Source organism: Pseudonaja textilis, chromosome 3 (assembly GCF_049901715.1).
Source record: "Pseudonaja textilis isolate UNSWEBS1 chromosome 3, rPseTex1.2, whole genome shotgun sequence".
Classification (NCBI taxonomy): Eukaryota; Metazoa; Chordata; class Lepidosauria; order Squamata; family Elapidae; genus Pseudonaja; species Pseudonaja textilis.
In genome coordinates this window covers 128,734,896-129,285,544 of record NC_141992.1, presented here as the reverse complement: position 1 = coordinate 129,285,544, position 550,649 = coordinate 128,734,896, and the positions used below count along the sequence as shown (strand labels likewise).

Below are 550,649 nucleotides of genomic sequence, written 5' to 3'. Positions count from 1 at the left end.
ATCAGGAAAGGGTTTGTGTTTATAGCAGGGAAGGAAAATCTGAAACTAGTGACTCCCATAAGAAGCTTTGGTTATTATATTGAGGGAAAAGCATGAAACCTGTATTGGTGGCAGTTTAGCTGCTGAATCATGCCATCTGGAACCAATGACTGCAGTTTATCATGTGCTCAAAGAACCTCTACTAACTTGACCATTTTTTCAGGAAACGTTCATTATCTCAAGATGTTCAAAAAAAGGCATGTTACTTTTATAGTGTAATAATTCCAACTGAGGCACAACAGAGACAAGTTGGAAAGCTGCCAGAGAAAAAGGCTACTTAACTAAGGGACTGAGGGCTTGGAGCTCCAAAAGAGACAAGAGGTGAGACATCACAAAATAAAAAATGGAGGTGCTTTTATTCCTCGCCTTAACCTCCATTTTTGTCTATCATGTAGTAAGCTTTTAACACATTTCGCATTTTCTTCAGGTTAGTGTAAGGACTGGACATAGCCAGGGGTGTGATTCAACCGCTGTAACAACTGGTTTGGTGAGCATGTGCTTTGTGCGCGCACAGAGGGTTTGCTACTGACCACCTGGAATCCTGCAATCCCCCTGTGTGTTAAACAGCTGATGCGTGGCAATCCGTTGTGCCCGTTAATCAGCTGAGTTTGAAAATCAGGAAATAAAGGTCAGAATAGACCTGGGGCAGGTGGGCGGGTCCAACACCTAATCATGTGGTTGCTCACAGATGATCCTTGGAGCTACCGGTTTGGCCTAATCAGGCCGGACCGGTAGAATCCCACCCCTGGACATAGCGATTTCTTCACTGATGATAGAAAGCATTAGGAAGAACTCTGTTTTTCACAATTTTCATTTCTCCATGATACATTCTTCACCTGATGGGCCCTCGTATCCCTCTCTACTTTTAATGGTGCCATGTCTTTGTATCATACCAAACTGTTGTCCAGTTTGGTATTTAAGTCGTTTACTTAGATAAATTTTTTGCCATAAATTAGAGATCGCTTGTTTCTTTCCCCTTTAACTTATGGCTAAACTAGAGGATCTGTAGGATTGTGGAATGCAACTCCTGTTAGGCTCTGTTGCTTCTTGCAAGTGAGTGGTAATATATCTGAAGGAGCAAGTGCTACCATAGCTTCAACAATGCCTGTGGTTAAACAAACACAAATTACATTCAAACAATTCAATGTATTCATTCATTATCCCAAGTCAAACATTATTCTGAATTCCAGAAGAAACAAAATCTCCCTGTTCCCTAAAAGTAATCATTATGGTAGGAAGATATTAAAGCATACTATTGACTTCTCAGCTTGATTCCTAAAACCTAATTATTAACATAGTATTGCATAGGGGGAGAGGGGAAACTCCTTTTGAAATATTTGCATTAAGTCAGTGGTCAGTTCCATATCATTTGATGATAACAAGACAAATTACTGGGTACGTGATAGGAAAAAACCCGAAGTTCTATCCTAGCTGAATGATTTTCACTACTATGAGTTATGAGTATGAGTTTATGTTCTGTAATAACTATTTTCTTTAGTAGAAATTTGAGAGGTGGACATAAAATAACAAGATCTAAGCAAGGTTATGTTTGGGATTTTGAAAGCATATGATGGAGATTTTCACAAGTAACTAATTATATTATAAAATATGATTATAAAACCCATTTACCATACAGAAAATGAGTAAATTTGCTTCTAGACTCTAAGAGTCCAGCTGACACCTCTAGGTTTTCCTAAGATGTTAGATGTTAGATCTGGAGGAACTTATTACTTGCTAGGAACTATGTTCTACCCTCTAGTTGAAGGAGACTTTGGCTAAGGTCTAAGAATTAAGGTTATAATACATTATAAAGAATGCCAAGAGTTACATAATTTTGGTGGGTTAAAACATCATAAATTGTGGAATACCATGTTCTACACTCCACAGGGGTCTCCTGTGAAAATTAATATGGAGGATGATTGAAGTTGCTCCCACATCTAGGAGAACAAGCTACAATTCCTATTATTCTGAGACTCACAGGCTAATTTGCTGAAAGTTTGCTCCCCAACAGGTGTGGCTGTCAGAAGGAGGCTGAGATGTTAAATTCCTATGTTGTGCTCAGGTAGATCTTGATGGCTCGCCTGATGTCTGATTTGTGCCAGTCCCCCTCTCTAATTGGACTTGGAACTAGATAAAAGGAAGGTAAGTAAGTTCACTTGCTGGCTGTAGTGAAAGGCTGAATTCATCTTATGACATTGGGTCAAGGCACAGAATGCCCCCAATTATAATATCCATCTAGCAATAGAAGTTGTAAAAAACGGAGTAGGTCATAGCTATTAGCAGTGCCTCTTTCTATGTCAGTTGCTGTAGGCTTGATTCATACAAGGATTACTTGGGATCTGCTCAGTAGGTGATAGATGGCCGTCAGAACCAGGTGATTTTTGTTGCCTTGATGGAATGAAGTAATCCTGGGTTGAGGGCTGAGGAAATCTGTGATAGAGCTGTATGATAGAAGTTTTATGTATTCATAAGAGAACAAATTTCATTTAGTCTCCCATTTACTTTAAAGTTGAGATGGGTCGCTGTTGTTGTATTTCTCTTTTTGTTGGTAAGAGAAGGCACATATTCTAGACTGAGTTTGAGTCTGGAGTGATTTGTTCAGACGGTTTTTGACTCCTCAGAATGATCTGTGTCCTGTCTGGTCTAAGGATATAAGACAAGTGTGGTAAAGATGAAAAGAATGGGAGATACAGCATGACATCTGCTGTCTTAATCTCTTATTTTTATTGATTGGGACAAGGCTTTCTTTTTGTCCTTGATTGTTAGTAGGACTTCATCTTGAGCCTCTCTGAACTTCTTGCCTTTGAATGAGCCTAATATTAGGCTCTGTTTGAATTTACGTTACAGATTTTGCAGCCATTGTTGCCTCTTCATGGTGACATTCATCACTGCATCCTTGGCTAAGAACCAGGTCTCCTGCTCAGTGCTGCAAGGTCTCTTATTTTCCTGTCATTTAGGTACTTTGGAGTGTCTTACCTGACTATTTATTATAGCCGTCTACAGCAGCAATCTAGGACTACTTAAGATAAAATATAGAGTTTTATTTTAGGGAAGAAGACAGAGAATACCTTTGCTATCCATAGATCTGTTAAAGAATATGTGGAAATGGAATATACTGTAGTTTGATTACTAAGGTTTTGATAAATTTTCATGAGAAGATGAAAGTCTGATTTTTGGAGGAATGGGACAACTCCTTGAGGTGGACTATTTGATTGGTCTTGAAATAGCACTATCCAAGTTATATATCTATAGATGTGGGGACTGCTAAAGATTGAATTTGTGAAAGATCTCTTTCTATGAAAGCACTTGTTGGACTGAAAGGAAGCAAAGTAGGAAGAGTATGGCTACTTTTGAAATTTAGTGTATCTGGGAAAGCCGAGGAAACCAACAAACCAAAATGCACCATTGAACAACAGTTCTTGTTTGAAGCACACATTATCCTCACTATCCTCATTCAGGCACCTTATGCAAAGACCCAACTTTCTGGAAAAGATTATAATGCTGGAAAAGTTGGAAAGAAAGAGAAGGAGAGGACAACCAACAGTCATGTGGATGGACTCAAAAGTGCCCATGGGTGTACCATTGGAAGACCTGAAGGACCAAGTAAGGGATAAATTGACATGGAGAAAATCTGTTCGATTACTAAGAGTCAGCAACAACTTGATGGCACATAGTCAGTCAGTCAGTCAATTGGAAGTTATCCTACTTCCCAAGAAAGGAACAAGGGAAGATCAAGGAAAAGAGAGTTTGAGTTAGAGCCGCATAATAGAATAAATTTGGCAATAATTCCCATAGTTATGATTATATTATTCCACTGTACTACACATTATTCTACAATGTACTGCCTTCACAATGTTCCTCTGCACATCTTTCTCATCCAGAGCATTCCACTGATGTAGACAGACATGAAAAGGGGACATACATACATACATACATACATACATACATACATACATACATATACACACACACACACACACACACACACACTGCTATATATATAGCAGTGCTATATATATACTGCTATACTGCTATATATATACACTGCTCAAAAAAATAAAGGGAACACTTAAACAACACAATGTAACTCCAAGTCAATGACACTTCTGTGAAATCAAACTGTCCACTTAGGTAGCAACACTGATTGACAATTTCACAAGCTGTTGTGCAAATGGAATAGACAAAAGGTGGAAAGCATAGGCAGGTAGCAAGACATCCCCAACAAAGGAGTGGTTCTGCAGGTGGTGACCACAGACCACTTCTCAGTTCCTATGCTTTCTGGCTGATGGTTTGGTCACTTTTGAATGCTGCCAGTGCTTTCACTCTAGTGGTATCATGAGACGGAGTGTACAACCCACACAACTGGCTCCGGTAGTGCAACTCATTCAGGATGGCACATCAATGAGAGCTGTGGCAAGAAGGTTTGCTGTGTGTGTCAGCATAGTGTCCAGAGCATGGAGGCACTACCAGGAGACAGGCCAGTACATCAGGAGACGTGGAGGAGGTCGTAGGAGGGAAACAACCCAGCACCAGGACCGCTACCTCCGCCTTTGTGCAAGGAGGGACAGGAGAAGCACTGCCAGAGCCCTGCAAAATGACTTCCAGCGGGCTGCAAATGTGCATGTGGCTGCTCAAACGGTCAGAAACAGACTCCATGAGGGTGGTATGAGGGCCTGACATCCACAGGTGGGGGTTGTGCTTACAGCTCAACACTGTGTAAGATGTTTGGCATTTGCCAGAGAAACACTAAGTTTGGCAATTTTGCCATTGGCTCCCTGTGCTCTTCACAGATGAAAGCAGGTTCACACTGAGCAGACGTGACAGGGTCTGGAGACACCATGGAGAACGTTCTGCTGCCTGCAACATCCTTCAGCATGACCAGTTTGGCAGTGGGTCAGTAATGGTGTGGGGTGGCATTTCTTTAGGGGGTCGCACAGCCCTTCATGTGCTCACCAGAGATAGCCTGACTGCCATTAGGTACCGAGATGAGATCCACAGACCCCTTGTGAGACCATATGCTGGTGTGGTTGGCCCTGGGTTCCTCCTAATGCACAACAATGCTAGACCTCATGTGGCTGGAGTGTGTCAGCAGTTCCTGAAAGACGAAGGTGCTATGGATTCTATGGACTGGCCCACCCGTTCCCCTGACCTGAATCCAATTGAGCACATCTGGGACATCAAGTCTCGTTCCATCCACCAACACCATGTTGCACCACAGACTGTCCAGGAGTTGGGGGATGCTTTAGTCCAGGTGTGGGAAGAGATCCCTCAGGAGACCATCTGCCACCTCATCAGGAGCATGCCCAGGCATTGTAGGGAGGTCATACAGGCACGTGGAGGCCCCACACACTACTGAGCCTCATTTTGACTTGTTTTAAGGACATTACATCAAAGTTGGATCAGCCTGTAGTGTTTTTTTCCACTTTGATTTTGAGTGTAACTCCAAATCCAGACCTCCATGGGTTGCTAAATTTGATTTCCATTGATAATTTTTGTGTGATTTTGTTTTCAGCACATTCAACTATGTAATGAACAAAGTATTTAATAAGAATATTTCATTCGTTCAGATCTAGGAGGTCTTATTTTTGTGTTCCCTTTATTTTTTTTGAGCAGTGTATATTGGTCACTGAGCAGATCCGATTGGAAGAGCCCAAGAAGACAAAGAGTTCAGAAGCATGGTCTTGTGCATTACAGCCTGCACAAAAGACCGTTTTTCCTAACTGGTTCCCTTTATATGTGTTAGGATGGAAATTTGGGGAGTTGTTATCTGGAGACAATTAACCTTAAAAAAAGATCTAAAATGTACAGTATTGGCTTTGGTAGGGTTTTCAGGAGGCAGAATCTAATGCAATTAATAGATATCAGAAATTGAAAAGTTAATGAACTATGTCCCTATGGAGATGCATGTAAACTCATATTCCTAATTCATAAAGTGCCATTATGCATCGTGTGGTTCATTTTGAACTGCTAATAACAGGTTGAAAGATAAATAATAAGATAATCTTAATGCTTCTGCTTGTCTACTTATTAGACTCAGGGCTGGGCTGGATAGGAAACAATTATAATTATTTACTATATTTATTATAATTACTATTTACCCTTCATTTTTAAGAATTTAACCAAAGAACACAACATATAATAAATCCTGTTAAGATATATGTAGTACATCTTTAACAATCAAAGTGTGTTGATTGCAGCTCAACTGCTGAAAATTAAAATAAGTGAAGAGAATAAAATTAAGGGAAATTTAACTTCTATCCATAACTTAGATTGAAAGACAGAATGAGTAGTGAGCATTCTATTTATTTTTAACTGGATTTTGGCAACCATGCTTGTTTTATATCTCATGTATGAAATTATCCACATATACTAAGCGCTTGTGGATATCAAATAATACATTCTACCTTGACAGCTTTGGCCTTCCTCTAAAGTTTGGATGGAAAAGGAATATGTCTCGCTTGTAACTATGGTGCAGGTTCCCTGAAAGCACAACAGCCTTTGCGTTTAGGACTTGAGTGTTTGGCCAAGTTTGGCTTTGGTGTGAATCTGAAGAAAAAGGTTCTGAGACTGTTGTGAAAGAACCCAATATGAATCAGCTTCAGAGGTGAAACTAGGTACAGATAACACTCAACTTACAACTGTTCATTTAGTGACTGTTCAAAGTTCAAATGGCAATGAAAAAAGTGACTTATGACCGTTTTTTTCACAGTTATGATCTTTGAAGCACCCCCCCCCATGATCATGTGATGAAAATTCACATAACAACCAGATTACTAAGCTATCAACTGCAGTGATTCACTTAAATTGTGGCAAGAAATGTCGTAAAATGGGGCAAAACTCAATAAGCGTCTCACTTAACAACAGAAATGTTGGGCTCAATTGTGGTCATAAGTGAAGGACTACTTGTATAGTTGCCCAAAGAGGCTATTGTTAACAAATGGATTTGGAAAGAAGAGATGTAGATGTAGGGTTATAAAGTAAGAGTTGTGAGAACTGGCTTTGTGCTGGAATTCAAAGCAATATAATTAAATGTAACCTACTTAGGATATAATCCTAAGGATATAATTGTCCTCACCTTATGTATGAAATGCAGCTGGATTTACGGCCAGTCACTGTCTCTGCTCAATTCACCTTACAGGTTGTTATTATGGAGAAAATTGGAGGAAGAAGTAATATTAGATATGTTTGCCTCCTTGAGTGGTTTATAAAAATAAGACGAGATTTAAAAATACCTAAAAGGAAATTCAAATCAAAATGATACCTTCCCTGAATTTTTAACCTTCCATTAATCCTGAGAGATTGTTTACCTCAGTGGTTCTCTAACATTGTATTTTAATTTCCACCAATCACTCAGTTAAGACACATTTGTCTGTGTGTATGAGAGAGAAAGAGAGATGGTGGCATTAATAGAGAAGTTGGCTCTCACTTTGCTTGTTGTTGTGGCACTCAGCCATTTTTCCATATTTGTCACCACCCTGGCCTACTCAGGTTGGCATGAAAAATGGCATTTAATAAGTTGCCAGAATCCTGCAAATTGTAATCTACACTTTGGGGAGAAAACCTGATTTATTCTTTTCCATGCAGTGCTCATTTTTCTGCTTCTGAGGAACTGGAGATCTAGCATCCCAAGGCTAGACATGTGGTATGCTTTTCCTGATAGAAGCGACAAACTTGTTGGATTTGTTTTTTGCTCATGTATCTGATGTTTGGGTGTGCTAATTGCTCACAAAGTCAGCACTACTTCAGCCATGGAATGGCTCAATTCTGCTTGCAACATCCAACTCCAGCTTTGATGCAAAATACAGCTGACTTCCTTATTTTCTTTCAGCAATACATACCAATAATAGAGTTAGAACTCTGCCAGTTTTAATCCTAGAAATGTAACGAATTGCTGGGCTGTTTCCATGTTAAGATCTGATAGCTCAACATAACACTGAGATTTATTAGTAGAATCGAGAGTCCATTGTGGTTTTTATCACATGAAAAAGAGGCATCCTCCTCCTCAAATAAAGCCTGCTTGGCTTGTCCTGTAGTAAGATAGCTTGTCATAGGGACAAGATGAAATAAATATTTGCTTGAGAAATGCATAGAAACTCTTGGTTACTCCACGCTTTTGTGAAGAGGCAATCGTACAATGACTTCAAAGAGCTGTTCCTTAGATAACATTTATCTACCTAAGAATCCGGGGCAGAACTACAGAAGATTTTTTAATAGATTAGTGACCTTTTCTTGATAGCCTCTCCCTCCCTCCCCTTTCTTGCTCATCTCTCAGCTTCCCTGTATCAACGCTCTGTGGCACAACAATAAATATTTGCAAGCCAGTATTGACTGTCAAGCACATTGTTTCATCCTTATTCAAAGCTGTTGGATAAATTGCCTGATGGTTCAGGTCCATATCTTCCTCAAATTAAGGGGTTTAGATCTTGCTAGGATCACAGAAAGGTAACAACTATTTGGAAGATATGATTTCAAGACACACTTGAAAATATTCAAACAAAGCATTGCTTTTTAAAAAAAATGTTCTTAAACATTCTCTTGAACAGGAACGCTTCCAAGTATTATATCTGGAAGAAAAATGATCCCAGCAACACATAAACTTCTACCCCTATTTTCCACACCATCACTACCAATTAATATTCCGAGGTCAGTACAGTATAGCATAGAGTTGCCATTAATAAAGAAAATATTTCAGCTTTAAAAAGACAAAACATTTTAGGTGATGTTTATTAGCCAATTATTTGAAGGTTAGAGGGGAATATTGGAATGAAGGTTTTATTCCTTTCCCCTTAAAAACGTACATTTATTATGAAGTCCACACTTTTACACATAAATGAAATCACTTCATATACAGTACCTGAATTCGTATTTGACTATTTCCCCTTTCTGATAAAGCTTACATTTGAGTCTGGACTGATAACAAGAGACTCTGAACTCTGCTGAAATGTACTTTGCTTCAGTCTTCTGTCTGACAGATTTATCATGATTTTATGGAGCTGATGTCAGTGAAGGTAAGATAGTACTAGCAATGCAGTTTTGATAATGTGCAAGAGAGTTGTAGCTAATGCCAGACATGCAATTGAATCACAAAGCCGCCAATCCATGTTTTATTGGGTTTTATTTGTTGCAATGCTGCTTGGATTCGTTGTTATTATTATTATTATTATTTAAAAAAAAATACCAATTGTGCATTTCCTTTCTATTGTGACATAAAAATAAGCAACCTAATGGTTGCCTGGAAAAGTTTATATGCTTAATGTTAGGCATTCAGAAACTTGTGGCAAGTATTGTGGGATTTTGTAACAGAATGGTAGATTTTTGTAAGTATGGCTTATAGAGATAAATTGCTTGCCAAGTTACTTTGTTATTGGAACAACCATGCATCCATTAAGGCATTTAAGCAAATGAACCAATGTATTTGTCATGTCCTTAATCGATTAAATAAAGTGGTAAGAGATTTATTTTTCAAAATGCACCCACTTAAAAATGACAATTTTAGGAAAGGCTGTTGAAGAAAACAAAGACACGTTTTTAGACATTCAGACTTGCAATCCAACTAAAAATAATGATCTTTAATGATAAGAATAAGTCAAAGTATGTATGATATGCACATAATAATAGGTTTGGGAATTACTTAAGTTATGTCTGATTTTTTTCTGTGAGAAGTAAAGTGGGGAAGATCCTTGACTGGGACTCCTGCCTAAGACAACATGGATTTAAGGCAACTGAAATTTACTTGGAATTAATGTTAACAAAATACAGCTGAGGGATGGGAGTTACGAAGGCATGGAGGTGGTTTTGAATGAATTCTTTAGTTGATTGGCCAGAGACCAGGTTTTTACACTACTGGTTGCTGTCTTTTACCTGATGTCAAACCGTCCCATTTGGCACATTATTATTACCTTTACTGTCAGAGTACAACATGTGTACAATGAGATTGGCTGAGCCTCCCTTTGTGCACCCCCCCAACACAACCCACACTGAGACAGAAGTCACTAACCCAGTCCCAATCTTACTGCAACATATGACCTTGTTGCACAACGCGCCGGCCCCACAAATCTGTCATACTATGTTGACATGAAGTTATTTTCTGTTCAGAAGTCTGACAGCCCACGAGTAGAAACTGTTCTTCAGCCTGTTGGTGTGGCTGGCTATGCTTCTATATCTTCTACCCGATGATAGGAGAATGAAGAAGGGTTGACCGGGATGTGAGTCATTCCTGAGAATTTTCCTCACTCTTCTAAGGCAGGGAGCCTCAATAAAAGAAACTCTATTTAGGATGACCAAGATGTAGCCCAGCAGAAGCAAAGCCAGTTCTGGGGTTTTCCTGCAAAACCCCACATAGGCAAAATCCCTTTTTTACTTCTAGCCACCCACAGTTCACAGTTCACCAATAGAGTTCAATTATTTTGTTTTGGGAAAAACTGCGCTGCTCAAACCTTCTTCATAATTTGTCCTTGAGGGATAATGTCTCGCTGGCAACAGAAGGCTCTTGTGTATTCCATAGCCTCTTTCCCCTTAAAAATTCACCCCCCTCCTCACATCACTGTTTTGCAAAATGCGAGTGAAAGCAACAGCATGGAGTCGAGCTAAGTTTGACACCCGATTCGGGGAATTTAGGCATAAGTTCTATCTCTGCAGTGGCCTCTCAAGGGTTTTTTTTTTGCTTCTGAAATATCTGGGAACAAAACCCAATCATTCCCTTTTAAATCCAGGTAGTCCTCAACTTGCAACAATTCATTTAGTGACCATCCGAAGTTACAATGGCACTGAAAACGGTGACCTATGACCATGTTTCACACTTACAACCATTCCATTGTCCCGTTGGTCACATGATCAAAATTCAGACGTTTGGTGACTGACCCGTATTTATGATGGCTGCAATGTCCTTGGCTCATGGTCCCCTTTTGCGACCGTCTGACAAGCCAAGTCAATGGGGAAGCCAGATTCACTTAACAACCAGGTGACTAATTTAACTGCAATGATTCACTTCACAACCGTGGCAAGAAAAATTATGAAATGGGGCAAAACTCACTTAACAAATGTCTCACTTAGCAACAGAAATTTTGGGCTCCATTGTGGTCATAAGTCGAGGACTACCTGGAAAAGGAATATCTATCCGTGGATATGTTTTTCCTTTTAGGTAATTTATAGCTGCAATCCCTTACAATTTTTGTTGTGCCAGTGCAGAACCACCAGAATTCTACTGCCAACATTGGTGCAGTGTGATTTTTTTGGGGTGGTGGTAGCATCTAGTTTTCAATTAATGTTTTAAAAGAAGTATGTTAAGTATAAAGTATGTTCTATGAGTCTGAATGCATGCATGCAGTCTCCCAGACAGGATAGCCTCCCCGCTCCCAAAGGTTTTGGCCCATCTTACTTTGGTGATATCATAGCTATACCTACGTGGTCCTTGAAGGTGAATGACACAAAAATAACAACAAATGGGTGATTCCAGCCCAAAAAGCATCATTTGTCCAACTTAGTGATAGATCTATCTCTATCTCTCTACCTCTACCTCTATCTCTCTATTTCTATCTCTCTATTTCTATTTCTATCTCTGTATCTTTATCTCTCTATCTCTCTACCTCTACCTCTCCATCTCTCTCTTTCTATTTCTATCTCTCTCTCTCTCTCTACCTCTACCTCTCTATTTCTATTTCTATCTCTCTCTCTCTCTCTCTCTCTATTTATCTCTCTCTCTCACCCCTTATCCCTATCCTATCCTATCTCTCTCCCTATCAGAATAGTCATTTACTTTAAGTCCTACAGAGAAAGTAGTTTTGGAATCTTGCTTAATGTAAAAGCTCACAGAGACTTCAAGTCACAAAGATTCAAAGGTCCATTTCACAACAAACCCTATGTCCTTGCAAGTAAATTTCCTAAAGTCTGTGACTCTTTGCCAAGTTTTAACATCTAGCCTCTGGTCAACAGAAGTACCCAAGATGTAACAGCAAACACATTGATGATGTCATTGAGACGAAGTGTTGATGCTTTACCCACTTGGCTAGCAAGGTCTTGCACATGACAAATTGAGTAATCACAAATCCATTGGAAGCACAAGAAGGGAACATGATTAGATTAAATAAATATTAGTTTTCCAAATGTCTACTTATTTTATGTCCCCCTTCCTTGTTTATTCTCTTTCCAGGACCCAATCAAGGGAACATGAAGGCAGGAAGCAAACATAAAACTATTCTTAATTTAGTCATGATAATGATATACATATAAAAACATATACATACTCACCTTCAATGGTAAGCAATGCTACACAGATTTCAGAAACAGAAGCAAAAAATAATAAGAACAAGAATTTAAAGGTTTGCAATAAAAAATTAAAAAGGAAGCATAGCAAAAAATAGAGAACATCAACAGTACTTCTTGTAACTTTCTACACTTGCAAATCATGCTTGTTTTCTTTATGTCAATAAATAATAACAGTTTTAGTATTGCAATGATAACAATCTTGCTCGTCTTTTTGCTCTGTATTGTTTTAATGTCAGACATTTAAATCATGTTGGTCCTCCCTTTTAAAAATCCCCTTTACCGCTGGTATCAAATCTTTCTCAATAGGAGCTCCACTGACTACGGAGCTAATATTTCTATAAGTTGTGGGTTTGTGTAGGTAAACGTATGTCCCATTTTGTGGTTCAATTAAGAGAATAGCATATGAAAAGTCTTCCTCTGGCTCAGAGCCAGAAAAAGTGTGTTTCCCAGTATCTTTGGAAGGGAAAGATTCATGTTTGAAACTCTCTGGGCAGTCAGTGTGATGTACTGTAGTGGTTAAGGAACTGAACTAGAATCAGACTAGAACTAGACTCTAGTTCAGCTTCACATGAGCTATAGAAGCCCATACAGGACTCTAGTCCAAGCTTCCTTATAATATAAGGTGGTGTAAAGGGATGTAGGTCCTAAACATAAGATGGAATATAAATGTTAGGGCACTGAAAGTCCTGAAAAGAGGTGCTCTATAAAGCACGCTAGCATGATCAAAGCAGCCCTCTTCACACCATTAAAGCAGCTAGGTCTGTTAGAATTGCTGGGGTGGCTGCACAACACTTCCTGTACAGTCTTTGGAGCAATTATGAGAGCTTTCAAAACAATTCAGCTACTTTGAGAGATCTGTTTGCTCACACAAATAGGCTTTGCAAACCATCTGCTTTTGAATCACACACAGATACACAGACACAGACACACACATAAACACACACACAGGAATCAAAAGTCAGCACCCTTCCTTGACAATAGATTATATAAATTACTAATGGCAAATTGGTTGCCATTTTCCTGTAAATAGTTCCTTATTTGTTGAGACTCATGACCTTTAGACATTCCGAAGGACAGTAACATTTTCGCTGGAAAAAAAAATCATATTGTGATTGGCCTATAGCAGTGGTAGGGAAACTTGGCTCTTCTATCACTTATGGACTTCAACTCCCAGAATTCCTGAGTGAGCCATAAAAAAAAAGCCATAAAATCTCTGGCCTACTGGTTTTTCAGTTGTGGTGGAAATCAATTTTTGACTTGAATGGGATTGTTTAATATACAAATGTAGGACATATTCTTTATATATATATTTATATGTCCTACATTTGTATATTAAATAGTCCCATTCAAGTCAAAAATTGATTTCCACCACAACTGAAAAACCAGTAGGCCAGGGATGGGGAGCCTTGTATGGCTCACTCAGGTATTCTGGGAGTTGAAGTCCATAAGTGATAGAAGAGCCAAGTTTCCCTACCCCTGGTCTATGGAGCCTGACTTTTGGCACATTCTGTACACACACACACACACACACACACACACACACACACACACACGTTTTGAATATCAACTCCAGCCAGTATAGTCCAGACTGCCCATAACAAGGAATTGTAATCTAAAACATAGTTACTAGGTGAGCCAGTTTGGTCTGGTGGTTAAGGCACCATGTTAGAAACCAGGAGAATGTGAGTCCTACTCTTTATTTAGGCATGAAAAACCAGCTGAGTGACTTTGAACGGTGTCTCTGTCTTTCTCAGCCCACAATGTCATGTTTGGGCAAGCCAGTTGGTCAATTCCTGCCACAGCCAAATGGAACAACACTTGGTTGATAAAAATAAAATAAATTCTGCACTTGAGGGAAAATGCTAACTTGTGCACTTACACAAAAATGCTAAGAAGAAAGAAAAGAAAAATTTGGTGCAGCAACTAATATGCTGGAAGGGGAGATTACCTGTTGAGTATAAAAACAATTCCGGTGTTACTCAAGCAAGAAAGAAAATTTTGTTGTACTGTGGAAATTTTACCAATGCTTCCCATCAGATGCACAACACAATTTCTATTATGTCAGTGCTCTGCACAGAAGCCGGATCTGTGCAATTTCCCCCGATTGAGGTAAATATGGAATTTTTGGGTTTTTTGAAATGTCTGTGTTTGCATGTTGTAATAACATTGCACAACAGTGTTTCAGACATAGAAACCAGGTCCTGCTCGTCCACCAAACAGGCATTTTGTGACTTCTTTTTCTCATCAAGGTAAATAGTTTTCAACGGATGTGTTTGGGTTGTCACTATCCATCAGGCCATTTTCAGAAACTTCTCAGTTCTTGCGAGGACCTCTTAGAAATACATTTCTGAAGTTCCTTTGACGTTTGTTGTAACAACATTTCAAAACTGTTGGTTCAAGGAAATGCTGGTTAAGCTTCCTTAAGCTGGACTACCCTTCCATCAAGGTCTGACTGGTATTGAGTGACACCTAGAAAGCCAAAGGTTTCATCCTGATCCTTCAATACAAATTGCAGGCCTTTTTGTTAGGGTTTTTGACAAAGATTCTTTCATGTATTCAGCGTCTGGAGCTTTGGCTGAAAAGCAGAAAGAAGGATGAGCAGTTGTGAGTCTTCCTTTTCTCTTCAGGTGACTATCTCAAATTGAGATTTTGGATTAACAGTAGTTAGTTTTAATTTAGGCTTAAATTGAGTGGCACGTTGTTACAGTAATATTTATCAAATATTTGTTACATTTAGTAAGGTAAATTCCACAATAATTGATTACCTGTCCGAGCAGCAGGCAGAGAGGTGGTGGTGGTGGGGAAGGCATGTATCCAAACGTGTTGTGCAGGATGCGGGAAAGCTGAGGTTGGTGGTGCAGAGCGGCCGGCCATGGGAGGCTCATTTTCACGCAGCAGCACTAGCAGCAGATGGAAGAAGAGACATGGGGGAAAGCAGGTGATCCTAACATGATGAGTGGGCCATGGGAAAGCTGAGGAAATACAAAGATGAGCCTCCTGTAGCCACCCACCCTGTCCATCCCACAGTCTCTCAGCTTGCTTGCTCTGTTGCATCTACGAGCAAACATAAGAAGTGGGCCGGCGGCCATGCGGGATCCTGCTGGATGGGCTTGTTAGACCCACCACTGTGAGGCAAGGCAGGTGTTGGGGTGTGGATGTCCTGGCTGTGGGCCTTGAGGTAAGCCAGGATGGGATGTGTGGGGCAGCTCCAGCTCCCCCACCTCACGGTGCCAACACTAGCATGTCGCAAGGCCTCCTACCCCATTGCGGCCATGAGCAAGAAAGAAGATGTGGGCCTCCCGAACATGGGGAAAAAAAGAAATCCCCAAATATAATCCCATGTGTTTATTTTGAAGCCCCAAAATATATAAGACCTCGTCCTATTTTTGGGGAAACATGATAGATCTCTGAAATCCATTGGGACTATTTTGTATTGGGTGAAAACTAGTGATCCATCAAGATTTCAAGGATTGAGTGCTTTGGAATGCTGCAGGGGAAGGAAGGGTAAATTTGTACCATACATATTATCTGTAGTTTAATTAAGGTATGCCAATCACTTGTTGCCAAGCAAAGGTTGTACTGGGCTTTAGTGTGATCCAAAGCTCAGAGGAAGATTGACAACTTATCCTGCCTGAGGGAAAGCAGATTATCTATTCACATGTCAAAGAAATATTTGTTGAATAAATGGGAAAGCTTACAATTACACAAAGTTCTATAAATGGACCCTGGTCAAAACAAATGCTTCAGTTTAGATTATGGTAACATTACCTTACCTTCATTGCTTTAAATCAGTAGGACTTTAAAGTGTTTAGCATTCGTTGAAATAGGTCCGCCTGCATCTTGAGATCAATGGCTTTCTTTTAGTAAGTCCCATTAGATTCTGTAGAACTTAATAGAGAACGTTGTTTCAGATTGCAACCTCGGTTTTCCAAGAAGTTCCACCAAACTCTTCTTTTCTCTATTAAACTGGGGATTCTGAAACTTTGCGATACTGCAAGCATCAAAAATGAACTGAACTTCTGTGATCCACCCACGAGTAAAACAAATGCTTTCATTGTGGTTAGGGTCTTGCAAAGAATAAACATATCAGAATAAACATAACAGAGGAAAAGACAAAGCTTCTCCTCTGGAAATATTGAATTACTAACAAGGGCATTCAAAACCTTTGCTAGACCAATACTTAAATACAGCTCATCTGCCTGGAATCCGCACTGTATATCAGACATTAATACAATTGTCCGAGTCCAGAAGTATTTCACGAGAAGAGTATTACACTCTGCTCGCAACAGAATACCCTATATCATCAGGCTCGAGATTTTGGGTTTGGACAATCTTGAACTATGCTGCCTACGGTTGGACTTAAGTGTAGTACACAAAATTATCTGCTACAATGTCCTACCAGTCAATGATTACTTCAGCTTCAACCGCAACAATACAAGAGCATACAACAGATACAAACTCAATGTTAATCGCTCCAAACTTGATTGCAGAAAGTACGACTTCAGCGACAGAGTAGTCAATGCCTGGAATCCACTACCTGACTCTGTTGTTACATTCTCAAACCCCCACTTCTTCAACCTCAAACTATCCACTACTGACCTCACCCCATTCCTAAGAGGTCTGTAAGAGGCATGCATAAGTGCACCATCGTGCCTACCATCCCTGTCTTATTGTCCCCATTTATTTATTTATTTATTTTGATTTGTCAATTGCTTACAAGGTAATAGGTATAAGTATATACATAGTTATGAATACATGAAATGGGTACATATAAGAAAAATAAAAGAAACAATAGGACAGGGATGGTAGGCACGTTAGTGCGTTTATGCACGCCCCCTACAGACATTTTAGGAAAGGGGTGAGGTCAATAGTAAGGTTAAAGTTTTTTGGGAAACTCTGGGGAAGAAACCACAGAGCCAGGTAGAGTATTCCAGACATTGACCACTCTGTTGCTGAAGTTGTATTTCCTGCAATCAAGTTTGGTGCAGCTAACCTTGAGTTTGTATCTATTGTGTGCTCTTGTGTTGTTATGGTTGAAGCTGAAGTATTCATTGACAGGTAAGTCATTGCAATGTATGATTTTATATACCATACTTAGATCAGATCGAAGACAGCATAATTCAAGGTTTTCTAGGTCTAGAATTTCAAGTCTGGTGTCATAAGGTATTCTACAATGAGTAGAGGAGTGGAGAACTCTTCTTGTGAAATATTTCTGGACTTTCTCAACTGTGTTAATATCAGATAGAACTGTGTTAATATCAGATAGAAGTTCATGATTTGCTGTTGGGTTGGCACGCTTTTTTATGGTATAAAGGAACTAAAACACAGGGTTACTTTAGAAGACATTATATACGGGAGTCTTTGTGGTTAAATTGGGAGAAGATAAAAAGACAATGTTATTTGAAAATTCAAGTTTGGTTACTGACTATTGAAGCATTTTCCTATCCTATAATTTATAAGAAGGAACAAACAGTTAGATATGGGGAACTATTGGATGAAAAGGGTGAACTTAAATTGATACAAAATCTAGAGGAACAAGGTATAAAGATGAATTGGTTTTCATATGCGCAAATGCACTCAAGATATGATGAAGATTCTAAAACAGGGATTTTATGATAAACAGACTGATCTAGATAAGATTTTGACAGGTACTGATGAAAAGGTGATTGAAAAATTATATGGTTATTTATTGGGAATTAAGCTAGAGGAAGAACAAGTTAAAGAAACTATGATTGTTTGGGGGAAGAATTTTGGATATGGGATTGATTTAGAGAAATGGCAAAAACTATGGTCGCAAAATTATAAAATGACAATGTCAACAGCTTATAAAGAAAATCTGTATAAGATGTTTTACAGGTGGCCACTTTCCCCCAACAAGCATAGCAAGAATGTTCAAGAATAAATCCAAAAAATGCTGGAAATGTCATCAGATACCTGGCTCATATTACCATATGTGATGGACTTGTGAGGATGCTAGAAAATATTGGACTAAAATCCACATGTGGCTGGAAAAAATGACAAAGAAACACATAGATTTGAAACCTGAGTTTTTTTTTATTGGGAATCTTACCAGATACATACAGTAAAGACTTGAAATATCTGATTGCGGCTAGGATTGTATTTGCTAAAAATTGGAAAAATGAGAAAATACCATTACAGGAAGAAATTATTAAGAAAATATTGGAATGTGCTGAGATGAGTAGATTGATATTTGAAAGAGAGCAAGAGGATAAACAATTCTATAAAATTTGGGACCTTTTCTATGAATGGTTGGATGATAAAATATAATAATAGAATATTTAGAATGTTAGATAATAAGGAATATTTTTTCTTTTTCTTTTTCTTTTGTTATTTGACATCATATCTATAAAGTATTTTTAGGATAGATTTGGTATGATTATATGATTTGTTATAGAATAAACTACCTGAATTATAGTTATCTCATAATGTATGAATGAATAAAATTATAGTCAAATGATTTTTTAATAGCGATACTAGGATATATAAGTTTGGATTGATAATATGAGTTATTATGTAATGTAACTGTAATTGAGACTACGAAATGAATGCACAAAACCGATGAACCAACCGACACACTGTTTGTAGATATGTATGGAAGAGAGCTGATGTTTTTATGTTTTGTTTGTTTTGTTTATTTTTAAAAAATCAATAAAATTGTTTTCAAAAAAAATTATCAGATACGTAATGTGGGTTCCAGACTGATGAGCTGTTTTCAAGAATTGGTCTAGCAAATGTTTTGTATGCTCTAGTTAGTAGTGTGATGTTACCAGAGAAAAAGCTACGTAGGATTAGGTTAACAACTCTTAATGCCTTTTTGGCTATGCAGTTACAGTGGACTCTAGCACTTAGATCATTAGAGATGAGTATTCCAAGGTCCTTTACAGAGCTTGGATCATCAACAAGATCTTGACCATTCAGCTTGTATTTTATTTTCTGATTTTTTTTGCCAATATGTAAGACAGGGCATTTATTTGTTGAGATTTGAAGTTGCCATTTTTTTGACCATTCTGATACATAGTCAAGATCTTTTTGAAGGGTAGCAGTATTGTCTGTGGTATTGAACAGCTTTACATCATCAACAAAAAGAACGCAGTTGCTGTTAATATGATCACAGAGGTCATTTATGTAGAGTATGAAGAAAGTTGGTCCTAGAACACTGCCTTGGGACACATCACTGTTGACAGGTACAAATTTGATAGGACACTCCCAATTTTGACCATTTGTTGTCTGTTTGACAGGAATGCTTCTATCCAGTTATGCAGTTGTCCAGAGATACCATAAGATTTTAGTTTTAGGAGTAGTTTGTCGTGTACCACTGAATCAAAGGCTTTACAGAAGTCTATGTAGATTGCGTCTATTGTTTTGCCCTGATCGAGTTGTGTAGTCCATATATTTTTGCAGTGTAAGAGTTGCAGATTACAGGATAGTTTTTTTCTGAAACCAAATTGTTTATTGGAGAGTAGGTTGTTTGTGTCTAAGTGGAGGATAATGGATTGGTTAATAATTGATTCCATGACTTTACAGGTGATGCAGCATAAGGAGATTGGTCTGTGATTTTCAACTAGGCTGGGGTCTCCCTTTTTGAAGATGGGGATGACTGTGGCTTGTGACCATAGGTTAGGCAAGGAGCTGGTCCTGAAAGATTTTTCAAAGATTATGCTTAGAGGTTTGGCTATGGCAGTGGATAGCTTTTCAAAGAAGTAGCCACATATTCTGTCCGGTCCAATAGATAGAGATGGTTTTAGATTGCGTAGTGCTTTTTCAATATTGTCTTCTGTAAAATCGATATGTATTAGATCATTGTAGTTGTCTGTAGTTTGGCTAGGAAATACTGGACATGATCCATTGCTGTTTACAAATACTGAGCCAAAGAATGTGTTAAAGAGGTTTGCTTTAATGGTGTTGTCATTGCAGTCTTTACCATTAGGTCCTATCAGGGGTGGGATGGACCTTGAGTCTTTTAGTTTGTTGTTTAGAAATTGTAAAAAGCACAGGTGGAATTGGTGTGTAGAAGGTTTTCCTCTTGTTTAATGTGATAATTGGTGCATTCAGTCTTTATCTGGTGGCATAAATTTTTGTATTGGCTTTTGAAATTGGCAACGTGACCAGATTTGTTTTTCCGCCAGAGTGATCTCTTTTTGGATTGAAGTTTCCTTATTGTTATGGGTAATCTGTTTTTTTGTTTGTTTTGGAAATTGTTGTTGGTACATATAGTTTGATGACTCTTTTGACTTCAAGTAAAAATATGTTGTAATGGTCTTCAACAGTATTGCATTCAGTGAATAGAGACTGCCAATCAAGGGATGAGAGATCATTGTCTATAAGATCATAGTTGCCTTTTTTGAATTATAATTGGGGATTACATCATTGTGATGATTTTTGTGTGGGCGTATGTTGAGACAAAAGTCAATCATATTGTGGTCACTGCTGGAAAAGGGTTCTTTAGTTTGTATTCCGTAAATTAAATTCAAACTATTGCAGAAGATGAAATCGAGGCAGTTGTTTAGTCTAGTGTTGTTGGTTACTAGTTGTTCCAGTCCCAGATTTGTAACAGCATTGTAGAAGGTTGCGTGTGTGGGTTCAGTTGTACATTCATTTAGGGTCCAGTCAATATGAGGTAGATTGAAATCACCAAGAAAGATAAAAGTATGTGGGCAGGATGTTGCCCATGTTAGTAGTGTATTTAGCTTGTTTACATGTTCAATGTCATAATCAGGTGCTCTGTAACATAGAGAATCTCTGTAACATAAGAATCGAAATGTGATATTTAAGGATAGTTCACAGATGATGGTCTCAGGAAGAGCAAGCTCCTGGGTAACTTGGATGTTTTTTAGATGTAAGGACTTTTTATAGAAGATAGCAAGACCACCTCCTCTATGGATTTCATGATCTGATCGGTAAACATGATAGTCTTTTACTGTGGTAATGGGGTCGGGGAGAGATGTGTTGAGCCATGTTTCACAGACAAATATGATGTCGAATTTAGCCATATTTAGTAAGAGGAGAAATTCAGGTATTTTATTCACAAAGCTTCTTGCATTGAGTAGCTTGCATTTAAGGCCAGCAGTAGTTGGAATTGAGGTAGTTAGGGGCGTGCGTGCCTAGTCTTGGGTGATGGTGGATTGGTTGAGGTAGGGTTGTAGTTGAAGGTTAAAGCTGAGTTGCAGGTTGTGTGGCTTACTTTTGATACAGTCAGCATTGTAGTCAATGTACAGGTCCTTCTCTCCATTGTCTAGACGTTTTTTGAGTTCAGCACGAAGTACACAGGAGCGGGCACGTTGCTGTATGGTTAGGTCAGGGTGAGAACGGAGGTTCTTATGGTTGGTGTTGCTTTTGGCAAGTGAATTTATAGTATAAATGAATTTACATTTGCTTGATTCATTTTTGCAAATGACCCTGCAGAAGCTTGGGGCCACAGAGCCGTCTCTGTTTTTGAGCTCTTGGCCAATGCAGGAGATGGTTGATGCTTGATAATCACTGATGATGTTTCGGACAGTTGTGATGTCATCATTGTCATTGATGTCCTCTAGACCAAATAAGATGGCATTTGGATGTTTCCATTCACGCTCAACAGCTTCCCTGATGAGGATTGGGATATCATTATTTGTCTGGCTTATGTTTTTTTGTGGATTGGGTTGTGGATTGTGTTGTGGTTGTTGGGTAGAGAGGTGGTTTGTAGCTATTGGATGTACAGGTTTTTGCGTCGTGTCTTCTTTTTCAAGGTTGGATAATCTTTCTTTTAAGGTATCCAGGGATGCTACTATGATGTCAAGGGATGTTATTCGTGTTTCTATGGTATCAACTGTTTCAAACAGATCCAGTTTGAGTCTGCATGATTTGCAGAGATATGGGAACTCATTGGATGATTCTAGGTATTGAATCATTTACTCAGGTAATCCCAAGCAGTCATGATGAGCGTATTTGTTACATAGAGAACATTTGATGGAGTTTTCATTATCCTTTAGAGTTTTGTAGCATTTAAGGCATGTGCAGGAGTCTTGTGGTTCATTGGTGGGGATTACTTTCTCTTTAGCTTGTGGTTTGGCATTGGATTTTTTTCTTGGCATGGTAGGTTTGTTAAGATGGTACGTTGATTAAATTAATTAATGGAACAATTTTGGGTAATCAATATAGCCAATATCACACCAATCAATCAATTACAATAATCTCTCTAGTCAAATAATTTTCCTAAGCAACGATCAGCCTATCAATTAATTACACTAATCATTAATCACACTGTTCAATTAAATTCACTAAATCACTGATTTTACTAATCAATTAAATTACATTATTTGTACCTATTTCCTGTATTCTTACTCATGTTTGTACTTATACCTATTATCTTGTAAGCAATTGACAAATCAAATCAAATAAATAAATAAAAATATCACTTATAACAATTATATTAAATTAGATACTGTATATCTCTTCTCAAAATTTGTAGCTCCCACAATTGCCTTGTATGGGAAAAACAAGGTGCAAAATTCAGGGCAAACATTAATAATGTGTCTACCTTGGGCAATTATGATTAAGTTTAAAACAGGGTCAAATCCCTTCTAAATTGCTTACGACTTCATTCGGTTCCTGACAATATTTCGAGAAGCCTTATATTCAAATTTGGGTATTTACCTCTCAACAAAACACATTACCTAAGCTTCATTCAAGCACGGTTAGCTAGCAAATGATAAGAGGTGAAAACTGATAGCTTGGAGACGCACAAAGAGAAAGTATGTGTGCAAGGATGATGCCTCTTTTTTATACTAAAATTGTATAAAGGATTTTTCTTGTCCTCATTCTTCCTCCTTCCTTGCTTCTCTTTCCCTTATAGTGAATATATTCAGTATAAAATGATTAGGTTCATATCGCTTGCTGGGCTCTTGACCATAGTTCCTGGTATATTTCATTTGCAATGATATACACTATTTACCTTAATATAAATGTATTTGTTTGAGGGATTGCTCTCTAGATGTATGAGTTCTTGGATTGGATTGTCAAAAAAACCTGCCAAACGGTGACACTAAAGGAATAGGAGTTAGGGTTGGGAATACACCATAAGGCTGTTTATCACTTTGAAAGTCTTAAAAGGTGTTCTTGCTTGTTTATAGATGGTGTCACAAACTCCCTGCTTTACCCCAATTGCCATATATTTTAAAATATGATATTTTTGTATGCCAAACTCTTTAGGCCTTGTCCTTTGTTATATGAGGAAATGTCAGGGTTTTTTGAGAATGTTTAAAAAAAACACCACCATTTGTTATGATTAAAATTCTTTGAAATGATTTCATACATACTTGTGTGATTGTCTTGCCCAGCCTATATAAAAATCTTTCCCAGGACTCATGGGTTCCAGAATCATTAAGAAAAGTTGAAAACTTTTCATATAGTAGAAGGATTCGAAACATCATTGCCCAAGTATCTGAAAGTGACTTTCAAACACAAGCATGAAGGAGATTATCGGGTACTGCAGGCATTTATTTATTTTTCATGATTATTTGGAATTTGTGCTTAATGATGCCAAGCTAGTATGGATGCAGACAGAATGATCAATGATGGGGTAAGGCATGACCTCAGAGCATTCTGTTATTGTTAAAACTTCACCTGTTTCAAATCTGTATCCTGGTCAGATCTTAAACACTAGGTTGTGAAACCAGACCTCCCATTGCAGCATCAAAATATAAGAAAAACCAGATGAAGAGCTAATCTAAACCACAGCTATTTGGGGGGGCACTCGGGATTATGAAGAGCCCTGGTGATGCAGTGGTTAATGTGCAACATTGCAGGCTAACTCTGCCCACACCCAAAAGTTTGATCCTGATGGGGCTCAAGGTTGACTCAGTCTTTCATCCTTCCAAGGTTGGTAACATATGAATTATGATACACCCAGGGGATAAAGCAGTGGTGGGATTCAAATTTTTTTACTACTGGTTCTGTGGCTTGGTGGGCGTGGCAGGGGAAGGATACTGTAAAGTCTCCAGTCAGATGTGGCATTTGCCAGTTCTCTGAACTACTCAAAATTTCCACTACAGGTTCTCCAGAACTAGTCAGAACCTGCTGAATACCACCTTTGGGGTGGGGGAAAACCAAGGTCAAGGGTGACAATGACTTAGGTGTCTCAGAGTCGGCTAGCTGTCAGGATTCTGGCAGTTACCCCAATTAAATCATGAGTCTCGAGCCAAACTTCCAAAACTTCAAAAGGATTTATTGGGAGTTAACATGTCTGGCACTGCCTGGGTGTAGCCGACTTTGGGACACATAATTCATTGTCGCCCTTGACTCTGTTTTCCCCCCAGCTCCTGGGTGTATCATAATTCATATTCTCCAATGAGACACATCCATAGCCAAGAGTCATCAATCATGTTCTCCAGTTAGATATTTGTGCAGCAAAAACTTCAGTCACCTAGTTGCTATCTTTGAAAAACCATTTATGGAATCAACTTTTGATTTCCAAAAATTGCTGCACTGCTCTTTCAAACCCCTTTTCCTCCTTCCTTTCTACTGGCAACTCTAAAAAGACCATAGAAATATATTATGAGTTGACACAAGGACCCAGATTGGTGGGGGCATTTGCAAATAATGCTTTGGCATTGTAAACCACCCAGAGGGTGCTATAAAGCACTGAGGGGAGATATATAAGCCTAAATGTCATTGTTATTATGCTCCCCAGAGAAGGAGTAGATTGATACAACGATGTCTTTGGGTGGGGTAAAATATATATGATTAGCCTCTTCACATATGGGAATTAGATTTCACATGATCAGAAGCAGTCAGCCTGATACCAGATTGGGTTATTACCAAAATAAGGAACATATGGAAACTGTCTTTCCCCTTCATGTCCCTCCTCCCCAACAGATTTAGCTTTTAGACCAATGTTCCTCAACCTCAGGAAATCAAAGATGCGTGGACTTCAAATCCTGGAGTTCTCCAGTTAACCCTCTGGTTGGGGAATTTGGGGAAATGAAGTTGACGTATCTTTGAGTTTCTGAGGTGGAGAAACATTGGACTAAACCAGGGGTGTCAAACACAAGGCCCATGGGCTGCAGGTGGCTGCATCCGGCGCTTAGATCTGTCCCATGGGGCTGTCCTGTAATCATTGAAGGAGCAGCCCACAGTGCCTCGGGCAGCAAAAACGGAGCCTGGGAGGGCCGTGCATGCCCCCCCCCCGGCTCCATTTTTGCTGGCAGAGGACTGCAGGAGGCCATCGAAATAAAAAATGGAATGAGTGACATCGATTTATCCACTCCCACTTGGACACCCCCTCCCCCCCTCTCCCCCAGGTGATGTGGCCTCAATGAAATTGAATTTGACACCCCTGGTCTAGACCCTTACGTAGGGCAGTCTGGGGGGGAAAGGTGCAAGAATAATGACTAAAATGTAGCAGAATTCATATTTGATGCATACCAGTTGTCAGAATTCTTTTGTCCCGGCTTTTTAGCTTTCCTGCAATAAATCATGCATTTCTTGTATCCTTCTGTGTCTTTTTTCCTGTTCTAGTTCAGCTTGCCGGGAAGAAACCTGACAGCAGAGGCTTAATGCCTCTGAGGAGAAGAAGGGGAGGAGAAAGAACTCAATCATACTTCTACGGTTCAGTGACCTTTACAAGTGAATGTTGGGAAGGGGTGGAGTCCCTTTTCATTTGTTATCTATTTTTAACATTTCATGATTTTCTTTAGTCCCCTTTTGAAGTGGCCTTTAAAAGTTGGCCTGTTATCACATCTGGTAACATGCAAGAGAGACAGCATGGAGCAGGCATGACAATGATGCTCAGTAGGTGGACTCTTTTTTTTCCTCTTGAATAATATTTAATTTATTTTTATGTATTTTAGACAATTTATATGGCCGCCTACTCGCCCATGGAGACTCAAGGCGGTTTACCCAAATATAAAAACATCATGCAAAAATAAAAATGAGGAAAAATAATAATAAAAATAATAAATTAATAAAATTGTAGCCACCCTCCTGCCCACCTCATACTGGTGACAAAACATATTCATACAAGCCATTTAATGGGCTCCATCCTTCTCTGGGTTCCCCAGGTCCACTGCTAGAGCCAGGTCTTCAACGCCTTCTGGAAGAGTGTTAGAGTGGGGGCCAATCTAATCTCTGGGGGAATGATGTTCTGGAGAGAGGGAGCCATCATGGAGAAGGCCCTTCTTCCGGACCCTGTCCAGAAGATATTCCTCTCCCTTCCCCTTCGAGGTTTAGAAAGATACTTCAGATATGAGTTAAACCTACTGAAGGTTAGGAAATATGTGTTTGCCAGCTGGCCATAACTGTTCTGACCCAGGCTGAACAGAATTACGAAACAGATTCCTTGTCCCGAAAAACACCTTTTTATTTGGTTAATGTGAATTCCTGGCACTCACACCCAAAAAAGTCCCAGCAATAATCTTTCCCAGGTTTAAGTGCAAGAGCAGACCTTATCAGTCCTTGGGTAGTTGCCAGGCTGAGAGCTTCCAGTCGCAACACTATAAAAGGAAATACTTGGCAAGGAGTTTCTGTGAAGTACGAACTCAGGTAGTAAATCTTCACAATAATAAGCAAACTAATTGTCTCCTGCAAACACCCTTCCCTTTTGCTCCTATTTATTCCCTATGGGAGGGGCCATTCAGCATCCACTTGTGCCTTTTCTTCCGAGTCGACCCCTGTTCCTTAGTTTTTCCCTTCTCCTGACAGCTCTGTGCATATGCACATCTGGAACAGGCTCCAGATGTTCTTCTTCCCCACTTACCTCTGACTCCGAAAGTATCTGATAAGTGTTGAGCGGCCCTGGCCCCATCTCTGCCTCCAATGCAGAGCATCCATCAGAGTCTTCCCCAGACTCCAGGACTGGCCCAAGTTCCTTCCCTCATTGTCCGAGTCAACCGCCAGCTCTACTGGCAGCTGGCACGCCACAACAATAACTTTGAAATGTCATCATTGTCTTTTTACAACCACTCTTCAAACTTCATTGATATAGTTAGAGAGAGACAGGTCTGGGAGGCCCACTCCTCCCCCAAGTGTGTTTGCCAACTGCCAGTGGTCTCAAAATGTCAGTGGCTATCTTGGCATAAGGCCTGTTAATATGTTAGATAGTATCGTGCAATTAAACAATCTTGTCAAGATTATTTGAAAGGCAAAATTTCCTTGGTTTACAAACAAAAACAAAACTGATCAGTTTCAGACTCTAGATACATTGGAACATTTTCTCAGACTGCTTAATTTGAAGCAAATGGAAGGCTCTGGTCAGTTCTGGATGTAACAAATAGATTTAGCCTTCTTTATGTGTCACTGTGGACACAGCCTTGATGTGTTTTTTGGTTTTGTTTTACTCTACCAACGACATTTCTCTCAGCAAGTATAAAAGGAAAGAATGAAGCAAGATCTTTACATTTCCAAAAGAATAACGTTCCTCTATAAACCCTTTATTTATTGACAAACCAAGCAACAATATCTGGTTCCTTGTGTTTGGTTTCAAGGACATGTACTCTATTTAGTGATCAGATGCCAATGTTTCCTTGTTATTATCTCTAACATAAAAACATTACATTTTGGGATCCTGTTAAAGGAGGAATAGATTTTTGTCGTGTTAGGACATGTTTAGGAGACACAGTTATCATCAGGAAAAGAGCAGGTCCAGCATTTCTTGATTTACATCAGATTTGAATCCTACTCTAACAGGGGAGGCTATCCCTGCTGCTATCTTCCTGCTTAGATCTTCGCTTCGGCAATTTGAGCTCTGCAAGAAACCTACTTAACGTCTCAGAAACAACACACAAATGTCACCCTACCTGTTCTGCAAATATAATCAGACATCTTGCTGCTCTTGGATCTTCAATTATTCTACATCTCCCCATCCCTATACTCAAAAATCTCAGATCAATGGCAAATGTTATCCCTGCATTGATTATGTTCCATCAAATCAATTTTTGACTCCTGCAAACCAAATAAAATTTTTCCATGATGACCAATCCTAACCTTTCAAGTCTCCCAAAGATATGCCACTGTAACTGAGCTCATGTTGCCTCATCTCCTTCTCTTTACTTCTACCTTCTCAGGCGTTAGAGACTTTACAGAGAGCTGTAAAGGGTAATTTGAGCCATGTCATTTATGCCTTGAGTGAGAATTCTGGGTTGATTTGATGTGATTTCTTTAACATACAACTGTATTATCAATATAAATATTCTGAATTGACTGACAATGTCTTCAATTTAGTATCACTGCAACTGAAGTCCTTAACAGAAAGTTATGCTTGTATTTATTGCTAATAAAACATCAAAGTATAAACTTAAAAAAATAAAAATTAAGATCTAACCAATTCTCTTATAAAGAAAGATCAGAAACACTGAAGATGCTGAATTACATGGGTAATTACATTTTTGATTAAGTATCCCTTTAATTAAGAAACCCCTTACTTTTCATGTGAGTCTGACACTTTCCTTCATTTCAAACAAACATTCCCAATTCTTGCTAATACCTAACCTAATATTTGCCAATGACACTAAGCTTATTACGGAAGCAGAGAACCCCTGCTTTTTTTGATTGTTGATGGCAAGTGACTTTTTTATGGGAAAAAGTGGAGTGATGGTGGACATCATAGCCCACTATACAACATTCATTTTACTGTTGCAAGCCGCCCAGAATCACTTTGTGGTGAAATGGGTGGCAAACAAATCTAATAAATAAATAAAAATGGTGTAGAATGAGTCTGTTTTCAAACTTTGATAAACATTCTATGGAAAATAGCAACTGAATCTGGGGAATATCCTCTAGGACTAGAACAATGGCTGCACTTGATAAGAAGTTATGTGGAAACATTGGATAATTTTTCAAATTATCAGTCAGCAATGATAATTTGAGGCATGTCTGTTACATAGCTGCATGTTTTCCCACTAGCCCCATATATTATGCTTCTGAGTTCACTTTTTAGAAAGCCTTGGAAATGCACAAGGGTTTTTTGTGTTATATACAACTTATTCACAGATAAATTGTTCCTTAGTAAAGTCACCTATCAGACAATGAAAAAAGTATCTTGCAGGCATTCCTTATGAGTTTTTGTTACCTTTTATTATGAAAGTTTCGACACAAAGATAGTTTTTTCCTCCATGCCATCATTCTGCTAAACACCTAATTCCCACAGCGCTGTCTTAACGCCTAAAGATATTTTGTAGTGTTGCTATTCTTCTTCTCACCTTCTCATCTTTTCTACAACCTTCTCCTGTTGGTATCTTATGACTTACCACTTTGTTGTTTGTAGGTACAGTGAGAGCTTATGCACCGGAGACAAATTCCCTGTGTGTCCAATTACACTTGGCCAATAAAGAATAAAGGATGTACCTCCATGCGAAAGCGGGTTATGTTGAATTTAATCTTTCTACTGTAGTCATCATCCAATATAAAAGTGCTTCTTTCACAGCTTGTTTTTTCTCTTCTTGATCAGGTTCATAGAATCAGAGGGCATTGGAGGTTTTCTAATCCAACCCCCTTCCCGTGGCAGGAGAACTTATATCATATACTGGACAAATGGATGTCCATCTAGTGATGGTGCACCCATTGCTTTGGGAAACAAGCTGTTTCGCTGGTTAATTGTTCTCACTGTTAGGAAGATTCTTTTTAGTTCCAGGTTGGATCTTTCTTTATTGAGCTTCCATTGCCTCTTATCCTGCTCTCAGATGTTTTGAGAATAAATTGACCCCCACCTCTCATGTACCAGAGAACAGCTATCATTCTTCTCTTCATTAGGCGAGGCATACTTAACCATTCGTTGTACAATTTATCCTGCAGACCTCTTATTATCTTACTTGTTCTTCTCTGTATTCTTTCTAGGGCCTCAACATCTTTTATTTCTTCTATTGTCACCAGAATTGGATGTTGACTCATATTTAAATGGCCGTCCACTGGCATACCTAGTTCCCTCTCACAGTTACTTCTGTAGAGCCGGGCACTGTCTATTTTATACCTGTGCATTTGATTTTTCCTGCCTAGGGGTAGAAGCTTAGTTTTCTCACCTCTGAATTGAATCTTGTCAGCTCAGCACATCAACATGTCTCTATCAACGTACAGACATTAATCCAACACCACCCTCAAAAACTGATGTGTGGTTTATCCTTTTGGGTGGCTACCATTTACACATTCTCTTTTAGTCTGAACAGGCAGGGTGTTTTCTCTGGTAACGTAAGTACTGAGATTTGTTTATTTAAAACATTTTAGTTTGTACAACATGTGCTTCTGAATCTTGAGTCTATCCTCCAAAGCAATTGCCCCCAACTTGGTGTTATCTGCAAATTTGATGAGCTTTTATCCCTTTATCTAGATCAGTAGTCCGCAACCATTTGCTGCTTGGTGGCCCAGTGAAGGGCGAAGAGAGGAACTGGGCTGCGTGAGCGGCGGGCTAGCATGCAGGCACATGCATGCAGAGCTCAACTTGCACATGTTGATCTGTCTGTGTGTGTGCATGCACATTGGCCCTGCAGCTTGATCAAGTCAAGCTGTGCATGCACACGTGTGCTGGCCTGACATTCATGGAACCCTGTTCTGAAGAGGCCACTGCCTGGTAGTGGATCATGGCCCAAAGGTTGGGGACCCCTGATCTAGATCATTTACGGAGATCTTAAAGAGCGTTGCCTCCAAAATGGAACCTTGAGGTATGCCACGCATGCCTCCCTCTGCCAGGATGTAGTTCCATTGAGGACTATACATTGAGTGTGGTTGGTCAGCCAACTGCAAATCCTTCTGGTGAATTCTGATCTGATGGAATAAGTATACTACACTAAAAGGTTTCATATTTAATCTTTCTGTAAAGCCAATTTTCTTTTATCCCATTCCTGGTTTTCTTGATATGCTGTGCCTGCTGGTTGAATGTGTACTTATGTTTAAAATATGTTTTTAAATTATTCCAGGCAAGCATAGATTCCATTTTTCAATTTTCTTTTATGCACTTACTGGAATTAGTTTTGGTTTTTCTAAGCTTTCCAAGCTGTTTTTAAATTAGCTGTTAAGCTAGATGTTTCAGGACTGTATGCAGAGCTTTCATTGTAGGTCAACCAAATACTCTTTTGACCTTTCCTCATGTAAAATGTTCTTTTTGCTGCCAGAACGAGACAAGGCATCCGGTGATTCAACTCAGCAGCTCTGAAACAACTTGGGCAAGCAAAGAGAAGTGTTTACATGTGATGATTAGCCTTTTTATCCCACAATAAACTACTCTGGTTTGATGTATCCCATGCTTGATGACTTATGTGCTAATACTTACATTAGATTATATCAGATTAATAGCAGGAGCTGTGAAGTTGTATTGATTTGAGATAGCTGAGCTCCTGGAATGCTACATAAGATATTTAATCAATCTAGTTCAATAATGTTTATTAGCATTCAACCTGAAACATATAATAAAAAAATGGGGTATAAAATGGAAAGAAAAAACAACAACACAGGAATGAATTTGGGTACAGTTTTATCCTGTTCAAAACTGAAGCAAATTTGTCTTAGAAACCTGTTGGAAATAGAAAGATGTCAAGGAAAGAGGAAGAAATGTATAGTTTTTATTGATTTGTGCAATTGGTTGGAACACTGGAACACAAATTGCTCTCAAGATAATTCTCTGTTCAGGCTAATTAATTGATGGCAGGTGAAGGTAGAACATTAATTGCAACAATATATCATTGATTTGTGGTCATTTTTAGTGCAGCTGCTGAAGCAAGTGGCGCTTTTCTAAGTTCACAAATCACATAACAGCCTTTGCTGATTCCTGTCCTTTTTGGAAAGGTTGGTTGCATGTAGCCACCTGCCTGTTACATCATTAAAATTGCCTGATAATGTGTTTCTGACTTTTGTAGAAATTGTCTGCATTCTGCAAGGGTTCCCTGAATCACCTGGATAAAAAGAACTTGGAGTCAGTTGCTTTCCTATTAATCTTGTTTTCCCCAAAATTTTAACTTTTGATGTTGACTGTAATGATACATCCTTTTGAAATAAACACCTCCCCCCAACTTTGGATCAATCTTTAGAGAAAGAGTATGCATAAATGACAGGAAAGCAGCAAGATTTTTTAATTTCCAAAGAACAATGTTCCTCTATAAATCTTTTATTGACAAAGCAAATAATATTTGGTTGCTTATGTTTGGTTGAAGGACATGTGCTGTAGTTAGCAATCAAATGCCAACGCTTCTTTGTTGTCTCTGTCAACATACAGACATTAATCCAACACCACCCTCAAAAACTGATGTGTGGTTTATCCTTTTGGGTGACTACCATTTACACATTCTCTTTTAGTCGGAACAGGCAGGGTGTTTTCTCTGGTAACGTAAGTACTGCGATTTGTTTATTTAAAACATTTTATTTTGTACAAGCTTCGGCTACTGACATAACACAGAACCCACAGCCAGAGGGAGGGAGGAGGTATGTCAAAAAAAGTCACAAAAACTTGTCCCTTTGTATTTTTACATGACACTGATACAAATAAACCATGGCAGGATTTTAATCACATGGAATTGACCACCTGTTTAGGCTCTCCTTTCCCTTCATTGGGCATGTTGAATAGGAACTATAGAGTTCAATGGAGTAAGAAAGTGACATCATAATTACACCATCAAGATTATACAGCCAGACTTGACAGAAAATCACATTATGGAGACAGACTTTCTAATTTATGATTTTAAACAAACAATCAAAACATTATCCAAAGAGAGACAAATACACCAAAATGAAGTAAACCAATCCATGATACAAGGATGACTAGCTTGTTACCCAGTTTGATCAGTGACAGGAACTGGGCATGGCTAGTCTAGAGAAGAGAAGGACCAGGGGAGACATGATATCAGTGTTCCAATATTTGAGGGGCTGCCACAGAGAGCAAGGGGTCAGCTATTTTCTAAAGCACCTGTAGGGCAGACAAGGAATAATGGATGGAAACTGAACAAGGAAAGATTTAACCTGGAAATAAGGTGAAACTTTCTGACGGTGAGAACAATCAACCAATGGAACAGCTTGCCCTCAGAAGTTGTGGGAGTGCTATCACTTGAGACTTTCAAGAAAAGATTGGACTTCTGTCTGCCAGAAATGGTGTAGGGTCTCCTGCTTGGACAGGGGTTGGACTAAATGACCTACAAGGTCCCTTCCAACTCTGTTTATCTGTTTTCTGTTAAGGTTGAGAGTTATTAACTAACTCAGGGTCACCATGCTGGTTTCCAGGCCAAAGAGCCGTGGTGGCACAACAGTTAGAATGCAGTATTGCAGACTAATTCTGCCGACTGCCAGAAGTTCAATACTGACCGGTTCAAGGTTGACTTGGCCTTCCATTCTTCCGAGGTCAGTAAAATAAGGACCCAGATTGTTGGGGGGCAGTATGCTGGCTGACTCTGTAAACTGCTTAGAGAGGGCTGTAAAGCACTATGAAGCAGTATATCAATCTAAGTGCTATTGCTATTGCTAAAGGGAACACTGGAACCTCAGTGTCCCTGCTACTAGTCCAGCACGGGGTGAAATTCAACATTTTCCCCATCCGATTCGGTGGGAATGGCTGTGGGTGTGGCTTGGTATAATAGTAATAGCAACCAGGAGCAACCAGGGGCAATTTTTTACTTAATCAAATCGTCCCTACCACCACTCCTGAGGTGGGACGAGGTGGTTGAATTTCACCCCTGGTCCAACACCTTAAAGACATCATTCTTCAGGTGGACAATATCCAGCATGGTGGAAAACAAGAGGACCCTGAAACTAAAAAGGATAAACACTAGAAGTGACAACAGCAACAATAAAGCAAACACCCTAAAATCTCAGCCACGGTCACTCATCATGATGTCCTTGTGTAGGGTGAATTGATTTGGATAGCCTGCCCACTATAGCAGGGGTCTCCCACCTTGGCAACTTTCAGACTTGTGGACTTCCATTCCCAGAGTGCCAGCAAAGCTTATTTCTTTTATTATGAAATGCTGCAGGCTTAAAATAAAATTAAAATCTTTCCAATGAAGGTAGCAAATCTTAAAGATCTTTGGAACCAAAAGTGATTGCACATTTAAGGTAAGGAATCCAACCTTAGAACACCTGAGGATAGCAGGATGAATTTTGAATGAGTTTCCCCCCCAAAAAAACCCATTTCAAAACAGGACCATGCATTATTTAATTCCATAAAGGGATTATGAGAAAGAGGGAGGAAATGCTATATGTTTTAAAGAACAAAAAAAAATTCTAAAAAAAAATACTGTGTTCTAAAAGGCTGAACTATGCATCACCCCTCCCTCCACCTACAATGAGATTTTAATGCTTTGATGAATCAGTGCAAAAACAAACCCTGTAAAAGTCTCAGGCTAGATACTGTTCTGCTTTTTTTCTTTGCTAATGTGTTTATTAGCCCTAATGGACTTATCTTCCTCTTTACATAGAGCTCATAGTGGCAGATGTGAGTTAATCCTCTGTGGTTAAGCGTTACAGCTCAGGTTTTAAAATTTGCCATTTGTTAAGCAAACCTCGACTTCAGCTCTTCCATATTTACTAAGATCCTCCTTTTAGATCCATTATGATGCTCACCAAATATTTGCTTCGGTCTTTCTTCTCCAGGAAGTTTCCAGGGTGGGAATATGTGGAATATGCTTTGTGAGAGAGTGCAGAGAAGTGACTCAATAAAAATGAATTTAACAGCTGTGTTTGTTAAGGAGTACCATCGATTTACTCTAAAACTTTGGCATTGGTCTAAAGAAAAACCCAACTTTCCTTCACACAGACCTGGCTCAGGACATTTGGCTGCTAATTGCAGAACATCCTTTCCTTTCCCAAGTTAAGGTGAAGAGAGGTAGTCCTGGACTTCATTTAGTGACCATTCAAAGTTACAACGGAAGTGAAAGAAGTGACGGATGGCCGTTTTTCACCCTATTGACTGTCCCCCATGGTCTTGTGGTCAAACTGTGGATGATTGGCAACTGACTCATATTTATGATGGTTGTAATGTCCTGGGGAGTCATGTGATCCCCTTTTGCAACTTTCTGATAAGCAAAATCCATGGGAAAGCCAGATTCACTTAACAACCATGTTACTTACTTTAACAACTGCAGTGATTTTCTTAACCACTGTGGCAAGAAAGGTCATAAAATGGGGCAAAATTCACTTAACAAATGTCTCCTGTAGCAACAAAATTTTAGGCTCCATTGTGATCGTAAGTCGAGGACTACCTGTACTCAGACTCAGTGTGATGACCCGGAGCGTGGCACAAAAATAACGAAGTCACAAAAGTAGATAAATTCCCTTTAATACCTCCAACTTGGCCCCCAATGTCCAGTTATCCTCGGCTGGAGATCAAACTCTTCCAAAAACAGTCTACAAAGGGAAGAATTGCAGTCCAAACCCAAAGTATAGATGAATTAGACATAAAAAAAAACTAACATAAACCACACTGAAGTAATTACCATGACAGGCCAGGATAATAACTTCCAAAAGATAATGAAGCAACTAATGAAAGGGATCAGGGCCCTTTTCTCTCCCATAAGCCATGTTGCTCCCTTCTCCGTTCCTCCCTGCATGCCCTAGGATGAAGAGGGAGTGGCCCTGGGTCTTCCTCTGAATGCCCAGATGGACTGTGTTTCCCCCATTTCTTCCACAGCCATTGGAGCCACACTCCCACTCCCTGTCAGCTGCTCAATCTTCCCCTCAGAATCTGACTCCAAAAGGGCATGACACTCAACCAAAACTCTGCTTTTGTTAGAAAAACACCAGAGCAGAAACTAAATAAGTGCCAGTTTAAATATTATTTCAGCTGAGAGTCGTCCTTATTCTCTAACCTTCCCTACCTGGAATTATTTCCATTACTTGTTTCACAAAACTATTGAAAAGATGACCTTGATTTTAAATTCTGCCCTTTGATCATGTATGGAGATAAGTCACAACAAGTTCTAATAATACTTGAGAAATGAAACTCTCAAAATATATTAAAGTTCTCAAAGCTACTTTGATCCCCTTAAAAAAAAAGCTGCAAAGGGACAACACCTGAATCAAAATGTCACAAACTCATGAGTAAGTGTTTGACTTTTCTATTCATTCATCCTGCTAAGCGCTATGCAAAACATTAGAGAACAGGTGAAAATGGATGAGAGAATTAGATGGGAAGATACAGCTAAAAGTCTGGAAATATTTAATACCCATAACACTGAACATGCGTTGTATCTGCAGACAGTGATATGATATAAAAATACTTTACATACGATTTAAAGGCAAAGCAACAGTAACATTATATAAACCAATGAGCATAATAATACATACTCTAAGGTGAGTGAAAAAATTTTCAATACAGGTAATCCTCAACTTATGACCATTCACTTAAAAAATAATTTGAAATTATGACAGCTTTGGGCAAATAACTTGCAACTAGTCCTCAAAGTTAAAACTATTGCATGGTCCCCATAGTTTGCGATTTGGGCACTTGACAACCAGACCACATTTACAATAGTTGCAATGTCTTGCAGTCACATGATCATAATTTGCAACCTTCGTAGCTGACTTCAGACAAGCAAAGTCAATTGCAGAGGTCAGATTCAGATAACTATGGTAAAATGGTCATAAAATTGGATCTAGTCCTATGATGACTTCACTTCATAACTGCATCACTTGGTGAATGAAATTCTCATCCCAATTGTGGTTGTATATAGGTTGGAAGCAATTTATGGCATGTGAATTTTGTATAATTCTCTGGCATTCTATTTCTTACCCACAAGGTTTCCTTTTCAATAATGAAGTGAAATAGGATTGTGCAATGTTCCTATTCCCATCCTATCCCATTTCCATCTCACTCAGAAAATGTTGAATTTGTACCACCAAAGCTTGGCAGAAAAATGTTTGAACTTTGGTAATATAGATTTTGATCAAATGTAATTAGGAGTGAAAATTCAAGATTTAATCTCATCAAAGGTTAAATGTTTCTATTAATACCATCATTCCCCTTTATCCCCAGAACACGGGCTGAATCCGCACTTAATTTTGGCAGCAGTTTGGAAAAATGCATAAGCATAGGAAAGGAGATGAAAGTTCTATTTTTAATCTAGGAAGCCATCAAATCTATAAGGCAAAACACTGGGTTCCACCTTTTGCAGTGATCTACTCGATTGGAAGTCTTCTTGTAGCCTATAAACTGGTTAGGAAATGTGACATAAGCTCTAGATTCCATTTATTTTCCCACCACTTACTTTTTTTTTCCACCTGTAGGACAGTAAAAAAAGGAATGATGGAAAAGTTCTGCCAAACCTTTGACTGGTAGTGCCAGAGGCCATCCAGCTGGATACATTGGTGCTTCCCTTTGGAGTAGCAGTTTTAGAACAGCTGGCAGTTGGAGCCCAGGGTGTTTCTGGCAGGCATGCATGCATGCAGGAAGACAGTTCCCTTTAGCTCTGTGCCTGTGGGCAGACAGTTTGTCCAGCTCCTTCTCTTCTTCTCATGAAGGTTTTTTTTTTTTTTTGCTGTGCATGTGTGGAGGCAGGGAATTGCCAAGCGGTCCCCTATTTAATAGAAGAAGACAATGTTCATTTCTTCATCTTTGGAATCCCAGTGAATAGAATGCATCTGGCTTCATAAACTATTTAGGAAACATTTGCAAACTTTTCTGAAGTCGTTTTCCATGTTTCAAGCCTTTCAGAAAATGCTTCCCATTTGCTTTTGCCAGTGGTTCAAATGGGCAAGGTAATACTCACCTTCTTACCCAGTCAACAACATCTGGCTTATAACTTTGTGATTCTACTATCTCTTAGTGGATAATAGCAGATAGTCACTTGCTGCACCGTTTAAACTCTGCCCGAGCCTCAATTTCTCATTTCCGCTGAAGATATTCCTAACGTGTTGGTGTGCTTTTATTTTTTTTTAGTCTTCCTAGATCTGTAATTGATGGAAATCATTAAGGGAAAAGCAGAAAGCATTAGCAAAGTACACACACACACACACACACACACACACACACACACACACACTCTTATTTTAAACTGTCTGTTGGTGTGTGCATGCAAGAATTATTATGAGAAGACCCTCATTAATTTCTCTCCTTTGTTTACTATAGAGATCTGTTGCATTTGATGTGTTTGTGTGTACAGTGTTCCTCTGAAACTCCCAAGGCCCCTTGATAAAGGGTGGAGAGCAATTCTCCAAGGCAAAACTTTTCTCAGGTCCCCTAGGTAGCAGATGAGATGGGAGCATATCCTAGGTTGTATTGCTGAGCAGCCTGAAACTCTCCCAGCTACAAAATTCATGAAAACAAAGATTGTGCCGTAGTAGGAAATCGGTTATGGATAGCACGAAATGACTTAATGTTAGGAAATCAAACTATGTAGTCTCTGCCAGCAAGGTGATTAGCAGGCTGGCAGGAAGCTTAGTAGAGATTTCCCACTGCTAATGGTAGCAAGAGATTAACAATCTGCAATGTGTTGTTAAGGGCAACAAGGAAGCGCCGTTTCTGTTCTGTGGCTCTGCTCATGTTTACTGAAAGGAAGGGGCAAGATAGAGGGAATGAGTAGGAATGAGTGAGCAGAAACACACACGTGCGCAGCCCAGCCCTCAGTCCTTACAATGTATAGGGCCTTTATTTAATAATCCAAGTACAAGTAGGCCTCAATTTCTGACCACAATTGAGCCCAAAGTTTCTGTTGTTAAGTGGGATGTTTTGTTCAGTGAGTTTTGCCCCATTTTATGACTTGCTTGTCTCAGTTGTTAAGTGAATCACTGCAGGTCTTAACTTAGTTAATTTAGTTAAAGGGTAGTTAAATTAATCTGGCTTCTATATTGATTCTGCTTGTCAGAAGGTGGCAAAGAGGGATCACATAATGACTGCAAGTGTCATAAATATGAGTCAGTTGCCAAGCATCCGAATTTTGATCATGTCACCTGACGGGGATGCTCCAAAGGTCGTAGGTGTGAAAAACAGTCACTTTTTTTCAGTGCCGTTGTAACTTCAAGTCACTAAATGAACTGTTGTACTGCCTGTAGGTCTAAGTACCTCACAGTTTTCACTTGAGAACAGTTGTAAGGGAAGAAGACAAATTACAGCTCTTCCTTGTGTGAGGAGAGGTCAGGATGCGGACCAAGCATGAACCTAAGGACAAGACAAAGCATTGTCTGTGATTCATCTCACCTTCTGCTATGTGGTTCCGAAAGAGATTTTGGCTCACGTGAAGGTTTTTGGCTTAGCTTGAGCTGCCGCAGTTCTGTTCTCAGCTGAGGGAGTTGCTTTTCGAGAGCCTCTGTTTCTTTCCCAAACAAAATTTGCCGGGTGAAATAATTGTGGGAAGTAAAGTAAACACTGCTGAAGTGAAGGCTTGGTGAAAAGCGTGTTATGTGTAAGGGTTAATTTTTCTTCTTCTTTCAGTCCGATTTGTCCGGCTTTAAGTATGTGCAGCTCCCGTCTGTCTGTGGCTGGCTCTCTCTCTGGTGATTAATGGCAGCTCTTCTTCTGCCGCAGTGCTGCTGGCTCTATTCTCTTGAGCCTGTCCCAGAGTCTGCTGCCGGAGTAATTTTCCTCTTCTCCCCTGACAGTCACTTCTCTTCTGGTGGCCTGATGGCTGTTCTAATATATGTATATCCTTGAGACAAATCAAGTGCCACTTCCCACCCACCCGTGCAAAGATTTTCTTATAGAGAGGGATGTCTTTGGCCAGGAGAGTGGGAAAGATACCATATCTCTTTCTAAAGAGAGGAGGATAAATTGGCACCAGACCAGGTCAAAGGCCTTGCTGGCGACTCTGATGACTTGGGTTATTTTACTTGTAACTCTGTGCTCATGTGTGATCTCCAAATCCTTCCTAAAATGCAGAAAAATGTGGGTGAGGATAGAGAAAAATGTCTGGGAGCAAATGAACACACCAGATTAGGAATTTGCATGAGATAGCTAGCTATTTACGATCTCCTTTGTTCTTAATTATAATGTTAGTTAATTCCTTTTCTTTAAAGATTTAGGGGCAGATCAATGGCTTGGTCTGGCCGTCATATTTTATTGAAACCCAGTTGGGGAAGAGTAATAATCAATGAGGTACCGAGGAGCAGTGAGTGGGCAGTTAGCCTCAGAAACAGGCCAAAGATAATGGGAGTGGGATGGAATGTGAAGCTTGCAATGGGAGTGAGTCAGATCACAGCTGTTTTGGTAGCAGGTGACACCATAGGAGCAAGGAATATAAATCTGTGCTGTCTAGTCAGCTTTGACTCCTGGAAACTTCCCACTGCAGTTTTCTCGATGATATTGTTCTAAGTGGTTTGCTCTTGTCTTGTTTCTAAAACTGAGAGAACAGACTGCTCAAGGTTGGACTAGAACTCATGTTCTGACATTCTAATCACTATGCCAAATGGGTCTCAGCAATGAAAGAGGGATGCCAGGTATGGCAGGGAAGCCATTGGTGGCAAGATGGCCATCTCAAGATGTCCTTCTTAGCTCCAGGCCGATTTCTGTGATAGGGCTCAGGTGATGATGCTCAGTCTAAAAGATACCTTATCTGTAGCCAAGAGCTCTGCTTCTGAGATGTGAGTGCTTGTGTGATGAACAGGGCTAACTGGACAAGCTTTGGATTGGGCTGGTATATTGGATGCCTACCAGTAATCTCAGAGCTGGTGTTGGAATTTCCTTGCCTTTTGTTGTTCGGCTTCCATGCTGAAGAATTGAGACTAGGAAAGCTGGGGAACTCATGCCCCAAAGGTGCTCTTTTAAAAGGCATCTGGACTTTCCTTTTTCCTTGAAGACATTTCGTTTCTCATCAAGAAGCTGAAGAAGCTTCTTGGGTTAGAAGCAAAACAGCTTCAAGGAAAAAACAAAGTCCGGTTGCCTTTTGAAAAAGCACCTTTGAGACAACCATGACCTGGATAACTGAGAATCTCTGTAGACGCTTGGGAATTCATGGCTACCCTGTTGACCATGTGTTTGCTTTAGATAATTTTTGTTTGACACACCCAAAGGTATGGTAGACTTGCCTTTTGCCTGAGAAGAGTTATTTAGTGACCTGAATATAGAGGGAATTACACTCAGTTCTTTGCCATGGTCAATTAATTTCAAGGCTCATATAAGAGTGGCTGCCACCAGTTGGAAGACATGGTCAAAAGTCCAATTGCCCAGCTTTGGTTGGTATGCCAGTTGCAGCTCTCTCTGGGCTGGGAGGATCTTGCCATGGTTTCATCATCCAGTTGGATTAGTGCAGTGCCCTCTACATGAGACTGCCTTCACAACGTCTTGGGAAGTGTAACTTTTACAAAAAAACAAAACAACTAGTGGTATACATGCTAATCAGTACTGGGTTATGTATACATAACCTACATATACACATATAGCAATAGCACTTAAACTTATACACCATTTCACACTACTTTACTCTGTAAGCGGTTTACAGTATCAACATATTGCCCCCAACAATCTATGTCCTCATTTTACTGATCTCGGAAGGACGGAAGGTTGAGTCAACACTGAGGCAGTGAGAATCAAACTGCTGGCAGTTGGCAGAATTAACAGTACTGCATTCTAACGACTGCATCACCATGGCTCTTTAATTATATCAATGAAGTTCTAATCCTCCTTTAAGCACTGAAACTGGCCACCTAGCCTTAGGCTTGAAACTTGAAACTTGAAAAAAAGATCAACCTGGACCCTCGTTTTCAAAGAAGATCTTCATCCTGTAATGCAGTGGTCCCCAACCTTTTTTGTACCACGGACCGGTACAAATGATCCACGGACCGGTACCGGCATCAGCACACACGACCAAGGCAAGGCGAGCCGAGCAACCAGCCAGCCAGCCATGCCCCATTTCTCCCTGCCACCTTCAACTCCTCCTTTGTACCTTCTCGCGGTCGGTGGGCTTTTCGGGCTCTTTCTTAATCTCCTCCTGAGTAACGCGAGACTCCACCGCCATCGGGACGGCTCTTCGTTCAAAGCCGCCCCACCTCTTCGACGAAACTAAGGCGCGAGGATTCCTTCAACACCCAAACGCCGCTTTCCAACCGACGACCAACAAGCTCACCCGGAAGCACTTTCTCAAGCGCCGTTGAAACAAGATGGCGGGGCCCAAGCAACCACTAGCCACCATTCTTTGCGGCCCGGTACAAAATGATCCACACACTGGTACCGGTCCAGGGCCCAGAGGTTGGGGACCCCTGCTGTAATGGACTGAAGTGGCTAACAACAATAACATCAAAAAACAAGTGAGCAAACCTGTATAGGGTTGTAGAGTTTTTTTCCCTCTCCACATGGATTTTTTTTTTTGGGGGGGAGGTCTGTTTTGGAGAAATTTGATACAGTAGGTTAATTATCAACCCCTCCCTCCTCAAACGAGGGGAAAGGGTTCTTATCTTTCTTTATACCTTTTTCTTCTGTTCAGTATAACCTTCTGAATTTGCAAAGTGTCATTAGAGAAGTAAACATTGAATATTTTTCCTCTGGGTGATTCCACAGGTAGCATCCACAGAACAGAAGTGAGAAATGGATATTAAGCTGAAGTTGAATGACAAATGAAGGTGAAAAATGCAGTGGAATATAAATAAGAGCTGTGAAACCTTGCCTGGAGAAGCCACCCCTGCTTGTGTAGAAACCTTGGCATGCAGTTAACTGCTTCATCATTGTCAAACGGGAATTTCACTAGAGCTTTGGATCTTCAAGGCTGCTTCTCATATTAGCCTTTTCAATGTGAGCTCCCACTGCATATATTGCTTTGGGGAAGTTCAGCAAGTCAACCACTGCATTGTTATGCAGGACGCTACTTCCAAGTGCTGAAAAGTTTCAGGGATTGAAGTTTCAGATTTTTTTGAAAGGAAGTCAGTGGAGCTTGGAACCTTTGTTTTTATGATAGATCTATTTACAGGCAAGAGTAGGATTGAAAGTAAGGGGCAGTGGTGGGATTCTACCAGTTTCCCTGCTGGTTCGGGGATCGAACACTTCACGGATGCATGCATGCACGCACCTAATGCATGTGCACAGGTTTCTAAACACCAGCTGAGGCTCTGCCATGCCAATCAGCTAAGAGCAGGGGTGGGTTTCTACCGGTTCTGTCCACCTCTGTAGAACCGGTAGCTCTGAAGAGCAGCAAACATAGAACTGGTTCTATGTTTTTGCCCACCTGCCCACCTGGTCTCTTACCTGACCTTCATTTCCTAATTTTTTTCAACTTCAGCTGCCCTGCGAGGTACAGCTGCAGTTAAAAGAGCAGGAAAAAAGAGCTTTTTGAAAGGCTGCTTCTCTGCATGCATTTTGAAAGGCTGCTTCTCTGCATGACGATTTACAGGTGCGCACCAGCAGCGTGCAGGGAAGCACATCATAAATCACCGAACCTCGTAAATGACTGAACTGGTAGTTAACCCTGTCGGATCCCACCCCTGCCTGAAAGGATAAAGAACAGAAAGGCGCAAGGGTGGATAGGAGGGCTGATCCTGTGCTTTTTTCTTCTTTCTCCTCTCAGCTGATCGTCAGAGCATTTTTTTATTACCAGTTCACAAGAACCGGGTCGAACCGGTAGCATTTCATCACTGGTAAGGGGTCACAATATTCTTCCTCTAGCAGAATCTGAAGAGAGCTAAATTGTTGAGACTGGTGGTTCCCATGACACCATAGGATATGTCACTAGGCTCTTGCTGCAGAGGAAACATTGCAAAACCAGCTTTGCAGCAATTCCTCTGGTTTCTCATTTCAGTAGAAGAGAATACAGGTAGTCCTTGACTTACAACAGTTCGCTTAGTGACCAAAATTATCAAGGCACTGAAAAAAGTGACTTATGACCATTTTTTGCACTTTGACCATTGAAGCAACCCCATGGCCACATGATTTACATTTGGATGCTTGACAACTGACCCACGTTTATGACAATTGCATTTTCCTGGGGTCATGGGAACACCTTTTGCCACCTTCTCACAAGCAAAGTGAATAGGGAAACCAGATTCACTTAATGTGTTACTAACTTAACAACTGCAATGATTCGCTTAACAAAGGTGGCAGGAAAAGTCGTAAAATGGGGCAAAACTCACTTAACAAATTTCTAGCTGAACAACATAAATTTTGGGCTCTGTTGTGATCGTAAGTTAAGGAGTTACCTGTACCCGTAGCTCAGGATTGAATTGTGGAGTCCTTGGTATTCTCTGAGGTTGTTTGCAGATGTTCTATTATCCAACTAGATAATCTTTTTAAAAAAAAATATATTAGCAAAATACTTTATTAATCATATTTACATAAATACAATAAAACAAAACATTTCGCTTTTTGCACCATGAACAAGACAGTGTTCACTCAATTTGACATCTCTCTAGTTAGGTAAAATGTATAAACGTTCACACACCCAACTAGATAATTTTAATGATTAGCAGATGTCCACTCATCCTGTCTCCTTGAATTTATTCCTCTAATGTGGAAACAAGCACAGTTGTGTCTTATCAAGATTTCCTCATCGTCATACAGCTCTTATTGCATGTGGCTGATACTTTTAAAAAATTTCTTTTTGTCTTTGTTGTGGCTCGCCAGCAGCTAGTGGAGCTGGCAGCAGAGTCGGACAGTGAGGAGGTTGGGGAGGAACATGGGCCAGTCCTGGAGGCTGATGAAGGCTCAAGGGCTCTGCGTCAGAAGCAGAGATGGGACCAGGGCAGTCTGGCAGTTATCAGCTGCCTTTGGAGTCAGACAGCAGTGAGGCGGGGGAGCAGCTGGAACCAATTCCCAGCCTGCGCAAGCACAGAGCTGCCAAAAGAAAAGAACAATTACAAACTAAGGGTCAACATGGGAGTAAAGCCACAAGTAGACGGTGAATGCCCCCTCCTATAGGGATTAAAAGAGGAGCAAAAGGCGAGGGGGCTTTTGCAGGAAACAATTCGTTCATTGTAGCAGCGTGAAGATCTGTCTATGCATCTCAGAGACTCTGTGCTGAGTCCTTCCTTGTCAGCACTGCATTTGAAAATATTTACTTGGTAGCTCTCCAAGCTAGATAAGGTCTGTGCTGCTAATTACACCCTTGAAAGACTGTTTGCCAGGCCTTTGGCTGAATGTGACTGCAAGAAATTCACCTTCGTTTAATAAAAGGGATTTTGCTGGGCAAAGAGTCTGCTTAGTGCTTTTTGGGGAAGCCTAGGTCAGAACATTGTCATGAAAATAGCTCCAAGGAAAGAAAGATATTTGGGGGGATTCCAGCTATCCGCAGGGGGTGCTAAAGAGTGAGAGCAGAGGAGAAAAATTTGTAGTTATGATTCATTTTATATTGCAAAGCTGCTTGAAATGGGAAGAACTGGGGGGTATCTGACTGCTTTTGGTCCAGTGCAGACTGGCTGATCCAGAAAAATGCTGTAGAGTTGCTGACCATCAGATACCTTCTTATGCTATTGAAATAAAGGTTGTTCATGGGTATATGACGGCTGAGGGAAAGTGATGGTACGTGCATCATGACATTGGGCAAATGATGTGAATGACACCAGTTGTGTCATGCAACTGATTCATGTTACATCATCTGTGTCATTTACATAATGAAGTAATGATACACTTTAAGATCATTGTGGCTTCTGCCTAATACTTACGACACTCTAACGTGTAATGTCCCTTTTTAGATTTAACAGTCATCACCCAGAGCGTCATTATTGTTAATTCAACTTATTGATATTTTAAAGGAAAATTTTAAATTGTGATACACAGATAATTCAAAGACATCTTAATCAGCATGTAGTTCGGCAAGTTTAATTATTATGGTTTTGTTATGTTCCAAAGAAAGGGGAAGTTTTCACTCTGGTCTGCCAATTAGGCGGAAAAATACTTCAAGCTGATTGGTTGTCCCATCTGACAGCTCCTATAAAAGGAGAACTGTCAGACGGGGTTTTTTCAATGAGTTGCTGTTACTTGAATAAATAAGTTGTAATTGTTACCTCAATTCAGTGTATTCCTTCACCCACAATCTAACAGGTTTCCCTTGTGGACTTCTGGGAGCTGTAGCTTGATAGCTAGCCTTCTTCCTTTAGACTCAAAGTAGCTTGGATTAAGGCACACTCTTTATTTATTTACTTAAATATCAAAGCAGCATTGGTGTAATAGCAATAGCACTTAGACTTATATACCACCTTACAATGCTTTACAGCCCTCTCCAAGCGGTTTACAGAGTCAACATAATGCCCCCAACAATCTGGGTCCTCATTTTACCAACCTCAGAAGGATGGAAGGCTGAGTCAACCTTGAGCCTGGTGAGATTTGAACTGCCAAATTGCAGTCAGTCGGCAGTCAGCAGAAGTAGCCTGCAGTACTACACTCTAATTCAGCCTTTGACATCTTTCTTGCGATTTATGAAAAGTGATTGGATATTTCATAATCTATTGGTTCCTAATATTTGCTTCTATCTCATTGTCTAAAAAAAAATTGAGCTGACTGCATGGTATCCCTTTGTAGCATGGCATACATGAAATCACCAAGAATACAGTATATTGATTATTTTAGTGTATTACTAATCGCTAGTTGTAATTATGAATGTTACAAACTACTAATGCTACAAGCTACTATTACTAATGCTGCAAATAATACTATACATCAGCTAATTATTAATTCAAATTGACTAGTAGATAATATATATTAATAATTAATAATGTTAAAATTCAACTGGCCAAGAGAACAAAGTGGTTTTAGATGCATATTTAGCTCAATAGAGCATAAATAAGTCATTCAGCAAATATCACAACTTTGCATTGAATAGCACATACCCCTTTGCCTATCCTTCATTGATTTGAAAATGTTTTGAGTCTTAATTAGATTCGATAGAAAAAAACACTACTTCAGCCTCTTAAGATCAGACTGAAATACCACAATTGCCACGCATGCAAATGAAAAGACTGCCTCCATTAATATGCAAAAAGGAAATAATCAAAGGGAGCAGTTTCACCAAAATGAAACAATTGCTTTGACAGCTTTCAAGGTTCTGTTACAGTACCCTATTAGCGATAAATCTAGAAATCCAAGTGTCTTCTGGAGTTTACCACCTTCTCAGGCCTTGACATGAATCTTGAAAGCCTGTCAAAACAATTCTCCAGATCAATTTATATCTAGTGCAATTAAGAGTGATTTCTCATGTTTCCCCCTTCCATTGGATAAGAATGTTTTCTATAATGGCGTCGCCTTACTTCCTTCCCTTTGTTTTCATGATCTGTTAGACATTTCATCACATATTAACATACTTGAATCTATTCAGAGGCCTTGTTTTTTTGAAGAGGATAATCTTCAGCTTCTTTGTCAGCTATTCCTCATTCATATATGAGGGGAGGAAGCAAAAAGTTTGCATTCGGGGTTTGTAACACACCACAGTTTATTATCCCCCACCCATGTGAATATTAGAGCTTTGCAGATCTTCAAAAAACGATTGACTTTAGTAAGACCCTTCTGGACGCTGAAGTGAAGGTCACTTTGCTTCACTGGAAGAAATGGGTTGAACCACTCATGTTTTAAATTACATCATACATCTACCGCCAGTTAAAGGAAGCAACTTACTGAAGAGTGATGTACCACATCTCCTGTGCTGCTTTTGCACAGCAAAACACATTTGTGAGACAAATCACACCCTTTTCATGCTTCTACCATTCCATTAGATCTTTTGGGGTTAACATTTGGATCTAGCATTTGTATTTTCACTCAAAGAAATCCATTCAGTTTACAACACTTTTTAGGAGAGATATGTGAATCCATTTTGTGAAACCTCAACTGATTTGTGTCAGGGCTCCAATAAATCCACCCTCATTCAAATCAAAAGTCTCTAGCCACATCTCAGAAAAAAGTAAATTGATTTATTAGGAGCAGCCATGTTGACGTAAGCTGGGTGCAGCCAATATTAAATTACATCATACATTTCCCCCTTGACCTTAGTCTTCCCCCCCACCCCCTGGATGTGACTTCTCCAATGGGACACATCCATCTCCAAGAGTCATCCATCATGCTTTCCAATAACCTTCCAATAACCTCCGACAACTTTGGGCTATCAGGGGTGATTATCTAGGCATTTAAGGAATGCCTTGTTTCCCCCCACTCCCATTTTCTGGCAGCTAAAAAGACCAAAGGAGCATCTTTTTAGTTGACAGTTTGTTTGGTTATCATGCTGAATGCATCACCACCAGCCCATTATCTTGTAGATTCCGTGGCTGCTTTTAAAGAGTGGTATAAATTTAATATTGGATAGAGTACCTTCATATTAGGAAGAGCTTCACATTAAAACACTACCTTTATAAATTAATGGATAACAAGTCCCTTATTGGAGACACTCACACCTGACCAAGTACAAGACTCTCACCTGATGTGACTTCCCCATCACAAGACTTAGTGGCCACACTTTATAAGCAGAATAACACAGACACTCTCTAAACTCTGTGTCAACTCTGAAGCAAACCTGGCTGAAGCCATCTTGTGCTGCCTCATAGTTGCCACAAAGCCTGAGAGTGGGAAGTGTGTGTGTGGGGGGGAGTAGATAGCTCAGCTAACCGTCAAAACAATAAGTTTTCCTGTGGGAACCAAGGTCATCGTAACGGGTGGCTGGTGAAGGAGGAGAGGTGTGACCAAGTAGCCTGCCATCTATATTCATTGGACTATGTGACCGGTGACTTCGGGAAGTGGGGATTTTGAGAACCGTGGGAACTTTTTGAGTTGGTGTTCACTGGCTGTGCCAACATGATGTATCCAATAATAGCAATAGCACTTAGACTTATATATTGCTTCACAGTGCTTTCCAGCCCGCTCTAAGCAGTTTATAGAGTCAGCATGTTGCCCCCAACAAACTGGGTCCTCCTTTTACCCACCTCGGAAGGATGGAAGGCTGAGTCAACTTTGATCCTGTTGGAGATTCAAACCACCAAATTGCAACTGGCAGTCAGCAGAAGTAGCCTGCAGTACTGCACTCTAACCACTGCGTCACTACTGCTCCCTGAACATAAATATGTTCTTTGAGGAATCTACATGCCTCAGAGTTCTGCTTTCAATGGGTGTGTTATTTAGAACGCTGACAGTAGACGTTCCCTGTCCTGGTAAAGAAATGCTTGGAAACCAACCCACAAGCTTGCAGAACAAACCTTCACCCTCATTAATGGATCAATATGAGAGATATATGAGAGATGAACATTTAATCCTAACATGTGTTCTGTAAGTCTGATTGTACAAATGTAAGAGAGATTTACAATGAAACAATGAAGCATTTTGATAACTATAGCTTTTACCTTGACTTTATTTTTATAGCAAGATCATGAAAAAAGGTTCTTTGTATGAATATAACATGAATATCAAGAGAAATAAATCTTGTCAACAGGTAATATTTCACCTTGAATAGTACATATTTCAGCATTTTACCCTCACAGCAATTATTGTATATACCAAGGCAGAAATTCAAAACAAGATCCATTTGAACAAATTGAGCTAATAGATCATTTAATATAAAACCTTCTCCCCCCTCACCCTCTTTAAATGTTTATTATAGTTTACCTGACTAGAGATTAACTGGAAGTTGGTTTAGAAGTTGTATACTTCTGGATGGCCAATCATTTATGAGGTAGAATGAGGATTTTCTATAAAAGTTGCATCAGTTCATATTACTTGCAGTTTTGTGATTCTTTAATATATTAAAGAATGAATATGGATTGAGGCATATAATTGGCTTCTTGTGAATTAGATATTATTAACTAATTATATTAAGACAATTGTATACCTTTAATATACAGACAAAATGGGTGAAATTAAATAAGAAGAGAGGAAGATTGGAAAAAAGGAAACTGCCCCCCGTGCATCAGTGTAATATAATATAAACGTATAATTGTGCATCAACACTGGCTACTAAAGGTCATCTTAAAAAATATGAATGAAAACCATCACATCACTTCTGATAAATGCTGAGATATTGAATCTGGCAAATCTTCAAGAGAAGTGTACTCTTAAACTAGGCAGTGTTTCCCAGAAATTTATCACCTTGCATGACTTGTCATACGGTGGAAATAGTATAGCTTAGAAAAAGTATAAATCTTGATTATGTGACTGGATTGAAGATGAATGAAAATATGTGGGGCATTGTGAACCGATCCAGTAACTGTTTATTCCAAAGGAAGTCCCATTTATTTCACTGAGGCTTTCCCTCAGTCTAAGTAATTGAATTTGGTTAGGGATTTTCAAATTAATAATATGACTAACACAATATTTCAATTTTCAGCTTGAAAATGGTCTTTTGGAAGACAATATTTTTTCTTAATCTGCCTTCACTATGATTTCTTGGATAATCCTCTGCTGTATCTGCACCATACTTTTCCTATTCTGAACTTCTTTCAGTCAGTAGGTAATCTTAATGGAGGTGGTGTTTTCACAATGCTAAAATAGTGAATTAGAACATAGAATAACACAATTGGAAGGGACCTTTGAGGTCTTCTAGTCCAACCCCCTGCTGGAGCAGAAGACCATATACCATTTCAGATAGATGGCTTTTCAGTCTCTTCTTGAAACTCTCCAGTGATGGAGTACCCACAACTTCTGAAGACAAGCTGTTCCACTGGTTAATAGTTGTTTTCACATTTAGGAATTTGTTCTTAATTCTAGGTTGATTCTCCCCTTGGTTAGTTTCCATCTAATGTTTCTTGTCTTGCCTATTATCTGATGGTAGTATCACTTGAGGACACTTAGTTAATTCAGAATGACTTTTCCTAAACAGAACACATGGTTCAGGGGTGTCAAACTCAATTTCATTGAGGGCCACGTCAGGTTCATGTTTGACCTGGGGGGGGGGCTGTAGCTGGGTTAGGCATGTCCAGGGTGGGCGTGAGCAGAGTGGGCATGGCCAACTCGACATCACTCATGTCAGGGGTACCTGTGGTGGCCAAGTGATAAGGCAGGACTTTCCTCAGACCCTCACTCATTCTCATTATAATCTCCTTCCTTCCTTCCTTCCTTCCTTCCTTCCTTCCTTCCTTCCTTCCTTCCTTCCTTCCTTCCTTCCTTCCTTCCTTCCTTCCTTCCTTCCTTCTTTCCTTTTCTTCTTTTTACTTCTCTCTTCATTCTCCTTTCTCCTTCCTTACTCTCTTTCCTTATTTTTCCTTCCATGCTCTCTTTCCATCTTTCCTTCTTTTTCTTTCCTCTTTCCCTTTCTTCTTTCCTGTTCTTTCTTGCATGCTCAAATGAGAAAGGGGAAACATTTCTCCCTTTGTTTTGCTAGCCTCTGCCAGAGAAAACAGAGCTCAGGGGGGCTGTGAGCACCCCCAGCTCTGTTTTCACCTGCACAGAGATGAAGGAGGCCATCAGGGCTGAAAACGGAGTCCCAGAGGGACGCGCATGGCCACCCTGAGCTCTGTTTTTGCTGCCGGTCCTTTGGTCTTTCTAGTGCCACCCTGAGGGACAGATCTAAGCACACTATGGGTTGGATCTGGCACGGGCCTTGATTTTGACACCCCTGACATAGATGATCCAATCCAGACTGTCAACAAAGCCTATGATAGGCTTCTAATCCCTTTTTATGTAGAGCTTTCTTCAAACCACTATGAATATCTGCATTACCATTTTATGTCACGTGCAACTTTTTGACTCCTCATCAAGTATAGTTTTTGAGGACCTAATTAAATTCACTGAATTACCTTTATTTTTATGACTTTGGATATAAAATCATTCACTATTCCTTCCAGCAACATTCCACGTCTGAAGCAGACTTCAATCGTGGTTTATCTTATGCTGTGTATAACTTCAGTTGCAAACATGCCAGACAAGTGAAGTCTTTTTCTTGAAGGTGTGAATGGCACCTCAGGCATTGAAGATAATGCTATCTTCCCTGTCACGTTGACAGAAGGATGTTACATTTAAGAATGCTTAATGAATTCTAGTCCTTTCCTCTTATTATGACAGACGTACCTTACTGTCACTGACAATTTCTGAAAATCTCAAATCCTTGGGCTCTCCCTTTGAAATGTTGCTGTCTTTTGATTAATAAACATAACATGGCAGTTTCTGTTATGAAATACATTTTACAAAACACATATTAATTGGATAAGAATGCACCCTCCATACTTACTATAAATTGGCACTGTTTGTTATTAAAGTTTTTAGAATATCAATAGCTGTCATTTCTGAATTAAATGTTTGGATGCTCTGATCTTATAGGGAATATATAAATATAGTTGCCAACTTTTGAAGACAATAATACCCAGCTGTTGGGTGGGATAACAGAATGTAGCTGAAACAGAAATACAACCCTTCTCTAATATGTATCAGCTAGCAATATAGGGTTTATAATTACAAAACTTGTCAAACACAAATTGACTAAAGGTAGTAGGAGCTGAAGTCCAGCCCTTCTTAAACACACAAAGTTGGGGATAACTATTGTACCAGGAAAGAGACAGAGCTAAATCAAAATTTATTCTAACAAGGATAAGACTTTCTGAAGCCAAATCTGGTTTTTTTTTGGCACTGCTGATGCCAGGAATTATTGCAGGGAACAAATATTCTGGCTGGTTACTCTAATAAGGGTGAGTATTGTTTGAAAGAGATATAACAATCTCTTTGTAGGTCAAAAAAGGTTCCCAATGATATAATGTTTAGATATAAAATAAAAGAATTCCTGTGTACAAGTATGTAAGTGTCCTAATACAAGTCCCTTTGCTGGATTATGTCCTGTATGTGTGAAAACTGTTGAGTGAAATAAATGTGGACACATCTACATCACACTCAACACTGTACCTCATGATCCAATTCACTTTGAATCCTTTCCTTGTGTGCAATGTTTCTCAGCCTGCCAGTATGATTCATTCCGATAGTGCCGGTAATGTGTTTAATCATGTATCTTGAGATTCTCTAACTGTAGGTTGTGATTCTCTGAGGCCCTTGAGCAACTTTAGTGAAGGGAGCACAAAACTGGTTTTAAAACTGATCAACATTCCAGTGGCATAGCAGAAGTGTGTCAAAGCAATATTACAGGGTTAGCCAAGCAAAGTAGGGAGCAAAGCCCAGAATAAGTATTGTGAGACAGATAAACCTACTGTATGTATCTAACCATTCACCGGTCACACCGGCTCATGACTTCCAGTGTGGTTAATCCATATCTTTGTCTGTTGAAGAGTATATATCAGTAAAGTTCAATATTTTTATCTCCTATTTTAACTTTCAGCATTCTCTCTGTTATTTGTTGAAATCCTAACCTTTCAACATGGGAATGGTTTATTTGGGTGATAAAAGAAAAGTTAAAGGCGAGAAAATCTTCTACCGTAGTAATGTTGATGGCAATAAGTCAAAATATACTGAAATTTGCCTTGCTTTTAGTAAATGGTGCATTTATTTTTGGATCAGCCCAAATCCATGAAATAGTTACTTTTATTCCTAAGAGTAAGGGGTGAAGGGAGTTTCACAAATTTATTAAATATTGTAGAAAGTTCTGCTACCACAGAAATGGAATACTCCTTCTAGGTGACCATTTTTGGCTGGTTGTTAGATGGACAAAGCTGCCTGGCATGTGTGAAAATATTTTCTTTTAATTTATAGAGCTTGATGCTGTAAGTGTTAGGAGGCATGGCTGTGGAGAATTAATAAACTGCAGCCAAAACACACCAGGTCTAAAAGCTTTTCCTGTAACACAATGTCATTAAGCAAAGAGGTGGCTTCATAAAAAGAACTTCTTTAAGTGCAGAAAAGATTAAACAAGATATTTGTGATTATTGGTTAAAATCAAATGCATCCTTTATTTGAGGATGTGGTCTTTAGAACGGAGGGATGTAATGGGGCTTGTACCATTCCTTTTATGTAACAGGCTGGTATTGCAGTATTTCCAGGAATGGTGAAAGCTACAGCAGGTAATAGCCAAGGTGTTCCCATCATCCCATATTGTCTGATACATTTAGAGGATATTAGTTCAAGGAGGGGGATAAAGTGACTCTATTTTGATCTAATTCAGGAGAGCTGTTACAATTCTTTCATGTATTCCTATTAACTTTCTTCTTCACACTACTGTTGGTTTCTGATAGATGAGTGGCTTTTTAGCTTCTTAGAATTACCTTTGAATCTAAACATCAACTAAATATACGTCTGCCTTTCAAAGAAAATCACCAATTGCTTTTTCAAGAGAAGTTCATAGCATGAGTTCTTGAACCATAATTACTGGTTCAAAGTGTGATACGCTGGCATCAGAGTCACCTCTGAAGATAATTTTAAGAAGGCAGCAGTAGTAAATACATAATTAGTACAGTTAAGAGAGCAAGCAAGACATTCAGGGGTAGGATTCAAATTTTTAACAACCGGTTCTGTGGGCGTGGCTTGGTGGTCATGTCACTGGGTGGACATGGCTTGGTGGTCATGTTATTGGCTGGGCATGGCCAACTCAATATCACTCACATCGAGGCACGCGTCTCCTTGCCTGGCCTCTCATGACTGTGGGGATGCTGCAACAGTCGTAAGTGTGAAAAATGGTCATAAGTCACTTTTTTCAGTGCCATTGTAACTTTGAATGGTCACTCCACACAAGCAAAGTACCAGCAAAGGAGGGGAAAAAAAACTCCAGAGAAGTTCCTGAGACAGGAAGTTAATCCTGCCAAGAACGTAATAAGGGTTAACAGAGAGGCATTTTCTGTAAGCAACACCAGAATGTTTCTTTCCTGCCTTCCTTACAGGATTAAGCCAGTAATTTCTTCTAACAACTGGTTCTCCAAACTGCTTAGAATGTTAACAACTGGTTCTAGCGAATAGAAGCAAACTGGTAGAATCCCACCCCTGAAGACATTGTTTCAGAAATACAGAGTCTGTGCTATTTTCTAATATATATCTCACAAAATATGAAGCAGATAAAAAGATTCAACTCTGATGCCAAATCATAGTAACATGAGTACCAGCTTTATAGTCAGAGCAGGTACTAGCATTTAATTAGCCTTAGAGCAGGGCTGTTAAACTCCTATCGTCATGGTGGCATCACGTGATGTATTGGGAGTTTTTTCTCCTTTGCTAAACCAGGCATGGGTGTGGCTAGTGCCTGACGCATCCAGCCCACAGACTGGGCGTTTGACAGCCCTGCCTTACCAAAAAGCTAAGAAGGCTTGAATATAGTTAGAACCTTGAACTGGAGACCATTATAATATCCCAGTTCTGAAGGCTCAGACTGGAAAGTCAAAAGCACATCTCAGAAAGGGTCAATGTCTTTTTATATTCCTGCCAAGGTCATGTCTATGTAATCAGCATTAAGTTGTGTTTATTTATTTTTTCCAAATTTGTCTTGGCAAACTTCCTTGGAAATAAGAATTAGTCTCACTGTTGTCAAGACTTAGCTTTGTGTTCTGCATTATTTTAGTTCATGATATGATTTTCATGTTTTGCAATTTCCCTTAGGAAATATAGCTGGCCAAAAGATGGAGATTGAAATCTGTTACTTTAAAAAAATGTGGTTTGGTCTCTCTCTCTCTCTCTCTCTCTCTCTCTCTCTCTCTCTCTCTCTCTCTCTCTCTCTCTCTCTCTCTCTCTCTCTCCTCTCTCTCCCTCTCTCTCCTCTCCCTCTCCTCTCCCTCTCCCTCTCCCTCCCTCCCTCCCCCCTCTCTCCCGAACATTTATTTAAGATGCCTTTCCAGGAAAGCAGAAAAAAGAGCAGCATGAAGGGGAAAGCAATACTTCATACATAAAAATAAGACTATATATAGCTTGTTTGCTTAAATGTTTCCCAAGCAAAGTAAAATACAATATAAAGCTTATTAATCCACCTCAGTTCTGCTGACATATAATGAAATTTTCCAATTGTCGCTCACTTTTGTTTCTGACAGTTGTAATGAAAAGCTGCTAGTATCAGAAATGCTCCTTATAGACCTTAAAAATAACAGCAGATTTCTAGCTTTTAAAAAAAGATAAATTGTAGGCAGTCGGCCAATTTTCTTCCCATCTACAAACGGGGAAAAAAAACCCTGTAGTAATCAGTGGACCAAAGATAGGCACAAGATGTTTTGCTCTTTGAGGAAAAAGACAAGATGGTTTCTCTGATCCTGGAAACCCATTGATTGAACAGCATTGCCTAAATCATATGAGGCCAGTTTAGATGATATGAGACAAGTCATGTAACCTGGGTTCTCTAAGATTGGGTTCATCCATAGCACTACCATGTCTAGAGAGATGATCCAGATGATAGCAAGGAGTTAATTTTCTGTGTCTTCTCTTTGTTAAGGTAGACCAGACTAGGAAATCAGAGTTATGAATGTCCCAAAGATGCTTTTTCAAGAGGCAACTGGACTTACTGGTTTTTCTTTGAAGATGTTTTGCTTCTCATCCAAGAAGCTTCTTCAGTTCTGACTGGAAGGTGGGGAATGGAAGGATTTATACTCCTTAGAGATAGCTGATCATTTGCATTCTTTTAGTGAGTTGTTGAGGCCAACTGGAGGTTTATCTTTGTTGTCAGGGTCACCTGAGTAGTGCAAATGGGTGTGGAGCCTTCTTGGAACTGTTGAAAGGACTGTGTTGCAGACTGGAGATAGATGATGTCATACCCCAACCCTTCTGTTGAGAGAGGGCTCTTCAGTTTTGACATAGATGGCCTCTTTGACCCCTCTTTCAAACCAGTGGTCCTCTCTGTCCAAAACGTGGACTTTATTGTCTTCAGAAGAGTGGCCTGTGTCTTTTAAATGCAGATGGACTGCTGAATCTAGTCCTGATGGTTTTGTTCTCATATGCAAATAAGGTTATTCCTATTGTCCATATTATTCCTATCATCCATTATTTTGCCATCTAGAGACCACCTGAATTTTTGCAGGTCAGCTATACACTTAACTTAGACAAAGTATGTATCAATCTTGACAGTATGGTTTGATAGTTTAGGAATAGCAAAATATATGAAATCATGCTATTGCAATGTGTGGGGTCACATCACACACAAGCTAAGCCACTATGATGTAACATAAGGTGTGAACTCAGTCTTAAGAGAGGAGAATGGACTCAACATCCTTGTCTCCTTGAAACACTTTCCTGTCTAATGGTAAGATTGATCCTAGTTGAACCTAATGGTAATTTCTTCATAATGAGTTTCTATGTTCATGCCTTCCAAAGTTCTGAATGGAGACATCAAGTTTTACTTATTGGAATTGTAACATTTGGGGAGAGATACAAAAAAATGAAGGCAGTTTGTGGTCAGATGTGACCCACCAAAATATCTTTTGCAATTTCTAAACTCCCACAAGGAAAGGTTGAAAATACTAGCCTTGTTTTTGTATTTTGGATCGTTTGGAGGGTCTGGAGGAGTTTTAAAGAGCAATGGGATGCATCAAATCTATTAAATATTTGTTTTTGTTTTTTAAAAAAATCATCTCTCCTTTTATCAGAAAACAGTGGTTTTTTTCCGGCTCTTTTGGGGTGCAGTTCTCAATGTACCATGCAAAATCAAATGTGGCAACTTAATTTTCCTACTTTTAATTTGGAGCACAGGTCTAATTAAGGAGGAAAATATTCCTTTTTTTGAGATGATGAAAATCTCCGAGTAAGTACCATTAATTAAACATTGTCCTATAGTAATAATAACATTGCGGTGCCAAGGAAGTATTGTCTGGGGAAAATAATTCTACAGCAATATGGTATCTGCTTAAATATTTTAAACAATATGGTGTGTTTTAAAAAAGATTGTTGTAGAATCTGTTGTATTATTTCAATGCTGATCTCTGATGTAACAAAACTAAATATTTGTTTTTTAGCGTATCTGAAGGTACTTTCTCCTAGTACTGAATTCTAAATCCTAACTTTCTGCCTTAGTATCAGCCATGGAATACATAAAATTCCTCTTAAGCAGAGGGAAAATAGTTTTCTGCACTGCTAACTGCAGCCAAATTGATCATAACTGCAGTATGAAAAGCTTAGAAATATAAAATCCAAGGGACATATGATTCATTCCAAATGGATGAAATAATAGAAGTAAAATAGGTTTCTAGAAAGTTGACAATAAAAGTAAAATAGATTTCTAGGAAGATCTTAGGAATACAATGGAATCACTCCAGTTTTCTGCTAAATATGAATGGCATTTCTCTGTCTTGCCATATCTATCTATCTATCTATCTATCTATCTATCTATCTATCTATCTATCTATCTATCTATCTATCTATCTATCTATCTATCTATCTATCTATCTATCTATCTATCTACTATCTCTCTCTCTCTCTCTCTCTCTCTCTCTCTCTCTCTCTCTCTCTCTCTCATCATCTATCCATCCACCCACCCACCCACCCATCTATCCATCCATCTATCTATCTATCATTGTCAGGCATCTATATGGCCTAAGAAGGAAGTATAGATTTCTTCCAAGTTACAGTTTCAGACCCACATTGTGGCTTAACACATTGACAAGATCTTCACCATGATTGCTGGGGAAAACAATTACTCCAATCTGAATGCAGCACAATGATGTGAACACACTGAACGGTGTGTTCATCTGTACACACCTTTAAAAGCTTTCACATTCTTCCTTTACACATCTTTGAAATCTGTGTCAATTCGGTATACAGAACATGCAGTATATATGAATATTGTTTAAAAGAAGGAAGCATATGTATTTACAGTAGTATATGTTGTTACAAAAAATGCAATTATTCACACGTTATTTCCTGCAGAAATCATACTGCCCTGAGGCACCTGATTATCCATTGATAGTTGAGGTATAGAGGCTTCAGCCTTTAAGAAAAGGATCTATTATTTATCCTACTCCATGTTCACTGCTTGAAAGAATGAATACTGAAGTTATAATAATGACAAGAAGCTTATAAAATGGTACAATATTCCTACAAGCTGGGCATAGCCTTTCTGTTCCAACTAAAATATTGAGTTGGTTCAGTTGCTCTCCTATAAAATGAACAACTTATTAAAATCAACATCTAATGAAATGCATACATAATTTAGTTGGATAGGTTATACTCTTCCTGCTTTGTAGCAGTTATAAAATACTTCTTTAAATATACAGTGTCTTCCTGGCTTTAGATTTTGGAGGCAGAACACATCCTCATCAAGCAGCCATTTTGTACTGTACTGTACAGTATTAAGGCAAATGAAATATTGGGCAGATCAGTAGAGTTGCATAGCTTTCAGCATTCTAACTCACTGGCAAAAAACCTTCAAGATAATGCACTTAAGCATGACTTCAGATTTTTCTAATGGCCTTTCTAATGGCATGGATTGAAAGTATGTGCTGTTTTTCTGACACTGTTGCTACTTGTATTTGATGATAATAAAGATGCATAAGTGCCAGGGAAGTGATTTTGTAAAGCAAGGAAATCAGTCATATTCCTCATCAGCTGCCTTTTAAAATCATTCTTGAAGTCGCGTGGCAAGATACATTATCAAATTTAAGAATTATGGATTTAACAGGCTTGTTTTTCTTTATAAAGCCATCTGCAGAAGTATTATTCAGAGGTAGAATCAGTGATGAGATTCAAATTTTTTTACTACCGGTTCTGTGGACGTGGCTTGGTGGGCGTGGCAGGGGAAAGTTACTGCAAAATCCCATTCCCTCCCCACCCCACTAACCTACTTTCCAGCTTTGTTCTCCTGTGCAGGGCAACAAAAGAAGGCCCAACCAATCAGCTGGGACTTGGGAGGCAGAGAATAGATGGGGGCAGAACCAGTCAGAAGTGATATTTGCCAGTTCTCCAAACTACTCAAAATTTCCGCTACTGGTTCTCCAAACTACTCAAAATTTCCACTACTAGTTCTCCAAACTACTCAAAATTTCCACTACCAGTTCTCCCGAACTGGTCAGAACCTGCTGAATATCACCTCTGGGTGGAATACTTCAAATGGGACAGGGTGTGTATGTTTGTGTGTGTGAGAGAGAGAGAGAGAAAGAGAGAAACAAGCTGGTTCTTATCTTCATTGCCTCCTTTGTGGGATTCCTAGCGATCTCTTGTGGTGAATGGGATTCTGAAATAAGCAAACTTTTCAATCTTATCAACTGTGCTTATATTGGATTCTTAAGACGTCTTTTTTACATCAACAAGTTTCAGTTGGTTCCCGTGTCTTCTTTCCATACAGACTTGCCAGTGTCTAAAATTTATTTATTAAATTTCAAGACCGCCTGACGGTTTAGCGATTTTGGATGACGTGCAAGTAAAAAGAATAATCTGGTTTGATAAATAAACATGCCCAACTTGTAAATGGCAAGTATCTTGCAAATCAAGCACTGAGTTTCCAGCACAATCAAACAGTGGGGTGAGCCCAATTACTTTGTGTAGACAAATTATTTTTTTAAAAAAACCCTCACTTTGAACGTTCATAAGAGGATTTTGAACGGATTACACTTTCACACTGCAGGGAATGTGGTAGGTATAATTTTCCCCTGCTCCTGTTCAGTGTAAACTTTGAAACAATTTGTACTAATTAAAGCTAAAATAAAAACTGTGTCCATCAGGAAAAAAATGATTTTGGATTATATTTTTTCAATACCAATTCCAATTTTGCTAATAGAAAGGATAGCCTTTTTTTTTTCCTTTCAGTGTTTGATATCTGATTCTATCGTAGGAGTATCAGAACCTGGGGGTGGGGTTAAAAGAGAGATTAGCCTAGAATCCCTATATCATCACAAGCAGACTAAATCCAACCCCCTTGAATTCTATTGACCCTTATCTAACTTCAAGCAGGTGCTGACTGTTAGTTGTACATTGGTTTCTAGCAATACATCAGTTTAATTGGATCTTCACATATGAACCTGGTCTTTCGCACCTGACAGTTTCATATAAAAACAAGTTTCAGATATAACTGAATGGATCCAAGTGACAATTGTGGCCTTCCAGATGTCACACTTTCATCATCCTAACTAGTATGTCTGGAACAACAGCTGGAAACCTTCATTTCTGGATTTCATCTTATATTTTCCCAAATTTATCTCCATAGCTTGGTTGCCTCTTGAAACCTATTAGAGCTAAATCCATTAAAATTGCACATGGAACATTAAAGTTGCATTTATTTGTCCCCTTTTCCAGACTGCTGCTTTGTTTAATATTCTTTTTTTGAAGTGTTGTTGTAAATAGCACTGCCTAGCCAATTTTAGCTGTCTAATCTGGCAAGAAAAGCAGAAGGAAACCCCACAATTCTGGAATAAACTGGGAAATTGAAACATTATCCTGGAAGAAGGCATTGCAAACCATTTCTGTGTACTTGCCAAGAAAACTACTTCAATATGTCCACATATCCAGAACTGACCTTGAATCAAGGGACTCTTTATATATACAAGACAGCATGGAATAATCTTCAGATAATAACCACCTTAAAATGACAATTTAGCAGTTAGAATTTAGAAATTTATTTTACCATGATATGTGTTGCAAATATTTAATATTCAAATATATGCATGAACGAGGAAAGAATTTTGTTCCATATGCATCTTGATAAGAAGCTTTCAAACATACATTTCTTAAATCAGCATGCAAGCTGGAATATTATACTACTTTTCTGAATTTACAGTACTTAGTTTTGCAGTGTAATTCTCTGGGCCAGAAATACATACTGAAAATGTGTATTAAAATTTAATATATTAAGGAAAATGCAAAAAAAAAGAAAAAATACAGTTATTCCTATGGCAGGCATTTAAAAAAGAAGCAGTGCTTGAATTGGATGTACATAATGGGTGAAATGCATATCTGGGGAGATATGTATCGTGTACATGTACATTTGTCCGCCTGTGTCTTTAAAATGCAGCCAATTTGATGTAGAATTAGAAACAGAATCTAAACATGACAGATTTATCTCTCCCTAATTAAGCAGCAATAAAGATACATGCAAAAATGTGTATTTACACATACATCAGGCAGTTCCTTTTTTTTTTTAGTTTATAAGCAAAATTAAATGCCTGTTCCAATGTTGAGATACATTTTTCAGACTGTTTTATAACTGGTTGTAAATGATGAAGAGGCTGTTGTTTGTTAAAGCTTGTGCTGTGATAGTCCCAAAAGTCCTACCAATCTTTTGACCGTGAATGAGTGTCCTGTTTTTTTTTCTTTTTACAACTTTGTAAAAGTTATTTCATGGTAGAGTCAGGGCAATGAAACTGAGCATTTACTGGCTGGATGCCCTTCCTGACGCCCACCTGGAGTTCGCAGTAGTTATTTTTTCATGTCCTGAAAAACATCTGCCGCTATCTAGGATAGAACTCTCAACCTTCTGAGTGAGCGGCAAGTCTCTTCATCACAAGGCCACCATGCCAACCTAATAAGTGTCCTGTTCTTAATTTACCATAATTAAATTGGTTCAGATAGTTCAGCATTGCAAAACTGCTGAGAACTGTTTTCCAGAGTTCCCAATTATGCCTGAAGAACAAGAGAGTTCCCAATTATGCCTGAAGAAGTCAGTTGAACTTACCATGCAACAAAAGTACCATTGCTTTCAATAAATTGCAAATTTGAGGCCAGAAAACAGTGGAAAATAACAGTTCTGATGCCCTGCAACATCTATTTTGTTCTTCTCTGGAAAAATGCAGATCATCTGCAGGAGACATTATTTTAGCAGATGCTAGGTTGCATACCTCTGTATAACAAAGTGATGACATTTCCTTTTTGTTGTATTTATTACAAAAATGATAAAAATGAGAAGAAATTAGAAGCATTGGTAACCTGGGATTATTAATATTAATAGAAATAGAGTGCCACTCTGAATTGGTTTAGCTTTACCTGGGAGCAATATTTATTTTCAGTGTTAGCCAAGTTGGCCATGATTGATAGGTCTTGAGTCCAACAACATGTGGAGAACCACAATGTCTTCTTATTTAAGGTCATCACTTTCTCTACCACTCTGCAAATTAAAAACTAGAAATGTATCTACACGTAGGTCCTTTCAATTTATTTTTTGATATGAAACATAGTTTATTCAAAAGAGATCCTAGCTGCTCTCATATGGAAACAAATTCTATTGAACTCAGTGAGGCTCCCTTCTGAAGATGGCTACATGAAAATCTACCGCAAGGCAATTCTATCACTGCCTTCTCTTGTTGCTTGGCTTAGCAATCTCCTCTTTTATTTTAGTTTAATTTTGACTAGTTGTTTTAAATGGATGCCAGGAGGAGGAAGAGGAAGAGGAAGAAAAAAGGGGGAGGAGGAGAAAAAGAGAAGGAGGAAGAAGAGATGAAGGAAGAAGAAGAATAACTCAACAGCTTAGTTATATGGCTCAGTCCCTTCTCCCAGCCAATTTCAGATGGACTCTAGGACATACATACCTTCACCGCTGTTCCTGTCCTGTCATTCAGGCAGAGGTGTGGGTGTATGTAAATTGTGCATAGCGTTTTGCTTAGTTTTATTAAATCCTAGCTGCAGTCTCCCTTGCTCTGGCCCAAGGCAAGCATATATTGGCTGGCTACAACCTCATGTTCTGTTCCTGCTTCTCCATTATCCATCATGCCTAACTTCTTCCTTTTGGATGGCTGTCCAATTGGATCCTATACATATTACTAGTACTTGATCCATTCTCCTCTGTTAAAACCAGGAAGGTCTAAGTACAAAAGTTTGTACTTTGTAGACCATCAAAATATATAAGCGCACTTTCCCCACCAGATGAACGAGTGCTGAGAATATATTTTCAGCAGTATAGTCTCATTGTAAGCAGATCTACAGATTTTTCCATTATAAAAGCAACTGAAGGGTGCCAACATTCTTTTTTTTTAAAGGCTTTAGGACTGCTGATAGTTTCACATAATTTCTAATTGTGTCCCAGGAGAAAATTTGGGGATTTTATTGCATATAGATTAATTTCTGCTGTTGAGCGTTAGTGTTTAACATACTTTGGTATTCTCTGGTAAACCTCCCATTTGTGCAGATGTTCTATTTTACAACCATCACAAGTATATACAAAACAGTACTGGATTTCACATTGGGAGGATATTACAGTATTTTTCTAATTATATTGTTCTAACGATTGTTTTCCTGAAGCATTTCCAGAAAGATTTCAGTAACATATTATCACCAGATCTAAATTTAGAATTCTGCTAAGATAACAAAATGTTTTTTTCATTAAGTACTTTAATTAGACTTATGTTTCCATGTCCTTGGTCTCTGATCCCATGCTCTGAAATTTCTCTTTTCTCTGAGGAATTAAATAATATTATGACCTTTTCATAAACTTGTCATTTTCTTTCCTTCCTTCTTCCTTTCCCTTTCCTCTCCCTTCCCCTTCCCTCTCCCTCTTCCCTCTCCCTTTCCTTTTCCAAAATTGAAAATGTCTGAGTATAAAAACTGAATAAAAACTGCAGGGATATAGTTCCATTGCTGAATAATACAAATCACAAAAAAGAATGATGATACCATTATTGTGGTTGCTGAGTAAAAAAAACATAAATCATATTTTCCCTGAAAGCTACAAAATCAACTACATAATCTCCGTCATTCTGGTAAAATCCCTATAAAATACTCCATATTTCTTTTTGAGCAAAGTTCTCCAGATCAGATCTATAACACAGGATTCAATGTTCTCTCTCACTCTTACCTCTTGAAATGAGTAGAAACTATTTCATTCCAGACTAGAGAGAGGATACATGGGAGTTAAAGAGCCCACAGCAATTTATAGTAGTCTATTTAAAAACAATGTGTTAGTTTTATTCTCTCTTTCCTCTACGAGCTGTAAAGCATACTGTCATGCCCCTGGTGGAGACTGACTCTGAGGAAGAGGAGGAAGAGCCAACAAGGAGTGGGAGTGTGGCTCCAGAGGCGGTGGAGGAGGCTGAGCAGTCAGAGGAGGATCCAGGCCCATTCCCTATCCATCATGCAGGGAGGAGAGGATCAGGGAAAAGCGAGGTCTACTCAAGCGGAGATTACCATGCTCCTCCTCGTGGCTTGCAGCTGGGAGCTATGTATATAAGTTTGCAACTGCGCAATTAGAATTTGCAGGAGTCAATTTAGTGTTCACCTTGAAAGAGGTTTATCTTTGCTGGTGTTCTTCCCATGGACTTTTCTCAGTTATTTTCCTGGAGTTTATGATTAGTTATCTTGGTTTGCTTCGGAACTCTCATCAATGCAGTTTGTTTTGGTTTTCTGTTTGCCTCATTATTTACTTTTGTGACTTTAAACTGTGCCTAATAAAACAGTGAAGTTAAGCTGAAGGCTTTACTGGACTTTAATATATGTTTTGGGTTTGGGGTTATTTTGAGAGACTACGGGTCATCACATTTTGACTCCTGCCACTTCTTCAACTTATTTTTGCTTTTTGTGAGGTGACCATGGATCAGCTCAGAGCAGAGATTGCCCAGTTAAGCCAGCAAGTGGCTCTTTTGACTGCACAAGTGGCACAAATGCAAGCTGCCCAGCCATGCCAAAAATGCCCAGTGGCAGTGCCAGATAAATTTGATGGTTCGCTGGTCCAATTTTCAGCATTTTGGGGGCAGTGCCAGCTTTACATGAGCCTTCAGCCTGAGGACTTTCCGACTGACCGGGATAAGGTGGGGTTTTTGATTAGTTTGTTGTCAGGCTCTGCAGCACGTTGGGCGATGCCTCTGCTGACCCAGCCCAACCAGGTGTTGGACAATTAGTCTGATTTTTGCCATCAGTTTCAGGCCATGTTTGAGGACCCTGTTCGAAGCCAAACAGCAAACAGACATTTGAGAGAGTTGAAGCAGGGGCATGGCTCACTCATGGATTGTATTGCTAGTTTGGGGGTGATTGCTCAGGATGTACAATGGAATGAGGCAGCACTATTAGACTAGTTCCATGAGGGTTTGTTGTCGGAGCTCCTGGATGAGTTGGTGTGTACTGAATGCCCTCACACCCTTCAGGAGCTCATACATTTGTGTCTTCATATCGATGCTAGACTTCAGCAGTGACGGGTGCAACGACAGACAGAGACCGTATCTGTTTTCGTCAAGATGGTGCCCTTGGTGGAAGTGCATTTGGAGGAACCCATGCAGTTGGGGGCTGGCCACCCTCGCCTGACTCAAGTAGAAATGAATAGACATCGTCGTGATGGTTTATGCTTCTATTGTGGCAATCGAGGCCATTTTGCACCAAGTGTCCTGTTAAGACATCCACAGCAGTGACACCTGCGATGGCGGGAAATGAGCATTGTCTGCAGGTCAGGGTGTAAAGTCCATAGGCCCGCCATCTTCACCAACCTTGCCACCCTCACCATCTTTGACATCTTTGACATCTCCACCACAATTGCTATTGGTGAAGCATCTTGTGCTTCCAGCAAGTGTGTTCATGCCTGGTGTGGGAGATCCCAGCTTTGGTTGACTCAGGGGCCACAGCCAATTTCATGGATGCTCATTTTGTCAAGCAGTGGTTCATTCCTCAGCAACAGATATCCCCATCAGTAATGGTGGAAATGACTGATGGTTGGCCCCTTCATTTGGGACCTGTGGTTGCTGCAACCAAACCCCTTTGCATGCATATTGGGCAGCATCTGGAGGAAACCATGTTTTATGTTGCTGCAGTGCCTCATTTTCCGGTGGTGCTGGGTTTGGAGTGGTTACAGGCCCATGATCCACAGATTGTCTGGTCATCTGGAGCTGTGCAGTTCCTTGATAGAAAGTGTGCCAACCATTGCTTGCGCTCCTGTGCAGGGAGTGTGGCTATGCCCATGGACCTGGATCTACCTGTGGAATTGGTGGACTTTGCTGATGTGTTTAGGGAGGAGTCAGATCAGTTGCCTCCGCATCGGGCGTATGACTGTCCAATCGACTTGTTGACTGATGAAAAATTGCCGGTGGGTCAGATATATTCCCTGTTGGAACCGGAGTTGGCCATGTTGTGGGATTTTATTGACAAGAACCTCCAGAAAGTGGTTATCTGGCCTTCTACCTCCCCATTGGCTGCACCGGTGCTTTTTGTGAAAAAGAAATCGGGGGAGCTACGTTTCTGTTGTGATTACCGCAAATTGAATGCAATCACAGTGAGGAATCAGAGAATGAAAACAATTATATAAAACATAATAATAAGAAAACAAATATATATATATATATATATATATATATATATATATATATATATATATATATATATATATATATATATAATTTTCTGAGGTTTTTGGGTATTTGTATATGGATCTTTGGTTATTCAGATTTTCTCTGGCGTAAAATTGGAAGTATCTAGGCAATGTTTCGATGAAGTCTCATTCATCATCTTCAGGCTTGTGTCTTCGGCTTTGTGCTTCTCGGAGTAATGTGAGCTTGCAGCTGCTTCTTCCTTTTAACTGCTAGTGGGGGTGTGACTTGATTGGTTGGGAGGTTGGCTGTGTTCTGATTGGGTGGGGGGTTGGCTGTGTTCTGATTGGCTGGGGGTGTGTTCCATTCAGGTGGGGGCTTGGTTGTGCTCAGGTTAGTCTTAGTTGCTGGAGGATTTGAGCTGGTGAGCTGTGATCCTGCTGTTTGGCTTCCCATTCGTGGTCATGCCACATCTTCATGGTGGGTGTCAGTTCACTTCATGTATGGGTCGGAGGGGTTTGAATGGAGGGTAGTGATGCAGCTGCGGTACGGCTTCTGGTCCGTGGTCGTGTCTCATCTTCTGTGTGGGTGTGAGTTTGCTTTCTACGTGGAAGTGTGGTGTGGTAGCTCCACAAGAGGGATCTTTCTGAGCCTTCGATGTTGGGAGAGGCAGCAAGGGCTGGAAAAAGGGAGAGCTTTACACAGCCCCATCTCCCTGTCCTGCCTGCAGGTGGACAGTGGGGAGGAAAGAGAGAGAGCCGGGAGCAATTCAAAGCTAGAGAACTAATGGGGAAGAGCTGACAGCGGGCACTAGGGGAAGGGACTGCTGTTGCTGCTGGCACTGGGTGTAGCTTGTTAGTGCGTGCATCTCAGGGGCCTGACTCCAGAGTCCCTCGGAGAGCCGGGAGGTGCAAGAATTGCGTGGCCCAGATTAATTGCTTTTGGGGGCCATTTCTTCTGCGGCCCACCAAAATTTTTCCATGGCCCACTGGTTGGTGACCGCTGCTCTAGACCATGCTGGCTGGGGAATTCTGGGAGTTGAAGTCCACAAATCTTAAAGTTCCTGAATTTGGAGATCCCTCTTCTAAAGCAACCTCACAAATTGTTGATTGCCTGCCATTATTTATAATGGAATATCTTGCAGCATGGAATTCTGAAGAGGGCTCAGAGCTTTTTAGAAAGCCATTAAGACCACAAACCAGTACATATTTATTTAGGAGTAAATCACCCTGAACGCATTTGATTTTGCAGTTGATGTTGTGCTAAATATAACCAGAAATAGCATCTATGGGAGTAATCAGTGATAGCTCAAATTCTGTGGATGATGAATTGGATCTAAATCAGTCACAGTTAAGATAGTGATTTCAGTTTGACCAAAGGACAGTTAATTCAATTTGGTTCTAATTCAATATCTGGATCTGGATTAACTCTCTGGCTCTTCTATGTTTATACAACATGCTAATTTATAATAATTTTGTGTCTTCAAGTTGGTTTTGACCCTGGCAACCGTCTGGATAAGAGCCTATGGTTTTCTTGGCAAGATTTTTGGAAGTGGCTTGTAAGAAACAATAAGAATATCACAAAGAATTTTTCTTTGTTATAGTCTTACTTTTCTCTCTTTTCTCTTTTTTATTTTATATATTATTGTTTTTTTTCTTTTCTTCTTGGCCTTCTCTTTCTCTTCCATTATTATTTGTAGTTTGCATCAGCTTTAATCTGTATATTTGCAATATATAATTTTTTTTAAAGGAACTGCCTTGCCATTTCCTTCTCCTCGGCGATAGAAGGGCGTGGCTGGACCCAGCAGGCTTTGTGTTTAGAAAGACTGGAACTTAGTCTCCTGGTTTCTTCCCTGATGCTTTGAACTAATATATGAGTGTGGCTCTCATTCTGTGCTGTATGGGCCGTTTTACTGCTGGCTCAAAGCTTCCTGAGAAGATCTCCATAGAATAGGAAGCTCTATGGCAAGCCACTGTAATCACACAAATGCGAATCAATCAGTCATGGTAAAAGAGAAATCAGGTGACCACTCACCCCCACATCTGGTATGGTTTAGGAGATAACAGAATAACAGAGTTGGAAGGGATCTTGGGGTCTTCTATTTCAACCCCCTGCTTAGGCAGGAAACCCTATACCATTTCAGATAAATGGTTGTTCAATTTCTTCTTAAAAACCTCCAGTATTGGAGCATTTACAACTTCTAGAGGCAAGCCGTTCCACTGATTAATTGCTCTAACTTAGATAGTCTAATTCAATGTGGGCTACCGCTCAAAAAGGGTTGGGGTTGGGGTAAAGGATTCTGTGGATAAGGACTCCCCACAGGATGCCTACTGCACATAAAAAGAGAGCACATATATATGGTATTTCCCCCAAATTACTGGAAACCGAATTCTTGCATTCTTCTTGTGTTCAATTCTTCTTGAACCGAATTCTGAATAAATAAAGATAATCTAACAACTTATTATATGGTACCAGATTCAATAGGATCTTGAATTTTGGAACATATTGTACAACTTACAATTAATTGCAGAAAGGATGATTTGTTGTTTAGGGTGTTATTCGGCAGGTCTTCTGGTTTTCTTTTCTTTTTAAGCAAAACATTCAAGGTTTTTTTTGTTTTTAATGCAGCTAATTTAGATGCAGCTATTCTGACAGATATATGCCAACACTGACAATGGAATAATGCTCTCTAGATTATCTAAGGCAGGAAATTAGTTGTACAGTACCTCTAGCTCCGATCTGCAAGAATGAGGAGGAACATCTGTGAAGCTGATGTTGTTGTCCCATTGGATCTAATATGTGAGACAGCATAATAAGAAAATTACTCTAAATATACCCCATTCTTGCAAAGTGTTCCAGTCTGAGGTAAGGTTCTGTTGGGTGACTTATCTCTTGGCTGTCTTTATTTCACTCAATACATTCTTTAATGAGAAAAAATAAAGGCAGAGAAATCAGAAAAACATTAAGTTGCCACATAGAACCTTAACTCTATTGTTACACAGGGAGCATAATGAATGGACTTAAGTATAGGATGAAAACTTAGCTAATGTATAGCATCAATTCATATAATAATAAATGTGTGGCTCAATACATCATTTGTAATAGATTTTATTTGTTTGTTTGTTTGAACAGCAGTAGAAATAAGCAAAGGAAAACAGAGAAGAATTTTGGATGTTCCTTTCCCCTTTGTCCTGGTTCTGTCATGTGCAACAAAACAAACTCATTTGTTACCCTCACAGGAAGGCTGTATTTTTTCAGTTTGACAGAGAGGACAAAGTGCTGTGGCTGCATTCAAGTCTTATATTTTGGTTTTTTTCTATCTCTCCAGAAAGCAACACAGAACGCAATGCAGCCTCAGTTGAATTCATCATAATAAAAGTATAACAGCTAAGCCCAGATTGTTACAGTTCTGCTTACACTTCTGAAACATGGGAAACTAAACAAAATCCCGTTTGCTGACGTTAGCTTCAACTGCTTGAAGCTAATGTTACATGTACATTTTGGCACCTTCTTTGCTTGGAGACGATCATGTATCTTTTCTGTAAAGATGGCGACGCAGTCAAGAAGCAGGAACTGAGGTGTACATACAATTCTTGACTGCTTTTTGCTTTGAAATTAACAGAAGAACAGAGTTGGAAGAGACCTTGGAGGTCTTCTAGTCCAACCCCCTGCTCAAGCAGGATAGGACATCCTATACCATTTCAGACAAATGGCTGTCCAATCTCTTCTTTAAAATATCCAGTGATGGAGCACCTATGACTTCTGAAGGCAAACTGTTCCACTGGTTGGACTAGGAAATTTATCCTGTTCCATTGCTTCAGGTGCTTTGGAGAATAGATTGACCCCCTCTTTGTTGTGACAGCCCATTAAATATTGGAGCATTGCTATCCTGTCACCCCCTACTTCTACTTTTCACTGGGCTAGACATACCCAGTTCCTATAATGATTCATCATATGTGTTAGTCTCCAACCCCCTAATCATCCTAGTTGCTCTTCTCTGCACTCTTTATAAAAGAGTTTCAACATCTTTTTTGTATCTTGGTGAACAAAACTGGATGTAGCATTCCAAGTGTGGTCTTATCAAAGCAGTATAAAGTGGTACTAACACTTCATGTGACCTTGGTACTATCCTTCTGTTGATGCAACCTAGGTGCTCTCTGACCTTGGTGGGAACATCCTTGGTGTTTTCTGACCTTGGTTGTTTGCTTGCAGACTTTTTGTTACCTAACTAGGTGATACTTTCAGTTCTAGAAGGAAGTAGGAAGTAGGGTTTGATGTGTTGATATATGGTAGAGTAATTTGTCCTTGTCAGTGTTTTTGTTGGGTATTTTTCTACTTCATAGTTCCTTGATTAGGCTGTTATTTACTGCTTGATTATTTGTCTGGTATTAATCCTGATATTAATTCCTTCTTACCAGAGCAAGGAGCTGTTCTGGAAATAAAAAGATGCCTGAAATACTGGGTGGCATGGAAGGAAGCTATGCCATCCTACCATGCTCCCACAGTGCTCTTTTACAGAAATCATAATCCATATTGTTAGGATGTCTTCTCAGAGAGTGACTATGCCAATTACGGAAATTATATAATAAAAACTAGCAGAAATTTGGCTTTCTTTTTTTTATTATTGGTGTACTTTTTGACATGTTTTAATTTGGATGTCACTGGGAGGTTCCAGAAATTTTGATTTGCATTTGATCTTCCTTGAAGGGCTGACAGTTCTGCTTGACAATGTGTTGTTTTTTGGTCACACTTATAAGCCTTCAACGAAAGCTCAAAGCAGTCTGTTTAGCAACTGAAACAATTTTGCATTTAGAGAATATTTTTGTTGTGAGTGTTCCTTAGCAACAAGAGACTCAGACATTCCCAATATATTATATGTATTCCCTAACCTACCTTTACACTAGGTGCAACTGCACGGCCTGAATCACATAGAGTTTGAGTTACCCAAACTAGAGAGGAAAAAAAAGTATTTGAAAAAAAAAAGTAAGCCTGAGAAATAAGGAGTAAGAATAAGGAGGTTGGAAAGAGGACAGAAGTATTTTTGGCCTCTATTAAAAAGTGGGGGGAAAGGTACAAAAACTTGTGAAAGCAAGCAAGAGGACTTTTGCTCCAGGCTTCAATTTATCTGAAAGAATATGTAACAAAGGTGGCTATAAATACTGAAATACAATTACTTTTATTTTAATGGGACCATTGAAATTGAATAATAAATTCAAATAAGAGAAATAAAATAATATGTTTTTTTAGTCTAATTTATTGTCTCCATTATAATCTCTATACGAACTCATTCTTGTACATTTTACGGAAGTTAATATGTCTTTACTTCAGAGCTGCTTCTGTATTAGTAACACATCTAATATCTTGTAAACTGCTCAAAGCCTTATATTTCACCATTAGATGTTATTTTCAGGTACTGCCAGTGTTTTAATTAGCTCTGTATTTTTATTTCCTTTGTCATCAAATATTTTATATGCGAGTACTCAAAGTTAAAGGGGATTTTATGCACTCTCTTTTCCCTTTTTAAAAAATAAAGTTTGATTCTATTTATTTCTTGTGAGATTGGCCAATTTTTTCATTCAGAAGGAAAAGAAGGAGGCTGATTTGTCCAGACAAGACACCTCAATGCTAGGCAATGGCACAATATAATTTATTTCCCTTTATCATCTTTTTTTGTTTTTGTTTTTCACCACAGCTTTCACACCAGGTTAGGTATAGGATGTTATTTTCAGGTACTGCCAGTGTTTTAATTAGCTCTGTATTTTATTTCCTTTGTCATCAAATATTTTATATGCGAGTACACAAAGTTAAAGGGGATTTTATACACTCTCTTTTCCTTTTTTAAAAAATAAAATTTAATTCTATTTATTTCTTGTGAGATTGGCCAATTTTTTTCATTCAGAAGGAAAAGAAGGAGGCTGATTTGTCCAGACAGACACCTCAATGCTAGGAAATGGCACAATATAATTTATTTCCCTTTATCATCTTTTTTTGTTTTTCACCATAGCTTTCACACCAGGTTAGGTATAGGATGCCAGGAAAAAGCAAACCTCTACAAGATAGTTGGAGGCAAAAATAGGTACCAAGCTCCCCAACAAGGGGTAAAGAATCATCTCCTTTTCAATGGAAAACTGAACAAAGGGAAAATAAACTTCACCCTTCTTTTTCCTTGAGGGACAATGAAATCTTGTTTCTAAAATGGCTGCCAGGATTTTGTGTTTCCTGGGCGTTGCTAGTTTCTGTCTACTATCTAGATTGACAGGTTTGTTTTGCCTGAGGACCTCTTATCTGGGTTTTTCAAGATATACCCCCCTCCTTCACTACAGGGGTTTTAAAAGAGGGAGGATAACTAAAGTTGGTGGCACTTTTCCACTATAATAATGTTATGTCCTTGGAACTCTAGGAGTTCTCACTCAGGTCCATTCACTTTGCGGGGGCATTTTTCCCCCTCACTCATTGGTTGGTTCTCCCCAGCAGCCAGCTATAAAAGCAGGCTGCGGGGTCCAACCAGTTGCTGATCGCTGCGAGCCAGTTCCAGGCTTGGCAAGCACGGTCAGTTCTTTATTGCTATAATAAAGTATTGTTGCACTCATGCTCTGGTTCAGCCTCTCATTTCCCAAACTTAACACTGGCGATGAGGGTGGGATGGCTACCAGAAGCACCATGCAACCGCTGAGTCACTAGCCGCCGATCCGCAGCCAGAGAGAGCGATCGGCCGGCGATAAGAGCAACGCTGATCCGCAGCCAGAGAGAGCGGTCAGCAAGCAACGAGAGCGAACGCTGATCCGCCGACAGAGAAAGCGGTCAGCAAGCAACGAGAAGCGAACGCTGATCCGCAGCCAGAGAAAGCGGTCAGCAGAACGATAGTGAGAAGCGTCTGTAGCCGCTTGTTAGCCCAGCTACAGGAAAAGTGAAGCGCTGCGAGCCGCAGCGCCGCCGTTGTTTAAGGCGCGAAATTCAAACGGCTGTCATTTGAATTTCAAACCTAAAAGGTACAGCGGGTGCTGTAAGTCAAGTCACTGACGCCCACGAAGCGCGAATTTCAAAACGCTGCCAACGGCTGACAGCCTAACCGCGTGCTTGCCCAGAGAGAGAGAGAGGATTTGTGACAAAGCCTCCTCAGAGCTGAAATCACTTGCCTGCCACAGGCACTAGAAACTGCTGCTGCCCCAGAGAGATTTTTTTCCACAGATTGTACAACCGATCTCATCACTATGAATTCCAATCCAGTCTTCCCAGCGTTCAAACCGGATGAGGAGAAGTGGGAATCATACAAGAACCGCTTTAACCATTACATCGACGCAATTGGACTGGCTGATGCTGGGGAGCACCGGAAAAAATCATATTTCCTGATCTACTGTGGAGCCATCGTCTTTGACACTGCCACAGCTCTCGTGGCTCCACGTGAGTTAAAAAACGTTCCATGGTCTGAACTGTTAGAAATCCTTACTAACCACTATTCTCCCAGACCTTCACAGATTGCCAGGTGATTCACCTTCCGTATGAGGAAGCAATCAAAGAGACCATCAACCAGTACATGGCAGCCCTCAGGACAGCAGCACTCCATTGTGGGTTTGGAACCTACCTGGAGGACATGCTACTCGATCAACTAGTCTGCAGGGTCAAGGATCTCCACCTCCAAAGGCGCCTAGTCGCTAAGAAGGACCTCAACCTCAACCTCAACCTCAACCTCGCACAAGCCGTCGAGGAGGCCCTGGCACTCAGCCACCGAAATCCATGGCCCTACTTCCAAGCTAACGACAGTTCCAGTCCACTCCGAGGAGGTAGTAGCAGAGGAAGCCCTTAGTGATGAAAACGACATCCACCGCCTCACCAACGCCAGGCATCCGCAGGTAGGAGCCAAGCAAGAAAACACCGGTCCACCCAAGCACATCACCCTGTGCCTAGCCTGTGGTGGATCTCATCCGAGGGCCACCTGCAAATTCAAAGGAGCCACCTGCAACACCTGCCACAAAAGGGGGCACATCGCGAGAGTCTGCCAAGCCTCTCAAAACTCAGCACAAAGGCACCCCCTTCTCACACTCTGGACCTCAGAGGCAAGTATTGAACTGTCGCACTCACCACCATGCCAAGCACACTTGCCATACCATTAGTAAAATCTCTCTCTCCGTTTTGTTAGAAGGTAAACCGTGCCGCATGGAGGTTGACACAGGGTCAGCGCTCTCAATTATCTCATGGAGCACCCTCAAGAGGCTACAGCCCAGCCTATCAACAAGCCGGCTCCAGAAGTGCCAATTTAGCCTGAAGGACTACCAGGGGAAGGTCATTCCTGTAATCGGCAGAGGCAAGTTCCTTGTCAATTTTAAAGCTTTCAAAGGTCACCTACCTCTAGTGGTAGTTAACGGCAATCTCCCCACATTATTGGGGCTCGATTGGTTTCCCCATCTCGGCCTAGGGCTAACAGGAGTCCATGCTGTCTCAACCTCTGACACTGACTCCTTATTCGCTGATTACTCAGATGTATTCAGCGATGAGCTGGGGTGTTATAACGGTACCCCTATCTCATTCTCAGTCGACCCCAGGCAGTCCCAATCAGGCTAAAACCGCGTAGAGTCCCATTCGCTATTCGGCCAAAACTAGATGCAGAATTGGATAAACTATTAAAACAAGGGGTCATTGAGCCAACAGATTTCGCCAAATGGGAGACGCCCATTGTCACACCCTCAAAAAGACGGTAGCCTGAGAATTTGCTCGGACTACAAGACCACAATTAATAAGTTTTTACAAGTTAGCGCTTACCCAGTGCCCGTCATTCAGCATTTATTGCACACTTTTGAACCTGGCAGCATTTTTGCCAAATTGGACATGTCTCAAGCGTATCAACAGTTCCCGGTTGACAGCCAAACAGCGGAACTCCAGACCATTGTCACCCACAGGGGTGCTTTCCGGCAAGCGTCTCCAATTTGGCGTAAGTGTTGCCCCAGGCATTTTTCAATCCCTCATGGAGCGGATTTTGCAGGGCCTCCCTGGTGTAGTACCCTACTTCGACGACATCTTAGTCTCGGCCAGGGACAGACCCCAACTCTTCCAGAGAGTTCGAGCAGTATTAGAGAGGTTCAGACAGCATGGCCTCAAATTAAAAAAAGAAAAATGTGCCATTGCCACTAGACAGGTGGACTTTCTGGGTTATAAAATTGACGCCTCAGGCATTCACCCCTGGAGTCCAAGGTTAAGGCAATTCACGAGGCACCCACTCCAACCTCCAAAACTGAGCTGCAGGCCTTCTTGGGGCTATTGAACTTTTACGCGTCCTTCCTGCCCCATAAAGCATCAGTGGCAGAACCCCTACACAGACTGTTGGATAAAAAATCACCTTGGCACTGGGGTCACAAAGAAGACTCTGCTTTTCGCGCCGTCAAATCACTACTCACGTCAGAGGCGGTACTTATTCAGTTCGACCCCAACCTTCCATTAGTGCTAGCAGCAGATGCATCCCCTTTTGGAATCGGGGCAGTATTAAGTCACAGGCTCCCCAATGGCTCCGAGACTCCCATTGCTTTTTTCTCCAGGACGCTCTCTGCAACAGAGCGAAATTATAGCCAGATCAATAAGGAAGCTCTAGCAGCTGTTGCAGCAGTGAAGAAATTTCACGAATTTCTCTTTGGCCACTTTTTCGAGCTGGTCACGGATCACAAGCCTCTCCTGGGTCTACTAGCTGGGGACAAACAGACCCCTCAAGTCCTTTCTCCTAGAATGACGAGATGGACCCTTTTCCTAGCGGCCTACTTGTATAGACTCATACACCGCCCAGGTAAAACATTGTCCCACGCTGACGCTCTCAGCCGCTGCCCCTTGCCGGCTCCAGCTGAAGACCCTGCTCCAGTCCACGCTATTTTTGAGGTCACCCAATTGGACCTCCCCATCACTGCCCTTGACATTGCTGCTAAAACCAAGGCAGACAAAACACTCGCCCAGGTACTGGACTGGGTGAGGAGGGGGTGGCCGGGTGGTGATGTTGAAAACAAATTTACACCTTTCAAGACCCGCCTGCAGGAATTATCCAGTCTGCAGGGCTGTCTGCTGTGGGGCACTCGAGTGGTCATCCCGACCTCACTGCGTACCCGAGTTCTGGAGGCGTTGCATGAGGGGCACCCTGGCATCGTCAGAATGAAGGCATTAGCACGCAGCTACGTATGGTGGCCGGGCCTCGACGAGGACATCATCAGATGGGTAAGCTCCTGCAACCCCTGCCAGGAATCCCGTCCAGCTCCTCCTATTGCCACCCCTACTAAGTGGGAAAGCGCCAGCGCTCCGTGGTCCAGAATTCACATCGACCTAGCCGCCCATTGCATGGGAAAATGTTCCTAGTGGTCGTGGACTCCTACTCTAAATGGATTGACGTGGCACAGCTATCCACGACCACCACACTAGCAATTACCAAGGTATTAACTTGCCTGTTTGTAACACACGGGCTGCCTGACTCCATTGTTTCCGACAATGGCCCACAGTTCGCATCAGCCGAGTTCAGCCATTTCGCTGCCAACCTGGGCATCCGCCACATTTTCACGGCCCCATTTCATCCTGCCAGTAACGGATTGGCTGAAAGAGCCATCAGGACCACTAAAGAAGCCCTGGCTAGGTTCAGCAAGGATGACTGGCACCACAAACTCTCGCGTTTCCTGATGAGCCAGCACTCAACTCCGTGTTCAGTCACCAATAAGTCCCCAGCTGAACTCCTGATGGGCAGGCGCCTGAGGACTGTATTGGACAGACTTCACCCACATTACTGCCCTGACTCTCCCCTCGCTTCCACATCGGGGGTTAGACATTTTATCTTACAGGAACCCGTATTCGCGAGGAACTTCGCTGGAGACCCTCTGTGGATCCCGGGCGAGATCGTGGCCATCACCGGACCCAGGTCATATCGAGTCAGACTGGAGGACGGCTGAGTATGGAGAAGGCACCTGGACCAGCTGCGTAGGCGTCACAGCACCCTCGCCAGCAGTGACCCAGAATTGCAGACCGGAGCGAGGCCTCAGCATCAACCCCACATCAGCATCAGTCCCGGTGACCAGCTTACGCCAGCAGCCATTCCGGGGAATCCGAACACGGACAGCGGCGTCCAGATGGCTGACCAGTCCGAACCAGTCAACGGGAGCACGTCCCCAGTGACCAGCCCTACGAGTCCCGAACCAACCCGATCCGAGGGGCGTGTTGGTGACTCCCTACCGATCCTGCCTTCCCCTACAGACTCTGAACTGACAGACAACCCACCAGAGCTGCGCCGTTCTGGGCGCCAGCATAAACCTCCTGCCTACCTCAAAGACTATGCGTGTTCGCATCTGGGGGGAAGGGGTGTTATGTCCTTGGAACTCTAGGAGTTCTCACTCAGGTCCATTCACTTTGCGGGGGCATTTTTCCCCCTCACTCATTGGTTGGTTCTCCCCAGCAGCCAGCTATAAAAGCAGGCTGCGGGGTCCAACCAGTTGCTGATCGCTGCGAGCCAGTTCCAGGCTTGGCAAGCACGGTCAGTTCTTTATTGCTATAATAAAGTATTGTTGCACTCATGCTCTGGTTCAGCCTCTCATTTCCCAAACTTAACAAATAATAGATTAGGACAGTGGTTCTCAACCTTTTCATCACTATGGACCCCCTTTAAATACTTTTTGTGGCTACAGACTCCCAAGACTTAAGCCAAGATTGAAATAATAACATTTCTTAAAGTCTTTGCAGGCCCCCTGTGATGACACTGTGGTTCCTCAGGACTCCTCAGACCACAGGTTGAGAGCCACTGGATTAGAGACTATTCCACGATGTATTTGTAGACATCTCCAAACTGGGTTTGTAATACTGTTTCTTAGAAAAGTAGGTTGATGCATCCTCCACATATTAAGAACTTGCTTTTGTAGATCCTACGATTTAATTCTTTGCAACCCCCATATGCAAATAGGACATTAATGATTCTGCTTTCCTTCTATTGCACCCCTGTGCTGCATTTCCTTAGAAACACAAGTAACTGTTGGTAATAAGTAACTAAGTGATCATTTATCCCTTGGAGCAATGGCTTTTACAGCAATATAATGTCTATTAGTAAAAGCAAAACATGCAACAAAGAGCTGGTAAATGAGCCTTCCCCCCCTTTTGTTTTATTTTTACAAGATATACTTGACTGAGCTACATGTTACTTTGATTACTGGAAAGATCAAAAAGGTATGAAGTAAGTTTCTGTATAAGGGCTCCTGGATTTGGATTCCAACAATTCAATTGACTTCTGGAAGGCCACAGCAAGTTAAATTTTTCTATTATTCTTTGCCATTTAGTGGTTGTCCAGATTTTTGCAGCCCTGATCTGAAAAATTAAATTATAAGATTCATACTTTACTTTAAAGCAAGGATTCAGGGTCCACATTCTGTATACTCTCCCAAACCTCAGATTGAAAGCAAACCAGGAATTGGCTAGGAAAAAATAAACAAACCATGCAAGCCTTGTTTTCATGCGTAAATCCGTCACACTCTCACTTGATGAGACATTCATAAGACAGTTTACTTTTAGGAGACATGGACTTTAGTTTGGTTGTATGTGTATACAACTTGATCAGCAATGTTGGGCTTTAACTATGCTATGATACTATCAGAGAAAATGCATCTCATACAGTATATGGATAGATGGCCCTGGTTACTTTGATGATAAATGACCAGTATACTAACTCTGTTTTTCTTAACAAAAAGACACACAAATACCACCATTTCCCTGAGAGCTAAGCCATCTCGAAGATCTATACCACTCTGGGGAAAACTTTGTGTTTCTTAGAATTAACAAGTTATTAAATGTTACGAGAGAAAGCATGGGAAAAATACCCAAACTGCTTAAATCCACGATGTTTAAGAATGTTACTAAAATTCTGATGCTTAATTTAGGAAGTCTTTCCCGTTGTTATAAAATATCCTATTGTTTGAGGCTTTTCTCGAAATATGCAGAAGGCTAAGCTAAAATTAATGCTGTGCAAATCTGTTTTATTTTAAAAGGACAGAGTTCACACACATTTACTTCCGCCATCATTTTTTAAAACAGATATAAATGTTTAATTTTTCAGGCACAAATCCATCACACTCTCATTTGGTGAAATGATACTTTAAAGGGGCATGGACTTCAACTCCCAGAATTCCCCAGTGGGCTGGGAAATTCTGGGAGTTGAAGTCCACATCTCTTAAATCGAAACACTGATCTAGACAATCACTAGATAACAGCAAAAATATATGAAAAAGAAACTAGTGTTTCCTGGATTTCTGCAGCTGAAATAGGATAACCCATTGTTTGTTTGATTTATAAAATGACTTTTTATGGGAGCTTATTTATGGAATAGTTCCTTTCAGAGTCTGCTACAACAGTGGTCCCCAACCTTTTTTGTACCAGGGACCAGTTTCACTCAGAAACACTTTTTCAAGGACCGGTGGGGGGGGGGGAGACGACACTTTTTCAAGGAGGGGGAGGAATCCGAGTTTGGTGGTTTGCTTGCAGACGCTTCATTACCTGACTAGATAACATCTGATGTTGTTACCTAGTCGGGTAATAAAACGTCTGCCAGCAAACCACCAAGTTCAGGGAGGCTCAGGACAAGTCCCTGCAGGATGGCTGAGAAGCCCTGCCTCTCAGCCCTGCCTCCCTCAGCCTCATCCCTCAGGTATCTCCCTCCCTCCCTCAGCCTCATCCCTCAGGTGTCTGCCTTGTTCCTCTCTCAGTCTCTCTCTCGCTCCTCCACCAGCCCAGGAAGAAACTGCTTCAAAGAAGCCGGCAGGGTGGCTTTTCCTGTCGGCGCAGCTCCTCCGAAGTGCCCGTTCACCCCCACCCCACCCCCCGTGGTTCAGTCCAGTGCTCCGTTCTGCCTGCCTGCCTGCCTTCATTTCTGGTTGTTTCGGAGCAGCTTCGGCTGAGTAAAAGAGGCGAATAGTTATTATTCTCAGCCAAAGCTACTCCGAAACAACCAGAAACGAAGGCAGGCAGGCAGGCAGGCAGAACGGAGCACTGGATTGAACCGTGGGCGGCGGGGTGGGGGTGAACGGGCACTTCGGAGGAGCTGCGCCGACAGGAAAAGCCACCCTGCTGGCTTCTTTGAAGCAGTTTCTTCCTGGGCTGGTGGAGAAGCGAGAGAGCAACTGAGAGAGGAACGAGGCGGGAGGAAACCGAAGCCGCTGAGCCGGAGAGCAGGACAGGCTTTGGTTGCTTCCTCCCTCCCCTTCTTTCATTTGTGTCCTTGATCCCTGATCCCAGCAGCATTCACCAAAGGCGAAGAAAGCCGCCATTTTTATTTTATTTTTATTTTCTTTGCGGCCCGGTACCAAATGATCCACGGACCGGTACCGGTCCGCGGCCCGGTGGTTGGGGACCCCTGTGCTACAACATTCAGAATAATAAAGACGCAACAATATATTTGTCTCTTGGATGTGGAATTCATCTGCCAGAGTGAAGGGAGGTGTTATGTCCCTGGAACTTAAAGAAGTTCCCACCCAGGTCCGTCCGCGCTGCGGGGGCGGTTGCCCTCCCTCTCATTGGCTGGTTCACCCCAGCAGCCAGCTATAAAAGCAGGCTGCGGGGTCCGACCAGTCGCTGATCGCTGCGAGCCAGTTCCAGGCTTGGCAAGCACGTTCAGTCCTTTATTATCCTAATAAAGTATTGTTGCATCCATGCCCTGGTTCAGCCTCTCATTATCCGAACTTAACACTGGCGACGAGGGTGGGATGGCTACCAGAGGCAAAATGCAACCGCTGAATCACTAGCCGCTGATCCACAGCCAGAGAGAATGATCAGCAAGCAACGAGAGCGAACGCTGATCCGCAGCCAGAGAGAGCGGTCAGCAGGCAACGAGAGCGAACGCTGACCCGCAGCCAGAGAGAGCGGTCAGCAGGCAACGAGAGCGAACGCTGACCCGCAGCCAGAGAGAGCGGTCAGCAGGCAATGAGTGTGAACGCTGATCCGCAGCCAGAGAGAGCGGTCAGCAGACAGTGAGAGTGAGAAGCATCTGTAGCCGCTAGTTAGCCAGCCGGCTACAGAGAAAGTGTAGCGCTGCGAGCCGCAGCCGCTTGTGCCCTTAGGCGCGAAATTCAAACGGCTGTCATTTGAATTTCCGCCCAAGAGTACAGCGCGGTGCTGTATTGCGAAGTCACTGACGCCCACCCAGGCACGATTTTCAAAACGCTGCCAACGGCCATTGCAGCCTAACCTCGTGTTAATCCAGAGAGAGGGAGAGAGTTGTGAAAAACCTCCCCAGAGCTGAAATCACTTGCCTGCCATAGGCACAAAAAACCTTCCTGCTGCTGCCCCAGAGAGATTTTCTCAACAGATTATCCAACAAGATTCTCATCATGAACTCCAACCCAGCCTTCCCATCGTTCAAACCGGATGAGGAGAAGTGGGAGTCATACAAGAATCGCTTTAACCATTACATCGACGCCATTGGGCTGGCTGATGCAGGAGAGCACAGAAAAAAATCATATTTCCTGATCTACTGCGGAGCCATCGTCTTTGATACTGCCACAGCACTCGTGGCTCCACGTGAGTTAAAAAATGTCCCCTGGACAGAACTGTTAGAAATCCTTACTAACCACTATTCTCCTAGACCTTCACAGATTGCCAGGCGGTTCACCTTCCGTATGAGGAAACAATCAGACAAAGAAACTATCAACCAGTACATGGCTGCCCTCAGAACTGCAGCACTCCATTGTGGGTTTGGGACCTACCTGGATGACATGCTCCTCGATCAGCTAGTCTGTGGGGTCAAGGATCTTCACCTTCAAAGACGCCTACTCGCCAGGAAGGACCTCAACCTCGCTCAAGCCATCGAGGAAGCCCTGGCAGCGGAGCTGGCAGCACACTCAGCCACCGAGATCCAAGGTCCTGTCCCCAAACAAATTGCAGTTTCCGTCCACTCTGAAGAGGTGGTCATCGAGGAGGACCCCAGTGATGCGGCCGACATCCACCACCTGGCCCACACCAGACAACTGCAGGTAGGAGCCAAGCGAGAAAGCATCAGTCCATCCAAGCACATCACCCTGTGCCTATCCTGTGGTGGATCTCACCTGAGGACCACCTGCAAATTCAAGGGAGCCACCTGCAACAATTGTCACAAAAAGGGGCACATCGCCAGAGTCTGTCAAGCCACTCACAACTCGGCACAAAGGGTCCCTTCCTTTTCACATTCCGGACCCCAAAGGCAAGTATTGAACTGTCGCACCCGCCACCATGATAAGCATGCTTGCCATACCATTAGTAAAATCTCTCTCTCCGTTTATTTAGAAGGTAAACCTTGCAGCATGGAGGTTGACACGGGGTCAGCGCTCTCAATTATCTCTTGGAGCACCCTCAAGAAACTACAGCCCAGTATATCCAGAAACCGGCTCCAGAAGTGCCAGCTTAGCCTGAAGGACTACCAGGGGAAGACCATTCCTGTAATTGGCAGAGGCAAGTTTCTTGTTAATTTTAAAACTTTCAAAGGCCACCTACCTCTAGTGGTAGTTAGCGGCAACCTTCCTACACTTTTGGGACTTGATTGGTTCCCCCACCTCGGCCTAGGGCTAACAGGAGTCCATGCGGTCTCAACCTCTGACACTGACTCCCTATTCGCTGACTACTCAGACGTATTCAGCAATGAGCTGGGGTGTTATAACGGTACCCCTATCTCATTCTCAGTCGACCCCCAAGCAGTCCCAATTCGGTTGAAACCTCGTAGAGTTCCATTCGCTATTCGGCCTAAATTAGATGCGGAACTGGATAAATTATTAAAACAAGGGGTCATTGAGCCAACAGATTTCGCCAAATGGGAGATGCCCATTGTCACACCCCTCAAAAAAGACGGTAGCCTGAGAATTTGCTCGGACTACAAAACCACAATTAATAAATTTTTACAAGTTAGCGCTTACCCAGTGCCCGTCATTCAGCACTTATTACACACTTTCGAACCTGGCAGGATTTTTGCCAAATTGGACATGTCTCAAGCGTATCAACAGTTCCCTGTTGACAACCAAACAGCGGAACTCCAGACCATCGTCACCCACAGGGGTGCTTTCCGGTGCAAGCGCCTCAATTTGGCGTAAGTGTTGCCCCAGGCATTTTTCAATCCTCATGGAGCGGATTTTGCAGGGCCTCCTTGGTGTAGTACCCTACTTCGACGACATCTTAGTCTCGGCCAGGGACAGACCCCAACTCTTCCAGAGAGTTCGAGCAGTGTTAGAGAGGTTCAGACAGCATGGCCTCAAATTAAAAAAAAGAAAAATGTGCCATTGCCACTAGACAGGTGGACTTTCTGGGTTATAAAATTGACGCCTCAGGCATTCACCCCCTGGAGTCCAAGGTTAAGGCAATTCACGAGGCACCCACTCCAACCTCCAAAGCGGAACTACAGGCCTTCTTGGGGCTATTGAATTTTTACGCCTCTTTCCTGCCCCATAAAGCATCTGTGGCGGAACCCCTGCACAGACTTTTGGATAAAAAATCATCTTGGCATTGGGGACACAAGGAAGACTCCGCTTTTCGCGCAGTCAAATCACTACTCACGTCAGAGGCGGTCCTTATTCAGTTTGACCCCAACCTTCATTAGTACTAGCAGCGGACGCATCCCCTTTTGGAATCGGGGCAGTGTTAAGCCACAGGCTCCCCAATGGCCCCGAGGCTCCCATCGCGTTTTTTTCCAGGACACTCTCTGCTACAGAGCGAAATTATAGCCAAATCGATAAGGAAGCTTTAGCAGCTGTCGCAGCAGTGAAGAAATTTCATGAATTTCTCTTTGGCCACTTTTTCGAGCTGGTCACGGATCATAAGCCTCTCCTAGGTCTACTAGCAGGTGACAAACAGACCCCTCAAGTCCTATCTCCTAGAATGACGAGGTGGACTCTTTTCCTAGCAACATACTCGTATAGACTCATACACCGTCCAGGTAAAACATTGTCCCATGCAGACGCCCTCAGCCGCTGCCCCCTGCCTGCTCCAGCTGAGGATCCTGCCCCGGTCCATGCTATCTTTGAGGTCACCCAACTGGACCTCCCCATCACTGCCCTTGACATTGCCGCCAAATCCAAGGCAGACAAAACGATCGCCCAGGTACTGGACTGGGTGAGGAGGGGGGGGGCGGGCAGTGATGTTGAAACCAAATTCACGCCTTTTAAGACCCGCCTACAGGAGTTATCCAGTTTGCAGGGCTGTTTGCTGTGGGGCACACGAGTGGTCATCCCGACCTCACTGCGTACCCGAGTTTTGGAGGCGTTGCATGAGGGCCACCCTGGCATCGTCAGGATGAAGGCATTAGCGCGCAGCTACGTATGGTGGCCTGGCCTCGACGATGACATCATCAGATGGGTAAGCTCCTGCCATCCCTGCCAGGAATCCCGTCCATCTCCTCCAATTGCCACCCCCACTAAGTGGGAAAGCGCCAGCGCACCTTGGTCCAGGATTCACATCGACCTAGCGGGCCCGGTGCACGGCAAAATGTTCCTGGTGGTCGTGGACTCTTACTCTAAGTGGATTGACGTGGCACAACTATCCACAACCACCACGCAAGCGGTTACCAAGGTATTGACTCGCCTGTTCGTAACACACGGGCTACCAGACTCTTTTGTTTCTGACAATGGCCCCCAGTTCGCATCAGCCGAGTTCAGTCGCTTCGCTGCCAATCTGGGCATCCGCCACATCTTCACAGCTCCCTTTCATCCTGCCAGTAACGGATTGGCAGAAAGAGCCGTTAGGACCACTAAAGAAGCTCTAGCTAGGTTCAGCAAGGAAGACTGGCACCACAGACTCTCCCGTTTCTTGCTGAGCCAGCACTCAACCCCGTGCACAGTCACTAATAAGTCCCCAGCTGAACTCCTGATGGGCAGGCGCCTGAGGACTGTATTGGACAGACTTCACCCACATTACTGCCCTGACTCTCCCCTCGCTTCCACATCGGGGGTTAGGCATTTTGTCTTACAGGAAACCGTATTCGCGAGGAACTTCGCTGGAGACCCTCTGTGGATCCCGGGCGAGATCGTGGCCATCACCGGACCCAGGTCGTATCGAGTCAGACTGGAGGATGGTCGAATCTGGAAAAGGCACCTGGACCAGCTGCGGAAGCGCCTAGGCACTATCGTTAGCAGTGACTCAGGGTTGCAGACCAGTGCGAGGCTACAGCATCAACCCCACATCAGCACCAGTTCCGGTGACCTGTTTACACCTGCAGCCGAGCCGGGGAGCCCGAACACGAACCGGGACCATCAGACGGCTGACCAGTCCGAACCAGTCAATGGGAGCACATCCCCAGTAACCAGCCCTACGAGTCCCAAACCAGCATTGACCAAGGAACGCGTTCGTGACACCCCACCGGTTCGACCTTCCTCTGCAGACTCTGAACTACCAGACAACTCACCAGAGTTGCGCCGTTCTGGGCGCCAGCATAAGCCTCCCGCGTACCTTAAGGACTATGCGTGTTCGCATCTGGGGGGAAGGGGTGTTATGTCCCTGGAACTTAAAGAAGTTCCCACCCAGGTCCGTCCGCGCTGCAGGGGCGGTTGCCCTCCCTCTCATTGGCTGGTTCACCCCAGCAGCCAGCTATAAAAGCAGGCTGCGGGGTCCGACCAGTCGCTGATCGCTGCGAGCCAGTTCCAGGCTTGGCAAGCACGTTCAGTCCTTTATTATCCTAATAAAGTATTGTTGCATCCATGCCCTGGTTCAGCCTCTCATTATCCGAACTTAACAGGAGGATTTAAATATTTTACTATTTATGAAATTTGTATACTTGTATATTCCCAATGACTTCATATCATGCTGTTTCTAATAATAGCCAAGTAGAAGAAATAACTGCTTCATAATATTCCATTCAGACAACCCATCTCCCCATCAGGGTGTTGGAAGAAATATCCGTCTGGTTTCAGTTCCAAGTGGGAAAAAAGACACTGTAAACATGGAGGCTGTTTGGAAAGATGGTTTAATGGTGGACAGGACCACATGGCTTGGAGCTCCAAAGTGAAAAGGACGATCACATGCTTCAAGATGTTGGGTGAAGGAAAAGAAGAAGGGCCAAGATGCTGGGAGACCCTTAGTTATATACCCTGTGTTGGGATTTGAATTTGAGCTTGTATTCAGATTGGTTGTCGGATTCACAAGGGGCCATGCAGGGGCAACTCTGTAGGCTGTTCTGAGTCCCAGGATTGATTGAGCCTTGCTGGATGATGATGTAATGAAAGGGCTTTGGGCAATTCCTATTATGGCTCTACCTGGAGTAGATCTTTGTTATGTGAAACAGACTGTCCCAGGCCAGTAATGGCCCATTAGCAAAAATGGGGGTTGAGTTTCTGCCTCTGAGTTTTTACTTTTCTTTTTAGGGAAAATATTCTGCCTTTTTAGTAAAATATTTCATTTTTCTAGGAGAGGGGTCGGTTTTAACTTCCAACAAGGGGAAAAGGAAAGCCTGTTAGCAAATCTACAAGGAAAGTTTTCATGCTTTTTATTTAATTTTTTTAAAAGTTTATCATGTCAAACATTTTTCTTTTGGTTTATCAAAACTCCATAATTTTTCTATGCTTTCTTTTACAATTGCACAATTACTATGTAAATTACAGAGTATACTTGAATGTTTGATCTCAGGAATTACACAAAAAAATCTGATATGTTGGCTCAGTTTCTATGGTAATCTGAATAATTCTGAATTAATTGTAGGCTGTTGCCTTGGTTCCTGATGATAATTCCATGTTGACAAGATTTATTATCCATGGGGAAATGCTTTATTCATGTCTTTAGTACCTGTCTACATATTCATTTCAGACACTTCAGAAATCTATTAGAACCTTAATTGGGATGTTAAAACAAAAGATATTTAAATTGCTGCCTTCCCACCAAAACTCCGTTTAAGCAGGCCAGAAAAAAGTGAAGTCAGCAGTAATATTCTGGTAATATAAGAATTTGGTTCATATATAAAAATTGATTGTAAAGAAGTCTTAACAGTGTCAAACAACTCTAATTCTAAAAATATCAGATACATTCCCATGTATCATGTTTACCTAAGCTAAACAAACTAAGTATCCTGTCTGACAGAGTTGAAAGCATAGAATCATTCATTCACTCAATAGAAGAATGCTTACTAACACGTTTTGAAACAACTATACAAGCCTAATCTCTCTTGGAAAAAAAATACAGCACAGATAAGCGAATACCTATCAGCTCAAACTCAAATCCCAACTCAACAACCACGACCACAACTACTACCTCAACTACAATTAAAACTACAACCAAAATTAACCACCAAACCACAGCCACAAATAATCACTACCCCATCAAATAATTCCACAAATGATATCCCCTTACTCATCAGAGACATCATGGAATGTGATCAGAAATGTCCAAATGCCATCTTATTTGGTCTTAAAGACACCAATGAATCAGATGATATCACCAAAGTTCGCAATATCATAAGCAACTCAAATACAACAAACATCTCTCCTGAAGATATCATTGAAATAACCAGAGATGGCCCTGAGTTCAGATACAATGATGGCTCAGTGGCCCCAAGATTTTGTAGAGTTGTTTGCAAAAATGAGTCCAGCTAATGTATATTTATTCATACAATAAACGCCATTGCAAAAACCAATCCCAACTGTAACAAACTTCACTTAAGAACAGACTTATCCATACTGCAAAGAATCCGCTCCCATGAACTCTGCACAGAACTCAAAAAACGTCTAGACAATGAAGAGAAGGACCTGTACATTGACTATCATGCTGATTGTATCAAAAGTAAGTCACACAACCCACAACTCCACATCCAACCCTACCTCATCCAACCCACCATCACTTAAAACTAGGCACGCATGCCCATAACTACCTCAATTCCAACTACAAATGGCCTTAAATGCAAGCTACTCAATTCAAGAAGCCTTGTAAATGAAATACCTGAATTTCTCCTCTTACTAAATACAGCTAAATTTGACATCATATTTGTCTGTGAAACATGGCTCAATACATCTCTCCCTGACTCCATTACCACAGTAAGAGACTATCATGTTTACTGATCAGATCGTGAAATCTGTAGAGGAGGTGGTGTTGCTATCTTCTATAAAAAGTCCCTACATCTAAAAAACATCCAAGTTACCCAGGAGCTTCCTGAGACCATCATCTGTGAACTGTCCTTAAATATCACATTTTGATTCTTATTATGTTACAGAACACCTGATTATGACATCAAACATGTAAACAAGTTAAATTCACTACTAACATAGGCAACATCCTGCCCACATGCTTTTATCTTTCTTGGTGACTTCAATCTACCTCATATTAACTGGGCCCCTAAACGAATGTAAAACTGAACCCATACATGCAACCTTCTACAATGCTGTAACAAATCTGGGACTGGAACAACTAGTAACCAACAATACTAGACTTAACAACAGCCTCGATCTCATCTTCTGCAATAGTTTGAATTCAATTTACGGAATACAAATTAAAGAACCCTTTTCCAACAGTGACCACAACATGATTGACTTTTGTCTCAACATATGTCCACACAAAAATCAACATAATGATGGGATCCCCAATTATAACTTCAAAAAAGGCAACTATGATCATATAAACAATGATCTCTTCATCTCTTGATTGGCAATTTTTATTCACTGGATGCAATACTGTTGAAGACCATTACAACGTATTTTTACTTGAAGTCAAAAGAGTCATCAAACTATATGTACTAATAACAACTCCCAAAACCAGAAAAAAACAAATTACTCATAACAATAAGAAAGCTTCAATCCAAAAAGGGATCACTTTGGCGGAAAAACAAATCTGGTCACGTTGCCAACTTCAAAAGCCAATACAAAAATTTATGCCACCAGATAAAGACTGAACGCACCAATTATCACATTAAATAAGAGGAAAAACTGCTACGCACCAATTACACCTGCGCTTTCTACAATTTTGTAAACAACAAACTAAAAGACTCAAGGTCCATCCCATCCCTGATAGGACCTAATGGTAAAGACTGCAATGATGACACCATTAAAGCCAACCTCTTTAATGCATTCTTTGGCTCAGTATTTGTAAACAGCAATGGATCATGCCCAGTATTTCCTAGTCAAACCACAAACAACTACAATGATCTAATACATATTGATTTTACAGAAGACAATGTTTGAAAAGCACTATGCAGTCTAAAACAATCTCTATCTAATGGACCGGACAGAATATGTGCCTACTTCTTAAAAAAGCTATGCACTGCCATAGCCGAACCTCTAATCATAATCTTTGAAAAATCTTTCAGGACCAGCTCCTTGCCAAACCTATGGTCACTAGCCACAGTCATCTCCATCTTCAAAAAGGGAGACCCCAGACTAGTTGAAAATTACAAACCAATCTCTTCATGCTACATCACCTGTAAAGTCATGGAATCAATTATTAACCAATCCATTATCCTCCACTACTCTCTAATAATTTGGTTTCAGAAAAAAACTATCCTGTAATATGCAACTTTTACACTGCAAAAACATATGGATGACACAACTCGATCAGGGCAAAGCAATAGACACAATTTACATAGACTTCTGTAAAGCTTTTGATTCAGTGGTACATGACAAACTACTCCTAAAACTAAAATCTTATGGTATTTCTGGACACCTGCATAGCTGGATAGATTGTCAAACAGACAACAAATGGTCATAATTGGGAGCGTCCTATCAAATTCTGTACCTGTCAACAGTGGTGTCCCCCAAGGCAGTGTTCTAGGACCAACTCTCTTCATACTCTACATAAATGACCTCTGTGATCATATTAAGAGCAACTGCGTTCTCTTCACTGATGATGTAAAACTATTCAATATCACTGACAATACTGCTACCCTTCAAAAAGACCTCGACTATGTATCAGAAACAAATGGCAACTTCAAATCTCAGCAAATAAATGCTCTGACTTACATATTGGCAAAAAAAAATCAGAAAATAAAATACAAGCTGAATAGTCAAGACCTTGTTGAGGATCCAAACTCTGTCAAGGACCTTGGAGTACTCATCTCTAATTATCTAAGTGCGAGAGCCCACTGTAACTACATAGGCAAAAAGGCATTAAGAGTTGTTAACCTAATCTTATGTAGCTTTTTCTCTGGTAATATCACACTACTAACTAGGGCATACAAAACATTTGCTAGACCAATACTTGAATACAGCTCATCAGTCTGGAACCTGCATTACGTATCTGATATTAATACAGTTGAGAAAGTCCAGAAATATTTCACAAGAAGAGTTCTCCACTCCTCTACTCATTGCAAAATACCTTATGCCACCAGACTTGAAATTCTAGACCTAGAAAATCTAGAACTACACTGTCTTTGGTCCGATCTAAGTATAGTACATAAAATTATATATTGCAATGTCCTACCTGTCAATGAATACTTCAGCTTCAACCATAACAATACAAGAGCACACAATAGATACAAACTCAAGGTAAACCGCACCAAACTTGACTGCAGGAAATACGACTTCAGCAACAGAGTGATCAATCTCTGGAATACTCTACCTGAGTCTGGTTTCTTCCCCAAACCCCCAAAACTTTAACCTTAGACTGTCTACTATTGATTTCACCCCTTTCCTAAGAGGTCTGTAGGGGGCGTGCATAAGCGCACCAACTTGCCTATCTTCCCTGTCCTATTGTTTCTTTTTATTTTTCTTATATGTATCCATTTCATGTATTCATAACTATGTTTATACTTATACCTGTTATCTAATAATAGCTTGACAAAATAAATAAATAAATAAAAATAAAATAATTCATTAGCAATTGCTAATGAATGGAACCTTCTCCTGCAGTCACAAAGAAAAGAGCTTTATCTTACTCAATTTGAAGAAGAGAATTTACTTTTGGAATTTCTTTCAAATGAAGAGAATTTCTGTGCAATGTAGTGTACTTACACTTGTTTTGACATGAGGAAACTGAGGAGTCTCACTAATCTCAGGATTATTACAGATTATTATGGGGGATTATGATTATTATCTTGGATTTGGCATTTTTATCCACCCATTGAGTCCTTCCTAAGGATCTAGGATAGACAGGTGTGGATGTTTGATAGTGTTAAAGGTATAATCTCAGGATGTAAGTTGTTCTGTGTAAAGCTGCAGTTTGCAATTGATTGATGGTGATTTTGTCAATGCTTATTGTGCTCCAGTTGTTTTGCAATTGCACCCAGTGCACCTATTACTATTGGTAATGCTGTTGCTTTTTTATTGTAGTTGTTCTATTTGCAGGTCTTTGTATTTTGTTATTTTCTGTAGTTCTTTCTCTTCTATTCTGCTGTATCCCGGTACTATCACATTAACTAGACATTTTTGCCTTTCTTATCAGCAATTACCAAATCTGGGTGTTATGCGGCAGGTCCTTGTTGGTTTGAATTCTAAAGTCCTAGAGCATGTTAATTTCTTCATATTCTATTACTTTCTCTATTTTATGTTCTCACCAGTTCATGTTTGCAAGCAAATGACATTTCTTGCAGATATTGCAATCTACAATTGTTGGTACTTTGCCGTGCTGTTGTTTGTTGTCAGTCTGTACAATCTTTTTGCAGCAGCTTACCAAGTGGTCCACTGTTTCTTCAGCTCCTTTGCAGAGGCAGCACTTGCTGTCTGTTGCTATCTTCTCAATTTTGGTTTTGTATGCATTTGTTCTTAAGGGTTGACCCATAATTAGCCTCTCTGTCTCTTTCTTCAACTTTCCTGCTCTTAGCCATTGACAGGTCTTGTTATAGCGATAGCATTTAGACGTATATACCGCTTCACAGTGCTTTACAGCCCTCTTTAAGTGGTTTACTGACTCAGCATATTGTTCCCAACAATCTGGGTCCTCATTTTACCAACTTCAGAAGGATGAAAGGCTGAGTCAGCCTTGAGCTTAGTGAGATTCAAACTGCCAAATTGCAGGCAGCAGAAATAGCCTGCAGTACTGCATTCTAATCACTGTGCCATCATGGCTCAGTGATCTGTTTTCCCTGGTTTTATTTTTTTTAATGTACTGGCAATGTAATGCTTTGTCTTCCATGCCTTTTTTTTTTCTTCATTTGGTCTTTCCTGGGGGCTTGTTTAGTTTCTCCAGTAAGCCTTCTTGGCATACTAGCTGCAGTGCATCAGTGCACTACGTTTCAAATACTCATCCAATGTCCTTTTTTTCTTCTTCAGCCATCTGATGTCCTTTCATTTCACACCCACCCATTTTCCTTGGTAGAAAGAGGTCAAAATCCTCTTATTGTTGGACTTGGTCTCTAATAACAGACCATGATTTCTTTGTTTCAATCTCTGTATATTTGTGATGGGTAAACACCTTTCTTTCCAGTAGTCCTGCAGCTGCTGGCCCTCCTTGCTCAGCCAACATTCCTGAGACCCGTATCCCATTCTTCACCATATGTCCAGGAATTCCAACACCTAGCATGGGCCTTGTTGACCGAGATGACAACCGACCTAGTATGAATTTCTGTAAATTATGTCTCACCTTATTTTCTATGGGAGAGACAGCCTTCATCTGGCTCTTCTAGTGAAACCTGTCCAGCATGGTTGAATCTCTGGTATTGTGGTCATCTTCCTCAGAACTGAAGAAGCTTCTTTGATGAGAAGTGAAATGTCTTCAAGGAAAATAAAGTCCCAGTTGCCTTTTGAAAAAACACCTTACAGACTTCCAGTTTGAGCTCCTTCAGTGACAGACCGAAATCCACAATCGTGCTTGGTTTCGATTCGTGCTCGCAGCCAGAGGAACCGAGCCAGCTGGTTTGGGGGCTAAGCCACCCCGTAGAGGTGGTGAAGAGGGGGGAGACTGCCAACAGGGTCAAGGAGAGCCACATCTCTCCTCCCCAGCTGGCCATTACTCTCTTTCCCAAAGGCGATTGCAGCGGTGGTCAGAAATGGCCACCTCAAAGAAGAACTCGACTGGAAAACAATGTGCAGGAGGAAGATAAGAAGAGAAAGTTTTGGTTGACCGGGTTAAAATGAAAAAGCAACAACATAAGGTACCCTGGAATTTAAACTATAAAAAATAACATTGTTCCCAAAGAAGACTTTGAAGTGGCGAAGGAGAGACGGAAGGGAAAGGATTTGGCTTTTTTTTTCTTCCCTTCCTCATACTGACAGCTAAGACACTTAAGTAAGAAATTGACAAAAATCCACTTTGACATTAATAGGCATTTAAGCTGAAAATAAAATATCAAAGGGATAATAAAGATTTTTAGATATTTAAAAACTTTTAAAAGCAGGAAAGGAGAAAAAAAGAAAAAAAAAGGGCAGGATCTGGAAAAATGGAGGAGACTGCCTGGAACTAAAAGGAATCTTCAGTGAAACCTTCTTAAAAGATACATCCTAACTGAAACTTTGTAACAAAATAATAGAACCCGAGGAAGAGAAAGTGGAAAAAAGAAGCAAGAAGAAACAGCTTTGGATTATTTGGATTACTTGGTGATTTTTGGATTTTTGGCTATTAGATTTAAATGACTAAAATCAATCAGGTGGTTGTTTAAAAGTGTTTAAAATGGCATCACTTTTAGAAAAACTGAAAATGGAACTTAAAAAACAGAAAGAAGATGCACAAGAAGGAAGAGGTTCTTTTGGCTTTGTATTTCAGTTCTTAGAAATGGAAATCTGGAACTATGAGAAACAACAAGAAATGCTTGTAGAACAAGAAGATCTGGACAAAGAAGAAGCCATCTTTGATGATCAAGTAATTTTATGTGGGGGAAAAAAGGAAAGGGGGGGGGAAGTGAAAAGTTTAAGATTTGAAAAAACAACTAAAACAGAATAGTTTGAAACATAATTACAATATTAGAAAACAACAGAAGAGGGGATTACAGAAGAGAATTAGAAGTAGAGAGACAAGGAGGTAAAAAGGGGATGGAGAAGAAGAGGGGGAAGAAGGAAAGGAAAAGAAATTATAAAAGACAGAAACAAGATATAGAGAAACAGGGAATAGGTATAAGGATTGAAAGTATAAGCCTGTTTAGAGATAATGGGTGAAAATTTAATTGAAAAAGGGATTCTGCAAAGGTACATAAGACAGTATTGTTATATTATAAATAGAAATAATTTCAGAAAATATGATGACTAAAATGATGGATCAAATATTTATTGTAATACAGTGGAATGTTTGTTGATAAATAAATGAAATAAAGTGAATGAGAGAATGAAATTAGGAAAAGATGAGAACATTTTAATTATTATTAATGATTTATAAAAATATAAGTGAACAGAAATATGGAGAAAAAAAAGAATTAATTATGGAAAGTTTATAAGTGTTCACAAGGAAGTATGATATTCAATTAAAAAGAAATGTTAAAGATGTTAAGATTTTAATGAATATTAACAATAGAATTGAACTGGAATGGAATGAGTGTTTTATTTACATATATATATAATTTTTTAAGAATATAGTGTGTATTTTAAGAATGTACCAAGCAGAATTCGATTGGAAGTTATGTATTATATTGAATGTTATAATCTTAAAGGTATAAATTGAAGCTTAAATAAGAGTTGAATGGACAAAATTAAAAGATATAAAGGTGTCATACTCCAATTAGTAACTACAGGGGAAAATTTGTTTAATGAGAAAAGATAATATGAAATTGAAACAGGACAGACAAAAGTACAAATATAATGATTTGAATTGAGATATGAGATAATTAAAAATAAAGTTGAGAAAATCAAAGGAGGGGAAAAACTATGTAGAAAATGTTAAACAGTAATAAGACATGGAATAGAACACAAAGATGTACATGGAATTGAGTTTGTATCTGTATGAAGACGTGATAACCCAGGATCATGCTATTCTCAAAAAAAGATGTTTTATTTATCTTACCTTTTTTGTGAAAACCCAAATAAAATTTATAAAAAAAGAAAAAAAGAAAAAACACCATTCAGACAACCATGACCTGGATAACTGAGAATTTCCATAGACATCTTCCTCAGAGTGCAGAAACCCCACAACCACGTCAAGGTAGTGCCTCACAGAAGGTTGTTGTTGTTGTTACTATTATTATCATTATTTACACAAGATTACATAGTAAGAAATAATGTGGTTATTTATTTATTGAATTTACAGTATCTATCTGAGAACTCACCATGGTTTACATGGGAGTCGCTCCTATTTTTTCCCAACAACAATCATAAAAGGCACTTAGGGTGTAGCTGTTCCAAACTAGTCAAACTGGCTTTCACTAAAATGGAAACTCTCATCCAGACATCCACTTTTAGGATGCATCTCTCCTGTCACACAAAAATATACTGGCCACATGTCGCCTTGTTTAAACACCTCAGCTTGGTTCTGCCTTAGTAACCAGGCTGGCAAGTGGTACGATCCTTGCAGCTTTAAGAGGAAACAAGTTAAGGGCAGGGATTGGTGGATTTTTTACCCACGAGAAAAACTTCTACTTAATGCTGGTTAGGGAAGTAAAAAAGATGAGTTTGAATAGATGACTAGACCCAGGGATGTAGTTATGTATTATACCTGAACTGTTGGATAGAGCTAGGGTTTTTCCTCTTTTCATCCACACAGGATAGACTTTATAGTACTTGAAATATGGTTTTCATAGCACAGTTGCACTGATTAATTAACATGGGTTTTCTTGCATTTTAAATTTGCTTTTTTCAATTGTGTTGTTAATAATTTTCCATAAGCTTTAGCCTTCAAGAAAAGTCTCTCTTTCAGAAACCGAGACTGACAGGAGAACATTTGATACATAATAGATAACGGTTTTGTTTTTAGCTTTTCTCAAGCCTCGATGAACAAAGAAAATAGTCTAACTCAATCTTGGGACACACTGAGAATGTATCTTATCCCCATACCTATTTTGATATTTTTCTTTTGCAAATGTTTCTTTTACGTTCATTCAGAATACAATGCTCTTTTCTCTGGTTATCCTCACCTACTATGGGATGCTTTAATTCCTGTGATGTAAGTGGACAGATGACTATTTCTAAAGCAATCAACTTTTCCTTTGAAGTTTTTTGTTGGGCTAACTATAAAAGTAAAAGTAATCCATTTCTTCCGAGTATTCTAATAAATTGCTTTTAGTTGATCTTCAGATTCAGTTGTAAACTGAAGGTAAACCAAAGCAGAACCTGCAGCCAGATTTGGCCAACAGTGCTTTTGTGTCCTTTTTTACCCACTTGCCTTTCAATTGCTTTTGTTCTCTATTTCTCTCTTTCTCCCTCTCTTTCTCCTTGTCCGCCTACTCCTTCTTTGTTTGGTCTTTGTTTTCTTTTCTGCCTCTAATGCACTTCTTGTTTCCTTGCATATTCTTCCCCACCTTGCTCTGTAATTCTTGCATTCTGTCTTATTGTCTCTTTCCCACACTCCCTTTCTTTCTCTCATTCTGTTCTTTGGCTCTCTGACAGGCTCTGCTGTTGTACATTCTCTGCTCTCTTTTGTTTAAAAAGAGCTGACAGGAGGTTGTTGACAGGAACTGGTAGGTGGATTTCTCTGCTTGCATCCCACCTCCAGGTCTGGCAGCGTAGTTCATCTTGCCTGCCACTTCTCTGCCACAAAACAGCAAGGAAAAGCTGCAGCTCTAATCGCTTTGCAAAAAAAGGAACAAACATGGGAGGTTTGCCGTATCCCAGGGTCACTGCCAATGATTTGTTGGATCCATTTAACAACTGGAAAGAGAAGGTGTAATTTGGGGTAGGAAGTCCTCTCTTGTCTTCACAAGGTTATTTCCCATAAGCAGTTGTCAGGGCTGAAAAGTTAACTTGTGTATGTGCGTCCCTGTGCACATTAACCATCACACTTGATGAATTGTACAATAACAATAATTGCAAAAGGCAGCTTTGCTTGGAACTGCTTACATTCGGCGACAATACCTTTAGCACTACTAAACATCAACATCTGCCTATCCTAGGCTCTTGGGAAAGACTTGATAAGTGGATAAAAATGCCAAATCCAAGCTAAATATTTGGCTGTCAATGGGACCAAGAATATTAAATTAAATTTACATTGTGTGCCTGATTCCCAGAAGCCTTGAGTAGTTTTATATATAAGTAGTTAGATTTTTTTTTTTAAAAAAATAAAGTCTTCTCCTAAATCAGAATTCTATCTGTCTCAGTCTGGTCTTCCCCTCCAACACTTTGGAGATTTTGTTAATTAATTGTGAAGCTGTTGGAAAGATGAAGCAAATTCTGTTTCTCTTCTCCATCTATGTTCCTGAGTTTTATCCTTGTTTTTTTTAAAAAGCCAACAACAGTGCACAGATAGTATGCACTGACGTATGACTACAATTGAGCCCAAAATTTATGTTGTTAGGTGAGACATTTGTTAAATGGGTTTTTGCCCCACTTTATGAGTTTTCTTGCCATCATTTTTTTTAATAATATAGTTTTTATTAATTTATAATATGACATACAATTAGAATACAAAAGTAAATATTAGAGAAATTAGGAAAAGAAAAAGGGAAGTGGATAGTGGGGGAAAATAAGGGAAAAAGAAAAAAAAGGCATTGACTTCCGACATTAACACTTACCCTCAACTTTTTACTTTTTCATAATAATATAAACTAGTCATTTCTATCACAACAAATCTATCTAATCGGTAAAACCCAAAATCAAAGTTTTAGTTTTTTTCCCACCTCAAGCACAAAGTCCAGAAGTGGTTTCCAAGTAGAAATAAAGATACTGGTTTTTTTTTTTCCTTTAATCAAAAAAGTTGATTGAGCCACCTCTGCTACCTCCATCAGTTTTTAAGTTGTTAAGTGAATCAATGCAGTTGATAAGTTAGTCACGTGGTTGTTAAGTGAATCTGGTTTCCCCATTGACTTTGCTTGTCAGAAGGTCCCAAACGGGGATCACACCATCTTGGGACACAGTAACCATTGTATGAGTGAACATGTTGCCAAGCATTTTGATCACATGATCAGCGGGATGGTCCAAAGGTCGTAAGTGTGACAAATGATTCTAAATCACTTTTTCCCAGTGCCATTGTAACTTTGAACGGTCACTTAATGAAGTAAGTTGAGGATTACCTGTCCTTGCAAGCTCAAACTTTCTTCTTGTATATCTCAAGCATTTTCTTTCCTTCTGCTTGACTATTGCACCATCTAAGTTTCTTTTCTCTTTTGTTTAATAGGGCACAGCTGGGCACTTCTGCCCTACTTGCTAAGTATAGGATGGTATTTTAGCTGCTGTAGCATAAAAATACTGTTAGTTTATGTCCTTCTGCACAGCAGTCCAAAATGATAAATAGTACTGATCATCATTACTGAATCTTAAAAAACATAATAATGAAAAGGAGTTTGTTTTGTCATGTCAAAAGGTGCATCCATCTTTTAGGTGTCATGGTGCGATGAAAATGGGGGTTAGAAAATTCACCCAACTGGAATTAATAGTGAAATTAAGAGGAGACAAAAGTAAAGGATTTTCAAGTTCAGGCCCTGGAATTCTTTTCTTTCTTCTTCTGAGCTATTCTGCTCAATCCTCCTCATTTTTGTACGAAAATAGGGATATTTTGATAAAATTCCCATTATATCCCATCTTGCAGTGAATCAGCAGTTTGGTTTATCATGCTGTGCAAAGCCTTTGGATGATGTTTATCCAATCATCTGTGGTTATGAAAACAAAACTTAGTGTAAGGTGAGAGAATCTTTACAATGTATATATTTTTTACACTTTCCTCGGTTGGTGGATCTTGGATTCAAGCAAAGTGAAATTGATCCCTATAATCTCCTTTTATCCAGCTTAATCCACTGTATTCCCTTCCATTAGCTTTTAGAAAGTGGACTCTATTTAGAGATATATAGGATTCCACTGGATGCATTCACTAAGGGCATGAGTGCTCTCCTTCTCCTTCCCTCCCTCCCTCCCTCCCTCTCTCTCTCTTACACACAAAACACACAGGTATTCAGCTTTGTTCGGGTATTTTTCCATGTCATTATAGTTGTGCTTTTAAAGTTGTAGCGACGTTTCAGCAGAATCTCATCTGCCATCATCAGGCTTCTGTATATACAGACGAACCCAATACACAAGCCTGATGATCGCAGATGAGATTCTGCTGAAACATCGCTACAACTTTAAAAGCACAACTATAATGACGTGGGAAAATGCCCGAACAAAGCTGAATATCATATCTATCTATCTATCTATCTATCTATCTATCTATCTATCTATCTATCTATCTATCTATCAAATTCCAGTTCCCCCGGGTTCTAGCAAGTAGGCCATTAGCTAGGAATTTTGGCAGCTGAAAAACATGGAAGCCTGTTTCTCCATAAGTCGTTCAGTGTCTAGAATAGACTGAGAGTTATTTGGGGCTATTTAATCAACACATTTTATAAACTGAGTGCTAATTTGTGTAGAGGCTTACTTTGCTTATGATTCCCTGCATAATTAGATTTTTGAAGTTCATGGGAATAAGATCTAACCTATTTGACCGAACTCTGTATCCATGACTGATACAGAGGTGATACTTATGAAACTTATTTGTCAAGTTCTGAGGCAATGGAAGGAAATCCTTTATTATGACTTTTTTTGAAGAATTATTGTGGCATCATGTACATCAATTATAGCGCATGCACCATGAATCTTCTTCAGTAATATTTGCAACAATTGTGTAAGGTGAGGCGATATTATTACTTTGGTGTTATGGAGCAGTTTATTACTTGATTTATCTTGGGAGCAGGTGCAACTTCCAATAATAAATAATGTTGAGTCTTATAATCAGCTGGAGTGAAAAATGCTGTTGTTTGTGGTTGTAGCCAATCAACTATATTTTCTAGAATATTTCAGGTTATGTGGCCATGAAGCATCCCAAATACTTCGCCTAAATTGGCTTTGTAGTTTCTCAAACAAATTCTCACGTGGGCAAGGATTTTGCTTTTCTTCCTTATTCTCAAAGTAGGGGCTTCATAATTTATCTTCATTTTCTTTTGATGAAATTATTGTGATTGGTTGCACAGTCAGCTAGATGTTCAGATTGGATTTGGCATTTTAGGTCCACCTATCAAATCCAAGTCCTAAGACCTGAGATAGGGAGATATTATTAATAATACTATTTTTCTTGCGACTTGTACAAATCAATGAAATTTTCTAGGCAATGTTTTCACAACTAGGTTAAGGCAGGAGTGAAACTCACATTTCCTGTTTCTAATCCTTTGTTACATGACCAAACCATCCCTCTTTACAGAGCTTAATTATTATTCTTTAAAGAGACACAGAGTGCCACTGCGGGCATTGTTTCCTGTTACACACCTTTCCAATACTCTAACTCCCATATTTCCAAGTCTGAAAAAGTCTCTTAATTGGAAACTAACCGATGTGCTCAAACATAGAGGCTGCAGGCTGTTGAAGAGATGATTGACCAATGAAAGTCAGTATCAGTGCCACTTGTCATTAAATGAGTATGAGGGTGCATTTTCCACTGATCAGACTCTAACTCAATTATTTTCTCTGAAATAAATTTTAAAAGCAAATTCCTTTCTTCAAACTGAACGAGAGGTTTCTTCCTCTCGCGTATCACAATGTCAAAATACAGTATACCATACTTCTATTTTCCTACTTTTTTTTCCTTCAATGCTCAACGATCTTTAGATAACCTAAACCACTGAAGACACCCACCCATGTTAAATTAGAGAAAAATCACTACAAAAATTCAACAAACAGTACTATGAATGTAGATATAATAGCAAAAGCCGTAGCACTTAGACTTATATACCACATCATAGTGCTTTACAACACTCTATGAGCAGTTTACAAATGTCAGCCTATCGCCCCCAACAATCTGGGTCCTCATTTTACCAACTTCGGAAGGACAGAAGGCTAAGTCAATCTTGAGCCCCATCACAATCAAACTCTGGGTTATGGGCAGAGTTTGCTTGCAATACTGCATTCTAACTACTGTGCCACCATGGCATCTAAAGATTTTTACATGAAAGGAAATATGAAATATGAAAATGCAGAAATGTTCATGTAGCTATTGATTTTCAAGAGGCAGAAGAGGCAAAATAAATGCAAGAGGAATGGATGAAAACAACACTGGCAGATATACCTATCTCTGGTGATAGGATACTTTTTTATTGCATAACTATTTATTTATTCTTTTTTCCTAAGTTACTTATGGTGTATCTTTATCCTATTAGCCCTGCATCCCACTGAATTGAAAGCCAAACCAAATATATTCTATCCGTATTCAGCAGATTCTGACCAGTTCTGGAGAACCGGAAGCGGAAATTTCAAGTAGTTCAGAGAACTGGCAAATCCCACCTCTGACTGGCCCTGCCCCCATCTCTTCTCTGCCTCCCAAGTCCTAGCTGATCGATTCGGTCTTCTTTGGTTGCCAGAGAAGACCGAATTTTTACTATTTTCTACTACCTTGGTTCCATGCTCAGCTTGTCTAGAGCTGTGATGGCAAATTTATGGCATGTGTGCTGGAAGTGGCACTCAGAGCCATCTCTCCGGATATGCCAGCTGTCACCTGTTGCTCTTCCTGTTTCTGGTACACACATGCATGCTGGCCAGCTGAGCTTCCCGTTTCCAGCACAGTATGCGCGCTGGCCAGCTGGTCTTCACGCGCACATGTACGCCAGAAACTGGAAAACCAGGAGGCCATTGTGCATGCACGCCCCAGTAACAAGAAGCTCAGGGAAGCTGCTCTTCCGGTTTCTGGCACTCCCCCAAGAGCACGTGCATCAGAGGTGGTATTCAGCAGGTTTTGACCAGTTCTGGAGAACCGGTAGTGGAAATTTTGAGTAGTTCCGAGAACCAGCAAATACAACCTCTGATTGGAGATTTTACAGTATCCTTCCCCTGCCATGCCCACCAAGCCACGCCCACAGAACCAGTAGTAAAAATTTTTGAATCCCATCACTGGCGTGCATGCACCTGTTTCGGCACTCGGTGCTATAAAGTTTCGCCAATACTGATCTAGAGTTTGTGGTTTTTGTTTTGAAACCTTACTCTAGTGAGAATCAAATGTCATGTTTGTGTTCTTTGAAATCTATGTATAAAGTACTCATAAGAAGCATGTTTCAGCACGCCTTAATATATTTTATCTTGACTAATTGAATTCAGCAATGTTTTAATTAGTTTAGTCATGCTCTTGTTTGTATTATCAGTTCTTTATTTTATTTAATTAAGCTTATCATCTCATTTTCCTCTACTGCAGAAACTGAGATGCCACATGATCATATGTAATCAATCTATATAAAAGTTCAAACAAAGCCATCGGTCAGGTTGCAGTCTTAACTTCCTGGGTGATGTTGGATAAGAGGAAGGGAGAGGTTTTGTCTGCTTGAACTCTCAAGGAAAAAGGGGGAGACAAGCAAACAATAATTGGTAGATCATTACAATAATTTAAAATAATTTCCTGGTTTTGTGGATCTTGCATCAGTATGTGGTATTTTAAATTTTTGTTTTAAATTAGTCATGCTTCCTGATTGTTAAACAAGGAAATATCAATAATTTGAAGAAATAAATAGGACCAAGTAACCTGTAGCAAATAATGAAATTATCATCCTTACCTTCAACAGAATATGGGATACTATCTCGGGCAGGGGTGGTGAACTTTGAAAGTTTCATTTTCCTTTTAAAGACTTAATGAAATCAATTGAATTTGGATTATGGTGTTAAGTACAGATTCTTTTTTATTTATGTGTTCATTTGGGTAATGGTTTTTCCTCTTTGTCAGCGATGAATATTTATTTTTATTTTGTGTATGCTAGTCTGAAAATGAATAAAAACGATTCCATTTTTTTTAAAAAAGAAAAATGAATCAAGGCTTCAGATTCTCAATAAAGAAGAACTGGACTTGTGGTTTCTAGAAATAAATGTATGGCAATTGGAAGATAACATTTCTGAAATCGTATATTGTTGAACAATGACTTATGGATCATACATGTTTCAGACTCAGAAAAAAAAGGGTCTTTATAGACTTTGAACTTAATAAATTGGAACAACTATAAAAAAATGGGGGGGGGGGGGATGAAATTGAAAAAATGTACAACCAAAACAGTATAGACAAACAAAGCAACATAACTATCCATTTGGAGACAGCCAATGAACCTTCTGAACAGACAAATCAAAATAGTGAAACAAAACTATAATTGTCTGAATTCCAACAGCATTATAAAAATGAAATGTATGAAAAAAATTGTAAGAGAAAAATCCTTTGAAGTCCACTCAAAATAAATATTTAAATGATTTTTCTCATGATGCATATGGGGCTACTCAATTAATTATGACAAAAATGATCAAAGAGATGAACAGCTCATGTGTAGCCTCATTAAAATAAGAACAACAGAACTGGATTATAAATTGAAAGCAAGCTGTGAAATGAAAAATTAAATGGCAAAGTCAAAAGTTAAACTGGAAAATAAAATAAACCACTTTTGAAAATATATTAGCAACTTACAGCATCTGAATAAACAGAAATTGAAAAATGTGAAATTAAAACTAGTTTGAAAAAGGAATAGAATTTGAAGAGCAAAATGATTGCAGAAGTCATGGAAGTATTAAACAATGAGAAATGTCACCTTGTAAGAAAATTAATTTATATGAAAATAGAATCAAGCAATAGAATAGGCAGTTTCAGACAAACTAACATCATTATTTCAAAGCCTAACTGAAAGCACAAAACCTATTGAACCCTCTAAGAAACAAGAAAAAGAGCACTCATATATGTTAAAGAAAAAATTATAAATAAAAACCTAAAAAAAGAAACAAGGAAAAGATATTTTAATTTTGTGAAAATATTTGGGATAACCACATTAAAAACAATGAAATATCTAATAGATATATATGTTCAGCAAGACCTGAACAAATGGAAAAATATTTTAGTAACAATAGGAAATGCAGAAGAATAAGATAAGATGGTGAAGAAATGGAATATAAGAACCAAATGTGGCCTTCGTGGATTTTGACTCAAATATCCTTCTTTATTCCATTCTTGTCTTTCAAATCATTTCAATCAAATGTTGCAGCAAGGATTAATAGATAACCTGCTCAATACAAGCTAAATATTTTGATAATGAAAAACTAAGCAAAATGAAACAGACAAACGAGAAATTTTCTTCCAATTGCTTGTCTTCCCTAAAACATTCCAGCTCTTAAGAATCATTGCTGGTGGTAAAATCTACAAGCCCTTGTTAGCAAAGTTGTTGTACCTTATAGAGCAAAAAGGGATTTAAAAATTTCTACATGTGCAAAAGATTCAATGATAAAATGATATGGTTTAAGAAATGTAATAGAACTATTTTGATCTGGTGGTCGTTAAGACACTGGGCTAAAAACCAGGAGATTGTGTGTTCTAGTTTCACTTTAAATATAAAAGCCAGCCCATCTTGTCGCAGAATGTTATTGTTATTGGGAAAATAGGAAAAGGAAGACATATATTAGATATATTCGCTACCTTGAGTTATTTATAAAAGTAATAAAGATGAGATGATTTTTTAAAAAAAGATATATGATTTGGACTGACTGTAAATAAGTCATTTGTTTCATTAATCAACAATTGGATTTAAAATGTTGGAAATCTTTTTGAATTTTTAAGTTTAATCAAATTAAAGCAAGAATGGTTCCCATATATACAATATATTATGCAGCAAGTCAATTATAAACATTTACTGTATGGTTTCTAGGCGCCTTCAATGTTTATATACATTACAAATTGGTCAAAAGAAGAGGGAAGTTAGAAACTGAATATCCATATTTTTCTCATTTTGTTTTTTTCTTCTTATTTTAGTTATTGTTGTCAAATTTGCTTTGTGTTTTATTTCAACATGCACAAGTAATAAGTGGAGACTTCAACACTAAGTAATCGGCTTAAGCCAGAAACCCTTATTGAACAACAAATATTTTGATGTAATTTGCAGCATTTTAAAATCTTATATTTGTTTCTGTATGCCAAGTTAAATAATCTCATGCCTATTAACATTGACATTTTAATTCATACAGTATTTATTCTTTGTTCTATTTTTAATGGTCTAAGTAATCTAAACATTAGAGTGTTAATAAACTTTAATACTGTACAAATACTACTGTATCAAAATAATATATGTACTGTACATATTTTATAACTATGATAAAGCAAAAAGTAATATTAAAATTAACATTTTAGAAAACATAGTAAATACTTACCTAAACTTTCTAAATTTATCTTTAAAGGTTATATAAATTATCTACAGTTAATACTGTATAAATACCACTGTATCCAAATAATATAATGTAGTACTTATGTTTTTTATTAATATAATCAAATAATATATTAAAAAATAAAGAACTAAATGGGCCAGTGATGTGACTAAATGTTTAGGTGCATATATGAGCAAAACAGAACTCCTGAGAAATGAGGCTGATAAACCCTTGCATTTGCACACCTATAAATTATTTTTTGAACATCCTTTTACCAGAAACCAGTTTTCCTATAGGTATCACACTGAGGAAATCTGCATTATAAATTGACATTAAGAACATCTCCCATTGCAGTTAATCCTCAATTTACAACCATTCATCTAGTGAGGGTTCAAGGTTATGATGCTGCTGAAAAAAAATTACTTATAACTGCTCCTCACATTTACAACCATTGCAGCGCCTAGTCACATAATCACAATTTGGGCACTTATTAATGGGCATGTATTTATTTAAGTTACAACATTCCTGAGCCGTGTGATCACCATTTCTGACCTTTCCAACTGGCTTCTGACAAGAAAAGTCAATGGGGAAGACAAATTCAGACCATGGTGATTCGCTTAAAGGGGTACGAATCACTTAATGACCACCTCACTTAGCAACGACTGTAAACAAGGATTTTCTATATGTTCAGAGTGTGGCAAGCTACTTGGAGGACCACACATTATCACCCCAGAAACCAGTTCAGAAGCAAAATGTGTCCATGTTCTGCTTGTTCTGCTCTCTCCTTTGAAGGAGCAGATTTATTTTGCCTCACGTTAGGGCAAAATGTATGTACAGCTTGACAAGATGCTCGTGAGCACAATAGAATAACAGAGTTGGAAGGGACCTTGGAAATTTTTTAGTCCAACCTCCTTCTCAGGCAGGAAACCCTATGCCACTTCAGACAAAGAAGAGGTTGTCCCAATCTCTTCTTAAAAACCTTCTATGTTGGATCATCCATAATGGCTGGAGGCAAGCCATTCCATTGTTTAATTGTTCTGTCAGGAAATTTCTCTTTAGATCTCGGTTGCTTCTCTCCTTGATTAGTTTCCATCCATTGATTCTTGTTCTGCCTTCAGGTGCTTTGGAGAATAGCTTGACTCCCTCTTCTTTGTGGCAGCCCCTTAGATATTGGAACATTGCTATCACGTCACTCCTAGTCCTTCTTTTCACTAAACGCATGAAAACAAGGTGAACTATAATCCTATAATGAACTATAATAAATTAATGACTTTTTAATAAATACCCTTTTCGATTTATTCCCTTCAGCCTTGAGCATTTCCTCTTGCATTCTAAATATGCAAAGTTCTGATTGTAAAGCAGACAGAAAGAGGCTTGAAGGACCTAATTAATGCAAGATATAAGGGCTTTGTTGTATTTTACTGCATCGTTAGCTTAAAAGTATCCCCCTATTTTCTGGATTTTCTTCTGATAATTCTGTACAAGAAACAAACATTTTGCTCTTTTTTTTTCCATTAGAATGTTGCAGGGATTTGGAAAATCAGCAAATATACTAGGAATGCTGCTGATTTCAGTCCAACAGTACCTAGCTGCGATGAAGGAACATATGTTCCCAGTTTCTTTGCAATGTTAAAGAGGCAAAATATTTATTTCTTAATTAATCAACAGCTGCTGCCACCCGCATTCATTTACCTTAATTGAATATATGAAAATTCATACCTGAGACGTTTCCTCCCCTTTTTTTGTGGAAAACAGGAAAAGCTTCTAATAAGCAAACAAACTGCTGGAGAGGACAAAATAGCACATGAATTAAGACCCAAGGAAAAAAAATTATTCAGTACATGTGAGAAAGGGTACAAGAGAATTGCATAAAAAGAAAATCGTAGCTGAGTTAATATAAATGAATATTTTAGTTATTTTCAGCACAATTTTTAAAGTGATGTGAAAACCATCAATTAGAAGTGCAAGCAGGATTAGGTAAAATCTTGAGAGAGATTTTGTGTCTTGAGAGAGATAAGAAAATACAACATTTATCCTATATTTATACCGAGTTCCAGGATGGTTAATGTGAGATGACAGATAAATAAGAATCTAATCAAGGTAAAAAAAAAAACCCATTCTAAAGTATGGATGAATAAAATTATAGTCAAATGATTCTCTAATAGTGATACTAGGATATATAAGTTTTGATTGATAATATGAGTTATTATGTAATGTAACTGTAATTGAGACTACGAAATGAATGCACAAAACTGATAGACCAACCGACACACTGCTTGTATATATGTATGGAAGAGAGCTGATGTTTTTATGTTCTGTTTGTTTTGTTTGTTTTTAAAAAAACCAATAAAATCGTTTTCAAAAAAAAAAACATTATATGAAGATACCAAAATGGGTCTCTGTAAGCTGTACTACACCTGATATGAGGGATACAAAAAAATGGTCGGATGTGAAAAATTATTAGATAATCTGGGGAATTTAAAAATGATTGATAAATTAAAAGAACAAGATATAACTATAGATTGGTGGTCAGACTTACAAATTCAGACAAAATTTAGAAAAGATTTAGAAGAACAAGGGATAGAAAAGGATTTGCAACAACTGAATCAAATTTTGACAGGCAAGGAGAAAAAAATTCATAACAAGAATGTACAATTATTTGTTGGAAGTGGAATTAGAAGAGGAAATAGTAAAGGGATCAATGATTGCTTGGACAAAAAAATGTAGGTATAATGTAAGTTTAGAAACTTTAGAGGATTGGGAAAAAATGTGGACTGATAACTGTAAATTGACATTGTAAACAGCATTTAAAGAAAATCAATACAAACTGTTTTGTAGATGGCACTTAGCCCCAGCAAGACTGGCCAAAATGTATCCAAACATAAAAGCAGAATGTTGGAAGTGTAAATATAAAGAAGGAACATTCTTCCATTTGTGGTGGCAGTGCCCAGAGGTTAAAAAGATGAGGGTACAAAGATGGTTATCAGAAATTACAAAACACAAATTAGAACTTGAACTGGAAATATTTTTATTAGGAATAATTAAGGGAAAATTGAGCAAGGTACATCATTATACATATCATAATGGCGGTGAGAATAGCATTCGCACAGGGATGGAAAAAAGAAAAGATACCATCTGGAGAAGATACAAAAAATAATGGATTGTGCGGAACTGGATAAATTCACAATGGAATTAAGAGGCAAAGATGATTCAGATTATTTATGTGGTTTGGGATAGGTGGTACAAATAGGTGGAGGATAGAAATAAGAGTTGATGTTATGTATAAAAGGAGATGTATGTATTAATAATGACACAAATTCTATTAATGTGAATAGAGATTTGTATTTTTGTTTTTTAAAAATAAAATATTTAATAAAAAAAAGAATCTAATCATGGAACAGAATCATGGAGTACTGGGTGCAATGTATACAGGCATGCCTCAACTTACAGCAATTCCTTTAGTGACCATTCAAAGTTATAAGGGCACTGATTCTATTGGTTTGGACTGGTACAGGCAAACCGGTAGTTCCGGTGACAATTTGGTCTCGCCCACCCGCCCCTTTTCCTGTGCTTTATTTCCTCATTTTTGAGCACAGCTGATTCACACGGCAGAACGGCTCACTGCGCATCAGCTATTTTACTCACTGGGGCTGCAGCAGAAGATAAGTAATATAGCTAAAAATTGTCTTTTTAAATGCTGCATGCGTGCATGCAAAGTCCACATGTGTGCACGAAGCGCATGTTCACCAAAAGGTTGTACACCGGTTGAATTGCACGACTGCTTATAACCATTTTTCATAATTACGACCTTTGTAGCATCTCCATGGTCATATGATCAGACGCTTGGCAACTGACTCATGTTTATGACAGTTGCAGTGTCCCGGGGTCATGTGATCCCCTTTTGCGACCTTCTGACAAGTGTGTGTGTGTGTGTGAGTGTGTGTGTGTGTAATAATGAAACTCCAGTTAGGAGAGTGTTAACTGGAGAATTCTAGTCCTTTCTTAGGTATGACAGTTGGTTGGGACACTTTGGTCAACTCACTTTCTCTCAGTCCAATTCATTACACAGAATTGTTACCGTAGAGAAAATAGGAGGAGGAAAGAGGATTAGATATATTTACTACTTCGAGCTATTTATAAAAATATTAATAAAGATGGGATAAAAAATGTAAAGAAAAAACTCTGAGGAAATTTATGTATTCTAATAAGACTCCATTACAGTGCAGATTCCCCTCCTCCCTATTACAGGGTAAAGAATACTTAAATTAGAGCAGTATTTCTCCACGTCATCATCTTTAAGATGTGTGGACCTCAACTCCCAGAATTCCACAAACAAGATGATTGGCAGCTAGGCTATCGTGATGGTGGAGAGGGCTGAGAAGTGGGGTAAGAAGGACTGCAAAGGCTTTTAATCTGTCATTCCACAGTAACTTTTCAGGATCCGGGTGGCACATTTATGGGAAAAAAAAATTAGAACCACAGGACACTGTGAGCGGGATGGTGATATGATGTTATGAAAGTGTACAGAATGTAAGATCCAGGGGTCATTCCCGCCCCCCACATCTGGTGTGAAGCTTGCAGAGATTTCATTTTGTTTTCTTAATGTGTGAAGCATGGTTTCTTAATGCTTTAAGATCAAAATGCGATGGTGTGATTTCTTGAGTGCTTGTGGTGCCACAGCAGCTGTTGATCTTGGCTGATCCCTGAAAAGTTAAGGATTGCATTTGCTAATGTTTATTTATCTCTAGTATTTGTTCACTGTTTCCCATTAAAACTCCCCTTAAAATAAGTTTGCTTTAAAAGTCATTTAAAATAGTAAGTTAAAATGACTGATGCAAACATATCTTAAAACGTATAAAATGCACAAACAGTAATACAGTAATTCAGAAAGTAAAACCGATAGTAAAAAGGGGAGCTATCACAGGAGCATTAACACATTGTTAGAAGACCTAGGAGAATAAACATATGGGGGAAAAAGGAAATATGGTTCCAGAAATATCACAATTAGTAGTTGTGGGGGAAATGTCAACCTGATTTCATATTACTACCAAATAAACGACGTGGAACTTTCCACTGATCACTGATTATCAAAATCAGTTTGATTTCTTTTAATATATTTTAAATGCCCAGAGCATAACATAGTCCAGTAGCCTAGGAATTACAAAGAAACAACCCAGTCCTGCATTCCAAATTGATCAATATGAAATAATATGGAATCTTCAAAGCAGCATCTTCTGCAGATTTTAGCAGCTGGATTGCTCTGTAACAGAAAAGAAGAGGTGATCCCTGAAATAGGAACCCTCTCTTGCTGACCATTCATTTGGTGCTGAAAGTTTTGATGGTGCTGAAAAAATAACTTTAAAACTAACTATTTATGACAATTTATGATCTTTGAAGTGTTCCTCATTCAAAGGATTGTCTACAGTCAGTACCAGTGGTGGGATTCAAATTTTTTTACTAACAGTTCTGTGGGTGTAGTTTGGTGGGCGTGGTGTGGTTTGGTGGGCGTGGCGTGGTTTGGTGGGCGTGGCTTGGTGGAGGTGGCAGGGGAAGGATACTGTAAAATCTCCATTCCCTCCCCACTCCTGGGGGAAGGTTACTGCAAAATCTCATTCCCTCCCCACCCCACTAACCTGCTTTCCAGCTCCATTCTCCTGTGCAGGGCAACAAAAGAAGACCCAGCCAATCAGCTGGAACTCAGAAGGCAGACAATAGATGGGGGTGGGGCCAGTCAGAGGTGGTATTTGCTGGTTCTCTGAACTACTCAAAATTTCCACTACCGATTCTCCAGAACTGGTCAGAACCTGCTGAATACCACCTCTGAGTCAGTATGCATTGTCCTGTGACTGATCTCCCACCTCTAACAGAAGAGAGAGACTGCAAAAAAGGAGCTTGTACAGAAAGGAGTACAATGTACAGTATTGTCTTGATATGTCTTTCTCTCCAGTCTCTGTTCTGTGAGAGGGTGGGGAAAAAGCAAGTGATTTCTGTAGGCAATCTGTCCTTTGCCTGACCCTTTTTAGCTGCCAGTATGATGACTGTATTACGATTATGATCATGATTCATCACTTGTTGCTTGTATGTACATGGAGGGTTTATGCACTGGAGTCAAATTCATTGTGAGTCCAATCATACTTGGCCAATAAAGAATTCTATTCTATGATCACATTACTCTCCATGTGCAGAACAGCAAACACTTATTCTCTTGAAATCTCTTTCTTTTCAATCTCTTTGCTTTGCAAAGGGGAGGGTGGGACATGAGAGAGAGAAAAAAGCAAGCTCTTGTATTATATTTGAGTGCCCTTTCTTTAGGTACCTATGTAATCATTTATATGAAATAATCCATTGTAATTCCTGGCACTTATTCATCAAAGCGACTTTAAACCTCTTCTTCAAGTTCAAATGCTTTTTTAATCCATCTGCCCACAGCTCAAAAGCAGTTAGCATCTGGAGCATGATTCCTCTGAAGATCTGACACATCATTATCATCAGCAATTTTCAAAGGAGAGGAAAGAAAAATGGCAAACCACCAAAAATAAATAAATAAATAAAAATTCTTGATAGCTACTGCTACTGTTTTCTGTTATAGTTGGTCACGCTAGCCAATTCCTTTTACTCAATTTTATGTCATACATAATTAGTCCTGAAAAGTTGAATCAGGGGATCTATCCAATACACTACAAATGATCGTTTGTAGTAGCCCCCTCTGGACGTTTTACTGCCGTGTAGAATCAAAATGCAAGGTGTGGCGATAGTAAACATCTTACAGTGAGGGCCTTTGAACTTTGTTATTTCTACATGTTGAGGGAAGGTGGACAACTTACCCTGTTAATAGAAAATCAGGGTTCATCATTCAGATGAGATAATAACACTCTTACCCTCTCGTACCAGAAGTGATCACTTCAACTCCTGGAAGTGAAACAATTAAACCTGAACAATTTGCTCTTCTTCAAAATGAAATTTCCTAAGAGGAATTCGTTGAATGAAATAATTTTTTAAAAAGTATTTTTTTAGAAGTAATATCTCAACATTAGAGCAAAGAGTAGCAAATTAAACAATACGACACGTTTAAATGGTATTAGAATTAGAACATAAAAGTATGTATTTCTTCACTCTTTTACTGCTTTGAATCAGTAAGTGAAATGCCTAGGTAAGTCTCCTGTTGAAGAATCATCATGTTTTCGGTTGTTTATAAATTAGAATAATAAAAAAGGTTTTGCCACAGGCAAGATAAAAGACATAACCTTCTACAGAATTCCACAAAGAGGACCTTCTTCCTGTCCCAATGTGGAGGTGGTTGACTTAGTCATTATCCTGGGTCATAATAATAAATGACTCCAGATTTATTTGTGGATCAAGATGGTATGCAAACCATATTCAGTGGTGGGATTCAAATTTTTTTACTACCAGTTCTGTGGGCATGGCTTGGTGGGCATGGCAGGGGAAGGATACTGTAAAATCCCCATTCCCTCCCCACTCCTGGGGGAAGGTTACTGCAAAATCCCATTCCCTCCCCATCCCACTAACCTGCTTTCCAGCTCCATTCTCCTGTGCAGGGCAACAAAAGAAGACCCAGCCAATCAGCTGGGACTTGGGAGGCAAAGAATAGAAGGGGGTGGGGCCAGTCAGAGATGGTATTTTCCGGTTCTCTGAACTACTCAAAATTTCTGCTACAGGTTCTCCAGAACTGGTCAGAACCTGCTGAATACCACCTCTGGTATAGTTCAGTAAAATCATGATGCAATTAACACATCACAGAAACACAGCTTGCTTATAAACACAAGTGCTTCTGAATAGTCAAGTGATACAATTGTTATGTGTGCGGAGGGCAGAACTTTGATATCAAAGTGACCAACTTGCGTCCATCATTGCACATGGCCTTAAGTCATTTTTTTCTTTTCCTCAATATATTTTTTGAGTCTGAAGCCTGAAAACAGCTAGTACAGTTTCATACTTAGCATATTTCTATGTCTTTTTCTTTGTTAAAAAGACCTCAAAGCAGGTTAAAATCATTAACAATTTGCACAACATGTAACAAAACCTGTCGTCTAAAATATACATATAAAATAAAAGAATAAGAAAACAAAACAATAATGAAAAGCAGCAGCTGAAGGTTCAAATGATGACGACGATGGTGGGGAGAATAGCAGTGTCTTTTCTTGAGGAGTAAGTAAAATAGTATCAGATGTTCAAAGCTGGAGGGCAACCAATTCCTCCTCCTTGATAGTCATAAACTGTGCTTCAACATGAAAGGCCCCTGGAGTAGGCCTCGTGAAAAGCCTGAGCATTTAAGACAGGGGTCTTCAAACTTGACAGTTTTAAGGCTTGTGGACTTCAACTCCCAGAATTCCTCCTCCAGTCATGTGAGCTCAGGAATTCTGGGAGTTTTAGTCCACAATCTTAAACACATCAAGTTTGAAGACCCTTGATTTAAGAGGAGCATAAAGGAAATGTGATCCTTCCAACATTTTGGTTCCAAACTGTGAATTTGGTATTGGTAACACACCCACACCCACACCCCCCACCCCCCACACACACTTGCAATAAGCCTTCAAATAGGAAAAGTCACAGTTCAAAAAAAGAAAGAAACTCTGAACCTCTAATCCCATGCACATAAACTATGGTCTTTGGTAAGGTAAAATATTGTTGCTTGTTCTTTCAGTGCCAGAAGGGCTGAGTCCCATTGAATTGAAAAGAGACGGCTTGGTATTTGCTTGTTGATTTGCTGTGTGGCATCTGGAAACCTCCCTCCTGCCCACAGCAACAGCACTTAGACTTATATACTGCTTTACAATGCTCTACAGCCCTCTCTAAGCGGTTCACAGTCAGCATATTGCCCCCCCCCCCAAAAAAATCTGGATCCTCATTTTACCCATCTCAGAAAGATGGAAGGCTAGGTCAACCTTGAGCCAGTGAGAATCGAACTGCCAAATTGCAGGCACAATTTTTTTTTCTTGGTAATGCTCATGTTCTAGAACAGGAGTGTTAAACTCGATTTCATTGAGGACCACTTCAGGATTGTGTTTGACCTTGGTGGGCCAAGGTGGGCAGCATAATGTCACTCATGTTGGGTGGTGGCCCAAGCACTCTGCCAGCGAAAACGGGCTGGGACGGGACGGCCTCCTGCAACCCTCTGCCATGAAAACAGAGCTCGAGTGGGCCGTCTTCCTGAGCTCCATTTTCAATGGCAGAAGTACTGTGGGCCAGTCCTTCGCTATTTCCAGGGCAGCACCAGGGGGGCAGATCTGAACACCCCCCTGGGCCAGATCCGGTCCCTGGACTTTGAGTTTGAAAAGCTAAGAAAACAGTCTTAATTCAAATTGATTGTGATTGCCTCTCTTGAGTATGTTCATATGCAAGCAAAATACAACAACAGCAGTAGCAGTAGCAACAACAACAACAACACAAATTAGACACCTGGATGGAAAGAGATTCCAGATTTTCAAGTTGACTTTAAAAAAAGACCAAGAAACAACATTTGGGGAATGCAAGTTGGATAACTCAGGCAGCCAAATAATTTAGAAAGAAGTCCAGAGGTGATATTCAACAGGTTCTGACCAGTTCTGGAGAACTGGTAGCAGAAATTTTGAGTAGTTCAGAGAACCGGGAAATACCACCTGTGACTGGAGATTTTACAGTATCCTTCCCCTGGCACGCCTACCAAGCCACGCCCACAGAACCGGTAGTAAAAAAAATTGAATCCCACCACTGAAGAAGCCAATATGTTGATTATAGAAAGGCCTTTGACTGGATCAACCATGTCAAACTCTGCCATGTCCTTATTAAGATGAAACATCTCATTATACTCATGCCAATCTATAAAGAGGCTAGAAAGTCACAGTCCTGGAGAAACAGATTGGCTGTAGGTCACTAGAGCAACAAAACGAGGATGTATACTCTCCCCTTAATTATTCCACCTATATACTGAATATATAGTATATTGTGGCTGACTAAAAGATGAACATAGTTTCAAAAATGGAAGAAGAAAACCTACATAGTAACCTGCACTCTACTGGTGACAATATTCTGACAGCTAAAAAAAATGCAAATGATCTGCAAACTCTACAAGTGAAAGCCAAGGAGCACAGTAAAAAAAAAAGACTAAGATTAAATATAAAGACCAAACTAATGACAAGTACACCCACAGCCTTACAGCTGTTGATATTGACAGTGAAGCTTTGGATGTGATGGATTTGCCTTTTGGATTGACAGTTAACACTAAAGGAGTTGACAATTGAGAAATGTTAGGCAAACATCATAGTGAAGGCTATGGGATAATTTTCATCTTTTCTTCTGATTCCTACACTAGGTAGGAATCAGAAGGAAAAATGAAAATTATCCCGTAGCCTGAAAAGGAAACCTTTTCAGAGGTATATTTTCTACTGTTCATTTCAGGGGTGGGGGGGGGGGAAGCTCAACTCACAGATTTTAATGATTTCAACATCTCATCCTTCTTTCCATTTGCTTGCTCTAATAATATTGTTACCTGCGTAACTGATTTTTGAATCGCATGGAGTTCTGTCTCCCTGGCAGTTTTAAACAGAATGTAATGAGAATTAAACATAATGAGCAACTATTTATGTCAATCACGGGTTTCAAAGTTAGCCCCTCAAAACAATTTTACAGTATTCACTTCACTTCCAATTACTTCTACCCCCAAGATATAATGATAACTGAGAAGCTTCTTGTGATGGGATAATGATGTGCTGATGCCAAAATAACATTCAAGGAAATTGGTTCTGTTGTGCCAAATGATTAACGAGGCAGACATAGTCATTTTCTTTGCTGAATGTTAATGTGCTCCTGAGAATTCTTCTCACCATACCCCATTACTGGAAGGTTGGATTACAGTGTGGTTTTGCATACGGGCCATTTGATGTAACAACCAATAGGATGACCCATCTCTTCCTTTAAGACCTTTAAAGGTAAAGGTTCCCCTTGCACATATGTGCTAGTTGTTTCCGACTCTAGGGGGTGGTGCTCATCTCCGTTACAAAGCCGAAGAGCCAGCACTGTCCGAAGACGTCTCCGTGGTCATGTGACCAACATGACTAAACACCGAAGGTGCATGGAACACTGTTACCTTCCCACCAAAGTGGTCCCTATTTTTCTGCTTGCTTTTTTACATGCTTTTGAACTGCTAGGTTGGCAGAAGCTGGGACAAGTAATGGGAGCTCACTTCATTACTAGGGGTTCGAACCGCCGAAGTGCCGATCTTTCTGATCAACAAGTTCAGTGTCTTAGCCACTGAGCCACCACATCCCTCTCTAAGACTTTTAGAGACCCTCTTTCTTGGTTTTGTCTGCTGGCATGGACACAATAGCATGCATTACTATTAATTTGTAAAATATTACGTTGTTAATAAATCATTCAGTGTGATCTGACTTCTTGATGTTGGTATTGATTGGGTTTTCTTGATGTGCTGATTAAGGATAGCTAAATCTATAGATTCTTCTTTGAAACAATATGCATAATTGTCATCCCCTTAGGAGTTGTAGGTAATCTATCACCTGGTCTGAGGTTTGCTTGTTGGTTTCCACTCTTTTCCTGTTTGTTATAGTAGCTAAAATACACATAATCCTTGACTTTTGACCACAATTTAGCCCAAAATTTGTTAAGCGAAACATCTGTTAAGTGACTTTTGGCCCCTTACTGCAGTTGATAAGTTAGTAACCCGGTTGTTAAGTGAATCTGGCTTCCCCATTGACTTTGCTTGTCATAAAAGGTGATATCCCATGACTCCAGGACACAGCAACGGTCGTAAATATGCGTCAGTGGCCAAGTCTCTGGATTTTGATCATCTGATCATGGGGATGTTGCAAAGGTCGTAACTGTGAAATAGGACCATGTCATTTTTTTTTAGTGCTGTTGTAACTTTTAACAGTCACTAAAAAAAATGTAAATCGAAGACTACCTGTACATTATCTGTATGGATTTTTTTTTAAAGGAACATCTCATAGCTTCCTTCCTTTCTGTGAGGATCAGGGTGGTCTCTAAAATCATAGCATCCAAAATTGATAGCAAGTTCTGAAGTTATGGTGGTGTGTTTCTCTTGCCTTTTAAGCAGATCAGTAATAAAGAAAGTTCATTGAGCCCATGATAAGTGTAAATCAGGGGTATCAAACTCACAGCCCGTGGGCCGGATGTGTGACATGCTGGCCCTGCCCCTCCCAGTTTAGTGAAGGGGGAAAAAGTCCCCAAACATCACATGACACTGCCATGATGACGCGAGTTTGACACTCCTGGTATAAAGACGTCTATTTGCATTTAATTCCATATTTGTTTTAGAAGTTTGAAAATTTCATACCATTTCCTTGGTTGCATTATTATTTCATGAATATCCCTCCTGGCAGTTTCAAAAGTGAAAAAAAGTATATTACTGGCTGCCAAAAATTTCCCTATCTTGGAAGAGAAAGATACTTCCATCCATCCATCCATCCATCCATCCATCCATCCATCCATCCGTCTTCACTCCCTATTTTCCTTTCCTTTCTTCCTTCCATCCTTCCTTTCTTTTTTCTCTATTGTTCCCTCCCCCTTCCTTTTTTCCTTCCCTTCTTCCCTCCTTTATTCCACCCACCCACCCATCCATCCATCTATCTATCCATCTATCTATCCTTCCTATTTTTCCTTTCTTTTCCCCTTCCTTCCTTCCCATTGATTTTTAAATACTTGCTAGGTCCAAATAATTCTAGTAATTAATTATAAGTAATTAATTCTAATAATTAAGACTCTTCAAGTTGTACATTTACTGTTAATAAAGTGGATCCTCCAGTCTCTTAAAAAAGAAAGAAAGAAAGATACTGGGCAAAAGTTGTCTAAAAGGGGGAACATTCCTTAGTGTGTGGTTGAGGCGCCATGCTAGAAATTGGGGGACCATGAGTCCTAGTCCTCTCTTAGGCACAAAGCCAACGATGTGACCTTGGACTAGGCTCTATCTTCACTCTAGGAAGGAGGCAACGGCAAACCGTTTCTGAAAATTTTGTTAGCAACTGTAGGTGCTAGTCCAAGCAGTTGTCAGGAGTCAACACAAGCTCAGAAGGACAAACCAAAATGAAACAAACATTTTGCAGAACACGGAGAGAGAAATGTAAGAGGTCACCCAATGAGACCAAGCAAACCCCATCTGTATTTCAATGTTTCTTCAGTCATATCGCTAGTCTGCAGGCTTAACATTTTTTAACATTCCCAAAAAGTTTATTACTGCTTTTTCATTAGCTTTTCTTGTACGTTAACATTAATAGCATTTGGCATATCATTATCATTCCCATGCAAATGTTTAAAATACTTCTTTCAGCACTTCACTTTTATCCCATATAATTTCATAACTTAACTCTGTGGGAGTTTCCTTAATTAGCACTTTTTACCCGTTTCAGAAGATGTTTTTTATTTCCCAAGACAATAAAAGAAGTTTCTTGCTACCCATTCCATTGTTTGGTATCATCTTTGTCTCTCTTGATACATAGGACCGTAACTTTCTTCCTCATCTTTTGCAGCAGTCATTCTCTTACATGGATTTTTCTCATTCATCCTGCCATATACGTTTCATTGCTATGCAGGTAATCCTTGTTGTGGTTAGCCGGCAGCAGGTGCAGATGGCTGAGGAGAGTGAAGACTCTGATGAGGGGCCAGGACCATCAGGGAGTGGACTGCTACCTTCAGAGATTGTGGGGGCTGGCAGCAGTGATGAGGAGGCTCCCGAGGAGTCTGTGCCAAGTGCACGTGCATGAAGGATTGCTCAGAGGAAAGAACAATTACAGCAGCACAGGCGACTCGGGAGTAAGGCTGCAAGTAATGTCCCTTCCCTCAAGAGGATAAAAGCCAGGTTTGGAAAAGCGTTCTTTGCAGAAAGCAAAGAAGCTCTGAAGCTCAACTTGTGGACCTCTTAGTTTGTGTTTGGAGAATCTTGTAAATTAGTACTTATCTCTGGGTTTTTGGCAGCACTGACAAACAACTTGGCAAGGCTCTTTCTTGTTGGAGCTAATTAGTAGAAAGCAGCCTTTTATCTGTAAAGAATTCGTGATTAAACCTTAAAAGGTGGGGGCTGCTGCCTTGGTCTATGTTTGCTTTTGGGGAACCTGGTTGGGTCAGAGCAATCCTCTTATGACCACAATTGAGTCCAACATTTCTTTTGCTAAATGAGACATTTGTTAAGTGAGTTTTGCCCCATTTACAATCTGTTTTGCTACTACACTTGTTAAATTAGTAACACAGTTGTTAAGTGAATCTGGCATCTCTTCCTTATCAGAAGGTCATAAAAGGGATCACATGACCCAGCACACTGCAACTGTCATAAATATGAATTCTGAATTTTGATCTCATGACCATGGGGATACTGTAACTTTTTTCAATGCTGTGTAACCCTAATCCTAACCCTAAATGAACTGTTGTAAGTTGAGGACCACCTATATTTGTATTTTTTTTTTCTTTTTATGACCCTGTTATCCTTTGCTTCAGAGTGGAGTTAGGGCAACTGAATGGAGCTGAGCCTTTACTGGCTGAATGCCCTTCCTGATGCCTATATGGAGTTCACAGCAGATATTTGCTCTTTGTGTCCTGATAGATCAGCGGTGGGATTCAAAAATTTTTACTACCGGATCTGTGGGCATGGCTTGGTGGGTGTGGAAGGGGAAGGATACTGTAAAATCTCCATTCCCATCCCACTCCTGGGGGAAGGTTACTGCAAAATCCCACCCCATTAACCTGCTTTCCAGTTCCGTTTTCCTGTGCAGGGCAACAAAAGAAGACCCAGCCAATCATCTGGGACTCAGGAGGCAGAGAATAGATGGGGGCAAGGCCAGTCAGAGGTGGTATTTGCCAGTTTTCCAAACTACTCAAAATTTCTGCTACCAGTTCTCCAGAACTGGTGAGAACCTGCTGAATTTATTTATTTTATTTATTTATTTGGTTTGTCAATTGCTTACAAGATAATAGGTATAAGTAAAAACATAGTTATGAATACATGGATATATATAAGAAAAATAAAAAAAAGAAAAGAAACAATAGGACAGGGACGGTATTGGTGCGCTTATGCACGCCCCCTACAGACCTCTTAGGAAAGGGGTGAGATCAATAGTAGACAGTCTAAGGTTAAGGTTTTGGGGGTTTCGGGAAGAAATACCACCCCTGTGATAGATTAACATCTATTACCTAGAATTGAACTCTCAATCTGTCTTCCGATTGCCTATTCATTACTTTGAGTGATTCACCTCTCTTCAAATACTTTTTCGTACAGTATTTGTATTTTCTATTAGAGCAGATATTCTTCTTTCATTCTCATTTCTTCTTTCCTTTCTCCCAGATCCATGATAGACATCCCATTCTTTAAAACTTTTTCATACAGTGTATTTTACTACAGATAACCCTTGTTTAGCAATTTACTCATTTATTGACTATTCACAGTTACCAACTATAGTTCTCTGTATCTTCTGGTCTAAATGCCATCTCCACTCACCTCTCTACCTCTTAGTAGCTTTATTTTGGGGGCAATAAAATGCTGAAAATTACCATCCAGGCTGCAAGTCCTTAATTCCTCTACAACCCTACTTATATTCTAGAGCTAAGTGCTGCTTTTTCAAGCAGATGTTATAACAACATGAGCTCTGGCATAAGTTAATCGCTGCACACAGTATGATAAATCACTTTGTCCATACCTAAATGGATTTTTTTTTAAAAAAATAAAAATTCATGTTGAGTTTTTCCCTTGCCACGCAGGTGTCAAGGACGTAGGAGCTCACACCCCACCCACTTCCAAATACACTCACCATTTTAGCCTGGCTGATGGCTTAAGAATATCCACTATTACAGTTGCATTGCATTAATAGTGTGAACTCTACGACAGAAACTATTTCAAGGTCTTAGGGGGAAAAACCACTTCATGTATCACACTGCACTAAAATGGAAACGATTTCAAATGACGTGGCTTTTTCAGGTAGTGGGCAATCTTGTTCCAGCCAGCCTGATGTTCTGATCAGTTTTTGAAAAAAAAACTGCAAGATACAGTATTCATTTCTCTTCTTCCATTATTGCTGTAAAGTCAATAGTCCAATAGTATCACCCAGGTGAATGAGAGGAGAAAAACAAGAAAAGAAGGACAAAATAAAATACTAGCTATTATCTAGAGTATGCCAGTGTGCCACTTTGCAATATTTCATGATGGGGCCCATATCTCTTATAACTCTTAGTGCTTTTTGTTAATAAAAATAAAGTTTTTTTTTAAAAAAACCCTTTCTTATTTTAGGTTCAACTCCTGGTGATTTCACAGACATATCTATGTTAATTGTCCTGCCATTGCTACTGATTTTGTGACTTATTAGAGTCTCAAATACAACGTTGAAATATTCTGTCGTGTTACACCTAACTAGGAACCGGGTCTGATCCTTCTTTGTATCTTTGACATCAGTGAGGAATTCATGCAAATATTGCTTTCATTATGAAATTATTTTTCCTTTTGCATTTTTTTCTTTATGAAATATAGATATTTTGGAAGCATTTAGATGCTTAGAGTTCTTTAACATATGTGATGTAAACATTCCTATTTAACATCCACATGAAACTGTTCGGTGAGGTTTTTATGACAACATAGGGTGTCATCAATATGTTGATTGTTCATTCCTAGCTTAACTTTTTTGCTGGGGTTAAATGATGATTTGGATGATTTGGTGTCTCAGTGGGGAAGAAAAGGCTGTGGGTTTAGATTCTTTTGGATCCAGGCTTTTCCTGCCTCTGATTCTGCATAGGGCTACACTACTTGGGGTTCTCCTGGACTCCTGGCTCCTGTTGAAAGAGCAAGTGGCAACTGTAGGGAGAAGGATTCTGCCCAACTTCATTTATGCATTATTTATGTCTCTTCTTGTCACTGTTGCTCACCCTTTGGTCATCTCCTTAGTGCTGTGCATGGTGCTACTCTGGAAGACTGTTCAGATTGCTGCAGCTGCTTCAGTGAGCTTCCCCTTAGAATTCAAGGTGAAGGATTTTATAGATTGTCACCTATAAAGCCCTTCATGCTATAGGGCTGGGCTATTTGCAGGATTCTTCCATTAAAGAATGTCATCTTATGGAACCACAGAAATATGCCTTCAGCCATTATACCCACTGAGATTAGATTGGCCTCAACCCTGCTGGAGTTTCAGAAAGATCTAGATGGGTTCCAGGACCTGGAAGTCAAGATGTTAGGTGTCCTAGTGAGAAGATTTTGTAGTTTCATTACTTAAGTTAACCCGTGTTGACCACTATAGTTTTTCTTAACCCTTTGTTAAAAATGATTTTTAATTTTTTAAAATGTGTTGTTAACTCCTGATAGAATTGGATTGGTAAAATGGATGACCATTTAAATTGGCTGGATTCATTAAGAAGATTGCTTTTAAATAAGATATTAAATAAGACTTCTGCATCTTGATATGGTTCAAGAACTTGTTTCTTAATAGGCTAACCTTGGTTGTGTGCATTTACTTAACACGTCCTTTGGGATAGCAAAGTAGTACAAGGACTGGCTTGATGAACCAAACCAAGATTCTATCTATTTCAGCATGCTACAAAATACTAATACTGGAACAGCTTGCCTCTTAAGGTTATGGGTGCTCCATTGCTGGAGGTTTTCAAGAATTGCACAACCCTTTGTTTGGGAGAAGATCCCTGCCTTGGGAAGGGGGTTGGATTGGAAGACCTCCAAGGTCCCTTCTAGCCCTATGGCTCTATGATTCTAGATTCTGCTACCCCAGGGGTATGAAACTCACATCGTCATGGCGGCGTTACGTGATGTATTGGGACTTCTCTAAACCAGGCATGGGTATGGCCAGCATGTGATGCATCTGGCCCATGGACTGGGATTTTGACAGCCCTGTGCTACTCAGTAAAGCTGAGGCCAGCTTTCTAAATGATTGCTGTTGAACCTAGTTCAGTTATTAACTACTTATATATAATTTCCTATTTAAATTAGTTTCCACCCTTTCATGAACTAGGGAGGCAAACTATACTGTTGATCTTCTGTTAATTACAAATCCCAGGTTGGTTTTTTTTTGCAATGCCCCAGCAAGCTGAAAAACAGCAGGTGAAGTCACATTTGTTGTGAGAACATGATTCCATTAGTGGTTTGGGGCAAATGATTAGATATAGTAATTAAACTTGCCGCTGTGCCAGCAGCATAGATATGTATCTTAACATACTAAGGGAGAAAAATGGGAAGGTGAAAAGACCGAAAAGAACACTTTATTTATTTTGCATGTTTTATATTTACAGAGGCAGAGTTGGCACTGCAGTGTACTTTATCCTTTCCTTGTCAACATAATGTACCTGTTATATCTAAGGTAACACTAAAAGCACTGTCAGATTAGATGGCTTTTGGTTGTTTAAGTTTGATTCCAATTTGAAACAAAGCAGACAGTCCTAAGTGATTCGGTCTGACTTTTAAAGTTGCTAGGATATAAATAATGTTAATCTGTGGCACTTGTAGAGAATCAGCAGATAATCAGTATATGCCCTTCTCTGCTGGCAGGTGAACCGTACAATGTTTGGTTATTGGCTGGTGATTGAGATCTGAATAAAACATAGCCACAGGCTGGGGCAAATGAGAGTTTGTGGCCGTCAATCAATCAATCAATCAATCAATCAATTAGTATGACTTGAGCAGTTGAAAAAAATGTCCCAGTATGACCACATACATTCGGTAATGGTATTGACTATTATGTGAATCAATTCCCTTTGCAAGTGGCTTTGAGATGTCTGAAAATACTCCAAGACAGACTATTGTTGACCCACATGTGTGTTCACCACGGGTATCAAACTTGCAACATCATATTGCTGTCATGTGATGGTTTGCGATGCTTCCCCCTTTATGGAGCTGGGGTGGGCCTGGCCTGCGTGTGACACATCTGGCCTGAGGGCCACCAGTTTGACAACCCCAATGCAAGTTTCAGAAAAGTGTCATTTTCAACCCTACTTCAAGATGCAAAACCTGAACATGGATCCATAACTTAAAGTCCCAGGCATATGCAGTGGTAGGAAGAAAAATCAGGTCTGGTTCCAAGCCGGGAGAAAGGCGCTGGAAATAAAATGGAGGCTGATTGGAAAAAAGGACTCTGTTTATTAATAAGCAGAACCAACAACATCATAGTTCTGGTACAGCTGATAAAATGGTGGAATCAGTGGACAGATCTTTATAGGTTTCTGTTCTTGGGATTGTACAATAAAGGTGCTTTTGTGTCTTTTGCTATTTTAATGGGTGGTGGTTAATACTATTATGTCCTAAAAGCAGAGGTGGTATTCAGCAGGTTCTGACCAGTTCTGGAGAGCCGGTAACAGAAATTTTGAGTAGTTTGGAAAATTGGCAAATACCACCTCTGACTGGAGAGTTGACAGTATCCTTCCCCTGCCATGCCCACAAGCCAAGCCCACAGAACAAGTAGTAAAAAAAGTTGAATCCCACCACAACCTAAAAGGTCATGTCCTGTCCTTAGAAATTGGATGGCGGGAATGCAAATTCTTAATCACACAAACTGGAGCTGAAGATGTTTTGTTTGTGAATAGATTGGCCCAGTCTTTCTTAATGGGCACAAAATATCCATCTCTAAAGTCTTCAGGCATCTGCTGGAGGATTTTGGAGCTGCTTTCTGCCTTTGTTAAGGTTTTTTTTCTCAATTTCTCCTTTGGGGAAATATAATATTCTGCCTCTTTTAATATCCCACCAAATATTTCAGGGGGAACGTCCTCCACAGCCTTTTCATATAATCCAAGTGTGGCTGTCAAAGTCATAGTTGAAGTTATTTAATATTAAGTGATTCATTAAAAAGATGCTCTTGATTCCTACGGACTACATGCTAATACAGACACAATTTTGTTGGCAAAAGGAGTAGTTTATCATGTTTTTTTCCAGAATATTTGATAACTGTCCAGTTGTGTCCATAGGCACTGGAGTGTTCTCCATCCAATACTAACCAGAGTCAACCCGGATAAGCTTCTGAGCTCAGCCAATGTCAGGCAGATGCTGCCACCTTCTGGAGCTTGTAATTTTCATTTACTTGTAATTTCATTTGAATGGAATTACTGTGAATATCTTTTTCTGCTTCTGCTCTGCTCCCTTTTTCGACTACAGGCCTTATACACTACAAACAGTTGCAATTCATTACGAAAATCTGTTTCACAGCCTCAATTTTCCTCCATGTAGTCACAAATCTAGATTATATTCTGGAGTGGAATCCTAATGAATCCATATTTTATGGTAGCTAGGTTAGTAATCACAATCTTAAGGTTATTTGATTTCAATCAATACTTTTATCCATCTCAGTGTGTAGGAAAGTATATGCCACCTATAATGGTCTTATTTGTTTGATCTAATTTGATTGATGAGCTTACCTATCTTTCATCCCCCAAAGTCTATTCTTAATCACCAAAAGGTATCTTTTCCAAGTGATGCAAGCTGCTTTGCAAAACTTGGAAAAGATATCTTTTGGTGATTAAGAATAGACTTTGGGGAATGATCCAGCGTGCATCTCAAAAAGGTTATAATATAGATGTAGGGGAGAAAACATGTGGAATTTATATTCAGGAAATAATGTTTGGGAAAATGTACACATTAGGCAAATACAACCATTGTATTAGAGAAAAGCAAAATAAAAAAATGTGGCAATGCAAAGAAGTTGGCATTTTTGTTTCATTAGCAAAATGGATGCAGAATTGCTACAGAATGAATTTAAGGCTACCGGAATGAAGAATTAATGAATGTCTCCATTGAAATAATGTTCTGTTTCCACTGGTATCTTCAAGTTAAGTACTATCCTATAAAAACACTATAAACATAGAAATATAGGATTACTCTGCATATCATTCAGTACAAATGTTTATAACAGTTATAGGAAAGCAATGTTTTATACCATTCCTGTTTCATTAAACTGTGTCTTGATAAAGCATGTCAGGGATGGGTTCCCCTTTCCAATCTTTCCTGGATACTATGGCATAAACCTCTTAAGGTACACAATTATAAAAAAATATGCATTCTTGGGAAAATATAAAATTTTACCACTGGGTGGCAATGTACATCAGCAAAAATAAAAATCCAGGCATTTATAAAAAGTCCCAAAGTCAACCTTTTGCATAAGAGTCTGTGATTCCAAAGTAACAGGTCCAGCCATTTTATCCATTGATTTATTTAAGATGTTTATAACCTCTCCATACTCTTTATGAATCTCACGGTAGGTTTCAATACATAAAATAAGCCAAGGTCAACAGGAAACCAAGGACAATAATAATAATTTAAACAAGGAGCAGTTAAAAGACAAAAGAACTGAGTTAGGCTGTAGGTCAGAGGTGGTATTCAGCAAGTCCTGACCAGTTCTGGAGAACCGGTAGCAGAAATTTTGAGTAGTTTGGAGAACCGGCAAATACCACCTCTGGTTGGCCCTGCCCCATCTATTCTCTGCCTCCGGAGTCCCAGCTGATAGGCGGGGTCTTTTTTGGTTGCCCTGCACAAGAGATCAGAGCTGGAAAGCAGATTAGTGGGGTGGGGAAGGAAACTAACTTTTTGACCAGTCCTTGAATTTATGACCATCTGTAAAAGGAAAGCCAAGTAAGATCATATTAGTTTCACGAAGCAACTTTTTCACTTAGATAAGTAGGGCAGTAGCTGTTTGATTAGAGAAGGGAGCAATAGTTATTTGATAGCCACATTTTGGCTAAGAATGACTCAAATCAGCTTAAATCCAGAACTTTGTTGGGCCCAAAATGAAACTTGAGTTGTTTGTAAGTCTGTTAACTAGGATCATAATTTTGATTTAAGAATCTAATTTTGAACGTAAAAGGGATCAGTTTAAATTCAGGGGCATGTATAAGTGCACAATCGTGCCTACCATCCCTGTCCTTTTATCCCCATTTATTCGTACCTATTTCCTGTACTCTTACTCAAGTTTATACTTATACCTATTATCTCGTAATCCATTGACAAATCAAATCAAATAAATAAATATACTAGGATCTAATCATAATTCTCCCTCAGTAATTTCTCATTTTGACATACTTCATGAAGTAGTTGTATATATTATATGCTGTTGGGTTAAAAAAATTAGAAAAAAATGAGATTATGACTGCGCTCTGAACAATTCTCCAACAATTGAGACAATACAGAAAGATTTGCTTCTTAAGAACCGTCCTATGTTTGATGTGGAAGAAAACTTTAAAAAAAGTTATTCAACCTTATGAATACAGCAAAAATAGCTACCAAAGCAAGAGCCTTATAGAAAACACCAGTCACTGCCATGCAATTTTGAATATTGATTGTATTCAGTTGTGTGGGGTGAAACTTTTCTCTCCGTCACCAGGTTCTGGGAACAGAACTAATTGCAGTGAACTATAGATAACCTCCCTAAAGAAGTCTACTCAGAACAACATGAAATTGTAGGAGACTGATGAAGATACCTGATTATCTGTGGTCAAAAAGAATATTTTTCTGCTGCTGTTTTTTTTTTTTACTGCTTTTCTGTGGCTTTACCTTGTATTTTAAAGGTTAGCTGAATATGTAGCAAACAATCTATGAAAGTAGAAAAGTACAGGGAGTCCTAGACTTACAACAGTTCTTTTACGGACCATTCAAAGTTACAATAGCACTGAAAAAAATGAGTTAGGACAGTTTTTCACAGTTATGACCAATGCAGCATTCCCATGGAATTGTGATCAAAATTCAGACGCTTGACAACTGGCTCATATTTATGAGTTGCAGTGTCCCAGAGGGTCATGTGATCATCTTTTGCGACCTCTGGCAAGCAAAGTCAATGGGGAAGCCCCTGATCTAGTTGAAATGGATTGCCCTAGAGCAGGGGTCCTCACCTCCCAGGCTGTGGCCCATTACTGGGCTGTGATCCGTTCAGATATGAGCTACAGAAGCAGTCAGCGAGTGTGCATGTGCATGTAGCTCCAGTTATGCATGGTGCAGATGAGTAAGCGCATGCGTGTGGAGCTCCATTTGTGTGAACGGCAGGCACCTATTCCTGCTGCTTGTGCAAATGGAGTTGCATGAGTGTGCGTGCACACTCTCCCACTGCTTGCACAGATCCATCCCTCCACTAGTCTGCACAGCTAGAAAGATTGGAGACTGCTGCCTTAGAGTATTGAATGTCTTCCTTACATGACATTAATTCAGAGCAGCATGGAATTGATAAGGTGCTATCAAGTCATTGTCAACTCTTTGAGAACCACAGATTTTCTGCATGCAGATCTGTCCCAAACCTGGTCTTTCAGGACTTCCAATGTACTCGTCATCACTATCACTAAATTGATCCACTGTCAACTCATAAAGCATGCCTGTTTCCAAGTTGCCATGTGTGTGTGTGGGGGGGAAACCAGAAGTACATTCCATGCTCATCTTACAAAGATTGTAGCTAGGATACCGGATATTCTGCTCCCGAAAATCCTCTTCATTGGAGTGTGTGATTGATGACACCCAGCCCATGAACATGCTTTATTGGAGAATCTGATGTATGACACACCCGGGGGGAGGGGGGAAACAGGGTCACAAGTGACCGTGAATTACGTGTGTCAGAGTTGATTTCAACTGGGATAATGCCGACATGTTGCTCCAAATAAATATTTTGGATTCTTTTGAAACTTGGCTCGAGGCTCATGATTTAATTAGGGCAATCACCAGAACCTTGACATCCACCTTATTGCTGGTCCTCCTCTTCTATTCTTCCTTCAGATTTCCTGCATTAGAGTCTTCTCTACTGAGCTATGTCTTCACACAATTCACCCCAAAATAGGATGTAATAGAAGAGGCATGGAAGGTCTACATCAAATATAGATTGCTGTTGATAAAAGGCCATGGAATCTCAATGAGGTGCATGTACATTTTTAAAATATTTTTTTTTGAGCGATGCATTTATTTGTCTCACCAGATACTGGTTTAGAAATTGTGGGAAGCAGAATATTAAGACTATGTGTAGTGTTGATACTGCAGTTTCCAGTATGCCAAAGTAATGGTAGGGATAGGAATTCTGGAAGTAATTTTTCCTATATGTCTGGGAAAAGCCAAGCTGGAAACAAACATGGAACAGGGATTGAAATGGCTCTGGTCAAGGGGCTCTTTAGCTATAACACACAAAATAACATTTGCAGATTCTTTTTCCTTCAATTTAAATTTTATTAAAAGAGTTCTAAGGTACTGCATCCAGTACATGATATTTATTACCAAAATTATTAACAAATATACAAAACTTATATATGGAATATTTATTACATCCTTTTATTCCTCTATAATACTGTATTTGTTCAAGTAGGTCACCTACAGTGTAAACTTCCCTCAGTTTGATCTTGACTAGCTTGGGAAAGGCCCTCTAACATCATGTAGATATGAAATTAAAACTTTATTTGGCTTTTACTGGTAACATCTGATTCTTGTATTTGGCACGTGGAAGAAGTATCTACAGTGCAGAAAGGAGGCATTCTTTTTATGATTTTGAATCGTAGTTTTTAAAAGCTGAGGAGACTCTGCATATATTAATTTGATATTAGTAATAATGGGTCAGTCATTCTCCCTTCCGCTTCAGTCAAGTCTTTTCCTTTTCAGCCTCTTCATTAGGATTTGCTGGTAAAAAAATATTCTGTTTTACTGATGTCTTCTATGTTCTCTGACAATGTTTTCTTTATAAACAAAGAGGAGGAAATCATCTACTAGAGACGGCTTTCTACCCACAATTCCATGTGAATTGAAACGTATAGATTTCTACACACAGATGTAAAAAAGTTAATCAGTGGTCCATGGATATGAGTGCGTGCTTGTGTTTTAAATCAGCCAGATAATAATGTCATTCTCATCCAGAACCGAATGTTCAGGTGTAGTCTTTGAAAGAAAAATTAAAAAAAAAAAATCCCATGAAATTCTTCCCACCTGTCTTTCTCTCCTGTTTATCATCGTTTACAAATGTAGCTTAAAGTAATTTCATAAAGCTGATCCAGAGAGTGCTAAGATTTATTCAAACTCTTCTGCATTCTCCCTCAAGCATCATATTGCTAATTGTAGGAGGCCATCATCCCACCAAAGTCACATATCAGACAAGTCCAAGTTTAGATGGCAGCATTTGAGTATCAAGTACTTGGCCCTTTTTGTTACCAAAGAGTCCCACTCCCCTCTGTGGCACCATACATTTCCGCCAGCTTCCTAAAGCGTGGTCCCCAGTCTGTCAGATAGTCATAACTCTGTTCTGAGTCCGTAGTTACAGACTGTAAGGAACTGAGCGATTCAGCCACTGAGCCATTGCCCTCAAACATATAGGTCTGGAGGGAATCAAAGGGAGGTGCCCAGAGGTCCATGTCTGCTTCATAGAGTTTGGCCAACACATAGCTGTGAACACTGCTGTCCACCGTGCAGGCCTGAGGAACGTATCTCGAGAGGCTTTCAATTTCTGGCATCATGTCTTGTCGGTTCTTCATGAACGCTTGGGCCTCTCTGGGGTTCCACAGGGCAGAAATGTCAAAAGCTTCCGTATCTTCTTCCCCACCACCTTCGTCGTCATATCGGACAATGTTCTCATGGATATTCTCTTCCTCATCAAGCATGTAAGGTTGCTTCCGGTGTCTTTTCATGGATAAGATCAGTAGCACCAGAACTAAAGGTAATGAACGAAATAGAAATACTTAGCAATTTTCCTTCACTCAAGACAAATCAACAAGAAATATTTTATATGTAATGGTAATCAAAAAGGTCTATTTTTGCCCCCTCAAAATTGCTACTGCTATAGTGGTAATTCTCGACTTACAACAGTTCATTTAGTGACCGTTCAAAGTTACAACACTCCTGAAAGACGTGACTTAGGACCATTTTTCACACTTATGACCACTGCAGCATCCCCATAATCACATGATCAAAATTCAGGTACTTGGCAACTGACTCATATTTATGACGGTTGCAGTGTCCCAGGGTCATGCAATCACGTTTTGCGATCTTCTGACAAGCAAAGTCAACAAGGAAAGCCAGATTCACTTAACAACTGTCTTACTAAGTTAACAACTGCAGTGATTCACTTAACAACTGTGGCAAGAATAGTCATAAAATGGGGCAAAACTCACTTAACAAAGGCTTCACTTAGCAACAGTGGGCTGGATTGTGGTCATAAATGATTCGTATTACAGCCCAACAAATCTTGCCACTTCCCTTATTTCGCCTGAAGAATATTAGATCTGTTCGTGAGATGGCATGTATACTTACCGAGCAAAACAAAAATGCAAGCTAGAATGGCAATCAGAGCACCTCTGCTCAGGCTGACAGGGAGTATGTAGGCCTCTGCATTACAGGACATCACAAGGCCCTTTTCATCACAACTACAAACATGAATGGTTACTGTTCCAGTACTGCTTAACACAGGACGTCCATTATCTGCTATTAAGATGGGAAGGTAAAAGGTATTCTGCTCATGTTGCCGAAAGCCTGATCTCTTGGTTAAAATCCAAGCTGTGTTGTCTAAAGAGAAAGAAAAGAAAGAAAGAAAGAAAGAAAGAAAGAAAGAAAGAAAGAAAGAAAGAAAGAAAGAAAGAAAGAAAGAAAGAAAGAAAAACCAAATACTTATTCACAATGCAAAACTATCAAATATACATATTACAAAACTGATGTTTGGATTAGTTGTATAAACATACAGTATTATGATTACTTTTATCTACAGGTGCAACATAACTACTTTTGGAATATGTAATTGTTTGTGAGTCACTCTAGACTTTCAGTGACACGTGTTTCTCTGTCTTTGGAAGCTGGCTTGTTCATATCCATGCTATGGATGCTATTATTATTGTTTATGACCAGAGGTAGTATTCAGCAGGTTCTGACCAGTTCTGGAGAACCGGTAGTGGACATTTTGAGTAGTTTGGAGAACTGGCAAATAACGCCTCTGACTGGCCCCGCCCCCATCTGTTCTCTGCCTCCTGAGTCCCAGCTGATCAGCTGGGTCTTCTTCTGTTGTCCTGCGCAGGAGACCAGAGCTGGAAAGCAGGTTAATGGAGTGGGGAGGGAATGTGGATTTTGTCGTATCCTTCCCCTGCCATGCCCACTAAGCCACGCCCACAGAACTGGTAGTAAAAATTTTTAATTTCACAGAATACTTTATGATTAAACGCACGTTCTTCATAGTTTCATAACTTATTCAGTTGTCAAATGTTGCTTTTTCTTTAACCATTCATACCAACAATTCCAAACTTTGTAGTATTCACTATCTTTGTTGTTTTTTTAGTAATTTGGTTAGGCTGTCCATCTTTGCACACTCGTGAATTTTTTTAATGACCATCTCCTCTGAAGGGACAATAGACAGTTTCCAATTTTGAGCATAACTTATTCTGGCTGCCGTTATAATGTGCAAGATTAAATATTGATATTTTTTTCTATTTTTGAGTCTATCATACCCAGCAAAAAGGTTTCAGGTTCAAGTTTTACTTCTTGTTTAGTTATATTTAGAATCCAATTTTTGAAATTTTTCCAAAACTTCTGAGCATATGGACAGGTCTACCACATACGAAAGTATGTTCCCTGGACACAGTTACACTTCCAACAGTTTGGGAGGACATTCGGGAACATCTTAGCCAGTCTCGTGGGTGGCAAGTGCCAACGATACACCATTTTATAGAGATTCTCTTTGTATGAGGCTGACATAGTTAGTTTGTAATTTATTTCCCAAATATGTTCCCACTTGTCTAATTCAATACTGTGGCCCACATTTTTTGCCCAAATTATCATAGACTCCTTGACTGTTTCTTCTTTTAATTTATAACCCAATAGATATTTATATATTTTACTAATCAATTTCCTTTTCAATTTCCAGCCAGGTGATTTTGTTCACTTTTGTATTTCAAACAATGAACTTAGTTACACATAAGAAAATTGAACAAAAAGAACCAATTAAAAGATGGCAGGCCTTGAAAAGGAAGGAGGTAGGAGAAGAAAGGAGAGAAAGAATAAGTAAAATAGAGATAACTAAGACACCACAGTGCATTAAATTTCAGAATTTCAGTTTAAATATCTTGTGCTCTTTTCTTATAAAGTGAAACCATTTTCGGGAGCTTTAGGTTCATCAACCAACATGGTAGATTGAACTTTAGCTGTGATAACTATGTTGTAATACATTTTAATGTTTTATTTTATTCTAATCAGAATAATTCAGAATCTATTCAGACTCTATTCAGGAGAAATTTCCTGATGGTTAGAACAATTAATCAGTGGAACAACTTGCCTCTAGAAGTTGTGAATACTCCAACACTGGAAGTTTTAAAAAAGATGTTGGATAACCATTTGTCTGAAGTGGTGTAGGGTTTCCTGCCTAAGCAGGGGGTTGGACTAGATGACCTTCCAACTCTGTTATTCTATTCTATTCTATTCTATTCTATTCTATTCTATTCTATTCTATTCTATTCTATCTATCTATCTATCTATCTATCTATCTATCTATCTATCTATCTATCTATCTAATCTATATATAATCTATAATATATTCTAATATTCTTAATATGCATATCCATCATTCTGAGATTCCTGTTAAAAATAATGAAAGAATAATAGAAAGCAATGGCACCAACTACCAGATACAGAAGCTTTTATTCTTCTGCCTGATAAAAAAATTGATGTGCCTGAAAACTGCTTTTTGACAATAAACCTCTCTTGTCTTTCTTAATTAAGATATTCAAATAAAGAGGCAAAAGGGAGCGAATTCCCCCCTCAAGTACTAAATGAACCTAAATCTCAAATCTTTTAATTATGACTTCTTTCAAGCTCATCAGTAGTGTAAGTTTTAAGGAAAGAAAATAAGAGTCACAAATATGTCCCAGCAAAGAAATATCTTGCAATCTTGACAGCAATTTCCAAATAATAAATCTGGGCACTTCATTGCTGTCTTGATGACATGAGAAGGCACTCCGTTTCTTGAAAAGTTATACATTTCTAAAAATTCCAGTTTTGCCATTTAGAGGTAACTAAACTAGTTAAATATGTCACCTTTATCTGACATTGATTTGCACCATTTTGAGTAAGGTTGTTATGGAACAATAATTAAGTGTGTATAAAAAAAAGAGCTAGAGAAAAAAAATAGTTTTTTAAAAATTCCTCTTGGAGAACATCTATGAAATGTTCTTGGCATCATATTGAAATGTTTTCCAATAACCCTTGCTTGGCTTTTTGAGATAAGTCCAAGTTAGCTAAATATGAACTTCTAATTGTGGGTGCACATGGGAATATGTTGTGGTGGAATGTGGTCTGGATTCCCAGGAGGTAGGCAGTGCATTCCAAAAGACAACTCAGTTCAGATAATTTGTGTGAGAGAAAACAGGAGAAGGTGACTCCTTCCTAATAGTCCCCAGAGTATATGATTTGTGCAGGATGGTAGCATGCTTTAGTTTGGCCAGATTTTGTCTTTAGGTGAGGAATAATAAGGAAATCTGTTCGGAAGAACCACAAGGTATCTCTGTTTTTGGAACCTTAAAATGTCCTTTACCAAACCCTTTCAAAGCTGAACTGAGCAGGCTGAAAAGAATCTGTAATTTTTGTGCATGTGGCTTCCTGAACACACACAGAATAATCACTGCCTGACCACATGGTGAGGCCTGTGGTGGAGAAGTTAGAAATTCAGCAAACCAGTCAGTCCATTTTATAAAGCAAAGGGATTTTTTTAAAATTAAATTGAAATAATATGCTAACTCAAATTTCAGACTATGGGGCTATGTGAAAAACTGAGTAACATGTTCCAAAGCAACCAGTACTACATTTTCAAGGAACTCCTTTTTGTAAAATTAACTTTTTTCTTGCTTCTCCAGCTGTTGAAATAATGTTCACCATTAGGTGATGCTATAATGCTGCTTATTTTTATTGCATTTTCTACATTAATAGCTCATTCATTTCCCCAACTGTTTTACTGAGTTAAAAGAATATCATCCACTCAACAGAGGGAGGTGTCACTAGACTGAGGAAAAAAACTTTTGGTGGCATAATATATTTTTGGAAATTAAAAAAAGTAAAAACTGCAACTAGGCAAAAGGAACTTGAGCATGCTCAGGAGTAAAAAAAAATGCTATTTCAAGTGGGGGAAAACTGGAATTACAAAAGAAAGGGAAGGCAATAGAAGTGAACTGAAAAGGTACTTTTGAAAGGGACATGAGTATATTTTTTACACCTGGTTGACTTCTCTAAAAGAAGATGAAACTTTTTCTTGGTTCATGCAGCATTTGTGTACTATTTCCAGGAAAATAGAAGTTGAGTTAAGGAAATATTAAGGAGATGTTGACAAGCTGTAATGGCCTTGTTGCACCTTATCTGTCTCTGTTAAATTTAAGTGCATGTTTTCCTGGAACTACATTACTACCTTGGTATTCCACTGCTTTGAAACTCAACGCATTTTGATATGAACATTTTGTCCCAGTATTGTTTGTTCAGTACTCAATGTACAAGCTAGAACTTGTCAGTATCAGCTGTCTTGCGACACTCCACATTTTTCTTTATGGCAAAAATTTGTTTGGTACTCATTGTGCCTCTCAGAACCAATTAATGATGAGTACTAAGGTACCACTGTACAGAGTTGCCAAAAGCCAAAAAAGAAAAAAAGGCTTCATTAACGAGGAGGTGCACCAGATGTAGGAAATTTTCCCACATTTTCTTTGAAGCCCCTTTTCTGTTTTGGATACCACCCAAAGGAAGGAAAACTGAAATAATAAGCAATGGCCTTTTTCTGTGTTCGGGGAAAGTCCAGAGAAAGCTTAGGATTGAGAAAAAGTAATGAAGCAATATTCATTTGGACCTCTCTACCCCTCTGCCTCACCAGCGATTTATTACTGAAAATACCTACAACATGATAAAAAGCTTTGGATTTGCCGAACCTTGTTATTGTTCCTCATAAGAAAAGGCTGTATCGCTGCACTGAGAAATACAAGACAAATTCTTTGTAACTTTCTTAAAAACAAAATGAAACATTTATTTCATGGCTGCTTTTGTTATTATTTGCAATGGCTGGTTCATGAAGGAGTTTTAAACAGAGCTTCTGCAATTCAACTCACTTCAGAAGACATTAATTAGCCAAACAAATTGCTGTCTAGTTCAATTACCTTGATTGTCCCTAAGAGTAAAATTGGGGTTATTTGCTGTCTCAGGAGCCAAGCTGTAATAGAAGTGCTGTCCCTCTTGTGGGTCATCTTGGTCCACTGCACTTACTGTCTGGATCAGCTGTAGGACAGAAGAACAAAACAATTGATTAATGACAATTCCAGTGGAGATAAACACTTTTAAGAATTAATCTGAAAGCAAAAGAAATGTAGGTTTTAAATACCACGGAAGTAGTATTGGAACAGGAAGCAGAGAGTTATGAGGGCAATCAAAATATCACAGGGATCAATGGTTAGGAAAAAAGCAATCTCCTCAGGAGTTGTTTTGCTTCATGGGAGAAGGACAAATTTGTATGGTCCATATCTCAGTGAAAGAGGACATGGTTTGTATACAGATAATCCGTGCAAAAAAATCAGCTAGTAAGGCTAGGAAAGAGTATTATATATTATACTTTTCTACACCATGTTACACTACACTACACTACTCGACATTGTCACCCTGTCCTTGCTGGCATTTGATGGACCCAAATGCAGTTTTGAAGACAACTGGGTTCTTTTCTTGAAGCTCTGGCATGTGGTTCAGTGGACGCTCTGGTTGTAGCTTTGAACAAGCACTTGGCAAGGCTCCTGGATTGGAATGTGCCTGCATGGATGTTCTCTGGTTGCAGACCTCACAAAGCATTTTGGTTTACTGAGGAGTTCCAAAACATGAAGCAATATATTGTGAGTGACCAAAACAGGCGGGAAAAATTTGAACTGTTGAACCTGAGGAAATGGACCAGGTCCTTGCTGCTCTGAGCTCTGCCACCTGTGCTTTGGACTCCTGCCCCTTGTGGGTTGGTCAAGGCTTCCAGGAACAGGGCATATGATTAGGTCCAAGTGGTGATTCACTCTTTGGGTTTTGTGAGCCACTTGAACTTGTAACAAATAAGATGGCTGGTCATACAAGTTTTTTAAATATGTCCCCGTCTCTCTGTCTCTATACCTTGGGAAAAAGCTTCCGGTTAAGTGAAGATAAGGTTGGGCCCAATGAAAATCGATTCTTGACTAATAAGCCAATCTGATAGGTTGAATGCAGTTTTATTATACTTAGAGAAGACATTAAAAAAATGGGACATCAATTATTTGGGATACATTGATTTCAATACGTTTATTCTAAATCTCAAGTAATTTTAAATAAAATTCAATATCCTTTCAAGTAAATTTTGATCACACGCACAGAATACACTTTTCTTCTGAAATCTATTTGGGAAGACACACAAATGTATTACAGCAACAGTATACTTTTTTTAACTACTATTTTAAAAATCTCAATCCTAACTGTTCAAAGTAACTTATAATTGTTTTTCACACTTACGACCTTTGCAGCATCCCCATGATTAAGCGATCAAAATTCAGAAGCTTGGCAATTGACTCATACTTATGACTGTTGCTGTGTCCCAAGGTCATGTGATCACCTTTGTAACCTTTTGACAAGCAAAATCAATGGGAAACCCAGATTCACTTAATAACCGTGTTGCTAACTTAAAAACAGTGGCAAGAAAGATCATAAAATGGGGCAAAACTCATTTAACAAACATCTCACTTAACAACATAGATTTCAGGCTCAATAGTTGAGGATTACTTGTAAATGTCAATATTATCTTTTCTCTAATCAATTAGCTTGCCATATGCCATACCCAGTGGTGGGATTCAATGTTCTTTTACTACCGGTTCTGTGGGCGTGGCTTGGTGGGCGTGGCAGAGGAAGGATACTGTAAAATCTCCAGTCAGAGGTGGAATTTGCTGGTTCTCTGAACTACTCAAAATTTCCACTACCGGTTCTCCAGAACTGGTCAGAACCTGCTGAATACCACCTCTGGTCATGCCCCCGTTGGGCCTGAATCTACGGGGGAAGATGAGCTGAAACCTGAGCCTCCCCCATCTCCTGAAATAGGACAAAAACCCAGGACAACTAGGACTACAAAACCAACATTAGGTTAGAGGGCAGGTGGTTAGCAAGGATCCAAACTCCTAAACATCTGGCCATATTTAGTCTGCAGCTTGAAGATAATGTGCTATTGGAAAGAAATAGCTGCCCTACATTTAAAATCCTTTATCAAAATGTATCTACTCAACCTTTAGAAATGTCTCTTAATTGACATTGTGGAAAGACTGATCAATATGATTTCTTTTGAACAAAATGTAAATCTATTTAAAAGCAGAGTTACTTTTACATACCTATTGTGTGTGTTTTATTCAGATTCTTCCTCCCTTTTTTTTATATTCCAGCTATAAAATATATATTTTAACATTTCTGCTTCCTTCGCCACAGTTTGGAGGATATAAGAAATTAATTTTACTGTTGCTTTGCTGCTCTTTTAAATATTGCAGTGGATTTAATTTAATATTTAAATTAGATATTAAATACTAAATTACATAGTGTTATATTCTACTGAAATTGTAATGGGAAGGGACAAACATGTGCTCGTACATGTAGACTTAGCTATGTTCTCATTCCTTGCAGTTATAAGCTACTGTACCCTTTGGAATCTACTTTCGAAGTTTCAGAGAATGCAGCTCATATCTAGACAATATTAGGTTGGAGATAAAGATCATAGATAATGGTACCAGTTTTAAATATAAAACACTGTTTTAGCTCCTCACCTGTCCAACCTTTGCATTTTCACAGACAAACGCTTCATAGAACCTGGGAAATTCTGGTATGTTGTCGTTTACATCCAGGACTCTTATTGTTACTGAAACATTGCCAACCTGTGAAGGATTGTCTGAAAGGAGATAAGAGTTAATTAATATCAGAGGTGTTCTGCCTAAGCAAAAATTAATCCTGAATAGCATGACAGATCTCTGGAGAATACACTGCCCAGATACAGTAGATAGTATTTTATTGTATTAAGACTTTTGACTGGTGGAGTCTAATTTAGCTTTCTCTGTCGTTGCCCCTGATCTATGCAACATGTTGCTCCTAGAAGAGAAGATGGCTTCCGCTCTTCTGGATTCCAGAAGAATTTGAATATCTGGTTCTGCCAACTGGCATGAAGAATAGCATGCAACTTTGTCTTGAGGGTGCTCCCTCTGATTTTATCTTGCTCTGAACCTGTTCTTAATTCTGTTTTTAACCCTGTTTTTAATCCTGTTTCTTTAGGCTTATAGCCATGATGGCGAACCTATGGCATGTGGGCATGCGAGCTGTCACCCCAGTTTGGTTCCACTGTGCATGCCGCACGCTTCCCATCAGCCAGCTGATCTTTGGGTCTCTGCCATGCATGCACGGGGGGTGGGGCGCATGCGGGGGGGTGGGAGTGGGGTGCATGTGCGGGGGATGAACGAGTATGCGCAGGGTGGGGCAGATATGCGGGGAACGCATGTGCTCACATGCGGTGGGCACATGCAGGGGGTGGGGCGCATGCGCAGGGGACAGGTGCACATTGCACTTTGGGGATGCATGCACGCGCTTTGGGCACTCGATGCTGAAAAGGTTACCCATCATTGGCTTATAGCTTTTACTTGTAAAATGCCCAGAATCATCTAATCAGCGAGATATCTAAATTTAATAAATAATTAAACAAATAGACACATATTTTTCAACTTATAACTTTATCTATACCTACTTACTAGATATATAGATATGGTTGTCAGTTTTCATGTAAATCATGCATTATATTTACTTCTTGGATTGTAAAATAGCTAAACATACCTGTCTGTCTGATTTATGTTAAGCCCCATAACTTAATTTTGTTAACTATTAAGCAGTGATTAGACTACAGATAGGCTATTTCAAATATTTTTAGATAAAAAAATAAAAAATAATAATTCTAAAACTAATGTAACTTTATACATGTTGGGCAGTTTGTCATTTGCCCTTGTGATAATAGGACTGTGCAGGGTAATAGTAGTCATACACATAATAGGAGCAAGTGGTAGGATTTATCAACAAAGATTTTACATAACACAGATTAGTAGGAATGAACCGTTCCTAATACTCAGCAGTTTCAACTCAGAAATATGCAGAAAGAAACATGCATGTATCCAAGAAAGCACACAGTATTTGGAAAAACTACATGAACAGAATAATAACTGGAGTTGGGTGACCAATACATTAATAATATTAATAACAGGTCCTTGGGAAGGAGTCAATAGGTGGATAAAAATTTAGCTGACTGTGGAAACAATCATAACAATTATAAATTAGAAGAATTGCAACTTTTCAAACCTATTACTTCTATGTGGGGTACGGACTTGATGCCATAATATTATAAACATTTCTCTTGAATTGTACAAATGAAAGTAGTTTACTAGATATTTTCTACATGAAAGTGTTGATATCTAAATGGGATATTTCAACGTTATCCTTGCTGGCCAGAAGCTTATCACCAGTCTTGTAAGCCAAAAAGATAATACTATACAGTTTTAACAGTATAAGTATCTTAACAGTAGGATTTTTTTTCTACACCATACTCACCATGTGATGTAACAAGACCATATAATAATTTTCCTTCTCAAAATGTGATAGGATTAACTCATGGAATGTTTAAGTAGACAATACATCAGCAGGAATTAAGGAATCCATATTTTAATGACATTTTCTGTGACCACTGGGGATGGTATCAGCTGATAAATCACTATACTCTGCTGAGGAGCAATTGTGCAACTCACACCATAGTGATATCATTTTTTGACAGTGAATGCCACCGTATAGCAAAATGAGAATTAAGCTTGGAGTAAGTTGTGTTAATGTGGTGATTTGATATCCAATTCCACTCATGAGGGAAATGTTTTCAGAAATATTGCTCTAATTCTAAAGCAGAAATGAACCAAAAACTAAGTTATGGAAAGTATCTGAGATCCTAGCAAGTAGCTTTTTCTGTCCCAGATTAGGTATATTCATTTATTTATTATTTTAAAAAAAATTCATAGGACAATTCAAATTAACAATTGTTTGCTCAAAGAGTTTTTCAATCAGAGGTTGAAGTTATTAGCAATTCTGCGAGTCAGCTAATCTTCTTTAATATTGTTTTTTTTCCTACTCTGATGAACTCTGTTAGCCCTTTTCTGCAACTAATAATTCTTGGACAGGGTATGTATAGATAGGTGTTATCTGAACTGTATTTCAGAAAAACCATCAAAACCTCCCTTACACCATAATTCCCTTGAATGTTAACTATTTGAGTAACCAAACTTTGTAGGGCTCCCAGGGGTATATAGATTAAATTCTAATTTCATTATTTGCATACGCACACAGGGGTTTTATAAATATATGCTGGCTTCTTAATTGAAGTTTGAATGATCAAAAGCTGGATTTGAGAGGCTGGTTTTAAATCCTGATCAAATGGAATTACAGGTTAACTGTAGTTAAGGTTAACTCAAATTCATCTTTTCACTGTGCTTTAGGGAGGCAAGGACACTTGAGAAGAAAGAGAAAAGGAACTGGCAGATACAGTCTGAAGCTTGGCTTTCATCACTGCTGAATGGAAGTACTGTGCATTCCTGCTTGGTATAATATGCGATGTCTCCTTTGTTGATTCCTCTTCTGCCTGCATTGCTCCTTTCTCAGTTGTATCATTGCTAGTGACTTTTCTCTGGGATAATGTGTGACAAAGCCTAACAGATTTTCTATATCTTGACATTGCCCTTGGACAATGTTTGGAATTAGGGAAGAAAACAAAATTGAAGTGCTGCTACTTTAATACTGGAACAGATAAGGATGACTGCGTTAACTGAATAGCTGTGAAGAAGATCAAAGCTGTATCCCACAGACATGGCTCAAATATGGTGCTGTTCAGACTTGTTGGTGTTATGTTTCAGCGAACATATGTACACTGAAGCATTCATTAGAAATATAAAAGGGAAAAAATAGATATATTTGATAATACGTATAAGAAAATGTGATTATTGTTATATTGGTAAGCAAAACATGAATTGTAATTGTAAGCACAAGAAATATGTACCTAGTCGACACACAGTTGAAATGGAATGGAATTATTGTATATATAAAATAAAAAAAATTGGGGAAAAAAAAAGAAATATAAAAGGGAATTGATTCTATTTTTCCTTCTTTCTTTTCTTTCTTCTACTATGAGCATAAACATACTTGTTTTCTTTCCAGAAAGGTAAAAAATTGTATAACCTTAGAAATAGAACAAAGAGTTGGAAGGGACTTTGGAAGTCATCTAGTCCAACACCCTGGTTGAGCAGGAGAGTCTATACCAGGGGTGTCGAATTCAAGGCATGTGGGCCAGATCCAGACCATGGGATGCTTAGATCTGGCCCGTAGGGCCACCCTGGAAACAACGAAGGACCGGTCTGCGGTGTCTCTGCCAGTGAAAATGGAGCCCAGGAGGGTCCTCCCAGGCTCCATTTTCACTGGCAGAAGGCTACAGGATGTCAAGGTGGCCACGCCCACCCCAGCCATGCCCCACCCTGGCCACACCCACTCAGCTCCCTGAGGTCAAACACAACCCTAATGCGGCCTTTAATGAAATTGAGTTTGACACCCTGATCTGTACCATTTCTTTTCTTGAAAGAAAACACACACACACACACACACACACACACACACACACACACACACACACAAACACAGTCCTTTGGAGTTGGGTGGGCAATACATTTAAATAAATAATAATCTGATTGCCTTACTCAATTCCACACCTAGCACACTGATATTGTGCCATGAAATGTCTTCCCGATCCAGAGGTCTTGCAGTCATCAGAGCACCTGTTATAATGTCCACATAAAAGAAGCGTCCAGGATCACTGCTTCGATCAATGGAGTATCTGTAGAAGTTCACATTAAAAAAAAATGTTGTAGTTAGAACCTGCCATTGCAAATTAAGGTGTAATTTAGTTTCATCACTATTTTTTTTTAAGCTCTGTGGACTTGACAGTAAGTCAGTTCAGATGCTAATTTATATGTGTTGTTTACTGGCTCAATCAACTAATCCTTGAAAAATCTTTTATCATTGACTTGTGCAGTAGGAATAGAAGAAATAATTCAAGTTCACTTTAGATTCCACTTTTTCATCTCCTTTAGCAAAGAAAGACATATTTGTGCTTTGCTGGTTGCACTAATACAAGGAAGAGTGTTTAATTCTAGTTATTAAATTTTAAAAAGGATAAAAAATTAACATCCATATTAAATTAAGAAATATAAACTTATTGAATGTTTCTTAGACTCTCTTTGAGAAAGAATAAGAGAATATTCTTTCTTTGAGAAAGAATAAGGGGCATCACTCATTTTTTTTAGAGTTTAGGACAATGGAAAACAATTAAGATGAGCAGCATTAGCAGTTGGTAACATTAAGGAAGAATTAGATATCTTTCTTTGTTTGGTAATTGACCTTTGGAGACACGAAAAGCAGTTAATATTCATAATGTATATAGGGTGGAAAAATAGCATTCTTTAGTACAGTATGCAAACATGCTAATGAAATAACCACACCAATCACAGTGGGACTTGCTCCTAAATATTCATGAATTTACTCAGTGCAGTAAATGTGAAATCTTATTCATGCAATAAAATTCCACAATGTTTCTACAAATTAAGCACCAATATTTTCAGTATGACATAGTGTCAGTTAAGAGTCTGCATAGTTTCAAAATTATACAGTTGTGCATGAATAGCCATTAGTGCATCTGCTGATACCAAAACCAAATTCTATAGTGTGCTCGAAAAGTCATCATTTAAGTTTTCATTAAAAATGTAAAACATGAAAATCCAGTCCCTAACAAACTCCTCTGAGCATAGTTCAGAATCAAGATGCATAAAATAGCTGTTGCATAATCCTGGAAAGACTGAATGCACAGTAATTACAGAATCAAGGAATCGGAAATTATTCTAATTCCCAGATATAACAAATTTTCCATTATGCCGGGGACTTCCGGTTTGTGGCGCTTCGGTGCAGGCAGGAATCCGCGACTGAGCGCAGTCCCTGCCTGTGTTCACTGCCTGAGTGCCCCGAGCCATTTGGCTTCGGGGCTAAGCCACCTTTGCAGAAGGTGGTGAAGACTGGGGGGCTCTGGCAGGGACGAAAGACATCGCATCTCTCTTCCCTAGCCGGCTAAATCTCCCTCTCCAAAGGCAGCTGAGCGGCGGTCTGTAATGGCCGCCACATAGAAGAGCTCAGCCAGAAAAAGAAAGTGCTGGAGGAGTTGTGAAGAAGTGAAAGCGATCTTTGCTGACCGGGACAAAGCAACAGTGAAAGTATCCTGATATTTAATACTTATTAAAGATACATTGTTCCCAGATTGAGTAAGCGGTGAATGGACATTAAAGGGAAAACTTTTTTTCTTTTCACTCTCCTTCCAAATGGAACAGCTTTGAGAGAAATCAGAAAACCCGCATTGGAGGTATGCTAAATGCTAAAGATTATGCTAATGCCAAAGGGATATAGATTTCTAATATTTAAAGAAAAAATCTTTTTTTGCTGTGAGTGGGAAGGGAGAGGAAAAAAAATTGAAGTAGAATTTGAAAATATGGAGCAGACTGCCTAGAATTTTAAAGAGCCACTTGAACATTAATAAGACTTCAAAAAGACATATTTCAATTGGAACTTTGTGACTTAATAGTAACCCCAGAAAAAGAAATGGAAGAAAGGAAAAAGTGCCAAAAGAAATAGTTTATTTGGATTGTTTGGTGACTTTGGATCTTTTGGAAAATCTTTTTTTTTCTTTGCCTAAAAACACTCGGGTAGTTGTTTTGGGAAAAACTTTTCCTCTTTATAATGGCATTATTCTTGGATAAATCCAAAACTGAATATCAAAAATATAAAAAGGAAGAACAAGACTGGAAAGATACTTTGGGCATTCTTTTTCAATCTTTAGAAATGGCGGTACGTTCTTATGGAGAATTGATTGCGCAGCAGGATAATTGGGACAAAGAAGAAACCATCTTTGATGAACATGTGATCCTATCTGGGAAGGAGAAGAAAGAGGAAAAGAAAAAAGGGATTTTAAGACCTAAAAAAACAACCAAAAAAGATAAAAATGAGTTGAAAGGTGGATATAAGGTTAGAAAACAACAGAAAGGGGGAAAGCAGAAGAAGAAAAGGGAGGTGGAGAGACAAAGGGGTAAAAAGGGTAAGGAAAAGAATAAGCAAGGGAGTAAGGAAGGGATGAGAAGTCTTAATGATGGGGAAGCAAGATTTAAAGAAACAAAATTCATTTAGAGACAATGGGTAAATTTAATTGAAAAAGGGATTCTGTAAGGTACATAAGATTGTGTTATTATAGGCGCTTTTAGAATAAAATGTTTGAGATATAAATGAGTATTAATATGTATGAATAAAATGGTATTGACAGTGGTACTAGCCACATTATATATCTATAAATCTGTTCTTTTGTTGTTGCTGTTCCTTCTTTTTTTCCCCCTTTTTCTTTCTATATAATACATTGTGTAATTTCAGGATGTGCTAAACAGAATCCCAATACAAGTTATGTGTGATATTAAGTATTATTAGGTTAGGGGCAAGAGTTAAAGGTGTACAGGAGAAGTTTTGTTGAAAGAGAAAAGATGAATGGATAGTTGAGAACAGACAAAGAATGACAAGTATTATGATTTGAATTGAGATGAGATAAGTAGAATAAAACTAAGAGAGTTAAAAGAAGGAAGAAGCTATATAGAAAATGGAAAATGATAATAAGATATGGAATGGTATATAAAAGGAACATGATCTTTGAAGTTGTGTCTGTACGATGAGTTTTAACCCGGGATCAAGCAACTTTCAGAAAAGATGTTTTATGTTTCTATGTTTCATGTTTTTGTTTGTTTGTGTATTAGAAGAGAACAATGAAATTGTATAAGACAGATGGATATAAAAAATGTATACAATCTAAAGTTAAAGAGATATAATTTGAATAAATAGAAGGAAAGGGAGTAATAAAGAGAAGTTGGGATAAGATATGAAGTTGAATAGATAAGGTAAATATGTATACCAAATTGTATTTATATGGAAATGTGATAATTTGGAATAATTCTGTCTTTAAATAAGATGTTGTATTGGTTTTTTTCAGAAAAAGATTTCTTATGTCATTATATTTTATGTTTTGTTTGTTTGTATATTGTTTTGTAAAATTAATAAAATTTGCTTTAAAAAAAAAAGAAATTTCCCATTATGCTATGTCAATCCCAAGGGAAACGATCTGCCATCAGCTTCTAAATCCATTTTAATGTACTGATTAAGGCACCATGCTAGAAACCAGGAGATTGAATCAGAGGTTGTATTCATCTGGTTCGAACTGGTTCTGGCGTACCGGTAGTGGAAATTTTGAGTAGTTTGGAGAACCAGCAAACACCACCTCTGGCTGCCCCCGCACCCCTGCCCCTGTCCTTTCCTGTCCTATATTCCCTCGGTTTTTAGCTCAACTGATTTGCATGTCAAAGCGGATTGCTACACCTCAGCTGAACTAAAAAACAGCTCACCACACTAATGCTGACACAGAGAGTGGTTTTTGAGTGCTGAATGCTCACGCAAAGTGAGGTCTCATAGAACCGGTAGGAAAAAATGTGGAATCCTACCACTGCTCTGAATGCTAGTTCTTCCTTAAGGTATGAAATCCAGCTGGGTGACTTTGAGCCAGTCATGCCTAACCTATAGGATTGTTGTTGTAGGAAAAATAGGATGACGAAGGAGGCGTTATCAGGTATTAGTCATCTTGAATTATTTATCAAAATAATAAAGATATATAGATATAAATAAAATAAATTAACATAAATTTAAAAAGCTATATTAGAGGATAAATCCCACTCAATAAAATTGAATTTACTTTTGAATAAACATTCCTAAAGTTGAATATTCAAAATAAATGATCATGGCCTCTTTAGAATGAGGCAAGGCAATTAGACAAAACTCTCTAAATGTATCATGTCCCTTTTTAACAGAAAAACTATTGCCTTTACCATTTCAATAGTAAAAGATTTTTTATAACAACTGAAAACAGAATGCAGTAGCATTCGTATTTTATTTTCAGTAAAAAGCAGTTCTTTTAAAAAACAATCCATTTACATTTATGGAATCTTTGATTTTAAGTGTTATTTCTTGGAATTTCATGGATTGCAGAGTTGTAGGATGTAATATGAAACAAGCACAACTTTTTGACTAGAATGTTAGTTTACTGTTTGAGATGTAAGAGCACAATCAAGCCAAAGTTTAAAGTGAGAACACATTTCTTACATTTATTCCATGGGGTGCCAATGAAGCTAAACAAGTTTTAACTTTGGCTGGACTGTATCCAAGATCTTTACAATTCCAAATTAACTCTCTGCTTAGCTGACTGTCATCAAGAAAAGCTTGTCACTGTTGGGGACAAAGTAATTTCAGGAGACTATTCATCCAAGAAACTTCTTTCTCACTTTGTCTTCTAAACTAATTTACCAATTTTTGGAATTAGTAACATTTTGTGTATGGTATCATTTCTTCCCCGGATTCTTTAAGGAAGGTTAGCTCAGTGAAAAATAGTTCTGAATGAGCCATCTTGGCCTCATTGCTTTTTTACGGAATATATGTTGAATTTACTTCCTGACTTTATATGGTATTACTTTGTAAAGTACATAATTTACTCTGAATGTAGAAAGCGATATATAAAATATCACGGTGTTGCCTCTAAGGCTGCTGCTATTTATTTCAGTTTGTCCGGAGTTTAATATTTCTACCTATCAGCATTTAAAGTAGGTTCAAACTGCTAAATAGATAAGAAGATAGGATACCTACAAGCAGACTTTGTATAATGGTATGTGAGAATGACCTTGGGAGACAAAAGGAAGAACAGCAGATTAAGCAATGGTGAGACAAGTGGCAGATGAGTCCACAGAAGGAATGGGACAACAGGGAACATCTCAAAAAGGACCCTCCCTAGTTACCTGGCAAGGCAAAGGGGAGAGATGTACTTTCAGCTTTGCAAGGTATACCATATATGAAATTATAGCTCTAACCTTATTGTAAAGTTATGTTAACAGAATCTTTCTCCTATACTCCATCTCTGGCTCAGTACTTTCCAATAAATCATAAGAAGGGAACACTGTTCATCTTACAAGACTGATAATGGAGGGCTTAGGTATTTAGCCCAAAGTCTATCTTGCGCTAAATCTGTACAGTGTGCACCTATCTTTTTGAATAATTTTTAGAGAAAGCTAGGTTGTGAGTAATGTGAGTTCAAAGAGTGCAAAATTCATTTTAGTGTGATTTATAAGTTGAAAACAGGTTATATTTAATAAGACCCAAAATTTAGTTAGTGTAAGGCTAGCATGCAGAGGCACAGTTGTGGCTAGCACATGCACAGTTGCAATTTGGGTTTGAGATGCAAATCATTCTTTGTTTGTGCAAAATGGAGGAAAGCAAGCTTGAAAAAAGAGGAGGCTAATTTTGAAGAACTGTAGCAGAATGTAGGAATAAGCTGGTACTCACTGGATATATATATATCTCCTTTTTTTACTGGTATATATTATTTTATTAATAAATATATAAAATGTATGTTTAAAAATTGTAATTGTCTATTTCCTCTGAGCTGGAACCAATTACCCCATTTTCCACAGAAATATCGCTTTGATTAGTCAGGATTCAAATAATGTGACGATTTTGTGGAATTCATTAACTACGTTAATTGAGACCAAATTGTACAAACACACATAGAGAACTTAGTTAGTAAAATGTAGAATCCCATCTCCTGGGATCATATAACATCTATTTTCTACTTTCATTGCCAGTTTGTCTTTAATATGTAGTTCATTGTTTTTGCTGTCTTAAATGGGTTGGGACTGAGTTAACAAATCATCTTTTTTCATGTAAATCTACTATAACTTTCAAGATTAGTATTTAATCTTCTCTAGCAAATGCTGTCCCTAAAATTCCTACAATCATAACACCTCCCTCTTTTTCATTCTAAAAGTTGATATTTTAATTAAAGGATACCAAAAAAGAAAGAGGAGTGAAGCATCTGAATCTTGTGGAGTTTTTATAGTAATATATTCTAGATCTGGAATTTATTACCTTAACACACATATATAAACAGGCCTTACAAGGTATATAATCACTCTGGAAAAGCCTCTTCGCCTATTGACATGTAGACAACTGCATGTGCAACCTTAGTTGATATCCACATAACAAAGATCCTATTATGGAAGGATACCGGATTGCACGGTAGTGCCAATGCATCAAATTGTATGTAGACGGGTTCTCTATTAAATTTATATACAACCCCTAGTTTGTTAATAAATTCCATATAACACTTTAACATAATCAGCTACAAAATATTACTGTAAAATGACATGATATATCTGCCAAAGAAGAAAATATTGCTTTGCTGTTTGATTTGTAAAAATGTTGCCTTTTCAGAAAAAAATTGTTATCCATTTCCAAAAGCCATTTGTTAACACTGAAATAATATATTTTTTCTAATTTCTCACTCTTCCCTTTCCTAGGGATTTGTACATTTTTAGTAGTGTATCCTCAGACAACATGGTGAGCCACATAAAATGTTTGCTTTGCAAAGACATGACAAGAGATGGATTTCACAAATTATGCTATCAGCTAGAATATTGATTGCACAAACTAAGTTTCCATCGGATAAAATCTCTTTGAAATTCCCTAGTTGCCATGATATTATATATTTCCCTAGTTTCATGATATTTATACTACAATGGTAGTAGATTAGATTTCCTGTATTGGAAAGACACAGGTCTGAATAAATGTTGATTCAGAATTAAACGAATAATATGATGATTTTTCTGAATAAACTGGCCCCAAGCAATATACAATTCAATATCGTATTCCATTTGTCCTTGTGAATGCATATTAGCCAAGCAAACTACAAATCCAAGGAGTTCATATAATGGACAATTAGAATGATTAAGGAAAAAAATAAATAAAACCTGATTGAATTGTTGATCGCATCAGGGTCCTTGGCGTTTATCATTTGTATGGTGGTCCCAATGTCCACATCTTCAGGCACTTCCACAAAATAAAAACTAGGTTCAAAAACTGGTGGTTCATCAACATCTTCCACACTTATATGCACAGTTGTTGTGTCACGGAATGGACCTAGATTCAAGAAACGCATTTCAAGGTGTGGATTGGCACCTTCTACTTTTAAAGTGTAACTTTTCTTGGTCTCAAAGCTCAGTGGCTGGAAAAAGAGAGGAAGAAATAGAAGACAAATTATAAAGCAATCTCTGCAACTGAAACGAACCTTTTCCTCCTACTTATCAATATCGTTTTTTTAAAAAAGCATTCCAATTGAATTTCTATTTCAGTCTAAACTGTGGAACTATCTAAGCTTATCAATACATAATGTTGGAGAGATCTACTTCACTCTGTTATTTAAATATATTGCAATCTCTAGTTCTTTCCATTCTGTTAATGAAAAAATAACGGCATGGATTTGGATAAATTCCTGCTGAAAAGCAAGCCAGGTATACAGTTCTGATGAACCACACTGGCTAAACGCAATAAAATAACTATTCTACCAGGACTAGCATTTAGAAAATAATGTTTATCATCTTTGGTGGACATGTAGGAAAGCTAAGAAATTTTAGAATCAAATATTTATGTGGATTCAGAAAATTTTGAAACTAGATGTAAAATTGAAACTTGAAGATTCTCTTTTAGGGATGGCAGATAAGCAGTGGGAAAGAAAACATGGCACTTTGTTTTTATATATGACATTGGCAGCAAGGTTGCTATATGCCAAAGATGGGAAGATATACCCACAATGGAGGAATAGATTTTGAAATTAATGGAGATAGCCAAGATGGCAAAATTTACTGTTTTGCTTAGAGACAATGATTTGACTAAGTTTTTTATGACTTGGAGACTTGGATTTCTTACAAGTCAAGGAGAAAAATCAATTTTTGACTTTAGGATTTCAGGATTAGATTAGATTTGACCAGATTAGGGAAATATTGTAGCTTTTTAAAATATAGATTTATTCACATTTGACAATTTATTGTCCAATGATGTATTTGAGAATAATAATATATTCATTTTTAAATTTTACAATTCAATTTATATTAAATTTTACATAGTAAAATTAAGAGAAAAATAATTTTCTGACTGCTGGTATTTTAGAAAGTTGATTACTGGTATTCTAAGAGATTGGTATTATTAGGTTAAAGTTTTAGACAGAGGTTGTTGAACTGTTATTATCTCCAGACTTAAAGAAAGTTGGAGGTTATCTTTGTTGCAAATATGTTAGCAGTAGATTTTTTGTCACTTTTAATTTGTTTTGCTATTCCTTTTCCCATTTATGTTAGTTTGTATTTTAATGTTTGACTTTGAAATTTAATAAATATATTATTTTAAAAAAGGATTAGTAGAAGCAATCACATTAAGAATATACCAGAAGTGCATAGTGTATAGGCTGCACATTTTTACATTTTAATGGCTATAATCATCTGTGCTTATATACTATTAATCCCATTGATGTTAATGGAGTTACGCACACGCTTAAGCATTCCAGTGAAACTAATGAGTTTCAAATATATTATGTTTGGTTAGTTTATAAGCCTTCTATTATTATTGCTGAAACTCTTAAAGAGAGGTCTTTATTACAGAGAAATGGAATAAAATGAAAAGCAACATGCTAGGCTTTCCCTTCTTCAGATCAATTTCTGTTCCACGCTGAGCTTTCTTGCTTTTTTGTTGGGCATATTCTACCACAGAAGAAAATAACACCGATAATTGTATTGCACTGATACATAATGTTGTGCTTTTTATGTGTAACAGTAAAAGGATAATTAAAACAAATCCTCGTGACAACAGCAAAGCAAGTTCTAGGAATGACCAAAGAATCTTTGTAAAAGTGGATGTGGAAATGGAGGTTGCAAAGATCTTATACAACATTATGAGGCTTCCAGCTGGTAACTTAATTTCCAAGAATGCAGTGGTTATGTGCTCTTTACTTTTACATAATGGATACATTGCTGAATATTAGCAAAATGGAATCCTCTGAACTGGCACAGACCTTGATCAAAACAAAATGCCCGTTAGTTCCAGAAGCTGCTGGTTTAGAAACAACCTCTTATTTGGAAGAAGTTTATTTTTGTTCTCTGTCCATGTTATGTCCTGAGGACTCAAGGAGTTCTCACTCAGGTCCACTCACTTTGTGTGGGCGATATTCCCCCATTCCCATTGGTTGGTTCTCCCAGCAGCCAGCTATAAAAGCAGGCTGCGGGGTCCAACTGGTTGCTGATTGCTGCGAGCCAGTTCCAGGCTTGGCAAGCACGGTCAGCCCTTTATTTGTAAAATAAAGTACTGTTGCACTCATGCTCTGGTTCAGCCTCTCATTGCTCAAACTTAACACTGGCGACGAGGATGGGATGGCTACCAGATGCACCTTGCAACCGCTGAGTCACTAGCCACCGATCCGCAGCCCAGAGAGAGCGATCGGCTGGCGATAGGAAACGCTGATCCGCAGCCAGAGAGAGCGGTCAGCTAACAAAACGAAGCGATCAAAAAGAGCAAACGCAGATCCGCAGCCAGAGAAAGCGGTCTGAGTCAAAGTTAGAAGCGTCTGTAGCCGCTTGTTAGCCCCGCTACGGGAAAGTGAAGCGCTGCGAGCCGCAGCCGCTCTGCATTTGGCGCAAATTCAAACGGGTGTCATTTGAATTTCGAGCCAGTAGGAATCACAGCACAGCGCTGTAGAGAGTCACTAACGCCCACTTTTTGGCGCGAATCTAGACACCACCAACGGCTAGCAGCCAACGTGGTAACCCAGAGAGAGAAGAGAGGTTAGCAAAACCTCTCCAGAGCTGATTTCACTAGTAACTCACGCGGCTCGTAGTCCCAGAGAGATTTTTCCGCGGGTAGCCCAGCCGTTCCAGCACCATGAGTTCCAACCCAGTATTCCCGCGTTTAAACCAGAGCGAAGAGAAGTGGGAATCGTATAAGAACCGTTTCAATCATTACATCGATGCGGTCGGCCTGGCGGATGCGGGAGAGCATCGGAAAAATCCTATTTCCTAATCTACTGCGGAGCCACCGTTTTATACCGCCGCAGCACTCGTAGCGCCGAGAGAATTAAAAACGTTCCGTGGTCCGAGTTGCTTGAGATCCTCACTAACCACTACGCTCCCAGACCTTCACAAATCGCCAGGAGGTTCACGCCCGTATGAGGAAGCAATCAAGTAAGGAGACCATCAATCAATATATGGCCGCCCTCAGAACAGCAGCCCTGCACTGCGGGTTTGGAACATACCTGGAGGACATGCTCCTCGATCAATTAGTTTGTGGGGTCAAGGATCTCAACCTACAGAGGCGACTGCTAGCTAAAAAGACCTCAACCTTGCGCAAGCGGTAGAGGAGGCCCTAGCAGCCGAGCTAGCAACGAACTCAGCCACCGAAATTCAGGGCCCAAGTGCCAAGCTAGCATCGTTCCCAGTCCATTCCGAAGAGGTGGAAGCGGAGGAAGCCCACAACGATGAGAACGATGTCCATCGCCTCACCAATGACAGACGGTCGCAGGTAGGGGCCAAACAAGAATACACCGGTCCACCCAAGCACATCACCCTGTGCCTAGCCTGTGGGGATCACATCAAAGGGCCACCTGCAAGTTTAAAGGAGCCGTTTGCAACAACTGCCATAAGAGGGGGCACATTGCGAGAGTCTGCCAAGCCCCCAAAGCGCTGCACACAGACCCCGTCCTCGCACTCGGGACCACAGAGGCAAGTATTAAACTGTCGCACGCACCGCCTTGCCAGGCGTACTGGCCACACTGTTAGTAAAATTTCTCTCTCCGTTTCCCTAGAAGGTAAACCGTGCCACATGGAGGTTGACACAGGGTCAGCGCTCTCAATAATCTCGTGGAACACCCTCAAGAGACTCCACCCCAGCCTATCTACTACCCGGCTTCAGAGATGCCAGTTCGGTCTGAAGGACTACCAGGGAAGGCCATTCCCGTGATCGGCAGAGGCAAGTTCTTTGTCAGTTTTAGAGCTTTTAAAGGCCACCTACCTCTAGTGGTAGTTAACGGCAATCTACCCACCTTATTGGGGCTCGATTGGTTTCCCCACCTCGGCCTAGGGTTAACAGGAGTCCATGCTGTCTCAACCTCAGACACTGACTCCTTATTCGCTGACTACGCAGATGTGTTCAGCGAGGAGCTGGGGTGTTATAATGGAACCCCATCTCGTTCACCGTTGACCCCCAGGCAGTCCCAATCAGATTAAAACCACGTAGAGTTCCATTTGCTATTCGACCAAAACTAGACGCTGAATTGGATAAACTACTAAAACAAGGGGTCATTGAGCCAACAGATTTCGCCAAGTGGGAGACGCCCATTGTCACACCCTCAAAAAGATGGTAGCCTGAGAATTTGCTCGGACTACAAGACAACAATCAATAAATATTTACAAGTTAGCGCCTACCCTGTGCCCGTCATTCAGCACTTATTGCACACATTCGAACCGGGCAGTATTTTTGCTAAATTGGACATGTCTCAAGCATATCAACAGTTCCCTGTTGATAACCAAACAGCGGAACTTCAGACCATCGCCACTCACAGGGTGCCTTCCGATGCAAGCGCCTCCAATTTGGCGTAAGTGTTGCCCCGGTATTTTTCAGTCCCTCATGGAGCGGATTTTACAGGGCCTCCTGGTGTAGTACCCTACTTGACGACATCTTGGTCTCGGCCAGGGACAGACCCCAACTCTTCCAGAGAGTGCGAGCAGTGTTAGAGAGGTTCAGACAGCATGGCCTCAAGTTAAAAAAAGAAAAATGCGCCATTGCCACTAGACAGGTGGACTTTCTGGGTTATAAAATTGACGCCTCTGGCATTCACCCCTGAGTCCAAGGTTAGGGCGATCCACGAAGCTCCCACACCGACCTCCAAAACGGAGCTACAAGCTTTCTTGGGGATCCTAAACTTTTATGCATCCTTCTTGCCCCATAAAGCCTCAGTAGCCGAACCCCTACACAGATTACTAGACAAAAAGTCACCGTGGCACTGGGGGCACAAAGAAGACCAGGCGTTTAAGCCGTCAAATCACTACTTACGCCAGAGGCAGTGCTCATCCAATTCGACCCCAACCTTCCTTTAGTACTGGCAGCAGACGCATCCCCTTTGGAATTGGGCGGTCCTTAGTCACCGACTCGCCAATGGCGCCGAGGCCCCATCGCCTTTTTCTCCAGGATGCTCTCGGCCACGGAGCGAAATTACAGCCAAATTGACAAGGAAGCCCTAGCAGCTGTTGCAGCCGTGAAAAAGTTTCACAAATTCCTTTTTGGCCACTTCTTGAACTGGTCACCAACCATAAGCCCCTTCTGGGCCTACTGGCCGGCGACAAACAGACACCTCAAGTCCTCTCCCTCGGATGACACGGTGGACACTTTTCCTAGCGGCCTACTCCATACAAACTTATCCACCGCCCGGGCAAAACTCTGTCCCACGCTGACGCGCTCAGTCGCTGCCCTTATCTGCTCCGGCTGAAGACCCAGCTCCTGTCAATGCCATTTTTGAAATCACACAGTTGGACCTGCCCATCACCGCCCTTGACATCGCCGCCAAAACCAAGGCAGACCAAACGCTCGCCCAGGTGCTCGACTGGGTGAGGAGGTGGCCGGAAGCAACGTTGATAACAAATTCGCACCCTTTAAGACTCGCATGCAGGAGCTGTCCAGTTTGCAGGGTTGTCTTCTGTGGGGCACTCGAGTGGTCATTCCGACCTCGCTGCGTACCTGAGTCCTGGAGGCGTTGCACGAGGACACCCGGCATTGTGAGAATGAGGCGTTGGCACGCAGCTACGTGTGGTGGCCGGGTCTGACGAGGACATTGTCAATTGGGTAAGTTCCTGCAGCATTTGCCAGGAATCCCGTCCTGCTCCCCCATCGCCACCCCTACCAGATGGGAGAGCGCCAGCGCCTTGGTCTAGAATCCATATCGATCTGGCTGGCCCCGTGCATGGAAAGATGTTCCTAGTGGTCGTGGGACGCTTATTCCAAGTGGATAGACGTGGCACAGCTATCCACGACCACCACACTAGCAATCACCAACGTGTTAACGCGCCTGTTCGATTACACATGGACTACCCGACTCCTTGGTCTCCGATAATGGCCCACAGTTCGCATCAGTAGAATTCAGCCGTTTTGCAGCCAACCTTGGCATTCGCCACATTTTCACAGCCCCATTTCACCCTGCGAGTAATGGGTTGGCTGAAAGGGCCGTCAGGACCACCAAAGAGGCCCTCGCTAGGTTTGGCAGAGATGACTGGCACCACAAACTCTCACGGTTCCTGATGAGCCAGCACTCAACCCCTGTGCAGTCACCAATAAGTCCCCAGCGGAACTTCTGATGGGCCGGCGCCTGAGGACTGTATTAGATAGACTGCACCCACAATACTGCCCTGACTCTCCCTCGCTTCCACTTGGGGGTTAGACATTTTATGTTACAGGAGCCGGTATTCGCAAGGAATTTCGCTGGGGACCGCTTTGATTCGGGCGAGGTCATCGCCGCCACCGGGCCGAGATCGTATAGAGTCAGGCTGGAGGATGGTCGCGTCTGGAGGAGGCACATAGACCAACTCAGAAGGCGCCTCAGCAACCTCGCAAACAAGAATCCAGAGCCTCCAGTCGAAGGGAACCGTCTCATCCGCCACCCAGCCACACCGCACCCAGCGACCAGTCTGCGCCAGCGGTCGTTCCCGGTCAGCCCAAACTCGGACAACAGCGCCCAGAGAGTTGACCAACCTGATCCAACCCAGAGCTCGACCCCAGAAACCAACCCGGTGGTTCCCGAGGATGCCCAGTCCAGAGAGAGTGTTGGCGACATATGCCAGCTCAACCGTCACAGACTGATACCGAACAGACAGACAATGTTCCCGAGTTGCGCCGCTCCGGCGCCAACACAACCCCGTCTACCTCAAGGACTATGCGTGTTCGCATCTGGGGGAAGGGGTGTTATGTCCTGAGGACTCAAGGAGTTCTCACTCAGGTCCACTCACTTTGTGTGGGCGATATTCCCCCATTCCCATTGGTTGGTTCTCCCCAGCAGCCAGCTATAAAAGCAGGCTGCGGGGTCCAACTGGTTGCTGATTGCTGCGAGCCAGTTCCAGGCTTGGCAAGCACGGTCAGCCCTTTATTTGTAAAATAAAGTACTGTTGCACTCATGCTCTGGTTCAGCCTCTCATTGCTCAAACTTAACAGTCCATATTTTCACATTCATGTGCTAAGCAATGTCACATCCAAGTTTAATAGAAAATTGTAAGCATGCATTGATATCTCTGTGACAGCTACAATAGGTAAATTGTATACACATATATGCAAATTCCTTAGTACAGTGAATGTAACCAAGAATTTGAGAAGTAAAAACTATATCAGATCCCCCCAGTCTGGATCATTTCTTTCTCAATTTCCCACTGCTAGCTGTCAACCCTGCCAAAACTTTGCAAACCGTAGTCACAGTCATATCAGAAGGGAAGACCTGATGATGCTAATCATGTCCTTTCTGGACAAGAGCTAGTGAAGTTTGGCCTGGAATGCTTTCTAGTGACCATGGATAGGCCACTACCTTTCAAACTAATCCTTCACTTAGACTGTGGATAAAATAAAATGGTAATGGACAGATCCTTCCTTAAGCTTACTGAAGAAGGAGAAGGAGAAGGAGAAGGAGAAGAAGAAGAAGAAGAAGAAGAAGAAGAAGAAGAAGAAGAAGAAGAAGAAGAAGAAGAAGAAGAAGAAGAAGAAGAAGAAGAAGAAGAAGAAGAAGAGAGAGAGAGAGAGAAAGAAAGAAAGAAAGAAAGAAAGAAAGAAAGAAAGAAAGAAAGAAAGAAAGAAAGAAAGAAAAGAAAAGCAATTTGTTTGTCCCTTGGCAAATTAATATCCTGCATGCAGAATGCCTCACTTTATCAGCACTTAATCCAAAAGATGGAAAAAGAGTTATTTCTTGAAATGGTGTGTTTGTGTTTCAGTCCTTCAGTAAATCAAATAGCTGGCCAGAACAGATTTGCCAGGTATATTCAGACAGTGCTGCATTCAGAAGTGTTTGCACACTTTTGAGAAATTGATTACCTTTCTCACAGAGATGATACCAGCTTGGTAATTAAGATCGGTGGTAATATCAAAAACGTCCAGTCCATCCCCATCCACAAAGCTGTATTTCATCTCAGCGTTAATACCTTCGTCCAAGTCTTTAGCAAGAACATGGCCCACAGTGGAACTGACGGGAGCAGATTCCAGTACGCTCATCTGATAATGTTCTGGAGAAAGAAATAAGAAAAAGACAATGATTGCCACAAAACTTAGATAAAGTTATTATCATAAACCGTGGGGCTACAACAGCAGGGAGAAACAGTGGTAAATAAATGAGATTAAAAAAAATTTTTTTTGTTTGCAATTGTGTAATCATTCACATACAAAGGTCTGTCTCCTGCTTGACTGCTTGACAGAAACATCTGTATGGCTTTTTTTTTGACAACAGTATGGAAGTAATTGGTTGCTATTTTCTTTCAAGAAAATATTTTAGCTTACAGTCCTATCATTTTGCCTTTTCTTAGGACAACCTTGAAAATTGGGTAAGACTAGGTCCTGGGAAACCTGTGCTGTGCTAGGCTTTGACGCTGTTTCTTGCCACAATGGTAGGATTAGCCTAGCCTGGGCTGGTGGAAAACATCTAAGAATGCCTGTGACAGCAATCAAGCCATATTTAGAGTCTAGGCCCAAAGACAAAGCTGCCCAAACAGAAATGTTTTCACTGTCCGTCTTTCAGATGCACATATATAAGATTCACTAGGCCCAGCGTCAGGTATTCGGCATAGCTCTGAGACTGTCCTGGGACTGCTTGGGCAGACTTGTCACCATGGGAGTGGCTGCTTTGCTGGTGGAGTTGATTTTTCTTCTGGCACAGATGATATTAAGAGGAGGATAAAAATATTTTTTAAAAAAGCCAATCTCATTGTTGTACTTTGACAATAAAGGTAACAGTAATAATGAGCTGACCTATCCTAACTGATCCAGGCCAAATAGTAAACAGACACCAAAGAAGTGATCATCTGAACAACAATAACAACCATAAGAACAATTTCTTCAGAATATTTTCAGCACTTTTGTTTTGTTTAACTCTCAGTCATTTATAGTACTATCTTCTTAAAACCCTGATCCTTTCTTCAATTAATACAGTTGAAATTACACTATGGATTTCTAATTTCTCAATTTTCAGGGTCACAACCTTTTCGTGGTGCCTTCAGTCCCATGATTCCTTTAACCTCTGGTTTGACATAAAAAGCTGTGGAGGCACAGTGGTTAGAATGCAGTATCACAGGCTAATTCTGCTGACTGTCGGCTGCCAGAAGTTCAGCAGTTCGATTCTGATCAGCTCAAGGTTGACACTGCCTTCCATCCTTCCGAGGTTGATAAAATGAGGACCCAGATTGTTGGGGACAATATGCTGACTCTGTAAACTGCTTAGAGAGAGTTGTAAAGCACTGTAAAGTGGTCTAAGTGCTATTGCTATGGCAAGTTGCACTCCTCCAAAACTAACTTTCTTCATTGCTTTCTTTTTCTTCTCTCCCTAACTCCTCGTTGTCATATCTATCATCATTTTTTTTTGTATCACCCAGGGTGTATATACAATTCCTTCTATTTTCCCCACATTTCTTCTCTATCACGCCACCTCCCTTTCCTAGAAAAATATGCACAATTTCACATAATGCCAGGTCAAATTATTTCACATAGATATTTGGAAAGTAAATATCCTAAAAAGAGCAAGAGGCTTCCATGTTGTTTCAAGCTATGGCTAAGCTCTTTTTCAGCACTTCAGATGCTGAACTCTTTTCAGTGGCTGTGATAATTTTACAAGAATAAATATGTTTTATGACATATTTTCCTTTTCAGGATCATTATCTTTGTATATATCTATCTTTCCCACCTTTGGCTTCTTTGTCTTATACTTTACATTGTAAGCTTTCAGTGCAGGGATTTATCTTGCTGTTACTTTTGACATGCCTCACATACTGATACATACAAAATAAATACAAACCAGACTTTATTATGCAAAATAAATAAAATCACTATTCATATTATAGCCAATGCTTACTGAATAGCAAGCAAATAATAACGTATCAGCTAAAGCATGCCTTCAAACTGAGAGATCCCTTGAGAAGCTGGAGGACAACAAAATACAAACCATGGACGCTACTTACTCTGTGGAAATCTGGGTGGATTATCATTAACATCAGAGAGAGAAATATTGACTGTGGTTGTCCCGGCTAATCCTCCCAGCTGTCCACCCATGTCTTTGGCTTGGATGATAACTTCATAATATTCTTTTGCTTCTCTGTCCATATTCATTAGTGCTGTCCTAATTAATCCTAGGGAAACCACAGAGAATAATACAGAAAAATACCAATTTATTAAACAATAATATGTCAAATTAACTGGAATTAGCCTTGATTTGAAAATATAGGCAGTTCTTGACTTATGACCACAATTAAGCCCCAAATTTCTGTTGTTAAGTGAGGTATTTGTTAAGTGAGTTTTGCCTCATTTTAAGACCTTTCTTGCCACAATTGTTAGGTGAATCACTGTAGTTGATAAGTCAGTAACCCGGTTGTTAAGGGAATCTGGCATCCCCATTGACTTTTCTTGAGTAAAGATCGCAAAAGATGATCACCTGACCTTGGGACACAGCAATGTTCATAAATATAAACCAGTTGACATAAATATGAACCAGTTGACAAGCATCTGAATATTGATCACAGGATCGTGGGGATGCTGTTGTAATTTTGAAAGACAGTCACAAGTCACATTTTCCAGTGTCACTGTAACTTTGAATGGTCACTAAACAAACTGTTATAATTTGAAGACTACCTGCATTGCCTTTTCAAATAATTATTTCAAAGATTTCCAAGAAAGAATGATCTTTTATCAACTGGGAACTGACTTTGTTGATATCATTTTTGATTACCCAAAGCAATTGTTACGAAGGGTTATCTCAGAAGACAGTGAATTTCTCAGATTATAGCAGGAAATCCTGTTTATTTTTGAAGTAGAATTTGATTTTCAACAGGAAATGTAAAAGAAACATTACAAACAAGTTTTCCAGTTAGCATTAAGTGGTAATTACTATTTGAAATATTTCATACTTTTTTTTAATCTTCTCAGAGATGTAACACATTTGCCTTAAACCATAATGGTTTAAGTCAAATACTTATTTAGTTAATTGTAATGCCATTTCTTTTTAAATAAGCATTGTATTTCTGATCTGAACCACATGCATATTTGATGCCATTAGAAAGTCAATACATTGTTGCTGGATTCATTTAGGATGCTCAGGTTGTTATATCAACAATGCTTCAAAATTTTAATATGATGCTCTCACACTGCTTAAAACTGGTGAACTGGAAACTGGTGAACAATTAAGCCAATTGCAATTAACAAGCATCTCAAGTGAAACAGAATATGGACCAGCACAATAAGAACAGGTAAATCTGCTGTAGAGAATACAAGAAGATGGTAATAGTCATTGAAATTTTTTCCATCTCTAATAAACATCTGGGTTTGTGGAAACCAGGTTTCTTTTCTGAGAACTTCACTGAAAGTAAACACGAGCAAGGTTGCCCTGAGAAATCCTGCCAAGACCAATTGTTCCTTTTACTGAATCATGTTGCTCTTGGGTATAGAACAGGAGTCAGAAATCCTTAAGGTCTGCTGGCTATTTCACAATTGAACAGGATTTAAATGTAGGTTTACAAATTCACCAATACTTTAATTTTTATTTTATTTAAGAATTTAGGTAGCTGCCCATTTTACCTCAGTGAGTTTAGATAACTAAATTCAGCAGCAACAACAAATAGTAACAGAAACAACAATAATTAATATTATGTAGGCCCAGGCCTAAGAATATTAATCCATATGGATCAAGCAATGAATCTACTTATAGACTGGCTTAATCTTTCAGCCCCAGGCATGAGGAAACATTCAGGTCTTTAATGCCCTAGAAAGGGCCAGAAAGATCAAGATCAGACAGATCTCTTGAGGGATGAAAAGACAATGCTGTTCCCTTCTTGATGGAAGGGACTTGAACTAGGCCAATCCTGCAGTTTTGGTGAGGTGATCACCAATATCAGATCATGATATTTCCAAGAGTGTCCTGCCCTAATGTCATGTAGGTGACAAACAATTGAATGTCGTCAGGAACCTAGTGCAGCTTGTGGAACAGAGGCATTATATGGACTCATCATGAAATTAACCCTTGTGCTACTGCATTCTGAACCAGCTGCAGCTTCTGAAAGCTATTGAAAGCTATGCAGCCTGAAGGTGAGTAAGATACAATTTCTTTCTTTTTTCTTTTTTAAAAAAACTGCTTTTAAATATTAGTGTACTGGTAACAGTATTACACTGCTGTTCCATCTGTATTGGGTGGGGCTCAGGAATTCTGGGAGTTGAAGTCCACAAGACATAAAAGGGCCACAGTTCTTCACCTTTGATCTGTATGATCAAATCTTTGCTTGCCACCTGTCTCTCTCCACCCACCTTGAAAGACATAATAAGCTACCATTTGTAGCGGGAAAACTGTATTTTTATACCAAAATATATATTTTGTGTGTGTTTCTTTTAACCTTGATTTCCTCATGTACTTTACAGTAATTCTATTAGAATTTGATACAGCACTTAGTCAAGTTAATAATTCTGTACTCATCTGCCCGTGCTCCCTAATTAGTCATGTTTTTTTTGTATCTCAATACTTTAGAGCTTGGTGCTTTAGTGAAGTACGATGGGACGCATAGTTATTGACTACTTGGCTTTGATGATGAAGCCCAAACTGAACACGCCACGACAGCTAAACATAGATGTCACATGTGGGAATGATTTTGGATGAAATTACCTGTTTTGGAATCCACAGAGAAATATGGCTGTCCTTGGAGAACGCTGTAGACTACTCTGGCACTGTTCCCATAAGTAGGATCATCAGCATCTGTTGCTGTCACTTGGATAACAGAGGTGCCTGATGAAAACAGTGCAGAACCTTGTTAAGATTTTGGAAGAGAAGACATGGACAGACAGGAAGATCTAACAAGGACCAATGAATTGCAGGCTTTCTCATGCAAAGATGTTCTTTCTGTGTCTTAAGAATGTTGCACGCATGAGTCATTAGCAGTAATGGGAGTGACAGGCATAAATTTATTACACATCAAAAAGTGATCTGTAGTGAAACTATATATAAGTTATGAATGCTCTGTTAAATGTGGATCTTTATTTCTTTTGCTTTAAAATGTTTATGTAAAATATACCCATTGTGTTATCATTAAAAAAGAAAAACTGGCAGGAACCTTCAGAAATATTTTTACAGATATCTGTATATCTGCACAACCATCTGTATATGGTACTTTCTAATCCTACAGCCAAAACAGTGTCACTGAAAATGAATATACCACTGACTATATTCATATCACCATATAACTTTCATAATGAGAATACAGAACTCTTATTTCTAGAGATGATTTGAACTTAATGCTATACAATACAATATTTTTCTCGAAGTAGCCGGTCATCCTGGTATGAAAATTTCAGCAGGTAATTCACAAAAACTAGATTTCTTCCACAAAGACCACCCTTTATACCATCATTCTTCTTCCTGGCTTGTGCTCTGACTTGCCTGAAATTACAGTCTGGATTGTACATCTAATTTTTATTTTTTCTTCTGTGTTGTGTCTAAGGAGTCAGATTAGATGTGGAGAGACTTGCAAAAGCTCATTGGATCCCAACCTCAAAGAGTTATTTTTAATAAGAGCAGGAAATATTATAGGTGATGACTCAAGATCTTAAATGAAAGCTGGTATATAAGACAAACAAACAAACCCAATTGTTTTTGTCAAAGAGATGGAATCGAGGAAAATATTTATGAAGTGTATTTACGTCCAAGTTTAACACATATTACATTCTTTATGTTTTCCTTACCCACTGGTGACATTTCAGGAACTGAAGCAACATATGGCCCATCTAGGAATTTGGGTTCATTATCATTGATATCTTGGATTTTGATGATAAATTCAGATTCTGGTTCCATTGGTCTTCCGGTTCGTCTGTCCAAGGCTTGGGCCCTTAAAGTATACTGAGACCTTTCTTCTCGATCTAGTCTCTGAATGGCATGGATATCTCCAGTGGTGTCATCAATAGTAAAAACAATTCCTGCTCCTTCTCCCGAAAGAATATATTTAATTGATCCATCTCCTCTGTCCATATCAGAATGGAGCTACAAAAAGTAATGAAACAGAATTGGTAAACAGAACTTGCAAGGTGTTCACTTAATGAATTTGCTGCAGGAGGTTTGTGATCATATGATACAAAAGGACTAGCAAGTTCAATTATTGTAATAATAATAAAAGATTAAGTATTCAGATTTATGATTATTCTCAGTGTTCGAATATAGAACTGAGAATAAAGGAAAGAATCATTTTCATAGACTATGGGACTGACTGACAAAATACAAATAATTTAAAAATTCAAAAATCTAAAACACCAAAACCAGCTGCTGTTCATGAGCAATTGAGGCAGAAAAAAAGTACTAACTCTTATTGGCTGTGAAAATAATAATAATAATAATAATAATAATAATAATAATAATAATAATAATAATAATAATAATCTGTGATTGTCCTATAAACAACATAAAAAATATACATTACAGATTTTACTTATTGCATTCCTCTCATGCCACATCTTCTCCAGATGGTGAAGTTTTTGTGTAAACTTGACACTGCAAATTTTTTGATCTAGTACCATAGGTGCTTTCTTATAATGCTGCAAATGTTATGTCCCTTAATGGTAGCCAAAGCCTTATGCCATCTGGCAACCTTCCATCATCCTCTGCAAATATAGTTGCAATGAATGATCGCAATTGCTCTCCAAAAGCACACTGAAGCTGTCAGGTTGGGCAAGTTTGCGGTAGCATAACTATGAAATATAACTGAAGGGTTGAACTATAAATAAAATCTGGCACGATTCTACGGAATAAGATGTGATGGGGGACACTCAGAACAGGGAACACATTAAATGAATGGCTGTTACTAATTCCTACAGAGGGCAGCAATGTATGGTATTTAGAAAAAATATTGTAAAAGAGGCGAAATCTGCCTACTACTGTCTTGAATAGATGACTTAACCATCACTAATAGAGATCCCATAGAGAGGAGCAAAATACTTTCAACGCCCCCTGGAAGTCTAGGGTTATAAAACATATATATACATACATACATACATACATACATACACACACATACATGTACGTAAGTACGTACACACACACACACACACACACACACACACACAAAATATTTGGTTTTAAAAGAGTGATCCTGGATAAATTACATCCAAAACATCCAAATAATGCTTCTTTGCATTATTTTTTTCTAGAACCTAAAGACCATTCATTATGGGGCAAAGTAAAATTTATGAATGTATATCCATTCCTATTATATCTCCATCTTTCTTTCTTTATGATCTCTATATTTTTTTTATCTAATTTCTTTACACTGTGTTCTAATATATAAAAGCAAATTCAAGTTATTTGCACATCATTTGCACTGCAAATAAAGAATGGGCTAATTATGATATCTACTAATTTGGAAGAGCTGACATATACTGGATTCACCTTATAACACACTGTATATATAAATATTTACAGGGAGTATGAGAACACAGCACAAAAATTACTTTGAAAGAATAGTAAAATATACAGATTTTTTAAAATGACCCTGTAATTCCTTGCATCAGGATGGAGTTTGGGTGACTGAATGGAGCTGAGCATTTACAGGCCGGATGCCTTTCCTGACACCTATGTGGAGCTCACAGCAGATATTTTCTTTTTGGGCCCAGAGTGAAAAATATCTGCCACTATATAGGATCAAACTCAGAGCCTCCTGTTTGTGAGGCGAGTACTCTACCTCTAGGCCACTATATACAAGAATAGAGTTTTAAAAGCACACACAACTAATGCACATATTCCCATGCCCCTGACACACACCTTAATTAAAGTAAAACTATACATGTTTAAAATATAGGAAGGTAAAAAATCTTAAATTGTCTTTGCTAAGGGAATAGCACAATGGGAAGGTAGGGAAGTTTCCTAAGGGAAATATTTCAACAATATGACATGACTCAGAAAGACTTTTATCTAATTACAAGTTATAACATCTCTGAAGGCATCTAAATACCATAGAAGAAGCTTTGAAGTCTGTCTCAAGGAAAGGCAGGTAAAGGGTGATGTGGGAGCACATCATAGTTTGTATTTGGAAAAGTATACAGTTCTTGATCGACAATGGCATTGATGGTGCAAGAAAAACAAAGCACTGGAGCTAGAAAAAAGCACTAAAATTTTCCACATTACTGTCCTTTTCCTTTCCTCATCACTCTAAACCACAATTAACAAGTGGATCATAAAAATGTACACATGAAATAAGTCATTAAAAAACCAAGGCTGCTATGTGGTCTACATATTTGGTCCCAAAGCTATTGCTTCTTTGCATTGTAATATCCCACTCCTAATCAGTATTTCTTAGTTATCCAAGATTAAATCGAAAGTACAAAAATAACAATGCAGTGTATTTGTTTCACAGAATATAATGTAGTTAAGTAAAGGAGAAATAATAAAGTTATAATGTGGACATTATTAAAAAAAACAAAATAAGACAATTGTTTGGGACATCTTTATGCACTCGCACACTGCTACAGATAAATACATGATAAAATGTTAAAGGCAGTTAATGAATCAACACATTGCACAATAATTAATTAGTTCTGAGCACACTTTAGTAATCTCATACACCAGCAAAATAAAGTACTGTTATCTTTTACGAAAACAAGAACAATTCAATTAATAACATGCCTGCCGTTTCCTTGGAAAAATAGTCAAATAAATATTAAACATACATAATCTGTGACTTGATTAAAAAGCTTGTGGAACCCTAATTCACAACAGAAGACTGAATAGGCATTGTGTTTGCCTTTCACATGTATTGATAGAAAAAAAAGTTGAAAAACAAGAAGTAAACACTGCTCCTTTTATTGAATTTAGAAGATGTCTAGTAATGTGATTGAATCTCAAGATCCACAAAGGAAGACTCATTTGCATATTAATCTTGGCCACAATAACCTTATCCTACAGCATTAGTTGGATTTTACAATTTCTTGTTTTCACTTGTATATAATTCTAGGTTTTTTAAAAAAATATTTGATAATTATAAAAAAAATACAAATGCAGCTCCTAAGTAACTCATGAATGCAGCTAAAAATCTTAGAGCAGGAATGTTAAAAGAGAGCACATTGTTAACATGTCATTATAATTTTGTATACCAATTATGCACTAAAGCACTATAGTGTTGCACTAAGCTCAATAAAGTCCCCCCCACCATTTCATCCTTCCTGCTTTTTATTAGAGGGAATCTTTTTGGAACAGTTGGGTTGTTCAGCAAATATTTTATGTATTTAAAATATTTACATAGTCACCCATCTTATATCAAGCTCTGGGTGGCTCCCAATACAAATTTAAAACATGCATCTTGCCTCTTCTACTTAATTCATCTGCAAAACTCTATCCTGAAAAAAAAATCTGTGAACTCCATAAAATACTTTAAAACCCAAACTCATTTAAAAAAAGGAAAACAAAGATATTTTGATTACTGTATAAATATTTCTGTGGAATGAGGTGAGTGAACAAACAGCTTAAGTCTTTTTTCTCCTAGAACGATAAGCTTCACAATGAGATCATTTCTTTCATGTTAATATTCATCTCTGAACATCTCCCTACACACAGTCTTCCCAGTGTTTCCAGAACAGAATCTGCTCATCTGGCGCAGACTTCTGTTGAAGGTCCTTGGTCTTTTCTATATATATAAAAATTTGCAGCATAACTCTGGAACGCCTCGAGCAATTTCAACCAAACTTGGTACACAGATGACTTATCCTCTGGAAACAAACACTGTGAGGGTAAGACCCCTAACAGCCCCTGGTGTGTGTGTGTGCCTTAAAATGGATTCTACTGTACAGCACAGTGGACTTGCCATGGTAACGGCTTCACAGTAGTCCACAAGGGGATTCCCTCTCAGCCCTCCAAGGAAGCGTCAGGTGATTGGCCAAGTGCAATCAAATGCTACAAAATTGAAACACCAGCATAGACAAGCAACTCCCAAGGAGAGGAATAGAAGACTTGCGATGCTGCGCAAGAGATAGTACAACAGCATGAGTCCCAACTACAGGATTTTCCTGTCTAAGATAGGATTGGGATAAATAAATACCTGGGCAATGCTGGGTTATTGGCTAGTTGTAAAATAAATGGGAGATGGACCAATTAATATACCTTCTCAAAAATGATCTTCTAGCTATCAGAGTGATTTGGTGAATCATCAAAGGTAGCAGTAGTTGCTGTTGCTATATTATTTGTGTTGATATTATACATTAAATTGTTGTTCACTGCCCAGAATTTTTAGATTATTAAATAATCACTGCTTGTGAGCAAGACGCCCCCTTTTGCTTAGTCTGTAGGCAAAAGCAGGTGAAAAATCTACAAAGAAATACTGTTTGGCTATCTCCTGGGCCTTTACTGTCGAGACCCTTGACTAGATAGATAAAATCAAACTTTATTTAAAAAGGACAGAGAAAGAAAGAATATAAATATCCCCTTTTAAGTAGCATGTAGAAAAATTCAGCAACAAAGGATATGAAAAATATGGAGCTGTTCAACCGACAGACCACATCAAGAGAACCTCCGGTAGAAAAATGGGCAGAATCTAATGCTTGGAGCTGTTCACAGGATAATAGATCTGCTACTAATATAGAAGGAACTCTGGTGTAAAAACTTGCTAATTTACTTAAAACACACTAGGAGTGAGTGTGTGTAGATATCACAATAATCAGAAACAACAGATTATTTAGCTTTGCATCTCCCATGCTGGAGACGTTCAGAAGAATCTTAGGGCTGCTGAGGTCAAAGAAGGCCAAGAGGGATACTCTAGCTTCATTTTGACTCCCCCAGAGAACATTTACAATGTTCTTACAAGGTCTAAACAGGGATGGTGTTCAAATTTCTTAACAACCGGTTCTGTGGGCTATTTTGTGGGTGTGTCTTGGTGGTCATGTGACTAGGTGGGTGTGGCTTGCTGACTGGGCATGGCTTGTATATAAATATTTATGAAAATATTGATATTTTTTTTTTTTATAAAAAAGAGCAACTTTTACCCAAAATCAGGCAAAGCAGGCAGGCAAATTGAGTTGCTCACAGAATCACAGAGTCACGCATAGATCTACCTTTCTGGAATCGGCTTATAAAATTTGGTAGCAAGCAAACTCTCAAAATTAACTCACAACACACCATGTATGTAAATATTGAATTTTTTTATAAAAAAAGAGCAACTTTTACCCAAAATCAAGCAAAGCAGGCAGGCATATTGAGTTGCTTGCAGAATCACAGAGTCACTCACAGATCTACATTTCTGCAATCTGTTGCCGAGTCTGCACTGAAAAATAGAAGCTTCAGTCCTAAGGAAGGTTCAACTCTGCTCTCAGGCCACTTCTCCACCCCCCTGCTCAAATCCCTGAGTACCACCCCTGACTGGGCCTCAGGGAAGCCTCCTGGGTGAAGGTGAAGCAGTACAACAGTGATTTAGATTAGCTAGAAAGCAAGAAATATGACAATTTCCTACTTTCTAGCTAATCTAAATCGTGTGGCACAGCTGATAGTCAGAACAGCTGATCATTGGGGAAAAAAAGGAAAAATAGCAACTTACCCAAAATTAGACAAAGGCACAACACAGGCAAGTTGAATGGTCCGTATGCAAGATAAGGAGTGACTGAGTGGGGAGGGGTGGGTGGGGAAGGGCGGGACCAGCCAGTGACACGATTTGCCGGTTCTCCAAACTGCGCAGAATTGTAACAACTGGTTCTATAGAACTGGTCTGAACCGGTGCAATCCCACTCCTGAATCTAAACCATCCTAGTGCTGTATCCCAGATAACAGATAATCAGAGTTGGAAGGGACCTTGTAGGTAATCTAGTCCAACCCCCTGCCCAAGCTGGAGATCCTACAACATTTCTGATAAATGGCAGTCCAATCTCTTCTTGAAAGTCTCAACTGATGACACAACTTCTGACGGCAAGCTGTTCCATTGGTTGATTGTTCTCACTGTCAGAAAGTTTCTCCTTATTTCCAGGTTAAATCTCTCCTTGTTCAATTTCCATCCATTATTCCTTGTCTGGCCTACAGGTGCTTTAGAAAATAGTTTGACCCCTTCCTCTCTGTGGCAGCCCCTCAACTATTGGAAGACAGCTATCATGTCTCCCCTGGTCCTTCTCTTCACTAGACTAGCCATGCCCCGTTCCTGTTACCATTCTTCATGTGTTTTAGTCTCTGGTCCCCTAATCATCCTGGTTGCTCCTCTCTGTACTTTTTTTAGAGTCTCAACATCTTTTTTATAATGTGGTGACCAAAACTGGATGGAGTACTCTAGGTGTGGTCTTACTAAGGCTTTATAGAGTGGTATTAGTACCTCACTTGATCTTGATTGTATCCCTCTGTTAATGCAACTTAGGATTTCATTAGCTTTTTTGGCTGCTGCTGCACACTGCTGGCTCATATTTAGCTGGTTGTCCACCAAGACTCCAAGATCCCTCTCACAGTTACTGCTATTGAGCCTGGTTTCACCAGTCTATATGTGTACTTTTGTTTTTTCTTGCCTAAGTGTAGGACATTACTTTTCTCTACATTGAATTTCATTTTGTTAGATATGGCCCAGTATTCTAGTCTGTCAAGATCCATCTGGATCTTGAGCCTATCTTCTTGGGTGTTAGCTATTCCTGCCAGCTTAGTATCATCTGCAAATTTATTAAGTATCTTCTATTCCCTCATCAAAGCCATTAATGAAGATATTGAAGAGTACTGGGCCTAAGACAGGACCTTGTGGCACCACATTGCTTACTTCCCTCCATGTAGACTTAGACCCATTAAGACTACTCATTGAGTACAGTTTGTCAGCCAGTTGTGAGTCCATCTAGCGGTGGTGCTATCTATTCCACTTTTTTCTAGCTTACCAAGAAGTAGGTTGTGGTCTACTTTGTTGAATGCCTTGCTGAAATCTAAATACTGTATATTATGTACACGGCATTTTGCTGGTCTACTAATTTAGTCACTATGTTGAAGAATGAAATAAGATTGGCTTGGCATGATCTGTTTTTAACAAACCCATGCTGACTGCTAGTTATTATTTTACTTGTTTTTAGATGTTGGCAGATCTGCTTTTTTATTATCTTTTCCAGTATCTTCCCGGATATTGATGTTAGGCTGATTGGTCTATAGTTTCCTGGGTCTGTTTTTCCCCATTTTTGAAAATGGGAACTACATCAGTTCTTTTTCAGTCCTCTGGTAGTTCCCCGGTGCTCCAGGCTTTTTGAAAGATACGGTGCAGTAGTTCTGATATGACTTCTGCCAGTTCCTTTAAAACTATGGGATGTAATCCACCAGGCTCTGGTGATTTGTGTTCATCAAGATCAGACAGGTGTTCTTTTACTATTTTTTTTGCTTATTTTAACTTTTATTTCTGGTCTGTCTTTTACAGTTATGTTTTGGTAGGCTGAGCTATAGTTTCTTTTTGCATGAAGACCGATCCCAGTCTGAAATCCAATTGAAAAGAGTCAAGATACCTGCAATATTTTTACTAGTATCCTCTGAAAGAGTCCCTACCATTTTCTCAATAATCTTTCATAAATATGGAAGGTTTTGGTCTCTGTAGAGATTAAGAAAGATTATGTCAACAAAGATATGCAGGAACTGTTACCGAGATAAAAAGAATTAGGGTTAATAGTAGGGTTAGGGTTAGGTTAAACATTTTTAGAGTGAAATACCTTTCAGAAACAACTCAGGCAGATAGCTACCTAATTCACTGAATGATAAGGAGAAAGTGTAGACTTGCAAGATCTGTAATCATAGTCAATCTCAATAGAAGTAGTTTTAACCTTCCTGTAACAACGATTTCCTGGTCTGGTCTCTCTAGTGGGACTGATAGAGACTGACCAAAAATTGTCTAGCACTGTGGGATCCAGCAGCAGTTTCGTAAGGATGAGATGGAACATTGCTTCTTTATGCCCTAGCACACGCTACCCACTCTCTCAAGGAGGGATTTACCACTGCCTGGATCTAACCATGTGGTGTTACTTTGGGTTACTTTGAGCAACTTGGGGGGACATGGCTATAATTGTACCCACAGATCCAAAGAGTCTGTTCACTTCCTTGGTACTCACAGGTTTGAGCTATTCTCAACTAATCAAGCCAGACCTTGCTTCAGCTAACTCCAAAGAAGCTGCAAAGTCTAGCTCTAAATGGTTACAAAGAACTTTATGCAAAGTTACAAAGAACTTTATGTCTTTGCACAGCACTGGTAGACATTTCCTTGGCACCTTCCTTCACCGGAGGGATTGAATCATCTTAAATAGAGCTACCAGCTGATTATCTACAGATGAGATAAGAGCAGAAAAGGAACCATGTTTTCTTTCAATTATTACCTCACAGTAAACCTAAATAAGATTTTATCTGTATCTAATCATATTTGGTTCATCCTCTTCCTCCAATGCTCTAAGGTTCTCTTTTGTCATTTTATCTCTCCTTGTTCTTTTGAGAACCAAGGAGAGATGAGAGAATCCATTCAGGCACAATCCGATCTCTAACCATCATTGTGCCCTCATTCCAGGCAATGGCAATGGCCTCAAAAGATCCTTGCATCACAGCCTTAAAAATATCCTAATTTTCCCTCGGAAACATTTTTGCAGTGAAGAAAGATGACAGAGGACTTCAAAGTTGACAGATAGTAATCTGACCATGACAAAGGTTTAATAGTTAATATTGCCTAACTCCAGATATCACGGTCACCACCCTGGTACAAAAGCAGGTGTGATGTGTGACTATTTCTGTGAGTTAGGCTTTTAATAATCCAGGTCAGTCTATAGTTGCCATGATGCCATGGACTCCTGGGTTGCCTCTGACTGCATACCCAAATTAAAGGAAAATAAAAATATACAGTATGAACTTCTGGGCAATTCTGTTGCTAACCAGCCACAGTGGAGAACAGCTTTCTTTCAAGAAAAGAGACAAATAGAGTCTCTTTCCTTTTCTACCCTCAGACTGAGGTACTGGGAATTTATATCAGTGCATTTATCACACATTGAAGGGTCAATTGTTGGTTTAGCCTAGAGCCCACTTCTTCCTGTTGCTCTGTGCTGGTTTAGGGAAATGCCTAAATTATCTGAACTGACCATGGAATCAGCTTGACGTTGAAGTCTCTCGCCCTAAATACCTCCAGCACTTAATCTCCTAGATTATACCAAACTTTTTCAGGAACATTGTAAGTCTAGTTCAGCCAATCCTGTGATTGAGAAAAAATATTTTAAAACTCCGTATGTTTTTGTATAGCTCAGGATAATTTAAACAAGTGTTTTTCAACTTGGCAACTTTAAAACATATGGACTTCAACTTCCAGAATTCCACAATCAGTAAGCATTTCTGGGAGTTGAAATCTGCACATCTGAAAGTTACCAAGTTTGGAAAACATAGATTTAAGCACTGCTCCCTATCCCAAGAGGGCTGATTCTGGTTTCTGTTCCACCTGTGATGAACTTAATAGTGGGTCTTAGACTCAAATCTTAACTTGATTCAAATCGCTGTGCTTTCCATTAATTATGATTAAAAAGACAATAAATGGCAATTGCTTTGGTTTTCTCCTGTGTGATACTGCATATATTTAATCAATTTTCAACCCACATTCTATTAAAAGTAATCTGAAATTGAACTAAATTTGCACAATTATAGCCTCTCATGAGATTGCAACACATGCCAAACTGAAGACAAAACATGGATTTTTTTTTTTTGTCATCAGAGAGATCTGCCAATAACATTTTATTTCTTGGCATAAGTGAAAATAATATTCAAGCATAGTTGACTCTTCTGAGGGGATAAATCTGTCAGGTTTCAGATGATTAGGTTCAAGGGTTTTATGTTTCTATCCTGGTTAATGAAAAATGTACGACAAATGTCCAAAAAGAAATGGAAAAAAGAAAGTAAGAAAGAAAGCTGATTCACAGAAGAGTTTTTAAAATAAATACATCAAATGGCCTGCTGTGATACTCTTCATTTTCAATTCACTGGTGACTCTTTGATCAATGTATGAAAAGTCTTCAGCACTATGGCCTTCAGGCTAATGAATTAATCCTCAGACAGCTCCTGTGATGATTTGCAACCTTTGAACTAAAGGATGGAACCTAGAATTGTGTCTCTTATTTTTCTACAAATGGTCACATTTGTCAGATGCAAGTGAGGACAATTCTAAACTCTCTGTGGTGGTTCTAATCCAGATGCAGCCACCTATGTCTGTATCTTGCTATATAAAAATGGTCTCATTTCGTTCATTAGGACCTCTTTCATACAATTCACTTGTAGATGAAAATTATAGATATAGAAAATTACTCTTTATAACAATTTAGATATTACAAAAATACCATTTTAAATTTATGCATGAATACATATATTTGCCATATTCATGTCTTGTTGGAGCACCTTAAGACAATGAAAAAAGCTCATGTTCATCTGCTGATTTAGAAGAACAATCAGTTTAATGTCTTAAAACATTGTTGCTTCTTAGAAAAGGTTTGGGTGAAGATAAATTAAAGGTTTTGCAAGATGTGTAGTTTTTAGGAAACTGACCTTTGGAATGCATTATAATGAACATTTCTATGAATGCTTGCTGCAGCCTGTTAAAATTGTTAAGGAATGATTTTAAAAAGTTTATTTCTCAATAGCATTCTTATCTCACTGCCTGCACACCACAGAAATACACAAGATTGGGATATACTTCTTATAGCTGACCTTTTTGAATTTGGAAAACTTAGTAGGCCAGGACACGTCCTCCATCTTTCTAGCACCACTTTCTCAATTACATTTGAATTAACTCAATCCATGTAATCCAGTACCCTCTACTTTGAGTGACTACAGCTCTCTTAGGCTTTCTTTTCCAATCTCTTTTAACTGGAAATACTAGTCAAGGAATCTTGGACCTGAAACAATACACTGAGAAAATCATTGAAATATTTACATTCAACTTCACTAAAATATTGATTTTAAGTGTGGGAAATCCACCATTAAGAATTAACTTATAGTTAACTCTAAAGGATTTTTAAAGCTCTAAGGAATCAGTCAAGGTTGCAAGCTGGCTTGTGACCGTGAGGTGGCTTGTGATAATGATCTCCAGTTTATGATACAGTTAATTTGATCCTGTTTAGACTAGAGAATAAGGTAGCAAGCTAGAAAGTGGGAGACTTGAGAGTTCTGGTTCCACTTTAACCATGAAAGCCAACTGGGTCATCTTGGACCAGTTACTCTCCCTTAACCCAACTCACCTCACAGAGTTGTTGTGGGGAAAATAGGAGAAAAAAAGTGTGTTAGATATGTCAGCTGCCTTGAGTTATTTCTAAAAAACAATAAAGGCAGGATACAAATAAAATAAATTTCATTTCAGAATGGAGATACCAATTTATTGGGGTTACAATATGAACAAAAATCTCACGGGTTATTCTTAAACTCACAAACGTATGTTGTTTATAACCCGTTCTTTTTGTATTGACATTATGTAAATAATGCAATGATTTTTAGTGAAGAGATTCACTCCATTGTGTGTTAAAAAAACACAAATATGAAAACGATTGCTTTGGGAAAGTACTAGAGTCATATTGTAAAATGACCAAAACACATTGTTTAATAGTGCTCTTTGGGCATATCTATGATTTGGCCAGATTATTGGAATTACAAAAAGTGATTAAGTAGATGAATGTTTTTTACCAGACAACTTTGCAAACAAGGAACTTATTCTTCAGTGTCTCAGAATAAGAGGCTAAAAGTGAAACTGATTGGCAGTGATACGAACTATTTGGGAAGAGTCACACTCCCAGTAACAACATACTTATAGCAATGGTCACTAATCACATTTCCTACTGTTGACAGATCTGCAAGATGCCGCTACTGCAAAGAAGATAGCTCAGTTCTGCACCAATTAGTAATGATTCCATGTTTTATTGGACTGCAAAATAGTTGGCTGCAAAGGCTCTTTGAAACCACCCTCCCCGCATTTTGTACATCTAAAGCGAGATTGCTAAAATAATTCTTTGCAAACCTCGCTATCAACTAATTTGCTTCATAACTCCCAGAGTTGGTTGCAACTAAACTCTTAATTATTGAGTAGCTTATACATGAATAATAACACATTTCTGGGCAGTTTCAAAATACATTTTTAAAAAATTGACAGAAACAAGTATTTTAATAAAATTTCAAATGTAGATTTCACTACAATGTAAATGTTATGGTAGATAAAATAATTGCAAGTTGATGAAAAACCAGGATCACATATTACCCAGATTAGAAATCCTAGCCATTCCCTACTGGTACTTGCTACATATGATGAAGATCTACCTTCATATTTTGTACATAGCATGGATAATAGGAGTTGTAGTCCAGCACATCTGGAAAGAGGTTGTAATTCAGCACATCAGCAGGTTCTGACCAGTTCTGGAGAACCGGTAATGGAAATTTTGAGTAGTTCAGAGAACCAGCAAATACCACCTCTGACTGGAGATTTTACAGTATCCTTCCCCTACCACTCCCACCAAGCCACACCCATAGAACCAATAGTAAAAAATATTTGAATCCCACCACTGATCTGGAAGACACCTGGTTTGAAAAAGCTGACCCACCCACATAGAGCAGCAGTTCCTAGAGATTTTCAGTCAATGGATATTATTCTCAAAATGCCCAATTCAGGGCTGGCTTAAGTTCTTTGCAGGCTGTAATCCTTCCTTCCTTCCTTCCTTCCTTCCTTCCGTGTTTTAACTAACATAATACGGTATATTCCAATCATATTGGATTTTGTTTCTAAAAAGATACATAAAGAACAGTATCAGATATACTTTGAGTGCTATTGATAACATAAATGAGGAAAACAAGAAAATGGTTATGATTTTTCTTATTGTGGAAAATGTCTTTGATAATTTTGAATGGCCTTTTATATCCATAATATTGAATAGACTAATGAACTGTAGGGATTTTCTTGCATGGGGCATGGCATTTAGAAAGAACAAGAAGCAAAATGGACTCCCTTTCTCATTCCTTTTTCTTTCAGCTTTTTTGAGGAAGATATGACAAAAAAAAATCAGGAAACAAACTGGAAAATTAAGAACTGTATGCAGGTGAAGTTGCACTTACAATTATTCATCTAAGGGATTCTTTAGAATTAATAAGCAATATGGTTTGGTATAATGATATTGAATTAATTAATAAGAACAACACTGAAATGGAGATTCCCCAAAGAAGAAAGCAACATTTGCCGCAAATGGAATTCAGTATTACTGTTAAAGCAATTAAATACTTGGGAACTTATTTAATAAAAACAATGAACATTTGTAAAAGAATAATGACTTCCAGACTTAGAAAAATATAATTATATTAAACTTATTTAACATATATTAAAATTGTCCTGGAAAGAACAGCAGCAATAAAAATGGATATTTACCAAGTTTTAATTTTCTATTTGTGGTACAAAATCTTGTATAAAACGACTAAGCCAGCTTCTAACTTACACCACAGACTGGATTTTATAATCATATGTCTGGGTTACTTTTGTTGAGAGAGCAGGGCTTCCAGACAGCTTGCATAAATAGCTTTAGTTTATAGAAATAGAAATGCAAAAACTATAGTACACTATTCAGTCAAATGAAGAAGATTAAAAATATGGAATAAACACAGAAAAAGAATGAGCCCAGATTCATTGCCCCTGCCCCAGTGTTAAATATTTATTTAATGAAGGTGAATATACAAAAATATAATCAGTGGAGAGATAATAATTCATGCAGAATTATGAATACCTAATTCTTAATAAAACGAAGATGAAATCCTTTAGTCCTCAGGGGGGGGGGGGGGGGGGGGGGGGGCGGGGGGGGCGGGGGGGGGGGGCGGGGGGGGGGGGGGGGGGGGGGGGGGGGGGGGGGCGGGGGCCGGGGGGGGGCGCCGCCCGGCGGGCTTTGTTTGGGGCCCCCCGGGGGGGGGGGGGGGGGTAATCTCTCTTCATAATGGCCAGAGTCATCTTCAAATAAGCACTATAATTTAAAAGGAATTGCAAAACAGGGCACAACACTTGGACTGAATGACTTGTAACACAGAACCCCGAAAACTTTGCAGAGCTTGTTTACAAGCTGATACTGAAATATTACACAGAAATTAAATAAGTTAACTAGTGCGTGATTAAATAGATGCAGAACTTAAACAGTATAATTGGTATAGAACAATGGGAATATCATAAATTTAACCTAACCCTGATACTTAAAGAAAATTGGATATAAAATATTTTACTATTAGTACATTATGCCAGTGCCGATTCTCAAAATAGATAACTCATTTTCTAAAAATTAAGAATCTGGTTGGATCACCCATTCCTATTCAGCAACAATATTGTAAATAAAAACCAACTTAAAATCCTGGGTGCATTACATTATTTGGAAAACATGCCTGATGCAAAAGGCTTAAATTATAGGATGAATTTCCTGTTCTTTTACTCTTTGGGATCAGCTATTTGCGTTATAATATGATCAAGAACTTTCATAGATGACCCCAAATTTGTTGTAATTCGTCGTTTGTCATTGTTTAGGAACAGGAATGCACAATGTTGTGAAATCAACAAATAGCTAAGAGGGAAAATTAATTCCTGCTTTCAATAGCAATTAATATTTAGTACAATATGATTTTGATTTCACTTCAGCTTTGGCTACAGATACTTGGCTGAAGGGTTGGGAAATAAATGCTGAATACAGAAACACTTCTTGCTCAAAGACTTTCAGAAAGAAGCCAAAATAAGCCAGTGCAATCTCTCTTTGTCCCCAATCTCTCTTTATCAATCTGTACCAGTCTGTGCACTGACACTGAAGCAGTTCAAACAAATGCTGGCAGAGATTTTGTTAGGAAGATGTCAATTACAGCTGGTAATTGTCAGTGCCGACCTTTAGGAAAAAGGCAAAATCACTGACAGTCTTTCAACACAGCCATTACTCTTAGTTCAGGGTGACATAACAGGAAGCTCTCAGATATAAATCAGATGTTCACAAATATATATATATTGCTGGAGAACAGAACAAAAATCCTATATTCTAATATCTCTCTCAAGTAAACCTGTTGAGGTAATTCCCCGTTAGGAGAATGAGCGTACACAGGGAGAAGTAGTAAGAGTAGTGAAGAATAACACACACAAAGCACACAGCTACACTGTATAGTAAAATGTAGGTTTTTACTTCCAACAAACGTTTAAGCAAAGTCCAAACAAGCAGTCCAAGTCATTCACAGTTAAAGCAGTCAATTTTCAGTCCAGGAATAATCCAATAACAAAGTCCAATGTGGCAATCGGAAAAGACTGAGCTGAAGTCTTCACTCCAGTCTGTGTTTCCAGCGGGAACAAGGACCGTTCCTATTGGCTGATGCTGTTTGACAACCGGCTATAAAAGGGAGCTGTCAAATGGTATCAGCTGTTGCCCGCCAGCTGGCTGCCTTGTTAGCGCGGCAGCCGCGGCAACCCTTTATTGTTACAATAAAGTAAAAGCTCAAGTTCGCTCTGTGTTTGCCTCAGGTTATTCCGCCGCTCCACAACACTGGCAACGAGGGCGGGATTCCTATAAGAGGAAACTGGGCAAAGAATCGCTGAGCGAAGTCACTACAAAAAGAGCCGAAGTCACTACCGAGCTGAATGTCACTTTAAGAGCTACTGTCACTATTTGCGAGCGCGAATTTCAACTTTCCTTGAAAGATCCATCACCGCTGAGTCAAGATGACTTCGAACCCTGCATTCCCGCTTTTCAGACCGACAGCGGAAACATGGGAGTCCTACAGAAACCGATTTGACTGTTTCCTAGATGCCATAGACCTTGCTGACATTTCCGACCATAGGAAAAAGTCCTACTTTTTAAGTTTTTGCGGAGCCACAGTGTTTGACACTGCTACGGCATTATTGGCTCCACGTTCAATTAAGACTGTTCTATGGGAAGAATTGCAGGAAATTCTTTCCAACCACTATTCCCCTAAGCCATCCCAAACGCCTGAAGTCGAGAGGCCAGCTTCATCGGGACCAGAAGTTGCCCAGCAAGCAGAAAAGTTCCTTCCAGCAGCAGCTTCGTCAGGACTTAGAAGATCTGGCTGCCAGCAAGCGTCCAAATTATCTGAAGGACTACGCATGCTCCGTTCTGGGGGAAAGGAGTGTGGCGTTCGGAAAAGACTGAGCTGAAGTCTTCACTCTGGTCCATGTTTCCAGCAGGAACACGGACGATTCCTATTGGCTGATGCCGTTTGACAGCTGGCTATAAAAGAGAGCTGTCAAACGGCATCAGCTGTTGTCTGCCAGCTGGCTGCCTTGTTAGAGCGGCAGCCGCAGCAACCCTTTATTGTTACAATAAAGTAAAAGCTGAAGTTCGTTCTGTGTTTGCCTCAGATTATTCCACCGCTCCACAACATCCAGTATCAAAAACAGTTCAGTAACAGACTTACATCAAATCCAACTATAACAGTCAATAGGGAAAAATGGAGGAATGGCAACACTCTCCAGAACAACAGAACAGGAACTAAACAACCCAGGTTTCTGGCTCCAACCCCCCCCCCCCCCTTTTGTGAAATTCACAACAAACATTCTAATATTCTTTAAACTATTAACCATCTCATGACCATAGTAGATCTCTGATTCCCCATCCCATATACAGCTCCTTACCTTCCCAACGTACAAAGGATCTGTTCCCGTGTATTCTTCCAGAACAAAGAACTGGTTCCACACCCAACTCCTCTTCATTCGCTGATGAAGAAGCAAGTTGTCTGAGAGATTTTGTCCTTGGCCTTTGCTTGGAGATCTGCTAGTTCCAGATAATACAGTTGTAATGAGGTTCATCATAAAGCAAAAACTGAGTCCAAGCCACTTCTTTGCATTGTCCATTCTGCTTGATGTCCGCATTTTCATATGAGGATTGTCCTCTAAAGAATCCAACAGATAGGTCCGTGAAACTTCCAAATAAAGCCTTTCAGTGATACTGGGCAAGCACCTTAAAGGAGAATAATATCCTGTAAAGTTAAAGAAGATTTACTATCAGCTTTTTTGGGGTGGAAAAAAAACCCTCTTAAAAAATAAAAAAATAAAGCTGAGCCATGGAGTATTTGATCTCCCTCATAAAAATGTAGGCCTGTTGCATATAAAGGAAGCTTCTTGTTTGAAATGAAGGTAATAATTGACTAGCTAGAGAGGAAGGCCTTGCTAGAAGAACTGCTGGATTTCACTATATTATTAATTGACTTGGGTCAACAGATACTTTCTTTGGAAATATTTATGACCAAATGTCTTTGATAGTAGTTACAAGGAGAAATTCTGTTGGTATAAATTATAATTCATAACTAATAACTATGCAATGATTTCTCTTTCTCTCCCTCTCCTCATTTGATTTCTGCAACATTTTCATTGTTACCTACATCTTTTTGATCAATGATATTATAACACTTTGATTTAAATTTAGCAGCTTCCATCTATTTTTCACTTTCATTATTTTTTTAGTAGTCAACCTTCCACCACTTTAAGTCAGCTTCATATTTTTGCTTGCTCTTTGAAAAACCAGTGACATCAGCTAATGCGACATTTCTGGTTAATCATTATATTATCCCCCCAAAATGTCCTAATACTGAAAGAAGTATCTTCCAACACTTCCAATGCATATAGTTGTGGGCATAGATTTTAGTGAGTCAACATATATTCTTCCTCCTTGAATCTGAAAGACTAATTTGGATCAAGGCATACTGATCTCCATAAGAGGATGTTTCATCAAAAAAATTTTTTGATGTTAAATTAGATGGTACCTTTATTCAGGTTTTGCTTTGTGATAGTCTTTTCTTTCATTGTTTTGATGGACTTAATGAGGTGGCCTTGCAATCTTTACTTGGTCAGTGTACTTCAAGAACATTCTTTTAGGGCAAAAGTGTTAAAGTTTGTATTTTTTTGTGTGGGGGGGGATTAAACCCATTCTCAAGAAAGATTATTTTTTTAAAGTCCACTAGGATCTAACTCTATTCTCTATTATGAAATTAGGTTACTGATTTGACTATCAGTTGAATTATTTTAACTACACGGATGAAAAGAGAATAGGCCAATCCTATTCTGCTTTTAAGTAATTTACCCACCCCCTCAAAACAAATGTTATTGTGAAATTGTTATACTACTCTGGAAAGGATGCATATATGTAAGTAGAACTGGTAGCCTAATCATATTTTACAGGCATGAGAAGTCAATAGATGAATGGGCACTGCAAGTCATAATATTGCCTTTTAAAAAAAGTATCAAGTCTAATTAGTAGGGAAAAATCAATTGTAATCATTGTTGATTAAATATTGTTGAATATATTTTATAAACAGAAGAACAATAAGAAGAGGAAATGTTTTCAACACATGTTCTGAAAATGTATTAATATTTCTGGATGCAACCTGGAATCTTTCTCCATTCTTTTAACCTAAGGCTACTGAAGCTATGATGAAAACAACTCCTATGGTCGAACATTTCATCATCTAAACCTGTGATTTAGGTTGTTTTATGCTGCTGTATGCTAGCCACTGCCATGAGGCAGAATTAATGGTCTGAGTTTTGAAGGTGAAAAGTAAATTTCCATATCTGTTAACACAGGAAAGTTGCATTGAGCCACACATGTTTAAAACTTCAGATTTGCAGCTATATTAGAAATGCCCAAGTATTTTGATTCTTTTATCAACAATGCAAGTCAGTAAGTCTTACCAATTTGTTTTCTGACAGAACTGTCAAAATATGATATGATTCACAGTAATATAGATCTCTCTCTTTTCTTCTTTTATCTCCTCCCCTTCCAAACTGTTAGGACTATACAAAACTCCAAAGGAATGCTTTAATTCAAAGAAGATCGGATCAGATTACCTCAGTTGAAGCAGATTTACGAATTGAAACGGACACTCAGTCAACACAGCAAATCAAAGCAGATGGTTTCAAAGATTTGATGGCTTTTCCACTGCTTCTGTGGTCCTTACAAACAATGTACAATGATGCTACAATTTCACTTCCACATAGGGAGAATGCTAAAGTTTGGCCATAGATGTGATATGAAGTGATGTGCTCCCTGACACTGACCTGTATATCAGAGATCTTTGCTATGACAAGCCTTGTACATTTTCTTGGTTCTTGAGGTGCTGAATGTGGACAGTCACCTGCCTTTGATTTGCTTTCCCTTGGGGTAACAGAATGGTGAAGATTTGTACATCTCCCGGCTAGCAGATTTAGGAGCCCAACTCTATTCTCAGCACCCTGAATATGGACTTAAAGTTGATGAGCCTGGTATGCACTTTTGTCTTTGTCTTCAAATCTAAAGAGTTGCAATAGGCTTACATCTTTTGATAATAAGTCAATGGGCATCAGAATATCATTTAAGGAATTGGCATAATTGGTTACTACTTTTAAGAATACGACAGTGGTAAGGTTATGAATAGGCTGACATCTTTCTTTGAGGCCTATCTCTGGCATACTATATTTCTCAGTGTATCAGCCTGCCTCTGATTGTTAGTTGACATGGAGCACTGTCCACAATCCTGATAGAATGTTATACTGTGTACAAATCTCTCTGCAGCATTTGAAAAATAATATAAACCCTAGATAACAGGATAATCAAACAATCAAAGGTTTTCTTCTCTACAAGAAAAGCTTAAAACATTGAGGACTCTTTAGTTTGGAAAATAGGTGACAAGCCATCTTATATGAAATCAGGCACAGCATAAAATTGTCCAGTGAAACTAATTGGGAAGAATTTTGCAACAGATATGAGAATATATTCCTGTTTCCTGCTTGAAAACTTCCAAAGGCATTTGGTTAGTTATTTTTGGAGACAACTTTATAAGATAATTAAGATAAAGTTATCTTTAGAAAAATTGAAACATTGCTAATTATGTATTCCAAGTAATAGAGATCTCTGATTTCTGTTAAATATAAACTTAACAATGTTCATGCTTTGGAAACTAATTTTTTATTTAATTGCACCAGGCAACAAAACCTGGAAAGAAGAGAAAAATATAGTAAGCTATTTGCTTTTAAATTCCAATAAGTGTTTTTGAATTTGCACAGCATAATGTAATGGCTTTTGCTAAGCAAGATTTTAATCTTATTACATTTTTATAGTAGAACCATTGACTTGATAATAATAGATGTTAAAATATTATGCTAGTAGCTTCCTGCAGTCACATGTTTCTGGCAATGGCCAATAGTCTAGCCTAGTATGGCACTGATGATGTTAAACTTATAATTGATATAATAGTTTTAATTCAAAATCCATAATCACCATTGCTTCTTTCAGTTGAAATCTATGAAAGTTTCAAAAATCTCCACTTCCAATGTAGATTTGAGTTTGTGTTTGTTTTTAAATCACAGTTATAAATTTTAGATATGCATGGTTTATTCAATCCATGTAGCACATGCGTTTTCTTTTCTCTTTAATCTAGTTCAGAACCACTGGATTAGGCAATTAGAAATTCTGTAAATGTTAGAATATTGTAAATGTGAGGCTGAGAGTAAAATAATAATTAAAGATGATGCATCATAGTTCATAGATCACTTGTTTAATATCTAACTTCTATTCCTTATCATATTTTGTTAAAATGAGAGTTTATTATTTTATTTATTTATTCATTTCATCAATTGTAATACATGTTATTTTATCTATATTCCATAAATTCAGATAACCAGATTTTATGTCATTTACATTTAGCGCTTATATGACTAAAACAATTTCTAGAAAGCTTTCTCAACGAATAAATTAGAATAACTATTTAGGTTCAGATGGTATTTGGTATTATCTGATAATATAAACATGAACTGAAAAGAGCCAATGACTGAAAAACATGGAGAACAAATAACAAATAACAGAGGGGTATAATGTAGATTCCCATCTCACACACTGATAGCAATCAAAATCCTAAATTATTATTCATTAATGATGTAATAGTGCTAGTGTAAATTAGGTTATTTACATCATTGTATCTAAACTATTAATCATGTATCATATAAACAAAAGAAAAATAAATACATTTAGTACAGGGAGTCCTCAACTTACAAATTTGTTTAATGATCATTCAAAGTTACAACGTCACTGAAAAAAGTGACTTATGACCATTTTTCACACTTATGATCTTTACAGCATCCCCATGATTATGCGTTCAGAATCTGAATGCTTTGCAATTGGTTCATATTTATGATGACTGAACTGTCCAGAGGTTACATGATCACCTTTTGCGACCTTCTGAGAAGCAAAGTCAATGGGGAAGCCGGATTTACTTAACAATCATGCTAACTTAACAATTCCCCTGATTCAATTAACAACTGCAGTAAGAAAAGTCATAAAATAGGGCAAAATTCACTTAACAACATAAATTTTGGGGCTCAATTGTGGTTGTACATTGAGGATGACCTGTGTGACATGGAAATAAAAATCTAATGATAAGAATAAATTATTGATACAATCATAACAATAATGAATAATTTGTTTCCAAATAAAACCTGGAAAATGTAATGTTGGAAGATGTAGAAAATTGGAAGGACTTATCAGAAGAATGAGGACTAGCCAGAATGAATAAGATATCAGGAAGCCTGAAAAATACCCCTCTCTACCAAATTTTTCCAAATTTGTTCAATTGAGAATAATAAACAAAACAGAACAAGAAAGAGTAAAACTTGATGTAAGATCCAATTTTCATCTACTGTGCTTGTATACCTCTTGTTTAACTGTTCCATGTAATTAGGAGATTAATCTATCAATCATTCATTGATGAACACTGCAAATAAACTGCTGGCGTTTGACTCAAAAAAGAAGCAAAACCATTCAATTGCACTCCCACACTTCTTTTTCAGAACTTAGTATGTTTTCCATATATAGAAAAGCAAAAGCAAATAGGTTACTAGTACAATATTTTTTGCAGTCCTGCTGTCTTATCTTTTTGCAGTTTTCTGAAGCATTAAATTATTCAGGAGGACTTGAAATAGTTTAAACAATCTTCTGCTTACCTTGGAGAGCCATAAAAACTTTCCTGATCAGCAAAATTCAGTTTGGGATTTGAGATTCATCCAAATCCTATCCACGATCATAATCCCATGGCACAAGTATCTTAAGATCATAAGCCACCAAGAGGAGATGCTTGTCATCTTTTTGGAAGCAGTCTTGTTTACTGAACATCTGTGCATGTCAGTAAAATGTAAGGTAATAAAGAAAATAAATGATCCAGAATTAAACTAATTCTCATTGGAAAAGGAAGGCTTTAGTTTGTTTGCTTCTGCAGGGAAAAATTAATGGCCATATTTCTGAGTGCCTGGTCAGATTCTTCCACCGAATTAGAGAGGAACACAGAGAAATGCCTTGGGTGGGATTTTCAACAAAAGTCCTCTTTCTTATTGAAGAAATTTCATTCAGATTAAGTATAAACAATGCAAGTAAAGACTTGCTCAAATTGATCTCGATGGCTGGTAACTTCATAGACATATCCATCTTGATAGTAACAGAGAAATGCTTTCTCATAGCCTTCATCTCGAATGTTTGTTCAACTTCCCACCTTAGAGTAGTATGCTAGGATTTTCTGGCAATCCTGACTTTATTTCTATATCATATGATGTAGTGATTAGGATATTGACCTAGGAATAGGAAGATCCAGGTTCTAGTGCAGTGGTCGCCAACCAGTGGGCTGGGGACCACTGGTGGTCTGTGAAGAAATTTTGGTGGTCCACAGAGAAATGTCACCCCAAAGCACCCCCGAAAGCAATTAATCCAGGCTCCGTGGGAACACAAGGCTTGCGTTGCTTGCATTGTGAACAACACAAGGTAGTGAGGGGAGTGGGGAAAGGGCGGAGGGGGGAATTTGCCCCATTCGCCCCATGCGCCTGGCCTGGCCACCGGATTGCTTCTTTCCGCTTCTTTCTTCTTCTGCTTTTGGCTGCACACAAGGAAAGCAGCCAAATACTTTCTTTCTCTCTCTCAAACTCTGGCAGAAATGAGTCTTTGGGACCCTGCAAGGCATCCTGCTCCAAGAGGCTGCTCTGGTGCAACAAGTCTCACAAAGACTCATTTCTGGTGGAGTTTAGGGGAGAGAAAGAAAGATTTTGCTGCTTCTGCTACTTGCATGAAGTCTCTCTCTCTCTCCCCCTCCCCGAGAATGGAACTGGAGACAGTATCCTGCAATCCCAAATAAAGAATGATCGATCAGTAGGAAAACTGGATGGGGAATTTTCCTGCAGACTTTTTTTGGGATTTTCTCAGAGTCTCTGGACTGCGGGATTTAAAATTATGAGTTTGGTAGTCCCTGAGGCCCAAAAGGTTGGTGACCTCTGTTCTAGTGTATACAGTGTGTGTATGTACACACGCACACACACACATATATACATATGTGTTTTCTTAAGTTTTCGCGGGTACTTACATGTATGGCATTCAGCTTTGTTCGGGTATTTTCCCACGTCATTGTAGTTGTGCTTTTAAAGTTGTAGCAACGTTTCGGCAGAATCTCATCTGCCATCATCAGGCTTCTGTATACATACATACATACATACATACATACATACATAGTGTTTATTTATGTATATACATATGTATATATATGTGTGTGTGTGTGTGTATAGTGTATGTATATACATATACATGCACACACACACGTGTGTGTGTAGGTCTATGTGTGTATATATGCATATACAGGCATACTCACATATGTATGTATACATGTATGTCAGGGCTGTAAAAATCCAAACCTGTCATGCCCCTGGTGGAGACTGACTCTGAGGAAGAGGAGGAACAGCCAACAGGGAGTGGGAGTGTGGCTCCAGAGGTGGTGGAGGAAGATGGGGAAAGGCAGAGGCCGGCTGAGCAATCAGAGGAGGATCTGGGCCCATCCCCTATCCATCCTAGGTCATGCAGGGAGGAGAAGATCAGAGAAAAGCGAGGTCTACTCAAGAGGAGATTACCATGATCCTCCTCGTGGCTTGCAGCTGGGAGCTATGTATATAAATTTATAACTGCGCAGTCAGAATTGCTGGAGTCAATTTAGTTTTTACTTGGAAAGAGGTTTATCTTTGCTGGCATTCTTTCCATGGACTTTTCTCGGTTATTTTCCTGGAGTTTATGATTAGTTATCTTGGCTTGCTTCAGAACTCTCGTCAATGCGGTTTGTTTTTGTTTTCTTTTTGTCTCATTATTTACTTTTGTGACTTTAAACTGTGCCTAATAAAACAGTGAAGTGAAGGCCTTACCGGACTTTAATGTATGTTTTGGGTTTGGGGTTATTTTGAGAGACTATGGGTCATCACAACCCATGGGCTGGATGTGTCATGTGTTAGCTATGCCCATGCCTGTTTCAGCGAAGGGGAAAAAAGTCCTGATACGTTATGTGATGCCACAATGACACCATAACTTTGACACCCCTGGTGAATGTATATGTGTATACATATATTTGTGTGCAATATTCTGAATATTGTGCTATGACTCAAAACTTGCACAAATATGTACATTAGGAAATTATGTAAAAATATATTAGAAAGAAGCACTTGTTAATGTATGCATATTTGGAAAGTTTATAGAATTTTTTTTCTGGCTAAATTTTCTTAATATAGAAATAGAATGGAAAAAAAACCATGCAATATCAGAATGATAGACTTGATTATCTCTCCTAGTACAGCTGAGTGAGAAACTGAACAAAAAAGCAAATATAAGGAAATAAAGCTAAGCAATTTTTAAGGATTTGATTTATCAGCTAACCCTCCTGTATCAATCTGACCTTGTTAATAACTTTTTCAGATGTCTTTGTTGTAGGTCCTCTTACTGTCCTAGTAAGTAGTACGTGTCAAATGTTGATGGCAACTATGACAAATGTATGCTGCCAGCTGGAATGGCACAGAAGCGGCCATATGTTGGACTCTCTCTCTGTAACTCCATTAAGAAAATGACAATTTGTGAAATCTCATTGCTGATAAAAGCTATATGCTGAGCAGTTCAAGGGAAATAACAAACACTGTCAACAATAATCAAATGCAGGCACCAATCTTTTCAGTAAAGAGGGGAAGATTCTACAAATTCTAGAGGATCTTAATTATTGCATGCAATCTTCTATATTCTATTAGGTATACCTCCATCGAAGAGGGTAGAATTTACTGCCAGAAAAATATTTCATGATGAAATACATGTGATTCAATTATATTAACACCTCTGTTTGTGTGAGCTGCCTTGGCTTCCAGATTCTTTCTGAGTGCAATTCAAAGCGCTGGTCATCAATTTTAAAGACTTATATGCAGGGGTGGGATTCAAATTTTTTAATAACTGGTTCTGTAGGCGTGGTTCAAATTGTGGGCATGGCTTGGTGGTCACATGACCGGCAAATCAAATACAAGTGGTCCTCGCTTAGTGGCCAGTTGCTTAGCACATGTTCTAATTTATGACTGACCTCTCCAGAGCTACTTGACCTGTTTAGGGAGTTTTGACAGTTATGCGCGAGTGCACACACACACACACACACACACACACACACACACCCTTCTAACCCTGCTGGAGCAGGGGGTTGCACCAGAAGATGACCTCTGAGATCCCTTGCAGGCCAGCCCTAGATTGCTGTGCTGTTTCAAAGAGTCTTCTGAAGCCAGGGTTTCTGTCCTTCTGTCCTTTTTTTTCCTCTCTCCCTCCCTCCTTCCATGTATCTATCTATCCATTTATATATCTAATTCACTTCTTTCTTTCTTTCTTTCTTTCTTTCTTTCTTTCTTTCTTTCTTTCTTTCTTTCTTTCTTTCTTTCTTTCTTTCTTTCTCCCCCCCCCCCCCTCTCTCTCCCTTCCCTAACCCATAGCAAAATTGTCTCTCTCTAAGTATCAACAGTGAGATGTCACATAAAATGATTCATTCTGTATTGTTGAATTTCTACTGCTTATTGTCTCAGGTACTAAATACTGTCACCTTGATTGTTTTGCATTTCATGATTATCAGAAGCCACTCTCCAACAAGTATAATAAAACATAACTGTTTTGTTATTATATTACATTTTCTCTTTTTCTCAATAACCTCTCTACCCTAACTATTATATTTATCAGCCTGCAATGGGCTGGTAATATAAAATACAAGAAGCCTTGCCAAAAGTGGAGAAAAGCGGAAAAAAGCAGCCAGAGTCACTTTCATCTCTTGGGAGCCCAGCCAAAGTTTCCTGCGCTGCTTGCGCTTCAGCGCTTTGACTCTCAGGGACAGGAGTTCAGCCAAGCGGCGGTGGCACATTGGAGAAACAGAGCAAGGAAAGCCGGAGGTCGGTAATTTTCACTGCAAGAAGCCTCCAGACACTGTGTCTTTTTGTCATTTCTTTGCTGGCCGGAACCGAGCCGGGAGCGGCGGCTGAAGGATTCTCCTGCCAGCAAAGAGGTGGCAGTTGGAGGCTTCTTGGCGGAGGGACGGGGACATGGCGAGACTTGGAAGGCAGCTCCTGTGCCCTGCCTATCCCTTTTTAGTCCCTCCCTCTACATCAAAGTACCTTAAAGGGACAGGCTGGGACAGCTGCCTTCTGAGCAACAGAGGAGCGAAGTGAAGGGAGGCAGAAAAGTTCGCACAAGTCCTCTCTTCCTTCTTGGGCATACGGAGAGCAATGCATCTCACGGTGCCACAGGGACTCGCCCACGTGCCATCTCCTCACAGAAAGTCCTGGCATCATGTGTGCACATGTGAGGTCCCGGGCCCAGGACCTCACATGTGCACATGTAAGACTGGGACCTTCTGCGAGGAGACAGTGCGTGGGCTACCGGCTCGGTTCCAGATGGCAAAGAAGCAACAGCTGGGACTCGCCGCCCTGTTTAATTTTATAGTTTTCTTATGGTTTTTATGTTTCTCTCATTACTTTTTGATTTGGAGCTGCCCAGAGTTGAGTATAAGATGGGCAAGCATGTAAAAGTTTTAAATAAGCTAAACTAAATAAATCAGCAAAAGATTAGTTTTGATTAAATGGATTATACCAGCCTTTAAAAAAAATCAGCTTCTCCTATTGTGTGCACTGTTTTCTCATTCCTGCCAAATACCAAACACAGGGTAGTTTGCATGCTAATGTAAATGAGTGCAGTAACTTTCCAATCCCTTGCTGTGCCTGATGCCCAATGTTTGTTAGTATCATAGGAGCCAATGCTTTCAACATTATCATTATTATCTTTTACTTGGTTTGATTAATTAGCAGAGCAAAGGTAAGGTACACTCCATATGCATGCATGATTAATGGAGCTATTTACTTAGGTAGTAAAAAGCAATTACTGGCTAATCTATTCCTCTTTGTATTTTTTTTCTAAAAGTTTCACAGCTCAGTTCAGATATATAAAAAGCACAGCCTGTAGGGATGTAGGAATAAAATGTTTATTCTCATGGTTACAGTGATTCATGTGATTGTGAATTCTATGCAGCCAAAGTTTCCAATCATATAAAGCGATAACCATGTTCAATCTCATAAAAATTAATTTTATGTTAGAACTTTTCCAGCAATATGGTGATCAGGGACAGAACTGGAGAATCTATCCCTTTTTTCCATCTATATTGAGGATTTTAAAAAAATTAATTAGAGCTTCTGTTACATTGCACATACTTTTCAATCTATGGAACTGGTGGATAATGCTCCTGGAATAATGGCTGCTCTAGATGTAACCAACTGCAAATAGCTGTTTCATAGAATTGCATATTGAGGAATCTGATCCAAATCATAAATCTGACCCTAGGGAATGATTCCTTCTCAATTCTAGATCAATTATTGAAACCTTTGTTATGCTTACTCTGTACTACTATCAAATATTCATCTTCGTCTCTCTTTGAATCTCAAATCCATTCAATTTGGAGCACGTATACAAAGAAGTCCACTGACCTTAAATATATACAGGCCTTAAGACACCCTCCCCCAAATCTATTCAACCTCTCTATATTCTCCGCGTTCTGACTGGTATCAACTGCCTTTCAATATGAATTAGAGCCTTGCTGAAGGACAGAAGAAAATACTTGAATGAAATGAGAAAAAAGTGCATTTAATTTATTTTTCAAGAATTTTCAATGACTTTCTTTTTTGGCTAAAATCTTTCAGATCCTGATCCACTTGCTTGAAATATTCAGTGAAAAATGTCAGACGATTCAGTCACAATGAAGCAGCTACAGCTTCAACTAATTATTTTAAAAGTTTCTTTCACTCCGTCTTCCATTCCAAAATGACTGGCTTGGCCATGATTTCTCCACATATTGTTTATTTGTTTGTTTATTTATTTATGAGGTGTTAGATGAAATGAGAAAGATGAGAAAATGAAGTTGGAAAGGAAAATGAAATGTTTGACCTAATCCCACAGACATAAGTTTTTTTAAAGGGCCCAACAAGTTTGAAAATGTCAATAAAATCTACTGTACTAGGTAAAGACTCTGCAGTACTCTTTAATCATACCCTTTTTGCCACAAGTCGAACAGAAGCAAGTTAATGCTGAATCATTGATTCAGACTGACAAATGTTCAGGTAATTGTTATGCAGATAGTTGGGGCCAATATTCTCCATTATGAGTGAAAATATCTACTACTAGATCAAAGGAAGGCTCTAAGAAAGAAAACCAGAAAGTTTCTGCCCTAGTGTACCTGAAGCTATAATGGTTCTAAAAAAAAAAAAAAAGAAGCAGTGTTGTGGGAATTCTTCCATGTACTTCCATCTCATTTGTCTCAATCTTGCTAAAGAACTTGTCAGAATAGGGCTTGGGAAAAAAAAATCACTTACAGTTTTAGACAGCTGCCAAGAACCTGACAATGCTGCTGTACTGATAAACAATGATCAAAAAGCTGTAGCTGGTAAAAAAAAAAAAAAAGACGGGTGAGGGTGAATGTAGGGAAGGATAAGGGATACCAGGCAGGAAAGAACATAAAACAATGCTTCATTACAAAGGAGCAGATCAATTGTAGTGTTCAGGAGAAACATTGCCAATTGGATGCCTTTCTGGCATCCCTGAGTAAATGTATAGGAGTTCAATAGACAATCTTCAAGAAGGAATGCAAAGGGATTACATAAATATTAGTTTAGCTCTGAAAGAGACGAGGGGTGAGAAAGAAACCCAAGATTGTCCCATATTGATTCTCATTGGTATGTGAGGGGTGAGAGAAAAAAAACAACTCTGCCAGGTATTCAAGAATCTGATGTTAAATCCTACAACAATAAGAATTACAGTTGTCCTTGTGAGGTAATTTTCCTGACCTGGTTTACTTTAATGTACTGACAATGCTGCCAAGTTTGTAAGATTCCAACAACCTTGGAGCTTCTACGTCTTCTGCCTAAAGATATGCCTTTTTCTTCCCTTTGAATTGTTGTCATATTGTGGCAAAGATGAATAGAGCATCACTGTTGGAGTCTTCAATTTTCCATGGTTTTATCCCTTCTTTCTAGGTTTCCTTAACAAGTGGAAATTTCTATTCTTTACTAAATCCAAGGTTAATGTACATCATCCTTTTGTGTCTCTGTGGTACAAAGGATCTCAGATCCTAGACAAATAATCCCTGATTCTTCTCCACTCCTATGTATATAGCTGATATAGAATTACAGAATACAGAATTATTTACAGAATACAGAATTATTTACAGAATTCTGTAAATAAATTATAGAAATTTCTATGGAATAAAATGCTTCAAAAACAAACAGAACTTGTTCTCCATAGAAAGAGGCAGTGTGTCAAAAAGATTTGTAGGTTAATACTTTATTAATATTCGAAGAACTGTATGACAGATGGTGAAGATAGCGGCTATCATTAGTACTGAAAAGAATTTGTTGAAATCTCTTGCTCTGAAGAAGATTATAGACAGATTTGCTTTCTTGTGACAAAATCAAATTCAAGTTCATTGATCAACTCACAATCTTTCCCCACAGCAGGCAATCACTAGTTACCCCCAGATGTCTTCATTTCAGCAGTGTAATTTAGAGGAAGGAAGTTACTCCTTTGCTGCTATTGTAAGGCAACTGATAGTCAAAAATACTTGCTGATCTATATCTATAAATCCTAATCTACCAATCCACCATTCCTACTATAAAAGTTATCTCTAAATCGTGACCATTCATTTAATCTATAATTCTCCCTAGCCATCTCAAGTAATTAAGTCACAATCTAAGGGTAAGAGCTAAGGTCTTATAGCAGTGGACCATAGCTGGGGAGATCCAGATTTAAATCCATTCTTATCCGCAGAAGTTCTTTAGGTCTTTGGGCAAGAAACTATCTCTCAGCCCAATTTATAACATAGGGTTGTTGTTATGAAGAAAAATGGAAGAAGTGCTATGTATGTTGCTCTTAGTACCTTGAGGAAAGGTATAATATAATTCAAACAAACCAATAAAAATTAAATATCTTGCTGATATGATCAGAAAATAATTTTTACAATCAATAGCATAATAAAACTCTTTATAAAACTTTACAACTTTCATAGTATTTCTTTTCTTTGTATAGTCTATTATCAAGCCTCTAACATATGCCTTCATTGTATCCCATACATTCCAAATAGATGTATCTTCTTTTTTGTTTTCTCTAAAGAAAAAAGCCAATTCTTTCTCCATCCACTGTGTGAAGTCTTTTTCCTTTAAAATAGTATTATTTAACGTCCATCTAGATCTTCTTTTTTGTCCTTTCCATTTAATTGTCATTGGATTGTGATGTGCCCAAGTACTTGTTTCAATATTTATTTCTTGAATATTAGTTATTAATTCTGTTGACATCCATATCATATCTATTCTGGACCATGATAAGTGTCTATTTGAATAGAAGGTGTATTGTTTAGTTTTAGCATTTCTTTCTCTCCATGTATCTTTTAAGTTTATTTCATCTACCATTTTAAAAAAAGATTTAGGGAGAGTCTTTCTGTTTTGCTTAATTTTTTTCTGTGCTATATAGTCCAATTTATTGTTTACAATTCCATAGAGGCCTTAGAGGATGAGTATAAAAGACTTGAAAAAGAGCTACAGAAAATGCCATAGAAAAAAGGACATCAAGCTAAAAATGGATATAGTTAAACATAAAATGGGTCAAATAGAAAAAGAATTAGCACAGAAAATTAGAGGTGCTAAACAGAACTACTTTGAAGACGCAAACAAACCAGGTAGATGGTTAGCATACAAACTGAGAAAGGAGAAAGAATCAAGGAAAATATTGCAATTAACAGATGACCAAGGCCAAGTTTGCTATGGTAGTAAAGAGAAGAAGGAAATCATTCGAGACTTCTATGGGAAACTATATATGCAAGAGAATATTGATGAGGAAAGAGTTAAACAGTACTTACAGAATGCTAATTTACCTCATATACCTAAAGAGATTGAAACAATGTTACAAAGCAAAATAATGATGATGGAGTTAACTGAAGCACTCAAGAAGCAAAATAATGGAAAGGCACCAGGCCCAGATGGACTTCCGGCAGAATTTTACAAAACATTACAAGAATTGTTGAATCTTCCATTGCTAGAAGTTATGAATGAAGTTATGTTAAAGAAGAAGATATCCAAATCATGGTCAGAAGCCTATATTACACTTATTCCAAAAGAGGAGGCCGATCCATTACAAATTAAGAACTATAGACCTATTTCTCTACTAAATGCAGATTATAAAATCTTTGCTTCAATATTGGCAGAAAGACTTAAAAATATCTAAATAATGTTATTCATCCTGATCAAAATGGATTTCTGCCAAAGAGACAAATTAAAGATAATATGAGAGTAATCTTGGACACCTTGGAATACTATGAGGCACATCCTGAAAAACAAATGGCTCTGATATTTCTAGATGCACAGAAGGCATTTGATAATGTGAATTGGCGATTCATGTTATCACTGTTGGAATAGTTGGGCTTTGCTAGAAAATTTATTCAAGCAATAGAAGCTATATACTATAAGCAAACGGCAAAGGTAATGATAGAGGGAGAACTGACAGACTATCAATATAAGAAAAGGAACAAGACAAGGGTGCCCACTATCACCTTTGTTGTTTGTGTTAACTTTGGAAGTGCTAAACAGAAATATTAGAGATAAAAGAATATAAAAGGAATGAAAATCAAAAAGGAAGAATTTAAGCTGCAAGCATTTGCAGATGATCTGGTTTTCATCTTAGAAGACCCTTTAGAAACAGCATCAAAATTGATAGAAAAGATAGAGACATATGGAAAGGTGGCTGGTTTGAAAATAAATAAAGATAAGACAAAGATCTTGACAAAGAATATGCTATTAAGACAAAAGGAAGAACTGGCAGACCTGTTGAAAATTCAGGTCACGAATAAGATCAAGTACTTGGGGATATATTTGACAGCAAGATGTAGTACATTAAAAGAGAATAATTATATCAAACTTAAACAGCAGATAGCACTAGATCTGGTGAAATGGGAAAATTTACAACTGTCACTAATAGGGAGAATTTTAACAATCAAGATGAATATATTACCCAGAATTTTATATTTTTTCAAACAATTCCAATTAGGCTTGGAAAAGACTACTTTGAAGATCTAAATAAAATTGTGTTGAAATATATATGGCAAGGTAAGAAAGCGAGAATAAAGTTGAAACTTTTGCAAGATGCTAGAATTAGAGGAGGATTTGGTTTGCCTAATTGGGAGTTGTACTATCAAGCTACAAATCTGATGTGGGTAAAGGAATGGATAACACTAAGAAATACTAGATTGTTGACATTAGAAGGACATGATTTGTTGTTGGGGTGGCATGCTTTTTTATGGTATAAAAGAACTAAAACACAGGGGTATTTTAGAAGACACTATATACGGGAGTCTCTGTGGTTAAACTGGGAGAAGATTAAAAGAACGTTATTTGAAAATTCCAGTCTGGTTATCGACTGTTGAAGCATTTTCTTATCCTATAATATGCAAAAAGGAACAAACAGTTAGATATGGTGAAATATTGAATGAAAAGGGTGAACTCAAATCTATACAAAAACTAGAGGAACAAGGTATAAAGATGAATTGGTTTTCATATGCGCAAATAAATTCAAGGTATGATAAAGATTCTAAAATGGAAGGTTTCTATGATAAATTGACTGATTTAGATAAGATTTTGACAGGTACTGATGAAAAGGTGATTAAAAAATTGTATGGATATTTATTAGAAATTAAATTAGAAGAAGAACAAATTAAAGAAACTGTGATTGCTTGAGGGAAGAATTTTGGATATGGGATCGATTTAGAGAAATGGCAACAATTATGGTCTCAAAATTATAAAATGACAACGTCAACAGCATATAAAGAAAATTTGTATAAGATGTTTTACAGGTGGCATTTTCCCCCGACAAGAACAGCAAGAATGTTCAAGAATAAATCTGAAAAATGTTGGAAATGTCATCAGACACCTGGCTCATATTACCATATGTGGTAGACTTGTGCAGATGCTAAAAAATACTGGACTAAAATCCACATGTGGTTGGAAAAAATGACAAACAAAAACAAACATATAGACTTGAAACCAGAGATATTTTTATTGGGAATTTTACCTGAAATATATAGTAAAGACTTGAAATATATTTGCCAAAAACTGGAAAAATGAGAAAACACCATCACAGGAGGAAATCATTAAGAAAATATTGGAATGTGCTGAAATGAGTAGATTGACATTTAAAATTAGAGAACAAGAGGATAAACAATTTTATAAAATTTGGGATCTATTCTATCAATGGTTAGACAATAAAATACAGTAATGAAATACGTAGACTTTTAGAAAATAATAAATATATAAAGATGTACTTCTTTCTTATTATACCTACAAACTGATTTCAGGATAGATTTGGGATGATAATATGAACTGTTATAAAACAAACTAAGTAAATTATGATTATCTTGTAAAACATGAATGAATAAAAGTATAGTCAAATGATTGATTAATAATGATACTAAGGTATTTAATTTTTGACTGAAAATACGAGATTATATGCAATGTTATTGTAACTGAAGACTACGAAATGGAAGCACAAAACAATTTGTAAACCAACCGGCACACTGTATGTATACATACGGAAGATGGCTTGATGTTTTTATGTTTTATTTGTTTATATTTGTTTTTAAAAACCAATAAAAACTTTAGAAAAAAACCTTTACAACTGTCAGAGTTACATTCGCTAAAGATTATTGGTGATTCTTTTATTAGCCTACTAAAAATAATTCTATGCTACTGCCTCTTTACTATTGCCTCTTAATGTATTTCTTTTGACTAGTCTCTGATAAACTCAGTTCAGCTCTTTACATTAAAATGTCTGTGTGTGCTTTCAGTCACTTTTCACTTTTGTCTCTCCTTCCTGACTTAACAAGAATATCAGGTATTCTGTTTGGTCTTTGTATATCAAAGTGCCCTTGTAAAAAGTTTAAAGTAGTACAGTACCAAATACTTGATACTGGAAATGAAATATAGAATGGTTCCATTTATTTAGGTGCCAAAGAATCTTTAACTGTAGGAGCCATCAACCTGATTTTAAAGTGCAGTTTGAGCATTGAGACTTCATACCTACTGTTGTTGTTTCCCCCACTAAAAGCAGATTCTTGCTCTTGTCTATTCCCCACATCTCCATTCCCCTCCCCACCATCAGATCTGGGACTTCGGGGGATAACTTTCCCTTCCCAACACAATCCTGACAAAATAATTGCACAGAAACTGCTAGATACATCAGGACGAAGTTTTCATAGGCCCAATACTTGATGTCATCATTTTTATGGACTCTTGCTTCACTGCATAGTCCATATGTACTGTATGTTCCAAAGAGAAAAGCTCTATAATATCAGGTATACAGAACTGAGTCAGCAAATAGTGAGAAAAAGAAAGAGGAATACAATCAGATGCACAAAATTGCATATGCACCTATCTATTCTTAGACATGCTTTTGTACACATCTATATAGTAAGCAGTTTTTAGAAGCACATGCAGTGTTGAAGGAATATATTAGAGAAGATTGACTTCTGTGGATAATCATTTCTTTTGAAAAGAGTTTTCATATCCTTCCTTCTCCTATTATAAGGAAAGCAAATAGCTTGATGTACACAGAAGGAGGAAATTGAAGCCAATTGTGGAGTTTGCTTTAAGGGAACTGTTTATTTTGCCTTTTAATTTGTTGCAATATTTAACATTAAGAGCAGGGGGGTAAGTACTTTTCTTCATTAAGAACTTAATTTTAGCACTTTCCTTACTGTTGTTGTTCTTTCATTTACCTTTTAATGTTTATATCATCGACCTGTAATTCTTACCAAGGAACTCCATGTGGATTGCAAACAAAATGAATAAACGGCAATATGCTTTGCTTTTGAACATGAGCAAGCCAATTATTATAGTAGCTAGTGTATAGTAATGTTTTCTGCAATAATGTAATGTCTTCCACAGGTCCTCCACAGGATACATTCACTAACCATTGTTCTTAGTCTATTTCTGAAGGTTGTCCTTTCCCAAACTAATTTTATAGTAACTTATTTTTGATGTTTCTATTTTTTACTGAGTTATATGTTTCTGGCTACATTTTACTTCTAGTGACATGGCTTTTAAAACATGCAGAAAGTACACTTCTGCATGGTGAGATTCAAATTTTTTTTACTACCGGTTCTATGGGCGCGGCTTGGTGGGAATGGCTAGGTGGGCGTGGTAGGGGAAAGATACTGTAAAATCTCCAGTCAGAGGTGGTATTTGCTGGTTCTCCGAACTACTCAAAATTTCTGCTACCGGTTCTCCAGAACTGGTCAGAACCTGCTGAATACCACTTCTGATTTCGTCCTTTGATCTTATTCAGGAGAGGGAATAACGGATGATTCCTTTTTCACACATATACAATTGCACAGCTGTGAACAGCTGCACAGGGCTTTAAACGTGTATGGCTATGGAACTATGTATTGTAGCTGCTTGTTTTTAGGATGGATGGTGGTGCATTTTTTTTAACCCTGATACAGCAACATGATTCCTTAGAGAAGACTAAGCTAAAATTGGTCTTATTGAATTCTGCTGGAAGAAAAATTAAAATCCATTAGCTAGAAAAATTGAACCCATGGGGCTCTACTGGAGGCTCTTTGTACAGAGTGATCTGTATTCAAAGGGGTGAGTGAGTATGAAACGCTCAAGAAGGCTCTTTTTAAATTGGCTGATTATCATAAGCTTTGTAAAACCGAGTAAGAATTTTCAGAGTAACATTAAATTAGTACTGCCTCTAAAGATAATCTTGCATCAATTTAGCACATTATTGGTAAGATTTTAATAACACCTTTAACTGTTAGTATTTAAAAACAGTAAATTAGAATAAACAATAGGAATGTCTATCTAATCCAAGAAAGTCTCTCCCTACTGTCATAAATCAGGCAAGATTTAATCTTTCTAAAAATTTAAATTAAGAGGAAAGCCAAACCTGGATTTTATATAAGTCCACAGGCACAGCTGTAGTTCATAAATGGATTTTAGGATAAGTAAGGATCAGACTTGTTTTTTTTAATGTTATTTTGTGTATTGATATATACTCTCATACTTTAGTCTGCTGTTCTTCTAAATAAGGATATCTATCTATCTATCTATCTATCTATCTATCTATCTATCTATCTATCTATCTATCATCTATCTATCTATCTATCTATCTATCTATCTATCTATCTATCTATCTATCTGAAGCATAAAGTATGTTAGCATGCTTTAAGCTGATTAAAATTAAGGAAGAAAAAGAACTTGGGGACACAGTACATAGCTCCATAAAGATGTCAGCTCAGCATGGGAGAGCTGTGAAAAAGGCAAATTCGTTGTTAGAGATCATGGAATTAGGACTAAACAGAGAATAGGGACTGAAAGTAAAACTGCCAACACTGTAATGACCTTAACCAATCAAGATTATATCCACAACTGTAGTACTTGTGCAGTTCTGATCACCCCATTTATAAATGGGTGTAATAAAGCTGGGAAAAGGGCATAACAACCCAAATGTCCAAGAGGCTATGTGGAAAGATTGTAAAGCGTGGGACTTTTAAGGAAAAAGGGGTAATGCAGAGGTGACATGCTTGAGATATATAAAATAATGCAGACATTTTGGACAAGGAGGAAGTATTTCTCCTTCTTTCAAAGCAACAGGACCAGATGAAGCTGACTGGGAGTTTTAAAAGAAAGAAAAGAAAGCCCTTGTTCATAATGACCCTGATTGTGAGGTTTCTTTTACAAGATATGAGTGATAACCGCTGATTTGTATGATTTTAAAAGGGAGCTTAATAAATTTATGGAGAGATAAAACTAGCAGGAGCTATTAGTCTTGAGAATTTAATGCTACTTATGGGAACGGGACAGCATGTTCCTCTAGTTGTAGGAGCACAAGGGAGGAAGAGTCTATGCCCCATTCTCCTGCTTGCAAGAACCAAAAGATTATCTGATTGATCGCTATGAAAATCAAAATGCTGGTGTATGGTGAGGCTTGCATGCTCCAGAAGAGCTATTCTTATATTCCTATTCACAGTGGTATAAAATACTGCTGGTTGGGAAACTGTTGTTTCAAATGAAAATGTACAGGCCCATGACATAAACAGAACCTCTGCAGATTGATTAGGGGAAAAATGTCATTAGCCATTGTGATGATGGCTAAAATCCAGGGCCTATCATGGTTATATTTACACTGAAGATACAGCACAAAAAATAATTGTGGATTTTTGAATGACATATGTAATTTAGCTCTATGTTCTAGATGGTTTTGAAAGTACCTCATCCACTCCTGGGTGTTCACACTGTCCAATTATGAGGGATCCTTTTGTTATGGGAATAATCCACCTCCCTTTTCAGGCACCTGCAGTAGTGACCTTGATGATTTCCAGGCTCTCACAATTCACGCACAAAGTCTCAGCATTCCATTCCATCTTTCCCGCCTCCCAGTTCATTAGCAAGTTGAATAGCAATAAGATTTGAAAGAAGCAAAGCAGTTCAATCTTGACATGCAGACTCCATTTTAAGCAGAACACTGGACTCTTCCTCACTAACAGGAAAGAAACCCTGTCTGCTTCTTTCCATGACCAAGTGGTCAATTTACTTATCTGTGCAGAGATAGTGAATCTTTAGGCCAGGGCTGTCAAACTCCCAGCCCTGCGTCATGTGTCAGCCACAACCCATGCCTGGTTTAGTGAAGGGGAAAAAGTCCCTGTACATCACATGGTGCCATGAGTTTGACACCCCTGTTTTAGATACTATCGACTATAGCTCGAAGATGTCTCAGAAACCAGACACACTTGTGATGGGTGATGAGAGCATATTTTGAAATATCTGGATTTAGAGATATATGTGTTGAAAGTACCATATATGTATCTTCAGTGGTAAACAAAAAAATATAAAAGAACACAGGGAGACATAGTGTCATTCCATTTCCTCTCTAAAACAATAGATAAATCACTATACGATTCTGAAACTTGGGATAACCAAGGTCATAAAATTAAAACAACAGATCAATCAACAATTCTTTGATCTGTTGAATGAAACCTTCAAAATGTTTAATTCACTAAAAAAAGGTATATTTCTTACAGAAATATTCTAACCATAAATAATTGCATTCTTTCCCCACAAATCTTATCTATGCACAGCCAAGCTAATGATATTTTTTTTTAGCAGCTGTGACTCTTCCCACTTGTATTTCCTAAAATCGAGCAGTTCATCTGGATTATGGAGAACATTTGGGATAACAGAGAAACTGTTCAGTGCTGGATCTGCTACTACTACTATTGCACATTCAAGCAATGAGCTTGATCAACTTAGGAAATACTTTTAGCAAAGGGAGAGTGCAGCAAACACGCGAAACTTTTTCTCTGTCAAATAACTTTCTCATTGTGCAATTTCTCTTAAATGTTAGGCAAAAATTGTTTCCTTCCAAGTTTCATCCATTTACTCTAGTCTGGAGTAACAAATAACAATTTTGCCATCTTTTTCATGATATAATTCCAGCCTTTTGATAACTGATATGATATTTTCCCTTTAATCTAATTTTTTTCCTAGTATAAACAAACATTATCTTTTGGTAGACATTTAGAAAAATGGCACATTCACCAGCAGTTCAAATTACTGATGATTTAAATTTAGAAAGATAAACATGTAAAATCCAGATGAATAATAACCTCACTTTAGAAATGTTCAAGACCATCATTCATTCTGAACTTCTCTTAAGGCAAAGCAATATGATTAACTTTGATTATCCTTCATATTGGAAGTTGAAGTTGACAGGGATACACTTAAGGCCACCTGGTGAGTTCATGACAGAGATGAGATTTGCTGCTCCATCTCTAAATCACTGTGCCACAACAGCCCTGTTGTGGCCCATAAGGATAGATTACATAGATTAGAAGCAGGAAAGAATCAAAGTAGTCAAAAAAAGAAAAGAGGATCTGGTTTTACCTAGAAGCGAGATAAAGTATAAAAATTTGATGACAAATTCTAGCAGCAATTCTTTCTTTGTTCTGTGGGCCACATGAAAAGCAGAGCCTTTGGAAGGATGTCATTTTTGACTTTTAGCTTTAGGGATGAGATATTTCAGAGAGGAGCTATGCACAATGTTCTGTCACTTTAGCTACAATATTGCCAGGTTTGTAAGCAGTATTTGCCTTGTCATTTATGATAAATAAAACAGATTCCAGGCAAGTGGAATTATCAACCGAAAGATAGTTGCCTCATTCTTCATTCAGTTTGTTAATAAGAGGAGGCAAACAAAGCCTTTAAACAGAAACCTAACTGTTCTACATGATGTAGTTCAGGCATAATGTTATCTCCCTAAAACCATGGGTTGTACATTATATCAATGACCATAATTTGATATAGGTACATTCCTTCATCTCCTCTCAGGTCTCTGTTAAATTAAAGGGAATAGCTTTGTGAGTTTATCTTTACACTCAGTAGGTTTGTAACAATCAATCCAAAAGTTCTTGCTCTTAAACTAAACAGAATTATCTTATAACAGATTACACCGGAGGTCTACTTCATTATCTCTAACCACTATGATCAAATCTGAGATAAACACATAATGCCCCATAAACCTTGTATAGTAAGAAAAGAAGATAAAGCTACCACTTTTTTTTTTCATTTTCAAGTATTTTTCCATTTCCCCACCCATGAGAACAAATAGATGGGGAGCCAGTACACAGCAATTTTTCTTTCATAATTATAGGAAAATATTTCTAGCTGGAAATATGGCAATTCTAGAATCTACTTTTTGAAAAGAGAACGGAGTTGGCTGAGAAGGAAGAGATTTTATCTCTGTTTCCAGAACTGTTACTCCATGTGCTTATCAGAATCCCAAAATTAGCACAAACTTGTGGTTTGTATGTAGTGATTTTTATTTTATTTTATGCACTTACATTTATATGTAGGGCAGGTGTATGAATCTCAGCCTGAGGTTTGCTACTAGCTCATCCTGGAAGTCCTGGAATATGTGGTAATCCAAAGGCTAATTTATCTTCTTCTGGAACTGACATTTACAAGTGCTGGCCTGGAGCGACATCTATGCTACACAGTCTTGACCTTACTGATTGCCTTAACTCCAGGAAGGAATACCATTACTGAAAAAGATAAAGAACATTTTCAGCTGTCTGTGAAATCAACCCTTGCAAAGGAATAAGAGTCTGTATGTATAACTATCTAAGTTGCAACAGATAAGTCTTACATTCATGCTTCAAAAGATTCCTGGGAATGTAAAGTATGAGTCCTGACAGCAATCCTTTAGACTAAAAGAATAAACCGAAAGAATATAAAGTATCTTGACCTCATTCATCACAAAAGTGGTCTAATGTAAAAAAAAAAGAGAGAGAGAGATGCTCCTGGAGCTTTAAATGCTGCTTCAAAGTCTCAAAGTGTAGAAACCTCTGAATATTGCTCCTTCTATTCAGCAGTAGCTCTGCTGTAGACCAAAGCGATTTAAGGCATTATACAACTGACTGAGTCAGGATGATCATTTATATACACAAGTCATGCACTTCAAAGTGAATGCACTATAATCCTATAAGTGAATATGCTATAATCCCTTATTTTCTTTCAGAAAAGACTGATACTGCACAGCCTTTCTTGTCTCTTCCCAAAGCTCACTCAAAATGCTTATGTATAGTGTCTTCAGAGTTATTTTCCACCCTTTTCTGTGGCTGCCCCATCTTATGAAACATCCTCCTCTGATGATATTGTCGGCTTCCACCTCTTTAGCCTCCTAGATGGCCATCAAAATCTGGCTCCTTACACAGGGATGTGGACAGAGTGGTGGGAGCTGGTGGATGGTTACTGGGGGATCTAGGGAAGTGATTTAGGCAGTAGGTTTTTAGTTTCAGTTTTATGGATTCATGTGTTTTGTAGCTATATAGTTTTTGTAAGCCACCCAAAATTGTGTTCTAAGGTGGGCAGTCATATACTTCTTAAGGAGCCGTGATGGCACAGTCGTTAGAATCAGTGGTGGGATTCAAATATTTTTGCCAGTGGTTCAGTGGGCATGGCTTGGTGGGCGCACTTTGCGCGCGTGCACACACTTTGCGTGCACATACTTTGAGCAGAATGGAAAGATTCTAAAGAAATTAATGATTAAATTTGAAGGAAAACTTGGTTTGCTCTAAATCCCTTATGAGTTTGTGGCTGAGTGAGGTTTTTTTTTTTTTTTACTGATTTCCAAGTTCAACAAAGTTGACCATTCTGTTCTGCGCATTGCTTCTGAGTGGCTCTGAAGGTAGCAGTTGGAACCAACTCTCATGACAGCCAAGCGGGGCAATTCTAAGGTAATCCTGAAGAATTCCAGCATTTCCAAAGGCTTGCCAGAAATAAATCTGGTGATGTGAGAGAAGACTACCATGTGTTGCCCTTTCTGATATTTTTAGCTTAAAAAAGAGGCTTTCCATTGCTTGTTCCGAGCCCTCACCTAAATCTTCTACCACATCAGAAATGGGTGAGGAATCCAGATGCCTATTCCCCTTCAGCACCTGGATTTCAAATGTCAGAGCCAGTCCATTGCAGATGTGGAAATTTCATCTATCCCAAGTGCCAAGAAGTAGTTTGTGAGTCACTGAACTACAGTATTGTATTAGGGCCGTGATGGCGAACCTATGGCATGTGTGCTTGAAGTGGCATGCAGAGCCACTTTTGCCAGCACACGAGAGGTCGCCTGGAAGAGCCCCACTGTGCATGCGTGCGCGCCGCCCACCCAACAGCTGATTGTCAGGTATCTGGTGTGCATGTGCAGGGGGCGGTGTGTGTAAAATGTGTGCGGGGGTCATGTGTGCATGCACAGGGAGCATGGGTGGCACACACATTGCCTTCTGGGTACTGGCACGCGCACACATGCAATTTTCGGCACGGGAGACTAAAAAGGTTAGCCACCACTGTATTAGGGTATCTGGATATATACGTGCTAACTATCTGTATGGCAACTGCATATCAGGAGCTTGTCCACTTACATATGTTTACATGCATGATATAATGCCATCTCTTTTGACTTCCCTGTAGTTGTCCCATAATCTGTAGTTTCTTCTTTGCTGCTTAATAAAATCCCATACCACTAGACTAACAAATAGCTTCTTTCCTTGGGCCATCTGAACCGCAAATAAACACAAAGTCACTACCTTATTAAGATGTGAAAAGATGTGAAATCTCAATACCTCATTCAGATGTATAATAACATATTACAGTACAATCCATCTCTTGTGTATTATACTAGGCAAAGCGTCACAGTCAGTGTTGGGTGTATATTTTGTGTATATTCGTAGATATTGTACTCTCTAATTGCAAATGGAGACGTGGGTACTCTATTTTTCTTATCTTCATTTTTAAGTGCTTTGGTTTTACTGTATTGCAAACAATTGCTGGGGTGCATCCACAGTTTTGTTGTACTTGTACAATGACAATAAAGTTCTTCTAATTCTAATGTTATCAATTTCTATCAGGTAGCAACACTGTTAGAAATGCCCCATGTAACCAAATATATTATCAACAAACACTTGAATTAGATTTTTGATCCTAGCTAGATACTAGTCTAAGAATTCCATGCCCCCTGCCAAGTAGAAATGTGTGTGTGTGTGTGCGCGTGCCTGCAAACTCTCCTTGAATAGTTTCCATCCATGGCTTCTTGTCCTGCCTACAGGTGCTTTGGAGAATAGATTTTATTCCTTTTATTCCTTCCTTTTATTCCTTGTGCCAGCCACTCAAATATTGGAGCATTAATCTCATATCATCCCTAGTTCTTCTATTCATTAAAGTAGACATACACAATTCCTGCAACTGTTCTTTCTGGCTTTTTGCCTCCAGTCCCTAACCATTTTTGTTGCTCTTCTCTGTTCTAGAGTCTCAACATTTTTTATGAGCAAAGACTAACACCAACGTTAACATTAGATCAACAAGCAAAAATTAAAAAGAATGTCCCAATCGAGATACTATCAACTCTGACAAACCAGCTAACAATAAACAACAGCCCAATCAAGGAACTACCTTGACCATTCCCATCAACACTGACAGGACAAACCACTAGTACAGTATATAAAATGAGAGGAAACCCCAGTCCATTCTAACACAGATGAAACATTTGCAAGAAATCTGCATTTAAAAGACAAAGACCACTTTTTAAAAGATAGCAAAGTCTACATTTTGCACAGAGAGGACCGCTGGTTTGAAAGAGCAGTCAAAGAGGCCATCTATGTCAAAATTGAAGAGCCCTCTCTCAACAGAGGGGGAGGGTTGTGACAGCACCTGTCTCCAGTCTACAACACAGTCCTTTCAGCAGTTCCAAGAAGGCTCCACGCCCATTTGCACTACTCAGGTAACCCTGGCGATACAGATCAACTTCCAGGTAGCCTCAACAACTCTCTAAAAGAATGCAAATGGATAGCAATCTGCAAGGAGTATAAATTCTTCCATTCCCCACCATTCACCAGAGCTGAAGAAGCTTCTTGGATGAGAAGCGAAATGTCTTCAAAAAACCCCCCAGAAAGTCCAGTTGCCTCTTGAAAAAGCACCTTTGGGACAATCATGACCTGAATGACTGAGAATCTCCAAAGACATTTGCAAGAAAGCAACCAAGCTCTGTAAGAAAACATGTATTCCATATTTGCAACAGAAAAGTTCTGGAATCCACCTGGAAAAAAGACAAGCAAAGAACCAAAGCTTTAACAATAATTTAATTGAGTCCTTCAACATGTGCAGAAATCAAAGCAATTTAGCTGATTTGTGTTAGATGGTGAAATATATCATATATACTCCTGATAAACTGAAAAATTAAAATGCCAAAATGCACTCCAAAAATTGAGCTTGGCTTTCCCACAGGTGGGCGTATCAGTGTGTATATGTGATTGTTTCTTGTAAACTGCCCAGAGTCAGTTAGGTGAGATGAGTGGTGTGGACATTTGGGAAGCAAATCATTTGATAAAATAAATCTGGTGCTGAACAAGCTGTATTGGGATTGCAATACAACTTGTATTGCAGTTATCCAAAAAAGGCAGCCCAAATTTTTGGGAGTCTCAAAGAACATGGAAGATATACAGCTATTTTGTAGTGACTTTAGAAGAGGGAAAGACTTTTATCTTTAAAAAACCCTGTTACTTTTATGACTAATTCTTTTATTTTATCTTTCATTGGTGTTCTGATAGTTAAGAAGATAATATTTGCTAATGAGTGGCTATATACAGTATAGTCAGCAAAGCAATCTAAATATTGCCAGGGGTGGGATTCTACCAGTTCGCATCTATTCACTAGAACTGGTTGTTAACATTCTGAGCAGTTTGGAGAACTGGTTGTTAGAAGAAATTACTGGCCTAATCCTGTAAGGAAGGCAGGAAAGAAACATTCTGGTGTTGCTTACAGAAAGTGCCTCTTCATTAACCCTTTTTACATTCTTGGCAGGACTAGACATCCTGTCTAAGGAATGTCTCTGGAGTTTTTTTCCCCTTCTTTGCTGGTACTTTGCTTGTGTGGAGTGACCATTCAAAGTTACAATGGCACTGAAAAAAGTGACTTATGACCATTTTTCACACTTACAACTGTTGCAGCATCCCCACAGTCATGAGAGGCCAGGCGAGGAGATGCGTGCTTCGATGTGAGTGATATTGAGTTGGCCACACCCAGCCAATAACATGACTACCAAGCCACGTCCACCCAGTCACATGACCACCAAGCTATGCCCACCAACTAAGCCATGCCCACAGAACCAGTTGTTAAAAAATTTGAATCCCACCCCTGAATATTGCTAACAGCTTCACATAAAACTGATATTAGCAGTGAATGTAATCACTAGATGGCTCCCTGATCTTCCATATATAGGGAGAATAAAGATAATGTATGTATTATCACATAATATAATAAATGCACAAGATGATAGCCTTTTAACATTCTGCATAATTATTTTGAAGTTTAACCTTTGGTCATTTTTTAAAAAAATTGTTGTTTGTTTTGGTAGCAGCAAAATCATTAAAATCACACGATGGACCTGCTACTTGCTGTGTGTGAAGTGATGCGAGTAATCTATTCACACATCTATGACAGCTTAATTAAACATGTTTTGCACCATCAGTCCAACCCGTAGAAATATGTACGTATGCTGAATTTCTTTCAAACAACTCTCTTTTTTTCTTAACTTTATGTTTATGAATACTATAACACAGAGACCATCAACCTTTCTGGTTTGGCAGACCAGTGGTGGGGCGGAAAGGGAATGGTTCTCTGTGTGTGGCAGGCACGAGTGCGAGTGTGTACAGCTCCATTTGCACAAACAGTGGGCACACGTCACTTGTGCAAGTAGAGCTACGTGTATGTGTTCGCCACCCTCTTGCGCGTCCCAGGGGTTGGGGGATTCCTGCTATAATGTTTGCCTACATCCTCAAATATATAATTCAGATGTTGTACCTTCATTAATCCAAAAGTCAAGTGCTTGATGTACATGTGTCGATCAGCTTTTAGGAATCGCCTCCATAGGCTCTGTTTCTATGCTCAAATGAAGCTAGACCTTGATTAAACCAATACACTGGTATTACTGGTGGCTGCTTCCCAGTTCTGGAATTGCCTTTTCTCAAGTTGTAGGCCTGGTACAAAAATGAAGGACATTTCCCGCCCCAAAAGACTTGACAATGACTAGTGTGGCATATATGTTTGATGCTATTTTTAACGTTTATTATTTAATTGCAGCTGAACTGAAAGATGGCAAAAATGAAAATAATCTAAAAATTTAGAAAATTTAACAAAGAGCGTAAAATGTGGAGTTTTTTCCCTATTATTTCAAGATCAATGAATTAGCGTAGGAGTATTTCATTCAGCCGGAGCAATTTGTCTTTATTCATAGCAATACAAATTATGTTATTCTTTTTTTAATTTTACTATGGTGTTTTTTTTTAAAGGGAAGTTTTTTTATATGCAATACGATAACAATCTGATTCTATTTCAGATAACAAGGATGCCCTAAAGTATAATAATATTGGAAGAAGAACTTGCACAAAAGTATTGGAAGAAGAAGTGCACAAAAAGTTCTTCAAACTCACAACTGCAAGATGAAGAATATTTTTGTTATTCCTATTATTCTAAATGTGCAGTGGAATTCAACATGTTGTTTTACATCATAAGCCCAATGTATAGAAAAAAGAAAAATTCAAACATATTACCCAAAGAAATGTTGAACAGGGAAATATTTCTAATGATTATGTCAATATTGTGTTCTCAAGTACAGAGAATCATTAATATTGATATATACATGTGATTTAATGAGTTTTATAGTGTAGTTAAGCTGTTGGACTAAGAGGAGAAAGAACCTGTCTCTAGTCCATACTCAACCATGGAATCTCTCTCTCTCTTTCCTTTTTTTTCCCACACCATCCTACCTTATAGAACTGTTGTAGAGAGAAATAGGAACAGGGAGTTCTGTTTATACTACCTGATCTCCTGAAAGGAAGACAGAATATAATCTTAATAAGCAAACAAACAATTCTGAAATATAGGCCTGCATGTCTTTACACCTTAAAGGGGATGATATTTCCAACAAGGCGTCGTCTCTCTGTGTATATTTATTTTTTCCCATTATAGAAATGGGAGCTGATTCATAGCCTCTGCCTCCTGTGTAATGGTGCTCTATGATCAGAAAATTATACAAAATGTTATTAAAAAGAGAAAAAAACCCCAGTGTTCAGATGCACAACAGATGTTGCATGTTCATTGCTGTTGAACAAAATATAGCTACCATAAGGGTAAAAGAATGTCACGTTTGTGCGATGGAGAGTCATCATAATAACAATTTGTTGTTCTTCTCTCTTAATGTAGCAGGGTTAAGATATATCTATTATAAATATTCCTATAGATGCTAAAAGTATTTTCTTCTATGTTCCAATCCTGATGTCTAAATGTTTTAATGAAATGTGGTTTTTAAAAATGTTCTGTGTATTAAATACCAGCCTTTTTTGCTTGCACTATTGATATATGCTGTAGAACCATGATGGCGAACCTATGGCACACGTGCCAGAGGTGGCACCCAGCGCACACTCTGATGGCATGTAAGCCGTTGCCCCAGTTCAGCTCCAATGCGTATGTCTCCTGCCAGCCAGCTGGCCTTCAGGTATCTGTCACACGTGTGTGTGGGGGTACACATGGGGGTGTGCGTGCATGTGTGTGGGGCATGCACAGGGACCTCTGCATGCATGCACGGGGGCATGGCATCTGCAGGGGGGGTGAGATGTGTGCAGGGGGTCAGGTGTGCATGCACAGAGTGGTGGGATGCATGCACAGGGGAGCACATTGCATTTTGGGGGTTTGGGAGGCACGCTTTGGGCATTCAGTCCAGAAAAGGTTAGCCATCACTGCTGTAGAACTTGCTGTCCTTTTAAATTCAATGGGATTTGTGAAATGGCAGAAGAATGCAGATAGTCCTTATTTATTGGTGATAATGGGGACTGTGAACTCTGTGGCTAAACAATGCAGTTGTGAATCACGACAGTGCTGACTAGTGAACAGTCACTAGTTGTTCAGGAAATCCCAGTTGCTGTTGTTAGTTGAATCCCTCACAGTCACAGCAACCAGCAGCCATGAGATTACAAATTCCTGCCAGCTTCTCCACTGACGTTGCTTTCAGAAACTCGTGGTGAAGGTTGCATATGGTTATCACGTGATCACAGTATGCTGTGACATCACAATGACAAGGTTGCCAAGCATCAAAATGGCAATTATGTGGCCCTGTAAGGATATTGGGACAGCTACAGCTAAGAGGATCTGCATTCCCCCCTCATTCAGAGCCATCATAACTTGGAATGGTCACTAGTTATTGTGGAACAAGAACCGTTTGGATATTATGGTTTGTACAAGTCAGTCTCTTGCTCAGAATGACACTGAAATGTTTCATCGAAGGTCAGTTGAGCTCTTTACCTCTGGTGCTATCTAAGCATTGGTACATTGCTGTCAGGTGATTTGGAGGGAGTTGGCGAAGAGTGCCTTGGGAGACACTGGATCAGTTGGACCCAACACTACAACTTAATTCCCAAGCATGGCTAAGAATAAAAAAAGCAAAACATGCAACCTTAGAAATGTTAAGGGATTTTGCTGTTTTACCGGAGGGAAAGTATAGGAAAGAGAGGAATTCACAAGACATGGTCAAAAAAGTCCAGATCACAGCCAGGATAGTGCGGATGCGATTGTTTTTACATATGTTCCTTTTCCTGGTGGGAAAATGAACAAAAGCCACAGGTTGATCGTTAGATCTTTAACTCTGGATGGGACATGCCAAACAGGTTATATTATTTCGTTAACCATTTTACTGTAAACTCCTGTATCTGTTCCACATGTAAGATTGCACTAGAGATCTTAATATTTAGGAAACCACACAGGGTAGATTGAAAGAGGAAACAATATATTTCTTCTTTCACTTCCTATGGTAAAGGGAACTCTGAAATGTTATAGTGCATAAATAAATAAAGTAGTAAAATTAGTTCATTTTCAGCCCAGTTAATTCCTTTTTTAAGCTGCCACACAATTTTAAATGTTTTTAAAATTTAAAACTTTAAAATGTATAAAATGTCCAGAGAAAACTGTTGTCTAAATATGATTTGACTATCAGATTGTATTGTAAATAATTCTTTCTTATCAGCAAATTATATGCAGCAGGTAACTAATCATTCTTTCCCCATTTTATCACTATAGAAAAAAATAATAATCTAGCAGATGAGACATTTTTGCAGATAAAACAAAATCTCCAAAGGGGCTTTTGGCAGCAGTTAATTATGGACTTCATTTGGTAAGCCAACCATTTTGACAAGTAATTAGGAACTACCTATAAGGTGCTGGTCCCAGGATGTGAGAAATTAGCTGTTGCTGGGAAATATCCTTTTTTTTTTTTTTGCTCCAGTCTTGCAACACATTTTGCATCTATGACCTAATTGGGCTGTAATCCGGAGCATTTCTCCAATGCCTTTTCTTTTATTGCATCCACTGATGCAATAGCCCTTCAGTAATATGCAAAAGGAAATGCATTGGTCTTCTTGGAACAGAAAAAAAAAGTATCAGTTGGTTGGGCTCAATCCTAGCAGGTTTTTTTTTCTCACTAGTATAGGCTGGACCAATAATATCCCAAGGGACTGAGGCAGTGGTGGGATTCAAGTAATTTAACAACCGGTTCTCTGTCCTAATGATTTCTTCCAACAACCAGTTCACCAAACTGCTCAGAAAGTTAACAACCGGTTCTCCCGAAGTGGTGCAAACTGTTTGAAACCCATCACTGGACTGAGGTCAAATAATATAATATCAATTTACAAAAAGTGAAAGAAAGCAACATAAACGGATTATAGTCCAATTAAGTCTATTGAGTGTTATGAAAAAATATCCTGGATCAAAGGCAAACAAATGAGTTTTCAAGCAGAATTCTCTACATGACAAAGAATGGATAAATCTCGTATGTAAGCTTTATTGATATAAAATCAACTTGTTGCATCAAGCTATGGAAGAAAGTTGAAGTGTCTTCCATGTATAAATGCTTTCCATTACTTACAGTATCTAAAGGCTATATGACAGGGGTGTCAAACTGGTGGCCTGTGGGCTGGAATGTGTCACCCGCAGGCCACGCCCAGCTCCGCAAGGGGGAAAAAAAATCATGAAACCTCACATGACAGCAATGTGATTCCCCTTGCTCTATGATAACACTTAGAGAAGTGTTACCTGACAACATAGGAAGCAGCCAGCTAGCCCATAAAGAACAAAACAAGGATTCATTTTGCCCCCCTTTTGTTTAATTTTTATATTAACTTTTGGTATGTAAATTTTTACAAACATACAGACCAATCACATTATAGGTAGTCCTCAACTTACGACCACAATCGAACCACGGATTTTGTTGCTAAACAAGAGAGTTGTTAAGTGAATTTTGGCCCATTTAATGAACTTTCTTGCCAAAGTTGTTAAGTGAATCATTGCAGGTGTTAAATTAGTAACATGATTGTTAAGTGAATCTGGCTTCCCCATTGACTTTGCTTTTCAGAAGGTCACAAAGAAGGGGATCATATAACTCAAGGACACTGCAATCATCAAAAACATATGCCAATTGCCAAGTGTCTGAATTTTGATCAAGTGACCATGAGGATGCTACGATGGTTGTAATTGTGAATTTTTTTTTTCAGAGATGTAACTTTGAACGATCACTAACTTAACCATTGTAAGTCGAGGACTACTTGCATTCCCTTTCAGAGTAGACACCTGATCCATGTAATGTCTCATAAAAAGTTTTCAGATTTCCATTCCCTGATATGAACCTTGCAGTTTGATACATAATAATGTTGGTATACAATGTGTGGACAGGTTTCTCTCAAAACAAACTGGAATGAAATGAGTCCCTGAACCTTCTGTAAGGAAGAATTTTTGATCAACAACTATTTAAAAAAAGAGTGAAAGATTTAGTCCGTGAAATGAGTAAGACAAATGGATGGGATTCCAAACAGGCAAGTTAAGTTCTATGAATATTTATGATTCATCTTCCAAACTAAAAATCATTTATTTACTTACTTATTTACATATATGCATATGTATGCATCCTATTCTAGTGACTCTATACTAGTTTCTGAAAGGAGCATATTAAACATCGTGTTAAAAAGAAAATTGTTGCTACTATTTTTAAGATTCTTTCAGATTAGCTGCAATTAAAAGTTTTGAGCTGATGGTGGTATCTCAGTTGTTAGATGGAACCCAAATATTCACTCACAAGTGCCCAGGTTATTTTGACTAGTTTTATTTATTAAAGGAGTACTCCTCACTTAACATTCAGTGGCTGTTCAAAGCTACAGTGCCACTGAATGAAGTCAACTGACGAAGGGTCCTCACAGTTGTGGCCATTGCAGAGTCTCCATGGTTATGTGATTGCTTAGCAATCAGCTTACAGTTCCAACATTGCAGAATCCCCGTGGTCATGTGATCACAATTTTTGACTTTCACTTCAGCTTCTCACAAGCAAAATCAATAGGGAAGCCAGAAGGTGATCATAAATGGTGATAACCATGACCATGGAACACTGTGACTACAGAGGATTTGCCTAACAGTGAAAATGACTTCTAGAATAACATTACGCCTTACGATTGCATTGCTTAGCAATGGACTTCCTTATTCCAATTACTGTTGGTAAGGGAGAACTACCAGCATTACTTCCTTACGCAAATGATTTTATTTCTTTAAGCATAGTCAAGTTTTGTAATATAATATATGGGATTGCTGCAGTTTGATTGACAAGCCTACTTAATCATCTAATTATTAATATCATTATGTAATGCATTTTAGAGATTGCTCATTAACCATAATAGTCTATTTATGCACTTATAAGGATTACAGACCATTAGAAACAGTTTAGTCTGAACTTAAGAGAATACCATTCCATTTACTATGCATATCAAATGCAGGCTTATGCAAATGAAGTGTGAGCCTAGACATAAATATTTAACTCTTGGTTCAATTTGCTATTTATTCCAGTTGGGTTAAGCCTGTTATTCTGATGGTTGGCTGATTAAGAATCTAGATGGAAAAGGGCCTCTGTTCAAAAGTTTAGACTTACTGTATGGGTCTTCCATATATTCTGGATTATGAACCATGGTAGTGCAGTGGTTAGAGTATAGTACTGCAGACTACTTCTGCTGACTGCCAGCTTCCTGTAATTTGGCAGTTCAAATCTCACCAGGCTCAAGGTTGACTCAGCCTTCCATCCTTCCAAGTGGGTAAAATGAGGACCCAGATCGTTGGGGGCAATATGTTGACTCTGTAAACTGCTTAGGGAGGGCTGCAAAGCACTGTGAAACAGTATATAAGTCTAAATGCTATTGCTATTACTATTATGACAATGATAAATGGATTATAGTTAATATGTAATTCTGTTTTTCAAAAGGCCACAAACTCAACTGTCCAAGAAAAATTGGAAGAGAGTTACCACAATCATTTATTTTCCTAAAGCATGGGACTGTTTAATGCTTTATCATCAAGTCTACTAATGGTCAGATAACAAAATATGCTTTTATTCAGCCTGCCTGTTGACAAAACACTGAAGAATTAGAGATAGATATTATATTTCCATATTGTCCCTTTTACAGGGAAGTTGTTGTTGTTATTATTGTTATTTCTATTTTAATTATTTTTTTAATGTTGATAAAAGTCCAGGAAGAGATGAATTCATATTTTTCTTTTTGGTCTGATAAATATCCATATTTTTCTAACAAAGTAACCACATTTTGTGCTACAGACAGCAGATGATCAAAGTTAATATGTCTGAGCATATGATGAAATGTCAATATTACTTAAATCCTAAAGTGTCAGCTAGAGATGTATAGTAAACATGTATTCTGGAGAAAGTGAATTGGATGCTCTTTTTTTCTTTGATTCATGTCTCCTGGTACTGTGGGTTAAGAGAAACAAACCAAGAAGCACACAATCTTTTCTTATGTTTCTCGCTTATATTAGAATATTGACAGAAGACCAGGGCCAACATATGTTCTTTATATGACATTGTTTGAGATATTAAGATAAACAACAATTTGGATTATTTGCTGTAGTTAAATATATAAATGGATTAGAGTCTTTAGTCTATTTTTCCAAACAGATAAATCATTATTCTGCAGGTACTTCCTTCTTCAGTTTGTTTTGAATATTACTCTTGTTCATTAAGTAGGATCATAGTTCAGTGTCCTCCATTGATGGTGCCCTTGACATTTGGTAGTTAGGTAGTTAGCTTTCTAACTTTTTGTACTGAGATGGTCACAACTCAACTTCCTTACTCTTAGACTAGCTTCACTCTTCTTTTATAAAGATTTTGCAATAAGAGTTGCTCTTTAAAAAAACACGTAAGGTTGGGTTGCTAATTTTATTTACTATGCTGTTATGAAGCATATTTATAATTTGCCTCAAATAGTATGTTTTCATGTTACTAGAAAAAATGATGACATGAAAACAGTAACTAGTTTTGGCTAACTTAATAAGTTTATTTTGGGATCTGCATCCCCTTGAATGCAAGCCATTGTTGTGTTGGCATAGCTAATCTAATTCTTTATAACCTAGTAGCATAATACATGATTGTATTACACTAAGCTTGCAGCAAAGAGCCAATAAATCCTTTCTCTTTACTTTAAATTACTCTACCTACAAAGTGGAAGGCACTATAATGAACACCTACAGTGACATCTGGCAGATCTGAGAAACTGATTTAAATTAATTAATATATTTAAATTCCATAGCTCAAAATAAGATTGTTTCAGTTAAGAATTAGGGGATTTTCATAATCTACATTTATCTCCTCAAGCATAAATATCTATGCTATTTTATAACTCAGTACAAAAGTAAATATGCTATGACTTTTGAAATATTTTTTCTAAGCTTTAAAGATAAAATCAATTGTTAAATGGCAGTCCTATCCAAATGCTCATTTTCATTTTGAGACAAGTGCAAATTTGGAAATACTCTTTCATATTTCCTGGAATGTTTATTTTGTACCCTTCAAGCTATTCAACTATTTAAAGATATACTCCTCTGCATGTTTGCTTGATCAGCCTGCATGTAAATTACCATCTATATATAAAAATAAAGAGAACCCTTCCAACTGTTTCTCTTAGATCTTATATAAAAAGTCAGTTTATACACCATTGAAGAAAGCTATCTTCTGAAATAGAAAAAGATTTACAGCACATCGTATTAGGGAAAAAATAGCTTTGTACTATACCTTTTCGCTCTTTTTGCTTGTTTTACTTTATGGATTTATTGCGCTGCCCTTCTTTCTGTGCTCCTGTCACTTATTGATGTTGCTACGGTTATAAGTAGATACTCATTCGACAGCTTGTCAGGCAGGAACTTGAGCAATTCTTTCTTTTTATCATCACACGGTACCTTTAACCCAAAGGAAGGGGAAAACAAAAGAATAATTTATTTGTAAGTTAAGACCCATCGACTTTCAGGCAGGCAGGATCATCCTATACCTACAGGAGAATTTTTAATCTGATGACTTTGAGTTCTTTTCCAACGAAGCATTCAATGCTGAATGGCTACAATGGCCCATACAAGCTGCCATTCATGAGAAGGACGCGGATGGCACACAAGCCACTTGAGTGAACAATGAGAACAATTGAATACTGTTTTATTATGCTGAGTTGATTGTAAATGAATAATGCATACATGGAGATAACGGCTCCCCAACACCAATCTGAACAATATGGAAACAGGCTGTCCCAAAAACATTCATGCCTGCAATCACAATTATATTACTGTATACCCTTTGGCTCAGGATGGGAAAGAAAGAGTAAACACCAAAGTAAAAATGAAAACAGTTATGTAGTTGGAAAGACACAAAACTGTTCACTTAGAGGACAACCAAATATGATGTAGCACAAATCTTTTTCATTAGACAATTGTAAAGGAGAGGTAGTTTCAAGTCAGGGAGTTTACCTGTCCCCACTCTGACAAGCTATATATGCAAGAATTCTCTACCTTCTGTAGTATTTGAAAGACAGGCCCTTAACCTATTTATGGATAATGTTATATCTAAATACAGTTCAGATGGAATCTGAAACAAATATGCCAGGTGTCCTCGAGACTGCAATCCACATGTAGGCGTTGCCCTGACTTCCCCTTCCCAAATATCAAGTAATACTCCTTGAGAAACTTGTCATTAATAGTAACGAAGGGGCTGGTTTCATGTATTTGGACTTTAAATTCAGAAGCTTAGACAAGAGTAGGTTATGTTTTATTTCTACTGGATTTGTTCTTGCAATCTGGGGAGGAAAAAAAAAACTCTGTATCATTCCTTGTTCTCTTCTGCCTCGTCAGAAAGTGTGTGTGCTTGAGTCTCCTTCTTTGCACAATGAGTAGTAGATAACTAGTCGATTCCCTCACTTTGGAAATGCCTTTCTTTATAGGAAGAGAGAAGTTACATTAACAATCATGTAAAATACTGTCGGGTTTTCATAAAACACCACCACTCCTCTTTAGAAAAAGAATGATTTACTGTAAGATTGCAATCCTTAATATCCTGAGCAAAATGCGTGATTGAAGTTTCCCTCATCACGTTGGCAGATTTTACAGGCAGTGATTGTTTCCAGGCGAGGTAGGTTCTGTTTGTTAGTTTTCAGTTCACATCACTGCTTCTCTTTTGAAATGTATGTTATTAGCACAGTTGGAGCCTATTTCTTATATGTCATTGAACCCAGTTTTGACATATCTTCCTAACAACTATTTTAGGATGCTGTATGGTTAGAACAATTGTCAACCTTGAGGGTGAAGAAGTAAGGGAAATTCAGGCAGAAGGAGAACCCATTAAGAATTTATTAAAAGGATCTCACCGATAAAAGTTGTGCCCACCATTTTGCTAGGAGCCCAGAGCTAAACAGGGGGAAAAAAAGATTTCACCATTATATTTTTGTAAATGTTCATGAATGCCAATCTAACAAGGTCCGCTCTTCAACTTGTTTTTTTCTTCATAATCACCCAGCATAATGACTTCAGCTTTAGGCTGTTTCAAGGGTTTTTGCCAGGGTTCTATTTTAGAAAGCATCTCTGAAATATATTATTATCCTTATATATTTTAAAAAGGTAGAATTAGTGAGAAAATTGCTGAAAAATAGTCAACCTGTACTGTATGTTGCCTCAAAACACTCTTTTCTTCTGTTTACTCTTGTCTGCAAAACTTACTTTTGCTATTTTATCTGGGATGAAAAAAATTCAGTCCATGACTCCAAAGGCATAAAGAAAACTCTAACTCATTCCTTCCATGTAATGCTCATCAGGATTTTTCAGCCTAAAGTATTCAGCTGTATTCTACAGTAACCAAGAATAACGGAGGAAGCTATAAATCAAATATAAAAGACCTGAAATAAACAAGAGAAGTAAGTACACAAAATGAATTCCCTTCTCACCAGTTCACATTTTGTGCTCGTGTCCTCCGCATTAGTTTTTTCTTGATAACTTTTACCGTTCTTCTCCCTCTTCCTCTCTTTCTTTCCTATTAGGGTTCATATGGACTGTTTCCTTTGCTAGTATGTCAACACATGCTTGAATTCACTTGTAGAAAAGCAGCTTCTCCTTTTGTTTGGGTCTTGTATGGTGAGCGTCCTTCCACATCAATAAGCAGTGGCTTCCCTCACAGTGGGAACTTTCCAGTAATTGCCAGAACAAATTAAATTGAAGCTTATCTGTTCTTTCCCCTTTTCACTTAGAAAATGAAGGGAACTGAAGAACAAGACCAATTTTAACTGGTGTCAATATAGTACAGAAATAGATTAGATACAGTTAGTGCAAAATCATGTTACGGACACGTTCTGCTGCTTTTCAAAAGAGAAATACATATTATGTCATCAACATTTTGGAATGGTCTCCTCAAGCTGAAAAAAAATGCCAAACTATTTTTTTAAGGTAGCTACAAATCCATCCATTCAAAAGTAAATAAAATGGTCACAAATAATTTACTCGTATATTGGAAATATGACTTATTTGGCTAGTCCACTGTTTTTCTAATGGGAAAATAATAGCCTGATGACCACAAAGGGACAGTCATTCATGCTGACAATAGAAATAGATAGCTGAGTGTGACAGACAAAAGGAAAACTATGGTATTCCCACAAACAAGTCATTAATATAGTTTATTATGAGTTCTTCATTTCTTTGTTCCCAGTCATTCTTTTTTATTTCCAAAGGAAAATCAATACTTTTGTGAGATGTTATTCTAGCACCATTTCCTATTGCTTTTTTGCATCGATTTTTTTTCTACCATTGATGGTAGCACTTTTTGAACTTCAGACTTTGGACATTCAATTGGTACCACTAACTATAACAAAATCATTTTTTCCACTGAGGGACATGGCATTTTAGACCATTAAACTGCTATACTCTCTCAGAACAAAACTACACATTTACAAATATTTCCCTTCCTATTAATTGAGAGAAGACTTGACACAGGTAGTCCTTGACTTACAACAGTTCATTTAGTGACTGTTCAAAATTACAATGGCACTGAAAAAAGGGACTTAGGACAATTTTTCATACTTAGGACCATTGTAGCATTCCCATTATCACATGTTCAAAATTTGGACGTTTGGCAACTGACTCATATTTATAACAGTTGTAGTGTCCCAGGGTCATATATCATCACTTTATATCACTGGGGAAGCCAGATTAACTTAACAACCATGTTACCAATTTAGCAACAGAAATTTTGGGCTCAAATGTGTTTGTAAGTTGAGGGCTACTTGTAAAAGAAGGATACTCTTGTCAGTGGTTTCCTTATGTATGATTAAAAGAAAAGGTTGAAAGTGGATAAAACACTTGGAACAAAGCAAAACTGTGTTCGAAATAGAACTATATACTAATGATGGAGATATTATTGCTAGAATGTTGAGATATGAGCCAGAAGAACAAGTAAAATAATGTGTGATAAATGGGCTAATAGACTTTTCATAATGGATGAATGGTTGGAAAAACTAATGGAACTAGCAGAGATGGCTAATTATTATTTTAATCAAAGGAAAGAATATATCCAACTTTGTTTCTACTTGGAAACTGCTTAGGTATTTTGTGCTTGAGATGGGAAAAAAATGGAACTATGACTTTGAGTTTTGCTCATTAGATAAGTCTGTTGTTATAGAAAAGGCTAATACATATTATGTAAAAATAAAAAGTTGAGATTGTAATGTTATTTTCTTGTTCAATTATGCTAAAAAAAATCAGAAGTCAATGCTTTTCTTTTTTCCTCTTCACCCTAAATTACTTTCTCTTCTCTTCCTCCCATTTTCCTATTTTCATTTTCTTTTATATTTCATATCTTTATAACCTTAATAAAATTATTAAAAGGAAAAAATAAAAGTCATAACACCACCAGTGGAGGAATGTTTGGTAAAGGTGATGGAACTTGCAGAAATGGCTAAATGAATTTTGCTTAGAGAGAAAGTAATATTTATATCGGTATTTAAAGCTGACTGGAAACCCGTCAAAAACTGGGAAAGATGCTCTTACTGTATGATTTGTAATTTTGATGGTTAGAAAAAGAAACTTGGATAATAGAAAAGAGTGAGCTTTCTTTAGTAACATAGAATAAGAGATAATTATCTAGTTATATTTGTTGCAAAGAAAATCAATTTCCTTCTTTCTTTCTGCACTTTTTCTTTTTTTCTTTTTTTTATTAATTTGTATTAGCTTTTAATAAAAATGTTTAGTAATTTCTTCAGTAATACTGAAGAAGTGGTGGAATAAAATCATTAAAGAAAGGATGCAGAAGGAGGGAGAAAATGAAATTTGAAGTGTCAAAATTAAAAATAATGTTGAAGGAAAGTCCAGTTTTCTGTTTTGACTCAAGCCTCGTTCAAAGCAAACACCAAACAGAGATAAAAGCAAAACCTTTGAAATGTTTCTCTGTGAATTCCGTTCATTCACAGTAAAACGCTATTAAAAATGAATTGTCCCAGATAAGAACAAGCCTTGCCAAAGTTGTGCAAGGCTGCCAAGAAGACTAGTTTAAATTGCAAGGAAATAATCAAAACCAAAAGTCTCCAAACACAAACCAGGATAGTCTGAACTTCCACAAGACTCGAAGTGCAAGAACTTCTTTGATTCCTGCAAAGAATCCCACCTCTGAGGGCTGGCTTTTATCCCTTAAAGGAGGGGCCATCACCTTGCAGCCTTAGACCTGATTCGCCCTTGCTGCTGCAGCTGCTCTTTCCTTCGAGCAGCCCTGCACACACGCACACTGGGCACAGCTCCTCGGGGTCCTCTGCATCACTGCCAGCCTCCACAAGCTCTGAAGGCAGTACTCCACTCTCTGATAGTGCTGGCCCCATCCTTGCATCACACGCAGACCCCTTATCAGTGTCCTCACTCTCTGAGACCTCAGCCATCTGCACCTGCTGCCAGCGAACCACAAAATTATCTCACGTTAAATCATACCATTTTGAATTGTTTTGTGGTGAATTGGTCACATTAAGCTGTCCTATGTTGAACTGACCGGGAGAGTGGTTGGGGGAAGTTGGCTGGGATAAGATGACTACAGCGAGTCAACAACGGCAAGTTGTCCTAGACCCAGGTTTGAACATTCCAGAACATGCATGGGCTGCAACTAGGAGTAGGATGAGCAAGTTGAGGAGTAAGCTGAGTTGAGGAGTGAGGAGGCGACAAGGGAGGAAGATCAGGTAGTGAGATAGGTCATAAGAGAGAGCGAGAGTGAGATGCTATATCAAAGCCTCCATGCTGGGTTCTCCTTGCTGGTAACATCAGCCTGGGGAGCTCCATCTTAGGGCCCGAGCAGGAAATCGGGGCTGGCTTGGCCTAGTCATCAGCAACTGCAGATACATGCTCGACTTTCTGCAGGCCCAGTGGCCTTTGGGGGTGGCTCTGCCTCAAAGCAGGAAATCTCAGACTGGCTTGGCCCTGGCGCCAATGGCCCCAGGAGCACCCACAAAGGCAGTGGGGGGGGGAGGGAGGGGCAGAGGTCAATGTGTGTGTGTGTGTGTGTGTGTATGTGTGTGTATATATATATATATGTGTGTGTATGTGTGTGCGTTTTCTGAGGTTCTCGCGGGTATTTGTATGTGGATCTTTGGTTATTCGGGTTTTCTCCCACGTAAGATTGGAAGTATCTAGGCAACGTTTCGATGAAGTCTCATTCATCATCTTCAGGCTTCTGTCTTTGGTTCTGTGCTTCTCAGAGTGAGAAGAGCCGAGAAGCTGAGAGCTGAGAGCTGAGAAGCACAGAGCCGAAGACAGGAGAAAACCCGAATAACCAAAGATCTCTCCCCCCCCCTCTCTCTCTATATATATATATCTATATCTATATCTATATCTATATCTATATCTATCTATCTATCTATCTATATCTATCTATCTATCTATCTATCTATATAAAGTTTTCGCGGGTACTTACATGTATGGCATTCAGCTTTGTTCGGGTATTTTCCCACGTCATTATAGTTGTGCTTTTAAAGTTGTAGCAACATTTCGGCAGAATCTCATCTGCTAACTTGTGGCCTATATTTGAACTTGAATGAGCAGGGGGGCCCTGAGCCCTGAAAATATTTCAAGGATTCCTCCAGGCTGAAAAAATTGAGAAAGGCTGCCCTAGATGCTACAAAAATACTACAGAAATGGCAATGTTGGATAAGAGTGCTTATTCTAATAATAGTTTTCTAAACTTAATATAATATTACCCCACATTCACATATTTATACAATCTTAGCTGCAAACACATCTCAAGTATTCCATTACTGTCATAATGCTTGGAAAAGGTTCTAAAAAGGACAGATGGAATAGCCTATTAGAGAAATAGTTTCTCTAACATTTGCTGCTTTTTAAAAGAATTCAATTGCCTTTTATAAAGGTGGATTAGTGATTCATAAGAGCTCAGTATTGTCAATACTGGCTTTCTCCAACTTGATGTTCTTCAAGTATGCTCAATATATAGAATTCTATACCCATTATGACATTCAACAGCTCTAATAACTTTTAAAAGCTAGAGAAATTCAGGTGATATAGATCCACAAATGAGTATTATTGATGATCATTATCTACATATCCAGAGGATGTGTACCAGATGTTGGGAAAAAATAATAGAAAACAATTTTTTTCAGCCTGATACAGGTCCAGAAGACCTGAGTGGGCTTCTCTTATAGCTTTTCTTAAAACAAAACAAAACATAACTTTTTTCCTCATGTTCTTTCTTGGATTTATACATGATAACTATTAAAGCTGTCATGCTGCATGACTAGGCTTATAGCATATTTATGTTGTTGTGATCCTAAATGGTATCGGTTATTTTGATATAATAGGAAAAAGCTCTGAAATTTTTATGGGTTGGAACTTCCCCAAAAGATGATGTATCAGAGAAATGTGTCTGCATGTAATAAAAACATTTGGTGAATGTAGTTGCATTCATAAATGAGGTGTGAAAAAGAGAAATTTGCCTCTAACCTTCTCCTTTAAAGCGGCTTATTATAGCCTTAGAAAGAAAGAAAAGCTAAAAGAATTTCAAGGAAGATGTTTAATATTACAGTAATAATGTTTATTTACATATTTTTTTGATGTTTAGAAAGCATTCCAAGAAATGTAGAGTATGACAACACATGTTTATATTAAATGCACGATGATGAGAAAGATATTTAAATTCTTATATATAATACAATACTTGAACTACATTCTTTTAATGCTGGCCTTTAAGTTTTTTTAAAAGTCTTAAAAGCTACTAATGCTTATTAGATACTAAGACAAAATTAATCAGTCAAGAAGATCTTATTATAATAATATTGTGAATCTTTCTTTGAATCTTTTACAAAAAATAATAGATATGCTGCACAATTTAATCTATACTTTTTGGAATGCATATTTTATTGTACATAATATGCAATGTAAAAGGTCAGAACAAGAAAAAAGTGCAGATAAATCCGTTTGACACTGATAGGTTGAAGAAGAATGGTGAAAAATGCAAAACTCATAAATGTCAGTGCATTTTTACAAAAGTATTATTTTGTGCAGAGATAAGTTCCAGGATTCCATATATATGGTAATTATTTAGGTCTGAAGAAGACACACTATTGTGCAGTAAGTTCATTTGTAAATATGGCTCTGCAATTCCATTCTGGAAGCACAGAATCTACCACAATGGATACACAGGGAGTCCATTGTAATATCTATGGTTGATATTCTGTGACAATGTTCAGTTTTTGGTGAAGTCTGTTTTCAAAGTCATGCAGGCCAACCCAGTCTAAGAATCCAAAAAGTTGTACACGCATTTTGTAGACCAAATTTTCTTTTTTTTTCCCAAGAATTTTATTAATTTTTAAAAAACAAACATATACAAACAAAACACAAAACATGAAAACATAAAACATCTCTTTGGAAAGCAGCTTGATCCCAGGATACATCTTTTTGTAGAGACCATAAATTCAAGTTCATGCTCACTTTTATATACCATTCCATATCTTATTTATCATTCTACATTTTCTATATAGCTTCTCCCCTCTTTTTACTCTCTTAATTCTATTTTATTTATTTCATCTCAATTTAAATCATTATACTTATATCCTTTGTCTGTTCTGTTTCAACTGTCTATTATCTTTTCTCATTAACACAAACTTTCTCCTGTAATCACTGATTGGAGTATGACGCCTTTATATCTTTTCCCTAAATTTAACACTTAAAATAATACATAATTCTCATTCAGATTCTGCTTAGCACATTCTAAAGCTACGCACTATATTTTAAAATAAGAAAAAAATTATAAATATATGATATAGTTAAAACAACAATCCATAGCAATTGAACTCTATCATTAAAATTAATATTCATTTAAGTCTTAAACATTTTACACATTCCTTTTCAAATAGGTATCATGCTTCTATGGGAACACTTATAAATTTTCATTTCACTTATAAAGTATTATATAATTAAGATGTTCCCATTCCTTCTTAGTTCAATTCTCTCATATTTCATTTCATTTATTTTGTTCAAAAAAAAAAAGAAAATTTCACTAAATTACATTAAATATTTTATCCCATTTTATAATCATATGTTGTTCCAATTTTCTAACATTACTTCAAATACAAATACAACAATACAGTCTTATGTACCTCTGCAGAATCTCTTTTTCAGTCATATTTTTACCCATTATCTCCAAATAAATCCTGTTTCTTTACATCTTGTTTCAAACCTTTGTAGCTTCTTTTCCCTTTCTTCCTCTCTTGCTTCTCCAGTCTACCCTTTTTACCTCCTTGTCTCTTGATCTCCACCCTCTTCTGTATTCCTCTTTTCTGTTGCTTTCTGACATTGTACCCACTTTTCACCTTATTTTTCCCTTTTCTGATTGTTTTTTTAAGTCTTAGATTCTCCATTCTCTTTCCCCCCCCCTTCCCCTTTCTTTCCCAGATAGAGTTGCTTGTTCATTAAAGATGGCTTCTTCTTCATCCCATTCTTCTTGTTCTTGTAGTTTCTCATAAGTAGAAATCGCCATTTATAAGAAATGAAAAATGGAGCCAAAAGAGCCCTTCCCTTCTTGTTCCTCTTCTTTGTATTTTTTAAATTCCATTTTCAGTTCATTGAAAAGTAATGCCATTGTAGAAAATTTTTTAAACAACCCAAATGTTTTTAATCATTGAAATAATAATTTCCAAAAGTCCCAAAGTCACCAAGCAGTCCAAATACACACAGGCTGTTTCAATTAACACTTTCTTCTCTTTACACTTTCTCTTCCTGGGGTTGCAATTCAGTTACAAAGTTCCAATTAAAATGTATCTTTTAGAGTCTTGTTACAATTTAGCTCTAGTCTTTTAAATCCCTAGCAGCCTCCTCCAGCAAAACCTTAATCTTAATTCTTTTCCTCTCCCTTCCCACTTACAGCAAGAAAAAAAGTTTTTTCAGTGTTCAGAAATCTTTATTGTCCCTTGGCTTTAATTTTCCAGTTTAATTACCTGCTGATGCCAGAGCGGGTTTTTCCAATTTCTCATTCATCTGCTGTTACCGTAAGGAAGGAGAGTGAGAAAAAACAAACTTTCCCTTTTCACGTTCATTCACTGCTTCCAGATCTTCTTTGGGAGCAATGTATCTTTAACAAAATTTAAATTCCAGGATGTCTTGAATGTTGCTTGTTATCCCGGTCAGTCAAAACTTTCACTTTCTTAGCTTCGTCCTGCACATTCTTTTCCGGATGAGTGCTTCTTTATGGTGGCCATTTCTGACCGCCACTCTTACCGCTTTTGGAAAAGGGAATTAAGCCAGCTGAGGAGGGGAGGTGCGGCTCCCCTAGACCCCTGCCAGATCTCCCCTATCTTCAGTTACCTCTATGCCCCGAAGCCAGCTGGCTCGGGGCACTCCAGCGGCGAGCGCAAGCAGAAACCGCACACGATAATGGATTCCTGCTGCCGCTGAAGCCCTGCAAACCAGAAGAGACCAAATTTTCTAACCATGAACTAATTAAGACCAATTTTCCTGAAGGAATATATACATGATGTTATTTCATTCTGTGAACACATGTTCCTATTTTAGAAATCAAAATCATTCCAAATCTGATTGAAATATTGAACTTGATTAAAATAATGAACTTGATTGAAATATATTCTAATTACAGCCTGGAATCCAAACTACAGTATCTTAATTCATTCCTAATCTTGCTAATTGGCTTTAGCCATAGATAATTCCAAGACCTTCTGTTACCATACACAAGAGGAGAAGATAACATCCATATCTCCCATTCTACACAGCAAAGTTTGTTCACTATCATGTATGAATGAAGAAGGCTGGGTTTGCAGATACATGCAGTTCTTTTCTTTGGTATACTAGTTCTTAAACTATTTGTCCCAATTATTCCTTTTTCCAGTCACAAATAATATCATTATTCCCACTCACCTACTCAAAATATTCTCTATTTACAACCTCAACAATCCCAACTTGGATTCTTGACTCACAAACAAGTAATTACAAATTGCTCCCTTATCTCCTAGGATGTGGTCCAAACACCCATTGGGGGTAATTATTTACAATTTAAGAACTATGGTACTGCTCTAGTACCTTTTATCATATTGCCATTGTTTTTTCTGGTTATTCTTATTCAAACAAATGCTGCAATAAATTTCTATGTCTTTGTAGATCAGGGATGTCAAACTCAAGGCTCGGGGCCAGATCAGGCCCATGGGGTGCTTAGATCTGGCTCACGGAGCTGTCCTGGAAACTACGAAGGACCAGTCTGCAGTGCCTCTGCCAGTGAAGATGGAGCTCACGAGGGCTGCATGTGGCCCTCCCAAACTCTGTTTTCACTGGCAGAGCGCTCGGGCCACCACAGGCTCCCCCAATATGAGTGATGTCATGTTGGTCATGCCCACCCCAACCACACCTCCCTGCTCCCCCAAGGTCAAACACAACCCTGATGTGGCCCTCAATGAAATCGAGTTTGACACCCCTGATATAAATGATGGTCATGGAACAGAGCAACAATGGAATGCATGCCTTGTTGCTCATGGTTTCCCCCCCCCGATCCATTAGTTACTCTGTTAGTACACTGAGCAAAGATAGACAAACAAACAACTGAACCACCTAATAAGTCAATATTTTTGCAGAAGAAAACATATTTGGGATTCCATTGAAAGCTAACCCAAATATAAACTTTCCCTAGGTAGCTACAATATAAACATGAATTATAATCTACATGATTTTGAACGTTTGAACTATACATATCCTTCTTAGTTTATCAGGAATATTCCATAGATCAAGGGAATAGTTACACAAACTTTATATTTATCCAATATATCTTTTTTTAAAAAAAATGAAGAGTGCAGGTTTAATTCTGAACCACCTCCTGTTCATCAGTAATGATACAGAGTATACAGATTTGAAGTTTTGTTATTCATAAAGGAAGGGTTAGGGTTATAGTAAGAACTTCATGTTCTGTGAGATACAAGCTGATTTAAATGGGATGCAACGTTTGATTGTAATAACAATTATCATGGAAGAAACTGTTCTCAGAGAAGAAGGTGTCAGCTGAAGTGTTTTATGTACAAATTCAGAAGACTGAAAACCTACATTTTTCAACTAGTGGGTGGTTTCTAAACCATGAAAGCACCAGTCTCTTAATAGGCTTGAGAGGCAGTAAGTGGCTGTCCTACATTAAAATACTACATCTGTTGAGCTGAGAGCTCTTTTGGAAAGAAAAATTGTGTGTAAACCACAAAACCTGTAAACAAGCAAACAAGCAAGATGGTAAAATTTTAAGGGGGAAAAAAAACTCAGGACTGATGTCATCCATATTGTGAAAATAGAAAGTAAGTTTGATTTGGGGAAAAGATGGATTACTGCCAGAAAAGATTTGAGCAGCTTCCTAAGGAGATAGGATAGAGGATATTCTGAGGTACAAGTGGGACAATTTTTTTTCTGATTTTATGATTGCTTATATCTGGCTATAGCAATAATGATGCTCAAAACCAATTAAATTTTTGTGACTGTACAGTACACCAAGAGTGGAAATGAGGTTAGGAAAAAAATGATATAGTCTTGAGGGAGGATTTGATACAAAAATTTAATAGAGAGTTAAGAAGGGAAATTGGATTTGAACTGTCTCCTCTGTTGTTTTAAAGCAAATATCTGAACCTTTATTTTATTTTTGATCTCTGATTGTGCCATTTTTATTCTCAATAACATTGAGAGTTTTGCTCTGCTTTGGTGAGGATGAAAAGATAGTGGCAGTAAGAATTAAGTTTTAAAAGGGGAAATATTCATAATACTATAGACAATTCCCTGAACTAACTGGATGCACAACTGAGCAATACCTCTAGCCTCATTCATGCATTCAACACATGAGCTATTCTTTCTCATTCCTTTATCAACATCACCATGACAAGAGCCATGGTGGCACAGTGGTTAGAATGCAATATTGCAGGCTAAGTCTGCTGACTGTCAGGAGTTTGATTCTGACTGGCTCAAAGTTGACTTATCCTTCCATCCTTCCGAGGTGGGTAAAATGAAGACCCAGATTGTTGGGGGAAATATGCTGACTCTGTAAACCGCTTAAAGAGGGCTGTAAAGCATTGTGAAGTCCAAATGCTATTGCTATCCTCATTGGTTTCTGCAGAAGTCCAAGAACTCAGCACACTTTTGTCTGCAAAAATCAAACGCTGTGATAAGATGTTTTTAAGATAACATTTATATTTGTACTTTATCTAAGTATTAAAAGAGGTTTACTAAAGAAATCGTAGTGTACTTTCATGGAATTCTTCTTACAAGTTGATATCAAGCAATGTAATCGTCCTGAAGAGTTCCACTGGATGGCCAGTCTTGATGTGATGGTGGTAGAAAGGACACCCCCAAAATTATATAAAATAAATTAAAACTTCTTTTAGTAGTTATACATTTATGTTTCTTTTGTCTATTGCTATAAGATACCAGGACACCAAATACCAGAGGTTCTTTTTAGTAGAACACATTTTCAAATGATTACATTACCTATGCAAGTTATGTTTCCACTTCTAAAGATGAACTGGGTCTTTGAAAGAGACACCTTGGGATGAATTTCATTCTACAACCTCAGCATTTTGTCAGCTTATTTTGCTATATTTGTAGACTATGATACATAGAATAACTGAGAAGCCTTTCTGATAGCCTTGTTAACAATATCATAATAATCCTTATCATGAAATTCAGGCTGTTTTAAATAATTTATACCAGGCAGCGAACAGGGAAGTAATACACACACACACACACACACACACACACACACACACACACACACACACAGAGCACCATTATAGCTATGCTCTTAAAATGTATTAACATTATTCATAAGTATGTTTCACGTGCTTTTTGTTTAACTATGAATCCACTATTTTAATATCATAGCTTGCATTAAGTTATGATTGAATAGTTTATATAGTCCACTAGGAATTTTCTCAGGTAGGAGTATATATGCTCATAAATTGCTACAGTGGTTTTAATTATTTTTTAAATATAAATGGTGGCATAATATGTTAACAAGTACTTCAAAGATGGACATTTCCTCTGTTAAATAGGAAACAAAAAGCAATATGAATTATAACTGTATATTATTCATTTTTTCCTAAGCTAACTTCCCTATTTGTTTTGTTTTAACCAGAGAAATGCAAATAGACGTGGTTATAATAGACTAATGAATAATACTTAAAAAAGTAACAATATAATTTCATTACAGATTTTTGTTAGAATACTTAAAACACGTTATTTGAAATTGGACTCTATTAACCCACAAGCAGCAAAAGAACTGAGAAACTGAAAAAGTTTAGCCATGCATTAATGAAGCAAATAAAGAATAGGCAATTTGAATACAGCTATTCTGCTTTGATTGTTGCTTCTGTGAATTAAGTGCATTTACTTATCTTAGAAGTAAATGCCTTTTATGAAAATTAGGTTCTGACTAGAACTTCATATTATCATTTGGGCATGATATGATTGGACCTATAATCAAATGAATATACAAGCATTTCTGTCTGTGAAAAATACTAAATCAGGAAGCAATCTAAACTTATTCAATTAGTTATCTGATGTTTTTTCCTCTGTGTAACATTTCTTTGAATATGGAGGCAATCTTTATTCATGTACTAGTTCAACTGTTTGACAGCAACTCATGCTCTGATCACCTCATTGTTTGACTACTTGCAAATGGTCTATAGGACTTTTCTTGAAGATCACCCAGAAGCTTCAACTGTTTCAGAGGGTAGCATTTTGGGCAGGATGGTAATGCCTCTGTTTCATGAGCTGCATTGGTTGCCAGTTTGCTTCCTAGTATGACTCAAGTGCTAGTTGTAACCTATAAAACACAACATGGCAGAAGGCCTGGTTACCAGGGTGGGATTCTACCGGTTCTGTCCACCTCTGTAGAACCGGTAGTTCTGAAGAGCAGCAGACAGAGAGCATACATAGAACCGGTTCTATGTCTGCTGCTGTTTTGGCCCGCCTGCTTGCCTGGGCTCTTACCTGACCTTTATTTCCTGCTTCTTCAAGCGCAACTGCTTTGCACGATACAGCTGCGGTTGAAAAAGCAGGAAAAAATGGCTTTTCCAACTGCTGCGCACTTGCACGTAGCGCTGCTCAGCTGTCCGGGCAGCTCAGCAGGTCGTAAATTGCACTCGTGTGACTCGCACACACGCGCGCAAAGCGTGCATGACGCAGAGTAACAGAACCGGTAATTATACCGGTTGGATCCCATCCCTGCTGGTTACTTATGGGATTGCCTCTCTCCCACACTATCTGCCTGGCTGATTCGATCTGGTAGATTGGGCACATTCTGTGTATTTCTTTGATTAAACTTAGTATCTATTGGAATCCTAAAAGCACACTTTCTCTATTTCAGTTCCTGCCCTCTGGAATGAGGTTTGCACAAAGTTTGGATGGCTACTATCCTGTCCATGCTTTAAAGAGCCCTGAATACTGTTTGTTTATTTGTCCAGTCTTGGGTGAGAATGATTGAAACCCATTTTGGGTTCCATTCCCCACCCCCACTCCTTTATGGTTTTGTCATCTTTACCATCCTTTACCCCTTAAAAATAAATATATATATTTATTATTATGTTCTTTTTCTTTTTGTTAATTCTTTACTTATGAACCACTCCAATCCTTGGAAATCATGCGTCATATAAATTTAATTCATCATCATCACCACTGTTATATCTGGGAGGACGGTTCAAGAACAGAGGCAAGACTCAGATAGTAACTAAAGCTCTTTATTTGTGACTTCAGATCTGAGCAACTAACCCCAGCCGCAGCAGCCCCTTATATAGGGCTGGCTGTGGCTAGGCAGCCAATGAAGGCGATTTGAGTTTGCCACTCTTGGCAGGGCCAATCGCGGCAGCCCGTTTACTGGCCAATCGCATCAGTCTATGGCGACCAATCACGATCGGCTTTCAGCGGGCCAATCAGATTTGCAGGCTACGAGCCTGCTAGTCCGGAACAACCACCATCACTACCATCATCATCAATACCAAATCCTTTCTGCCATGAAAATATTTTTATTATTGATTTTGGAGAACTATTTTACATAGGATTGTAATACTAAGTATAAGATACACGCTTATCTGGACAAATCCTTGCAGTGTTCTGTACTTATCTTAAAGGTGGGAAAGTAACAGCGTTCCGTGAGCTTTCAGAATTTAGTTATGCCAGCCACATGACTACGGAGACAACTTCGGACAGCGCTGGCTCTTCAGCTTTGTAACGGAGATGAGCACTGCACCCTGGAGCCGGAAATGACTAACACGTATGTGCAAGGGAAACCTTTACCTTTTTATTCTCAAATTATGCTACTTATGTGCTACTAATGCCCTCGATTATCTGTTTTGATAATACTTATTTTGATTTTATAATACTTTATTTTATTTATTTATTTTTAATTTTTAAAATTTTATTATTTTATAATATTCATATGTTTTTATATTTGTTGTTTTATTTGCTTGTTGTACACCACTCAGAATTTTTTTGGGGCAGCTATACTAGATAGATGGGTAGATAGGTAGATAATTACATTTTGTCCTTTTTATTTAAATCTCTTAAACATCCATAATTTGAGAAGAAATATATAAAATAAACAAATAACATATTAGAATAATTTCAGTGCAAAAGGATAAATCTATAAAATATTTATCCCCCCTCCATTTGCACAGCACTATTCCTTTTCAGATTAAGAATAGTAACAATATTACAGAAAAGCTACTTTGATCTAATGATTAACATACTACACTAGGAGTGGAGCAACCTGATTTAGGCATGAAAGCCACCTGAATGGCTTTGGGATGGTCACTTTCTCTTAATTCTAGGAAGAAGGCAATCGCAAGTTACTGCTGAAAATGTTACTTAGAAAATTGCATGGATTCAAAATTATAGTTAATATTATGCATTTATTTTGCAATTTAATTGTCATTCATTCTGTCTATATGAGCAAATTACATCAACAAATGTCTTACGCAGTGGTCATTCACAATTCAGCCTTCATTCATTCAGCTCCCTTTCATTCTTGACATTGTACCTTCTTGTTTTACTACACATACTTTTTAAATATCCACTACTATCGCATTCAACTTTTATGCTTCCTCTAACACAGCAAACTCTCTTTTCCATATAACAAGTGGACAGGAGTACATTCTTATCTAGAGAGCCATTTTCCCTTCTTTCAAAAAAGTCACCATAATTTCTTTTGACTGACAACAATCCAGTAACTTTCCATCAACATTTCCATCAGCATTTGCACAAATTTTTTTCATCTGTTTTTCTGACTTTATTAAACTTTGCACCAAATACACACATTCATAAACTTTGTACTGGTTTTTCATCCTTTATCTTATATCCATTACTCCTTTTTCCATATCATATACAGTTATCTTGTTCTTAGTTGCATTAATTTTCAGGTCCATAATCCATCCATCCATCCTACAACCTAACATTTGTTTCAAATCATTCAGATTTTCAGTCAACAACATATCATTTGCCTACAATGGTATATGTGTATTCATGTCCCCAAAAAGCACAACCATCCCTTAAAGCATTCATTATATAAAAATACATTAAACCACTTATTACATTCAGCAACTAATCTTCAATTTCCAACTTGCACAAAAGATTTCATAATTTAAGATTGTTTACTTGTTCACTTTCTCTCACTCAACAAGCCCACAGTAGATTTTCTTTCTTACATTTTATAATGACCTGCTGAGTAGTAAAATTCTATTGCATCCACCCAATGCCTGTGCTTTGCAGGTGTTCCTTATTGTCACCAATAATACTCTTTCAATCAGAATAGTTTCCCTGTTAAGAAACAGACCTCTCTATCGTCTTTGCATTCACTCTCAATATCCTTCTCTTTTTACAGGAGATTCTTGCAAATCACCATACACAGGTTTGGCCTCCATACAATGAAACACAGTGTAGTGCCACTTCATTAACAAACCATAACCATATTTTACTTTTGTAAATGATTTGAGTAGTGATAGGATCTCAGGAAAATATTCTAGAGCAAAGGAAGACCTTACTGAGTGCCCTGGGCTATTTCAAAACACCTTATTTCACTCTGTCAGCACCTCCTAGCCTTAATCATTTTTTTGGGATAATGAAGTTATTTTGCTACTTTTTAAAGGCTGCTCTGATGCACTTTATCAACTTTGGATCTGAAGTGCTAAACATCCCTAGTTATGCCATTTACATCTGAAGCCTTAGGATATCCCCACATTTTCAGAGCACTTATAACTTTCTTTTCATCTATTTTTTTTTAAGGAAAAATAGTGATATGCATATTTTATGCCTATTAAATATTTAACATTTAAAACATATATCTCAATTCAGCTCTTTGGCATATCAGTATTTCCTAACACACATCCTTCTAACATTTCTCCACTTCAGTTTTACACCAAGCTCTTTTTAATTTTCATTTTAAAAATCATTCACTTCATGGCAACTATACCTTAATTATCTCTGTTATGTATTAAACATATACAGTTATGTTAAGCCCTGCTAAAATAAAACTAACCTTTAGATGACCCTAAAACTCCAACTATTTTGGAGGGAAACTTAGAACATTCATATCTGGGTGGGGTTTTCTAAGTTTCATGATTGGTTAAGGCCCTGTGGGCCTAGAGTATAAATTTCAGGCATTTGCCTACTGTTCCTCAGTTCTAGTTTTGAATCAGTAAATGCTGTTGTAATTATGCTGGCCTGTTTCTTGCCTACTGAAGCCACTACACAATAATCTCCACTTCATTCCAAGTATCTTCCACATCTTTATTAATCAGATTTATATGGCCACCCATCTCACAGAAAATGACTCTGGGTGGCATGTAACAATCTCACTTCTTATCTTCCTCTTGCACATTCTTTTCCGGTTGAGTTCTCCTTTGTGGTGGCCATTTCTGATCACTGCTACAACCGCCTTCAGGAAAGGGAGTAATGGCCAGCTGAGGAGGAGAGATGCGGCTCTCCTCAACCCTGCTGGTGGTCTCCCCCCCTCTTCACCACCTCTACAGGGTGGCTTAGCCCCGAAACCAGCCGGCTCAGGGCGCTCCAGTGGCAAGCCCAGACAGAAACCGTGCACGATCGTGGATTTCTGTCTGTCGCTGAAGCCCTTCAAACCAGAAGTGTTGAAACTTGATAGATCTTGAAAAAAATATTAAATGAATAGTTGGTATAAAAAGATGTGTCACTGACAACTATAAAAATATGCAAAACTACTTTTGTATCAGGAGAATCCACCTTTTAAAGAAATCTCTCAGTTAGTTGGTCAGTTTTAAAACATTTCCTATGAAGCACAGAAGTAATATTTTTAAAAAGTTGCACTGATTATTTTAGGATACATATATTATTGATATATATTTTCTGCCAGGATGAACACATCAGAAATTTTAGCTGGGATCCCTAGCCTCTCTGAGCTTTTCAGCATATACACCCATTTTAAAAGAAGTTGTGGTTGATAGATACGGACATGTTACTGTATGACAAAAAATAAAATGGAAGAAACCCCAACTCACTTGTTCTTTCTTACGCACATTCAGAGCAAAAATGAAATGAGAATGGTGAGCACTAAACTCCACCAATCTCAGTTAGCAATTTAGAAACTAACTTACCTTACTCAGAACTCTGCTTTTCAGCTACAGTCGCAGGTCCTGTTTCATAGCAGAGTCATACAAAGACAAAATAAGCACAAGGAATTTTTGTGCTCATTTTTTTTGGCACTATAATTCCAGTCATGCAAGTTAAGTGTGGTGGAATCAACCCTCCAACACTATAGGTTTGAAGAAATGTTATGATTTAAATCTTGAGTTAGGTCTTGGGGGGTCCATGGCCATGGTTCGTGGCCACAAAAGGTATTTAAAGGGAGTCCATGGTGAAGAAAAGTCACTAGAATAAAATAATAATATGATTACAACCCAACCTTCCCTGTTATAGTCGGAAAGAGCCAGGTTGTTATCTTAAAAATAATGGCAGGCCACATAGGAATAGCTAGGATGTCAAACAACTCTTGGATGGCTAGCAATGCCTGACAACGTGTGTTTTATAGTGAAAGTGACTGCAAAAAGCTAAGTGGCAGAGAATCCTTCCTGGTGATGCCAAGATTTGATGGCAGTGGATTGATAATTTTTCAAAAAATGCTGGGGATTGCATACAGTTGCTTGGCAAATCATATGTGAATCACAAGTAATGCTAGCAGGACTATGATCCCGTGGATGATCACTAAATGGCAGCAAAGAGGAACAACTGTACCCCAAATATGGGAATCTTAATTTCCTTTACATTGTATAAAAGTATACAGAAAACAAGAGAAACATTAAAAACAAATACAAAGAGAAAAACACAAACAAATGAAAGAAAAAAAGATGATGCAAAAAGACTCAGATCCAAATGCTTATCTATATATGACAGAGAATGATATGTGAAATACAGCTATAGCTACATATGCATAGTTTTGGACTCAGTTATGGACTTTGACCACACAGAGTATTTTGTTAGCCAATAGAGTGAATTTATACATACAGAGCAAAAGAGAGCAACACATGTCATCAATCAAAAGTCTAAATCTGAGTGACATTGTCTTTTTCATCATGTCTTGACTGCTACTTGAAAGGAAATATTCTGCCACCCTTCTCTCCTACATAATAACCATTGCAATCCTTACGTTGTTTGTTGTAGGTCAGGGCTGTCAAACTCAAGGCCCATGAACCAGATCTGGCCCACGGGATGCTTAGATCTGGCCCATGGGACTTGCCTGGAAAGAGCAAAGGACCAGCCTGCGGTGCCTCTGCTAGTGAAAATGAGGTGCGGGGGGGCGTTTTGGACGACAAAGTGCTGCAGGAGGCTATCCAGGCCAAAAACGGGGCACACAGGAGCAGCCCGCACCGTATTTTGGCCAGCAGAGTGCTACAGAAGGCTGGCTGACCCTCCCCCGCCCCCCGGGCTGATGCTGATCCAGCCCTCCAAGAAATCCAGTTTGAACCGCTGTTGTAGATGATTCCTGTTATTTCTTCTTTGGTTATTGATTATTTAATTTAGTTTTCTGGAGAAACTTTGTTGGTTTAGGCACTACAATGATCCAAGATGTATGGTTGTCTCAGAGATTATGAACATTTCTTAATCTCTCCACACATAAACAAATCCAGCCATAGTTTCAATTAGGAAACGGCATTTTAGACTAAACCAAACCCCAAAATACTGGAGAATACCCAGAAGCTTGGCCTTATGATAAATCAGTCATTAACAGACATAAAGAGGTAAACGCCATCTACATATCATTTGAAAGATATCACAAAAATTAAAGGAAAGAAATGAACAGCCTAGAACAGGGGTCGCCAACCTTTTGGACCTCAGGGACCACCAAACTCATAATTTTAGATCCCAGGGACCACTAACCTGTTCTGTGGGTGTGGCCTGGTGGTCATGTGACTGGCTGGGCATGGCTTATATGTAAATATTATAAATATTTATATAAATATTGATTTTTTTATTAAAAAAGAGCAACTTTTACCCAAAATCAGGCAAAGCAGGCAGGCAGATTGAGTTGCTCACAGAATCACAGATTCATTCAGAAATCTATCTGCCATTGACTAGTTCAGTCTGTCACATAAAATTTGGTTACAAGCAAACTCATAAAATTTTCTAGCAAGTAAACTCACAAAATTAACTCACAACACATCATGTAGGTACATATTGAATTTTTTTATAAAAAAAGAGCAACTTTATAAAGTTATAAAATCAGGCAAAGCAGGCAGATTGAGTTGCTCACAGAATCATTCAGTGATCTATCTGCCATCGGCTAGCTCAGTGAGTCTGCACTGAATTTGCTTGCTGTGAGTCTGCACTGAATTTGCTTGCAAACAAGCCTTCAGTCCTAAGGTTCGGCTATACTTAAAAGCAGAGCCAAAGACCTAAAGACTAGCTAGAAAGCAAGAAATCCAATCATTTCCTGCTTCCTAGCTAATCTAAATCTCCCAGCACAGCAGAACAGATAATGGTTGGAAAAAGGAAAAATAGCAATTTAGCAGGCAAGTTTGCTGGGTAAGGAGTGAGTGGGCGGGGAGGGTTCCGGTGGGCCATGTGGGCGGCGCAGCCTTGTGTTTCTTCTCAGCCTGGATTAATTGCTTTGGGGGGGTGCTCTGTGGGGTGAGATTTCTCTGTGGCCCACCAAAATTTTCTCACGGCCCACCAGTGGGCTGCGGCCCACCGGTTGGCGACCGCTGGCCTAGAACACATTCCCTCCCTCTCCCTCCTTCCCTCTCTCTGCTTGTGTGTGTGTGTGTGTGTGTGTGTATAACGAGAGAGAAAATACTGTACTCATTTTAAAAACATTTATTTTATAAGCTCATTGGGATTTTTAACCTGTTTATATTTATGTAATAATAAATAGCCTGAAACAGTTACTTCTAATTTAAACAGAAAATGAAGCTCCAGTTTTAATAGACTTCCATGGGTACATTAGAGCACAAAATATGCCCCTCTAATTCATTGAACAATCTCATAATTTACTCTCATACACTTATCAATAAATTTTAATATAGATTTTTTACTGTTCTTTTTACACTATATATACTGGGAAAAAATTACATGGAGAAACAAATAGCACCTGCCTACTATATATAAAAATAGCTTGGCTTTTAACAGGCTTTCATTCAAAGCTGAAAAAGGATGACTTAATAGTCGCATTAATTTTAATGCATGGATTCCTTAAAGCAGCAGCACAAGCATCTCGTTTCAGGCTCCCCCAGAAGCCTTCAAAAAAGTAATCTGCATTAACGAAGAGCAGAGAGGGATGCATTCATGCAGCATGTCAACCATTTTTTTTTCAAATCATTTTGAAAATATGAACAGCCTTACTGTCTATATTACAGCTTGGAATGTGGGGAGGCGCAACTAAAAACAGTGCCCTGTTTAGTAGATTATGTGACAGTATAAAATTAAATTTACATACATACAGTGTATCCTGTTTTTCAAAATAATACATGTGTTAGGATTAAAGTGGTGGACAAAAGTGCTTTATAGATTTTGCAATCAAGTACAGTAAAGGTATTTTTAAAGCATGCTTTCCATTTAAATGAAGTCCCACAAGCTTTCCAATGGCATATATTTTGAATCGACCCATCTTAATTTAACTTATGCTTTTATTCCAAATGTGATTGGAATTAAGCCCTGGCTAATCTTCTCATATGTATCTTGAGGATTTTTCAGCTTGAGAGATGTATCACTGGTAGGTAGAAGCCCATTATGATCAATAGCATTGTATTGTAATTGCCACAGAATCTTGTTTTCTTGAGGCTTTGAAAAAATGTGTAATATACAATGTCTTTTTAAAAAATTGATTTATAGCACAAGGAATTTATTACCCCACAGGGTCAATGTGGAAGACTGCTTTCTAATACTAATACCTTTATCACTTTATAATGGGACTTTTACTGAATATGGCCAATATGTTCTAGCTCTTTCTAGTAGGGTTTCATAAAGACATTGCATGAAATTAATTAATTTCAAATCCAGTCAATCCAAAGGAAGAGAGTATAATCAGTCTTCATTGAACTCTATACACCAGGGATGGAGAACTTATATCCTCCAACATTTGCTGAATTAGCCCACATTAATGGTGACCAAAGGAGGCTGCTGGGAAGTGTAGTTCATATTTTCTGGATAGACAAATGGATGAATATTGACAAGGATTGCTTTTACAAGGAATAAATTTCAACTGCCACTGAGATCATGACTAGTGCTTATTTTGTAATAGGAATACTCAGACATTTGCTAGAACTATTAGAAGAATCTGTTGCATGTTCTCACATTGAAAACAAAAAGATACAAAGAGAAAAATACCTATTATTTTCTGTATAGTTGCCTAGAAACTCAGATCATTGTAATAAATTATGGACACTTTTATGTGGGAGGATGTCATATTCTACTTATTTATTCCAAAGCCTTCAGGACTTCAGACTCAAAATGTTTAAGTGTGTCTGGAACAGCTTCAAATTCTGAGAAACTTTGAATTGAAATTCATCAACTCATCATTTGATTTGCATATAAAATATACATCAAAATAGATATGGGCAACTTTATCAGCAGAGTGATTTACAAATATTCAGTGGGTTTCAGAATTCTGAAGTAAAGTAGGCAATATTTTAGGTAATTACAAATCAGCAGAATTACCAGTTCTAATCTCCCCCAAATCATTCAGAACATTAAGAATTCCTTCAAGTTTCACAACAGATTTAATTAAACGCCAATCTTACAAAAAAAAAATACACTATCATAGTAACAGAGGCTGACCTATGATTATAGGTAGTCTTCAACTTACAACTACAACTGGGCCTAACATTTCTGTTGTTAAGTCAGACATTTGTTAAGTGAGTTTTCCCCCACATTACAACACTTCTTGCCACAGTTGTTAAGTGAACCACTGAAGTTGTGAAGTGAATCTGGCTTCCCCGTTGATTTTGCTTGTCAGAAGATAGAAAACGGTGATCACATGACCCTGGGGCACAGCAACAGTCATAAACATGAACCAGTTGTCAAGCATCTGAATTTTGATTACATGACCATGGGGATGCGGCAAAGATTGTAACTATGAAATATGGTCATAAGTCACTTTATTCAGTGCTTGTTGTAACTTTGAATAGTCACTGGACGAAATGTTGTAAGTCGAGGACTATCTGTATACCACATATCTATGGTCAGATATTGTATATCCTTAGATGAATCCTGTAAAAATCCTGAATTGCAGCATTCAAAAGGCTCTTCTGAATAGGACAGTCGTTTTAAGGTAGCTGACAATCCCTAGAATGCATCTGGCAGGCAAGCTAAGAAATTGAGTGATCAGTAACAGTTGATAAATCATCCTGTCTTCCTACCCAGCCTCGCGTGCAAGATAAAAATTGATGAAAGGTTATCTTAATAGAGAAATAATTTCTTAAAATATCTATGTGAATCTGTCTCTTTGCTCATCACATCTTACTGTACCTCCAATGCGTCACATTTGTCATTAAAAAAAATAAACCGCAATAAGTTCATTCAGCCTGAATAGGGTTTATCTTTTCAGCTGCAACATTCAGATGGTACATTATAAACAATAATCTCATAGAACAGTATAAGAGTTATATCACCATTTCTATTTACAACTCCAGCAAGCCAGATATTCCTGTGCAATTTCTTGTTCTGACCTTTTAATGGTGACAGGCATATTGAATAATTACCTAAAAGAAGAGGTCTTTTTAATATGATTTTATAGGCATCCTACGGTGAAGTAATCTTTCACAGAAACTTCAGTTTCATTGTTATATACAAAAGTCATCAAGGACTCTATAAACTTGGACTGAAAACTAACAAAAAGTCACACATAATTTTAAGTACAAGCAGAATATTCCTTGCAAATTTGGGCTGTCCTAAGAAAAAAAGTTTAATATAATATTAAAGGCGCTAAAAATTTTTTGCAGCACAATAATCATTAGAAATTGTTGTTTACAAAGATGCTAGAAAGGTCATCTTAAATGAGTGACAAGCTTACCAGTTACTAAACTCTTAATTACGATGGTTTTACCCTATACACAGAAAGAAAATGAGCATTCATGTAAAGAAATCACATACCACAGCTGATGTACTGTAATATCATATGATTCTCCACATGCAAAAGCATTGGTTTATACAAACTTTACTCAGTTGGTAGACTTAATAAATATCATGTTTACCAAAATTCTCAGTGAAGATATCATATTTACCAAAAAGAATAAACGATTCTGAATTTAAGAAAATTTACTATGCTTATTGCTGATTGGAAATACCTTACAGACTTTTTGTGGAAAACAGAAAAAATGAACTTATAGTTTATGGTTTTGATTATTAGACAGAATAAATAATAGAAAGGAGAGAGAGATATTGTAACTTTAAAGAAAGAGGTGAATTTATAATTGTACTTCTGCTGTACAGTAAAGCAGAGCATTACTTTGTACCTTTTTTCTTTTTCTTTTTTTCTTTTCTTACATATTTAACTTTCTCCTCGTTTTTTACCTTATTTTAGTTTCTTTTAGTTTTTAGTATTTTAGCTTTAGTTGTGGGTATTTATGTGTATATTGGAGATATGGATAAACACGTTTCTAGCACGTATATATATGTACCAGTCAGAAGAAATATTAAAAATGGGCAGGGGCAAAATATAATGAATTGGTAGCCACTGCTTTAAATAATTAATTGCTTTTAAAATAAAAGTCTCAATTAAATCACTGGGAATACCTACCATTCTCTCTCACACACTATCAGGCACAATGAAAAAGGACCCCAGTTAAGTTGCATTGAAGCTGATTATGTTCCAGTTAAGCTCATGTCTATGTACAAGAATCTAGTCAACAATCAGCACTAAACTGTCACTAGATAAGAGTTAATGGAATTCAAGAGGGGCTGGATTTGGATTGCTTGTGGGAATATAATAACTCCAAGTTGATATCTCTCTTGACTCCGCTCCCAGGCTCTGTCTCTCCTTCTCATACACACAAGTTATGCACATCCACAGACATTCCTTCTTTCCAGTAAAATGTCAAAAAAAGGGGGTAGAAATAGGATGCAGATTGAGCAGTAGAAAGGAAAGGGAAGGAGCCCAAACCTAGACAATGATGAGATGAAGGAAATAGTTAAGGGAGAAGAGAAAGAGAGAGGGAGGGAGGGAGTGATGGAGGGAGACACACACAGACAGAGACAGACAGAGACATACCTTGTTTAGGTGCTTCAAAAAGGATGAAAATCTATTAGGCAAATAGTGTAACTCCTCTAAGCAGTGAGTGATCTTCAGTGCTACAATGTGAGCACCCCAGGTCAGGTCCTCTTTTATGGTAACACCCAGAAACTTAAAACTGGCCACTTGCTCCACTTGATCTCCATTGATAGCAAGAGCTGGATGTCTGATCTGTCCTTTCTATAGTCCACTGTAAGCTCCTTGGTCTTATTGGTGTTGAGGACCAAGTTATTGTTTTCACACCACAAAAGCAACTGGTCCACCTCATCTCGGTAGGCAGACTCACCACCTGGGACTCATATGTTGGCTCTGGTTCCTCCTGGATTCTGGACCAGACAGTTGCAGGGTGGGGTTGGATTCTCCATCGACACCCTGAGAAGGTGCATGTCAGGTAAGACCAACACCCCTTCTCCAGTGTGCTGATTGGAGAATCCAAATTTGGGATATACCAAAGCCGGCTGTCCTAAGGGGGGTAGCAGCCTGGTCCTGAGTCTGTATGCACCTGAGTGTGTATGCACCTGTTGGAGCACTCCTGTTGAAGGCTGCTTCAGCCAAACCAAAGGTGTCAATTTATAGTGCCTTATGAAAGGTGCCGGAAGGGACCACGTTGCTGCCCTACAGATGTCCTCAATAGAGACCTGTGTTGCCCATGCAGCCATCATAGCTTTGCTTCTGTCACTTGCTTGGGTACTGGGAGAGCTTGAAGCTTGTAGGCCTTGGTGAGGGCCTGTAGTACCTTGGACAGGTCCCAGGTGGGGTACCTGTGCACCACGGGAAGCTTTAAGTTAGCTGCATCTCTGATGAATGTGCATACCACGGGATGCTGGGTGAGGGATTCCAGGACCCTGCATGTTAGCACTATGGACAGAGCAGCCACTTGTCTGCAAATGGTGTTGGAGACAAACCTTTGTCAAACCTTCCTGTAGGAAATCCAGGATCTGTGGCACAGATACCGAAGTAGAATCAATGTGATTCCTGGACTACCTGTTACAAAAGTCCTTCCAAGTCGAAACATAGATTCGATTGGTTGATGGCATCCTGGAGGCCTGAATAGTGTGTATCACCTTCATGGAGAATTTGTCCTTCCTCAGAATACTCCTCTCAAGTGCCAGGCGGTTAACTGGAGCTACTGAGGCTCTGGCTGGATCAAGACCCCCTGGCTGAAGGAGATCCTGTCCTGAGAGATCCTCCAAGGACGAGATACTGAGAAGTTGACCAGATCTGTGTACCAGGGCCATGTGGGCCAGTGGGGAGCAAGAAGTAGGATCTGTGCCCATTCTGTTAACACCTTCTTGATTAGCCCTGGAATGAGGGAAAGAGGGGGGGGAAGGCATACAGCAGGCCTCTGGGCCACGGACTGTGGAGTGCATCGACCCCTTCTGCCCCCGGTGTTGTAAATCTGGTGAAGAACCTGGGCAACTGGGAATTTGCTGGGGTGGGGAATAAGTCCAGGATTGGATGGCCAAATCTCTCAGACAGCTCCCTGAAGAGGTCCGGGTACAGGCGCCACTTGGAGTGGTCCTGCTGAGCCAGTCCACCTGCACATTCGTTGCCCCAAAAATGTGTTCCGCCTTGATGGAGAGCAGGTGATTCTCTTCCCAGAATCCCAATTGTTCCACTTCATGCATGAGGGACCTGGAGAGAGTGGCCTCCTGGTGGTTGATGTGAGCCTTGGTGGCTACACTGTCTATCAGAATTAGGGTGTAGTGTCTAGAGACAGTGTCCTGGAAGTGACGGAGAACCAAATACACTGCTCTGAGCTCCAGCCAATTTTTGTTGTTTCTCAGAACTGTCTGAGTCCATTGTCCTTGTGCCAATTGAGACTGGAGATGGGTGCCCCAGCTGAAGAGGCTGGCATCCGAGGTCATGGTCAATTGCTTGGGCTCCTTGAACAGGCTTCCCCTCATTATGCCTGGGGAAATCCACCATTGGAAGGACTTGAGTACCCCTGATAGGACTTGAACCCTGGTACTTGAGTTGCTGTCACCGGACCTTTGCTACAGAAGTAGGAACCATCGTAAGATCCTGGTGTGCATCCATGCCCATGGGACATTTGCTATGCAAGATACCATCTTTCCCAGGAACTGCGAGAGGAGGGTCAAGGGAACAGTTCCTTCTGCTTGGATCTGGCTCGCTAAGGACTTGATGCTGTCCTGACGTTCCTGGGAAAGGTAGACCTCACATTCCCTGGTATCTATCACCGTGCCTAGGTGTAATAGGTAAGTGGAGATGACCAGGTGGCTCTTTGTGAAATTGACTAAAAATTCAGTCCTGAAGGACCCATATCGTGATCTGCAGATCCTCTTGTGCCCGAAGGTGAGAGGATGACTGTATTAGGATATCATCGAGATAGCACTGGACACGCACAGGAGTTGACCTGAGGTGTGCCGCCAGTGCTGTCAACAACTTGGTAAAGGTCCTGGGCGCCGAGGACAGGCCAAATGGTAAGGCTCTGTACTGGAAGTGCTGCCCTGCATAGCAAAAACTCAAATACCTTTGGTGGAATGGAAGGATAGGGACATGGAGGTATGCCTCTGTCAGGTCTATGGATGTTAGGAAGTTAGGAAATAGCATGACATGAGTTGAAGCACACAAACCTGCCTGTGAGAGAATCCAAATCTTTCTCCTAAGTTTTCTGAACCAATCTCGTCATGTCTCTATAGGGCCAAGACTGAGTCGAAAGTGGGGATTCAGCAGACGACAGAGAGGTGTGGCAAAAGATTGAGAACTCATTCTCTGGGCATAAAGGTGAGTGTCAACCCAAACTTGGATTCTCCAGATGGCACACTGGAGAATGTGTGTTTTCTATAAGGAGACATGTGACTTATACACATCATCCACTTGCAGTACTAGCATCCTAAAACAGACAGCGTCCCTGATTAGAAAAAATATCTTTTTTTTCAGATGCTACTGTTTTGAAAATAGAAATGTTATTGTTATTTATTTGTCCAATCAGTTATGAAAACAATGGCATATAATTGCTTCTAGATTTTGTCTACCTAATAAGAATATCTTATCTGCTGAGAGTAGGCAAAATCAGTATGGACAAGAGCTGTCAGCAGAGTAGATGGTGTTGTGACATCCTTTCCTTTTCCTAGAATACAGCAGTGAAATTAAGTTTTAAGCACACCTGAGGACTAATTTAATAGATAGCTCAAAACAAAAATAATGATTCTGATTTTTTTTCCCATATCCCTTCCAGGTCAATCTAAAAATATTCTGCACTATCTATTTATTCTGTACATGGTTTTAAATATTTTCCTATGCTCCTTTTAAACAGAAGGGTCGTTGGTTCTAACCTGATACGACCTTTTGCTTTGGGTGGAGATAGCATTCAGGATTGGGTAATCAGTCTCTGCTGCTGATTGGACTAAGTCTGTCAAAACTCTGAGGACATTCCCTCTGTTGCTAGGGACCTCCCCAAAATTGGCGAAGGAATAGTGACAGACTGACTGTTCTCCTATAACATACACCATTACATTCGGAACGCACCACAAAAGGGTGGGACTGAATACTATCTCCACCCAAAGAGAAAGGTCATATCAGGTTAGAACCAACAACCCTTCTTCATTGTGGTGGAGGTAGCATTCAGGATTGGGACATATCAAAGCAGGCTGTCCTATGGGTGGGCCTAGTGTGGTCCAAGTCCCTTACACAGAATGGACCTTTTGCAGAACCCTCCGTCCAAAAGCTGCCTCAGCAGAAGCAAATGAGTCCAGCTTATAGTGTCTGATGAACAAAGAAGAAGAGGCCCAGGTAGCCACCTTGCAAACCTCCTCCAGAGAGGCCTGGGTGGCCCACGCCGTCAATGTTGCCATGCTTCTTGTTGAGTGTGCTGTTATCCTTGGAGAAACTTCAAGTCTCTGTGTTTGGTAGGCTTTGGATATGCATAGTCTTATCCATCTCCCCACAGTCACTGGAGTCACCTTGCAGTCCATGGTAGAAGGTTGAAGGGATATAAAGAGGGATTCAGACCTCCTGAAGGATGATGTTCTCTTAATGTAAATCCTCAAAGCCCTCCGAACGTCCAGAGTATGCCATCTTTTTTCTAACACATGCACAGGATGCGGACAAAAGTCAGGTAAAATTCCTGGGCTCTGTGGAACCACGAGTTCACCTTTAGCATGAATGAAGGGTCTAGTCTTAACACCACTCGATTGGTATGAAACACACAAAGGTCTTTCCTGACAGACAAGGCTGCCAGGTCTGAAATCCTTCTGGCAGAGGTGATTGCTACCAGAAAGGCTATCTTACAAGACAAAAACTGCAAGGGAATTGACCTCAGTTGCTCAAATGGGGCCTCAGTCAGCGACTGCAGTACTTTAGAGAGGTCCCATGTTGGATATCGATGAACCACTGGAGGCCTCAGGTTTGTAGCATCCTTCAGAAACCTGTGGACCATGGGATGTCTTGACAAAGATTCCACTTCCCCCAAGGATAGAACAGAGCAGGGGTCACCAACAGGACGCTAGATGGAAAATATGTTTTGATCATCACAGGGTTGGAGTTAGCATACCTGGTGCTATGTTCATTGGCTTCATAGAAAGAGTAAGATGACCTTTACAGAGGGAAAATAGCAATAACACTTAGACTTATATACCACTTCATAGTACTTTACAGCAGGGGTCGCCAACCTTTTGGACCTCGGGGACCACCAAACTCGTAATTTTAGATCCCAGGGACCACTAACTGGTTCTCTGGGCGTAGCCTAATTTGTGGGTGTGGCTTGGTGGTCATATGACTGGCTGGGCATGGCTTGTATGTAAATATTATAAATATTTATATAAATATTGAATTTTTTATAGGAATAAAATCACCAATCCTGAATACTATCGCGAAGCTGGAACTGGTCTACCACTTTGACAGCTGTCAAATGGCAGTGCGGTTGGGGCTTTGGCCCAGGCCGCTGGACGTCGGATAGGCTGAAGGCCGATCTACAATGTACTGAGGTACTGGTTGTGGGAGGTGTGTTGAAACACCATCCACATCACATCCCTGCACTTTCACTTGGTGAGGCTCTCAGCGGCCTCAAACGACCATTGCAGACGCTGAAATTAACTGTGGTAGCATTTAAAGGGGCTGAAGACTGCAGCTAAGACCAGCAGTGCGACAGGCAGATTTGGGCAATATTAATTGGCTAGAGCTTTGAGCGGTCCATTTGGCCCTGAGACAATTAGAGAACATGGTCTCAGATAAGGACATCCTGATCGACTGACAGTGTGTCAGTTAAGGCACATATAACCGCCAAGGGGGGACTCATTCAGGGCCTGTGAGGCAGAACAGCTCTGTTTATGGGCAGAGAGACACCAAATATTGCTCAGAGCTGAGCACATTGCAGGTGTGGCCAATGTAGCTAGGACTGGCTTAGCAGAGCCACCATTGACCCTGCAGAGTGGTGTTTGCATCCCGATTTGTTTCAGGAGCTGTCGGAGTGCTTCAGATGCCCAGCAGTGGATCTCTTCACTTCCCAGGACAACACGCAACTCCTGAGATTCTATTCCAGGTTTGTGGTTCCACGGGTGGAGGGAATGAATGACTAATGCAGCCATTGGCCAAGAGAGCTCCTGTATGCATTTCCTCCCCTGCGCCTGATCCCGAGGGTCATCCAGAAACTGTTGGAGGAAATAGTGGAGCTTATCCCCATTGGCCCAGAAGGCCATGATTTGCAGACTTAGTAAACTTGGAGCACCCTGGATTGAATACGGGCTCCCCATCCATGAAGGCTGGCATCTGTGGTCAGCGCTAACCTGTCTGGTTCCTTGAATAGAAGTCCCATGGAAAGCGCCTCAGAAGACCGTAAGGACTTTGTTTTGTTTTGTTTTTTTAATTTTTTTTTACTGGTTTTTAAACAAACAAAACATAAAAACATCAAGCTATCTTCCATATGTGTACATACAGTGTGCCGGTTGGTTTACAAATTATTTTGTGCTTCCATTTCGTAGTCTTCAATTACAATTACATTGCACATAATCTCATATTTTCAATCAAAAATTAAATACCTTAGTATCATTATTAATCAATCATCGTAAAGACTTAAGGACCAATGGAGTTAATCTGACCTGTAAGAGGGAACAACTCCTACCTGTCTTCTGATAAGGTAGAAGAAACCACTGGAGTGACCTGGCATGCAATCTTGCCCAGGGCACTATATTAATGCATGATATCATTTTCCCCAGGAGCTTAGAAAGAGTAGCCAGGGACACTAGGTTTAGATTTTACGGGTCCAATTAACTCCCTGATACTCTCCTGACGTTCTGACTCACTGCCTCATTTAACATAGCCTGCATATTAACCTGGAATTCAGGTTCCTGCCCCCTAACTGGTCTAATCCCAGCTGACATGGGAGTAAATGTCACCTCTGGAGCCATTCAGTGTCTCTGATCAGTGATTGTCAGTTGCTCTGTTGCTGGGCAGACAGAAAAAATTTCTAATCTCAGAAGCCTGAATAGATTCCTGCTGCTCTTCAGCTCCCCCTATGGCCGCTTCTGCTACTGCAGTCCTGTCAGTTTGCAGCTGCCTCTCTCCTCTCAATAATGGCCATTCCTCATTTGGGCAGGAAATTATAGCGGGCACCATTTCTTCATCATTTTGCTCTTTCCCTCAAGCCCATAACTTATCCAGCACCTTGTCCCTGCAGCGCTCGTCCCTCTCTGCTGCCTTGGAGCCCTTTCGGGTTCCTGCAGCCTTGTCCTTTGACTTGGGGCTGTAAAAGGAAGCCGTCTGTTCTAGGGCTTCTGGGCTTAGAGAGCGTGACGGCCTGCAAGCCGTCTCCTCCACTCTCCTGACAGCGCGGTTAGCATTTTGTGATTCAGCCATTTTTAACTCCAACAATGTTATTCCGGAGTTACCACCAATCATGGTGAAGCCTGTCACTTTCCTACCTAAATCTACTCTCCCTACCTGCCTGTCGCACTGCTGGTCTTAGCTGCAGTCTTCAGCCCCTTTAAATGCTACCACAGTTAATTTCAGCGTCTGCAATGGTTGTTTGAGGCCGCTGAGAGCCTCACCAAGTGAAAGTGCGGGGATGTGATGTGGATGGTGTTTCAACACACCTCCCACAACCAGTACCTCAGTACATTGTAGATCGGCCTTCAGCCTATCCGACGTCCAACGGCCTGGGCCGAAGCCCCAACTGCGCTGCCATTTGACAGCTGTCAAAGTGGTAGACCAGTTCCGGCTTTGCGATAGTATTCAGGATTGGTGATTTTATTCCTATTTTCTGAATCAATTTTTTTAAAAATTGAATTTGTTAGGAGAAGAAATTAACACGTCATCCAGATAGCTGACTGAGTCAATTTCTGGGAGGTCCCTAGCAACAGAGGAAGTGTCCTCAGAGTTTTGACAGACTCAGTCTAATCAGCAGCGGAGACTGATCACCCAATCCTGAATGCTATCTCCACCACAATGGAGAAGTCATAAGTACAATTTTATTATTGCATGTGCTTCAGACTATACCTTTGGACGTTATATAGTGGTACTTCAGTCATCATCATTAATTGATTCCAGGAGGTGTGAGTACCAAAAATGATCAGTACCAAACAATTTTTTCCCATAAGAAATAATGTAGTGAGTCATAAGGTAGCTGACACTGACAAGTTCTGGTTTGTGCATTGAGTACCAAACAATACCGGAACAAAATGTTCATGTCAAAATGTTTTGAATACCAAATTCAGTGAGTTGAATTCAACCAAAACAGTTGAGTACCAAGATACCATATAGTATTTAGTTCTATGTAAGCTTAAATAGTCCGAAATGTATTCCAAGGGTTTCCCCCGTACATTGAGTAAGCAAGTTCATTTTACTTTTTTAAAATTATGTTTTATCCCAGATGTATTTTAATTATATAAGTTTACATTACACTTTCAGATCTTCAGGGATATCTTTTCTTTTACTTTCTTTAATTCATGTCAATTGGTTGCACTTCTGACAAAACTTATGTTTCTTACTTAAATACCACATCTTTCCACAAACTATTTCATTCTATCCAATTTTATTTGATTTCTAGGCTCCTCTTAAGTTTGCTTTTTATTTCCCATTTATTCTTTCTTTTACTTTTTGCTTCCTGAATAGCAGAAACAAATTAAGTACTGTACGATGAAACTAGGAAAGATTTTTAAGTACCTGCCCATTCAATCTTTCAAGAAAAATGATGCCTCCTATTCAGAGATTTACCAATAACGTGGCTGGTGGTATGGACCTTTGTCCCAAACAGGAATAACATACAGGGTTAATTGTGAAGTTGTTAGAAGCACTGAGGTAATGGGCCTACTCGAAATTCATTTCATGAATTCTTTAGCATTATTGCCTTTTTGGATTAAGGTTATGCCTGGGTGAATATAAACCCTGTTAATCCACAAGAGAAATCCCAAATCAATGTCTTCTTCATTTTTCTATAGTTTTAGCATGATAGACAGAATAAAGAATGGGAGAGAAAAAAGGCATTTATTTATAATACTCATCATAAAATCATGAAAAGAAACTCACATGAAGCAGGTTATATTCATTTTTTCCCTTAACAGACAAAAGTAAAAAAAGAGCCCAAAACAGTTTTATTGGTGAGTCTATAGCATAGTGATTTTACTCTGGATCTTTAGAGAATTGAATGCTGTAGAATTCAAATGTAATGCTATTCTTTGAAAGCCAAGAAACTTCAATTGCTGTTCAAACAATTTTAGGAGAACTAGTCACATATATAAACACTTGCAGTATCCGTTTCCTATATATTAAGAAAAAAAAAGGAAGATAATGATAATCTGATGTAATTTTTCTCTACTATAAATTCATGAACAGCTTTTCTCAAGCCGCTCTCTTGGCTTGGGCTGTCCATGTCATCATGTTCTCTTTTGCACTGACAACAAAGGTAATACTATAGTTTGATATAATCCTAATTCAAATATAATACAATTGTGAAAAATAAACTGACAGCTTTCACAGGCAGAGTTTTCATGTCATTGCATCAGTTTTCAAGCTTGTATGGTGAACTGGCTTCTAATACTTTGCTGGAGAAAATTACTAGTGCTGTGTGTAGTTTTTTCTTTTCTTTTAAAAGATCTCTCTTAAATCTTCCCCTCAAGACAGAATCAATCTGTCCTATTCACTAAGAATCCAAACCAAAGTGCATGTGCCTAAAAACCTATGGAGGTTCAGCTATGCTGAGCTTCTATAAATGCCAGATGTCACATAGAGAAGCCTGTAGGGAAAAGTTTCATTGACGTGAATGGATCCTCTGAGGCTTCATGCAGCTTCATTCAGTACAAATCTCAGATGAGTACAGGATAATACAAATGGGATATGTTCCTCAAGCTTTATCCTTTGCCTTTTCTATTAGGTTAATGGGTGGAGATCCCATTGCTAAAATTCCAAATGTATCTTAGAACAAGAATACCAACAAAATGTGCCTCTGCAATTCAATCCTGATTCTGTTTGAATTGAAGATTCAAGGAGGGCACACTTTGATTTCATATGAGATTCAAAGGCAAAATGACTTGTTTTGAACTAGTTCAAAACTGGATTAAAAATAGTTCTCCACAGATTATAATGGACAAGTTACAAAAAGGCTAAACCTACTTCAGCTTTTGGGCCAAATGAGACACAGAAAGTGATAGAACCCCTTAGAAGACAAAAATGATGTCCCAATTTTTCAAAAGCTTTCAACAATGTATAATTCTGGAATACTTAACTGAATCTCTTTTTAGGCAGAGCCAGCAAACATTATGGACAATAAGATGGATACAGTCTTAAAATTAAAATTGTTTTGGTTGCCATGATATAAGTTTTGGTTGCCACAATATAAAAAAGATGTTCAAAGAATACCCAAAACATGGTCAGAAGCATATATCACACTTGTACCGAAGGAGGACGCAGACTCACAGCAAGTTAAAAACTACAGACCAATATCACTATTAAATTCAGATTATAATTTTTTTTTGCTTCAATTCTGGCAGAAAGACTGAAAAGATACTTCAACAATTTTATTCACCCTGATCAAAATGGATTTCTGCCGAAGAATATCAAAAAGATGTTGAGACTCTAGAAAAAGTGTAGAAAAGGCCAATAAAGATGATTAGAGGACTGGAGGCTAAAACATACGAAGAAGGGTTGCTGGAATTGCATATGTCCAGTTTAATGGGGAAAAAAAACTGGGCTGCCACAAAGAAGAGTGACTCAATCTATTCTCCAAAGTACCTGAAGAGAGGACAAGAAGTAATGGATGCAAATTCCTGAAAGTGAGAACAATGAATCAGGGTGACAACTTGCCTCCAGAAGTTGCGGGTGCTTCATTACTGGATATTTTTAGGAAGAGATTGAACAACCATTTATCTGAAATGATATAGGGTTTCCTGCTTGGGCAGGGAGTTGGACTAGAAGATCTCCAAAGTCCCTTCCAACTCTGTTATTTTGTTATGCAGAATGAGCCTATGTTGTGATTTTACACTTGCTTTTCTTGACAAGATGTTGAAGAACAAACTTCGGTGACTGTCTGCTTTTCTGCCTCTGGTAACTAGATTTTTGGGAATGCCATGAGGATTGGCATAACTTGTTGAAACGCTTGTTCTTTCAACACTGGGTTTAAGGGAGTGTACGTTAGTTAATCTAACTTTTGAGGAGGAGGAGGACCTGAATAAATGCCCATGTCATAGAGGGGTGATATAAATGTGCTTCCTTCAAATACACAGGAAGGAACCTGTGGGTCCTTGGAGAACTGGCATAGCTTGTTAGCAAGGTTGGCCCTCTCTGGGAAAAGGGTCTATGACCATTCGCTGCAGCCAACTAATCATGGCCAACTCGCTGTATCCAATTCTCCATAGGGCAACTCACTGCAGGACACTGCCACAGAAAGTTGGCTGCAGAGCATTGTCCCATTCCATCTGGGAAAGCCTGCCATCATCAGCCTGCCAGTGTCAGAATGGTGGCTTGCTGGCAATAATCTATGCCAATGTAATGAAATTAGTAAAAGAAAGCTTGCCCAATGCCATACAAAACCACTGACAAGAGTAAACCACAGAGAAAGAAAATGGCACAGGAAAGATGCAATTTTGCCATCTTTTAGTCTTAAAAACTGGAAACATCTAAGTAAGGTCTATTGCTCTGGCAACTATTCACTCTATGCTGAAAAACAACACTGCTGCAATCATTACAGAAGAATCTTCCAAAAAGAAAGTTTCACCCAAGGCTGAATACTAGAATAGATTATTTCAAGCCTCTATTGAGAGAGTGGAGTTGAACTCCCAGAATTAGCATAGAAGTGTAGTGTTTTATGGGCCCAAGAAAGAGCAAAGTTGAAGACTTCTAAGTGCCACATGAAAGCGGTTAAGAACTGAGAAGGAGAATGCCACTTAAATCAATGTTACCTTGCCATTCTGAAGCCTACCATACCACTCCTCGCTCAGTATTTCTGAGTGGAATACTGGAAGTGGAACTGAATATTGTCTGTAGAAGGTGCAGAAAGGAATCAAACTTGTGAAGCACTTCAAAAGTCTAGCAAGTGGTTAGATTCCACTTGAAGCTTCATGCCATTCACACATCGCCCTTGATCTGATTGAAGCATTATCTAATTTTAGTACCCCTTAAAAGCTTTGCACAGTACTATTAGAAAGGAACTAGGAAACAGAGTTTGCTTGCTTCAAATCAGATGTTTGTTTCAAATCAGTGTTTCAGTACAATGGATTGGATGCTGTAGTCTCCAAGTGTCTTTTGATTAAAATATTGAGAGGTATATTTCACCTCAACATATGCATGGCATTTTAGAAATCTATTTGCTTACTGGATTTTCTTTATTGTTTCATAATACTTTTGAAGGCCATGTGACTGCTGAAGGATAAGTTGAAGGATGAGCCATGGTAGTGCAGTGGTTAGAATGCAGTACTGCAGGCTACTTCTTCTGACTGCCGGATGCCTCCAATTTGGCAGTTCAAATCTCACCAGGCTCAAGATTGACTCAGCCTTCCATCCTTCTGTGGTGGGTAAAATGAGGACCCAGATTGTTGGGGGAAATATGCTGACTCTATAAAACCACTTAGAGGGGGATATAAAGCACTGTAAAGCAGTATATAAGTCTATTGACAGATGACTGCCATTTTCTAAAAATAAAATAAGGCAGTCTTATTCACAGTGCCTAGCATAGACCACCATTGTGGTCTACATCATCAAGGAAACTAACACTATAATATATGCCAATTATTGTAAAATAGAGCAAGACATGTCCAGGTGAGATTAAATATCAGATGCAGCCTAGCACTATCATTTAATGGAACAAAGCAGTAAGTTTAGGATGCAGCGTAATGATATTATAAAAAGATAGCAAGTGGTCAATCATTTGATTTATTATTGTTATATTTTTGCAGTCAAAGAGAAGAGGTATTTATGAAATTATTTTCCTTGAGTGTTAACACAATGATGATATGCTTTCTGATTTGGAAATCAATGGACACATTTTTGTACTTGTTGCCTCACTTCAAGCAATTACATACATTCTTTTCTTCAAACTTATATATGATGAATCATTTTTCTGAAAACTTTTTTGCTTGCTTGGTTGAGACATGGTGTTAAGTATTTGTGATTCATACATAGATACTTTACTTTCAGCTAAATGTCCACCATGACATGGACTCAGGAAAGTTGATTTTAATAAATCATTTCTCAGCAATCTTATCAAAATAATCCTGTCAACTTTGACACTTTGTTAAGAGTCATAAGACAAAACATTTTGAAGGTAACAGAAGAAGACTATGTCTTAATTGGCTTGATAGGATCTGCCCAACCAGAGTCTAACTCAGAGCAGATCTCATTCAACTAACTGTCATATGCCTAGAATATTCCCAACATAAACAGGGTAACTGACCAGCTATCCGTGATGCAATAAGAGTGGAAAAATAACTCTGTTTTGCTGTTCTTATTGCCATGATAAAATCCTTAATATGGATTCTCATATATACTGGTTGGCTTTGTCCTACATGTTTCTCTGTTGTTCCATCTCCTGAAGCTACTTACCAGGGAATCTGAGTTTGAAAAATAGGAGAGGCTGCATGGGATCTATCCTATCTAAGAAACTTATCACATTCTCATCCCAGATGGAGACTAAGACCTTGCATGAACTATTCACCAGGAAAAAAAACCCTAAGCTCCCATTCAAGTCCATCTTGGTCCATAAATCACCTCTTTAATTTGGTCCCACCTCCTGTATGATAGGAGACAGAGAAACAGTAACAACAACTAAAAAGCAACCAGAGATCTGAGCACCACAAAAAACCATTCCAATTACATCCCAATTACCTTCAGATTAAAACCATTTATCTATAACTTGAGTTAGGTTCATGAGTCCTATGGTAAGCATGAGCTGCCCCAGACTTTATGCCATGTAGAAAGTTGACTTTCTATCCTAAGCAAAAATACAATCACCACTGAAGAAATACATAATTACATCTGGATGGTGTTAATGTATGCGTGAATGCGATTTCATAAAATATGTGAGTACATGAGAAAATTTAATGGGAACTGTACAATAAATAATATTTATGAAGAACACTTGAGTAAACACCGGTAAAACAATAATGTCCATGAACTGCCCAGTAGAATGGGAAGTAATTCTCAGATAAAGCAGAATGAATTTCTTTATAACAGTTTATATTAAATCTCTACCTAGTTAGACCTGATTCATAAGTGAGGAAATAGTATGGGAACATAGTAGTATGTGATTACTACAATATGAAAAGGACATACCGTACATATTTTATAAAAATTGGATGTACATTTCAAAAAAAGGAAGCACCAGATCATTGTCCATTGTGTGGTATAAATGTGATTTTTAATTTATTGTTTCATGGACAACTAATTTTTGATTATAATTGTTTAGTCAATGTCAAATATCTTACCTACCATTGAGTGAATAAAGGCATTTTATTGAGCCAGGATATTTCTATATCTATACCTCTTTTGAGAGCAGTAATCATTAATTCTAACTTTCTTCTAATTAGTTAAATCACATAGACAAATATAGTATCCCAACAGACCTTCTAAAAAGATTTAGAAGTCATATTTTTCTAATTCACCACATGCATACTACAGTACATAATATAATAAATAGTAATATAATGCATTCTGCCAAAATTCATTACTGCATATAATTTAACATGCAATAAATTGTTAGTGTAAGCACTTAATACTACACTGCACTTATCAAATAAATGAGAAAACCACATTAGGTGATCCATTGTGCAAAAACATAAATAAATTAAAAACGTCCTTATTAATTCAAGATAATAATGCATTAAAAACATGCTTGTTTTATAATGAAATTTCCTTTATAAAGAAACAGAAAGGGTAGAGTTTCACAAATATTCTCATATTTTCTAACTTCTGTAATAGAGTACCATCCTACTTAATGTTTATATGTGTTTGCTGTCCATTACCAGAACATCTAGAAAGTAACATGGAAACATTTTGCTTTCAGAAGATGACTAATTCTGTTGCTCTGGAGCAAGAAGGAATATATTAAAGCCTGTGATTTTACAAAATATATCCTGCTCTTTATTATTCTTATGTCGCACCAATCATTCCTACCGTCCCTGTCCTATTGTTTCTTTTTATTTTTCTTATAAGTATCTATCTCATGTATTCAAAACTATGTTTATTCTTATACCTGTATCTTGTAAGCAATTGACAAATCAAATAAATATTAAATACTAAAAAAATACTAGTTTTTTTAAATTAATTAATGGCATATGAAGATAATTATTTTTTTAATTAATGGCATATGAAGATAACTCTTTAAACACCACACATAAGAATACAATTTAATGTTATTCTCCCCTCCCTCCAGTACAAAACATAAGGGTAAAATTTCAATATGTATCCAATTTTATTCAAAACAGATTATGGCAAATGTACTATAGGGTTAAAAAAAATAAAACCCTTAAACTTAGAGGAACAATTAGACGATCATACCTGGCAGTTTCTATGGCAGCCTCAAGGATTTTTATCAGTATCCATACAGGAAATATGCTTTTCACTTTTACATTAGTAGCATCAAACACCCTGAAAGAATATCACTTATATATTCAATGAGATGCTGCCAAAACTGTAGAAATCGAATGAATTTCACCTTTTGTGAAAAAATGATAAAAGTATGTGATTTTTGGAAGAATGTGTTTAACTGCATAACTAAAAATTCAATTCTCCCCAAAGCTACGTTTGCTACATGTCTTTGATGGCTGAAGTAAGAAACTAGGAGGAAAAGAAACCTCATTAAGTTTTATTTATAGCAGCCAAATTAGTCAATAGAATTATGTGGATAACGTTTCAATGGATTGATGGCAAGAGAAGATCTGGTTTATAATTTTATTTGGAAAAAAAGTTCAATAAAGTCAGTACTGTATACTTTCTATCTGAAGCTGCCTGAGCTCAGGGACGGAATCACAGATGCTATTCTCTCCCATATTTCACCTTGTGTTAGTGTCATGCTACAACATAGATAGAATTTTATACATCTAGTGGGCGGAGAGACAAACAGGTATATTGTTTGGAGCTGACTCCATCCATTTACCAATCAGCCCACACTTTCAAACCAAGTGCATGCTTGGAAGCCAGACTCCATTTCCTTTAGCATTTGGAGAAGACAGAAGGGGGACGAGCGGTCTGCCACCTCCAAGTGGTGTCCCCTGGATGCGCGAAGCCGTCAAACGCTGACCGTAACTGAGAGCAGACCCTCCGACGACAGGCCCACGCGACAGGCCGGCTGGAGTACTCAAATGCCGCATCAACATGATGGAAACGTCCACTACAAAACACACGTCCAATGCTACCGCTCGGGAACCGACGGGCGCAGGAGACCATTGGCCTGCGCCAAAAATCAACGAAATGGTCCACGCGGAAAGCACGGCCGTGTGAAAAACGCAAGCGGGAACAGAGGACTGCCAGACGCTCAAGGTGGCCACCTGGAACGTGGATTCGCTGACTGGACGCTCGACCGAGATCGCCAGGGCCATGCGGGACAGGAAGCTGGACATCTGCTGCCTCCAGGAAACTCGCTGGAAGGGCAACAAGGCTATGACTATAGACGGCTACAAGATCATATACACCAGCTGTAAGGAAAACCGCGGCGGTGTAGCTGTGGTTGTCAGTCCAAGCTGGCAAAGTTCCGTCGCAGAAGTTAAGCGCCTCACAGAACGACTGATGATAATCGTCGTAGCGACCGAGAGGCAGCGCCTACACATCTTGTCCGCCACGCCCCTCAGACCGGATGTCACGAGGAGGAGAAGGATACCTTCTGGGAGCTGCTCGACATCCAACTCAGGCAGATCCCACACGAAGACGACATCATCATCTCGGGCGACCTGAATGGTCATGTAGGGCGGGACAAAACGGACACCAGTGCCACGGTGGGCACGGCACAGGCGATACGAATGAGAATGGCCAGAGGATCCTGGACTTTGCCGACTCCCATGATATGACCATCATGAATACCTGCTTCATTAGGCGAGAATCTCAACTCCTCACCTACCATAGCAGAAACGGGAGCCACCACACACAGATCGACTACATCATCGTATACGAAGAGCCGCTAAAAACGTGCTCAACGCCAAGGCGTACCCGTCGAATCGAGCAGTCAGCACAGGCCGCTGATGGCGAAGATCAGGATCAGCAAGCCCAAGACCAGGATTGACAAAAGGAATGCAGACCAGCCACGAATCAAGTGGTGGAACCAGAAGAAGATGGCGGGACCCCTCATCAAACCGGAGCAGTTCCTGCAGATGGTCGACGGGCCACAGGAAGTGTGGTCCATGCTGAAGAGCACTGTTCACACTGCCGGCTGCCAACAGCTTGGTTGCACCAAGCCAGGACGGAGACGCATCGAACGAGATACATGGCTCTGGACACCGGAAGTACAAGATGCCGTACACCTGAAGAAACGGCTCTACAAGGCCTTTCTTCAGGACAAGACCAGCGAAGCTCTGCGAATACAAGGCGGCCAAAAAGGCAGCCAAGAAAGCAGTAGCGACAGCCAGAAGCTCCCACTACGATGACATCTACGAGAAGCTGAACACGCGAGAAGGCGAGAATGAGATCTACCGCCTAGCCAAAAGCAGACACAGGAAGACCCTGGACATTGACCAGTTTCATGGGATCAACGACGAAAGGGGAAATTTGATCGTCAACCCCAGAGACGCTGCGGAGAGGTGGCGGCAATACTTCGAGAAGATCTCCACCGAGGAGTTCCCACACCCACGAACCCCGCGAGGTGACCCAGTTGAAGGCCCAGTCTCAGGCATTTATGCCAGCGAGGTCGCCGACGCCATCAAGGCCATGAAAAACGGTAAGGCAACAGGACCGGACGACATCCCTGCCGACTTCTGGAAAAAGGCACTACCGGGCTCGGCATTGTGGCTGTGCGAGCTGTTCAACAACATCATCTCCACGGGAAAAGTGCCACACGACTGGTACCGCAGCACCACTGTTCCGATCTGGAAGGGAAAGGGCAGCCCAGCGGACTGCTCCAACTACAGACCGGTCAGGTTACTGTCACACACTATGAAGATCTTTGAACGCGTCCTTGATAAGCGCATTCGGGACATCGTCGACATCAGCGTCAACCAGGCTGGATTCATCAAGAACTGCGGCACCACCGACGCCATCTTCGGTGTGCGGATGCTGATGGAGGCTCACAGAGAGAAGAAAATCCCGCCCACACCGCCTTCCTAGACTTGGAAAAGGCCTTCGACCGAGTCCCACACGATCTCATCTGGTACGCACTGCGAGCTCCACGGCGTGCCTGAGCTGCTCGTACAAATGGGTCCAACTCCTATACAGATGTCACAAAAGCCGTAAAAGCGGCAGCTGGGATATCAGAGGAGTTTAATATTACCGTCGGCGACACCAGGGCTCTGCTCTCTCACCACTGCTGTTCATTCTGGTGATGGACACAATTACACACGACCTGTACACGCCCGCCCCATGGACGCTGCTCTACGCCGATGATGTGTTCCTGGCCAACCTGTGCAAGGCTGAACTAGAGCACCGAGTCCAACAGTGGCACGATCGCCTCGAGCAGTTCGGGCTCCGGCTGAACCTAAAGAAGTCCGAATACCTGACCACTGACAATGAAATGACAGGCTCCATCCACGTGAACGGGCAGGAGCTACCGCGCGCCTCCACCTTCAAGTACCTGGGAACTACTCTTGGGGAAGAAGGCCTACTACAAACTGAGGTGGCAGCCAGGATCAATGCAGCGTGGGGCAAATGGAAGTCCGTCACGGGCGTCCTCTGTGACAAGAAGATGCCGATGCGCCTGAAGGCGAAAATCTATAACTCTGTGGTGCGCCCGTGGCCATATATGGCGCAGAGTGCTGGCCGACGACCAAAGAAGTCGAAAGCAGACTCCAGATAATGGAGATGCGAATGCTCCGATGGTCGGTAGGCCTCACCCTACTCGATCGCGTCAGGAACGAAGAAGTGCGTAGACGGTTCAACGTCGTGCCCATCCCCACGGTCATGAGGCAGTCCCGCTACGATGGTTCGCCACGTGAGCCGCGCCAAGGAAGAATCCATCATCAAATCTGTAATGAAGGTGACTGTCGGAGGAGCGAGACGCGTGGTAGACCTAAACAACGCTGGATGGACACGATCAAGGCCGATCTAGAGATCGCGAAAGGCAGACCCGACACACGTGGCAGACAGAGAGGTGTGGAAGCAGTACTCAAGGACATTAGCGGACCTCGCCCGAGCGCGAGACAAACGCTGAAGAAAAAGAAGAAGAAGAAGAAGAAGATTTGGAGAAGACAGAAGCAGCCATTTTAATCTGTGGCACATGATCATCCAAGAACAAATTCACATTCCACACACAGAGCATCACTGTTTCACTGTTCTGTGTATAACTGCATGTTAGTCTGTGTCAGTGTAGGATTCAATTTTTTTTCACTACCGGTTCTGTGGGTGTGGCTTGGTGGGTGTGGTAGGGGAAGGATACTGTAAAATCTCCAGTCAGAGGTGGAATTTGCCGTTCTCCGAACTACTCAAAATTTCCACTGCTGGTTCTCCCGACCTGTTGAATACCACCTCTGGTCTGTGTGCTACTTGACATGCATCTAAGCCAGTCTATCCTCCAATAAAACACACCCTGTTCTCCCAATAAAGCATTCAGATCTATCCACACGGTCTATTTTATTGGAGGATAGTCTTTCAAGGCCAGGCCACACAAGAAGTATAACCAGAAGAACCAGGACTATCTTCATTGTAAGGTTACATTAAATAGAACCTTGCAAGAGTGAAAGTCTTTCTTCCCTTCTCTCTTTTTAGTCTCTGGCAAACTAGAAAGGGTACATTCTGAAACATAGTCCACATTTATTCCCCACCTGCAGGCTGAGCTGCCTGTTATCAGACATTGTCTTCCTGCATCTGTAGTCTGGTGGAGTTTGAATTCTGTAGGATTGTTTGGTGATTGGATATTTCTGAGGAGACATCTATTTATTGGTGGTTGAGAATGATGTTAGCTCTATTGGAATGGGTCTGCCTTGTTAGTATGTTGTGTACGGTTTGAATTTGGTGCCTGACTGGGTGGTAAAGGGTGATCAGGTAGCTGACATTAACTTGTAATCTTGGTTTCTTTATTGCACTAATTAAGAATTAGTTCTTAATTCTTTGATATGATTGACATCCTGCCTGGTCATATGTAGCACTGATTAGAATATGGACAGCTGATTCTATCGATGATACTATTCTTCGGTATGAGTGTGTCTGTTGTTTCTCTGTGTGATTGGTGTGTGTGTGTGTGTGTGTGTGTGTGTGTGTGTGTAGTCTTTTGGTTTAGTGGGTTACTGTACCACAGTGCAACCTAGTGAGCGGGGCAATCTGTTGGCATAACCATTATGTAACTGCAACAAAGAATTTAAAATAAACCAAGTGTTCCAGAAAATACAGAAATATTTGACCATGCAAATCACAGAAGAACCATAAAATTCCAGGAAGCCCGGAGTTCAAACTAAGAAGCTACCAACCAATTAACAGATGTAGATATAATCTGATCACTCTATCACACACTAGATTCAAACCACACACAACAGACTGACAAGGTGGACTTGTAAGAACAACTTTCACAACTACCAATCAACAGATATCTCCCAAGCAGTATCCAGTCATCAGCCAATTCACAGAGGCTATAAATGCAGCAAGGCAATCTCTGCTTCTGGATTTTTGCCCCGGAGACATCTCAAGCATGTTGAAATATTAGTGGAGAATGGGCGTTGAACTCTGGGGCCAAATGCCTTCACAGCTCAAAGTAAGAGAGATGTACAGTGAACCTGGGCCATCACTATCCTGAGATCTTTAAAACTTATTTTATGACAAGCCAAACACCAAGTCATCATCTTACAAGGAATGGTAGAATTTTATTGAGAGATACGAAATAAGTATTCTGGAAACAGTTTGAATCAAACCTTATGAACACATTAAAATGTATGTCCACTTTCTCCAGGTCATGCATGATTTAAAATGTTATAACCAGAAACCATTTTCCTGGCTTATAGAGTTCCAAGTATCTTGTGCTAGTGCATGTGCCCCCAAGTCAGTTGCCTCATTTTTCAGAAATGATTTGCCATTGCCTGCTTCCTAAGGCTGAAAGGGAATGGCTGGCTCAAGGTCACCCAGTTGGCTTCATGCCCAATGCCGGGCTAGAATTCATAATGTCCTGGTTTCTAGCCCAGTGCCTTAACCCACTGCATCAAATTGTCTTTAACCAAATGTCTCATCACATAATCATTTTAGCTGTCCCCTTCTGCATTTTCCCAGATTATTTATTTAATTATTTATTTTATTTATTTATACCTCTGAGCAGTGTCAGAGTTGTGGATTATCATTCTTGTATCAAACAAAACTCTATTATATTCCATGTAGGGTCAATCAAAGAATCTATTTTACTACTATATGTGTGTATGAAATTGGACATATCTGTGAAATTGAGCTAATGTCTAATTGGTCTGTCTATGAAATTGGGGTATGCATCTCTTTAAACTTAAATTGTACAACATTCTGTCATTTGATTGTCTCGATGCTCAATTTAAAGAGATCCTTCTGGAGTTCTTCACGAACACTTTTGTTTTTAATAGTTTAATATCAGCTTCAAATTTGACCTGCCAACAACCTCCTCCTTAAGGCACCAATATTTATAAATAAGTGTAAAAAGAACTGGTTTCACTACTGATTTTTCAGAGATTACATTTTTACTTTCCTCCACTGAAAACTGACCAGTTATTCTTACTCTCTGCTTTCTACTTTTTAAACAGTTAATTCATGAAAGAACAGGTTTTCTTATCTCATGATTGCTGGGCTTACTCAGTAATCTTTGATGAAGAACATTTTATCAAAGGCTTTTTGAAAATCCAAACATACAGCATTAAATAGTTTATCCATTCATATGCCTGTTCGCATTTCTCATTAAATTCTAGACTTTTCATAAGACACAATTTACCAGTGCAAAATCCATGCCGATTTCCCACCCCCATCAAGGCTGTTTCCCCCTTGGATTACCATTATAACAATTCTACCAGACTGCAAGTTTCTTTTACAGTCAAACCAATTTGTGTGAGATCCAGCTGGCGGTTCTCATGTATATTAAATACAGTATAATCTCATCATCATCTCTGTTTCCTATTGGTTTCACTTCTCAGATCAGATCATGCCTATCATCTTGGATGAAATTTAAGGATGCCTCCCTCCATTTGATTCCAAGTGAAGTTCATTCTTCTAGAAATTTAATTTAATTTACTCTGGGTCAAGCCCAAATGTACCCATTTGAAGTTCCCCTTGCCTCTTATATTTTCCTTTCTATGCCTTGCTTATTAACAATCTCAAAGTTACCCTCAGAGTTTTGATAAGAGAAATCATACTTTATCCCAGAAATTCAAAGCTAGATATTATCACTCATGATAACTCTGTAAAAAAACATCTGGTCTTCTGGCATAATAGATTTTATATCCAAAGCATCTTTCAGTGTTCCCTACCATGTCCTCTCTATAAATGACCACAGATCACCAATTTTCTCCATTCATAAGGGGCATGTTATATCCAATTTATTTCTACTTTCATTTGCAACTAAGATCTCTGATTACCTATCTTGAATGGAAAACTTCTAGCACTGGCATTAGCAACATTATATTGTTTTTGAATTGTTCTTTGTGGGAATATTTTCTTTGAAAGCCGTTGTCTCCTTTTCATTCAATCTCTGGACTGTCATGTTCACCCACTAATTTAAACTCAAAGTCATCTCAGTCCTTGGTACTTTTTTCTGAGACTTCTACACCCATCAAGTGCTGCCCAGACCTATTTGGGCTTTCTCTCAAAGGTCACTTTGAAAGCTACTAACCATTTCATTCAAATAAAGCCTGTCTGTCTTGTAAAATTCAGTTTTTCTCACCATCTCTCAATATCTAACAAATCAAAATATCTCTGCTTGGCATTACTGTCTCATCTATGCATCAAGATATCTAAGGTCTATTTCTCTAACTAGTTCTGCTCATTTTTTAAATTTATTGGATTAAAAGATACTCCAAATGGACTCAATGCCATAATTTGGGATTAAGAACACATACACAATCATGTTTAAAATTGTAACAGATAGCATTTCTCAGAGAGGTATTTGGCAGTCCTTAAATTAAAACCCTGAATTTGCTTCCAGGACTGTCCATCGAAATTTTTCAATGTCACTCCTGTTGACATGGATTACAGTGGCTTCCTTTGTACCAGCAGTATCTGACAGTTTATTTAGATGGTGCATGAGGTTTGCAATCTTTGCTCCAGGCAGGCAGGTTCCTACAAAATCTTTGTGTGAATCATCAAGAAAATCTATCATGACAACAGGTCATAAAAATATCCTAACTGGGAATATTTTGATGATGTTCTGTTGCTTTGGTAGACACAGAGAATTCACAACTGAATTGTACTTAATGATATATAAGAGAATCAAGTGTATGGCAGAACAACATATAATACAATTGTTCTTCAGTTTACATGATTTTTTTTACATGACAATTACTCCAGTCAAACAGTAAATAACTAAGATTTTGAATATTTATATAAAAATGTTTGGTTTTCAATTATTATGCACCATATATTCCATCTTCCACATAAGAAACCTTAGGCTTTTTAATCTGCTTTAGAATATAAAAAAAAAGCATTAGATTGAAAAGATGGACAACGTGACATGAAGTATTTTTAGATAATAATTCATTGTCTAAAAAATTGAACTGAGAATAATAAAAATAATTCAAAGCAATATAAAATAATGAAGCTAAAGACATACTGTATTCAAAATACTAGAAATGCAAAACGTATGGTTAATTTTTGCAAGTTGAAAAATGGGGAATAATTTACTTTGGTACCCTCAAATATCCACATTTGATTGGAAGCAACATTTAACAATTTAAGTAGTTTCCATCTCTACACACACACACACACACACACACACACATACACACACACACAAATGGAAATAGCTGATCCTTGAACTTCTGTCTCATTGAAAGAAGCAGAAACACTGATTAATATCTTCCCTTCTAATAAAGCACTAACAGGAGAGTGTAATTATTTAAGTATTCAAGTATAATGCTGAATCTTTATAAAGTTAACTCATCAGGACCATATCCTAAAGAACAAAAATGCAAGTTCTCTGCTTTGAGTTTTAAAGAAAGAAAATCGCAATTTGCCTATTTGCATACCAGTTTTATATATTTTCCTATAAATTTTATGCAAATAACTGAGAAAACTGAATCATCCTGAATAAAGTTTTGAAAAAACAAATGAAGGTAGAATTAAAATGGGACAGTCACTGTTTACTAATAGCCAATTTGGTTAAAAAGCACACAATGTAAAGTAACACACTATGTTGCTTTTGACAAAGTTCATATTGCATTTGACTATTGACATGAATAAAACTTTAAATTAAAATAGGAGCTCCAGTATAAGTTGATTGCTTTTGATCTGGATAAGTGAGAGTTTCATGTAATGGTCTATGATCTGACAATATCCCAGTTCCTAATGTTATTAAAGAAGCTGTTTTTATTGCTGCTTTTAATTACACATCAGTAATATTGTTTCAGAGTTGAGTACTATTTTTCAGACAAAATATATGAAGAAGTGTTCTTTACATATTGCACCCAAGATAATTTTGCATGGAATATGACTCCATATAAATTTTGTCATGTGTAGTAGTGCTTAATTATGAAAAAAAAACCCTGAAAAGGAGGGGGGGGGTTGACCACATTGCTCTAAATATAAATAGAAAATTATTTTGAATTTCACAGAAAACTAATGTCCACATATTCATTATTTAAGTTCCCTGCCCTTCCATCTGGAGATGGTCTTGCTTATTAGAAGATTTTTAAAGATAAAAACTAATTATCCAATAATCAGCCAATAAATAGAAGCAGAAAATGGAATTATCAAATTCAGCCAGTCCTTCACTTAATTAAAATTGTTGGTTCCATATCTTTCATATGTTATTAAGATCAGGAGATACACATGTCTTTTTAATATATAGTTGAGCACAATTGTTGAGGAGTCTTTGAAGACACATTATTTTCTTCTTTTATCTATTCTGAAACATGTATACATTCAGTCAAAACAAGTTGCTCTATTAGAGTGTTTAATTTCTATTTAAGATGCAGATAGCAAGTTGTCTCAGCTGTGACTTTTGGAGCAGAGAAAAGATAGGACTATGAATAATGCAAAATAGTTCCAGGCTCTGATCCAGCTGATTCCATTTTTAATTTTTGATTAGAGTATTTTTCCTCTTTAAATAATTTTACAGCAAAACAAATATGTTAACGCAGAGTGCATGGAATGGCAATTCAACTGAATATTTTTATGGTTTCTAACAATGAGATTGCTTCATAACAAAAGCAAGTTGAGTTGGTTGCCTGGACTTGCTCAGTCCTTAGCATTGAGACAACTGTGGCTTATCTTGGGAGCTAAGTAGAATCAGCTCAGGTTAGCACTTTGATGGTAGTAAATTCAGCTGGGAATTCAGCTGAAAAAATTTAAGGTTGTTGGTTGGACTGAGAAATAATAATAATAACAAATCTCCACAAAAATAATGACATACCTCTTTCCTGACACTGAGAGAAAAATGCATATTGTCCAGGAAATGATCTCAGCTAAAGGCATATTTTTCCTATACTTTTCTTATACTTTTTCTTTTTCTTATACATTTGTTAATGATAATTGTTTGTAAGTTTCTGCTTTTTTGGTTGGCAATATAACAGATGCCTTCAACTGTACTTGATTGCTGTTACAACAAAAATCTCTGCAATTTTCATTATATGTGAAAAATGCTCTATCGGATACTCATTATCTGCTAGCTGTTCAGAAGCTTTAGCAGCCTATATAAAGTAATCCTGAAATGAAAAGAGAAGTTGTTTTTGTTAAATTAGGTTGGGAATAACTAAGACAACCAGAGAATTCAGAATAACCCTTTTATTTCAAGCTAACAGGGTTTTAAAAGTCAAACTGCGCACTAACACTGTGGCTGACAGGCAACAGCTGATCACATCTGACAGTGCTATTTATATAGCACGCTGTCACACGCGGCAGCCAATCAGCTGTTGCGCTGTTTCCTGCTACTTTAGCAGACCACATTGAAAACTTATTTACAACTCTCTCCTTGAATTGAGCACACAGGGCATCTCCTGCTCCTTGAGGATCTTTGTAGCGGGAACTTGGCCATTGGGTTGTTTGGATTGTTAGTTGCTGGTTTCTTGTCAGAAGGCCCTTTTGGATCTTTGCTGGGAGTTTCCTTGGACCCTTGTGGATTACTGGGAGAATCATCAGATGGATTAACAGATGGAATCTGCTCAGATTCGTCTGGAGCCTGCTGCAACAGTAAGTCCCTAGTGGTGGCTGCAAGGCTGGGGGTGGTTGTCTTCGGGCCTAGCGTTGAGGCTTCATTGTTTTCCAAGTCTGGGGTGTCCCTAGGGTCAGTTGGGTGTCTTGTAAGCTGGTCAATGTGCCAATACCACAGCCTGCTGTCATTTAACAACACCCTGTAAGAACGGGGTCCAGTTACTCCCATAACCTTTCCTGGTACCCACAACGGAACTCCGCCATAGTTCCTAGCATATACTAAGTCTCCATTGTTAAATGTCTTTAGGTTTGTTGTTGGTTCGTGGGTGCTGTCAAAGGCATATTTGGGGTGGAGTCTATCTAAATGGGTTCGAAGACACCTCCCCATTAATAATTCTGCTGGACTGTACCTTGTGGTAAGGCTAGAGGTAACATGTAGCTATGAGCTAGCCTTTTCATCTTAGCAATTCCTGGGTGCGCCTCATGAAAAGATTGCAATACCTGATGGTGTAAAGTGGCTGGTATGACTATTCTGCACTCCCATAACAGGCATCCCCTCGGTGCTAAGAGATCATGTCATGCGAAGAAGGGTTGGAATTCTTTGGAAAGGGGCATTGGTATAATTACCTTTGAATGCCCTTTCTTGTTTGTCTGCGAGAGAGTCTAGTGTCTCCTTGTCACATGCTTGAGTCTGCCAAATCATTGACTTTGCCACCGTTGCTATGGTTACCCCAGCTTTCGGTGAAAGATTCTTGACAAATTGTCGTTGTGTTCTGAAAAATATCCTTCTCCCCCCACCAGACCTTCTCAGGGTGGCCTAGATTCTCTTGCAGTCAAACAAGAAAGGGCGTTCACAGGTAATTAAACCAACACCCCTTCTCTCTTAAGACTGCTGTGAGAGTTTAGTGTGGGACTTACCAAAGCTGGCATGTCTCTGGGATGCTTAGGTCTGGTCTTCATCTGTATGCTCTGATACAGCTCATTGAGGCACCCGTCTGCCAAAGGCTGCATCCACAGAGGCGAAAGAGTCCAGGTGGTAATGATGGATAAACGGGGAAGGAGATGACTAAGTGGCAGACCAGCAAATCTCTATAGATGCTTGAGTAGCCCAAGCTGCCATTGTGGCTGCACTCCTTGTGGAGTGAGCCATTAGTCTACTGGGCACAGGGAGTCTCTGAGTCTAATAGGCTGATGATATGCAGGACCAAATCCCACCTTCCCATTGTAGATGGAAAAACCTTATTTCCTAACAAGGCCAGTTGAAAGGAAACAAGAAGTGATTCCATTTTATGGAACAAATAAGTCATTTTTATATAAATCTTCAATGCTCTGTGAACATCCAGAGCATGCCATTTCTTTTCCAGTTTGTGAGTCGGATTAGGACAAAAATCTGGTAGTACCAGTTCCTGTGGTCTGTGGAACAAAGAGTTAATTTTCGGAACAAAGGTGGGATCTAGTCTCAGGACCACCCTGTTATGGTGAAAGATGCAAAGATCTCCTCTGAGAGCACTGCTAGTTCCGAAACCCTTTTAGCTGACGTGATGGCCACCAAGAAGGCCACCAATAGTCAGAAACCGAAAGCCAATAGTTCTCAGAAGCTCGAAGGGAGTTCCCGTAAGAGTTCGCATGACTTTGGACAGGTCCCATGGAGGGAACCTGTGGACTACTGGTGGACACAGATTTGATGCCCCTCTGAGGAATCTGTGGACCAGAGGATGGTGAGAAATGGATTCCAATGATCCCATGGATAAGACAGAGGAAAAAGCTGCTATCTGTCTGCGCAGAGTATTAAGCGACAGCCCCTTGTCCAACTCGTCCTGCAGAAATTCAAGAATAGAGGCCTCTATGGCTGAACAATTAGTCTTATTACACCAAGTGCAAAAAATCCTCCAAGTAGCATCATAAATGTGATTGGTACATGCTTTTCTAAATGCCTGTATAGTATATATAACCCTAGAAGAGAACCTGTCCTTGGTTAGCGATCCCCGCTCCATCTCCATACAGCTAACTAAAGCCATTGGGGCTCTGGATGGATTAGGGTCCCATGGCTGAAAGAAATCCTGGATGGGGGATCCTCCATGGGGGGGGTCACCAATAGGTTCACCAGATCCATGAACCTGGGGTGTCTGGACCAATGGGAGGCCAGGAGTAAGACCTCTGCCCTCTCCGCCAGTAATTTCCTGATTACAAGTGGAATAAGAGGAAGCGGAGAAAAAGCGTACAAAAAACCCTCCAGCCACTGGCACCAAAGAGCATTGATCCCTTCCATCCCTGGTGTAGAGAACCTGGTGAAATATCTGGGGAGTTGAGCATCGTCTGGGGAAGCAAACAGGTTCATGACTGTGGATCCGAAAATCCAAGTCATTTCCCTGAATAGGTATGGATGGAGACACCATTCAGAGTGGTCTATCTTGGCCCTCTCAGCCAATCTGCCTGTACATTGTCGACCCCCAAAATGTGCTCCACCCTCAGAGATAGAAGGTGTCTCTCTGCCCAAAGGCCTAGTCTCTCTGCTTCCTGCATAAGAGCCCTGGACCTGGTTCCCCCTTGATGTGTGCCCTGGTTCCCCCTTGATGTGTGCCCTGGTTCCCCCTTGATGTGTGCCTTGGCTGCCACATTGTCCATCATTATAAGTACATGGTTCCTAATTACTCTGCCTTGAAACTGTTTGAGGGCCAGATGGATAGCCCTAAGCTCCAGCCAATTGATGGGTGAAGGAGGAAAATGTCTACCTGACCATTCCTGGAGCATGCGAACATGGAACCCGCGTCTTGCCAGAAGGACAATGGTCGATAATATGGAGCTGGTCTTGTTTCAGATCTCTTGAACGTCGAAGGAAGAATCTTCCGTTTGTCCTGGGTTTCCACTAAATAGGATTCCAATGCATCTCCAAACAGCTTGTCCCCTTTTAAAGGGGCTGAAGCCACCTTCCACTTCTCCTGGCATCCATCTGCCAGTTGCAGAGCCACAAAAGCCTCTGTGCCAAGCCCTAGAAAAACTTGTAGCTCAGTTTTGTTCCAGGGAGGTGGTGTTTTCTGGATGGCCATGGCTTTAGATTCAGTGGGATGAAGACCAGCAGCATCAATTGAGTAGCCTAGAAACTCTACTCTTTTGACACCAATCTTACATTTATTATTGTTAACTTTGAGTCTTACTTCTTGGAGCCTACTAAGTACTATGCGTAGACAGTCAAAAAGCTGTTTTCAAGAAATGGCAGCAATCAATCTGTCATCAAAATATGGCATTACACCTTGTATTCCTTGCAAAAGGCATTCCGTCAGATTTTGAAAAAGGCCTGGGCCACACTTACACCAAATTGTAGGTGCCTGCACCTGAAAGCCCCTCTATGTGTCACGATTGTTTGGGCTTCAGCTGTCATGTCATCCACAAGCAGCTGTTGGTATGCCTGTGAAAGGTCTAACTTTGCAAAAATGTTGCTGTTACCTAAGGAATGCATTAAATTTTGAACCACAGGCACTGGATTAGAATGTACCTGCAGTGCCTTATTAAGCGTACATTTATAATCAGCACAGATTCTGACCGATTCATCTGCCTTAACAGGGGTTACTATGGGGGTTTCCCATTTTAATGATTCTAATACCCCTTGAGACATTAACTTGTCCAACTGTTCATCAATTTTAGTTTTAAGGGCAAAGGGAACCCTTCTAGGCTTGCGCCTGATAGGAGCAACCTGAGGATCCAGGTTGAATGAAATAGGGGTGCCTGTATATTTACACAGGGTCCCACCAAATACATCTTTAAACTCCTGAACTAGATTATCCAAGTCTGTTTTGTTTAGGGAACTGATGCCAATGATTCCCAATCCCAATGACTCAAACCAATCTAACCCCAATAAACTGGGAAGTGAGCCCTCCACAATTACTAATGTAAATTTCCCCACAAAATTTTGGAAACTTACCCAGAGCTTGTTGCTTCTGATGACAGGCACTAGATTGGACTAGTAATCACGTAGGTGGAGGATGCAGGGCTGTAACCATCTCTTTGACATTTTGGGCATCCGGTGTTTAAGTGTATTTCAGGAAATGATAGATAAGGAAGACCCAATGTCTATTTCCATTTTGCAGGGAGTACCTTCAATTTGAACTGTTAGAAAAAATTTTTTTCCACCTAATCTGTTGGCTTGCCTAATTACTGATGTAATGTTTCTGTCCTGCCTATCTAAAGTAAAACAGTCTTTGTAATGAGCTGTCTCTTTCTCTCTGGTAATTTGTAAATTGGGCCCTGAATTGGTGGTAACAGAGCCCTAGGTAGACAGTGTTTTTAAATCTACAAACCTGTCTCTGATGATTACCTCCACAACCTATGCAAATAGGTTTTGTTTGGTGTGGTCTTGTCTCACCTGACCAGCCTTTTGTTTTGGGTGTTCTGAGGTGGTAGATATCCTGTTCAGGATCTATATCTTCTTCTAAATCAGTCTGCTCCAAATGGACAGACTGATTTTCTCTGGGTGCTGGTGCTTCACCTGTTCCCTGAATCTCTGCAGATTGGGTTGAAAGCTCAGCTGCCCGAGCTTTATCTATAGCTTGCTGTAAGTCTGGCCTGGCTAATAAACATCTCTGGAGGTGAAGATTTCTAACACCATACACCAATTGATCATCTAAATCTTGAAAACCACAATGCTGAGCAGATTTCCTTAACAGGGCCATATATTTACTTATAGTCTCACCCTCAGCTTGATACCGCCTATGGAAAGTGTGTCTATGGGCTATTCTGGATGGTTTTGGCATGTAGTGGTTCCCTAAAACTGTCAAACTGGTGTCACAAGCAACATTGTGGACCGTCTGAGGTGATAGGAGCGCAGTGGCCATGTCAAATACTTCAGCGCCGCAAAAACTTAAGAAAAGGAGCATTGGTAGACTTAACTGAGAACGTGCCTTCTCAGATGGTGTAGACAGGATCCAAGCATGGGATGTATTCAGCTCTGTTTGGCTATAGACTGAACAGAAAAACTGAAGACACACCCTTTCTGGGCCACTGTCTCCAGCTGTGAATGAAGTCGAGGCTTTCTTTTATATGCTGCAAGAGTCCCATCTTTGTATATCATTCATAATTAGTAATAACTTAAATTTTAGTCCAATACCCAACATGATTGTCAGAAACATAATAAATTGGGTAGGTCTGGATCCTATCTACACCATCTGAGAAGACGCATTCTCAGGTAAGTCTACCAGCGCTCTTTTCCAGAATGGTTTCAACAGGACCCATGCTTGGGACATACCAAAGCAATGTCCGATGGGAGGGATTCTGGCCCTAATGACTCTGATCTTCTGGCAATACCTTTTGAAGTACTCTCCTTCCAAATGCTGCTTCCATGGAAGCAAAAGAGTCAAGCTTATAATGTCTAACAAATGGTGAAGGAGTGGACCAAGTCGCCACCTTACATATTTCTTCCACTCAAGCCTGAGTACTCCAAGCTGCTGCAGTGGCCGCACTACGTGTTGAATGAGCTGTGATGCAAGATGGGACAGGTAACCCCCCATGCTTTGTAAATGTTAGCAATGATTGCTCTAATCCATCTGCCTATGGAAGAAAACTAAACTCTTTGTCCTAAGGAGTTCTGATGATAAGAAATAAACATTGCTTCCATCTTTCTAAAGGAAGCTGTCCTTTTTATGTAAATATGGAGAGCTTTCCTTACATCTAAGGAATGCCAAAGTTTCTCTCTAGGGTGAGGTGGATTTCGACAAAAAATTGGTAAAATGATTTCTTGCACCCTATGAAAATGAGAATTGACCTTTGGTATAAAGGTAGGATCCAATCTTAAAACAACTCGATTAGTGTGAAAAATACAGAGATCAGGTCTTATTGATAGAGCTGCAAGCTCAGATATCCTTCTGGCAGACATAATTGCACTAGAAAAATTACTTTATATGACTTTATATGTAGGCTGATAGTTCTCAAAGGCTCAAAAGGTGAAAGCGTAAGAGCTTGCAGTACCTTGCAAGGTCCCATGATAGAAATCTATGAATGACCCCTGGTCTTAAATTTGTTGTCCCTTTAGGAAAATGCTGAATTAAAGGATTTTGTGACAATAAATCCGAACTTGTACATGAAATTAACAATGAGAGCGCTGCAACCTGTCTATGGAGAGTTGCTGGGGCAAGACCCTTGTCCAATCCTAGTTGTAAAAAATCTAAAACCTGTGAGATCAAAGCCTCTCCAGGATCTGAACCCTTACCCTTGAACCAATTACAGAAAACTCTCCAAGTAGTCTCATAAATCCTAATAGGATTGTCTTCTATCTGCCTGCATAGTGTTAATAACCTGAGTGGAAAGATCCACCTTTTTAACAGTCTCCTCTCAAGTGCCAGGCGGCCAAGTGAAGCCATTGAGGCTCTGGATGTTGAATTGGCTCCTGGCTGAGAGACACCCTTTCAGGAGGAATCCTCCATGGACATGACACTGACAACTGACCAAGTCCACAAACCATGGCCTCCTGGGCCAATACGGTGCCACAAGGAGAATCTCTGCTTTCTGCTGTAAGGTCTTCCTGATGACTGCAGAGATGAGAGGTAATGGAGGGAAGGCATAAAGGAGCCCCTTTGGCCACTGACAGCGAAGGGCATTCACTCCCTCTGCTCCCTGGGATGGGAACCTGGAGAAGAAACGAGGCAGTTGATGATTTGACTTAGATGCAAACAAATCCAATATTGGGTGACCAAATCTGTTGGAAATTTCTTGAAAAAGAAGTGGATGCAAAGTCCACTCTGCCTGATCTATTGTAGATCTGCTTAGCCAATCTGCCCTGACATTTTGTTTCCCTGAAATATGTTCAGCTTTGATTGAGAGCAATTTTTTCTCTGCCCATCTGCAGAGACAGGAAGCTTCTTTTTGTAATGACTTTGACTGTGTTCCTCCCTGACGATTAATGTGCACCTTAGTGGCCATATTGTCTGTTAGGATTAGCACATCTTGTCCCCTGATTATTGCCTCAAATTCCTTGAGAGCTAGGTGAACTCCTCTTAATTCCAAACCAATTGATATTATGTTTCAGATCATTAGCATTCCAAATGCCCTGTGCTACCTTGTCTCGACAATGGGCCCCCATCCAGAGAGACTAGCATCGGTAGTTATTGTTGTAAACTCCCTGTCTTTAAAGGAGCATCCTTTATCTAATGATGAAGAGGTCCAGCAAAGCAAGGATATTAATACCTTAGTTGGCAATCTGATTCGGATGGGAGAGGTACCTTTCATGGATCTCTGAAAAGGTAATAAGAACCATTGCAATTCACAAGAATACAGTTGTGCCCATGGCACTATAGCAAGTCAGGATATCATTTTGCCTAGTAATTTTGACATTTGGGCTGGGGATGCCCTTCTTATGAAATAGAAATGGGCTGCTAATGCTTTAATGTCCTCTCTTCTTTGTTGAGAGAAGAAAACTAAATCTAATTCAGTATCTATTATTGCCCCTAAATGTAAAAGTTTGGTAGATGGTTCAAAATGACTCTTCCTGATTAACCAAAAATCCATGAGATTGTAAGGTTTGTAGGGTGATGGTTAAGTCTCTAATAGCTAACTTGTGGGAGACTGGTTGTATTAAGATATTGTCCAAGTAGGCCAGTATCCTAATTGGAACAATTCTAAGATGGGCTGTTACAGCTGCCAGGATTTTGGTAAATGCTCTGTGTGCAGATGCCAACCCAAAGGGAAGTGCTCTATACTGAAAATGTCGACCGGTGTAACAAAATCTCAAATACTTGCGGTGGTCAGGTAAGATTGGAATATGCAAATACGCTTCAGTAAGGTCAATTGAAACTATATAGTCTCCATATCGCATGTTCTTCAAAATAGATTGAAGCATGTGCATCTTGAACCCACGATAAATAACAAAAGAGTTTAGTCTTTTTAGGTTTAAAATAGCCCTCCATCCTCCTGATGATTTGGGAACAAGAAATAACATAAATAGAAGCCTTGGTCCTGTTGCTCCTCTGGGACTGCTTCCACAGCTTGGATTGTTAGGAGGTGCTGAATTGCCTCCTCCATCTGTCTCCTTTTGTGTAAGTTTGAAGATACCGGACACCTGATAAAAAATCTCGGGGGCCTGGCTTGAAATTCAAGTGCAAGACCTTCCCTTGTTGTCTGTCTGACCCAAAGATCCGAGGTTGTTTCCTCCCATTGGTCTGCAAAACTTTGCATCTACCACCAACAGGAATTTCCAAGTGCCTATTTGTATTTTCGGAACAGCCTGTTTGATGAACCATGGAACAGCCATTTAGTCTGTGGTTGGGATCTTGCCTTGTAGTTGTTGCCTTGAGCCTGTTGAAAATGTTGCCTCTGGCCAAAGTTTGCTTGACTTCTTTGGCTGATAAACCTGTAGAAAGACCTGTAGAAAGGTGCATGAAAAGAGCATCTGTAATAGGGTGAAAATTTGTTGTCTGCTTTCTTTAAGACTTGACGGCAGTATCTTACATTTATCCTGTGATTCGATGAGAATGGGATCTAAGGGTGCCCCAAATAGCTTTCCATCTTTGTACAGCACGGATGCCAGCTTCCATTTCTTCTTGGTATCGGCCTGCCAATACCTGAGCCAGAGTAACCTGCATGCAGCAACCGCCGAAGACATGGCCTGTGAGGCGAATTTGACAGAGTTTAAAGTTGCGTCTGCCATATATTCTGATGCAGCTATAACTCTGTTAAAGTCTAAGTGGGCTCTTGTCTGTTGGTACCTGCTGCTGCATTTGTCTTAGCCATATCACAGTGGCCCTAGTGAAAAAGAATGCTGCTGTGGCAGTTTTGACCGCCCATGCAACTGCCTGGTGTGTCTTTCATCACATTAAATCAGCCTTTTTTCTTCTTCTCCTTTTAGGATATCATCTTCATCACTTGAGAGTAGTTGAAGAAGATGCTAAAGCTAGAACTGGGTCATCAACCTTGGATAGCTGCAAAGTTGCTGCCAATGGTGTGTCTATATTGTAAAATTTTTTGTCAAAGCCCGTTACCCCGAGACCCGAACCGGGGACATCTAACTGTCTCTGTACCATATTAAAGAATATTTCGTAGGAAGGGATAACTTCCGCTTCCACTTTTGGATCCATGAAAAGAGCTTCACTGCCCCATTTTGTGGGTAACACAAGGTGTCTCTTTGTTCAATTCAAGGCCGGTTGCGCTCTTGGCCTTGGCTAATAATGCTTTAAATAAATGTGGTTTGAACAGGCCTTTGGTATCTAATATCTCTGGTTCTGTTTCCTCTTCAGAAAGAGATTCTATTTCTCCTTCCTCTACTGGATAATTGAATTGTTTGTCCCATGATGTAGCAGGAGAACACGTTCTAGTCATAAGAGTCTGCCTAGGAAGTGGGAATGTTTCCCATGGTCGGAGGGATCTACTCTGGACTCTGCTTGAATTGGAATGTTCGTCTGAAGTCCCCCCACTGCTGAACCACCAGTGGCATTAATTGCCCTCCTGTTTCAGTGTGTTGCATTTGCACTGGTCTAGGTAAAGGATGAGCCATGGGTACAGGATTACTCCAGTAAGAACACCCTGGCATTTCAGAATCCTGTATGTTTGTAACTACTTGGCCCAAATTGTCCATGTATGATCTCACTTGGGAAAGAATTGACTGACTTGTGTGATCCTCCTTAGGAGGAATTAATTGCAGTGAATTCGTTTGTTCTTTTGAATTCTTTTCTACTTGCTTTACCAATGTATCATGTAGTCTATGCTCAGCCTGTTAGCTCTGGCCCTGGTCCTGATCTTGTCAGCTGCATCCTGTACTGATCTTTGGTCTTACAGGTTCTTTTACCCCTACCATTCTGCTGAGTGGAAGCGATCTGCTTTAGAGACAGTGTGTTGGAAGATTCCTCCATAATGTCTGTAAATGACCGTAACAATACTCTGACTATATCAAATAAAAATAGAAATAACAATTAATTAGTTTTATTAAATCCTTTAAGGAAGTCACTAAAAACACGTCAAGAGTAAAAGGCTGAGGAAAAAAATCCTTTTGTCTTTTTCTGAGGCTTTGCCCCTCAGGACAGGATTCTGCCAAATTGAGACAATTAAATAGCTCAATAACCAGAATCTTTCAAGGTTAAGTGACTATGAGCAGTAAAGTTTGGATCATAAGGCATACTGGAACTGACTAGAAAATGGGCGCCTCTACAAAATGGTGCTCCTGCCAATTTTAACCATTGCCGCGTTGACTTTACCATTGCTGGAACCTTGTTGCGGCAGGCACAACAGCTCTGCGTAGACAGCGCTCCCTTATTTGGGCAGGCTGACAGGTTTTTTGCTCAGGGAACCTTCCGATTTTGGTCTGAGCAATCTCTCCGTCAGCTTTCGGCACGAAAAACGCTTGGCATTATATTGAATAGAAGTGCCTTCTTTACTCGGACTGTTTAGCACTCCCTTATAAGGGCAGGCTGCCCAGCCAGCAACAAGAGCCTCTTCGATGCTCCCAAATCCCTTTTCTAGGTCTTTGGGAGCGATCTTTGCAAACTCCGGATTTGCTTGTAAAGCCGATGGAATAGAGGCTTGTGATTGTAGTAAGCACCGAGGCTGTTTGAAAAGCCTGTGGTGCTATTAATACCTTAAGGACTGTTGTGCGATTAGTCCAAAATAACAAATCTAAATAAAAAAAATGCTACAAACACCCCTCTATGAATAAAGTATAGAGGAGCAAGATAATAAAAGTCTATCTCCGCTGAGACTGAATAGAAGAACTGCAGACGGTGGCCGGAGGGTGTGTGTCTTCAGTTTTTCTATTCAGTCTATAGCCAAAAAGAGCTGAATATATCCCATGCATGGATCCTGTAGAAACTATTCTGGAAAAATGCCTTCTTTCGCTTCAATGATATGTCACGCAGATCATTAGCCCTTATAAAGCATTTGAACCTGTCAAGGTAAGATTCCCATGTATCAGCTCCCAGCTGATACAGGGCAAAGGAGAGTCCCTTTGCCATTTCAGCAATCAACAGCTCTGAGTGACTTCAGCTAATTGAAATTCAGCTGGTTGTCTTCAGTTCTCTATCCCATCCTCGTCGCCAGTGTTAAATTAGGTTGGGAATAACAGAGACAACCAGAGAATTCAGAATAACCCTTTTATTTCAAGCTAACAGGGTTTTAAAAGTCAAACCGCGTGCTAACATTGCAGCTGACAGGCGACAGCTTATCGCGTATGACAGCACTATTTATATAGTGCGCTGTCATATGCGGCAGCCAATCAGCTGTTGCACTGTTTCCTGTCCAATGGACTGCATTGAAAACTTATTTACAACAGTTTTCTGCTTGTTTATAATAACAGGATCATTCTTATGACTCATGAAAAAATGCATTTATGTTGAAAACTTTCCTTTCCTATCTTTCCCCCAAAACACACAACATGCTACAATCCACCTAACTTCAGATGTTGTTGATGATGATGTTATCCATTCAGCTGTGTCCGAATCTTGCACTACTTTGAGTTGTTTTATACTTTGGCTGGAGTCAACTTGATGGTGTCCAACCATCATGTCCTTTGGTTGGTCTGATTTCCTTTTACGGTTAACTTTTCCAAGTATAATTACTTACTCCAGTGAATTCCCTTGCATAACATGGCCAAAATAAGTGAAACACAGTTTTGTGATTTTCAGTAAGTTTGTGAACTTCAAATAGCAAAAGCAAATTGGCTAGGCATTGCATTTAAAGAAGACATTGAAAAGAAGGAACAACTGTTAGCTTTGAATTTTGATGGAATAATCACAGTGATCAAATAAAATGTATTCATATATTTTAAAATATTTAATAACTGTCTGTCTTCTAAGTTCACACTTACAATGGGGGGGGGGGGGGGGGGGGGGGGGGGGGGGGGGGGGGGGGGGGGGGGGGGGGTGTGGGGTTTGGGGGGGGTTGTTTCCTTTCAATGGTTGCAATGTCTTGTGGTTATGTGATTGCAAATATGTGACTTCCCAACTGGTTTCCTATAAGCAGTATCAATTGAGGAAGCTGTGTGAACTGCTTAACAATGGTGGTAAAAAAAGACTGTAAAATCAGACTGGATTGTTTAAGAAGTGCATCACTTAGTGACCAAAATTCTTGTCCCAATTGTGGTTGTAGGTCAAGGACTACCTACACTGGTGAATATTCACAGGAAGTAGGAGTAAAAGCTATAACTAACCATGAAAATAATGCAGTATCATTACTAATGTATATTGAAATGGAGAATAAATTTAGAAGGAAAAAAGCCTCAAAGTATTTATAATAGTCATTTTAATGCACTTCCTAGCAAAATATTTAAGCATTCCAGATATATAAAGGACAAAGTTGTTGAAATTGAAGGATACTTTCACATAAAGCATTTAGCAGTAGCTTCTATAAAATAACCAAGGAGAACAAAATTTACTTTCACAGAACATCCAATGGAACCCGTTAGCGGAAGGTTTTTGACACTAACCTATATCAAAAGTAGTCTAATCTAGCAGCACTTTGTGAGTACAATTATGAAAAAAATAAATGAAAGGCTACTAAAGAGAAATGTAATTTTCAGAGTTTCCTGAATTGCATTTTCCTTGCCTTGAAAATGAGTAAAAATGAAATAAAATAATACTTGAGATTTAATTCTAGAAAAATTCATTGGAGAGTGTACAACTGCAACCACAGTACCTGTCTGAGTCTCGTTCAAGCAGCCAATCATTTACTGCAAGCAGTGGCAGTTGCTGATCCCAGGCAAAGATTAAAAACAAACAAACAGAGGAGCTATATTTGTACTCTTCACCCATTCTGAAGCACCTTTTCTCCATTATTTTCAAATCCTTGTAAAGTATAATATTCAGTATCAGAATGTGTTCAGGATCCAATCTTTATTTTTCTAATACATTTTTATTTTTATTTCTTTAAATATATCTTTGGGTGAACAGTATGGTTCCAGGTCTTGAATATTTTAAAGCAAACATGACCATAATTATATATTCCAACTATTAATCTGATTCCAACTATTATCTGATTTCATATTATTACCTATTACCAATTTTTTCATTCAATATTCTCATATGTTACTTTATATCAATCTCTATATTCCTCATATCATTTTTAAAATACATATTCCTGTAATCATATTTGCATTTTTTTCAATTTATATCATTCAATTAATCATTCCTAAATTCATCCTAATTTATATTATCCAGTATTTATCCCCTTTTTAATGTTAATTTTGTCACCATTATATTTTTAGTCGTCCTCTCTAATCTCATTACATTACACAAATCATACTTTCCATCTTTTTTATTTAACAAATTATATATTCTAATAATAATATAATCATTTTTATCTATTACCATATACTATATACATATATGTTCTCCATCAGGTTCCACATGGCATTTCCTTCCCATACTATCATATTGGTTGTCTTGTATATTCCTTAAACAATTATATATCTTAAATAACAATCCTTTAGTAAATTGTTATTTTCATATTTATTCCAATTAAAATATTAATCATTGTTTTTATTCTAATTATCACTTTATATATCCTTAATAATAATTATATGATAAGTATTAATTCCAAATTTATCAAAATCAATAATTATATATCTTAACTAATAAAACACCCATTCATGTAGAATCCTTATCCTTCCCTTCTTCAATCATCGTCTCTTACTCTCCTTACTATGTTAGTTATTCTCTTCCTGGCTTGCCTTCCATTTTCTATCATTTTTGGACCCTTTCTCTTACTCATTCTTTCTTATTCTATTGCATCCCACCATTTCTTTTTCTGGTTATCTGGTTTTACCACCCCCCCTCCAAATCTTCTTTCTGTAATTTTCTTTCCTATTGCTTTACTTTCAAAATATTCTCCCCTTTATTTATTACGTCAATCATTAACATTTTAAATTTGATTTCCTTTTTGTCCTTGGGCTCTAGTCTGGCTTTGTCAGTTAGAGCCATGGATCCTAAAAGCACCAACAACAAAAAAGGGAAATAAATAAAAATCTTGAACCAGCTTTTGAAAAACAAACATTGCATGCTATTTGCACAGATTGGCCAAATGTTTAAGACTATTTAATTTTGGAACTATATCCATATTTTAGATAATCTATGATCTGAAAGAGCTGAAGCATAAAGCATATTTGAAATGAAACAAATTGAAATGTGAGCCAATTTTGTTACAAATGTACAGTATTTGCATATTAAGGTATTAAAATGAATTTGTGATCAAATATTGAGCTGATAAACAAATACACTGCTGCTCCATAAATGGTTGTAGGTGGCCAATTAAAAAATACTACCAATATTTAAATTTGAGAAACTTCCAAAGATATTTTAACAATACTGCCAAAACAAATGAGCAAGAGGAAACTGGCCAACGGAATGAATAGGAGCAAATTACCATAAAACACTGACTAACTGAGCTTTAGGGGATAGAAGCTGAATGTATTTTCTTATTTCCCCCAAAATCCAAAAGTTTAGTTGTGCATTAGGCTTAGGAGAATGGCAGGGCTGTCCTTTTTGTCCTTCAGACTTCCAAAAAGGAATGTGATGCAGACTAGCATGAGAACTAAGTTCTATTTATATTTAAAGGTTTAAATGCATTTGTGAAGGTGCTATAGGCACATGCTTTGCACATAAAATGCTCCAATTCAATCTTCAGTGTTTCCTGAATTGCTAGAACTTGTTTGTGACCTTGGACAAGAGTACATCAATACTGACTAGTACACTGATTCAATATAAAGCATTTATACTGAATTCATTTGATCCTTGTATACAAAACAGTGGTCAGGATTTAAAGAATCATGTAGTTTTTTCTTCTTTGTTAGGGAAATAACTGTATTGCAGCTTGTATGGCATGAAAATCTCAGCTCCTTCTATGCCACACAGATGGAATCAAGAATCCACTTTTTGCAATTTGCCTTGCTGAGATGGATCAACCTACTCTGTAATAAATAATTTGGTTTCAGAAAAAAACCATCCTGCAATCTGCAACTCTTATACTGCAAAAACATATGGACTACACAACTCGACCAGGGCAAAGCAATAGACGCAATCTACATAGACTTCTGTAAAGCCTTTGATTCAGTGGTACACGACAAACTACTCCTAAAACTAAAATCTTATGGTATCTTTGGACACCTGCATAACTGGATAAAAGCGTTCCTGTCAAAGAGACAACAAATGGTCAAAATTGGGAGGGTCCTATCAAATTCTGTAACCGTCAACAGTGGTATCCCCCAAGGCACTGTTCTAGGACCAACTCTTCATACTCTATATAAATGACCTCTGTGATCATATTAAGAGCAACTGCATTCTCTTCACTGACGATGTAAAGATATTCAACACCACAGACAATACTGCTACCCTTCAAAAAGACCTCGACTATGTATCAGAATGGTCAATCAAATGGCAACTTCAAATCTCAACAAATAAATGCCCTGTCTTACATATTGGCAAAAAAAAAATCAGAAAATAAAATACAGGCTGAATAGTCAAGACCTTGTTGATGATCCAAACTCTGTCAAGGATCTTGGAGTACTCATCTCTAATGATCTAAGTGCTAGAGCCCACTGTAACTACACAGCCAAAAAGACGTTGAGAGTTGTTAACTTAATCTTACATAGCTTTTTCTCTGGTAATATTACACTACTAACTAGAGCATACAAAACATTTGCTAGACTAATACTCGAATACAGCTCATCAGTCTGGAACCCACATTATGTATCTGATATTAACACAGTTGAGAAAGTCCAGAAATATTTCACAAGAAGAGTTCTCCACTCCTCTACTCATTGCAGAATACCTTATTCCACCAGACTCGAAATTCTAGACCTAGAAAACCTAGAACTACGCCGCCTAGTATATAAAATCATACATTGCAATGTCCTACCTGTCAGTGAATACCTCAGCTTCAACCATAACAATACAAGAGCAAACAATAGATACAAACTCAAGGTTAATCGCACCAAACTTGATTGCAGGAAATACGACTTCAGCAACAGAGCGATCAGTCTGGAATACTCTACCTGACTCTGTGGTTTCTTCCCCAAACCCCCAAAACTTTAACCTTAGACTTTCTACTATTGACCTCACCCCTTTCCCAAGAGGTCTGTAGGGGGCGTGCATAAGCGCACCAATGTGCCTACTGTCCCTGTCCTATTATTTCTTTTATTTTTCTTATATGTATCCATGTATTCATCACTATGTTTTTACTTATACCTATTATCTTGTAAGCAATTGACAAACCAAATAAAATAAAATAAAATAAATAAATCTTTGACTATATAGAGCGTTGTTGCTGCTGCTGTTTTTGTAGCAAAGGTATGTGGATGCATGCTATACTGTTCTACTTTCCCCATGAACCTTAGTTCCAACACATCCCAATCTGTTAAATTATAGTTCATTCACTTTAAAAATAGAACACTACATCGCCTTTCCGGATTTCTCATTTTAAAAATTGCCATAGTTTTCTTTTCTATAGTGTTAGACCTTGAAACATTTTTCTCTTTCATTTCTCATCTTGGCACAAAGCTGAATTCTAGACATATTTAAGACCTTTCATAGGATATTTATGCATCTTTCCAGCCTACCTCTGCTCCCCAAAAGCCCTTTTAAATTTTGCTAATGCCTCTAGCTTTCTTCTGTGGCTGCCTAAACTAACAGTTGCAACAAACCTGCAGATCAACAGCCTTGTCAGAAGGAATAATCTAAAATTAATGTGCTTGTCCACATGTATTACTGTTCCTGACAGAGATTCTTTGCCTTCACAGGCCACAGCAGACAATCTTTCAGAAGTTCTTTGCTTATTCCAGGGTCTACTGGCTGATAGAAAGCAGAGATAAAGCCAGCATCTCAATTCTGATGAAGAACACAGTGGTGTTCACCTGCAAGACTCCAAGTAAATTTTACGAAGTCTTTCAAAAATCTTACCTGGCTCATGTTTCTGTTTGCTTTAGTGTTACTGGTGAGTTTTCTACAATCCACTGAGAACTGCCTTGATCTGTTTCAAATTCTTTTGTTCAACTTTCTCAAAAGGAATTTGACCTGACAGAACTAAACATATGAAATTCAGAAGATGCTGTCTGAATTTTTAGGCTTTTTTTTTTTTTGCATTACATTTTAGCTCTTGTTTATAAATCAAATACTTTTCTATACATACGTTATACTGGGTCAAAATGAAGAGTCTAAAAAGTGCATAAACCTTCCATTCTCTATTTCCTCTACTGCAAAGGTGGAAGCATCTAGAAAAGGCTATTGGGGAAACATACTGTTGTATGTTGCAGCTTGTATGGCATGAAACCTCAGCTCCTTCCATGCCACATAGATGGAATCAAGAACCTACTGTTTTGCAGTTTTCCCTGCCTGAAATGGATCTTTGACTTTGATTTTAATGGAAATTTCATTGGAAGAAATACTACTTATTCCCAGTGGCATTACATTATTAACATAGCTAATTACCAAATACAAACTGGAGAATTTTTACCGGGAATAACATAAATACAATGCTTTTAACTCTGCTTTGTGTAATTTCTCAAATATTTATTGCAGAAGTTTAATTTGGAAAAGGCTGGTTTGCTCTTATCTCTCATTGTAAACTCCATTTTAGATAAGGATTTTCATTCTACTCTTGCAGGGCAATGCACAACAAATAAACAGATAGTGGATTTCATCAATTATGTTTAATCTGTTGGGCCATGGTTTGGAAAAGAGAGAATGATGCAGCTCCTAGATTACATTATTTTTAATAAGTTAGTTTCTTTTCTTAGGAAATTCAGTCACTTCTGGAAATGAAAGGATTTACCTATATTGTACATTTAATTATATTGTAACAGAGTACACGGTAAATTCTTAAGTATTACCTTGATGTGATGTATTCCACAATCTGCTAAGATAGACTATGTTGACTATAACTGAAACTGAGAATGACTAGAATAGATTAAGACACTTCTATCTGAATTTATGGGACAACTATGATTTAAATGAGGAACTTCCAGGCTTACAATTAAAACTTTAGCAATCAGGCCACTTGATTAAAGGAACTTCCTTGAAGATTGCATTACTTTTGGCAATCGGGTATCCCTTGAGCCACAGAGTTGTCACAGGCAAATACTTTCAATCCAGAAGCACCCTTCGGTTAGTTTTGTAGGTGCTTCTGACACGAATACAGACAGGCCACTGGACATTCATTGCTAATACTAAACGTGCTGAATGTTGATAATATTGCAGCTAGCATAAGACCATTAGGCAACTGCAATCCTGGGTTACAAAGAAAACATTTTTACAAATTCAGAAGTTATACTTCTCATTCCTACTTCCCCAAAAGAATCCACTAAGAACAGTATTATGCAGGCTTTTATGTTGGAATTTTAAAATGTTGAAAAGAAAGAAAATAAAATAAAATAATGGGGAAAGAAAACTGCACCTGAATTCTTAATTGCTTATGGTATCAAAAAGCAAGTCATGATTAGCTGGTACTTGAAAAGAAGGATTTTGGTGGGGGTCTGACAATCTACTTCAACATTTCATTGAACACCATATTTATATCAGTTTAAAAACAATCCTTATCCTTATTAGAGAACCCTGAAAGATCTTTAATAAAATTATCAACAACCTCAATAGTTAGTTGCTCTAAATTTATGACCTATCCAGGGAGTTTTTATTTGATAATGAGTGCTGAAGGGATCGAGGCTACAGGGTGCTCCATTCACTCTGCACTAACTATATAAGCAATTGCCATTGGCATCGCTGCACATAACAACTCCTTATGCTCAAGATGAGCCAGTGGTGGGTATTTTTCAAGTGTAATGTAAAGCACCGTCTGCTCTGCGTTGATGAGACCCAGATGGAAAGAGCATATTAAAACTGGGAAAAACAGAAGTGAGGTTCACATATTGAAATGCTTATGCTTCCTGTCTGAATAACAGAGAGATTGATGTCTCTTCCTTCTTCATTGGAAACGCTGAGTTCTTAATTTTCCAGTATGCCTCCAATCACTAGCCAATGCTTGTCTTTCTTGAGCCAAACAACCTATCATGCTGGTTGTGGCAGAGGCTGAGAAACAATGCTCCAAAAGTCTGGACAAAGCAAAGAGACGTTTCTCTCTACGAATTGCCTGCAGTCACAAGAGTCTGCTGAACATCCATGAAAAGCGCAGTCTTTGCGAGGGAATGTTTCAGGCTGGATTCACACCGTCAGTTCAATCACTTGGGGTTTCATTTAGTTGGAGGTAAAGGAATACAAAAGGAGCTGGGGTAACAAACAATGAAGATTAAATGTACCTTATTGTTTAAGCCATTTAATTTTCAAATTCCAAGGTTTGAAACAGTTACAACTGGAGCATATTAAAGCTTAACTATTTTGAAGCAGGCCATTTATTGCTCAATTTACTGATTGCTTCTAGCAGAGTTCTCTATTTCTTATATTCTTTCTGTACAGACTAAATAACCCTCCACCGGTGAAATTGGATTAGGAGGTTTGTTCCAATTGATTAGTTTTTAATATGGATTTTGTTTCATTGACTATGTATTAAATGCACCTGAGAAGATCATCTCCTGGTGGTAGCTGGACAATCTTTCTTGTGGTGGAGAAATAGATTTAGGGAGCAGAAATACATCTAGGTCCCAAAGCACATTTACATATGATCTGGAAATCTTACAGAAACCATGCAAGTCTGCATTTGCACAGTATCTTTACTTTTTTATGGGCTGACCATCAAAAAACACAATGTACACCAAACATGTAGAATAGATAAATGCCTATGGAGATTCTCAGTCATCCAAGTCATGGTTGTGCCAAAGGTGCTTTTTCAAAAGGCAACTGGACTTTTTTTCCCCCTTGAAGACATTTTGCTTCTCATCCAAGAAGCTTCTTCAGTTCTGACTCTTCCATTCTTTAGAATAGGTATGTATAGAAACATGTATACCTAAAATCAGTCCATCCAACCACCCATCCAACATACATACATACATACATATATACATACATGGTCACCCAGTCAGCCATATGTTTAGATTGGATTTGGTCCTTTTATCTAGCCTTTCCCAAGGACCTGGGATAGGCAGATGTTGTTTGATGGGGTCAAAAATACCATCACAAGATACAAGCTGTTCAAAGTAAATCTGCCTTTTGAAATTGACCGATGGTGATTTGTCAATGCCCATGGAATTCAGTGGTGGTACTACATTTCCTTTATTGGCTGCCCAATTCTAATGTATATATTTTATAGTATGTATCTATATTAAATAATATGTATTTAAATATGATAAATAGTACTCATATTAAGTAACGTTTATTTACAAAATAAACTTCCAGTGGATAAATGATTAGTCAAATGAGGAATGAATGGGAAAGAAAGAGGCAACCTGAGATTCCTGGTTCGAGAGAAAAAGGAACAAATAAGCTTCATATTCTCTGACAGGACATGGGAATATGGTATAAATGAATGTCATCTGAGATTCCCTGTATGAAGAGCAACAAAGGAGCCTGTAGCTCAGGGACTTCATAGAACCTAACAAAGCAGGGTTTTTTTTCATTTCCCCAAATTTTGTTCTTTTGTACTTTACTAATTTATTTGATTCTTTTTGTTAGTTCTTATTGTTTTTATTTTTATTTTTTGTTTTAAATATGATTTTACATTGTGTAAGCCGCCTTGAGTCACCACGGCCGAATAGGTAGCAATATAAATCAAATAAATAAATAAATAAATAATAAACTATATAAAAAGCTGATTCATGCTTCAATAATTTCATAAAAAGCTGATTCATGCTTCTTTTATTCGTAGAAAAGATCATACATTAAAATGCAGCAGAGGAACATTAACTGAATGCCTAGAAGGCATTTTTAACCCACAATTAAAAAAAATACCCTAATCATTGCAATGAAACATAAACATCACAAAAAACACCATATAATACAGCATCATAGGCAAGGTATATTTTTAATAATGAAAAATGTGTTAATTAACTGAATTTTATTTGTTAGATTGGTCTTCATAGATGTCAGTTAAGAATGAGTGCATATATGCTGCAAGCCATGCCTCACTCATCTCAGAGGTGGTATTTTGAGTAGTTCAGAGAACCAGCAAATACCACCTCTGACTGGCCTTGCCCCCATCTATTCTCTGCGTCCCAAGTCCCAGCTGAATGGCTGGGTCTTCTTTTGTTGCCCTGCACAGAGAATGCAGCTGGAAAGCAGGTTAGTGGGGTGGGGAGGCAATGGAGATTTTGCAGTATCCTTCCTCTGCCACGCCCACCAAGCCACGCCATGCCCACCAAGCCACGCCCACAGAACCGATAGAAAAAAACATTGAATCCCACCACAGACTCACCTCCCAAATAGAGTACAGCAATGTACTTTACATTGGGCTCTCCTGGAAGAGGGTGTTAAATGGGTGGGATGCTACTGGTTCAACCTGGTTCTATAGAACCTGTAGCTGCGAAGAGCAGCTGACACCGAACTGGTTCGGTGTTTGGCCCACCCGCCTGCCCAGGTTCTAGGCTGTCCTTTATTCCCTGCTTTTCCCTCCTCAGCTGCTTTGCACGGCACAGCTGAAGTTGAAAAAGCAGGAAACAAGAGGATTTTCAACCCGTGCGCAGCATTTGTCAGCTGTCCAGGCGGCACAGCTTATTTCTTGCAAACGCTGCACACAAACGTGGTTCGGAGAAACGGCAAATCGCTCCACTGGCTGGCCCCTCCCCTCCCCACCCACCCACCCACTCCTTACCTGGCATGCGAGCCATCTAACTTGCCTGGTTTGGTAAGTTGCTATTTTTTCCTTTTATCCCCGACCATCAGCGATTCTGCTCTGCTGGGAGATTTAGATTATCTAGAAAGCAGGAAATCCTTGGATTTCTTGCTTTCTAGCTAATCTAAAAGCAGAGCTGAACCTTCCTTAGGACTGAAGCTTCTACTTTCCAGTGCAGACTCAGGTAGCTGATTGGAGATAGATAGATCTCTAAGTGAATCTGTGATTCTGTGAACAACTCAATCTGCCTGCCTGCTTTTAGGTAAAAGTTGCTCTTTTTTAAAATAAAAATTTCAATATTTGCATATAAGGTGTATTATGAGTTAATTTTGTGAGTTTGCTTGCAAGCAAATTTTATGTGACAGACTCAGGTAGCCGATTGTAGATAGATCTCTAAGTGAATCTGTGATTCTGTGAGCAACTCAATCTGCCTGCCTGCTTTGCCTTCTTTTGGGCAAAAGTTGCTCTTTTTTATAAAAAAAACCAATATTTTCATAAATATTTATAATATTTACATACAAGCCATGCCCACCCAGTCACATGACCACCAAGCCACACCCACAAATTAGGCCACACTCACAGGACCGGTTGTTAAGAAATTTGAATCCCACCCCAATGTTAAAGCTATAACTGGTGCATTGTTCAGCTGCATTAATTACCAGTATGGTTCCAGATTCATCTCAAGGTACTGTTGATGACCTATAAAGCCCTTCATGGCATTACACTGTGTTATTTTTGTACTGTTTGTACTTTTGTATTATGTACTTTTCCTCATTATTTCCAGTAGATGATGTATTCTGTTAAGGAATGTCATCTTTTGGAGCTCAGGAAGAGAGCTTTTCTGACATGGCACTTCTTATTTGGAACGTCAGCCTATCAGAGATAGGCCAGAGATAGGATTTTCCCTGAGCCTACTGGCTTTTCAAAAGATCTTAAATGTCACATTGACAATAGTTCTGCTAATTCATTTGGGTTCTGGATGTGTGATAGAGCCATTTTTACACTGGCTCCTAACTGGGCTTGCATAGCTTTAAATCAGGGGTCGAATTCAAATTTTTTAACAACCGGTTCTGTGGGCGTGGCTTAGGAGGTGGCGTGGCTTGGTGGACATGTGACTGGGTGGACATGGCTTGATGGTCATGTTATTGGCTGGCCAACTCAATATCAATCACATCGAGGCACACATCTCCTCCCCTTGCCTCTCATGACTGTGGGTATGCTGCAACAGTCGTAAGTGTCAAAAATGGTCATAAGTCACTTTTTTCAGTGCCATTGTAACTTTAAATGGTCACTCCACACAAGCAAAGTACCAGCAAAGGAGTGGAAAAAACTCCAGAGAGGTTCCAGAGACAGGCAGTCCAGTCCTGCCAAGAACATAATAAGGGTTAACAGAGAGGCAGTTTCTGTAAGCAACACCAGAATGTTTCCTTCCTGCCTTCCTTAGGATTAGGCCAGTAATTTCTTCTAACAACTGGTTCTCCAAACTGCTTAGAATATTAACAACCGGTTCTAACGAAAAGGTATGAACTGGTAGAATCCCATCCCTGCTTTAAGTGTTTTTAATATAATTTTTAAAAACATTTAAAAAAATTTTTTTATTTAACTTTTGTATTAGCATCCAAATTGATTAGAAGCAGTGATGCAGATTCTCATCTGAGATAGAACTTGATGACCATATATTATTGTTGTTATTTGGGAGGGTTGTCACAAAGGTTTAATTAAATTGCCATTTTCTTGTTGCAAACTGTTCAATTTATGAAATGGCTCTGGCTGTTGGAAAATAAATATTTTGACACAAAATCATATTTAATCTGCAACAAGGACTTTGAAGAAGGATAGACCGATTTATGATTGGTGGACCGTACATCATATTAGATGGACTGGTGTTTGTTTCCTACCACTAGACAAATCTTTTTCTACAATAAAGAGCAATGCACACAGTGCTAATGCTATCTAACATCCCTGAACATTTGCCTAGATACACAGATTTGTGCCAGCTTGGGCCTATAGATTTCAATGGTTCCTGTGGAGTTAAATCCAATCTACTCCTGCTTAAATCATGGCCTGTGGAGGAACTAACAGGTAAAAGCAGCGAAACCTTCTTGGTTCCAAAGAGCTGAGCACAGTGCAACCATTAATAATGCTGGTACAGACTAAAATAATAATAATTTTTTAAAAAATTACAGAATGCAAAAGGAAAGGCAGGAGGAGAAAGAAAAATTATTGCTAAGCCTGAAAAAAATTTATTGTAGGTGCCCAACACTTTTTTCCTTTAGGATCACAGTGTGACACTTTTTTCTTATTGATGCATATTTTATCACAACACTCTTGCTATATATGATCTGAAGATTCAGAGCTTGTCCTTTGAGGTAGCAGCAGTGATAATAATGAGCACTTCCTTTTTTGTACCTCTCAAGATAGACATAGCTCCAATTGAAACCAAGTGCACCTTACAAGAAACACTGATTTGCTCCCACCATCAAACCGGAGAGTTTATCCAGTTATACTCTTCATGACTTAAGAAGGTATGTATGTATTTTGGGTGCTCCTCATGAATGTACAAAAAATAAATAAATTGCATTTACATGCATACATAACAATATTTAGCGTTATTTTTTGCCATTTATATTTTGTGGAATTCCAAGCAAAATCATTTTGCTGGCTGGTATAGAAAGAATGAAGGCCCATGTTTCTCCAGCAACAAAACAGTACGTTACTACTCTAGATACAGAGGACAAGAAAGAGAAGAACTTCCAAGTTTTATTTGTCGGATAGATAGAGTGCTCCATCTTTTCTCTACCTCCCTTGAATTTGATTATCTGCAATCCCATGTCTTAATTAATAGATCAGTGTAAATAAATGTGCCAAGCCTCAATGCTTGTTTTCTAGCATCACTCTGTGCCCCAAAGCAACTATGCATATTTTATTTATATAGCAGCCACATGCTCACCAGAGCAGAAAACCTTTACAACCTTCTGGGGGAGTCGCAGATCAGTTGGCCCTCACACTTCAAAGGACAGTTCTACAGTTGGGGAAAAGACAGCCCTTGCGTCCCCATCACCTTCATTTCACAGGGGGTGCAGATACTTAGCAGCTTCTCAAAGAAAGAATCAACAGGGTGAACAGATCTAAGAAGTGGTCTTATAATGTAAAATACGTTTGTGCCAATCAGCAGCTGAAATGCTGTTTCTGGGACCCATGCAGTTTCTGAGTGATCTTCAAAGGCAGCTTACATGCAGAATGTGTTGCAGCAGTCTAACTGTATGCTGACAAGGGCATGAGTTGCTGTCACCAGGAGAACCTGCAACTAAGTGTACCAGCTGAAGGAGGGCAAAGGCTCCTTTGGCTATAGTTGTTACCTGATGCTCAAAGCAGGGGGCATGTCTCCACAATCCTCAAGTCATGGATCGGATTCTTCATAGTGACTATGACCATTCAGAGCCAAACTTGGAACTGGAATAGAGTCAGTTGTACTTTTTTTTCTTGCTGGGATTCAATTTAAGCTTGCTTTTTTCCAATGCAGTCAGTCCCTTACCGACATGAAGTGGTATAGCCTAGGTGACAGTACAACTGAATGTGATCGCCTTATTTTCGATACCTCATCCCAAATTGATTGAGCTGCTACAGGTAGATGGCAATAATACAGGGAGAGACTTGAGTCCTCCAATATGGTACTCCATATTGGACCAGCCCTTTTATCTATCTCTCTTTGTCCATGCTCAGAGAGTAAATATGTATGCTCATGAATAAGCAGAACACAGTCTTCCACTCCTAACTCATAGGCTGTTCTAAAGATATTATGGTCAATAATAGTGAATCTCACCAAGAGTTTTAATTGGACCAGGAAGTGCATGTTCCATCCCTTCAGATCCTATTATGGGCCAATCCTCTCTCACTACAGGTGAAACTCAAAAAATTAGAATATCATGCAAAAGTTCATTTATTTCAGTAATGCAACTTAAAAGGTGAAACTAATATATGAGATAGATTCATTACATGCAAAGCAAGATAGTTCAAGCTGTGATGTGTCATAATTGAAATGATTATGGCTTACAGCTCATGAAAACCCCAAATCCATAATCTCAGAAAATTAGAATATTGTGAAAAGGTTCAATATTCTAGGCTCAAAGTGTCCCACTCTAATCAGCTAATTAAGCCATAACACCTGCAAAGGGTTCCTGAGCCTTTAAATGGTCTCTCAGTCTGGTTCAGTCAGAATCACAATCATGGGAAAGACCGCTGACCTGACAGTTGTGCAGAAAACCATCACTGACACCCTCCATAAGGAGGGAAAGCCTCAAAAGGTAATTGCAAAAGAAGTTGGATGTTCCCAAAGTGCTGTATCAAAGCACATTAATAAAAAGTTATGTGGAAGGGAAAAGTGTGGAAGAAAAAAGTGCACAAGCAGCAGGGATGACTGCAGCCTGGAGAGGATTGTCAGGAAAAGGCCATTCAAAAGTGTTGGGGACTTTCACAAGGAGTGGACTGAGGCTGGAGTCCGTGCATCAAGAGCCACCAAACACAGATGGATCCTGGACATGGGCTTCAAATGTCATATTCCTCTTGTCAAGCTGCTCCTGAGCTAAAGAAAAACAGAACTGGTCTGTTGCTCAGTGGTCCAAAGTCCTCTTTTCTGATGAGAGCAACTTTTGCATCTCGTTTGGAAACCAAGGACCCAGAGTCTGGAGGAAGAATGGAAGGGCACACACTGCAAGATGCTTGAAATCCAGTGTGAACTTTTCACAGTCTGTGTTGATTTGGGGAGCCATGTCATCTGCTGGTGTTGGTTCACTGTGCTTCATTAAGTCCAGGGTCAATGCAGCCGTCTACCAGGAGATTTTGGGGCACTTCATCCTTCCTTCTGCAGACAAGATTTATGGGGATGCTGACTTCATTTTCCAACAGGACTTAGCACCTGCCCACACTGCCAAAAGCACCAAAACCTGGTTCAATGACCGTGGGATTACTGTGCTTGATTGGCCAGCAAACTCACCTGACCTGAATCCCATAGAAAATCTATGGGGCACTGCCAAGAGAAAGATGAGAGACATGAGATCAAACAATGCAGAAGAGCTGAAGGCCTCTATTGAAGCATTTTGGTCTTCCATAATACCTCAGCAGTGCCACAGGCTGATAGCTTCCATGCCACGCCGCATGGAGGCAGTAATTGCTGCAAAAGAGGCCCAAACCAAGTACTGAGTACATATTCATGCTTATACTTTTCAGAGGTCCGATATTGTTCTATGTATAATCCTTGTTTTATTGATTGCATGTAATATTCTAATTTTCGGAGATTGTGGATTTGGGGTTTTCATGAGCTGTAAGCTGTAATCATCACAATTATGACAAATCACGGCTTGAACTATCTTGCTTTGGATGTAATGAGTCTATCTCACATATTAATTTCACCTTTTAAGTTGCATTACTGAAATAAATGAACTTTTGCACAATATTCTAATTTTTCGAGTTTCACCTGTACTTATGCCCAAATTTGAATCTTGACTGGAAGAGGTCCAGATAATTTGCTTTATCTTTCCCCAAAAAGGGAAGGAAGACTGGATGGAGTTGTTTATATAGTTAGATCAGGGGATCAGCCTTTTTAGGAAGGAGGCTTATCACTGCTTCCTTTAATGCTAACCATACTTTCTACTTTCTGAAAGAGGCAACAATCTCCTCCCAAATCCAACCAAAGATTGCCCCCAATACCTGAAGGAGCCAGACTGGTGATGTATCTAGTCCACAGGTAGCAAAGCTACTAAGAAGCCTTTCTCAGGTACCAATCACAATAAATCTCAGAAAGACTTGCAATGAATTGTCTCAGTCTATGTTGGAATAGGCAACTAGCTTTTCCAATTAACCTTCAACCGTGTCCAGCAGGACAAGCTGCCTATCTCTGTTTATCTATAGTAACTACTTTCATGTAAAAAAAAATCTCACATACAGCTATTAATAACATACTGTTGTCTTGCCAAATTCATTAAATGCTCTTAGATTATATGTTTTCTTATTGTTTAATGTTCCTGTAGCAAGTTAATTTGAATACTCTTAATGTCCAGGTCAGCAGAGCATAAAGTTTTTCTGGCATGTGGATAATGCTAAATGCTGTTTTTCTAGCCATGCTGTCTAACATGTTCTGTAACAGCTTGAGACATTGCTTGATACATTACAAAATACATTGAGAACCTGGGAAACAACAGATGAAATTAGAGAAGACCACAAAGATCAGGCTATCAGAGACTGGGATTTAATCCTGGTCAGGAAATCTTGCAATGCATGTTAAAAAATGCCTGTCAGGCAATGCCAGAAACTGGTAGACAGTTGAGGTTGTTTCCTGTTGGAGTCATGTCATCCTTTAAGTTAGTGGCAAGTAGGAGCAGCTGAAACATTTTTCTGGTTGTTTAACTCTCATTTTCACAGATCTATCATCCACAGCAGAATATTTTACATTATCCCTTTTCAGTTAGTGATTATGCGTGAATATGGCCATCCCAGGATCACGAAGCTGGTAGAAAATCTTGGAAAAGACATCAGATGCAACAATGTGCTTTTGCTATCTGAAGATAAACATAGAAGCAACTCCCATACCAAAGAAAAGGATTTCATACATTCAAATATATACATGTTGAAGATATCAGAAAGTTTTGAATGTATTTTGTTACCATATTTTCACTGCATAATTCTATACTCAGTTACTTACTAATTTATTCAATTGCAGTGATTCTGTATGAACAAAGAGTGTTGAGGTAATTCCCCATTAGGAGAATGAGCGCATACAGTATTCACTTGGCATACAACACTAGCCTGATATCTATCAGGTGGTCCTGTTACTCGGGTTGAACATCTTGGTAATACAGGGCTTACTGGTGGTCTTTCCTGTGCCACCTGCTCCTGTTCTTCTACTTCTTCCTGTGCCTGTCCTCCTACTTCCTCCTGTTCTCCCTTTTTAATAGCTATTTGGGGTTTACTGATTTTATCTTTAGGGACTATTTGGGTGTCAATAATAATATCATTGCTGGATTCCTGTTCCAGTTTATCCCATCCAACGTGCTCAAGAAATTTTGCATTAGCACTGCAATAAACATGAGCTGTGCCTCAGTCCCAGAATCTAAATGATCTATGGTTGGCCTCTTTACCCACAAAAAATAACTTCTTAGTTCTATGTTGCCCTTTCAGTCTTACTTGTGAGGTAATATGCACCCATGCTGGAGCTCCAAATGTGTGTAAGTAACTTAAATTTGGTTTTCTGCCATGCCAACGAATGAATGGCAATTCTCCATTTGTTGTATTAACTACATTGTTCAAAACATGTTTACTACACATTATGGCTTCACCCCACAGTGTTTCAGGTAAACCTGAATCAGATAACATAGTGCGAGCCATGGCTTGTAATGTTTGCCCTCTTCGTTCTATAAATGAGTTATGTTGTGGTCTGTAAGGTGCAGAACGTTTATGCTCAACACCAGCCAATTTTAGCATAGTTTGGAATCTTTTGTTAGCAAACTCAGTCCCATTATCAGTTACTAAAGTGATTACTTTACTTTTCATTTTTCTCTATGCAAACCTTAGCCAGTTAAAAAATGTTTGAATGTTTCTGTTTTGTTTTTCATAAGATAGCAGAAACCATATTGTGAGTAATGGTCCATAATACTCAAAATATAACAGGCCCTTCCTAAACTTGGTTTCTTAGGACCAATTATGTCGGCAAAAACAATCTCTAAAGGTTCTATGGTCTTAAGCCTATTTAGTCTGTTTGCTGGACTAACCTTGCTTTTATCTTGGCTACAAGCATTACAGTGTAAATACTTGCTACAGGGTTTCAATTTTACTCCCTCTGCCAATTCAACAGTTTGTTTGAGCATTTTGAAATTAATGTGCCCTAGACGTCTATGTAGTAAATGTATACATTCATCATGTGGCTTAACATTGTTATAAACTGAGTTAGCCATCTTCAGCTGGTCATCATGTATCACATATAAATCATTCTCTAATGTAGCAGTACCACTTTTACCCTCTTTCTCTATTATACAGTTATCTCCCCTAAAGGTTACTACATAACCAAGATTAACTAAAGCCCTTACTGATAACAAATTAAATTTCAGTTTAGGTACATATAACATAGTTAAATGTTCGTTTATACAAGAACAATATGCAGTACCTTCACCTGATGCTTTAATCTTCCATCCATTTGCCAATGATACATGTTGTTTACTCGTGGACATCTTTACAAACCTTTTTCTATCTTTAGTAATGCATTGCGATGCTCCACTATCAACAACCCACAAATCATGTTGTTTACAGTTGAATTGATAGACATAGCTAAACTAACATTCTTCTTGGCCTTCTGGTGTTTGCCAGTATTCTGTCCTTTTCTTTTCTTACAGAATATAGCTATACGCCCCCAGCCCCACAAGAAAAACATTTCCTAATGGTATAGGCAGTTGAAGATAAATCCTCTTCTTGTGGTTGTTCCTTCCTCAGTTGGTCCCTATCCAGCCGTCTTCTTGCTTCTTCTAGCAACGTTTCAGTTATGTCAGTCAATGTCAGTTTATCTCTGGGCAGTACTTCCAGTGAAGATACATAATCATCATAACTTTCATCCAATGAGGAAAGAATGATGTAAACGATGCAGCTCTGAAAATATTAGTTCTTTTTCATGTAGCTCTTGAAAAGTTTTTTTCATGAAGTTTAAATGAGCTAACATATCTCTACCTTTCAGAAGACGTGCTCTAAACAGTTTACGTGTAAGATGTATGTGTGCACCTACACTGTCATGAACATAAATCCTCTTCAAATTCTCCCAACACCTAGCAGCAGACTCTTCTTCACGAATATAGACTAGCTGCTGGTCACTCAGTGTTAGTCCAATTATACAAAGAGCTCATTCATTGTTCTGTTTAAAGTCAGCAATCTTCTTGGCATCATCCCCATTAGCTGGATCCCAAGCATTTACATCTGGTGGATCTTGAACTACATTCCATAAACCTTCTCTGTGCAGAAGTAGATTGCATTTCATAGACCAGGAAAAATAGTTTGTTCCATCCAACCGGGTTATCAGTGATAGACTTGTTGAAGTGACTTGTGCCATCTTTACCAGGATAGTAAACCACAATTAAACAGTAAACAGCTGTCTGTATACAGTACTGTGTATTCACACTAACTCTCAGTTATCTGAGCCTGGTATGGCCTGGGCCCATAACCAGTGTTGACGTAATTCCTCGTTAGGAGAATGAGCGCATACAGGGAGACATATAGAGAGTAGTGTAGGAATAATACACACAGAGCACACAGATACACTGTACAGTAAATGTAGATTTTTACTTCCAGAAAGGTTTAAGCAAAGTCCAAACAAGCAATCCAAAGTCCTTCACAAGTTAAATCAGTCAGTTTTCAATCCAGGGATAATCCAAATATCAAAGTCCAGTGTCAAAAACAGTTCAGTATCAGACTTACATTAAATCCCAGTAATATCAGTCAATTTGAAGAAATGGAGCAACGGCAATACTTTCCAACAGAAGGAAACAGAGATACTCACTCAGACACAATCTCTTCTGAGACTAAGACTAAACAACCCAGGTTTCTGGCTCCATCTTATGGCTGTTTGAGAAACCACACCCAATTACATGCTCTTGCATTCCCTTAAAGATATAGTACTAAAATGTTTATCCTGGTTTATATATTTCTAACCCAATTTTAGGTGACATATTCCTAACAAAGAGGATCAAGGTTTTTTTCAAGGTTTAATTTTATTGCTACCTCAGTTCAAGAACAACTTTTTTCACCCTTCTGGAAAATAACTTATGATAATTGTATCACTCCTACTGCTGTAAGAAACAGAGCACTGGTTCGGGGGTTTTGGAGTTCTTTAATATGCTTGTAGGATGCCACACTAACAATTATTCATACTACTCTAGTCAAGCATGCATCACATGGTCCTAATTATGTAAACTAGGTACTCTCAGATCTTTTTAGATTTATGACATTGTTAAAAAAACCTTTACATTGATAAGCTGCAGCTTTTTGTGATGCATTAGGCCTCCTGGCTAGAAAAAGGATGGGACACATTGCCTTGATTGACTAATAGTGATGTGCCTAATATCAAGGCTAATATGCAAGTATGTAGAGAATAATTTAGGACGGTGTGGGATTGGATGAGATGGAAGGCCGTCCCCTTGTAATTCACACCCGGTAGCAAAATATTAAGTGGTCAGCCCAGCATATTGCCAGGTGCTTGTAATACTACGCTCAGCAGTATCTAGTTTGAATTAATGAAATATTCTGCCTTCTAAAATTGTGGGACACTGGAATTCTGCATCTGATGTCCTTGCCCAGATTGCAAATATATTTAATCCATAATTTCCTGGAATGTGAAATCCAGCTTCTAATCCACGTAAAGTCTATGGTTTGCATTACCCTGTGTTTTAGGCTAATGAATAAGCATAGTGTGTTCTATTGATTATGATTGAAAGCAACATTTTGCAAAAGCCACATAAATCTATATTCAGAGTTTTGCAGAGATAATAAAACAGATGACTGATGCTTCATTTAATCTTCATAAACATAGTAAGTAGATTTTAAAAAACAGCTGTAGATTTCTCCAACATGGAGCAAACTCAGACAGAAACAGGTTGCAAGCAACTTACAGCAGCATAGCTCCAGTCTTCAGCAAGCAAACAAGTTTCATTTTCAATAGGCAGACTCAGAGCACAACATAGCTGCAGAGTTTCAGAGCTTAATATAGAGCCACACCTAGACTACTTTTAGTGTCAGTTTCCAGCCTAGGCTAATCTAGTTTCAGTTTCCAAACTGTCCCCATTGGCTGATTTAGTTGCTATGCCTATTCATTGGCTGACCTTGTTACCAAGCTCTATTCCAGTCCATGAATATACTCTAAAAATCTACCATTCAGTAATACAGTTGATGTTGTCTAGACCGCTATATAGTACTTTATCCTTGAGAAAAAATCCCTTTTCATTGTAGAATGTTTTAAAAATATTAACTGCACAGAGATATGACAACATTAAGCGATTTAAAACATTAAGCAATTTCCTTTTTGTCAGGAAGAACAAAGAGGTGTTTTGGGTGGGTTTTTTTTTTTTTTGAGGGGGAGGGGGTTATGCCAAAGCTTGTAATGCAACTTTTAGGAAACAGGAGAGATGGAATGTTGCGGAAGAATAAAAACATTAATAGGACATTCATGTACTATTATGGATCAATTTCTCTCAAGACTTGGGAAATTGCATACTTAGTTTAGCAGAGAGGTACGATGGTCAGCAAAGATTCAAGTTACAGATAGCTCTGAAATGATTGGCAAAAGTTCATTAAATTTATTTGTTTTGATAATCAGCATTTGTCCATGAAAGTTTTTTTATAACTTTCTAAAATAAGTACCAGTGCTAAATCCTGTTATTTTTCTTTTTCTCATGCTTGGGTAAACATAATTATTTTCCAGGCAGTAACTTCAAAATGTGCATTTCATAATCACTTGGCAAACTAGTTATCTGATTAAATACAGGGAACCATTTATCTAATTTCTTTCACCGTGTGGCAAAATGATACAAATGATCGTAGAATTTCTGCACTTTTTCTTGAGTTGCATTTATTTTTTAAAATAAATTTTATTAATTTTGTAAAGAGATCATAAAAACTAACACAAAGTAATACAGAATAAAGAAAAAAGAGACAAAATTACAGGAAAAAGATAAAAAGGGAAAGAATAAACTTCCGATTTCCTTTGCAAGAAATATAATTACCGAATTATCAATTACAGTACTGTATGGTTACAAAAAAAGCTTTTTCCTATTATCTACTTTTTTCTAATCATCAAAACACAAGTGCATTTTCTTCCTATTTTATGCAAAAAGTGTACAAACAGTTTCCAGTCAGCCATAAATGTAGATAATGTCTTTTCTTTAATCAAGGAAGTCAATTTTGCTACATCTGCAAATGTCATCCTCTTCACTAACCATTCCTGTCTTGTGAGTAGTGTTGAACTTTTCTAATTTCGAGCATACAGTAATAGCTGTCTTACATAAAAACAACATTCCATTTTTTTCCAGTCATTTGTTCATTAGTCCCAAAATAAAAGCCTCTGATTTCAAATGTGCATTAGTCTTCAAAATGTCCTGAATTATTGTATTTTATTTGTATAAGAAATATTTTGACTTTTTACACATCCCCCATACATGATAAAAAGAGCGTTGTCGTACCTGAATGCTTCTTCTCAGCACGGCAATGGAGAATCCACACATAGGTTGATACATGCCTTTCTGCCCAGAGACTGAGTCATTAAACTTTTACCATGCCCCTCTGTCAACTGTCACTTTCCCAGTTCATGACGAATGCACAGTCATCTGAAGGACTCTTTGGTGGCGTTGGCTCTTCCTGTGCTGGACAAGGCACCTGACGGTCTCCAGGGAGGGAATGGATTCTCCACCGCCGTGCTGAGAAGAAGCATGCAGGTAAGACAACACTCTTTCTCCAGCACATTGATTGGAGAAGCCACACATGGGACATACCAAAGTCTGGCTGTCCCTATGGGTGGGAATTGGTCTGGTCCTGAGTCCTCCTACTGACATACACTCACTGAAGTACCATCCTGCCAAAGGCAGCCTCAGTCAAGGTGAATGTGTCCAGCTTATAGTGGTGCACAAAAGGAGATGGTGAGGACCATGTTGCCATCCTGCAGATCTCTTCAATCAAAGCCAGCATCGCCCATGCGGCTGTAGTCCCAGTGCTTCGAGTAGAGTGGGCTGTTAATCATCTGGGAACTGGAATAGACTGTGTCTCATAGGCCTTGGCTATACACGCCCTTATCCAACAGCCTATGGTCGATGAAGTGACCTTTAAATCTAGAGAAGACAGTTGGAACAAGACAAACAGTGATTCGGAGCTGGGTGAAGTGCAGTTCGTTTGAGGTATCTATGTAGTGCCCTCCTCATGTCCAGAGTATGCCATTTCTGTTCCAATGGATGAGAAGGTCCTGGACAGAAGTTTGGCAGCACTATCTCCTGGGCCCAGTGAAACCAGGAGTTGATCTTGGGGATGAAGGAGGGATCCAGACGTAGAACCACACTGTCTGCATGGAGCAGTCAATTCCGAAATTCACCTGGCTGAGGTGATGGCCACTAAAAAGGCGACTTTGAATGACAGGTATCACAGACTTGTAGACCTAAGTGGCTTAAAAGGTGCTAAGGTAAGGGCATGTAAAATTTTAGACAAGTCCCAAGTTGGGTACTTGTGTACAACAGGTGGTTTCAAGTTAACCACCCACCTTAAAAAAGCACATACTACTGGATGGTGCACTATGGATTCCAAGTCTCCATAAATCAGCACTGAGGACAAAGCAGCCATTTGTCTCGGGATAGTGTTTGGGGATAACCCTTTGTCTAGACCGTCTTGTAAAAAGTCCAGGATCTGTGGAATGGAGACAGACATGGGGTCCAGACTCAACCTAGTACACCAACTGCAGAATGCCTTCCAAGTAGAGTTATAAATTCTATTGGTGAAAGTCCCCCTGGAAGCCTGGATAGTTTGTATCACCTTCCCTGAAAAGTTGTCCCTCGTCAGGATCCTCCTCTCAAGTGCCAGATGGTCAGTTGGAACCACTTAGGCTCCAGGTGGACCAAGATCCCTGTCCCGAGGGATTCTCCAAGGCCAGGACACAGGGAGGTTGATGAGATCTGCATACCATAGCTGTCTGGGCCAATGGAGAGTGATGAGTAATATCTCTGTTCTGCTAGAAGTTTCCTGATCACTCCTGGTATGATGGGAAGAGGAGGGAATGCATATAATAGGTCCTTGGGCCAGGGGCAGCAGAGGGCATTGACTCCCTTTACTCTGGTGCAAATATCTGGGCAGTTGTGAGTTCGTGTGGTGAACAAGTCCAGGACCAGGAGGCCAAATCTCTTGCACATTTCCTGGAAGAAGTCCGGGTGCAACCGCCACTCAGTGGTCCACCGTGGTCCGGCTGAGAAAGTCCACCTGTGCGTTTGTCACCCCCAAGATGTGCTCTGCCTTGATGGAACTCAGGTGAGCTTCTGCCCAAAGAAATAGTTGGTCTGCCTCACGCATAAGGGATCTTGAGTGGGTGCCCCCTTGGGAGTTGATGTGTGCTTTTGCGGCCACATTGTCATGATCAGTAAGTCTTGTCCCTCTACAATGGTCTGGAAGTTTCGGAGGGTGAAGAACAGTCGTGGGATTCAAAACATTTTACCACCGGTTCGGTGGGCATGGTTTGGTGGGTGCGATTTGCGCATGTGCACACACTTTGCATGTGCACACGTGCCAAATGCACACTTTGCACAGATGCAGAGGCGTTCCAACTCACCTCCTGCAAGCCTGCACTCTCCTGGTCACTTCAGCAGCTGCCGTACAGCATTCTTCTGTGCTGCAAAAAGCAGCTGCACTTCAAAAGCAGAAGATAAAAGTGAGTATGGGAGCCTGGGCAGGTGGGTGGGCCCAACAGCAGAGCAGCAAAGAGAACCAGTACAGTCTCCGCTGCTCATCACTGCTACCGGCTTGGCAGAACCGGACCGAACTGGTAGCATACCACCACTGACAAAGTGGATCACTCACAACTCCAGCCAGCTTATGTTGTTCTTCAGGTCTGCCTGAGACCATTGTCCTTGAGCCTGCTGGTGCTGGAGACGGGCTCCCCATCCAAACAGGCTGGCATCTGAGGTCAAGGTCAGGCAGCTGGGCTCCTTGAATAGTGTTCCCTTGGCTTGTTGTGGACACCCACCACCTGAGGGACCTGAGTGTCTCTAATGGTACCCTGACCTTGGAGGTGGAATTGTTGCCCTCTGGAATGGTAACAGGAACCATTGCAGGGTTCTTAAGTGTGATCGGGCCCAAGGAACTATGGCTATGCAAGAGACCATCTTTCCCAAGAGCTGAGAGAGTACGGCCAATGGAATGAGTTGTTCCATCCTGATTTGGTGACTGTCGCTCCTGGGAAAGATAGATCTCGCACAGCTTGGTGTCTATAACTGCTCCTAGATGGAGCAGATGAGTAGTTGGTACAAGATGACTCTTTTGAAAATTGATGGAAAATCCATGTTCCTGAAAAACAGATTGTCATTTCCAGATCCTTCTGTGCTAGCTGGGCGAGGAAGACTGGATGATGATGTCATCCAGGTAGCACTGGAGACACACCGGGATTTTCCTTAGGAGCTGCTAGAACTTTTGTGAAGGACCTGGGGACAGAGGTTAGACCAAACATCAGAGCTCTGTACTGGAAATGATGGCCCAAGTAACAGAATCTGAGGTACCGTCGGAGCAGGGGAAGGATGGATATGTGGAGATAGGCCTCCATTAAGTCGATGGAAGTCAGGAGGTCACCCACCCTGATGTCGTCCAAGACTGACTGCAGAGAAAGCCTTTTGAAACCCTTGTACCTCAAATGGACATTTAATTTTTTGAGGTCAAGAATTGCTCTCCATCCCCCTGAGGACTTTGGAACTAGGAAGAGGATTGAGTAGAATCCATGCCCTCGTTGATCTTCCAGAACTGGCTTGATGGCCTGGATGTCCAGGAGATGTTGAATTGCCATACTCATAAGATCCCTCTTGGTGGAGTTCTTGGAGATGGGACAACGGATGAAGTGCCTCAGAGGAATGGAGAGAAATTCCAGATGCCATCACTCTGCTAAACAAATAATTCTCTCAACACTGTCAACTATTTACTAAGTCTGCATTACTATTACTATTACTAGTAATCCTCCCATCCTTCCTTTCACCAATTTCCTCCCACTTATGATTGTATGACTGTAACTGTCGCTTGAATCCTAACGATTTTTATTGACTGTTTCCTAGTATGATTTCATTGCTTATTGTACCCTATTGCTATTATTAAGTGTTGTACCTTATGATTCTTGACGAATGTATCTTTTCTTTTATGTACACTGAGAGATATGCACCAAGATAAATTCTTTTATTGGCCAAGTGTGTCCAATCACACTTGGCCAATAAAGAATTATATTCTACTCTATTCTGTATTGTAAATTATCTTCAACAAATATTAATCAGTTAATATGGATTTTGTGTTTAATTGGAGACTGATTTCTCAGAAGTCTTGAGTCTGTACAATATAACTACTTTCTACTTGCATATGGATAATAATGGATATGATTATTTATGGATAATTAGTGTTAGTAACCTGTACTTCTTGTAATCTAAACAGAAATATTCTTACTGGTTGTTTAGGCCATAAGCTCAAAATCATTTTCTTCTACCTCTACCATCCTTTATTATGCAAGCCCTCTTTAATCTTGGGATGTAGAAAGTTCCTTCTCTTTTTTACTTTCTTCTCCACTGATTTTAAGTATGAAATATAAACGAAAGCTGAGCTTATGGTGACTCAGTTTTGTACTTCGATCAAAGTGAGTTCAAAGAAGCACTTCCGGCTATCACAAGAAAGTGAAAGGAAAATACAATCTGAGGCTTTTTTATTTTCTAGGGTGAAGAATTTAGAGCAAGAAATTCTTCAAATCCATACACTATATTAGCCACACAACTATACATTTATTTAAGGCTCAAATTCGGCAGCTTGCTAATTAAAAAATGCAACATTATATAAACCAGGTCATCTCTATTTTCAATTTTCAATTGCCATTAATTCTTGTTTAATCCCAGATCCAATTCATAGAATGGTAGGAGAAAGAAGAATCACTCTTATTTTCTAGTGAAAAATAGGTTCTGAGAAAGTGGTGTAAATATTGTACCACTCTAGTTTTGTTTGTTTAGATTAGATATTCAGTTCCGAACCAAACATTCATATTCAGTTCTGAACAACTATTTAGAATTGGGAATCAAAGTTAAGACAGCATGCTTTGAGGTTGTTTGAAGTGAAGCATTTATTTTATTTTTCAGGAAGGAAATTTACATGCTGACCTAACACATTATTGATTTACTGATTTTTACTTGTTATGGATTAGATTCTATTGCAAAATCTTTAAATATATGTATGAAAAATAACTGAGCACTACTTCAGAAAGGAAGAAACAGTGCAACTCTGCTTGGCTTAATTAGTGTCAGTCTCAGATCATCAAGTTCCAAACCACTGAAAAGTATTTTATAGACATCTTATAATAGATATCTTAAAGAGATAAAATAGTGTACAGCTCATGAACATTCGTTTCAATATAAAGATAATTCAGTAATAGCTGAATAAAGTTTTCTAGATGAAAGTTTAAAGTGAAATCAGTCGTGAATTTCCATTTGATTGCAAATATAATTTTAGCTTTGTTAAGAGAAATCAAACCACACTGAGGTAATGCAAAGTTTCTCAGTCTCAAAATTTTCATCTCTTAAATGTTCTAAATGTATGGGACAATCCTAAAAACAACAATATTTGTTAAAATATTACATTATTACTGTCTTCAGTGATCAATGCCACTGTTTTACTTCTTAAAATATGTGCTGAAAGAACTGGCAATAGGAGAAGAAAAAAACAAAAACTTGTACCTTATAAATCAAGAAAGACCATTTGAATATAAAGAGCTTCCTTAAACCAAGTCATAATCATGAACCATTAACCAAATTATGGCAAACAATATTCCAAACAACACTCCACTCAAAAAATGTACTGCCCTGAAGATGCCAAGAATTGAATTAGGGACATTGGCATAGGAAACACATGTTCCAATGGGATAACAGATAATATTTAGAAGAAAGCTTGAGCACAAACTTCAGTAGGAATATAATACCAATATTATAATGTTTACAGTGCTGCACTTAAGGTTTATTGCAAATTAAGTGACTGATCCTTGTGAAAATTTCTAAATCACATGTCTGAAATGTCAAAAGTGAATTTTGGGAGACTCAGCTCAGAAGATGCTACTCATAACGTCCATGTATGACTTCTCTTAGCCTTTTACTAACCAAAAACCAGCTTGCAGCCTTGACAATGGATCATTCATGCATGCATTGATTTGGGAAAAGCAATGTGTTTATTAAAAAGGAAAAAAATATAAAACATATGTTTAATAAAAATTGCAGCCTCTTTTTTTTAAAATATGATGATTTAGATCATATGTGTGTTTTAATGCACCATGGACTAAAATAGGAAATATGAATAATCTTGGCTATAAATGCAAGTGTTGCCCAGGGTACTTTAGTATTATGATTTGCCTGAACCATTATTCCAGTCAAATCTTCTTACTCCGTTGTTCTGCTAGTACAATACACAATCACATTAATCAAGTCAAAAATAACCATTATGGTGACACTTAACTCTTTTGTATCAAAAAATATCTGATGTCTGACAATCACCTATCCAAGGATAGTACTTGTAAGACTTTACCTCAATAAGCATGGTTTGGCCACTGAAATAATTTCATTTGGGGAGGATGTATTCTGTAGTAATGAGATCTGAAATGGAAGAATATAATTTTTCCGATTATTTTGTTATTGAAACAGGTAATCAAAATGAGGCAATTGAATGGATTTTGTTTTTCCACAATATGGTAGATTAGGTGAAGATTTGTTTAAAGATTTGTTTTCTTTTGATCTTAGCTAAAGAGACTGATTGGAGTTCACTGACTGGAAGTTCCAGAAACAGCTTCTTTCAATGCTGTAGCACTCTTTTTATAATACAAGTTAACCTTTTGCCTCCTGTTCTTTCTCCTTCTCCTTCATCTTTTAAGAAAGAATCACTCCCAGTTCCATTATGCAGTTCCTGGAACTCTTGCAAAATAAAATCACATCTGATTTTACACATTTAGAGTGATATATTTTGTTTTAAAACCTTTGATAATCTAATGGATATTCCCTGTTTATTTAAATAAATGAAGAAAAATGAAAGCAAAAGGAGGGTTTAACTAAGAGGCAAGATATTTTACTTCCAGGAAGCCCGGTGGCAGAGCCAATCCAACTTATCTTGAAATGCTGTATGGCTTTACTTCCAGGGGAATTTCAGTGAAACTTCGATCAAATCAAAGTTCCCTCACAAAGATTTGCACTGCCCTAGTTACTAAGCTTAAAAATACTTCTGACTTTTATCTTTGACTCAAATATCTGCAGTTGCTCTTTTATATTTGAACAACATTATATAACATAAATCTGAGCAGAGTTTACAACAGAATTCTGCTAAGTGTTTCATTCATAGTTGGTGTGAAATAAAAACCAAATTGCTTTAAAGTTGGATATTTATCAGTTATTTACAAGATGATCAAAGCCAAATTGATAAAATTTTAGAATATTTTGTTTTCAGTGAATCACAGCTAAAAGGTATTATGACTTGGAATTTTTATATGGAAAGATCATTGTTTTTAACATAAAGTACCAGAGGTGGCATTCAGCAGGTTCTGACCAGTTCTGGAGAACCGATAGAGGAAATTTTGAGTAGTTTGGAGAACTGGCAAATGCCCGCTCTGACTGGAGATTTTACAGTATCCTTCCCTTGCCACACCCACTAAGCCACGCCCACAGTACGGTAGTAAAATTTTTTGAATCCCACCACTGTAAAGTACAATCTTTGATTTTTTTAAAAGAAACAAATCAAAACATTCATTTTAAAATGGAGAAAGTTTGAATGGCATCTGTAATGAATGTCTCTGAATGATACCTGGTGCCTCTCTGCCCAGAGGCAGAGCTGCTCTGCTTCCAGCACCAGGGGTCTGGAATGTATTCCTCCTTGGCGGTTAATATGCACCTTGTTTGTCACACTGTCAGTTAAGACCAGGATGTTCCTGTTACTGTGTCCTGTAATCCCCTTAGGGCCAGATGGACTGCCCTAAGTTCTAGCTAATTGACATTGTGGCTCTGTTTGGGACCATTGTCCCTGGACCATCCTGGATTGGAGATGAGCTTCCCAGCCATAAAGGCTGGCATCCATAGTCAGCACCAGCCAGTCAGGGTCTTTGAATAAGCCCTAAGGAAAGGGCCTCAGATAACCACCATCTAAAGGTTTTGATGACTTCCAGGGTTAACCTGACCTGGGAATGGGAGTAACTCCTACATGTCCTCTGATAAGGAAGAAGAAACTATTGGAGTGCCCTGGCATGAATCTAGCCCAGGGCACTATATTAATGCATGAGATCAATTTACCTAGGAGTTTAGAAAATGTAGCCAGGGGAACACTGTTCTTAGATTTTACATGCCCAATCAATTCCCTAATACTCTCCTAAAACTCCTGGGATAAAAACACTTTGCACGATGTGGTATCTATTACAGCTCCCAGATGGAACAATCCATTAGTACGAATGAAGTGACTCTTGGCCTCGTTGACAGAAAAGCCATTCTCCTGGAGTACCTGGATGGTAATATCCAGTTCCTCTACTGCTGGAAATGTGGAGGATGACTGGACCAGGAGGTCATCCAGATAGCACTGGACTCTGATTGGAATGTCCCTAACATGGGCTGCCAGGGCTGCCAATGGCTTTGTAAATGTTCTGGGAGCGTATGGAAGTCCAAAGGGCAAGGCCCTGTACTGAAAATGCCTACCATTGCAGCAGAACCTGAGGAATTGTCTATGGGCCGGAAGAATTGGCACATGAAGGTAGGCCTCAGTTAAATCTATGGAGGTAAGAAAATCCCCCTCCCTAATTCCCTCCAGAATAGACTGAAGATAGTGTATCTTAAACCACCTGTATTTCAACTGGTGGTTCAAACGCTTCAAATCCAGAATTGCCCTCCATCCCCTAAGGCTTTAGGTATTACAAACAAGATGGAATAAAATCCCATCCCCTGTTGGTCCTCAGGCACCAGCTGAATAGCCTGTATTCCAACAAGTGTTGGATAGCTGTTTCCATGAGGACCTTCCTCTCTCTGTTTTTAGAAATAGGACAATGAATGAAAAACCTCAGGAGTATAGAGAGGAACTCTAGAGAAAGGCCCAAACGGACTATCTCCAGGATCCAGATGTCTGTGGTTACTTCCTCCCAACACCTGGCAAACAAGGCCAGATGTCCTCCAATGGGAGGATTGATGGTAAATTTATCTAAGGCATCGGTAGGGATGACCCCCAGCAGTTTGTTGTTGGGCGGGCAATTTCTACCTGTCCTGTCCTGCTGTTGATCCTACCTGGGGATGAAAGGCCACTAGGGTCTAGTAAACCCTGCTCCAGCTTCAGGTGCCCTAAAAGAGGGACATCTGAAATAGGGTATCAAGCGGAATTCGCCTCTTCTGGACCTGGAAGGTAAGATCTTCCCCTTGTCCTTTGAGTCCACCAGCATCTTGTCCAGGGCTTCTCCAAACAATTTATCCCCTTTGAAGGGGGCAGTGGCCAACCTCTACTTATGTCTCATGTCTGCCTGCCATTGTCTAAGCCAGAGCAGACGGCGAGAGGCTATAGACGATCCTATCACCTTTGAGGCAAATCTGGCTGCACTGAGGGTGGTATCAGCCGAGAACTCCATAGCTGCTAGGAGCTTATTAATATGCTTGTGGGATCTGACATCATTAATTGGTTTTCTCTCCTGCAGTTCTTGTAGCCAGATGAGTTCAAAAAGGATGCAGCAGTGGAGGCCTTCACTGCCCAAGCTGTTGACTGATGCATTTTCTGGAAGGTTTGTTTGGCCTCTTGTTCTCTGCCCTGAACGAGTCCTCGGGGTCCCCAAGAATGTCAGAGTTGGATTGCAGGGCTGCTACTGGGGCATCCACAGTTTGCACTTCCAGGGCTCTGGAAAGATCTGCTCCCACATTGAATAATCGCCTGTCCAGGGAAGAAGGGCTTGGGCCTGATCCAGGAGAAGACCACTGCCTTTGGATGACTGTTGTGAACATCTTTGGTGCAGGGATGCCGTTATGGTCTTCTCTGAGAACAATGGGTCATTAGGGTCTTCTGACGCATCTGTTGGCTCTGGTAGTTCGAGAGCCTTGCCTTGCCCTTTGGCATTCTTTGCTTTAAAGAGAAGCAATTTGAAAAGGGCAGGTTGAAAAAGCCCTGAAATTGCGGGCTGGTCAGAATCAAGGCCTTCATCATCAGAAAAACCTCTATCCATCTGCTGCCCCATGTCAGATGGATTAGAGTGGGCATCTCAGCAGGAGTATAATAATCAGACCCTGAATAAATGGAGAGATCATCCTCATAATGGGACCTCTGTCTCATGCTATGTTTTGAAGAGGAAAAGGAAGCCTCAGAAGGTGATCGCCTGGTTTGTTTTAAGGCTGCTAATACACCCTAATCACTGCCTCAGCTAATGGAACCTGCATGTTTATTTGAAATTCAGGCTCTTGTCCCACTGCTGGACAAAGTCCCGCTGAAATGGGAGTAAAGGTAGCCTCTGGGGCTACTCTGGTTCTATGGGCAGTTATCGTCAGCTGCTCAGTTGTTGGGCAGACAGAGAAAAACTTTCTTATTTCAGAGCCTTCTAGGGATCCTGTATTAAATTCTGCTGTTCAGCTTCCCCTGTGGCCATGTCTGGTAATACTCTCCTGTCAGACTGAAGAGGCCTGGCTCCTCTTGGTAATGGTTGCTCCTCATTTTGGCGGGAATCTGACATGGAGCTGGTAGGTGCTATTTCTGAGCCTTTTTTGGCCACTTGTCTTTTAGCCCAGTGGTCATCAACTGGTGGGCTGCAGAGAAATGTCACCCCCAGAGCAACCCCAAAGCAATTAATCCAGGGTGCATGGGAACACAAGGCTGCGTAGCCCACATGGCCCGTGGGAACCCTCCCCGCCCACTCACTCCTTACTTGGCAAACTTGCCTGCTAAATTACTATTTTTCCTTCTCCCGCCCGACCATCAGCTGTTCTGCAGTGCCGGCAGATTTAGATTAGCTAGAAAGCAGAAAACCGTTGGATTTCTTGCTTTCTAGCTAATCTTTAGATCTTCGGCTCTGCTTTTAACCTTCCTTAGTACTGAAGCTTCTATTATTCAGTGCAGACTCAGGTAGCTGATGGCAGAAAGATAGATCTCTGAATGAATCTGTGGTTCTGTGAGCAACTCAATCTGTCTGCCTGCTTTGCCTGATTTTGGGTAAAAGATGCTCTTTTTTAAAATAAAAAATTCAATATTTACATACATGGTATGTTGTGAGTTAATTTTGTGAGTTTGCTTATTAGCAAATTTTATGAGTTTGCTTGCAAACAAATTTTATGTGACAGACTCAGGTAGTCAATGACAGAAAGATAGATCTCTGATCTGTGATTCTGTGAGCAATTCAATCTGCCTGCCTGCTTTGCCTAATTTTGGGTAAAAGTTGCTCTTTTTTTATAAAAAATTCAATATTTACATAAATATTTATAATATTTACATACAAGCCATGTCCAGCCAGTCACATGACCATCAAGCCACATCCACAAATTAGGCCATGCCCAAAGAACCATTTGTTAATAAATCTGAATCCCACCCCTTCCTCTGTGTGTGTGTGTGTGAGAGAGAGAGGGGGGGGAGAGGGAGAGAGAGAAGTTAGATCAGATCTCTTTCTCTCTCTCCCCCCCCCACTGTCAGCAAGCCACTGGCAGTCAAAATTCATATTAGTGGTCCCCAGGATTTAAAATTATGAGTTTGGTGGTCCCTGAGGTCCAAAAGGTTGGTTGTTATGTCCTGAGAACTCTAGGAGTTCTCACTCAGGTCCACTCACTTTGAGTGGGCGTTCTTCCCCCTTTCCTCATTGGTTGGTTCTCCCCAGCAGCCAGCTATAAAAGCAGGCTGCGGGGTCCAACCAGTTGCTGATTGCTGCGAGCCAGTTCCAGGCGTGGCAAGCACGGTCAGCCCTTTATTGCTATAATAAAGTATTGTTGCACTCATGCTCTGGTTCAGCCTCTCATTGCTCAAACTTAACACTGGCGACGAGGATGGGATGGCGACCAGAAGCACCATGCAACCGCTGAGTCACTAGCCGCCGATCCGCAACCCAGAGAGAGCGATCGGCCGGCGATAAGGGAAACGCTGATCCGCAGCCAGAGAGAGCGGTCAGCCAACAAAAAGAGCAAACAAAAAGAGCAAACGCTGATCCGCTGACAGAGAAAGCGGTCAGCAAGCGATAAGAAGTGAACGCTGATCCGCAGCCAGAGAGAGCGGTCAGAATCGAAAGTTAGAAGCGTCTGTAGCCGCTTGTTAGCCCAGCTACAGGGAAAGTGAAGCGCTGCGAGCCGCAGCCGCTCAGTATCAGGCGCGAAATTCAAACGGTTGTCATTTGAATTTCAAACCTAAAAGGTACAGCACAGCGCTGTAGCCAGTCACTGACGCCCACTCAGGCGCGAATCCAAACGCCATCAACGGCTAACAGCCAAACGTGGTTAACCCAGAGAGAAAGAGAGGATTTAAAACAGCCTCTCCTGAGCTGAAATCACTTGCCCACCACGGGCACTAAAACATTGTCTGCTGCCCCAGAGAGATTTTTCCTCAGGTTGTTCAACCGGTCCCAGCACCATGAGTTCCAATCCAGTCTTCCCGCGTTTAAACCAGACGAGGAGAAGTGGGAATCGTATAAGAACTGCTTCAATCATTATATCGATGCAGTTGGCCTGGCGGATGCGGGGAGCATCGGAAAAATCGTATTTCCTAATCTACTGCGGAGCCACCGCTCACGATACGGCCGCAGCGCCTCGTGGCTCCTCGTGAGTTGAAAAACGTTCCGTGGTCTGAGTTACTTGAAATTCTCACTAACCACTATTCCCCAGGCCCTCACAGATTGCCAGGAGATTCACCTTCTGTATGAGGAAGCAATCGAGCAAGGAGACCATCAATCAATATATGGCCGCTCTCAGAACAGCAGCACTGCATTGTGGGCTTGGAACCTACCTGGAGGACATGCTCCTCGATCAATTAGTCTGCAGGGTCAAGGATCTCCACCTGCAAAAGCGACTTCTCGCAAAGAAAGACCTCAACCTCGCACAAGCAGTCGAGGAAGCCTTGGCAGCTGAGTTGGCAACAACCTCAGCCACCGAAATCCAGGGCCCAAGCGCCAAGCTGACATCACTTCCAGTCCACTCCGAGGAGGTGGTAGCAGAGGAACCCATCAGTGATGAAAACGAAGTCCACCACCTATCCAACGACAGACGGCCGCAGGTAGGAGCCAGGCAAGAAAACAGCGGTCCACCCAAGCACATCACCCTGTGCCTAGCCTGTGGGGGATCTCATCAGAGGGCCACCTGTAAGTTTAAAGGAGCCACCTGCAATAACTGCCATAAAAGGGGACACATCGCGAGAGTCTGCCAAGCCCCCCAAAGCGCAGCACAAAGGCACCCTCCCTCGCACTCGGGACCACAGAGGCAAGTACTGAACTGTCGCACGCACCACCTTGCCAAGAGCACTTGCCACACTGTTAGTAAAATTTCTCTCTCCGTTTCCCTAGAAGGTAAACCGTGCCGCATGGAGGTTGACACAGGGTCAGCGCTCTCAATTATCTCGTGGAACACCCTTAAGAGGCTCCAACCAAGCCTATCCACTAGCCGGCTCCAGAGATGCCAGTTTGGCCTGAAGGACTACCAGGGGAAGACCATTCCTGTAATCGGCAGAGGCAAGTTTCTTGTCAGTTTTAAAGCTTTTAAAGACCACCTACCTCTAGTGGTAGTTAACGGCAATCTACCCACCTTATTGGGGCTCGATTGGTTTCCCCATCTCGGCCTAGGGCTAACAGGAGTCCATGCTGTCTCAACCTCAGACACTGACTCCTTATTCACTGATTACTCAGATGTATTCAGCGAAGAGCTGGGGTGTTATAACGGTACCCCCATCTCATTCTCAGTTGACCCCCAAGCAGTCCCAATCAGGCTAAAACCGCGTAGGGTCCCATTTGCTATTCGGCCAAAACTAGATGCAGAATTGGATAAACTATTAAAACAAGGGGTCATTGAGCCAACAGATTTCGCCAAGTGGGAGACGCCCATTGTCACACCCCTCAAAAAAGACGGTAGCCTGAGAATTTGCTCGGACTACAAGACGACAATCAATAAATTTCTACAAGTTAGCGCTTATCCTGTGCCCGTCATCCAGCACTTATTACACACATTCGAACCAGGCAGCATTTTTGCTAAATTGGACATGTCTCAAGCATATCAGCAGTTCCCTGTAGATAACCAAACAGCGGAACTCCAGACAATTGTCACTCACAGGGGTGCCTTCCGATGCAAGCGTCTCCAATTTGGCGTAAGTGTTGCCCCGGGTATTTTTCAATCCCTCATGGAGCGGATTTTGCAGGGCCTCCCTGGTGTAGTACCCTACTTCGACGACATCTTAGTCTCGGCCAGGGACAGACCCCAACTCTTCCAGAGAGTTCGAGCAGTGTTAGAGAGGTTCAGACAGCATGACCTCAAGTTGAAAAAAGAAAAATGTGCCATTGCCACTAGACAGGTGGACTTTCTGGGTTATAAAATTGACGCCTCTGGCATTCATCCCCTGGAGTCCAAGGTTAAGGCAATCCACGAACTGCAGGCGTTCTTGGGGCTATTGAACTTTTACGCATCCTTTTTGCCCCATAAAGCATCAGTAGCTGAACCCCTACACAGATTACTGGATAAAAAGTCACCATGGCACTGGGGGCACAAGGAAGACCATGCCTTTAATGCCGTCAAATCTCTACTCACGTCAGAGGCGGTACTTATTCAATTCGACCCTAACCTCCCTTTAGTACTGGCAGCTGACGCCTCCCCTTTTGGAATCGGGGCGGTACTAAGTCACAGGCTTCCCAATGGCGCCGAGGCTCCCATCGCCTTTTTCTCAAGGACGCTCTCTGCTACGGAGCGCAATTATAGCCAGATCGATAAGGAAGCCCTAGCAGCTGTTGCAGCCGTGAAAAAATTTCACGAATTCCTTTTCGGCCATTTTTTCGAGCTGGTCACTGACCACAAACCCCTCCTGGGCCTCCTAGCCGGGGACAAGCAGAACCCTCAAGTCCTCTCCCCTAGGATGACAAGGTGGACTCTCTTCCTAGCAGCCTACTCCTACCGACTGGTACACCGCCCGGGCAAAACACTGTCCCACGCTGATGCCCTCAGTCGCTGCCCCTTGCCGGCCCCGGCTGAAGACCCTGCTCCTGTCCACGCTATTTTCGAAATCACCCAGTTGGACCTACCCATCACGGCCCTGGACATTGCTGCTAAAACCAAGACAGACCGAACACTCGCCCAGGTGCTCGACTGGGTGAGGAGGGGGTGGCCGGGTGGCAATGTTGATAACAGATTCACACCTTTTAAGACTCGCATGCAGGAATTGTCAAGTCTGCAGGGCTGTCTACTATGGGGCACTCGAGTGGTCATCCCGACCTCATTGCGTACCCAAGTTCTGGAAGCTTTGCACGAGGGACATCCTGGCATCGTGAGAATGAAAGCGTTAGCACGCAGCTACGTGTGGTGGCCGGGTCTAGACGAGGACATTGTCAATTGGGTAAGTTCCTGCAACATTTGCCAGGAATCCCGTCCTGCTCCCCCCATTGCCACCCCTACTAGATGGGAAAACGCCAGCGCTCCTTGGTCTAGAATCCACATCGACCTAGCGGGCCCTCTGCATGGGAAGATGTTCCTGGTGGTCGTGGACGCCTATTCCAAGTGGATTGACGTAGCTCAGCTATCCACGACCACCACACACTAGCAATCACCAACGTGTTGACACGCCTGTTAGATTACTGCACGGGCTACCCGACTCCATCGTCTCCGATAATGGCCCACAGTTCGCATCGACTGAGTTCAGCCGCTTCGCTGCCAACCTGGGTATCCGCCACATTTTCACAGCCCCATTTCATCCTGCCAGTAACGGGCTGGCTGAAAGGGCCGTCAGGACCACTAAAGAAGCCCTGGCAAGGTTCAACAAAGATGACTGGCACCACAAACTCTCGCGGTTCCTGATGAGCCAGCACTCAACTCCTTGTTCAGTCACCAATAAGTCCCCAGCTGAGCTCCTGATGGGCAGGCGCCTGAGGACTGTATTGGACAGACTACACCCACAATACTGCCCTGACTCTCCCCTCGCTTCCTCATCGGGGGTTAGACATTTTATCTTACAGGAACCAGTTTTCGCGAGGAACTTCGCTGGAGACCCCCTGTGGATCCCGGGCGAGATCGTAGCCATCACTGGGCCCCGGTCGTATCGGGTCAGACTGGAGGATGGCCGCGTCTGGAGAAGGCACATAGACCAACTGCGCAGACGCCGCAGCACCATCGCCAGCAGGGACCCAGAGGCACTAGACGAGGGGAGGCTTCATCCTCAGCCTCACATCCACATCACGCCCGGCGATCAGTTCACACCTACAACCGGTTCCGAAAGCCCGAACTCAGACAGCGGCGCCCAGACAGTTGACCAGCCCGATCCAGCCTTCGAGAGCACATCCCCAGTGAGCAACCCTACGAGCCCAGGGCAGGCCCAAACTGAGGGGCACACTGGTGACACTTTGCCGACTCTGCCTGCCCAGGCAGACCCCGGACGGACAGACAATGTTCCAGAACTACGCCGTTCCGGGCGCCAACATAAGCCTCCTGCCTACCTCAAAGACTATGCATGTTCACAGCTGGGGGGAAGGGGTGTTATGTCCTGAGAACTCTAGGAGTTCTCACTCAGGTCCACTCACTTTGAGTGGGCGTTCTTCCCCCTTTCCTCATTGGTTGGTTCTCCCCAGCAGCCAGCTATAAAAGCAGGCTGCGGGGTCCAACCAGTTGCTGATTGCTGCGAGCCAGTTCCAGGCGTGGCAAGCACGGTCAGCCCTTTATTGCTATAATAAAGTATTGTTGCACTCATGCTCTGGTTCAGCCTCTCATTGCTCAAACTTAACATTGGTGACCCCTGCTTTAGCCCACAATCTATTCAATGCCTTGTCCCTGCGGCATTCATCCCGCTCAGCTGCCTTGGAGCTTTTTTGAGCCCCCACAGCTCTATCCCTTGGCTTGGGGCTTTCAGAGGGGGCTGAAAAATTTGGGGCTGCAGGGCTGAGAGAGCGTGATGGCCTGCGAGCCATTTTCTGCTCTCCTGCTTGTGCAGCCAGTGTTTTGAGTGGAATCCGTCATTATAAACTGTCCCCGGTGCTCAAACTTTCCCAGGAATTACTGCCCTGTGGCTACAAGGGCACAGAACAACCCCCAGACCAGTGACAATGGAGACGATCCGAAGCTGTTATTAATCGCAATCTCTTGCTACAGCTGGTCTTTGGCCCTATTTAAAGTGCTGCCGCGGTAATTTCAGGTTTCTGAGGCAGCCGTTTGAAGCTGCCAAAGCCCTCCCAAGCTAAACACTGGAATGGTGCGGAGGTTACTCTGACACACCACCGTGAAATACCTTTAGCCACGATGCAGATCAGCCCTCAGCTGATCGATCCCTGGATGGTCTGGGCTGAAGCCCTGACTGATCGTTCCTTTTTGACAGCCGCGTAAGTAGTAGACTGGTTCGGCTGCCAATGGAATAGCTTTCAGGATTGGTTTTAGACCTAATTTTCAATGAATTTGAAGTTTTTTTGGCGCAATCAAATACACATCATCCAGCTAGCTTGACTGAGTCAATTTCTGGGGCACCCTTAGCAACAGGGGAGTGTTCTCAAAGATCGGACAGACTCAGTCCAATCACCAAGCAGTGACTAACAATCCAATCCTGGATGCTATCTCCACCACAATGGAGAATGTGTGGGTGCATGTATTAAAAAAAAGAGGAAATAATAAAAGAAACTATGAAAGGCAAAGATGAATAATGAGACAGACTGCACCCAAGCCTTGTCTGTACTATTGTCTTTAGTAGTAAACATATATAATAATTATTGTAAAACACAGTTATATCTTGTGGGCTATAAACACTTTTATTTTCTATTCCTGAAGTTATTTACGCTTTCTGCATGATATTGTGTGTTAATTTAATCTTTTTGGTTTGCCATGAAATAAAAAGTAAATAGATTGAGTATGTTTTTGTGATATTTCCCATAAAGGCCCAAGCTCTCCTGCTTTTCCTCACTCCTAATCTTGGGAATTCCAGCTTCCATAGAATTAAAATCTGTGCATCCTCCTTAAACACAAAAATGTAATTGTTAACTGTTGAGTTTCTGTCCCCATTCCTCTTTATCTTCTAGAGAATGATATAAAGCTGACGAGAAGTTACTATTTTATATCCTGGTATTCTCAGGGACACTTTAGAACACTTTTCTTAAAGAAAAATATTATATGAATTAAATATTTATGTAATAGAAAGGTACTGATCAGATAGATGTGTGTGTGTGTGAGAGAGAGAGAGAGAGAAAGAGAGAGAGAGAAATCTATTTTCATTTCAAAATGTTTTGCAAGACTTGTTTGGAATAGATGAATGTGATCTAAGAAATTATTGATTCTTGCAACAAACAAAACAGGAATATTTTATTAACCTGTCTTATGAAGGAACTCCTTTTCGGATGCCCACTTGGCATCTCCACTAGATCCCAGTTGAATATAAACTTACTCTTTCTGGTGCATTCAATATGTTCTTTTGCAACTCTGTCAAGGATCTTTTACTGATATTAAAGTTGTTGCCTTATTATGTCTTTCATCACTCATCCTTACTTCTCTACCCTGGCTTCCTGACACAGTCTTCATCAGGACCAAATTTATTTAGATTTCTTTACCTCCTTATTTCTCAACAACATTCATTTTGTTCTTGTTATTCTGTAGGAGCTCAGTTATCACCATCTTTTTTTGTTGTTACTCTTAATCTTATTTTTCTGACTTCAGCCCCTTGAAGTCCATATGCCTAAAATAAGTCAAGACACTATATTGCTATAAATAAGATGGAACAGATGTAGACATGATACATTAAAAATATGCTGTTCCACACTGACTCAGGATCAGAGAGGGCAATGAAAAACAGCATAATGAAAAAAGAAAATAATTTCGTTTTCTTTCTGGCCATAGAAATCAGAAGGTGCACAATACTACTTCAAATCTCAATTCATGAGGAATACATTTATTATAAATAATGCATATAATTTGTTGCTTTCTTAGCAGCAGAGCAATCTGAAAAAAAATAATGTAAGTAGTAGCTCAGAATAGCTCAGCTTCCTACTGAATGTATCTGGTGTAAAAAAAAAACCCTGGCAATTCACAACTGACATAATCTGAATTTATTTTGTGTTCAATAAATCATCCACAAGTACAAGGAGAAAACCATGAAGTAGTCCTCAAAATCTTTGGGGTTAATAGCCAATACTTTTCACAGATGTTCTGCACAACTGCTAAATTATAATTTACTGGATTTGACCATTCAGCCATCTGCCTAACATATTCTGTTATGACAATCAGATGTCAACACTACCGTGGAATAAAATTATAATGTTATTAATTACCCTTTAATTAGTTGACACATGCAGTATTTTAGCTATAATTGGACTGCGATGCAATCCTTACAAGGATGGAATGTGATTATGATTTTGCCTGTCATGAATACCAATTATGCCTTTGACAAAGCAATCTTATTATGAAGATGTACTGAATAGTTTTGACTCCTCTTTTCCTAAAATAATAATTAAAGCCGGGGATATATGGTATACAAAAATGCAGCTACACATCACCTATGTTCAACATTTCCATATTTCATTAATGACCCATTCAGATTTTGCCTGAATTACTGAGGCACCTCACTGACATACATTACTATTACATAGCTTCTTTATGCAACATATTAAATTCTTCTTTCAAAACCACATTAATTTCAATGAACTGGTCTTCAGAACTATTGTTTGTACTGGGTAACAAAGGAGATGCCCTAGAAAAAAGGATATTTGCTGGTTAATGTTTTTAAGATTAGTTTTTTGTTTATCATTTTATATAATAAAATCTATAAAAGACCCTTATTTACTCAGAAGGCCAGGGTGCCGGGCTGTAGTTGGCACAATTATTGTCAGAACCTGAAATTATGAGCGTAGTCTAGAAATGTAGTAGCTATCAGAACAAATGCTATTAGGTGACACAAAGTTCCCACTTCTTTCTTCTGCAAGCTTAACATTGGACACTAAGGAGCATTGAGATCTGGCATACAAAAGCATCTAGTCTTAACTTCCTATTGTCCAGTTTTTGCCTGGACTTTTGGCAACTCAGATCCAATCCCGATCTCTTCTTTTCATCTGTTCTCTTCTTTTGGTACAACAAATCTTTGATGTGGCAAATTCACAGGAAAAGACATACTGTAAGATATCTCTTTACTATAGCCATGTCTTTGTTGCTGTCTCAGCAAATGTGAGGTACCTCACATTTCCACAAGCTTGGTCTTCAGGAACTAGTACTGCCAGATCATCTCCAAACAAAACAAAAAGTGTCGGTCATTATTCTGAAATCTCTGTACAGGTTAGGTCTGGGCTATTTTAAAGAATATCTCTTTCTTATGAACAGTCATACTTATTGAAATTATCTGAGGAATTTTGCTTACAGTTAGGTAAGATCAGCTTCTGGTGATTTGTGACTGAGGTTTCTTGGTTGCTGCTCCAACTTTCTGGAATCCACTATCCATGCCCTGAACAACCAAGGAGCTAACATCTTTGTCAGCTTTCTAAAAGATCTTTCAAATATATTTTAGATCTGTTGGTTTAATAGTTGAATTTATCTATTTAACTTTTAATTTACTTATTTCTTTGGTTTTACATGCTCTTAACTAGCTGACATTGTGTTTGTTGAAAATGTACCAAGTAAGTAAATAAATACATTCTCAAAATCAGTTGCATGGCTTTTTCCTTTTGCTATTTTTAATCATTATTTTTCTAATGATTATTTATTTTATTTTGGACAACTCAAGACACTTTCCCTTGCCTATAGCCCCATGGCTTACAGAATTAGATACAGCTTCCAGAAATCTTCAAAACGAGAGCTAAATCAACAAGTATGCAAGGTTGCTGCTGAATTCCAACTGGGTATCACCAACAATATTAATATTAAAAGGCTTAATCATCCAGGTGGGGCTGAGAAGGGAGAGAGTATAGCATCAGAACAGCCTATTATTGACAAAATTTGTTTTACTTAGTTAAAACCAATATGTGATACTATTATAAAACAAATCAAGAATAAATAATTTAGAAAGGAGTTATTTAATTCTTGGCCTACTGCAGTATATGCAAATGTTTCATTTTGTAAATAGCTATTATCAATGTTCTGTAAAGTCATATTTACAGTTCATATTTTATTTATTTAGAAAATGTATATGCTGCCCAGTGCCAGTATTAGTACTGTGGTAAGAAGGCTGCTAAGAATAGTCTACTAAATATAATCTGTATATTGATGGCAGGCTGTTTCGAATTCACCTTCTCAATAGTATAATATAGATCTTTGGGTTATTATTAGATATTAGTATTAGATTTTTATATACTGTAATTATATAATAATACAGGGAGCAAGATGAAACCTGCCCCAGAACAATTCAATTGCAGAATACCTTATGCTACCAGACTTGAAATTCTAGACCTAGAAAATCTAGAACTACAACGCCTTTGGTCTGATCTAAGTATAGTACATAAAATTATACATTGTAATGTCCTACCTGTCAATGAATACTTCAACTTCAACCATAACAATACAAGAGTACACAAAACTCAAGGTAAACCTCAAGGTGATTGCAGGAAATATGACTCCAGCAACAGAGTGGTCAATGTCTGGAATACTCTACCTGACTCTGTGGTTTCTTCCCCAAACCCCAAAAACTTTAACCTTAGGCTATCTACTATTGACCTCACCCCTTTCCTAAAAGGTCTTTAGGGGGCATGCATAAGTCCATCAACGTGCCTACCATCCCTGTCCTATTGTTTCTTTTTTTTCTTATTCGTATCCATTTCATGTATTCATAACTATGTTTATACTTACACCTGTTATCTTATAATTGCTTGACAAAATAAAATAAGTAAAATAAATAAAATAAATAAATAAATTCCTGAGATGCTGAAGTTCAGTCTTCCAATATAATTTGATAATGTTCAGAGAGATAGGAGTATGGTGAGTGCTGCTTTCAGTGTCTGAAAAACTTCACAGTTCTACAGAAGCATCAAAAAGATTATACTCCCTCTTTTCAGATACAGAACACCCATCCGGACAGCTAGGGTTATCCTTCAAAAATCAAGATTAAAATGATTGGAAAGAATCTAGATAATCTGTTTCCTTCAAGTTGTTAAACCTGTAGCAATAGTGATATCTATTCAATTTAACCAAATATGAAATATAGGTTGTCTACAAGTAGTTATCAAATTGACTAGGTACAATTTCTTTAGACCTTTACCTATTACTTCCTTTAAAGTACTAGGAAACCCTATCTGCTAAAGAGTAGATGCTGAAGCATCTCAGAAATCATTGCCAAATTTCAAAAGCAAGAGGTTTTGAGAAGCTTGAGAAATCATTTGATCTATTGATAGACCCTATGTTTTTTTAAAATGCCTTGTTGAATCCTGATGACTGCCTGGACTAGTCCCTGGGGTTTTTTGGCAAGTTTTTGGAAGAGCTTTGACTTGACCTACTTCCTGGGTCCATGAGAGAGTAAGAGGCTCAAGGTTACCGAGCTGGCTTGGTGCCTAAGGTGAGACGGGAAGTCTCAGTCTCCTAATGTTTGCCCTGGTTCCTTAACAACTATGCCAAATTGGCTGTCACAATATGAGGATATAATATTTTGAGTACCTCCTCCAGCTGAAGTTTCAGGTAGACCTGTCATCAGTGCTGTGCGGTGGCAAAATTACTTTAAGAGTAAGACTATTATGTATAGGGCATGATTACATGAAATACAGAAGTCATCAAAGATATCAACATTTTAGTATTGTTAAATCTATTTTCCAGACTGAGATATACGTTTGTCAATTTCTGAGGTAGTGAATTATGTTCATTTCATAGAAACAAAAGGTTTATTTTTCAGCAAATATTCATGGATTGCATCCTTAGTAATTAAGACTGTCACAGCAGAGAAACCCAAATAAGAAAACATAAACCAATAAATGGGCCATCTGAACTCCCCGAATTCTAAGCCAGGAGCTTGTCCAGGTCTTCAATGCTTTATAACAAGTCATTAGCGTCAGGGCCAATCTGATCCTGGAACATGATGTTCCAAAGGGTAGGCACTGCAACTGTGAAGAGGCATACTTCCAATGTTACAAAAGATTATTTATTGAGGGGACCTGCAACATTCCCCTTTGGTCAGATTTAGTGAGTTGGGTAGAAATCATTGGAGAAAGATATTTCCACAAATAATCCAGATTCTATGCCATAAACATCAGTATAAGTGACAATTGGCATCTTGAATTCCACACGAAAGTACATTGACAGCTGGTGTAGTTAATAGAGCAGAGGCGTAATGTGTGTACTAAGGTGTGCCTGTCACTGACTGTGCCTGTGCATTCTGCCCCAGCTTCAGCTTTTGGAAGGGGAGCTCCAGGTAGCATGCATAGTAGTAATTCACTCTAGAAATAGCTAAGATATGAATGACCATGAATGAATGATCAGTCAAGGAAGGAGAAAATTCACCATCACCAGGATTCAGTCACACAGTTGTCTTCTAAGAAACCCTAGTTAACTAGGAGGGACATGTGATCAAAACACAAATGTCCAAATTAAAAATTCAAAGCACCCAATTCACTTTATCAGGACCAACAGAATCAAGCCCATCCCATGATACTTCCTAATAGATTAGATTTAAGCAAAATGATAAAATAAAAGGATCTATTAGATGGCCAAGGGAGACTAAATTCAAACCAAAAATTAAAAGAACAAGGAATTACAATTGATTGGTGGCCATATCTTCAAATTCAAAACAGATACAAAACAGATTCAGAAGAATTTGAGTTTGGTATGGGACAAAATCAATTGGATAAGATATTAATTGGACCAGAGCAAAAATTTATATCCAAAGCTTATAGATACTTGCTAGATTTTAGAATGGAAGAAGAAAGAGTAAAAAATACAATGATAGCATGGGCATGGAATTTCGGTTATAATATAAATTCAGATGAGTGGGAAAATTATGGAGTATAAATTATAAATTAACAATGGCCGCAACATATCAGGAAAATTTATATAAAATGTTCTATCAGTGGCACTTAGCCCCAACAAGATTTGCCAAGATATATCAGAATGCCAATCCAAAATGTTGGAAATGCCAACAAGTTGATGGTGCCTTATATCATATGTGGTGGCTATGCCCTCAGGCCAGGATCTATTGGAGTAAAATTAGGAATTAGACACAAGAAATTATTGGATGCCAAATTGAATTCAAACTGGAAATCTATTTACTTGGATTATTCAAAAACAATACCCGAAGAAGAAAAATATTTAATTTTACACATATTGACAGCGGCCAGAATAGCTTATGCGCACATGTGGAAAGAGCAGAGGATTCCAACTGAAGAGTTAATTATACAAAAATAGCAAACTGTGCTAAAATGGACATGCTCACACTTAAAATGAGAGAGAAAGAAGAATCAGAATACTACTTGATTTGGCATAGATGGTACATATGGCTAGAAAAAGAGAGATAAGAATTAGAAAAGATGATTAAGAATTCTCAAGAAAGTGATATACAAGATATAATAGGATAGACAGAAGGATCAAAGATGTATAATAATAAGTGTAATATATGTATTAAGGATAGGTATGAATAGATGTTAAACGAATAAGACAATATTAAAGATGTATAATAATAACTGTGATATAAAGGCAATATGTATTGATGATTAATGATAAAAAAGATAATATAGATTAAGATAGGTACGAATAAATGTTAAAGTATAAGTAATATTATATGTGGATGTCAATACTGTTGAAAAAGTAACTAAGATTTGTACTGGTGGAAAATAATAAAAATTTATTGGGAAAAAAAAAAGAATCAAGCCCATTCCAAATAATCAGGCCAAATAGCATTTCAATCATCTCCATGGGATTTGCCTCAAGGGCAGAATCCCTCTAAGTAAATGCAAGTGACTGTCTGCCAAATGTGTTGAATATTCCTCACATTGGCCTTGAAGAAAGACCTCCAAATTAAGCCTCCCTCCATGTAGCCATTTTATTGTTAAGGAAAGCTGAATATCAGTGAAGTGCGGGTCCAACCCAGGGGTGGGATACGACAGGGTCAACTGCCGGTTCGGGCTTTACGAGCTTCCCTGCAGGCTGCGAGCCGCACACCTGTAAATTGTCATCAGCAGCTGCCTGCAGAGAAGCAGTCTTTGAAACAGCTCTCTTTTCTTGCTTTTCTAACTGCAGCTGTGTCTCGTTGGGCAGCTGAAGTTGAAAAATCAGGAAATAAAGATCAGGTAAGAGCCCGGGTGGGTGGGCAGGCAAAAACATCAGCAGACATAGAACCGGTTCTATGTCTGCTGCTCTTCAGAGCTACCGGTTCTACAGAGGTGGACAGAACCGGTAGAAACCCATCCATGGCCAACCCATGTGAACTGAATAACAGAATAACAGAGTTGAAAGGGAGCTTAGAGGTCTTCTAGTCCAACTCTCTGCTCAAGCAGGAAACCCTATATACCATTTCAGACAAATGGTTGTTCCATCTCTTCTTAAAAACCTCCAGTGTCGAAGTACCCACAACTTCTGGAGGCAAATTGTTCCACTTTATTTATTTCTCCTTAGTTCTAGATTAGTTCTCTCCTTTATTATTTTCCATCCACTGCTTCTTGTCCTGCCTTCAAGTGTTTTGGAGAATAGATTGATTCCCTCTTCTTTGTGGCAGTCTCTCAAATATTGGAACTCTGCTATCATGTCACCTCTAGTCTTTCATTAAAGTAGACATGCCCAATTCCTGTTCTTTGGATGTTTCAGCCCCTAATAATCTTTGTTGCTGTTCTCTGCACTTTCTAGAGTCTCAACATTGTATTTATATCATGGCAACTGAAACTGGGTGCAATGTTCCAAATGTGGTCTTAGCAAGGCAATATTCCAAGTGGTATTAATACTTCATGTGATCTTGATTCTATCCCTTTGTCAATGCAGCCTAGGACTGCGTTGGCTTTTTTGGCAACTGCAGCACACTGTTTACTCATATTTGTCCACTAAGACTCCCAAGATCCCTCTCATTGTTATCCCTACAGTTTCTTTCTCCTTTTTCCAAATCGAGTATCATCATGAGGCCAATCTAGTTATTTTTGCACTTACATCACCAGAAACAGTTCCATAAGCACTGCTTTTTAGCAAATAACAAACACACAATTTGCTACCCTTTTAGATTAGCCAAGGGCAGCTTCTAGAAGCATCCTCAGCTCTTAAAAATTTTGGGTACCCAATACTGAGTCAGTTTTATCTGCTGAGTTTTTATCTAGATGTGTTTGTTATGCAGCTGTCCTTAAGTTAGTTGTAATGGAGTCATCACTTGTCCTCCATAGATAGAAGGATAGATGGATGTCTTCAAACTGATCACAGAAATGCAGCAAAGAGAACTGGAGGAAGAGCAAGTTACTTGCCTCCATCCCCTCCTGAAAATGCCGTGGAAACATTTCTAAGGAACAAAAAGATCAGCACAGCTTCCCAACAATTATTATCTCTCAAGTGTATACAATTTAGATTTGTGTGATGCACCTGCTTCTGTAGGAGATGACAGAGTCACCAGCTAAAAACGATTCAAAACCCTTACAAAATAAATTACATACTATAGCAGTTTTCTTCAAGCAAAGCTTGTTGAAAGCTAAACACAAGATATGAAAGAATCCCCACCAAAATAGAACTTTCTCCTCTCCTTCAGAAAACCTCTTCCTCAGGAAAGCTTAAGAAATATTATTCTCCCACTCCAGCAATACAGTATCAACTATGATGTTTTGTAAGCATCAGATCATTTTTGGCCTCTTAGATCACGAATTTCCCATTAATTAATATTCATATATCTTACACTTCATGTATATGAAATGTATTAATATTCATTAAGCTCCATCTGGCATATGTAGGCACTAATACCACTAAGTTCCCACTGAAACACAGCAGCATTGTGCCTTTTGCCTAAGTCTGATTTAAGTTTCACTTTTGGATTATTCCAGACATGCTTTGTTAAATTGACCTTCATCCTACAAATCTGTATGTAGTTGAGCTCTTGGGGGGGTGGGGGGGGTGGGGGGTCAGACAGATGTAAAAGCTGAATCCTGATTATTGAACAAGTATCTTTTTTACCTTCAAAATGTAAACATTTGAGAAAGCTTTGTGAGTACAGCTTGGGAAATAAGGTCCGGCAATTTGAAGTAACATAAATTCCTTGATTTGCCAAAAATTATGATATATTAGATCAGGTTAGCCAGAAACCCTACATAGGGATAACTATTGGTCTGTTTTGCATTAGTTAATACCTATTAATATATTAAATCTCCAACCTTTTTTTGGTTGCTGTGTTAGCCTGCCAATGGGAAATGTAATATCTATGAAAAAAGACAGAAGGGATTAAAAAATAACTTGGACACATTATTAGGACTATTCTGGAAGGGCTATCATCCTAGCTCCCAGCTCAATTACTGTTCTGCTATATCCCAACCCAGGCTGGGCACAGATTATTAGCTTTCTTCACTTGTTTATCTGCAGCCATTCTGAAACTAAACTCAGGCAGAAGCAGCAGCTGCTGCCATTGACCCCCCCAAGAGGATCTAAAACAGAAGCAATTGTTGCTAGGACTGATTTCAAATAATTCACTATCTGTTCAGACTCTTTGATTCCTCCCAGAAAAGACAGAAGGACACCAATTGCTACTGCGGTTGATGAGGAAAGAGAGTGCCTGATTCACATTTTGAAACATTCAATCTAACAGGCAATGTACCAACAACTAACAGCAATGTGATCAAAGACATGCTTTGAAATTTACTTTATTCACAGCAAATTGATTTTATCACCCTGCAGTAGAGCTCAGACTTCTTTTTTCATTAGATCTATAGAGTCAAGATATTGGGATTCTGGGAAAAAATCAGCATGCTCTTACATCAATGATGGTCCCTATTTGTAAGAAATGTAGAGAGAAAAGACCAATGCCACCCATGTTCTCCATTAAAAGAATGTGGGTATACCATGTTTCAGTTTAAATAGCAATTAATGAATTATCCTAGATCTTTATATATAAATTAATATATATATAAACCACAGCCTTTTTAATGTTAGATTTCATTATAGGACAGTCTTTTGCAATATATATATATACATATATATAGATAGATAGATTGTGTGTGTGTATTATATTACGGTATATTGCATTGTATTCTATTCTATTTTTACATTACATTATTACATTATAATATATATATATATATATATAGTATTCATCTTTGTTCAGCTATTTTCCCACGTCATTATAGTTGTGCATTTAAAGTTGTAGCAACATTTCAGCAGAATCTCATCTGCCATCATCAGACTTCTGTATTGTGAGTCAGAAACGGCTGTGAAAATCTGACTCACAGATGAACACAATACAGAAGCATGATGATGGCAGATGAGATTCTGCCGAAACGCTTGCTACAACTTTAAAAGCACAACTACAATGACATGGGAAAATACCCGAACAAAGCTGAATACCATACATGTATAGTACCATATATAAAACTTTATATATATATATATATATATATCTTTGGTTGTTCGGGTTTTCTCCCGCGTAAGATTCGAAGTATCTAGGCAACGCGTTTAGATGAAGTCTCATTCATCATCTTCAGGCTTCTGTCTCCGGCTCTGTGCTTTTCAGAGTAATGTGAGATTGCAGCTGCTTCCTCCTTTTAACTGCCAGTGGGGGTGGGACTTGATTGGGTGGGGGCTTGGCTGTGTTCTGATTGGGTGGGGGTGTGTTCTCATTGGTAGGGGTTTGGTTGTGTTCTGATTGGTTGGGGGTTAGCCGTGTTCTGATTGGTTGGAGGCGTGTTCTGTTCAGGTGGGGGCTTGGCTGTGCTCCGGTTAGTCTTAGTTGCTGGGGGATTTGAGCTGGTGAGTTGTGATCTTGCTGTTTGGCTTCTAGTTCGTGGTCCTGTTGCATCTTCATAGTGGGTGTCGGTTTGCTTCATGTATGGCTCGGAGGGGTTTGAAGTGGGTAGTGATGCAGCTGTAGTGCAGCTTCTGGTCCATGGTCGTGTCTCATCTTCTGAGTGGGTGAGAGTCTGTTTTCTACATGGAAGTGTGGTGGTGGCATCTTGTGTGGCTCTCATGGGTGTGGGTCTGGTGTCCTTCTTCATGTTAGGTACTGCCTGTTCATGAGGGCGGGTTTCCAAATGGCTGGAAGGCGGGAAGTGTCATCTCGTTTGTTCATGCTGTGTGGGCGTTTTTCTATCTCTATGGCTTCTCTGATTATTCTGCTGTTGAAGTGTTCGGTTTGGCGATAGTTCTGGTGTTTTTAAAATCAATTTCATGTCCTGTGGCTTTGAGGTGTTGGACCAGGGAAGAGGTCGTTTCTTCTTTTTGATTGAGTTCTTATGTTCTTCAATGCGTGCATTTATTCTTCTGTTAGTTTGTCCAATGTATGTGGTAGGGCAGGCAGTGCAGGGGATTTCGTATACTCCTTGGTTTTCTAATTCGATTTTGTCTTTGGGGTTTCTTAGGATGGTGGATATTTTTCTGTTTGTGCAGAATGCTGTTTTGATGTTGTGTTTTTGGAGGATCTTGCTGATTTTGTCTGTAGTGCCTTTTATATATGGGAGGAGGGCTTTGCCGTTTTCTTGTTCTCTGTCTTGGATTTTGGTTGGGGTTTCTTTTTGGATTAGGTGGGTAATCTTCTTTCTTTGGAATCCATTGGCTGTAAGTACGTTGGTGAGAGTGTGTAGTTCGGTTTTTGGTGTTGTTCATCGGCTAAGCATTTTGTTCTGGAGATGAGTGTCTTGGCTACGGAATTGATCTGTGCTGGGTGGTGGTGTGAGAGTGCATGTAGATAGCGGTTAGTGTGTGTTTTCTTCTGGTAGATGGTGTGTCCTAGGGAGCCATTGGATCTTTTGTATACCAAGACATCTAGGAAGGAAGTTGGTTGTTGGCTTCTGTTTCCATGGTGAATTGTATTTTGGGGTGTAGGCTGTTGAGGTGTGTGAGGAAGTTGTTCAGTTTTTCTTTCCCATGTGGCCAGATTATGAAGGTGTCATCTACGTATCTGAGCCAGAGTTTGGGTTTGTGGTCGTATTTTTCTAGAGCTTGTGTTTCAAAGTGTTCCATGTAGAGGTTAGCGATGACAGGTGAGAGGGGTGATCCCATGGGTGCTCCTTCTATTTGTTTGTATTTTTGTCCATTGTAGGTGAAGTATGTATTGGATAGGCAGTGGTTGGTTAGATCTAGGATGTGCTTGGGGGTTGTATTTGTTTTGGATGGCTGTCAAGGCTTCTTTTATTGGCACTTGGGTGAAGAGGGATATGACATCGAAGCTTACTAGTAGGTCGCTAGGTTGTAAGTTTTGTTTCTTTATGATCTCGATGAACTGGAATGAGTTTCTTACGTGTGAGTTGATGGATTCTGCATAAGGTTGTAGTTGTTTGGCGAGAAATTTGGCTAGGTTTTGTAGAGGTGAGCCTATGGAGCTGACAGAATCCATCAACTCACACGTAAGAAACTCATTCCAGTTCATCGAGATCATAAAGAAACAAAACTTACAACCTAGCGACCTACTAGTAAGCTTCGATGTCATATCCCTCTTCACCCAAGTGCCAATAAAAGAAGCCTTGACAGCCATCCAAAACAAATACAACCCCCCCCAAGCACATCCTAGATCTAACCAACCACTGCCTATCCAATACATACTTCACCTACAATGGACAAAAATACAAACAAATAGAAGGAGCACCCATGGGATCACCCCTCTCACCTGTCATCGCTAACCTCTACATGGAACACTTTGAAACACAAGCTCTAGAAAAATACGACCACAAACCCAAACTCTGGCTCAGATACGTAGATGACACCTTCATAATCTGGCCACATGGGAAAGAAAAACTGAACAACTTCCTCACACACCTCAACAGCCTACACCCCAAAATACAATTCACCATGGAAACAGAAGCCAACAACCAACTTCCTTCCTAGATGTCTTGGTATACAAAAGATCCAATGGCTCCCTAGGACACACCATCTACCAGAAGAAAACACACACTAACCGCTATCTACATGCACTCTCACACCACCACCCAGCACAGATCAATTCCGTAGCCAAGACACTCATCTCCAGAACAAAATGCTTAGCCGATGAACAACACCAAAAAACCGAACTACACACTCTCACCAACGTACTTACAGCCAATGGATTCCAAAGAAAGAAGATTACCCACCTAATCCAAAAAGAAACCCCAACCAAAATCCAAGACAGAGAACAAGAAAACGGCAAAGCCCTCCTCCCATATATAAAAGGCACTACAGACAAAATCAGCAAGATCCTCCAAAAACACAACATCAAAACAGCATTCTGCACAAACAGAAAATATCCACCATCCTAAGAAACCCCAAAGACAAAATCGAATTAGAAAACCAAGGAGTATACGAAATCCCCTGCACTGCCTGCCCTACCACATACATTGGACAAACTAACAGAAGAATAAATGCACGCATTGAAGAACATAAGAACTCAATCAAAAAGAAGAAACGACCTCTTCCCTGGTCCAACACCTCAAAGCCACAGGACATGAAATTGATTTTAAAAACACCAGAACTATCGCCAAAACCGAACACTTCAACAGCAGAATAATCAGAGAAGCCATAGAGATAGAAAAACGCCCACACAGCATGAACAAACGAGATGACACTTCCCGCCTTCCAGCCATTTGGAAACCCGCCTCATGAACAGACGAGTACCTAACATGAAGAAGGACACCAGACCCACACCCATGAGAGCCACACAAGATGCCACCACCACACTTCCATGTAGAAAACAGACTCTCACCCACTCAGAAGATGAGACACGACCATGGACCAGAAGCTGCACTACAGCTGCATCACTACCCACTTCAAACCCTCCGAGCCATACATGAAGCAAACCGACACCCACTATGAAGATGCAACAGGACCACGAACTAGAAGCCAAACAGCAAGATCACAACTCACCAGCTCAAATCCCCAGCAACTAAGACTAACCGGAGCACAGCCAAGCCCCCACCTGAACAGAACACGCCCAACCAATCAGAACACGGCTAACCCCCAACCAATCAGAACACAACCAAACCCCTACCAATGAGAACACACCCCACCCAATCAGAACACAGCCAAGCCCCCACCCAATCAAGTCCCACCCCACTGGCAGTTAAAGGAGGAAGCAGCTGCAATCTCACATTACTCTGAAAAGCACAGAGCCGAGACAGAAGCCTGAAGATGATGAATGAGACTTCATCGAAACGTTGCCTAGATACTTCAATCTTACGCGGGAGAAAACCCAACAACCAAAGATCCACATATAAATACCCAGAACCTCAGAAAAAAATATATATATATATATATATATATATATATATATATATATATATATATATATATATATATATATACATACACACACACACACACACACACACACACACACACACACATATATATATATGGATCTTTGGTTATTCGGGTTTTCTCCCGCGTAAAATTGGAAGTATCTAGGCAACGTTTAGATGAAGTCTCATTCATCATCTTCAGGCTTGAGTCTTCAGCTCTGTGCTTCTCAGAGTAATGTGAGCTTGCAGCTGCTTCTTCCTTTAACTGCTAGTGGGGTGTGACTTGATTGGGTGGGGGCTTGGCTGTGTTTTGTTTGGGTGGGGTGTGTCTCATTGGTTGGGGCCTGGTTCACTAGGCTCCAATGGCTCACTAGGACACACCATCTACCAGAAGAAAACACATACAAACCATTATCTACACGCACTCTCACACCACCACCCAGCACAGATCAATTCCGTAGCTGAGACACTCATCTCCAGAACAAAATGCTTAGCCGACGAACAACACCTAAAACCGAACTACACACTCTCACTAACGTACTAACAGCCAATGGATTCCAAAGAAAGAAGATTACCCACCTAATCCAAAAAGAAACCCCAACCAAAATCCAAGACAGAGAACAAGAGAACGGCAAAGTCCTCCTCCCATATATAAAGGGCACTACAGACAAAATCAGCAAGATCCTCCAAAAACACAACATTAAAACAGCATTCTGCACAAACAGAAAAATATCCACCATCCTAAGAAACCCTAAAGACAAAATCGAGTTAGAAAACCAAGGAGTATACGAAATCCCTTGCACCGCCTGCCCCACCACATACATCGGACAAACTAACAGAAGAATAAGTGCACGCATTGAAGAACATAAGAACTCAATCAAAAAAGAAGAACCGACCTCTTCCCTGGTCCAACACCTCAAAGCCACAGGACATGAAATTGATTTTAAAAACACCAGAACTATCGCCAAAACCGAACACTTCAACAGCAGAATAATCAGAGAAGCCATAGAGATAGAAAAAACGCCCACACAGCATGAACAAACGAGATGACACTTCCCGCCTTCCAGCCATTTGGAAACCCGCCCTCATGAACAGACGAGTACCTAACATGAAGAAGGACACCAGACCCACACCCATGAGAGCCACACAAGATGCCACCACCACACTTCCATGTAGAAAACAGACTCTCACCCACTCAGAAGATGAGACACGACCATGGACCAGAAGCTGCACTACAGCTGCATCACTACCCACTTCAAACCCCTCCGAGCCATACATGAAGCAAACCGACACCCACTATGAAGATGCAACAGGACCACGAACTAGAAGCCAAACAGCAAGATCACAACTCACCAGCTCAAATCCCCAGCAACTAAGACTAACCGGAGCACAGCCAAGCCCCCACCTGAACAGAACACGCCTCAACCAATCAGAACACGGCTAACCCCCAACCAATCAGAACACAACCAAACCCCCTATCAATGAGAACACACCCCACCAATCAGAACACAGCCAAGCCCCCACCCAATCAAGTCCCACCCCCACTGGCAGTTAAAGGAGGAAGCAGCTGCAATCTCACATTACTCTGAAAAGCACAGAGCCGGAGACAGAAGCCTGAAGATGATGAATGAGACTTCATCGAAACGTTGCCTAGATACTTCGAATCTTACGCGGGAGAAAACCCGAACAACCAAAGATCCACATATAAATACCCTGAGAACCTCAGAAAATATATATATATATATATATATATATATATATATATATATATATATATATATATATATATATATACATACACACACACACACACACACACACACACACACACACATATATATATATGGATCTTTGGTTATTCGGGTTTTCTCCCGCGTAAAATTGGAAGTATCTAGGCAACGTTTAGATGAAGTCTCATTCATCATCTTCAGGCTTGAGTCTTCAGCTCTGTGCTTCTCAGAGTAATGTGAGCTTGCAGCTGCTTCTTCCTTTTAACTGCTAGTGGGGGTGTGACTTGATTGGGTGGGGGCTTGGCTGTGTTTTGTTTGGGTGGGGGTGTGTTCTCATTGGTTGGGGGCCTGGCTCACTAGGCTCCAATGGCTCACTAGGACACACCATCTACCAGAAGAAAACACATACAAACCATTATCTACACGCACTCTCACACCACCACCCAGCACAGATCAATTCCGTAGCTGAGACACTCATCTCCAGAACAAAATGCTTAGCCGACGAACAACACCTAAAAACCGAACTACACACTCTCACTAACGTACTAACAGCCAATGGATTCCAAAGAAAGAAGATTACCCACCTAATCCAAAAAGAAACCCCAACCAAAATCCAAGACAGAGAACAAGAGAACGGCAAAGTCCTCCTCCCATATATAAAGGGCACTACAGACAAAATCAGCAAGATCCTCCAAAAACACAACATTAAAACAGCATTCTGCACAAACAGAAAAATATCCACCATCCTAAGAAACCCTAAAGACAAAATCGAGTTAGAAAACCAAGGAGTATACGAAATCCCTTGCACCGCCTGCCCCACCACATACATCGGACAAACTAACAGAAGAATAAGTGCACGCATTGAAGAACATAAGAACTCAATCAAAAAAGAAGAACCGACCTCTTCCCTGGTCCAACACCTCAAAGCCACAGGACATAAGATTGACTTTAAAAATACCAGAACTATCGCCAAAACCGAACACTTCAACAACAGAATAATCAGAGAAGCCATAGAGATAGAAAAACGCCCACACAGCATGAATAAACGAGATGACACCTCCCGCCTACCAGCTATTTGGAAACCCGCCCTCATGAACAGACGAGTACCTAACATGAAAAATGACACCAGACCCACACCCACGAGGGCCACACAAGATGCTACCACCACACTTCCACGTAGAAAGCAGACTCACACCCACACAGAAGATGAGACATGACCATGGACCAGAAGCCACACTGCAGCTACCTCACTACCCGCTTCAAACCCCTCCGACCCCTACATGAAGTGAACTGACACCCACCATGAAGATGCGGCATGACCACAAATGAGAAGTCAAACAGCAGGATCACAGCTCACCAGCTCAAATCCCCCAGCAACTAAGACTAACCTGAGCACAACCAAGCCCCCACCTGAACAGAACACACCCCCAGCCAATCAGAGCACAGCCAGGCCCCCAACCAATGAGAACACACCCCCACCCAATCAGAACACAGCCAAGCCCCCACCCAATCAAGTCACACCCCCACTAGCAGTTAAAAGGAAGAAGCAGCTGCAAGCTCACATTACTCTGAGAAGCACAGAGCCAAAGACACAAGCCTGAAGGTGATGAATGAGACTTCATCGAAACATTGCCTAGATACTGCCAATTTTATGCAGGAGAAAACCCGAATAACCAAAGGTCCACATACAAATACCCGCGAGAACCTCAGAATATATATATATATGTGTGTGTGTGTGTGTGTGTGTGTGTGTGTATTATATTATGTTATATTGCACTGTATTCTATTCTATTTTTACATTATATTATTACATTATGTTACATTATATTCTCTGTGTGTATATATATATGTGTGTGTATGTGTATATATATGTATGTTGGGCAGGCCATGTTGCAAGGATGCCAGATTATCACATCCCTAAACAACTCCTCTATGGTGAGCTGTCTCAAGGAAAACAATCACAAAGGGGACAAAGGAAGCGATACAAAGACATATTGAAAGCCTCCTTCAAGTCCCTGGACATCGACACCACCTCCTGGGAAACCCTAGCACAAGATCGATCGACATAGGGCACGCTGATCCACCAAGGCTGCCAGACATTTGAAGACAAAAGAACTACTATAACACATAAGAAGTGAGCATTCTGCGAAGCCAGAACTGCAAATCTGTAGCAATGGTGCTTGACATGTGGAAGAACATTCCGTGTCCGTATAGGCCTTACCAGCCACTTGTGGACACACCATGGACAGCCCTCAACCTGTTAGATGTCAAGGTCCTCTTTGAAGACGATGGATGAACATCATCACGTGTGTGTGTGTGTGTGTGTGTGTGTATGTTTTCTTAAGTTTTTGCGGGTACTTACATGTATGATATTCAGCTTTGTTCGGGTCATCATCAGGCTTCTGTAGATGAACACAATACAGAAGCCTGGATGAAATTGGATGAAATCCAGACGAACACAATACAGAAGTCTGATGATGGCAGATGAGATTCTGCCGAAACGTTGCTACAACTTTAAAAGCACAACTATAATGATGTGGGAAAATACCAGAGAGAGAGAGAGAGAGAGAGCAACTCTGACTTCAACGGATAATTAGAACTGCAGAAAAAACAATTGCTACCAATCTACTTTCCATTGAGGACCTGTATACTGAATGAGACAGAAAGAGGGCTGTGAAAGTATCTACAGATCCTTCGCATCCTGAACATAAACTGTTTTAACGTCTACCTTCAAAATGATGCTATAGGGCACTGCACATCAGAACAACTAGACACAAGGACAGCTTTTTCTTCCACGCCATCACTCTGCTAAACAACTAATTCCTACAACATTGTCAAACTGTGTAGAAAGGCAATGTTACCATCATTATTCTCATCTTCCCTATTACCTATCATGTTATCTTCTTATGACTATAACTTTGTTGCTTGTATTTTATTATTTAAATTATTTAATTAGTGTCCTATTATGATTTATGTTGATTGGTTATTTAGTATCCATGACTAACACTAAATGTTGTATCTAATGTTTTATGATTAATATATTTTTACAATGACTATGATAATAATCTATCACTATTGTTGTATGTACACTGAGAGCTTATGCATTGGAGACAAATTCCTTGTGTGTCTAATCACACTTGGCTAATAAAGAATTCTAATTCTGATTCTGATTCTGATTCTAATTCTAATCTATACGCTATGCCTAACATGTTCAAAGTTAAGCTTGGGTATGGCTAAAATGTGATGGTTTCATTCCATTCTTATTTTGTTCTTATCTGCCCTACTGCATGACTATTTAATTTGCCAATCTTAAAGCTCACATGAAGATTCATAAATCTGTGTAGCAGTATTAGTGCACCTTCAAGTCAGTTTTGACTCCTGATGGCTAATGAAGAATCCATGAAATTTCTCAGTAACAATTAGGTTGTAATTTGATATTGTCTTTTCTCAGGGGTGAGACAGTCTGACTGGGCAAATAGCCAATTGACATCTGTACCAGAGGCAGGACTAGAATTCAGGTGTCCCTGAAAACATAGTCTAGCACCTTAATATCTATACCAACCAATTCTCCATAAATTTGTGTACATTTAAATAATTTCAACAAAGAACACATTTTGTGAGCAGTCTTTCCCAGTATATGCATTTTTTGAATTGAGAACTATATGTACAGTTGTATTACAGTTGTATACTATATGTACTTATGTACAGTTATATTATTCATAACGTAAGTGTACATTTAGATGTAAACTTGCTAAAAAAATCTCCCTATGCCAAGCACCAAGACATCTTATGGTATGAACAAAATATTTTGTCTGAACTAGATTAATTCACTCCATGTATTTGGCTTTTTCTAATAAACAGCACATCCATGATGCCTCTCTGGGAATAATAAGCTATCAAAATTAATTACAAAACACAGCTATCAAAATGCAGCATCTCCTTTTTTGTAGTTATTATTATTTTCTGCTTTATCATAAACCTATTTCTTTTGAAAGCAGAAGTTCAGATAAAATGCTTTCATTTGCATCTTTTCTCCTCACGCTTCATATCTCCTCTCATGATCAGGCAGCCCATTGTTTTGGAAAAGTTAGAATATACAGGTCATATTATACATTGCTGCTTCAGGCCAAAATCCATAGGAAAACAATTAAGATATTCCTGAGACAATTTGTGACTTTTCCCTTTTCCAGCATATTGAAAGTTCAACAGCATTCAGAACTAATAATAAATTTTATTTTTAAGCTTAGAAAATAGATATGTGGTTTTGGCACTTCTTAATCCTTAATAGGAATTTTCTGGTTTCCTAGCACTCAGTGATCGTAGAGTGACATCTCTAGATTTTTATTTTTTTTAAAAAAAACCCTGAACTACCAAATTATAAAACTTGGTATATTATAGCAGCAAGGATGGGCTTCTTGCACTTGTACTAAAAGCCAAATTAATTCCTAATATATTTTTTGTCTGCAACTTAAATAATATTAATCTGACTTCCAATACCAGATCTGATTTTTTTAAAAAAATTTAATTAGTTATTTTGTGATCAGATGCAGATAGTTGTGTGCATAGCCATTTTGTTTGGTTCACAAGTATGAGAAATTAGTAAATGATATAGTGCAATATTTTAGATTTTATTCCCTCATATATTTATTTTATTGTTCAAAATATATTTATTTCACTCATATATGATATTTACTTGTTCAAATGTATATCATAATTCAACCACATTATTAGGTGGCTTCCTCAATCTTTCATCCTCAGTTTCACATGTGTTTTTTTAATCATTCTATTAAGTGATTTTTTAAATTATACATATCAAGAAGTATGTTGAAAAATCAATGTAATCAAAATAAAACACAAACTACAGCATAAGGATATGTGATGGGATAAACATGGCACCTTTGTTTTCTAGTGGTTTAATAGCTCTGATGTCAGAAGAAACAAAAACAGCTGCCTGGTTAGGGTTATGTGACATCAAGACATATCAAATGATGATATCAAGGCAGTTGGATTGCAATGTCCCAGCACTCAAAGGATTATCTGTTCTAAATGGGGCTTCTTTCAAAGAATTTAGTAAACTTCTATCATGGAATGCTGTGACATTTCTGGTGAGAACAGGTTGGTGAGAGCACATGAACTGTGCATTTCCAGGCTCAGTTCAAAATCCTGTCTTAAACCTTAAACAGGCCTGGTCCTAAAAGATTTCTAGAATCAGTAGTATCATCAAAGCACTTTTGGAATGCACCTTTTGAGTGAATCAGCTTTTTGTGAATTTGGGAGCAGAAGAAATGCTTTTGAGACTGCCAGAACTGCTGTTATCACTAGGCAGGCAGCTGCCTTAAGTATCAACTTTTGGAGTGTCATAAAAAGGAAGAAAAAAATTGTTGCTTTTTATTGCCAGACAAGGAGAGAAGTTCTTGTGGGATATCTGTCTCAGGCACACACATTTCTTGGCTGGTGTTGGGTACTACACACCTTTATCTAGGTGGGTAATAGAGAATCAACATTTTGTGTATAACTCCCCAAGCAATAAAAAATTTGAAGCAATGGCAAGCATTTTTCTATTTTGTAATTATTTTCTCCAAAACCCTTCCAAAGACCAAGCATATAAAACTTTTTCTAATTTGGGGTATGAAGCATATTGCAACTGAACCTTGGGATTAGATATGAATAGCCAATTTTAACATCTGATGTTCTAAATCAGAGGTGTCAAACTGGCGGCCCATGGGTGGATGTGTCACACACAGACCACGCCCACCCCAGCTCCACAAAGGGAAAAAACATAACGAAACATCACATGATGGCAATGTGACGCCGCCAGTTTGACACCCATGTTCTAAACCCTCTGAATATATCTTAAACTATACTTCTCTGAACTGAGCCAGAAATCTGTGGATTTTGCAAATATCAAACATCACCTTGCAGTGATATTTGTATGCTCAGCACATAAACTAATATCAATGAGAAATTGTGCAAAATTTCCCCAATTCTATGAGATTTAGATATTGTCATAATGGATTCCAAAATGGTCTGGTGAAACTCCTGGGTATCTACAAATACTGACATTTGCTATAAAGATATACCTTTCTGTTCATGAATACCTTCTAATGAAGTTCAGTTTTAATTCCACTACTGAGTATTGTTAAATAGTTTTATAGGGGAGAGTCCATTCTGTTCATAGTATGAAGGAACATTTTCTTACAGAAGCTGTACACTGTTGTACAAAATTTGCAAAAGGAAAATCAACATGTTTTTAAGAAAAAGAAATGTGTATCATACAATCGTCAAATCATGGAGAACTGAATAATAATTTCTTCCTGCAACTTTGGTTGCCAAAGCCTTTTACCACCTTGTTATTATCCAAAGCTGCACGTCAGCTTTTGCTTATAAAGTAGACGAACTTACAATAATTTCATTTACATTGTTGTGCATTTTCTCCTCTTTTCCATTTTGTCTAGTGAATGCTAGGAACTCAGTATTGTTTGAAAGACCAGTTGCTTTCCTTCATTTTTTTTAAATTCATCTTTTATAGAAAGACCTTGTTTAATCCCTTCCTCCTGGCAAGTCTTTATCTCCAGGAACAATTCAAACTGTACTTTTAAAAACATTAAAGTTTAAGCCCTATTGAACAGAATGGGGCTTGCATCTGGATAAGTAAGTTTAGGTTTGTGTTGTAAGTATGTTAGCTGCATTTTCTAACATCTGTCTCTCATAGAGGAGAGGAGCTTTCATCCCCTTAATTTTCTTCTGATTATCTGAAAATAAATAAGATCCTCGAAGATGCTTCTTTTTATACTGCAAAACAGTTATGTGTAAGTGATGGTGCTATATAAATAATAGGCATTTTAAAAAGAAACATTTCATGCTCCTGAAATCATGAAAGATGGATAATGATGTTAAAAAAACCTTTCTATAATGCAAGTTGGGTGTTTAATAAAACGAATCTTTTTGTAAAGAAACTTGCTTTAGACACAATAATTACAGTGTTAAAAAAACAACAGTTTACTTCTTGAATCTTTCAAGTCTCTTTGAAGAATGTTAGAGCACAAAAGCTGGCACCATTAGCTTTCATCCATGCTGAGCTAGCAATAAAATGAGCATAGAAGAAGAATATATTAATTGGCATTACTTGAACCATTTAAAATGTTCATTCTACAGGGAACTTTATATATATTTTCTTAATTAAGAAAGATTTTCCATCTTTCTTAATTATTTTTTTTTCATCTTTCTTATAGGGAGACAACTATAGTTTTTGCATAAAATCAAAGTATACATAAGATTTTAAGGTTGTATCGGACATCAAGACTTGCTTCCAAAAAGGGAGATAAATTAGTAGAGTATGGGAGGCTTTGAACATAGTAATGATAGTTGATTGATATCATTTAAAAATTGATTAACTTGTCTTTCTTTTACTTGTTGCATTTAAAACCGCCTTCCTGATTACTGCACCTTGAATCCCAATAAACAATCAACTAACTAATTATTCTAGTCACACCAACTTACAATGAAATCTTTATTCAGTGTTTACAGCCATCTTTGGCAAAGAATGCCTTGCTGTTTTTAAACTAAGAAGAACTGCACCCTTTGGCTTCCCTCTGCCTCAGCTGCCTTGGTTTCAGAGCTGGATGCCAATAATGAGTCTTCTTTTACTTTTTTTCTAAAGTGGACACTTTTTAAAAAAAAGGGTGAAAGAACTATTCTCATCAATGCTCCATATATTCTGGCTGATTTATGTCCCAGCCACTGAGTTCTTCCTTCCGTATCTTTTAAACATCTATTTTCTTGCACCTAAGTTCATCCTTTCTACCTCTCTCCCTCCTCTATGTGTAGTGTAGAAACAGAAATATCAAGCATCTTATGCCATGATCAGTTCAATCTCACCTATTAAATTTAGCAGGGGAAACCCATAAAACTGACTGAGTGAAAGGAAGAGACTCCCCGCCCCAAGAGGAGGGGGAAATCTTTTTTTTTAACCTCATTTTGTTTAAAGTACCAAAACCATATTTTTGTATATTCACTGAAAACTCAAGCTGTACGATAGATGCAGTTTTGTTCTTCCAAAATGTATCTTAATTTTTCAATACTTTTACAATTCTCCATCCTTACTTATGGCTTTATCTTTAAAAGCAATATTCTATTTCATGTTACTACATAAAGTCCATTGTAACCTGAGTTGCATAAATATATCCACATTTTAACTTGTATAAGAATCTCCCATTCTGCCCTCAAAAATCCAAAGGCCATTTCTTTAAGTATTTCCTTGAAAAAGAGTCCTACATTTTTGTCAGTCAATCTATACACAGAACTCTTTACTTTTTTTGCTATGTTCACTGCTTTTTAATACATTTTTAAAAACCTAGAATGTATAGTTCCTATCATCATCTGGTAATCAGATTACCATTGCGGTAATTTTCTGTATAACTTCATTGTTTTTTTCCCTTTTTGCCACCCTGAAGTTAGCACGTCTAATAGATTTATGAAAGAACTCAACTTTTTGAGAAATATGCATATTTTGTCTATAGGCTTCTCATATGGATACTATTTTCTCCATTCATCTTTCCATCCTATTCCCAAGTGTTCAGAAGTCATTGTGGAACAAAAGCTCCAGTAAACTAGAAGGAAATTCCATAGGTCTGTCATTTCATGTACGCTGAAAGCATTTGCACCAAGTGTATCCAATCACACTTGGCCAATAAAGAATTCTATTCTATTCTATTCTATTCTATTCTATTCTATTCTATTCTATTCTATTAGAATCATATTTAAAATTTTCTTGTATTTTGCATACCATATACAAATTATAATGCAAAAGAGCTTTCATTAACACAGGTAATAAAATGTAAAGACATTGGCAACAACTTTACATTCAAAGTTCCAGGTAAATCCAAATTCCTTCAGAGAGGGAAATAGGTTCTAGGTACAACACCTTAAAATATTCCAGTGGCACTATATCACAACTGGAAAAAACCTCCCATTTCTATATATTCATAGCATAAGACCCTTGGAGTCAGATCTTAGACCCAAACAGGAAAGGAATATAACTCTTCAGATGACTGAAGATGCCAAGGACCAATATTATGATTTGGGCCCAGACTGAAATTAACTCAAAGAGCATTCCAATATCTTTAGATGATTTCCTTTGACTAATTCTCTGTTTTACATGTGCGCTTAACTCTCTCTCTTGCAGAATGCAGTACCTTTTGACTTACATCATATATGGTTAGTGTCTGTCTGTCTGTCTACCTACCTTCGTCTACCTTCAAGATATATGAAGATCACATCTGTCAAATCTATTTCTTTATTTACCCTTGTACCCCATTATTACGGCAGCTGAATTCAAGGTGACTTACAAAACACAACCTCCTAATAACCATCATATTTTTTAAAAAAATAAAGTGGCATTAGTATAAGAAATCAAATAAAAACATTGCTACTTCCTTGATGAAAAAGCAAGCAAGCTACTTCTTGTTTGCATGCTCTTGTGATCAAAACAGTGAGACCTGGGACCACACTGCTCTTCCTAGAAAACACACACACACCACTTATTTTTCCCTTTTGGATTCTGAAGCATAAAGGATTGGTCCTTGATGAAAACCTCCCTCAATCACCGGTATTGAATACATGGTGGTGATTAAGTTAACAAGCCTGGTCCTTCAAATCTCCAAGTGACAGGGTAGATAGACAAATAAAGAAACAAAGATGGCTCTTTTCCCTCCCTTTGGGCAAAATGGTCTCCTGATTACCCTCCAAACTAGGAGGTGAAAGTAGGCAATACTTTTCAAACAGCAGAGGCAAGTAAGAAATTGGAACCAGAAACAACTCACCCCATTAATCCTGTTGAGGGAAAGAAAAGCTGACTGATTATTTAGTGGCATTAACTTCTCCTAGAAGAAACAGTTGCTGACATGTTTGACCTTCTCTCTTTGGCTGGTATGTTCTTGGGGAAAGGTGGAGAAATGTGCAAGCAAGGGACTGTAGCAGCTGTGCCTCCCCCCCAAGCTCATTTTTCCTGGACATCACAATAAGGTGAACCACTCGAGAGAAAGTTGTTAATTCTGTCTGCTTGGTCATCTTTCTTTGGGAGCACAAAGTGGGCCCCTGAGCTGTGTACTTCTTCCTTTTACCTTGTCACTTATGAGTGGTACTGAGGTGGACCAAGCAGGAAAGGACTGTCTCTAACTGCACACTTCCCTTCTCCCTTTATTCATCTGGGCACCTTCCTTCTTTAAACAAGGCATTCGAAGGTCATGAACCAGCAACAGAAGACAGTGGCCTGTGCTTTCGCCCACCCGCCTTTGCCTGATAACTCCAACTCTCATGCCTGATCTTACTTGTCTGAAGCCAATTCTTACCAACATCCCCTTTGGGGGAAATTGACTGTTTGGGGAAAAGGTGCTGCAGTGGCCAGAGATTTAAAAAAAAAGTGGGGGGGGGGGGGAGAGAAGAAGCTCCAGAAGACTGGAGGAGTTGTTGCCCTCTGGCTATCTCTCTAGGCAGGCTGGTGACCTCCAGATATTGTGGACCCACCTCTATAAATCCCAGTCTGATCCACCCACACCAACTCCTATAAATCCCAGTCAGCACACCTGGAAGGTAACAACTTGGGAAAAGCTGCTCTGGAGAGTAGCATCCTCTTCCTCCCTACCGCAATAGCCAGAGCAGATGAACAGGGTTGAGGATACAGGAAGAGTGGGGGTGGGGGGGGTTGTCTCACCTTCATAGTTGCATTCCTGCCCCAGATATGGAAAAATGAACGGGAAGAGGAACGGGAGAACTTGCTTCAGGGTTGGGAAACTAAGGTGGGGAGGAGGCGGATTCTTACCTAGTTAGAGTTGGACGCGTCTCCTTACTTCAAAGAAAACACAGGGAGGCGGGGGTGAGGTGTCACAGTTCTCTTGCTCACTCAATCACCCATCTCTTTAAGCTCCCTTTGGTTCAGGACGTTCCATCATCCACTTCCCCATTGACTTGCCCAGCGCGGATCCTTCCCCAGAGACGACCCCCCCTCCCGCTTTTAGAACCGCCGCTGCGCATCCCCTTACCCGGCGAGGTAGTAGCGTTCGCTCCTTTCGGGTCTGAGGTAATTGAAAGAAGCGGAGCCGTTCTCCCCGGCTACGGCTCGTCTTCCTTCCTCCCAGTAGCCTCGCTCTCCTTCACCTCCTCGACTCCCTCAACAGCACCGAGCGGGGAAGCGGCGCCTCTCCCCGGCGCTCTTCTTCGCAAGGTCCCGGCAAAAACTCCAGCCCCGCGCTTGAAGAAGCGCTTGGCCGACGGCAAAGGCGGCTCGCTCCTCGCCGCCTGCAGCCCGGCGGCGGCGCTTCTGTGGCGAACGCGGCGGAGCAGGCGGCAGTGTGAGGCAGGACTTTCTTTTCGGCGGCTTCTCCAGCTCTGGCGGACGCCGTAGTTTTTGAGCCCCCCTCTCTTCCTTCTGGTTCGGCGGCAGGCAGCCAGAAACGACCGGCGGAGGAGAAACAGACCAAAAGCGTGAATAAAAGGAAGGCGAAAGGAATGGCGGGCAGATCCTGGGGTGTGGGGTGTATGGGGGTGGGTTCTTCCTTTCCCGCTTTTTGGAAAAAGTACCTCTGAGGGGGTGTCTCCCCGAGTCCCTTGTCTCGGGTTCAGTTCCTCAGAGATAGCTCGCCTTTGACGGGGAGACTTTCCTCAGTCCCGTTGTTTTCCGAAAGCCCCCGCAGGTAGGCGGCAGGAATGGGGAAGAGGACGAGGTGGGGGGACGCCTTCAGTTCAGATCGCGAGGTGGGAAGGAAAAAAAGAAAAGCTTTTCGGTATATTTTGGGTGAGAGAAAGTATCTATTTTCTCCCTTTTCTTCCTTCCCCCAGCTTGCTCTTGTTCCGAGTGGCTGCTGTTTGCCCGAGCCAGAGCTACTCATCCCGCTGCTCATGAATATTCCGCGAGAAGTGAGAGCCGCTGAAATAAATTGAATTAGTCCGCTGGTGCCAGGAATGTGCGCTCCTTCCTACTCGGAGGAGCTTGTCTGGAAAACCACCACCTTACAGTGATTAATGGCCCCTGGGTAAGTTGAAGAGGAGACAGAGGCAGTGCTCCTCAATGGGTACCTCCCTCCCTCAGCAACGGGGTCCGTTAGATTTTGCAGCCCACCCAGATCTCTGTGGATGTGGAAATGATGGACTATCACCATGGGGGCTGGGAATGCTGGTTTATTAATATTGCTTATGGGACTTTATCTAAAGTTACCTATTTTGAATTATCTGTTCTTGGGGTTTTTATATTTCAAGCAGGAAGCTCAAGGCAGGGCAATCCTACCTGTTTTTTTTTTTTTTTTATTAGAATAGGCCAGTTATTCTCAAAATGGGGTCTGGAGGTCCTCCAAGACACTTTCAGGGTATTAGCAAGTTTTAATTTGGGAGGCAGTAAATATCTATAGATAACAACCAACATCAACTAAAGCTCTTTGGGGTTCTTGATCATTTTCGAGAATATAAAGTGGCCGTGAGACCAAAATGTTTGAGAACTAGTGGAACAGACTAAAGGAGAGGTGAGGACTGGCCCCAAACCTTGCAAGTATCCATTGAGCACCACTGCCTCTGTCTCCTCTTCAACTTACCCAGGGCCCATTAATCACTTTAAGTTGATATTCCATACTCACTCAGAGCCATCCAACAGTTAATATACACAAGCCTTGGTCTCCATATTTCTTTCAGCAGGACTTCAGTTTTTGGCAGTTGCTTACAGCAACTTGGCTAATAAGAATTAACTGATTACCAGTGACTCAAACCTGGGGTAAAGTCAGGAATATATCATATAAATTCTGCTGCTGGGAAGGTTCATTTGGGTTTACTGCTGAACCTCCAAGGCAGCTATGGGTTGTCTAGCAACTCAGAAGCCTAAAAATCTCCTTCAACCCTCATGAGTTCTCCAATTAAAGGATATGAATGGTTATTAGCATGGTGACCATGTAACCAACAAGCTCCATGCATACATCACCTAAGAAGGCCACTGATATTCCCATCAGATACTGTCACCCCTCAAGATAGATCAGATTAGGAACCAAAGTCATGCATGCAAGTACTGCTTTTATTAGTAGTAGCTATGAGGTTATAGTAACAGAATCTTGCAAGACTGAAAGTGTTTCTCTCCTTCTCCCTTTATCTTCATGAGAAAGAAGGAGGATCATTTTTAAGACACTCAGGTTACAGTTCTAGTTCACACTCAGATTTCTTTTATCTGACCATTACCTTAGTTGCAGCTCTTCCTTCTTTTCCTCAGGACGATTCCTGCAGCATATCAAAGATACAGAGCATGAGGAAGTGGCATAAGCCTGCTGATTTGGCCAATGCAAATCTTGGACAGGGTTTCTGGGAACCATCATGACACAATGCCCTGCAAGACATACAATGCCCTTTAATACTAAGAAGCGGGAGATCTACTATATTAGCTATTTCCAAATTGGTTCCTTGTCCACCACTCTAATTCCAAAGTTGCAAGTAAGTGTTCAGGGCTTTTACCATTCACCAGAAGGTATTTATATGAGTAACACTTTCAAGATGACCTGTTCCAAGATGAGATGTCTCACAGTTTTTATACAATACTGCAGTGGGTTCTGACTTTGCTTGTGTCTTCACTTAGCTTGTGGCTGGGAATGTTTTTGAACTAGTCTGATACTGGAAACAATTCTCCATTTTTGAAGATGCAAGAACTACCATCTGTTTTGAGAGGCACTTTTGATTCTTTAATTCAGGGTACTTATTGGTCTGTGAGGAAGGAAATAAGCTTTGTACATGCTCAGAAAAGCATTGGGAAAAATAACCCCTATGCCATACAGATAGCATGGTAAGAAATAGTAGAGTGGACAAATCAGGTATGCAAACTTATAGGCAGATCAATTCAAGACCAATGTTTTCACCAAGGTTTTCTTCTTTGTACTTAAAGAATAATATAGATACATCTATAGCTTTGTTCTCTTTTCTGATAAACAGGACCCAAATAATTTTGCTTCCCCATATTACCAGAGAGTCCAAGGAAAATGGACTGAAATATTGACTTTTGAAATATCATTTTCTCCTAAGTAATAAAACTTAAGCTGCTGTTAGTATCCAAATGTTACTCTATTCTAATATTTCTGTTGTTGTTATGAATGCTGCAAAACATCAACCTCGGTTTTCCTGTTCTGTAAAAAGGGAATAATATTAAATTCCCATTCATAAATGTTGGATAAGAATAATATTTTAAAAATGGTTTTTCTGAAGTTATTGTATGGCCAGTTGTTATAGTAATAAGGATAATAATATAACAACACTGATGGCTGCTTTGTGACACTGATGATTGTGTCTTTAATATACTTGTAATCTCCATTTAAATAGACATTTACATATAGATAATTTTTTTAAAAGAAAATTCTATTGGGAGGGAGAGAAAGATGAAAAAATGAAAAGATTGGATATTTATTAAAATGGGCTGGCTATTGCAAAAAGGTAACTGCATGAGGATTTTAAAAACCAATTTCCATAAGTATAAAGTGAAGAAAAGAAAGGATCAAAGCACCTTAAAAAGTATGACAGACTCATGGTTCATATTTTTAAAATCTGCCCATGAAGCAGAAGCAGGAGTGTTGCTTCAAGAGCGTGGAAGAAGTAAATTATGAGCTGCAGCATCCATAGCACACCTGATCCTCCAGAAGTCTTGGTCTGATTCCACCGGTTCTTTATTTTCCCTTGGGAAATAAAGGAAGCACCTCTAGGAAGGGAGGGGAAGAGACTCACAGGTTTTAGGCATTGATTATCCAGGTTGGCTTAAATGTTTCATTATCAAGAGTGACAATGATTGAAGTAATGCTTAAATATATACACCTAGACATATTTATCCATAATGTCTTTGATGAATTAGCATTAAATTCTAAACAAAAATAATTATTTTTACACACAAATGTGCCATATATCTATATCTATATCTATATATCTATATCTATATCTATATCTATATCTATATCTATATCTATATCTATCTATCTATCTATCTATCTATCTATCTATCTATCTATCTATCTATCTATCCTGTGAATCATATGAAGACACCTGAAAAGCCCTTGTAAGCAGAATTCATTCTTCAAGCTAATTGTGTACTCCATTCAAGTACAGCATAAGGATATTCAATGATGCCAAATTTGAAATTTTGTGATAAGTTCTAGTGTATAAAATATAATGCCAAGCATAAGATAAAAGCTTAATTTACCTGTTGCTAAACTCATAGATTAAAAATGTTTTGAAAATGTTTTCAGAGATACCAATAAACAGGCTGGGCTGATTTTTGACAGAGATTTCATTAGCATAATAGCACACAGATTTTAGATTTTCGTGTATGCATAGAAAACAAAAATTAACTAAAATACCAGTTAAAGCAGACTGGATGCAATGGACAAAATCCCATCTGTTATTTTACACATTACTTTATGCCATTTTATGTGTGAATAATGCCATGTGTAAAAATCACATTTGCCATTCAAAGAACATTTGGGTGTAATGGGCATCTCTTTTGCCCTACAGATCCATTAAATAGAAAAATTACCATGTACACGAAAGGAGCCTTCCCATATTTTATTACATCTATGATGCAGCGAACCTTCTCGCTTTCTTGATAAACCACGTTTTGAACAAATTATATGGTGAGAATCAATATCAATCTAAAGCACATCTCAAGGTAATTTCTGTATGACTCAGTCCTATACTAAGCAGATACCGCAAGAAATACCTGGAAGATACTTCTTCAAATGGTTGATCTATGATTTTTCATTGGTCTGCTTGAATGTTGCTCCTCAGAAGTTAGTTTCATATCCCAGGAATATTTCTGTTTGATAAAATTTGATTTTCCAGCATATCGCTGGCAAAATGTCAGATCATTCTGTGAAATCAAATAAATCCTCAAGAGCTTCAGTTTCTGATAACTTTGGATAGCCAGTTCTGTACTTAAAAGAAGCAGATGCTTATGTCTATTATTTCTGCCTGATTCTTTAATAAATATATTAAATCAACTGAAATTGATATAGTCCTTTTGCCTAGTCTGCTTGCATGTCAGATTCCTAGCTGTCCTTACTTTCCTCGTTCTTAAAAAGTTTAAAGGAGAATTCTGGAAAAGGGATATTCTTTTATGTCAATACAATTCTTAGTTGGATTTAGGCTTAGCTTGTAGAACATAAAAGAGCTCTGGAAGCCTTCCCTAGAAGTATCCTACTTAATGGACTTAAAAGTACACACATTCTGATGGTCACAGTATCCAATATCTATTGTCAAATTATTGTTTCAGTACCAAGTGTGTCAAATAAGACAAGAATTCTATTCAATCTATAATGAACTTACTGGTTGTTCTTTTAGCATCTATTACAAATTATTTGTAGTTGTGACCTATTTATATTTTGGTATATTGTCAACACTATGATTTAATATCACTTCATATGTGTAAGATTGTTAGATATATTGTCAGTTTTCCTGGTGATTTTGCTATTGTCACTACCTATGCTTCATATTTAGATGACGATAAGATAAACAATAACAACATAATGCCAGATCCAATCTAGACTTCTGGCCAACCATGTGACAAATCATAATAGGACAATAAAACAACATCAACAATAATAGTAATGATTCTTCAGTGTAGGAATGTTCTTACTCAGGAAATAAATATCCTATGAATTACTTTGTAAAGAAAACACTTCAGACAAGTTTGTAAGATTTATAATAAGTTTCATATGTACCTTAAACAGAGCTAGGATGGATGCAAAATACACGTGTAGTAAATACAGATTTCTTCCTCTATGCTGATTTTTATTTCTTTTTTTAAAAAAATTTTTTATTAATTTTTTAAAAACAAACATAAACCAAACACAAAACATAAAAACATAAACCATCTTTTTTGAAAGCAGCTTGATCCCAGGTTACATCTCTTCGTACAGACATAAATTCAAGTTCATGCTCGCTTTTGTATACCATTCCATATCTTATTACCATTCTACATTTTCTATATAGCTTCTCCCCTCTTTTCACTCTCTTAATTCTATTTTATTTATTTCATCTCAATTTAAATCATTATACTTATATCCTTTGTCTGTCCTGTTTCAACTGTCTATTATCTTTTCTCATTAACACAAAATTTCTCCTGTAATCACTGATTGGAGTATGACAACTTTATATCTTTCCCCTAAATTTAACACTTAAAATAATATATAACTTTCATTCAGATTCTGCTTAGTACATTCTAAAGCTACACACTATATTTTAAGAAAAGAAAAAATTATAAATATATAATATAATTAAAACAACAATCCATACCAATTGAACTATCGTTAAAATTAATATTCATTTAAATCTTAAACATTTTACACATTCCTTTTCAAATAGGTATCATGCTTCTATGGGAACCCTTATAAATGTTGCGTAGTTACTTCCCCCTCATTTCACTTATATTTTAAAACGTTATGTAATTAAAATGTTCCCATTCCCTCTTAATTCAATTCTCTCATATTTCATTTTATTTATTTTGTTCAAAAAAGAAAAAGTTTCACTAAATTACATTGAATATTTTATCCCATTTTATAATCAAATGTTGTTCCAATTTTCTAACATTATTTCTAATACAAATACAACAATACAGTCTTATGTACCTTTGCAGAATCTCTTTTTCAGTTATATTTTTACCCATTATCTCTAAATAAAATCCTGTTTCTTTACATCTTGTTTCAAACCTTTGTAGCTTCTCTTCCCTTCCTTCCTCCCTTGCTTCTTCACTCTGCCCTTTTTACCCCCTTGTCTCTCCATCTCCATTTCCCTCTTCTGTATTCCTCTTTTCTGTTGCTTTCTGACATTATATCCACTTTTCACCTTATTTTTCCTTTTTGGTTGTTTTTTTAGGTCTTAAATTCTCCATTCTCTTTCCCCTCTTTCCCCTTTGTTCCCCAGATAAAGTTACTTGTTCATTAAAGATGGCTTCTTCTTTGTCCCAATCTTCTTGTTCTTGTAGTTTCTCATAAGTAGAGATCGCCATTTCTAAAAAATGAAAAACGGAGCCAAAAGAGCCCTTCCCTTCTTGTTCCTCTTCTTTATATTTTTTAAATTCCATTTTCAGGTCATCCACAAGTGATGCCATTGTAAAAAAATTTTAAACAACCACCCGAGTATTTTTAATCATTGAAATATAATTTCCAAAAGTCCCAAAGTCACCAGGCAGTCTAAATACACACAAGCTGTTTCATTTAACACTTTCCTCTTTTTTCACTTTCTCTTCCTGGGGTTACAATTCAGTTACAAAGTTCCAATTAAAATGTATCTTTTAGAAGTCTTGTTACAATTTAACTTTTGATTCTTTTAAATTCTAAGCAGTCTCCTCCAGCCAAATCTTACTCTTTATTCTTTTCCTCTCCCTTCCCACTTACAGCGAAAAAAAGTTTTTCAGTATTCAGAAATCTTTATTGTCCCCTTGGCTTTGATTTTCAGTTTAATTACCTGCTGATGCCAAAGCGGGTTTTTCCAATTTTTAATTCATCTGCTGTTACCGTAAGGAAGGAGAGTGAGAAAAAACAAACTTTCTCTTTTCACTTTCATTCACTGCTTCCAGATCTTCCTTGGGAATGATGAATCTTTTTTAAAGATTAAATTCCAGGATATCTTGAATGTTGCTTTTTATCCCGGTCAGCCAAAACTTTCACTTCTTAGCTTCTTCCTGCACATTCTTTTCCAGATGAGTGCTTCTTTGTGGTGGCCATTTCTGACCGCTGCTCTACCGCCTTCGGAAAAGGGAGTTAAGCCAACTGAGGAGGGGAGGTGCGGCTCCCCTCAAAACCCTGCTGGGTCTCTCCTATCTTTGGCCACCTCTACGGGGTGGCTTTAGCCCCAAAGCCGGCTGGCTCGGGGCACTCCAGCGGCGAATGCAAGCAGAAACCGTGCACGATCGTGGATTCCTGCTGCCGTCGAAGCCCAGCAAACCAAGGTGTGTGAATGTTCAAATGCATGTACACTTAATCTTGTTTTCTTTTTAAAGTATGCCTCATCTAAGCTAAACAAAGACAGCTTTCAATCTATAAATCTAAACTAGTCCATGAAGATTCCACATCTGGATATAAAATATCTTTAGGATCCTTGCCTCATTTCACAAGTTCCCTACTCTGTTTCCCCAACTCTTGAACCCTTATTCCAAAGGAAAAAAGCAAAGCTGTTATTATGTTTTCATCAACAATTAAAATAACCCTGAATGATTTTTAAATAGCCTTTATTTTCAAAAGTGATAATTGTTGTAAAGTTTTATTGACCAATAAGGAAAAAAATTTTTGAGTTTGTGTTCTAGTGTTAAAAATAAACCAAGTGATAATTAATATTGGTAGTGATATTTAATTGGAACATATATGTTCAGAAACTTTATTTCTCCAGGGTTTTCTGCTTCTGGATGTAGAGTTTCCATATCAGAGACAGAATTTAGTCCACTTTCAGTCCTGCAATACTAACTGGGCAAGTCACATTTAGCATTTAATCTGATTTCCCCTACCTCTTGCTTGATGCAATAAACTGGTTTATGGCCTAGTATGGCCTCCATATTTGGAGATTAATTATCTCACATCCTGTAATAGTAACTGTTTTGCTACTGTGTCATTATGTCTTTTTGAAGCTATTGCTAAGTTATTAATAAATTCCCCAAAGAGTTAATCAAGGGCTTCATTAAAACTTGGTGACCTTTCAATGCTAGCTAAATTTTACTCATCTGATTGTTTATTTGGATCTCCATTTTTGGGTTAGACTGATTACATATTTTGTTGACTTTATTCCTGTGCTGCAGTAGTTATTCTGACTCCAATGATTTTGAACCATTCAGGAACCTGTGTCTTGTCTGAAAGTGGATAATCCTATTTTGCTTACTAAGCATTTCCCCTTCTTCTCTGAATCCAGTATGTCTCTTCCTGCTAATTTCTTAGTCCATTTCACCTCTTGCTGCAAGACCCAATGAGTGTGGATACATACACACACCCCATCTGTTTTCTCCTATGTCTTTCCCATTCTCAGGTTATTGCTGAAAATACAACTACATGCAAGGAATGCCATTTGAAAGGATGGTAGACAGTCTATTCCATCTTCATTCAATCACTATATGAAATGTAGTCAGACTGGAGGGTTTAAAAATACTGATTAAGATTATAGACCTAAACACATTAACCTAGGAGTAACTACTATTGATCTTAGTTGAATTCCAAGTAGGTTTGCATTGTTAATGGAAGCCTCTTTATAATCATTTTTTATTTGGGTCTGAAAATAGCCTTTTCTGGTTTGAAGTGTTGAGATGATATAGGGTAAAATAAAATATAAAATACTGCTACAGCAGAGAAGCAAGGATAATTGTAATTACTAAAGCAAATAATACATGTGTGGTATTACACTAACCCATTTTATAAAACATTTACATCAGTTATAAATATTTAGCTCTACTACTTAACAAATTCCTTACATATGAGCTTATTCATAGGTTACATTCTCATTATTATTACAGATTGCTGTTATTTTTATTTTTATCTTAATTTTACATTCCGTAAGTGATTTGTTACTCATTTTTGGAAGGGAAAGCTAGGATGATAAATAGGTTGATAGGCAGACCGATTAGATAAATGCTCTAAATCATGGTTTTCCATGATTGATGTGACAACAGAATTGTTCTATTTTGTTCGATTTTAGTTTCGGTTTGTAGTCTGTTTTTATGCTGAAAGACTTAGAAAATACTTCCAGCACTTTGAGAAGTGGTCTAGTACAATTATTTACATTTGAAGGATGGTTGCGGGGGGAATGTCTTTCTAGCAGGGGACAAAAAATATACACACATACATATTTAGTACTTATCTACAAGTGCAGGCGCAGGCATATCCACCTACACACCCACACCCAGATACCCCCCCACACACACACTATTTATTGAAACAGAAAAGATTGCAATGTAGCATCTTTTCTGGTACATTGAGAGAACAGAGGGAAAATAGAGTGGCTTCCAGCTAATTAAATATTTAACTTGAAGACAAACTAAAAAGTCTAAAAGATAGATACTTGTGTATAAGACAATGGTGGCTCAACCCAATAAGAGTTCTGCAGACAAACTGATGTGTTAGGAATCTGTCCAACAATTAGTTGGGTTGGCAATATATAAACCAATGATGTATTTTTTGTAGCTTTAAGACAAAATCACTGTATTGATTTGTACTGTGTTCTGATTGGTTGATTGTATTGCAGATTGCTATAAGAGGGAGCTAGAGATCATGGCTTGTTCTCTTTGAAATTATGTTTCTCTGACATTCTGTCTCGCTGACATTCTGTTGCTATCTAAGCTGTGCTTATACTTTGATATCTTTGTTTACTGGAAATGATAAAGGCAACCGGTAAGAAGACTTTGTAATTGGATATTCTTTGGACTGTAAAACGTATATGACCTGGACTGTTTATTGGACTGTGCTATTTCTTAAAGTAAACTTTAACTCAATTTAGTGTAGCTGTGTGTGGCTGTATAATTATTCATAACTACTCTCATAAACGTTTCCATGTGCATATCCTTGTTCTCAAGGGTTATTCTGTACATATCATAACATGATGTTCAGAAGCATCATAATAGAAATAGAAATCTTAGTATTAAATAAAAGAGTACTAATTACAAAAAAGAAGAGTGTGACAACTAAAGCAATGATGGATATAAACATTCATCTCCAATATTGGATGGCAAGTGCTACAAAATAAAGTCGTCTTCATGCCTAGTTCATGGGTGCAAAATGTATTCTCAAAGATTCATACCTAAAACAGTGGGCAGGGACAATCAAACAATAGGAAAATAAAATGATAAAGAACCAATCAGGATGGGGAAAGGTTCCCCTCTCATTTGGCTTTAGAAAGAGAAAGAGACAACTATTTTCTATATATTCCTAGTGCAAAGTCTAGGAAGAGAACCTTCTCTGCCCCCCACCCCCCGGAATATTCTTCCCCCAGAGGTGAGGTAGGCCCCCCAGTTCTGTGGCCTTCAGCAAAGGTGTAAAAACCTGACTATTTGGAAGTGCATTAGGGGCCCAAAGTAAGACACAATTGTAGGATTGATTGGTGATGTGACGAGAGCCCTCCCTTTACCTTTGTAAAAAAAAAACACCACAACCTAATTTTAAAAAGTGTTTAATTCATCTTGCCTGCTTAAAAAGATCATCATTTTTTTTTAATTCTAACATTTTAACTCATTTTATTTTTATACATCTTTTTATATTTGATGTTTTATTGTACAATGCCCAGTGTCCCTCTTTGAGGAATATTCAAAAATTGGAAATACAAATAAATAAATAACGAACAAACAATCATTTATATGGCAGTGCCATAGTCTAATTGTTCTACCTTTCTTCTCAGTGGAAATCCAACATGTAATAATGTTTAGCATTTCCATTTTAAAAATAGTTTTCATTTCACTTTATTTCTTCTTCTAGTGTTCTAATTTATTGACCTTGATATACATAATAAAATGTCAGCTCTTCGAGGTAAGTCACACTAGGAAACCAAAGCTATGACAATTTTACATTTATTGTAAGGTTATCATAACAGTCTCTTGCAAGTCGATTGTACTTCTACTTTCCTTTTCTTTATCTCTAAGAGACGCAGTGAGAATCAACCCTGAAATGTTTTTTCAAAGTATATTTCTGCCTGACACTCACATTTCTTTTGTCCTGACATTACTTTGGTTGCAACTCTTCCATCTGTTCCTCAAGGTTATTACATTACATCTTCCTATTACATAAGGACTTGAATATGGACTTTGGTTCTGAAAGGATTTTGACTTTAATATGCTTATTTCCCTTCCAGGGGAGAAAAAGTAGAGCAGGAATATTCTCCTTTAATTACTCTCAGTTAATACAGCTACAGAGATTTTCTAGGAAAGAGTGGTTATGAAAATGTGAGAAAGTGTGATAAAGAATATAAAAGAAGGGTTACAGATCTTGCTTGAAGGAACCAAAGAGCCAACTATTGACTGCCTCTTTCCAGATAATGATCAGAAGTGGGAGGCTGAAAGAGCAGGATGCCCAGTTTTAATGTAATTAATAATTATTTCAAAATTCTGAGATTGCCCTGTACTTGATTTAAGAGCACCATAGACATTTCAAATGGAGAAAATGGCAGAGGCAAAAATGGAATCACAAAAAGACACAAGAGGAAAGGAAGACTGGAAACTGGAAACAGATAGACTAAGGCATGAGTGTCAAACTCGACCATGTCATGTGATGTATCATGTACTTTGTGCCTTTGTGGAGCTGGAATGGGCGTGGCCTGCGCATGACACATCCGGCCCATGGGCCACTAGTTTGACAGGCCTGGACCAAGATATTCTTCTAAAGGAAATAGAAAGCACGGATAGAGCAAAGAATGAAAAGGCGATGGAACAGCAAGAAGTCTTAAGGAGAAAAAAAGGAACAGTGGAAGTCAAAGAGAAGAAGCCAAGAAAGTAGAAATCAGAAGTAATGGAGAAAGAAAGTCAACTTCCATAGGATAACATTATATAGAAATATATTGGCATTGGATTTGAGATATAAACTCTGAAATAATTTATAAGCTCAAAGTGGTACTGATTGATTGTTAAGATGATGCTTTTCTGTTAACTTGTGCTTCTCTCTTAAGACAAGTAACAGATGTGTTGATGAAATAAGATAATTGGGAATTAATGTAATATATGCCTAAAATAATCAGCAGTGCCAAATATCCTTCAAGGTATTCCACATTTCTGATGAACAAACCAAATGGTTTGTTTCATCTTGAATAGGCAAGAAATAATAGTTTCGAGGCCAGGATCCTCTGAATACCTTATGGATACAAAAATGCAGCATGCATTACACACATTTCTGGTTCCTTGCAGTACAACATGCCACTGCACAAAGCCTTTTGCTCATCTGCTGCCTATTTTAAAGATAGGAATTTCAGAAGTAAATTAATAAAAGGCATATTATTATCAAATCTCTGAATCTCAATTTGCTAAAAAAAGTTCTTTTGTAGAGAGGGTGGGAGTAAGCAAGAATAAAATATATACAACAGCTTTAATAGAGTCTAGGTTGCCATGAATATACTTTGATTATTCTATACACCACAGCACCATGAAAATAAAATGCAGGCACTCTCTAGTGCTCTAAGTAATAATTTAAGGTAATCAACAATACATAAAACGATGGTTATACATGCATCACAAAGCACTCTAGAGGATTCTATAATAGTATGATTTTTTTTAAAAATTACCAGCTACTCTAGCATATATTTTGTATGTACAAAAGCAGTGTGCAAGTGTGCACTTTTTTTAAACAATGCCTCTGGTGTGCAGCAATTTGAAGTTCAACTGACAATATCATTTTGCAGTACTGATTTTGATTGCTTTTCAAAAGAATGTTGCTTTATGCACAATAAATAAAAACAACAGTAGCAACAGACTGTAAATGGGATTGAAAGTGCCAAGCATTGCTATTGTCCAAAGATATCTGATGTGAAGTTGATATTCTTGGGATTTACTGAGGGATGTTTAAGCCTAAATATAACAAAATAACTTTAAAAATATTGTTGAATGATCCTCTTCTCCTGCCTTTAGAATAATTTCCTTCTGGATCAATGTCACAGCCATAACAGAATATTGGAATTATGTTGATACAGTAAATCCAAACTTGTCATAGCAAGTCTTTTGGTTCCTTCACACATGTGCTTGCACCCACGAATCTGTATTAAGAAACAGCCAGAAAGAAACAAAGAACCCCAAACCTTAATGTGGCTTATTTGTATTATGAATTCAAGTACACCACTGGATAAAACGGAATTATTCAGATAAGGACATGCCTGTTTCCCTATAGCTAAATAAAATGGTAATGTCTGTGACTAGATTAGATTGGCAAGATAGGAGACAGTTTGAGAGATCAGGCTTTTCAGTATGTATTATGTGAATAGAACTGAACGCTGGAGTTAAATAAATAGCACACTCATTTCAAAGGGTAAACTCATTGAGTTGGTTTAACTCTTAAATTGGAAGGAGTTGATTTTGGATGCTGCAAAAGTGTAGCAAATTGTTAGCTGTTTGATTAATTACTAATTTGTAGCTTCTAACGACAGTGTCAATCTAATCTGGATTTTATATATGTTAAGTTGTGGGTGGCTGGGAAAAACATCATTTGCTATTCTACCATTTATTATTCCATTTCTTGAGATTGCAATAACAGACTTCTGTCATTCCACAAAGAGAGAGAGAGAGAGAGAGAGAGAGAGAGATATTTTATTCTTTCAGAACACACTATTTCTAGTCCCCCCCATTTCTATAGTAGATTTCCTTTATAAGTTTGTACCCTAACAAACATTGACTTCCTCATGCTTTTTAAAAGGTGATGGAGGCAAGACAAGTTTATTAATTTGAGTATGCATTGAACTAATAAAAGCTAATCCTCTTTTGAAAAATGTGCTCTGAGTAGAGGAAGGGAAAACCTTTGAGATGTTTCAATGGTCAGTCGACCGGTATTTTTCCCAGATAGCTTTTTCTGGAAACAAATCATTTTTTGTGGTTGATTCAGTTTGGAAGTTTGTATCTTGTGTTAATCTGCATGAATTTAGATCCAGATAAACTTCAGTGCTCAATTGATCTCTAGCTTTCTGCAGTTAGACTAAGTTAGAAATATTAAGGAAGAAAATATATTGGATTGTACCGCTTATGAAACTAACAAGAAGTAGGAAAATGACGTATTAATTTCTGCCATTCTAAATCTCCTTGGAATCTCCTTCAAGAGACTCATAGCAAATGTTCTTCAACAACAAAATGATTCTAGTATACGATATTATGATATAATATATATAGAAATCAAATTAACTACATTATTGCTTAATGGAGGTAGAGTTGCTCAGTTGTCTCATCAAAGTCATGGCCAGGGGCTGATTGTGGAATAAATCGTAAACTTCTCATCTGGTTCATCTGCTTAAGGAGATGAAAACCAAGCAGTTTCCATATATGATTTTGACAATATATGCACAATTTTTAAAAAGAGCATCAGGAATTGCTTTGACATCTTGAACCCCATCGATAGAGAAGCAGAGGAACCATGGATTGAACTTATTATTGATGACTGTTATGTTAAAGCAAACAGTGGGAATTGCCAAGGAGATGAGAGAAGCCAAAGCCAAGTACAACAACAATCTCAGGAAAGCACAAAGAGTTTCAGAGAACCGCTAGAAGAGACAAGCAGCAATATAATAACAATACCTGTAAAGACACTGAAGATGAAAATAGACATGGAAAAACAAGGAAATTCTTCTAAAATGTCTGTGAACCAGAAGGAGATTCCAATCTCAAATTGGTATTCTAAAAGATGCCAATGAATATAAAATAACTGGTTTAAAGAAGATGAAACAAGATGAAAGAATATACTGACACATATTTTTGTCAACATCTGTGCTCCATCTTCTCTCTTCATTTATTCACCTGTATGCTGAGTACAGTATATATGAAGGGAATCAGTACAGGAAGAATATAGTATGGTTTTAAAATTGGAAGAAGTAACAATAATATTTTTTGCTTCCTGAAGGTACGATTCAGATAGCCAAAAATGCAAAGACTATGCAAGCTCTAGTAATAAAAGTCATCTGCATTCTAACATCAATTATCAATAGAAAGGAAACAAGCTATCACAAAATTTGTTGAAGACTTTCATTTGGAAGAATAGCCATCAAGGCTTTGGAGAAGACGTTCAGATGTTGTGACGTCTCCATTCCACAAAAATCAGAATAGTTGAAACAATAGTATTCCCTGGGACAATTCTATGGAAACAAAAGTGAAGTCTTCAAAGAAGCAGGATTAAACTTTAATGTTGGAGAAGACATCTGAGAATATAATGGAGGTTATAAAAACAAATGAATCATTGAAAGTATCAATCCAGAATTCTCACTTAAGGCACAAATGAACAGGCTCAAATTATCCTACTTGGGACTTATGCAAAACCCTAGCTTTCCAGAGATGGCTGGAATGCTGAGAAAAGTGAAAGGAGAAAAAAAAAGAGGATGATCAGTAGCAAGGTGTATGGACTCAGATTAAGGATGGGTTGAAAGATCAGGTTAGGGACAGATTGTCATGGATAAAAATTATCTGTGTGGCTAAGAGTCAACATGGACTTGATGGCACATAATCAATAGTGATAATTAAGAAGCATTAGAGCATGAGGACTTCAGTATAAATTACTACTCATTTGGCCTTCCTCTATAACTCTGCAAAGTACAGATATTAGACTTGTTTTCAATGTCTACTACTAATCTGGACAGTGGAATGGTACTCCCATCTCAGTTCTAGATCTTTGAATAAATCTCTGTCCATTATATGTGATTTGTAATCTAATTACTTGAGGAATCTAACCTGAACTGGTGTAATTAACAGCTAGGTTTCCATTTTGAATTTGTCTAGACCAGCTTACTCATTTGAGTCTGAAGATTATCAGGGAGCCTTGCAATTTTTAATATAGTCTTGTACATCATCATATTTCTTGTACTGTCTCTTTAATCATGTAAATGAAACTGGAGATGCCTATGGTGATCTATATTTAATCTCACTTGCTTCTTTGGAAGGAAATATTACCAAGGACTATTGTATTAAAAAAAAAGTTTGGGAACAAAAAAGCGGCAAAAGCCATCAAACTCTTTCAAGCCAATTTTCAAAATTGACTTGGCATCTTGTTAAGCAAACTTTTTTTTTTTTTGAATTTCATATCCTCTTAATGCTTATTGAAATGCTTTCTTTTGCTGAACCCATGAAATTTAAATCCTCAGGAAACCGGATAAATAATAAAGACTGTACTGACTAGTTTTAAAATTTAGAGACTGTGGGAGAAGATGAAAGAAACATTATGTCACCATTATTGTCTAACAAGAACAGCATGTATGCTTCAGGGCATTTACACATTCCTTTGCAATGTAAACTTTGCAATGAAGAACATTTGCATATAACATAGGGCTTTATCTCTTCTGCATATTGATCTGGCTTCCTTCAAGACTGGGACAAGAAGTTACAGGTTATTTAAATGAGAAAGTTCCAGAAACACTAGAGAAGAAAGCTAAGATACAACTGCTTTAATCTTCTGTTGTGTCACTTACTTTTAGATGGGGACCACTATCCTCATTGCCTCCACTTTCTTTTCTCTCCCATTCTGTTTCACTTGCATGTGATCAATGCCTACTTAGAGGTGATGTCTTGTTCAAGATAAACCTCTATTATGGTTTATCTATTATCTATTATTATAGATAAACCTCTATAGAAAAAGAAAGCAAATCTGATCTTCCTTCCTCCGTCCCATAAAATGCCTTAAGAAAATCACAATTATTTATAGTTCATCTTTTATCTTCACATGCATATTCCCATCATATTTAACAGCCATTTACAAACATCACTTTACTAACTTTTAACATGGACAGTCAGTTAAACACACTCTGAAAATATATAATTATTTATGTCACAGTACTTTTTGACAAAGCTAAAAGCAATATGTTGCCTTTTCCATGCTCTCTGTTCTGTGAATAAGGGGAAATTGAGGTCATTGCCATTACTACTCCATGATTGCCATCTTCTGCACCTCAAGCAGATTCCAAAATCCTAAAATAAAACTGAAATAAACTTAGCCCAAAGGAACAAGTCATAAAATAAATGCAATAATGGCTAATAGTAGAAGGAATTTATATTGTTATAAAACATATCTCACCTTACTAAATATCACTAAGCCAAGCTTTCAAGATGGCATGCCTTCAGGCAAGAACACTATAATTCACTTGTTTCAAGAGAGATATAGTTAGTGTATTATTTTCAATTCTTATGGCTCATGATCTCTGGATAGCCTTTTTCTTGTTCCATGACTGATATACTGATAATGTACATTTCTCTGGTCAGAAACATCCAATATATGCACAACAGAGGTATATCTAGATGGGGCTAGTGGTGGGATTCAATTTTTTTACTACCGGTTCTGTGGGCATGGCTTGGTGGGCCTGGTGTGGCTTGGTGGGTGTGGCAGGGGAAGGATACTATAAAATCTCCATTTCCACCTCAGGGGAAGGATACTGTAAATTTCCCATTCCCTCCCCATCCCACTAACCTGTTTTCCAGCTCTGTTCTCCTGTGAAGAGCAATAAAAGAAGACCCAGCCAAACAGGTGTGATTCAGGAGGCAGAGAATAGGTGGGCGCAGGGCCAGTCAGAGGTGGTATTTGCCAGTTGTCCGAACTACTCAACATTTCCACTACCGGTTCTCCAGAATCTGCTGAATACTACCTCTGGATGGGGCCCTCTATTTTAAGATGGAAGTGGAATTTGGAAAACAAAAAAGGATGAAAAAGCTTTAAATCTGATGTTACATTATTTTGTTTGAAAAACTCAAGAGTTTTGTGATTTAAAAAAAATAGTTTGAATGATTGGACATTTATAGTCTTTACTTGTAACTGAGTCCTTATATTCATCTTAAAATTAAATGTATGTGTCAAAACATATTGATCATGTCTGTAACAAGGACAGCAAAATGGGCATTTTGCTGACAACTAGCATAAATGCCCATTTAGAAATAAGTGCTCTAATTTAAGGAATACATCTTTTGAGAATTGGAAGATTACTACTGACCTGTGCAGTTGCTTGGTCTGCTGCTCCTTTTTGTTTTAAAGTGCACTTGAACTGGACTAACTTTTAAGTGCAGGAAATAGATCTTCTGATTTATTATGTTAATAGAGATCATTGTTTTATTGTGTTAATTGTTCATTGGACACGCATAAATATGCTATTGTCACCAAATTGACCTTATAATTAAAGGTAGTCAAATCAGTGGAATAATTTTAGCTGTTTTTGAATGGTCTTTTTTTTAGTGCAAAGCAGGTTCTATGGGGTATAGCTGCCTTGAAGCTTTGTACGAAACAGCCATGCCAGTGACTAACAATGTTTACAAGAAGATACAATAGATCAAGAAGAGTCTTTTGAAAACAGCGAAGGCCATTTTAAGTGAAATGGTAGCAATGAACAATGATTTCTCCAGTTCAAAATGCACAAAGTTAGTGGGTGAAAATTGTGGAGAAAACATGCTTCTCTCTGCTTTTTGACTAGACTTCTGACATTACATCATAATAGGCATCTGTGCATATAGAACAAGGTAGACTCCCAAGGAAGCTGATGCAGGTATATTTGCATCATCAATGCATACACCTAAGACTTTTATCACCAATTGCACGGTGATGTTCAGCAGCATTTATACCAGCTCTTGTATGTTTGAAAGTTTACAAAAGAAAAGAACAGTTTAGAAAGGTGAACCATAAGAAAATGTTAGATGTGGGATAAAATTTTCAGGGGCTGCATGAAGGATGAAGTCATCAAGCTAAACATTCCTCATCTGGATGTTTCAACTCAGTTTCAGCTTCATTTTAAATAGATTATAAAGGTAAATCCTTCCTTGACCTGACATCAGCATATTCATGGCATATTTTATTGGCAGCAATACAGAAGGGATTTGAGATTCCTTTCTTCTGGAATAAATTTTGTTTTTGTTTCAATTTTTTTTATTTTTACTATATAAAGAAACAGCAACAATTTCAACGTCTATATAAACAGTGTGTTGTCTAGTTAGTTAGTTTGAGCAATAGTCATAATAATAATGTTCGTCAATAGTGATCATATAATAACAGTATTTTGTCAACAATATTAATACTTAATTGTTAATACTAAATCATATTGATAATAAACATATAATAAACCTTCATGATAAAATTAACCCTTTGCTTATAATTTTAAATATTCTAATTTCTGTTTCTGTTAGTTAACCATAGATAAAACAAACTCATGTTTCAAAATATTCTGTATCTTTCTTCTTTTTTAATTTCAAGTGTTAATCTATCCATTTCTGCACATTCTTGTATTTTTTTTTTACTGTCTTCTCATCTGTGGGGATCTCCACACCTTTCCAATGTTGTGCAAATACAATTCTGGCTGCTGTTAACATGTGTAGTATTAAATACATAGTCCCTTTATTATATTTTTCTAGTATGATACCCAACAGAAATATTTCTGGTTTCAAATCTACATGTTCCTTTATTATTTTTTCTATCCAAGTATGCATTTTTGTCTAATATGTTTTTGCTTTGGTAGTGTGGTAGTTTGAGCACAGCAGAGTGTGACTACACTTCCAACATTTAGCTGTCATGTCTTTATAACATCTTGGCTAGTTTTTGTTTCGATTTTCTACTCTAGCTTGTAGCCACTGGGGTTTGCCAGTGGATCCTTATTTAAGATTTAATTAGGCCTGCCTTTTCTTACCTGCAAGTGATCAGCCAAAGAAGAGATGCTTCCTTTTGTGGCAAGCAGCCCTCATAAAGTTTAAATTAAACAAAAGCAGGTGGGTTATATAATTTATTTTAGAGTGAATGAAGTTGGTGAAGTATCCACAGTGATATTTCTGTAGACCAGAGGAAGATTCTTGCAGGCACATATGAAAATGCTGAATTACTTTGTGATTGGAAGTATGGGGGAGAATACCAGATGTGAAGTATAGTAAAATACAGAAGCCCAGAAGAAGTCATAACTAATAAAGGAACTTATCAAACTTAAATATATTATTATAATCCCCACTTTGTCTGATCTATTTCCTTGGACCAACGAATACTTCCAGATTTCTGGTGTTCTCCAAAAAGTGGTAACAACAGGAGACATCATTTTTATAAAATATCTTAAAAGCTGATGAAACTCAGCAGCTTATATAATTTGGAGAAAATGATCCTCAGCTACTATTAATTAAAAACACAGATCTGGAAAATACTTCAAAGTGTTATCTTCTCCATTTGGGGAAGGGAGTGCAATTGAAAGTGACAATTGCACTGTAGGGAAACTCCGTTAATCTGAATCATCAAGAAAATACCTTGAATTAGGTCAGTTCAAATTGATAAGAGTATTAGAATACGTGGCTATGCTGATGCAATCTGTGCAAAAATTGAACAAGTTGTAATTGGATAAACCAAAAGGAAATTATCTTAACAGGCACTATATCATATAAATGTGTAAAAAACATGGCTGTTTAGTTAAAACTGTAGTCCCAAACATTTCCTTAAAATAAAGGTTAGAATTACATTAGGTTTACCTACACATAAAATTATGACAGTGACAGCTTCTTTTGATTTGCATGTTTCTTTTCATATAGTGTAAACCATCCATCATTATTCAAATACATTTGGAGTGCATATTGAGTAATAAAGTATTCCAATCAAAAAGAAGACAATAAAGAGGGTGAATAAATTAGACATCATAGTGTATCATTAGATTCTGTGCATTTAAAAAGTAATTATATGGTGATAATAGGGGAAGTGCTAAATTCTCCTAAAATTTAGAATGCATTTCTGCTTGCAACTGTCAAGCTTAGCTCCTGATATATGGCATGGATAAATTCACTTAGTTATGGGCAATAATATAGAAGAATTTGTTATTCTTTTAGAATTCTTTCTTTCCAGTTTCCCAGTTTCTTCTCAGCTCTCTTGTTTTCTGGTCAAGTTTTTTATAGGTCTATGGCTGTTTACCTTTTTGAGCTAGCCATGTTTGGTTAGATGCTGCCATCTAGCTGGGCACATAGACCTGGTACTGCAACCTAATTGTTCTGCTCAGTCACAATGTAGATATATCACCTACTATAGAAAACAGTTGTCGTTTTCCTAATGGTTTTTTTTCTTAAGGATAACGATTGGCCTGTTGCCTTTTATCTTCTTTATAGAACCTTTCAAAATATTACTCACTATATTGGTAGTGAAAACTATTCAGTCTCAGACCAATGATTTAAATCCTGTTGGAAACAATATGTGATTATTACTGTAAGGAAGCACAGCAAAACTAGGCAGATTAACCATGTATGCTATTTTCTGACTCCCATTGATCACCTTATTTATTACCTGGATGAATCTGTCTTCTTCCTTTGGGCATTAAGCACACAAAGTGAGAATATATGTCACAGGGAGCTGGAAAACACAGAAGGTATCATGCCAAACAAACACATAACATCAGGTAGTTTGTTGTCATCTGTAAAAAAATTTTCCTGAGTAATTATAAAAATGCTTATAGTCACCAATGTTGGGATAGTTTTGCACAGAGAGGAAAATGAAAGACAGAGAGCAGGGATAGAGGATTAGAGAGACCAAAAGAAGGGATTGAGAATTACACAAGCACAGAATGTTCCACATTCCTAATGAAAGCTTCTCCCAGTTCCATTCATGAGCTTTCAGAAAATCCCAATTTAGATTTTAAATGTACCTCTCTGGTGAACTCGATTCACATTCTCATTTAATATGGAAGGGAAAGTTCCCTGCAAAGCCAAATTTTAATTCTTTCCGATATATTTATCAGTCATAGTTCTGTAGTACCTTTCTGGAAATGTCAACCATGCTCTCTGCAACAAAATAAAAAAGCACTGCCACACACACAAAAAGTTATTTTTCTGCTTCATTGACATTACAAACATTTGGGCTCAGAGTGCTTTTGCTAGTTAGGCCAACTTGTACTGCCTGTACCCTTTCTAAGACAAATGGGTAGTGATTTTCATTGAAATGTTCCATTTGCAGATTTGTTGCATCGTTTCTAACATGTCCTGAACACAAAGCAGAGAATGGGAGCTTTATAGAGAAAGAGAATTAATGCAATCACTGAAACCGTGAATTATACTTCATGAGAGCTCTGCAAGTTCTGCAACTTGCAGGTGAAATGCATTTTGTATACTAAGTAAAGGGACAGTACACAAAAGTTTAACCTAAAAGTTTGGTTTTAGACAGAATTGGCATGAATGCATGATGCAGCGAGATCATCCACACACACAAAAAGGAAAAAGACTACAACATCTATTAAACTCATGATGCCTCAAATATTTGAACAAGCTCTAAATTAAACCACAGAAATTTTGATCATTTAAACAGTGTCATTGTGCTAGAAGAAAAAATGCTGCCATGGGAAAAATAAACCCCACAGTATTGTTTTATTAATACAACAGAAGTCTATTATGCTACAAAAATTGTAATTTTAAATGGAGGCATTAATCAGAGTAGGATTTATATATAATCTATAACTATGTTTACAGAATTCCATAAAGTTATCTCTGGCAGCTTGCATGGCCGACCAGTAGAGTCCTGCAGACTTTCCAAACTACCAATTGGCCACAACAGTCAGATATGGAAAAGAAGATTATAAAAGTATTTCATTTCCAGATACCTAGGTTTACTGGAGGACATAAAAGGGATTCTGCTAGCGGGCCCTCATAACTACTGGTCAGAAGTACTAAAATATTATAGAATGCAAAGTTGTCCAGATGAAGCCGTTGGGTATTGAAACTGAAATACAAATAGTCCTTGACTTACATCTACAACTGAGCCCCAAATTTATCTTGCTAAGCAAGATCTTTGCTAAGGGAGTTTTGCCTCATTTTACAACCTTCCTTGCCACAATTGTTAAGTGAATCACTGCCGTTCTTCCGTTATTAACACCGTTGTTAAGTCAATCTGGCTTCCCCATTGACTTTGCTTGTCAGAAAATCGCAAAAGGGGAATCACATAACACTGCAACCTTCACAGACATGAGCAAGTTTGCTAAGCGTCTGAATTTTGATCACATAATCATAGGGATGCTGCAAGTGTGGAAAATGATCATAAGTCAGTTTTTTCACTGCTGTGGTAAAACTTTGAATGGTCACTAAATGAACAGTTGTAAGTTGAGGACTACCTGTATCTAGCTAAAGTGTTTAGGAAATGGAAATAGTGAAGGTGTGGAAAACCCAGTGTGATTTCCCCCCCTCTCCAGCTTAGACCCATTTGGAATTATTTGTCACTTGATAACAGAAGATACCTGCTAGTTCAGGGGTCACCAACCTTTTGGACCTCAGGGACCACCAAACTCATAATTTTAAATCCCACGGACCACTAATATGAATTTTGACTGCCAGTGGCTTGCTGATTTTTTCCCAGGAAAATCCCCCAAAAAGTCTGCAGGAAAATTCCCCACCCTGTTTTCTTACCAATCAATCATTTATTTGTTTATTTGAGATCGTAGGATGCTGTCTCCAGCTCCATCCTCGGGGGAGTGGGGAGAGAGAGAGAGAGAGAGAGAGAGAGAGAGAGAGAGAGAGAAGTGAGTGTTTTTGGCTTCATGCAAGGAAAGCAGCTAAAGCAGCAGAAGCAGCAGAAGTCTTTCTTTCTCTCCCCCAAACTCCGCCAGCAACCAGCGCAGCCTCTTAGAGCAGGATACCTTGCAGAGTCCCAAAGACTCATTGCTGGTGGAGTTTGGGGGAGAGAAAGACAGACTTTTGCTTCTTTCCTTGCATGCACCTAAAAGCAGAAGAAAGAAATGGAAAGCAGCAGCCTGGTGGCCAGGCAAGGAGTGAGGTCCCCCTCTCCGCCCTTTTCCCCCTCCCCTCACTACGTGTTGTTCACAATTTAAGTGACGCAAGCCTTGTGTTCCTGCGGGTGGCACAGCCTTGTGTTCCCGCGCAGCCTGGATTAATTGCTTTGGGGGTGACATTTCTCTGCACACCACCAAAATTTTCTTGTGGACCACCAGACGGCCCACTGGTACGTGACCACTGTGTGCTAGTTTAATGCAAGGTTTACTGCTAGTTTACTGCAAGGTATCCTAATAGGTTGTCGCTGTGTTCAGAAACTTTAATTGGTATAATTGAAAGATATTGACCATTCTTTCCTTTTTTGGAGCACATTATTTTGATCTTGTTTCAATACCTATGTTATTCTTTGAAGGAATGAGAAAGAACTGTACAACTCTCTTGCTTCAAGAGAGGCTAGGAAACAGATTCTTTTAGAAATATTGATATAAGCTGTCATAGCAGAATTTGCATTTTCTTTCCCTCCCTCTTATTCTAAAGTGAATCAAGGCAGCAATTTTAACTTTCTCATGCTATTTTGTCTTCCTGGGCTGAATTTACGGTTCATTAATAGCCTTTTCATACCTTCTGTAAGGTTAAATGTCTATGGAGATTCTCAATCCAGGTCATGGTTGTCCCAAAGGTGATTTTTTTTCAAGAGACATTTGGACTTTCTTGTTTTTCTTTGAAGAGGTTTTGCTTCTCATCCAGGAAACTTCTTCAGCTCTGGCTGGATGGTGGGGAATGGAAGGATTTATACCCCTTGCAGACAGCTGGTCATTTACATTCTTTTAGTACAGTTCTCCCTCCATTCCATTGAAAGATAACATAAGTGTTGAAATAAAATCAAAATAATGTGTTCCAAAAAAGGAAAGAATGGTCAATAGCCTTCAATTATTCTTTTAGAATGCAAATGACCAACTGTCTGCAAGAAGTATAAATCCTTCCATTCCCCACCAGAGTCTAGAGCTGAAGAAGCTTCTTGAATGAGATGTGAAACTACTTTAAAGAAAAAAAATAAGAAAATCCAGTTGCCTCCTGAAAAAGCAACTTTGGGACTTCTCTAAGGTTTTAACAGTAGTTCTCTATCAAATCACACTTTCAGATTTGATCAAGGTAGAGGCTTTGTGGGAATAATTCTTAACACTAGATATGAGTCCTTGTGCATATTATTCAGCCAATATTTGTGGTGATGCATTGGGGGGGTTCTTCATCTTTTATCTTCATTTTAATGGCAACACATCAGGCAAATACAATATAGTTCTTTCTATATTGGAATTGACAGTATGCATTGAATTTGTCTGGTGTTGAGTATAATAGGAATTATGTTAAGTGTACTTTTTGGCTAAGAGCTATTCATATGCAAATTCTCTCATAAATGGGTTGGAACAAACCTGAGTGTTTTAGAACACAATTGACAAGGCAGTTTAACTTGGTGTGTTAAACTTGCTCGCGTAGTCAGCCTGCAGATCTTCAGCATTTGAAAAGCGAGTAGGGATCAGGTGGAATAGTAAATGAAGAATTAATGGGAAGAGTTATGTATATCCTTCTGGATTGGAAAGGTCCTTTCATATGTGTCATTCTTGAGGGAACATTCAGCAACCGTTCAATCAACTTCTGTATGAGGAAAAGATCAGAGGACTACATTTTCTCCTTTGCATCAGGCAGAACAGAATGTCTTGCACTTATTCCCTTCTTGTCAGTTAGTTGGGAGGTCTTCTTGACTTGAAATATAAAACAGAAATAAGTGCTCCACACTTCTTTCATGATATGCACTCTGTGCTCTTTCTGTAACTCACACAAGAGGCACCACTATAATTACCAGCAAGTATTGGGCTCAAATCCAAGGCAGACTTGACACCCTTAGCCCACTTTTTGTCTCTAAAAGAAATAACTCGTAAACTAGTACTGTTTGAGTTCTCCATGTGTTCGCATTCTCTTGTGACAAAGGAATGATACCATATACTGAGCTGAGGTGAATTGAAAGAAATATTTCAAAGGAAGAAACAAAGGCAAACTTAGGCAGACACTTCCTTGTGGTGAATCTTTTTAATGACATCTTTTTTGTCTCTTTACTGGCATCTTTTTGGCAAAGAGCAAAACACGCAGTTGCATAGTATTTCATACTCTGTTCTGGCTGAAGAAAAGGATCATCACAAGATACCAGCTTCAGTTCACTAGGCATGTATGGGATCATAGGAGATTCCGTAAACCACTTTATTTATTTATTTATTTATTTATTTATTTTATCAAGCGATTATTAGATAACAGGTATAAATATAAACATGGTTATGAATACATGAAATGGATATGAATAAGAAAAAAAGAAACAATAGGACAGGGACGGTAGGCATGTTGGTGCGCTTATGCACGCCCCCTACAGACCTCTTAGGAAAGGGGTGAGGTCAATAGTAGACAGTCTAAGGTTAAAGTTTTGGGAGTTTGGGGAAGAAACCACAGAGTCAGGTAGAGTATTCCAGACATTGACCACTCTGTTGCTGAAGTCATATTTCCTGCAATCAAGTTTGGTGCGGTTTACCTTGAGTTTGTCTCTATTGTGTGCTCTTGTATGGTTATGGTTGAAGCTGAAGTATTCATTAACAGGTAGGACATTGCAATATATAATTTTATGTACTCTACTTAGATCGAACCAAAGGCGGTGTTCTAGGTTGTTCTTGGTCTAAAAGTTCTAGGTTGTCTAGGTCTAAAATTTCAAGTCTGGTGGCATAAGGTATTCTGCTACGAGTAGAGGAGTGGAGAACTCTTCTTGTGAAATATTTCTGGACTTTCTCAATTGTATTAATATCAGATATGTAATGTGGGTTCCAGACTGATGAGCTGTATTCAAGTATTGGTCTAGCAAATGTTTTGTATGCTCTAGTTAGTAGTGTGATACTACCAGAGAAAAAGCTACACAGTATTAGGTTTACAACACTTAATGCCTTTTTGGCTATGTAGTTACAGTGGGGTCTAGCACTTAGATCATTAGAGATGAGTATTCCAAGGTCCTTTACAGAGCTTGGATCATCAACAAGATCTTGATTATTCAGCTTGTATTTTATTTCTGATTTTTTTTTGCCAATATGTAAGACAGAGCATTTATTTGTTGAGATTTGAAGTTGCCATTTGATTGGCCATTCTGACACATAGTCGAGGTCTTTTTGAAAGGTAGCAGTATTGTCAGTGGTGTTGAATAGCTTTACATTATCAGCGAAAAGAATGCAGTTGCTCTTAATATGATCACAGAGGTCATTTATGTAGAGTATGAAGAGAGTTGGTCCTAGAACACTGCCTTGGGGGACACCACTGTTGACAGGTATAGAATTTGATAGGACGTTCCCAATTTTGACCATCTGTTGCCTGGTTGACAGGAATTCTTCTATCCAGTTATGCAGGTGTCCAGAGATACCATAAGATTTTAGTTTTAGGAGTAGTTTGTCATGCACCACTGAATCAAAGGCTTTACAGAAGTCTATGTAAATTGCATCAATTGCTTTGCCCTGATCGAGTTGTGTAGTCCATATGTTTTTGCAGTATAAGAGTTGCAGATTACAGGATAGTTTTTTTCTGAAACCAAATTGTTTGTTAGAGAGTAGGTTGTTTGTTTCTAAGTGGAGAATAATGGATTGGTTAATAATTGATTCCATAATTTTACAGATAACTCAGCATAAAGAGATTGGTTTGTAATTTTCAACTAGGCTGGGGTCTCCCTTTTTGAAGATGGGGATGACCGTAGCTAGTGACCATAGATTTGGCAAGGAGCTGGTCCTGAAAGTTTTTTCAAAGATTATGCTTAGAGATTCAGCTATGGTAGTGGACAGCTTTTTTAAGAAGTAGGCATATATTGTGTCCGGTCCAATAGATAGAGATGGTTTTAGATTGTGTAGTGCTTTTTCAACATTGTCTTCTTTAAAATCAATATGTATTACATCATTGTAGTTGTCTGTGGCTTTACTAGGAAATACTGGGCATGATCCATTGCTGTTTACAAATACTGAGCCAAAGAATGTGTTAAAGAGGTTGGCTTTAATGATGTCATTGTTTCAGTCTTTACCATTAGGTCCTTTCAGGGATGGGATAGACCTTGAATCTTTTAGTTTGTTGTTTACAAAACTGTAGAAAGCACAGGTGCACAGAAAGTTTTCCTCTTGTTTAATGTGATAATTGGTGCATTCAGTCTTTATCTAGTGGCATAAATTTTTGTATCGGCTTTTTAAGCTGGCAACGTGACCAGATTTGTTTTTTCTCCAAAGGGATTTCTTTTTGGATTGGAGCTTCCTTATTATTATGGGTAGTTTGATTGTTCCTAGTTTTGGGAGTTGTTGTTGGTACATATAGTTTGATGACTCTTTTGACTTCAAATAAAAATATGTTGCAATGGTCTTCAACAGTATTGCATCCAGTGAATAGAGATTGCCAATCAAGAGATGAGAGATTGTTGTCTATAAGATCATAGTTGTCTTTTTTGAAGTTATAATTGGGGATCCTGTCATTATGGTGATTTTTGTGAGGAGGTGATTTTTGTGAGGAGACAAAGTCAATCATGCTGTGGTCACTGTTGGAAAAGGGTTCATTAATTTGTATTCTGTAAATTGAATTCAAACTGTTGCAGAAGATGAGATTGAGGCAGTTGTTAAGTCTAGTGCTGTTGGCTACTAGTTGAAGTGTGTTGAAATATCCAGTGAGCTACAAGACAACACTGATTATTTAGATTTGATTTATAGATTTGGTTTATGTTAGTTGTCTTATCAGTTTTGTATGCTGAAGACTGATAGTCCTCTGGTGGTTTACATGTAGTTATGTTCTACTTTACCATCATTCTAAGTACCATTTGAAAGACTGAATATCACACCATTACTTCAAGGTCACTGGACCTTCTCAAATTTCCCAGATGGCTTTCCACTGAGACTCAAATCCAAATCTGCAGAGATATATTAGGGGTAGATTTAAAGGAAGGAAGAAGGAGTGTTAAAAAAAATTGACCCCTCATTCTTCAAAGACATCACAGATCTTTGTGGATCAGTGAATTTGTGGATCCAATTATCCACTCATAAAGTACAAATAATTCTTTGAATGCCAATTTAGAAGTAAAACTTTAATCAAAACTGAAACACAGCTTGAGGAAGTTGCTTTTTAAAGTTAAATTCTGTAGAATTGGTTTCTCTGAAATGTTGAAGCTTTTTTTTAACTAAGCAAAATGTTCTTTAAAATATATCATTTTTCAGCTTATATTATACAATAAATAAGGATAATAGATTCCCATTTTCACTGATGTACTGAGCCCATAACAATAGCATTCAAAAATAAAAAGCTATCTAAAGCTGTCTTCTACACAAAGTGTGTCCCCCCCAAATACTCCAATCATCCTCAGGAGCAATTTAAGAATTTCCCACACTTGTCCTTAAGAAGCCATTCCAAAATGGAAAGCTGCCCACTCCATAGAAAGAAGAATTCAATTCCCATAATAAGTATCTCCTTTTTTGTCCCATATGTAGTCCCTCTAGTCATACTTAAGTCTAGAGGCTCATTGAATTAAGAGGGTGTTATATATATATATATATATATATATATATATATATATATATATATATATATATATATATATATATATATATATATATATATGTTTTCTGAGGTTCTCGGGTATTTATATGTAGATCTTTGGTTGTTCGGGTTTTCTCCCGCGTAAGATTCAAGTATCTAGGCAACGCTTCGATGAAGTCTCATTCATCATCTTCAGGCTTCTGTCTTCGGCTCTTGCTTCTCAGAGTGATGTGAGATTGCAGCTGCTTCTTCCTTTTAACTGCTAGTGGGGTGGGACTTGATTGGGTGGGGGCTTGGCTGTGTTCTGATTGGGTGGGGGTGTGTTCTCATTGGTAGGGGGTTTGGCTGTGTTCTGATTGGTAGGGGGGTTGGCCGTGTTCTGATTGGTTGGAGGCGTGTTCTGTTCAGCTGGGGGCTTGGTTGTGCTCAGGTTAGTCTTAGTTGCTGGGGGATTTGAGTTGGTGAGCTGTGATCTTGCTGTTTGGCTTCGAGTTCGTGATCGTGCTGCATCTTCATAGTGGGTGTCGGTTTGCTTCATGTATGGCTCGGAGGGGTTTGAAGTGGGTAGTGATGCAGCTGCAGTGCAGCTTCTGGTCCATGGTCGTGTCTCATCTTCTGAGTGGGTGTGAGTCTGTTTTCTACATGGAAGTGTGGTGGTGGCATCTTGTGTGGCTCTCATGGGTGTGGGTCTGGTGTCATTCTTTATGTTAGGTACTCGTCTGTTCATGAGGGCGGGTTTCCAAATGGCTGGAAGGCGGGAGGTGTCATCTCGTTTGTTCATGCTGTGTGGGCGTTTTTCTATCTCTATGGCTTCTCTGATTATTCTGCTGTTGAAGTGTTCGGTTTTGGCGATAGTTCTGGTATTTTTAAAGTCAATTTCATGTCCTGTGGCTTTGAGGTGTTGGACCAGGGAAGAGGTCGTTTCTTCTTTTTTGATTGAGTTCTTATGTTCTTCAATGCGTGCACTTTTTCTTCTGTTAGTTTGTCCAATGTATGTGGTAGGGCAGGCAGTGCAGGGGATTTCGTATACTCCTTGGTTTTCTAATTCGATTTTGTCTTTGGGGTTTCTTAGGATGGTGGATATTTTTCTGTTTGTGCAGAATGCTGTTTTAATGTTGTGTTTTTGGAGGATCTTGCTGATTTTGTCTGTAGTGCCTTTTATATATGGGAGGAGGGCTTTGCCGTTTTCTTGTTCTCTGTCTTGGATTTTGGTTGGGGTTTCTTTTTGGATTAGGTGGGTAATCTTCTTTCTTTGGAATCCATTGGCTGTAAGTACATTGGTGAGAGTGTGTAGTTCGGTTTTTTGGTGTTGTTCATCGGCTAAGCATTTTGTTCTGGAGATGAGTGTCTCGGCTACGGAATTGATCTGTGCTGGGTGGTGGTGTGAGAGTGCATGTAGATAGCGGTTTGTATGTGTTTACTTCTGGTAGATGGTGTGTCCTAGGGAGCCATTGGATCTTTTGTATACCAAGACATCTAGGAAGGGAAGTTGATTGTTGGCTTCTGTTTCCATGGTGAATTGTATTTTGGGGTGTAGGCTGTTGAGGTGTGTGAGGAAGTTGTTCAGTTTTTCTTTCCCGTGTGGCCAGATTATGAAGGTGTCATCTATGTATCTGAGCCAGAGTTTGGGTTTGTGGTTGTATGTTTCTAGAGCTTGTGTTTCAAAGTGTTCCATGTAGAGGTTTGCGATGACAGGTGAGAGGGGTGATCCCATGGGTGCTCCTTCTATTTGTTTGTATTTTTGTCCATTGTAGGTGAAGTATGTATCGGATAGGCAGTTGTTGGTCAGATCTAGGATGTGCTTGGGGGGGTTGTATTTGTTTTGGATGGCTGTCAGGGCTTCTTTTATTGGCACTTGGGTGAAGAGGGATATGACATCGAAGCTTACTAGTAGGTCGCTGGGTTGTAAGTTTTGTTTCTTTATGATCTCGATGAACTGGAATGAGTTTCTTATGTGTGAGTTGATGGATTCTGCATAGGGTTGTAGTTGTTTGGCGAGAAATTTGGCCAGGTTTTGTAGAGGTGAGCCTATGGAGCTGACTATTGGTCTGAGTGGGGTTCCTTCTTTGTGTATCTTGGGGAGACCATAAAGCTTAGGGCATCTGGATGATTTCTCTCTGGGTATGATTCTTTGCTGGATTTCTTCACTGATGGGGGAGGCTTTTATTTTGGATTTGGTAGTTTTTCTAGGTAGGTGGTGGGGTCTGTCTTTAGGGGTTTGTATGTGGGGTTTTGGAGTAGGTTGGTTAACTTGGTTTGGTAGTCAGATGTGTTCATAACCACTGTCGCGTTGCCCTTGTCTGCTGGTAGGATTATTATGTGAGTGAGTACCCGTGAAAACTTAAGAAATCATATATATATATATATATATATATTTGTTTTCTGAGGTTCTCGCGGGTATTTATATGTAGATCTTTGGTTGTTCGGGTTTTCTCCCGCGTAAGATTTGAAGTATCTAGGCAACGTTTCGATGAAGTCTCATTCATCATCTTCAGGCTTCTGTCTCCAGCTCTGTGCTTCTCAGAGTAATGGAGATTGCAGCTGCTTCCGCCTTTAACTGCCAGTGGGGTGGAACTTGATTGGGTGGGGGCTTGGCTGTGTTCTGATTGGGTGGGGGTGTGTTCTCATTGGTAGGGGGTTTGGCTGTGTTCTGATTGGTTGGGGGTTAGCCGTGTTCTGATTGGTTGGAGGCGTGTTCTGTTCAGGAGGGGCTTGGTTGTGCTCAGGTTAGTTTTAGTTGCTGGGGATTTGAGCTGGAGAGTTGTGATCTTGCTGTTTGGCTTCTAGTTCGTGGTCCTGCTGCATCTTCATAGTGGGTGTTGGTTTGCTTCATGTATGGCTCAGAGGGGTTTGAAGTGGGTAGTGATGCAGCTGCAGTGCAGCTTCTGGTCCATGGTCGTTTCTCATTTTCTGAATGGGTGGGAGTCTGTTTTCTACATGGAAGTGTGGTGGTGGCATCTTGTGTGGCTCTCATGGGTGTGGGTCCAGTGTCCTTCTTCATGTTAGGTACTGCCTGTTCATGAGGGCGGGTTTCCAAATGGCTGGAAGGCGGGAGGTGTCATCTCGTTTGTTCATGCTGTGTGGGCGTTTTTCTATCTCTATGGCTTCTCTGATTATTCTGCTGTTGAAGTGTTCGGTTTTGGCGATAGTTCTGGTATTTTTAAAATCAATTTCATGTCCTGTGGCTTTGAGGTGTTGGACCAGGGAAGAGGTCGCTTCTTCTTTTTGATTGAGTTCTTATGTTCTTCAATGCGTGCGCTTATTCTTCTGTTAGTTTGTCCAATGTATGTGTTAGGGCAGGCTGTGCAGGGATTTCGTATACTCCTTGGTTTTCTAATTCGATTTTGTCTTTGGGGTTTCTTAGGATGGTGGATATTTTTTTGTTTGTGCAGAATGCTGTTTTGATGTTGTGTTTTTGGAGGATCTTGCTAATTTTGTCTGTAGTGCCTTTTATATATGGGAGGAGGGCTTTTCCGTTTTCTTGTTCTCTGTCTTGGATTTTGGTTGGGGCTTCTTTTTGGATTAGGTGGGTAATCTTCTTTCTTTGGAATCCATTGGCTGTGAGTACGTTGGTGAGAGTGTGTAGTTCGGTTTTTGGTGTTGTTCATCGGCTAAGCATTTTGTTCTGGAGATGAGTGTCTTGGCTACGGAATTGATCTGTGCTGGGTGGTGGTGTGAGAGTGCATGTAGATAGCGGTTAGTATGTGTTTTCTTCTGGTAGATGGTGTGTCCTAGGGAGCCATCGGATCTTTTGTATACCAAGACATCTAGGAAGGGAAGTTGGTTGTTGGCTTCTGTTTCCATGGTGAATTGTATTTTGGGGTGTAGACTGTTGAGGTATGTGAGGAAGTTGTTCAGTTTTTCTTTCCCGTGTGGCCAGATTATGAAGGTGTCATCTACGTATCTGAGCCAGAGTTTGGGTTTGTGGTCGTATTTTTCTAGAGCTTGTGTTTCAAAGTGTTCCATGTAGAGGTTTGCGATGACAGGTGAGAGGGGTGATCCCATAGGTGCTCCTTCTATTTGTTTGTATTTTTGTCCATTGTAGGTGAAGTAAGTATTGGATAGGCAGTGGTTGGTTAGATCTAGGATGTGCTTGGGGGTTGTATTTGTTTTGGATGGCTGTCAAGGCTTCTTTTATTGGCACTTGGGTGAAGAGGATGTGACATCGAAGCTTACTAGTAGGTCGCTAGGTTGTAAGTTTTGTTTCTTTATCATCTCGATGAACTGGAATGAGTTTCTTACGTGTGAGTTGATGGATTCTGCATAGGGTTGTAGTTGTTTGGCAAGAAATTTGGCCAGGTTTTGTAGAGGTGAGCCTATGGAGCTGACTATTGGTCTGAGTGGGGTTCCTTCTTTGTGTATTTTGGGGAGACCATAAAGCTTGGGGCATCTGGATGATTTTTCTCTGGGTATGATTCCTTGCTGGATTTCTTCACTGATGGGGGAGGCTTTTATTTTGGATTTGGTAGTTTTTTCTAGGTAGGTGGTGGGGTCTGTCTTTAGGGGTTTGTATGTGGGGTCTTGGAGTAGGTTGGTTAGCTTGGTTTGGTAGTCAGATGTGTTCATAACCACTGTCGCGTTGCCCTTGTCTGCTGGTAGGATTATTATGCTGGTGTCTTCTTTCATGTTAAGTAGTGCAGTTTGTTCTTCTTTGGATAAGTTGCTTTTGGGTGGTTTGCTAGTGCAGAGGATGTTGGTGATTTCAAGTCTGATTTTGTTAGCATCATCAGGGTTGGTTTTGGTCAGGCTGGTTTCAACTCCACATATGATGGTTTCTGTGGGGATGTGTTTGGGAGCGACAGTAAAGTTGAATCCTTTTGAGAGGATCTTGGTTTCAGCTTCAGTGAGGATCTTGTCTGAGATGTTGTGCACTGTTTGTTTCATGTGTGGCTGTGGGGGGGGAAGAGTTGGTTTCTGGCATTGTTGTAGTTTCCTGAGTTTGTTGGTCTGTGTGTCTGTCTTGAGGATGGTCTGTGTTTCGGCTCTCCAGACAGCGAGTTGTTTGGATTTGTCCCAAAGTAGAGGGTGAATCTTGTTGCTGAGTTTGAGGTGGAGTGTGAGGAGATCTTTGTTGATTTGGTCTAGGAGAAACCTTTTTGTGTGAAGTTCATTTCTAATTAGGGCCAGTTCTGTTCTTTTAAGGATGCGTTTGGTGGCTGCTCTGTTGGTGTGGAATTTCAATTGGAAGCTTGTGGGAATTAAATTTTGATCTCGGCAGTTGCATAGGAATGCAAGGTCACATAAAATGGAGGCTCTTTGGACTTCAAGTTTTTCATAAGTCCTGGTCAGATGGTGGGTTTCCTCCCGTAGAGGTGCAATATTTGTTTTCTGAGGTTCTCGCTGGTATTTATATGTAGATCTTTGGTTGTTCGGGTTTTCTCCCGCTAAGATTTGAAGTATCTAGGCAACGTTTCGATGAAGTCTCATTCATCATCTTCAGGCTTCTGTCTCCAGCTCTGTGCTTCTCAGAGTAATGGAGATTGCAGCTGCTTCCTCCTTTTAACTGCCAGTGGGGTGGAACTTGATTGGGTGGGGGCTTGGCTGTGTTCTGATTGGGTGGGGTGTGTTCTCATTGGTAGGGGTTTGGCTGTGTTCTGATTGGTTGGGGGTTAGCCGTGTTCTGATTGGTTGGAGGCGTGTTCTGTTCAGGAGGGGCTTGGTTGTGCTCAGGTTAGTTTTAGTTGCTGGGGATTTGAGCTGGAGAGTTGTGATCTTGCTGTTTGGCTTCTAGTTCGTGGTCCTGCTGCATCTTCATAGTGGGTGTTGGTTTGCTTCATGTATGGCTCAGAGGGGTTTGAAGTGGGTAGTGATGCAGCTGCAGTGCAGCTTCTGGTCCATGGTCATTTCTCATTTCTGAATGGGTGGGAGTCTGTTTTCTACATGGAAGTGTGGTGGTGGCATCTTGTGTGGCTCTCATGGGTGTGGGTCCAGTGTCCTTCTTCATGTTAGGTACTCGTCTGTTCATGAGGCGGGTTTCCAAATGGCTGGAAGGCGGGAGGTGTCATCTCGTTTGTTCATGCTGTGTGGGCGTTTTCTATCTCTATGGCTTCTCTGATTATTCTGCTGTTGAAGTGTTCGGTTTTGGCGATAGTTCTGGTATTTTTAAAATCAATTTCATGTCCTGTGGCTTTGAGGTGTTGGACCAGGGAAGAGGTCGTTTCTTCTTTTTGATTGAGTTCTTATGTTCTTCAATCGTGCGCTTATTCTTCTGTTAGTTTGTCCAATGTATGTGTTAGGGCAGGCTGTGCAGGGGATTTCGTATACTCCTTGGTTTTCTAATTCGATTTTGTCTTTGGGGTTTCTTAGGATGGTGGATATTTTTTTGTTTGTGCAGAATGCTGTTTTGATGTTGTGTTTTTGGAGGATCTTGCTAATTTTGTCTGTAGTGCCTTTTTTACCTAATCCAAAAAGAAGCCCCAACCAAAATCCAAGACAGAGAACAAGAAAACGGAAAAGCCCTCCTCCCATATATAAAAGGCACTACAGACAAAATCAGCAAGATCCTCCAAAAACACAACATCAAAACAGCATTCTGCACAAACAAAAAAAATATCCACCATCCTAAGAAACCCCAAAGACAAAATCGAATTAGAAAACCAAGGAGTATACGAAATCCCCTGCACAGCCTGCCCTAACACATACATTGGACAAACTAACAGAAGAATAAGCGCACGCATTGAAGAACATAAGAACTCAATCAAAAAAGAAGAAACGACCTCTTCCCTGGTCCAACACCTCAAAGCCACAGGACATGAAATTGATTTTAAAAATACCAGAACTATCGCCAAAACCGAACACTTCAACAGCAGAATTATCAGAGAAGCCATAGAGATAGAAAAACGCCCACACAGCATGAACAAACGAGATGACACCTCCCGCCTTCCAGCCATTTGGAAACCCGCCCTCATGAACAGACGAGTACCTAACATGAAGAAGGACACTGGACCCACACCCATGAGAGCCACACAAGATGCCACCACCACACTTCCATGTAGAAAACAGACTCCCACCCATTCAGAAAATGAGAAACGACCATGGACCAGAAGCTGCACTGCAGCTGCATCACTACCCACTTCAAACCCCTCTGAGCCATACATGAAGCAAACCAACACCCACTATGAAGATGCAGCAGGACCACGAACTAGAAGCCAAACAGCAAGATCACAACTCTCCAGCTCAAATCCCCAGCAACTAAAACTAACCTGAGCACAACCAAGCCCCTCCTGAACAGAACACGCCTCCAACCAATCAGAACACGGCTAACCCCCAACCAATCAGAACACAGCCAAACCCCTACCAATGAGAACACACCCCACCCAATCAGAACACAGCCAAGCCCCCACCCAATCAAGTTCCACCCCACTGGCAGTTAAAAGGAGGAAGCAGCTGCAATCTCCATTACTCTGAGAAGCACAGAGCTGGAGACAGAAGCCTGAAGATGATGAATGAGACTTCATCGAAACGTTGCCTAGATACTTCAAATCTTACGCGGGAGAAAACCCGAACAACCAAAGATCTACATATATATATATATATATATATATATATATATATATATATATATACTGTATATATATACTGTGTATATATATATATATATATACTGTATATATATATATATATATATATATATATATATATATATATATATATATATATATATACACACGCACATATGCCTTTTGTAATGGATTCTTTTTAATGTCAGAACATGAAAATTGAATGGATATATATAATGAAAGTAACTTTTCTGAAGGAATAAAATAACCTGATTCCTATTGTCAAAACACAATGAGAAATTATTTTGATTTTAGTCTTTCAAGAATCTACACTGACCGCCAAGTCTTAACAAATAAAAGAATTAACAAAAGAATGTTGTTGTTTGCTATTGTTCAAAAGTATGATCTAGATGAGAGTATCCATATTTTATCAAAATACAGGTGAAACTCAAAAAATTAGAATATCATGCAAAAGTTCATTTATTTCAGTAATGCAACTTAAAAGGTGAAACTAATATATGAGATAGACTCATTATATGCAAAGCAAGATAGTTCAAGCCATGATTTTTCATAATGGTGATGATTATGGCTTACAGCTCATGAAAACCCCAAATCCACAATCCCAGAAAATTAGAATATTACATGTAATCAATAAAAGGATTGTACATAGAACAATATCAGACCTCTTAAAAGTATGAGCATGAATATGTACTCAGTACTTGGTTTGGGCCCCTTTTCCAGCAATTACTGCCTCAGTGCAGCATGGCATGGAAACTATCAGCCTGTGGCACTGCTGAGGTGTTATGAAAGACCAGGATGCTTCAATAGAGGCCTTCAGCTCTTCTGCATTGTTTGGTCTCATGTCTCTCATCTTTCTCTTGGCAATGCCCCATAGATTCTCAATGGGGTTTAAGTCAGGCAAGTTTGCTGGCCAATCAAGCACAGTAATCCCACAGTCACTGAACCAGGTTTTGGTGCTTTTGGCAGTGTGGACAGGTGCCAAGTCCTGCTGGAAAATGAAGTCAGCATCCCCATAAATCTTGTCTGCAGAAGGAAGCATGAAGTGCTCCAAAATCTCCTGGTAGACAGCTGCATTGACCTTGGACTTAATGAAGCACAGTGGACCAACACCAGCAGATGACATGGCTCCCCAAATCAACACAGATTGTGGAAACTTCACACTGGACTTCAAGCATCTTTCAGTGTGTGCCTCTCCATTCTTCCTCCAGACTCTGGGACCACTGAGCAACAGACCAGTTCTGTTTTTCTTTAGCCCAGGTAAGACGCTTCTAATGTTGTTTGTTGTTCAGGAGCGGCTTGACAAGAGGAATATGACATTTTATGTCCATGTCCAGGATCCGTCTGTGTGTGGTGGCCCTTGATGCACTGACTCCAGCTTCAGTCCACTCCTTGTGAAAGTCCCCAACACTTTTGAATGGGCTTTTCCTGACAATCCTCTCCAGGTTGCGGTCATCCCTGCTGCTTGTGCACCTTTTTCTTCCACACTGTTCCTTTCCACATAACTTTCTATTAATGTGCTTTGATACAGCACTTTGGGAACATCCAGCTTCTTTTGCAATTACCTTTTGAGGCTTTCCTTCCTTATGGAGGGTGTCAATGATGGTTTTCTGCACAACTGTCAGGCCAGCAGTCTTTCCCATCATTGTGATTCCTGCTGAACCAGACTGAGAGACCATTTAAAGGCTCGGGAACCCTTTGCAGGTGTTATGGCTTAATTAGCTGATTAGAGTGGGACACTTTGAGCCTAGAATATTGAACCTTTTCACAATATTCTAATTTTCTGAGATTATGGATTTGGGGTTTTCATGAGCTGTAAGCCATAATCATTTCAATTATGACACATCACAGCTTGAACTATCTTGCTTTGCATGTAATGAATCTATCTCATATATTAGTTTCACCTTTTAAGCTGCATTACTGAAATAAATGAACTTTTGCACAATATTCTAATTTTTCGAGTTTCACCTTTATAGCACAATAAGGACCTAGCAAAATATGCTCAAATCCAACTTTATCAATCCTATTTTTCATTCCTTTTCTCAGATTTTACATTTGCTATCTTTATCAGAGTAATTTCTTCAATCCTTAACCCACTTAACTGTAATCAATCGCAGTTACAATATTAAGCTATAATGAGAAAATAATTCTCTCAACAAAAAGAGCTAATAGTCACGTTCACTTTTCTGGGATGTATTGTTACTATTTGCTGTCCTGACCTGTGCCAATTCATTAAGATCAACTAGAGAGGTTGAGTTAGTAATGCATGTAATATTTAGGAGTGTTAATATCAGGAGAACAAAACTGAAGAAGCTTGTAGGACATCTTTGGAATATTCCGTCCTCATACTGTAGGGAAAAAAAGAATGTGATCTTCCATGCTGAGCTTGATGCTTGGATACCCTGGATTGGGATATACCTGAAGCTTATCACATCAGAATCCTTTAATATTATGTTTCATATTCATTGACATGAAGGATTACTCATGCTATATGTGTATGTCTTGCAGGAAAATCACCCCAAAGCAATACATTAAAAAGTACAGAAATGAATGTTGTTAAGGGGATACAGAGGTGTTACTGATATAATCTCCATTCATCATTAATAACACAAACTAATACTAATGTCGCCCTAATTTCATTCCTATCATATTCTGTTTTATATTTCTCTAGCCCAACGCCCTTGGAGGTAATGGGTGTGCTGTATAAGGATGATGGAAATGGAAGTCTGGAGGATACCAGGTTGGAAAAGTCCTTTATAATATGAAGTAACATTTGAGTTTTATGAACCAATATGGGTATATACATTGGAATGTCCATTAAATTGAAACCTGCATAATTAGTGTCATTTATGGCATTTGTGTAATTATATAATTGTCATAATTATACCATTTGAATCAATTTACACCATGAGTTTAAATAAGTACATAAATAAGTAAATTGTTGGAAAGGATGCAAATTGCATCAATAGTTTACAGTGATATGGAAACAATAATTACATTGTTTTGCATAAACACTTTTTTTTTTTAAAAAGTGGGGGTAAAATCCAAACTAAAATGTTGACCATTGTATCCACTGTCTGTAGGGGAGTCCATACAATTGATGTACTAATTCATTTATGATGTAAAATGTGCACCCCTCATTTTCTTTGGGAAAGGTAATTAGAAAAAAGTTATCACAATCAATTAGAGCTCTACATCTGAAAAATCCCAATTATAGCTAGGAAGAGTAAAAATGTAAATCCTTACTTCAATTATACTTTATTGCAGTATAAAATGATATCAATGTGTAGATTTCTTTTTCTGGTAACAAAACTTTCTTCATTTTCTGATGTTATTACGCTAAGTATTCTTGGATCTAGTTCATAGCAATTGTAGCATGTTGCCATACTCTACCTTTTAATGCTAGGACAAGAGATATGTTCTTCTGTTGCCTGTAAAGAATGCAAAGCCCATTGCCAGGGATGGTATGGGCATCAGAATAGCAATAGCAACTTAGACTTACATACTGCTTCACACTGCTTCACAGCCATCTCCAAACAGTTTACAGGGTCAGCATATTGCCCCCAACAATCTGGGTCCTCATTTTACCCACCTTGGAAGGATGGAAGCAGAAGTAGTATTCAGCAGGTTCTGACCAGTTCTGGAAGTTAGTGGAAATTTGGAGTAGTTCGGAGAACCGGCAAATACCACCTCTGACTGGAGATTTTACAGGATCTTTCCCCTGCCACGCTCACCAAGCCATGCCCACAAAACCAGTAGTAAATTTTTTTGAATCCCACCACTGGATGGAAGGCTGAGTCAACCTTGAATCTGGTGCAATTTGAACTGCCAAATTGCAGGAGGCTGGCAGTCAGCAGAAGTAACCTGCAGTACTGCATTCTAACCACTGTGCCACCGCAGTTCATAGCACTCCTAAATCATTGAATTTGCAGAAACAGTAAGGTAGACATACCCCAGATCATTTATGCAGAAAAATGCACAAGTTGTACATACAGTACATTCTTCCTTTTTCTCCCACATAAACTCACTACAGAAGGAAACAAAGACTCTCATCCTATGATAAGCAAACAGGAGAAGGAACAAGTGAATGTGTCCAGAGCAAACTTCACCCAGAAAGCATTGCGTTGATGTTGCAAGGAAATGTTCTTCCCATTCCTCCCCATTAAAGCATTACAGTTGTCATGAGGGATACAACAGAGAGGATTTTTCTTCCAGAAGAAATGTGCATGTGTACACATACAACACACACACACACACACACACACACACACACATTGCATGGTGCCCTGGTGGTTTTGCTTGGTGCATGAATGAGAATGTATATGCACTTGAGAGAATATATATTTAGGTAAGGCAAAAATTACAAAGACTCTTGAGAAGGTCCTAAATTGTTACTGCTGTCATCAATATACACAGCTGGTATTACAGTAAAAACAGAAAATTGGAAAAAGGCATTATTTTCTCATCTCCTACTTATCCCATCTCTTTCTCTTCACCATCTCTATGACCACCATCTCAATGTAGGGAAACATTATCAACACTGAAACATTCAAAACTAAATAGCACTGAACCCAGTACAGTTTAGTCTCAATTAAACACACAAAGGAATAGAGCTGCAAAAAGCGAAAGGAGAAAATGGTAATGGGTTTGAGGAATTTGTGCTCTTATTACCATGAGATCAGACTACTGCAATGTATTTTATACAAGGAAGCATTTGAGAGTACAGGTGTAGCAAGTTGGTGTGAGGATACTGTTATGGCTGAATAACAGTGTATTGAATACCTAGGAGTGACTTCCCATAGGTTTCTGAGTACACTTCAAAATTTTAATAAAAGCTTTTAATGCCTTAGGTAATAGGTGCTTTTTCAAGATGCAACTGGACTTCCTTGCTTTTTTTCTTTGAAGATGTTTTGCTTATCATCCACAAAACTTCTTCAGCTCTGATTAGATGGTGGGGAATGGAGGTATTTATATTCCTTGCAGACAGCTAGTCATTTGCATTCTTTTAGGGAGTCATTGAAGCCACTTAGAGGTTTGTCTGTGTCTTTAGGATCACCTAAGTAGGTGTGCAAACTTCTTGGAACTGCTAAAAGGACTGTGTTGAGGAGCTGTGCTTTCTGCAGGATGTTTTCTGCCCTGTGTCCCCTCACAGTTGAACACAGGCACAGGCTGTTGGGAATAAGGCTGTGATGTCTGCATCTCAAACTGAAGTGCAAATGAATGACTGAGAATCTCCATAGACAGTTAGGTAATGGAATACTTGGAACCATTTCCCACTGTTATATTACAAATCAAACAAGATCAAATTCTGAGAAGATTCGTAAGGAACAATGGGGGAAAAATAGCTCTTCATCATCACAAAGGCATGTTCTTTTAATAATAAATCACCCCCTGAGAAAGAAATGTTTAAATAAGCATTTACAATGTCTTAACTGCTTTCTGTTTATCTCTTTCCTTGCTACAATACCCAAATAATGATGTATCACTTACTTCTGTCTAAATGTTTGCTTGTAATCAATTCTTTAGCAAAACCACTAAACAGTAAAACAAGTGTTTTGGTGCAGAAGTGAAACCAATATACACATTTAGGTTTTCTTTGACTTCTTTGCTTGGAATTAACATGTCTACCTCCAGAACCATTTAACTTGAATCAAATAACAACGATGAATTAATATTCACCATTAAGTCTAGACCAGACTTCTTTAAATTGATGCTCATAGAAGAGGTACTTTGGTCCCAAGCCATTTAAATGAAATGCTGGCATGTAGAATTGGATCCAGAATGGAAAGACAGTGAAGCTCTTTAAGAACTCATATAACTGATTTAGATACCTTGCCCCAGACAGAATTCTAGTAGCCAAATTCCACATTAAAGTGGTCTTTATTCTATCAATTTCACCTTCTCTCAATCTGAGCACAAAACTGGGATACTTTTATACCAAGAGAAGCTCAGTTTAGTCTCGTCTAAAAAAATTTTTTAAGAAAAGAACCCAATATGCAGTTTCCAAAAGTTTTGAGAATGTGTTATTTGTCTAAAGGTTGAAGAAAGTATTGTTGATTGGTTTTGAATATAAGTCTACCTTTGTTGGTTGCTTTTTTAAAAAGAAAAAAAATCATGTTTTATAAATATGTATCTGAATAATTTTTAGTGTAAGGAAAGGACACTTTTTATCATTTAAATTATTTGTTCTGAAGTAGATTACAGATAGATCAACATTTCTTCTTGTATAGTTGAACTCCTAACTACATTGTCATTATTGTTGGCTTCATAACAAATCCATGCAGCATAACTATCTTATGAGGCAGCCATTGAAGTTACAACAAAACATTCAGAATATACAGTATTTTATTGGACTAAGGCATTGAATATGAATTTTGCCTATGGGTCTTACAAACGTGCTGTTACTGAAAACTCTACAGACAATAATAAAAGACCGGGGATCATTCTAGAAAATGTCAGAGACAATTAGATGGAATAGAGCCAGCAGGATACCCTGAAGTCCTTGATTATCACTAGTTAAATCTCTTACTATCTGTGGATGTTACATTAGCTAGACTCTGAATTCATTAAGTTATTTGCTGAGACATATTGTTAAGCTTTATCTGTCTTTATGAAGATTGTCATGGCCTCACTTGTGAAAAGAAAGCACCAATCTCTTAATACCCAGAAATTCATCTCTATGAGGGAATTCATATAGGGACAGTTTATATTCTTATCTATAGGTACACATTTTAGTTGAGCAACAGTGACAGAGAAGAGATGCTTGTTTACCTGTTTAAAAGGCTGTTCATTGTCCTTTGAAGCATGTCGCTAATGATTATATAATTATACTATATATGGGCATTCATTTATTTCTACAGGGCTAAGAAAATACGTTCTGAGTTGGAAAGTCTCAGGTATGAGACTTCTTATTTCACCCAGAAATGTGAGGTGTAGCTTTAGGTAAGATGTTAGCTCAACTCCTCATTTGTCATTTATAATTGATAGTTAAAAATACTAGCCTAACTCATATAGCCTTTGGACATGGTAGGTGGGAAATGCTTTGAGGTGTTGTCTTAATTCTACAGAGTAAATCCTTATGCTGGTATAAATTCAGGAATGAAATATTACAATTATTTCAATGATTGGAAGGTTTCATAATAACAATGAACAATATTTTAAGGCCAAATCAAGCTCTAATCAACTTAGAATTTGATTAAAATGTATGCTGAATCTTATGAATGCGACTTACATGGGAGAGGGAGATAATTTCATAGCACTTCATCTCCGTCCATCCGCGAATACCTATGTTGACTTCTAAATGGGACCAGTTGCAATCTTTTCCTTTTCTTTTGTAGAATATCTGACAGTTCTCATTTGGGAAAAGGACCAGAGGCTTGAAATTCTTTGAGCCAGATAATTGACTCTGATGGATTAGGGAGGGGGTTGAAGAGAAGCCTTCACCTGCTTTCCTACAATTGTATTCCTAGACATGCGTGTGTATGAGTGTGTGTGTGAGTGTAATGGAAGAAAAGACCAGTTCTCTCTCCCCAGGGCTAGATTACTGGGACTGAAGATTATAGTTTTTTCAATGGCTGGAGGATTAAAAAAAAAGACTCACTTTATTCTGTAGTCCCATTTTCCATTTATTTGTTCCATTCAGTTAGCAGAAATTAAAAAAGAAGAAAAGAGGAGGAGGAGAAAGAGACTCAAAACTGAATGTATTTTATTGGGAAATATTTTGCCATGTTTGTCCTTTTTCACCTTATGGGAAAGGAGGTGAGACCCCGCTCCCCCGGTAAATTTAAACATTAAGCTACTTTGGAAAACATTAATGAAAGAATTCCCACCTTTTTTCTTCACTTGAATAAGGTCAAGAATTTAAATGGCCATTTTGGAAAGGCCTGTTTTCATAATAGAGGAATGAGCATTCAGTTTCTTCATGGATTTTAGAACTCTTATTTGCTATCTTTCTTTTCAACACTTAAAATGGGAGAAACTAAATTGATCTATCTGGCTTTACACCATATTAGAGAGTGCCACTTTGGTGTAATTATTAAGGTGCTAGCATAGAAATCAGGAGACTGTGGGTTCTAGGCCTCCTTTAAGCATGAAAACTAGCTGGATGTTTTGGGCCAGTCATTGTCTCTTAGCCCAACCCATTTCTCATGGTTGTTGTTCTACAAAAACAGGAGGTAGAAGTATATTCACCATTTTGAGGTATGTATATAAACAAATGTGGGACAAAAAGCTAATAAGTAGGTAGACAAAAATCACAGGTATAGTCCAGTCTAAATATCTGGCTGACTGTGTGAATAATAATAACAACAACAACAACAATAACAACAACAACAATAATAATAATAACAATAATCAAAACAATAATAAAGACAATAATAATACTGATTTAATGCGTAATAAAGTCAAGGAATCAACTTCAATCAAGTACATTAGAAGAATTCGCAAGATTTTAAAGTCCAAATTGAGTGGTGGAAATATCATAAAAGCATAAATACCTGTGCTATACCTGTGATTCGAAACTGCAGGAATAATTGACTGGACACAGATGGAGCTGGACAATTTGAACAGAAAAACAAGGAAGCTTGTGATATGAATCATGCCTTGCACCCTAAAAATGATGTTGATCGATTATATTTACCAGGAGCAGAGGGTGTTCAAGGTCTCCTACAAGTAAAGCAGACTGTAGAAGAATGACTACATCCAGAAAAATGAAGAGCCAATGATTAAGGAAATACATAAAGGAGGCCTTTTGAAGACAACCAAGTCAAAAGCTCAATACAAAAAAGAAGTAATTGAGAAGCGAACTGAAAATTGGAAAAGTAAAGCTATGCATGGCCAATACCCAAAAAGTATTGAAGGCAAAGCTGACCAAAAGCTTACTTGGAACTGGCTAAAATTAGGAATACTAAAAAAAGAAACTGAAGGCTTCATTTCAGCTGCTCAAGAACAAGCATTAGCCACAAATTGCATGAAGGCAAAGATTCAGCATGTCACCACCAACAGCAAATGCTGCCTCTGTAATGAGAAAGATGAAACAGTTGACCATTTAATCAGTGGGTGCAGCAAAATTTCACAAACTGACTATCTAGAATGCCATAACTGAGTTGCTAAAACCATTCACTGGAAACTGCCAAAAGTTTAGATTTGAGTATAGTAACAACCACTGGGAATATCAGGTTGAGAAGGTTCTAGAGAATGAAAAAGTCAATATCTTGTGGGACTTCAGAATTCAGACTGACAGACACCTGGCCCACAACACCACCTGGTATAACAATAGTTGAAAAGAAAAAGGTTTGTTCATTGACAGTGCAATTCCTGGTGATGCAAGAATTGAAGACAAGCAGCAAGAAAAAAAATCACACAGTACCGGGACTTACAAATGGAAGTTAAGCGACTTTGGAAAAAGAAATCACGTGTTATCCCAATTGTAATTGGAGCCCTTGGAACTTATTGGACCCTACTTAGAACAGCTTATATCCTCCAATGCTTACCAGTTCCTAAGTCCTTGGTTAGGACTCAGCGGTTGAGCTACCAACCAGCCCCAAAGGCTGTGAATCTCATCAAAGATTAACAACAACAACAACAACAATAAGCATCATCATTATCCTCCTCCTCCTCCTCCTCCTCCTCCTCCTCCTCCTCCTCCTCCTCCTCCTCCTCCTCCTCCTCCTCCTCCTCCTCCTCCTCCTCCTCCTCCTTCTCTCTTCTTCTTCTTCTTCTTCTTCTTCTTCTTCTTCTTCTTCTTCTTCTTCTTCTTCTTCTTCTTCTTCTTCTTCTTCTTCTTCTTCTTCTTCTTCTTCTTCTTCTTCCTAGACCACTATAATTTTTATTTTTTCACTTTTATCTTCTGATAGACCACAAGTTTCTTTTTCCAAGTTTTTTTTTTTAATTTATTCTTAAAATAGTGTTTTCCAATAGGCTATCTTAATTAAGGAAGTTACTGACAAGAGATAACAACATGAAAAGCCAATCCAGCCCAGCACTCCATATCATCCAGTGGTCAGCTGGATACATTTCAAAAATCCTCACAAAAGTGATAGATTGAACATCCATGCATCTCTTTTCTTGCCTTGTAAATCCACTTAAGCCAGAATTAGAGGCAATGAAATCTATGTTTCAACTGCTATGTGCTGTATTGTGAAAAAAAAAAATTCCTCAGTTTCTTCTGCATTTCAGTGCATATAGTTTCAGTGCAATATTGTAAGAGAAAAAGACAAAATATTTTTTCCACTATTGTTATTTATTTATTGAACTTACAGGCCACTTTTATCACATTAAACTCTGAGATAGATAATATATGTAGTAATGGAAATATAATAATAAATAATGCTACAAAATGATTAATCTTAATAAAGTAAATACAATATAACAGATGGTATCATAAGATGCTCAGATAGATATACTTTTCCATTCTATTCCCTAAAGTGAAGGGTTGTGACAAGCTTCCAGGAAATCATGCCATGCATGAAGTTATGTATCTCTATCATGCTTCCTCTTATCTGTCTGTGTTCCAAGCTAAATAAATAATCAATGCCCCCAACTGCTAACATATTTTCTAATAGGAGAGCTGCGTCAGCCCTTTAATCATTCGGGGTGATCTTTTTTCTTTGCAAATAAACATGAGAAAATGGGCAGCCACATGTTGTGGGGGCTGGCCTGAGCAATTTAGAAATGCTGCAACATTATCCACATTCAAACTATTCCAAAAAAAGACGCTGAAAGGAAGGTGGGGAATGTCATTTCTTGTAAAATGCGTTAAGAGACTCTGGGCATGTTTACACACTTGGAGATGAAACCAAATAAAGGGGCTGGAGCCTGGAGAGGATTTTCATATTACATACAGTATTTACATATTTCATACTACAAGAGGGTAATCCCAGTGATTCATATTTTCAAATCTCAAGCATTTAGAAAAAGAGTGGGGACAAAGTTTCCCAGTTATATATTTTGATGTTCTGTTTCTTTCTACACATGTCTTTGCCTTTTGGCAAAACATTAACAGAAGGCCTTAAAAAAATAAACACAAGAAGCCACATACAGTATCTTATAGGAACCATTTAAATAGCCCTACCTTGAAACCAGCATTATGCAAATCTTACCATGTGGCTCTTTTACTTGGTTTGCGGCATTGTGCTGTCCCAGCCAGCCTATGGGAATTGGATAGTTACTTAGGAATTATGATCTGTCCCCTTAAGGTAAATGGTAAATGGTAAAAACTACATCATGGTAAATATAGTTAAAGGTATCCTGGGAAATGTAGTTCATGTCACGTGGCCACATCTGTAATCATGATTGGTCACTGAACTGACCCTTGGTGGGTTGGGGGAGGTTTCCTCATTCTTGCCTGGATTCATGAACTGATAGTAGCTTTCTTCTTTTGCTCAGAGATGGGTTAGGAGATAACCATCTTTTACCTGCAAAGCTGATATACAAAGGATTGGTCATTACAGAAGAACTTTGTCACAAATGTGACTTATGAAGATACCTGATGTACCAATAAATGTACTTTGTTATGGATGTTTTGTGGAATTTATCTATCTGCATCTGCACAGCCACAAATCCACCCCTGTGCATGAGATAGGACAGTAAAAGATGGTTATCTCCTAACCCATCTCGTAGCGGTAGAAAAAGCTACTATCAGTTCCTGAGTCCAGGCAAGAAAGGAGGGAAATCTCCCCCAGCCCCTTGAGGGTCAATTTAGTGACCAATCAGGATTACAGATGTGGCCACGTGACATGAACTACATTTCCCAGGATACCTTTAACTACATTTACCATGATGCATTCCCTTAAGGGGACAGCTCATAATTACCATGATGCATTCCCTTAAGGGGACAGCTCCTAAGTAACTATCCAATTCCCATAGACTGGCTGGGACAGCACAGGCGTGGATGAGATTATAATGTCCTTTTCCCAAGATTCTTCCCAGATTTCTGGCATTCAGGTCTGCCTATTCATTCCAAAATGGCACTCATGCTTATAGCAAGAAAATAAAAACACTGCTGCTTCTCTGGTGTATTATTTAGGACTTTTCTGATTACATTTCTTTAAATGAAGAGCATTCTGGCTTTGTGTATGCATATATAATGCCCTGTTATTTAGTTCTTTTCATGATGTTCTGTAAGTCCAGCTTTTTAGCCTGACCTTTTTCTGTCTCTAAATACTGAGTAAATTCTATTTCCTCACTGATGGATATAATGGTAACCCTGAGCTCTTTAGAATACTCATGTCTGAGATTTTTAAAATAAATAAATAAAATGATTTCTTAATTACAGGCTTCTTGCCTTTAACCTCTCTGTTCAAAACCATGTTTCCTTTAAGCCACAGTCACCTTTTATATGGTTTTTAAAATTTAAACAATACATATTTCAAATTTGTTGGGGAAAATAACTTTATTCTAAGTGAACAGAATGTGTCTGAGAAGGTTTATCAGAGGCAACCATATGAGTGTTCACTATCAATTTATGAACTTCTACAATATCTACCATGGCATCTCTAAATGTGTGAGCAGATTCTGGGTTCTATTGACAGCAGCCTTTTGCTATCTGATATCCTTCAATTCTTTTGGGATTTCAATAGAATTCTCAATAAATATGCCCACTTTTCAGTGGTGGGATTCAAATTTTTTTTACTATTGGTTCTGTGGATGTGGCTGGTGGGTGTGGCAGGGGAAGGATACTGCAAAATCTCCAATCAGAGGTGGTATTTGCTGGTTCTCTGAACTACTCAAAATTTCCACTACCGGTTCTTCAGAACTGATCAGAACCTGCTGAATACCACTCTGGCACTTTTGAAGGGCAGTTCCAGGCACACAGAGAAACCTTTAAAAAAGCCTCTCTTGGGACATATTGTGCATGGGAGAAAAGGGGATAAATAGTTATCATTTTTTTCTTGTAAAATTTCCCTATACATGTAATTATTTGTTTCTTTGTTCATTTGACTTATATGGCCTTGCCATAATTTTGGGGGATTCAAAATCAACAGCAGTAAAAAAAAATCACACAAAAAAGAAGCAATAAAAACCAGCATCTAAAAATCAACTCCCAGTTATCGAAACCAACTCTCATCAATATCTAAACCATATTAGTCACTGGGCTCCAATATTATCCTATTGCAAGGTCTGGGGGGAACCTTCTGATAGGCTAGAAGGGTGGGGAGCCAAGAATAAGGACCACTCCTAACATTACCTTGTCATTTACTGCTGCACCAAGAGCATTTGCAGTTAGATTTTCTAGACTATGAAAAAAACTCTCTGAATGAAATTACAATGAAGGAGTATGGGGATAGACTCTCATTTCAATATACAGTACTTATAACTAAGTGCTGTATTCCTCCACTTTACTGTGCTATCCAACATTCAGAGCTTCCTTTGACTTCTCCACTTAACTGGCAACACATCTAACACTGCAAAGCTGTTTGGAATTTGGATCTGAAACTGAATCAAGGGTACAAAATCTAGATACTTTATATTTCTCTATAGCCATCAAATGATCATCCATATTACTGCAGCCCAGATGGTAGCCTAAAAACCAGAAAAAATCCTTCCTTCCTTCCACCCTCTCTCCCTCCCTCCCTTAGATCTTTACAGCTTTGTACATCTCAATAATGAGATTTTTTTTAAATTACTTTAAGTAAACAATAGGTATGGAAACATGCAAGGATTATTAAAGGAATTACACATCATTGATATAATTTGCTGTGAATATATTTAAACTAATATGAGCTGCCTCTTCAAGAACATTGCTAGGGTGGCACACAAGAAAATGTTATAACAGAAATCAGAACAACAGATTATTGAATAAAGAAAATAGCTGCCAAATATATGCAGAGACAATGACATCTTATCAGTCAGTTCACAGTCCCTGCTGAGAAAAAAAATGTCTTTGTCTAGAGACCCCCAAACAAGGCGCTTAGCACCAAAGGCATTTCTCTAGATAAGCCTTTTCATAATTTGAATCCTGCAGATGAAAATGTGATTCTCATTACAACTTTGTTGATGATGGCATTAGTCTCAAAGACCCCTGTATGCCTTCAGGGTCACCAATATTGTGCAGCCTGCTAGCACTTTTTTCTAACATCAATGAATTAGCAACTGCTGCCCTGAAAGATGTACTGCCAAACACTTTCAGTGTCTCCAAACCCCACCATTACCGTGTTTCTCATATAATAAGGCCGGGTCTTATTTTTTTTGAGCCCCGAAAAAATGGCTAGGCTGTCTTTTGGGGGGTGTCTTAATTCCCCCCCTTGCATCTTTGGGTGGGCAGGTGGCGACGGCTTGGATGTTGACCTTGGCGTTGGTGGGGCACTTCATATCGGGGTCAATGCAGGCAGCACCATATCTGGGTGTGCAACAAAAGTACTTCCTAATGGCAAGCCCCCCCACCATTCCGCCCCATTTCACATGTTTTAATATAGGCCTTAATTTGGGGGGAGGGGCTTAATTTCATTTCATGCCTATAAAACATGCTGGGACTTCCTATTGGGGGAGGCCGTATTGTTGGAGAAACAGGGTAGTTCCAACACTGTTGCTGCTCTACAAGCCATCAAACAACTGATCCACATGCCAGATATTCCTTTGCATCCCTTGACTTTTAATTTCTTCCTATGGCCTGTTCCTTGCTATACATTATGCAGACCTGCCTTATGGAGTAATCAGGGTGGGACAAACTTTGAATGACTAACATTACCTTGAGCTGAACAAAATATATAAATATAATATATATAAAAGAGAACCAGTGATATACAGTGGCTAAGATGCTGGAGATTGTGATTGTGAGTTCTAGTCCCAATTTAAGCATGAAATGGGCCTTGGGCCGGTCACTCTCACTCAGCCCAACTCATCTCATAGGAAGGAATATTAGGTATGTTCGCAGCCTTGAGTTGTTTATAAAAATAATAATAAAGTAAACAAATAAATTAATTAAAAGATGGCATAAAAATCTAACAACAACTACCACCACAAAGGCTGTGAGGGCGGGTCCGGTTAAAATCCCCCAACCAGGGGTGAGATTCAGCTGGTATGGACTGGTTTGGGAGAACCGGTAGTTCTGGTGAACATTTGACTCCACCCACCCACCCCTGCAGTATACTGTCCTATGTTTCCTTTGTTTGAAGCCCAGCTAATTGAAACAGCATCACGGATTGCCACACCTCAGCTGTTTTTACTGCTTTTACTCACTGGGGCTGCAGTAAAAGGTAAGTTTTATTCAGGGGTGGGATTCAAATTTTTTAACAACTGGTTCTGTAGGCATGGCTAAGTTGGTGGGCGTGGCTTGGTGGTCATGTTATTGGCTGGGCCTGGCCAACTCAATATGACTCACATCGAGGCACGCATCCCCTCGCCTGGCCTCTCATGACTGTGGGGATGGTGCAACAGTCATAAGTGTGAAAAATGGTCATAAGTCACTTTTTTCAGTGCCATTGTAACTTTGAATAGTCACTCCACACAAGCAAAGTACCAGCAAAGGAGGGGAAAAAAACTCCAGAAACGTTCCTGAGACAGGAAGTCTAGTCCTGCCAAGAATGTAATAAGGGTTAACAGAGAGGCAGTTTCTGTAAGCAGCACCAGAATGTTTCCTTCCTGCCTTCCTTACAGGATTAGGCCAATAATTCTTCTAACAACCGGTTCTCTGAACTGCTTAGAATGTTAACAACCGGTTCTACCAAATAGGTGAGAACTGGTAGAATCCCACCCCTGGTTTTATTGCTATTTTCAAATGTACCTCATGCGCTCACCCAACCGATTGTTACACTGGTTGAATCCCACCACTGCCTCCAACCCATATTTACAGAAATGGGATTCAAAAAGTTGTACCACAGGTTCAGTGGGTGTGGCTTGGTGGGCATGCTTTGTGCACATGCACACACTTCATGCACATGCATGCCAAATGCACACTTTGCGTAGGCACAGAGGCGTTCCTACTCACCTCCTGCAAGCCTGCACTCTCCCGGTCATTTCAGCAGCTGCCACGCGGCACTCAGCTGCGCTTCAAAAGCAGAGGATAAAGGTGAGTATGGGAGCCCAGGCGGGTGGGCGGGCCCAACAGCAGAGTGGTGGAGAGAACTGGTTTGGTCTGTGCTGCTCATCACTGATACTGGCTTGGCAGAACCTGGCCGAACCGGTAGAATACCCCCACTGCATATTTCCCTGGACAAAACAAAAACCATTGACCCATAGGATGTTAAGTTAGGCAGCTACCCACTTTACAAAAAACAAGCAAGCAAACAAACAACCACTTTTCTAGGCAAACTAGAACGGTCAGCTTTTGTTCTAGTTAGTTTATCTATAAATAATTTATTTACCACAATATTCATCCTGGTATTGGAGCTGCTGTGCACAGTGGTTAGAATGCAGTATTGCAGGTTAACTCACTGATTGCTGTGACAAGTTTGATTCTGACTGGCTCAAGGTTGACTCAGCCTTTCATTCTACTGAGTTGGAAAATGAAGACCCCCCCACCCTCAGCAATATGCTGAATCTGTAAACTGCTTAGAGAGAGACCTGTAAAGCACTGTGAAGTGGTATAAAGTCTAAGTGTTATTCATACATGGCCAACAGTTGAGATTTTTGTTGGGGTCTCAGGAACCTTTGTATTCAGATATATGCATCTTTATACTTCAAAGTGTCAGCAGAGAGAGTGATACTTGGATCCTGAAAACTCTCCTATGTAAGTCCCAAAGGTGCTTTTTTCAAGAGGCAACTATCTGTTTTTTCTTTGAAGACATCTCACCTCTCATCCAAGAAGCTTCTTCAGTTCTGAAGAAGCTTCTTGGATGAGAAGTGAAACATCTTCAAAGAAAGTGTGAAGATATATCTGAATACAAAGGTTCCTGAGACCCCAACAAAATCTCAACTGTTGGCCATGTATGAATAGCACTTAGACTGATATACAACTTTACAGAAGCTTCTTTGAACTTCTTCAAAAAAAAACCAGAAAGTGCAGTTGCCTCTTGATAACGCACCTTTGGGACAACCATAACTTGGACGACTGAGAATTTCCATAGACTTCTCCTATATAAGATACCTTATACCTACCTGGAGGCAAACAGAACAATTGATTTATGGAAAATACGCAGCGGGTAAGTTGTAATTAGAAATGAAATATTTGCATTCCTCCTTGCCCGCTCTTCTAATCTTCCCTAACTCACATACATGTGTATTTTTTGCACAATGGGGACAATTCAGTACTTATTAGAAGGCAGGCCTAGGATGCAAATACAATAGAGCAGTTCTGCATTCATTTTGTCTAGCAAGTAAATGAAACCAATCTGTCCTTTTTGATGTGGGCTTCTTACTGTAATGACCTGCAAATATTATGCTATCATTTTAAATCCTAATCCGCTTCTGCTAAGCTCTATTTAAAGGATGCTTTTCAGTCTTTTTTCTTCTTCTTTCTTTTTTCCCTTCCAAATCAAATAAAGTTTGCAGTCTCTGGCTTTGGATTTAGTCTGCTTTTCAGATATTTTGTTAAAAATTCAGGATCAATATCCACACAGGGATTTAATTTGTCAGAGTAGAGCTAATGAATTGTAACTTTCCCCTAATGTTTACACTTTAATGCAGATGGGTCTTGTTTTATTTTATTGCTCAGTCCCTTATAAAGCTATTTGAGCATTGTTTTATATTTCACACCTAAGCCTTTATAAAAGAGACAATGGAATGAATAGATTTGGCATTTTACTTGGGGATGCTTTAGGGAGTTATGCAAGCATATATTTCTAATATATAAAATGCTTTTTAAAATGTATTTTAATGGAGTATTTTGTGCTTATTTGAATCCTAAAATATGTATGCTGTCTATTTACCTCTGGCTGCAGTAATGCAACCAGAAGGAAGGTCTAATAATGTTTACTTGAGATCAGAGAGTGATGATGTGCAGCAGAGGCTTATTTTTCATGCTTGAAATACTGTAATTTTCCCTTTAACTGGTCTTCCCTCTGGGCAAATTTCACCTTAATGCCTTCAAACACTACAAAACCATGCAGCTCCTCTTCCTGTTGGGAGTCAGCCAAATCTACATATTTCTTCTTTATGACAGTAAGTTGTGCAGTGATTCCCAACATGTTATCACTCACATTTCTAAAAAAACTCTTCAAGAGTGCATCTTCAGGCCCATTAACAGCACAATGTCTTAGGCATCCTTAAATTTAATCAGCACCACTGAAACGATTTAGAAGGAGTAGGGTCCCGGAAAAGCCGTGAAAAATGTGCAGCCTTTTTGTAGACACCAGGATGATTTTTGCATTATGATTCTGATTCAGCTGCTGTTTTCTTCCAAGTGGTTTGGTTCTGTATTCCCCTCAGTTATCCCAGATTAAAATGTAGACCTTCTAGAATTTAGAGAGAAAAATATTTAGTTGATTCCAACTCACAAGTTAAGTCTATACATGAAAATGCAAGTGAAAAGACTTGGTTTTTGTACTTCTTTAGCGTGTATGATGCAATAACCTGAAGGAAGCTCTGTATATGGTGAATGCTGTTGGGTAGGTGTAAAATTTATCCTAGGGAACCACAAATTGCAGCCTTTTAAATGTTACACCCAAAGCTGTAAAGTTAGCAGTTCAGCAATATTACAGATGTGCATTAAGATGTGCAGATAAGGGCTGCAAGATTAAAGGTATGTTGTTCATGCCAGAACAAGAGGTTGTCATATAACTACATGAATTCTGTCTATGTAGATTCTCAGTCATCCAGGTCATGGCTGACCCAAAGGTGCTTTTTCAGGAGGCCGTTTAACTGGACTTTCTGATTTTTCTTTGAAGATGTTTCTCTTTTCATCCAGGAAGCTTCAAGACAAAGTTCTGTATTCCCCATTTATTAACACATGGCTGTGAGTGGAGAACAATTAATGCCAATGAATGATGGTGTGAAATGTAATGAGAATACTCTGGATTGTGAGAAAAACAAGGATTTCAATAGTAGGTAAAGTAATCTCAGATTGTTCCATGGGCCAATGAATAAGGAAGCTAAAGCTAAGAGTCATTGGAGAGGATTTTGATGCTTGGAAAAATTGAAAGCAATCAAAAAAGAGTTTGACAGAAGAAACGGTGGCGAGATGCTATCACTGATGACACAAGCATAAGGTTATAAGAACTCTAAAAGCAGTTACTGACAGATAACCCTGGTGAAACAAAGTCCATAAGGTCACCAAGGGTGCGAAATGACTGAACAGTTGAACAACATTTATTTTGTTTCTTTTTAATAGTAGTCCTAAGCAATACAGTTTATATACAAAAAGCAAATATCTTATAGTTTCAGGTTTCATTTTTGCCATTTTTGGCTATATAGTCACAACCTATTTATTTATCCTGCCTGTATCTTTCTAAGGACTAGATGAATTATTAACTGTTTTATTTAAATCGTAGGCAAAAGTCATTACACTACCACATTTTGCTACCAACTGAATCTGAATCTTTGGTTATATTTTCTGGAGTTTAAGCAGGAAAAGAACTGATCACAGTTAGTCTGCTGAAGAAGCACGTAGGTGGAAAAGTTGTGGAATGGAAACATACCACATAGAGAAAACCAGATGGTGTAATCCTGGGCTACAACATGGATAATGCATTTGCTGAACCCAGTCCAGATTTACTTATGTTATTTCTCTAGTTTATTTATTTATTTGCATGCCACTTCTATTATTTTTACAAATGCTTGTATCCTTACGATTTATATTGACTGTTTCTTAGTATGATTTGATTGCTCATTGTACCCTATGACTATCATTAAGTGTTGTACCTGATGATTCTTGACGAGTGTATCTTTTCTTTTATGTATACTGAGAGTATTCGCACCAAGACAAATTCCTTGTGGGTCCAACCACACTTGGCCAATAAAGAATTCTATTCTATTCTATTCTATTCTATTCTATTCTATTCTATTCTATTCTATTCTATTCTATTCTATTCTATTCTATATAAGGTGAACAGCTTATGTAATACACTTTCCTCCTCCTATTTTCCCCACAACAACCCTGTGACGTGAGTTGGGTTAAGAGAAATTGATTAGTTCAAGGTCACTCAACTGGCTTTCATGGTTAAGGTGGAACTAGAATTTACAGTCTCCCATAAGTTTAAAGATTCAAAACATATTTATATTTCTTTCTTTCTTTCAATCAGTTGTGTTCCATTTTTGGGAACTATAAAAATGCAGGTTATAAATATATAAAATGGGTGATCTCATTTTGAAATTGAGAACAGTCTTTTTCTCTCTGTCTCTTCCACAGCCACAAACTTTGCTTTACCCTTTACTGCTATTTATGAGATGTTGCAACAAGTAGCAAGGTTAAATCTCTTAATCAGCAAGTGTTAATCAATAAGCCTATAAAACTGCCTTATCATTTAAAGATTTAAAAATTTAATATATCTTGTACAGAGTAAAGGTGGAGATTAATGTAAGAAATCTTATAATGTTGAAATACTGGCATAACATAAATTATCTTTTATATACATATACATATATATATATACAGTATATATACAGAGTGTATGTATGTATATATATATATGGTATTCAGCTTTGTTTGGGTATTTTCCCACGTTATAGTTTTGCTTTTAAAGTTGTAGCAACGTTTTGGCAGAATCTCATCTGCCATCATCAGGCTTCTGTATTGTGTTCGTCTGTGAGTCACAGACAAACACAATACAGAAGCCTGATGATGGCAGATGAGATTCTGCCAAAACGTTGCTACAACTTTAAAAGCACAACTATAATGACGTGGGAAAATACCCAAACAAAGCTGAATACCATACATGTAAGTACCCGTGAAAACTTAAGAAAACACACACACACACACACATATATATATATATAGAGAGAGAGAGATCATAGTAGAAACAAGTATGTATTTGCGTTAACAAAAACCAGCTATTAGAGTCTGACTCACTATTTTCTGTTGATTGGAATTATTACCAATATATATTAAATATGATAACCAGTTTGGTATAGTAGTGAAGATGCTGGCCTATAAACCAGGAGATTTTGAGTTCTAAGCCTGTCTTAGATATAAAAACCACCTTGGTGACTTTGGGTCAGTCAGTCCCACTCTCCTTCGGCTCACTTGTTTCTCATTGTAGGGAAATAGGAGGCAGGAATATTAAGTATGTTCACTGCTGTAAGTTATAATACAAAAAAATGGTTTTGGCAGAGGTCTGTTCTTTAAGCTTGCTGTTTAGCTCCTGCATTTTTTGTTACCAAACTAGGTAATATCTTAAGTCGGGGTTTTGGGTGAAGTGTCTTGTTCATTTATATAGGTCCTGGGTAGTCAGTTGGTCTTGTGACTGGTTGAATCACAAGACTAATTGAGTGACAAGGCTGATTGAATCAAAAGACTGGTTGCATCACAAGACTGATTCTGGTCTACTTCTTTACGGATTCATACTCTGGTTCTAAGTCAATGTGTTTACTGATGGATCCATTGGTAGAGTGCCAGGCTTTGGTAAACTTGCATGCATGATTTCAGCTTTGTTCCAGTTGAACTGATGTTGTTTGTTGTCGATGTGACTGGTGTTCAGGGACTTCGGATCATGCCACTTGACAGACAGTTGGTGTTCATGGATTCTGGTTTTTAACTGTCATCCTGTCTGCCCAATGTAGAACTGGTTACAATTGTTGCAACTGATTCTGTAATATTATGTTGGTGTTGCCTTCCTTCCATGTTCTGTCATTGATCTTTGTAAGTTCCTGTCTGAGTGTAAATGTGGGCTAGTGGGCTATTGTTAGTCCTGGTGGTAGCCTGGCAGGCACTTCTGATGTGCCTTTGACTTAGAACTAGCATATGAACCCATAAGAAAGCAGGCTATCTGAATCACCGACCGATGACAGAACCGATCAGCCCTTCACCAGTTGAATTCCACGTCTTATAGCAACCAGTCAGAAGTCACAAAGTCACAAGACCAGAACAAGTCTTCTAATTCTACCAGCCTTGTGATTCAATCAGCCTTGTGACTCAATCGGTCTTGTGATTCAACCAGTCACAAGACCAATCGACCACCCAGGACCTATATAAATGAACAAGATACTTCACCCCAAAATGCCACTGAAGATGTTACCTAATTTGGTAATGAAACGTCTGGAAGCTAAACAGCAAGCATGGACAACAGACCCCTGCCAAAACCTACAACCTGAGCTACAAATATTCTTAAAAATTTCTAATTTAAAAATGGACTAAAACAGTGGTGGGATTCACATATTTTTTACTACAGGTTCTGTGGGCTTGGCTTAGTGGGTGTGGTGTGGCTTGGTGGGCATCCCCATTTGCACCCCTCCCCACTAATCTGCTTTCCAGCTCCATTCTCCTGTGCAGGGCAACCAAAGAAGACCCAGCTAAGGAGGCAGAGAATAGATGGGGGCGGGGCCAGTCAGAGGTGGTATTTGCTGATTCTTTGAACTACTCAAAATTTCTGCTACCGGTTTTCCAGAACTGATCAGAACCTGCTGAATACCACCTCTGGGTTAAAAACTGTCCATCCTGTGACAATCACTTTAACACTATCAAAAGACGACATCCGACTATGCCAGATCCTTGGGGAGGACTTTATAGGTGGATCAGAACAATAAATCCTGTCTAAACATCTGGCTGATTGTGTGGCCAGCAAAAAGAATAATAAAGAAAAATTACTTGTAAGTGTCATAAAGGTGTTGTTAGGAAAACAATTTTTCAAGCAAAAATTTCAAACCATACAAGATGGCATAATGTACATTATTTAATTGTGAGAAAAGAGAAAACATATTTAATACTATTCCTTTTTTAGCTAGTCTGTCATTGATGTATCTAGAATTCTAGTTTTAAAAAAGTTCATGTCCTACACACCTAAAGCTTGGCCAACCAATCATTTCTTTTGGTAGAAAATAAATGATTGATAAGAAATGAATTTTCTTTAGAAACAATTTACAATTCTTGGCTCATTCCCATGATGATATCATTGTCTAGACTCTATTTGTACTTATTTTTATGCTTTAAAACACCTTTCCTGGTAGTTGTGACGTCCAGATTTGCCTGGACTAAATCTGGGGATTATAAGTCAACATTTCAAACAATATGTATCCTAATCCAGATATTTCTGTACCAGATGTATTTATGAAATGCAGCCATTTTGACTACTGTACCCTTTTATAAAATATACTGCTGATCTGAGGTGAAAAGATTATTTGATTAGTTAAGTCATAAGAAGACAAAGCCTGACAGTTTTATTTCATTGGCCACTGTTTCATTCTTCTTTTCCTGTACTTAATTGGCCTTATCCATGGCATTATAACAGACATATTCTCTGTTTTCAATAGTAAGATTAAAAGAGAACAGGGAGAGGAAAGAATGTTTTGTTTCATTAAATGATTTAACTTTCCCTAAACTGAAAATTATCAGAAAATACATGGATAAAATGTACATATAGGTTGACTGGTTTGAAGAACAGAAACAAGCAACAAAGTCCTTTTTCCCCTGAGATTCCAACACTTGATGGGTTTGCCTACAATTGCTACAAGTTTTTAAACTGCAGAGGAAATGTTCATAGAAGGATTCATAAAGATCATCACCTATACTTGTATACCCATTGACACCTCTTGCACACTTACCAATCTCTCTGCTAACATATTCTGCTTAAATAAAATAACATTTTTGAAATATCTCTCCTTTCATCTCAAATAAATGTAGATATACTTATTTATGCAATTTCTATTTAAAGGAACACCTCTGAGATTAACACAGATACCACAGATAAAGTGTAAAGGATTGTAACTTCCAGTTGTGAAAGGATCACACATGGAGCTCCAGTTAAACTGATTTATTACTCAACATGCCTATGCACTGGAATCTACTCAACTAATGATTAGCACTATCTAATTAGCACTGTGTGCCAAAATGGGAGCGCATACCAAAAACTGGAAGAGCAGCTCCCCCGCATGCATGTGCATGCCCGGAAGCTAAGCTTCCAGTTTCCGGCACACACATGCACGCTGGCCACCAGGTCTTCCAGTTTCTGGTGTGCATGCGTGCATGAAGACCAGATGGCCAGTGCACATTCATATGCTGGAAACCAGAAGCTCAGCTTACCCGGTGCATGTATGCATGCGGGGAGCTGCTCTTCTGGTTTCCAGCGCTCCCGTGCATGTGAAGACCAGCTGGCTGGCACACATGTGCGTGCCAGAACCTGGAAGAGCAACAGGCAATGGCTGGCTATCCCAGAGAGAGATGGGCAAGCCAGCCATAGGTTTACCATCATGGGTCTAGGCTGATTCATCTTCTGACTCTTTTCCCAGCTTCTGCCATTCCTTCTCCTATAGTAACCAAGTATAAATGCAATGGTACATTATAGTCGAAGTAAGACCATCGACATTCTATTTATTCCCACTCATATTTATGATGAGTTACAGCTGGAGTAAAGAGACATTTGTGCATCATTTTTGCATAATACATGTAATATGATAATACCATGATTCATGTGGCATTACTTTAACGCCGTTGTAGCTTTTACCAGACATTAATGGGAATAGCAAAGAACCATTTGACCATTGTGAATCATCATGTCTATTATGGAAGCATAATAGGTATTCAAGATGGCTATGGCTGAGTCATTTTTCTTGAAGGTATAAATCTGCTCATCAGCCTCAAAAGGTTGAGGGCTAGCTCTAGGGATGGAACATTTATATGCAATGGTGGATCCACCTAACAAGAATGCAAAAAAGAATGACTTGTAGGTAAAATGTAGCTCAATATAGACTGTAACCTTTGAATCCAGAAAATCCAATTCAATACCTGGTAAGTTTAATTTTAAAAATCAGATAGCAGATATTTCAAAGAATCTTTTCAGGTAGCCTAACAAGCTGATATAATATACACTAGGTTCCTGTTCAGTTTAAAAGTCTTGGGGAAAAAAACCTGTTTTTAGTTTTCTTCAAGGGAGATTTTATTATCGATTTTTGTTATAGTCTAACTTTAGGAAATGTGCCCAAGTTTTAAAAACTTGGAAAGTGTGTGAGAGCATCATTGCAGAAATGGTGAAAGGGCTCATTCTCTAACAAATGGAACTTTTTTACTTGTAGACATTAATAAATGGTGTTAATATAAACTTGAATGATGATATTCTTGGAAAAGAAAACAAAAGTAGATATAAAATGAAATTACAGGTTATATCTCAAAAAGGTACATTATTTTGTTGAACCACAGTGTGGACGCATTCATCAAGATAAGCATGAGAAAGTATTTAATTATTAAAGTACTATTTTGCAAAGTCTGAACAACACAGTGGCCTAGAGGTGAAGATGCTCGCCTCCCACTCAAAAGGTTGAGAGTTCAATCCTAGACAGCGACAGATGTTTCCGTTAGGATGCGAAGAGAAAATAGCTGCTGCGAACCCCGTATAGGCATCAGGAAGGGCATCTAGTCAGTAAATGCTCTGGCCAATAAACACCCCATTCAGTAACCCCTACTTAACTCTGATAAAAGGGATTACAGCATCATAAAAGAAAAAAAAAACTTTTAAAAGTCTGGTACAAACAGTGAAAATCTTGCCAGTTGTTCCATATTCAGATTTACAACTTTGATCATTGCTCTGGTTCTTCATTTGGAAAAAAATACGTTTTTGGACAGGGGTTGTAACGTCAGTGACATAAAAAGCTCTTATATACAAAGACATATTTATTTGCAAAGGTTGTGAGCTAACAATGGGGTGAAATTTTATGCAGGTTCTAAAGGTGGCACTGAGGTTTCCCAACTTTGTTACTTAAGCGTTGAGGTGCAAAATGAGATATTAAGGGCCAGAAACTAGGTTTATTATTGATTACTAGGATCATTAGGAATAGGATCAGACATGGACCATCTTTTTGGTTGTGTCTTTGTCTCTGTCCTCCTTTTTTTCTGATTGAAAAACTCTTAAGCTGCTTCCAGAAGAAGAGTCCTTTTCTTCTTTTCCCCCATATCTGAAAACAGAATATTAAGTGTTTCAAGATGGATATTTTTACTTAATAAATCTTATTTCTTCTTTTCATCTCTAAGCGTATATGCTAATAATGAATAAATCTGAACAGGTTTGGTACTCCTCATATAGGATAAACAGTGTCCACAGTTCATGAAGAGGGTCTGGCTAGGCTTATCTCTACATCTAGGTGCGGTGGTGCAGTGGTTAGAATGCAGTATTGCAGGCTAACTCTGCCAGTTGCCACTAGTTCGATCCTGATTAGCTCAAGATTCACTCAGTCTTCCATTTTTCTGAGGTCAGGAAAATGAAGAGCCAGATTGTTGGCAATATCCTGAATCTGTAAACTTCTAAGAGAGGGCTGTAAAGCAGAGGTCGCTAACTGGTGGCCCATGGTGGCCAGTTAGTGGGCCACAGAGAAATCTCACCCCCAGAGCACCCCCACAAAGCAATTAATCCAGGCTGTGCAGAAACACAAGGCTGCGCCGCCCACATGGCCCGCGGGAACCCTCCACACCCACTCACTCCTTACCTGGTAAACTTGCCTGCTAAATTGCTATTTTTCCTTTTTCCAACCATTTTCTGTTCTGCTGTGCTGGGAGATTTAGATTAGCTAGGAAGCAGGAAATGGTTGGATTTCTTGCTTTCTAGCTAGTCTTTAGATCTTCGGCTCTGCTTTTAAGTATAGCCAAACCTTAGGACTGAAGGCTTGCTTGCAAGCAAATTCAGTGCATACTCACAGCAAGCAAATTTGAGAGACTGAGCTAGCCGATGGCAGATAGATAGATCACTGAATGATTCTGTGAGCAACTCAATCTGCCTGCTTTGCCTGATTTTGGGTAAAAGTTGCTCTTTTTTAAAAATAAAAAATTCAATATTTACATGCATGGTGTGTTGTGAGTTAATTTAGTGAGTTTGCTTGCAAGCAAGTTTTATGTGACAGATTGAGCTAGCCAATGGCAGATAGATAGATCTCTGAATGAATCTGTGATTCTGTGAGCAACCCAATCTGCCTGCTTTGCCTGATTTTGGGTAAAAGTTGCTCTTTGTTATAAAAAAAAATCAATATTTATATCAATATTTATAATATTTACATACAAGCTATGCCCAGCCAGTCACATGGCCACCAAGCCACACCCACAAATTAGTCCATGCCCACAGAACCAGTTAATGGTCCCTGGGATCTAAAATTATGAGTTTGGTGGTCCCTGAGGTCCAAAAGGTTGGCGACCCCAATGTAAAGTACTATGAAGTGGTATATAAGTCTAAGTGTTATTGCTATTTCCCCTCTGTAAAGGTCATCCTACTCTTTCTATGAAGCCGATGAACATAGCACCAGCTATGCTAACTCCAACCCTGTGATGATCAAAACATATTTTCCATTTAGCGTCCTGTCTTTAGCTGCAAATGAGTAAAAACAAGGCTGTTGCAGTGGTCCAAAATGTTGGATTTCTGGGTGCATCTAAACATCAAAGCCCATACATGCCTAAGGAAGTAGCAAAAAGAAATCTCCAAGATCTCAAGCAGATATCTCTTCAGGCTTTGTTTGTAAGAGCCTTTAAAATTGGAAAGCTAACTTTTGAACTAGGAAGTTTGTGTGCACAAAGCATGTACTTTATCACTGAACTACATTTCCTTCCTTTGCTGTATGTCTTGTATATTACCTTTCAAAGCAAATATTTTTGCAAAGACTCTTGTTTATCTTGCATCCTGCAGCTCAGTTCCATCGAGAATATGGTGCTAAAAGTTCAAAATATAAACTAATACTTGCATTAATAAAAGCAGCATAATGAGCTGAGCTTTGCAAAACCACTGCCCTTATCATGGATAGTAATGACAATAGAAAGCAATCAGGAGCTTATTTGCGAGTATAAATACAAAATGTATCAAAAGCAAATAATGAGATACCTACAGTCTATCATTTATTCTATTTTGCTGCATAATTGAAGCCCATTTCTGAAGCTGCTTCTGTATATTATACAGCTAATCAAAGTAATTTAGATATCTATGTTCCAGTGCAATGCTTTTTGCCTATTTTTAAAGCTTTTGGACTATCATTAAATGGGTTCTAAATAATACATGTTATTGTGGGCAGATTTGATGTACTCTATTAGAACTAAACTATTACATTCCACACTGTATTTTATATGTGCTAAAAAGCTGCTTGAAACATGATTTATTATTAGGAGGTCATAATGGATAGCTATATAAGTCTATTAGGTTTTATAGCTTGCATGCATGGATTATGACAAAAAAGTAAAATAGGCATTTGGTTAGTTAGTAACTATAGTAGAAAAATGGCTTCCTTTTAATGAAAACGACATAGCCAATATACTGTTCTCTTTTCAGAGGCCAGACAGATTTCTAGAAAATTATCTGGGTTTGATGATAAATTTCACTTCACTGGCCAATCTCTTCACTAATTTTAAGGTTCTGTAACAGGAGTATTTAAAATTTTTCAAGCTAAGAGCCACACTTAACCTTTTAATATTCATGTTAGAATCACAAACCATCAGCAGGGTAAGGTCAGTAATATAGAAACATGTGTGAAGACAAAAAGAAAGTTTAATTGAACTAAAACAAATTATGCTTAATCAAATATGGTTATCTGATATTGTAATGGTCTGTGGGAATAACTCTAGGGAGACTGGGGTGAGGGCTGGGGGAAAGAGATGCTGCCTAGGGAAGGTCTGTCAAACTCCTAGCCCATGGGCTGGATGCATCATGTGCTGGCCACGCCCATGCCCAGTTTAGCGAAGGGGAAAAATGTCCCGATATGTCATGTGATGATGCCGTGAGAATGTGAGTTTGATACCCCAGCCTAGAGAATGATAAAATAAGAGAAGAAAATATCTGGCAGCTGCATAATAGGCAAGAAATAAACTGAGAAATAACCTCCCTGACTTCTCAGGCTGTTAAAAAGATAGCAGGACATTTATAATTTCAGACTTGCAAGATTCTGTTCATGTAGCCTTACAATAAAATAGAATTAGCTCATCTGGTTATGTTTCCTATCTGATCTGCAGTACCTGGGAAGGCTGATATCAAACTGAAGTCATCTTGCTAATTTTGGTAAGATCCTTCATTTCTACCAACCATTATTCCATTGTGAGTAGTACTGAATCTTTCTATCTTTGTCCATTAAATTTTCAATAATCTTACTGCAGTTATCATGTATAAAACAAAGTTCCATGACTTTTTTTCCAGTTGTTTGTTTATCAATGCCAAAAGAAAAAAGCCTCAACTATACATTAATCTCTAAAAAATTCCTTTGGATTGGTGTATGAATTTTAATCCAAACCTTTCCAGGTTTTTGGAATCCACAAACATAAAAAAATATCCCCTCTTGTTGTGCACAATTCCAGTATAAATTTGATTTTCTTTTCTACAGAAAATTCTAACCAAATTTCTATGGTGACTGTTGAGGTAATTCCCCGTGAGGAGAATGAGCACATACAGGGAGACATATTTGAGAGAAGTGTTTGAATAATACACACACAGCACACAGATACACTGTACAGTAAATGTAGGTTTTTACTTCCAGAAAGGTTTAAGCAAAGTTCAAGATAAGCAGACGAAAGTCATTCACAGGTTAAATCAGTCAGTTTTCAGTCCAGGGATAATCCAATAACAAAGTCCAGTGTCAAAAACAGTTCAGTAATAGACTTACATCAAATCCATGAATATCAGTCAATTAGAAAGAACAGCAAAACTCTCCAACAGAAGGAAACAGAGACTCACTCAGACACACTCTCTTCTGAGACTAAGACTAAACAACCCAGGTTTTTGGCTCCATCTTATGGCCAAATGCAGAACCACACCCAATTGCAGTTTTTTCATTCTCTTAAAGAGACAGTATAAAAATGTCTATCCTGGTTTATATATTTCCATCCCAAATAGCTGTTAGGTGACTCACATTCCTAACAGTGACACATACCAATGATATATCCTTTATATTAAAAAAAATCCTCTTTAACATAATGTAAATTTCAATCCTTTCAGCCACATATTTTCCCATTATTGCATCTGTATATTTTAATCCAATTTATCATCATACATTATTTAGCTTGTTCTTCTGTTTCAAATTTCAGTAAAAAATTATATATTTTAGCAATTACATGTTTATAATTTGTATACAGTTCTATTTCAAACTCAGTCTTGCAATGTTCAAAACCATGAGTTCTTTTGTCCACTGTAAGTATTTCTAATAATTGTAAATAAAACAATCAATGCAAGTGTATTCCTCTGCAATAGATCTTCTTTTGATATTATTTTACATTCTCCTTGACAAAAGTCTAGTATCTCACAATATGGTAACTATTTGTTTGCTTAGTATTTTTCATCCATTAAGTGCTTCTAGTCCTGAGGGCCACATAAGGATGTTTTTGGGCACATCATGCATTTATATCTATTCCATATTCTCAGCATGGCACCTCTAAAATAATTATTTTAAAAATCTACACCAGCCTTAACTTTGTTGTAGCAAAGTTACAAAAGTCTCAGGTCATGTCCTTCTATTATAAATGTCTTCTATTCCTCAGCAACACCCAATCTTTCATTCAAATCTAACAACAAATTGCAAAATACCATTTTCAATCTGATAAATCCAATCCTCCTCTTTACTTTGTATCTTGAAATACTTTATATTTATGTCATGGGTTTTTCCCTCTCACACAAATTTTGATATATTTTTCTGCCATTGTTTGGTATATCAGTTGTCAAAGATATTGTATGACACAAAAACAACATTCTAGACAAGACACTCTTTGTAATCACAAAAATTCTACTCAGCGATGACAATTGATGTTTCTCCCGTCTTAATATGTAATTTTTTTACTTCAGTCCATGTCTTAACATAGTTATTTTCAAATAACCAAGTATTTTACCTTTTTCTCAATCTTTTCTCAATAAAAGCTGCTTTATCCATCAATTCTGTTTGATTTTGTATTTTACTGTTTTTCTTCAAATCTTCTGTTTATTATTCATAAAGCATCTAATGCACTAAATTGTTTTAATTTTCCTATTGATGTTTTAATTCTCTTTAGAGGATCTTCCAAAACCAATGCAAAAGTTCTTATCTTTCTCAATCTTTACTGCCACAATCTCATGTCTCTATTCATTATTTCGAGAACAAAAATAAATAAAAGAGGACACAATGGGTAACCCTTATCTTAGTAAAGTCAAATCTTGTCTCTCTTTAGGTATTAATACTATATTAGTTTCTTTTGAACTCTCTGGCATCTTTCCTCCCCATAAAATAGAGTTCATTGTGTTTCATAGAAGTTCTAAAGTTCATCCTCAAAACATTTGCAACAAGAAGATAACAATCCATCTGGTCCTGGCACATTTCCTGATTTAATCTTTTTATAGCTTCAGAAACTTCTCTTATTGTTACAACCATTCATAATTCATTTCTGTACCTTTGTAATTCTCAGTAAATTTTATAGATTTATATTAATCTATTTTCTCTAGAGAGATGTTATTTCCTTTATACAAGTTGGAATAATATTGATACAATATTTTTATATGGCCACATTGTAGATTAATACCATGTCCCCCCCCCTTTCAATATCATTTTCTTTTTTTTCTTTTTCTTTTATAATTTGTATACTATTTCCCTGGTTTATTTTCAAACTCTTTTTTTGCTTTACATAATGCACTTTTTATTTCCATTTCCCTCACTAACATACATAACTGTAATTGAGATGGGTTAATCTGTTGAGAAATACTTATTTTCCCTTGGAATGTCTTTAAATTGCCTTCTTTATTCTTTATCTCATCCAAATAGTTTGTGTTTTGACTCTTAAATTCAGTATTGTATTGTATAAATTAACCTGATAAAAACTTTACTTAGAACCCAAACTATTCTTAAATCATTTCCTTTACTTAGATTATCTTCAAAAATTCTTTTAATTTCTTTTTAAAACCCCCATCATTACTTCTTTCTGTTTTAATTTTCCAGTACCCCCCTCCAAAGAAAATGTTTTTTCTTATGCAAAATTCTGAAATTAATTTCTTTGCGGACAATTATATCTGTATTATCAAACTTCAGTCTTATATTAAAATGCTGCTGCAAAACGTAACTTGTCTTCTTCCTGACAATGTATAGCAAAACATTCCTCGGAAGATCTCTTGTACTCACATATCTTGAATTTATTTTATAAATTTTATCCATTTCTCTCTTGGTCTCCTCCTCCCAATCGCAAAAATTTGCCAAAACTGTAATCATCTTTTTTTTCTAAGATCTTTCCTTCAGAAACCCCTGAAGAAAACCCCCTGTCTCAAGAAAAATTCCTTCTCTCTCAATTCCAGTAGACCAGATTATTTAGTTCTCTTTCCAATTCTTTGTCTATAACTTCTGTCTCACTCTCCAAACTTTTCCACTTAGTCATTAATTTGTTTTACATCTGTACACACTTGTTTTGCAAGCTTTCCATCTTCTTAACTTCTTCTTTCATCTACTCTTCAATCTTTACAAGCCTTTCATCTATTCTTTTTTTTAAAAAAAAAAACCTGTCAATTTGGTATCAAGTCATTTAGTCATTTTACTGCCAAGTTGTTCAAACATTTTCTGCAGCAACCCTTACCATGATATTCATTGGAAGCTCTGTCACTTCCAACTGCCAGTGAGAGTGTGCTCACTCATTTCTGTTCTATTTCTATCATAGAGAAGGGATTTTCCCAACCAAACAGCGAATCATCAACTTGATATTTTGCTTCATTGCCAGAGGTTCACCTTAGGCTGTTTGTTTCAGAAATTTGCACAGTTCAGTTGCTGTCCAATCAAGGTTGATAGCATTGCAGTTTAATTGTCAAAATTTCTATTTATAATTTATACTACTTTTAATTATGTCTCTTTAGAAGCAAGCTTATATTAAAAATGTTCACTGCCATTTGTTCTTCAGCAATTTTATGGGGGAGAATATATAAAAATACAAAACATGAATGGAGAAGAGAAGAAACATTAATTTCACACGTTGATTACTACTATAAAAACATGTGGATGGGGAGAAAAAATACAATTAGTGTCTTTAAGACTAGGATAATTTCTTCTAGTCACTCTTCCTCCATCTAATGTTCATCAGTCTTCTGGATAGAGCAAAAGCTGTCATTATAAGCAGTGGAGCCAATCGTTTTAATATAGCACTACTATAAGGTTGAAAGTGTAATTGCTACTTTTCACATTATTTCTACAATGAATAGCATTTAGCCTTTGACCAATTGCTGCTTTCAAACCCCAAATTACCCATCTTCCTTTACTGTGCCTCAGTAACATAAACCATGTCCTTAGAATGCCATCCAATCAACAGAACTGTTGTGCAAATTCTAAGGAACTTGCATGTCAATACTGGTTAGTAAGAAGAAGAGATATCTCTGCTACTTTAGACACAAAAGAAGATATTAACATTGTACTCCATGCTATTGGATAATGGATTGGATCCAGAATAAATTTGTGAATGTTTAGACTTCTTCAGTTAATAGAGGAATTTGGATGCAATGGTTACTGCTGATTTGAAAAAGGAACAATGGCAGCATTTTTTGCTGACCTTCTGTTTCTTTACAATATTATTTCATTTCTAGGGAAGTTAGGGTTGCCAGCATTCAAGGAATCCCCTAAAATTCATTCCTATTTGTTGAATTATCAGAAAAGAGAAAGGAGACCAAGCAGATCCATGGGTTGGCTCAGTGGAAGATTCCTCTGGTTAGTTGTGGGACAATGTCTTTCTACCAGTTTTTCTCTCAGGCAGTTTCTTTATCGCTATTATTGCTAAAAAAATTACCCTCCAGTATCTTTTCTCCCCTCTATTCTTCTATCTTTTTTCATTCATCCATCCTAAAGCCAATCTATTTCTTCTTCCACCTCTTTTCCAATTTGTTTAGGAAATTAACTATTACCAATATTTTCACATATTAACTAGTCTTTCTTTCCTCTTATCTCTCTTTCATTTTAATTTGCTTTTATTACTTCTGAAGGAAGATGGGGGGAGGATGAATGTGAGGGCATGTGTAGCAAGGGAGAGAATGATGAGTACATGCATTTTAGGAAAAAGTCTAAGTGATGTGTATGTGTGTTTTTATTGTCAGACAACACAACATACTGCAAGAACGCATTTCTCAGAGTGCAAAGATATAGATAATATTTATTGTAGTAAAAATTATGAAGCATTATGAAAGAATTGAGAGAATTGTTGCAGTGTGTATCAAATAAAAGCTCAATTTATACTACAATTAGTGTTGAAATTTTCTATGCCTTTTCTCGTGCCTGTTAAAATCTAGAAGTAACTCTTTTTCAGGTAGAGGAAACAGTTTCTATTTGTCCTTGTTTTGGCAATAGCTTGTTCTAGCATCAGATTCTTTACTTTTGACAATGAGGGAACTAAATTTTCACACATAAGGAGATGGAAGACCAATTGTATCATACTCATTTCAGAAACACCAGGGTGTTTCCTGGTTGAAAGGATTAGCCAGTGACATCACCGTTGCCTGAGGGTGTGTGTCCTGGGCAGGAGCTGGAGCGAAGGATGAGAGCTTATCCTGACAGACAGCAGCACTCTGATCTCGAATATGGGCTTGCTAACCTCCAATCCAGCATTCTAACCACGTGAGAAACTGTGCTCCTGGAAGACCCACACATTATCCCAATGGGTGCTTTATTGAGCAATTAATTTGGTCACATGATTCATATTATTGATTCATATTGTTAATATTAATAATAATTGAATTTCATTTCATTTTTGATGCATACAAACACAAATTATTTGACTGCTTTCAATTGGACTTTGCAAACATAATGGAAAAGCATTTAATTTGGCTTCTTAACTTTTCAAAACTGTGTCTGAAAATTTACACACTAGTCAGGTAATGAAAAGTTTGTAAGAAAACAACTAATTCAGAGAACACCAAGGATTCCATAACTAATGTGTAGTGAGAGCAGAGAGTGGATTCTTGATGTTATAAAAGACATTAATTGTGTAGAAGATAGGAATCAGAATTAGAATATGGTGGGGAAGCGTATCTTCAGTATGTGTTTGAAAGTTTCTACTGAGGAAGTACAATCAACTCTCTTTAACACTGCAACTTGGAATTGATTTCTGAATCCAGCATCTCTGCACACCATTTATTATAAACACTGTCCCCCCATATTTCAAAATAAGTTTTCCTGTTGAGGTTGGAGGCCAAAGTCAGAAAGAAGTGGTTATTCTCAAATGACAAGCATATTAAACTACACTAGTTTATATGACTTGATCTGTCAAATGAGATATATCATTTATTTATAGTAACCTTCTTACAGTTCAAAAGAGACAGAGAACAGAATATTCAATTCAGTCTCTCTCCCCTCTCTCTTCCTTCCTTCCCTCCCTCCCTCTCTTTCTTTCTCTCTCTATTGTTTCTTAAATTAAAATCCTTTCCTCCCCGTACAGTATTGTACAGTCCCTATTGAAGTCAAGAATTCAGTAATGGTCATGTGTGGAAAAACTCTCTGAAATGATCTTTGGAGTTATTTTTTTAAAAGTTGCTTGACTATACAAAGAAATAAAGGAAAGCAAAAAAGGGAGAAAAGAACTTGAATCCAATGAACAGTATAACATTAAAAAAATAGAAATAAAGGAATATTACAAAGAAAATAATTCAGCCCAGTTTTTAAACAAAACATTCAACCTTGAACACATGGAATAACACTGACCTTTTATTCACAGGTCTAGACAGTTAGTTCATAACAGAAAAAAAACTTGTAACATTGATAATATGTAAGATGGAGAATCTCGGTTTACATTGTTTTTCCAATGTTAAACAGGTTTACTTTTATTTTTACCAAGCCATATGCTCAATAAAACTAGCTCTTCTTAAAGTGATCAATTTCATTTGTTTGTTTAATTTAGAAGTACAACTGCATCTTTAAACCATGTTCATTTCCATGGCAACATACCAAATAAGCTAAAACAAGGCAATAGTGGAATATACTCTTTTCATGCGTCTTTTGTGTGTCTTCGAGTTAGTGATTGTCTAGATAAGTCCTATAGTTTTCTTGGCAAAATTTTGGATGTGGTTTGAAATTGTCTCCCACTTAGAACTGAGAGGGAGTGATTGGTCCAAGGTCACCCAGCTGACTTTGTGTCTAAAGTAGGACTTGAACACATGATCTCCTGATTTCTAGTCTGATACCTTAATTATTGCACCAAATTGGCCATCCAATAAAGTTTTTGAAAAGATCCGTGTCAACCAGAGCACATATAAGCAATATGAAATTTAGTCCAATTAAGAATCTGGTAATTTTCTCAAACTGTTATACATTATAGTTCGATAGTGGTACAGAAAATGCAGAATTAAGATACAATCAGAATAAGTGGAATCTGAATAAAGAAATAAATATTTACCTTTGATTTCAAATGGTTAAAATGGTTGATGGGTTTATGAGATCATGAGAGATGAAAAGATAATTCCTTTTATAATAAAATAGCAGAATCAATATGTTGACTCAATGAATAAAAAAAGTAAGAACCCTGAATTTACATAAGGTTTTACAGTTTTTATTTTAAATCCATTGCACTATATCGAAGATCTTGGGATTACTATATATTTTAACAAATTAATTCACTGATTTGAATGAAATGTGATCAAGTTGTGATCATTTGATCAAACCTGCAACAAAATGTATGATGGAAATTCCTCCCCATCTGAAATCTAAGACAACTGCCCTTCTTTCCAAAAGTTCCCCTTATCTAGTAGATTGCTTTGAGGATACAAAAATCTCCCTTGGGTACTTTGAATAAAGTTTTCGGTTCTCCTGGGTACTTTGAATAAAGTTCACTCTGTTCCCTTGAGAACTTTGAATAAAAAAACTTTGGTACTACATTCAGTTCGTTCTTTCTTTCTTTCTTTCTTTCTTTCTTTCTTTCTTTCTTTCTTTCTTTCTTTCTTTCTTTCTTTCTTTGCATTGCATATTTATATACAATCACATAATTCCATGAGTACTCATGGCTTAATGTACATTAAAAGCCAGAGTTATTGTAAAAGTAACACAGAAATAAGATTTCTTAAAACTGTCAAACTCTTTCATGAATTACTGTACTAAAATGACAATACAGTGATACCTTGGTACTCAACTGCTTTGAAACTCATCAAATTTGATACTCAACACATTTTGACACAAAACTTTTGTCCCAGTACTCATCGTTTTTTTGCTACTCAATGTAGAAGTTAGAACATGTTGTGACTCACTACATTATTCCTTATGTGAAAAAATTTGTTTGGTATTCACTGTTTTTACTCATCATGCCTTCCGGAACAAATTAACTATGAGTACCTAGGTTCCACTGTAATAGGAATAAGTATATTGATGATAGAGTCCAGTCTTGGTTGATCACCAAGACCAAAGGTTTTTTCTTTCAAGCTTTCAGAATTGTACTGGAGCCCTTCTTCGGGGAACTTCTCTCTAGCAGCGTGTGTGCTTTGGGCTGTTCTGTGTGTGGTATTTATATGGTGCCTATGACTTTTTAGATGTTGATCTGGATGTTGATGGCAGACTATTAAGTTGTTGGCTGCTGTTTGCTTGTGCTACCAAGCCCTTGCCTCCTAAGTACCATATTTTTTCAGACTATAAGTCACACTTTCCCACCCCCATGGGTGGAAATGGCTGTGTGTCTTACAGAATGAATACAGGTCTATTTTTGGCCTCCTGAACCTACCATGAGTCCTGTTTTTGCCTTTCCTGGCATCCAGAAGTACTCTGCAGGCAACAAATGGGCCTGTTTCTGGTCTCCCAAACCCTTTGCGAAGGGCAAAAATGGAATGCATGGAGAGTTTGGGAGGTCTCCATTTTTGGCCTACAGAGTGCTTCTGGACACTGCGGAGGGCAAAAATGGGATACACGGAGGCAAATTTTTTTATTTTACTTGTTTTCCTCCTGTAAACCTAGGTGCATAAGCTGGTGGTAAATCAGCATTTCTGTTGACAGTCAACCAGAATACTGATTTACCACCAGCTTATCAAGTACTTAGGAGGTGAGGGCTTGACAGCACAAGCAAACAACAGCCAATGACTTGTCTAAAAAAACCACAGTCTGAAAGCTCAAAAGACAAAACCTCTGGTCCCAGTGACTGACCCAGATTGGATCCTGCAACATGTATATGCACCTTCATTCATACTGATGATAGATCTAAATTATGTGCCCTTATAAAATATCTCAGTTTCTCAGAGTTTCCTTTAGGTCAAGAGTGATGGAGCCAACAGGATTCTGGTGAAGGATTATTTCAGATAGTTAGGTTAGGTTGTTAAGAAACAAGAAATTCCATCCAGGGACCTTTTCTGTCTAGTCTCTCTCTAACGTGGAAATATCTTACATGAGTTATTTTATCAGCCCTTTTGAAGATAACTTATAGTTTGTGGAAAGTATCACTCTAATAGTACGTTCTCACTTTTCAGAGTGAGAAATGCCTGAAATTTATGAAACATACATGGACCCAAACTTATACATCGATCTTTTTCTTTATAAGCCAACAGCAAGGATTTCATCATTTCTAATTAAAAAAAACCTCAGCAAACTCTTTGAAAAGAGGAGTCCTTTGTTTAAAATATGCGAAGGTCATATTTGCCCTATATAGTGAACAAGGAGGAGTCATTTGTTATTTTTAAGTAGCTTGTCATTTAGCTATTATGAAGATGAATAACATTTGTTATTGTCTAATAATCCTCTTGTTGCTTATGTGGAAAAAGACATTTGGAGGCATCTCTTATGTGCTTCCTTTGCTTTAGAGATTATTAATGATTTTGATGAATTTTTGTAAACACTAACTGGCGAACTGTATGCTTGAGTTTTGTTCTTTGTCCTTTGCCTCAGATACATTTCTTCTTGTGTGTTTGTGTAAGAGTCATATTAGCATTTCATTTTTTAAAATATCAGCCAGATTGTCATAGATCATACTGTATGCCGCTCGATTAAGAATTATGTTTTGGACATCTGCCTTCCTGAAGAGATTTAATAAAACTCTTAAGTTACCTGTGCAGTTTCATTTGGAGGAAAGCTTAATTGCCTGGATCACCTCCATCTTTTTTGGAAAGTCCGAGTTTTGTTGTCACAACAGATGGAATTGTTCAGGAATGACGAGATTTGTATAAATTTGTTAGATTGTTTTCTGATATATATCTTACTGCCTTCATATTCCAACAGGGAAAAAGTGGAACCATGTTCCCTTCCTACTGGCATTGAAAAGTTGATAATGGTGGGAAGAAAGAAGCTCCTTAAACAATGTTTAATGAGATATATTGAGAGATATAAAAAAGGCATACTACAGTACTTTTTTAAATTGATGACTTTCTCCCTTTTGCTCATCATTTCTTTCTGGAAAAGGTGGCAAGAGCATGAAAGAAAGAGTGTCAAACTAACACTTGTTCCAACTAACAAATTCCAAACTAGTAAACTCTGAGACAAGCAATTCCTCAAAGTTCCATTTTATTAGAGATGTCATATTGGCACATCTGGCAAAACCCAAATCTGAGAGTTCCAGGTTTTCCCTTCCCAAAAGAAAATCAACGATCCATCCCCTACACCAACCAGTCCATCATATGGTTCAATCAAATCAAATTATTTGCATACAGGTGGTCCTCAAGTATGGCCACAATGGAGCTCAAATTTTCTGTTGCTAAATGAGTCAGTTGTTAAACGAGTTTTGCCCCTTTCTGCAACTATTCTTGTCACAGTTGTTAAGTGAATCCCAGCAATTGTTAAGTTAATAGCATGGTTGTTAAGTAAATCTGACTTCCCCATTAACTTTGCTCATCAGAAGATAGCCAAAAGTTATTACTTGACCCTGGGACACTGCAACTGTCATAAATATGAGTCAATTGCCAACCATCTGAATTTTGATCGTGTGACCATGGAGATGTCTCAATGGTCGTCAGTGTAAAAAGTGGCCATAAGTCACTTTTTTCAGCACTGTTGTAACTTTGGTCACTAAATAAACTATTGTAAGTCAAGGACTACTTGTACTTTTCCCTTTTTTGAGCAATTACAGATTAGAACGTGTGAGATGCATAGTGGCTATCTTAAAACATACACATGTTCTTAGAACATACACATTTCCATATGTAAAGAATGAAAATTGCTTATTGATTAGCTTTTATGAGTGCCTGATTATATTCCAAGCTGAATTTTGCATTTCCAAAAATGGATCCCTGTGTGACTATTTTGGTTTCAATCTCCTTCTCCACACCCTTATTTCTTTTCTAATTTAACATTTCTTGGCAACATATGGCAAACAATGAACTCATTGGGTTTCCTTTTCTCAAGGTCAACTCAGCTATTAATGTCCTTTATACATGTGAGGATTATTCACTCAGTGGAAGATGGAAGAACTAGGAGGGCCAAGCTGAAGAAGCGAATTATGCAGAGATGCATTTCACATCATCAATTGTGGGTTGATCCTTGAGATTCGTAGAAGCCATTTGTGGATTGCTCCTTAAGGTCTAGGACTCTTTCTCTGCATTTCTTTTCTTGTGGAAACAGTTTGCTAAGACAAGAGATAAGGGCTTCGTTATTATAACCAAGTTCTTCCAACTCCTTTTGTGAATAGCAATAACACTTAGACTTATATACCACTTTATAGTGCTTTATAGCCCTCTCTAAATGGTTTACAGAGTCAGCATATTTCCTCCAACAATCTGGGTCCTCATTTTACCCACCTCGAAAGGATGGAAGGCTGAGTCAACCTTCAGCTTGGTGAGGTTTGAACTGCCAAATTGCAGTCAGTCGGCAGTCAGCAGAAGTAGCCTGCAGTGCTGCACTCTAACCACTGTGCCACCGGGGCTCATATAATATTAATAATTCTCTATCTGGCAATGTCTATGCATATAGGTATCATTTGAGTTGTTTGAAGACTGTGTTAGTGATGAAGAAATTGGCAGAAACTGAGAAGTTGTTCTCCTGCTTCATTTCTCATTCTTGTAAGTCACCCAAAGCCTTGCCTAAGGAAAGAGATTGGAGAAAGTGAATTTCTTTATAAACAAACAATCAATTCTGAAAGGAAGGCATTCTGTCACAACAGCGTTCCTGATCAGTCTATTGCATCAATAGCAAATTCCACTCTGCCTAAACTAATCTGTCTGAATTTGACCACCCAATAATTTAACCTGATGTTCCTGTCTGTACCTGTGTTTTATCATCAGTATTTTCCCTACATCTCTCCCCCAGGTTTTCCATTTTTCTTGCAAAAGCAGGCTTCTGTTTTTTTCTTTCTTTCCTGCCAAGAGCTTTAGAATTACCTAGAATTTCTTTGTAAGATATTTTGGAGCTTATTTCATCAATGAGCTGCTATGTTTTCTTTCTGATTCACCTCCTCCATCCATTGCGCTGCAGCCTTTCTCATCTGCTCCTTCTCTGTATTGTGCTGGGATAGGAGGTCCTCTCCTGCTGCAGCCTTACTCTGCAGCTTTTTCCTTGGCTTATTTGAAGAAGTGAATCTATACTTTGCCTCTCTCGCTCTCCCTAATAAAAGCATGCCGAAGACTTTTGAAACATTAACCAAGTCTTCTTACTGTAAACATATCTAATTCAATAAGGTTATATTATTCTTGCCATCTTTGTCAGAGGGCTAATTTTCCCATTCAGAAAAAACAATCCCCCCCCAAAAAAAAAACATTGTTATAGCATAATTCTATAGTTTGTTGGAATTCATGTAATTTTTCACAAATGAAGGAAGATTTTGTCTGAAGTGGTGTAGGGGTTTCTGTCTAAGCAAGGGGTTGGACTAGACCTCCAAGGTTCCTTCCAACTCTCCTCTCCTCTCCTCTCCTCTCCTCTCCTCTCCTCTCCTACTCCACTCCACTCCACTCCACTCCACTCCACTCTACTCTACTCTACTCTATTCTACTCTACTCTATTGCCTCTTCAACAAATTTATTATAGAACTTTTCCACTGAAGTTCATGGAGACTCAACTGCTCTGTTTGTGTATAACTGGACCATACTTATTATTGCTTCACTTTTTTCAGTGCTTTAAGCTCTGAACAACCTTTGAAGTAGTTTGGACCAATTAGGTGGTATTTTACATTATAAATCTGAAGGTTTAGAATTCACAATTCACCATTTTAGAATTTAATTTTCATAGCACCGATGCTGGAATGTTAGCAGAAAGAGAGACAGAGGAAAAAAAGATAAAGAAAATCATTATGTTGTTCTATGCTGGATTCATCTCCTTTCCAATGCAAAGCAGGTGGTCAAATTTAATCTTTTCATTAAACTATTCAGAACAAGAAAAGAAATGAGGATTTATCATTAATGTTCTACATATCAACAAAGAAAAGTTTTGCTATTCCAGTTATTAAAAATAGAACTACATTTGTTTACGTGCATTTATCTCTGTTTTGGATAATACTTGAATTCACATTCAAAGACTATTTGCTTCTGAAGAGAGAATCAAGAATCAGCCACAATCTAATTATCCTCTGATAAGCAGACTCATATTTTGTATATTATAAAAATGCAGCTAACCACTAGAAGGCAGCAAGTTTCAGTGTATGACCACACTCGAAAAACAAATTTTCTGTTGTTAAGCGAGATATTGGTTAAATGGATTTTGTCCCATTTTACAACCTTTCTTGCCACACTTGTGAAATGAATCATTGTAGTTAGTAACATGATTGTTAAATGAATCTAGATTTCCCATGGACTTTGCTTGTTAGAAAATTGCAAAGGGGGAACCTGGGACAATGCAATCCTCATAAATATGAGTCAGTTGCCAAGCATCTGAATTTTGATCACGTGACTATATGGTTATAAGTGTGGGGAAATGGGCATAAGTCACTTTTTTTCAGTGCCGTTGTAACTAGTGAGAAAGTGTGTTCCAGCTTTTGAACACAAAAATGAACACAACAACGCAGTCAAAAAGCTGGAACACACTTCCTCACTAGTCCAACACATGAAAGCCACAGGTCATAGCATCGACTTCAATGGCACCAAAACCCTAGCCACTATAGAAAACCCCAGCCACAGAATTATCAGAGAAGCCATAGAGATTGAAAAAAAGACCTGAAAGCATGAATAGAAGAGATGACTAAACCAGACTGTCAATTATCTGGAAGCCTGCACTCTCAAACAAAAAAAAATCTCCACACCACAAGCCAAGCAAACACCTGGGCACAAACAGACACCCCACACCCTCCGATACGTCCAGCTCAAACACACCCCAACCAGGCACCCAGATGAAACCTAGCTTCCTAATAAATGATAGCCATCCATTTACCTGAAGCCAAGCCGCACTAAAAGCCTCCAATACAGGAAACACAATGTTGCCAGCCAATCAAGACAAAAAAACACTACAAAACAGACAGAAGATATTAGAAACACCAATCAAGCAGAACACAGCAAATTCCAAGACCAATAAACACAGACCAAGACTCCCAACCAATCAGGGTGAAGAAAAAAACCATTCTGGCACAGCAGTAGGCTAGCACCAAATTTAAGACAGAAACGGCTATGAAAGTTTGACTCACTGACGAACACTATACAGAAGCCTGATGATGGCAGATGAGATTCTACAGCGCTGGGAGCTGTAATTGTAATATAGCTGGAAGGGAAGGCATCAAATTGGGGCAAGGCTAATTCTCAGCTCAGTGAATGGCTGTTTTTCTGTAACAATATAGAGGGGGAAGACTAAATAAGGTATGGTTGAATTATCCAGCATTAAGTATTAGGGCACATAGAACCCACATATTTTTTGCTACCAATTTACACTGTATTCATATTTTTCTTTAGCTTGCTTTTGCATATATTAATCTGTTGATGCCTTTATAATGAGAATGAATCCATTTTTTGTGTAACATTTTTTGAAGTGCTCTCCCTTTCAACATGGTGTAATACAAAATGTTCTCTTTCTTGGGCAAGTGTTCAGTAAATAACCATCAAGGTTGTTTGTCAGCAGCCTTTTAGAACATCAATTTGAACTGATTTCCATTGAGAGAACCAGTTTGCTCTAATGCCTAACTCCCAGCTAAGAATGAGACTGTGAGTTCTAGTTCCACCTTAGGCATAAAGCTAGCTGGGTGACCTTGAGCTAGGCAGCCTAAGAAGGAGGACATGACCAATAATTTCTGTAAATACTGCTAAGTTTCTAGGAGTTAACCTGACTTGAAAAAAATAGATATAGATAAATGGATGGATGGATAGAAGGATGATAGATAGATAGAGGGATAGATAGATAGAAGGATGGATGAATGGACGGATAGATATATGATGGATAGATAGATAGATAGATAGATAGATAGATAGATAGATAGATAGATAGATAGATAGATAGATAGATAGATAGATAGATAGATAGATAGATAGATAGATACTAAAGTTGAAACTGTCATTGTGTTTAATCACTGGATTGGAGCTTAAGCATTGTTTTCTCACTTATGTTGCAATAGAAAAGGAGACAAAGCAAGAAGGAGGAGAGGCCTGAAGCATTGCAACATTGAGATCATGGGGTTTCTCATCATCATAACCATATCCTAATGTTTGCACGCGGTATATTTATTTCTCTTCCTTCTTTTTAAAATCTCTAATAGCTGATAGGATTGGGGAAATGCACGATGCAGAAATGGGACATGCTTTATTACAAATTACACAAAGAGTGGTTGGGAGTGGGAGTGATCCTTCAAAGAATTGCTGACAGGTTCAGTATGCTTGATCGTGTAGACTCTGAACTTCCTCTTCCCCTTCCAATTCAGATTCCTGCACAGCCTTCCCAAGAAAAGGACGTGTATGCATGGGTATGAAATCATAAAAGTCACACTCAGCTTGAAGGATTCTTCACTTTTTATCTGTCAAGGACAGTTCTTTCTTAAAAGGACCTTGACTTTGGTCAGTTTAAAGTTATTCAGTCTAATCTTCAGTGTAACAGCTTTTATGGCATACAGATTTGCTTAGATAAAAATAGAATGAATAAAGTAGAAAGTAGAAATCCTTTAGCAATGCAGCCACAACGCAGATTCCCCCCCTTTTTAAAAAAATCAAAAAAACAAAAAACAAAACAAAAACACATTAAGGACTGGGAAATGAAAAGGACACAAAATTCATCATAATTATTAAATGATCTTGTACTTTGCGCACATACAATTTGATTGCATTAGATGAAACTTCTGTTGTTCTGTTGTGATTCACTTTAACATTTTGACATTCAGGAAATGTTTTCAAGAAAAATGGTGGGAATTTTAAGTACTTACCTTCACAGCACAAACAATTTAACACCTTCCTTGCTAGGCAATTCTCTTAAGAGGATGCACTGTAAACTACAAATAACTCTTCAAATGTTACATTGTCCACGGGAAAGTAAATCATTTTGAAGGAGCATTGCTGTAATATTTTAGGTTTTGTCATAGTTTATTAGTTGTAAACCTGATATATTTATAGCCAACTTGATGACTTTACATTCCCTTTGGAGAGATGAAGAGGAAAACACCTTGTAAATAATATCATTCATGGCCTGGTTTATGAGTAATCCATCAACAAGTTCCAGGTTTCTCTTGACTTTAATAGTTTAACTAAGAAATATAATTTGTTGTTTGGCATATAGATGAATAGCTATTAGAATAGTTGAACTCTTATTCGGTGTCTAGTGAAGAAACGAAACTGGAATCAACAGTGGTCCTGTTGACAAGGAATCTAATGTTTTTATTGACAGTCTTGAGGGAGCGTATGTGCCAAAGTAACCTTGCCCCTGCAGGCCTTCAAGGTTATGGAAAGTTCATCAGGAAACACCCAATGTCTCTGAGGTGACACTCAATGTCCTTGGAGGACCTTTCTGTACTTCTTTATCTTATCTAGAGTGTGCCAGCTTGTCTGGGTGGGATATGCCAGTCCTTCTGAGTGGAGAAGTGGACAACGTAACAAAAATATAAATATAAGTGTAAAAGCTCAGAGGGACCTGCATTTATTCAGCTGAATAAACATGTAAAGCTTATCAGGGCAAATACCTTTATTTATACTGAGCCACACCTGAGACCAGCAAAACAGTCCAGGATAGCAGGAAATGGATCACTGGGGAATAACCAGTTGTCTTAATTTTGTCAAACTATTTGGCCAATAATGCGGTATTTCAGAAAAAAGTATATTGAAATCTTTGATTCACAATTGTCTCTTCTCAACTGCAATAAATCCTGAAGTTATATAATGTCAAAACAGGGTTGTATCTAAAAAACTGATTTTTTAAATTCTAAATGGGGAAAACTGCTATTAGTCACCTAGTTGGAAGTACCTCCATAGGAACTGAGATATAAAACTCAGCCCAGGATGGTTGGGTTACAGGTAGTCTTTCACATGTAAAAGTAGTGTTTTACCTACAAAGAGCAATTTGATAGTTTATCCTGAAAGCCATTTTACTCTGGGTCTCTATTAATTCTCAATTTCCCACTGCATAATAATTGATTGCCTATATCTGTTGTGGCAGAGAGAGGCAGTAAGCAGATCTTTAGCTTGGGACTCAGGGGGCAGAGGAAGGAGAATGAAGTTTGGGGTTTTTTTAAAAGTACAATTGTAAAATTATGGTCCTTAAAATAAAATATTGACATGTGTTGTAAAAGGAAAGGAAAAAGGGGACGGAATGAGATGAGAAAGGAAAGGAATAGAAAGCTGGTTAAACAAGATGCCAGAAGAACCTTGAACAAGAATTAGAATCAAACATTGATACAAACAAACATTGATACAAATAAATTTAGTGCTTGTTTGTAATATTCACTTGGAATACATATCCAGTGTTGGGAATTCTTCAATTCAGAGAGGGCAACTGTACTAGATTTATTACAGCTGTGTAAGAATTATGAGTGAACTTTAACAGATTCCAGAAACCTCTCTAAAAATGCAGAGGATTCCTTGAAAGATAAATCAGTGTGGGCAGGGATATCTGGAAACCAATGATATGTAGATGAATAATTTTTGAGCTGTCCTTCCTAACTCACCTGGGGTAAGTGAATAATAATGAGCGGAATATATCTTGAAGCTATTTAAGACTGATAATAGTCATGCAGCTGTTGCTTCATATCCTTATCCTTCCACTTGAACTAAGAGAGTTTACTATTTGTGACATAAGTGTCTTCCGGTATTTTCTCTCCAGACCCAACTCAATGCCGGGTATGCCATATTTGTACATATTTCTTCCACCTCTGCACAATTATGTAAAGTAATAAAAAGCTTTTGAACTTATGTACCCTTCAGGAAGAGAGCTTTCCTATTAATATGAAATGGGAGAGACTGCATATAATGCTTACAGAAAGCCGGCTTAAATTAGTATTCCAGTTTCATTCTTATTATAATAAATGATGTTACTTTGCAACCCAAATATTTCTTTTATCTCAGCCCCACTTAGTAGTCTCCATTTCCCAGAATCAATCCAGAAACCAATCATTTATCAAGGGAAATTCAGTGCAAAAATCCTCTAGTTATCAAGTGTAATTACAGGCATATTTTCCTTTGTAAAAAATGACAGCAATCCAAATATTAGATCTTTTTTTGATAGATACGGGATAAATGAAGTTATTATATCTGTATTGAAGCTATAATTTTATTTAGTCTTAAATTTAAACACTGAGAAAGGAAGGCGTTATCACTTCTAGGTATCCTTGGGTCCACCCTAACTACAGGTAGGTCTTGATTTACAATAGTTCCTTTGGTAACCATTCAAAGTTACAGCAGCACTGAAAAAAGTGACTTATGGCTGTTTTTCACACTTGTGACCATTGCATCCCCATTACCACGTTGTTCAACATTCAGATGCTTGACAACTGACTCCTATCTATGAGGGTTGCAATGTCCCAGGGTAACGTGATTACCTTTTGCAACCTTCTCACCTTGCAACCTTCTCATAAGGGGATACCAGATTAACTTAACAACCATATTATTATCTCAACAACTGAAGGGATTCACTTAACAAATGTGGCAAGAAAGGTCATAAAATGGGGCAAAACTCACTTAACAAATGTCTCGCTTATCAGTTAGGCTTCAGTTAGGGTTGTAAGTTGTGAACTACCTATATTGCAAAATATCGCCACCTTTCTAGAAGTTGATCCTCTCTTGGTATCAACGCATTGATAGGAAATCAATCACTGCATCGCTAGGAATGAGTTGGGGAAAAAAAAATCTGTTGGGAGCAGAGATTTCCATAGCAAAATTGCAGCCTCACTTTAGCAAGAAATAATATGAGTTTCCAAATGGAGGAACATCAAGGAATGTGCAATAATCATGAAGCATAATACCAGACCAGAGCAGATAAAAACAGCATAGGATTGACGTTTACTTAAATCTGAAATCCCCAAAGAATATTACCGTGATATTGCTGTAATATTACTAGGTAGATTGAGAATAACTTCTCCTGGATCCTCGAAATGGAAAAAAAGAACAAAGACAGGGCCTTTCTAGGCAGGGTTTTCTATAACCCAGGTTTCATCAGTAAGAAAGCTCCTACAGCCTCCCACTCCATAATTTATTCCTAAGCAAAACAAAAACATCGTTTTCTGAAGGGCTAAGAGTAGAATTACCATGTTTAGGTTGCAATAATCCAGATAGCCAGTAGCAAAAACCATCAGTTTTTACAGTCTAGTTATGATTGGCTAGGTAATCGCATAATATGGTCTCACCATTATACTGCACAAATTTTCTGTGGTGACAGGAAATGATCTCTTTTTCCCTTGGGAAAGGTAGGGGAAAGTTTCTGGGCTATCCAAACAATTGTGCCAAATGTTCATATATCTTTCAAGCTTTCATCCTAGGAATGCTTAAGTTGAAGCATCTTTCTCTTTCTTTCTTTCTTTCTTTCTTTCTTTCTTTCTTTCTTTCTTTCTTTCTTTCTTTCTTTCTTTCTTTCTTTCTTTCTTTCTTTCTTTCTTTCCTTTCTCTTTCTTTCCTTTCTCTTTCTTTATTCTTTCTTTCTTTCCTTTCTCTTCCTTTTTCCTTCCTTCTTTCCTTCTTTCCTTCCTTCCTTCCTTCCTTCCTTCCTTCCTTTCTCTCTTTTTCTCTTTTTCTCTCTTTCTAGTTTTTTCTTTCTCTTGTTTTTGCTGAACATTATTAACCTTAGCAGCCATCATTCATTTCATTTCTCCAGTTTTCCATCTCTCCTTCTAAATGCCTTTGCCCCTTATTTGCTGCCCTATGAATCTTGGCACATCATTATTCTCAACAAGAAGCTGAAATAAATATTTATCTGTATATCCATTTAATCAGCGTTGCTAACAGTAGGGCACAAAATAAACCCATAATTAAAGCATAACATAAATGAATTACAAACATGATTAATGTGTTTGAATCCAAATCAAAATGTGCTTTAAGACTTAAGATTAGTCTCTGGCCTCATCCATATATTTTCATTTCTTCTCGTTTGTTCAGGTGCAGTGAGCAGATCAAGCATTTTACCAATGGTGTTCATTTTCTTATAGCTCATTATTATATTTGCATCTGAACATTATTCATTTCAAGGTTAGCTATCTTAACAATTATTTCAGAAAAGAAGACAAATGTACAAAACAGAGTTTAAGGTACATATACTTACTGTGTCGTAAAGAGCCATGGATAGATACATGCTTAGCATTACAAGACAGGATAGAAAGACTACACATGGATTAGACAACAAACAAAAGTATATGATATTATCAAAAGCATAAAAGAATTGAAATGGAAATGGACTGGTCAAAAATAGCAAGAAGAGCTGATGGCAGGTGGACCAAGGCAGTCATAGAACGGATTCCACTTGATAAAAAGGGTCCATGAAAGAAATCTAAAACAAGATGGAGCTATGAGATCAGCAAGTCTTGCAGTCCTAATTGGCAAAAGAAAGCTCAGGACCGTATTGGTTGGAAACATGCAGAAGAGGCCTTCATCCTGCAGTGGATAGACAATGGCTAAAATGATGCTAATGGCAGTGGTGGGATTCAAAAAATTTTACTACCAGTTTTGTGGGCATGGCTTGGTGGGTGTGGTGTGGCTTGATGGACATGGCTTGGTGGGCATGGCAGGGGAAGGATACTGTAAAATCTCCATTCTCACCCCACTCCAAGGGAAGGATACTGTAAAATCTCCATTCCCACCCCACCCCACTAACCTGCTTTCCAGCTCCATTCTCCTGTACAGGACAAAAAAAAGAAGACCCAGCAGGTCAGCTGGGACTCGGGAGGCAGAGAATAGGTGGGGGCGGGACCAGTCAGAGATGGTATTTACTCAAAATTCCTGCTACCAGTTCTCCAGAACTGATCATAACCTGCTGAATACCACCTCTGGCTAATGGTGATGATATTTACTATAGTTCCCTAAATCTTCTTTTCTCAGTCCACTTTCAGATGTTTTGAGCCCTTATCCCCAGCCAACATGGCTAACTTTGGAAATAGGGGAAGGCTGCCTTATACTGGTTTTAAGAATGACCACTGAGTTTGTCATTCGAGGCAGTCTTTGACTTACAACCATTTGTTTTGGACAATTCAAAGCTAAAACAGCACTTTAAAAAATGGCTTACAACCAGTCCTGAAACTTATAATCAATGCAGCATCCCCATCACTACCTGATAAAAATTTGGGTGTTTGGAAACTGGCATGTATTTATAACAGTTGTGGTGTCCCAGTTCATACAATCTCCATCTGAGGCCTTCCCAGCCTTCTAGCAAGTGAAGTCAATGGGAGAAGCCAGATTTGCTTAACAACTGCCTGATTCACTTAACAACTGTAGTGATTGTGTTAACAACCCTGGCAAAGAAGGTTGTAAGAGATTGGACCAGTGGTGGTATTCTACCGGTTCAGCCCAGTTCTGGCGAGCCAGTAGCAGCGATGAGCAGTGGAGACCAAACCAGTTCTCTCTGCTGCTCTGCTGTTGGGCCCACCTGCCCGCCTGGGCTCCCATACTCACCTTTATCCACTGAATTTGAAGCGCAGCTGCTTTGCCCAGCACAGAATAGTGCTGGGCGGCAGCTGCTGAAGCAACTGGGATTGTGCAGGCTTGCAGGAGGTGAGTTAGAATGCCTCTGCGCCTGTGCAAATGCCTCTGTGCCTGTGCAAAGTGCGTGTTTGGCAAAGTGTGTGCACGCATGCAAAGCACGCCCACCAAACTGGTGGCAAATTTTTTTGAATCCCACCACTGGATTGGACATGTCAACTGTCCCACTTAACAATAGACATTCTGATCTCCATTGTGGTTATTAATGGAGGGCTGTCTGTGTAGACATAACCATGGGTTGCAAGCTAATTTTCTGCAGAGAATGTGAATGTGCCGGAGTCTTGTTCACATAACTTTAACCAAGGGAAACATACATTTTGATCCCTACAGCTTTTGGAAATCTCTTGGAATCAAGAAATAATTTATTAAATCTGGCTTAGTTTCCTGCTGAATAGCACTTCTTTGAAATGTAGCTGTTGGCATTTCAGGAGGCTTGAAAAAGATTGATCACCCCATACCCCAAATCACCAGATGAGTAGGTTCCTTCGGAGAGCTCTTCATTCAGCTATGTATACATTTATAAAGTCATAGCAGAGGCTCCCACTGAACACACTTTGCATTGAACCTGACGATTAATTGCTGAAATATGTGTGCAGAGGCATCCAGGGTTTGCATCAAAAAGACAAGAGTACCATCATGCCATGCACACTATACCTCTTTCTTGATAGAAAAGGCGTGGGGTTGGTCAGCTCTGCATAAGTTTTTCCATTAAGAATACAAGAAGTTCCTTTAGAGAGATAGAAGGGGAAAAAGCCAGTACAGTCGATTTTACTGACCTTGTCAGTAAGTAACTTAAGGCAGAAGACAGTGGGTTCAATACCTAATTAATCTGTATCTTTTTTTTAAATCTCAGAATTTGCAAAACGGTGCAGGTTTTCATATTAACCGAGGCACAAATGATCAATTTTGTGTTTTCTTTTAGCAGATAGTGTTATTGCCACACTGCATTTTGCTTCTACTGCTTTATCTATAATTCATAAAATTAATGGGGCTGCTGATAATTCTGAGACATAGTACATAAAGAGAAGACAATTCTCCCTCTGTGTGGTGTGTCAGATAAATATACAAACATTATCCAAAGAGATATAAAACTTTGGCACACCAAATCAGCTCAGATCCAAATAACAAAATTCCCGCTGGAGTGCTTAGAGACTCAGAATTTACTATAGCAAGTAAATTTGAAGCTGAGGATTAGAGTGGCTTTATAATATCATGGCATCTTGCTCAAAACACTGTAACAAAGTTGTTGACAGTTCATAACTCTGTGACATCCCACATCTTATTCGCTGCCCCAGAAAATATATCTCGTATCTGACAAGTCACTACTGAAACAACTTGGTTTTTCAGCTGCTGAAATATTATCAGTGTCAGTAAGGACCAAACTTTCATGGTTGTTATACAAAGGTTTAGGCATCCTTGGTCGAATTGTATGTTTCATTGAAACCCTAACTGAACTTGACACATCATGCTATAAAGTTAAACACATATCTTTCTGTAAATTTCAGTCTGTATTCTCTATTATCTTTTTCTTTTTACAATTCAAGATAAGGAAACAGACTTTCTTCCCTTGAGTAGTCTCTCTTCAAGGCCAACTCCTTCAATGTCTCTTAAAGTCTAGTTCCTCGATTATCCTTCTTGTTTATTTCTGAAACTGATTTAGTTTCTCTGAATCCTTTTTTAAAATGTGATACATGGACAAGTACTTACGGTAGAGAGCCTGACCAAACAGAATGAAAATGTTATCATTCCCTTTCCATGATATGGAAACTAGCGAAAAAAAATTATATTTGGCCTTTTGTGTAGCTACATCACACTGTTTATTTTCAGACTGCAGTCAATTAGCTTTCTGAGATTTTTTTTTTCTATAAGAATCTTGTGAAGTGTATTTAGATTTGCCATTCTGTACATCCATTTCCGTTTCCTAAATGAAAAGCTTTGTAGCTCTATGTATTAAACTTCATTCAATAGTTTTCAATACATTTATCTAACTCTTTAAAGTGTTTTGAATTTTATTTCTGTGCTCTTGAACATTAACAGTGTTTTGTAATCTGCAAAATCGATAAGCATACTCTTCATCATTTGAACAGAATATCTAGGACTATCTTTAATTTTTTAAAAAAATTAGTAGAGTGCCTATGATTGAATGGTACCCCACTCAGCATCTCATTTCAATTCAGTGAGCAATATTACAGACATTCAAGTCATCTACGTACACAAATTATTATCAAACCATCCTCAACTTGCTGATCTGTTTGACCTTAAATCCTTTGCCAAATGCTTTATGAAATCAAGTTATAATACATCTACAACCTTTCTACAATCTATTAAATTGCTTAATTAAAAAAAAACACAAGAGTTTGTTAATTTTAGTTTCTGGTAATTATCATACTGTTTTCAAAGTGCTTATAGATCAATGTCTTTATAACCTCCTCTAAAACATTGCCAGATATTGATTGCAGATTTACTAATCTATAGTACCTTTGATCCTCCTTATTCTACTTTTTGAAAGAATGGACATCTAGTAATTTGACTTTTCACTCAGTTTCCAATAGCCCTAAAATAGGTTACATAAAGTTTCAGAAAAACAACCAGCAAGTTTTCCCAGTACTCTTCTATTATATTTTGTCATTTGAAAAAGACATTTTACATAAATTAGGGAGATGTTATTTATTCCAGCTTTGTTCAGTTTCTGGCAGCCATTTTTAACCAAAGAATGTTAGTGTGCACAAATACACTCATTAATGGCCCCAAGCAAATTCTGAATATATTTATACGGCAATAACCCTTCTATTAAATTGTTATAATGGCCAATTTTAAGAGCCCTTATTTTATGGTCTAATGATTTACTTTAATCAATCATTAAAAATAGTACAAGAAAGAAAAGGTGTGGTGCTATATTAGAAATGTATGGACAATACAGAAATGTATTTTCTTTAATTTTATTTTCTTCTCTTCTCATTCAAATGCATCTTTTCAGTTTCCTCCATGATAAAACCAGCAAAACAGGAAAAATACAACTAATAGCATCTATCTGCCTCATTTGCATCTGTGAAAGAGCACTTAGAAGTGAGTGATTAACATTTGTGCAACTACAAAATCTAATTTTATAAGGAAATAAATTCTCAGAAGTAATTTGTGTTGGGCTGTTTTATGTACACAGAAGGCAAGATGACAAAAGCAAAATGCCATGGATGCATCTAGGGAACAAGTCACTACTGGAACTATTCTATCAGTGTAGGTACATTTGTGGAATGACTAAAGAGGTAGCAGAGTTATGGGAAAGTTATGGGATGGCAGTAGTATTCCATACTGTATTTCTTTCATTTGTAACCACATTGGCGTTGACAGTGTTCTTTTCTTTGATGGAAGGAAAAATGATGACTATTTGACCAATGTAGGGAAGGTAGGAGGATAAGTAAATGGGAATGGAACTGAATACCCAGATTCAAAAGACAGTATCTCATCCACTAATGTTTAGATGTAAATGTCCAGTATAATTCTTAAACCATTGTTGATACAGATACTGAGCCCCATGGATGAACTTCAGTTACAAAAAATGGATGGAACTGGCATTCATGAAGAGTTTGGACATTTACACACTGTCATCATTTTCATTCCTTAGTTTCTCAAAATTAGCTTGAAGTGACTGCTGATTATTTTCAGTTTTGCTGATTTGAAATGCTGAAAATTGGTAGATCTGGTCCATTGGAAAATGCAAAATGTCATCCAGTGAGTGCTATCAGCTATCAGCCCTTACATAATTAAAAGAAAATACATTGATTGCTTTCTCCACCATATTCCCATTGTCATTACATAAAATTCATATTTCACTGTTTATTTAACAAGCAAAACATCATCATCATCACCATTATATCAATCAAGTAATATCTCCATCTGATCTGTCTTACTGATGTCAATTTCTATCACATCTTCTTACACTTCTCACAATACCTTTTCCTATCAATCTGCCATATTTCAAAAACTTTTAAGTAGTAATATCTACCACTTCTCTCACTTCACTCTGTTTTCTTATCCCAGCAAGCATGACATTCATGGTGCCATCTTACAACAAAACAAATAATTAAACAAACAAATAGAGGTACAACGATCTGATGGCAGGAGCTGGATGAAACAAGAGCTTCTGGCCAATGGGGAAAACTGGATCATCCATCATCTCAGTATTTCATACCCAATTCAGAGGTGATATTCAGCAGGTTCTGACCAGTTCTGGAGATCGGGTAGTGGAAATTTAGAGTAGTTCAAAAAACCAGCAAATATCACCTCTACTAGCTCCACCCCCATCTATTTTCTCCCTCCCAAGTCCAAGCTGATTGACTCAGTCTTCTTTTGTTGCCCTGCACAGGAGAAAGGAGAAAACAGGTGAGTGGGGTGGGGAGGGAATGAGAATTTGCAGTATCCTTCCCCTGGAGTGGGGTAGGAATGAAGATTTTACAGTATCCATTCCCTGCCACACCCACCAAGCCACACCCACCAATCCAAGCCATGCCCACCAAGCCATGTCCACAGAACTGGTAGTAAAAGAAATTTTAATCCCACCACTGACCCAATTGGTTTCTTTGTGGTTTCAAGTGCATTAATAGCTGATGTAGAAATAGATAGGCTTAACTCTGTAATACACTGCCCATGACATGGGATCACAAAGCTGATTTTGAATTATGCAGAATTAGGGTTGTTGTTGTTGTTGTTGTTGTTGTTGTTGTTGTTGTTATTATTATTATTATTATTATTATTATTATTATTATTATTATTATTATTATTAAATGTGTTCAGTCCATTGCTTTGACCAAACACAGAAAAAAAAGCAGGAAAACTCCAGTTACTGTGATAGTAAATTTATTGAGCATAGGGTTAAGGTTCAAATCAAGCTTGACTCCAGGTAGCTACATCCATACAACCATGCAATTTCCTTTTAAGAGTAGTAAATTTAGAATAGTCACTGCTGTTTTCTAAAATGCTTTTTCAACTTCCAAGTATCATCTGGAAATCTGCCATCCAAGTGCTAACTAAGTTTTGGGCTTAGACAAGGCCAACCAGGTATTTCTACCTGCATAATACATTCTCAGTATGATTTCCATCCCACAAATATTCATAAAGACAGAATGTTTTAGATTTTTGGCCTCCAACCTGGGCACAAAATGATTCTAATGAAGAGTAGCTAAATCTGTGCTGTGGCCACAAAGAATTCAGAACTGTCTGCTGTACTATTTTTGACAAGTGAAAGCTAGCTTAATATTTTTGATTATTGTGCAGGAGGCTTAAATTCTTATTAGAAGAGAAAAGGTTTTCTTTAGGTTAGCATTTTTTTCTTGTCTTTGAAGAATCGTGACAAGCAGCAAATTAAAGGGAGAAAACTGGAAGCACCATTTTAAAACCCTCTGACCTTCCATCAACCATAAATAGAATTCTCCAGGATTATGTTAGCAGGTCGTAACTTTGTAAATAGCTGTAAGTCTCACTACAAAATTTACAGGACATGAAATATTTGGAAATTAAAAAAATGAGGGGAATATCAAGATTTAATTTGGGATCTTTTCAATAATTTAAAAGTAATACTTTTTTCAAATGTGAACAATTTGCTGTGAGTGAAAGAAGCAAAATCTTGGCTTTCATGTTAGAATGTCATCTATATGCTATGTTTGTTTGTCTGCTTGTAACCTTCCATTAGGTAAAATGGGTCCTCATAGGGCAATAATTTTTGAACCAAGGTACCAATTTACAGAATGAGTCCAAAATCCAGGACCCATTACTCCTGTGGAATTGAAATTTGGAAAATTGTGGGCATTTCAGTGCGGCTACACCACTGCACTTCTGTGCTCACATGGTAAGTATTCCCAATGCTCCCTGACAATTTCCCACCAATCAGTGGGGAGACAGTCAGGAAGTCTAAACTTAATCATAGCTACTAATGCTCCCTGCCAGCTTCCCACACAAAAAAGGGGGTACCCACAGAAGTGTGGCAAGAATGAGGGAGGATGCACATGGGTGTTGTTTGGTGTCAAACCTGAAACTGACAGAGTTCAGGGTGGATGCAATTGATTGGTGATGTCTCAGCCAGAGGGACCTGGGGAGGAATGGGGTGTGGGAGGTGAGGAAGTCTTACCTGACCAACTTGCAATCTTCCCTTCTGGTTTTCTCATGGATTTTCTCCCTGAAAGCTCACAAGCAAAGTTAGTGGGGAATCTGGCAGGAAGTTGCAAGTCCAAGAAAAACAAGAAGGAAAATGGCTGTTTTCAGGTGGGACAGGGAGAATAGAATAGAATAGAATAGAATTCTTTATTGGCCAAGTGTGATTGGACATGCAAGGAATTTGTCTTGGTGCATATGCACTCAATGTACATGAAAGAAAAGATACATTCGTCAAGAATCATAAGATACAACACTTGATAATAGTCATAGGATACAATAAGCAATCAAATCATACTAGGAAACAGTCAATCGTAAGGATACAAGCGACAAAGTTACAGTCATACAGTCACAAGTGGAAGGGGATGGGAAGATTAATAGTGATAGTAATGCTGACTTAGTAAATAGTTGGACGATGTTGAAGGAATAATTTGTTTAGCAGAGTGATGGCGTTCAGGAAACAACTGTCCCTTGTGTCTAGTTGTTCTGATGTGCAGTGCTCTATAGTGTTGTTTTGAGGGTAGGAGTTGAAACAGTTTATGTCCAGGATGTGAGGGGTCTGTAAATATTTTCACAGCCCTCTTTTTGATTCGTGCAGAATACAGGTCCTCAGCGGAAGGCAAATTGGTAGCAGTTCTAATTATCTGTTGAAGTCTGTTTCTGTCTTGTTGGGTTGCAGAGCCAAACTAGACAGTTATAGAGGTTCAGATGACAGAGTCAATAATTCCTCTGTAGAACTGGAATGTGCAAGGGATGTGGCATGGATTGAGGAGGGTGTAGAGGGATTCATGATAAGTGCAACATGGGCCAGGAAGGGTGCAGGTTGGGGAGGGTGTTGTACAGGTCTGGGAGGACACCTTGGGGTGCACAAATGGCTGGCATGGTATGCAGAGAGACTGGAGGAGGGTGTGCAACAATGACACAACTGAAACAATGACCTAAGGTTGCCTTGATATAAATACATTGTTTATCATAATCAATAGGGATAAACAATAACAAGCAAGTTAACTTTTAAAATATAAAAGTATGACCTTAAATTGATAACTCTTTTTTGCAAGCATATCTATGAATGTATTTAACTCACATTGCAATATGTTTTATCAAGTAATATATTCTTCATACGATAGTTTCAGTGTTATATTTCATACACTTTGCAAGCAACCAAGTCCATAATAGATTGTATTAGAAGTGGTACTCGGAATCCCCTTTCTTGTGAAATTGACAGTTTTGCTGCCTATCTTGCTCCAATGCAACTCTGGATCAGCTTACAAGATTAAAAGCAATAAAACTATAGAAATATATATGCAGTAGTATGTATGTATGTATGTATGTATGTATGTATGTATGTATGTATATTATGGTAAAAAGATGAGGGGAGAGGGAACAGGGTATGCAGAAGGTGAGGTGGGATTTGCTATTAGTCCAGTGTAACAGTTTTTGCATGGATTTCTATGTCTTTCGAAAGCATGAATGTTTTGAAAGACATTCCAAACTGCAAAAAAATATTTAAGTTGACTGATGTCTTATAATTCACTATTCCTTTCCATATATTACCAGTATATGTTTCAAAGTTACATTACAATGATGTGCCTTGCATTCAATGAATGCAATTCTTGCATTGCAATGAAAACGGAAGATACTATTTTACCCTGTGATCAATGTACAATTGACTACATTCTGGACACCCAAAGATTGTGTGCTTTCCTCAGTAGATTTTATTTTTAGGGCTGTACAAATCCTTTGAACTTGATAAGAGTCTGTGTGAAGCACCTCTCCTTGAATCAGTAAAGAAACAGATTTTTTTTCTAGCTCCCATAACTACTTTGTAAGCTCCTCCTTACTGCTTGTAGATGCATATGCATGTAGAGCCACACAGTTGCAATATATCTCTTTCAAAAGATTTGCACAATCTTAATAATTATCATATATCCCCATCAGCACTGGCATTTGATTTGGAATTTTATTCACTTTTAGCACTGGTGTTTTTTTTAAGTTTGCACATAATATCATGTTCTTTTAATACAAAGAGAATAAGGCAGTGTGTGTGGATGTGTGCTCATGCACCCATGTGTGTATTCAGTTTGTATATTACCTGTGGATAGATTATGGGTTTTTAAAATTTTTAAATAAATTATTTCCATGGAAAAAGAAGCATGTCACCTTTACTCACAGATGATGCAGAGCAATTCTTTTTAGAAGATTTAGCTCCAGACCAAGTTTTAGAATCAACACAAACAGTAAGTTAGACATAGAAATCTCCCAATAGAAGTAGTCCTTGACTTACCACCACAACTGAACCCCAAAATTTTGTTGTTAACTGAGACATTTAAGTGAGTTTTGACTTATTTTATGACCTTTCTTGCCTTAGTTGTTAAGTGAAGCACTGCAGTTGAAAGTTAGTAACCTGGTTGTTAAGTGAACCAGGCTTCCCTATTGACTTTGTCAGAAGGTTGCAAAAGGTGATCACATGACCTTGGAACATAGCAACGGTCATAGGTAAGAACCAGTTGCCAAGCATCTGAGTTTTGATCACATGATCGCAGGCATGCTGCAAAGGTCGTAAATGTGAAAAACAGTCATAAGTCACTTTTTTCTGTGTCGTAACTTTGAATGGTCACTAAATGAACTGTTGTAAGTCAAGGACTACCTGTATCTTTATATCTCTGTCTATGACACTTAGTGATGATATGATGCTCCAAACTTCTGAGATACTAAAGAAAAAGTAGCAATTATTACATGTTTGCATTCTTTTTCACCTCTCAAATAATGACTGTAATCTAATGCATAAGTATATGGGATTGCTTTGTTGGAGTACTAGACAAATTTGAGAAATGTTTCTGATGGATTGGATATGTCCATAAGTTGGAATCTCTATTCCTACATTATTATGATGGATAATCTCTGGTCAGCAGTCCACGTGTAACCCCTAACACACTATCAAAGTCCCAGAGGGAAAATGGGTGCTATAAACCACATCATCCGATGAAATACAATGATGGATATGAAACACTGGACATATCCTTTGTGGTCTTCAGGCAAAGGTAGAAGTTTCAATGCATTCTCTAAACTGAACAAGTTTGGCTACCATGCTATATTAAGCTAAAAGAAATTGAATTTGATCCATTGCACCACCAAGTACCATATGATTCTTTGGAGCAACTTCTAGTACTTAAAAAAATAAATCAAGATGTGCACTCATCACTAAAGTCATTTGATTCTTCTAGCTCTTATTCAATCTGAGCTCCCTCTAGATTCAGTGGTCAAATCAAGATGCATGTAGATAGACTGAAAGAGGATATGCAAGTGGATGCCAATTTGCACATTTATTTGAGAGGCATCTGATGTGACCCACTTTCATCACACACACTATTGGATAAGAGTTGGCATCAGAAGTCAGCATCCTCAGGCATCTGGCAAGACTCACAGCTGGAAAGGATGCTCCCTGACAACTCTAGCTTTTCATAACTCTTCTTTCTCTTTCCTCGGGGTCGTTATTAATTCACTTGTCCTTTGTAATCAAATGACTGGTAAAAGAAGTACAGAGAAGGCACAATAGTCTCATTTGAGAGCTCTTTGTCACTAGGCAGTGAGTAAGGATTCCACGTGGAATTTAAATGTAAGCAAAAGAGTAAAGGGAACACCTCAAGAATGGTCCCATAATGGCCACTCAAAACCAGGAGTTGATAACTGATAATTAGCCTCCTTCAAGAAAGTAGGCCTTATTTCCAAGAATTTAGCAGGTTAAGTTTACTTTAGTTGCAGAAAGCCAAAGAATATCCCAGATTTTTTTGTATTATAGGAATGTTAAAAAGGTAAAAATAAACATTGCTGTTTTCTTTTAACTTTGACCTTCATAAAATTTCACTTTGCAATGAAGCTGCTTGAAAGCAAGCTCAATAATCTTAGTCTCTTTTTTCGCCCAGCATATGCAAATCTCACCATATCTCTGGAGGCAAGTCTTTCAAAGCACCGGAGTCACTTTTGTGCTAATCCAACCCTTTACCCAGAAGGACTTTTTAAAGGCAAAGCAGCACTATTTATTGTGTGGTTTAAAATTATGTTGTCCTTTCCTTCATCTCTTCCTTTTAGCAGGTTGTCAGATATCATAGGGTGATCCTGGTGATTTTGGCAATGCTGCATTGTTCATTTTACTTTTATACTACCTTCCCGCCCTCTCTAAAATAATTCAATAGTGGGGAACATGCTGTGCAGGGAGGAAAAAACAAGCAATCCTTTATAGTCTGATCTTCATCTTTGTGCAACAATATATGACACAAAGGCACTGTACTGTATTCTATTTTTCTATAAACATATTTGTATGATGCAAGTGAACATCAAACATATTAATATACAGAAGCATCAGGTTCTCTTTGCAATCCTACAGGCATTACCAAACACTCAAAATGTTTCTTTATCCAGAATAATGTTTGAGGTTTCCAGTCAAGGGGGGGACCAGAGATTGCAATAACAAGAAGTATAACAATAGCCAAAAGCAGCATCTTTGATCATATGCCAGATTAAAGGGGACAATACCCAATAGCCAACTCACAAATTGGTTGCATTTGTTAGAATTGTGTGACAGAGATCATGAGAACTCTACCATTTTGCAATAACAAAAGCTAGTTGTTTCTTCTGTGGATGAATTATTGCCTTGGTTCATAGAATCTTGAAATGCATTTATCTATTTATCAATGGAATGAAAGGATATGTGAATAAACTACAGGTAGATGTACCTGCAAATCCTCAGGAATGGTCATATGATAGGAATTTCTTTGGAATTCTGGGAGTTGAAATCCACAAGTCATAAAGGGGCCATCGTCCCCCACCTCTGTCTTTAGAAACATAAACATTCAAAGGAGTTGGCAGCTGAGTGACAGAATCATAAAGGGAAAGACCTCTGTCAATTTGGAAGGAATGGGATGTGGGGCAGCCATGTTAGGATTTGAGTGGTTACCCTAGAACAGGGGTGGGCAAACTTTTTGGCTCGGGGGCCTCATTGACTTTTAAAATTTGACAGACGGGCTGCCACCTGGTGTCAAAATGCCTGTCATTACAAGTCAAAATAAAATGAATGCAATCATTCAATCATTCACATCAAACCTTAATTCTGTACCAATCTTCGGTGGGCCGGATTAAAAAGACCAACGGGCCGGATGTGGCCCCCGGGCCGTAGTTTGCCCACCCCTGCCCTAGAAGGTGGTAGACAAGGCTCAGTAGGAAGACAGCACAATATCAAACAATCTGTGAGGGAAATGTTGGTAGAAGGCATGTGACTGGGACCTTATAGCTGGAAAAGAGAGAGACCGAAAAAAGTCCTATCATAATACTTAACAAATATAGAAACAGGGTGGCCAAATGTTGACTAAGTAGCAAGGGGGCTTTAGGAAAGGAATGTAAGGAGAGAAATTTCCCTCATGAAAGCACGTGTAGATGAGACTTCTTCTCACAAAGCAGGGATGTGTAGAGAGAAGGTGATAGGAAATGGATCAAAATTAATTGGGGAATATCTAGAATACCTAGAAGAAATCTAGATTTAGAAATGGGGAGAAAAAAGAGGAGAAATTCAAAAATGAGGAGAGAAACGGACAGACAGAAATGGAAAAAGTGAGAAATCAAAAGGGAGGCATGAGAGGGAGATATTTTAATTAAAAATACAGCACTTTATCAAAGTCCTAGAGACTAGAGACTCCTATATCAAACAGTATATTCTAAGGGATGATTGTATGCTTTTCTGAATAATTTTGAAAGGGCTGCTAGGAAATGAACAGCTTTTAAAGGGGGAATTTATAGAATGTATTTCTAGGGCTATAAAAAGTGAATTAGCAGAATTCTGTAGGGAATGGACAGATCTTGTTAAATATTCAAAGAAACTATTTATAGGAGGGCACAACACAGTGCATTTTTTGTGGGAAGAAAGGTAATTTCAAAACTGTTATTTAAGTAAAAAAAAAACTCCCATGAAAACAAATGGCCAAATATGCAAATGACCAATGGAAATGACCAAATATGCAATTCCTGAGTTGAGGACTGTTGTTTAAAGGTAAGAATTTCCATATTAGAAAACTAACGATTATTTAAGAGAAAAACAGTGAAAGTTGATCAAAACTTAATTGCTATGGTAGATGCTGGTACTGATCCTTATTATTTTAATGACTAAAATTATCAAATTAATGACTCTGGGCAGCGATCAATGCTTAAAAACAAGACACAAGCCATATCACAAAATAGTACAGGTAATCTTGACTTATGGCCACAATTAAGCCCAAAATTTATGATGCAAAGCAAGGCATTTGTTAAGTGAGTTTTGCCCCATTTTGTTGAGTGAATCACTGAAAGTTAGTAACACCTTTGTTATGGGAATCTGGCTTCCTCATTGACTTTGCTTGTCAGAAGGTCACAAAAGGTGATCACCCTGGGACACTACAACTGTCATAAATATGAGTCAAGCATTCAAATTTTGATCATGTGCCTATGGGGATGATACAACAGTTGTAAGTGTGAAAAACAGTCATAAGTTATCTTTTTTCCATGCTCTTGTAACTTTGAACGCTCACTAAATGAATGGTTGTAAGTCAAGGACTAGCTGTAAATAACATATTTAGCCACCAATCTGTCCCTAATTAAGTCAAATCTTATTGGTAAAAAAGCTATATTTCCAAACATATATATCAATCTAAAAGGATGCAAAAGTACCTTTAAAATATCCATGACCAGTTTGGCTGTAAAGGGGTGAATTGAAAGATGATTACATGAGGTGGCAGTTATGGAAAATCCCTTTGCTGTTAGAAGAGATTCAACGGGACCTGATATACAGCTATGTCTATTAATCGGGAGTCAGGATAAAAGAAAAATAAAAGAAAAAAGGCAGAAAATTATACCACTAAGATTGGATAAGATTGAGGAAGGTGAGGCTCTTGCTCCTGGAGCACAATCTCCCTATAAAGCCACCACCTGCACCAGAAATAACTTTTAAAGCTGCCGCCTGCACCAGTAACCGTGAGTAAACCAGAGCCCAAAAAACAAGCCCCCAAACGCTAGATTCTGAAGCCATGGAGCCCTAATAATGCTGGTGGAGCTCCTGCTAGCTGATCCGGAGCCCTCCTCTCCTTCCCCAGAGAAGTGAAGCTCTTTCCATCGAGCCCTATTAACCACACTGGTGGAGCTCTTGAACTGGATCACTTGGAGCCAGCGGAGTGCAAACAACGTACCTTCATTTAAATCCCTCACACAGCTGATAGAAGTATCTTCCACTCCAGACAACGTGTTTCCATTAATATCCCCCACACAGTTTCCTCGGAGCCACATCGGACAGCTGGCAGGGAGGAGAAAGCCCTGAGGCTCTTAGGAGCCGAAAGTCACCCTGGATGGGTGGTAAAGGCAGAGGAATGCTTCGGTGGTCGCGAGGAGAGGAGAGTCTCCTCGATTGACCCAAAGAAAACCCCTCCATCCGAACTAAAAAGAGAACTGCCAGCATGGCTAAATCGAAGCCAGGAAGGCAGCTGAGACAGAAGTGAAAAAGAAAGGAAAGATCTTGTAACAGCATGCTTAGTCTTGGTAAGAATCACTCCAATTTCGGCAGTGGAATTTTCCTTGGAAAGTGGGACTCAAAGGAGGAAAATAGCTGCAATTAACGATCTGGAGTGACTGTCAGATTTAGTTAAAAAAACAACAACAAAGACATTGCAACTAGAAGTAACTTTAAAAGTAAAGGACAGACTGGATTGGTTAACCCAAATTTGTGGACTGTATTTTTACTACTACTCAACTTGAAGAACTTTAGGAAACTATTGGAAAACAATCTTATTCAGAGACATATTGATGGTAGTTGAAGTGTTTTAATTCAGCGAGTTTTGGTCTCTTTCAAAAATCCAGAGTGCTTTGAACAATTTGTTACAGCCTATTGTTTACAGAGTAATAGCAGCAGCAATCAGAGCAATAAATTCCTCCCACCCAGTAAATCACAGCTGCTAGTAAAACAATTAACCCTTTCCTTGCAGACTCTCAATACTACCTCATTACTTTAATCAAGCACTGATTAATTCATTAACTCAAAACTTACAACTTTTCTATCTCATCACCTATATCAATGATTAGATAATCAATTTCTACAAAATATTTCATTAATGGTTTAATTGATTTATTGTTTTAATTGATTAGTGTGATTAGAGTGTTTAGTGCAAATAGTGTGATTACTGATTAGTTTAAAAGATCAAGATTCATGTAATTTAATTGATTAGTAAAATCAGTGATTTAGTGAATTTAATTGAACAGTGTGATTAATGATTAGTGTAATTAATTGATTAGCGATTAGTGTAATTAATTGATTAGGCTGATTGTTGCTTAGGAAAATTATTTGACTAGATAGATTAGTGCAATTGAATGATTGGTGTGATATTGGCTATACTGATTACCCAAAATTGTTCCATTAATTAATTTAATCAACGTACCATCTTAACAAACCTACCATGCCAAGAAAAAAATCCAATGCCAAACCACAAACTAAAGAGAAAGTAATTCCCACCAATGAACCACAAGACTCCTGCACATGCCTTAAATGCTACAAAACTCTAAAGGATAATGAAAACTCCATCAAATGTTCTCTATGTAACAAATACGCTCATCATGACTGCTTGGGATTACCCGAGCAAATGATTCAATACCTAGAATCATCCAATGAGTTTCCATATCTCTGCAAATCATGCAGACCCAAACTGGATCTGTTGGAAAGAGTTGATACCATTGAAACATGAATAACAACCCTTGACACCATAGTAGCATCCCTGGATGCCTGAAAAGAAAGATTATCCAACCTTGAAAAAAAAAGACACAACGCAAAAACCTGAACATCCAATAGCTACAAACCACATCTTTACCCAACAACCACAACCCAATCCACAACCAAATCCACAAAAAAACATAAGCCAGACAAATAATGATATCCCAATCCTCATCAGAGAAGCTGTTGAGCGTGAACGGAAACCTCCAAACGCCATCTTATTTGGTCTAGAGGACATCAATGATAATGATGACATCACAACTGTCCGAAACATCATCAGTGATTATCAAGCATCAACCATCTCCCCTGATGAAATACTTGACATTTCCTGCATTGGCTGAGAGCTCAAAAACAGAGACGGCCCATGCTTTTGCAGGGTCATTTGCAAAAATGAATCAAGCAAACATAAATTCATTTACACTATAAATTCACTCACCAAAACCAACACCAACCATAAAAACCTCCATTGTCGCCCTCACCCAACCATACAGCAACGTGCCCGCTCCCGTGTACTCCGCACTGAACTCAAAAAACATCTAGACAATGGAGAGAAGGACCTGTACATTGACTACCATGCTGACCGTATCAAAAGTAAGTCACACAACCCGCAACTCAGCTTTAACCTTCAACCACAACCCTACCTCAACCAATCCACCATCACCCAAGACTTGGCACACAGGCCCCTAACTACCTCAATTCCAACTACTGCTGGCCTTAAATGCAAGCTACTCAATGCAAGAAGCCTTGCAAATAAAATACCCGAATTTTTCCTCTTACTAAATATGGCTAAATTCGACATCATATTTGTCTGTGAAACATGGCTCAATGCATCTCTCCCTGACTCCATTACCACAGTAAGAGACTATCATGTTTACTGATCAGATCATGAAAATCGTAGAGGAGATGGTGTTGCTATCTTCTATAAAAAGTCCACACGTCTAAAAAACATCCAAGTTACCCAGGAGCTTCCTGAGACTTTCATCTCTGAACTATCCTTAAATATCACATTTTGATTCTTACTATGTTACAGAGCACCTGATTATGACATCAAACATGTAAACAAGCTAAATTCACTACTAACATGGGCAACATCCTGCCCACACGCTTTTATCTCTCTTGGTGATTTCAATCTACCTCATATTGACTGGACCCTAAATGAATGTACAACTGAACCCATACATGCAACCTTCTACAATGCTGTTACAAATCTGGGACTGGAACAACTAGTAACCAACAACACTAGACTAAACAACTGCCTCGATCTCATCTTCTGCAATAGTTTGAATTTAATTTACGGAATACAAACTAAAGAACCCTTTTCCAGCAGTGACCACAATATGATTGACTTTTGTCTCAACATACGCCCACACAAAAATCATCACAATGACGTAATCCCCAATTATAACTTCAAAAAAGGCATCTATGATCTTATAGACAATGATCTCTCATCCCTTGATTGGCAATCTCTATTCACTGGATGCAATACTGTTGAAGACCATTACAACATATTTTTACTTGAAGTCAAAAGAGTCATCAAACTATATGTACCAACAACAACCCCCCAAAAAAAAAAACAGATTACCCATAACAATAAGGAAACTTCAATCCAAAAAGAGATCACTCTGGCAGAAAAACAAATCTGGTCACGTTGCCAATTTCAAAAGCCGATACAAAAATTTATGCCACCAGATAAAGACTGAATGCACCAATTATCACATTAAACAAGAGGAAAACCTTCTATGCACCAATTCCACCCATGCTTTTTACAATTTTGTAAACAACAAACTAAAAGACTCAAGGTCCATCCCACCCCTGATAGGACCTAATGGTAAAGACTACAACGACGACACCATTAAAGCCAACATCTTTAACACATTCTTCGGCTTAGTATTTGTAAACAGCAATGGATCATGCCCAGTATTTCCTAGTCAAACCACAGACAGCTACAATGATCTAATACATATCGATTTTACAGAAGACAATGTTGAAAAAGCACTACGCAATCTAAAACCATCTCTATCTATTGGACCAGATGGAATATGTGCCTACTTCTTAAAAAAGCTATCCACTGCCATAGCCGAACCTCTAAGCATAATCTTTGAAAAATCTTTCAGGACCAGCTCCTTGCCTAACCTATGGTCACAAGCCACAGTCATCCCCATCTTCAAAAAGGGAGACCCCAGCCTAGTTGAAAATACAGACCAATCTCCTTATGCTGCATCACCTGTAAAGTCATGGAATCAGTTATTAACCAATCCATTATCCTCCACTTAGAGACAACAACCTACTCTCCAATAAACAATTTGGTTTCAGGAAAAAACTATCCTGTAATCTGCAACTCTTACACTGCAAAAACATATGGACTACACAACTCGATCAGGGCAAAGCAATAGACGCAATCTACATAGACTTCTGTAAAGCCTTTGATTCAGTGGTACATGACAAACTAAAACTAAAATCTTATGGTATCTCTGGACACCTGCATAACTGGATAGAAGCATTCCTGTCAAACAGACAACAAATGGTCAAAATTGGGAGTGTCCTATCAAATTCTGTACCTATCAATAGTGGTGTCCCCCAAGGCAGTGTTCTAGGACCAACTCTCTTCATACTCTACATAAATGACCTCTGTGATCATATTAAGAGCAACTGCATTCTTTTCGCTGATGATGTAAAGCTGCTACCCTTCAAAAAGATCTTGACTATGTATCAGAATGGTCAAACAAATGGCAACTTCAAATCTCAACAAATAAATGCTCTGTCTTACATATTGGCAAAAAAAATCCGAAAATAAAATACAAGCTGAATAGTCAAGATCTTGTTGATGGTCCAAGCTCTGTCAAGGATCTTGGAATACTCATCTCTAATGATCTAAGTGCTAGAGCCCACTGTAACTACATAGCCAAAAAGGCATTAAGAGTTGTTAACCTAATCCTACATAGCTTTTTCTCTGGTAATATTACACTACTAACTAGAGCATACAAAACATTTGCTAGACCAATACTCGAATACAGCTCATCAGTCTGGAACCCACATTATGTATCTGATACTAGCACAGTTGAGAAAGTCCAGAAATATTTCACAAGAAGAGTTCTCCACTCCTCTACTTGTTGTAGAATACCTTATGCCACCAGACTTGGAATTCTAGACCTAGAAAACCTTGAATTACGCCATCTTTGGTCTGATCTAAGTACGGTATATAAAATCATACATTGCAATGTCCTACCTGTCAATGAATACTTCAGCTTCAACCATAACAACACAAGAGCACACAATAGATACAAACTCAAGGTTAACCGCACAAAACTTGATTGAAGGAAATACGACTTCAGCAACAGAGTGATCAATGTCTGGAATACTCTACCTGACTCTGTAGTTTCTTCCCCAAACCCCAAAAACTTTAACCTTAGACTGTCTACTATTGACCTCACCCCTTTCCTAAGAGGTCTGTAGGGGACGTGCATAATCGCACCAACGTGTCTACCGTCCCTATCCTATTGTTTCTTTTATTTTTCTTATATGTACCCATTTCATGTATTTGTAACTATGTATATACTTATACTTATTATCTTGTAAGCAATTGACAAATCAAATAAATAAATAAAAATAAATTTTAAAACTAGGCTCAGGGTCTAGGATTAGTAAAACCTCTCACTGGAAAAAAGGGTTAGGAATAATTACAGAGCACAGTAGATTAGTATTGATGTGATACAGATTATCTGTAGAAACAAGTAAACCAGTTTTAAAACCCATCTTTTAAAGTTATTAAATAAAAGTCAATTTATTCCTTTGTTCTCATATTAACCAGTGTTTCTGCTATCCTTTATCTTCCTCACATTCCATCCAGTTATATACATTACCCTAGAGCAGGGGTGTCCAACCTTTCACCTTCCCTGGGCCACATTAGAAGATGAAAATTTGGTTTGGGCCGCACATAAAATAAAATAACAGTAACGATACCCGATCATCCCAAAAAACCATAGAAAACATAGTTAACATATTAAATTTATTTGGAAATAAAGTTAGTGAGATGTTTTTATTATTTATTAAAAATTATTTATTTTTTATCACGGTTTTTTATCACAGTTTTTTATCACAGTTTATTTTCCGGCCAAATTTTGCGGGGGAGAAAGCTCGCCTGCCTCACGCCTACCTCTCCTCCTGCAAATAGCCCGGCTGGATGAGGCAGGACTGGAAGGCAGAAGCAGCAGCAGCGGGGGCAGAAGCCTTCCCCGCCGCTGCTTCTGCCCCGCCGCCGCTGCTGCTTCTGCCCCCGCCGCCGCTTCTTCCCCCGCCACCACTGCTGCTTCTGCCCCTGCCGCCGCTGCCGCCGCCGCTTCTGCCCCCGCCGCCCCTGCCGCTGCTGCCCCCGCCACTTCTTCCCCCGCCGCCACTGCCGCCGCTTCTTCCCCTGCCACCGCTGCTGCTTCTGCCCCCGCCACCGCTTCTGCTGCCACCGCCCTTCTTCCCCTGCCGCCGCTGCTGCTTCTGCCCCCGCCGCTGCTTCTGCCACCGCCGCCGCTTCTTCCCCCGCCACCACTGCTGCTTCTGCCGCCGCTGCTTCTGCCCCCCCCACCACCACCCCCGCCACCGCCGCTTCTTCCCCCGCCACCGCCACCGCTTCTTCCCCCACCGCAGGGGCAGTGGCGGCAGGGGCAGAAGCAGCAGCGGTGGCAGGGGCAGAAGCGGCGGGGGTGGCGGCGGGAGAAGAAGCGGCGGCGGCGGGGGCAGCAGCAGTGGTGGGGGCAGAAGCAGCAGCAGTGGCAGGGCAGAGGCGGCGGGGGTGGCGGCGGGGGCAGAAGCAGCAGGGGTGGCGGCGGGGCAGAAGCGGCGGTGGCGGTGGCAGCAGCGGCGGCAGGGGCAGAAGCGGCGGCGGGGGAAGAAGCGGCGGCAGGGGCAGAAGCAGCAGCGGTGGTGGGGGAAGAAGCGGCGGCGGGGGCAGAGGCGGCGGGGGCAGCGGCGGTGCGGGCAGAAGCAGCAGCGGTGGTGGGGGCAGAAGCGGTGGCGATGTCGGTGGCGGCAACAGCAGGAGGTGGCGCTCTGACGGCGCCTGCCTTTTCTCTTGCTGCTTGGCCCGGCGCTCGCCTCGCCTTGCCTTGCGCCTGCCTCTCCTCCTCCTTCTCGCTGGCTGTGGCACGATGGTTGGGGTGGGCACTGGGCCGCATTACGAGGCGACCTGGGCCGCATGCGGCCCGTGGGCCACAGGTTGGACAAGCCTGCCCTAGAGCCTTTAAAGTTTTCTAAACCCTCAAAGAATTAAATTCCTTTAAACACCAAAGGGTTTAGTGGTAGCAGTAGAACAAAAGAATAAGGAGAAGAGGGTTAGAATAAAGAGAGTATGCAACAACCTGTTTTAGTGGAATAAATGCAAAATCTGACAGACTAACAAAAGAAATGCAAAAAACCTGACAAGTTGAAAAGGTCTACAAGCTACTGGCCACATGAAATGCGGAGGTTTATATTGCATGTAAGCATATGTATTATTTACAATCCCTTGATTCTGTTCTGTTAAGGACCAGATAGTACTGCTCTTTTATCTTAAAATTATGTTGAAAAAATGAATGATTACCTTAGTCTAAAATGAAATAGCCTCTATACCAGTAATCTTTTATAGTTAACTGAACAACTCATTAAATCACTATCCAATGGAAAGGGCATTCCACCTAAGATTTATATGACTGATGACAAATAACTTGTTCGATGTTTTACTAAACTATAGAAAGGTGACTTCTTGCTAGAAAAGGAAAGAAATATCAGAAGAGAAAAAACTTCTTATTACATCAGGAAAATAATATTAGAATAGATCTTGTAAACGTTTGGCTTATATTACTTAGATTTTTGAACAGCCAATGTAAGTAGCTTTACAGAAGCTGGCAACATTCAGCTACTTTACTTTTTTAATACAAAATCCAGAATTTGGTTTTATCTCTTATGATTTCATTACAGATCTAAAACACTGACAACCATTCTGAAAGTCATTCTTTAGAATTATCACAATTATGTAAATATATTTTCTTACAACCAAGGAAAAGACAGTTTTGCTAAGCCATCTTGACTGGAAAAGAGTGATTGGTGACCTTGCTGGTTTACAATAATTTGGTCACTGAAGAAATGATCTTCTGTGTTTCATTTTCTTCTTGCAGTTCTTTATTTCTGTTTTGCCTATGGATTTCTGTGGGTGAAATTAAGCATGGCAGCTTCTGTATATAGTAATTGAGATTTGAAATACCCAAGTCTGTATTTGATCCATCCTAGAATGACTTGCTTTAAAGCCTTCTTTCGCAGCAAAAGTTTTATACTACAGAGCTTTGCTACTCATGTTTGAGGGATGGATGTGCCCCACTGTTAATAAGGAGATGTTACCTAAGCCATCCTAACCTTTTCCAGATGGTTGGTATGTTCACACTACTTTAAATATTCTTATTTTACTACAGTATTTTTTCCCCATGAAAACAAACTTTTGCTTTTGTGCTAGTTTATCCTTTCAAGTCAGCTGTATTGAATTTCAAAAGAGAAACATTCATGCACTAACACTGAGTAATTTGCATTTCTTTGATATTTTACCCTTTTGTGTTACACCAGTTCCACTCATGTGTAAGAACCATGAGTATATGACAATGACTTTGCAACTTGAGGACTATAGAATCAAGGATGCAGAGGATAACTGTGAGCGAAAGGTGCATATGGAATTAAATCTAGACAAATCAACTGAGCATTTGACATTGTAAAAAGCAGAAAGGTATAAAGGCATCAAGAGAATTGCCTATAAATCTTTATACACATAGAAAATAAAATTCTACTTACATATTATACATATCATTTGCTGATCTTTCATTCTTCCCATCAGACTCAAAAGAAATAAAGAGAATACAGCACATTATTAGAGTTCTTGCTAATTTTTTGAGTCATTCTATAAAGCAGGAAAATGACGTTCATTTATATTCTACAAGATTTGGCAATTAAGACAAGTAGAAGTTTTAATAATTACATGATTTGATGATAGAGAAAGAATGTGTTTCTAAACTTTCTCCTGTAATTAATGGTTAATCAGAACTTCAATTTTTCATCAATCCTTTATACTTTTCTGTTTCCAACAAAAGAAAGAATAAATTTAGAATCTTTTAAACTTTAAATCTGAGGTGATTACAAAATGGCTATATAATGATTGTTTGAATATGACTCTGTTCTAATAGTTAATTGTCTAGGATATGGAAGTAATAAATGTATCTCTTTTCAGGCCCATATCTGTGATTTGGGCTAATTATTAGTCTGAAAGGGACTAACATTATACACAAATTTAATTTAGGTCAGATTTATGTTCTAACAGAAATCATTACCACAGACTATATCCTAATTTTGAGCCACAGTGGTGCAGTGGTTAGAGTGCAGTACTGCAGGTCACTTCTGCTGACTGCCGGCTGCCTGAAATCTGGCAGTTCAAATCTCACCAGACTCAAGGTTGGCTCAGCCTTCCATCCTTCCGAGGTGGGTAAAATGAGGACCCAGATTGTTGGGGGAAATATGCTGACTCTGTAAACCATTTAGAGAGGGCTATAAAGGACTGTAAAGCGATATATAAGTCTAAGTGCTATTGCTATTCACAAAAAGAGTTGGAAGAACTTGGTTATAATAACAAAACCTTTTTCTCTTGTCTTGGAAAACAATTTTTCAACAAAAAAAGAAATACAGAGTAAGAATATATAAGTCTAAGTGCTATTGCTATTGCTAATACTGTAGGATGAGAAAATTGATATATTTTGGTATGATCTGATGAATAAAACACTGAAGATCAGACAACTAGATTAATAGATAAAAGTACTATAGCTTTTGGCAGGGGTTTGAAATACTTTTGGGGTTCTTTTCCTGTGTTTTTAAATCACTTCCATTCATTCTGAAAAAGAAGTCATTTTTGAAAATGTTCTCAAAGAAGAGGGACAGTTGAGTGAAATTTGAATCAGCTGGATGCAGGATTCTTAAATTTACTTCATATATGAGACTGAGGAGAGTCTTAGATGTACAATTATTATTCTAGCAGTCTGCACCCTATCAACTTTCCTGCATTTTAAAACAATCTCAGATAATACATTGTGAAGGAAGTTCTTTTAAAAGGCATTTTCAGATTAGGATGTTACAAAAAGCATGGGCATTGTAATTAGAATAACATATTTTTTAAAAAGGAGAAAAAAAGAAATGATTCAGCCTTCCATCCTTCCACAGTTGGTAAAATGAGGACCCAGATTGCTGCGGGCAATATGCAAATAATGCTTCTACATAGTAAACCACCCAGAGAGTGCTATAGGGCAGTATAGCAATAGCAATAACATTTAGACTTATATACTGCCTCGCAGTGCTTTATAACCCCCTCTAAGCAGTTTACAGAGTCAGCATATTGCCCCCAACAACCTGTGTCCTTTGTAACCAAATGTTGTAACAATTATTCTTGCTTACAAAACAGCTGCTAGTATTATTTATTATTATTATTATTTTTGCTGTCCATCTTGCCACACGGTGTTTCTGGGCAGTTTACAACATTAAAAGTAATAAGATGACAAAAATAAGATCACAAAAATAAAGGATCATATCAAAGCTTCAGGGAAAAGAAAGATTTAATATATTCATGATCCTGCACATAGATATTATTTGTAAGTAATTTTTGAAAACATTTAGTTTTGAATTGAAGTGGGATTGTGCATTGCTTTTTCACAATTTTTCTATAGGCTTTTTGCTGAATAATTTTCCTAATTTTTGTCTCAATTCGCAATTGATTTGGAATTGATTTATTTCAATTTGCAATCAATTTAGCTCCAATAATCATTTATAAACAAGGCCCCTCAACTCTCTAAAAATTGACCATATCAGTTTTGGCTCTGTTTTTAAAAGTGAATTGGGATACTTTCTACACAGATCTTTCATTTAGAGAAAGTTATCAGAAATAAAGTGAATACATTTGCGCTGAGGAGATCTAAGTTCAAACTTTTTGTTCAATTATGAAGTTCACTCTGTGACTTTTAGGCCATCATCATCATTCAGTCTAACCTAGTTATTAGGAAATATGAACATTAATGGAATACTTCCAATTTCTGAGTTCCTTGGAGGAAGATTGAGATACAAATAATACATCAGTAGAGTTACACAAATGTTCAAAGGGATGCTTTGATTTAGTAGCATGCTTCAATGCAATGAATCAAATCAGGTGGCTGAAAAATGCTTAATATTGAGAAGTACTTTACAGATTCTGCTGCTTTTGGGGCCATTATAGTCAATATACAATGTTACAATGTGTACAGTGGCAGGAAAAGATTGAATGGTATAATACACTGTCTGACATCAACATGAATAACTGGTCAATTATGTGTTTCACCGTATTAAATTATGTGCCTTTCAGACATCTTATGGGGTTTTCAGGTTAACATTGCTTGGGGCTTTATTCACTTCATCAGTTTTTTTTACTTCTTTAATGTGGCCAGTCACAAACTTTAAGTTTCCCCACCTCTCTTATGGTAATATAACATGCTGGTCCTTCCATGCTGGTCCTGCCAACAAAGTTGGAAGTTCAGGTCAGTATTGTGAATATAGTCTCAAGACTGGCCATGTTCAATAGTAAGCATCAAAAGCACTTGCTTTTAATTCCTTTGTGAGTGGCCAGGTTTAATTTACTTGACGAAATGTGCCAAGCTGACTCTTATTTGTACCAGCCAAATATTCACTCCTTTTAAGAAGGTGGTGGTGGCAAGGCTACAAATGATAATTCCTTTGTGCCAGCCTTTTCTGTAGCTTGCTTATTTCTCTGGCATTGCATCTCATCTGCGCCAGCTGCCTTCTGCTGCTTTGCTAATTAACACAGAGAATTGCCAACAAGTTTTCTGACACAATCAAGTGTGCACAGAAAAGGCTAAGGTTTGCCAGTGTGCCCTGCCCTAGTCTGGTACAGCATAAAAATGAGGGATTCCTTCCCAAGAAAGGCCAAATTTGCCAATAGCAATGCCAAAACCCTTTGATCAGAGGCAGCAAATGTACACTAACCATAAAGAGCAAGTCAATGATAGTCTACAGTGTTATGACAAGCAACTCAGGAAAGGACACAGAAAAAAAAAGCAATTTTTGAAAACATTTAGTTTTGAATTGTGGGAGGACACTTTGGGCATAGCTTTTTACAATTTTTCTATAGACTTTTGGAGAATGATTTTCCTAATTCTTGTTATGTTTGCCTTAAAAGTATTGCAATGTTCAATAATTTTGGCAATGAAATCTTTGAAGGTGGTCTGATTGAATTGGCAGGGTTAATATAACTCCTAAAGCTATCCATCCATAATATTATTCTGCAAAGGAAAAAAAGCTACAGGTATTTTAATGCTTCCTGATATATCCTATGAATGTTTTTTTTTAACCAAATCTCAAAATGGCTGAGATCATAGTGGCTTGCTCTTGAATCTTGAAGTACAAATTTGAATCAAATCATGCCTTCCTCATATGTCCAGTCTTCAATTTAAATCAAAAAGGAACTAAAACACATCGACTAATATACTAATAGTTGGAATAGATAAGAGGCACAACTTTGGGTTTAGTTTCTGAAGCCTTGCTCTACTGACCCTGATTAAGGCAATTACAGATGTATTGTAAGCCCCTTATGCATATACAAATGGGAGTTATGCAAATCCTTTGAAGAAGTTTCAAAATAGATAGAACCATCCATTTAAGTATCCCTTTTTGAATTGTTAATACGCATGCATGCAGTTATTTTACTTCATCAAAGCAAAGAAGAGAATAAAATAGTAATGTAGCCCAAGAAAGCCAGTTTGATATGGTGATTAAGGCATTGGGCTAGAAACCAGGAGACCAAAAGTTCTAATTCTGGCTTGAAGCTACATGGGTGATCTTTAGGCCCGTCACACTTCAGCCCCAGGATAGGATAGGATAGGATAAGATAGGATAGGATGGGGTGGGGTGAGGTGGGATGAAATGGAATGGAATGGAATGGAATGGAATAGAATAGAATAGAATAGAATAGAATAGAACATTCTTTATTGGCCATGTGTGATTGTACACACAAGGAATTTGTCTCTCAATGTCATGGAGATTTTCAGTCACCCAGGTCATGGTTGTTTCCAGGGTGCTTTTTCAAAAGGCAACTAACTTCTTTTTTTTTTAAGACAAAAATTTTCAATTAGAATTGAGGAAGCTTCTTGGATGAGAAGCGAAACATCTTCAAGAAGAAAAACAAAGTCCAGTTGCTTTTTGAAAAAGCACATTTGGGACAAGTTCGCAGGGAATGTACAATCAACAAAGTGATAAATCATAAGATACCAATAAAAGGTAATAGGAAAGCATAATAGCAATACAGTCCTACTACATGAGTAAATGTAGGCATAAGACAGCGCTGTGGCGCTTAGATGTTCAGCAGGGTGATGGCATGGAGGAAAATACTGTCTTTGTATCTAGTTGTTTTGGCATTGATTGCTATATAGCATCATCCTTAGGGAAGGGGTTGAAACAGCTTATGTCCAGGATATGAGGTATTGGTAGATATTTTGTCAGGAGTATAGCTACTTAGGGCTGATCTCCATAACCTGTTTATCATAGTATTACAATGCCACACTTACTCTTTGCTGAAGACATGCTTTCATAATACAGCTACTTTTTTATAGGCAATCTTCTGATGAAGAGGATTGAAGGCAGTCCACCATTTTCTGGTATGGAATCAGTGATGGGATTCATTTTTTTTATTACCGGTTCTGTGGGCATGGCTTGGTGGGCATGGCAGGGGAAGGATACTGTAAAAACTCAGAGGTGGTCAGAGGTGGTATTTGCTGGTTCTCGGAACTATTCAAAATTTCTGGTTCTCCAGAACTGGTCAGAACCTGCTGAATATCACCTTTGATGGAGATGTTATACTGCAAGCAATTGTGAAAGATATTCCATCCAGATGATCCATGCATGTGGAGGAGGAATATCCAGAAGCGAGCTATCCCCTGGACTCCAACTATACCATATACTCTGGCACTGGCTTCTCCCATCTAGCCTCCCATGATTATTTGTGATATACTGTAGTTACCAGGAAATAAATATTTCCATTGGTAAGTATAATATTTCAGATGTTTCCTCTTTTTTAGCTAAAGCAAAGTCTGCATTTCTCCAATTCCACTTTGCTTTAAATAAAAGGAAACCATAGACGTTTTGAAACATGTTCTACAATTTGTCTTATTGGGATTATTATTACTTTTTATTTATTAAATATTTTTGAATTAATTCTTTTAACCCCTGTTGAAATAAGTTCTTCTCTTTCTATCTATAACCCACTTTAAATAAAAAGCAACAAGTTTGGTGATGAAGCAATATGTGCTGGCTTTTTGTATATTTGTTTCTCTATTGAGATGGGTACATTGTGAATTCATACAGAAAAGACATTCTGACTCAGCTTTTTCATTTTGCTTGGAAGAATCCAATAAGTATGGAGAGGAGAGCAATAATTCTCAGAGTCATGCTTTAGAAATATGCATTTGCTATCTGAATATTTGAAGAATAGAAATGGATTACACTGTGATCCATTTTCCTGAAAGTCTTAATGTTTATTCCAGTTCTTGGATTCTTCTCTTGAGAGTTTCCTTTCTATTTTAATGTATGGATGACTTCAACCTACATCACCTTTAAGATGCCTTGAAACTTATCTTTGGCCTGCTCTCTGGTTCCTTCAAAACATTTCCCTGCCCTAGAGGAACTAGGATTAGAGGAGATTAGGGAACTAATGATTACAGAACTAATCATTGCTCTGAAATTAACTCATATAATTCTATTTATTTTTATTTTATTTATTACATTTATTTGCCGCTCATCTTCTCAATAGGGTGGCTCTGGGCAGTTTACAGAACATAAAAAGATAAATAGAAAAGGAAGTAAAAAAAATAAACTCTAAAAAACTGTACAAAGAACCAGAACCAACTGTCTTCTGTGAGAGAAGCAACATGCCTACCCTTGTGGCTGCAGTGTTATAAAGGTAGGTTGTAAAAGCAGCATTTTTTCTCTCAGTATTTTTTGTCCTGTATCAAAATTGGAAGAAGAACACATTACTAGAGACATTAAAGTTAAAGTCATTCCCTAGCCCTAGTACATTGAAGATGAAGCTGTCAGAAGAATAATTTGGGGTTCCAAATTATTGAGCCGGGGTTGCACAAGAATAAACAAAAATGAGATGCAGAGAACTGTGAGGAAAGAAGAAATATTTATTCCTAAAAGCAAAATAACTTACTTTTAGGGGCAAACTGCAGAGAAATGGGGTACAGCAGCAAACTTTTATAGGGGGAGCTTGTCTGGGGTGTGGAAATGTCTATGTGCTGAAGTGTGTGTATGTGTGTGTGTGTGTGTGTTCTTGTGAACATACAGTTTTGCTGGAAGACTTAATTTTATTAACTCTGTTTGTGTTTGCAGACTGTTATGACCCGGAGCATGGCACAAAGGCAACACAGTCAGATAATCCCTTTATTAGCTCCAACTTTGCCCCCAATGTCCTGGTTACCTTCTGGGCTGGATAAAAACTCTCCCAGGAACAGCCTTTGGCTGCAGAGATTCAAGTCCAAAACACTGTCAACAAAAACTGTAACTATAAGTCCAATCAGGTAATTAGTCTGGCAGTGCAAGAGAAGGAATTCCAGACGTGAAGGAACAGTAGTAATTCAACCTGGTTGGGAGGATGCCAGGAACGCAGATACCCAAAATCAACACAAGATAAACTTACATTTGTTCCCAGCAAATGTAAGATGCAACCACTCTCAGCTTGCATCTCTTTTAAATTCTCATTCCCAGGTGTGGCTAATGAAGGGAATCAGGGCCCTTTCCTCCCCCTTCAGCCACATAATCCACATTGCTCTCTTTTCCGTTCCTCCCTGTGTGCCTTAGGATGAAGAGAGGGTAGGCCTGGATCTTCATCTGAACTCCCTCTCCCTTGTTCTACCTCTTCCCTACTCTGCCCAGCTAGACTTTGCTCTTACCCAGTTTCCTCCACAGCCAATGGAGCCGCACTCCCACTCCCTGTCAGCTGTTCATCTTCCTCCTCCTCAAATTCAGACTTTGACAAGGGCATGACACACACCAGGGGTGAAATTCAACTACCTTGGCCAGGCTCAGGAGAGGTGGTAGGGAGGATTTGAACTGGCAAAAAAATCACCCCCAGTTGCTATTACTATTATACCAAGCCACTCCCATAGCCACGCCCACAGAGCTAGTAGGGAAAATTTTTGAATTTCACCCCTGTTGCAGACCTTATCTTTTGATATGTGGATTAGGAATGGGTCACTTATTTTGTGGATTTGAGAAAGTTTGCTAATTTGATTAACTTGGAGAGAGTGATTCTCAGACTATTGTGGATTCTCATTATTTTAAGGGAAGATGGAAACAGTATCAAGAATACAATATATTTGGTTATAAACTTCTCACAAAACCCAATATGAGAAAAGGAGTTTTGCTATCAGGATACATTTCTTGCAATGAATACTTGCTGGTGGCTGTTTTGCTGTTACAAACTATGGTCCCTTCTTTAAAACCCTTACAATATGCTTTTTAATCTCCGTACCTATTCTGTTTGTGCTGAAGCATCTATTATCATTAATAAGTTAATTTTGTTTTGACCTAGTCCAGAGTCTCTTCCTTTTGCTGGCCTATTCAGTTTTGTATTGATTCCAGGCCTATCATCCACAGAATGTTTGCGCAATATAGCTCTCCAAACATCAGAAGAAGCCCCCTTTTCCCCTCTATAATCAGTTGTGAAATTTTCTGCACCACAAACACAGTTCCCCATCTTGTTTCCTTTTTATCTGTTACAGATGGCTTTTGAAGTATTTAATCTAATTTGGGGGGTGATACTTTTTCATTCTTTTCCTGTTATAACTATATTTTTAAAGAACTTATTTTATTCCAAGATTGTATATATTTTATTTTTTAGATACAATCTGGTCAGACCTGGGATGAGTTTAGCCTACAGCAGATCTTTAATAATGAAAGGTATAAGTTGGACCTCCTGACACACCTGGTCTGTTTATCTGTGAAAATTATTGGCTTTGCGATTAAGGACTCTAGAAAAACAGAATAAAAATGGAAACATATTATCAAAGCCCAGAAATATATAACTCTGCAACCTTTGTAAAAATCCTAAGAACTTAAAAGAGTTAGCTATATAACTTGGCAAAAATTGTGCAATAATTAAGTTTTAAGAAGAAAAGCCCTTTTTGAAACAACATACTTAAATTTCAAGATGTAAAATTGGATATACTGAGAAAAAGGGGGAAACAGGAGAAACCAAGAAAGGCAATAACCATATATACAGAATCTAAATATAATAAATAGTAATTTTATTGTATGTTCAACCAAGTTGAGAATTGAGCTTCAAAGGCAATTAAATCTGACTCAAACTCTAAAAGTAAAATAAAAATATTTTCAAAATGATTTTTATTAAAAATTGAAAAAGTACAAATACTTTTGGAGACATTTTTCAGGCATATTGACAAGTTTCATTTGAAAAGGTTACTTCTTTTGGGAATTCCAAATAAAATATTTGGAAAGTATATAGTGTCTGGATTATACACAACAGTGTTAGCAAAGCATAATATCTCAGATTCATGCATCAAGAAGACTCCCACATAGAAAACAAAGTAGAGCTAGAGATATAGTAGAAGGAAAACAAGAGTTTTCTTTTTCTTTTTTTTTAGAAAAATTGGGGAGAAATTAAATTGAAAGAACTGCAGACAAACTGGGATAAATACTAATGGATTTAGCAGAGACAGTTAAATGAAGAATTGTGCAAAAATAAGAATTCAAGGGAAAGACATGGGATTACACAATAAACTAGCTTATAAACAGTAGCAGTATACATCTGAGACTGTTTCTCCCTCTTATATGAGGTCAAGGTAACTGAACACTTAGAGCTGTAGGTTGCTATTTGGAACAGATTTAGAAGCAAAAATACTGTTAAGAGCAAGAGAGAACAGATATAGCACCTGTCTGCAACTCTTCAAAGCTGTTATGTTTTTCTTAGAATTGCTGTCTCTGAAGATATCCTTTCTGCTCTGAACCTGAAGCTATGCACTTATTAAAGAACTTGTAATAAAAGAGCAAGACACACACTCATTGTCCAACATACCTTATAGTAGGAGGAAAAAAAATAGGAGGGAGCACTATGTATGCTGTCTTAAGAATTGGCACAAAAGAGGATGTAAATCTAACAAATAAAAAAACAAATATTGTTCATGTGCTTAAATCTATGGAAGTAAGTGAGGCTAAGTGAAAAGTCTAGAACTATTTTTCTATAAAGAGTACAGAGAAGAGCAATGAAGATGATTAGGAGGTTAAATTTAGAGGTTAAACTGTATGATGAATGGCCCTGATAACTAGATATCCCTAATAAAGAGAAGGCTTAGGTTACCCTAAGACTTGATAGCAGTCTTCAAATACTTGAAGGGCTGTCATAAGGCAGAGGGTATCAGTTTATTCTTTATAGCACCTAAGAGCTGGACAAGAAGCAATGGGTGGAAGCTTGTTAGAAGGAGATCCAACATGGCAATGAGGGGCATTTCGTGATAGTGAGAACAATTAATTTGTGGAACAGATTATCTTCTGCAGTTGCAGATGCTCCATTGCTGGAGGTTTTCAAGAAAAGATTGGACAACCACTTGTCTGGGATGGTATAGGGACTCTCCTGCCTTGGGCAGGGAGTTGGACTAAAAGACCACCAAAGTCCCCTTCCAACCTATGATGATTCTACTCACAGCATTATGCTTACAGTATGCAGAAAAAAACTTATAAGGTGTAATAATATTTAAAAACTATATTTTATAAAATATGTAAATGGAGAATGTGATAAAAATGGAGAATGTGATTCCCCCCCCCACCCTATTGGGTTTCTGAACTGAAATCTTGAAGAGGAATTCTGACAGTACACCAATCCATTTGTCTTCCATTCTTCATTTTAAAAAAAATCAGCCATTTTTAAAATTCCTTCAAGATTTCCTTTATTCCTGCTAAAACTTAAGTAGCTAAGGATAGCTATGCACCCATCCCATGCTTTCATGGGATTGCTAAAGAAAGGATTGAATTATTTTTATTTAAATTTTGGAGCTAGATTAATACCAACTATACTGTATTAATTTTGACTTCATTTTGTCCACTAAGATTCAGACTGGGGTCTTATCCTTAATGCATGTATCTGCATTTTTTCCACTCCTCAAATTCTTCAATTATCTTCTAGCAAGATGTTATTTTGATTGATTAACAATTTAGCAAATATAGACAGTGAGGAATTTGGAACAGATAATGAAATACAAAAACTAGATAAAATCTCGATTGGCCCAGATGAGAAATTATTATCAAAGTTATATAAACATTTATTAGAATTTGAAAGAGTGGAAGAAATTGTGAAAGGAATGATGATTGCATGGGGTAGGAACGTTGGACATACTATTGATCTGAAAGAATGGGAAAAGATGTGGAATGTGAATTATAAAATGACAAAATCGGCAGCATATAAGGAAAACCAACATAAAATGTTCTATCGTTGGCATTTGGCACCTTCAAGACTGGCTAAGATTTACCCAAACTTAAAACCAAATTGTTGGAAGTGTGGACAACAACAAGGTACCTTCTTTCATTCTTGGTGGACATGCCTCAAAGCAAAAAAATATTGGAAAATGATTCAAACATGGTTAGAAGAGTTAACTAAAAACAAAATTGATTTTGTCCAAGAATTATTCCTCTTAGGAATAATAAAAAAACTATAATAAACAGACAAAATATCTTATGTTACATATATTAACATCAGCAAGAATTTCATATGCCCAGTACAGGAAGGAAAACTCTATACTACCTGAAGTCTTAATAATCAAATTTTTTTTTATAGTGTGTGGAAATGGATAAATTAACTATCGAATTAAAAGGGAAAACAGACACAGAATACAATGCAGTATGGGAAACATGGTTTTATTTGGATAGATAATATAGATATAAAAATAGAAAATGTAAATAATGTATATAATAAATAAGAGGGTATGAAAGTATTATGCATTGTAAGTTTTGATAGGACACATAAATGTGTATACAATGTCACAGCACTGTTCAGTAACTATTGGTATTATATATAAATGGAAAAAATTCAATAAAGTATTATTAAAAGAACAATGAAGCAAATATGTTACATAGTCTACATTAATACTGCCTTGCACATGAGAAAATTCTGTCACTGTAGTCTCTTTTGGTCTTTTTTAATGACAGTTTCTCAAGTAAATATATATTTACTCCCAACTTGTAGACTTATTTATTAATAATTTTTATTAGTAATTTTTCTGGGAATCAGTTATTTTTTATTCTATGATAAAATAGGGAAGATTTCATGTGGACTTATAATAAAGAATATTTGTGCTGGTGAAAAAAACAAATAAACAATGATGTTGATCTAGGAAATGCATTCAAAATAATTCCAAGGAATAAACTTTGGGTGAAGCAAACTCTTATTTTATTGATAATGTTCTGCAAAGAAAAAAAATATTTATTTTAATAAGTGCATTGATCAGTTGGCAGAAAAAAAATGCAAGGCAGTTAATTCCTCTAAGAAATCCATTACTTTGCTATTGGCCTTAATTTTTAAAATTGACTAAAATGAAAAATTTGGACTGAAGTTTACAAAAATTAGTCCAGGTTTTTGCATTAAAAAGGTGGGACATTTGTGATAAATCTACATAATCTATCACTGCTTAGTTATTATATTACAGTCACTATTCAGCCATTGCTTCTGAGTGGAATGTTAATGGCTTCTTAGCATTATCCAGATTACTTGCAGCTAGAATTAGGACTATTTTTACTAGATTTCTTCAGAGAGACAGGTTCCTGGGAGAAGCAAAATAGTAGAACTTTAAAAAATAATAATCATGTTTTTAGAATAGAATAGAATACTTTATTGGTCAAGTGTGATTGGACACACAAGGAATTTGTTTTGGTGTACATACTCTCAGTATACATAAAAGAAAAGATACATTTATTAAGAATCAAGAACCATAACATACAACACTTAATGATAGTTATAGGGTACAATCAACAATCAAATCACTAGGAAACAGTCAATATAAATCATAAGGATACAAGCGACAAAGTTACAGTCCTACAATCGCAAGTGGGAGGGGATGGGTGATAAGGAATGATGGCAAAATCAACAGTAATAGTAATGCAGACTTTGTAATAGTTCCCAGTGTTGTGGGAAATATTTGTTTAGCAGAGTGATGGCTTTGGGGAAAAAACTGTTCTTGTGTCTAGTTGTTCTGGTGTGCAGTGCTCTATAGCGTCGTTTGGATGGAAGGAGTTGAAACAGTTTATGTCCGGGATGTGAGAGGGTCTGTAAATATTTTCACAAACCTCTTTTTGACTGGTGCAGTATACAGGTCATTGATTGAAGGCAGGTGGGTAGTAATTGTTTTTTCTGCAGTCCTAATTATCCTCTGATAATTATCATAATAATTATATATGATCAATTTGTGATCTATGGGCTATCCAAGAGAATCTTTCCAAGGTTATGCTGAGTAATAGAGAAATGGTTTTAAGTTTCCTGAAATATACAGTTATTCCTTCCTGGTGTTTAACATGCTTTCATCAGAAAAGAGAAGGAAAGACACATAAGAAAAAAAAATTGAGAGCTAGGATGGTTGAGAGCTATTAAGGACTAACAGCTTGGGTAAGAATAAGTCATAGATAAAGTGTTTTGTTGAAAAACTACCATGGGAAGTCAAACTGTCTGCCAGTGCTCTTATAGTAAAAGAGATGCAAAGTACTCCTCTAAAAAAATGCCCTTCCACTAAAACTAATGCTAGCTAAGCTGCAAACTGACCAGAAGAAATGTTCCAGCTACCATCCAAACTTCAGAATTTGTCACAGATGCAGTATATCCTCCCCAACACCACAAGAAGTATTCTGTCATGTTTCCTCAAGGTGCTAGTATATGCCAATAGCTTCAGCAACCAGCTATAGTGTGGCTGTCAGAGAAAATTCACTCACTCAGCAGTCTCTACCTATGTTTCCAAGATAATATGTTTGAATATATTCCCAATATTCTTAATAAAGAAAAGAGGGCAAGAGAGAAGGACAGGGAGGGGATAATGTATTTTGTAGATACTCTCAAGCAAAACACATTTCACTAATGGTAGTTTAGGCAAAGGACAACGTATGACAGGGCTGTCATACTTCCAGCCCATAGGCCGGATGTGTCACATGCTGGCCATGCCCACACCAGGTTTAGCAAATGGGAAAAAAGTCCTGGATGTATGATAATCTGTATTTGGCATAGCACTAGAAAATTTGCACGCATTTCCTGAAGGGTGCAAATTGTCTTGGGTAAAATAATAAAATAAAAGGATGAAATAGGCATTCAAGCTAGTACTCTTTTGTTTAATTGATACTAGAAAGATGCCATGCATCAGTTTCCTGCATAATATTCTCTATTTGCAGTGTACTGAAAGTAATGCAATGTATCACATAAAATTTTGTTTTTAAATATAAGCTAGTGTATTATTTAAGAAATTTATTTTTTAAATAAATATATTGAACTTTATATATTAGTTCTTCTTAATATGCAACTACTGGAAGCCTGGGTGACATACTTTTAGTATTTAAATAATGCTTTTTTATCCCCCCTTAATATTATCTTTTAAAGTCTTACTTAATCATTTCTTAGCCCCTAATCACTCTCATTGTGCTTTTGTGAAACTGTTCCAATTTGTTTGAATCCATATTAAATTGTGGTTCCCAAAATTCAAAGTGGGGCACGATCACTGCACAATGGAATGATTGCTTCCTGCGGTTAACCAACCTCATGTTGATGGAGCCTAAAATAGCACTGGCCTTTTTTGCTTCCACATCATGCTAGTACACATGGTCAGTGTGCAATCAGCTGTTATTCCAAGATGTTTTTCACCAGTACTTTTACCAAGCCAGGTATTGTCATCTTACATCTGTGCATTTGACTTCTGTTTCCTAAGTAAACTTCTCTAATTTAACAGAATAATTTTGAACTTTATTTCTAGCCTGTATAGTATTAAGTATCATATCCAATTTTGCATTATCTGCAAATTTAATAATTTATCAATTTCTTCATCCACATAATAAAAATTCCCAAAATGTCTGGAGCCCAGGAATAATATTTTGGCACTTCACTCAATACCTCACTCAAAATCCAAATTTGATGAGGAAGAATGGTGAATATTTTCTGAATTTTAGGCCGCATGTGTATCCATTTAATTAGGTTGTTAATCAGAATGTAATGGGGGACTTTACCAAATGTTTTACTGAAATCAAGATATGTCTATCAAATTCTCATTATCTACTATATAAGTCATTTGGAACAAAAATATGAATTTAGGTTATTCAGAGAAGATTTGTTCTAGATAAACCCATGCTGATGTCTGGTATATACTGCAATCTTTTGAAGGTACTTACCAATCACACTGTGTGTGTTCTGCTCTGGAATTTTCCCAGGTATCAGAATTAGTCTGAATGATAGTTTCCTAAGTCTTCTGTTTCCTCTTTCTTTTTTAAATAAACAAAATATTTTCCTCTGGCACTTCTCTTGGATTTCTCAGAGATGAGACATAACATTTCAGATAGACCAACAACAAATTATTTCAATACTCTAAAATGTAATACATAATTCATTGGATCCTGGAGATTTGAAACGATTCAAGATAAATAAGAGTTTGCTGACCATGTTTCTATCAAACTCAATTATGATCCTTCACCCTGCTCTTCATAGTTACTTGGAGGAACAAATAACGTCAAGTTGAGAATTGAGTGGGGTTTGTTTGTTTTGCTATCTTAGCTTTCACCATCTTCATTGAGTAGTTTCTATAGTTTCTCTTCTTTCTTTCTTTCTTTCTTTCTTTCTTTCTTTCTTTCTTTCTTTCTTTCTTTCTTTCTTTCTTTCTTTTCTTTCTTTCTTTCTCTGAAGACTTGGTTACTGATTACTTAGAGACTGAAGACTTGGTTACTGAGTCTTTTTCATTAGTTGCAGTTTTTTTTCAAGTTTTTAGCTTTCTTAATAATCAGTCAACAGCTTTTTGTAAGTTCTCTTCCTTCAGTGTCCAATACCCTGTTCATCATTTACTGCAGGGGTGTCCAACAAGCAGACCGCAGGCTGGATGCATCATGCACAGGCCACACCTAACCCAGCTCTGGGAAGGGAAAAAAGTCACAAAATGTCATGTGATGGCAACATAAAGCTGGGAGTTTGACATCCATGATTTACTGTATAGATTCAGGTTTTCAAAGGTTTTTCCAAAGTCTTCTTTTTCTACTGTATATTCTGTTTTTCCATCTTTGGAATTATTTCTGTATCTTCTTTTGTAGCAATTTCCATCTATCTTAAGCTGCTTTTCCCATTAGTTTGTCCTGCTATCGAATCCTATTATATCTTATTCAGATTTAATTTCCCTTGCAAGTGAGAACTCCAAGCATTACAACACTATTTTCATTCAATGTAGCTTCAATTTCCACTTCCCCTCCAGACTTATTCTCTTGTGTCTTCCTCTTTAATATTAAGGATGAAATTGTTAGCTGCACAAATTAGGAAGTTCCTAGAAGGACTATGCTTGGAGGCAGGGCTGGAATCTGACAGGGTTAACAACTGGTTTGTGATTTATGAGCTTCCCTGCTCGCTGTGAGCCGCGTGCCTGTCAACCATCATTAGCACATCATTAGCACGCTACTGCCGCCACTGCTGCCAAGAAGCAGCCTTTGAAACAGCCCTCTTTTCTTGTTTTTTTAACTGCAGCTGTGCCTCATTCGGCAGCTGAAGTTGAAAAATCAGGAAATAAAGATCAGGTAAGAGCCCGGATAGGTGGGTGGGCAAAAACATCAGCAGACATAGAACCGGTTCTATGTCTGCTGCTCTTCAGAGGTACTGGTTCTACAGAGGTAGACAGAACCAGTAGAAACCCAATCCTGCTTGGAGGAATATGTTTTCTAACAGATGTTGAAGGTAATTAAAATCCTCTATCATTACAACTTTATTCCTCTTTGAGAGCTCTACAATTTGCTTTTAGAAAGCTTCATTCACACTTTTTTCTTAGTTGGGCAGGCAATAGTAAACATCAACAACAAATGTGTGTGTATATATACCAAATTAATCACCAACTTAGTTAACTGATTTCTAGGCAGACAAATACTACACAATACAATCATTTTCTGTTTATGTTGTCTTTATTCCTTTTGGTCAAGTTATGTCATTCAAGAGCTCTGTTACAAATTATGGAATCATTTGGGATTAAGTCTCAGTTATATTTATTAAATATTTGTCTTCCTAGACTAAAAATACCAATTAATATTTTACTATTTTCTTTACAGAGTTCATTGATGTATGTACAATAAAGGCTATTAGCCTTATGAACCAACATCTTTCCTGATTTTTCATTTAGGCCTTAATAGGCATATTAAAGGCAACTTATATCTTGTTCTATATTTACCTGAAGATCTTCAGAATTTTTATCTCCCAACTTCCACAACTTTCTATTTAAAACTCACCCCATCAAACTCACCACCATGCTTTGGTCAAACAAATTGCTATGAATTCTTATGTATTACAAGAACTAACAATCTCTCAGCTGAACAACTCAGACCACAGACTTATACAGCAAATCCTCTGAAGCATTCTTGGAATATTAATATCACAGTATTCTTGCAAGAATTAATATAAAGTTAAAAAAAGATGGCAGACTCAACGATATGATTGAAGTCTGGTACCTTTTTAACATGTACTATGTTTGTAAAAAGGAGGACAAGTTTCAATTGCATATTCGCAGTTGCTGCACTAACTTTTTGAAACCCATTTCTAAGATAGATACATTATAGGTATATGCAACTTTCCTCTAATCTTTTCCCTGTTCATCCATTCCCTGGAATTTAGCTCCTTTATATTCTTCATACAGTTCTCTGCTTACTCAGGAAGAAGCAATTATTTAATTGCCTACAGTAGTCAATCAGCAATTTTCAGGATAATCTCTCCCCCTGTTATTTTCTAAAAAAAATAATCAACTATGGTAGAACTATGGTTTACAAAAAAGACATGAAACTCTGCTATCTATTCATGTACACCTTATATATTAGCAAATATTTATTGGGCTAAATAAAACTATAATCAAGAAATAATAATGTTCCATTTTAAATCAAGGAGTAGAATCAAGAACTAAGAAGGATGCCATTGGTGACATGGCATCCTTCTTAAATATTCATAGTGCTCCACATTTTGACTCCTTAAAAGTGAAAATTCAAGCTGTTGGAAAAAGAAATATGATTAAATCCATCAGATTGTTTCAGCCAGAAAACTACATGTAGTCAAGCCACTGTATGCAAAATGTTAAGCTTCTTGTATCACAGCTGCTCACATTGAAGACATTAATTCAGAGAACTGACTTTCTGAATGCTACTTGCTCTATCAAGGGGATGAAGTGAACAAAAAACCTTGACATTATAAAGTAACTGCAGGGTAATCAGCTTTCCTGAAAAGAGGCCGCACATACAATGCCATGTTTTATGCTTCCTCCCCCACCCCAGCATTACTTCTCTACAACTAGCAATTAATCATGAGTTGCTTTCACTGGCCTTGTCGCCAATCAGTTGCTTGACAGACACTTATTAACTGAGAAACAAACATCAGGAAATGTGCTATTGTGTCAAAACAGGCAAGCAATATCATCAATTTTTTAATGAGTAAATAAAGCATACATGGGTTAAGATAAGTCTGATTGCCTATTAATCCTTTGATAAGAAAGTATAGTGTTCAGTCTAGCATCTTTTTTCTGCTTTGTGCCTTTTACCCTCTGTCTTCTTGTGAAAGGGTGATTCTTCTATCAAAAGGATGATAATCCTATTCTTGCCAATGAGGTTCACTCACTATATCACTTTTCTCTTTCTGTTCAACCTTTGCTTCAGATCATCTGACATACCATAATAAATAGTTTTCTAAAAAGGGGGGGGGGTTGTCTCTGGAAAGTTATTTTTGGCATACAAATGAAGGGTTAAAGTTGTGCCTTTTGCAACAATCATGTGAACTTCCCATTACGAGTAATGCTCATTGGTTCAGGGCTGGTGGTATGTTACTGCAGGGGGAAGTACAAGCTTTTTTTATTAGAATGGCTGAAAACACGAATTAGAACCTGGTGTAAAAGACATAATAGACTCAAGATTGAAATATTCTGAATCCTAATGTTTCATTTGGAAAACAGAATGGAAGCAGTTCATTGTCCTTGCAAATCCTTTGCTTTGTTATGTCACATTTTGTTATCTATTGGTTGTTTAAAACAGGCAACAGATCCATTTTATTAAACAACTGACAATCAAAGATCTTGATAACTGATTGCAAATCATTTAAAGATTTGTCAGTATCTAATTTCATTAACACAGTATCCAACTCTGTATTAGTTTAATGCTTGGATATTGGGTTAATGAAAGTCAGATATTGGTGTTACTCAGTGGTGATATCTGCTATATTTTTTAAATTAGCAATGCCAAGAGCTACATGTGGGAGACCATAATTGCATAATTAACCATGATCAACTAGATAACTAACTACCTAACACTCTCTCTTGTCATTAGGTTAAATCTTTTCAGGGGTGAAACTTTCCCAGGAAAGCCTCCAATTATTTTGCAATTATTATGGCCTGTGAATGTGCCTTCATAGGGTACTTACAAAATGTTAACAAATGTCTGTTTCTGTCAAGAAGCTATTGGACATTGACTGATCCAGGGAAGGTGGAAGATTAGGCTAAAATCTATGTGAGATGCTTAGGGAAAGTTCTTATCCAGTTTGGAACATTTCGATCGTGTTGGACCTGATGAATGGACAAGGTTCTTGATGCTATCAGTGCAACCATCTGTCAATTAGATATTTGTCTTTCCTGGTTGGTGAAAACTTCCAGGATGGTGACTGTCAGGTGAGTTGGAGCAATGATAAATTCTTCACTGCAGGAGGAGAAGGTTCTGGAGCCCTTTAAGGCTCACTCTCTCTTTTTTAAAAATAATCCCAGTTACCCAGACAATTTCATCCAGTTTCCCCATATTCTAGGGAAGGTGGTAGAAAAGGTGATTGATTGGTAGTTCCAGAGGATTCTGGATAAAATGAATTATCTGGACCCCTTCCAGTCAGTATTCAGGTGCAATTATGATACAGAAACAGAATCTGGTGAGAACAGAATAGTACTGCAACAATCCTTGACTTCTCAGAGGCCTTCAGTACCATCAACCATGGTATCCTTTTGGGAAAACTATGGAGTTTGGGGCTGGACAGCTCAGTCTTACACTGGGTTTGGCTCCTTTCTCCAAGGCTTTCTCCAATCACTATTGATAGGAAGTGAAAGGTCCAATCCATGGCCATTCTTTTGGGGCATGCCACAGGTACTCTCTCCATTCCTTTTTAACATCTACGTGAAGCTGCTGGGTGAGATCACTTTGCTGATGATATTTAACTTTACATTTCTACTGGTGATCCAAGTGATGCTGTTTCTGTCCTTTCACAATGCCTAGAGACTGTGGGGGCCTGGATTCCCATCAGCTACAGGCTTAGACTGTCTACAATTGACCTCACCCCCTTCCTAAGAGACCTGTAGGTGTGCATAAGTGCACCAATCATGCCTACTGTCCCTGTCTTATTGTTTCTTTTTATTTTTCTTATAAGTATCTATCTCATGTATTCAAAACTATGTTTACTCTTATACCTGTATCTTGTAAGCAATTGACAAATCAAATAAATAAAGAAAGAAAGAACAAATGGCTTTGGGTTCATGGAACGTCTAGAATCTAGATCCAGGACTTTAACAAATTTTATTTCTGGTTGGGGTTGCCCTACTCCAGACAGACCCAGTCTGTAACTTGGGTGCAATCCTGGACTCATAACTCCTGCTCAAAGAGCAGATGGCAGCCACAACTAGGAGAGCCTTAGTACAGCTTTGAATTGTGTGCCAGTTGCAGCCTTTCCTGGATCATGAGTCCCTGTGTCACTCAAGCCCTGGTCAACTCAGATTTGGACTTTTGCAATGTGCTCAACATGGCGTTACGTTTGAAGAGCATTGGGAAGCTACAACTGATGCAGAGTAAAGCAGCAATTTTGCAGATCCCTAGAGTGATGCATGTTACATCATTACTCTGTGAGTTTCACTGGCTGCTGGTTTGCTTCTGGGTGCAATTAAGTATGTTAGTTCTTACCTTTAAAGTCCTGCATGTCATGGGTCCAAGTCATGGCTCCAAGTTATTTGAAGAACCATTTCATCCCAATGGGATTGGAAGGGTCATGAGGCAGACCCTGTCAGTCAGGTAATTTGGGCTGATGGAATCTAAAAGAGCCTTCTTTGCCATGTCTCCTGCCCTTTGAAACATCTAATCCCCTGAGATGATAACAGGTAACAGGTAATCAGAGTTGAAGGGACCTTGTAGGTCATCTAGTCCAACCCATGCCCAAGCAGAAGACCCTACACCATTTCTGACAGATGGGAGTCGAATCTCTTCTTGAAAGTCTCAAATGATGGCACTCCCACAACTTCCGAGGGCAAGCTGTTCTCAGTGTCAGAAAGTTTCTCCTTAAATCTCTCCTTATTCAGTTTCCATCCATTATTCTTTGTTGGGTGCTTTAGAAAATAGTGTGACCCACCTCCTCTCTGTGGCATCCCTTCAAATGTTGGAAAACTGCTATCATATCTTCTCTGGTCCTTCTCTTCACTAGACTAGCCAAGCCCAGTTCCTGCAACCGTTCATTGTACTTTTAGCCTCCAGTCCCCTAATCATCCTAGTTGCTCTTCTCTGTACTTTTTCTAGAGTCTCAACATCTTTTTTATAATGTGGTGACCAAAACTGGATGCAGTACTCTAGGAGTGGTCTTTCTAAGGCTTTATAGAGTGGTATTAATACTTCCCTTGATCTTGATTGTATCCCTCTGTTAATACAATTTAGGATTGCATTAGCTTTTTTGGCTGCTGCTGCACCCTGCTCATATTTAGCTGGTTGTCCACTAAGATTCCAAAATCTCTCTCACAGTTACTACTATTAAGCCTGGTTTCACCCAGTCTATATGTGTACTTTTGGTTTTTCTTGCCTAAGTGTAGGACTTTATTTTTTTCTACATTGAATTTCATTTTGTTAAATATGGCCCAGTGTTCTAGTCTGTCAAGATCCAACTTCTTGAGCCTATCTTCTTGGGTATTAGCTATTCCTGCCAGCTTAGTATCATCTGCAAATTTGGTAAATTCCCCTTCTATTCTCTCATCTATGTCATTAAATAAGATATTGAAGAATATAGGGCCTAAGACAGAACATTGTGGCAACCCACTGCTTACTTCCCTCCATGTAGATTTAGATTCATTAAGGACTACTTATTGAGTATGGTTTGTCAGCCAGTTATGAATCCAACTGGTGGTGGTGCTATCTATTCCACTTTTTTCTGCCACTCTTTGATCTTCCTTGCGAGACAGTGGAAGAGCCAAAACTAACAGAACAATCAGAAAATGCACAGCTTAGTCCTCAAAAACAATGTGCAGAGACTCCTTCCTCTAGTTTATTGAACTTTAACAATGACGGGAGGAAGAGGTGGTATTCAGCAGGTTCTAACCAGTTCTGGAGAACCAGTAGCAGAAATTTTGAGTAGTTCAGAGAACCGGTAGCAGAAATGTTGAATAGTTCAGGATACCACTTCTGACTGCCCCTGCTCCCATCTATTCTCTGCCTCCCAAGTCCCAGATGACCAGCTGGGTCTTCTTTTGTTAGCGGGGTGAGGTAGGAATGGAGGTTTTATAGTATCCTTCCCCTGCCACACCCACCAAGCCATGCCATGCCCACCAAGCCACGTCCACAAAACCTGTAGTAAATTTTTTTGAATCCCACCACTGATGGGAAGGGTGGGAGGAAATGCAGTTTCAGACTTGCAAGGTGCTGTAAATGTAACCTTGCCTTAAAGTAGAATTAGTCCATCTGGTTGTACTTCCTGTATGGACTAACTCACTAAGCTGATTCCCACATTCCTTTCGTGGAATAAGTTGCCCCAAGTTGTGGTTCTTCTGCCTTTCTCCCTAGGTCATTCCTACATACCGTTATAACTCCTTGACTTTCCTTTGAACATGGAGTGGCTTACCTACTTACTAACACATTGGATTTGTAATCCTATCATCACCTAATCATCAAATAAGTCAAGGTAGCATATAGGACAAGTTAAAACCACCATCTAACAATAGAAGAACATTAAAACATGGGTGGGGGGGGGGGACGACTCCCAGAGAATTAAAAAAAAATCTGTCATTATATATTATAGATTCACGAAATCAAACTAGGGCCTTATGGAAAAGCCAACTCTTTCTGGCCTTCGAGAAAGACAGCAAGGTTGGAGACCAGGTGGATGGTGGGGAGAACACATGAAACAAATTAGATATGTGAAATTATATTTAGAGGTTATTGCTATAAGATAAGGAAATTGTCCAATTTTCTTCAATGTCCTTGATTCATCAGTGTAAAATAATAGAATCAAAAGTGAATGCAAGCACCTTTACTGTCAAGATTGGCATTGTCTTTTAAGTAATTAAAAGGTTATTCAATATCAGGGTGGGATAGCTTAAATCTTTTGTCCAGGGATATAAGTATAAAAGCAGCAGGGCACATTGTTAAATAAGGTTACTTTAGATTAATCAATCTTCATCATTCTAGAATGATGATCAGGTGGGACTCATGGTTAGGCTCTGGATAAATAAAAGATGCATTTTGAAGCATGGTTGTGATTCAACTTTAATACACTATGTAAAAATACAATTATTTCAGAATCAATAATTAAGTTCATGTTATTCATATTACTACTCTTGGGGGAAAAGGGGAACTGGTACTGATAAACAATTAGTTGCAACCATGAGACGAGTATACAATTCTTAATAAATCCTTCAAATTTTCAAAATAAATGCTATCAAAATAAACATTCTATCCTTGTTTTACTTTCTTCATTCAGAATCCATACCTATTAATTATTGTGTCACATCTATTGTATGTTAAATCTGAATGAATCTGCTGAATTTCACCTTTAGGATTTTTTTTAAGGCACGTCTGGGTGCTCAAGGTAATCAGATGTGATATGAAATCATCTCCTCAAAGCAGACAATATAGAAAAACTGTTCAACATTTATTTTTATAAGACTAATATTCTGACTACATTGTGACTTTTAAATTTGGTCCTTTCTGTCCAGTTGATTTATACATAGCCATGCAAACAATGTTGTGACAATATTTAAACAAAGATTTGAGTTTAGAAGATCTATGTCTTCTCAACAGTGGCTATAATCAAATGGAATGCCATGCAAGTTAGTTAATATTACAGATACATTTTCTTTCTTTCTATTTCTTTCTTTCTTTCTCATTCTTTCTCATTCTTTCTTCTTCATCCTTTTACAGGGATGTTTTTAATTCATCTTAAAGAGTTCTGCTTTTAATTTTAGAACTATTTACACACTTATATCACAATGATACAAAATGGGTAGATGAAACTAGATTTCAAAATGTCTAAAGATTTAAAAAATGTCTAAAATTTAAATACCCTGGGGAATGAAAATAATTTTGTCTGGTACTTAAAATATATTAGTATGAATGTGGAACAAGCTTCTGTGGTGGTGGTTTTCAATAAAGGGTACCATTACCACAAAGGCTCTCTGTCTGTTTGTCACCTTAAGAAGAATAGAGAGCGGGGCAGGGGCTAGACTGATGATCTAAAAGTATGGGCATGATGGTAGAGAAATGGGTGTGCATTTTTATACATTTGGACTATTTTATTGCTTTAAAAGTAATTAAAGTGATGTTGAGTTATTATATAAAGTGAATCAAGGTAGATATTTTAAAAAATGAAAACAAATGAACAAATCCAACTCACTGATGTCCTTGAGCAAGTTATAAGTTACCATAATTCCTCAGCAGAATTACTGACATAAAAGCAATTTATCTTGCTACCCCGAAGCAAATAATTCTGATTAATTTCCAAAGGCCCTATAAAGTCTTGACAAAAACAAATGGTGATATTTGTGTGTTGAAATATTCTCTGTCTTATGTATGCTGTATTTGGTGTTAGTGTATTTTGTATGCACAATATGATTCAAAAAGATAAAATTAGTAAGTTCTATGAGGCTTCCTTTCTTGGTTTATACCGGATGTGAGAGACTACTCCTAAAGCACATTCATTTGTTTTCATTTAAATAGATATAAAGCGGGTAGGCTTAATCAGGGGTGGGATTCAATTTTTTTTAACAACTGGTTCTGTGGGTGTGGCTTAGTTGGTGGACATGGCTTGGTGGTAATGTGACTGGCTGGGCATGGCCAACTCAACATCACTCACATCGAGGCACACATCTCCTTGCCTGGCCTCTCATGACTATGGGGATGCTGCAATAGTCGTAAGTGTGAAAAATGGTCATAAGTCACTTTTTTCAGTGCCATTGTAATTTTGAATGGTCACGCCACCCAAGCAAAGTACCAGCAAAGGAGGGGGAAAAACTCCAGAGAAGTTCCTGAGACAGAAAGTCCAGTCCTGCCAAGAATTTAATAAGAGTTAACGGAGAGGCAGTTTCTGTAAGCAACACCAGAATGTTTCCGTCCTGCCTTCCTTACAGGATTAGGCCAGTAATTTCTTCTAACAACCCGTTCTCTGAACTGCTTAGAATATTAACAACCAGTTCTAACAAATAGGTGTGAACCTGTAGAATCCCACCCCTGGGCTTAATTCTATTCACTTTCGAGCAGTGGTAAACCTTCTAAAAAATAGTAGGTGAACCAATGGCTGCTATAATTTGGACCAGATTTTCAGATATTCACACTTCTATAGTGTACTGCTTGTAAAAATGAAGGTGGTAAGCTGAATGGTCATTTATTCATTTTAGAGAGGAAGGAAACTTTTTAAAAAATTGATAGGTGGCACAGTTTTGACCAGGTAGCCAGCCATTGCAGTGCACTGCTTATTTTAATTTGCTGATTATTTGTGTCTACCATTTAATTGAATAGTCCTGGCTTTCTACCTTAAAAAACAGCCCTAGGAGTATCTTTGATCAGCTATTGATGTCAGTAATTCTAGGATTAGAATTCTGAGCTTGGGTCTTATACCAGTAGAGCCAATTATTTACCTCTTTTTCATTTGAGAGAGAGACAAGAGGCAATGGCCTGGTAGCATCAACATGGCTTACAAGACAGACATATTTACTAAAATGAATGTCACCTGATCTCCCAATTTCCTTTCTCTATCTAAGTATTTGTTGTTGTTGTTTTGTATATGCTTTATTTGCGGCTTTTTCTTTAACAACCAGCATTTTTTGTGGACAGTGCTATAACTGGGTTAACATATTTTTCACACAGTGCTCATAGTAATAATACAATTACAAAATTTTTATCTTCCAACTTCTGATCTTAATGTGCTCATTATAATTATAATATATTATTTTATATATCAATATATATTCTACTATTTTCCTAATTTATACTTATTTCTTTATTTTTCCCATTTGTTGGGGTTCTTCTATGTTTACCTCATTGTCTTTAAATAATGCTATTCTCTCTTTATGATTTTTTATCACTTCCTCCAAAAATATATATAAACATCAATAACATTTCTTCATACTGTATACTTATTAACCCCTATTAAGTCACTAATATTTTAATATTATAGGTATCACTCAGTATGCCACTACATTTTCAATATCTCAATTTTCTATAAACACCAATAAAACCAGTTATCAATTAGATTTAATCAATCCCAAAATTATATCTCTAAATCCCCTGAATTTATAGTCCTTGAAAACTATACTTTTCAATATGTTTCAATATGGTTTTTTTGCATCCTGTTAATCATAATAATACATTTAGATATACCTAGTCCTAATCTACCACTTCCTAATCTTAATTTATTTATGGTTATAATAAATTCTATTATATATCTATATACACTGGAATCTCAGATGACAACCATAATCCGTTCTGTGAATCCGGTCATCACCTGATTTGGTCATAACCAGAAGCGCAATCTCATAAAAAATGGCATGGCACAGAAGGGGAAATCGGTGCGGAAGGGCAAATCGCCATGGCTGTGTTTGGTCCACCTGAGTATTTCTTTGCAACAAGAGGTAAGAAAGTTTGGTTGTCACCTGATTTGATCATGAACGGAAGCATTCGTGACCAGAGGTTCCACTGTATGTGCTATTTCCTCAATTTAAACTTTCCACTTATTTCTACTGGTTTTCATTATAGTTACTATATTGCAGGATATTGTCTCTATCCATCATCTCTCAGTCTTTTTAGAACTTCATCATGTATTGATTTTCTGGTGATTCTTTTATGTTCCTCTTTTAGAATCCTATGTGCCTTTCTAGCATTTTTGCACAGGTTAATTGTTCCTTCTATCTTGCCTTTTATCTCCTTCTGCTGCATCTTTTGAATAAATATCCATCCATAACCCTTCCATTATTTTTGAAAAAATCATCCCTTTTCCCCTCTATTCTGTTGTAGGCTCTTAAGGGATTGTCTATTTGAGTTTTAGTATTTATTATTACTATCTTTTCAGTGTTTTTATCTTCTTTTAGTTTATTTTTACCTTCTTTTAGTTTATTTTGCTTTGCCTCCTCTACTACTCCTTCTAGTTTCTCAGCTGTCTTTTGTGTGTTATATTCGTCTTTTCACACCATTTGTTGAGAGCCTTCTACTTTCACATCTTTATATATTCCCATCAACTTCTTATAATTCTTTGTCATCATTTCTAACATTTCTTCATAGAACTTTATTATCTCCTGCTGGGTCATTTTATAACCAATTAGTATACCTCTAATATTCTAGTATCCCAATATCTAGAAAGTCCAAAAAGACCCCTCAATTGGTAATAAAAATTAGTCAATGCTAAAATTATTCCTCCAAGTCCTCTAAATTTCTGATCTTTAAAAACTATAAATTTGTACTTTATAATTTCCAGTTTACCCCTTCCTAATTGTCCAGATTTTAAAGTCTTATTTATTTTTCCTCCTTCTCCTTTTTTCTGCTTTTCAGTGTACAGTTCCAATAAAATTTTTATGTTTAATTTGATTTGCCTTATAAATCTTCAAAAAGCTCAGTAGATATTTCCCAGCATCCAAATCACCTATTAAGATAAAGTCAAGGTCAAGTAGCTTTTCAGACCTTGTTCATTTTCTCTTTTCACTTTCCTTTGGATTTTACACATTGCAATAATTTTCTTCCTCCATTACATGGCTCCCCTGCTCCCAAACCCAGTGTTCAACAAAATGTAGAAAATTGAAAACAGCTGATTTGCACCCAGCTTTTGGGGCTGGGTTAGATTTAAGAAAAGCAATTTCTCCCAATAATCACTTTTCCCAATGTTATTCAGCTTTTCCAGGCTTTCTATGTTTTAAATCATCCTTTAGGTTTTTCTTTTGCTTCTATGTCTTTAATCCTTGATCTTCCTCTTTAATTTTTAAACTTTAAATTTTCTCCATAAATCCAATTGCCGCTTCCTTAAGATTTGGATATTATTTTTTGGAACTTTTTACTTAGGTTAGTCTTCTAAGGTAACGGTTGGAAATTATCTCACCCAGTTTCATTGCTCTATCCACACACCACTCCAGCACAAAATCTTAGTGTCCCAGTTGTCCCAGCTTATGAAAAGCAGACCAAGAAAATGGCCGTCACCCCTGCTGCCAATCAGGAGAGCTTTCTTTGGATCAGTGAGGAAATCGCAATTTCCTCATGATCGACAAAGCACCTCTCCTTTCTTCACCACCCTTCCAGGGTGGCTTAACCCCATAGGGTTTCTCAGCAAGCAGTTGCCAGCTGCATTTCACAGAACCCAATAGAGCTCTGCTATTTTCCAGCGATGTCAATCGGAAGTCTGTATCCCAAGTATTGTATATCAGTGTTCCAACCTTGACATTATTTCTCCATTAAATAATGAATGATTTGCATTAAGAATTAATCAAATTATTTTGTACATTAAGTAAATAATTCACAGGCATGTGGCATTTGTTTTAGTTTTCTTTAACCCCCCCCCCTCCCCAATGCTAGGATAGTAAATATTTGTCCTGAATAATTATCTTGCAAGTGCATGGTTGTTGATTTAAGAATAAGTTTTTTTGTATAGTTTGTATTAAATGTTTTGAAAAAAGGTAAAAACTAACAAGAGCTAATATAAACTTTAAAAAAGAGAGAGGAACAAAGACAAAGACAAAATGTGAAGAATGAAAAGAAATAGAAAGCAGTAAGTTCCAGTTTTCTTTGCAGCAAATGTACTTACAAAATTACCTCTTATCTATTATTACAAAAAGAAAAACTCTCTTTTTTCCAATTGTTTATATTTTCTAATCATCAAAGCTCTAAATTATATGATCACTTTGTTCTCTTTCATGCAAAATGTCTATAAAGAGATTTCAGTTAGCAATAAACACACCAAACATTCATTTTAGACATGGTTTTCAGCCTGAAAATCTTAATCACTTCGTCAAACTGACTCAATCTCCACTGTGGAAAACCTGCTAGCCTTCTTTTGGTCCCTGCAGCACAGTGGTGGGATTCAAAAATTTTTACTACCAATTCTGTGGGCATGGCTTGATGGGTGTGGCAGGAAAAGGATACTGTAAAATCTCCATTTCCCACCCCACTTCTGGGGGAAGGTTACTGCAAAATCCCCAATCCCACCCCACCCCACTAACCTGCTTTCCAGCTCCATTCTCCTATGCAGGGCAACAAAAGAAGACCCAGCTGATCATCTAGGACTCAGGAGGCAGAGAAGAGATGGGGGCGGGGCCAGTCAGAGGTGGTATTTACTCAAAACTTCCGGTACTGGTTCTCCAGAACTGGTCAGAATCTGCTGAATACCACCTCTACTGCAGCAGCTCTCTCATGCTTTATTAGGAGAAACCTGATTTTGCCTTTGTCTATACCTGACCATTTGGACAGCATCTAGTGACCGACTAATGGCAGTTAACTAGAAGACTGAATATGTCACCATACAGTGAAATATTGGAAGATTTCTGGTGACTTGCCAGTTTTCTGTTTCCTGCCAAGAGTGATGTGTCATTTTTTTGTTCCTCCTCTGCTTCAGTTCATCTATTGTCTGTGTGTTTCTCTAGTGATGTTGTCCACTGTAATATGTTCTGACTTTTCCCCAGGGACTTTTCTCTGTGTCACCTGTTTTTCAACTTGTCATATACATATTGCAACTTTTGCCATTTGAAACTTCACAACTACTCAGAATGTTTTACCTTGAAACAATTTGATATTTGAGCAAGGATTTCTTCAACAAGCTGTAACTGCAGGGCTGACTTGTAATATGTTTTAGTACGCATTATTATTACTTTCTATTTCTTTTCCTTGAGTTATAATCTAGATTTCTGCCTTCTGATAGTAAAAGTCACAAGGTGACTGTAATCCACAAATCTCTGAGATTATAGTGCTTCTCCAGAGCCCTCAAGATATAAAACAAAGACTCATATCCACCATTATCTTCCCATTATGAGCCAGAAAAATCTTAAAACAATCCCTTAAATTATTCATCCATTTTATCTATCATTCAAATTGTTCTTCAGAAAAATTACCCTTGTCTGTTTTCAAAATTGTATATGGCTCCTAATCCAACATAATGTTTTTTCATCTGCTGTAGCCTTCTGGCAATAAATGTTACTTTGACTGAGTGCAAGGAAACACTTGCTTATAAATATGTAAAGGCTAAAGTAAAATTGCAGGTTAATTTTTACATAATACTTTCTAACAAACTGACTGCTTTGTTTCCTCATAATGCTCACCCCTCCCCAAGTTTTGTAAGTTCATTATTTGTTTGATGGGATATTAAAGGCAGCTGAAGTAGGTCTTCACATAATGAAAGGGTTTTCTTTAAAATGCAAATAAGCTGATGATAAAACATTCAATGAAGCTTTGCATAATACATCAAAATGAAGGAAAACAGCAGAGGAAAACACCAGAGAAAGGGAAAAAATTGAAAAGATTGCGCTACAGTAAGAAACAACTGAGGATTCTCAAAACACATCTTGAGAAAAAGACTTTGGGAAAGAGAAGAATGGAAGGCAAATTTGAATTGTTTTTGAATGATTATTTATTATGTATTTATTTGCAATATTTGTTAATTGTCCCTATAAAGTATACAACAAAGAAGTAATAAAACCAAGTTTCAAATTTAACATTATCACAATCATCGTTATCTATAAGCATCCTAGGTCTAAAGCACATGGGGATAAGGTAATCTTCTCAGCATTGTGAGATGCAAGGAGAGATAGTGTGAAATATACTTCTGGAGAATATATATTCTGAAATGTGGGCTGGTATTAAGTAGTCTGCTATCCCATCAATCTTCGATAGAGGTGGTACCTTCTGGAAAGTCTCTCCAGATGTTCGGATGGGCAGAATCACATTTGGCAATGGGATTTATGATATATCTTGATGCTGTGCTTTATATAAATCCTGTGTAGGTAGCAATAACTGACTATAACTTTGAATGGAGCCTGAAAGCCAATATGGCACCTCAAAATATGTTTTTCAACTGAAAGTTCTAACAGCAATACTAAAAACTAATGCAAACTAAAATAGCAGATTGAAAATTTAAAAAAGAGAAATAACAGAAGAGGCTAAAACTATAATAAAAAATAGAAGAAAGGAAAAGAGAGAGAAAAATATGAAGGAAGATACAAAGATATAAAGAAACGGCCTCTGATATTTTTCACAAGTTATTTATCAAAGTTACCTCCTCTAAAGTTGCATCTCTTTCTTCTTTCTATAATCTATCCTGTGTAATCATAAAACGCGTACATTTTTTTCATTTTTATCTAAAATGAAGTAATGGGTTTCCAGTCATCAATAAATGTAGATCCTGTTGTTTCTCTAATCAGAGAAGTCAGCTTACCAGCTCTCCATCTGTTTCACCAATCATTCTTTAATGCCAAATCGTTCTACCTTTGTGCATTCTTCCTTTTTTAAAATCTAATCTAAAATTATTTTTAGCCATTTTTTTCTAGCCATTTTTTAAAGGTTCACAATTATGTTGTATAAAACATCCTCTTATAAAAACTGTATGAACCCCCCCAAACCATTCTTATTTTTGTACCTCTATTAGGTTTATTATCAACAATTTCTTTTTGTAAGCATCCCAGTGGTGAGATTCAAACTTCTTTTACTACAGGTTCTATAGGCATGGCTTGGTGGGTGTGGCAGGGGAAACATACTGTAAAATCTCCAGTCAGAGGTGGTATTTGCTGGTTCTCCAAACTACTCTAAATTTCTGCTACCGGTTCTCCAGAACTGATCAGAACCTGCTGAATACCACCTCTGAATCATCCCCTATCATTTCTATTTGTAACAACACCTCGTTCAACACTTCACTGAAAAGAACTTGGATGGACACAGAGGGTGACAGAACTAGCAGCCAAAAGAAGCCTGTCCACTTCTTCAAAGATTATGGGGCCAAAATTCCTCCCCCCTCCTTCCATTCTCATTCGCTCCTGTAGCCTCTACTGGCACTGCCCTAAAGCTGGAGAGCAAATGCATATTCCTCACAGCAACCCTGTAGGTGAAACCCAGTATTACTTTATCCAAAGAGGATTGGGTCATCTGAAATAGGGTGACTCATTGTGGCTGCAACGGTGCAAACAAATAGTCACTTTTCAGCCCCTTTGCCACCAGGAGCTTTATGCATTCCTAGAACAAGTAGAGAGCAGAATGTATGCATAATAATAACCTTGCAAAATGGCATAGAAGTTTGGTCACAGAGATGAGTCTGCCATTAAGAAAATGAAAGATGAACAATTGGACTGAATGTTTGTCCTTGCATCAAACAAAAAGAATCAAATGTGATTATTGTTTAAATGCAAAAGAAAAAGGGAAATGTTTTTTTTTCATGCTTGACTTCAAACAAGCCATTGGAATTTATTTTTTCAGACATCTTTGGTCCCATGGCAAAATGAAGAGCAGTAAAAACTCCTTTGTAATCTTCATGGACTGTCAGTCAACGTACACTTGTACCTATCTGTTATGAATAAGAGTGAAGTACTTCAGAAATTCAAATGATGGTCTTATGTAAAAAAACAACAGAAAACTTATGAGATTAAGGCCCGCTAATGGAGAATGTTGCAACCAAGAATTTGAAAATATTTAAAATTAAAGGTATAACACATGGAAAATATTAAATTATAGCCCCGAGCAAAGCAGAGTTGCAGAAAGAAAGAATTAAAGCCTGCTAAGCATGATTAAATGTTTTTTGCTTGACACAAGCTTACTAGACTATTTCTGGGGAGAAGCATTTAATATAACTACTTATCTGAGAAACTATTTAGGGACCAAAGATGCAGATAAAACCCTGTTTGAGTTATGGAATGGGAGCAAACCCAATTATATCATACCTAAAGGTGTCCGGATGAAAAGCTTATGCATATATCCCTCAAGAAAAACGGATTAAATTAAATTGCAAACCTAGTTAGGAATAATGCTGGACTGACAATAGGAACAAAAGCCTACAGGGCTTCGGACTTAAAAACTGGCGAAGTAAGCACATGCAGCGTGGCACATTTTAACGAAGAAGAAAAGATAATTCCAGGTGAGTTCTGTTATGTCCTGAGGACTCTAGGAGTTCTCACTCAGGTCCATTCTCTTTGCGGGGGCGTTCTCCCCTTTACCCATTGGTTGGTTCTCCCCAGCAGCCAGCTATAAAAGCAGGCTGCGGGGTCCAACCAGTCGCTGATCGCTGCGAGCCAGTTCCCGGCTTGGCAAGCACAGTCAGCCCTTTATTGTTATAATAAAGTATTGTTGCACTCATGCTCTGGTTCAGCCTCTCTTTTCCCAAACTTAACAAGTTCCGTTAGGCAGATATGAGTACAAACCAGTCTGATTTTAGTAGTAGCACCTGGATCTACCCATGAAGTTTACAAAGGGAACATTAAATAATAACAAAACAACAACAGGAGCAATAGTAATAATAAACAGGAGCATCACTGGAACACCAACGACACTGACAAAATTATCACTCAATAGTAAAATACAGCTTTACTTGAAACAGCTTACATTCTGTGACGATACCTTAAACACCACCATCTGCCTTTCCCAGATCCTTGGGACAGACTCGATAGATGGCTAAAAAGGCCAAATTCAGCCTAAACATTGGCTGGCTCAGCAATGAAGCATAATGATGAAAATCAAAGGGGCTACAGAAAATTCATCTGGATAATTTGAAGTAGAATCAGATTCAGAAAGGGAAATGTCTTATTTCAATTCATGAAAAAGGGTTCAGGACTGCCTGTAGCTAAGCCACAGAAATGGAAGAAAGCTGCAATGAAGTCTTTGCCCAAAGCAACACATAGACTCTAACAGAACTAGCAAAGAGGAGAAAGCCACAGGGTGTCATTGGGTTTCCCAAGACAAGCATAAGGCTTATGGAAATATGCAATGCTATAAAGCTTGCTTAATAGCAAAATTCTTAGAAAAAAAAAGGCAAGAATTATGATGAGGTTTTTGTACCAATAGTGAAATAGTGAAATAGTGGAAGTACCAGAATTCTACTGAAAAATTGCATGTGGAACTCACATATTCAGAGAGCCCTTTTCTATAGTGAGAAAAAAGAGATTTATAAATTCCAACCACTAAGTTTTGAAAAGCCAAGGAAAAGAAAAACAGCAAAATCCATATATAAGCTAAAGCAAGCAATCAAAGCATGATATGTAAAGCTAAACCAAATGTTGCAAAACATGGGCTTTGAACAGGAAAATATTGATCCATGTGTATATATGAATTCAAAATGGAAGGCATATGTACATCGCCTATATTCTATGTCACGCATGCCAGAAATGGCATGCAGAGCCACTACTGCTGGCACGCAAGCCCTCACCCAGAGGAGGTCTACTGCACATGTGCGTGCACCGCCCGCCCGCTGATTGATGAATATCTGGTGCATATGTGCGGGGGCGCAGGGGGGTGCAGGAGACGCGCGTGCATGCGCAGAAATGTGCAGAGTGCGGGGGGGGCATACGTGCATATGCAGGAGGCATGGGGCCCCCACAATTTTTGGCACAGGAGCCCAAAAAGGTTAGCTCCTATACTGATGTACTAATTGTATGCGCAGGAGAAAAAAGAGATGGCTTGGAGATAGGGACCAATTTAAATAAAGAGTGAAAATAAAACATCATGGAGATATTAGTCATTGTCTTTCCTACACTGAAATATAAAGAAAGGCAAAAATGGAGTGCATTTATTCAATCAAAAACAAAATATAATAGATCCAATAAAGTTTCTAAAGTATAATAAGCCTTGTCATCTACAGAGGCTGAATACTGCACTCAGAACAATCATGCAGGAAACTTGTGTAGCTGCAGAAATTACTATTAGACTTCAGAATAAAAGAACCAACCCAAATCATATTATTTGGGGATGTGGTTTGTAATAAAACCGCGGACACAAAGCAGTCCAGATTCACTATGAAACACATAGATGTTGAACTGTACTACATTTAGGACATGCAAGGAAAAAAATTAATGTAATGCCTGTCAGATTATACAGGGCACATTCTCAGCCAGCCCTAGGAGACCCCTTTCTCAGGGTGAGAGGAGCACGGGGACCCCAAAATGAAACAACACATAACAGTGGAGTCCATTAGCATTGCACAATGCAATATGCTGACAAGAAGGGGAATGTTGGATACATCATTCCCCTGCCCCCAGAGGTGGTATTCAGCAGGTTCTGACCAGTTCTGGAGAACTGGTAGCAGAAATTTTGAGTAGTTTGGAGAACTGGCAAATACCACCTCTGACTGGCCCAGCCCCCATCTATTCTCTGTCTCCCGAGTCCCAGCTGATCACCTGGGTCTTCTTTTGTTGCCCTGCACAGGAGAAAGGAGCTGGAAAACAGGTTAGTGGGGTGGAGAAGGAATGGGATTTTGCATTAACCTTCCCCTGCCACGGCCATCAAGCCATGCCCACCAGGCCGCGCCACACCCACCCAGCCACACCACAGAACTGGTAGTAAATTTTTTTGAATCCCACTGCCTGCCTCCAATTGTTTCCTTAGTGATGCAGAGTAGAGGAGGGGGTCATCTGGGATCTTATTTTATATCTCTATTTTGCTATTGTTGTGTGCATAAAAATGTTAAAGTCAGACCAAACAAAGGTCACTCCCTTTGGGCTGATTCATGTCAATTACTTCCTAATATTGTTTCAGTGAGGCTGGCATACTTTTGGTGTAAATACAGATCGTGTTAACTGTTTTGATGGTTGTTGATAATCAATACAATAAACTTCAAGTTATTTTTATAGATAGTAAAATAGATAAGAGCCGTGGTGGTGCAGTGGTTTGAATGCAGTACTTCAAGCTACTTCTGCTGGCTGCTAGCTGCCAGCAGTTCGGTAGTTTGATTCTGACTGTCTTACGGTTGACTCAGCTTTCCATCCTTCAGAGGTCACTAAAATGAGGACCCAGATCGTTGGGGGCAATATGCTGACTCTGTAAAACCACTTAGAGAGGGCTGTAAAGCACTGTGAAGCGGTTATGCTCTAACCACAATACTTACCTAGTTGTTTTTATATGTACATTAAGGCAGAGAATATACCATACGCTGCTACTTCTTATTTTCCCCACAACAATATCCCTATTGACTCCTCCAAATGGTTTCATGCCTAAAGCCAACCTAGAACTCCCAGTTTCCTAGATTCTAGGCTTGCACTTTTACCATTACACCAAACTGGCTCTCATTCTCAGAAGTTTGGCAAAAATAAATACATGGGACCTCAAAATGTTTTGTGAGGGATTGAGTGGTATAAATGGCAGGGGGCAGACATATCCAGAGTTAATCATCTTTGCTAAATAAGGAATATAGTCTGATTTATTTATATTGTGACTAACCCCATTATTTACTCTATATGTTTTATACTAATTCTGAATCAACCAATCTACAATAACTAAAATTGCATTATGTTGTACCAGTAAAAGAAGCAGTAGCTCCCCATGTAGGTAAAGTCATATATGTAACAGAATGGTAAAATGAACTTTCATTCTCTCTCTCTTTGTCTCTCTGTCTCTGCCTCTCTCTCTCCCTCTCCCCTCTCTTTTCCCTCCTCTCCCTCTCTCTCTCTCCCTCCCTCCCTCTCTCCTCCCTTTGTCTTGCGTAATTTTTTCTCATTCTCAGCGAACATAGCTGGAGTGAAAAATAAAAGAGAACAACAATCTCACATTTGAAAAAAACCCAGGATATGTTCCAAAGCTGTAATCTATTACTACTTGCTAATATAACTGTGCCAAAATTGGTGATAATCAAACGCTTTCCAAGTAGACTACATGCCAAAAACTGCAGGTGTTTTCAGAGCTATCTAAGCTCAAAGTCACTATAATCATCTAGACACAGTAAAGCTCATGGAGATTCTCTGTAATTTCTGATAGATGGCCAAAGACCCCAATTACATGTGTAAGAGATGTTTGGTTTTGCTTAAATCTATTCTGACTGGAATTAAGTGACACACAATTAAAACATACAAATACTGTCTATGCATGTGTATGTGCACACACACAAACAGCTTTTTCTTGGCAAGATTTTTGGAAGTGGTTTGTGACTGTCTCCTTCACAGGGTTAAGATAAAGTGACTGGGCCAAAATTAATTCATCTGGCTATGTGCCTAAAGTGGAACTAGACCTCAAAGTCTCCCAGTTTCTCGATAGGTGTCATAACCACAATATCAAGCAGTTTGTTTTCTCTCTGGTGGATTACATTGGTAGGAAGGGACAAAGACTTCACATTTTAGTATGTGTGAGCAACGTAACAGACCAACCTTGTTGACAAAGCATCCTGCAGAGGCAGAGCTTTTCATATTGGCATATTGTTCTCTTGATTCAAGGCCAGATGGAAAGAAGACATGAGAAAAAGCTTCTTGGGTGTTTACTAACATTTTGTCTCAATACAAGTAATACATTAGTGGAGGTTACTACAATGCATTGTCATTAGAAAAAATAATATTTTATTTCTTACTCCCATCAGTCTCCCTCATTTTTGTTTCATTATATATATATATATATATATATATATATATATATATATATATATATATATATATATATATATATATATTGGAATAATTCATTTTGTCACAAAACTAGTGGATACAAATTATGTGCCCACAAACAAACATCACTAGAGAGGACTTGTCACAACATTATATATTTTAATGTGATAAAAGGAGTAATTATTAAATAACTTAGATGTAATCTATTTTGCCACAATCTAATTCAGTATAATTTTCATTGAATCAAATATTTGTTCTCTTGGCCCCCACCTACTGTTTAGAGTAGCACATCACCCAAGGGCCAAGCACAGACCTTAGATTAGGGCAAATATTTTATGAACTCCAGCTCAAAAATTCCCAGAAAGAATTCTTCATCCAGAAATGCTCTACTTTAGCTTCTGGAAATATATGAAGTTTGCCTGTCAAAAGTTTGAGTTCACAGACCACAATCTTTGTTGCTTTGGATGAACAATGACACCGCATCTGAGAGAGATTGTCCTACTATATATTGTGTCCACTTCTGTGTGACTAATGGGACCCGATGCTTTAAAATATAGTTTTGATTCTAACCTCATATTTTTTCCCTCTTAATGTAAAATGACCTTGGGCCATCCACATCTCTTTGAATCAAAACACATTCTGGAGAAGATTGTGAGGTTGTGATCTCATTCTGGTCTTGGCATTTTCTTTTAGCCATTTTGCTGCTAAATCACATATTATTCTTTCTAGTGTGGAGTATTTCTCTGTTAGAACAGTGTTAAGAATGGCCTGATAATACCTACTCTGAGATCAGCAAGAATCATAATGCTGTATTTTAATATTCAGTGAATATTAAATCTTCTTAAAACAAATGTCAGGAGTTACAATAATTTGGTCACTAGATCTGGTTTTAAAGATGGATCAAAACAATGTATTATGGGGAAATTCATTCCCTTAATCCTTCAGGTTCACCTTGGTCCTTGATTTAAATGTTGGGACTTTTAATGCAAACAAACAAACAAACAAACAAACAAACAAACAAACAAACCTTCGACTTCTCTATATGACCCCCAAAAGAACTGGAAAGACCATACCATGCTTAGATTCAAAGTAAGAATGTTATGCAGGACACAAATTCATGTAACATATGATACTTTAAAATGAGATGAAAATACTTTTAAAATTATTTCCATATCAATAGAAATATAATTCATCTCCCATATTGTGAAAGTTTGACCAGCAGACTGCTATGCTTCCCTAGTTGTGGGCCAGCTTGCTCACAGAAACTTCAAAGCATAGCATCTTCATTTTCTTCCATTTCTATCTTTAAATAGGGGCTAGTTTCAGATATAGAATTTTTCTATGATAAGTAGTAAGATTAAAAGTGATGAGTGGTCACTTTTTCAAGACATGTGTCATCAGATCCCCTGCATCTATATTTCTATTGAAAGTCAACTGCAGGAGTGAACTTTCTAATTTAGAGCATTGCTATGGGAAGAAAGGTAGTTCAACCCTTATTCCAGCATAGAATGAATTGGAAGAAAAAAAAAACCAAAGAGCAGCATTTTACTGTTCAGTTTCAGCACAAACAGCGAAATCCAATTATTAATTCATCTCCCTCTCTAAATTCTATAGCCAGCCAAAGTAGATCATGCAATATCTCCTTTTAAGATAATGTTTTTCCCTAAGAATGGTTTGAGGAAAATATAGAACTGTCTTATCTGAAGACACTAAGGGCACTTTTATACACTTGAAAAAAAGCAAACCTTTTCTGAGTTAAGACTAAAATGTGAAACAAGAATTTGTTCATTGGAAGTACTGTAAGCTTAAGCAACATTACTAGAGAAAACAAAATATGTTGAATAGTCATACAAAGGAAGAAAGAAGAAGTGAAGGGCAGCATTGTATTAAATGGTGATCTCTTATGTTTGTAGAAAAAGTGTTGGAGTGTTGGTAATGCATTCATAATTATCTGGAATAAAAAATAAATGAAAACAAAAAACACTATTCAAACAAGTACATGTACAATGAGTTACCCACACTATGCTGCTGAATCAGATTACTTTATCAGAATTGTTTCCTTTATTCGATATGTGTTTCATCAAGAATCTTTGGATAAATTCATGACCATCTTTTCTTTGAGAAGCATTTTACCCACAGATTTTTAGCTAAACATATTAATACATTCTGTTTTGATCTTTGAACAAAATAAACTTAGACTGACTGTTGATTACATACAGTATGTTTTGATTAGCAAGAAGGCAAGTACCTATAACTACTCAAGCTATTTACTCTAGAAGTAAACTGTACAGTTTCTGTATATGTGATTTAACAAGCAGGCATAATTTAAATCCCACCATTTTCAGAAACTATTTCATGGCTATATAATCAATTCTAATACCTTACAGTTGGAATAAAATCTTATGCATATTGTTATCAGTAAAACTGGACTAAAGCCTCTTCTACAAAGAAATAGACAATTAGCCCGAGTAATTATTGTTCTGTCATTTTAAAATGCTACTCAGACTCTTGTCTTTAGAAAGAAACTATTGTTAAGGGAGTAGAATAACATAATATTATCTTGTACTGTAGAAAGAATGGTAGTGAGAATAGAACATGGCAAATGTTCAAGAACGTATTACCCAGCTTCTTTTTATTAGCTCATAACCAAAGAAGAAAAATGGATATAAATGTGAGAAGAAACAGTCAATATTAATGTTATTGGGATATAAAGGGAAGGAGGGAGAAATAAATATTGCTGATCCAGTTTTCTCAGCAACATGCTGATATTTGCGCAGTTTATCAACAGGCAATCAAAGATGCTGAAATAAAACAAGCCATATGCTATGTTCTGAAGTTCCCCCTTTGGTCCGGTTTCCAGCAGGTGGCGCCCAGCTGCAACCTGATTGGCTGGTAGTTTGACAGCCGACTATGTAAGGAGCTGTCAAACAGACCAACAGCTGTTGCCTCACGGCTGAGTGGTTCATTTGCTGTTAGAGCGCAAATTCAATAAAGCCTGAGCAACCAATTTAGCCACCCCGCCTCATTCTGTGGTGCATTTGTTCCCAGTACAAAGCACTGGCGACTAGAATGGGATGCCATGCTCGAGGCATTAGGTGAGCTTGAAGTCCTCCTGTGGGCAACCAAAACAGCTGATCACTGTGGCAGAGAGAGCCAAACAAGCCAGAAGGACATACAAAAAGAGCAAAATCATGCTGAGGGAGCTCGATAAAGTCCACCAGCCACCTGCCTAAGGATCAAGGGTCCTGTGAAGCTGTCAGAATGGCAGCGTTAAATTCATTCGCACCATTTGATGCATCCACAGAGACTTGGGAGTCATATATTGAGCATTTTGACTGTTTCCTAGATGCAAATGATCTGGTGGATTTGACAGGCAGCTGGCAAAGGGCGCTGTTTCTAAATTTCTGTGGCAAACTAATGTTTGACACAGCCAGAGCTCTGTTAACACCTCAGTCCCTGAATTCTGTCACCTGGGAGGCATTCATGGCAAAGCTTAAGAACCATTATGCTCCCACTCCCTCATGAATTGCCTGAAGGCACGCATTTCACCAGTGCGAGCAAGCTGAGGGGGAAAGTGTTAATCAATTTATGGCGGGTCTCTCCAGCTGCTCTCCATTGCAAGTTTAAAGAGCTGGATGATGCCTTGCTGGATCGGTTAGTCTGTGGGTAAAAAGACCTCCGAATCCAGCGCAGACTACTAGCAAAGCCTGACCTGACACTACAATCAGCATTGGACGAAGCCTGCGCTGTGGAGCTATCCAACAAGTCGACGGCAGAGATTCATGGTGCAAGTAGCCCAGCTTCAGGGAGAAAAACCTTAGCTGTCCACCAGGAAGAGGCTACCGAGGAAGACCTCAATCTACCAGGGAATGACCACATCCACCAACTGAAGACTGCATCAGGTAATAAGTGGCAATCCAATAAAACAGCCCAGGCACAATCCTGCATAGGGTGCGGAGGAAACCATCTGCGAGCAGCCTGCAGATTTTGAACTGCAAATTGTCAGTGCTGCGGAAATAGAGGCCATTTAGCTAGGAAGTGCAGAGCTATCCTGCCTGATGACAGAGTCCAGGCAAAACAAGGGCAAATGAAGGGGGACCCCTAGAAAAGTTCCTAGGTTGGGGGAAGAGTGTTTCATCATCCAAAGGGATCATTGCCACATCAACCCCAGAGTAGGAAGGAATGGAAGGAATCCATCCTCCTCATTGACCATCAACAGGACTTCCTACTGACCGCTGCAGACATTGCTGCCCATTCAGCTAAAGACAGACTCTTAAGGCAAATTCTGGACTGGGTGAAAAAAGGGATGGCCACAAGGGTCTGTGCCTGTTGATTGTTGTCCCTTCAAAATAAGGCAACAAGAGCTGTCTTGCAGCAAGGGTTGTTTACTATGGGGGAGTAGAGTGGTAATTCCCTCATCCTTACAAAAGCACGTACTGGGGGCATTCCACAAGGGTCACCCGGGCATTGTTCATATGAAGTCCTTAGGCCGAAGTTATTTGTGGTGGCCAGGGATGGACCAGGCAATATTTGAATGAGTGTCAGGGTGTCAGCAGTGTCAAGAAACTAGGCCATTACCCCCAAAAGCCCCAGTAAGAGAGTGGGAAGCCCCCAAAGGTCCATGGTCATGCCTGCATATTGATTTCACAGGGCCCTTCCAAGGCCAGACCTTCCTCATCTTAGTAGATGTTTTCTCCAAGTGAGTTGAGGTAGTTTTAAGGACCTCTACAATATCTGAAGCTGTCAGCTAAGCTTTACAAAAGCTGTTCGCCACCCATGGGCTTCCTGATCTAATTGTATCAGATAATGGGCCACAATTTACCTCAAGAAGTTTTGAGCTGTTTCTCATTAGTTTAGGCATAAGACATACATTAATTGCTCCTTTCAATCCCTCTAGTAATGGGATGGCAGAACGAGGGGTAAGATCTGTGAAAGAGGCACTAGCAAAGATGGGCCTAGGGGCAATGGCCAACTAGAGTAGCTCAGTAGCTAATTCAGCATTCTACCCCATGTCCATCCACAAATCATAGCCCAGCAGAATTATTAATGGGCCAAAGACTTAGAACAGTGTTAGATAGGCTGCATCCTGCCTATACACCAGACAAGCCCCTTGACTCGCATAGCAATACCAGGGAACTTGATGTTGGGGACCAGGTATTCGCTAGGAACTACACTGGTAATCCCCTGTGGCTACCAGCATCCATAACTAGCATAACCAGGCCATGTTCATACATTGTAAAGTTAGAAGATGGCAAGACCTGGAGGTGCCACATTAATCAATTAAGGGGGTGAAGGAATGTGAGGCCAGGAGCTGTATTAATGAGGGAGAACGATGAGTCCTCAGGAACTGACACAAGACCATCTGCACCAACCACACGCCAGCAGCCACACTCACCAGAGAGGCCATGGGTTGAGGAATCGCCAGCAGAGATCCAACTGCAGCAGTTGGAGGTTCCAGTTGAAGAGGTTCCAGCCAAAAAGGTTCCTGCCACGTCCAACGAGCCATCGCTGCACAGATCAACTAGGATCCAGCGCCGCCCAGCCTACCTCAAAGACTATGCTCTGGTTTGGTTTCAGCAGGGGCACCCAGCTGCAACCTGATTGGCCGGTAGTTTGACAGCCGACTATATCAGGAGCGGTCAAACAGGCCAACAGCTTTTGCCTCACGGCTGAGTGGTTCATTCGCTGTTAGCGCGCGAATTCAATAAAGCCTGAGCAACCAATTTAGCCGCCTTGTCTCATTCTGTGGTGCGTTTGTTCCCAGTACGAAGCACCACACATGCTGTGATTTGACATCACATACTTTTGTATCATACATTTTCAGTACTATCAAAGTTTAGTAGAGATTTGTTAGGCGAGATTGAAGTCCTGTCTAGTTCGTCATATTATTTCTTTCCTTAAATTTATAAGGCTGCTCACTTGACATAAAGTTCTAGGCAGAAAATACCAGTTAAAAATGAAAATTAAACAATAATAATAACAAAATCAACCAGACCCCTCAAATCAGTGGTGGGATTCAGCTGGTTTGGGCTGGTTTGGTAGTAAAAATTCTGACCTGCCTGGGTGAATGACTGTTAGCTGCAAGGCCCGAATCCTGGCCTAGCTCCTCCTATGTTGCCCTGTGGCCCCTGAGGCCCCAGTGCACTTGCCTGTAGTGACTTTTATGCCTCTTTTCTAATTTACAATTCTCTGAGCTGAGCTGGGAGTGGGACTTGAGCTCATGGTCTCCTGCTTTCTGTCCTAATGCCTCAACCACTAGACCAATCTCGCTCTCTTTAATTAGCACTGGAGTTTCTTTCATAGTACTTCAGTTCTCTGCCTTATTGACTGCGTGGGCATGGCCAATTTAATTGGTCTCACCCTTAAGAAATTTCTCCTTATTCCTATGTTGCTTCTCTCTTTGGTTAGTTTCCATCCAATGTTTCGTGTTGTGACTTTTAGTGCTTTGGAAAATAGATTGACCCCCTCATTTTTGTGGGAGCCCCTTAAATTTCCTGAGATAACAATTAATCAGTGGAACAACTTGCTTCCAGAAGTTGTAAATGCTCCAACACTGGAAGTTTTTTTTTAAAAAAAAAACAAATTTTATCAATTTTACAAAACAATATACAAACAAACAAAACAGAGAATATAATAACATAAGAAATCTTTTTCTGCAAAAAACCAATAGAACATCTTATTTAAAGACAGAGTAATTCCAAATTATCACATTCCCATATAAACACAATTTAATATATATATTTACCTTGTCTGTTCAACTTCATATCTTATCCCAACTTCTCTTTATTACTCCCTTTCCTTCTATTTATTCAAGTTATATCTCTTTTACTTTAGATTGTATACATTTTTTATATCCATCTGTCTTATTTACAATTTCATTATTCTCTTCCAATACACAAACAAACAAAACATAGAACATAAAAACATAGAACATCTTTTCTGAAAGTTGCTTGATCCCCGGTTAAAACTCTTCGTACAGACACAACTTCAAAAGTCATGTTCCTTTTATATACCATTCCATATCTTATTACCATTTTCCATTTTCTATATAGCTTCTTCCCTCTTTTAACTCTCTTAGTTTTATTCTACTTATCTGATCTGAGTTCAAATCGTAATACTTGTCATTCTTTGTCTGTTCTCAACTATCCATTCATCTTTTCTCTTTAAACAAAACTTCTCCTGTACACTGATTGGAGTATGACACCTTTAACTCTTTCCCCTAACCTAATAATACTTAATATCACACATAACTTATAACTTATATTGGGATTCTGTTTGGTGCATTCTAAAATTACACAATGTATTATATAGAAAGAAAAAAGAAAAAAAGAAAGAGCAACAACAACAAAAGAACAGATTTATAAATATATAATGTGGCTAGTACCACTGTCAATACCATTAAGAAATTAGTCATACATATTAATACTCATTTATATCTTAAACATTTTATTCCAAAAATACCTATAAAGACACAATCTTATGTACCTTGCAGAATCCCTTTTTCTATTAAATTTACCCATTGTCTCTAAATAAATTTTGTTTCTTTAAATCTTGCTTCCCATCATTAAGACTTCTCATCCCTTCCTTTCTCCCTTGCTTATTCTTCTCCTTACCCCTTTTACCCCTTTGTCTCTCCACCTCCCTTTTCTTCTTCTGCTTTCCCCCTTTCTGTTGTTTTCTAACCTTGTATCCACCTTTCAACTCATTTTTATCTTTTTTGGTTGTTTTTTTAGGTCTTAAAATCCCTTTTTTCTTTTCCTCTTTCTTCTCCTCCCCAAATAGAATCACATATTCATCAAAGATGGCTTCTTCTTTGTCCCAATCGTCCTGTTGCGCAATTGATTCTCCATAAGTATGTACCGCCATTTCTAGAGATTGAAAAAGAATGCCCAAAGTATCTTTCCAATCTTGTTCTTCCTTTTTATATTTTTGGTATTCAGTTTTGGATTCATCCAAGGATAATGCCATTATAAAGAGGAAAAAATTTTTCCCAAAACAACTACCCAAGTGTTTTTAAGCAAAAAAAAAAAAAAAATTCCCAAAAGATCCAAAGTCACCAAACAAACCAGATAAACTATTTCTTTTAGCACTTTTTCCTTTCTTCCATTTCTTTTTACTGTTAAATCAGAAAGTTCCAATTAAAATATGTCTTTTTGAAGTCTTATTAATGTTCAAATGGCTCTTTAAAATTCTAGGCAGTCTGCTCCTTGTTTTCAAATTCTACTCCAATTTTTTTCCCTCTCCCTTCCCACTTGCAGCAAAAGAAGATTTTTCTTTAAATATTTAGAAATCCATATCCCCTTAGCATTAGCATAGTCTTTAGCATTTAGCGGGTTTTCCGATTTCTCTCAAAGTTCTATCGCTGTTCCATTTGGAAGGAGAGTGAAAAGAAAAAAAGTTTTCCCTTTAATATCCATTCGCCGCTTGCACAATCTGGGAACAATGTATCTTTAGTAAATATTAAATATCAGGGTACTTTCACTGTTGCTTTGTCCCGGTCAGCAAAGATCACTTTCACTTCTTCACAGCTCCTCCTGCACTTTCTTTTTCCGGCTGAGCTCTTCTATGTGGCGGCCATTACAGAACACCACTCAGCTGCCTTCGGAGAGGGAGATTTTGCCAGCTAGGGAAGAGAGATGTGATGTCTCTCGTCCCTGCCAGAGCCCCTTCTGCAAAGGTGGCTTAGCCCCGAAGCCAGATGGCTCGGGGCACTCGGGCAGTGAACACAGGCAGAAACCGCGCACAGTCGCGGATTCCTGCCTGCACCGAAGCGCTGCAGACCGGAAGTCCACACTGGAAGTTTTTAAGAAGAGATTGGATAATCATTTGTCTGAAGCAGTTTCCAGCCTAAGCAGGGGGTTGGACTAAAACACCTCCAAGGTCATTTACAACTCTATTATTCCATTCTATTTTTATGGATCAGGAAGAAAAACTCCAGTACTAGCTAAGGAGAGCTAGTTTGGTCTAGTGGTTGAGGCACTAGGACAAAAAGCAGGAGACCATGAGTTCAAGTCCCAGCTTAGCCATGAAAGCCAGTTGGGGGACCCTGGGCTTTCAAAAAGAGTGAGGGAAGTACATCCCCAAAGGACAGTGCCAGGAACCACTAAAACAATGCAAAAAACTTAAAACAGCCATTCCCCCTTTTTTTAAAAAGTCAATCCCAAAGAAAACACAGCAGCTAAGAGGTAACTAAGAGCAACTGCTCATGCTAATTGAAAACCCGGTCATGCTGCCTAAAGCCATTAACCCTTCCAACTCTATTATTCTATGTTCTATATGTTTTAAATTCACAGTAGAAGCAATAGAGCTTGCTGGTCCACACACACATACATAGCTGTATGATCAAGCTGCATCATTGTCCCTTCTATATCTCCACCCCGCAAGAAACAAGAAGTAGCCAACACTGCAGCAGATATAAAAGGTCTTGGGGATATCAGGCTCTAGGGAGTATCAGCTGATCATAGAAGTGTTACTTAATACTCTTTATAATGAAAATGATTGTACTCTTGTCCTTCTTCCTGAGGGAAAGAAGTTAATCCCATCTCTAGATGGGTGATTTCACTGCCCTAATCCTGTCAGTTTCTGTTGTTTATTGACTTGATTCAGCATGTATCAGCTGCATTCCAGCTGCAACTGTTAAGGCTGTCTTCCCAGAGCTATTAACTGAAGAGAGAGAGAGAGAGAGAGAGAGAGAGAGAGAGAGAGAGAGAGGCCTCTCTTGCACTTTATTTTTAGCCGGTTCTCCAAACTGCATATGTAATTAAATAACTGTTCCGACGAACTGGTGAGAGCCTCAATGATATCTTGCAAACCAATTGTTATACTTTTCTTAAAAGTTGAGGATTCAGTTACCTCACCAACAATTTTCCTTGAGCTAGTTGAATTGAAAAACAAGATGCAGAGATAATATGTTCTTCAGTTATGGAAAGCTTAAATAATGTTGGGCTTACTAAGAACTACCTAGAAAAAAAATTAATAGGATTTTGCTCCGATGGTGCCAGTGTTATGCTTGGGAGAAAATCTGGAATGAACACTAGTGATGCATTAGTGAAAGCCTCTAGAGATGGAGCACTCACTATGTGTTATGACGTTGCAAGTTCCTTTGGGTGGAACTTGATAACACATTCTTTCTACTTATATTTTGGTATAGCAATCAAATAAATTATCTAAACTGTTTGAATGTGCTTTGTGTCTTGGAACAAACCATATTCTTGCAGTTCTATAAAAACAGAGAAAATGGATTAAATTCCTGTGCCTTAATCTGAATTCAGATTGATTGAGTTTGAAGCTTAATTCCTTGTCAGTATATTAAAATATCAGTTTAAAGAATATGTTAAACATCTGGGTAAAATATTAGAAACAAAGCTGGGGTTTATTTATATCAGTGCTAGTGCAAAAATAAAATGAGAGGCTTCTTGAAGTTCAAATAGAAAATGGCATCCATATCTTAATCAACTACTATCAATTTTAATAGGTAAAATAGAGATTGAACAGAGATGGAAATACAAATATTTCCTATAGTCAAATCTGCTGGAACACCTACAGACTAATTCACCTTATAATTGCAAAGGAAAATATGAAAGTGTTTTTCATTCCTGAATGTAATTAAATTAATGGCATTTTAATTATTTTGCAGAAAAATCAATATCAGAATATGGCAGATAATACAATAGTCTCAAACCTTTTACTATTCAAGTTTTTCAAAATCTAAATATGATTTTGGTGAATAGTTTAAGCATATAGCGACATAGAAAATTTGGAAATCATGTACTTATAAAATATCTCTCTATATATAAACATTGGTGGTGTACTAAGAATATGACAGCATTGATGGGGAACTCTGGAGATTAATCTGAGAGGTGGGGTGCAGACATTTCATTTCAGATTTTGGAGGTGGGTTGCATGAAGGGTAGGATATCTTAGAAATATCTAAAGGCAATCCCTGGTGTAGATAGCATTTACTCACATCTTTTAAAATATTTTTTTAAATATTAGGGCAAAGAAGCACTCTTGAGTTGGCCATGCCCACCCAGTCACATGACAACACTGGCCATGCCCAGCCAGTCACATGACTGCCTAGCCATGTCGATCCAGTCATATGACCACCTAGCACGCCCACAGAACCGGTAGTAAAATTTAAATCCCACCACTGCCCTCAATACATTACATCTCTGAAAGCATACCCTAATACAGCCCTCTGAAAAATGGGCTCACTGAATTTCCTGGCCCAATGTCTGAAGAAAAATCCATGTTCTTCTTTCCCACAATGGCCACTCAGCTACCTCTGGAAAAGCCACAGATAGGATGACCCTAACAACACTCTTATTCCATGATAGCTTGTTTTTAGAAGATTCCATTTTGATCCTGTAGTGGCTTTATCTTCTATAGGCTCTCCTTAGGCATTCAGTGGAGCATACTTGGGTGGTAATAAAAGTAGAAGGATGGAGTTGTGATATGCTTCCCCTATCTTCTATTTCCTTCCTGTAAATGAGACTCTGTACTATCACCAGTGAGAAACCCTGAGCATTAAGGTTGGTGAAGTAGGAACTAGTAGTTGCAGGTGAGAGAGAGCCATTTGTAAATATATTCCAACCATTCAAACTCTTCTACTATATCAAGCCAAGAGGTTCATGCAAGTCTCTGGAGATTGGTGATTTACCCCTTGGGTCAGAGCTGATGTCATGTTGAATAAGAAAATCTGAAGAAGACTTCTATTCATATTGAATCAAAGATCAGAAATGCTCTTGCAATCATGGAATCTAATTATGTGTATTTTCATAAGCATCTTGAATATGAGTAGCAGTAGCAATAACACTTAGACTGCTTCACAGTGCTTTACAGACCTCTCCAAGTAGTTTACAGAATCAACGTATTGACCCCAACAATCTGGGTCCTCATTTTATTGACTTTGGAAGAATGGGAGGCTGAGTCAACCTTGAGTCAGTGAGATTCAGACTACCAAAGTGCTGGGAGTTGGCAGTCAGCAGAATTAGCCTGCAGTATTGTGCCATGGTGGCACAGTGGTTAGAATGAAGTTTTAGAAGTTTTATTTATACCGATCAATATGGCATGACCACATATGCCATATGCCAGACAAGTTGTGTATATGAGAGCAATATAGCGGACAGAGCCGGTATTTATGATCAGATGATTGCTGAAATAAGTTTATAAGCTTTGCCTGATTCCCTTTTGAAGACATCTATGTTGTCACCCACCATCACATTTAACTACGTGAAGAACTGCAAATAATGATCAATTTCTCTAATTGCATTCCCATCATAAATGGGGGAAAGGTGGGGAAACGTGCATTCTGTTATCTACAAAATGAGTATCTATAAGATTAGGAAGATAAAAAACATTCTGGTGGTGACATACCTTTCAATTCACTCATTTTTGCAGTTCATTCATTTTGTATGCTATGTCCTACCAGTCATTCGGTTTTTCTGAATAGCTTGTAATTGATTGGCTATATAGATGCACATTGCACAAGCGAGTGACAAAAGGCACAAAATTGCATATGATATTGTTTAGATAGGTTTTGTTTCTACAGGATGAAGGAAACTCTGTTTTGGTCCTAGACATTATGTTTAAGTTCATCAAAATTCAATAAAACATTTTGGAGAGTATTTTTTTCGGGGGGAACCAAATCTGATGTGAAACTGGAAAGAAACTACATAAGTTTGATAATTTCAGTACTTCTAGTACATTAACTGGTTAACATGTAGGAAGAAAATTGCATCTTAGAAGATGCAGTTTAAGATTCCAGCAAGCAAAATTTGTTTTGCCTCTCTAGCCAGTTCTCTGATGAAGAGAAAGTGGCAATTTTTGATTTTTTTGTAATTCTATACTTCTAATCTTTTACCTTAGTTGATGTCTAGTTATATGAGGACTTTGTGCTTCAATGTTACTAGTGTGCTTTAACTTACATTTTCACAATTTTTCATGTAGAGTTTAAAAAAATAAAAATTATATAAAAATATTAGACCAGGTCCAGGAGTGCAAATGTGAAAGCATTTATTTTCTAGGGAGTTTTAACATTTCTACAGGACAATGCATTCTCCCATTTAACATAAATGGGAAAACATTTTAGAATATTTACTATCCCTATCTTCATTGTGGCTTTCAGGATGATAAGAAGAGGTGTAATGAATCCTTGATGAATTTTGTTTTGCCACCAGCCCATTGGGGAAAAATGCTTAAATTAATTCTCAGAGGGGTCTGTGGTAAAAATTGTTTTTCCCCACTATTCTTAGATAGGAAAATCTGACCCTGGCTGCATGTTTTAATCTTGTAGACCCTCCCTTCCTCTGCAAGGCACTGTAGACCTCTGCTATGGAAGCTTAAACTATCAATATGGGGATATGGTTAGATTTCCAGGAAAAATGGACTATTTCTTCATTTCCACTTTCCTGTGCATTAGGGTATTAGCTGTGCTTTGCAGCTTTGCTTCTGCTTACCTTCTGAAAGCACTGGTTTTTTGCCTTTCCTTCTTTCCTTCCTTCCTCTATTATAAAAGACCAATATACTAGCTGATTTATGAGTGATACAAGATTCTTCCTGCAGCATCTCTTCTAGTGACTGGCTAGCTCTTTAGGCAGCTGGGTTGGTGGCTTGCTTCCAGTCTATCCAAAGTGGTTGAATTGTTCTCTGAGAAGCCATGTCTTTTTGATTCCCCTTTTAACTCTAGGGAACTGGCATGCAACCTCTCTATTTACAACTTGACTCCTAGCGTAACAAGTCTCTGCAAGCATCCTGTCACAAAATTATTTCTCCCCTGGCACTTTTGGCTGCATCTTTAATTTCTGTGTTGGGAAGCAATGGGCCTGTTGTTGCCTAGAGAACAGAATATGGAACTAACAAGATTCTGCCAATTTTATCTGAAATTAAAGTCAGCATTCTACTTTTGTGTTGATTTCTTCTTGCAAGCATTTCCAACATAGCATAATAATGAATGACAGCCAGGCAAAATTAAACTCTGAAGCTTATGTCTTACCTCCAACTTCAATAACATTGATGAGCTTACTATGTTTGGCTGTCTTTCTCTCAATCTGCAAGGCATAATTGCTTCAAACTCCATATATCTAATTTTAATTCACCTCTGTCTTTATATTTTGAAGCCATTTATGATGTCCTCTGATTTTCATCTTGAACTTTTTAGATAATGACTTGGGTGGCCAGAATGGTCACTATTGAGTTGGATATAGGATGGAATGTTTTGTAAAAAATAAAGGCATCATAGAGATAAAATAAATTTCTAATTATCTTTGGAATGTAGTAGAAAAATGGCATCGAAACATAACATTCATTTTTAATGATATGATCCACAGCTCTTTCCTTGGCAAATTGTTTATTACATGTTGTCAATTTGCTGTGCTCAGAAACCACTGATCTTAACTGTTGTTGATTGCCCCCGAAAGACTGGTTCATACACATAAGGCTATCTTTGATGATAACAGCATCAATTAAAGATGTTTGCATATTAAAAAATAACCACTGCTAATCAAATGCTTGGATTTCCTAAATGATGAACATGTTCTGCTTTGATGCAAGAAATCAATGAATCCTGCAATCAGAAAGAAGGAAGATGGAACTATTTTACTCCTAGTTATTCTAAAACAAGACACTATATAGGGGAAGAAAGAATTGAAAATGCTCTTGTGTAAGAAAAGTATCAAAAGGGCCAAAGACATTATTCATATATCTTTCCCACAGGATGAATTAATCTACAGAGATGCATTCACCTAGAGAACTTACTCTAAGTTTGCCCAAGGGCACTGTGATATCAATCTCTAGGTGAACCTTTGAATCAATAAAAGATCTCAGACAGTCACTTGCTGGAAAAAAAAAAGCTAGAATGAAAGGAATAGTTATTATGGAAGTCTGGAATGTGTCTTTGTCATGGGGGTCAGGGGCATTTTCAATTTGAGGATCACACATGGCATTTGAGTGGTGTTCTGGGCAACACACCCAGAAGTCCCTATAATAATCCCTCCCCATTTTCTGTTATTTTAAAAATTGTAAATGAAAGTCACCTTCAACATTTCAGAAGTGGGACTATCTGTGGGTTTGGGTGGTACACAACTAGGTGCCAAGCACAAGGCAGCTTTGGAAATTGCCAGGAGTGTCAGCTGGTTCTTGCTTCATCATTGACTAAGGGACAATATCCTGCAATACACCTAAGAAAAGCTGGTTATCCAAGGAGGGTTGTTTGGCAGATACAAATCTTTTTCTTCTGCTATTATTTATTTCTAAGCACCTACTATCAGTGGTAACTAGTTCTCCCTGTATAATGCATATGCTAACTTTGAATCAGTTAGTGATATTTTATTGTTAAATAATACCCGTATGTTTTGTAGGTATTTTCCTTTCCACCCATTTTATTATAAGTACAATAATAACAAAATATAAAAATATCTGATGAGAGAAAATGGAATTGTTTTCTATTGCCCCAGAGGACAACAGGACAGGATCCCAACCAGGGGTTAAAAACTACCATAAAAATAATAATAAAATGGTGGAGACTAGAGAAGCTTTTCTCTCTGTACTTAAACAATTTGTGGAGTGGTAACTGTTCCTTTGCTGAAAATTTTCAAAAAGAAACTGAATGGTCATCCGTTAAAGAAATTGTAATGGATCCTGTACTGAGCAAGGGGAGTAGAACCAGATGGCCTCCATATTACTTTCCAACTCTGTGATTCTAACAAATTCTTTTGTATGATGTACAATAATATTACAACATCAGTCCCTGTCTTCATACTCACGAAGATCCTAAAAGTAGATGCCTCAATCTGTATTACAGATCAAATGGAAATCTTAAAAAAAAAAACACTAACCCACTAACATTTGAACATCTGTCTAAAAAATTAGTCTTCAACATGTTTACATTCAGAACTCATTATTAATCTCAATCTAGAATATGTAGTCCCTGTTCAGTACTTTAATTCATCTCACTTCCTTCTGTTTATTTCATTAAAAACAAAAACAATAACTGGATTTCTAAAGATAATATTTGGTTAGGTATAGTTAGGACAGTACTGGATTGTGACCTAGTTATTAAAGATTAATGATATTTCTTCTTCATAAATTGTGGTCAGAAGTCCCTTAAGCTTGTTGGAACTATAATTCCAAACTTGTGAAGAATAGCAGATAGCAACAGGTGAATAATCCAGATGTAGAGCAGATACTTGCTAGTACAAGAAGATTGTCCACTGAAATCTGCAAAGTCTGATACTGGTGAATTACTTGATTGAGTTATCTTGATGTAAATGATTTAAAACTAGCTACTGATATTTATATTAATAAAGAAAAGATATTTAAACTCGTACCAAAGTTTACATAAACCTTACTCAATCTAGAGCCATTTTAGTTAAGAATTTTTCACTACATAAATTAGGAGTGGCTGGTTTATAAGGGGCTATATCATTTTTTGGAATGGCTAGTTTATACTTAGCAGACTGCAACCCTATGGAAATTCTGAATGCAAGAATAAATGCAAGACTTAGGTGAATTTTTCTTCAGATCTACAGAGGCTTGAAATAGTAATAGAAAAAGAGGGGAGTGTGAATTTTTTAAAAATGCCAGTTAAAATGTGGGACAAAAAAATAATATAGACATCAATCAGTGTCTAGTAACACTCTCCATAATGTTACTTATTACAGATTTCCATCAAATATGCATTGTTCTCATGAGCCATATTACAAAAGCATTTTTTAAAACATAAAATTATATGAAAAGAAGCTTCATTTTGTAGGAGAGATGAAGTTCATTTTTAAAAGAAAATCAGAACCCTATAATTATTAAGGAAAAAGTTATATAAATCACATATTTTGCTAGTGACAATTTTTTTAGCTATCCTAAGCCTTCATAATATCCTTTGTATCAGCTAATAACCATGTAAAATAAAGTCAGCTGTCAGGCAAGTTGCACAATAATGTAGCACATTTTGTGAGTTTGCCAGTACCTTCCATTGCTCTGATTTTCTGAAAATTCCACTGAGCTCCATTCATTTGTAATGGAATAAAGATGGAAGAGTAGATGACAGGAAACCATTTATTCTGCTTCTGTAGAGCAGGACTGAGTCTGAGAGATGAAAGGTGGGAGATGTTCAATTCTCCTAGAAACTATCTGATTATTGACCCTGTCTTCCTACTTTCAGACAGCTGCTTAGTAGTTACTGCTGTCAGCAGCCTCAGTATATTCAGTGGAATGCCTTTGATCAAGTATCTTGTCCTAACTGTGATATTGGTGGTAGATAGAGATCATTGTCACCTAACTGGTATGTTGAAGAAGCTGATAAAAATGAAATACATTTTATAATTGTTTATTGGCTCTCAACCACTGTGCTGTGTGGTTGAGACAGTTGCCTGTCCTCAGATCAATCTCATATCACTTTTTTTAGTGAAGATAAAACATGAAAAATGCATGTTTACATTCTGATACTGATGGTGTATCCATAGAATACAAGAAGCAAGGTTTTCTTTGTTGGACAAGGCTAAAATTTATAAACAGACAAATTATGGGTTTTTCTACCAGTTCCTGGTTCATTATGTACAGTACATTTCAGCTGCTAATAACAAGAAATAGCATGAGAGCAAAATACAGTATTAGCCTATCAGGGTTCAGATCTAAAAGTATCCATAAATTAAGAGCACATGCAAACAAACAAAGCAATTGTGGTGCTAATATGCAAGTGTTAAACATATTGTGCAAGATTGCTCACAATGTGCATTCTTTGGTTCAGTGGTGGGATTCAATTTTTTTTACCACTGGTTCTGTGGGCATGGCTTGGTGGGCGTGGCAGGGGAAGGATACTGTAAAATCTCCAGTCAGAGGTGGTATTTGCTGGTTCTCTGAACTACTCAAAATTTCTGCTACCGGTTCTGGTCAGAACCTGCTGAATACCACCTCTGCTTTGGTTCCTAGAAGATCTGCATGAAGCAATGCCAGAGGCAATCACCTGGACAGCTGAACTGGACATACAGTTATGAAGCCACTGCCAATTATAAGTTTTATGTGGACTGTGAATATGTGTTTACTTCTCTTCTGTCGTGTTCTCATCATACACTAAATTATAGTGATTAAGAACAAACCATTGATTTAATTTAAAATGTGTTGCAAATCAAAATAACTTTCCTTTTCTGGAGATAGGTTTCTCATCCCACTAAATGAGAAACAAACAAGCCATACTCTTGGCTTAATATCTTATGCAAAAGTCCTAATCATGCACAATAAATAAGGAACTATGTCATTTTATCTTTCATTATTAGATTTGAGCCTAAATGGATAATTGGGAATTTCCAAGTTGTAATATTGAAGGGGATGATGAATGGATTTTACAAGAAGATCAGGAATATGAATAGGCATTATGACTATATTCTGATAAGAAAAGTATTTGGAATGCAGAAAATGTGCCAGTTTTTGTGCTAATAGGACATAAATAGGCTGTCATTCTTTCTTTATCTGGCATTTGTCCATGTAGTTTTCTACTGATATTGCTAGAAGTAGAATAGGATTCTAAGACCTTATGTGTGCAAACAGTGTTCTTTGTCTGAGCAATAATTCCTCTCTTCCAGTTTCTAGAAGTAAGTATTATTATATGGTAGTCTTCCTTGGCCTGGATAGGCCCTTCAGATATGTGGCCTTCAAACTCCCAGAATTCTTAGCAATTACTGAACAGTGGGGTCCTTTGTACTCTCTAAGATTTGTGCTTTTCTTGCAGACATTTCATTACCAAACTAAATAACATTCTAGTTCTAGAAGGGAATGCGGCTTCCTCTTGTTTTTATATACTATATATATGCATGACTGCATTCTCACTCACGCTAGTAATACTATTACTAAACTTGCAGATGATACAACTGCCTACTGAGATGAGATGGACTGGTTGCTTTCATGGTGTGGAGACAATAACTTGGTCCTCAACACCAGTAAGACCAAGGAGCTTATAGTGGATTATAGAAGGAACAGATCAGACATCCAGCCCTTGCTGATCAATGGAGACCGAGTGGAGCAAGCGGCCAGTTTTAAGTTTCTGGGTGTTATCATAAAAGAGGACCTGACCTGGGGTGCTCACATTGCAGCACTGGTCAAAAGGGCCCAGCAGAGATTATACTACCTGAGACTTCTCAGAAAACAACAATTGATTGAAAAACTGCCAGTGACCTTCTACCGCTGCCCCATAGAGAGCATTTTAACATACTGCACCTCTGTATGGTTTGCCAATTGCACAGTGGCAGATAGGAAAGCACTCCAGAGGGTTAATGTCATTGCCCAGAAGATTATTGGTTGCCCTCTCCCCTCTTTGGAAGAGCTTTATGGCTCCTGCTGCCTTAAGAAAGTTCAAAAAATTCTCAAAGATCCATCTCATCCCGGTTACCCTTTTTTGAATTATTACCATCTGGCAGACGGTACAGGGTAATAAAAACAAAGACAAATAGGCTGAAAAACAGCTTCTATCCCAGATCAGTAACTCTATTGAATTCTACTGTATAATGCAATATGTATAGACTGTGAAGGATGTGTGTTTGTGTTTATTTTCATAATCATAATGTACACTGAAGATGGTATTTAATTTCATTGTATGAAGTGCAATGACAATAAAGTAAAGTAAAGTAAAGTAAACTACTAGGTCTTGTCAATGGCGGTGGAAGTGTTCCTGGTGTTTTCTTGATTAGTTGTTGTTTACTGCGTTGTTTCTGCATTGGTATTCCTTAATTGGGGTATTGTTTAGTTCTTTTGTATCAATAATCATTGAACTGACCAGTTCTGGGAGACAAAGTCTATTTGTTGCAAAGATACCTGAGACTGGGGGAAGGTTGAATGAAATCCAGTTACAATATTCGTGCTACTTTCTCCTGGAAAGAGACATGAGTACAACTAGCGATCCTTTCTTTTAATGGTAGAAACCAACAGTTGCAGAATTTCCTAAACACTCATCTCAAAATGGTTTGATTAGGCTTACATTCATATTCCACTTAAGACTCTCTGATGCCTGACATGTCACAGCTAGATTAAAATTAAATTTTATTTGTACTAAAAAGGAGTTCTTAACACTTGATTATCCACTGTCCTGCTGAAGATCCAATTCTCTTTTTATACCCATTGTGATATAATGTTTGCACTTTTTCCTTTCACCTTTCCCATGGGTTAGTGGCTTTTTTGCCCTATGTTTCTCAGTTTAAATCTGGACAATGTTGACATAACTGACATCTGTGTTGGGAGAAATTCTGACTCCTAACTTAAATCTGACAGTTGCCAGGAACATTACGCGATGCAGTAACAGGAGTCAGGTTTGAGTTAATACAGTATTTTATTATTATTAATGGGGAATTAAACTGTTGTGTAGTATTAGATGGCATGGATTCCACAGACACAAGTTGACGTCACTTTGTATTTTTTGTTGTAGTTCCTCGATCCACATAGAAGAATAGAACCATAATCTAGAATATTGTTATGGATGTTGATAATAAGAACACTCTGCCAGCGATGAATGGAACTTGCATCTTACTCCTTCTCAGATAATGGGAAGAGTTGTTCCCCTATCCCAAACCAAGAAAGTAGTTTGGCTTTTTCTGAGACAATTCAAATAAAATTAGGCTTTGCTGCATGCCTGATTGGAGTAATCAAACTCTTCTGCAATCTTTTTTGAGTTTTTTCAGGGTCTCTTCGATTCCTGTCTCAGCCAAGAAATTTCTCTTACTTTCCTCCTTCCTTTCCATTCTACATCAGTCACCAGTTCCTTTACTTTCCATCTCCACATCTAGAACTCCGTGAAAATAACATTTGCTAGATATTTTAGTGTTTGATGATTGCCATCCCAAAGCATCAGGGAGGGAGGGTAGGCCAAGAGACAAATTTCCTCCCCAGCTGACTGAGCAGCAGTAGCAAAATTGAAGCAAGAGAGAGGAGAATAAGAAGTCAGATCTTTTGCTCAGAGTAAAATCTAACTTTGTGATGAAGCTGGAGGGATTTTAATGCTTACCTTAAATCTGAGGTGAATGTGATGAGGTACCGAAATTTATTTTCTGAGATAAGGACAAATTAAATTTGTCAACATCTCTATACCCTATTCCTCTCTGACAGTTTTCTCCTAGGACTAAACTCACTCTAGCTTCATAAATGGATTTGGATTTGGCTGGAGGCATGTCTAAGTTAGGAGCACCCTGCTAGATTTTTATTTGGCGTTGTAGACCAAACCTCAAAGAGGCACAACAGGGCACAGATTTAGCAATTTGCTCAGGGTAAAAAATAAAGAAAGAAAACATACAATTTTGCCCAAATGCCTTTGTAATGCAACTTAGAACTGAATATTGCAGCAGCAGCAGCAAAATGTGCATACTTTCAAAGACAAAGAATTGAATCACTCTTGTAATTTTTCTTTCGACTATATCTGTTTTTAAAAACATGAATGGGAGATAAAGATATATTTCAGAGGCATTGGACCATGAAATCTCTGGAGTTTCACTTAAAAAAAATGGAAAGAGAGGTGGGGGGATTCCAAGGGCTGCAGGAGACACAGCTGTGTGATAATAATGCTGGAATGGGCAGGGCTGGCAGGTTTTAAATGCTTTAATTTTGAGATAGGAAAATTATATAAAATTGATATGCTAAATCTTAGCACGTTGTTTCAAATTTTACATTTTTTTAAAAAAGGTGCCAGATATTTTTGCTATTAGCACTGAAGCAGTAGGTGTGAGCTTAAATGGACTCCAGAAGATGGTAGAGGACAGGAAGGTCTGGAGCAACGTTGGCCCCAGGATTGCGATGGGTCAGACACAACTTTGCAACTAACAACCACAAATGTGTGTTGTTAGTTGTGATCTTGGAATGTGTGTTCTTGGAAAGCTGGGGGCAGGAATCATTGAAATGGTCCAATGGCTTCCGTTAGTATATGTTTTATTCACGGTGTTGAAAACAGTCCAACTATTGTAAATAAAAAAGAATTTGCCTTTTTTTAATAAATGAAAGAGAGGCAAGCCAATCAGGAAATAGATAATCACCTTTTGTATCTCTTAAGTTAAATATACAATTGGACACATTGACTGAGAATTTTGGGACCTGCAGTCCCAACCCATTTGAAGGACATGAGATTGGGAATGTTACATTGGTTTAACCAAAGGACCATTTAAATTAATCAAAATACCATATTGCCCTCCCTTTCACCATCCTTTCTCCATCATTTGCAGAGGAAAAATCATCTGGGCCTGAACTCTTAAATAAATGGTTTCATATAATTCAAGAAAGCAGCTTGGGGTAGGGATGCATTTCTGTGGTACCAGGTCTGAAAACTACAGGAAAATGGCTTTATACAATTATAACTTGTAAGTGATGTAAATAAGCCAATTAGGTAAATTTAGATTGACATTCTTTTTCCTCAAATGGTCCATGATATCAAACTTTTATTATAAAGAGCCATTTAAGCATGCCACAATCTCCTCCCTACTCTCTCAGAATCAGCTGCATCCAGTCTGTATCCTGTCCTATCATCCATCTGTGATCTACCCAGAGAGCATGTAAAGGACCATAAGATTAATTCTGACTCATCACCTATAATAAGCTATTCTTTTCAACAAAAGTCACTTTGGAAATGTCTTCTTCTACACTCTGTTTAGATAGTGAATGTTCTAAGCTGATGTTGTCATCACCCTCCAGGGTGAAAGGGGAGGAGAAAATCCAATAAAATTGGTGTATGGAAATGAAGTCTTTGAGATTCTCTGGCACAATGTCATACTTTTTTTTTTAATTTAGGAGAGAACAACCTGACAAATACAACTCTTGGGAGGCAAGGCGGGAGGGGAGCAGAATATAGTAGACTAATTTTGATGATTTTTTGCCCTTTCTGCCTCCCTCCCTTTTCTCTCAGATGCCTTCAAATTGAAGATATGGCTATCCAAGGAAGCGCTGCAGCCCAGGGAGTTCTTGTCAGCCATTAAGGCTTGGCAGCGATAAACATCCCCCTGAGCATCATATACTCTGAAGCACAGATGTGTTAATCCACATTATGATAAACATTACTTAGGGTAATTTTATTTCCACTAGTAAGACACTTTATCAAAGGAGAAGCATATTTTCTTACTTCAGGCAAGAGAAGCAAGCAACTTAAGCAGTTAATAAGCTTGAATTGATCTGTGAAGGGTAACACAGAAGAGATCCATCTGTTTACATTACAACACTCGTTAGCACAGGAAGATATTCTGTCAATAAAGGGCATTCTATGTCTTGCCTGTTAATCACTCTACATTTGCCTTCTCTCCCATAACAAACTTTAAACTAAGAACAGTCAAGGGGAGCAAATTGTTTCAGCCAATTTGCATTGCCCGAATCAATGCACAAACTGAAAGGCAATTATCTTTTTGTTTTTTCATATTGCAGAATGCTACAATGCAAGTTTCTATTTCAAGGATTTACACAAACATGCTTACCTCAGGGAAGTTTGCATACTAACACATGCATACAAAATAACAATAAAAAATACCACTGCATACAAAATATAAGATTTAGAAAGCAACACCAGAAAACACATAATTGAGGGAAATTGCATATAACATTGTGTTTATCAGGACAAACAGTATTCCAAAATGTTTATATTAGGAGGGAATATATGTATATAAAAATGCAGGTCTTTTTTGTGTTGTATTATTTTTTTAGAAAAAAAAACATACCTGATATTGAAATGGGAAAATACTTTTCTATCATTGAAAGTTGAAGTGGACATGTGTCTGTCTCTTCCTTAAATACATCCTATACCTAGTCTGGGTTATGACATGGCAAATAAAAACAAGCCAAGTTCCCTTGTGACTTATAACACAACTGAAATACTGTAACAGCAATATAGACATCAGCAGTGCTCTCAGGGCAGAATTTGACAATATAAAAATCACTAGCCAAACACATCAGCTTCTCTGCTGATCTCTTATTTAGAAGGACTCTTTCCAGCTGACCATTAACTCTCTCAACTACCTCATATTCAAAGACACACGCTATAAGAAATGTTTTCCTTCTCCCAGGACAACCATTTTTATCACATTCCAGATAGTTGTAGAAAACCTGTTTCACAGTTCCTTCTGAAATCTTACCCATCTTTAGAGGTCTCTTAAGTAAAAATAGAATTGTGCCGTAATAACTTTGAGTTCATTCTTTAATTTTGAGCACATTTCTTCGTGAGGAAACAAGGTAAATGTTAAGGTGAGGAATCAGGATACATTGGAGATAATCAATAGTTTCTTTGGTAGAAGTCACTGTACAGCAGATTACTGCTAGATGCAATTAGGATCCATCTAGAGGTGGTATTCAGCAGGTTCTGACCAGTTCTGGAGAACTGGTAGCGGAAATTTTAAGTAGTTCGGAGAACCGGCAAATACCACTTCTGACTGGAGATTTTACAGGAGCCTTCACCTGCCACGCCCACCAAGCCGGTAGTAAAAAAAAATGAATCCTACCAATGGATCCATCTAATGGGAAAGTATTAGAGAAATGTGAACAACTAGCATGTAATGCCATTGGATTTATTGTTTTAGTAAGTGGATTAAAAACAAATGAATACATTTTATAAGCTATAAGAAAGCCATACTAGATTAAAATAAAGTCCAGCATTTTGTTCTAATAAGTGGTCAACCAGATTCCATTGGAAAAGATGAGAGACGGGGGAAAAAGGATACAACCTTTTGAGTGCATTCTTAATTAACAAGCCTACTTTCTCTGATCCTGAATATACACTGCTCAAAAAAATAAATAAAGGGGACACTTAAACAACACAAAGTAACTCCAAGTCAATCACACTTCTGTGAAATGAAACTGTCCACTTAGGTAGCAACACTGATTGACAATCAATTTTACATGCTGTTGTGCAAATGGAATAGACAACAGGTGGAAATCATAGGCAGTTAGTAAGACATCCCCAATAAAGGAGTGGTTCTGCAGGTGGTGACCACAGACCACTTCTCAGTTCCTATGCTTTTTGGCTGGTGGTTTGGTCACTTTTGAATGCTGGTGGTGCTTTCACTCTAGTGGTAGCATGAGACGGAGTCTACAACCCACACAAGTGGCTCAGGTAGTGCAGCTCATCCAGGATGGCACATCAATGAGAGCTGTGGCAAGAAGGTTTGCTGTGTCTGTCAGCGTACTGTCCAGAGCATGGAGGCACTACCAGGAGACAGGCCAGTACATCAGTAGGTGTGGAGGAGGCCGTAGGAGAGCAACAACCCAGCACCAGGGCCGCTACCTCTGCCTTTGTGCAAGGAGGGACAGTAGGAGCACTGCCAGAGCCCTGCAAAATGACCTCCAGTGGGCCACGAATGTGCATGTGGCTGCTCAAATGGTCAGAAACAGACTCCATGAGGGTGGTATGAGGGCCTGACGTCCACAGGTGGGGGTTGTGCTTACAACCCAACACTGTGCACGATGTTTGGCATTTGCTAGAGAACACCAAGATTGGAAAATTCACCACTGGTACCCTGTGCTCTTCACAGATGAAAGCAGATTCACACTGAGTGCATGTGACAGACATGACAGGGTCTGGAGATGCCATGGAGGACATTCTTCTGCCTGCAACATCCTCCAGCATGACCATTTTCGCAGTGGGTCAGTAATGGTGTGGGGTGGCATTTCTTTAGGGGGTCGCACAGCTCTCCATGTGCTCTCCAGAGGTAGCCTGACTGCCATTAGGTACCGAGATGAGATCCTCAGACCCCTTGTGAGACCATATGCTGGGGTGGTTGGCCCTGGGTTCCTCCTAATGCATGACAATGCTAGACCTCATGTGGCTGGAGTGTGTCAGCAGTTCCTGCAAGACAAAGGCATTGATGCTATGGACTGGCCCACACGTTCTCCAGACCTGAATCCAATTGAGCACATCTGGAACATCATGTCTCGCTCCATCCACCAATGCCATGTTGCACCAGAGACTGTCCAGGAGTTGGGGGATGCTTTAGTCCAGGTGTGGGAAGAGATCCCTCAGGAGACCATCTGCCACCTCATCAGGAGCATGCCCAGGTCTTGTAGGGAGGTCATACAGACACGTGGGGGCCACACACACTACTGAGCCTCATTTTGACTTGTTTTAAGGACATTACATCAAAGTTGGATCAGCCTGTAGTGTTTTTTTCCACTTTGATTTTGAGTGTAACTCCAAATCCAGACCTCCATGGGTTGCTAACTTTGATTTCCATTGATAATTTTTGTGTGATTTTGTTGTCAGCACATTCAACTATGTAACGAACAAAGTATTTAATAAGAATATTTCATTCATTTAGATCTAGGATGTCTTATTTTTGTGTTCCCTTAAATTTTTTGAGCAGTGTATAATGATGTATAACCACTACATTCATACCCTATATAATTTTATTCCTTCTTAAAACTATCTAAATTAATGGTCATCACAACATTTCATGGTAGTGAATTTGCTAATATAATTATATTCTTTACAAAGATGTACTTTGCTCTAAGAACTGTGGATTTCTACCATTTAATTAGATTATCTCAGGTTCTCCAATACTTTCCTCTGTATATGACATCAAAAAGTGTAGCTTGTCTTTATTGTGTAATTGCTCTGGCCCTGTGGCTCTTTTTGGCAAATATTTTGTGTGTGTATTTGCTAGCTCTAATGTGATTCTTTTTTGAGGTGTAACAAAAAAAATGAACTTGTTTTGCATATATAATGATTTTCTATTTTTTATACAGTTATGTTATTGGCAGTGGAGTTTTTTAGTCAAATTTGCTTTCTTTATGATTTGTACAAGAAATTCCTTTTTAGGTATATTTTATTTATACATGTTGGGACAATATCTTCTTCTAGCTTGGGAAGATGGACGCACAAATAAGGAAGGAACATGTTCACTGATCAAACAAGGCATCTATTCATATTTTTTGTACTCCTTACTCCCCTAGATTTCCCAGCCTATTGTATTAAACTCTCTTTAAAAAATGGTTAAGGAGTGGACTTAAGGAATGGTATATGATATCCTTATACCTGTGTAAATCATGAATCCTGCCACCAAATGATGGCCTCTCTTATTATTCTGCATGCATCTCTTGTCACATGGACCATAAAAAGAGAAGGAAAGAAATGGCACCTTGGAAGGAATCATTTACTTTTGCTTACCTTGTATAAAGCAAAGAAAAGCACCATATCATTTTAAATTAGGATTGATGGCCTCAGGGAGTTATATAGCATGATATACTTTTCTCCCAATTTTCCCCAGAAGCTTAATGCATCTTAAAATAAAATAATGCTTCTGTCTTCCCCTGAGATTTCCCTTATGCTCTTTCTAAAACAACAAGAAGAGTAGAATATTTAAAACACACAAAACACTTGATAAATCCAAGGACAAAAGCTAGCAAGGCATTGTACAGATGTGTGGTTCAGTTCACACATATCAGAATAGGAGGAAACAAAACCTTTCTGGATAGGGCAAACAATTTTAGATTAATTTGCTTCTATACAGATATGAAAAAGACATTAAAATTATGCTTCACTGATCTCAATTCCAGCACTTGCACATTATCTAGGATAGTAAAATGTTTCTTCTTTGCAGAATGAGGCTAAAGTCCAATCACATGTTATTTTCCAGTGAAGCTGCCTCCTTGTTGACATTGTTCAAATTACACCTTTTGCCGACTTCCACAAGTTTACTGCCAAATGTTAACAGGAAGAATACCTTTGTCTATGTGTGCATTGGCTTCCATACAATAAGCTTTTCTTCCAGAAATAGCTGGACCAAAATATGGCAGTCTTGGGAATCTGATGTCATTTGAGCAATGTTGTCAGGAGCACACTGTTAGGTCCAGGAGTGGGATTCTACCGGTTCTGTCCACTTCTGTAGAACCAGTTGCTCTGAAGAGCAGCAAACAGAGAGCATACATAGAACCGGTTTTATGTTTGTTGCTGTTTTGGCTCATCTGCCCACCCGGGTTCTTACCTGACCTTTATTTCCTGCTTTTTCAACCGCAGCTGCTTTGCGTGGCACAGCTGCAGTTGAAAAAGCAGGAAAAAAGGGTTTCTCCAACTGCTGTGCACCTACACACAGTGCTGCTCAGCTGTCCGGGCAGCTCAGCAGGTCATAAATTGCACTTGTGTGACTCACGCATGCGCTCGCGACATAGAGCGACAGAACCGGTAGTTATACTGGTCGGATCCCATCCCTGGTTAGGTCTCCCATTAATGTAACATGTCAGTATGGGTTGAATTACTACCATCTTAGTATATTGAGATTTGACAGGTAACCATAAAAATTATAAATTTTGTCACACATATATTAGACATTTACCAGAGTAAAAGTGTTGCTTACAGCTTTTACTTGAGTTTGTTGTAGATTGCTTGTGTAGAGTGATGATTCCGACATGAGGTCTTCTAGGAACACAATCACAATTGCAGCAGGACTGGGACATAGGAGGTAAAAGCAGCAAAATGATGAGCTGGAGTTAGTTCTGCTAAAATTGTTTTCTTCAACACAAACCTCCTTTCCATATTAGTCTGACTCATAAAATATGCTTTTCAACCTTTCAGATTGCAGGTTAAATAAATAAATAAAGTCTCTTTCAGTTTGGGTTCAGTTTGTAGTAACTTCATTGAAACTTCTATGTTTTGTTTTGAGTTTTTTTGCAACCATATGAAGATGGTTTACTACTTCCAGAGTACTTTTTAGCTGCCTGGTCTAATCTCCTGTTCTGGTACTTTCTAATAATTTCCCATCCAAACTCTATTGAGATCTGGCCTAGCATAGCTTTTCATGCTCAACATTGGTTATACCAGGGGTGTAAAACTTGTGGCCCACGGGCCAGATGAATCATGCGCTGCTCCCCACTCCCCCCCCCCCTGGTTTAGTGAAGAGGGAAAAAGTCCTGATAATTCATGTGATGCTGTGACGATGCAAATTTGACACCCCTGGGTTATACACAATCAAGTAATTGGAGTAATTAGATTGGAGAAGATTCTGCAACTCTTATGTAGCATATACTCCATATCATATGATCATTTAAAGATATTGCAAGCATTTTCATTTTTTTCTTATTGAAAAGTATAGTGAACCAATTAGAATTGAACACTATTCTGTGAGAAAATACACAGAAACTGCTTATAATTAATGAGATTATAGGTACAACTAGCCTAGACCATGAGTGTCAGTGTTAACTGGGATAAATTTTCTGGGGTTTCAGAGACGATTCTTCCAGCCAACATGCAGAGCTTTAAAACTTGGGGCTTCCTGCATGCAAACAACGTGGTCTTTCATTGAACAATATCTTTTTTGCCTTCTAATATTACTGTGCTGTGCAGCTGAAAATAAGGTAAAACCTTTGGTGGAATCTGCACTGAAATTGAGAGGAGTTAAGAGATTGTTTAGCCTGGAATCTCTGAAGGGGAAGAAGCAATGGAAAGCAGACACCTCCACCTCCAAAACCCTGGAATATTATCTGGTTAGTCTACAATGAGTGCAGTTACCCTGGTGAGATTCTTGTAAATGGGCAAATGGCAATAAACATACTGGTCAACTCTCTATGTCGTCCTTGTGGTTCCATGCACTTGACAGAACCTGGATAACTGGGACCCATCGTACAAACACAGTCATCTCTCTTTTTAGGATGTACATTCCCCTGGGAAAATCCCATTTCTGATTTCAGATCCTCTGGTGGGAATAGCTATCTAGGGGTAAGAGAGTTGCTTCAAGGGATTTCAAACAATAACTCTCAATAAATCAAAGAGTTTCTATCATTGAGAATAAAAAGAGTAGGAGAGTGTATAAATAGAATTTCATTAGCAATGCCTCATATTAAGAATACAGTATTGGATTAACAGAAATAAACCAAGTCTTTTCAAATATAATTTGCCTTTTTCCAAGTATAATGGGAAACCCCAGATATTTTTTTTTACCACTATGTTCCTTTTTTCTACTTCTATTATTTTAAGTGTCTTGAAATGTATCTTGCTCTTTCCCTAAGGTATAATAAAATATCTTGTTCTTTCCCCCTGCCAGTACCTATAGATGTGAAAGTGGGAAATGGAAATTCCTTTACAAAGTCATTTAAATGAATCTTGCCAATCATAAGATGATAAGCAAAGTAAATAAAAAAATAGGCACAAAAAAGAATAAATAGCCATGTTTTAAAAAGAATCATAACAGTTCATAACCATCTATGTATATACGTATGTAAGTAAGTAATGGACATGTTTTTAAAGGGGTAAATATTTACATCCTTGGAGTACAAGGAGACTATCTAGAAATACATTATTTTCTCAATACCATTTTTTAAAAAACAGAGAATGTTTAGTTTAAATAAGTTTGAAATATACATGTATGTGTGATATACAGTCAGACAAAAAGATGCTGTTTCACATTAACGATAGAACAAGGGACTTCTACAAGAGTAATTCATTGTATACAGATTTCTTTTACAAGAGAAGTTATGAGTTTAGATTGGCAGAGTTCAGGCTTTATTTAAAACTAGTTAATGGAATATGCCCAGCTGGGGCAGCACTTAATTTACGGATAAGACCTAATTAGTTGCATTGTTGGAGAAATCAGGAAACACAGGAACTATATAACCTAGACTGAGAATGAAGAGACAAATGACCTGGAAAAAGGCCATGGCAAGTCACTTCTGTACTGTTGCCAAGAAAACTACTAAGTTGCGTATTAGGTCAGCAGGAGTTGCTCTAGTCTTATTTATGTAGATAATTCATGTGGAGAATTTATATGGCTGTCCACTCACTTTCAGTGATTCTATGGGGCTTACAATTTTTTAAAAAGATATATGCACACACACACACACACATACATACACACACATACATACATACACACTCTATAAAAAGAGTAAAAATAATAATCCTCACCCCCCTGGCATCAACAAACAATCAAATAAGCCACATGATGAGTTCTATCCCAATCGGGGGTGGGTCAATCTCATCTACGTGGGCATGATGTTCAAAAGGGAAAGAGCCACCCCATTAAGACTCTTCTTCTGGATCCTGCCAGATGTATCTTCTTAAGAGAGGGGACCCACAACATTTCCCACTCCTCTGCTCTGGTGTATGGATTTGAAGGAGATGTTTGCTTTTTAGCAGAACACTAGTGAGTAACCTTGCTTCCAATAAGGCACTAATACTATTGTCCTCCTTGGTCTTTATCAGCATGGCATGAATGTCTATAAGAAGGTGGCTTCTACGTTTACGGCTATAAGCACAAAGGAACCCTGTAGTAACAAAGTTCCATATGCAGTTGCATGATGCAAAGACTTCCTCCTTCATATTTTCATGTGAATAATGAGAAGACAAGTCCTACAGCAAGGTGGCATTCACCAGGTTCTGACCAGTTCTGGAGAACCGGTAGTAGAAATTTTGAGTAGTTCGGAGAACTGGCAAATACCATCTCTGACTGGAAATTTTACAGTGTCCTTCCCCTGCCATTCCCACCAAGCCACACCCACAGAACCAGTAGTAAAAATTTTTTGAATCCTACCACCGTCCTACAGGCTATAAAAGAGAACAAACGTTTGGCATATAGCCCCATTTCTGGGAAGAAAGTTAGTTTTAATGAGAGACTATAAGGAGCTTAGTAACTAGTTCTGGGCACAACTTCCTGCCTAAACATTAGATACTCAATAAAACTCATAAATGTTAGCAGTAGAATTTTGATGTTAGCTATCAATTTGGGAGGGTGGTATTCCATGGAATTAATTGGTAGACATACTGTATGTGCTAAATATATGCCAAAAATGAATATTTTATTTATCTATTTATTTAAAACATATATATAATACACATACACGCATGCATGCACACACGTACGTATGTACGTATGTATGTATGATATTCAGCTTTGTTTAGGTATTTTCCTATGTCATTATAGTTGTGCTTTTAAAGTTGCAGTGACGTTTTGGCAGAATCTCATCTGCCATCATCAGGCTTCTGTATTGTGTTCGTCAGACAAACAAACTCTGGACAGCCTCCATCCAATTGAAACAACATCAATAACAAAATGACACAGTACAGTTCTATTAAAACCATAAACACTTTTGAGAGCGAAATTCAACATCTCAGCTAAAAAGTTTGTGGACTCAAATTGTCAGTAAGCAAAGAAAAAGTAATTGCATTCAATAGGAACATTAACCATGCATAGAACTTTAGCAGAACAAAACATTCTCTTTTATATCCAAACACACAGAGCTAGAACAGAATGACAGAGTTGGAAGGGATCTTGGAGGTCATCTAGTCCCACCCCTACCCAGGCAGGAAACCCTATATACCATATCAGACAAATGGTTGTCCAATCTCTTCTTTAAAACTTCCAGTGCTGGAGCATCCACAACTGCTGGAGGCAAATTGTCCCACTGATTAATTATTCTAACCATCAGGAATTTCTCCTTAGTTCTTGGTGGAGGCATCTCTTTGTGTTCACTGCCAAATACAAATAACATCCATGATTGAAGGGAATGAGCAGGGTTGCTGGGGGCCATATTTGTGAACTGACCTAGTTTAATGTTGGCTCAGAAAGAAAGGCCATAAAACAAAACCGAACATCTCCATTCTTTTTCCCAATATTGTCTACAGAATATTCATTGAACATATTCATAGAAATATCAAAAATAAAAATTTCAGTCTCACTTTTTTGTGTGTATCATTGATATATTTTCTAAACCTTGGTAGTAAAGCCCTTCTTTATCTAAGACATGAGACAATATCTACAGTTCAGAAATATAGTTCAGTTTGGGTCATTTTTGCTTATCTTTTCCTCATATGTCTTTTCTTTCCATTTCTGTAGTAAACTAGATTTCTAAAAAAAAAAAGTCTCTATGGAAAAACTGCATTTAAAAACACCAAAACATGGGTGTACAATTTATATCTGCATATATTGACGAGTGCACGTAATGCTTGAAAAATGTGATGAATGCTCAAGGTGAGTAAGTGAGTGTGATCAAAAGAGAAAATGGACCAATCCAGAGGAACATAAATAAATAATCCTTTAACCTTCCCCTTAAATTGAATCCCCTCTCATCCATCCACTCCTACTTTATCCTAGTTGCTAGAAATTGGCGACAGGTAAGGAGCAATGGTGAGCATCTCAGGAAACCTTTAAAAACACATTTCCTTAGTACACATTTCTAAATGTATATTCTCTTAGGATGTTTTCTAACCACATTTATATTTAAAAAACCTCCTCATAAATATGGTTTGAAACTCATGCTAACAGGACAACATTCCAAGGCAAACACCATCCATTCAATAGCTACATTTCAATCAGCCTGTCAGGTCAGAAGGTAAGGGATTCAGTACATTTACCCTGGGATTAGGATTACGTTCTTCATTTGGAGAACCTACCCAGCTGACAAGCTCTTCTAGCATGATTTCTTCCAAGAGGTAAGGAGGGCACAACTACCAGGAAGATGCAAATGTTTAGTTAATAACCATCGTAAGTCACATCATAAATTACTATTTGAATGATAGCTGCCAAATTGTTCTCCTTTTTCTTTAATTAGCTTTCAGGAATGAACTTAAGTTACTTTCTCTTGCTTCTTGTCATAATACCACCTGATTAGATATTGCAGGCGGGTGTAAGTCTGGAGTTATTTGTAATTATGACATCTGCTCTAGTATAGGAAGGACAAGTGGTATCAATTGCTATCTATTTTGTTCTCGGGTTACTGTTCTGGTTGTAATGAGTGTATACTATCACAATGATATGAATAGCATGTATTTGAACAGCAGTTATGCAGAAAAAAAGTATGAGAAAAGGTATGCTTATATGTAATAATCGTATGGAGCTGACCAGATTCAATTTTCAAAACTGGAAAACAATCAATTCTGAATTGTCAAAGCAGGATAAATACCTCCAGTTAATTTGATAATCTGATTCATAAATCAGCCTAATTTGAAAATGCTTTGTACAATGAAGCACAATGATCATTAAGCTATACATGCGGAAATTCCTGTGTAAGAGATTTCTAACACACAAAGGTTGAATGAAAAATAAACCCTCACCTCCAAAAAATTAGTTTAAATGGGGATACTCTAATAAATAAAATAGTAAAATAATTCTTGAAACAAGCTTTTGAATTACTTGTATTTACCTGTCCACATAATAACTGCCATTAGTTATACACTTCTACTCGCTTTAAGACCAGTTTGTTAGTGCCTTCCTCAAAGAACCTCGCACCTTGTCTTTTCAATGAAATCTCATCTCTTCCACCTCCTTATTTGAAACAAATAGATGCCCCTGAAGATATGCTCATCTTGTACAAATTTTCCAGTATTGAAGTATATCAAGGATGTGACCTAACATTTCTATGCACTGTCAATCCTGACAGCAATTTTCTTTGCAATTTCATTCAACAGTTTGTTGCTGTTACAGACTGCCCACTTCATTCTTCATCACAAAAACCAGTTCAATCTTTTAGTTTTCTTGGCACAGTAATGCACAGTAGTCATGAAAACATAGCCATCACCATAAACAACCTGCAACCTGCATCCATGGTGAATTTCAAACGGAAGGATTCCTGTGGTAGTCGAAGATTTGCTCATGGTGTTCACTTAAAGTACACTGGTGAGAATTCGCAGTAGACTTCTAAATAATGAAAAATAGCAACCCCAAATCTCACAGCAACTACTCACTGAATGAAGGGAATGAAAAGACACTGAAAAACATGTCAGTGTCTAGCACATTAGTGCTGCCATCTGTTGTCAATTTATAACACTGGAGGTATTACTTTTCGCTGTACTCTAATATTAAGACAGTTTTGTGGCACGTGTTCAGAAAACACATTTCCAATCATCACAAAAGCTTCAGTGTCTTATATTTGATTTCTTTAGATGTTTTCCCAGCAGTCTTTAGATTACCATGCCAACATATTGAAAAAAGAGAAATGCAAATAAATTTTATCAGAACAGAATGGTGATTGGCGAGTCTATTCCAGAGGTGGTATTCAGCTGGTTCTGACCACTTCTGGAGAACTGGTTGCAGAAATTTTAAGTAGTAAGGAGAACTGGCAAATACCACCTCTGACTAGCCCCACCCCCATCTATTCTCTGCCTCCCGAGTCCCAGCTGATTGGATTGGACTTCTTTTGTTGCCCTGCAGGAGAACGGAGCTGGAAAGCAGATTAGTGGGGTGTGGAGGGAATGGGATTTTGCAGTAGCCTTCCCCTAGGAGTGGGGTGGGAATGGAGATTTTGCAGTCTCCTTCCCTGCCACACCCACCAAGCCATGCCTACCAAGCCGCACTCACAGAACAGACAGTGAAAGTTTTTGAGTACCACCACTGGTCTATTCAGCCTTGGAGCAAAGTTTGCTTCCAGTTACTGAAGAAGGAATGGGATGGACTGAAAGCTCTGAAAACATACAATAGGAGATAGTGAAATCTTTTAATTGAGACCAGTTCATCTTTGGTATTAAATTACTAATCTCTACTTAGGTTCGGAGCCTGAAAGACTTTGCTTTCGAATTAGTATTTCCCTGGATCAGCAGGTGTCATTGCCTAAGGGTTTATATGCCATCTCCATTAATTATTTAATGCTGGTAAATGCACACTTTGCAAAGTGATTTTTGGGGAAGAAAACAGTGGGGGAAAAGATTTCTAAATCAAATAATCTATTCTCGTATTTTGTTTCAGGCAAATCCTTGCAAGGGTCAAGTGGTTTAGTCAAAATCAATTTTAGAGCTTTTATGGGGATGGCATTTTCCTGGTGATTTATTTATCATTAATCAGTCTTTCTATTGTCTTATTTTATATATCAGACTACCAAGGACTCTTAGCTCTCTACTTCAGCTCTCTGAAGGTGTATCTTCAGAGCTGTGGTAGCACCGTGGTTAGAATGCAGTACTGCAAGCTAACTCACTGCTCATTCTAGGAGTTTGATTCTGAGCGGCTCAAGGTTGACTTAGGTTGACATCCTTCTCAGGTCGGTAAAAGGAGAAGCCCGATTGCTGGGTGAAACATGCTGGCTCTATAAACCACTTAGAGAGTAAAGAGTGTGGTAAAGAGTGGTAAAGCACTGTGAAGTATTATATAAGTCTAAATGCTACTGCTATTTCTATCTCAATGGTGGAGCATTTATTTTGCATACTATATGTCTCAGGCATGACCCCCCCATATCTCTAGATAGGACTGAAAAAAAAATTGCTGACTGAAACTCTGCTTACCAGAATTGAATATATTGGGACAGATAGATCATTGAACCAAGGCAGTATACAACAACTGTCTGAATAAATCATTTATGCTGATGTGTCAACCTTTTGAGGGAGGAAACAGATACCACAGAAGTTGCTAAATTTTTACTTTATTGGTGTGGGGTATAATAATAGAATCCAAGACAGTCAGAGTCTCTCCCCCCTCCCTTTATTTCAAAGAGATCCTTCATCAGTGCTCTTGTCTTTTGGGGCTGAGCGGATGTTTTTATTACAGTTGCTGCATAACTTCTTCAAGTCTATCTCCATTATACTGTGCATTATATTTCAGGACAACATTTGTGTTGCATTTAATGGTGTCTCCTATTGCTCAGCGTGGTTGGAGAGGGAAAGTAGTGACTGGCAGGGATAGAATCACATTGTTGTACCAAATATTTCTGTGAAAAGAACCAATTCAGTGGTGGGATTCAAATTTTTTCACCACCGGTTCTGTGGGCATGACTTGGTGGACGTGGCTTGGTGGGTATGGCAGGGGAAGGATACTGCAAAAATCTCCATTCCTTCCCCATTCCTGGGGGAACATTACTGCAAAATCCCCATTCCCTTCCCACCCCACTAGCCTGCTTTCCAGCTCTGTTCTCCTGTGCAGGGCAACAAAAGAAGACCCAGCCAATCAGCTGGAACTCGGGAGGCAGAGAATAGATGGGGGCAGGGCCAGTCAGAGTTAGTATATGCCGGTTCTTCGAACTATTCAAAAGTTCTGCTACCGGTTCTCCGTAACTGTTCAGAACCTGCTGAATACCACTTCTGAACCAATTGACACTTCCATACCTAAATATCAAAAGTGGAAGAATTTGTCCAGCTCAAAAACTACTTTAGTTTTTGGACATATCAAGAACTGGATTCCAAAAATAGAATGAAGTATCATAAACAATAGTTGGGAAAAGGTATATTGGATGTACATTAATAATGTGTTTGTTTCTTATATATTTAATAAGTACCTATTGTATTAAAAGTAACAAATTGATGACAAGATTTGAAACGGCTGTTGAAAGCTGTAGCCAAGGCCTTCAGGAGAAGGAATCCTATTTTATTATGTACAAACAAGAATATATTTACAGGCCTTTTAAGGACTTTTTGCTTCAGATTACAGTTGAAATTGTTCACAAAAAGGCACACACACACCACACACATACTGTGTGTGTGTGTGTGTGTGTTTATAATCATATCCATATATCAAGATACTGTATACATATAAAACAAATTTTCTTTAAAAAGACTTGGAAAAAACAATTTGCAGCCAAATACACATCATATAAAAGTATATTTGAAGAAAGATACACACAAATCTGTAGAGAGTTTTGTTTCAACTTAGCTTGGCAAATCTAATTTGCTTAGCAAATCAGTACATGCAGAAAAACATGCAGAAAGGGATTCGTGGTTAAAACTCAACATCAGACAAGTTAAAAAAAAATAGAATGAAACCAAAGTCAGGGATTATTATTTTTACCTATTGTTCCAATTGCACCATCTGGAATATCTGCAAGTTTACACTGGAACTCAATAGAGTGCAATAGAGGTAACGATTCTGATTCCTTTTTAAAGGAATCTGAACATTCCTAGGGGCCCATCTGAGGATCAATCTAAGTCTTTTCAGAATCTACTTTTCTTCAGAATGGGTTTCAACTGCTTTGGGATGATGAAATACTTCTGAACCACCCATAGAGTGCCTGATGATAACTGTGAAGCCCAGTTTGGCAGACTTTTCTACTTTTGATTGTTATCGACATGGATGAAGCACACACAGACTCCTAGTCCTTTATCATGTACTTAGCTAAATTGAACGCATGAAGGAACAAAGCATTTTTGGAAGATCCATTCTCTTTGTGGATAGCTGGCCAGATACTGAAAGGGTCAGAGAAAAATAATTTCCCAACAGTTATTGTATGAACATATGCATTCTTCTACTTTTTTGGCCATTTTTAAAATTTATTCTTTTTTAAGATCTGGTGTGGTATTATTTCATTTGATCAGTTTACAATTTATCCAGGAAGTTATCCAGCATGGGGATGCCCTCTTTCAGCCCTTTGCATTTCCGTGTCTCACTGACCACTTGAGAAGGACAGCTGGCGCTGTCAAAGGGATCCCTAGGGAGAATCTGCCAGTGATCCGAACACACACTATGAGAAAGCCTCAGGGAAAGTAGAAGAGTGCGAACGAATCTTTCGGTTTCATGGCCAACTTGAGATCCAATAGGATCTCAAGTTGGCCGTGAAACCGAAAGATTCTTTCGCACTCTTCTACTTTTGAGAGCAGCAGTTTTCTGTAGCCATTGCTAAACTAGTTATACGATGATTTATGATGATGATGATGGTGATGATGATAAGAAAGCCACTTTTTTTTCCTCTTCAGATAAAGGTTTCTGCACCCTGAGTATCAATCCAAAATAATCCCGATTCCTCTTCAGCAGCTTCTGATCAGAGAAAAGATAAAAGTTTCCGAGAACTGTTTTCATGAGATTGATTGCTTCTGTGCCGCGTGTCAATTCTTTTTTGGCATCTGGTTCAGCAAAAGGTGAAAAGTTCATGTCTTATTGCTTTTTCAGTGAATACATAAAGCAATTGCCTCCTTCACATCACTGGTGAGCTTGTCACTCACCTCTGGGTTGTATTTTATCAGCAATAAGGCAACAGTTAAATTGGCAGAATTAAAAATAGCTTATTTTTATTGAACCTTAGACTGAACTTGAATACCTGACAATGAAATGGAAGAAATGCATTTTTCTTCTTCTTTCTTTTTGTAACCCAGAAAGCTGATGATAGAAGATTCAATTACCCAATTTTGACCTGAGATTTTCAATCAATATCCTACATATTGTTTGTTTTTGTCCCCCATCCAATCCCACCATACTGCCATCCCATGTTACCATTAGACCACTAATAGACCCGGTTGTCACCTTTTGAAAAGAGTAAAAGACAAAAAAGAGCAAAGTTATCTCCATTCAGTCTGATTACTCTATTTCCTTTTAAGGGACTCTGAACAGGGAATTGAATTGAAATGGAATGCGTGGATGATCTTGGAGAAGGAGGGGAAGAGATACAGCCTGAGAAATAATCAGACAAAAGAGGCACGAGCCTCCTGTGTCTTAAAGGTCAGAGAAAAAATATTAGAAAGGACCCATCCTAATGGAGCACACAGTTAAAAGGGGTGGCAGGCAATTTCTACTGTTAAAATAACATTACAATAAAGTAGAATTGTTCATCTAGTAGTATTTCCTGTCTGTTTTACCTTGCAAGGCTAACAGAAATTCAGTGTTCTCTCCTATAAGGAGCAGCCTCCTAGTACTGTGCTTTAAGTAGTGGCATTGCTAGCTACCATTACCTGCTATCATCTTCACCAAACTTTCTTCTGTTGTGTGTATTTCAGAATCATAGATATAAGCACATGGTATTTGAAAAAAATTTGCAAGGCCTTAGTGGCTGTATTATTGAGTGTTAATCTATGGTATATTTGTAAATGAATAGGGAACCTTTTGGGTTGTGGATCCATAAGGAAATTTGATAGCATTTAATTTTAATCAAATCATTTGCAAATGCTTTTGTTGGGAATAACTTGTTGACTTTGCCTTTTTCCTAGGACTGAGAGAAAAAGATTGCCCCCAAATCACCCATCTTGCCTCTGTGCCTAAGGCAGGACTAGAATTCTTAGTCTCTCAGTTTCTATCTTGGGGCCTTTACCACTATACGAAACCCTCTCTTTCTCTGTCTTTGCTATATAATGCACTTGAAATGTTGCCGTTTGGTCAAGTATTATATGTACAGCGGGGAAATTACAAAGCATAAAAAGTGTTAATTTTCCCCTTCTCCCCTTCTCCCAGAATCTTGCAGTACTAAACTGGAACACTTTTTTCTGAGGATAAAAATATCAGTCCATGTTTGATACTAGGACTAGTAAAAATCCAACCAGTCATTGAATGGTAACCCAAAATACAAAAACTCTTAGCTTGGCTTCCAATTGATTGTTCTCAATAATTTTTCAGTCCAGATCTATAGCCCAAGAACACAAGGCAATGTTTTGTATTAGGTCCTCCTCCTATTTTTTTTTTTTTTGCCTGTTGTTCAACTGGAGCTTTAACTTGCAAAGATGTCCTTTCTTTGATGGTCTGTCTCTCACCTCACTTAATATGTGGTTTTGCTGTTAATCCCTACACGTGACATAAGGACACATTATTATCTGCATTTAATTTAGTAATTCTTGTCAACTTCAAGAGTTTTCAAACTTTACCTTTCTGCCTATTTTACACAATTTTCTAACCCTAGTTACTTTTTAAAAAATTTAAATCCAGTCATCTATTTTATCTTCTAATTTCTTTATAGCTTACCAGCAATATTCCAGCATTAGCATTTGGCCTTCTAGTTCAAGTTGACAGCTTGGTGGAAGAATTTATTATCCAGAACAGCCAGCAAAAGAGCATGAAAGGAAGGGAAAGTTATAAGACAAGGTGATGCTGTATGCCCTTCATTTTCCCAGCAAGTTAGATGATCTAGGTATCCTACTTTTTGATTTAGTTTTCTAGGATGAGACACCACTGAAAAGGTATGGTTTTGTACCGGAAGCTTTATTTACAAATATACAAGTAAAGCAGCTTTCCTCAGCTTGGCTTCTATCCAGATGTGAATGGATTTCAGTTCACTAAATTCCAAAAACCAGCGTGATTATTTCTGAAAATTCTGGGAGTTGAAGTCCACAGATCTGTTGGGCATCCAAACTGCTGAAGCTGAATTTAAATATAAATAGAGATGAACCTCCCTCTTTTTTTAGTAAAATAAAATATTTCTGTAAACATCTTACTGAAACTAAAGAGAACACAACAAATTCTTTTAAGCCAATATTGAAGCAAAAATAAAAAATGCATGTACTATTTCATATCAAATTTCTAGACAAAGATGGCTACCAACTCCACAATTCCAGACCCCCTCCTTTTTATCTAGCTCATTCTTGTTTAATTGGCATGAACTTGGCATAAATTGCTTTTGATTTTTTGTTCAAAGAATATGAAAATACTGGTGAAATTTCTCTGGATTTAGTGGCAAGTTGGTAATAGGAAGCCAAAGGCTGAACATGGATGTCCAGTCTTTCATGGAACTTCTCTCCAGCAGTCTTCAACTTCTCAGATTCTGTCACATAAACTTAAGATGGATATCCTTCTCTTGGTGTTTGTTTGTTAAAGAAGGAAACATGAGCAGCCAAAGGTGCTACAAAGTGATAAGACAAATGTGAGAAAGAACCTCATAACAATATGGCATTCTTAAAGTTCCAAAAACTCTGAATGGTAAAGCCTTTGCTATGGAGGAAAGAAGCAAGTTTGAATTGAATTGTGCCTGACAAGGAATAGTTTTCTTATAGAAATTCCACTGAGAATCTAAGGTGGCCACCTTGTTAGTCTTGTTCCTGACATTTAATTACGGGCAGTACAATACAAAGGAAATAGTTTCTCCCAGTGATGGTTTAAAAATTGATCAGAGTGTAGAAAAATAAATTTGATGCAATCACAGAATGTCACACAAATGATTGGTTCATCCTACAGCATAATTATGCTATGTAAATTGCACACAAGGCATCTTCAGATTGTATTTTGTGGCAGGCTTCAAGTTCCTTCCCTACATTTCTTTCAAAAAGATGGAATGGTGAATTTTGGTGTAAGGTAGTTATGAACTGTTGCTTTAAATTGATATTCAGATCTGACAGAGTTACCTTGATTGCTGAAGTTGTTTTTATCATAGTGGTAAGCCATTATGGTAATGTGTTTTATTATTTAAAGGATGATTTAATTTTGATAAATATGTTTGCTATCTGATAAATATGTATGTGCCAATGCTATCTGTTATGAAAGATACCTTGTGAAGGTATTTGCCTGAACAAATGTACTTTGTGAGTCTTAAATAAATCCACAAGTAAAAAATAATAATACTTGCATTAATTACTTAACATGTAGGCACATGTTGAAAACTAAGATAAAATACGCACCAGAAGTCATTAGCCATCATTTGCAGGAGAAAGAGTTATAGGAATCTGAGGGGAAACAATTGAGAAATAGCCTTTGATTTATCAATGAAACATTATCATTTGCCAAATTCAGCATAATTACAATAGGTTATGAACTAGTAATGAATAAAACAATAATACACACAAATCATATGCTGCTTTTTAGATTCTAACCAGCTTTTATATATTATACTTAACTAGGCATTCACACAATGCACCTTAATAGTGCAGAGAGAGAGGCTGGGGGAGATAGAATATGTAAATGGATACACTATACCATCATATATAGCATTCTTTACAGTACTGAGCAACTCCTAGTACACCAGAAATTCAACTAAAGCCCAATTTTAGTTCAATCATGTGGAAGTTATTCCGGACAAGCTAGAATAGCAATATTCTTACAAGTCAATCTACCACTGCCTGCATTCCACAACTATGTAGAATATGTACATGTAGAATACTCAAAAAAATAATAATGAGGAAGAGTATTCCAATTTTCTCCTTGTTTTTTTTTTTAAGGTAATTGAATCTTTAAAAAATAAATCTTGGAGCATTTGTTCAATTAAATGCAGTTGTTTGCCTGATTCCTATTTTTTTAGATTTTTCTTCTTCTTTGTATAAGCTGATTCCACCATCATTCTAGAAGTGCAAGAGTTGTACCAGCAGTTTGGTAGTTTGATTCCCACTGGCTCAATGGGATTAAGTCTTCCATCCTTTTAAGGTGGGTAAAATGAGGACCCAGATTGTTGGGGACAAGAGGCTGATTCTGTAAACAGCTTAGAGAGGGCTGTAAAGCCCTGTGAAGAGGTATAAAAGTCTCAGTGCTATTGTATGATGTATGAGCACATTGGTATACAAAGCTTATTTTCAACAAGTTTTTTACAGTTAGAGAATTTTCTGAACATGTAAATGGAATATGAATATGGAAGGATTCATGTTATAATTGATATACAAAACCTAAATGTCTTTTACTTGGCAAACATGTTGTGGCCTATTTGTGTGTGTGTGTTGTTGTTGTCATTGTTGTTGTTCTTTTAAAGTCAGATGCAACACTTTTTCAAATATTATCTGATTGTACCATAGAGCACATACTAGCGGCTGTGCATAAATGTATGGTAGTATTTGGCCTTGGAAGTATTTTTAGGTCAGGCTAGAATGTAATAAGTAGTTTACAAACTCTTTCTTTTCTAATCTTTCTATATTTTCACACCAATGGTATTTTAGCCTTGACAAAGGATGGAAAAAGCACCTTTTCCATGAAGTCATGTTCCTTTTTTTTTTTTTTTAGAATATTATATACAGAATAGCCTCTTTCATGATGGTTTTGAAGATGATATCTTCAATTTATAACTTGATAACACTTTGTTATCCTGATATCACATCCTGAATCTTTTTTCTTATGTTAAATAATCCTGTTTAGAGGGGGAAAAAACTTTCTTTGATCAGAAATGTTAGAAGTTGCCCACTTGTAAGCATTCTTAAAATCGAAGAAGCAAGAACCAAAGCAAATCTCCAGCATTTTTTAAAATTTCTTTCTTGCTTTCTAACCCACAATTTCTTGTTGCCTGTTTTCCTGTCAGAGCATCTCCTTCTTGACAAAGTCTCATTTAATCTGACTCATTATCAAGATAGGCTTTATAACAGAGGTCTCCATTAAAAGAAACATCACCTGTTTTTGGTGGTGAGATAAAACAACAGGGAGGGGAAGAATAGAACAATGGAACCTGAGAGTACATGATTATAATTATTTCCACTGCAATTTCTATGAGGAATATGAAGGGCAAAAAAACAGCACAGAAAGTGTTGTAAATATTACCAATAATTGTGAGTAAAATACTTTTTTTAAAAAAAAACTGCCTTTGTGTTAATTTTTCTTTCATAGTTCAGTAAAAATAGCATAATTCTGTCTCATCAAATTTGTCAGAGCTGTTTGCTTCTTTCCATTATTTTCTGCATGGTTTAAGGGTAAAATCTCTTACATTGCAACCCAATACATGCTTAGAAATAAGTAATCCTATTCAATCCTATTGAAGTCGATGCTATGACCTGTTGCTTTCATGTGTTGGACTAGTGAGGAAGTGTGTTCCAGCTTTTTTACTGCATTTTTGTGTTCATCCAGGCAGGTACTTATTCTTCTATTGGTCTGTCCAATGTATGTGGCCAGGCATGATGCACAGGGGACTTCGTATATGCCTCATATATGCCTCATATAGACCAATAGAAGAATAAGTACCCACCTGGATGAACACAAAAATGCAGTAAAAAAGCTGGAACATACTTCCTCACTAGTCCAACACATGAAAGCCACAGGTCATAGCATCAACTTCAATGGCACCAAAACCCTAGCCACTATAGAAAACCCCAGCCACAGAATTATCAGAGAAGCCATAGAGATTGAAAAAAAGACCTGAAAGCATGAATAGAAGAGATGATTCCACCAGACTGTCAATCATTTGGAAGCCTGCACTCACAAACAAAAAAATATCCACACCATAAGCCAGGCAAACACCTGGGCACAAACAGGTTCCCCCTGATACCTCCAGCTCAAACACACCCCAACCAGGCACTCAGATGAAACCTAGCTTCCTAACAAATGATAGCTGTCCATTTACTTGGAGCCAAGCTGCACTAAAGGCCTCCAATAAAGTAACACAATGTTTCCAGCCAATCAAGACACAAAAAAGCCACAAAACAGACAGATGATATTAGAAACACCAATCAAGCAGAACACAGCAAACTCCAAGACCAGTAAACACAGACGAAGACTCCCAACCAATCAGGATAAAGAAAAAACCATTCTGGCACAGCAGTAGGCTAGCCCCAAATTTAAAACTGAAACAACTATAAAAGTCTGACTCACAGACGAACACAATACAGAAGCCTGATGATGGCAGATGAGATTCTGCTGAAACATTGCTACAACTTTAAAAGCACAACTACAATGACGTGGGAAAATACCCGAACAAAGCTGAATGCCATACATACATACGTACGTACGTACGTATGTATGTTCTGTCTCGCTTTTCTTCTTTCCCAAAAGATAAAAGAATACAAACTCACACAAACACAAGCAGGCAAGCTGGCTCAGACTTCACAGAGTTAATTCTTTGGAGTTGATAATGTCCTTGGCATTCCAACACCCTCTGCCTGCCAAGTCTGAAATGATAACAAATAAAAATCTACTCACAGAAAATTACAAGGCAGTCCACAAAAATCATTCACGAAGAAAATCTGAAGTAAGATTAAACTTTGTCCCGTACAAAGTTCCAGCCAAAAACACACCCACTTTTATCCCCTGTGGGGTGTGGCTCAATGACTCAGCTCACTCTCTGACCCTCCCACGCCTCCTACATTGCTGCTCATGTTTCTCCCTACGATGCTGCTTAGGATCAAGCCAACACTCTTCCTCTTTACTCCCTGTCAGGGGCTGCTCCGATATGCCTTCCTTCTGATTAATCTCAGGCTGTTCCTCTTGGTTGTCTGATGAAACCTGAGGCATTATCAGGGAGGAAGGCATTGCCAGAGAGGAAGGTCCTGGGGAGGAAGGCATTCTCAGTTCCTCCTCATCATCTTCCAAGTCTTCTTCCTCTGACAGCATAGGCTCGGGAATCAGGGCCGCAACATATATGTATATGTTACACTACAATACAAAATACAATTAGAAGCAAATACACAGAAAAATATGACTTCTATGAAGTTTGGGCTATGTTACAAAACCTTTACTTGGCCAATATTTGCTAGGATTGTGGGGTTACATTGCTACTGAATCCTTAACTAAAACAAATTGGCACCCTGACTTAAAGCTAGGCAGAGATAACCCATCCCAAGACTGGTATTTACAGTTACTAGGCTAAAACAAGCTGCCCAGCCTGTTTAGCCTCATTAGTGCTTTTAGTGCTATTAGTCATGTTGTTGCATTCATACTATGGCCTTTTTCAATTAGGTAATTCCTTATATTCTGATTCATTTTACATAAATTGTAATTCAATGATAAGGTAAGCTCATCTCGAAATGAGATGAATATCATTGTCTCTTCAGTTAATTCAACACAAGTCAGAGATGTTTTACAGTGATCTACAAAAATATTGTGGATAAGCCATGGTTGTAGAAAATATCTGGAGAATATTTTATTTTTACCGTACCGTAGAGTTTAAAGCTATTTTTACATTTATATTTCTTTAGTAGTATTTTTATGAACATGAGTCCATAAGCACTTGTAGGTAGCCATTGTGACAGGAAAATGTTAAAACATGTGATGTCATACACAAGTCTCACCCATAATGACACAAGCTGCACATTAGATTCATGCCTCTCCTGGCTGGTTAAAGATATCGGGGGGGGGTGTCATGTGGATGGGTCAAGTGTTTGTGAATTCATTCTTGTTGGAGGAGGTGTTTTTGGCCCCTTTCAAAAAGGTGCTAGTGTGCCATCGCTGGACCCTACCATTCTAAACTAATTGTCAGGATTCCAGCAGTTGCCCTAATTAAATCATGATCCTCAAACCAAGCTTCAAAAACTTCAAAGGATTTATTGGGAGCGAGCATGTAGGCATAACCTGTATGAAGCCAATTCTGAGACATGTAATTCACTGTCACCCTTGACCAGATGTGGTATTCAGCACATTCTGACCAGTTCTGGAGAACCAGTAGCAGAAATTTTGAGCAGTTCAGAGAACTGGAAAATACCACCTCTGACTGGAGATTTTACAGTATCCTTCCCCCGCCATGCCCACCAAGCCACACCCACAGAACTGGTAGTAAAAAAAATTGAATCCCACCCCTGTCCTTGACCCTGGTTCCCCCCTCCAATTCTTCTGAGTGTATCATAATTCATATTCTCCAACGAAACACATTCATAGCCAAGAGTCATAAATCACGTTCTCCAATTAGCAATTTGCATGGCAGAAATTCCGGTAGCTTAGTTATAATCTTTGCAAGATAAGAATGGAATGCACTTTCAGTTTTAAATTGCTGCACTGCTATTTCAAATCCCCCCGTTCATGGCAACTCTAAAACAGGCATAGAATGTTTTATAAGTTGTCCGGTCTCCCATTTCCTGTTCTTGGAAATAGTGATTGAAAATACAATGGTGTTGCAACTCTGGAGGATCTTGAAGCAAATGGATTATCTGAGCCCATTTCAGTCAGATTTCAGACCAGGTTATGGGATGGAAACTGCACTGATTACACTCATAGATGATCTCTGGTGGGAGCAGGATTGAACTGCTATACCCATTCTTGCTCTTCTTGACCTGTCGGTGGCTTTCCGTACCATTGACCATGGTATCCTTTTCAGCTGACTTACAGAATTGGGGATGGGTTTCATATGCTTCCTCTGAGGCCAGTCCAAATTGGTGCTGATCAGCAGCAAAAGAACTGGCTTGCGCTCCCCTTTGTGGGGTGTCCTAAGGTTTGGTGCTGTCTCTGTTCCTTTTTAACATGTATTGGAAATTGCTTGTCAAGATCATTTGTCACCACAAGATAAGGTATCACCAGTATGTTGATTATACACAATTATATATCTCCATCTTAGATGATGCACATCTGCATCTAACTATCTCCAGATTCCTGTTTGACAGCCATCTTCTTGGCTCTCTACAGCTTTCCAAACTGAGGATAGGATAACCATGGCCTTCAGTTATAGATATTGTCATGCCCCTGGTGGAGACTGACTCTGAGGGAGAGGAAGAAGAGCCAACAGGGAGGGGAAGTGTGGCTCCGGAGGTTGTAGAGGAGGCTGGGGAAGGGCAGAGGCCAGCTGAGCAGTCAGAGGAGGACCCAGGCCCATCCCCTATCCATCCTAGGGCATGCAGGGAGGAGAGGATAAGGGAGAGACGTGGTTTCCTCAGGAGAAGAGGGCCTTAATCCTCTTCATGGGCTGCAGGTGTGATAACTGAATAAGCATTTGGACCTGCGTACTGGCAAATGCTGGAAACAAATTGTGTAAATATCTCTAGTTTATAGTTCCTCTCTGAGTTTGGCATCCTTCCCAGTGTGTGTTATCTGTGGACATCCTCCAGCCCTTATCTTTCCTGGTTTGTGTTGCTGTTTTCCTTCTTTGTGTTTGTGTGGGAGTGTTTTGTCTTCCATCAAAGCTATTCGGAACTTGGAAGCAAAATGAAGGAATAAAAGGGGCTTCACCTGTTTTTTGTGACTGTGTTTGTTTTGTATTCCACCCTGGGTCATCACAGATAAGATATGCAGTGCTAAGCCGTTCTTCAACTGGCCTAGTCACAAATAACTGTGTTTAACTCTAAGTGAGAACAGAATTCTGATTTGTCCAGATCTCATCTTCCTGCCAAATCCTCCTTCAGCTTCTTGCCCCAGTTAAGATGATGATGACGATAATAATGACAATGGTGATGTTTCAAATTCTCTGGTGACCCATGTAAGCCATTGCTGAAATTTATCTTGGTAAATGTATTTTTTTGCAATGCTATCATTTTGGGATGCTGTTTCAAGTTCTCTGGTGACCCATGTAAGCCATTGCTGAAACTTATCTTGGTAAATGCATTTTTTTTTTGCAATGCTATCATTTTGGGATGCTGGTGCTCAGTTCCATCCCACCATGAGCTCCTCTGCAGAGGAAGCAGACACTGAGAACCCCAAAAGAACTTATCTATTGGGGAACATGGAGCAAGTTTCCCAGTTTCTAAAAATGAACAGCAGGGCACTTCAAACAATGCAACCTGTCCTTTAAAAGAATTGGCTATTATTTTGGCTGGAAAAGGACATCAATAATGTAGCAATAAAATTACCAAATGATACAAATAATTTAAGCAAACTGCCTGTGAGGATTTTTTGGAAAGCAATTATAATACCAGAAGGATGGGCCATGAAATGATAGATGAAATTCAATTTGGTGCAAGTGTATGTGTTGTAAAAGAACCTCTACAATTACTTAACATTTGTCATGTTTTTAATTAGCAACTACCATTTAAGAAAGAGATTTTGAATAGTTCCAAGAAAATGTCAATGTAATAAAAAAGGAAATGACAGAGGTATATGATGCATCTTGAGATCTAATGAAATTCTACTACTTAATACTGTAATACCTACCAACCCAGAGGAATATATAAACTGAATTATATTTAAGACACTTTTGTAACTAAACTTTCTCTCTGTGTCCCCTCCCCCCTCCCTCCCCCCTCTCTTATAAAGTATATTGGCACTGCTCACAATGTTCTATAATTTAGCAGCACCATTTTACAAAGTGCATTTATTTATGTGATAACTGCATTTGTATAGCGGGTCAAAGGCCTTGTAAGGAGCTGTGCTTTATTTGGTGGAAAGGAAGGCAGCAGAGAGTTGGAAAACAAAGGTGGGATACTTTCTGTAATATTTCAATAGAGCAAAAGCAGCCATTAATTATCTTGAGTCCTAAACTCACTGGTAGAAAGACAGAGGAGTGAGGCAATGTGCCAGTAATCACAACTACTGTTAGTTTTGTCCCTAATGATTTGTTTGATTTGTTTCCGATATCCGTTTTGTAGAAGTCAAGGTGGCATATGCAATATTCTTTCCTTCTTCCCAACATCAAACCTATGAGGATTGAGAGGCAGATACTAGCTCAAGTTAATCCAGATGAGTATCTAAGTCAGCACTGGAGCACATGGTTTCCCAAATTTTACTCCAGCATCTTAATCACTATACCAGATCGGCTCTCATTTCAAATTACTTTTCTTTAGAATAGAGCTTTCTTACAGACATCTCCATGCAGTTTTCTTTGTAAGATTTTCAGGACAGTTTTTTTCCTGGGATATTTTTCAATTTTCTTAGGTAGCTTACCCTGAATACAAGTAACTCCAAAAGATTTCAAGCCAGATACTGAGGAAATCCCTAAATCAGGACAGTTTTCTTTCAGCAACCAGACATTATGGGAAATACAATGAAATGTTGATGAACCTACCTCCAGAAGGATTGATCTAATAAAGATGACTCTTTGTAAAGGCAAATCTTTCCTCTGGTTCCAACCTGGCAGGAACACTAAACACTTGATGGCTTAGATAAATTGAGACAGGAGAATTAAATCATTCATTCTCTCAGTCATTCCATTTTTATAATACTTATGCAAGTGACAAATAACAATAAACTATGCCATCAAACAGAATAAAATCCATAATTTATAAAGCATGAATAAAAATGCCTAAACACTAGGAAATAAATGCCTGTTTATAAAATATGGTTTCTCTGCCTTTTGAAATGCCAGAAGTGGAGGGACAAAGTTTACCACTTGGAACCATTTATTCCATACAATGATAGTTTGCAGAGAAATGGTCTGCTTCCTGGTTCATACCCCTCTTACTTCCCTTAGGGATTGGATACTCGTAAAATCTTTTTTAGCTTCTTCAACTTAATCATGGATTAAAGAACACAGTTCCTAATGTATTGCACAGATGCTCTGTGAAGGGCTTCACAGGTAATAACCAGACTCTGAATTGTGTACTGAAGTCTACAGACAGGCAATATATCAGTCATAATGTATTGTAGTTACTACTATAGAGACTATATCCATAACTAACAGCCTGAATAAAAAGTATAGGTAATGTCCACACCAAGTTGAATTCAACTCATATTACATTCAATGGACTTGTCATGTAATTGTCTTCGCAGTAATACACAAGTGGTTTGCTGTTTCATTCTTCTGGATTTGGTTCTTTTAAACTCTTAGTTTACCATACAGCATTTAACAAAATGTTCAGCTAATATTTTATTTTTTAATTAAACAAAATTATATGGCTATCAAGCTCTCACAGGTGACTCTGGGTGGCTTACAATACTAAAAATAACAACTTAAAAACCCATTAACTCTTCCACCCCGCATCCCCATGACAGCAGCAACAAAGTCAAGTTCATCAGTTGATCAACTCCATTTCCATTCAGGGTCCCCAGGCCTGACAAAACCAAAATTTTAAGGCCTTTTGGAAAAGCAATAGGGTGGCAGCCAACTATACCTCAGGGGAGATGATAAAGAGGGGACCACTACCCCCAAAATGCTATTTTTTGTGGTCCCATCACATGTACTTCCTTAATTGATCTGTCCCATATCATACCCTGCCTTTCCATTCTAGTGGGCTGTATATACAATATTATAAAACTCTAAGACAAATTAGATAAATGCTATAGGAGGCTTTTCCACAGTCAGCACCAGAAGTGGTATTTAGCCAGTTCGGACCAGTTCTGGAGAACCAGTAGCAGAAATTTTGAGTAGTTCGGAGAACTGGCAAATCCTACCTCTGACTGGTCCTGCCCCATCTATTCTTTGCCTCCTGAGTCCCATCTGATCAGCTGGGTCTTCTTTTGTTGCCCTGCACAGGAGAAAGGAAAGCAGGTTAGTGGGGTAGGAAGGGAATGGGATTTTGAAGTAACTTTCCCCTGCTATGCCCACCAAGCCATGCCACACCCACCAAATCACACCCACAGAACTGGTAGTAAAAAATTTTTGAATCCCACCACTGGTCAACACGTACACAATATATTAACATGGCTGAGAGATAGTTAATAATGTCGAACAAATGCTGATATATTGGATAACTAAAACCATGCAGGTCTTAAAACCTGAAGCTTTTCTCAGCTGGAAAAAACATGGGACTTTATTTTTATATATAATATCAGCTGAAAAGTTATTATATGCCCAAAGATGGAAAGAGCGGTAAAAACCTACAATGGAACAATGGATTTTAAAAATAATAGAGTTAGCTGAGATGGTGAAATTGACTGCTTTGCTTAGAGACAATAACCTAACTAAATTTCTTGCTACTTGAAAAATCACTGTTTTCTTACTAGATAAGGAGAAAAACAAATCTTGACTTTGGGGTTTGAGGATTAGAGCTGATTTGACTACAGAAACGTTGTGGTGTTTAAAAAAAAATGGCTATTCATATTTGATAATTTAATAAGTGTTAGATTATGTGTTAGTTTAAAATTAAGAGAATATAATATTATGATAAAAACATCATATAACATGTATATAGTATTTTAAAATGTTTATTATTAGTATTTTAAGATAGCTTAAATATTAATTAATTATTTATTTAAATTAGAGTTTGTTGCATCACATTATTTCTATACCAAATTAAGTTGGACTTCATTTTTGTTATAAATTTACAAGAATTACAATAATTTCAACAAGAATGCAGTCACCAGTAATAAAAGCACAACAATGAATTGTCTTGTGACAAGTTGACCACAGAGAATTGTCCATAGAGAATTGTCCTAGACACAACTTCATTCACACAGTGTTATGAAAAAAGGATTAGGTTTTGAAAAATGAAAATTGAACTCAAGACCATGGATAGAACATAGAGTGCAAACAACTGGTTCCAATTAGAATCCCAATTCCATTTGACATATCTCCAAGTCCTGTTTATCTCTTTCAAGCCCTTTCCATTCTTTTTTGTGGTAAGTAGCATAAATGTTTTAGACATGAAATCCAGCATTTGAACATTTTCCCATCATTTCCTTATTGATACTTTGCCCAGTTTTCTATGAACTAATGTTCTATATCAAGAGTCTTCAAACTTGCCAAGTTTAAGACTTGTGGACTTCAACTCCTAGAATTCCTGAGCTAACATGACTGGAAGAGGAATTATGGGAGTTGAAGTCTGCAAGTCTTAAAACTGTCAAATTTGAACACCCCTATTCTATATAATGGTCTTCCTTCCTTCCTTCCTTCCTTCCTTCCTTCCTTCCTTCCTTCCTTCCTTCCTTCCTTCCTTCCTTCCTTCCTTCCTTCCTTCCTTCCTTCCTTCCTTTCTCATGCATATAGCCATCTCCTAATAAGCTATGGGTAACTCCAATAAAATGTTAAAACAACATCTAAAATCCTATTAAAACTATAACATTTGAGCATTAAATACAACAAAGGCTTGGTGTCAATCAAACTTCTAATGTGCAATTACCCAATCTTATCCCAGCCTTTGAGCGGGGAGGGGAGCCAAGTCTTCAAAGCTTTATGGAAGGCTAAAACAGGGACGGCTATGTTAGATTGTCAATTTCTTTGAACCCAGGTCAAGATTTCTCATTGGTTTTCTTTCTTTGGTGTCCATCAGACTTATTTTTTTATTTCTACTTG

At 38.6% G+C, this 550,649-nt stretch overlaps 1 protein-coding gene and 1 long non-coding RNA gene across 4 annotated transcripts; one reads left to right on the top strand and one right to left on the bottom strand.

Moving 5' to 3' along the window:
• Window positions 1–130,231: 130,231 nt before the first annotated feature.
• On the bottom strand, window positions 130,232–351,074 carry CDH20 (cadherin 20). Of its 3 annotated transcripts, XM_087930758.1 has the most exons (13): window positions 350,229–351,074; window positions 219,301–219,464; window positions 181,875–182,218; window positions 165,013–165,307; window positions 163,940–164,059; window positions 161,256–161,423; window positions 159,127–159,314; window positions 150,999–151,252; window positions 143,775–143,911; window positions 139,782–139,903; window positions 137,139–137,256; window positions 132,280–132,531; window positions 130,232–131,680 (listed from the first exon to the last, which is right to left on the bottom strand). In XM_087930758.1, the coding sequence occupies exons 3-13, from the start codon at window positions 182,115–182,117 to the stop codon at window positions 131,181–131,183; spliced, it is 2,397 nt and encodes a 798-aa protein (XP_087786884.1). In that variant the 5' UTR covers window positions 182,118–182,218; window positions 219,301–219,464; window positions 350,229–351,074; the 3' UTR covers window positions 130,232–131,180. The 3 variants fall into 3 exon arrangements, with proteins under 3 accessions (XP_087786884.1, XP_087786885.1, XP_026556672.1); XM_087930759.1 differs by lacking the exons at window positions 219,301–219,464; window positions 350,229–351,074 and adding an exon at window positions 311,587–311,655; XM_026700887.2 differs by lacking the exon at window positions 350,229–351,074 and having other exon boundaries at window positions 219,301–219,533.
• On the top strand, window positions 293,599–414,409 carry LOC148126317 (uncharacterized). Its single transcript, XR_015743088.1, has 2 exons — window positions 293,599–293,657; window positions 414,293–414,409. It is a non-coding gene; the product is annotated as an uncharacterized LOC148126317 (long non-coding RNA).
• The last annotated feature ends 136,240 nt before the right edge of the window (window positions 414,410–550,649 follow it).

Coding starts and splice junctions, on each gene's coding strand:
- CDH20 (XM_087930758.1), bottom strand. CDS start 182,117: ATGAAAATGCGGACATCAAGCAGAATGGACAATGCAAAGAAGTGGCTT. Junction 159,315..161,255: donor TCCACCCAGATTTCCACAGA/GTAAGTAGCGTC, acceptor TTCTTTCTCCAG/AACATTATCAGATGAGCGTA. Junction 132,532..137,138: donor TACTCTTAGGGACAATCAAG/GTAATTGAACTA, acceptor CTTTCTCTTTAG/ACAACACAGCTTGGATTTTA.